The 576,716-nt window shown below is 43.8% G+C and overlaps 2 protein-coding genes across 5 annotated transcripts; one reads left to right on the top strand and one right to left on the bottom strand.

Moving 5' to 3' along the window:
* Positions 1 to 1,421: 1,421 nt before the first annotated feature.
* LOC141092821 (extracellular calcium-sensing receptor-like) lies at positions 1,422 to 64,346 on the top strand (the record flags this gene model as incomplete). The annotated part of the gene is made up of 6 exons (XM_073579148.1): positions 1,422 to 1,450; positions 2,249 to 2,528; positions 4,368 to 5,174; positions 33,819 to 34,034; positions 50,612 to 50,735; positions 61,825 to 64,346. Coding segments are annotated over 6 exons (2,355 nt in total), but the record flags the coding sequence as incomplete, so codon positions are not given.
* An 86,037-nt stretch (positions 64,347 to 150,383) lies between these two features.
* PLCH1 (phospholipase C eta 1) lies at positions 150,384 to 521,085 on the bottom strand. 4 transcript variants are annotated; one of them, XM_073579023.1, is made up of 24 exons: positions 520,936 to 521,085; positions 476,044 to 476,158; positions 317,156 to 317,302; positions 296,256 to 296,499; positions 280,164 to 280,293; positions 272,360 to 272,530; positions 253,189 to 253,282; positions 239,053 to 239,256; positions 234,541 to 234,661; positions 233,381 to 233,552; positions 231,345 to 231,452; positions 227,363 to 227,524; positions 218,973 to 219,038; positions 208,512 to 208,594; positions 193,341 to 193,438; positions 178,555 to 178,734; positions 171,689 to 171,796; positions 169,414 to 169,538; positions 168,340 to 168,424; positions 160,666 to 160,812; positions 158,984 to 159,063; positions 158,460 to 158,519; positions 157,772 to 158,123; positions 150,384 to 152,674 (listed from the first exon to the last, which is right to left on the bottom strand). In XM_073579023.1, exons 2-24 carry the CDS (start codon positions 476,120 to 476,122, stop codon positions 150,720 to 150,722), a joined length of 4,971 nt encoding a protein of 1,656 aa, XP_073435124.1. In that variant the 5' UTR covers positions 476,123 to 476,158; positions 520,936 to 521,085; the 3' UTR covers positions 150,384 to 150,719. The 4 variants fall into 4 exon arrangements, with proteins under 4 accessions (XP_073435124.1, XP_073435120.1, XP_073435121.1 ...); XM_073579019.1 differs by lacking the exons at positions 296,256 to 296,499; positions 317,156 to 317,302; positions 476,044 to 476,158; positions 520,936 to 521,085 and adding an exon at positions 201,427 to 201,507 and having other exon boundaries at positions 280,164 to 280,311; XM_073579020.1 differs by lacking the exons at positions 158,460 to 158,519; positions 296,256 to 296,499; positions 317,156 to 317,302; positions 476,044 to 476,158; positions 520,936 to 521,085 and adding an exon at positions 201,427 to 201,507 and having other exon boundaries at positions 280,164 to 280,311.
* Between the last annotated feature and the right edge of the window lie 55,631 nt (positions 521,086 to 576,716).

The raw sequence follows: 576,716 nt of genomic DNA, 5'->3' as shown, positions 1-576,716 counted from the left end.
CCAGACAGCCGCAGCCAAACTTTTCCTCTGTTCCACTCCCTCTGCTGGGTGGGGCGTATGCAGGCCTTTCCACCCACTTATCAGGGTCCAGTATGTGGGAGCATCGGCCTCCTGGTACATATTGCTGTCCCCAGGGATATGTAGGAGGGGGCCCCAGTCCATTGGGAACAACGGCAAACACCTGGATCTCTCCTCTGCGCTGAAGCAGCACCGCCATCTTGCTCCGGACCAGACACTGCCCTGGATCCTCTTGTGGCAACGCAGATGCGCCACAGCGCTCCCAATTTATAATCCACAGGTAGGTAATTTGTATTCCACAGGTGCTTATAATCCACACAAAGCAGTCTGAGTCTTTTTCCATCCCTTGGGGCAGGCCTCCCGCAGAAGATCTTGTATCAGCGGCGTTGATCCTGCCGACTACGCCAAGTGCAGGGTCGGTGGGCCGGACTGGGGGATGGTCCCTCTCTTACCGCGCAGAGACGTAACAGAGACACGATGAAGGCAAGTGTTGGGTACAACAGGTCCAAGTTTATTCACTCGCCATCCGCCTGACGGCCTCAGAAGTACACCACACTTCACTTCACAGCCCTCCGTTTCTAGGGCCCGTTATGCACACTGTACTTTCACACCAGGGACGTACATGTACGCACCGTCCCTTCTTCGCTTATTGATGCTCCTGACAGGTCTGTCACTGTGGCCACCTTAGGCCCATAAACCAGCAGTAATTTTTCTGGTCAGTCGTCTTCCTTAATACGGTATGCTTCACCTCTGTGCCTCGTCTATATTGCGGTACCTTGTGTCAGGACCACCCCCCTGACTTCCTCTCTCCTCAGTCCCCCTGGTTTAGTTTTCCTCACAGTGCACAAACTGTAGCAGTCTTCCTGTCACTTGAGCTCCCCCTGGGGACTGGAACTTTCTGGAACCCTCCTGTCAAATTTATAACTTTCCCGGTTCCCCATGACCAACGGTTTCTTGAGCCCTAAGCTGATGTCAAGTCCTATGCTCACACTCCTCCCTGCCCTCTAATGGTCAACCCAAGGTACTGCACGTCCACTACACTTTCCTAGCTGTTACCCCACTGTAATAACTGACACCTGTCTAAACTGTCCAAACCTTCCTTTCTCTATTCTGACAAGTCCGTCCGTCCATCAGGTCACCTTCCCTACATGGGTAACGTGGGCTGCAGCGCTGGAACGTTGCGTGGCTGCCAAGCTGTCTGAGCCTATAGCCCATGTGGACACTAGGGCACCCTGGCCCCATCTGACCTAACTTCCTAAGAGGTTCAGGGCTCTCTTCTCTTGGCCACAGTAAAGATGAAGAGCATCTCTGCCTCTCTGATGAACTTGTCCTGTTCTGATTCTCTCTGGTGGACATGTCCTATTTTGATTCTCTCTGGTGGACATGTCCTGTTCTGATTCTCTCTGGTGGACCTGTCTTGTTCTAATATCTTGTGATTTGCTTGATATTAGGCCACGGTTATACGTCAGTATTTGGTGACATTTTTACCGCAGTATTTGTAAGCCAAAACCAGGAGTGGGTGATAAATACAGTAGTGGTAACGAGTTTCAATGACACTTTTCCTCTGAATGTTCCACTCTTGGTTTTGGCTTACAAATACTGAGGTAAAAAAACAAATACCCAATGTGTACATGTGACCTTAAGAGACCCCTTGAACCAGTAGACTTTGTTCAACAAGGACAAGCCCTTTATAGTTTTTGGACTGTGACAAACTTTTTAATAATTTGTCAAATAACATGTCAGAAAAGTATGATGGTGTTCAGACTTTTGGGACACCCTTTATTTCTGAGAATTAGGGCCCAGCTCTCATTTCAATCCAGGTAGGTTGATTGCATATGAACAGCCACTATACACTGACATGAATAAGTGAACGTTCACATCTCAGCTGCTATAATGAATTCAAGTACATCCAAAATTAAATGAACTGCAACAACTGAAGGATGAATTCACATGGAGTGGCCCATGGTTTGCCTAAAAACATCGCTGGTTAATTGCAAATTAGGGTTATTGTCAAACTCATTCTTACTGGTTGCGGGTTTTTGTGGGTAAAACGTCATGATGGTGTGGTACTAGGCCTCAGTTGAGCAAAACCGTCACTGCTACGTGTGAATTCCCCATAATGAACACCATAGTATTGCTGCATAATTACTGGAAGCATGATCATAATAGATTTATGGTTTATTAATACATTTTATAGTTTTTTAATCTCTCAACTTTTTTTCAGATTTAGTGTAATAGACTTTCAGTTTTTACAAACAATGATATTTGCCATTGAAGAAATTAACAGAAGTGACAAATTACTCCCTAACCTAACCTTGGGTTACAGAATCTATGATGCATGCTACACACACTTCCAGGCAACTCGGGCAGCCTTGTCTCTGGTCACTGGCCCCAACGTTGAGCAATATACATGTACCAGGTTTCCATCTGTGTCAGCGATAATTGGAGGGAGTTGGTCTACCCACTCAATTGCTGTATCAAGACTAGCAGCACGTTATAACATCCCAATGGTATGTATCCAGTTTATATTGGTTATTCTTGTTATTGAGGATAAGCATGGTAAAAAATTATAGTTTCGATGAATGTACTGTATATGATGTGAATTTAATTTAAACATAAATTTCGTTTTCGTTTTTTCTTCCCCCAAGAGCTATAACTTTATTTTTCCACCCACAAAACTGTATGAGGGCTTGTTTTTTGTGGGACAAGTTGCAGTTTTGAAAGACACCATTATTTTTATCACATGATGCACTGGAGAGTGTAAAAAAACTTCCAAATGTATTGAAATTGCAAGACACATGGTATAATGGCTGGCTGCTAGCCAGCCTGAATACATGTGGGGATTGCCTGTTTGTTAGGAAATCCCTACATGTATTCAGGCTGTCTGGCAACTGCAAATCATGCAGCTATAGTGACAGAAATTAAATCTCCGCACACATCCAAATAATCGGCGATCACCCGAGCATGCTCGGGAAATCTCGAGTAACGAGTATACTCGCTCATCACTATTGGCAACCCTTTATACGTAATTTTTTTTCATGTAAAACATTACCACTTTATGACATTGATTTATTTGTATTTATTTGTACCATTCTTTTAAATCATTTTACATATTAATCTAAGGTCTCATATCCACAGTCATGTTATGGTGGCATATAAATTGTTTGAACCCATAACATGCATCCATTGAAGCCTATGTGCCCTTACTGTACCTGTGTGTGCCTCTAATTATATATTGAGACTTAGAAAGGTTCTTTATGTGCAATGGTAGTGGTGTATAGAGAAGATCGAATATGCCAACATTTAAATTCGATTTGATTCACAGTAAAGTTACAATTTCAATGCCTCACCACTCACCTGTCTTGCGGTCCCCTGCAGTCTGCCATCCAGTCCACAAGGCCACTTCTATCCTCTTTCTGCCAACTTGAACATTCACTTCAGCCGTTCACTCCGGCCCTGGTTTCTAGCTTGACTGGGTCTCTGATTGATGTTGCTTTGTTCCTTGCCATGACTCTAACAACGCCACAGCTCACAGTGACATCTGAAGCCTAGTCGAGCCGTAGGCTGGGGTCTGGAGTGAGGAGGCAGAAGAGAAGGACAGCAGGCCTCGGTTTGCCGAGACAGGTGTGTCGAGGTCAGTATTATTGAGGAGAGCCCACTACAGTTTAGCAAAATAGCTGTTATAATCTCTCGGTAGCCACTCACTTCCAGTCACTGGGCCACCGAGAGCAGAAAGAAGTCAGCACTCACTACACAGTGAAGGCACTATAATCACACCCACCGCTCTTTGACTAACATCCTGCCCTACAGCTTGTGTCGTGAACAGCATGTGAACAAAGCAGGATGTCAGTCAAGGAGCAGTGGGATAGACTAAAGTGTGTTCATTGCGTAGTGAGCGCTGACTGTTCAGAGCCCTGTCACCTCTCTAATGAAAGTATTAATTTAGTGAAAAATAGCTAGAGAATCAATCATTAATGGTAATTGTTATCCTACTATGCATTTATGCTATGCATTTAAAAATTTGTCTTAACTCTCATTTTACGGTTATGCTATTCTTGTACTGTATTAAAAAATGTTAAACAGTGTTGTAGATATATATGCAAGCAGTGGCCGACGCAGACAGAAGACCCCTGTGCGAGAACTGTATATGGGCCTGTTGCAGTCCAATAGCGCTGCATTATGCACAATTCCACCTGCGTAGAGCTGAAAATGGGCCCCTTACCTCTTGGGCCCCTGTGTGGCTATACAGGTTGTACCAATGATATCTAGATAATCTAGATATATACTTATGTGTGTATGTATGTTTCTATACATAGCAAATCAGTTTGAGGTAAATTTTCTCTTTACAGATAAGTTATTTTTCTACATGTGCTTGTCTGAGCAACAAATATGAACATCCTACATTTTTTCGCACCATACCTAGCGATATATTCCAGTCCCGAGCCTTGGCACAATTGTTAAGCTATTTCAACTGGACATGGATTGGCCTTATTCTTGAAGACAACGACTATGGGCTAGATGCTGGAAGTATATTTAAAGATGAAGCCATAAAACTGGGCAGCTGTGTTGCATTCACTGGGATTATTTCAGCCTTGTCCCCATCTAAGAGGATCCTTCAGACTTTGATAAGTATAGTGACATATAAAGTCAAAGTTGTAATAATTATTGCAACAGAATTTATTGTAGGGATGATATTCCAAGAAGCAGTTCATCAAAACTTATCAGGAATTCAGTGGATTGCTAGTGAAGCCTGGTCTACGTCAAATGTCCTCTATAATGAGCAAACACACCCAAATTTTCATGGAACACTTGGTTTTGCCATACGGAGAGGAGACATTAATGGGTTAAGAGATTTTTTCGCCAGCACTCATCTGTCCCAGCAGGAAAGAAACCCATTTATTGCACAATTTTGGGATGAGACATCTAACTGCGTTCTTAACGGTTCATTTCAAAGGGGTAAAATCTCATGTACAGGTAAACAAGATTTAAACACAACTAACAGCCTATATTTAGATGTGAAGAACCTGCGTATATCATACAATGTCTATAAAGCAGTTTATGCAATCGCACATGCTTTGCAGAATATGATACCTCCATTAAGAAATAACTTTGCTCTTACAGAAGAACCTTTAAAAAATATACAAAATCCATGGACGGTAAGTCATCACGTGTAAACAGTTTTTTTTTTTATTTTCTGTATACATATTTAAAACATTTGATTTAATTGTTTACCCTCTCCTCTGCCCCCTATAACATTATAAAATTATTTATTCATTATGGGGGTTCTAAAATAGTTATAAAAGTAGAATATTTTGCACTCCAGAAGGGAGAGGACTGTTTTCTCCTCCGTTCTAATTGTAACAGCCTTATATCAAGATACTATAATACAAATGTCGTTCCATTTCATCTATAGGCAGGTAAGCACTTATGCGAGACCGCTGTATCCTAGATATGACTCCTAGCTTTAAGATGGCACAGTGATTAACACATATAAGACAGAGTAGACCTGAGCCTCATGAACACTGCTATCATTTAAACCGGCAACTCTCACTATGTCCTTAACAATGGATAGGAGATACTGGGAGTTGTTGCTATCAGCCATCATCAGACTTTAGACCATACAGGAACCACAATACTGGTGAGACCCAGAAAGGATCACAAATAAACATTTGCATGCAGGTCTTCTCTGTCTGGAGTCATTCCCATGCCTTTTGCCTCCGAGTAGTACAGATACCGTGATGAGATTTCATGCCCACAGCTTGTCGTATCATTATACTGCCCCATAAATAGAGATATTTCTCATGCTAAACCCTTGAAAATGTAATTGCCCCTCACTGTGCTTCCTGCACAAAATATCCTCCCCACACTTCCCATCTCCATTATATTCCCAACACTGCCAGAATCCATGATGTCAATCCCATGTAAGGAGGAAGAACGGGCTGAGTGTACCTGCGTCATGCCGTGTCTGGAACTGTCGAGGCTGCATCCAGTGTTGCCCGGAGGAAAGAAAAGGGGACCGGACAGGTCCCATGACGAGGAAAGAGGGGGCATGGCTAAGCCAGGCAGAGAACAGGAAGTGCGGGAAAAAACAGTGAGTTTCCCGCCGCCAGTGAAAGCTGAAGGTGGTGTGTGGCACACTCCACAGCGTGAGAGACAGCTCGGAGTCAAGCCCCAGCAGAGTTCACACGGACGCTCTAATAAGACAGTAAGTGTGCAGAGCTACGCGTGCCCGGGTAAGAGAGTGTAGTGAACGCCCAGAGGAGAGGGTGTCAATTGCAGGACCCTGTGATGTGTCCCCCATTAATGACTTCCCCTGCCGAAGCTGTTTGGATAACAGCGATGCGCGTGGGATACTGGTCTCTCTTGTCTTTCCCCTCCTTTTGACCCGCTTTTTATTCCCATGTGCTCTCACACGGATTCAGGATGGCTTCCTATTCTCTCCTCTTGTAGGACCCATGGTTATTCTGGTGAAATAATTTTGCAGCTCATCTGAGCTGCTACTATGTTTATTTGATCTTGGGTCGCACTTGAGTGTTATCATACAGGCCTCATTGTTTATTGTTTGCATTATTCAGGTTGTTGCCTGATTTTTGATATAGCTGTCCCTAATAAGTGTGCCTGTGCTTCAGCTGTTATATACAAGTATTCCTCAGCTGTTGATATGCACTAGTTTGGCCAATCATGTTATGTATGATTTATTAGCCTTCTGATGATTTAAGTCTTTGTTCCTGGCTGTACTGTATATTTGGTGTTATATTGGATACATGGTGGACATGATGTATATGTCTTTTCATTGCTTGATTATGATTCATGTACATGGAGGAGGGACATTCATGGTTTTAAATATTTTTTAAAATATTTGTCAATAAAAGTTGCTTCCGTTTTTATCTATATTATTGTTGGTGTGCATATCTTCTAGTGGTCCTTTTTTCCTTCTCCACAAGTGCAGTTGCCACTGATATTGCACCCAGTTGTTTGATCTATTCAATTGATTGGTGGTGCGCCTGGAGCTCGTGTTTACCCCATTACTGATAGATGCTCATCAGCACACGTGTTGGACAGAGACTCCAGCAGCGCTCCCCACTTCGGCTGCACAGATTTATGGACTGGGGCCAGCGGGCAAAACCGGTGAATGCCCGTTGCCGCCAGATGCTGGACCGTGATTTGTGGATTTCACCTGAGGACACCTCGCCGACCGCTGTCGGTACTCCAACTCCAATCGGACTATATGTGGATGAGGACCAGAGAAGACCACGATAAGCGCCATTTACATATCAGACTGTTGCATAAACCCTTTGTTTACTCCCCTTGATACTCTTCATTGTTTAATGTTACTAGCACCCTGCAAGACCATTGTTATCCTTTTTCTTGTTAACAAATTAAACAACCTTGTTAAACAGCCTCATTCTGCATTCCCTGCGTTACTGCATTCCCGCACCTGCTTACACCCACACAGCTCCTCTCCATAATATTCCCCCCACACCACTCCTCTCCATGTCTCCCAACACAGCTCCTCTCCATAATATTCCCCCACACACAGATCCTCTCAGAAATATTCTCCCACATAGCTCCTCTCCTTAATATTCCCCACACACGGCTCCTGTGTATTATTCCCTCCACACACCTCTTCACTGTAATGTCCCCCCACACAGCTCCTCTCCATAATATTCCCCCCAAAACGGCTCCTATCTATAATATTATATTCCCACCAACAAAGCTCCTCTTCATGATACTCCCCCACAATGACTATCTCTGTAATATTTCCCCCACACAGCTCCTTCTATAATATTCCCTACACACAGCTCCTTCTATAATATTCTCCACATAACCTGCCACTCTACATACTATGCCTCCTTCGCAATCTTCTCCCCCGTTGCCCCATAATGTAGCCACATAGTAACAGAAACCCCCCTTCCTCCTACAATGGTATATTTAATCATTGGATCCTTCAGGAATGCTTACTGTTCCCAGCTGCATCCTTGCCTCCTGTCCAGTGGGATGAGGCCACAGAGTGGGCTCAGGGGTAGGCTGATGAGCGCTGCTCTGCCCTAGTCCCAGTACTGCGATGTTTAACTGAATTAGCATCTGAAAGATGAGAATACAGTTGAAAACAGGAAGATGAGAACCGGAGTCTTCCATTTCCTCACAGGCCGCAAAACATCCTTCGGCAAGCTGCATATGGCTCGCAGGCAGTATCTTGTGCATGCTCGAATTATCATATGAGGCTGTAGTGGGTAGCTATCCATGCTATGTCATGAGTCTTGGTAATTGCACTTCCATACTGTTAGATGTCGGGTCCCTGCAACTGCACAGCAGGGATCCATAGCCTCACATTCAGCAGTCTCCCATTCTCCATCAACCGCAGAGGAGCCTGCTCAGCAGTTCCGTCATTCCCGACGCTCTGCTCAGACCAGCTCTGTAGGTCTGGTTGCTGCTGCCACCTCTGGGCCAGCAATAGCAACGCAGGCTGCTCAGCAGCAAGCCGCTCCAAAGGCTAAGTCCTTCCGTCGCTCCACTGAGCATGCTCACGAGACGATCTCCCATTGGAGATCGTGAGTCACATGCACAGGTCCTTCTCCAGATCTGATTGGTCCATCTCAGGGATCTGGAAGCTTCCGGAAGGTCCCGGCTATAAAAGGTTTGCATGGCCGCTCGGCCATGCGCTAGTATAGACTCTAGTTGCTACTTTGTGAATGATGATGGATGCATGGACTTGCAAATGACTCATTAAGATTCCCCTCCCTCTGATATTACGTGTGTGGATAGGAAACTAGTGATAGAGTCAGTGCCAGTCAGTGGCAAGCTACAGGCCACAGCGCACATCCTCCACAGTGCTAGCTTCCGACACTGTGCCTGCTACCGGGCATTGTCATATAGCGGCAGTGTCTGTCGCCGCGCTGCAGTCAGCAATACTTCTTGTCGTCCGCGGTTGCGAGGCCGCATGCACGGTAGGTCTAGACGGAAGCGGACCCCGTGTCTTGGGCCAAAGTCCTGTGACCATATACCGTGCGTGCATTCCACCGAGTCCTGTGAAGTCAACAGGCTCGGCCTTTGTATTTAACCCCTTTACTCCCAAGGGTGGTTTGCATGTTAATTCCCGGGCCAATTTTTACAATTCTGACAACTGTCCCTTTATGAGGTAATAACTCTGGAACGCTTCCATGGATCCCGGTAATTCTGACATTGTTTTCTCATGACATATTGTACTTCATGTTAGTGGTAAAATTTCATTCATATAACTTGTGTTTATTTGTGGAAAAAAATGGAAATTTGGCAAAAATTTTGAACATTTTGCAATTTTCCAACTTTGAATTTTTATGCTCTTAAATCACAGAGATATGGCACTCAAAAAACTTAATAAGTAACATTTCCCACATGTTTACTGTACATCAGCACAATTTGGGAAAAAAAAATTTTTTGTTAGGAAGTTATAAGGGTTAAAAGTTAACCAGCGATTTCTCATTTTTACAACACCATTTTATTTTTACGGACCACATAACATTTGAAGTCACTTTGAGAGGTCTATATGATAGAAAATACCCAAAAGTGACACCATTCTAAAAACTGCACCCCTCAAGGTGCTCAAAACCACATTCAAGAAGTTTATTAACCCTTCAGGTGCTTCACAGGAATTTTTTGAATGTTTAAAAAAAATGAACATTTAACTTTTTTTCACAAAAAAAATTACTTCAGGTTCAATTTTTTAATTTTAAAAGGGTATCAGGAGAAATTGGACTGGAAAAGTTATTGTGCAATTTGTCCTGAGTACGCCGATACCTGATATGTGGGGGGAACCACTGTTTGGGCGCATGGCAGAGCTCGGAAGGGAAGGAGCGCCGTTTGACTTTTTCACTGCAAAATTGTCTGGAATTCAGATTGGAGGCCATGCCACGTTTGGAGAGCCCCTGATGTGCCTAAACAGTGGAAACCCCCCACAAGTGACCCCATTTTGGAAACTAGACCCCCCAAGGAACTTATCTAGATATGTGGTGAGCACTTTGAACCCCCAAGGGCTTCACAGAGGTTTATAACGTACAGCCGTACAATTAAAAAAATCATATTTTTTTCACACCCCATTTTTATTTTCCCAAGAGTAACAGGACCCCAGAAGTTATTGTGCAATTTGTCCTGAGTACGCTTATACCCCATATATGGGGATAAACCACTATTTGGGCACATGGCAGAGCTCGGAAGGGAAGCAGCGCCATTTAACTTTTTTGCCTGGAATTGAGATCGGACGCCATGTCGCATTTGGAAAGTCCCTGATGTTCCAAAACAGTGGAAACCCCCCCAATTCTAACTCCCACCATACCCCTAACCCTGACCCTAGCCCTAATGGGAAAATGGAAATAAATAAAAACAAATTTATTTTATTATTTTTCCCTAACTAAGGGGGTGATAACGGGGGGTTTGATTTACTATTTATGGCGGATTTTTATGTTTCGCAGCCATCATACGCTAAAAGACGCTTTTTATTGTAAAAATAGTTTATGCATCACACATTTTGAGAGCTATAATTTTTCCATATTTTGACCCACCGAGTCATGTGAGGTCTTATTTTTTGCGGGACGAGTTGACGTTTTTATTGGTACCATTTTCGGGCAGGTGACTTTTTTTATCGCTTTTTATTCCGATTTTTGGGACGCAGAATGAACAAAAACCAGCGTTTCAAGAATTTCTTTTGGGGGGTGCGTTTACACCGTTCCGCGTGCAGAAAAAATTGATAAAGCGGTTTTATTCTTCGGGTCAGTACGATTACAGCGATACCTCATTTATGTCACTTTTTTATGCTTTGGCGGTTTTATGCAATGAAAACAATTTTATATAAAAAATAATTATTTTTGCATCGCTTTATTCTGCGAGCTATTTTATTTTTTCGCTGATGACGCTGTGTGGTGGCTCGTTTTGCGGGACAAGATGACGTTTTCAGCGGTACCATGGATATTTATATGCGTCTTTTTGATCGCGCGTTATTGCACTTTTTGTTCGGCGGTATGATAATAAATCATTTTTTGCTTCATTTTTACTTTTTAAGGGGTTCGCTAAAGGGGTTAACTAATGGGACAGTTTTATAGTGTGGGTCATTACGGACGCGGTGATACCAAATATGTGTACTTTTATTGTTTTTTTGCTTTTTTATTTTCAAAAAATGAATTTATTATGGAATATTTTTTTTTTTTTAATTTATTTAGCGATTTTTTTAAAATTATTTTTACACTTTTTTTTCACTTTATTATAATGTCCCTTGGGGGACATCACTGTCCTGTGACAGATCGTTGATCTGTCACATCACAGATCGCTGTGGCAGATCAGCGATCTGTTACAAGCACTGCTGCAGGCTTCCTCATGCCTGCGCTCTGCGGGCAGTGAGGAAGCAAGCTCCCTGCAGGCCCCTGAAGGTTCCCGTCGCCGTATTGGATCCGGGGACCTGCAGGGAAGGGGACCCCTGCAGCGGCGCTGCACATTGCGCTGCTGTGGGGGTCGCAGGGAAGCACGGAGGGAGCCACCTCCCTGTCGATGCTTCCTTTAACCCCCAGTACACCGTGATCATGTTTGATCGTGGTGTGCCAGGGGTTAACGTGTCGGGGGCGATCCGTGACCACCCCTGACACATTGTGCCGGGTGTCAGCCGTGATAATCAGCTGACACCCGGCCACGATCAGCTGCGCTCCCCCCCATGAGCGCAGCTGATCGCATTAGACATACTATTCCGTCCTTGGGACTTAGGTCCCAGGTCACATGGATGGAATAGTACGTCTAATGTAGAAAAGGGGTTAACGCCTCGGCTCCTCTGTGAAGAAACAGAGATCGCCCAGTGCACTCCGGGTGACGTTCAACCCGCGTGCGTTGTACCGCCATATTGGGCGTCTGCCATTACCTAGCAGCAGTACAAAACAATCACTGACCTCAGGGAGACCAGTCAAAGAAAACACTGCGGCAACCGGCAAAGGCGCTCAATCAGTGAAATCCTAGGTGCATTGCGCCCTGGGAAATACAAATATGTAAATAAACATGGGACTAGCCATATCTTCCTGCAGGGAAAGAGCCAAACCCATGTTTGAGACTCTTAAATGAGGCTCCACGGACTTTATTTACATTACCTAGCAGCAGTGTAACACCTTCTGCACGGTGGACCCCGGGCGGCGAACGCACTTATTATTATTTATTATTTAGTGCGTTCCGCCATCCCTAACACATACTGTGAGACTGAGTTTGGCGGTTATACAATAAAAAACAATGTCTAAGCTTAACTTATGCTACAAAATTGTGGAACAGAGCTTGGCACTTACACTACATAGATTGGAGACATACAGTCATGGCCAAAAATTTTGAGAATTACACAAATATTATATTTTCACATGATCTGCTGGCCTCTGGTTTTTATGTGTTTGTCAGATGTTTTTATCACATACAGAAATATAATTGCAATCATATTATGAGTAGCAAAAGGTTATATTGACAGTTAGAATGAGTTAATGCAGCAAGTCAATATTTGCAGTGTTGACCCTTCTTCTTCAGGACCTCAGCAATTCGCCCTGGCATGCTCTCAATCAACTTCTGGATCAAATCCTGACTGATAGCAGTCCATTCTTGCAAAATCAATGCTTTTATTTTGTCTGAATTTGAAGGTTTTTGTTTGTCCACCCGTCTCTTGATGATTGACCACAAGTTCTCAATGGGATTAAGATCTGGGGAGTTTCCAGGCCATGGTCCCAAAATCTCTATGTTTTGTTCCCTGAGCCATTTAGTTATCACCTTTGCTTTATGGCAAGGTGCTCCATCATGTTGAAAAAGGCATTGTTGATCGCCAAACTGCTCTTGGACGATTGGGAGAAGTTGCTCTCGGAGGACATTCTGGTACCATTCTTTATTCATGGCTGTGTTTTTAGGCAAGACTGAGAGAGAGCCCATTCCCTTGGCTGAGAAGCAACCCCACACATGAATGGTTTCAGGATGCTTGACAGTTGGCATGAGACAAGACTGGTGGTAGCGCTCACATGGTCTTCTCCGAATAAGCCGTTTTCCAGATGTCCCAAATAATCGAAAAGGGGATTCATCAGAGAAAATGACTTTACCCCAGTCCTCAGCAGTCCACTCCCTGTACCTCTTGCAGAATATCAGTCTGTCCATGATGTTTTTCCTGGAGAGAAGTGGCTTCTTTGCTGCCCTCCTTGAGACCAAGCCTTGCTCCAAGAGTCTCCACCTCACAGTGCGTGCAGATGCACTCACACCTGCCTGCTGCCATTCCTGAGCAAGCTCTGCACTGCTGGTAGCCCGATCCCGCAGCTGAAACACTTTTAAGAGATGGTCCTGGCGCTTGCTGGTCTTTCTTGGGCGCCCTGGAGCCTTTTTGGCAACAAGGGAACCTCTCTCCTTGAAGTTCTTGATGATGCGATAGATTGTTGACTGAGGTGCAATCTTTCTAGCTGCGATACTCTTCCCTGTTAGGCCATTTTTGTGCAGTGCAATGATGACTGCAAGTGTTTCTTTAGAGATAAGCATGATTAACAGAAGAGAAACAATGATGCCAAGCACCAGCCTCCTTTTAAAGTGTCCAGTGGTGTCATTCTTACTTAATCATGACAGATTAATCTCCAGCCCTGTCCTCATCAACACCCACACCTGTGTTAATGGAGCAATCACTGAAACAATGTTAGCTGATCCTTTTAAGGCAGGGCTGCAATGATGTTGAAATGTGTTTTGGGGGATAAAGTTCATTTTCTAGGCAAATATTGACTTTGCAAGTAATTGCTGTTAAGCTGATCACTCTTTATAACATTCTGGAGTATATGCAAATTGCCATTAGAAAAAATGAAGCAGTAGACTTTGTAAAAAATTAATATTTGTGTCATTCTCAAAACTTTTGGCCATGACTGTACACTCTCTCAACAGGTCTCCAAATGCAGCCCATAGCCTTTATCACAGCCTCTAGCCAAAGCAGAACTTGTCATTTCAGACCACTGTCCTTTCAAATATTTAAGGTCACAAAACTATTCAGCTTCACAAGCCCTCTCACTGTCTCAGGACATACAGGCAGGCTAGCAAAAACTGACTAGCTGAATCCTTCTAACTTTATGTAGAAACAGAAAGTCTCTTTTCCCTGCTCTACAGCAAAGTTCCTGGCGGGTGGGAAAAATGAGCAGCTGGGTCAGGAGTTGAAGAGTGGGATGACTCATGCACGTGAAAGAGACTTCCTGTTTCTTCACAGAGCAGAGAAAAAAGAATAATTAACTGGGTAGAAAGGCAAAATGAGCAATTGTAAGTACACAGTGCTGTATAATATGATGATAGCAATATATTAGGAGGATGAAAACTTTTATGAGTGCTTCTTAAAAGAAAAAAAGATTGATGAGAGTGCTTTTTTAAAAGCACGATTAAAAAGGGTGAAAATATTCCATGCACACAGGAAAATATGTAGTACTTGTATATAGACTATTATTGTTCTCATCAGCACATGTCCTATTTTCACCTCACAAACAAGCTTTTTGGCTTTTTGTTAGTATTCTGCCTCTTCCTAAAGGCTGCAAATTCCAAGCGTTCTAATTATCAGCTTCTTAGATAATTGTATAACTCGTACTCACACCACCAGACGTTCACAGGTAATGTTAACTCGACCGACACTGCAACTGTAGAAAGACCAGGAGAAACTATGCTGTTTTCTTCCAAAATCTTGTATTAGTTTACTATGAACAGTATGTAAAAAGGAGTAATCTGTACATGGGAGTACACATGCGTCTTGAGTAATGGCTGCTGTAGGCTAAACTGAAGAAGGGAGGAGCAACTTAATACAGAGCTCAACTACAGGAGGGACATACAGACAATCTTCAAACAGTCTAATTCTACCTAGCAACTAGGAATTTTGAACTGTCCTTGCTGGATATTTTGGGGAAATCCTGTAGTCGCTTGAACAATGCATTCTCTATAGCTTCAGGACTGCCAAACATACATTCTAGTTTTTCTCATGCAGCCATTAGACCAGCTGATGGATTACTGATGTGAACAGATTTGAGCCTCTTGACGTGCTTTGTGGATTGAGGATTGAGCAACCTGATTAGCAGATCCAGCTCTTCAGCAGCAGTGATGCCAAGGTCACTAATTGTGGCTTTAAAGGCATATTTCCAACCTCTATAGTTCTCTGGTTGATCACTGAACCTTGTGAAACAGGTCTTCGTAAGTTCACGGCGAACCATGTACCTTGCAAAGTCAGACATGTCAGTTCTCTCTGACTTTAGGAAGACAATTGCTGGCTGAGTAGTGCTGTTCATATGGTCTGTAACCTCTTGACTTAGAAACATAGGATAGTATGAGCATAAGCATTTAGTGCAGTAATCGGTTTACTGAGAATAGTTTCTGCCGTAGATTTGACTGGAGCTGTATGGCTTAGCTGGGGTGTAGGATCTGGCTGTGTATTGAAGCATGAAGGAGATTCGTGTTTGAATGTTTGTGGCACATTGGACTGACCTTGAAAGCTGGGAGCTGCAGGCTGATCGACGCCTTGAAGCTTTGGAGAGGGGTCGGTACTGACGGGAATGTTGTTGGTGGTCAGGGGTTCATTGGTTTGGCTCAGCACATAGTTTTTTGTGCACTAAAGTGAGTCTTCCATGTCAAATTCGCACAAATTGAGGCTGCCTCCTTGGCTCCCACTTAGGGCTTGCTGGAAGACCTTTAGATTTGCCATGCCTGCTGCATGTTCACATTCCTTCTGCAGGGCTTCTATTTCCACTCTCTCATGTGCTGATTCAGCTTCCATTTCTACTTTCTTGCATGCAGATTCTGCTTCCATCTCTGCTTTCTTGCATGCAGAATCAGCTTCCATCTCTGCTTTCTTGCATGCAGAATCAGCTTCCATCTCTGCTTTCTTGCATGCAGAATCAGCTTCCATCTCTGCTTTCTTGCGTGCAGATTCAGCTTTCATCTCTGCTTTCTTGCGTGCAGATTCAGCTTTCATCTCTGCTTTCTTGTGTGCAGATTCCGTTTCCCTCTCTGCCTTCTTTTGGGCGAAAACAGTTTGCATTTTCATAGATTCTGCTTCGGCACATGCTCTTATGAATTGCTCACTGAGGGTTGAGTACCTAGATGAGCTTGACTTGACTGAGTGCTTTGAGATCCTAGCGGACCTGGATCTGTGCGATGCCGCTTCTGACATTTGGTGATTTTTGCTTCTGTTTTGTCCACAATGTCAAGCACAGTGCAGTCTCGTTCGGCATTGAGCTGTTGGAAGTCCTGGAGTTCCTTTAGAGTCACTGGCATATTTAATTTCAGCAGAGTAAAGATGTAATTTTACAATTGTCTTTATAAGACTGGTGTCAGGAACACCGCATTGCACTTGCTCACTGAGCCAGTGCACGTGTCCTGAGTAAAGCGAACTGTGCTCAAAGATACCTGTGGAGCAGGCAGCAGCCGAGTAGGTGCGTACTTCAGAACAGCAGGACCTGAAGCACGTGACTGCTGGGGGCGTGGCCTAAACTCCAGAGAGCTAGGAGCTGCACGAGAACTCCTAACAGGGTAACTGCGAGACAAAGTTACCAAGGGGCATAGACAGGGAGGATAGTCAGGACGTAGCCAATGAGTCATACACAGAGATAGCTGCAAGATACAAGAGAGGCGAGCAGAGAGTAGTCAGATCACTGGCAATGAGTCATACACAGGGAGGGTAGCGAAGTACAGAATCAACAGGCAAACTCACAACGGGGAACAGAACCGGGTCAGAACCATATAAACAAGCTATAACAACGAACAGGCACAGTGTTATGAGTTCATTTTCTCCTTCACCTCTGATGTCTGATGAACTCCCTCTGCTGGTGAAAGGAGGTAGTGAAATTGATCTGGATGGGAAGAACCTGTCATCTGAACAAGTGGAGTGTGATTGGACATCTGGTATTTCTGAGTGGATATAAGGCAGCCAACGCCCTGCAGGGTTTGCTGGTGATCCTTTCTGCTCTGAGCTCTGGCATCCAGTTTAGTTCCTGTCTACTAAAAGTAAGTTTTTGCTCTGCTATTTTTCCATGAGATTTTGTCTGTTTACTTAGTGTTTGTGTTCAGCCTGCCCTGGTTGGGACGGGCTGAACTCCATTTTTGTCTCTGATCAGTTGATCTCTTTGCTCTGTCTTCAGAATATACCTGAGTGCTGATATAGTGATTTTGAAGTCTAGTGACTTCAGGGCCTTTTCTATCAGACGTGTTGGACATTATTTTTGGCAGGGTTTTTTGCGTGATTGCAGCCAGCATCTTTTCTATCCTTTCCTATCTAGTTAGTTGGGCCCCATCATTTGCTCAGCCTGTCTTTCTGTCTGTGTTTGTGTTTTCATCTGTTTTTCACCGACAATACATGTTGGGGGCTGTCTATTGCTTTGGGGTCTGCTCTGGGGCAGTTTAGATTTCCCCTTTCTTTCTTTAGGCTTATTTAGCTCTCCGGCTGTGACGAGGGGTCTAGGGCACCGTAGGAACCCCCCACGGCTACTGTTAGTTGTGGTGAATAGCATCAGGGGTCTTCAATCCGCTAGCTAACAACCTCTCTGGTTTTCTGGACTTAGCTTGTGTTTTTGTTTTTTCCTCCTCCGGTGACTCATTCATAACAGCACAGGCACACAGAGGTCACCACACTCGGCCAAAGGCAAAAGTATAACTGACTGGGATTGGAGCTTCCCAGGGGTTTAAGAAGCTCTCCCAGAACCATAGAGAGGCCACAATCATTAACCCCAGGTGTGCAGGTCAAAATCTGCACTGAGCTCCAGACATAAACCCCTGATGTGCAGCTCAAAATCCTGCACTGGGATCATGACAGTACCCCCCTCTCAATGGGGGCCTCTGGACCCCCTGGCTTCCCCGGGTACTTGGCATGGAAAGCCCGAACAGGCGATCTGCATGTACAGAGCGAGCAGGGACCCATGAGCGCTCCTCTGGTCCATATCCCTTCCAGTGGACCAGGTACTGCAAAGAGCGGCGCACCCGCCGAGAGTCCACAATATGTCCTACCTCATACTCCAATTGACCCTCCACCAGCACAGGAGAAACAACAGGCTCGGAGTCCTCTTTGACAGACCCTTCGGATTTCAACAGAGATTCATGGAACACATTGGATATTTTTAAGGAAGCGGGGAGACGCAACCTATATGCCACTGGGTTGACTATCTCCATAATCTCGTACGGACCAATGAACTTTGGTCCCAATTTAGCTGATGGTACCTTCAAGTTGATGTTACGTTTGGAAAGCCAAACCTTCTCTCCCACCTGAAACATGTCTCCCGAGGCTCTCTATTTGTCAGCAAAATATTTGTACCTCCCCTGGGCCCGAGAGATATTACGCTGGACTTCGGCCCAGAGGTTTTTTAACCGTTGAACGGACCCCTCTACCCCTGGACAACCGGAATCCACCTGTGAAAACTCCCCCAAATGCGGATTGAACCCATAGTTAATCAGGAATGGGGACATGTTGGTGGACTGACTCACCCGGTTGTTAAAAGCGAATTCCGCCAACAGTAATGCATCACACCAATCCTCCTGTCTGGCGGAGGTCAGACACCTGAGAATTTGTTCCAGGGATTGATTGGTGCATTCTGTCTGACCATTACTCTCCGGGTGATATGCCGACGAGAAGGAGAGTGAGATGCCCAATTTCATACAGAACGCCCTCCAAAATATGGCCACAAACTGCACACCTCTGTCAGACACAACATTCAGGGGTACCCCATGCAATCGGACCACATGCTGTACAAACAACCTTGACAATGTTTCTGCTGAGGGTAATGCTGCCAAGGGAATGAAATGGGCCTGTTTAGAAAACCTATCCACCACCACCCAGACCACGGTATTGCCCCTGGAAGGTGGAAGGCCGGTAATAAAATCCATGGAAAGATGAGTCCATGGCCTATCAGTAACCGGTAAAGATATGAGTTCCCCAGCCGGCCGGTTATATGAGCTTTTGGAATGGCCACACTCACCACAAGCAGAAACAAATTTCTTGACATCGGACCTTAGTGAAGGCCACCAAAAACCCCTGGCTACTGCCTCTCTAGTGGCCGTGATACCTGGATGAGCACTCAGCCTAGACTCATGAACCTCCTGCAGAAGTCTAGGCCGCAATAAATCTGGAACAAACTATTTATCCCCTGGCCTGGTTGCCGGAGCTAGGGCCTGAGCCCTTAGAATTTCTCGTTCCAACTCAGATGAGACCCCCACCACTACCACCCCTGGGGGAAGAATGGAGGATGGCTGCTCGGGGGGAGTCACCGGGTCAAAACTTCTGGACAGGGCATCCGCTTAAACATTTTTGGACCCCGGTCGAAAAGTAATGGAGAATTGAAATCGTGAAAAAAAAGTGACCAATGGGCTTGTCTTGGAGTAAGCCTCTTAGCAGATTCAAGGTATGCCAAATTTTTGTGATCCGTGACAACCGTGATAGGGTGAGCCGCCCCTTACAAAAAGTGCCTCCATTCCTCAAAGGCCAGTTTGACCGCAAGAAGTTCTCTTTTGCCTACGTCATAGTTTCTCTCGGCTGAAGAGAACTTCTTGGAGAAGAAGGCACAGGGTTTGAGATTGGAAGGGTGGCGGGACCCTGGGACAGCACAGCCCCTACCCCCATTTCAGAATCACCAACCTCCGCAATGAATGGTTTGGATGGGTCTGGCTGTACCAACATCGGGGCGGACATGAAACATTTCTTAATAGCTGAGAAGGACTCCTTAGCGAGTACAGACCAATTTTTTACATCAGCGCCCTTCTGGGTAAGATCCGTGAGTGGTTTAACCACTTGTGAGAAACCTTTAATGAATCTCCGATAATAGTTCGCAAATCCTGAGAAGCGCTGGAGTCCCTTGAGATCCCGAGGCTGAACCCAGTCAGCAATCGCCAGCACCTTCTTAAGATCCATACGAAACCCCTCACAGGACACAATCAACCCCAAAAAAGACAGTTCCTGTACAAAAAACGAACATTTTTCCAATTTAGCGAACAATTGGTTCTCCCTGAGTCTCTGGAGAACTGTCTGTAGATGTTGCAAGTGAGATTGGCTGTCCGGGGAATACACCAAAATGTCATCCAAATAAATAATAACAAAACGGCCTAGCAGGTCAGAAAACACAACATTGATGAAATTCTGGAAAATAGCAGGCGCATTAGTTAACCCAAACGGCATTACCAGGTTTTCAAAGAGTCCTTCTAATGTGAGGAACGCAGTTTTCTACTCATCCCCTTCCCGAACCCTTATCAGATTGTAGGCCCCCTGAAGATCTTAATTGGAGAACCATTGGGCCCCAGCTAACTGGTTACATAAGTCTGGGATGTGGGGAAGCGGGTAAGTGTTCCTGTTATCTTGTTCAGTTCCCGAAAGTCGAGGTACGGCCGCAAACCACCATCTTTCTTCTTCACAAAGAAGAATCCTGCTGCCACAGATGACACAGAAGGCCTGATATGCCCTTTGCGGAGACTCTCAGCTATGTACTCCTTCATGGCTTGGCGCTCAGGCCTGGACAAATTGAACAATCAAGCCTTAGGTAACTTGGCTCCGGGTACTAAATCACAATCATAGGGTCTATGTGGTGGCAGCGCCACAGCCTCACTTTTGGAAAAAACGTCTTCGAAATCCTTCAGGTACTACGGAATACCTTCTAGACTGACAGACAACACAGATACGGATTTAACAGCATTAACAAGATGTCCCAGGTTACCACATTTATCCTTACATCCCCATTGAGTGATCTCCCCTGTCACCCAATCAATGGTAGGATTATGGCATTAAAGCCAAGGTATCCCCAGTACCAGTCCTGCAGGCAACTTATCTAGCACAAGACAACTTAGTTTTTCCACATGAGTGGAACCCACTTTTAGAGAAAAAAGTTCAGACCTGCAATAGATACCGTCCTGGGTAAGAGGGGACGAGTCAATTGCCACAAGTTTAACAGGATCCTGAAGCCTGACTGTCCCTATCTTATTAAGAGTCATAATTTTGGTATCAATCAGGTTCACGGCAGAACCACAGTCAGCAAAAGCAGTAGTTTGAACCGGACCATTACCAAGTTCCAGTTCCACCTGCAGCACCATTTTTGCATGTGAGGAAAATTGTACCTGAAGGTCTGGGTAGCCTCCTCGACTACTACCCAGACCTAGTCGTTTCCCGCCATCTTGGAGGATGACGGACAGGAGGGGCAGTCCTTCCAGTGTCCAGATTCCCCACAATAGAAGCACAACTGCTTCTCCCAGCGGCGTCTTCTTTCCTTTTCCTCACAGGTGACAGCGCTCACCTCCATAGCCACAGGAAGAGTCCGGGTCTCATCTCCACTGAAGAATAATGGTGTTTCCAGTTGCATAACGCCTCTAGCCCGCAGTCTGCGATCCATGCGAACCGCTTGGGTCATGGCATCCTCCAGGGAGTCAGGTGGAGGATGGAGTGCCAGGGCATCCTTCAGATGTTCACACAGGCCTCTACGGAACAGCCCCCAAAGGGCGGCATCACTCCAAGAAATCTTGGCCGCCCAACGTCTGAATTCAGTACAGAACCACTCGGCCGAGTGCTCCCCCTGACAGACACTCATCACCTTGTCCTCAGCCAAACGCACTCTATCAGGCTCATCATAAATAAGCCTTAAGGCTTCAAAAAACGCATCCACAGACATTCTCTCAGGGGCAGAAGAGGAAAGCGAAAATGCCCAGGCTTGTGGGGACCCCCTAAGCAGGGACATAACCACCCCCACCCTCTGTTTCTCATCCCCAGAAGAGCGGGGTCTCAAAGAGAAAAAGAGTTTACAGCCCTCCTTAAATGCTCTGAATTCATCTTTGTTACCAGAAAACATATCTGGCAATTTAACCAGGGATTCGTGTGGGACTAAAATGACATCTCTATTCCCCACCTGCTGAAAGCCTGAGGAAAGCACACCCTGAACCGAGTCCGCAACCTGCCGCTGGGACTGGGCCAGAGCTTGGTGTTCCAAACTTAGCTTCTGCAGCGACTGAGTCAAGCATTTCACCTGCTCAGATAAGGCATGCATTGGGTCCATGCTGCAGAAGTGAGGAGAGAAAAAAAAAAGTTCACGGTCAGTTATAATGTCAGGAACACCGTACTGCACTTGCTCACTGAGCCAGTGCGCATGTCCTGAGTAAAGCGAACTGTGCTCAAATATACCTGTGGAGCGGGCAGCAGCCGAGTAGGTGCGTACTATAGAACAGCAGGACCTGAAGCACGTGACTGCTGGGGGCGTAGCCTAAACTCCAGAGAACTCCTAGCAGGGTAACTGAGAGACAAAGTTACCAAGGGGCATAGACAGGGAGGATAGTCAGGACGTAGCCAATGAGTCATACACAGAGATAATGTAAGAAGAGAAGGAAGATCCGGCACTGAAGACTTGATAAAACCCACAGAAAACTTTATTCACATATTTTCATAATAAAAACAGAAAGGGGAAGAGGACACCCACGCCTTACGCGTTTCGAACCTCACAACAGGTTCTTCTTCAGAGGCATAAAACAAAATAAATTGCAAACTAGTTATAAACATTCTCAACCAACCGGGAGACTCCACACATGTGTATAGTCAAGGAGGCAGGCAATTAAGCCCTCAGATTACCGGTGAAGTCACTCCCTTGCTTGAAAAGACACCTGAACACCAATAGACAAAACACATAAAATGTACAAACATATGTAGCATTACGTACGTATGAATATGCAAATACATGACAAATTATAAATAACATATTAATCTTATTCATAATACATAGAAATCCACAATCTTCAAAAGAGAAAGAGAGAGAAAAAAAAACTCAGTACTCAATAAAAATACATGAGATCATTCCTGTAATTTAAACCTTGCGGGTATCGTGCATCAAGCGCAAGTATTCAGAACGCTTCCTGACAATGTAGTAAATGTTCCCAGTCACCCCCTCTGGGGGGGTTTCGTTACCCGTTCTATTCCCTTTACTTTGATTAAAACTAAGAATAGTTTATTGCAAAGTAATACATCACATATTAATCAAAATAAAAATATCCCTACCTTCTCAACCGCTTTTAGTTCAGACTACTAGGGTGTTATTAAAATTCTACATAAACATCATCCCCTGTTGCACCAAGATCCGGTTTTATTCCAAATATTAGCTGGAGGATATAGGTGTGTTTCAAAGAGGGCTAAAAATTTGAGTCATTTTTTGTCCCCCTCGTTGTATTTGTCTGATCGCATTAAACCCATGTGGTGAAATTATTTGGGTAATTACAAGTGTGGCGAGAAATTGTGCGGCTTGTGCCATTATATGGATATCACAGATAGATTTGTTAATTATAGCACACAACAGTCCTATAAAATTAAAACCTATATGAACTGCGATACCACTCATTTAATGTATATGGCACGTAGCTTGAAGAGGAGATTAAGTGAGCACATTACTGCCTCTAATCCAGAGTCCATGTCCAGTCGCAAGAATGTGTCTGGTTTATCTAAACATTTTCTAGAAATACATGGGGGCAATTTATGTAGTCTCAAAGTAAAGGGAATAGAACGGGTAGCGAAACCCCCCAGAGGGGGTGACTGGGAACATTTACTACATTGTCGGGAAGCGTTCTGGATACTTGCACTTGATGCACGATACCTGCAAGGTTTAAATTATAGGAATGATCTCATGTATTTTTATTGAGCACTGAGGTTTTTTTTTTCTCTCTCTTTCTCTTTTGAGGATTGTGGATTTCTATGTATTATGAATAAGATTAATATGTTATTTGTAATTTGTCATGTATTTGGATATTCATACGTATGTAATGCATATATATTTTTGTACATTTTATGTGTTTTGTCTATTGGTGTTCAGGTGTCTTTTCAAGCAAGGGAGTGACTTCACCGGTAATCTGAGGGATTAATTGCCTGCCTCCTTGATTATACACATCTGTGGAGTCTCTCGGTTGGTTGAGAATGTTTATAACTAGTTTGCAATTTATTTTGTTTTATGCCTCTGAAGAAGAACCTGTTGTGGGGTTTGAAACGCGTAAAGCATGTGGGTCCTCTTTCCCTTTCTGTTTTTATTATGAAAATATGTGAATAAAGTTTCCTGTGGATTTTTATCAAGTCTTCAGTGCCGGATCTTCCTTCTCTTCTTACATTTGCTATGCATGGTGGTCAGCCATTTGATCCATAGGCACGACCGGCTTACAGGACTATTTTTGGTGAGCACAAATCCATTTCCCTTTTCCCAATTTTTCAAGCATACACAGAGATAGCTGCAAGGTACAAGAGGGGCGAGCAGAGAGTAGTCAGATCACAGGCAATGAGTCATACACAGGGAGGGTAGCGAAGTACAGAATCAACAGGCAAACTCACAACGGGGAACAGAACCGGGTCAGAACCATATAAACAAGCTATAACAATGAACAGGCACAGGCACACAGAGGTCACCACACTCGGCCAAAGGCAAAAGTATAACTGACAGGGATTGGAGCTTCCCAGGGGTTTAAGAAGCTCTCCCAGAGCCATAGAGAGGCCACAATCATTAACCCCAGGAGTGCAGGTTTTACCTGCACTGAGCTCCGGACATAAACCCCTGACGTGCAGCTCAAAATCCTGCACTAGGATCATGACAACTGGTATGCAGAGTACAATTGTTCAAGGGCTCCCTCTGGTGGTAACTTGTGAGAGCCGGGCACAGTTAAGACAGTCACTTGGTTCAGCACTCTTTTCCATAGGGAAGTTGTGTGGTGTAGCAATTCACTTTTGGTGGATTCTAGGTTTTCTTTGACCTTCCATGTAGGATTGGTTGATCATTTGGATCTTTCACTGCGAATTGTGAGAAGTTCTGCTTCCATTTCTTGCTGCTGCAGGACTGGCAGTGAAAGGTCTCAGACATACTGGCAGGAGTGCAAGGGTGGGGGCTGTTCTGCTCCTGGTTGTCAAGGAGACCAATGCAAATATGCAAATAGATGAGCTGAAGAGCACAGAGAATGTGATACAAGTCTATGAAAACTGCAGTTTCTCAATATCTATAGATGATCCTTTCTCTGGATTACAGGCTGTGAACTGATCTTAGTAACAGGTACAGTATATCTTTCACTGTGCAATTTTATGAGGTGAAGATCATAGAGAATGTCTGCAACCATGTAAGCTGCTGTTTTGGTGGCTTTAAGTTAGCCTTATAAACAATCCTCTTCTTGGATTACAACTGTATACTGTTCCTGGTCACAGCTAATCCTTTTTACTATTCTGCCTCTTCCTAATGGCCGCAAATCCCAAGTGTTATAATTATCAGCATCTTAGATAATTGTATAACTCGTACTCACACCACCAGGCGTCCGCAGATAGTTTTAACTTGACCGGCACTGCAACTGTAGAAAGACCAGGACAAACAATGCTGTTTTCTTCCAAAATCTTGTATTAGCTTACAATGAACATTAGGTAAAAAGGAGTAATCTGTACATGGGAGTACACATGCATAATGGCTGCTGTAGGTTAAACTGAAAAAGAAGGGAGGAGGAACTTAATACAGAGCTCAACTATGGGAGGGATATAGGGATAATCTTCACACAGTCTAATTCTACCTAGCAACAACAGGGAATTTTGCTGATTGGAGGAAAAAACTCAACACAGAATATACATTACAGGTTGTTCCCATTCTTGGGACACAACAGTTAGGTAATTCGAAACCTTTTTACACACGGTGAATATTGAGAAACTAGCATTCCTAAAAATAATCAAGTGTTAATGCACCCTTAGACCGCAGCATAGAAAAATATTCATAAAACATATTCATATTATAAACATTCTTAATATTTTTTTCAGAATTGGGTATATGTTAATAATTTGACATGGAAGCAGACAAATGCATGCTAAAAGGCAGGTTTATTGGTATTAAAGACCTCAGCCACTACTGGACAATCCCTGCTGAAAGGAGTTGTCTTGCTTTGGTACGAAAGTCTGCATCAGTATTCTCTTCCGCTAGTGATGAGACCAGGCGGGTCATGTGACCGCAAGTATGCGATATGCTTACTTTCAGGCATACATTCTGACTAGACTTGCATGGCCTTGCTCAATACAAGTGAATTGAATTGGAATGTGGCTGGAAGTATGAATATCTCTGTTAGGGGTTGACATGCTTAGCTGCTTCCTCAGGTAGACACAGGAACCGTTCAGGTAGAGAATCACCTGCTGGTTTATTGGAGATGACATAAACCTTGGCAGGGTTCAGCAAAATATACAGAGCCTTGCTGGCATAACGGAAAAACAAACAAAAAGATAGTCATTTAGCTCCTCCAGGAGCTATGTGGGAGTTCCTGCTCTCCTACACTCTTTCATGGTCAGGTATTTAATATCACATGTGATGATCACATGACCTTGTCATCCCACAGGTCCTGTCAGGACTCTGCAGGTGGAGATATGGTGGACCCCCCCACCCACCCGCTCTATGGAGGTCCACTAAAACCAGCCCAAACCTAGGTTCCTATTAACCCTCTCAACACTTAGCATGCAGGAGGCAAAAACACTCTGGTTTTACATCACCGACAGCAATATGCGCAGTGACACGTATCTCCCTTCACACACTATGCCAGTGTCACATCACATACTTGCGGTCACATGACCACACACTCTTGGCATCGGAGGACCCATTCCTGACAGCATTGTTCATGTGAGGATTCAGAGGATAAAAATAATCTATACTCACCTACCTCAATGGTACCATTCCAGCAATGTTGGTGCTGCTATTCCAGGCAGGTCACATGACATTAATCAAAATCCACTGAAACATGCATATATCAAAACTGGCTCAATGCCATACTAGAAGACCAGCAAAAAATAAAGGGACACTCCCAATAATATAGATACTACAGAAAACATGGTGTCACAGTCCAAAAAATAGTAGTTACATAAATTTATTGAGTAATAAGGCATAAAATATATCACAAAAATCTACAAAACAAGTAAAAAAAAAAACAGAAAAAGGCTCAGGTGTGAAGGACATAATCACTTCACATACATTATGTAAACAGGGTCTGGGGAAGCTGATGGTGGCATAAAATGCTTAGTGCAAATAAAATATATCACCTATTGCCCAATGTTGTATCAGTAAAGTGACCTGCTCTGATCTAAGTAATATATTACAAACATGCCAAGACCAAGATAAGTAGTGCTCACACCCTATACTATTACAACATGTGGAATGCAGAGTAAGGGACAGGTTCAGTCAGGAATATATGCAATCAGGCAGAAAGCTAGCTTACCCATGTGATTGCCTGCGTGATGTGATGTCCTTCGCATGGGCTTTGTCGGGGCCTTTGAATGTAAGCTTATTTATTCTTGTATGTTTAAAGTGAACCTTTCAGTTATTCATGCCACCCGAAACAAAGGCAGCATGAAGTAGAGCAGTTATGTATGTTTTATTCTGAAACACTGCAGCATTTCAGAGAAAACATCCTTTGAAAAGCTAATCAGGAACTATAACTAGTGGTTTCTCCTTGTCTTGCTCATATGAACTGACAGATCTCTCCCACTATCTGCCACCTGTGAGTCTGGGGGAAATGGATGGGGAGATAATGTAACGCCGGTGGATTTGTGCTTTGTTTCTCCAGTGTTACTCTGCATGTCTCTGCTTTAACTCTTTGCTCCTCTCCCCCTAATTAGCAGACTTCTCCCACTATATCAGCACTCTGAAATATTCTGAGACAGAGCAAAAAGATGCCAATCTAATAAGGGACAAAAAGGCAAATTTGCAAATACAGATAAATAAGAGTGGAAATTCAGCACAGCCCCAGCTGGGGCTGGCTGACCACACAAAAAGCTGAATTGACCAACAAGAGCAAGTGTGAACATTAGCAAAAACAAACTTAACTTGAGAAGACTGGAGCAGAGCTGAAGTCCAAGACCTGAGAAGCAGACTGAATCACCAGCATCAGGATAGGGCGTCGGCTGTCTTATATCCAGTCTGATACTCCAGAGATCCAATCGTTATCCTCCTCATCAGGTGGCAGATCACTACCAATTAAACCAACCTCACTCCCTCCTGTCACCACCAGAGGGAGAACGGAAGGAGAACTCTCAACTGGTGGAGCAGAAAATGAGTTCACAACAGATACTGTTGTCTGTTACCTGTATGGATGCTGCTCAGTTCCCTGCTCCGCTGCGTAGCCATACATGTGTTGTGATGTCTTTACTCTGCTGCATGACCCTCCGCATGTGCGATACCTGGCTGTCACTGTGGAAGCTATCCACGGGTTGCAAGGTCCTCTGCAGCTAGTGCATGACTTTCCATGTGTGTCCAGGCTTGCAGCCAGTACCAGGTGCCCTAAGCCTCAGTTCCTGTGCTGATCGTGTTGCAATGGTTTCTGTTTGTGCCTAGGGTGCGCGCGGCTGTAGGTAGGGTAACCGACTGGGGGGATGACCCGCTTCTTGCCGCAGACAAACACGAGACTGAGACAGAATTTGTATTCAACAGGTCCATTATTATTGGCCGTCCTTCTGACGACCACAGCAATTCACCACAGCAGCGTCACATTTCTCTGTACACATTTCTCTGGATCAAGGAGGCCGTGGGCTCCGGTGAGTAGGCCGCAGCTGCGGATGGGACAGCGGCGGCCGCGGATGCCAGTAAGTAGGCCGCGTGATCTGCGGCGGGCCCGAAGTGAAGGCAGGCCCCGATGGATAGGCCGCGGCCGGAAGACAGAGCGCGGCAGGGGCGGCCGCAGGTTGGTTCCGCGGTGGCGCCACCGGGCGGGGCAGCTTGGGATGGTTGTCAGGAGCCGTAAAGTCTTTCAGGGCCGTAGTCGCTGGAGAGCGGGAGGTCGGCCGGGGAGGTCGAGGGCCGGTGTCAGGGCCTGGGGGCCTGTCTTGTGCACTGGGCATGGGGGCGGTATCTGCTTGCGATGCCGCCGGCTGGGCCGGGGGAATGCTCACCTTCCCCGGCGTCGCGGCTCCCAACAGGCTTTCCCGCAGCTCCTTTAGTAGCCGTTGGTCTTCACCCTGCCGTCCAGCAGGGTCGGCCTCCAGGCCCGATGGGTCCGCGGGGAGAACTCATGCAGATTCTTCCAGCGGCTGTTCCAACAGGGTCCGGGGTACCGAGAATGGCTCCCAGGGGCAGGTCTCCCAACGGGATTCAGTCTCCTAACACCATTTCCATTCCAGGCGTCCGAGGCCACGGCAGCTGCAGCGTCGCATCTCGCCCGAGTTCCCGAAGCTCAATGGTGCCAAGCAGCCGCACCCAGTCTCTTCACCTGGGCCATTCCCACTCGTGGATGGGGCATTGATCGGCCTCTCCACCCATCTTCCAAGGTCCAGCATGGGAGGGCGGCTGTCTCCTGATGTAGGCCGCTCCCCCCAGGGGCAGATGCGACATAGTCCCGGATTGTCCAATATGGCTGCAAACTCCTGTTTCTTTTTGATGCTGAAATGCCACAGCCATTTTGACAGAACACTTTTCTGCTCCGGATCCACTTAATGACAGCCAGCAATCCTAAGCACAGTCCCAATTTGTAATCCACAGGGAAAAAATAAAATCTTCACCCCGTACAGCTTGGGGTCCTTTGGTACTTTGTGGCAGGCTTGCCGCTGAAGGTGTTGTATTTGTGGCAATAATCCTGCCGACTATACCAAATGTAGGTAGGATAACCGACTCGGGGGGTGACCCGCTTCTTGCAGCAGACAAACACGAGACTGAGACAGAGTTTGTATTCAACAGGTCCGTTTTTATTGGCCATCCTTCTGATGACCACAGCAATTCACCACAGCAGCTTCACACTTCTCTGTACACAGGCCCGGGCACCTTCACTTCTTTTTTTATTGTAGTCATGGCATCCCTCGTAGCTCTTTTCACTGTGGCTGCCCTTAGGCCCATCCACCTCAGTGCTTCACCAATCTGAGTACGTCGTCCGTTTGGTACCCCCTGATCGTCTCCGTCTGTGGCTTCTGTCGTGTGGGCCACCCCCCGTAACTGTCTCAACTGTCAGTCCCCTACGGAGCCTCTTCTCCGCTCTCTCTCTTTAGCAGAGCCTCCTATTTCTTGCACTCCCCTCAATGACTGACCTTTCCAGAACCTTCCCTCAGCTTTTTATCCGTCCCATTCTGGTAACCCCGTCCACCATTACCTGACAGTTTATTCAACCAATGGCAGTTATTCAGTCCCATTCCTACACTCTCCACTGCCCTCTAATGGTCAAACTACAATACTACACTACACCTCTGCCTCTCCACTGCAAACAGGTCCGCCCGTCAATCCACCTTCCCTACATGGCCACACCTTCCCTGCTTTTATTAGGGTTAGTGTGTGCACCGGAGTTGCTTTCCCCAGCCTATTGCTGAGGTGCAGCTCCTATATAAAGTTACTCTGTCCTGTTGGGCGTTGCCACAGCTTCGCCATGTGTGTTTGGTGTTCAGCTCCTGTTCTGCCTGCATTCAGTTCTGGGAAAGCTGATGCTTGTTTTTCTGGGGGCTGAGTACCCAGATCCATTTCTGTTTGTGTCCTGTTTTTTCGCCTGCTCTGGGGGCTGAGCACACAGATCTGTTTCTGTTTGTGTCCTGTTTTTCCACCTGCTCTGGGGGCTGAGTAATACACCAAGATAGCACAGTAATTATGACCCCTAACAATTAACTTTTAATTCAATAATTAAAAACAGTAGACAATCCCAGTGGTACCTGACAGATCCTGCATACTTTGATTTTGGCTCTTTTGTGAGCAGTGACAATTCATTGTGTCATTTACTATTATGTATGATATTTATATACATCTGTATTCGGATACATGGATGTGTCTCTCTTTGTTTGGGGATTATTTAGATTTAAGTATCATCTTGGGCAAGGTCTTAATATATACAGTGATTTTTAATGAATTTATACAGCGACTTCTTTGTGGGGTATTTCCCCCTATTAGGTTGATACATTGTCAGCCCTGGAACGCAACTTGCGCTCTACTGTATTCACAGGATCCAACTCCTTATATAGCAGATAGGTTTCCTTATTATGGAATACCTTTGTCATCTTGTTCGGCTCTTTCTTTGACGCACTTCCGTTGTTGGAGCGCAGGTTGCGTTCCACTGACATTTTCTTTTTATCACATGTGACCAGAAGTGACGCCGCAAGCTTGCCAAAGTATGTTTTAATATGTGGAACGCTTTTCTCATCTGATCTGCTCCTTTTTCTGACTCACTTCCGGTGTATGGAACGCAAGGTGCATTCCATTGGCAGTTCATTTTCATCACATGTGACCGGAAGTGACGTCGCAAGCTTGACGTGGTAATGTTTAAACATGAGCGTCTGAGGCACATGAAACATGCCGCACATTGCACTGTCCTTTCGGCCGAGGGAATGAGACCCCCTCCTTTCTGCCCCTGATGAACCCTCAGCATCGTGGAGTGGGAAACGAGTTGGGCTGGACTTCCTATTTATCAGGGCTGCCTGAGTCCCGATGTCCTGCCTGAATCCCAATGTCCTGCCTGAGTCCCGGTGTCCAGCCTGAGTCCTGATGTCCTGCCTGTGTCCCAATGTTCCGCCGGTTCTGTCCTGGGTCGGTGTCTGATGTTCTCCTGCTGAGCCTGTGCTACGCCTGAGGCCTGAGAGAGAGGCCATCTTAGTATGCCTGTGCCAGACAACCCTGGACTGAATCAAACCGTGATGACCCCTGCCATCGTCTGATGTCTGTCCGAGTTCGGTGTCTGATGTTCTCCTGCTGAGCCTGTGCTATGCCTGAGGCCTGTGAGAGAGTCTGTCCTAGTATGCCCGTGCTAGATAACCCTAGACTGCATCAACCCGTGATGTCCTCCTGCCTTCATCAGTTATCCTGAGACGTGTACCTTTCCCTGATGTGCGGAATCGGGAGCCTGGCATAGTTATGTTCTGTTTATGTACTGTGATTTCGTTTGAGTAAACTTTATGTTTCTTCATACCTGAAGTTGTGCGGTGTCATATAGTTCTGCACATCGCCATCTTGTCTACATGCTCAACTGCTACAGACCCTGCTCGCTGCCCTTCCCTAGTCTGGGTAGGTCCAGGTTACCCTATGTGGTCCAGTAGGTCCACATTGCGTTCCTACTTGGGACGCTTACCCCACGTCGTCGTGGTCCGGCGATGTGGAGGCATTGTTTGGGTGGCGCCCGCGGTCGCAGCCGTAACAGATTCTGCCATGTGCCAACCTCCTGGACTAGTCATCACAGTCTCATGGTCCCTTATTGGCCTTTCAACATATGTTTTCTCTTAGATGAAACACCACCTCCTCACCTCGCCCCCTGTCTGTCGGTGTTCCCCAAGGCTCTGTCCTAGGACCCCTACTATTCTCCATCTATACCTTCAGCTTGGGACAGCTCACAGAATCCCACGGTTTGCAGTATCACCTCTATGCCGATGACACGCAGATCTAACTAACTGGACCCAACCTCGCCGCCTTACTGACTGAATTCCCACAATGTCTGTCTGCTGTCTCAGCCTTCTTCTCTGCTCGCTTTCTCAAACTGAACATGGACAAAACAGAATTCATCATCTTTCCCCCATCTCACTCTACCCCTCCACCAGACCTATTCATCAATGTCAATGGCTGTTCTCTTTCCCCAGTCCCATACACTCGGTGCCTTGGGGTGATCCTCGACTCTGCGCTCTCTTTTAAACCACATATCCAAGCCATCGCCTCCTCCTGCCGCCTCAAACTCAAAAATATTTCCCGGATCCGCTCATTCTTCAACCATGAAACCACAAAAACACTAGTGCATGCTCTTATCATCTCCCACCTCGACTACTGCAACCTCCTACTCTCTGGCCTCCCCTCTAGCACTCTGGCTCTGCTCCAGTCCATCCTATACTCTGCTGCCTGACTAATCCACCTGTCTCCCCGCTATTCCCCAGCCTCCCCCCTATGCCAGGCCCTTCACTGGCTTCCTATCGCCCAGAGGCTCCAATTCAAAACCCTAACCATGACATACATACAAAGCCATCCACAACCTGTCTCCTCCATACATCTGTGACATGGTCTCTAGGTACCTACCCGCACGCAACCTTCGATCATCTCAAGATCTCCTTCTCTACTCTCCCCTTATCTCTTCTTCCCACAACCACATACAAGACTTCTCCCGCGCTTCCCCCATACTCTGGAACTCCCTGCCGCAACACATCAGACTCTCACCATCAACGGAAACCTTCAAGAAGAACCTGAAGTCCCACCTGTTCTGACAAGCCTACAGCCTGCAATGATCCTCGGTCTACTGAACCACAGCATGACTTGCTCTACCCTCTCCTACTGTATCCTCACCCATCCCTGTAGACTGTGAGCCCTCACGGGCAGGGTCCCCTCTCCTTATGTACTTGTGTGTCCCTTGTCTTACACATGTTTAATATACTTGTCTATATTTTCCCTTTCCACATGTAAAGCGCCATGGAATAAATGGCGCTATATAAATGCATAATAATAATAATAAATTCATACACGTCAGCAATAATATAACCATTATCTAGTCATGCTGCCGGTGGTTCGAGCAGCATGAAAAGCATTGACAGGAACTTAATATTTGGTCCATGTGCTCTCTGTGTGGAAAACAGACAGCACAAGGACCCAATGTTAGTCTGTGTTCTAGTTAATATGGGCTCATTTTCACATGGACCTCAGATTTACAGACCTGACTAGGGTGTGTAAATTAGGAGACACACCAGCTATATAGACAGACACAGTTTGCGGATATCACTGGTTCAATAAATTGACAGACCATGTGCCTGTAGCCATAGAGGGAGTCATTTTGATGGATATGAAAAAGTTGGTCCCTGCATATTCAAGTCTCTGGTCTGGGAAGATTTTATTTCAAGAATCACAAATTGTGTGGGAGGGATTTCTCATAGTTTGAAGAAATACTTTAATTCTTCTTTTAATTCTTAGCTTCTGAATTACCTGAAACGTGTTAATTTTACTATGGATGCTGGTGACAAAATAAGCTTTGATCAAAATGGGGATCCTTACCCAACATATGATTTAGTGAACTGGCAAAGAAGGGACAATGCATCCAGTGTCTTCGCTCATGTAGGAGAATTTATTGGAAATGAAAACTTGAGGCTGAAGAAAAACACCATAGTTTGGCAGGGAGACAGTATAGAGGTAAATACATGTAAGTGTGATTCTTATTTGAATTTTTCACTTTGTTTAAATCCCTTTTAATACATAATGATATGTAATGAAGAGAAAAAAGGGTTTGGTACCATGTAAGTGTAACAACCCTGCCAGCATCACTGCATGTCTTTCCATCTCCCATCTTACTCACCACTCGGGCCATGCTGCGAGTTCTGTCCTCTGCCGGCTCCTTGCTGTGAACCTCATGTCCTTGCTTGCGGCATACTTCCTGGCTGTGTGCTTAGGGCTGCGGCAGTGTGCATCATCCTAAGGTGTCCCTAGCCTCTTGCCAAGAGGCATCAGGTACTTAAGGCATCCCCACCCATAGGGGGATGCCTGAGCAACAATCTCTTTCAGTCAGTGCCTTGCTGCTGAATTGCCAGGTCCTGTCTTGCTGTATCTCTTGTTTCCTCCTCCCAGGGGGCTGCGTACCCTTGTCTGTACCTGTATCCTGTCTCTCTCATTTCTGTCTCCCGGGGGGATACTTACCCTCGTCTGAATCCTTGCTCCTGTACCTTATCCCATACCTGACCCTGACTGAACTAAGTCCTATACCTTTGTCCGTTTGTATCCCTGTCTGTCTGCTGTGTGTTTCCTTGTGTTCACTCCTTCTGCTCTTTGCTCCGCAACCTGTGGTCCTGCTCTTTGCCCAGCAACCAGCAGTTCTGCTCTTTGCTCCGTAACCTGGGGTTCTGCTCTTTGCTCCGCAACCAGCGGCTCTGCCATTTGCTCCGCAACCTGCGGTGCTGCTATTTGCTCTGCAACCTGAGGCTCTGCACTTTGCTCCTCAACCTGTGGTTCTGCTCTGCTGCACACCTGGCAGTTTTGCTCTGCTGCGCACCTTGGGGTTCTGCTCTGCCCTGCATCTTGTGGTTCTGCTCTGCTCCGCATCCTGCGGTTCTGCTCTACTCCGCATCAGGCGGTTCTGCTCTGCTCTGCATCCTGTGGTTCTGCTCTGCACCGAACCCTGTGGTTCTGCTTTGCTCTGCATCCTGTGGTTCTGCTCTACTCCCGCTCCGCTCCCTGAGGTTCCTGTCCCTTTAGTCTGTACTGGCTCCTACCGGTTCCTGTCCTTCCAGTCTGAACTGGTTCCTACCTGTTCCCTTATCCCACTCGTACCTGCCTATCTTCCTGTCCTACCTGAACCAGTTCCTGTCCCACTAGCGATGCCCACCTGCCTGCCAAGAGTGCCAGCCGTGCCCACCTGCCTGCCAAGAGTGCCAGCCGTGCCTGCCAGCCAAGAGTGCCAGCCATGCCCGCCAGAGTACCAATTGTGCCCATCTGTACTTGCCCGCACTTGTTATTAGCATTCAGTCGCTCAGTGGGATCAGCTGCCACAGCCAGACACCGCCCTGGAGTGGTACCTTGCAACTATCTGCTGCACAAGCCAGACCTCACCATCAGAGGCTCCAGTGAACACCAAGATAATTGCTTAGTCATGCCCCTTCCAGGGTAGTCTGGTTTGTGGCACAGGGGGGCCACAATCCCACGCTCACGCCATCCAGTCTGGGCGCAAGCGTTACAGTTAGTCTGTTGAAAAAAGAATGCTGGTTACTTAGATGCACAGGAGACTAGTTGGACGGTTCCCAGCGGCTTGTCCCTGCCTATTGCCCTGGAGTGATGGTCTGCCTATAGATCGAGCAGCTTGTATATCTTGTATTTATGATACGTTTTAATGGCTAACAAAAATAAATGATGTTATAAAGCAAGCATTCAAGTCTTCTTAGGTCTCTCCCTCACACGTAATATTACAAAGTTTCAGAAGAAACTCAAATGTTAATGTTTTTATGCACATTATTCGGCAATAGAGGAGAAATTTCTGCACAACCATCCATGGATAGCATAAAAAAGTTGTTTTTTAAGATCCATTAAAAAATGAAGAAAAACACACATACAGGGGAACATAAAAGAGAATGCATTTCGAGCGATCCAACCTCTCTTATTCATAGCATGTTGGATCAGTACATGATGCTGTGGATGGCAGCCTCATTGTGTTCTGTGCAGTTTGCAGGTGAGTCAAACAAAGTCCTGTGTGGTGCGTACCCATGTGTCTCTTACTCAGTACTCCTCTGAGATACCAGTAGCTTTCCACAAAGGGGTAAACAGGGTGCACAGTGAGCAGTAGTGAGGTTGGGGGTTTGGTCGAGCCGTCGGAGGTAGCTTTCTTCCTCTGAACTACCCTGCATGCTGCACACTTAGGACCAAAGAGCAGGAATGATGACAGCAATGCAAAAATTAAAAAAGCGCAATGAGGTTAAACACTGATGAGGTGCAAAGGAGTCCAGGACCAGGTGCTGAGGTAGGGGGCTTCTTATATATGTGACTATGTATGTATATAAAGTATATATATATATACTGTATGTCAGGGGTGGGGAACCTCAGGCCACCGGGCCATTTACGGCCCTTGATGACTTTTAATTCAGCCCCTGGGCAGATTCTTAGGGACCGCAGTGCTTTGGCAGGGAGCTGTATTTTGATCGCCACCAGCTCATTAATTTCTTCTTGTTCTGTGAGCACACACACAGTGTTCACTACTGAACACTGAAGGGCATGCAAAGAAAGATTACATCCTGACACCAGTGCCAGAGTTAGGAAGTACTTTGTGAGTGGAATTTGTACGGCACCAGAAGGATGGAATAAATATCCAAATGGCCCTTCGCAGAAAAAGATTCCCCACCCCTGCTGTATGTGTATGTAGACTGTATTCATGTATAAACTATATGTGTATATATATATATATGTATATATATATACATACACACACTCGTTGTAAATTTGTGTTTATACTGTGTGTGTATATATATATATATACACACAATACACAGTTAACATATTAGCACACAATACACAAAGATACACACATTATGTACAAGTCACTAATACAGACTTACGCAATAAGTTAAATAGTATATCAGCGTGCAAAACTGTCTTCTTGACCCACCAGAAATAAACATTTAAATCCACAAGCCAATGTACAGATTAAAAGTCAATTCTTCTTGGTTTGCAAAAACATACAGTAGTCGTCTGGGTAATTAAGATATACTCTGGTTTCTTCACACCATGTGATACTTCAATTTATCTTTTTTAATAATTTTGCAAAAAATGTCTACATTTCTGTTTTTTCAGTCAGAGTGCAGAGTGTACATTAATGAGAAAAAAATGAACCTTTTTGAATTTACCAAATGGCTGCAATGAAACAAAGAGTAAAAAATTTAAACGGGTCTGAATACTTTCTGTACCCACTGTATATATACAGGTGTGTGTGTATATATATATATATATACAGTACAGACCAAAAGTTTGGACACACTTTCTCATTCAAAGAGTTTTCTCATTTTCATGACTATGAAAATTGTAGATTCACTCTGAATACATCAAAACTATAAATTAACACATGTGGAATTATATAGTTAACAAAAAAGTGTGAAACAACTGAAAATATGTCTTATATTCTAGGTTCTTCAAAGTAGCCACCTTTTGCTTTGATTACTGCTTTGCACACTCTTGGCATTCTCTTGATGAGCTTCAAGAGGTAGTCACCGGAAATGGCTTTCACTTCACAGGTGTGCCCTGTAAGGTTTAATAAGTAGGATTTCTTGCCTTATAAATGGGGTTGGGACCATCAGTTGTGTTGTGCAGAAGTCTGGTGGATACACAGCTGATAGTCTTACTGAATAGACTGTTAGGATTTGTAATATGGCAAGAAAAAAGCAGCAAAGTAAAGAAAAACGAGTGGCCATCATTACTTTAAGAAATGAAGGTCAGTCAGTCTGAAAAATTGGGAAAACTTTGAAAGTGTCCCCAAGTGCAGTGGCAAAAACCATCAAGCGCTACAAAGAAACCGGCTCACATGAGGACCGCTGTTATGAAAGGGTCACCGAGGAGGATGGCAGGAACAGGCTAAGCCACCAGAAGACAAGAGAAGTTGGTAACTAAGCGGATTGCAGACCCCAGATCTTATCCGCACAACTAGCAGTAGCCGTTGAGCCTTCCTACAATGCCCTTGATGCTTTGTCACAGCCGGAGGACTAACTAAGCCTAAAGACAGAAAGATGAACTCTAAACTGCCCCGGAGCAGATCCCCAAAGGAATAGACAGCCCCCAATCATATATTGTCAGTGAGACAAGATGAGACACAAACACAGGCAGAGAACAGACTGAGCAAACGGTGGGGTCCAAGCTGTCTAGACAGGGCAGGACAGAAAAAGATACTGTCTGCAATCACGCACAAAACCCTGAAAAAGTCCAACACTTCTGATATACAAAAAAAACCTGAGATCACACGATCTCACCCCCGCTAGATCAATACTCTGGTATAACCTGGCAGCAAGCAAAAAGATACAAACATAACAGAGGACTGAACAAGCTGCAACATATGAAGCAGGGCCCAGCGCTGCCCCCAGCAGGGAGGACGCTGAACCATAGCAGCAAAGCAAAAAAAATACAACCAGATTAGATGCAAAGGATTAGCAAAAGAATCACTTAGCTGAACATGCAGATCAGGCAGGGGACAAAAGAGCTCCAAATGCACACAGAGGAAAAAAATCACCAGCAACCTTCAAGAGCAGCCAGCTCCATTATATGCTCCCAGCCAGCAATCCCAGATTCCCAATTATCATCGTCAGGTGGAGAATCTCCATCCATCTGGCCAGCTCCACTACTCTCAGTAACCACCAGAGGGAGCAGAGGGAGCTTCAGCTCAGAAATCCGAGCAAGGGAGTTCACAACAGTACCCCACCTTGAGGAGGGGTCACCGAACCTCATCCATGCCACCAGGCCGATCTGGTTGGGCCCAATAAAAGACACGAATCAATCTCTTGGCATGAATGTCAGAAGCAGAGACCCAAGAATTATCCTCCTGGCCATAACCCTTCCACTTGACCAAGTACTGAAGCCTCCATCTAGCCAGATGAGAATCCAATATCTTCTCTACCTCATACTCCAAATTACCCTTAACCAGTACAGGGTCAGGGGCGCTGCCATGGGAACAACTGGCTCCACAAACCTTTTCAACAAAGAGTTATGAAACTTAAATGTAACTAGAAGAGCCAAATGAAAAGAAACGAGGTTAAGGATTTCCAAAATCTTATAAGGTCCAATAAACCTGGGCTTGAATTTTGGAGATGCAACCTTCATGGGAATATTTTTCCGAAAGAGAGCTGCTAGGGCATCATTCTGTTATGAATGGGTCACCGAGGAGGATGGCAGGAACAGGCTAAGCCACCAGAAGACCAGAGAGGTTCGTAACTAAGCAGATTGCAGACCCCTGATCATACCTGCACAACTAGCAGTAGCCGTGGAGCATTCCTACAATGCCCTAGATGCTTCGTCACAGCCAGAGGACTAACAGCCTAAAGACAGAAAGATGAAATCTAAACTGCCCCGGAGCAGATCCCCAAAGGAATAGGCAGCCCCCAAACATATATTGTCGGTGAGACAAGATGAGACACAAACACAGGCAGAGAACAGACTGAGCAAACGGTGGGGCCCAAGCTGTCTAGGCAGGACAGGACAGAAAAAGATACTGTCTGCAATCACGCACAAAACCCTGAAAAAGTCCAACATTTCTGATATACAAAAAAAACCTGAGATCGCACGATCTCACCCCCGCTAGATCAGTACTCTGGTATAAACTGGCAGCAAGCAAAAAGATACTAACATAGCAGGGGACTGAACAAGCTGCAACATATGAAGCAGGGCCCAGCGCTGCCCCCAGCAGGGAGCACTCTGAACCCTAGCAGCAAAGCAATAAAAGACACAACCAAATTAGATGCAAAGGATTAGGCAAAAGAATCACTTAGCTGAACATGCAGATCAGGCAGGGGACAAAAGAGCTCCAAATGCACACAGAGGAAAAAATCACCAGCAACCTGCAAGATCAGCCAGCTCCATTATATGCTCCCAGCCAGCAATCCCATATTCCCAATTATCATCGTCAGGTGGAGAACCTCCATCCAACTGGCCAGCTACACTACTCTCAGTAACCACCAGAGGGAGCAGAGGGAGCTTCAGCTCAGAAATCCGAGCAAGGGAGTTCACAACAGACCGCCCCAGGAAAGGAACACCAAGAGTCACCTCTGCTGCAGAGGATAAGTTCATCCGAGTCACCAGCCTCAGAAATCGCAGGTTAACAGCAGCTCAGATTAGAGACCAGGTCAATGCCACACAGAGTTCTAGCAGCAAACACATCTCTACAACAACTGCTAAGAGGAGACAGGAGACTGTGCAGCAGGCCTTCATGGTAAAATAGCTGCTAGGAAACCACTGCTAAGGACAGGCAACATGCAGAAGAGACTTGTTTGCGCTAAAGAACACAAGGAATGGACATTAGACCAGTGGAAATCTGTGCTTTGGTCTGATGAGTCCAAATTTGAGATCTTTGGTTCCAACCACCGTGTCTTTGTGCGACGCAGAAAAGGTGAACGGATAGACTCTACATGCCTGGTTCCCACCGTGAAGCATGAGGGAGGAGGTGTGATGGTGTGGGGGTGCTTTGCTGGTGACAATGTTGTGGATTTATTAAAAATTGAAGGCATACTGAACCAGCATGGATACCACAGCATCTTGCAGCAGCATGCTATTCCATCCGGCTTGTGTTTAGTTGGACCATCATTTATCTTTCAACAGGACAATGACCCCAAACACAAATTCCAGGCTGTGTAAGGGCTATTTGACCAAGAAGGAGAGTGATGGGGTGGTACGCCAGATGACCTGGCTTCCACAGTCACCAGACCTGAACCCAATCGAGATGGTTTGGGGTGAGCTGGACCGCAGAGTGAAGGCAAAAGGGCCAACAAGTGCTAAGCATCTCTGGGAACTCCTTCAAGACGGTTGGAAGACCATTTCTGGTGACTACCTCCTGAAGCTCCTCAAGAGAATGCCAAGAGTGTGTAACGCAGTAATCAAAGCAAAAGGTGGCTACTTTGAAGAACCTAGAATATAAGACATATTTTCAGTTGTTTCACACTTTTTTGTTAATTATATAATTCCACATGTGTTAATTCATAGTTTTGATGCCTTCAGAGTGAATCTACAATTTTCATAGTCATGAAAATAAAGAAAACTCTTTGAATGAGAAGGTGTGTACAAACTTTTGGTCTGTACTGTATATACACACACTCACTATATGTGTGTATATATACTGTATGTGTATATATACCGCACTGTGTGTATGTATTGTTTATATATTTATAATGTGTGTGTGTATATAATGTATATGTGTATACTAAATTTGTGTGCGGAAATGCACTAAAAATACATGTAATCGCATGCACTAAAAATATACACTTGTACTAAATAAATTAATAAATGCACTAAAAACTCATGACTTCGCCAATAAATTGTTATCAAAGCCAAGTTACAGGATGTAACCAAAGCAAAGCAGTTTTATTGAATACATGACATACTGTAGCGCTATTTCCCACACCTCTGCATGGTGTCCCCTTCATCCCTCATGCAGTGGCGCCAGCTTACTCACCACCCTGGCCATCGGTGTGGTCCCCGGAATGCTTCCTGCTTTCTGCTCTGTGCGTGCGCATGCTCACCTGTTCTTAAAGGGGCAACGTGCATATAGTAGATGCCCTTAGCTTGTAGCTGAGAGGCATTTAGTATATTGTGAGTACCTGCAAAATGGCTTCCAGCCAATTGCTGGAGTTATCCTATACACCGTGTGCAGAATTATTAGGCAAGTTGTATTTGAGAGGATTCTTTTTATTATTGAATAACAACTATGTTCTCAATCAACCCAAAAGACTCATAGATATCAAAGCTTAATATTTTTGGAAGTTGGAGTGGGTTTTTTTTAGATTTGGCTATCTTAGGAGGATATCTGTTTGTGCAGGTAACTATTACTGTGCAGAATTATTAGGCAACTTAATAAAGACCAAATATATACCCATCTCACTTGTTTATTTTCACCAATAGAGCAACACAAAATTTAGAAATAAACATTTCTGACATTCAAAAACAAAACAAAAAAAATCAGTGACCAATACAGCCAGCTTTCTTTACGATGACACTCAAAAGCCTTCCATCCATAGATTCTGTCAGTTGCTTGATCTGTTTACGATCAACATTGCGTGCCGCAGCCACCACAGCCTCCCAGACACTGTTCGGAGAGGTGTAATGTTTTCACTCCCTGTAGATCTCACATTTTATGAGGGACCACAGGTTCTCTATGGGGTTCAGATCAGGTGAACAAGGGGGCCATGTCATTATTTTTTCTTCTTTTAGACCTTTACTGGCCAGCCACGCTGTGGAGTATTTGGATGCATGTGATGGAGCATTGACCTGCATGAAAATCATGTTTTCTTGAATGATACCGACTTCTTCCTGTACCACTGCTTGAAGAAGGTGCCTTCCAGAAACTGGCAGTAGGTCTGGGAGTTGAGCTTCACTCCATCCTCAACCCGAAAAGGTCCCACAAGTTCATCTTTGATGATACCAGCCCATACCAATACCTCATCTCCACCTTGCTGGTGTCAGAGTCGGAATGGAGCTCTCTGCCCTTTACTGATCCAGCCTTGGGCCCATCCATCTGGCCAATCAAGAGTCGCTCTCATTTCATCAGTCCATAAAACCTTAGAAAAATCAGTCTTAAGATATTTCTTGGCCCAGTCTTGACATTTTATCTTATGTTTCTTGTTGAAAGGTGGTCGTTTTTCAGCCTTCCTTAGCTTGGCCATGTCCCTGAGTATGGCACACCTTGAGCTTTTTGATACTCCAGTAACGTTGCAGCTCTGAAATATGGCAAAACTGGTGGCAAATGGCATCTTCACGCTTGATTTTCCTCAACTCATGGGCATTTATTTTGCACCTTTTTTTTTATCAACACGCTTCTTGCAACCCTGTTGGATATTTGCCATGAAACGCTTGATTGTTCAGTGATCAAGCTTCAAAAGTTTGGCAATTTCAAGACTGCTGCATCCCTCTGCAAGACATCTCACAATTTTTGACTTTTCAGAGTCCGTCAAATCTTTCTTCGGACCCATTTTGCTAAAGGAAAGGAAGTTGTCTAATAATTAAGCACACCTTATGTAGGGTGTTGATGTCATTAGACCTCCTCATTACAGAGATGCAAATCACCTGATTTACATAATTGGCAGTTGGCTTTCAAGCCTATACAGCTTGGAGAAGGACAACATGTATAAAAAGGATGATGTGATCAAAATACTCATTTGCCTTATAATTCTGCACCCAGTGTATAAAAGACTCCCTCTCCTTTAGGGATTCGCAAAGCAACGAATTGAGTCATTAGGTAATTAGTGTTTTACCAGAGCAGTTGGGAGGTCCCCTGGTCCTGGTGCGGCAAGTGTCCTGAACCCGTATGCCTGGTCCCGCTGCGGCCAGTACTGTTCCTGAAGCCCTCTGGTCATGGTGTGGCCATTTCCTGAACGTTGTCCCCTGGTCCTGGTGCAGCTAGTCCTGAATCCGAAGTCCCCTGGTCCCAGTCCGGCCAGCATCTGAACATTGTTTCCTGGTCCATGTGCGGCCAGTCCCTGTGCCAGTATCCTAGACCGGTGTGTCTGAACATTACTTTAACCCTAATCAGTGTCGGTGTACCTGACCTCTGGGGTCAGCAGCTACATTTTCAGACAGCTACCTGTTGCCCAGTCTGTCTCCTCCATCAGGAGTTCAAGTGAACACCAGATAGCCGCTTAGCTACACCCCTTCCTAGGCAGACCCTGCCTTGTGGCACAGTGGTTCCAAAAATCCACATCTGGCATCATTGTGCGTAACACAGGCCAAAAGGAAAGAAAAACCTCAGCAGAAAAAAACACGGTAAAAAAAGCATATGAAAAAAACACATAGAAAAAACGCAAGTAACCTAACTTAGCTAACTGGTGCACAAATGCTGAAAACAATCTGCAACATCAAAAATGCATTAAATACTCATCGTGGAAATGCAGCCTAGTGCATCTAAATAAAAATTAAGCAACTTTGCAAATAGTCTTATTACAATTATCCGACCCCGTGTATATAAGATACCTGCAAGCCTATGAGTCTCCATTGTGACAGACTACAAACAAACCATGTTGTGTAGCCTCATCCTCCCATCCCACTAGTTTTGCTGACCTACAGACAATAGGTTAGCAGAAGAGAGTGGGAAAAAGAAGCTAAACTCAATGACATTTTTTCTTCATTCCATTTTTTTGTCCTTTAGGCCTCTTTCACACATCAGGTTTTCGCCGTCAGGTGCGATCCGGCGCTTTTGACAGAAACCGGATCCGGCGAAATGCAATGCCGGATCCGGTTTCCCCCCCATTGACTTGCATTTGCGCCGGATCGCGCCGGATGGCCATGCGTTTCATCCGGTTTTCGCCGGATCCGGCAATGTGTCGCGATCCGGCGTCTGGAAAAAACGGTGACTGTAACGTTTTTTGTCTCCGGCGAAAAAGCCGGACACGCCGGATCCGGCACGTCCGGCTTTTTCACTCAATGAAAGCCTATGAGCGCCGCAATGCGCCGGATCCGGCGAAAGCCGGATTCGGCGGCCGGATCCGGTTTTTTGGTCTGAGCATGCTCAGTAGCTCTGCCCACAAGACATATATAAAAGCAAGACAGTGGGACCCACAGCCACACCCAACATGCCACCCAAGAAAGCAACCAAGCGAAGCAGGAGAAGGCAGGAGACCACTGCAGCACCATCCGCACCACCACCACCCCAAATGGAGCAGCAAATAGAACATGCTGAGGAGGGGAGGCCAGCAGCAGATGAGAGACGGTAATTATCAAATAACCCATTCCTCCAAACTAGGGCTATTGAATATCAAGATATTCATTGGCCCTTTGTTTCTCTTTATTCAACAGCCGCCCAATAGATGCAGCAGCAGCAGCAATGGCAGCAGCTGGAACACCACCCACAGGCATGGAGTGTGGCCACCAGGAAGACAGCACATCATCTTCTGGGAGCCCTCCCTCGCATCGTCAGCGTTTGACGGTAAGTTTTTATTTCCAAAATCCATCTTCTCTGTAATATATGTCTATTCATTGCCTTTTATTTCAAAACAGGAATCACAAGATGAAGAGGAGCTCCCAGAAGAAGAAGGAAGGGGTGGACAGACACCTGGAGTGGGCTCACAATTGGTAAGTTTTTTGCATCAAACGCAGAAACACAACATCACACTACACACAACACATAGAAAACGATGTTCTGCAGACCACACACAGCAAACAAATGCCTACATCCAAAGACATAACATTTTTTGTTTTCTTCTCTAGTCTTCCCAATCTGGTGCTTGGCGAAGAGGTCCTCGCAGTGCCTCCCAGGGTCGTCGGCGACAGCAACGCGGCGGTCACCAGTGTGTAAGTGTAAATATTTTTGCTTTGTTTTTTTGCACTTTTTATTTCATTTCTTTCGTGGAGGCTAATTATGTTATTTTTGTCTTTTTCTTTAACAGCCTTCACAGCGTGCTCCCGACTCTGATGGTGAGGATGGAGGGATTGATGTGGACCGCCTCATCGATCTCGTCAGAGAAAGGGAGCCGCTCTGGAATATGGCTGACCGCCGCCACGCTGACCTGATCGTTACCCGACGACTCTGGGAGGAAATCTGTTCGCTCCTTGTGGGCCGCTGGGAGGACCTCGAAGCTCGGGCCCAGATTAAAGAGCGTAAGTATATACAGTACCGGTTGCTTGATGTAAACCAGTGTTTCCCGAACTCCAGTCCTCGTGGTCCCCACGGATCATGTGTTCAGGATTTCTATTTACTATGGAAATCCTGAAAACATGACCCCTGGGGACCATGAGGACTGGAGTTTGGGAAACACTGATGTTGTATACTAACCACTCCTTTCTCGTTTCAGGGAACAGAATTGTGAATCGGTGGCGGTCTGTGAGAGATCGTTTCAAGAAGGAGTTCAATAAAGAGATGCGGGCCCCGAGTGGATCTGGAGGACGCAGGAGCAAGTACAAGTACGCAGAAGCCCTCTCGTTCCTCCGGGAAACAATGGTCACCAGAAGGTAAATATTACACACCACATGTGAAAAAAAATGTTATATGTAAATTTTTTTTTCAGCCAGGGCCATACCATGTCAGTATTTTAATTGTTTTTTTTTCTCTTTATTCCACAGCACGGTGAGCAGCACTCGGGAGCTGGCACGATTGGACCCTTCTGAGGTGATCCCTGAGGAGACCGGCACCGAGGGACACTTCGACCGCCCCGGTACATCTGCACCTTCCCAGCGTCCCACACATTCGACCCATCTGTCCCATCCACCAGCACAGGAGCATCGTGGCCGCCTACATTACATGAAGCTGCTGGTGAGGAGATCGCTTTCCCTTTACCCCACCCTTCTGCCCCTGCCACCTCTAGTACACCTGCGGGTACTGGGCGGCAGCGGCAGAGGGGTCAGGAAAAGACTTATGCGCCAGAGTTCTTGCATCTGAATGCATCTTTCCAGAACTGTCTAAAAGTCTTGTCAGAGCAAATCTCCGCAGGCTATCAGCAGATCAACTCCAGCATTCTGGAGGTGAAGACACTTCTGCAAACCACGCATTCAGAAGCAAGATCTTCGCCAAACCACACCTTTTTCAGGTCTGTTGTGGAGCGCATGGAAACGCTCTCTCCTGCCCAGCAGATGCATGTAATGCATTCATGCCACGCTTCTCTCCAGCAAGTTACCTCCCAACCTCCTCCTCCTCCCACCACAGTAGTTCCTCCACCTGCACCCCCTCCAGCCACTTTCCATCCTCCCCCTCCTATTACATCTACACCCCCTCCAGCCACTTTCCATCCTCCCCCTCCTATTACATCTACACCCCCTCCAGCCACTTTCCATCCTCCCCCTCCTGTTACATACCATCCACCTCCAGCCACTTTCCATCCTCCCCCTCCTATTACATACCATCCACCTCCCCAGCACCATCCACCTCCCCAGCACCATCCACCTCCCCAGCACCATCCACCTCCCCAGCACCATCCACCTCCCCAGCACCAGCAACCTCGCCAGCACCAGCAACCTCCCCAGTACCAGCAACCTCCACAGTACCAGACATCTCCCCACTTCCAGCAACCTGCCCCGTACCAGACATCTCCCCACTTCCAGCAACCTGCCCCGTACCAGACATCTCCCCACTTCCAGCAACCTGCCCCGTACCAGACATCTCCCCACTTCCAGCAACCTGCCCCGTACCAAACTCCTTCCCCATACAACTTGCCATCAACATCATCTGCTCCTACAGTCCCTGCCCAACCCTCCACTCCACCACCCACCACCTCTTCTGCTTCCCACATGTCCACCCATTCTGTAGTTTTTTCCATACCTTCACCTCTAACTGTTCCTTCCCCACCACGATCCCAGTCCTCTCCACACTCCCAGTGTCGAAGTGTCCCGCAGCCCCTACAGCAGTATTTCCACCACACACTACACAGATTTATAATGTGTGTATTTAAATAAAAATGACCAGTTTTATGGTTTCAGTTTTATAGTTTCAAAGTTTTATTAAACAAGTTTATTAAAATTTTAAAAAAGTTTACTAAAAAAAACATTTTTCAATAAAAGTTAAATTATTTTACACTGGTTGTCTGTCATTTCTTTCTGCGGCGAAAAAGGTTAAATACAGGGTATTTAAAAGGTGAAATGGTATTCAAAACTAGGTATATAACTGTGGGTAAATTTTAGCTTTTTGCCACAGTTGTGTTCCTGGTTGTGTTTGAAGCAAAGTATTTCACCTAAAAAGTTGTGTTTATTGTTGGTGATTTCCTAACAATGTACACAACTTTTGTTAAAAGGTGAAATACTTTGCATAAAACACAACCAGGTACACACCTGTGGCCTAAAGCTAAAAATAGAGACCATGACAAGATAGCCAACTTTGGTTGGCAAAGGTATATACTGTTGGTACAGAAGGTACACAAGTTTGGTTGGGCACAAATCTTTCACACTCTGTCATCCTGCCAGTGTACTCTGCCTTGAGGTGACAAAGTATAGTGCAAAATTGTCCCTCATTACTGAAACCGTCACAGAACTTCTAGTGGTAATGTCATGGTAATCTTGCAAGGTGGTTTCTTCAGAGGTGTCCTCAATGGAAATGGGTTCCTTGCAGATAACAAAATTGTGGAGTACCACGCACGCTTTGATCACCTCGTCCACAGTTTCTGTCTTGAGGTTGATCGCAGTCAATAGGACCCGCCATTTGGCTGTCAGAATACCAAAGGTACATTCAACCATTCTTCTTGCTCTTGTGAGGCGGTAATTAAAAATGCGTTTTGGTCTTGTCAATCCTCTGCTAGAGTACGGTTTCAAAAGGTGTTCTGACAGCTGGAAGGCTTCATCCCCTACACAGACAAATGGCATAGGTGGACCACATGTTTGCAACAGCGGTCTAGGTGGTGGGAACTGGAAGGTGTTTCCATACAGTTTACGCCCCATGGCAGACAGTTTGAAAACTTGAGAGTCATTGGAGCGGCCATAGGCCCCAATATCAACCGCAATAAATTTGTATTCCGCGTCAGCGATGGCCATGAGGACAATTGAAATATATTTCTTGTAATTGAAATATTCCGATCCCGATCCAGCTGGCTTTACAATGCGGATATGTTTCCCGTCCACAGCGCCCAAGCAGTTTGGAAACTGACATATCTGTTGAAACTTGTCAGCAATTTCAATCCACCTCTCTGTTGTGGGCTCTGGTAAAAACTCTTCAGCTAAGGAGTCCCACAGTGCACGGCATGTGTACTTCACAATTCCAGATATGGTGGAAATCCCGAGTCTGTACAGGAAATGCAGTGACGAAAGGGATTCTCCAGTTGCAAGAAATCTGTGGGGAATTAAAAAACAATAAATTAGTTTTAAATCACAGCATTACATACCAAAACTGACCTATAACACTTGGAGATACAAACTACCACCAACAAGATTGCAGTGAAAGTGTGCTCTGATGCGATCATATCCAATAAATGTGGCTTACCTTAAAGTCACCATCAGACGCTCTGCGGGTGAAACAGAGAAGCGGCAATAGGTGTCCGCTTTTCTTATGAGGTGTGCAATGCGCTCCACCAAGTAATCAAAATTCTCCATTTTCATCCTAACATATCCAAAAAATTTATCCGGGTTTCGTCGAAGGTCCATGCATAGTGTAGAATAGACCCCACGCGTCATTCTCTTGGCTGTGATGGGGTGGATCCACAAACGTCGTCTACGATGCCTGATGCGCTGCTGTCTCGCTCTCTCCTTCTCCAGAACAATCACCCTCAAACGATTTGCCTCCGCTGTAAAATCCGCCAAATTCTTCAAAATATTTCCAATGACAACATCCATCTTCGCCAGTAACTTGCTCTTCTCTCCAACCTGCACTTTCTCCTCTACAACCTGTCAAAGAAGGGCTGTAGGAACATGCTATATATAGTTTTCCAGTAGCCAATCCCGTTCGGAAGGCCACAAGGGTCAATTTTAAAAACCGGATCCGGCGTAATCCGTCGAAAAACGGATAGAAAAACAGATGAACCGGATGAGACGGATCCAGTTTTGTCTGTCCAGAAAAAGACGGATCCGCCAGAAAACCGGATCCGTCACATCCGGTTTTACGAAACATTTGCCGGATCCGGCGTTCCGGCACGACGCCGGATCGCGCCTGACGCCGAAAACCTGATGTGTGAAAGTAGCCTTATACAAAATAAATTTAGTTATTTATAAGTAATGATCCTGCCTGATAACAATTAAGAATAATTTAGGCCAAGTACTGCAGTAACTGCTGATTCAGTAAATTAATTCTCTGTAACATGGAAAGATGTAAGTTTATGGAACCTTTATATGTCAGTCTGCTCTGGTTTGTGATGGTGTCTGGAAACCATGAAAATTCTACAGGTAATTCAATCATTATTGGGGCTAGATGTATCTTCAAGACAGAATACACCCATGAGTTTTATCTACGCATTTATAATGCTGTGAAACAATATCATGTGAGCAAAAACATATATTCAGATAGTATAAAAAGCCCACGTGCCTAAAAAAAGGCCTACAACATGGACACTCCCAACATGGAATTTCCTGCAAGAACATGGAGTCAAAAATCCACAAATATATATTTGAAAACTTTATTTTAAATTCCAAAAAATGGTATACATATAAAAAAATCAATAGCAATAGACTCAGGTATTCATGACATGTAGTCCATACATAAATAATAGGGAGGGCAGAGTGGATCAGGTTGCATATAGTAAGATAAAATAAAGAGCTAGTGCTAAACCAATATTAAAGTGTCATAACATAACATTCATACAGATAATCTGATATAATCAGTAAATATCATGAAGTGTCTCGTCCATATATAGTAACCATTATTATGGTCCCATACAAAAAATAGGAAGGTAATAAGCATGTGTTTGCATATAGATTTGCAATTGGTAACCTAAGCAACAAAAAATGATCATCTCTTAGCCATATCTCCCCATCTGGGACACCGTGCCTGCAACCCCAACGCGCGTTTTGCATGGGCTTCCATGGAGGCTGTAATTAGAAAATGTACAAAAATAAGACTTTCAGCTGATTAAGAAGTTGTTTAGGTGCCAGCAATTTTTGGACTTTTCATACCTACAAATATAAATTATTTTTGTCTTTCTCAGATACCAATTTCTGTGTGCAGTGCAAGTTGTCCTTTTGGAAGCAGAAAGGCTGCTCAGAATGGAAAAAATGCTTGTTGCTTTGACTGCATCCCATGTAATCAAGGGGAGATCAGTAATCAGTCAAGTGAGTTTAATGACACTTACAAGACGGGATATTCTGTAATCTCTCACATGTTAAGTATTCACAAACACTAATCCTATGTTTAGATTTCCTTTTGAAATCTGTTTGTAATGGATCCAGATGAATATAAAAATGGTAAGGAACAAGTCTGACTGCAAAGGGATACAGGATGCAAATCAAAGTTTCTGTTTTTAAAAAGATTCATTTGATGGATTCCTTTCACAATGGAAACTTTAGTGCCCATAAGCATCCACCTTGATTCTGTTTTGAATGAACTTGATGTTCTGGACTCCCGTTTGGTGGCCCCATCAGAACTTACATGTGAATCCCCCGCAAAATGTTCGGCACTTAAGTCTGATTGTCCGCCTTCAGTTTGCTTTTGCTCCCGTAAATGATACACAGTAGAGCGCACATTCGATCTGTCGGCACCATTGTAGTCTATGGCCCATGTTGGTGCACACGTCTGAATCGCAGTTTGCAGGAGGTTCAGACACAAACCCCAACGGGGCCACCGAACGGATGCCAGAATGCAATGTAAAAGAACCCTTATTGAAACGACAGCACAGCCCAGTAAGTGACACATTGCTGGAATCAGGGTCTCTGCCCTGTTTTACATTAATCAAAAAAGTCTAGACATTTTTACACTCTTAATCATTGTTTAATAAATACAAGATTAGTAGTAGTGAATAGTGATGAGTGAGTGTGCTTGCTACTCGAGTTTTCTGAGCATGCTCGTGTGTCCTCCAAGTATCTTGGGCATGCTCGGAGATTATGTATGAGTTCCTGCAGCTGCATGATTTGTGGCTGCTAGACAGCCTGAATACATGCAAGGATTGCCTTTTGGTTAGGGAATACCCACATGTATTCAGGCTGTCTAGAAGACGCAAATTATGCAGCTGCAGGAACTCAAACATAAACTACAAGCACATCCAAAATACTCAGAGCATGCTCGGAAACCTTGAGTAACGAGCACACTCTCTCATCACTAATAGTGAATGTAGAAACAACAGAACTGGGACTTATGAGCATCTTGGTTAATGTCTAGGGAAGTTACAGATGGTCACATATTTTTCCTGCAGCAGCCTCTACAGGTAAAAAGTAGTATTGGCATTAAATATGGGATGTTTAAAATAAATGGGTGACCAGGTAAAGCGTATCTGGCCAGACTGAGTGCAGCAGTGGACTCTCATTATCAAGATTTTGTGTGTGTGCAGTCCGATCCTTTACTTCAAACACCATTTGCAGACTGATGGTCTAGGCTTGGATAAATCATTTAAAGAGAACCTGTTAACAGGATTCTATACTCCAAACTAATGCCATGCATGTAAAGTTGGTTTAATGCTGAGTAAATCCTTACCTTTCTTATAGAAATCAATGTTGCTGTTTTAGAGAAATCCTTAGCTGAAATTGGATGCTAATAAGTTGCAAGCGCAGTGGGGGCGGGCCTTGCACTTATAGCTCTGCTGCTTTTCTGCTTTTTCCCCGTCCTCTGACTGACAGTGTCCTGCCAGAAAACAGATTTCTGCAAGAATGGTAAGGAATTAATCAGCATTAACGCTACTTTTATATACATATCATTAGTTCGGGGTATAAAATCTTGATGACTTTAAATACCATTTGCTAAGTGCACTGCACCTGCAACCGGGATTCTGATGCAAAGTAATGTAATATTGTTTTCTTTTAGCTTGCGACTTGCATATTCCAATATCTCGTCTAACAGATAAATAATGCTTCATTTTATATGTAAATTATTTTCAGTGTTTATTCTGCTCATTCATTCAAACCTGTTTAACTCAATATACAATGGAAAGTAGTCTGCTTTCAGATCTATCATGCATCACTGGTTTTAATATTCTGTAGCTTGGAAAGAAGTGGCTCTAGAGTAAAAATCCTAATGAGTTTATAGAAATGAGCAGTTCTGACACAGTAAGAGAGTGTCGTGTATTTAGCATGCAGTGAAAATGTGACAAATTAATACTCTTTTTCTTATCAGCTCATTCACAATGTCCTGTGTTGCACAGCTGATTCCAGTACGTCATTGTTACCATTCTCATTTAGATTTTTTATATTAACCCCTTCACCCCCAAGGGTGGTTTGCACGTTCATGACCGGGCCAATTTTTACAATTCTGACCACTGTACCTTTATGAGGTCATAACTCTGGAACGCTTCCATGGATCCCGGTGATTCTGACATTGTTTTCTCGTGACATATTGTGCTTCATGTTAGTGGTAAAATTTCATTCAAATAACTTGCGTTTATTTGTGAGAAAAACGGAAATTTGGCGAAAATTTTGAAAATTTCGCAATTTTCCAACTTTGAATTTTTATGCCCTTAAATCACAGAGATACAGCACACAAAAAACTTGATAACTAACATTTCCCACATGTTTACTTTACAACAGCACAATTTTGGAACCAAATTTTTTTTTTGTTAGGAAGTTATAAGGGTTAAAAGTTGACCAGCGATTTCTCATTTTTACAACACCATTTTATTTTTAGGACCACATCACATTTGAGGTCACTTTGAGGGGTCTATATGATAGAAAATACCCAAAAGTGACACCATTCTAAAAACTGCACCCCTTAAGGTGCTCAAAACCACATTCAAGAAGTTTATTAACCCTTTAGGTGCGTCACAGGAATTTTTTTGAATATTTAAAAAAAAATGAACATCTAACTTTTTTTCACAAAAAAAATACTTCAGGTTCAATTTTTTTTATTTTACCAAGGGTAACAGGAGAAATTGGACTGCAAAAGTTATTGTGCAATTTGTCCTGAGTACGCTGATACCTGATATGTGGGGGGGAACGACTGTTTCGGCGCATGGCAGAGCTCAGAATGGAAGGAGCGCCGTTTGACTTTTTCAATGCAAAATTGGCTGGAATTCAGATCGGACGCCATGTCACGTTTGGAGAGTCCCTGATGTACCTAAACAGTGGAAACCCCCTACAAGTGACCCCATTTTGGAAACTAGACCCCCCAAGGAACTTATCTAGATATGTGGTGAGAACTTTGAACCCACAAGGGCTTTACAGAAGTTTATAACGTACAGCTGTACAATTAAAAAAAACATTTTTTCCACAAAAATGATCTTTTCACCCCAATTTTTATTTTCCCAAGGGTAACAGGACCCTAAAAGTTATTGTGCAATTTGACCTGAGTATGCTGATACCCCACATGTGGGGGTAAACCACTATTTGGGCGCATGGCAGAGCTCGGAAGGGAAGGAGCGCCATTTGACGTTTTTGGCTGGAATTGAGATCGGACATCATGTCGCGATTGGAAAACCCCTGATGTACCAAAACAGTGGAAACCCCCCACAAATGACACCATTTTGGAAACTAGACCCCCTAAGGAACTTATCTAGATGTGTGGTGAGAACTTTGAACCCCCAAGGGCTTCACAGAAGTTTATAACATACAGCCGCACAATTAAAAAATCATATTTTTTCCAAAAAAATGATCTTTTCACACTCAATTCTTATTTTTCCAAGGGTAACAGGACCCTAAAAGTTATTGTGCAATTTGTCCTGAGTACCCTGATACCCCACATGTGGGGGTAAACCACTATTTGGGTGCATGGCAGAGCTCGGAAGGGAAGCAGCGCCATTTGACGTTTTTGGCTGGAATTGAGATCGGACACCATGTCGCGATTGGAAAACCCATGATGTACCAAAACAGTGGAAACCCCCCACAAATGACACCATTTTGGAAACTAGACCCCCTAAGGAACTTATCTAGATGTGTGGTGAGAACTTTGAACCCCCAAGGGCTTCACAGAAGTTTATAACATAAAGCCGTACAATTAAAAAATCATATTTTTTCCACGAAAATGATCTTTTCACCCTCAATTCTTATTTTTCCAAGGGTAACAGGACCCTAAAAGTTATTGTGCAATTTGTCCTGAGTACGCTGATACCCCACATGTGGGGGTAAACCACTATTTGGGCGCATGGCAGAGCTCGGAAGGGAAGCAGCGCCATTTGACGTTTTTGGCTGGAATTGAGATCGGACACCATGTCGCGATTGGAAAACCCATGATGTACCAAAACAGTGGAAACCCCCCACAAATGACACCATTTTGGAAACTAGACCCCCTAAGGAACTTATCTAGATGTGTGGTGAGAACTTTGAACCCCCAAGGGCTTCACAGAAGTTTATAACATAAAGCCGTACAATTAAAAAATCATATTTTTTCCACGAAAATGATCTTTTCACCCTCAATTCTTATTTTTCCAAGGGTAACAGGACCCTAAAAGTTATTGTGCAATTTGTCCTGAGTACGCTGATACCCCACATGTGGGGGTAAACCACTATTTGGGCGCATGGCAGAGGTCAGAAGGGAAGCAGCGCCATTTGACGTTTTTGGCTGGAATTGAGATCGGACACCATGTCGCGATTGGAAAACCCCTGATGTACCTAAACAGTGGAAACCCCCCTCAAATGACACAATTTTGTAAACTAGACCCCCCAAGGAACTTATCTAGATGTGTGGTGAGCACTTTGAACCCCCCAGTGCTTCACAGAAGTTTATAACGCCCGGGCGTGAAAATAAAAAATTCGTATTTTTTCCACAGACATGATCTTTTAGTCACCATTTTTTTATTTTCCCAAGGGTACCAGGAGAAATTGGACCCCAAAAGCTGTTGTCCAATTTGTCCTGAGTATGCTGATACCCCATATGTGGGAGAAAACTACTGTATGGGCACACGTCGGGGCTCGGAAGGGAAGTAGTGACGTTTTGGAATGCAGACTTTGATGGAATGGTCTGCGGGTGTCATGTTGCCTTTGGAGAGCCCCTAATGTACCTAAACAGTGGAAACCACCCACAAATGACCCCATTTTGAAAACTAGACCCCCTAAGGAACTTATCTAGATGTGAGGTGAGCACTTTGAACCCCCAAAGGCTTCACAGAAGTTTATAATGCCAGGGCATGAAAATAAAAAAATCATATTTTTTCCACAAACATGATCAATTAGTCCCCAATTTTTTCATTTTCCCAAGGGTAACAGGAGAAATTGGACCCCAAAAGTTGTTGTCCAATTTGTCATGAGTACGCTGACACCCCATATGTGGGAGAAAACTACTGTATGGACACACGTCAGGGCTCGGAAGGGAAGTAGTGACGTTTTGGAATGCAGACTTTGATGGAATGGTGTGCGGGTGTCATGTGTGTTTGGAGAACCCCTGATGTACCTAAACTATTGAAACTCCCCACAAGTGACCCCATTTTCGTCACTAGGCCCCCCACGGAACTTATCTAGATGTGTGGTGAGCACTTTGAACCCCCAAGTGCTTCACAGAAGTTTATAGCGCTCGGGCGTGAAAATAAAAAAATCATTTTTTTCCACAAAAATGATATTTTTGCCCCCAATTTTTTATTTTCCTAAGGGTAACAGGAGAAATTGGACCCCAAAAATTGTTTTGCAATTTGACCTGAGTAGGCTGATACCCTACATGTGGGGGTAAAACACTGTTTGGGCGCATGGCAGAGCTTGGAAGGGAAGGAGCACCATTTGACTTTTTCAACTCCGAATTGGCTGGAATTGAGATCAGACGCCATGTTGCATTTGGAGAGCCCCTGATGTGCCCAAACAGTGGAAACCCCCAATTCTAACTCCAACCCGAACCCCAGCACACCCCTAACCCTAATCTCAGCCCTAACCCTAACCCTAACCCGAACGGAAAAATGGAAATAAATACATTTTTTTAATTTTATTATTTCTCCCTAACTAAGGGGGTGATAACGGTGGGTTTGATTTACTAGTTATGGCGGTTTTTATGTTTGGCGGCTGTCACACGCTAAAAGACGCTTTTTATTGTAAAAATAGTTTTTGCATCACCACATATTGAGAGCTCTAATTTTTCCGTTTTTTGACCCACCGAGTCATGTGAGGTCGTATTTTTTGCAGGACGAGTTGACATTTTTATTGGTACCATTTTCGGGCATGTGACATTTTTTGATCGCTTTTTATTCCGATTTTTGGGACGCAGAATGAACAAAAACCAGCGTTTCATGAATTTCTTTTGGGGGGGTGCGTTTACACCGTTCCGCGTGCGATAAAATTGATAAAGCGGTTTTATTCTTCGGGTCAGTATGCTTACAGAGATACCTTATTTAGGTTGTTTTTTTATGTTTTGTCGGTTTTACGCAATGGAAACTATTTTATATAAAAAATAATTATTTTTGCATCGCTTTATTCTGCGAGCTATAACTTTTTTATTTTTTTGCAGATGATGCTGTGTGGCAGCTCGTTTTTTGCGGGACAAGATGACGTTTTCAGCGGTACCATGGATATTTATATGCGTCTTTTTGATCGCGCGTTATTACACTTTTTGTTTGGCGGTATGATAAATCATTATTTTTTGCTTCGTTTTTATTTTTTAAGGGGTTCTCTAAAGGGGTTAACTAATGGGATAGTTTTATAGGGCGGGTCGTTATGGACGTGGCAATACCTAATATGTGTACTTTTATTGTTTTTTTTTTATTTCTAAAAAATGGATTTATTTGGGGGAATATTTTTTTTTTTTTTCTAATTTATTTGGCGATTTTTTTTAATTTATTTTAACACTTTTTTATTTTTTTTTTTTACTTTATTAAATAGTCCCAGGTGGGACATCACTGTCCTGTGACAGATCGCTGATCTGTCACATCACAGATCACTTTGACAGATCAGCAATCTGTCACAGGCACTGCAGAAGGCTTCCTCATGCCTGCGCTTTGCAGGCACTGAGGAAGCCAGCTTCCTGCAGGCCCCCGAAGGCCACCGTCGCCATCTTGGATTCGGGGGCCTGCAGGAAAGGGGCCCCCGGCAGCAGCGCTGCACATTGCGCTGCCGTGGGGGCTCAGGGAAGCATGGAGGGAGCCCCCTCCCTGCCGATGCTTCCCTTTAACTCCCGGTACACCGCGATCGTGTTTGATCGCGGTGTACAAGGGGTTAACGTGTCGGGGGCGGTCCGTGACCGCCCCTGACACATTGTGCCGGGTGTCAGCTGTGATAATCAGCTGACACCCGGCCGCGATCAGCGGCGCTCACCACGTGGGCGCCGCTGATCGCGGTAGACGTACTATCCCGTCCATGGGCATAGGGGCCCGGGTCCCATGGACGGGATAGTACGTCTCATGTCAGGAAGGGGTTAAGCCAAGAGAGCCACAATTGTATCTATTCTGACTATCCAATCTGAACACTTAGGATCTGTCTATTTGAATTATTTTACTACTGCTTCATAAATGAATAATAACACTGAAATACCTTAAAGATAAAGAAGGAAAAATGTAATAAATTAAATATTCATTTAGGACTGAACTGTAAAGCAAAGGAAAAAAATTGACTAAAGTTAATGATCGTGTGCGGTTTCTCTTCTCCCGCAAGATTCTTTGATTACTTGCCGCTTACATCCTGCCACTTTATACATCAAAGGCAATTTATGTACATGGGAAACATCATCCAAACTGTCCCTACCTACTCACAAACACTGTCCTATCTTTATTTTAAGAAATATGTTGGGGGGAAATAATGTAACTCTGTCACACAATCCTAGATTTTACACACTTTTGACCATAGGAATAAGCATTACACATGCACTTCCAGTCGAGTGTGCATGTGTCCTAATTACAGAGAAGGGAATAAGCCTCTGCCAGACATCTTTATTGCCGGCTTATCTCCGCCTTGATTTATCCGATCACTCATGATCACAAATGATGCATATTTTACAGATTGAGTCTCGGGAATGTAAATTTATAAGCACAACTGCTTATGGCCATCTATTATTTAAAGTGTTATTTAACGACCCCAATACCATACAAAGATAAAGAAGAAGAACATGTTTCTGGTAGAAAGTTCAGATCTTTTTATAGTAACATATGTACATTCTGGTACTGTCAGTGCTGGGTGTACCATTTAAGGGATGTATATGTTTAAACACCAGTAGGGAACCTCATCTCTACCAGATGTACCGGTTATGCTTTGCTATTAACTGTTTCTGAAATTTGCCATATCTGTTATGGGTGATGTGATTTTTTCATCCTATTCTGATGTGTGAGAATACACCTAGATATATATTCTAAAGGATATATCTGCAGATTGAGACTAAACTGGCACACTCACAGCAGGAGTCAGTAAGTCCTCTAAAGTACTTCTATATCTACACGCACGGTAACTATCCTACGTTTGCTGCTGTGATATGCGTTTTTCTAAATTATTGGTATGCACGTGGGGTGGACTTTATTATTTTAACTTCTAGAACAAAAGTTATAGTTTTATATTTTCCAGCCGTTGTCTTCAGCTCTTCCCAGTGTCACTTTGGTCCGACGCCACCATCTTGGGACCACAACTTCTGACTGACTGGAAGTCAGAGGTAACGTCACAAGCTCTCAATGCAAGTGTATGAGGGCATCATTCTGGCTCTTAAAGTCTGTAAGAAAGTCCTTTTCTGCTCCCAGGGACATGGGTTAGAGTGGTTTCACATTGCATTTTTTTCCAGGTTCATTGGTCTCGTCAGGGCTTGTGTCCAATCTCCCCTATAAAACAGGATTGAGACGTATGTGCCTATAAGGGTGTGTCAGGGTCAAGTCATGCCCCTGCATCCCTTCCTAGTAAAACGGGAACGTTTTAGTGTAACATGGTTTAGTATGTGATTACATATGTGTAATGCATAGTTGTGTAATTTATAAGATTAGGGACAGAGTTAGGAAACTATAGCATAAGTGTAAAATTTAGCTTGAGTAGTAAGAATGGTTAGAATTGGGTTTAGTACAGTGGAGGGTGCTGTAGATTAGGAATTCAGACAAGTTCAGGAGTAGTTAAGGAAATAGGAGATTTCCAAGTTGGGAGGGGTAGGAGTAGATGTAGTTGGGACACTTCCTAGTTTAGTGCAGTTAGTGAGTTGGATGGAGATCTGTGAGGTTGATCCACAAAAGAGTTCAAAAAAGGACCAACAGTTCAGGGGCATAAGACTGAACAGTCATATAGATACGAGGAAGCGGAAGCAGCATGAGAACGGCAGCAACTAGGGTCAGTGGGATATCTTGAAACGTCAGAGACCTACGGTCTGGAAAAGATATGAAAAAGCCATCCTTTATTTTGCTCTCGGAGGGGAAAACGGGTGGGGATCCCCAAGCAAGGAAGAACTAGCTCTGGAATTCGGGAAGCTGCAGTACCGGATGGAACATTTTAGTGACAAAGATTGCCAGGAGAGCAAGGGACAGCACAACTGGAAGGAACTGTGACTAGTGAAAATTACTCTGCGGTATCTGTGACTGAACTGAACTTGTGGAGTAAAGTTGATATGATCAGATGTAAGCCCTGACTGGACCAACAAATGTGAAAAAAATGTAATGCGAAAACACCATTAGAATGTACGCAAGTCTAATTGGGTTGGATCCCTCAACCTGTGTTGGAGATGGAATTCATGTGCTAATTATGTTCTTACAAACAGGATAAGAAACACATTTACATTTCACAGGGATCATTAGACATTTGTGAATCAGTAGAAGATATACAGACATTGACAAGACTTATTTTAAGCAATACATATAAATTAATGTGGCCTATCTTCACTACACTGAATTTTTAAGAATTTATTGTGCAGAGTGGCATGGGGCGGCAGCAGTGAGCGAGGCACTCGTCTCATCCTTTTGCACCCAAAGCAGTACTTGAAAGTGTGGGTGTTGGTGTTAGTGCTGTGATGGCCTTTTGCCTGTGCAGGTCATCGGTAGTAAGGATCTTGCTATTCCCTTGTCCTGTAGTCTCCATTTTTCCTGTAGTTCACCCAATACAGCAACACTGCTCACAGAACACTTCTTACTTTTACTTGCCCTAACACTAAACGGGCTAGTCCCAAACTTTAGCTGCAACTTACCCTAATGTCATTACCTAACTACAGTCAACTACCTTATATTACTTAGCTTATGTACTAAACCCTGAACTATACATCCCTATACTATACATTACCAACATTACCCTTACAATTGAACTCATTTCATTTGATCAATTTGCAATTTGATTCTTGTGAATCACCTATGGCAGTTGCTGTTTTTATACATTGCAAAATATCGCATCAGCCAGAGAAGGATCACTTTACTTTGCGCACGCCTGAAAAATAACATCTTGCAGGTGTCACATCATATGGTATAGCAAAGCCAATAAGATGGAACTATCAAAGCCTGTATAAGCGTAGAAGCAGGGAATGCAGCAGTCATTTTATGATGAATCTGGATAATGAGAGAACATCATAGCTCATAGTTTAGCAACAGGGTTAAGGAAAGAAAGCCATAAAACACTACTGATAATGTGCATAAAGAACTTGAAAGTAGTTCTATACAGTCATAGGAGACCTTACGTCTTTTCAGAGCATTAGGATGCTTTGCAGTACTTTCAATTCAGGGCAAATTGAAACGATGCAAATCAGTTTTTCTTTAAATGGAGTTGAACCTTAATAGGGCCAACTTTTTTCTCATTTAGGATCTTAGCTGAAGTACACGTTATGTAGAATATGAATGTTTAATGTATGTATTCCTTTATTTGATAGCTGATAGATGGTGAGCAAAGGGGTTGTCTAGGATTGATTAGCTTGAGCTCATTAAATGCATCTTACCATGAGGGGCAAGTTTGTGGTTTTACTTATCTTGCAGCTTTTTATAACAGCAATTTATCAGTTTCTAGTGAGATGCCATACATCCCTCTTCAGTGGATTTAATGTACGATATGTGTCATCACACATGTGAATGCAGTGGAAAGGGGGCTTCTCTCCTAGATCCATGGAGAATGTGTCATTAAAAGCTCTGTGAGCTACACATTCCCAGACTTTGCTAAAGTTCATGTGGCTGGAGACACTGGCTGGCTGATCTATGAGTTATGAATTGCACATTTGTAAGTTCGGGCCACTGATCAGAATGCAGAAGACTGGAATTGGCTGAAACTAATCATCTGACACTAACTAACCTGGAAATAGTAGTAAAGTGGGATGTTGTATAAAATGTTTTGGGTAATTGTAGCCATCAAAATATGTTTTTTTCAGAGTCCTTGAAAAAACTGCAATAGCTCTTGACCAATTTCTTTAACTTGATGATATATTGCTTCTTGTGTGCAGGTTCATTGGAATGTGTCAAGTGTCCTCTAAACTACTGGTCCAGCCTGCAAAGAGATGGCTGTGTACTGAAAACAATGGAGTACATGTCTCTGAATGAAACATTAGGAGCGGTGTTGTTTGGAGGCGCCCTGCTTGGAATATTCCTCACTGTGTGTATCACCATCATTTTCATACATCACAGATCTAATCCCATTGTGCGAGCAAACAATTCCCATCTAAGCTTCTGCACTTTGGCTGCCATTGTACCTTGCTTTCTGTCCTCTGTTGCATATCTGGGACAGCCATCAGCCTTGTCTTGTGTTCTGCAAAATACTGGTTTTGGCATAACGTTTGCGTTTTGTATTTCCTGTATTTTGGGTAAAACTATTGTAGTCATTGTGGCATTCAATGTTCAACATCCAGGTAGAAAATCAGCTATTTTATTTACCCCCTCCAAACAAAAGCTTCTCATATGTTTGTGCACTGGCTTCCAGATTGTTGTATGCACAGCGTGGAATACTCTGGCACCCCCTAAGCCAGTAGAGCACACAAGCTACGACACTCCAACAATTACTTTACAATGCAATTCTGGCTCCACTGTAGCCTTTTCTATTGTCCTAGGATATATTGGTTTGCTGGTGTGTGTATCTTTCTCTCTGGCTTTTTGTGTTCGGAACCTGCCATATCACTATAATGAAGCTAAATTTATAACATTTAGCATGGTGATCGTCTCAGCTGTATGGGTAACATTTGTTCCAACCTATCTGAGTTCTCCAGGGAAGTATTTAGAAGCTGTGAAAATGTTTGCCATATTATTTTCCTGCTATGGCCTTCTGATATGCATATTTGTACCAAAGTGTTACATGATTTTATTTAAGCCTGAAAAAAAGCTTAAAAGATCCAGACACAGAAACGACTGAGGATTGCACTAGCTACATCCGCACAGCCATAAGGTGTAATACTTTCTGATACCTGTGACTGACTCAGGTGAAAGACAGCATGTAAATGAGAATAAACCACAAATCTAAAGGAGTACAGGAGAAGAGGTTCTGTGCAATATGTATATGTACACACACACACATATATATACTGTATATACATACACACACCTATATATATATATATATATATATATCTGAATAGCCCGGCGCTGCCCGGGCATAGTAACTAACTGTGGATAGTTATAACAAATTATAATTATCCTCCATCCCATAGTCCCGTGCCCTTATACCCAACATACCTCTCCTCCATCCCATAGTTGAGTGCCCATATACCCATCACACATCCTCCATCCCATAGTCCCATTCCCATATACCCATCATACATATTCTCCATCCCATAGTCCCATGCCCATATACCCATCATACATATTTGCCATCCCATAGTCGGGTGCCCATATACCCATCATACATATTCGCCATCCCATAGTCGAGTGCCCATATACCCATCACACATCCTTCATCTCATAGTCCCGTGCCCATATACCCGTCATACATATCCTCCATCCCATAGTCCCGTGCCCATATACCCATCATACATATCCACCATCCCATAGTCCTGTGCCCATATACCCATCATACATATCCGCCATTCCATAGTCCTGTGCCCATACACCTGTCATACATATTCTCCATCCCATAGTCCAGTGCCCATATACCCATCACACATCCTCCATCCCATAGTCCCGTGCCCATATACCCATCATACATATCATCCACCCCATTGTCCAGTGCCCATATACCCATCACACATCCTCCATCCCATAGTCAACTATTATGACATCATAATGAGCGGTGGGGCTTGCAACCTATGATGACATCAGCATTGCCATGGCAACCATTATGACATCATAATGAGGGGCAGGGCTTGATACACACACACTTTTTCCCCATTATGTAGATAGGGGCAAAATTTTTTGGTGAATTGGAACACGCGGGGTTAAAATTTCACCTCACATCATAGCTTAGGACACTCTCGGGGTCCAGACGTGTGACTGTGCCAAATTTTGTGGCTGTAGCTGCGACGGTGCAGATGCCAATCCCGGACATACACACACACACACATACATACACACACACACACATACATACATACATACACACACTTGAGCTTTATATATTAGACTAGCTGAAGAGCCCGGTGCTGCCTGGGCATAGTAACTAACTGTGGTTAGTTATAACAAATTATAATTATCCTCCATCCCATAGTCCCGTGCCCATATACCCATCATACATATCCACGATCCCATAGGCCCGTGCCCATATACCCATCATACATATCCTCCATCATACATATCCTCCATCCCATAGTCCCGTGCCCATACATCCATAATACATATCCTGGCCTTATTCAGATTGAAATGCTGTGGCATGACCTTAAGAAAGCGGTTCATGCTCAGAAACTCTCAAATGTGGCGGAATTACAACAATTCAGCAAAGATGAGTTGGCCAAAATTCATCCAAAGCATTGTAAAAGACTGTTGCTGCTAAGGGTGGCCCAACCAGTTATTAGTCTTAGGGGAGGCAATCACTTTTTCACATAAAGCCCTGTTGATTTGGATTTTTTTTTTCTTAATAATAAACATTTTAATTTAAAAACTGCACTTTGTGTTTACTTGTGTTATCTTTATCTAAGAATAATTTGACGATCTCAAACATTTAAATTTGACAAACACACAAAAGAATAGGAAATCAGGAATGGGGGAAACATGCTTCTTCGATAAACAGTTCTTACATTACTTGGAGGTGTGCTTTGGGTCATTGTCCTGATGTAGGATGAAATTGGCTCCAATCAATCGCTATCCACATGGCGTTTCAAAATGGAGTGATAGCCTTCCTTATTCAAAATCCCTTTTACCTTGTACAAATCTCCCACGTTACCAGCACCAAAGCAACCCCAGACCATCACATTACCTCCAACATGCTCGACAGATGGCGTCAGGCACTCTTCCAGCATCTTTTCAGTTGTTCTGTGTCTCACAAATGTTCTTCTGTGTTATCCAAACACCTTAAACTTGGATTCGTCTGTCCATAACACTTTTTTCTAATCTTCCTCTGTCCAATGTCTTCTTTTGCCTATATTAATCTTTTCTTTTTATTAGCCAGTCTCAGATATGGCTTTTTTCTTTGCCTTGCCACTCTGCTCTGAAGGCCAGCATCTCGTAGTTGCCTCTTCACTGTAGACATTGACACTGGCGTTTTGCGTGTACTATTTAATGAAGCTGGCAGTTGAGGACCTGTGAGGCGTTGATTTCTTAAACTACAGACTCTAATGTACTTGTCTTGTTGCTCAGTTGTGCAGCGGGGTCTCCCACTTCTCTTTCTACTCTGGCTAGAGCCTGTTTGTGCTCTCCTCTGAATGGAGTAGTACACACCATTGTAGGAAATCTTCAGTTTCTTGGAAATTTCTCACATGGAATAGTCTTCATTTCTAAGAACAAGAAAAGACTGTCGAGTTTCACATGAAAGTTCATTTTTTCTGGCCATTTTGACAGTTTAATGGAATCAACAATTGTAATGCTCCAGATTGTCAACTAGCTCAAAGGAAGGTCAGGTTTATAGCTTCTCTAATCAGCCAAACTGTTTTCTGCTGTGCTAACATACTTGCACAAGAGTTTTCAAGGGTATTCTAACCATCCATTAGCCTTCTTACACAGTTAGAAAAAACACAAAGTACAATAAGAACACTGGAGTGATGGTTGTTGGAAATGGGCCTCTATACACCTATGAAGATATTGCATTACAAACCACACGTTGGCAGCTAGAATAGTCATTTACTATATTAACAATGTATAGAGTGTATTTCTGAATCATTTAATTGTTAGCTTCACTGGAAAAAACTGTGCTTTTCTTTTAAAAATAAGGACATTTCTAAGTGACTTTAAACTTTTGAACGGTAGTGTATATATATATTGTAAGGTTCCACCATGTAAGTGGATGGGGATTACTCACTCTGCAGGTCTTTAAGGTAAACACTGGCACGCTCAGGGTTAAAATGAAGCCATTCAGTTTAAAACTAAGACAGTTCCAGCAGCCATTTGTACTGTCTGTTAAAAATTCAGCTTTAAGAAATGAATATAGTTTAACACTGACCCCGGCCAGTATAACACGGACGCCTGTCCGTTACCTGCTGGTGTCAGCCACACAGGTTCTCAGATCCCTCTTGTCCTCAGAGGTATCCGTAAACATGGAACAAAGTACAGTCTTTTCCTGAAACATACTTCTCACTGACCCCGGTCAGTAGAACACACAGTTGTCAAGACCATTACCTGTTGGCTCGCCACACAGGTTCTCGGATTCCTCTTATCCTCAGAGGCATCCGAGAAATGTCAGTTCACACACAGTCTCTTTTCTCTTACCTGTTGGCCAGGCAGGTTCCCAGATCCCTCTTACCACAGAGGTATCCTGTACACATTTCTCTCTGACCCCGGTTAGTATCACACGGTTTTCAAGACCGTCTGCTCCTTTTGGCTCAGAGTCGCCGGCACGGCTTCCTCAGGCTATGTGACGTTCGAGCCTGGAACATGGGAGCTCTGTCTGGGCTGACAGACTCCAACACACTCTCCCTCATGTGCAACACACCTGCCTTAGATAGCTGTAACCACTCCCAGTTACCTACCACATGGCTAGTCACATGATCATGACCTCATCACAGGTCCTGCAGAATTCACAACCACACACATATCTTCAGACAAAACGGGGTACAGTGAGCCCCCTCACCACAGACCCTCCTGTTATGATTAGATCACCGAGAAGGATAGCCGGGGAATAAAGTAGGCAACCAGAAAACCAAAAAGGTTGGTATCTAAGCGGATTGCAGACCCCTAAAACTAACAACACAACTAGAATTAGCCGTGGGATGTACCTACAATGCCCTAGATGCCTCGGCACAGCCAAAGAGCTAACTAAGCCTAAAGCAAGAAAGGGGAAAGCTAAACTGCCCCTGATGTTGCGCCCTAGAAAAAACCCTATCACATTGCATGGCCTCAGAAGTTTGTTCGAAAGGCAGCACCACCTCTCGCATAGTTTTACGTTCACATAAACGTCTATTAATTTGAATGGCTAATGACAGAGTTGTTAAGACCAGAGGGGCCAGGGAATCCCACCATAACATCTTTTACGGTTTCTGCCAGACCTATCCGAAAAAGAGATGCTAGGGCGTCATCGTTCCATTTAATAAGGACCGCCCACTTTCGGAATTTTTGACAATATAACTCTGCTGCTTCCTGACCCTGGTTCAATCCCTATAAGGTTTTCTCAGCTTGATCAATAACATTAGGTTCATCATACAATAACCTCAGAGCCTGAAAAACGCATCCACATTAGCCAGAATAGGATCCCCAGGCGTCAGAGAAAGGCCCAGTCCTGAGGGTCGCCGAACAACAGGGAGATGACAATTTTAACCTGCTGCACCGAGTTCCCCAAGGAATTAGGTTTCAAGGCAAAAAACAGTTTACAATTATTCTATGTTAGCGCTATATAAAAAAATAAAGATTATTATTATTAAAGTTCAAAAATTTAGACCGATCCCTAGAAAATACATCAGGAATAGGGATTTTTGGTTCTATAGCAGATGATTGAGCAAGATAGGCAGAAATTCCCCGAACTTCAGCAGCGAGCTGCTCAACACAATCGGACAATTGCTTAGTCTCTATTAAAGAAAAAATTCTTCTACGACCCCCAGAGAAAAAGAGGAAAAAATTTATAAAAAATCCAGACACTTTTTTTTTTTAATACAATTTTTCCCTTCTTTAGAGCAGGGTTCCCCAACTCCAGTCCTCAAGGCCCACCAACAGGTCATGTTTTCAGGATTTCCTTAGTATTGCCCAGGTGATAATTCCATCACCTGTGCAATACAAAGGAAATCCTGAAAACATGACCTGTTGGTGGGCCTTGAGGACTGGAGTTGGGGAACCCTGCTTTAGAGTACCCTAGAATCTATAGTTTAGGCTGGTGATTCTGTTATGATTAGGTCACCAAGGAGGATAGCCGGGGAATAAGCTAGGCAACCAGAAAACCAGAAAGGTTGGTAACTAAGCGGATTGCAGACCCCTAAAACTAACAACACAACTAGAATTAGCTATGGGACGTACCTACAATGCCCTAGACGCCTTGGCACAGCCAAAGAGTTAACTAAGCCTAAAGCAAGAAAGGGGGAAGCTAAACTGCCCCGGAGTAGAACCCCAAAGGAATAGATAGCCCCCAAACATATATTGCCGGTGAGACAAGATGAGGCACAAACACAGGCAGAAAATAGAGTAAGCAAATGATGGGGCTCACACTGTCAAGACAGAACAGGACAGGAAAGATACTGTTTGCAATCACGCAAAAAACCCTAAGAAAAATCCAACACGTCTGATATGCAAAAATACTGAGGCCACACGACCTCTCCCCCACTAGATCAGCATTCTGGTGTGAACTGGAAGCAAAGCAAAAGATTCTGATAGAGAAAGGCAAAAACTGGATCAAATGCAAAAAGATTCCAGCAAAAAAAATAACTTATCTGAACGATGCAGGACCAAGCGGACTTCAAAATGCACAGGAAGAAAACCAAATCACCAGCAACAACTGAGGCAAGCTTGCTGACTTAAATCTTCCCAGTCTGTAACACCTGACCTCCAATCATCCTCTTCAGGTGATTGACTTCTGTCAACCCTACCAGCTCCATTACCCGCAGCAACCACCAGAGGGAGCCCAAACTCAGAAGTCAGGTCAAAAGTGTTCACAACACCCTCCCAACTCTCAAAGCTACCCGTAGACCGGACCCAAATGTGAACAACTACTTAAAAATTTATGTACACTTAAGAAAACACTCCCGGCTACATCACAGGGAGCTGCCATCCCTGTGACACATACCTTCCATTAACCACGTGATCACCAGTCACACCACAATATATATACACTGTATATGTGCATGTGTCACAATACACAGGCTCTCCATACATGTGTTCTGACTGTCACACAGCCGTGACACATGCAGCTGCAGCGCCGGACACCTGATTATCGGAGATCTCCAGGTATCCAGGTTCCCGATGCAGCTTCTTTGGTAAGCGCTATAACTTTCCGAATAAAGAGGGAGCCGACGATGTTGGCTTATCTCTAATTAACACCTAACAGGAGCTTCTTCTGATTAAAAGGGTTAATGAAAATTGTCATGCAAGTTCACTGCAGTTAGCTAAAGTAGAAAGCCAAGCCTGTGTGCTTCCCTTGACATAATACTGAAAAACACTACATAGGAATGGCATGCATGGGTGTCATCCATAATCTCCTAAAGCTGAAGCACAATAAAAGCCTGCCTACAATTTGTCTGGGTCCGTGCTGATAAATGTGAAGACTTCTAGGACTCTATTCTCTGGAGTGATGAGACCAAGATAAAAGTTTTTGGAATGGGTGGCTTCAAATCTGTATAGTGTCACAAAGGTGATGACTACAAAGAAAAATAAATGGTACCTATAGTGAATCATGGTGATGGTAGGTAGTATCCTTATGTTGGGCTACATGAGTTCTGCTGGTATTGAGTAGCTACGTTTCATTGATGGTATCATGAAATTACACATGTGCCCAGGGGCGGACATACTGCCGATGCAGCCAGTGCAACCGCTATGTGGCCACTGAGTGAAGATTATGGGCAGGAGTGAGAGGGGCCTAGTGTCATGCAGCATGAGGCCCCTTTCAGTCCCTCCGGTAATCATGCCACTGTATGTAGAGCCAGGGAGAGAGCGGCGCGCAGAGTGCAGGAGTTCAAAAAGAGGGCATGTCATGCAGGGAGAGACACTGGCCAATGAACGGTTTTCTCATCAGACTGAGGAGAGCACTCACTGGCTGCAGTCTCTGTCCTCCTGCATGGTGCATCGCAATGATGACTACTCACCTTTAGTCAGGGGGTCCAGGCAGCACAGCACAGAGGGAACAGCAGTGTAGGAAGAGCAGGACTTACATTGTGTTTTCTTCTCCCTCCACTGTTCTTTTTCCAGCAGGCTGCAGCATCTCACAGAGAAGGTCTGGGGAGGATGCTCACTGCATGGGACAGCAGGGCAGCAGGAGCCTGATGTCAGTGCTCTCTGCTCTGTGTCCCCATCCCCCACAGTGGGTTTTGCAGCCCTCTCTAGCTGATCTCAAAACTATGTGGCTGACCTCCTCCACAGCTCATCTGAACACCTGAGATCATAAATTAGTATGTGTGTGTGTTTGTATATGCACATGTGTATGTACAGTATGTGTGTGTGTATGTATGTGTGTGTATCTATGTGTGTATGTATGTACAATAAATGTATATGTGTGTATCTGTGTATCTATGTGTGGGTGTACATCTGTGTATGTACAGTTGTGGCCAAAAGTATTGACACCCCTGCAATTTTGTCAGATAATACTCAGTTTCTTCCTGAAAATGATTGCAAACACAAATTCTTTGGTATTATTATCTTCATTTAATTTGTCTTAAATGAAAAAACACAAAAGAGAATGAAGCAAAAAGCAAAACATTGATCATTTCACACAAAACTCCAAAAACGGGCCAGACACCCTCAGCCTAATACTTGGTTGCACAACCTTTAGCCAAAATAACTGCGACCAACCTCTTCCGGTAACCATCAATGAGTTTCTTACAATGCTCTGCTGGAATTTTAGACCATTCTTTTTTGGCAAACTGCTCCAGGTCCCTGATATTTGAAGGGTGCCTTCTCCAAACTGCCATTTTTAGATCTCTCCACAGGTGTTCTATGGGATTCAGGTCTGGACTCATTGCTGGCCACCTTAGAAGTCTCCAGTGCTTTCTCTCAAACCATTTTCTAGTGCTTTTTGAAGTGTGTTTTGGGTCATTGTCCTGCTGGAAGACCCATGACCTCTGAGGGAGACCCAGCTTTCTCACACTGGTCCCTACATTATGCTGCAAAATTTGTTGGTAGTCTTCAGACTTCATAATGCCATGCACACGGTCAAGCAGTCCAGTGCCAGAGGCAGCAAAGCAACCCCAAAACATCAGGGAACCTCCGCCATGTTTGACTGTAGGGGCCGTGTTTTTTTCTTTGAATGCCTCTTTTTTTTCTCCTGTAAACTCTATGTTGATGCCTTTGCCCAAAAAGCTCTACTTTTGTCTCATCTGACCAGAGAAAATTCTTCCAAAACGTTTTAGGCTTTTTCAGGTAAGTTTTGGCAAACTCCAGCCTGGCTTTTTTATGTCTCGGGGTAAGAAGTGGGGTCTTCCTGGGTCTCCTACCATACAGTCCCTTTTCATTCAGACACCGACGGATAGTACGGGTTGACACTGTTGTACCCTTGGACTGCAGGGCAGCTTGAACTTGTTTGGATGTTAGTCGAGGTTCTTTATCCAACATCCGCACAATCTTGTGTTGAAATCTCTTGTCAATTTTTTCTTTTCCGTCCACATCTAGGGAGGTTAGCCACAGTGCCATGGGCTTTAAACTTCTTGATGACACTGCGCACGGTAGACACAGGAACATTCAGGTCTTTGGAGATGGACTTGTAGCCTGAGGTTGCTAATGCTTCCTCACAATTTGGTTTCTCAAGTCCTCAGACAGTTCTTTGGTCTTCTTTCTTTTCTCCATGCTCAATGTGGTACACACAAGGACACAGGACAGAGGTTGAGTCAAATTTAATCCATGTCAACTGGCTGCAAGTGTGATTTAGTTATTGCCAACACCTATTAGGTGCCACAGGTAAGTTACAGGTGCTGTTAATTACACAAATTAGAGAAGCATCACATGATTTTTCGAACAGTGCCAATACTTTTGTCCACCCTCTTTTTTATGTTTGGTGTGGAATTATATCCAATTTGGCTTTAGGACAATTCTTTTTGTGTTTTTTCATTTAAGACAAATTAAATAAAGATAATAATACCAAAGAATTTGTGTTTGCAATCATTTTCAGGAAGAAACTGATTATCTGACAAAATTGCAGGGGTGTCAATACTTTTGACCACAACTGTATGTGTATCTATGTGTGTATGTACAGTACGAACAGTATATGTACAGTGGGGAAAAAAAGTATTTAGTCAGTCAGCAATAGTGCAAGTTCCACCACTTAAAAAGATGAGAGGCGTCTGTAATTTACATCATAGGTAGACCTCAACTATGGGAGACAAACTGAGAAAAAAAAATCAAGAAAATCACATTGTCTGTTTTTTTTTCATTTTATTTGCATATTATGGTGGAAAATAAGTATTTGGTCAGAAACTAGCAATCAAGATTTCTGGCTCTCACAGACCTGTAACTTCTTCTTTAAGAGTCTCCTCTTTCCTCCACTCATTACCTGTAGTAATGGCACCTGTTTAAACTTGTTATCAGTATAAAAAGACACCTGTGCACACCCTCAAACAGTCTGACTCCAAACTCCGCTATGGTGAAGACCAAAGAGCTGTCAAAGGACACCAGAAACAAAATTGTAGCCCTGCACCAGGCTGGGAAGACTGAATCTGCAATAGCCAACCAGCTTGGAGTGAAGAAATCAACTGTGGGAGCAATAATTAGAAAATGGAAGACATACAAGACCACTGATAATCTCCCTCGATCTGGTGCTCCACGCAAAATCCCACCCCGTGGGGTCAGAATGATCACAAGAACGGTGAGCAAAAATCCCAGAACCACGCGGGGGGACCTAGTGAATGAACTGCAGAGAGCTGGGACCAATGTAACAAGGCCTACCATAAGTAACACACTACGCCACCATGGACTCAGATCCTGCAGTGCCAGACGTGTCCCACTGCTTAAGCCTGTACATGTCCGGGCCCGTCTGAAGTTTGCTAGAGAGCATTTGGATGATCCAGAGGAGTTTTGGGAGAATGTCCTATGGTCTGATGAAACCAAACTGGAACTGTTTGGTAGAAACACAACTTGTCGTGTTTGGAGGAAAAAGAATACTGAGTTGCATCCATCAAACACCATACCTACTGTAAAGCATGGTGGTGGAAACCTCATGCTTTGGGGCTGTTTCTCTGCAAAGGGGCCAGGACGACTGATCCGGGTACATGAAAGAATGAATGGGGCCATGTATCATGAGATTTTGAGTGCAAACCTCCTTCAATCAGCAAGGGCATTGAAGATGAAACGTGGCTGGGTCTTTCAACATGACAATGATCCAAAGCACACCGCCAGGGCAATGAAGGAGTGGCTTCGTAAGAAGCATTTCAAGGTCCTGGAGTGGCCTAGCCAGTCTCCAGATCTCAACCCTATAGAAAACCTTTGGAGGGAGTTGAAAGTCCGTGTTGCCAAGCGAAAAGCCAAAAACATCACTGCTCTAGAGGAGATCTGCATGGAGGAATGGGCCAACATACCAACAACAGTGTGTGGCAACCTTGTGAAGACTTACAGAAAACGTTTGACCTCTGTCATTGCCAACATAGGATATATCACAAAGTATTGAGATGAAATTTTGTTTCTGACCAAATACTTATTTTCCACCATAATATGCAAATAAAATGAAAAAAAACAGACAATGTGATTTTCTGGATTTTTTTTTCTCAGTTTGTCTCCCATAGTTGAGGTCTACCTATGATGTAAATTACAGACGCCTCTCATCTTTTTAAGTGGTGGAACTTGCACTATTGCTGACTGACTAAATGCTTTTTTTCCCCACTGTATATGTGTATCTATATGTATGTGTATGTATCTATGTACAGTATATGTGGGTATCTATGTGTGTATGTATGTGTCTGTACATCTATGTATGTGTGTGCATATACGGTATACATATATGCATATGTGTGTACGCTATTTGTATACTATATGTGTATGTATGTAAGGTATATGTATGTACGGTGTATGTGTGTGTATATGTTTGGTACGTGTGTATATGTATGGTATATGTATGTGTATCTGTGTGTATGTATGATATAGGAATGTACGGTATTTGTATGTATCATGTATGTGCGTATTTATGTATGGTGTATGTATGTATGGTATATGTATGTGCATGTGTACGTACGGTGTATGTGTATCTGTGTGTATATAGGGTATATGTATATGCGATGTACATGATGTGTCATCCATCGGATAGTGGATAACTTTCTGATCACTGAGGATTAGACCACTGGGCCCCCAGAGATTAGTCTCATCCTAGATGGAGCAGAGTTGGTCATACTCGGCATCTTCTCTCTTCATTATCTATATAGCTGCTGAGCGCTGCAATCGGCTATTTCCATCAGTTCCATAGACAATGAATAGAGCTGATACCAGATGATACAGATACCAGACATATAATGCAATATAATATATACATAGTCAGGCTCTGCTGGTTCCAGCAGTATTCATATAGCCATGAGGATGCGCTATGCCACTTGTTGTCATGTGCCAACTGACGTGTCAGCCATGTCTGCAGTGTTCTATTCACTGACAGCTGACACTAGTTGTCACCTGACAACAAGTCTGATTGTGCTGGAACCAGCAGAACCGATTGTTAAGGGATATGTATAAATACTGCTCAAAAAAAATAAAGGGAACACTCAAATAACATATCCTAGATCTGAATGAATGGAATATTCTCATTGAATACTTTGTTCTGTACAAAGTTGAATGTGTTGACAACAATATCACACAAAAATCATCAATGGAAATCAAATTTATTAACCAATGGAGGCCTGGATTTGGAGTCACACACAAAATAAAAGAGGAATGAAATGTCCTTAAAACAAGTCAAAATGAGGCTCAATATTGTGTGTGGCCCCCACATGCCTGTATGACCTCCCTACTGTACAATGCCTGGGCATTCTGATGAGGCGGCGGATGGTCTCCTGAGTGATCATCTCCCAGTCCTGGATTAATGCATCCGCCAACTCCTGGACAGTCTGTGGTGCAACGTGACATTGGTGGATGGAGTGAGACATGATGTCCCAGATGTGCTCAATCGGATTCAGGTCTGGGGAACGGGCAGGCCAGTCCATAGCTTCAATGCCTTCATCTTGCAGGAGCTGCTGACACACTCCAGCCACATGACGTCTGGCATTGTCCTGCATTAGGAGGAACCCAGGGTCAACCACACCAGCATATGATCTCACAAGGAGTCTGAGGATCTCATCTCGGTACCTAATAGCAGTCAGGCTACTTCTGGCGAGCACATGGAGGACTGTGCGGCCCTCCAAAGAAATGCCACCCCACACCATTACTGACCCACTGCCAAACGAGTCATGCTGAAAGATGTTGCAGGCAGCCGATCACTCTCCACGGCGTCTCCAGACTCTGTCACGTCTGTCACATGTGCTCAGTGTGAACCTGCTTTCATCTGTGAAGAGCACAGGGTGCCAGTGGCGAATTTGCCTAACCTGGTTTTCTGTGGCAAATGCCAAGCGTCCTGCACGGTGTTGGGCTGTGAGCATAACCCCCATCTGTGGACGTCCGGCCCTCAGACCATCCTCATGAAGTCGGTTTCTAACCATTTATGCAGACACATGCACATTTGTGGCCTGTTGGAGGTCGTTTGGCAGTGCTCCTCCTGTTCCTCCTTGCACAAAGGTGGAGGTAGCGGTCCTGCTGCTGGGTTGCTGCCCTCCTACAGCCCCTTCCACATCTCCTGGTGTACTGGCCTGTCTCCAGGTAGCACCTCCAGCCTCTGGACACTACGCTGACAGACACAGCAAACCTTCTTGCGACAGCTGGCATTGATGTGCCATCCTGGATGAGCTGCAATACCTGAGCCTCTTGTGTGTGTTGTAGAGTCCGTCTCATGCTACCACGAGTGTGAAAGCACAACCAACATTCAAAAGTGACCAAAACATCAGCCAAAAAGCATTGGTACTGAGATCTGATCTGTGATCCCCACCTGCAGAACCACTCCTTTATTGAGGTTGTCTTGATAATTGCCAATAATTTCCACCTGTTGTCTATTCCATTTGCACAAAAGCATGTGAAATTGATTGTCAATCAGTGTTGCTTCCTAAGTGGAAAGATTGATTTCATAGAAATTTGATTTACTTGGAGTTATATTCTGTTGTTTAAGTGTTCCCTTTATTTTTTTGAGCAGTGTATATATTTATTACCCTCACATATACAGTATATATGTCTCCATCTCAGTGAAAAAATATAAATATATTTTTTAGAGCTGTGGGCCCAAATAGAACTTTTGCTATGGGTCCCTGTGATTGTTATGTACACCCATGTTTGCACAGTAGTAATAATGAGGGCAATCTGGCTTTGCTTCTCCGAGCCCGAGGCTCCAGGGGTCCCATTGCCAGACTGCCCTCATCATAAGTATCATACCAGGCAGGGAGGGGAGCCCAGACACATTTCTTGCCCAGGGGCCCCAAGCTGTCAGTGGCCGCCCCTGTATGTCCCGCTATATTGAAAGAGAAGATGCTACCATCACATGCCATTGGTAGATGTGCACTTTTCCATCATGATAATGATGCTAAACATACGCCTGTTGCAATTCTGAAGAATAGCGTAAAAAAGGCCATGTATGTTTTCTGATCTGAAAACAACTGTAAAGTTCTGAAGAGACAGGATGAGTATCACTCTCTATCCAGCATCCAGACTCTAGAAGAGGTAATTCTTGAAAAATGGAAAAAGATAGATGTTGCAATATGTTGCCAACTTTTTGATTCCATGCCTAGAAGACTTGGAGTTGTCCTCTGTCCTTAAAAATCATGAAGTTCATATAAAATACTAGATGTAATAGTTTTTGATGTGGAGTGCATTAATTATAGTATCAACTTATTTGAATAAAACTGAACATTTTGCAATGAGCACTATATTATTACCTTACTTTTTTTGCTATGGGTTAAAAAATATTCTATGAAACTCAGTGTTGCCAAAATTTGGAATTTGTTTTTGTGCGTAGTGAGATATTGACTAAAATCTTAACTTTTCAAGAAGGTGTGCTCATTTATGCTGAGCATTGTATATATACCGTATATACTCGTATATAAGCTGAGTTTTTCCACACATTTTTTTCTGCTGAAAATGCCCCCCTCGGCTTATACACGTCATTGTCCCAGAAGATGGCGGGGGAGGGGGAGCAGCGGGTCACAAAAGAAATATTCATTTTTCTTATAGCACGCACAGTAACAGCTGCAGGCATCCAGCAGCTGCACAGGTGCCCACTCATTAAGGTAATGAATATTCACCTCTTTCCACTCTCATAGGTGCGGAGAGAGGTGAATATTCATTCCCTTAGTGAGTGGGGACACGTGATCGCTCGGCCAGAAGAGCTGCTGGCGCCGGAACGAGATGCAGCAAGGGTGCACAGCGAAGGTTAGTAGGATGTTTTTGGTTTTTTATGCTTTTCTCATGGAGGCCATGCAAGCAAGGAAGGGGATAAGGAGCCATGCATGCAAGGATAGGGATAAGGAACCACTCACACAAGGGTGGGAATAAGGAGCCACGCAGACAAGGTTGGAAATAGGGAGCCATGAAGACAAGGATAGGAACAAGGAGTCACGCAGACAAGGGTGGGAATAAGGAGCCACGCAGACAAGAATGGGAATAAGGAGCCATGCAGACAAGGTTGGGAATAAGGAGCCATGCAGACAAGGATTGGAATAAGGCGCCATGCAGACAAAGATTGGAATAAGGAGCCTGCAGACAAGGATGGGAATAAGGAGCCACGCAGACAAGGTTGGGAATAGGGAGCCATGCAGACAAGGATGGGAATAAGGAGCCATGCAGACAAGGTTGGGAATAAGAAGCCATGCAGACAAGGATGGGAATAAGGAGCCATGCAGACAAGGATGGGAATAAGGAGCCATGCAGACAAGGATGGGAATAAGGAGCCATGCATGCAAGGATGGGAATAAGGAGCCATGCATGCAAGGATGGGAATAATGAGCTATGCAGACAAGGATGGGAATAAGGAGCCATGCATGCAAGGATGGGAATAATGAGCTATGCAGACAAGGATGGGAATAAGGAGCCATTCAGACAAGGATGGGAATAAGGCCCCTTGCAGACAAGGATGGGAATAAGGAGCCATCCAGACAAGGATGGGAATAAGGAGTCACGCAGACAAGGGTGGGAATAAGTAGCCATTCAGACAAGGATGCAAATAAGGAGCCATACAGACAAGGATGGGAATAAGGAGCCATTCCGACAAGGATGGGAATAAGGAGCCATTCAGACAAGGATGCGAATAAGGAGTCACGCAGACAAGGATGGGAATAACAAGCCATGCAGACAAGGTTGGGAATAGGGAGCCATGCAGACAAGGTTGGGAAGAGGGATCCATGCAGACAAGGTTGGGAATAGTGAGCCATGCAGACAAGGTTGGGAATAGTGAGCCATGCAGACAAGGTTGGGAATAGGGAGCCATGCAGACAAGGTTGGGAATAAGGAGCCATGCAGACAAGGTTGGGAATAAGAAGCCATGCAGACAAGGATGGGAATAAGGAGCCATGCAGACAATGATGGGAATAAGGAGCCATGCATGCAAGGATGGGAATAATGAGCTATGCAGACAAGGATGGGAATAAGGAGCCATGCAGACAAGTATTGGAATAAGGAGCCATGCAGACAAATATTGGAATAAGGAGCCATGCAGAAAAGGATGGAAATAAGAAGCCATGCATACCAGGATAAGGATGAGGGGGCAATACATTCCCGGCTTATACTCAAGTCAATAAGTTTTCCCAGTTTTTTGTGACAAAATTAGGTGCCTCATCCTATACTTGGGTCAGCTCATACATGAGTATTTACGGTGTGTATATATATATATATATATATATATATATAGTGATACAGTAAAGGATGTTTTACTGGATGGGAGATACATTTCTCCCAGCAGGTTAATGTTCGGCCAGGTTTTTCCCTAAAGACAGGACCTGCGATGATGTCATGGTCACATGATCAGCCTATATGAGGTTTACCTCACTTGTAGGAGGGGTTATGGGCTATGTAATGGAGGTTGATGTTTGGCACATGGTGAGTGTGTCTGGAAGTTACAGGAACTTGGCTGGACTTAGCCTGAACTTGTATACAGGATACCCGTGCTGCGGGACTATAGCAGCAAGACTCTCAACAACCCTGGGAATGGCACCGGGTGGATGCAGCGGACCTGGTAGCTGCTTAGCTAAGCCCGTCCCATGAAAGGGGTGAGTCTAGGACCAGTGGCTTTCCAAGCTGGAGTATATTTATGTTTTTCCTTTTTTTCCTTACGTTCTGTTAATCTGCTGTTTGCAACGTGACATTAAAGCACTGAAATTGGACTTTAAGCCTGTGTTGCCTCGTTACTGCAGCCCTGCCATTACCTACCAGAGCGAATCCCTACTATATATATATATACACACTCACACTGGTGATGCATGTGAGGAGAGAGGAGAGATATGTGGCACAGGAAACCATGGAACTGCGGGGCTCTGGCCTTTCACAAAATGTCAGCAGAGAAGAGGCAGCACCAGAGACTCCCGCAGCAGCACTCCTGCCTCCGCCTGCAGCGTCCCTGGGACCCCGCTTCACCGCAGCCACCACCCCTCAGTAAACAATAAGATGCATGGATTAAAAGCACCACCACTAAAAAGATTTAAGATGAACTCCAGACTGCTGATTTTTTTCTTATCACATTTTTTGTGCTGCTTGCTGGAGTCCCTAGATGGGGGCACATCAAGCATGCTAGGAGTCCCTGTCATCTTCACATCATTTCACGCACAGTGAGCAATGGTTTCTACTAAGAAGCTCATCCAGTCTTTGCTCATTCACAGACCTGGCAGGCAGGTCAAATGTAGTGGCATCAAGTTGGAAATGATAGAATCTGATATTTTAAACCCAAGTGAAGAAATGGACTGTCAACTTAATTATCAGATGCAATACAGTGACAAAGCCTGGCACAAACCCAGGCTTCTAATGTAGGAAAGGACTCTTAGGTAACTAACTGTATTTTCCCATGCTAATCAAAGTGGAAATTGTCGGAGTTCCTCTGTACGGGGAATATCCTGACACATGGTTAAGTAAAAAATGACTTGAAGAAAGGTGCACTAATGGAAGCATTGGAAATAATGCCAGCAAAACCAGAACTTGTTACCCAATTTCTGAATGTAAAATTGATTGTTCACACATTGATTTAGCTGCTGCAATTATGAATATTAACCACTACTCTGCATGGAAAATTAACAATAAAGGGCCCAATTAATTTTCCTTGCAGTCTGGTTTAGTAATTAACACTTTATGTAATATAGATATTAGTATATAGTATATTACTTAGGATGGTTAAGGGGTTTAATAGAGCTCAGCACAGGCAGCTGCAAAGCATACTGATAATGGATCCTGAATTTTAGTAACATTTGGAATTTTGCATGTATTTTGGAAAGGACTCTGAATCCCTTTCTTTGCCTAAAACATTCAGCAACATAAACAATTTTCTCTAGCTGCAACTACCACCAGGGCTGCTCCCTGCATATGGATTTATACGGCAACCACTGAACTTAGCCCCTTACCGATATATGCCAGCTCACTACATTTGATTTGAGCTCATGAACCAGACTGGAGACAGAAACCAACGTGCGTTCAAACAGGTCCTCTTTATTTACCATCCTACCGACGACCACAGCACCGCAGCAGCTTCTACGCACAGGCCCGGGTACCTTTCACCACCTGCTTTCCCTTAAAACGACGTCCCTCACAATTCTTTTACTGTGGCTGCCTTAGGCCCACCACCACAGCACTTCTCCTGGCCGAGTCAGTCTGTCAGGTACCCCGGGCGTCCTCTGTACTGCGGCTATATTGTCAGGGCCACCCACTGACTGTCTCTCCTTCCAGTCCCTTCCAGAGCTCGTCCTTCTTCAGTCTCCTCCTGCGCTTAACTCCTCCTGGACTGGACTTTTCTGGGGCTCTCTCTTTTTATTCCCCTGCCTGGCAATTCCCCTCCTGAGGCCCTGTAACTCCGCCCACTATGAGTATGTGGTTTCTTAAGCATTAGCTGCTTTTCCTGCTTTCTTTTGTCTCCCTCTAGTGGCCAAACTTCAGTACTGCACTGTCTCCTTTTCCTGCTGTTATTTGTCTTCCCCTAGTGGCCAAAACCCGGTCCTACACCATCTCTTCCTAACTCCAGCTGTTTCCCCATACGTATATACAGAATCACGTCAAGTTACTGCCCATCTTACATTCACTGTTCCTCTTCAGACAGGTCCATAAGTCAGTCCACTTCCCTACAACAGCAAGGGGCGCATCATTCAATACACTCATCGATGCCTTTGTGATGCGATCATGGGGTGCCAGTGTGTTACCTTGGAGACCGGGGGTCTGTCTGCTGAAGATCCCCGTGCATGTCATGACGATATTCCTGTAAAAGCCAGCCAGTAGCTGGCGTTTGTAGGAGACAGTGATTTTCACTATACACAGCAGGTTCAAGTCGCCTAAGGGGACTAATAAATACAGTAAAAAGTGAAAAAAGCTTAAAAAAATGAAAAAAAAACAAAAACTTTAAATCACCCCAATTTTCCCAATTAAATATATATATAAAAAAATACAAATATTTGGTATCTTTAAGTCCGTAAAAGTCCGAAAAAAAAACAAAAAAACTGTACCCAAAAGAGAAGATCATACCTACCCAAAAATGTAATCTCAAGGCACAAAAGGACCCCTCACACAGCTCAATCAACTGCAAATTAAAAATGTTGCGGGTTTTGGAAAATGGCAATATGAGCAACTTTTTTTTATTTAAAATAAATTTCTGATTTTTTTTCGCCACTTGAAGAAAAAAAAAAGCTTAACGTTTGGTATCTCTCTAATCATACTGACCTGGAGAATCATATTGTCACGTCATTTTTACCACATAGTAAACATGGTAATTAAAAAGAACAAAAAAATAGCTGTATTCTTTGGGTTATTGTCTTGTTGGAAGATGATCCTCTGTCCCAGTCTCAAATCACTGACAGACTGAAACAGGTTTTGCTCAAGATTATCCCTGTATTTCGCCCCATCCATCATCCCCTTGACTCGGACCATTTTCAGTATCCCTGCTCCTGAAAAACCTACCCACACCATGATGTTGTCACCACCAGGTTTCACTGTGGGGTTGGAATGTTGTTCTTGGGGTGATGAGCTGTGTTGATTTGGCCCCAGACAAACCTTGGTGGCCAAAAAATTTAATTTTGGTTTCATCTGACCACAGCACCTTCCTCCATACATTTGGGAAATCTCACACATGTATTTTAGCAAACTCAAAAGGAGCCTTACAGTTTTTGTGTAAGTAAAGGCTTTCTTCTGTCCACTCTTCCATAAAGGCCACCTATATGGAGTGTACGGCTTATTGTGGTCACATGGACAGATACTCCAGTTTCTGCTTGGGAACTCTGCCTATCCTTCAGGGTTACCTTTGGTCTCTGTGCTGCCTTTCTGGTTAATGCCCTCCTTGCCTAGGCTGAGAGTTTTGGTAGATGGTCCTCTCTTGGCAGGTTTCTTGTGGTACCATGTTCTTTCCATTTGATGATAATTGATTTGATGTGCTCCAGTGGATCAACAGAGATTGGGATTTTTTTTTTTTTTTATAAACCCACCCTGACTTGTAAATCTCAACAACTTTGCCCCTGACTTGTTTGGAGATCTCCTTGGTCTTCATGGTGTTTGGTTAGTGGGGCCTCTTGCTTAATGGTGTTGCAGCCTCTGTGGCCTTTCAGACAAGGTGTGTATATGCTGACAGATCATGTGACACCTAGATTACAAAAGTCAGGACCACCGCACTGTACTTGCTCACTGAGCCAGTGCGCGTGTCCTGAGTGTCAGGATCCTGTCAGCGCTGGCGTGCAGCCTTCGCTGAGCAGGGACTCACCCGCACTGTAGGGGTACCGGGGTCAGGTACAGCCATAAAGTACCGATGCACAGGACCTGTGGATGCTGAAGTTTAACAAGCAGACACGGGACCTACGGTCATGTGACTGCAAGGGGGCGGGGCTTAGCGTCCTGCTTAGTGAGATGGAAAGACACTATACAGAATTACTCAGAGTCAGGCAAAACGGGGTTCATACACAGAGATAGCCATAACGTACCAAGGATGAGACAGAGCGGATAGTCAGGGCCAAGCAGCAGTCAAAACCAAACAGACATAGAAGGTACCAAGCAGAATCCAAAGCAATATCCAGAGAACAGACCGAGTCGTACACTCGGATTATCAAGCAACCAGAACACAGCAAAAACACACTCAGGGGTCAGCACACTATGCCAAGGGCAAGAGTATAACTGACAGGGATGGGAGCGTCCTGAGGCTATAAGAAGCCTCTCCCAGAACCAGGGAGAGGCCACAATCATAGCCCCAGGTGTGCAGGTAAGCCTGCACCGGGATCACAACCTTTAACTCCAGAAATGCCAGTCATCAGCACTGGTTCCAGACATTAACCCCACGTGTGCGAGTCAAACCCGCACTGAGATCATGACAGCACCCCCCCTCTCAACGGGGGGGCCTCTGGACCCCCAGGCTTGCCTGGGTACTTAGCATGGAAAGCCCGCACCAGGCGATGAGCATGCATCAACCGGGCTGGTACCCAGGACCTGTCTTCCGGTCCGTACCCCTTCCAATGAACCAGGTACTGTACCGACCGCCGTACCAACCTGGAATCTACGATATGACCAACCTTGTACTCCACCTGCCCCTCGACCAAAACAGGAGAAGCAGCAGACTCGGAGTCTCCCCGGACTGCTTCAAAAGGTTTCAGTAGAGATTTGTGGAAGACGTTAGGGATCTTGAAAGGCGGTGGAAGGCACAGCCTGTACGCCACTGGATTGATTTTTTCCACAATCTTGTATGGGCCAATGAATTTGGGCCCCAACTTGGCTAAAGGAACCTTCAACTTAATGTTTCGAGTGGAGAGCCAAACCTTGTCTCCAACCTGAAACGTGGGCCCTAGTGTTCGTTTCCTGTCTGCGAAAAACGTATACCTGCCCTGAGACCTAGATATACTCCGCTGAACTTCTGCCCACATATTCTGTAATCGCTGAACAGAGCCCTCAGCCCCAGGACACCCCGAGTCCAGACGAGAAAACTCACCAAAATGAGGACTGAACCCATAATTGATCTAAAAAGGAGTCATACCCGTAGATTGACTCACCCGACTATTGAAGGCAAATTCAGCCAACGGCAGTGCATCGCACCAGTCATTCTGTCTAGCAGAGGTTAGACACCTGAGGATCTGTTCCAGGGACTGGTTAGTGCGCTCCGTCTGACCATTGCTCTCAGGATGGTATGCAGACGAAAAGGACAGAGACATCCCTAATTTTTTGCAGAAAGCACACCAAAACTTAGCCACAAACTGCACACCACGATCAGACACCACATTCAGGGGTACCCCATGCAACCGGATCACATGCTGCACAAACAACCTGGACAACGTCTCAGCTGACGGTAGTGCGGACAGGGGTACAAAATGAGCCTGCTTAGAAAACCTGTCCACCACTACCCATACCACTGTATTACCCTTAGATGGAGGGAGATTGGTAACAAAATCCATGGATAAGTGAGTCCATGGTCTTTCAGGCACTGCCAAGGGCATCAGCTCCCCTGCCGGCCGGCTATGAGAGCTTTTAGAACGAGCGCAGACCCCCACAACCAGCAATGAATTTTTTTATGTCCGAACCAAGGGTAGGCAACCAAAAGATCCTAGCCACCGCCAGACATGTGGCTGAAATACCAGGGTGAGCACTCAGCTTGGATTTATGGAACTCCTGCAAGAGTTTCAGGCGAAGTTGCTCTGGGACAAACAACTTCCCCTCCAGCTTGGCCGCCGGGGCCCGCAACTGGGCCCCCTGAATCTCCCGTTCCAATTCAGATGAGACCTCTGCTATCACAACCCCAGGGTGAAGAATGGAGGACGGTGGCTCAGGGGGCAACACCGGCTGAAAACTGCGCAATAAGGCGTCAGCCTTGACATTCTTAGACCCTGGACGAAATGTAATCGTAAACTGAAAACGGGAAAAAAAAGTGACCAACGACCTGTCTGGGCGTTAGTCTTTTAGCAGACTCAATGTATGACAAATTTTTGTGATCCGTGATCACCATAACCGGGTGACTGGCCCCCTCCAAAAAGTGCCTCTATTCTTTAAACGCCAATTTGACCGCAAGAAGCTCTCTATTGCCTACATCGTAATTTCTTTCCGCAGCAGAGAACTTCTTGGAAAAGAAAGCACATGGCCTGAGGTTGGTTAGAGTGGCAGGTCCTTGGGACAACACCGCCCCCACCCCCACCTCAGAGGCGTCCACTTCCACAACGAATGGTTTGGACGGATCTGGCTGTACTAACACAGGAGCAGACATAAAGCTTCTTTTCAGGGTCGCAAAGGCCTCTTTTGCGAGCGAGGACCAGTTTCTCACATCCGCACCTTTACAAGTAAGATCTGTGAGTGGTTTGACCACCTGTGAAAACCCCCGAATAAATTTGCGGTAATAATTGGTGAACCCCAAGAAGCGCTGAAGACCCTTAAGGTCTCGGGGTTGCACCCAATCCGCAATGGCCTGCACTTTCTTGGGGTCCATGCGAAAACCCTCACAGGACACAATCCCAAAAAAGACAATTCTTGAACAAAAAACACACATTTCTCCAATTTGGCATACAGATGATTTTCCCTCAGTCTTTGGAGAACGGTTCGTACATGATTCAGATGAGATTGACTGTCGTGTGATTATATCAGAATATCATCTAAGTAAATGACAACAAAACGACCAATGAGATCCGAGAATACCACGTTGATGAAATTCTGAAATATGGCTGGGGCATTGGTAAGACCAAATGGCATGACTAAATTTTCAAACAGTCCCTCGGTCGAGAGGAACGCGGTTTTCCATTCATCCCCCTCCCGGAGCCTTATCAAATTATATGCCCCCCGAAGATCCAGTTTGGAGAACCATTTTGCCCCTGAAAGTTGGTTACACCAATCGGGAATCAACGGAAGGGGGTACGTATTTCGTACAGTAATCTTGTTCAGCTCACGAAAATCGAGGCAGGGACGTAAACCACCATCTTTTTTCTTAGCAAAAAAAAACCCTGCCACCACAGGTGAGACTGAGGGACGTATGTGTCCTTTACAAAGACTCTCAGCAATGTAATCTTTCATGGCCAAGCGCTCAGGGCCAGATAAATTAAACAGACGGGCTTTAGGCAATTTAACCCCCAGGACTAACTCGATAGCGCAGTCAAAGGGTCTATGTGGTGGCAACGTCTCGGCCTCGCTTTCAGAGAACACATCTTCGAATTCTTTCAGGTACTCCGGAATACCTTCCAGCTCGACAGATGACACAGATACAGATTTAACAGGTTCCACCAATAGTGCAGACTTATCACATAACATCGAATCATTAAACCCCCACTGAACAATCTCCCCCGTTTTCCAGTTAATGACTGGGTTATGGCGTTGTAACCAGGGCATGCCCAACACCAATCCTGCTGGTAGATTGTCCAGAACCAAACAACTCAATTTTTCCACATGGGTAGCGCCCACTTTGAGTGAAAACAAGTCAGACATAAAGATAATTCCCTCTTTAGTGAGGGGGAGGAGTCAATGGCCACCACTTTGATCGGAACCTTAAGTCTAACTGTCCCTATCTTACAGCGTGTGACCAATTGGGAGTCAATGAGATTGATGGATGATCCGCAGTCCACGAAAGCTGTAGAGGGAAAACAACAATCGTCCACTAACAGTTCCACATGAAGCAACACATTAGAAAACGAGGAAAAGGGCACCTGAGGGTCTGAGTAGTCTCCCCGCTGACTACCCAGACCTAGTAGTTTCTAGTCGACCGGGTTAAGGATGGACAATCAGGACACTCCCTTTTCCAATGTCTCGTTTTACCACAGTAGAAGAATAACTGCTTTTCTCTCCGGCGTTGTCTCTCCTTTTCCTTCAGGGAGAGAGCCCCTACATCCATGGGTACAGAAACAGTCTCTTTTCCACTAGGGAACAATGGAGTCTCCGCCTGCATCACCCCCCTGGCCCGCAGCCTGCAGTCTATCCGGATGGCCTGGGTCATGGTGTCCTCGAGAGAGTTAGGTGGGGGATGTAATGCCAAGGCATCCTGTAACCGCTCGGACAAGCCTCTGCGAAAGAATCCTCGGAGTGAGGCGGCGTCCCAAGAGACCTCTGTGGCCCAGCGGCGGAATTCTGTGCAAAACCACTCAGCCGAGTGTTTCCCCTGACAGACACTCATCACCATGTCCTCTGCCAATCGCACTCGGTCCGGTTCATCATATATGTGCCCAAGGGCCTCAAAAAACGCATTCACAGACACTCTCTCAGGGGCAGTGGGAGGAAGGGAGAAAGCCCAAGCTTGTGGGAACCCTCTTAACAGAAACATAATGACCCCTACCTTCTGACTTTCATCCCCAGAGGAATGTGGCCTCAAACTAAAGAAGAGTTTGCACCCCTCCATGAAGACCCTGAACTCCTTTTTGTTCCCAGAAAAAAAATCAGGCAGTTTAACAGGTGGTTCTGGGGACACCAAAACAACGTCACTCGCCCCAGCCCCCAGAGACCCAGCAGCTAAAGCCCCCCGCACTGTCTCAGAAACCTGCTGCTGAGAACGAGCCAGAGCTTGCTGCTCCAGAGATAAACCCTGAAACATCTGACTCAGCTTTTTCATTTGCTCAGCAAGAGATTGTATGGGATCCATATTTCTCAGCAGAGAAAAAAAAACAAAACTTAATGGTTAGTTATAATGTCAGGAACACTGCACTGTACTTGCTCACTGAGCCAGTGCGCGTGTCCTGAGTGTCAGGATCCTGTCAGCGCTGGCGTGCAGCCTCCGCTGAGCAGGGACTCACCCGCACTGTAGGGGTACCGGGGTCAGGTACAGCCAGAAAGTACCGATGCACAGGACCTGTGGATGCTGAAGTTTAACAAGCAGACACGGGACCTACGGTCATGTGACTGAAAGGGGCGGGGCTTAGCGTACTGCTTAGTGAGATGGAAAGACACTATACAGAATTACTCAGAGTCAGGCAAAACGGGGTTCATACACAGAGATAGCCGTAACGTACCAAGGATGAGACGGAGCGGATAGTCAGGGCCAAGAAGCAGTCAAAACCAAACAGACATAGAAGGTACCAAGCAGAATCCAAAGCAATATCCAGAGAACAGACCGAGTCGTACACAGATTATCAAGCAACCAGAACACAGCAAAAACACACTCAGGGGTCACCACACTATGCCAAGGGCAAGAGTATAACTGACAGGGATGGGAGCGTCCTGAGGCTATAAGAAGCCTCTCCCAGAACCAGGGAGAGGCCGCAATCATAGCCCCAGGTGTGCAGGTAAGCCTGCACCGGGATCACAACCTTTAACCCCAGAAATGCCAGTCATCAGCACTGGTTCCAGACATTAACCCCACGTGTGCGAGTCAAACCCGCACTGAGATCATGACAACAAACAGGTGGGCTTCCTTTCACTAACCATGTGGCAAATGAAGGTATTTGCTTGTATCAGAAATTTTAGGGGCTTCATAGCAAAAGAGGGGAATGTAAATGTAATTTATGACTGTGAAGAGTTGCGGTTATGGGTTGTATTAAACACCTAGTCAGGTTAATGATGCAATTAGTCCTATTTCTTCTGTCCATGGTAATACAGCAACTCCAGGTAGATGGCGACAATTAGTTGCCCCAGTCCACAATATCCTAACCTCATGGTTCCACTGCCCCCATACCAGCAATATCCTCTGTCTCCCAAGTTCCCAACTTTTGGTTCACCCACAGCTTTTGTGTCTCCCTCTGGTATACTCTGCAGTCAGTCTATGCTCCTCCAGACTAATATGTAAATTTCACTTCTGACTGAGTCTAACTTCAACAACACCTATCACATCCGAAATAATAAACTACTATAATTTATATCACCATCAGCTAAATAAGAGCTGAGCTGCATTATCAACCGTGGCCACTGCACAGTGAGTTAAGCCAGCTTGTTCCATTATTTACATTCTGCAGGTGCCAGAGCTGAAAACCGCTCATTGTTGGAGGTACCAAGTGTCGGAACCTGGTATTGATGACTTATCCTCTGGATAAGACATATATTACACAACGCTAGAAAACCTCTTTAATAACAGATTGTAATACATGTGACCTCTTCATTGTAGTAGCAGAAAGTTTTTTATCATGAAAAAATAGACACTAGTTTATTGAATAAAACACAAAGTGGCTAAATACATAATTAAAATAAAATGTAAAAACTCAACTGTTATGTGTGTATACACATTTATGTATAGGGAGGGGCAGTATAAATACCCCAAAAGACATAGAAAAAGTCAAAATAGTACAAAAAAAGTAACACCCAGCGGGATATAAGAAGTGTATCATGTAAAGTACCTGATCACAAGTCATGACCAAAGAACTGATCATAGTATGACAAGAAATATATTTGAATAAATAACAGCCATTTCTCCCTGAGTAGTACCTCAGACCATCAACCCCGATGCACGTTTTGCGTGGGCTTCCTCGAAGGGGGGCCATGAGTACTGTGTGTAAATTGCTCTTATATATAATCCAACTGCAAGTGAAATTAGTTTGGCCAGATAAAATAGCGCATGTGTCCTAATATTCACATCGGAAGTCACATTGCTTCCGGAAGTTCATGTGATGCGGCAGATAAGGGGGAAAATCCCAGTGATGTTATCAGCCAGCGTGCAGCAATTTCAGATGCCGTTGTCAATGTTCCGAGGTAGTGAGACATAGTAGGCATTCACACAGCATGCATCATGTTGAAGAGGGGCACGTAATGTATGAGTGATAGAGACCAAGGGCAACAATATGTAAAGTGCAAGGTGCTAAAGAAAAACAATATGAAAGGTAAGTATGAAAGCAAAAAGAAAAAGAACCCAAAAAATAATAAAAATTGTATGCAATGTATGGTAAAAGCATAAATTGTTGTCAATTCAATTATCTCATAAGTATGGTGTAGTAGAGGGCATATAAAGGGAGAAAAGACCACATATTGCATGCATCTAGTAGGAAAAATGGAGAATAATCAAATAGATAAATAAAAATTGACATAAAAGGACAATAGAAAAAACATTCCTATTTTCATTAGTGTTTTCTAACCTTCGTCACAGGATAAAATACAAACTTATCTCTCTCACCCACAAAGCTCTCTATAGTTCTGCACCACCCTGCATCTCTTCCCTCATCTCTGTCTATCACCTTACCCGCTCTCTCCGTTCTGCAACTCATATAAGACTAACACCCTCCATAATCTGAACCTTCTACTTCTGTGCCCAATACTTCTCTTGTGCTTCACCAGGTTTCTCGAATGCACTACACTGGGCGATCTAATTAATACTTATACCTAGATTAATACCCAAACGCACCGTTTTGCGTTTTTGTTCGCTCGGCGCAGCGCCAAAACGGCGCACACGCTGGCAAAATCATACCAGCACACCCAACGCTAAATATAGGGTACGATGGACTCATGCAGCGTCATGCGCCCATAGGAGGAGCTGACAGGAGGAGGCACGGCCGGGGGCAGAGCTTAGGAGTGGCCCTGCACTACGCCTCCTAACGCCAGTCTGAAAGTAGCCTAACATAACTTTCTCATGTTCCATCTTTCAATTTTCCTCAGAATCTGCTCCCACCTATTCATCTGTCTCCACATCCTCCATGCAGCCAATAGCACTTAGTAACTGCACTTAGTTCCTGGCTGATGATTGGATCTTACAGCATTATTTGATAACCTCTATATATTATAATGATGGCTGGACCATAAATGACAAGCACTTTTTAGGTGTTGTGACTCCCTTTCCCTCCATTTCCTTATAGATTGTAAGCTTGTGAGCAGGGCCCTCACTTCTCCTGTAACTGTTCAACTCTGTATAACTTTGTATTGTATTTATTGTTTGTACATGTCTCCTCTTACTTTAAAAATGTTGCGGAATCTGTTGGCGCCATATAAATAAAATTATTACTATTTTCCTTGTGTCAGTATTTAGCATCAGAATTTCATCAGTAATTATCTTATATGCAAAAAAAATAATAAAATAAACAAGTACAAAGCTTCTCTTGAAATGTTAAAAATGAACACCACATGAATTTTACATGGATGTCATCCTTATGCTGTGTGATTTTCCCTTGTATGGGTGGATTTGCTCTGTGACTTAGATCAACATCCGACATGTCTACATGATTTTTCAGAGGACAAGGTGTACTAAAAAAAGGACATGTGAATATGGGTCGCCCCTCACATCCAGGGCAGCGGGGTACTTGGTACCGGGCCGGTGTCAGGGGGATGTGTCACAGCAGCGGTGACCCGGTCCGTGGCCCTGGGCGCCCAATATCAATGGCGGTGATGTCAATAGTGTTATAGCTTAGTTGAATAGATCGTGACACCACGTGGTGTTTGGCAAGTAAGATGTTGAGCCGACGCTGCATGCAGATCCACTGGGACTGATGGTGTGGTGCAGCAAAGATGGTGTAGCTCCCCACAGGTGGAGCTGTAGTCCCAGGGCAGTGTGGGTGCAATGGATGAGGAGAGGCGCAGAATGGTATAGATGCTGGTACCCAGATGTAGCGGTGCTGAAGGTGTTAGCGACGAATGAATGGAGGACACCAGGGCTTGTAGCTTCAAAGCTTTACTCACAGTTCGTGGTACCCACTGGTGCCCGCCTCTGTGCCGTGTCCTCCAGGGTAGAGACTCAGTCAACCTCCCGGGCAAGTCAGGGCTCTCCTCTCCAACACTCCGTCAACATGTGCCTTTCCTGAACGACTCCTCTATTGCGCCTTTTAATGTGAAGAGCGCCAGTACCGTAGTTCTCTGGAATTCCTCCTGTCAGATGTTCCTAGAACCTCACTTGTATGACAGACAACTGTAGCCTCTATCGGGGACTCCTCTCAGAGTCCTGGCTCGCAAATCGGTTGCTGTTGTGTCCCAAGTCTTGGATGGGAGTAGTGCATTTACAGCCAACTACTCCACCGATGTCTGCTGCAGAACCATAAGTGTCCATACAACCTCGGGGACTGGGCCCCGGCCTTGTTCTGAGAACCTATAGGCAGGGTTCCTCTTCCAACCCACAACTCCTCTCTGTTCTCCTACTCCTTCGTTCCGTGCTGTTCCTTCTCCATCTTATGGAAGCTTAGGTTGCAGGTCTACGTCTTTCTCTTTCCCGTGCCAGCTGGTTCAGATCACAGAGACAGCTGCAGCACTCCTTCCTCTCTTCCTCTCCTAGGGAGCTCGTTCCACTAAGACCAGTCCTCAGCCTCTCCTGACTGACTGCCTTCCTCCGCCTTGAGCTCCTCTCAGGCTGACCTGCTGTCAGCCTGCTCTCTCTCCCAGACCCTCGTCTGACTGACCTGTAATTCTAAACTTTCCCACTCTTTTATACTAACTCCACCCACCTCCCAGCACATCTCGTGTTACGAAGCAGGGTTCCACGAAGGGTGCGCTGCCTCCAGATTGATATCTCGCCAATGAGATCTTGTTGCGAGAGCTGAGATCTCAATCTGCGCATGCGCCACCTCCAGCGGCCATTTTCCCAGAGGCCACAGCATCGAGGCAATAGAAAATGTCGCCGGAGCACCCTGCACCACCAAGCACCGCCAAACCTGCCGCACCAGGCTGGGATGGGAGCGAGATCATTGCCCTACAGTATCGGATCACCAGAAGAATGGCACAACTCCTGCTGCCACCACGCTAGCTGTAAGTACATTCCAACCATAAGACACCCCCCCGATTTCCCCAAAAATCTTTTGGGGAAAAAGTGTTTTTTATAGTCTGAAAAATATGGTATGTGAACAAAAGGACAATTAAATGAGATCTTAGTGCCAGATTTCATATTCTATCCCATTTTTTTGTCTAGCCCTGACTTCTATATTTAGAAATGATGTTCCATATGGACCTGTATTAGTGTTCCTCTATATCACATACCATGACCTGGAACTCTGTTGCTTATATCCACAGCCTCAGTCAATGAATCTCTTCTTGCAAACTCCTGGATAGCTGTTGACAGTACTAATTATTTCCTCCACATTTTTCTAGCAAACTGTAATGAATTCCTTTGAATAATAAAGATGAGTTTGACTAAGAAACTACATCTGACGTTGCTAAACACATACTGTCACACCTACAAGAGTTCTATTCAGCCGCACTGGATTAGTCTTGACAGCTTGATGCCTGGCACTTTGCAGTACAGCAGAAACTCATTTCAGTAGGACTTTGTTTCATTTAACTGACTTATTTTTGACATTTGTTTAAAACTTTACCTGATTATTTTGCCCAGTAGACAAGAGAAAGATTTACAACATAGTTTTATTATATAGACAGGTCAAACACTGAATCGAGAAAAGGAAATTTGCCAGTTTTGTGGAATAAATGTAAGGGGATGAAAGAATGTGCTTCCCTTTGTTCCTCCCTCTTAACAGGTTCTGATATCGTTTGCTGTAATGTAATGTATAGTTAATATTCTTGTTATGGTACTGCGACACTTACAGTGTATTACCACTCCTATGGAAGGGTATTGCTACACCTATTGAAGTTGAATATATAATGTGTATATATGTTCTGCTATGTCTTTATGCATACTGTCTTATATCTTGTTGCTGCTATGTGTGGTGCCCCCAGGAGTATGGTTGCCACAGTGGCTTGCCTTCCTCCAGGGGAGGGTAATGCCAGGCTTGGAGGCAATGATGGGTCTCTCTCGCAGTCAATCCATACATGCAACACAGTTCCACTCCAGGCCAGCAGGGGGAACTCTGAACCAGGATTAAGTGAAGGGGTGCCCTCTGAGGGCCAAGAGGAAGGAGTGGTCAGTTAGTCTGCAGAGGGTGAAGTGTGCAGACGTGGAGAGAGCTGCTGGAGGTTGAGCTAGGAAAGGAGAGCTCCCTCGCAGTGAGAGCGCAAGAACTGGAGCCTGGTCTCCACGGCTGTATGGATACTAACAGTCCTACAGCAGATACCAGAGGAGTAGGAGGCTGTAAATGCCCTACTCCCATCTAAGGCTTGGGGCACAACAGCAACTGTTGTGAGCTCATTTTCGGGTTTGCCTCTGGCTTCTGGTGAGGGTTATGGAGCTGGCTGTGCTGACAAAGGAGTAATGAGTTCTCTATCTGGACTCCCTCTGTTGGTGAAGGGAGGTAATGAAGCTGATCTAAATGGCAGAGACCGGCCACCTGAGGAAGAGGACTGTGATTGGACATCAGGAGTTTCTGATTGGATTTAAGGCAGCCGACTCCCTAGTTTGTTGCTGGTGATTTTTCCTGACTGTGGCTCCTGGTTTCCAGTTTGGTTCCTGCCTTCCTAAACCTAAGTTTTCTCTGCTATTGTTCATATGAGTTTTTGTCTGGTTTACTTAGTTTTTGTGTTCAGCCAGCCCTGGCTGGGACTGGGCTGAATCCCCATTTTGTCTCTGATCAGTTGATCTCTTTTGCTCTGTCTTCAGAATATACCTGAGTGCTGATATAGTGATTTGAAGTCTAGCGACTTCAGGGCCTTTTTCTATCAGACGTGTTGGACATTCTTTTTGGCAGGGTTTTTTGCATGATTGCAGACAGCAGCTTTTCTTTCCTGTCCTTTCTAGTTAGCAAGGGCCCCATCGTTTGCTCAGCCTATCTTTCTACCTGTGTCTGTGTTTTCATCTTGTTTCACCGACAATACATGTTGGGGGCTGTCTATTGCTTTGGGATCTGCTCTGGGGCAGTTTAGATTTTCCCTTTCTTTCTTTAGGCTTATTTAGTTCTCTGGCCGTGACGAGGCATCTAGGACCACCGCAGGCACGCTCCACGGCTACTGCTAGTTGTTGTGGATAGGATCAGGGGTCTGCAATCTGCCAGTTACCAACCTCTCCGGTTTTCTGGGCTTAGCTTGCTTTATCCTCCTCGGTGACTCATTCATAACAGAATCACCAGCCATACCGCAGATTCTAGGGTACTCAAAAGCAGGAAAAAATTGTTAAAAAAAAAAAAAAAGGGGTCAGAATTTTTTTTTTATATGTATATTTTCTCTTTTTCTCTGGGGCCGTAGGAGGATTCTTTTTTTTTTCTTTTTCTCCTTGATGGAGATTAAGCAATTGTCTGATCGTGTGGAGCAGCTCGCTGCTGAAGTGCGGGGAATTTCCACCTATCTCACTCATTCACATGCTGTTGAACCAAGGATCCCTGCTCCTGATGTGTTATCTGGGGATCAGTCTAAATTTTTGAATTTTAAGAATAATTGTAAATTATTTCTTGCCTTGAAGCCCAACTCATCGGGGAGCTCTGCGCAGCAGGTTAAAATTGTCATCTCCTTGCTGCGCGGCGATCCCCAGGATTGGGCGTTTTCTTTGACACCTGAAGATCCTGTTTTGACTAATGTGGATGCATTTTTTCAAGCCTTGGGGTTGTTATATGATGAACCTAATGCTATTGATCAAGCTGAGAGAGCCCTATTGGCATTGAACCAGGGTCAGGATCCTGCAGAGTTATACTGTCAGAAATTCTGAAAGTGGGCGGTCCTTACTACATGGAATGATAGTGCATTGGCAGCTCTTTTCGGAAGGGTTTGTCTGAGACTTTAAAAGATACTATGGTGGGATTTCCTGTTCCCTCTGGTCTTGACGATTCAATATCATTAGCCATTAAAGTTGATCCGCGTTTACGTGAATGCAAGACTACACGGGAGGCGCTGCCACATTTTGAACAAATGTCTGAACCTATGCAATGTGATGGGGTTTTGTCTAGGGCGCAACGTCAGGAGTTTAGAAGGTGTAATAAGCTGTGTTTTTTCTGTGGAGATGCCTCTCATGTTATTTCTGTCTGCCCTAAACGAGAGAAACGTTTTGCACACACATTTGCTGTGAGTGGTGTACAACCTAAGTTTCTTTTGGCAATTACTCTGATCTGCTCCTTATCCACATTTTCCGCGAAGGCTTTTGTGGATTCAGAAGCGGCCTTGAATCTAATGGACTTGGATTTTGCTAAACGTTGTGGTTTTCCTATGACACCTCTGTGGATGCCTATTCTTTTGAGGGGTATTGATGCTACTCCTTTGGCGAAGAATAAACCTCAGTTTTGGACCCAGGTGATAATGCGGGTCGCCCCAGACCACCAAGAAAATTGCAGATTTTTGGTGTTGCATAATTTACATGATACCATTGTTCTGGGTTTTCCCTGGTTGCAAATCCATAATCCGGTTTTGGATTGGAAATCTGTTTCTGTGGTGAGTTGGGGTTGTCGGTGTGCTCTTGGTGACACTCTTGTTTTCTCCACCTCTCCCCAGTCGCATGATGTTCCTGACTATTTGGCTGATTTTTATGATGTATTTAGTGAGTAAGTCTGCGTCTTTGCCTCCTCATAGGAGCTATGACTGTGCAATTGAGTTGAGACCTGGGTGTAAATTTCCCAAGAGTCGACTTTTCAATTTATCTGTACCCGAACACGAGGCTTTGCGATCTTATATTAAGGAGTCGTTGGAGAATGGTCATATTAGACCATCCTCTTCGCCCTTAGGTGCTGGGGTTTTTTTCGTGGCCAAGAAGGATGGTTCATTAAGGCCTTGTATTGACTATCGTTCCCTCAACAAAATTACGGTTAAATTTCAGTATCCATTACCCCTGATTTCTGATTTATTCTCCAGAGTTAAAGGTGCTTGCTGGTTTACTAAGTTTGACATCAGGGGGGCGTATAATCTTATTCGCATCAAGCATGGGGATGAATGGAAGACGGCGTTTAATACTCCGGAGGGACATTTTGAGTACCTGGTGATGCCTTTTGGGCTCACTAATGCCCCTTCTGTCTTCCAATCCTTCATGAATGATATTTTCCGGGACTTTGTGGATAAGTTTTTGATCATCTATCTGGATGATATTTTGATCTTTTCCAGGGATTGGGATTCTCATGTGGAACATGTTCGGACGGTGTTCCGGATTTTGAGGGAGAATTCCTTGTATGTTAAGGGATCGAAGTGCCTTTTTGGTGTACAGAGGATTTCATTTTTGGGATTTATTTTGTCTCCGTCAACTATTGAAATGGACCCGGCCAAGGTACAGGCCATTTATGATTGGGTTCAACCCACATCTTTGAAGGCTCTCCAGAAGTTTTTGGGTTTTGCTAAATTTTATCGTAAATTTATAGCTAATTTTTCTGGTATTGCTAAACCACTGACTGATTTAACTAAGAAGGGTGCTGATGTGCTGAATTGGTCTTCAGAGGCTGTTTCGGCATTTCAGGAGCTGAAGCGGAGGTTCACTTCTGCTCCGTTTTTGCGGCAACCTGATGTCTCACTTCCTTTTCAGGTGGAGGTAGATGCTTCAGAGATTGGTGCAGGAGCTGTTTTGTCCCAAAAAGATCCGGTGACGTCTAAAATGAATATCTGTGCCTTCTTTTCCTGAAAGTTCTCCCCATCTGAACGCAACTATGATGTGGGAAATCGGGAATTGTTAGCCATGAAATGGGCATTTGAGGAGTGGAGACATTGGTTGGAGGGAGCTAGACATCAAGTTGTGGTCCTCACTGACCACAAGAATTTGATTTACCTTGACTTGGCCAAACGCTTGAATCCTAGACAGGCTAGGAGGGCCTTGTTTTTTACGCGTTTTGATTTTGTGGTCTCCTTTCTTCCAGGCACTAAGAATGTTAAGGCAGACGCCCTTTCTAGGAGTTTCTTTGCTGATTCTCCTATTGTGACCAAGCCTACTACCATCCTAGGTGAGGGGGTAGTTCTTTCTGCCATCTCGCCCGATTTGAGACGTGCTCTGGAAGAATTCCAGGAGGACAAACCTGAGCGTTGTCCTATGGGAAAATTGTATGCTCCTGACCAGTGGAGGAAGAGATTGATGTCTGAAGTTCATTGCTCCGCATTGGCTGGTCATCCAGGTATTTTTGGTACCAGAGATTTGGTGAGTCGGTCTTTTTGGTGGCCCGCCTTATCTCGTGATGTCAGGAATTTTGTGCAGTCCTGTGGGACTTATTCCAGGTCTAAACCCTGTTCTCGCTCTAGTGGGTTGTTGATGCCCTTGCCGGTGCCTAAGAGGCCATGGACCCATATTCAATGGATTTTATTTCTGATCTTCCTGTCTCTCAGAGAATGACTGTTATTTGGGTGATTTTTGATAGATTTTCTAAGATGGTCCATCTTGTACCACTCCCAAAGTTGCCATCTTCCTCAGAGTTGGTACCCTTGTTTTTACAACAGGTGGTTCGGTTGCATGGGATTCCCTAGAACATTGTATTGGACAGACGAGTTCAGTTTGTTTCCAGATTCTGGAAAGCCTTTTGTTCCAAGCTGGGAATTCAGATGTCCTTCTCCTCTGCGTTTCACCCTCAGACCAATGGGCAGACGGAAAGAACAAACCAGACTTTGGAGTCCTATTTGAGATGTTTTATATCTGCTGATCAGGATGATTGGGCTTCATTTTTGCCCTTGGCCGAATTCGCTTTAAATAATAGCGCTAGTTCTGCCACCTTGATGACGCCCTTTTTCTGTAACTTTGGGTTTCATCCTCGATTTTCTTCAGGGCAAGTGGAATCTTCAGCCTGCCCAGGTGTTGACACTGTGGTAGAGAGAATGCAGCATATTTGGGACCAAGTAGTGGATAAGTTGTCTCTCTCCCAGGAAAAGGCCCAGCGGTTTTCTAACCGGCATAGGACCATTGGTCCCCGGTTTAAAGTGGGTGATATGGTTTGGTTGTCATCAAAGAATATCTCTATGAAGGTGGCTTCTCCAAAGTTCAAGCCAAGATTTATTGGACCTTACAAGATTTTGGAGATTCTTAATCCGGTTTCTCTTCGATTGGCTCTTCCTGTTACGTTTAAGATCCATAACGTGTTTCATAAGTCGCTGTTGAAGAGATATGTTGAGCCCGTATTTCCTATGGCTGCACCTCCTGCAGGGCCGGTTTTAGGCAAAGTGGGGCCCTAGGCAAAGTTTAAAATGGGGCCCCAAATGCTAACATATTGCACATAACACATTAGCATTTTGATTGTATTTACATGCGCTGAGTTCAGGCCGCTAAATGATCAACAAAATTGAAGAAGTCGTTCAATACTTGTTTCCCAGCCTCTTTCCACCATCTGAGAAAGAATGATGGGGACAGAACGATCACTAATGGATCACTAAAGATGTGTGCACACATTGCGGTTTTTGCTGTGGATCCACAGCGGATTTGGTCCTGCGGATCCGCAGCGGATTTGATCCTGTGGATCCGCAGCGGATTTGGTTCTACGGATCCGCAGCAGTTTCCATGCGGTTTACAGTACCATGTAATCCTATGGAAAACCAAATCCACCGTTCACATGCTGCGGAAAATTCCGGGCAGATTTGCTGCGGTTTATTTTCCGCAGCATGTTACTTCTTTTTGCGGAACCGCAGCTGCAGTGTACGTTCCGGGACATACAAATCAATCAATCTCTCTCATCCGCACTGCCAAACCTCACTAAAACCTGCATCAAATCCGCTGTACACATGCTAGGAATCCGCAGGAAAAATGCATGTGTTTTACCCTGCGGTTTCTGCCAAGAGATATGGATTCTCTGCAGAATAAGCCGCAGACTAATCCGCAACGTGTGCACGCACCCTAACAGATCACCATACAGTATCATGTTATCAGCAGCATCTACAGTTTACACCCCATAGTCCTCCATATAATATAATCTGCCCCATAGTCCTCCATATAGTATAATACACTCCTCAGTCCTCCATTTAGTATAATACACTCCTTATAGCCCTCCATATATTAAAATACACTGCTCAGTCCTCCATATAGTATAATACACTCCCCATAGTCCTCCATATAGTATAATACACTCCTCAGTCCTCCATATAGTATAATACACTCCTCATAGCCCTCCATATATTAAAATATACTGCTCAGTCCTCTATATAGTATAATACACTCCTCATAGTTCTCCATATAGTATAATGCACCGCCATAGTCACCCATGTAGTACAATTCACTTCCCATAGCATAATGCACCCCATAGTTCTTCATATAATGTATTCCCCATAGTCCTCGATACAGTATAATGCAGTCCACATATAGTATAATGCAGCCACCCAGTAGAGCATAATGCAGCCACCCCAGAGTATAATGCAGCCCTGCCATACAATATAATGTAACCCCCATAGAATATAATGCAGCCCCCCTCTTATAGTATAATGCAGCCACCTCTTAGAGAATAATGCAGCTACCCCAGAGTATAATGCAGCCACTCCACAGAATATAATGTAACACCCAATAGAATATAATGCAGCCTCACCCCCATATAGTATAATGCAGCCCCTCCATAGAATATATGGCAACCCCCTCCTAGGATATAATGCAGCCCCTTATATAGTATAATGTAACCCCTCCATAGAATACAATGTAGCCCTCCTCATATAGTATAATGCAGCCCCCATCGAATATAATATAATACAGCCCCCCATAGGTTATACAGCCTAACTGCAGCAGGAAGGAAGGACTTTTGATAGCGCTCCCTCTCACATTTAGGATGAAGTAGCTGGTCACTGACAGTACTGCACATCTTTGTCACGGTCTCATGCATGGGATGGGAATCATTCTGCACCATGTAGCTCACCTTGGCCAGTATCCTCCTGTCGCCTACTTCCTGAACTGGGTCAAGGGGGCATCCCAGGACAGAGCTGGCCCTTCTAATCAGTTTGTCCAGCCTATTCCTGTCCCTGGTTGATATGCCACTACCCCAGCACGCCACACCAAAGAAGATGACTGATGCCACAACAGAGTTGTGGCATCAGTTGAAGAAGGATGCAAGGAGTGCCCCTCTAACTCCGAAGGCTCTCAGCCTTCTGAGCAGATAAAGCCTGCTTTGGCCCTTCCTGTACACTGCATCCAAGTGATGGGCCCAGTCAAGCTTATTATTGAGGATCACACCAAGGTACTTATAGGTGTCGACTATCTCAATGTCCTTTCCCTGAATGTTCACCACTACTGGTGGATTTTTGCCCTTGCGAAAGTCCACCACCAATTCCTTGGTCTTCCCGGAATTAATCCTAAGGTGGTTCCTCTGACACCACTCCACAAAAGTTTGGTTAGTATCTCTGTACTCTCTTTCATCTCCTCCTGTGATGAGGCCTACTATTGCAGAATCATCAGAATACTTCTGCAAGTAGCAGCTAGATGAGTTGCACCTAAAATCCGCAGTGTACAGTGTGAAGAGAAAAGGGGCAAGAACTGTACCTTGAGGTGCCCCTGTATTGCAGATCACTGTGTCTGACACACTGTCCCGAACCTTTACAAACTGAGGTCGGTTCGTGAGGTAGTTAAGGATCCAGGTGGAGAGTTGGAGGTCCACACCAACAAGGCCCAGCTTGTCTCTCAGTAGACCTGGCTGTATGGTGTTAAAAGCACTAGAGAAATCGAAGAACATTATTCTCAGTGTTCCCAGGTTTCTCCAGGTGAGAGAGAGTCCTATCTAGAAGGTGGATAATGGCATCTTCCACACCAATGCCCGGCCTGTAGGCAAACTGGAGAGGGTCCATATCCGAGCTCACTAGAGGACGGAGACGTGTGAGAATCAATCTCTCTAATACCTTCATCAGGTGTGATGTCAATGCTACAGGTCTATAGTCATTAAGGTCTTTCGGATAAGGTTATATAACACAACCGCATAGTATATAGCCCAGGACCACATGGTATATAGCCCAGCACCACATGGTATACAGCCCAGCCCACCATGGTATACAGCCCAGCCCACCATGGTATACAGCACAGCATGGTATACAGCCCACCATGGTATAATACAGCCCACCATGGTATACAGGCTGTATTCCATGCTGGGCTGTATAATACAGCCCAGCATGGTATACAGCCCACCATGGTATAATACAGCCCAGCATGGTATATAGCCACCCCAGAATGGTATAATACAGCCCAGCATGGTCTAATACAGCCCAACATGGTATATAGCCCCCCCAGAATGGTATAATACAGCCCAGTATGGTATATAGCCCCCCAGAATGGAATACAGCCCAGCATGGTATAATACAGCCAAGCATGGTATATAGCCCCCCCCAGAATTGTATAATAAAGCCCAGGATGGTATAATACAGCCCAGCATGGTATATAGCACCCCAAAATGGAATAATACAGCCCAGTATGGTATATAGCCCCCCAGCATGGTATAATACAGCCCAGCATGGTATATAGCCCCCCAAGAATGGTGTAATACAGGCTAGCATGGTATAATACAGCCCAGCATGGTATATAGCCCCCCAGAATGGAATAATACAGCCCAGCAAGGTATAATACAGCCCAGCATGGTATATAGCCCCCCCAGAATGGTATAATACAGCCCAGCATGGTATATAGCCCCCCCAGAATGGTATAATACAGCCCAGCACGGTATAATACAGCCCAGCATGGTATATACCCCCCCCAGAATGGAATAATACAGCCCAGCATGGTATAAAGCCCCCCCAGAATGGTATAATACAGCCCAGCATGTTATAATACAGCCCAGCATGGTATATAGCCCTCCAGAATGGTATAATACAGCCCAGCATGGTATAATACAGCCCAGCATGGTATATAGCCCTCCCAGAGTGGTATAATACAGCCCAGCATGGTATAATACAGCCCAGCATGGTATATAGCCCCCCAGAATGGTATAATACAGCCCAGCATGGTATAATACAGCCCAGCATGGTATAATACAGCCCAGCATGGTATAATACAGCCCAGCATGGTATATAGCCCCCCAGAATGGTATAATACAGCCCAGCATGGTATAATACAGCCCAGCATGGTATATAGCCCCCCAGAATGGTATAATACAGCCCAGCATGGTATAATACAGCCCAGCATGGTATATAGCCCCCCCAGAATGGTATAATACAGCCCAGCACGGTATAATACAGCCCAGCATGATATATATCCCTCCCAGAGTGGCATAATACAGCCCAGCATGGTATAATACAGCCCAGCATGGTATATAGTCCCCGCAGAATGGTATAATACAGCCCGGCATGGTATAATACAGCCCGGCATGGTATATAGCCCTCCCAGAGTGGTATAATACAGCCCTGCATGGTATATAGTCCCCGCAGAATGGTATAATACAGCCCAGCATGGTATATAGCCCCCCAGAATGGCATAATACAGCCCAGCATGGTATAATACAGCCCAGCATGGTATTTAGCCCCCCAGAATGGTATAATACAGCCCAGGATGGTATAATACAGCCCAGCATGGTATATAGCACCCCAGCATGGTATAATACAGCCCAGCATGGTATATAGCCACCCCAGAATGGTATAATACAGCCCAGCATGGTCTAATACAGCCCAACATGGTATATAGCCCCCCCAGAATGGTATAATACAGCCCAGTATGGTATATAGCCCCCCAGAATGGAATACAGCCCAGCATGGTATAATACAGCCCAGCATGGTATATAGCACCCCCCCAGAATGGTATAATACAGCCCAGCATGGTATACTACTGCCCAGCATGGTATTTTGCCCCCGCAGAATGGTATAATACAGCACAGCATGGTATAATACAGCCCAGCATGGTATATAGCCCCCCAGAATGGTATAATACGGCCCAGCAAGGTATAATACAGCCCAGCATGGTATATAGCCCCCCCCAGAATGGTATAATACAGCCAGCCCAGCACAGTATAATACAGCCCAGCATGGTATATAGCCCCCCAGAATGGTGTAATACAGCCCAGTATGGTATATAGCCCCCCCAGAATGGTATAATGCAGCCCAGCATGGTATATAGCCCCCCAGAATGGTGTAATACAGCCCAGTATGGTATATAGCCCCCTCAGAATGGTATAATACAGCCCAGCATGGTATATGGCCCCCCAGATTGTTTTAATACAGCCCAGCATGGTATAATGCAGCCCAGCATGGTATATAGCCCCCCCAGAATGGTATAATACAGCACAGCACGGTATAATAAAGCCCAGCATGGTATATAGCCCCCCCAGATTGGTGTAATACAGCCCAGCATGGTATATAGCCCCCTAGAATGGTATGATACAGCCCAGCATGGTATATAGTCCCCCAAGCATGGTATGATACAGCCCAGCATGGTATATATGTCCCCCAGTGTGGCCCCACAGTCCAGTACTCACAATGATTTAAAAAAAAATAAAAAAAAATTCTCACCTTTTTCTCGTGCCTGCGCTGCTGGCTGCTCCTGTCTCCTCCTGCTCTGTCTGGCACACAGTGAGAGCGCGATTACGTCATCGCGCCCCCGCTGTGTCAGAGGCAGAGTGGGGAATGATGGAAGAGGGAGTGTCAGCTGACGCTCTCTCCTCCATCACTGACTCCTTCAGTGCGGCGGCAGCGGGAGTCGGCGCTGGGGGCATGCGGGCCCCCCTGCCTTACAGGGGCCCCATAGCGGCTGTGTGATGTGCCGCTGGCTGGGGGCCCCTGGAGGAGCGGGGGCCCTAGGCAGCTGCCTGGTCTGCCTGGCCATAACGCCGGCCCTGACCTCCTGACCCTGTATTGGTTGAAGGTAATGTGGAATATGAGGTAGAGAAAATACTGGATTCTCGTCTGGCTAGGCGGAGACTCCAGTATTTGGTCAAGTGGAAGCGTTATGGCCAGGAGGACAATTCTTGGGTCTCTGCCTCTGAAATTCATGCCGATAGATTGGTTCATGCTTTTCATCGGGCCCATCCTGATCGGCCCGGTGGCGTGGATGAGGGTTCGGTGACCCCTCTTCAAGGGGGGGTACTGTTGTGAGCTCATTTTCGGGTTTGCCTCTAGCTTCTGGTAAGGGTTATGGAGCTGGCTGTGCTGACAAAGGAGTAATGAGTTCTCTATCTGGATTCCCTCTGTTGGTGAAGGGAGGTAATGAAGCTGATCTAAATGGCAGAGACCGGCCACCTGAGGAAGAGGACTGCGATTGGACATCAGGAGTTTCTGATTGGATTTAAGGCAGCCGACTCCCTAGTTTCTTGCTGGTGATTTTTCCTGACTGTGGCTCCTGGTTTCCAGTTTGGTTCCTGCCTTCCTAAAGCTAAGTTTTCTCTGTTATTGTTCATATGAGTTTTTGTCTGGTTTACTTAGTTTTTGTGTTCAGCCAGCCCTGGCTGGGACTGGGCTGAATCCCCATTTTGTCTCTGATCAGTTGATCTCTTTTGCTCTGTCTTCAGAATATACCGGAGTGCTGATATAGTGATTTGAAGTCTAGCGACTTCAGGGCCTTTTTCTATCAGACGTGTTGGACATTCTTTTTGGCAGGGTTTTTTGCGTGATTGCAGACAGCAGCTTTTCTTTCCTGTCCTTTCTAGTTAGCAAGGGCCCATCGTTTGCTCAGCCTATCTTTCTACCTGTGTCTGTGTTTTCATCTTGTTTCACCGACAATACATGTTGGGGGGCTGTCTATTGCTTTGGGGTCTGCTCTGAGGCAGTTTAGATTTTCCCTTTCTTTCTTTAGGCTTATTTAGTTCTCCGGCCGTGACGAGGCGTCTAGGACCACTGTAGGCACGCTCCACGGCTACTGCTAGTTGTTGTGGATAGGATCAGGGGTCTGCAATCCGCTAGTTACCAACCTCTCCGGTTTTCTGGGCTTAGCTTGCTTTTTGTTTTTTCCTCCTCGGTGACTCATTCATAACAAGCAACTGAATAGAGAGCCAGCACTCCGGAGAAGGGAGTCCCCGAGAGAGGCTACAGCTGTCTGCCATACGAGTAGAATTGTTGGGAACATCTGACAGGAGGAACTTCAGAGTAGCTTAGTACTGGAGTACTTCATTCAAACAAGCGCTAGGAAGGAGACTGCACAGCCCGTCTGCTGAGAGAGAATCCCTGAGTTGCTTCCAGGCTAGCCTGCTCCGTTACCATCTGTAATCAGGACCCTGGACTGCAGTTATGAAGTAAAGGTACAGAAATTGCACCCCGCTGTGTCTTGCCTGCTTCCTACCTTTCTGTCACTGCTACATCCCCATGCTAACCACCTCTACACTGCCCTGGGACAATAGCTTCACCTGTGGGGAGCTTTTACACACTTGCTTCAACCTACCATCAGTCCCAGTGGATCTGTCTGCAGCGTGAGCTTAACACCTCCCTTGCCGAGCACCACAGGTGGCGTCACGAACTATTCCCTCCCATTAACTACATTCCCCTATTACTTGGGCGCCCAGGGCCACAGACCGGGTCACCGCTGCTGTGACACATCCCACTGACACCGGCCCGGTACCGAGTACCCTACAGCCCTGGGAGGGTGACCCAACTTGGCGTCATGAACAGGATTACGGAGCCCGGTACCCCAGGGTCCTGTCTGCCATAAACTGTGTTTGTGCGAAAAGACTGTGTGTGAAAATTGGCGCCAGTTGCTGCCATTGCCGCGCTGCTGGCGCAGGCGGGAAGAAAGAGGCGGGCCTTCGTGGGCGGAGCCTGCCGGAGAGCACGAAGAAGCGAAGTGCCGCGCGGGAAGACAGGACAGCGCACGAGAGAAGGAGGAGCTGAGGCCTACAGCCCAGAGCGTCGGGCCTGTGAAGCGGCCGCCGGTGAGCTCCCATAACCCCCGGCCCTGGCTAACGTTAACTGGGGGGGGAGAATGTCCGTGCCCAACGGCGATGCAGTGGCAGGTGCCGGTGCCAATCCCGCAGCACTGCCAGGAGGAGCGCCTGCCACAGCGGTCTCCATAATGCCGCTGTCTATGCCCTACATACCAGGAGTGGCCTGGCTATCGCAGTACTCGGGTGAGTCACATACCCTGAGTGAATTTAAAGAGAGACTGTGCAGTTTGTTTAAAGTATACCCTCTGTCTGAAAGCCAGAAAGTGAATATCCTGATTGGACAGCTAACGGGTGCAGCACAGAGAGAGGTGAAAGACTGGCAGGACAATGATAAAGAGACAGTTGCAAAGATCCTGGCCAAGCTGTGGAGCACCTTTGACACCCGCAGTGCAGCTGAAATCAAGATGGGGTTCTTTGGCTGTAAACAGAAGGCGCAGGACAGTATCAGGGATTATGCTCTCAACCTGCAGGAGGCACTGCGAGCAGTTAAGCAAGTTGATCCTGACAGTGTAAAGGAGGAAGATAAACTGTTAAAGGAGCAGTTCATTGAAGAACTCCTATCCAGTACCCACAGAGGACAGTTGCATATTATAACCCTGCAAAACCCTGATCTGGACTTTGCTGATTTTAAGGACAGTGCTATTCGGGTACTGCAGGAATCCACTGACAGCCGTCCAGCGCCCCCTAGGCACCCAGCGATCACCTACCATCAGGAAGCAACATCTTTTCCTTCCATCCCTGTGGAGGCTGATGCACAAACTCTGGATAAAGATCCAACTGAGGAGCTGCGTCTTCAGGTCCAGGAGTTGACCAAAGGAATGGCTGCACTCACTAAAACCGTGCAGTCCCTACAAGTGTCCTCCAAAGAAAAGATCCAGCTTACTTCAAGTCCAGAGGATGTCCCGTGGCTCCGGAGGAGAGCACCGCCACTTCGAGGGAGGAACAACGATCGCTATGACCAGGACGGACATCCCATCTGTCGTCGCTGCTACAAGGCTGGTCATCTTGCAAGATATTGTCCTTTAAACGAGCAACCCCTGGGGCAGAGGGCCAACCCCCAGGAGTAGGATTCCCAGGCCCAAGGAACTGGAGAGCCAAGTATGTGGGAGGGAGACCGTGATTGACGGCATCCCCATGAACGCTTTGCTGGACACTGGCTCCCAGGTGACCACTATGCTGTACATTCTGTACAAGAGGTATTGGGCTGATTCAGAACTTACCCGTGGCCCCACTGATGAACTGACAGTAATTGCTAGTTATGGTCAGTCTTTACCGCAGATAGGATGTAAAGAAATTACTGTTAAAGTGGAGCGGGTAGAGCTAAAGTCTCAAGGTCTAATAGTTGTTGATATTGATCGACGTGAATGTAATCCCATGATGACTCCTGGTATAAATTTAATTGAAAATTGTCTGTCCGAGGTTATTGTCTTGTTGCAATAGGTGGCTGAGACTGCTGGTTCTGGAGAACAACGAGTCCTGCAGAAGGAGATCCGAGCCCTAATGCAAAGGCAACAGGTAGAACTCTCTGGTGGAGAGATTGGCAGCGTCAGAGTGAGTGATGATTTTCCCATTGCAATACCCCCCAGATGTGAAATGTTGGTTTGGTGTCGGGCAGCTATAGGTCTTAGAGGGAGAGATTACCAGGCGTTGGTAGAACCAGTATACTCCAAGAGCAGGCCCACTGTCCTGACAGCCAGAGGAGTGGTTGACGCATGAAAGGGGAGAGTACCTGTACGCCTTTTGAATTGTGGGGAAGAGGAAGCCACAATAACTCGGTACGCCACAATTGCTAAGCTGCTCACCGTTAATAACAACTCTTTGCAGGCAGCAGAACCCTTGGTCTCATCCGATCAGGTGGAGGACAATGGCTCTGTGAAGCAGCCAGATGAGTAGTGTCAGCAACTGCAGGTGGGAACTGACTCTGCACCTTCATACCAGAAAAATGGGGTTTACAGAGTGACACAAAAGTATGAGCGGGTATTCAGCCAACACCCACTAGATTTTGGGCAGGCAAAAGGGGTTCAACATCATATCCACACGGGAGACCATACACCCATAAAGGAGAGGTACAGACCTATACCCCCAACACAATACCAGTGTGCTAAGAGTATGTTGAGGGAGATGAAGGAGGCAGGGGTCATCAGAGACAGTTGTAGCCCCTGGGCAGCTCTAACAGTGTATTTAAAGAAAAAGGATGGTACCATGAGAATGTGTGTTGATTACAGGAAAATTAACAGCATTACACATAAAGATGCCTACCCATTACCTAGAATTGAGGAATCATTGGCTGCACTTAAAACTGCTAATTACTTTTCCACCTTGGATCTCGCTAGTGGGTATTGGCAGGTTCCCGTGGCAGAGGTAGACAAGGAGAAAACAGCATTTACCACTCTAATGGGTCTCTGTGAGTTCAATTATATGCCATTTGGGCTCTGCACTGCTCCAGGAACATTTCAACGGCTGTTGGAGTGCTGCCTGGGACACATGAACTTTGAGACGGTCCTGTTGTACCTGGATGATGTCATTGTTTTCTCCAAAACCTATGAAGATCATCTGGAGCACCTGGCTGAAGTGTTTGAAGCTTTGTCCAATTTTGGCCTGAAAGTGAAGCCCTCCAAGTGCCACCTCCTAAAGCCCAAGGTGTAGTACCTCGGTCATGTGGTCAGTGCGGAAGGTGTGGCACCAGATCCTGATAAGGTCACAGTCATCCGGGACTGGCCGAAGCCCAGCAACCTTCATGAAGTGCGCCAATTCCTTGGACTGGTAGGCTACTACCGAAGATTCATCAAGGGCTTTACTGAAATAGCCACCCCTATGCAAAATCTCCTGGTGGGGCAGTCCAAGAAGACCAAACAGAAGAATTCCACCTTTGAATGGACTGAAGAGTTGGAAAGGTCCTTCATCAGATTGAAGATGGCTCTCACAGGAGACGAAGTTCTGGCCTACCCAGATTATGACAAACCCTTTGTGCTGTACACAGATGCCAGCAACGTGGGACTAGGAGCAGTACTGTCGCAGGTACAGAATGGGAAAGAAAGAGTGATCTCCTATGCCAGCAGGAAGCTGCGCCCCACCGAAAGGAACCATGATAATTACAGTTCTTTCAAGCTGGAGTTCCTTGCCATAGTCTGGGCTGTCACCGAAAGGTTCAAACATTACCTAGCCTCTGCCAAGTTCACTATCTTTACGGACAACAACCCGTTGATGCATTTGGACACTGCAAAACTAGCTGCACTGGAACAGCGATGGATGGCTCGGATATCGAACTATGAGTTTACCATCAAGTACCGGGCAGGGCACAAGAATGCCAATGCTGATGCGCTGTCCAGAATGCCTAACCTACCAGATGCAGAAGACCCTGAGGCTCTTGAAGAGATAGAGCTACCTCCCTTCCACTGGCCCCTTGCGGCCCAACGTGCTCAAGGAGTGAGGAACCGACGGTCTGGCTTGAAGGAGGTCACCCTGAATCCCTTGCCCCATCATGACTGGGCAGAAACGCAAGATAGTGACCCTGCAGTCCGCCTGGTGAAGGAGCTGCTGACACGAGCTGACTCACGTCCAGAGTCGAATGCTCCTGAAGAAACTCAGCAGTTGTGGAAGGAGAGAGGCCGACTGTTCATTTATGAAGGGAAGCGGTGTCGGAGGAGTATCAATGCCCGCACTCATGAGCTGGTTTGGCAGGTGATAGTCCCAAAGAGAGAGGCATCAATGGTCCTGGAAGCATACCACAATGGAGCTGGACACTTCAGATGGAATAAGTTGGAAGTATTGCTCCGAGAGAGGTTCTACTGTGCTGGTATGAGGAAAGCCATTGAGAGGTGGTGCCGGGAGTGTGGACAATGTAACCTGCGCAGAAAGGATCAGGACAGCCAGAGAGCTCCCCTACAGCCAATCATCACCAAGCAGCCCCTTGAGTTGGTAGCCCTGGACCATGTGAAGCTGGTTCCAAGCCGGTCAGGCTACATCTATGCTCTTACCATTGTGGACCATTACTCAAAATTCCTGGTAGTTGTGCCTGTCAAAGATCAGACAGCCAGGACAGCAGCCAGAGCATTCCAACAGCACTTCTGAAAACCACATGGGTATCCTGAAAGAGTGCTTACGGATCAAGGTCCAGCCTTTGAGGCAGAAGTGTTCCAAGAATTCTATAACCTGTATGGTTGTAAAAAGATCAGGACAACACCGTACCACCAACAGACCAATGGCATGTGCGAGAAGATGAACCAGGTAGTGATTGACCTCCTGAAGACTTTGCCCTTGGAGGAGAGGAATCTGTGGCCAGAGAAGTTGTCCGATCTGGTGGACCTCTACAACCATATTCCAGTGAACTCCACCAACTGTACCCCAGCATATTTAATGAGAGCCAGACCTGGTAAGCGGCCTATTGACTTAGACATGGGAGTCCTGACACCTGAAGTAGCGTCACCAGATGCTGATTGGGACACGGAGAGGCAGCAACAGTACCGGAGAGTTCAAGAATGCGTGGAGAGGAGTCTGGCCCAGGCAAGACAAAAGCAGGAGAAGCTTTACAATCAAAATGCACCTGCTGTTCCTTTGTTGCCGGGGGAGCAAGTCTTGAAAAGAAAGAGAAGATTGCACAAATTGGATGATCAGTGGGAAGCTGAACCTTATACCATTCTGCCCTCAAATTTTGATAATACTAAGGTATGCCTTGTTAGTAAAGATGGAGGAGAGACCTCAGCAGCGGTATCGAGAGATCATTTGAAGTTATGCCCTGACCAGTTAAAAGAAAGAAAAGAAGAACCAGATAACATCCCACCCATAGTGGAAGAAGAGAAGGTCAGCACAATACTTGGGGAATTCCCTGCGAATTGGACTAAAGTGAACGATGCTATAGTGGTGCCAGTGTTGCTGTTTCCCCAATTGGTAGCACAGGAAGATGTGACTCAAGAGAATCAGGAAAATCGGGTAGCAGATGCCACACCAGCAGTGGAGCCAGAGAACCCTCGCCCTGCCAGTGGTGAACCTGTTGTGCCCCTGGTGAGTCTAAGGCCTCTTTCACACTTCCGTTTTTGACAATCAGTCAAGATCCGCCAATTTGCAAAAAAACCGGATCCACCATTTTTGTTTGCGGATCCGTTTTTTTCCCCATTGACTTTCATTATTGGCGGATCTTGACGGATTGCCATCCGTTGCATCCGTTTTTGTGAGGATCCACCAAAATGTTGGTGTCCGTCAACATCCTCAAAGATTTCCAAATGGAGCTTGCAACGTTTCTTTGGGCAGCGGATCCTCCAGACACTGATTTAACCCTAAATTCTGTCTGGGTGCCGGACAAAAAAAAAAAAAATTCTCTCTGTCTCTCTCTCTCCTTCCCAGCCAGCGGTTCCTTTACATTTCCTCATTCTGCGGATCCGTCAAAAAAACGGATCCTGTGGCATCCTTTCACATCAGTTAGGAACGGATCCGCTTGTCCACCTTTTTGGCGGATTTTAACTGACACAAAAAACTGAAGTGTGAAAGAGGCCTAAGAGTTCACAGTCAGTCTAGTATCCCTGTGTTACATAAAACCCCCAGTAGTGTATCCAGCACATTACCCACTATACCAGTCTTAAGCAGGTCTACCCGCATTACACAAGGTATACCGCACTTTAGATATCGTATATAGCAAAATAAATGTAAATGTTGAAATTGTAAATGGAAATATGTAACTGTTTTTCAAGATTTGTGCATACAGGTAACCTGTAAGAGTTTACTTTGGAATTTGTTTTATGGACACTGAACCACAGGACTTGTGTGTGGTCAAAAACTTTTACCATTTGCCCAGGAATGGACCATGGACATTGATGCTTGAACTTATCATCATAGGACCATTTTTGAAGCACTTGGTTTTTGTACATTTTTCATTTTTAAATCTTGTACAATTGTTATTGTTTAACTGTTTATATGTCTTTCGTGTTTTTGTTCAGCCCAGAAGTGCTGACTTGCACTAGGGGGGAATGTGGTACCTCCAGGAGTATGGTCGCCACAGGGGCTTTGCCTTCCTCCAGGGGAGGGTAACGCCAGGCTTGGAGGCAATGATGGGTCTCTCTCGCAGTCAATCCATACATGCAACACAGTTCCACTCCAGGCCAGCAGGGGGAACTCTGAACCAGGATTAAGGGGAGGGGAGCACTCTGAGGGCCAAGAGGAAGGAGTGGTCAGTTAGTCTGCGGTGGGTGAAGTGTGCAGACGTGGAGAGAGCTGCTGGAGGTTGAGCTAGGAAAGGAGAGCTCCCTCGCAGTGAGAGCGCAAGAACTGGAGCCTGGTGTCCACGGCTGTGTGGATACTAATGGTCCTACAGCATATACCAGAGGAGTAGGAGGCTTTAAATGCCCTACTCCCATCTAAGACTTGGGGCACAACAGCAACTGAATAGAGAGCCAGGGCTCCGGAGAAGGTAGTCCCCGAGAGAGGCTACAGCTGTCTGCCATACGAGTAGAATTGTTGGGAACATCTGACAGGAGGAACTTCAGAGTAGCTTAGTACTGGAGTACTTCATTCAAACAAGCGCTAGGAAGGAGACTGCACAGCCCGTCTGCTGAGAGAGAATCCCTGAGTTGCTTCCAGGCTAGCCTGCTCCGTTACCATCTGTAATCTGGACCCTGGACTGCAGTTATCAAGTAAAGGTACAGAAATTGCACCCCGCTGTGTCTTGTCTGCTTCCTACCTTTCCGGCACTGCTACATCCCTGTGCCAACCACCTCTACACTGCCCTGGGACTATAGCTTCACCTGTGGGAAGCTTTTACACACTTGCTGCACCCTATCATCAGTCCAAGCGGATCTGTCTGCAGCGTCGGCTTAACACCTCCCTTGCCGAGCACCACAGGTGGCATCACGAACTATTCCATTCCATTAACTACATTCCCCCATTACTTGGGCACCCAGGGCTACGGACCGGGTCACCGCTGCTGTGACACATCCCACTGACACCGGCCCGGTACCGAGTACCCCACAGCCCTGGGAGGGCGACCCATTTGTACATAGGTTGCGCATTGTGGTTTATAGGGAGAGCGTAGGACCTTCATTTGGCCATAAGATGGGGGGCATTTCAGTAAACACAGTTCTTAGATTAATATACAAGGACATGTTTAACTTAGGAGGGGCTTGCTGTAAGTTAAGCTGCAGGATTTCCTGTATTGAGTCAGTCAGCTAGGGAGCTGAAGGAGCTCAGTTGGGGCCAGAGAGACCCTCACCATCCAGGGGGCTAATGCCCTGGGGACAATGCAGTGACCCCATAATGTTTGAAGCTTAAGCCCAGCCATCCAGGGCCAGTGGGAAGAAGACTGCAGCAGTGACAGCAGTGAGAGCAGTGTCAGTGCAAGGAGAGGCCGGTGCTCTAATTGTGGACACAGCAGAACGGACAGGTCACTCATCATGTGGCGGATCGCAGCCTGGGCGCATTCTCTCACAGTCGGGGCGAGACGGCTAAGGGAACCACCAGAGAAAGGGAGTCTGGACAAGAAGGACGCTGAGGGGCCGTGTCATGGTCCGACCCGAGTACGTGCTGTGCGACAGTGAGAAAAGTACAATGAAAGTGGAAGATATGCACTGCTTGAAACGTGATGTTAATGCTGTAACAGAACTGGATGTGCTGTGTCCTGAAGTCAGTAAAGTTGTTCAGTTAAAACTTAAAAGTTGATATCGACTGTGTCTCAATCCTTGCAAATCTTCCTGGAGAGGGTCTCCTGCTGCAGAGGGAAGATCCTGAAGGAGCTGAACCTGGAGACACAGGTATGCTGATTAATGGAAATTTTTTTCATGTAAGAGGAGGTCAGGGCACAGAGATGAATAAGTGTGTGGCCATGACTACAGCCCTGGCACTCCCTTACATAAACAATAGAGATTAAATGCATTTGTTAGAGGAGTTTTTCTGTTTCTGGTCTCTGGATCCAGCATGGAGTCTCCACAATTGCTCCGGTTGTTTATTGTTGTTTTCAGCACTGATGTCACATAGACAATCTTGTAGCCAATCAGTGACCTCGGTGGGTCTGAGCAGCTCGTGTCGCCAAGTCTGCAGAGTCGCTGAGCTCAGTTATTGGTTACGTATTTTCATCGTGACTTCAGCACCGCGAACAAAAGGAGAAACTGGGAGCAGCATTGTAAACTCAGTGCTGGACCCAGGGGAAAAAAAAACAAAATGGCAGCAGGAATTCAAGGGTGTTTCAAAGCTGGAAAATCCTTTAAATTATTTTTTCCCTTTCAGATAATGTTCAGCTGCAGTTTGTGTAAAAAAAAAAAAGTTTGTGCTCAAATTACCCAAGTCAACTGGGGAGTCTCTGCTGCTGCTCCTGGTGACTGGCTTAGTGTCGCTGAATGGAATGTTCCATCTACATTGGCAGAGTCACTGAGCTCTCTAATTGGCATTGGCCATGGCGCTGACGTCATGTTGACAGCCAGACTTCAGGAGCAGAGGTGGAGACTCATTGATGGACCTGGGGAAGGTGCATATAATAAGGTTTATATTTTTATTAAACTGCAGCCAGGGTCGAACATTATCTGAAAAGGAATGACCCAGTCAAGTGAACTGGAGAGTTAAAGTGTTTAATGTCAAAAGTTTAGATTAGTGAGGTTACAGGTAGTAAGACCTCCACTGGTCTTTAAAAGGGTTTTCTACAAGCCAAAAAATATTTTTTTAACATGTGTTTCAAGTATAAATATATGCTGCTTGAAAATTTACTTGTGGAAAGAACTAAATCTACAAAAATCATCACTGAACCCAGCAGTCCGCTTTTATTTTTTAATGAACACAGGATAAAGTCTCCTGTACATTGACCAAAACAGAAAAGGGGACTGGCTTTGCCTGAAAATGAGCCAGTCATCCAGCCTCCTCTACATATAGATGTCATGTGCAGCAAGAGAAAGCTTCCTTCCTGGATGGTCGGGTCCGGCTGAACAGTTAAAAAAAAAAGTTCCGGTTCAGGTACCGAACCCAGACCCCATTCACTTGAATGGGGGGCCAGAACATCCAGTGTTTACCACACTGTCATGTGCATGCCCCCAGCTGCCAGTTTTGCCTGGCTGGTTATCGAAAATACAGGGGAACCCACACCAGTTTCTTTTTCTAATTATTTATTTAGAGCGCAGGCATCGGCAAGTGTAAATATCCAAAAAACACCATGCAGAATAAGCCAATGAAAGAGGGGTTCCATGTTTGGGATACCTAGCCCTTAGGCAATTAAAAAAAAACTCCTTAGTTAAGAAATTCATACCATAATTATAGGAGAATTGTTAAAAAATAGGCACATTTAATTACCCAAAGACCCCTGCTCAGGAGGGAAAATTCACATATATATAGTTATGGAGAAAAAGGAACAATCTCACCATTTGTCGATGTTCACTTTCTTATAGTTCATTTCTCCTATAAACAGAGGAGAGTCTGGAGTCCAGTCCTTATCCGTGTCAGTCCCTGTTATTTAAACTGACTCTGGTCCCCAAAGACTCCTGCCCTTAAAAGGGCAGTCCACAGCTGACCCTGATGTCTAGCCAGCCCTGGACTGACCCTGGGTGCCTCCCGACGGGTTTCTTCAAAAATTTGATTCATCAGGCGAATGGCACCTGTTGGGAAAAAGGTTGGGCAGCATGTCCTTCCATATGAAAAAAGAGGCAGTGGCGCAATGAATCATCACCACCTCTCTTAAATAACAAGCAGAGTCAGAAACACCTGTTCAATAATTATTAGCATAACTCCATTCATTAAATCCTGTTAACGGAGTATGGATAGGTAAAAAGATCCTCATAATATGCCTCACCTGATATTAGAATATGCATCAAGAGCCACCATTATAGTATGTCTCTCAGGTAAACGCAGCATTCACATCCTGTTTCCGGGACTCTACAATTCCATCGCGTCACTTCTGGTCTCTGGATAAACACAAACACCCCATGTGTTGTTACCAGGGACGCGCTCAGTTACGCCGTGTCACTACCGCTCCACCCATAGTTACCAGAGATGCGCTTGGTTACATTGCGTCACTTCCGTGGAGCGGGTAAATAAGCGCTCCAAAGGTTGTTACCAGGGATGCGCTCAGTTGCACCGCGTCACTACCGCTCCACCTATAGTTACCAGAGACGCGCTTGGTTACATCGCGTCACTTCAGTCTGTGGCGCGCAGATGCGCTCTATCCATAATTGTAAGGGACGCGCTTAGTTATATCACGTCACCTCCGGTCATTCGACCGTAATGTATTCAATATATTACCTTTTAGGAGCACAGGGAAAAAAATAAGGCAGCAAATTCACATTTACATTTCACTATAGCAAAATGGGACATATATTCCTAAGGAAATAAATCATAGAATTATTCAGTCATTTATGGTGAGGCCAGCCTAAAAGGCCCTGTTACATTTAGCGATGCACCAGGGATCCTGACCACGATATGACCTGGTCAGGATCACTGGTGCATCGCTAAATGGTCGCTAGTGAGCTGCCAAATAGGCAGATCTCACTAGCGATGCAGCAGCGGTCGTTACTCACCTTTCAGACGCAGCGTTGATGACCGTCTTCCGCCTGCGTCCATGGCTCGCTCGTCGGCGCCAGCAGGAAGCAGACGATGAGAAATGGACCAGGCCGATCTCGCGCAATCAGAGATAGCCAGCAGGGGGTCCGGTTGGAGGCGAGTGTCACATGTAGCGAGCGATATCGCTGCTACGTCACAAAATCGGTGACGCTTTAGTGATATCACTGTGAAAAAGGCCCTTAAGTAGTCCGAAGGCTGGGGTTGTTAGATATTTCCTATCCAGATACAGCTGTGAAGTATAAAGGTAGTATTTCTTGCTGGATTTTTATCAATGAAAAGGGGAGGGTCAAGATTAGATAAAACAGCTAAATATCAGCTGTTCATTTAGGCCATTGGGGGCAACCGTATTTAATAAAAAGATCCATCTCGCCTCTTTGGAGTATAAGACGATCCCAGTCACCCCCTCTCAGAGGCTTGGTTACCTTCTCGAGGCCCACAAATTTTATTACATTTTTGTTTCCACCGTGTGTCTCATTTACATGTCTAGAAATCGGGGTATCCCTTTTGTGTTCAATATCTCCTAGGTGTTCCCCAATTCTCAGTCTCAGTTCTTTTTTAGTCTTTCCAATGTATTCAATTCCATACTGGAATACTCCTTTATAAACAACCCACTCTGTTCGACAGTTGATAAAATCTCTGATGGTATAAATCTCATCAATGTTAGTACCCCCAAAAGTTTTACATTTCTGAATGAAAGGACAAGCTATGCATTTTCCACAGCTATAGCAACCCCTCCTTGTTTGGGTCTCACAAAATGACTATGTACTAGTCTATCTTGGAGGGAACAACCTTTTCTATATGTGATATGGGGATATCCACCCAGAGAAGTTTTTACATCCTCATCCATTTCCAAAATTGGCCAATTCTTTTCAATGATTTTTCTGATGTCTGTAGTACCATTATTAAAAGTTGTAATTAGTCTCACTATCTCCTGCTCAGTTTTCTTTTTTTGGGATTTAGTAAATCACTCCTAGTTTTGATTTTACTGTCTTGGAAAGCCTTCCGTAAGACCGTTTTAGGATATCCTCTTTTCAGGAATCTCCTCTCAAGGTCACAAGATTGGAATGGCCCTTTTTAGGGGAACTGGGTGGTTACTCTCCCAATGCAGGAGCGAGTTTGATGCTGTAGATTTACGGAACGTACATGTTTCTAGAGTGCCATTTGTAGTTTTTTTAATCAACACATCTACAAATGGGAGACATATTGGATCCGTCTCTTTCGTAAATGTCAGGCCAACAGAGTTGTCATTAATCTTCCCCACAAATACAGAAAACTCAGAGGTCCCCCTCCATATTACAAAAATGTCATCAAATTATCTTGACCACATGGCTATCTTATTCCGATCTTTAGGACCTCCCTCACAGAAGACCATGGTCTCTTCCCACCAGTCCAGGAGCAGATTTGCATACGAGGGGGCACAAGGGCTCCCCATCGCGGTGCCCCTGAGCTGGTGGTAGAATTTCCGGTCAAATGTGAAGAAGTTTTTGGTCAGACAAAAATTCAAGGCTTTCAAAATAAATTCATATGTTCCCAACATTGTGGGCCCCTTTTCTGTAGGAAGTATTTTGTCGCCTCCATGCCCTTTGAATGTGGGATTGAGGAATATAATGCCTCTACATCAATGCTCGCTTGTATACAGGAGGGATCAATAGCTATACCATCGAGCTTTAGAAGGAGGTCAGCTGTTTCCGTAGTATAAGTGTCATGTGCCCCGTCCTGAGTGACACGGCCAGCAGGCCGGTAACTGACACAACAGGACGCGGCACGTGTAATTGTCCTATTGTGATGCGGCCCGCAGGCCAGTAACTAATACAATAAGACAAGGGAATAGGGAAAACCTGGATAACAATGGTGGCCCTGCGATAGGGAACGGGGAAGTGGAGACCTCCTGCACTCCCCTGAGTCAGTGTCTCTACACTCCTAACGTTCCATAGGCCGGTTCCGCACCGGGTGCCGATCAGGAACCTATAAACCATGACTTGCCCAGCACCTAAACCCTGACTAGGGAATTGGTCGGTGCGAAAACTAATCCCACCACTGCACTAAACACACATAAGGAAAAGTGACAAAACAGGGGAACACCACTTAGCTTTGCTCTGTTGCTTACGCTCCCAGCAGGTGAGCCCACCATCTGCGTGTATCTTTTCCTCCACCGTGTCCAACATCTGGGTGCACTGTCCAGCAACGGAGTCCAACACCTGAGTGCAGCTGTCCAGCAACGGGGTTCAGCACCTGAGTGCAGCTTCAGCAAGAGTCCAGTAACTGAGTGCAGCTCTACACCATAGCTGCCACTCCACTAAGCTTTGCAAGAATTCTTCACAGACACCATAGCTGCCACTCCACCATGCTTTCCACGAACTCCTTGCTGACACCATAGCTGCCACTCCAGGACTCTGACTGACTTTTCCTGGACTCTTCTAAGCACCATAGTGCAGCCTTGGAGAAAACAGAGTCCACACCTGCGTGCAGCTGTCCAGAAACAGAGTCCAGCAAATGAGTCCAGCTTTTCTGCCAAAGAGTCCAACATTTTGAGTCCAGCTTTCCGCAACCGAGTCCAGCATCCTGAGTGCAGCTCTACACCATAGCTGCCACTCCACCAAGCAATGTCAGTCCTCCTTGCAGACACCATAGCTGACACTCCACCAATCCATGCCAGCCCTCCTTGCAGACACCATAGCTGCTACTCCAGCACTCTGACTGGGCTGCCCGTGACTCTCCTTCAGCTCCATTCTTTACCCAGGCTTGCTTGCAAATGAGGAACTATCGCAAACAACAGTGGCTAACACACCTGATACTCTTTTATAGAGCAATCGTTACATAATCACGTGTACAAACTAAGGTAACCAGAGTGCAATGACCCTAAAGGCCACCGGGGGCAAAACCACCTTTGGCACACAGCCAAGGGAAAAAAAAGGTTACTTTGTGCATTTAATCTGTCAGATCCCACCTGGATCATGACAATAAGATTTCAAAGAATACACAAAGGGACAAAAAATTTGATCAATATAGATTCCCATGTTTTGACACAGGTCACCTACTCCAGAAACAATTGGTCTGCCTCTAAGTGGATTTAGGCATTTGTGGACTTTTGGCAAACCGTAAAAGGTAGCTAGCACAGGATTCTGTGGTAACATGAAATCAAACACATTTTTATCAATTACTTTCATGTCAAGACCATATTCCAACATGGATCTTAATTGATCATGGAAGACATTCATGGGATTATCACGTAGGACTTCATAACCATCCCCATTACTGAGGATGTTTTGACACATCGTAACATACTGCTCTGTTTCAAGTACCACCACATTGCCACCCTTGTCTGAGGGCTTCATCACAATGTGGTGGTCTTGTTCAAGGTTTTTAATAGCCATAATCTCCTCTTTATTGAAGTTTTATCCACCATGTAAATTCTTTATATCCAAATTTTTCAAATCTCTGGAGACCATATTTACAAAACCATCAATTGATGAAATATCGTTTTGACTTGGTGGCATTTTATTACTTTTTTTTTTTTTTTTAAGGTTTGTAAAGGGTCCCATTCCTGTTGTTGTTGCCCCTGGATTGCCAATATCATTCAACAGTCTAACATCCGGGAGTAAATCAACCGGGATATCTAACAATTCACTAGTCCTTTTATCTTGTTTAACAAAATATTTTTTCCATCTTAGTTTTCGTGTGAAAATATGAATATTTTGTCCTTTCATTCAGAAATTTAAAACTTTTGGGGGTACTAACATTGATTAGATTTATACTATCAGAGATTTTATCAACTGTCGAACAGAGGGGGCTGTTTATAAAGGAGTATGCCAATGTTGACTTGAATGTATTGGAAAGACTAAAAGAGAACTGAGACGGAGAATTGGGGAACACCTAGGAGATATTGAACACAAAAGGGATACCCCAATTTCTAGACATGTAAATGAGACACATGGTGGAAACAAAAATGTATTAAAATTTGTGGGCCTCGAGAAGGTAACCAAGCCTCTGAGAGGGGGTGACTGGGATCGCCTTATACTCCAAAGAGAGGCGAGATGGATCTTTTTATTAATTACAGTTACCCCCAATGGCCTAAATGAACAGCTGACATTTAGCTGTTTTATCTAATCTTGACCCTCCCCTTTTCATTGATAAAAATCCAGCAAGAAATACTACCTTTATACTTCACCACTGTATTTATCTGGATAGGAAATATCTAACAACCCCAGCCTTCGGACTACTTAGGCTGACCTCACCATAAATGGCTGAATAATTCTATTATTTATTTCCTAAGGAATATATGTCCCATTTTGCTATAGTGAAATGTAAATGTGAATTTGCTGCCTTAATCTTTTCCCTGTGCTCCTAAAAGGTAATATAAGATGACAATGGCCTGATAAAGCTTTGTGAGTTGCTAATTTGAATACATTACGGTCCACTGACCGGAGGTGATGTGATATAACTAAGTGCGTCCCTGACAATTATGGGATAGAGCGCATCTGTGCTCCACAGACCGAAGTGACGCGATGTAACCAAGCGCGTCTCTGGTAACTATGGGTGGAGCGGTAGTGACGCGGTGACTGAGCACGTCCCTAGTATCAACCTTTGGAGCGCTTATTTACCTGCTCCACGGAAGTGACGCGATGTAACCAAGCGCATCTCTGGTAACTATGGGTGGAACAGTAGTGACGCGGCATAACTGAGCGCGTCTCTGGTAACAACACATGGGGTGTTTGTGTTTATCCTGAGACCGGAAGTGACGCAATGGAATTGTAGCGTCCCGGAAACAGGATGTGAATGCGGCATTCACCTGAGAGACATACTATAATGGTGGCTCTTGATGCATATTCTAATATCAGGTGAGGCATATTATGGGGATCTTTTTACCTATCCATACTCCGTTAACAGGATTTAATGAACGGAGTTATGCTAATGATTATTGAACAGGTGTTTCTGACTCTGCTTGTTATTTAAGAGAGGTGGTGATGATTCATTGCGGCACTGCCTCTTTTCTCATATGGAAGGACATGCTGGCCAACTTTTTTCCCGACAGGTGCCTGTTATGATGAGTCACCGAAGGAGGAAAAAACAAAATACCAACTAAGTCCAGAAAAAACAGAGAGGTTGGCAGCTATTGGATTGCAGACCCCTGAACCTATCCACAACAACTAGCAGTAGCTGTGGGGAGTTCCTACGGTGTCCTAGACCCCTCGATCACAGCCGGAGAACTATATAGCCTAAAGACAGAAAGAGGAAAAACTAAACTGCCCCAGAGCAGACCCCAAAGCAATAGGCAGCCCCCAACATATAATGACGGTGAAGCAAGATGAAAACACTAACAGAGAGAAAGATAGGTTGAGCAAATGATGGGGCCCAAGCTAACTACGTAGGACAGGATAGGAAAGCTGCTGTCTGCCATCCGCAAAAACCCTATCAAAATGAGCCAACCGACTGATAGGAAAAACAGGCCCTGAAGTCGCTAGGCTTCAACAGACTATCAGCACTCAGGTATATTCTGAAGACAGAGCAAAATATCAACAGATCAGAGACAAAAATGGAGTTCAGCTCACCCCTGGCTGGGGATGGCAGAACTCCCAAAAAACAAGGCAAAACAAAAACAAAACTGAAGAGTACAAAGAAGAGCAGAAAAACTTAGCTTTGAGATGCAGGAATCAGACTGGTCTCCAAGAATCCAGCAGGAAATCACCAGCCAGGAAGAAGGGCGTCGGCAGCCTTATATCCAGTCCTCAATTCCAGCCACCCAGTCATCATCTAGCTGCCCAGGTGTTTGGTAATCAGCCTCACTACCTTCCTTCACCAGAGGAGGAAGTTCTTCAGACCTCAATGGTGAAGGGAAAAAAGAACTCACAACAGTACCTCCCCCTTGAGGAGGGGTCACCAAACCCTCATCCATGCCACCTGGGCGATCCGGGTGAGCCCGATGAAAGGCACGCACCAATCTTTCGGCATGAATATCAGAGGCAGAGACCCAGGAATTATCCTCCTGACCATAACCCTTCCACTTAACCAAATACTGGAGTCTCCGTCTAGCCAGACGGGAATCCAGTATCTTCTCTACCTCATATTCCATGTTACCTTCAACCAATACAGGGTCTGGAGGTGCCACCACAGGAACTACTGGTTCAACAAACCTCTTCAACAAGGACTTATGAAACACATTATGAATTTTAAATGTGACAGGAAGAGCCAACCGAAAAGAGACCGGATTAATAATCTCCAAAATCTTGTAAGGTCCAATAAATCTAGGCTTAAACTTAGGAGAAGCCACCTTCATAGCGATATTTTTTGATGACAACCAAACCATATCACCCACCTTAAACTGGGGACCAACGGTCCTACGCCGGTTGGAAAACCGCTGGGCCTTTTCCTGGGAGAGAGACAACTTATCCACTACTTGGTCCCAGATCTGGTGCATTCTCTCCACCACAGTGTCAACACCTGGGCAGGCAGAAGGCTCCACCTGCCCTGAAGAAAATTGAGGGTGAAAACCAAAGTTACAAAAAAAAGGTGACATCAAAGTGGCAGAACTAGCTCAATTATTTAAAGCAAATTCGGCCAAGGGCAAGAATGAAACCCAATCATCCTGATCGGCAGAAATAAAACATCTCAAATACGACTCCAAAGTCTGGTTTGTTCTCTCCGTCTGCCCATTGGTCTGAGGGTGAAACGCAGAGGAGAAGGACAACCGAATTCCCAGCTTGGAACAGAAAGTCCTCCAAAATCTAGACACAAACTGAACTCCTCTGTCAGATACAATGTTCTCAGGAATCCCGTGCAAGCGAACCACCTGTTGCAAAAACAAGGGCACCAACTCAGAGGAAGATGGCAACTTAGGGAGTGGTACAAGATGGACCATCTTAGAGAATCTATCACAAATCACCCAAATAACAGTGATTCTCTGAGAGACAGGCATATCAGAGATAAAATCCATTGAAATATGGGTCCATGGCCTCCTGGGCACCGGCAAAGGCATCAACAAGCCACTAGAGCGAGAACAAGGTTTAGACCAGGAGCAAGTCCCACAGGACTGCACAAAATTCCTGACATCATGAGACAAGGTGGACCACCAAAAAGACCGACTCACCAGATCTCTAGTACCAAAAATACCTGGATGACCAGCCAAAGCAGAGCAATGAACTTCAGACATCACTCTCTTCCTCCACTGGTCAGGAACATACAACTTTCCACTGGGACAACGCTCAGGTTTTTCCTCCTGAAACTCTTCCAGAGCACATCTCAAATCGGGCGAGATGGCAGAAAGAACTACCCCCTCACCTAAGATGGTAGCAGGCTTAGTCACAACAGGAGAATCAGCAAGGAAACTCCTAGAGAGGGCGTCTCCCTTGACATTCTTAGTGCCCGGAAGAAAAGAGACCACAAAATCAAAACGTGTGAAAAACAAGGCCCACCTAGCCTGTCTAGGATTCAAGCGCTTGGCCGACTCCAGGTAAATCAAATTCTTGTGGTCAGTAAGGACCACGACTTGGTGTTTGGCTCCCTCCAACCAATGTCTCCACTCCTCAAATGCCCATTTCATGGCCAACAGTTCCCGATTCCCCACATCATAGTTACGTTCGGATGGGGAGAACTTTCGGGAAAAGAAAGCACAAGAATTTATTTTAGATGTCACAGGATCTTTTTGGGACAACACCGCTCCTGCACCAATCTCAGAAGCGTCCACCTCCACCTGAAACGGGAGTGAGACATCAGGTTGCCGCAAAACCGGAGCAGAAGTGAATCTTCGCTTCAGCTCCTGAAAGGAAGAAACAGCCTCCGGAGACCAATTCAGCACATCAGCACCCTTCCTAGTCAAATCCGTCAATGGCTTGGCAATACCAGAAAAATTAGCTATAAATTTCCGATAAAAATTAGCAAAACCCGAAAACTTCTGGAGGGCCTTCAAAGAAGTGGGCTGAACCCAATCATAAATGGCCTGTACCTTGGCCGGGTCCATTTCAATAGTTGACGGAGACAAAATAAATCCCAAAAATGAAATCCTCTGTACCCCAAAAAGGCATTTCGATCCCTTGACATACAGGGAATTCTCCCTCAAAATCCGGAACACAGTCCGAACATGTTCCACATGAGAGTCCCAATTCTTGGAGAAGATCAAAATATCATCCAGATAGATAATCAAAAATTTATCCACAAAGTCTCGGAATATATCGTTCATGAAGCACTGGAAGACAGAAGGGGCATTAGTGAGCCCAAAAGGCATCACCAGGTACTCAAAATGTCCCTCCGGAGTATTAAACGCCGTCTTCCATTCATCCCCATGCTTAATGCGAATAAGATTATACGCCCCCCTGAGGTCAAGCTTGGTAAACCAGCAAGCACCTTTAACTCTGGAGAATAGATCAGAAATCAGGGGTAACGGATACTGATATTTAACAGTAATTTTGTTGAGGACACGATAGTCAATACAAGGCCTTAATGAACCATCCTTTTTAGCCACGAAAAAAAACCCAGCACCTAAGGGTGAAGAGGTTCTCCAATGCCTCCTTAATATAAGATCGCATAGCCTTGTGCTCGGGTACAGATAAATTGAAAAGCCGACCCTTGGGGAATTTACACCCCGGGTTCAGCTCAATTGCACAGTCATAACTCCTATGAGGAGGCAAAGACGCAGACTCATTCTCACTAAATACATCACAAAAGTCAGCCAAATAGTCAGGAACATCATGCGACTGGGGAGAGGTGGAGAAAACAGGAGCATCACTAAGGGCACACCGACAACCCCAACTCACCACAGACAAAGATTTCCAATCCAGAACTGGATTATGGATTTGCAACCAGGGAAACCCCAGAACAATGGTATCATGCAAATTATGCAACACCAAAAATCTGCAATTTTCTTGATGGTCTGGGGCGACCCGCATTACCACCTGGGTCCAAAACTGAGGTTTATTCTTCGCCAAAGGAGTTGCATCAATACCCCTCAAAGGGATAGGCGTCCGCAGAGGTGTCATAGGAAATCCACAACGTTTAGCAAAATCCAAGTCCATCAGGTTCAGAGCTGCTCCTGAATCCACAAAAGCCTTGGCGGAAAATGTGGACAGGGAGCAGATCAGAGTAATTGCCAGAAGAAACTTAGGTTGAACACCACCCACAGAAAATGTGTGTGCACAAAGTTTCTCTCGTTTAGGGCAGACAGAAATAATATGCGAGGCATCTCCACACAAAAAAACACGGCTTATTACGCCTTCTAAACTCCTGACGTTGCGCCCTAGACAAAACTCTATCACATTGAATAGGTTCAGACATGTGTTCAACAGGTGGTAACATCTCTTGTGTAGTTTTGTGTTCACGTAAACGCCGATCCACCTGAATGGCTAATGACATAGAATCGTCAAGACCAGAGGGAACAGGAAATCCCACCATAGTATCTTTTACAGTTTCTGACAAACTCTTCCGAAAGAGGGCTGCCATCATTCCAGGTAGTAAGGACCGCCCACTTTCGGAATTTTTGACAGTACAACTCTGCCGAATCCCGACCCTGGCTTAATGCCAACAGGGTCTTTTCAGCCTGATCAATAGCATTAGGTTCATCATGCAACAACCCCAAGGCTTGAAAAAATGCGTTCACATTATTCAGAATAGGATCATCAGGTTTCAAAGAAAACGCCCAATCCTGGGGATCGCCGCGCAGCAAAGAGATGACAATTTTAACCTGCTGCGCGGAGTTCCTCGACGAGTTAGGCTTCAAGGCAAAAAATAATTTACAATTATTCTTGAAATTCAAGAATTAAGACCGATCCCCCAAAAATACATCAGGAGTAGGAATCTTTGGTTCAGCAGCATGTGAATGAGCAAGATAGGCGGAAATTCCCCGCACTTCAGCAGCGAGCTGCTCCACACGATCAGACAATTGCTTCATCTCCATTGAGAGAAAAATTCCCCCTACAGCCTCAGAGATATAGAGGAAAAAATATGCACACAAAAAAAAAAAATTGACACTTTTTTTTTTTTTTTTTTACAATTCTCTCCTGCTATTGAGTACCCTAGGATCTGCGGTATGGCTGGTGAGTCACCGAAGGAGGAAAAAACAAAATACCAGCTAAGTCCAGAAAAACCAGAGAGGTTGGCAGCTATCGGATTGCAGACCCTTGAACCTATCCACAACAACTAGCAGTAGCCGTGGGGGGTTCCTTCGGTGCCCTAGACCCCTCAATCACAGCCGGAGAATTATATAGCCTAAAGACAGAAAGGAGAAAAACTAAACTGCCCCAGAGCAGACCCCAAAGCAATAGGCAGCCCCCAACATATAATGACGGTGAAGCAAGATTAAAAAACTAACACAGATAGAAAGATAGGTTGAGCAAATGATGGGGCCCAAGCTAACTACATAGGACAGGATAGGAAAGCTGCTGTCTGCCATCCGCAAAAACCCTATCAAAATGAGCCAACCGACTGATAGGAAAAACAGGCCCTGAAGTCGCTAGGCTTCAACAGACTATATCAGCACTCAGATATATTCTGAAGACAGAGCAAAATATCAACAGATCAGAGACAAAAATGGAGTTCAGCTCACCCCCGGCCGGGGATGGCAGAACTCCCAAAAAACAAGGCAAAACAAAAACAAAACTGAAGAGTACAAAGAAGAGCAGAAAAACTTTGCTTTGAGATGCAGGAATCAGACTGGTCTCCAAGAATCCAGCAGGAAATCACCAGCCAGGAAGAAGGGCGTCGGCAGCCTTATATCCAGTCCTCAATTCCAGCCACCCAGTCATCATCTAGCTGCCCAGGTGTTTGGTAATCAGCCTCACTACCTTCCTTCACCAGAGGAGGGAGTTCATCAGACCTCAATGATGAAGGGAAAAATGAACTCACAACAGGTGCAATTCCCCTGATGAATCAAATTTTTGAAGAAACGCGTTGGGAGGCACCCAGGGTCAGTCCAGGGCTAGTCCAGGGCTGGCTAGACATCAGGGTCAGCTGTGGACTGCCCTTGTAAGGGCTTAGTCTTTGGGGACCAGAGTCAGTCCTTTTAACAGGGACTGACAGGGATAAGGACTGGACTCCAGACTCTCCTCTGTTTATAGGAGAAATGAACTATAAGAAAGTGAACATCGACAAATGGTGAGATTGTTCCTTTTTCTCCATAACTATATATATGTGAATTTTCCCTCCTGAACAGGGGTCTTTGGGTAATTAAATGTGCCTATTTTTAAAAAGTTCTCCTACAATTATGGCATGAATTTCTTAACTAAGGAGTTTTTTTTTTTTAATTGCCTAAGGGCTAGGTATCCCAAACAGGGAACCCCTCTTTCATTGGCTTATTCTACATGGTGTTTTTTTGATATTTACACTTGTTTTTATAGAGGTGAAACACTTCTCTTTTTATAGAACTAAACAGTAAAGGTTAAGTCTTGAAACCACTTTTCTTTGGCTAGTTTTGCATATATTTTTGTGATATATTTGGTGAATTTGGAATTATAAGAAATTCTTTGGCTAATTTTCTGATTTTAACATGAAGCCCACTTTTAGAGAGACTAGCGATGCTTCAGAATTTTCTCCATTTGTAGCTATTTTTTCTAACTATGAATTGATGTACACCCAGGATCTGTGTGCATTTAATGAAAAGCTGTGGACACATTTCCATCTGCAATCTTTGTTCCCTTATTAATTTTCAGATCTCCTGCTTGCATCCTGATCCAAACTTCAGATCTTTTCTTGTGGGAGTCTCCCTTCTAATAGCATAGTTTGTATATGAGCTCTATGTGTATCCAGGGTGCTGTGGTCTTCATTAGCTCAATATATCAGCATAGCTTCTATATTGCATTAAGCCTGCCCTCCCTGAGTATGAGCAGGCTTGGATTGTGGAAACTTCACGCTAGACCTAAAGCAGCTTGGATTGTGTCTCCCCACTTTTCCTCCAGACTCTGGGACCTTGATTTCCAAGGTCTAGTGTGAAGTTTCTACAATCAGTGCTGGTTTGGGGAGCCATGTCGTCTGCTGGTATAGGTACACTGTATTTTATCAAGACCAAAGTCAGCGCAGCCGTCTACCAGGAAATTTTTGAGCACTTGAGGGGTGCAGTTTTTAGAATGGTGCTACTTTTGGGAATTTTCTGTCACATAGGTCTCTCAAAGTCACTTCAAATGAAATGCTGTTTCTAAAAAAATGGTTTTGTAAATTTTATTGTAAAAATAAGAAATCGCTGGTCAATTTTTAACCCTTCTAGCTTCCTAACAAACAAAAAAATGATGTTTAAAAAAATCATGCTGATGTAAAGTGGACATGAGGGAAATGTTATTTATTAACTATTTTGTGTTATATAACTCTGATTTAAGGGCATAAAAAGTAAAAGCTTGAAAACTGCTAAATGTTGTAAATTTTAGCCAAATTTCAGATTTTTTCACAAATAACTGCAAGTCATATCTAATAAATTTTACCATCATGAAGTACAATGTGACAAGAAAAACTGTCATTGGGATCCGTTGAAGCGTTCTAGAGTTATTACCTCATAAAATGACACTGGTCAAAATTGTAAAATTTGGCCTGGTCATGAAGATGAAAACGTGCTCTGGGGTGAAGGGGATATATATATATATACATACACACATGTAGGTACGAGTGCCAACTGGGAGGTGGTCCCATTTGTGCCGCAAACAGACTGGAGACAGAAACTGATGTACGTTCAACAGGTCTTCTTTATTGGTCGTCCTCCCGACGACCTTAGCAACACGACAGCCTCCGTACACACAGGCCCGGGTACCTTTCACCTCCTTCTCTTTCTTCCACTTAACATCCCTCGCGGTTCTTTCGCTGTGGCTGCCCTAGGCCTACCACCACAGCGCTTCGTCCATCTGGTACCCTTGGATTCCTCCGTCCTTCGGCTATCCTGTCAGGGCCACCCCCTGACCGTCTCACCTTCCAGTCCCCTCTGGAGCCCTTCCTCTTCCTGTCTTTCCTCCTTCAGTCTCTTCCTCTGCTCAGCTGCTCCCTCTGGACTGGCTTCCTTCTGGATCTCTCTCCATATTTATTCCCCTCCCTGGGAATTCCCCTCTCGAGTTCCCGTAACTCCGCCCACCATGATTATGCAGTTTCCTAGCCTTTAAGCTACTGTTAAGCCCTTTCCTTACTGCTCTTTATCTCCATCTTGTGGCCAAATCTTAGTACTGCACCGCCGACTCTTCCTGCTGTTCTTTGTCTCCCCCTAGTGGCCAAAGCCCAGTACTTCACCATCTTCCAGTCTTTCTAGATGTCTCCCCTTATGTAAACACCAGTTCACATCAAGTATATTTATGACACATCTCGCATTCACTTTCCTACGTCAGACAGGTCTACAGATCAGTCCACCTCCCTACACACACACATACACATCCCATTACATGTGATTTTCATTATCAAACTGTGAGCGCAGGATTTATATTCATCTATCCTGACTCTATCTTGGCTTCTTTATAAATGCACCTCTTTCCTTGATGGATGGAGTCTATGATCAGAAAAGGGGGGGTCTCAGGAATGTCTTTGTCTAAAGACATAGCGATAACAGAGAAAAATGAATTAAGGAGTGGTAGTACAACACCTAGACCCAAAAGCTGGGTGTCAACTATGTTAACTTAGTCAATTAGAAGTATGTGCACACGTCCAGAATTCCCATGGATTTTTTGCACTTTTGCCGCTTTTTTTCGCCACGAAAATGCATAAAATAAGCAACCCATTGAGTTCAATGGCATTCCGCACATGCTGTGCTAATGCTGCGTGGCGGAAAATATGGAGCAGGCTCATTCTTTTTGCGGAATTGTGGAAATTCCGCCCACATAGGAATGCATTTATCCGCTTACTTTCAGCATGTGGCTATGCCCACCAGGCGCAAAGTAAGCGGAAAATGTGCGGATGGTACCCAGGGTAATAAATAGAATTAAAATAAAAATAATCGTGTTATTCTCACCTTCAGGCGTCCCCCGCAGCGTTTCCAGGCCTCAGCGATGCTCCCGCCAATTCCCATTCCCAGTGGTGCATTGCGAAAATGACCTGTGATGACGTAGAGGTCTCGCGAGATGCTACATCATCTGGGGTCATTGTCGCAAGGCATCGCTGGGAACGGGACTTGCCGGGAGCATCGCGAGGTTCGGGAAGGCTGTGCGGGCTGCCGGAAGGTAAGAATAACATGATTTTTTATTTTTTTTACTATTATATCTTTTTACTATTGAGGCTGCATAGGCACCCTCAATAGTAAAAAGTTGGTCACACTCGTCAAACACTATGTTTGACAAGTGTGACCAACCTGTCAGTTTCCCAAGCGATGCTACAGATCGATTGGAAAACGCTAGCATTCTGCAAGCTAATTACGCTTGCAAAACGCTAGTTTTTCGTGGGAATTATGTAGTAATTATGCATGCAGATTTCTTGCGTATTTCCCGTGGCGGGGAGTTGCCGCGGAAAATTCCGTACGTGTGCACATAGCCTGAATTCTAATGCCAGCACATATTAAGAGATAAGGTGAGCCAATTATATTATTACAATTTATGAATACTAATAACTTATATAAAGACAGAATGAGACAATAAAGAGAGATCTGCCTTGATGCTTAATGTATCAGTGTAGCTCTTCTTTGCAATTATTTGAATTTTACAATTTAATTTGGAGCAGACACAACATCTCAGGATGTCCCACAGTATGTGGCATCCACAAAACTGTATTACTATCATTCAGCTATGGTGTGTGAATCCATTCATCTTGCATGTTCAAAATCCACTAGAAAACAAGTATAAGTGCTGAAATACGCGTCCCTCCCCTTGTATTTAAAAGTTGTTAGATATACACTTCTCTCATGTTCCGTGACTCCACCTATTATGCCGAATATTTTTTTTGAGAGATGAGGGACCCAATTAGGACATTTGCTATGGGACCTCATGATTTCTATGAATGCCTTTGCCAACAGTTATCTTTTGTGTATGGATATCTTTATTTTCAGTACTCATTTCTGAGCCAAAAATTTACATGTTGACTTACAGTCATGCTGCCTGATTTAGAGAAAAGCTGAGCAATTAGATAAAAGCAAAAACAAAGCAAGAAAGATGCTGAAGCAAGAATTTATAGATGTGCAAACAGAAAGACCGTTTATCTAATGTAAATATATAAAAGTACACATATTGTGCTGCTTTCATCTCCTGAATTAAGTCACAGTATTTCCATAATCCACTGTGTATTAAAGCTAGAAGATACAGTGCAGCACGCACGCTTTGATGTGACTACAAAAAAGCAACTGGAGCACATTTAATCTGTGTAGAACTGTTGAAGCTTAAGTTATTGAAGCTAATGTCTGAAATAATATAAACTTCATTAAATATTTCCACATGCATAAATCATGACATTCATAATTTGAATGTAGAGCAGCACTGACTTTCAGTGAAGACCGTACTGCGGATGGCTTCTTTATATAGAGCGGGTGAAGCATTTCTAAAGATGCTACTGACAGTAAAGTCTCACCAGATGTCGATAACAACCTGTCCAATCCACACAAAGAAATCAAACCATAGATGCTCATAAATTAAGTTATGTGCAATAATGAGAAATGACAGGGAAAAAGTATTGAACACGCTTACTGAAATCTACTTAATACTTCATACAAAAGCTTTTGTTGGTGATGACAGCGTCAAGACGCCTCCTGTATGGAGAAACTAGTTGCAGGCATTGTTCAGGTGTTATTTTGTCCCATTCTTCCACACAAACACTCTTCATCAAATCCTGAAGGTTCCATGGACTTCTTTTATGAACTTTGAGCTTTAGTTTCTTCGATAAATATTTTCTAGGATTCAGGTGGGTTGGGCCATTGTAGCAACTTTACCTTCTTTACCTGATATGAATTGAGAGGTTCCTTGGCTGTGTGTTTGGGATCTTCTTGCTGAAATGTCCACCCTCATTTCATCATTATTATCCTGGTAGATGACAGCAGATTTTTATCAAGAATGTCTCAGTACATTTGTCCATTCATCCTTTCTTCAGATATACAAAGTTTGCCAGTGCCGTATATGCAGAAAAACAGCACCACACCATCATGTTCCCACCCCATGTTTATCATGTTTTTTGGGGTGATATGCAGTACCTATTGGCCTCCAAACATGGTGTGTATTATGGCATCTAAAAAGTTCAATTTTGGTCTGATCTGACCAGACTATATTCTCCCAGTATTTCACAGGCTTGTTTAAATATTGTTGAGCAATCGTTAACCCCTCTCTGACATCAGATGTATTATGCCATCCATGTGCCCTGGGCCTGTCTGACCATGGACAGGATAGTACGTCATCGCGACTGGCTGTGCACACGGGTGGTGTGCGGCCGATTGCAGCCGGGTGTCAGTCGATTCTCACAGCTGACAACCGGTACTAAGTACCAGGAGTGGTCACGGCCCGCTCCTGGCACTTTAACCCCCAGAATACTGCGATCGAACATGATCGTAGCATTCCGGAAGCAGGAAGAGGGCTGACAGCCCCTCTGCCTTTGGATCCGAGACCCCGCAGCGTGATGCAGGGTCCCGATCGCTGCTATGGTTACCCGATGTCGTCATGATGACATCTGGGTTAACAGAGCTGAGAAACTTCCAGTCGTGCGCAGTGCATGTCAGGAAGTCTCTCAGGTCAATGTGCAGAAAGTGTAGTGCTGACAGCTTCTCTAGCATGCAGATGCTGCTTAATCTGCATGCTAAATAAGCGATCAGACTGCAAAAAATGAGCGTCCCATAGTGGGACTAAGTGTAAAAATTAGAATGAAGTAAAAAAAAATGTTAATAATTTTAAAAATATTTTTTAAAAATAGTAATAATAAAAAAAATCAATATTTATTCTATCAATAAATAAATATTTGAATAAAAAATCTAAACAATAAAAGTACACATATCTTGGTATCACCGCGTCCGTAATAACCAGACCTATAAAACTGTCCCACTAATTAACCCCTTTAGTGAACACCATAAAAAAGGCAAAAAACAAATGCTTTATCATCATACCGCCGAACAAAAAGTGGAATAACACTCCATCAAAAAGACGGATATAAATAAATGTGGTGCCGCTGAAAACGTCATATTGTCCGCAAAAACCAAGCCGCCACCCAGCGTCATCAGCGAAAAAATAAAAAAGTTATAGCTGTCAGAATAAAGGGATGCAAAAATAATAATTTTTTTCTATAATAGTTTTTATTATATAAAAGCGCCAAAACATAAAAAAATATAAAAGAGGTATCGCTGTAATCGTACTGACCCGAAGATTAAAACTCCCTTATCACTTTTACCACACATGGAACAGCATAACCACCCCCCCTTCCCAAAAGAAATTCATGAATTGCTGGTTTTTGCTCATTGTCTCCCAAAAATCGGAATAGAAAGTGATCAAAAAATGTCACGTGCCCGAAAATTATACCAATAAAAACGTCAGCTCATCCAGCAAAAAAACAAGACCTCACATGTGAGCCAAAATATAGAAAAATTATAGCTCTCAAAATGTGGTGATGCAAACACTATTTTTTGCAATAAAAAGCGTCTTTTAGTGTGTGACAGCTGCCAAACATAAAAACCCGCTATAAAAACCAGCTACAAGGCCTCTTTTAAACATCCTGATATTTCCGGTACCGGAGATGTCAGTGTCCGTGTGCGTAATACTTGCGGCACACGTGTGGCATGTGTGTGCTGCATCAGTACCACACGAAGCGTTGCAGTAAGCGCTGTTCCCCGGCATCGGGTGCTGAACACGGCTCTCATCATTCTCCCCTGCTCTGCCGGCGAGTAAGGGAGAATGAGGAGTTACATTTAACCCCTTAACGACCGTCGATATGCCATTTAAAGGCAGCAGTTAAGGTTACTTAAACCACAGCACCGCTTTTCAATGGCGCTGAGGTTTAAGGTTATAGTGACCCCCAGCAGCCAAGACCCCAAAGAACATGATTCGGATCGGTTTTTACCAAAGGTATAACGGCGGCCGCAAAAAAGTCAGATTTTCCATTTAATTTCTCTCCTCTGATATGATCGCACATCAGAGGAGAGAGAAATAGGGTCCCCCGATCACCCCCCGGTACCTCCATTGTCCCTGCAGGCCCTGATGAAGTACCCATGCTGCCAGCTTTTTCTTCCGGGAGAAAATGGCAGGCTCATGCGCAGTGCACCCTCCAAGATCTGCCGGCCGGCACCCGGCAACAATAGATTTTTTCCTATTGGTTCATTTGATCACTGTGACAGACCCTATCACAGTGATCAAAATAAAAAAAAATAGTAAATCAAACTCCCCTTTTGTCACCCCCTTAGTGAGGGAAAAATAATAAAATTAAAAAAAATAGGGTTAGAGTTGGGCTAAAGTTAGGGTTAGGGCTGGGGCTAAAGTTAGGATTAGGGCTAGAGTTGGGGTTAGGGTTTGGATTACGGTTATGGTTGGGATTAGGGTTAGGGTTGGGATTAGGGGTGTGTTAGGGTTAGGTGTTGTGAGTTCATTCACTGGTCCACCAGCTGTGAGTTCTCCTTCCAGACTCCCTCTGGTGGTAACAGGAGGTAGTGAGGCTGATTTAATCAGTAGAGATCTACCACCTGATAATGAGGATGACGATTGGACCTCAGGAATCTTAGACTGGATTTAAGACAGCCGACGCCCTAGTCTAGTGCTGGTGATTGCTTCTGGCTTCTCAGGTCTTGGTTTTCAGCTCTGTTCCAGCCTTCTCAAGATAAGTGCTTTTGCTAATGTTCACACTTGATTTTGTTGGTCCATTCAGTTTTTTGTGTGTTCAGGCAGCCCCAGCTGGGGCTGTGCTGAATTTCCACTCTTATTTATCTGTATTTGCCAACTTGCTTTTTAGTCCCTTATTAGATTGGCCTCTTTTTGCTGTCTCAGAATATTTCAGAGTGCTGATATAATGGGAGAAGTCTAGTGACTTCAGGGTTAATTTTGTTATCAGAAGTGTTGGACATTATTTTTGTAGGGTTTTTGGCAGATTGCAGACAGTGTGTTTCCTTTCCTATCCTTTATAGTCAGTTTGGGCCCCATCGTTTGCTCAGCCTATTTTCCTGCCTGTGTTTGTGTTTTCGTCTTGTTTCACCTTCAATACATGTGTGGGGGCTGTCTATTCCTTTGGGGTCTGCTCTGGGGCAGTTAGTTTTTCCCTTTTCTTGCTTTAGGCTTATGTAGTCCTCTGGCAGTGACGAGGCGTATAGATCATCGTAGGAACACTCCACTGCTACTGCTAGTTGTGTGGTTAGGATCAGGGATCTGCAATCTGCATAGTTACCAACCTCTCTGGTTTTCTGGGACTTAGCTTTTTGTTGTCCTCCTCGGTGACCCATTCATAACAGTTAGGTTTGTGGTTAGGGTTAAGGGTGGGATTAGGGGTGTGATGGGGATAGGGTTGGAGTTAGAATTGGGGGGTTTCCACTGTTTAAGCACATCAGGAGCTCTCTAAAAGCGACAAGCCGTCCGATCTCAATTCAGGCCAATTCTGCGTAGCAAAAGTCAAATGGTGCTCCTTCCCTTCCGAGCTCTGCTGTGCGCACAAACAGTGATTTACCCCCACATATGGGGCATTGGCATATTCAGGACAAATTGGACAACATTTGGTGTCCAATTTCTCCTGTTACCCTTGGGAAAATAAAAATTAGGGACTAAAGATCATGTTTGTGAAAAAAATATGCTTTTTTATTTTCACACCCGGGTGCTATAAACTTTAGTGAAACACCTGGGGGTTCAAAGTTCTCACCACACATCTAAATCAGTTCCTTGGGGGTCTAGTTTCCAAAATAGGGTCAGTTGTGGGAGGTTGACACTGTTTAGGCACATCAGGAGCTCTCCAAATGCAACATGGCGTCCGATCTCAATTCCAGCCAATTTTGCATTGAAAAGTCAAACGGTACTCCTTCCATTCTGAGCTCTGCCATGCACCCAAACAGCGGTTTACCTGCATATATGGGAGCACATAAAAGGAGCAATTGGGAAAAAAACAGCAATCCAACAGAGAAGTCTCTCAGACCAATTGGTATATATTATTCCGCAATCCCCAAAAGACTATATACTACTACTTAGGACAGTCAAAAAAACTGAACAGAGCATACCACACTAAACCATTGACCATAAGTCCTGATATAAAAATATATTTTATTAATTATATAATAAAAACAAAGTTTTTTCACAATAGTCACAAAACATCAATGTACACATATAATTTTATCCTCATTACATAAAATAGGAGGGTGTAACTATCCAATAGGATGGGATAGTGCTAGTAGTAAACACCTTGATGGAAAAATAAAGTGCAGCCCAAATAAAACTAAATATAGCAATGTGTTTAACTGCCAAAAATATATACAACAAAAGTGAATTTTAATTATTATTCAAAAACATGTGAAATGATTATTTCCACCAAAATGTTTATTCACATACACGTGCAAATATAACAATTATATAATAAAAATGAAAATTACATGTGTACATTGATGTTTTGTGACTATTGTGAAAAAACTTTGTTTTTATTATATAATTAATAAAATATATTTTTATATCAGGACTTATGGTCAATGGTTTAGTGTGGTATGCTCTGCATATAAGGGGTATCAACCTACTCAGGACAAATTGTACAACTTTTGGGGTCCAATTTCTCCTTTTACCCTTGATAAAATAAAAAAATTTGGACCAGAATTAATTTTTTTTGTGAAACAAAGTTAAATGTTCATTTTTTTTTAAACATTCCAAAAATTCCTGTGTAGCACCTGAAGGGTTCATGAACTTCATGAATGTGGTTTTGAGCACCTTGAGGGGTGCAGTTTTTAGAATGGTGTCACTTTTGGGTATTTTCTATCATATAGACCCCTCAAAGTGACTTCAAATGTGATGTGGTCCCGAGAAAAAATGGTGTTGTAAAAATGATAAATCGCTGTTTAACTTTTAACCCTTGAAACTTCCTAACAAAAAAAATTTTGATTCCAAAATTGTGCTAATGTAAAGTAAACATGTGGGAAATGTTATTTATTAAGTTTTTTGTGTGCCATATCTCTGTGATTTAAGGGCTGTGAGGTAGCGCTGTCATGTAAGTAAGGGGTTCTCGCTTGCAGCGATCGAAAAACACATCCGGCACAGGATTTTCCAACAAATCATAGTCTATGAGGTTTATTCATCCTTCATAAACCTCCAGCAGCAATATACACAGCATTACAGGAGAGTGTCCATTATACAGGCTATTTAGCCCCAGGGTTATCTCACCCACATCAGGGTTCCCATATGGCTGTTTCTCCAGGCCGCAGAAGTCCACTCACTCCTCAGGGACTCTCAGATACTGGCCGCCATTACACACACAGCCGCTCCACAGGCTGCTGTTAGTGAGGAGATCCTTCTCCTCACGGGACCTTCCAAACTGGACCAATCAGGTCCCAGCATTCATTCCATGTGACCTAACCTGGCCACATTATATGGTCCATAGCCACGCCCACCGGGTCACATGACTATGACCTCACCACAGGTCCTTCACACAGACATATATACTTTACAATAGCATTCATAAACATACATATGTCTCTATCTCAAGGTCACCCACCTTGAGATACATAATGGCTCTTCAACCACTCACACTCTTGGGACATCCACACAGCGCCCCCTCGTGGACACAGTGGTCATTACACCACATACCTCCCCCCTATGTTCAAACTTGTGGGGTTGAACACACAACATCACACCAGGGTCTCGAGACCGGGCACGTATTGCACCTTGCCCCACAGGTCGAGAGAACTGTCTCCATTTGTCATACGGCCTCATCTCTACATTAGGCCTCCCCCACCCCCAGCGGTCATAATACCGGTCATTGTCTTTGACCCTCCAGTCACGGTCTGTCTGCATCATCAGACACTGTTTAGTCACCACACTGTTACAGTGCCCCTTGTCACCTGATCTTTCTCTCATTGACCGTCTCTCTCGGTTGGTGCGGTCATAAGTCTTAGTCGATCCTGCTGTCTGGCACGAGTCTGACTCAGTCAACGTCTCACAGGAACTACAGCCCTTCAACCTCGTACGGTCTGTCGAATTGCCACTCGCTGACATTCTTCGGCCATCTGCCATGTCACTTCTTGGCGGTACCCCTGGGGTCCTTACATCTTGGTATGAAGGCGGCCGCCACCTGGTATTCCGCACTTCTTTATTAATCCGCTGACGGTCCAGCTTCAACTGTTCAATCTCTTGCAGGTACCCCACTCTATACTCCAAGAGCAATTGAAAGTTCCTCAGGCTTTCCATGGAGCCAACCACCATCATGGGAATCCTTCCCACTTCACCAGACACCTGGTCTACGTCATCAGGAGGGATCCTCACCCTCACCTCACCGGAGACATTCACAAGGTCCTGCATCACCTTCCCGGACCTTCCAATGATTCTCCCAATCAGAGCTTTGGGTACCGGAACCACATCTTTCCTCAAACCCAACCGATCCATAGCCTCTCTTGCTATCTCTAGGCGTCGAGCAGCCTTCATATTACTCCGCCTAACCAATTGTTTGACACGTAGACACTGCAAATGCATCTCTTTCAGGACAGCTACTCGGTTTGATGTGTTTTCCCTAGCTGATACTATCACCAACTGCCGAGTCTCAGGTGCCCAGTGCACCTTACACGCTTTGACCGCCTCTTTGAAAGCCTCATGCACACCTTCCTCAGCACAGGCTTCTTGCATGTCTTCTGGTACATCAATTACAACCTTGAAGGTCGTGGACTTGCTCTCATCCTGGACAGATGGCTCTGGGTTCCCCACGGACACTTCCCTCAAGATATCTGTCGTGACCGGATGACTGTCTTGTGCAGCTCTTGGCTCACCATCTTCCTGAGATTTACAGTCTTCAGGACCCTTTTCCAAGATGGGCTTTGGCAGTTCTGCCTTGCTATCAGTCGGGCAAGGCCGCTGTACGTCTTCGCCCCTCCACTTCTCCTGCAGAAGACCTTTTACTACTCCACTGAGTTCTTGCAGAACTTTATCTTTCTCCTCTGCCAGGTAGCGACGCTCATCCTCTCTCCTGAGAATCTCCTGTTGATGCTTCTCTTGGGCCTCTCTGAGCACCTCCATATCTTCCAACAGGGTCTTGTTCATGGTTTTACACGCTGACAGGTGACCTCTGAGCTCAGAGACTTCCTTCTCCAGCTCATCCACTCTGTGCTCAGCTGCTTGCCTTAGGACTCTTTCCCGTTCGACATGTTCTGTTACAGTCTCCTTTATCAGCTGTATCTCACGATCTTGTTCTCTTTTGTCCATCACGTGTCGCACCACTACCTCTTTAATTATATCGTTAAAGGGTACCACTGGGTCAGTCACCCCAGTCGAGTGAACCCTCCAGTTACCATCCAGCACCAATGTGTCTAGTCCAGTAGTCTCATCTCCCAGCCCACCATCTGTCTTATCACGAGACGTCAGGTCCGTCAGTTGGGCAGATGTACTTCTTCCTCTGGTCAGTTCTACCTCTGACCTGTCCATGTCAGGAGCCGTCACTGTCTCAGTGTCCGCTGGCCCCACAGTCGAAGCATCTCCATCATCCGACCAAATGTCATCAAACAAAAGAAAGTCCCGGCCCCTCTCCCAGGCATAGACTAAGTCCCGTGGTATCCCTCTACCTTGGCACTCACCACCTTTGGTCCCCTCAAACACTACTGTGTCTACTGCGTAGTTCACCGTGACCCCGTGTTTACAGTGAACCCTGACGTTTTTCTCGGTCAGAGAGAAAACGAGAGGAGTTCCTGTCAGAGTCACCTGACTCTCTGAGTCCAGCCGACCAAAGGCTCCTTCCCGGTGCAGCATCACTGTACACATCTGTGGCCCATCATTACTACCTGGAAAGGATATTCCACATTCTGAAAAAGACCTGCACATACACTGCGGTACTCCAGACATACCTACTGAGTCACCCAGTGCTGTCACTTCTTCACACTTGGCCCCTTTCTGGACCACCACCCCGCTTTGGGTTGCCACCCCAATTTTGGTCACCGCCCCCTTTTGGAACTCCACCCCTTTTTGGGTTACCACTCCAATTTGGGTCACCGCCCCCTTTTGGGACTCCACCCCTTTTTGGGTTACCACTCCAATTTGGGTCACCGCCCCCTTTTGGGTTTCCACCCCTTTTGGGTCACCGCCCCCTTTTGGGATTTCCCCATGTCCGTCCTGCAGAACCTCTTAGGCCACAGTTCACACAGTACAGTTTGTCTTTTAACGATACCACACAAGTCTTTGCTGGCACCACCACAGCTCCTGCTGTCACTGATCACCGGCACCTCCGGCTGCTGTTCACACACATACACAGCGGCTGGTGTCACTGCAGCTCCTGCTGCGCCATCTTCGTGGACCCACCGATCCACCGGAAGCCGCTTGTCACCTTCGTAACCCCGCCGGGTTACTGGAAGCCGCTTGTCACCCTCAAAGATAAAAAAGCCACAAAAGTGCGCCCATAGGGCCTTACCAGTGCAGGTATAATGGGTTATGCAGCAATAATACAGGGTACTCACCCTTAATAGTTGTGTAAAGCCACAACTACTGTATCCGCTTAGTCATATGCAATAAAGCTGCAGCAGGATGGTGTAGACAGACAGCGTCTGCTACCAATGCTCCCAGGGCAGATCCCTTAAAGAAAACACCAGGTCCTTGTCCTGCGAGACCTTCATGACCCCACTGAGCCACAGCAAGCACCTTCAGGTTTTGCAGAGGAAAAGAAAAAAAAAAGAAAAAAAACACATGCACAGTCTCTCACATGTCCTGTTCGTGTGCCACTCAGGACGTACCGTCTCCGCCTGAGACCGTCCACCACACAGGGCACACCGGGTGCTATTCAGGGAGCCGACCCTCCTCCCAGGGTCTCCCAACACACCGGCCTCACCAGGTCCAAGGTCCTACCATGTGCTCCAGGGCTCTTCCCAACACTGACCCTCCAGGACCTTGCTCACTGAACCCTCCAGGAACACAGTCTTTACCACTGACCCAGGTCAGTAAAACACTTTTTTTTTTTTTTTTTTTCCTTCTTTCCCGACCGGCACCTGCTGGCCGCGCAGGTTCTCGGACCTCTCTACCGCAGAGGTATCCTATAAGTCTTTGCCACTGACTCCTGTCAGCACATCACATGGCTTTAAGACCGTCAGCCCTCCTGGCTCAGCATTGCCCCCAGCAACCGAATCTGCAGTCCTTTTCCGTTGCCCCTAGCAACAAGGCTACAATATTGCCCTTTGCTTTCTCCACCATATGTGAGGTAGCGCTGTCATGTAAGTAAGGGGTTCTTGCTTGCAGCGATCGAAAAACACATCCGGCACAGGATTTTCCAACAAATCATAGTCTATGAGGTTTATTCATCCTTCATAAACCTCCAGCAGCAATATACACAGCATTACAGGAGAGCGTCCATTATACAGGCTATTTAGCCCCAGGGTTATCTCACCCACGTCAGGGTTCCCATATGGCTGTTTCTCCAGGCCGCAGAAGTCCACTCACTCCTCAGGGACTCTCAGATACTGGCCGCCATTACACACACAGCCGCTCCACAGGCTGCTGTTAGTGAGGAGATCCTTCTCCTCACGGGACCTTCCAAACTGGACCAATCAGGTCCCAGCATTCATTCCATGTGACCTAACCTGGCCACATTATATGGTCCATAGCCACGCCCACCGGGTCACATGACTATGACCTCACCACAGGTCCTTCACACAGACATATATACTTTACAATAGCATTCATAAACATACATATGTCTCTATCTCAAGGTCACCCACCTTGAGATACATAATGGCTCTTCAACCACTCACACTCTTGGGACATCCACACAGCGCCCCCTCGTGGACACAGTGGTCATTACACCTCAGGGCATACAAATTCAAAGTTGGAAAATTGTGAAATTTTCTAAATTTTGCCAAATTTCCATTTTTTTTCCACAAATAAGCACAAGTCATATCAAAGAAATTTTACCACTATCATGAAGTACAAAATGTCACGAGAAAAAAAATGTCAGAATCGCCAGGCTCCATGGAAGCGTTCCAGAGTTATTACCTCATAAAGGTACAGGAAAGATATATATCTTTGTACCGCATTAGCCAGTAGATAGAATATTTAGAATTGAGAGTCCTCAGTGGTTGATACCTTTTAATGGCTAACTGAAAAGATGGTAACACATTGCAAGCTTTCAAGACTACTCAGGTCTTTTCATCAGGCTAGACTAATACAACATCTGAAGAATCACATATTTATACACAAAAACAGCACAGAAATAACGCAATAGATAAGACAAGTGATGTGAAGCAGAATTGTCATTATGGGAGAGTGATAGACACAAATATTGGAACAGTTCATAGATAAGCAGTGTGAAGGTTTTATTGCCCTCTGATTGGGGTCTGGTTCTGTGTTGTGTGATGACCCCAGAAGGTCTGAAGAGCAAATTCCTTAATAGATGTAAAAAGGCATAAATCCATCGACACATTCATTCCTGCACTGAATGTTTCAAAAGTTGTCATAAATTTGTACTCCCAGACTCTTCTGTCTATATGAGACTTAAAGTTACCTTTTAAGCCCTTCATGACCAAGCCTATTTTGACATTAATGACCAGGCCATTTTTTGCAATTCTGACCAGTGTCCATTATGAGGTAATAACACTGGAACACTTCAACAGATCCTAGCGATTCTGAGATGGTTTTTTCGTGACATATTGGGCTTCATGTTAGTGGTAAATTTTGGTCGATAATTTTTGCGTTTATTTGTGAAAAAAATCAGAAATTTGGCGAAAATTTTGAAAATTTCGCAATTTAAAAATTTTGAATTTTATTCTGTTAAACCAGAGAGTTATGTGACACAAAATAGTTACTAAATAACATTTTCCACATGTCTACTTTACATCAGCACAATTTTGGAAACAAATTTTTTTTGTTAGGAAGTTATAAGGGTTAAAAGTTAACCAGTGATTTCTCATTTTTACAACAAAATTTACAAAACCATTTATTTTAGGGACCACCTCACATTTGAAGTCACTTTGAGGGGTCTATATGGCAGAAAATACCCAAAAGTGACAACATTCGAAAAACTGCACCCCTCAAGATACTCAAAACTACATTCAAGATGATTATTAACCCTTCAGGTGCTTCACAGGAACTAAAGCAACGTGGAAGGAAAAAATGGACATTTTAATTTTTCCAACAAAAATTTTCTTTTAGCATCAATTTTTTCATTTTCACATGGGCAACAGGATAAAATGGATCCTAAAATTTGTTAGGCAATTTTTCCTGAGTACACCGATACCACATATGTGGGGGGGAACCACTGTTTGGGTGCACGGCAGGGCTCAGAAGGAAAGGAGTGCCATTTGACTTTTTGAATGGAAAATATGCTGGAATATTTAGAGGTTGCCATGTCGTGTTTGGAGAGCCCCCGTGTGCCTAAACATTGGAGCTCCCCCACAAGTGACCCCATTTTGGAAACTACACCCCCCAAGGAACTTATCTAGATGCATAGTGATCACTTTGAACCCCCCAGGTGCTTCACAAATTGATCCGTTAAAAAAAGTACTTTTTTTCCACAAAAAATTTCTTTTAGCCTGTTTTTTCACTTTCACATTGGCAACAGGATAAAATGGATCCTAAAATTTTTGGGGCAATTTCTCTTGAGTACACCGATACCTCATATGTGGTCATAAACCACTGTTTGGACGCATGGCAGGTTCCGGAAGGGAAGGAGCGCCATTTGACTTTTTGAATGGAAAATTAGCTCAAATTGTTATCAGACACCATTTTTTATTTTCACATGGCTAACAGGAGAAATTGGACAACAAAAGTTGTTGTCCAGTTTGTCCTGAGTACGCTGGTACCCCATATGTGGGGGGGAACCACTGTTTGGACGCACGGCAGGGCTCAGAAGGGAAGGAGCACCATTTGACTTTTTGAAATGAAAATTAGCTCCAATCGTTAGCGGACACCATGTCTTGCTTGGAGAGCCCCTGTGTGCCTAAACTTTGGAGCTCCCCCACAAATGACCCCATTTTGCAAACTAGACCCCTAAGGAACATATCTAGATGCATAGTGAGCACTTTGAACCCCCAGGTGCTTCACAGAGGTTTATAACGCAGAGCCGTGAAAATAAAAAAATATTTTTTCCCCTCAAAAAATTTTTTAGTCCACAATTTTTTATTTTCACAAGGGTAACAGGATAAATTGGACCCCGAAAGTTGTTGTCCAGTTTGTCCTGAGAACGCTGGTACCCCATATGTGTGGGGGGACCACTGTTTGGGAACACGTCGGGGCTTGGAAGGGAAGTAGTGACGTTTTGAAATGCCGACTTGATGGAATGGTCTGCAGGCGTCATGTTATATTTGCAGAGCCCCTGATGTACCTAAACTGTGGAAACCCACAAGTGACCCCCATTTTGGAAACTAGACCCCCAAGCCACACCCCCGTGAAGTACAAAGCCCCTGTGTGTGCGCGGGTTGGGTGACCTTTCAGTGACCCCGGTCACCTGACCCGCAGGGTGGCAATTAATTCAGGATGCCACATAGGCATCACTGGTCGGATTGGCAAGACTTTTCATGATGCCTAGGTGGCGTCATTGGTCGGGAAGGGGTTAATACAAGTAATTTAATGTCCATCATGCTATGACCGGGGATACAAAAATGTTTTGCCACAGGTAGATCCATTCTTTTTTCTCTTATTGTGTGACGATGAGAATTCATCCTTGTTCTAAGCTTTTGCCCTGTCTCCCCCACATATAGACTACCAGTTGGACATTTAGTACAAATAATTAAGTACACCACATTAGATGTGATGCAGCTGAAAGTACCTGGGATCTTGTAGTCCTGATGTGAATTGGGAATCTTTATCGTGTCCGTGGTCATTATAAATGGACAGGTTTTACATTTTTTCTGGTTGCAAGGAAAGGTTCCTGCAGCTGTTGGAGAGGACAGGGAGCTTCTGACAATGATGCTTCTTAAATTTGGGGGCTGCCTAAAGCACAGCAGTGGGGGCTCTGGAAATATGGATTGTAATCGCGCATCTTTTTGTAGTAAAGGTTGTAATTTCCGTGCAGCTCCCCTGTGCTGTTTTGTGTATAAATATGTGATTCTTCAGGTTTTGTATTATTCTATACACCTGATGAAGAGACCTGAGTAGTCTCGCAAGCTTACAATGTGTTACTATCTTTTCAGTTAGCCATTAACCACTTCGCACCCGAGCCTGTCTTTGCCTTCGTGACTGGGCCAATTTTTTCAATTCTGACCAGTGTCACTTTATGAGGTCATAACTCTAGAACGCTTCAACGGATCCTGCTGATTCTGACATTGTTTTCTCGTGCCATATTGTACTTCATGATGGTGGTAAAATTTCTTAGATATGAACTGCGCTTATTTGTTAAAAAAAAAAAAAATCGAAATTTGGCGAAAATTTAGAAAATTTTGCAATTTTCAAACTTTTAATTTTTATGCCCTTAAATCAGAGAGTGATATCGCACAAAATAGTTAATAAATAACATTTCCCACATGTCTAGTTTACATCTGCACAATTTTGGAAGCATTATTTTTTTTTTTTTTAGGAAGTTATAAGGGTTAAAATTTGACCAGCGGATTTCTCATTTTTACAACAAAATTTACAACACCATTTTTTTGGGGACCACCTCACATTTGAAGTGTTTGGGGGGTCAATATGACAGAAAATACCCAAAAGTGACACCATTCTAAAAACTTCACCTCTCAATGTACTCAAAACCACATTCAAGAAGTTTATTAACCCTTCAGGTGCTTCACATGAATGAATGGAATGTGGAAGGAAAAAATAAACATTTAACTTTTTTTCACAAACATTTTACTTCAGAACCATTTTTTTTTATTTTCACAAGTGTAAAAAGAGAAAATGAACCACAACATTTTTTGTGCAATTTCTCCTGAATACGCCGATACCCCGTATGTGGGGCTAAACCACTGTTTGAGCACATGGCAGAGCTCAGAACGGAAGGAGTGCCGTTTGACTTTTTCAATGCAGAATTGGCAGGAATTGAGATCGGATGCCATGTCGCATTTGGAGAGCCCCTGATGTACCTAAACAGTGGAAACCCCCACAAGTGACCCCATTTTGGAAACTAGACCCCTTAAAGAATTTATCTAGATGTGTTGTGAACACTTTGAACCCCTAAGTGCTTCACAGAAGTTTATAACGTAGAGCCATGAAAATAAAAAATCATTTTTTTTTCCACAAAATGACCTTTTAGCCCCCAATTTTTATTTTCACAAGGGTAACAGGAGAAATTGGACCCCAAAAGTCGTTGTCCAATTTGTCCTGAGTATGCTGATACCCCATACGTGGAAGAAAACTACTGTTTGGGCACACGGTGGGGCTCGGAAGGGAAGTAGTGACGTTCTGAAATGCAGACTTTGATGGAATGGTCTGCGGGCGTCATGTTGCGTTTACAGAGCCCCTGATGTACCAAAACAGTGGAAACCCCCAATTCTAATTCCAACCCTAACCCCAACACACCCCTAACCCTAACCCCAACCCTAACCATAACCCTAACCACAAACCTAACACCAACACACCCATAACCCTAATCCCAGCCCTGGCCCTAACCCTAACCTGCGTGCCTGCTTTTTTTTTCTTTACTTTTTTTTTTCTTTTTGTGACAAGATCGCTGCCCTGCGATCTGACTCATAGTAACACTTCTCCTCTGATCTCACACTGACAGATGATCAGAGGAGAAGCAGCGTTACTATGTGACAAGATCGCGGCCTGGCACATAGTAACGCGACTTCTCTGATCTCACACTGACAGATGATCAGAGGAGAAGCAGCGTTACTGTGTGACAAGATCGCTGCCTGGCACAGCTGTGCCAGGCAGCGATCAGCTGTGCCAGGCAGCGATCTAGTCACACAGTAACGCTGCTTCACCTCTGATCATCTGTCAGTGTGAGATCAGAGGAGAAGTCGCATTACAATGAGTGAGATCGCTGGGAAACAAGCAGCTTTCCCAGCGAGCGGTCTCATTGGCTGCTGTGACACTGACGTCATCAGGACCTGAACCAATCAGGTCTCGATGACGTCAGGGGTCCCAGCATGCATTGTGCACCGGGATCCCTGCGTTATAAGGTATGTGGGGGTCCCGGGGGGCACAAAACCGCCGACAGTAGATAAACGTCGGTGCTGCACAAAGCCCAGCAAGCGCCGTTTATCTACTGTGGGCGGTCGGGAAGCAGTTAAAAGGTATCAACCACTGAGGACTCTCAATTGTAAATATTCTTCTACCTCATATAAAGGGACAGAGGTCAGAATTGTAAAAATTGGTCTAGTCATTAACAAGCAAACCACCCTTGGGGGTAAAGGGGTTAATCATGCTTGAACATACTTTTTGCTCAAGTAATGGAGTCTTGCATGGTGAGCGTAGCCATGTTGGTTGAGAGCTTTACATTTTGTTCTCTTCCAAACAATTGTACCTGCTGATTCCAGGTGTTTCTGTAGCTCTCCATAGGTGGTTCTCAGATATTGGATAACTCTTCTGACAATTCTTTTCACTGTTATGACTGAAATCTTGAGGGGTGCACCTGGTGGTGGCCATTTTTATGTGTAATTGAATTATTAGGGTCTTCATAGCAAAAGGGGTGAATACATATGCGCGTGCCAACTTTTAGTTATTTGATCACACAAATTTAATTTATGCCTATATATGTCGTAATGCAACAAAACAGGTAAAGAGCCAAGAGGGGTGAATGCTTTGCAAGCCACTGTAGTGGGGAATTCATCAAGACTGTCTTTTTTTGTACCAGTTTCAATGAAAAGTTTGTTAAAGTAAAATGCATAAAATTCCTAAATAGGTGTACAACATGCAGCATTTGAGTGACCTGTACGACAAAGGCAGAAAATGTTCTCCAATTATTGGCAGTATTATAATTTCTCTATAATATGCTATATAATTATAGAGAATTTGTCAGGCCACAGTAGGCCCCACTCTCTACCTTTAAGCTTAGATCACTTATTGGGAAAGTGGCAGAGCTGGGATAAAAATTTCAAACACTGCAACATTTTTGCCCAGCCAAGTATAGTGGAGAAATAGGCAACTTTAATAAGATAGTTTTATGGCATAAAGCACCTTCATTTGTTGAAAATTATTTGTGCAAATTGGAGTAGATCTGATGCCTCTGTCACTCCAGTTCTATTCTCCAGTCAGTGCTGCCTCCTCCTGCTTGATTAACTGCCTTTATGCTTTATTACTTCAGTCAAAGGAACTGTCTATAAAGCAGGAGAAAGTGTGCTGGGAATAGAGGTGGAGTGACAAAGGCATCAGTTCTACAGCCTTATTTGCATATCAGTTCATATACTGACGTCTCAGTAAAGCTATGCTCACAGGTTGAGTTTTTGCTGAGTTTTTGTTGTCTCTTGTGCATCTTGATAAAGTTTTAAAAAAAACCGCTGCAAATACTTTGAAAAAGCACTGAAAGAATATTTATTGAATGGTAAATTTGGTGAAAATTGTGGCTACACATCTTTTTAAGCATGTTTAGTACACATCCCAAAGAAAAGAGAGCGAAATCAGTGTCAAAATGTCACACAGTAATGTTTAATTTTGCGCAATTTGCGGCTTTTTATGTTCATTAGAAAATAAGGTTGCGACATAAATGTATTTGACCTTTTTAAAAGAAAGCGATGACGTCTCTAGAACATACACAATGATAGATGTCCCCCCCACGTCACAATGTAGCCTCAGCTTTTGGATGAGGACTCGCTTGCCTACTAGCTATATGTTTAGGCAATGATGATTTTTTTCTACCTCTCTAGTTACATTACAAGCTGCTGGCTTTAACAGAGTGATACCTCAACATTTTGAATGGGCACCATATCGTTTCTCCTACATTTTCCCTGTAGCACGTATACTTGAGTGCTAGCAAGTATCAGTCCTAGATACAAATTGTCATAGGTCAGGCTTCTCTAAGAATGGGTTTTCCAGATCAGACAATGAGGTAGGACAATTTCATTTCTCTAGTAAAATTTGCTCTCTGCTTTTTCTTGATGCTCCTCTCATTAGCTCCTTGTAAAATTATAATGAACGCCGCATCATGAGAAAATCTCTCAGATCTTGATTATTTCATTTTAATAATGAACCATTATTGAATAAAAGTCCCCAAGGATAATGAGAAGAGGCGAAAACACAAAAAAGAAATCAGCAGGGGCCACACGGAATACATAGCAACCAATACATTAGCTTGCATCCAGCAGCTTCATATTCTTATCTGCTTTATGACAACTCTGCCTTCTTATGGACTTGGCATTGAATGATGGTTATTCACTTAAAATGATATGTATTCTGTCCAGAACAGTGACATTTTAGTACTAGTCTACTGTGACTTTTATCATACACAATATGGATTCAATGAAAAGTCATCCTATCTCATAAAATTCTTTCACATGGTTAAACAACATTTTTTAACTTTACACGATTAATGGTATTTTCTAGTCTAAAAATAAAAATGTCTGGAGACTGTGGACTTGTGACAGTGTGTGATGCACACCAGGTCATGATTACCCTGTATTCTCCATGTGAGTGGGCGATCGTGTGCCAACATGAAGCTTTCAGCTTCTTGTAATAGAAGAGAATTGAGAGGACCTGGATGAGACTTGTCAGCACTTGACCACTATTATGCAAATTGTATACATGTGGTCACATGACCAACCTCTCACACGGAGAAAACCGGGGAATTTGAGACAGTGTCCACATCACACACTGTCAAGAATCACCAGACTGCAGTCATATTGTGTAACTTCAGACTTTAACACTTAGGCCAACAAAAAAAGTTACAAGTTAAAAAGTAAATAAAAAAATTAACAAAAGTAGGGAAATCCAGTTTTTATTGCAATAGCATTTGCCGATTTGTGCAGATTGACATTGCTTCTTCTGAATTTAATGTACATGCATGTTACATTGAATCGTGGTGACTGCATGCACGTACTTCCCTGTTAATACCCGACGTAAACTTAAAAATGTAAAATTATAAATGCAAAAAGTCCAATAATATATTTACAGACTCTGATGGGAAGAGCAAAAAACTAAAGGAAGACTAATCATGATAACCATATATCTATATAATTTGGAAATTAATTTCTAATTAAATGCTCTGATAAAATCAAACATCTTGTAAACAACATTGAATTAAGACCTATATACAATTTACAATCTTAGTAGGAAATAGACTTCTGGTTCTTCAGTACTGCATGACTCAGTCTGATAAGTGAAACGATCTATGCAAAACTGGTCGTTATGTCTATAGGTCTGGGAAGAACATGCACCCTCTGGTATACCCCTGCCTTCTAAGCCCTCTCTGATGAAGTTACTAGAGTATCCTGCAATGTAAGAACCAGTGGAATGTCTGTTTACAGGTGGACAAGCTGTGGGTGGCTTGTTTCTTAGGACTACACCACTTGCAAATGGACTGCTTTGTTTTAGTTTAATGGCCTCCTGTTTTTCCTTGGCACGGTTAGCGATGTTTCTCACTCTACTTTGACTTCTAGAAGACAACTTTCGTGTTAGCGGTCTTGGTTTGTCCAATTCATCCTCCTCGTAAAGTGATGGTTTACTACAATCTTCTTGATCGTAAGATACGAGTTTGCGTAACTGCTCAGTTAATGCATCTGTAGAGTGATGATTAGATTTTACAAAAGATGGCGAGTCCTCCAAATTGCTGGACAAAAGAAAGCCCCTATTTATCCGTTTGTATTTGCTGTCAAAATTACAAGATATGTCTTCTGAAGTTAGGTCTCCAAGACTTTTTGACTTACATGGACTAGGTTGATTGGTTCCTTGAGTTGGACACTTATTTGAACCTGCTTGTTTTGGAATGTAAGGAGTGTGCAAATTGCCTCCATGGGCAATATATTTTGTGTCCTTAAGTGCATTGGAATTTTTCTGGTCTCTCCTTTGGTATATATGAGGGATTCCGAATGAATTAGAGACCTCACCTCCTTCAACATTGGTATGTAGCATAGTATTTTGACATAATTTATCTGAACTGACAAAGTTGTTGAAATTTTTCTGGTAAGGTAGATGTGATAAACTATGTCCAATGTTTTTTGCATGAAAGGGTTGAGAAACATCTTGAAGACCCTGAGATGCTTTCTGAAATTCAAAAGGACCACCAGTAGAAAATTTGTTTGAAGGCCCTGAAGGTAGTCTATTGGTCAGGCAGTTTATATGATTTGTACTTGATGAACTCAAAAGATTTTCCATGCTGGCTGGACGTATATTTGTGGGTTTTGGTTTTATTTCAGGATAAACAAGCTTTGCAGACTTTGGCTTTGTTTCAGGATGTGCTGGCTTGCATGGTGAAACTCTGGATTCATCAACTAATCTGTCATTAGCACCCATTAGTGTGCTTCCACTCAGGTTTTCCTCATGTATAATTGTGTACATTGAATATTCTGTTGTTCCTGGACTAGAAAAAATTGTGGTATTATTTGCTGAGTGTGTTCGTTGATCCACATGCTTTGGCACTGAAGACTGCTTTCTTGGTGTTGAAATAGCAGGTGTGAATATTTCAGAATATCCAGAAATCTTTGTGTGACTATTTAACCCATTTAAACTTGAGACACAAGTCAAGCTAGTTTGCTCATCGGTGGATTCAAACCGCCTAATCAATGCCGATATCGAGCTGCCAAGGTCACTATCATTTAGAGAGGGAACCTCCTTTATCATTTCAGATATATCATTTTCCAAAATAACTGCAGTAGACTGTAAATTGTTTGCGTCTGTGCACACAGTAGTTGAGAAATCCGTGATAGACATCAAATCATTAACAATAAATCTGTCTTGAGATGCTGCAGATATTGGCTGGCAAAATGAATTTAGTGAGGTTTCTTGTTTGTAACCTTCAATGTTTAGACTTTTCAGTTGTATTTCTTCATTTTCGTCCCCAGATTCACTTGTAAATGTGTCATTAAACTCTTTAATATCGTCATCGCATCTTTTACCATAGTCTAAGTGTAAACTTCGCCATTTCCTATGTACAACATGTCCATTGGCTGTGGCAGCAGCCGGGCATGGATGTATGGGAAGACATGCAGGATTCTGGGTATATTCAAGCATTGGTTCTTTCGTAACTGGTCTGTTTTTCTTACTTCTCTCATTACCTGTGGGTGAAAAAAAAAAGGAAAGAAAAGAATGTAATACACTATTCATATACAGTAAGTTGGCATTCGTCATAGAGGACAGATGTATGGGTTGTGTAACATGGTAAAATGCTGTGTGACATACAATCAATATGGTTCCAAGCTTTGTGCAGACAACTTCTTGTATGAAATGAAAATACATGATCACACCATTTTGTGACCACTTGACATTGTCCATTGAATGGATTACATCCGGCTGAGATGTAGCCATTTCTGGAAATGATGGTAATGAAATACCACACTAAATACATTATTACCTTTAGTAGTTTCCTAATTAGATTTGTACTAGAAAACATAAAACAATTCTGTTAAAATGTGTTATAAGCTTAATACAGTAGGAATGCAATCAGAACTACCAGCTATGTCAACAGTGCAATGCATTGGTGAACGGATTCTCCAGGTTTGGAAAGTTTTAGTCATTAGGTTTATTCACCTGAAGGTGCAAATAAAGTTGTGGCAAAGATCCTGATTCTATCTCTGGGTCACTTACAACTTATTACAGTTTTTCTTTCCCTAACATCACTGTCTGTCATTAGCTACAGTGGGTACGAAAACTATTCAGACCCCTTTAAATTTTTAACTTTTTGTTTCATTGCAGCCATTTGGTAAATTAAAAAAAAGTTCATTTTTTTCTCATTAATGTACACTCTGCACACCATCTTGACTGAAAAAAACAGAAATGTAGAAATTTTTGCAAATTTATTAAAAAAGAAAAACTGAAATATCACATGGTCATAAGTATTCAGACCCTTTGCTCAGTATTGAGTAGAGGCACCCTTTTGAGATAGTACAGTCATGAGTCTTCTTGGGAATAATGCAACAAGTTTTTTATGCCTGGATTTGGGGATCCTCTGCCAGTCTTCCTTGCAGATCCTCTCCAGTTCCGTCAGGTTGGATGGTGAAAGTTGGTGGACAGCCATTTTCTGGTCTCTCCAGAGATGCTCAATTGGGTTTAGGTCAGGGCTCTGGTTGGGCCAGTTAAGAATGGTCACAGAGTTGTTCTGAAGCCACTCCTTTGTTATTTCAGCTGTGTGCTTAGGGTCATTGTCTTGTTTGAAGGTGAACCTTCGGCCAAGTTGAGGCCCAGAGCACTCTGGAAGAGGTTTTTATCCTGGATATCTCTGTAGTTAGCCTCATTCATGTGTCCTTCAATAGCAACCAGTCTTTCTGTCCCTACAGCTGGAAAACACTCCCATTGCTGCCACCACCATGTTTCACTGTTGGGATTGTATTGGGCAGGTGATGAGCAGTGCCTGGTTTTCTCCACACATACCGCTTAGAATTATCACCAAAAAGTTCTAACTTCATCTCATCAGACCAGAGAATCTTATGTTTAGCAGTCTGTGAGTCCTTGATGTGTTTTTTAGCAAACTTTATGCGGGCTTTCATATGTCTTGCACTGAGGAAAAGCTTCCGTTGGGTCACTCTGCCATAAAGGCCTGACTGGTGGAGGGCTGCAGTAATAGTTGACTTTGTGAAACTTTCTCCCACCTCCCTACTTCATCTGTGGAGCTCTGCCACAGTGATCTTGGGGTTCTTCTTTACCTCTCTCACCAAGGCTCTTCTCCCACAACTGCTCAGTTTAGCTGGACGGTTAGGTCTAGGAAGACCTCTGATGATCCGAAACTTCTTCCATTTAATGATTATGGAGGCCACTGTGCTCTTAGGAACCTTGAGTACTGCAAAATTCTTTTGTAACCTTGGCCAGATGTGTGCCTTGCCACAATTCTGTCTTTGAGCTCCTTGGCCTCATGATTCTCATTTGGTCTTACATGCACTGTGAGCTCTTATATAGACAGGTGTGTTCCTTTCCAAATCCAAAAGGTGTGTTCCTTTCCAAATCAAGTCCTATCAGTTTAATTAAACACAGCTGGACTCCAATGAAGGAGTAGAACCATCTCAAGGAGGAATACGAGGAAGTGGCCCTCACCTAAACCCAACTGAGCATATCTGGAGAGACCTGAAAATGGCTGTCCACCAATGTTCACCATACAACCTGACAGAACTGGAGGGGATCTGCAAGGAAGAATGGCAGAAGATCCCCAAATCCAGATGTGAAAAACTTGTTGCATCATTCCCAAGAAGACTCATGGCTGTACTAGCTCAAAAGGGTCCTTCTACTCAATACTGAGCAAAGGGTCTGAATACTTATGACCATGTGATATTTCCGTTCTTTTTTAATACATTTGCAAAAATGTCTACATGTCTGGTTTTTTTCAGTCAAGATGGGGTGCAGAGTGTACATTAATGACAAAATAATGAACTTTTTTGATTTTACCAAATGGATACAATGAAATAAAAAGTGAAAAATTTAAAGGGGTCTGAATACTTTACGGACCCACTGAACAAATCATGAAGAGTACTTGAGCACTTATCTCTCACTGTACAGATAAGGGAGATAAGTGCTCAAGTCTTCTTCATGATTTGTGCAGTGCAGTCCAAAATAAGAGATTATGTCCCCTTTCTCAGAGATTGCCATGTTTTTCAGTTCTCCCTCTGTTAGGTTCAAACAGTGAGGGAGGGTGTGAGTAGCTCATCACTCATGAATAGTAGAACACTGTACACAACTCCCACCACAGCTAATATAGAGTGATTTTTTGGGGAGAGTAGAGCAAAAAAAAAGAATTAGTGACCAGAACCTTAATTCTGTCAGACGTATATTTAAAGTAGGTCAAGAAACAGACTATTGTTCACATTGTCTGAATGTTGACCGTTGAATTGTTTGTGAATTGTTGAATGGCTGCTGTTTACCTATTATATCAGCTCCTACAGGTGATTGTGTTGCTATCTTTGGAGTACAGGGATGCAGGGTCATTGAACAATTGATGTTTGCTAATATATTGATTACCAATTGTGAAACTCTATGTACTGTAGCTTGCTGAAGAGCAAAACAGTGAGGGACAAGCTATGCAGATTGACTAACTACACAAACAATGAGAGTTGACCTCCTACCACCTTCCCCCAATTCTATGGAAAAATGCCTGAATAAGAGCTATAAAACTATAAAAATGGGATTTGCCTCTGTATCCAAAAGATTCTACAGAACCACAGCTAAGGCCGCATGGCTCCATCAAGGGGAACACAGATTTGACATTCTACAGGATGCCCAGAATAAGGGACCACAGCCCCAGCTGGAAGCATACAGATCTGCTTCATTGACAATAAATGAACTCATGGAAACAATTGGGAAAGCCAGGTTGGGACCCTCCAGTAACCTGGCCCCATGGAGACGCTCGAAGAAGCTACTTTGGGACCCTCCGGTCACCTGGCCAAGTGCCTCACTGGACTGTTCGCTACCTAAGCTTGTCGTTACCTACTCTCTTTGAGTGCCTGCCAAAAGCAGAGTGCCACAGGTGGAAGTAGTCAGCCCTGGAAGCCTCTAATCCCGGCGAGTCAGCAGAAGTCAGAGACTCTGCAATTTTGCACCATCTTGGGCATTTTTATGGGACTGTTCTATATGGAATTGTCTGTAGGTGGTTCAATAAAGTATTGTCACACTGTTTTATGCTCAACCTGTGTTGTCATAGTATTATGACCATGGGAAAAGTGTGGGTGTCCAGTGGGATGAGCCCTGATCCATGCAGTCTTTCTAAAGACAGCCAGTTCCGCAGACGAGAACACCCACTGACGCTTGTGTCTCCACAGTGACCTAGCAATCGAATCAGGGTATAAGCCACTGTATTATACTGCCTTTAGACTTGGCAAAAGATTTCCTTTACCCTTTATTTTAACAAACTAATAATAATGAAAAGCAAATTGACTCTGTCATCATATTATATAGAGCAGAAAATTAGTGACTAGATTTAAAACTATCAAATTCAAATTGTTTATACACATGATATAAAAGGATCAACAGTATGCTGAAATGGTTATTCCAAGATAGTAGGTCATCTCCTTTAAATTGGGTGGGGCATAACTTACTGACCACTGGGGGTCCAACCATTGTAATCTCATGAACAAGGCTATGGAACCTGGGAACCAGGCTCTAAGGATTATGGTCTTGAATGGAGCAAAGTGAACAAGCTTGGCATCTGCTCTATTCACGGTCTATGGGACTGCTGGAGAAAGCCAAGCACAATACTATTTCCGGTAGTCACATTAAAAATAAAGGAGTGGAGGCTGGGCATGTGCACCTCTGCACCATTTAAGACAGGGCTCTGCATAACCCGATTCCTGGGCTCTAGAGGTCTTATGATCAGCATTCAATAAATGATTCCCTATCCTGATCTCTAATCATGTATGTGTATATATATCTACACATGCCTTTGATCAGTAATTATTTAATAGAAAATACAGAATTTTGTAATCTCCCAAAATACTAAATATAACAATTTAGAACAAGACCATTCTTGACCAAGTCACCAAATGTTACCATATCCATTTCAACGATCCTGTTGCCCATGCACATTCAAGCATACAAATACCCTTAGGGTACCGTCACACTTGGCGACGCACCAGTGATCCCGACAACGATGCGACCTGGAAGGGATTGCTGGTGCGTCGCTACGAGGCCGCTGGTGAGATGTCAAACACTCACATCTCAACAGCGACGCAGCAACGATATGGAACGATACGAAGGTCGTTGGGACCCTGTCTCTCAGACCTGTATTATTGAGGTCGTTCGTCGTTGTCCCTGTCAAACACAGCGATGCATGCTGGCCAGCGGGACACCAGCGATCAAAAAATGGCCCAGGACATTCGAGCACGATCAGCTACATCGCAGCAGGGGCCCGATCGCCACTATGTGTCACACATGGCGAGATCGCTGTTGCGTCACAAATCGGGGCTTTAGACAGGGGCTTTAGACAAAGAACCCAATAAATAAAATGTCACAATTTGTTTAAAGTTCAGAAGTTCACCCTCCCCCCTGTAGAGTTTGAATAAAGCTCTGTATTTGTAAACCACCCTTCTTTAACCAAAGTTTCAAAAACTGTAAAAAAAAAAGAAAAGAAAATATTACTTGCACGTGGTTCATGCTAGCATCCACCCTTCATACTAAATAAAAGGGAAGAAACATTACCCATGTCATTTAATTTATAATGTTTAAGAAACTATTACCTATGTCATTTAATCTGGTATCTTTAGAAGACTCTGATGTTGAAGGCTCAAAGGCCCCAAGAAGAAACTTGTCCACTGGCATTGAAACAGGTCTGGCCTGTAGACTTCTGGAAGTTCTCCTCATTACAACATCCTTCTCTTTAGTAGCAGACACCTCACATGGAAAGTCTTTGCTGTCTGTTGACTCTTGAAAGACCATCTTCGTCTTCTTTCTGCCTTTGGCAGGTGCACTGGCGGTGCGCCTCAAAATTCGTTCTCCGATTGATCGCTTCCGTATGTGACCATTACTCTCCACTGAGCCACGCTTTGTACTTCTATTGAAAAACCCTTTAAGCCCAATAAATTGTTTGTTCTAAAAATATTAAAAAAAAAAGAAAATCCTTATAGATATCTTAAGACTGAACTAATAAAAGGAATAAGGATGACCACCACAGATGGAATTATCCGCTAATTACAACCAGTAATACACCATGAACAGTAAAACCATCTTTGCATGAATTTTCTAAGTAGTAATCACACAGATGTACAAAATGGATGAATTCTATGCATATGATAAGTGCAGTATGCATAATGCTGTCACAATCACACTTTTCTAAGGTGGTCCATGCTGGAATGGGAATGATGCTTAACCATACGTTACTTTGCCATGTGGCAGGTAACTGGCACTAAGTACTTATCGTGGGTCTACCTTTGTGGCTCCTAGAAAGTGCAATATAGTATAACTGGGGTTGAGGATTAAAGGACTCCACTGAAATGGAAAGAAAAAAACAAATTGGAGCCGTAATAAACGGTATGTGAGCAGGCGTATAATTTATGCATCAATGAAAGGAAATCTGTAGCGGAACAGATTTAACATTTCTCTGCAAAAAAAATTACATTACATCTCAGCTAGGTGGTTACATTCATTACTGAAGGACGGCTAATAACATGGAAAACACTAATATTAAAATTTTAACCACCAGTTAATGAACAAAGTATCTGTGCAGCGTGCAGTAAAGCCGGCTGGCATCTCAATATGAAAAGCCTTCCATTAGCCAGAGTGAAATGCGATCCCGCTCCGACTTGTTAACGTGGAGTTTCTACATGACTGTCCTGGAATACTTTATAATTGCAGTCTATCAAGCCTCCCGAATGAAAGAGGTTTATGCACAATGCGAGACTTCACTGACCAGGCACAGTCTACAAGTGCATATTGGAAATAAAATGGCTTACCTTCCCATAGATCTCATTTATTGTGACATGGACAAATATGGAGGCTTCCGTGAGTCCTTCTAGATAAACATGTCGGTATCCTGGCAGAAGAGTCCAAGGAAAATAATGTCATCCACTGGACAAGGCAACAATTGTCACAATGACAATCCACAAGATTGGCAGCTGACCTCTTATCAATGTCAGTACGGCATTTTCACATTATCCAGAAGTATCATTTCATTGGTTGGATCAAGTATATTTTTACATTTGGGAACAGTTGAAATACATACAAGTCAGTCAAATTAAAGAGGATTTACAGAGCCAACATATGGATGACTTATCCTAAGATCATCAAGTATTGCTGTGAAGTGCCAGGCTATCATTAAAGGCAAACTGTCACCAGGTTCTCCCCCAGATAAAGTAGGGCTAGCACATCTAAGCCCTAATATACAGCCTTCAAGAAAGCTGTATACAAGACCTTAATGCGCTCTGCATAACACAAAAAATAGCTTTAATTATACTCACCAACGGCGCGGTTGGGTTTAATAAGTGCCTATGGTCCTGTGCCTCTTTTCTTCTTGGGATTGGCGTCCTGCTTCGTGTGGATCACGCGTCCTACGTCATCCACACAGTGTCCTTGCCCTGACGAAGCTACATGGGCTAGCGACACGTGTTGGGACGGGATCATCAGGCTTTCCTTTGACTCCACAGTGTGGTAAGTATGCATGATGGATGGGCTGTCGTTTAATTGTACTATTGTATATATAGTTACTAATTTGGCGAAATGGATGATTATATGATACATTCAATGCACTTTACACTTTATTTATACCTGGCTATATAGCTAATATCGTACTATAGTGCCTTTCTATTATCTATACCATCCTAACACAACTTATATTTATCAGAATATATCACTATATATTTCTCAGATTATATTTTTTGATTAATGTATTTTGTATCTGAGGATTGTTGGTGTTTTATTTACACTTTGTTGCATATTCACTGTATGCTAATTGGTGGTCACATACAGTGGGGTAGTTTTCATCTGTCAAAGGGTTTATTGGACCCACTCAGCCTGTTTGCGTATGCTCCTGTAGTGAGTGCCTTAATGTCTTTGGATTTTAAATGTTTTTAATGTTATTTTTTTTGTGAATTTAGTGTTTCTAATACAGCCTTTTTCACTTGATATTTTATGGTGTGTGCACTATTATTTGCGCAACTTTCTTCTCTTCTAATTGCCTGCATCGTGTGGATCAAGCGTCCTACGTCATCCACACAGGGTCCTCCCATCCAGCTCCTGCGCAGGCATACTTACTTCTTCCCTGTAAAGCACAGTACTATAGAGCACATGTGCATGGAAAGGGGCAAGGAGCGCCGGCGCATGCACATTGCAATACTTAGCTCTGCCCTCAGCATGTCATCCACAAAAAGCAGAGAAGGGGGTACGGTGATCGCAAAAACAAAGGTGCCAGATCAAGACCAGAGACGCCCATTGGATCAGACCACGCTGTAGGCGAGTATAATAAAAGCTATTTTTGTGTTATGCAGAGCGCACTGGGGACTTATATGCAGTATTCTAGAATGCTGTATATGAGGGCATACACAGTATGATACAAGTGAACCCATAATCCAGAAGAATAGAGAAAACTTATATTAAAAAGAAAGAAAAAGTTTCAAAACTGGATAATCGTTGATCCTACCGGGCATTAAACTGCTGAAGGCCACTGTCCTCTGTCCAACAAAATCCCGTCCAATTGGATCATGATCCCATACCAAAAACCTGACCAGGGCTATTTCGGGCATGTGGACAGTAAAAGTGAGGGTCTCCTCCCAGACCGGATTGAAACCTGAAATATAAAGTACAAATGATACTTACAGAGATAGATAGCAATAAGCGTGTTAATAAACACATACAACATGTACAATGGCAGTCCTAATAAATTGGGACCCACAGGTCTAAAATAGTGATCGTTGTTATAGACTACTAATTTGGTTTTGAATAATAATAATAAAATAAAAAATAACACTGTAAAAAAAAGTTTTCTCTAAACAATAAAAACCTGATTTAAACTTACACGTTTGCTTTGTTATATGGTATCATCTTACAGGAAATTCTGTTCAGACTTCTTTTTTTTTTTTAATAGGTAAAGACAACAGGAATGCATAACAAAAGTTAGCATGGCCATGGTATCGCTCTATTCAAATTTTACAGGAGTAAAATAGTGCCATTGCTCATCTATTCAAACTATTCTTTTTTGTAACCGTGCAGTAATGGGGGATGTAATACATCCTCTGATGTAACGTTCATCTCCTTCATATTAACCATTTTTACTAGAGCTTTGTATTGCTATACAGCATAGCTATGCAGATCAACAACGTAGGAGCTGTACTAAGGGATGTATGGGAGGGGATCAAACTATAACGGAAAGCCATTCCAGGCTACTTAATCCCTTCATCATCGAGCCTGTTTTCACCTTCATGACCAGATCAAATTTTACAAAACCATTTAGTGATGCTGTCCAATATAATGTATTAATGTATAAATAACATTTCCCAAATGTCTACTTTACAACTGCATCAGCGAACTCAGGACAAATTGCACAACAACTTTGGGGGCCTAATTTCTCCTGTTACCCTTGTGAAATAAAAATTTCGGGACAAAATGATAATTTTTGTGGAAAAAAAATATGATTTTCTTTTACTTTCACGGCTCTACGTTAGAATCTTCTGTGAAGCACGTGGGGGTTTAAAGTGCTCACCACAAATCTAGATAAACTCCTTGGGGGGGTCTAGTTTACAAAATGGGGTCACTTGTTGGGGGTTTCCACTGTTTAGGCACATCAGGGGCTCTCCAAACGTGACATGGCGTCCGATCTCAATTCCAGCCAATTTTGCGTTGAAAAAGTCAAATGGCGATCCTTCCCTTCCAAGCTCTGCCATGCACCCAATCAGTGGTTTACCCCCACATATAGGGTATAAGCTTACTCAGGACAAATTGCACAATAACTTTTGGGGTCCTGTTACCCTTTGGAAAATAAAAATTGGGGGTGAAAAGATCATTTTTGTGGAAAAAAAATATGATTTTTTAATTTTACGACTCTGTTATACACTTCTGTGAAGCACTTGGGGGTTCAAAGTGCTCAACACACATTTAGACAAGTTCCTTGGGGCGGTCTAGTTTTCAAAATGGGGTCACTTATGGGGGGGTTTCCACTGTTTAGGTACATCAGGAGCTCTCCAAACACGACATGGCCGTCCGTTCTCGATTCCAGCCAATTTGACATTCAAAACCTCAAATGATGCTCCTTCCCTTCTGAGCACTGCCTTGCACCTAAAGATTGGTCTTCCTCCACATACAGGGTATCGGAGTACTCAGGAGGAATTGCACAACAAATATTGTGGTTCCTTTTCTCCTGATACCCTTGACAAAATAAAAAAAATTGAGTCCGAAGTAAAATTTTTGGTAAAAAAAAGTTATATGTTCATTTTTTCCTTCCACATTGCATGAATTCTTGTGAAGTACCTAAAGGGTTAATAAACTTCTTGAATATGGTTTTGAACACCTTGAGGAATGCAGTTTTTAGAATGGTGCCACTTTTTGGTATTTTCTGGTATATTGACCCCCAAACTCACTTCATATGTGAGGTGGTCCCTAAAACAAATGGTTTTGTAAATTTTGTTGGAAAAATGAGAAATTGCTGGTCAAATTTTAACCCTTATAACTTCCTAACTAAAAAAAGTACATTTCCAAAATTGTGCTGATGTAAAGTTGACAAGTGGGAAATGTTATTTATTAACTATATTGTGTGACATCACTCTCTGATTTAAGGGTACAAAAATTAAAAGTTTAGAAATTGCAACATTTTCAAAATTTTTGACATATTTCCATTATTTTCATAAATAAACGCAAGTCATATCGAAGGAACTTTACCACTAATATGAAGTACAATATGTCACAAAAAAAAAAATCTCAGAATCAGCGGGATCCGTTGAGTTTTCCAGAGTTATAACCACATAAAGTGACAGTGGTCCGATTTAAAAATTAAGGCCTGGTCAGTAACCTACAAAGTGGCTTGGTCCTTAAGGGGTTAAACACGTTTTCCAAGATATATTTTTGTTTGGCCATAGGAATATAAAAAACAAACCAATAATGACAATCCAGAAGTACATTGGTACATTGCAGCCTCTCTGCCAACAAGACAGGAGAAGTGTATATATACTGTTCACACGTTCAGTATTTCACATCAGTATTTGTAAACCACAACCACCAGTAGGTGATAAATCCAGAAGTGGTGACGTGTTTCTATTTTCCTCTGATTGTTCATCTACTGGTTTTGACTTACAAATACTGAGGTAAAATACTGACCAAATACTGAATGTGGCATTAATACAAATACTGAGAATTACCCAGTAAACAGGACAGGAAAAGTGTGGGTGGTAGTGGCTCCACACTATTTACTATAAGAGTGCACTGTACCAATATGTGGATTATGTTGTATCATGTCCTGTGGAACTGTGATATTGTTATTTAGTGGGCACTGTGCCTGTGTATATACTGTAATTTGTAGTGGGGCGTCCACACCATATACCAAGCTCCACACTATATACTGTGTTATAAAGACTGGTATTATTATTATTAATATAGCACCATTGATTCCATGGTGCTGTACATGAGAAGGGGTTACATACAAATTACAGATATCACTTACAGTAAACAAACTAACAATCACAGACTGATATAGAGGGGAGAGAGGACCCTGCCCTTTCAGGCTTACATTCTACAGGATGGTGGGGAAGAAGACAGTAGGTTGGGTGTTGCAGCAGCTCCAGTGATGGTGAGGCGGTGGCTCCAGTAGTGGTGAGGGGGCAGCGGGAATCATTGCAGGCTGTAGGCTTTCCTGAAGAGATGGGTTTTCAGGTTCCGTCTGAAGGATCCGAGTGTGGTTGATAGCCGGATGTGTTGGGGAAAAGCATTCCAGAGGATGGGGGCTATTCGGGAGAAGTCTTGGAGGCGGTTGGGTGAGGAGCGAATAAGTGTGGAGGAGAGAAGGAGGTCTTGGGAGGATCGGAGTTTACGTGAGGGAAGATATCGGGAGATTAATTCAGAGATATATGGAGGAGACAGGTTATAGATGGCCTTGTAGGTCAGTATTAGTAATTTGAATTGGATACGCTGAGGGAGTGGGAGCCAGTGAAGAGATTTGCAGAGGAGAGAAGTGGAGAAGTAGCGAGGAGAGAGATGAATTAGTCAGGCAGCAGAGTTAAGGATGGACTGGAGAAGTGCGACGGTGTTAGCAGGGAGGCCACAGAAAAGGATGTTGCAGTAGTCGAGACGGGAGATGAGGGCATGCACAAGCATTTTAGTAGAGTGAGGGTTGATGAAGGGACGGATTCTGGAAATATTTTTGAGCTGGAGGCGGCAGGAAGTGGAGAGAGCTTGGATGTGCGGTTTGAAGGACAGGGCAGAGTCAAGGGTTACTCCGAGGCAGCGGACCACCGGTACGGGGGAAAGCGTGATGTCAATTGTTATAGATAGGTCAGGTAAGGAAGATCTGTGAAATGGGGGAAAGATGATAAGTTCAGATTTGTCCATATTCAGTTTGAGGAAGCGGGAGAAGAAGGAGGATATGGTTGACAGACACTCCGGGATTTTGGAGAGCAGAGAGGTGACGTCTGGGCCAGAGAGGTAGATCTGGGTATCATCGGCATAAAGGTGGTACTGGAATCTATGGGACTTTATGAGTTGACCCAGGCCAAGTGTATAGATTGAGAAGAGTAGGGGTCTTAGAACAGAGCCTTGGGGGACTCCAAACGAGAGAGGGTGGGATGAGGAGGTAGTGTGGGAGTGGGAGACGCTGAATGTGCAATTGGAGAGGTATGAGGAGATCCAGGATAGGGCAAGGTCTTTGATGCCAAAGGAAGAGAGGATCTGTATTAGGAGGCAGTGGTCAACTGTGTCGAAGGCAGAGGACAGGTCTAGAAGGAGGAATACAGAGTATTGTCTATTTGCTTTGGCTGTAAGTAGGTCGTTAGTAATTTTGGTCAGGGCTGTCTCAGTGGAGTGATGGGGGCGGAAACCAGATTGTAGATTGTCAAAGAGCAGGATAGATAAGAGATGGGAGGAAAGTTCAGCGTGGACGTGCTGCTCCAGGAGTTTGGAAGCGAATGGGAGCAGCAATATTGGGCGATAGCTGGACATAGCGGTTGGGTTGAGGGTTGGCTTTTTGAGGATAGGCATGATTGTAGCATGTTTGAAAGCAGAAGGGAAGGTACCGGAAGTTAGTGATAGGTTGAAGAGGTGGGTTAGAGATGGGATAAGAGTGGTGGCGACGATGGGGAGGAGGTGGGATGGGATGGGGTCAAGTGCGCAAGTGGGGAGGTTTGATTTGGAGAAAAGATGAGCAAGCTCCCCTTCAGTGATGTTGGATAAGGAGGTTATGGGGTTTGGAGCAGTATGTATATTATACAGTATAGAGAAGTGCCTGTGTATATAGTATAGAGTCCACTCCATCTAATATACACAGCACCATATTATATACACATATCTACACTATAAATATACACAGCACCTTACTATATGCTATATACACAAGTTCTCTCTATATACTTAAAGTGCCCGTCAGCAGGATTGTGCACAGTAACCTACAGACAGTGTCAGGCTGGCGACGTTATACTGACTACATTGACACCTGGGGATGAAATCCATCTTGTGGTCGTTGTTTAATCTTTATTATCAGTTTTGAGTTAATGATATTCTTGTTCCCCGGGGTGGCCTATTGGGGGGTCTTCATGTGATCCCTCACTGATCCGCCCCCTATTTTACATAATATATAACATAATATATATCTCTCTCTCTCTTGGGGAAAAAATCCCCTTCTGTAGGCAGATGTCGGCAGTGGCCCCTGCGCTGCAGCATTACCGCATACGTAATTTGAAAATGGCGGCGGATGAGCAGTAGCAGCTGTCTGTGTATATAAAGGTGATCCGACAGCTGCTACTGCGCAGGCGGCGCCATCTTGGAGGAGGAAATTTTTTTTCTCTACAAGGATGGCGCCTCCTGTGCAGTAGCAGCTGTTGGATTACCTTTATATACACCGAGAGATGCTACTGCTCAGACGCCGTGGGCGCCATTTTCAAACTGATTTTTTTTTTTTTTTTTTAATGAATTTCAGGATAAAATTAAACAAATGAATTATATACACATTACACATGCGGTCATGCTGCAGCGCAGGAGCCACCGCCGACGTGTGCCTGCAGAAGCGGATTTTTTTCCCCAAGAGAGAATAATGTATGTAAAAATAGGGAGTGGGTCAGTGAGGGATCAGTGACCTTTCAGAAGCCCAAACTGAAGCCATACTGATTAATACCTAAGCACCACATGAAGACCCCCCACAGGCCACCCAGGGTCACGAGAATATCATTAACTCAAAACTGAAAACACAGATTACACAACAACCACAAGTCCGATTTCATCACTAGGTATCATTATAATCAGTATATCTGCACAGACCTGACACTGTCTGTAGGTTACTGTGCACAACCCTGCTGACAGGTTCACTTTAATGATGCCGTTTACATCACATGGGACGCGCTGGGGCCGATGTGTATCCACTGCACGGGACGCACCGGGGCCGATGCGTATCCACAGTACGGGTCATGCCAGGGCCAACGTGTATCCACTGCATGAGACGCGCCGGGGTTAATGTGAATCCACAGCACGGGACACGCTGGGGCCGACGTGAATCCACCACATGGAACGCGCCGGGGGCTGAGGTGAATCCAACCACATGGGGTACGCTGGGACTGATATATATACACATTACATATGTGATATTTGAAAGTGAAATTATGAGCTGTCCACACACACACATATCTATATATATGAAAACACACATGCATGTGTGAGCACACATTGCAAAAGACACACACATGCATGCTCAAAGGCAGAGGAAAACACACATGCCCAGGAAAACACACATACTCTAACCTGCCATTTTAAATTTATTACTTGTCAAATCCCCCCCATACCCCGCTACTTATCTCAGAACAGCAAAAGCTGAGATGGGCTGATGGAGAGGTTACCTGGAGTGTGCAGTTATCTCACCATGTCCTAGGCTGCTGCTGCTGCTCTTCCCCCTCCAGGTTCTGGCTGATTGGACATCGCAGACAGATCTGCACACAGACACAGAAGTGGAGGATGCTGCGTGCGATCACTATGTAAGTAACGCACCCTCCTCTTGTGTGCCAAGAGCTGCTTCCTCTCACTGCTGCATACACATTGCTGAAGCCGGCAATGGCTCCAGCTACATGCGCACGCTGCTCGTCCCACTCCTGTGATGCTGCACCACCAGGTGCCTGAAAAATTAAAGGGGCCGGCAGCCAGAAAACAGGCTGGCGGCCTCCCAAGAGGTGGCACACCGCGGCCCACCGGGCAAATGCCCAGAAGAGCAGATTAGCAATCAGGGCCTGCATCTGGTGATAACTTTGGCTTTGTCTTTGCCATGTTTTAACCAAAAACACACACACAAAAAGAATTTAGGCAAAATTTGAATACCCATGACAAAATATGCAACACATTTGGCCCAGCAAATGTTGAAAACAAACATATAAAGGGATAAAACAATGCCAAACACAATTTTCATCCTTATAACTGACAACCATTTGCTTTCAGTTTACTAAAATCTCCAGGAAAATGGCATCATAACAACCAGACAGAAGTAATCACACTTTTGAGAAAAAAAAAGCTAAACTTACGGTCTCTACTGTATATATTATAAACTACGCTAAATTTTAGTTTCTCTGCTTAAACTGAGATACCTCTCCTTTACACCAATGTTGGTGATTCACAGTTCAAAAGGTTATTCAGGAGCTCATTCTTCAGATTTAGGAGCTCCAAATACTATCTCTGTACGCCTAATTAAAGCTCCATCCGAAAGATCATGTTAAAACACATGTGAATGTTGTTTTCAAAATCCAAAAACTCATTTGGTGGATTTTCATGCTGTGTATGAGGGCACAATGCTGCTATCCCAATAACACAATGTCTATTCCAAACCATTTTGCATTTCAAAGAATGAAATCTATGTCAAATCCACAGCAACATATTTATGTAAAACATGCATATTTCGCAGTGGATTCACAGGGAATTTGCTGAAAATCTGCATTTATCTGAAGACAGCAACTATTTTTCAAATTTTGAAATGCCAGTAACAATACTGTAAAACTAAAATCAAGATAAGTAAAAAATAATGTATATTTATTTTAAAAAACGGTACTTATAATACAACAAAGAAAAAATTACAAACTATTATGTACCCGTTCCAAGCACTTTATGTCTGGCTACTGTTATAATACTAAAAACATCTATTACTGACCATTATCATCAACCACACGGGTTTGTTCTTTGCAGCAATCCACTGATAGACCAATAATTTCCACTTCCACAAATGGGTCAATGATCTGTGTAAACAAAACATAATAAGATATATAGATTCAGAGTAGTCTGTGTCAATTTAAACAATGTACTGTTAAGCTAATAAACATCTCATCATCTACTAGAAAATATTGTCTCACATTAAGCCATAGTGTAGTAAGTAAGCAGTTTTCCTCTTTGTCAGTTGCCCCTGAGTTAGTGGGTGGAGGCCATCTTCTATAATATCTCTCACACACAGTGCACAGAGAAAAGCAGATCCTGCTCTTTTGTCTTTGTGGAAAAATCTCAAAGCAACAGCACCATGGAGGACATTCTACAGCAGTACTGTGCTGTGTAGCTGTAAATCCAGATCTGGGATATAATTAAATACTAACTAGAAAACAGCTGCAGCATCTTTGCTTCAATCTAGCTGTTTTAGCCCTCCATCTCAATCCACTTTTTTCAATCTTTAAAGGCAGTACATGTGACCTCATCCCTAACTGAGGCGATACCCTCTTTTTGTTGAATAGAGATATGAGCAGTGAATTATACAAATAATCACTGTAAAAAGCAGGAGGACGAGAAGAGGAGTGGTGATTTTTCTCTAGTAATGATAATGTACATTACAACGCTTCTTAATTTTTTTTCAACTATTGTTTTCAAAAAAAGTAAGTGATGAATACTCTTCATCCATGGCCTAGTTCCTATTGTGGTAAGAGTCCATATAAAGAAAGAAAAATTGGATACAACACCTCTGTTAAAATTCCCAGGCTTTATTTCATGCTTTAGAACATAATATTAGGGCAAAGTTCACACTTGACATGGATACTGTATCACATCGAGGAAACAGTCCCAATAGAGATTCAAAGACAACGTTGATGCGTTTCGAAGCGACGCTTCTTAATCATAACTAGTAATTAGTAGTTATGATTAATACTAGTAATCATAATAAGTAATATATTTAAAGTTATGCTCATATAAAGATTTAAAGGGTAATCTACAAAAAAAGACAAATACTTGGGTGCATATTACTTACCTCTCCTCTGTCACCAAGCATGGAATCTGGAGGTTTTGGTAGCTGCTGACCACTAATAACTTTAAGGATAAGCTGCTTTTTGGGGCTAGCTGGTAGAGGGTCACCAGAGAATGGATTAAACACTCCTATAGAAAGAGAAAACTCTGATATTTCACTCTAGTCCACCAAAACATTTTACCAAATTACTAATCTGGTATATTTTTAAGAAAACGTGTGATACTTGGGTAAATATAATTTGGTCATTCTACGTATCACCATCCTTCTATCCAGCTTCTTCCTCTCTATGCGACCACGATTTCTCAAAGAGTTCGCAAACGGTATGAGAATATCCTTATGTAATCTCGAAGACCATTTATCTGTACCGTTATTGTAAGCAGCCTAAATTATGGAGTGCATGCGTAACATCTGCTCTTTCCCTGGCTAGTTCTTCTATGGGTCATGTGAAATAACGTCATTACATCATGACAACAAGCAAACACTATATGACTGGTCACATTCTGCTACGGTAACTGTATTCTAAGCTGTACATCTTTGAAGATGGAATCTCCTCCTTATGTTTGTATCTCTCAGAGCCAGATGGAATTTTCTGTCATCTGGGAATATGTCAAGACTCCTGAAGACAAAGGCACGTAAACCTGACACTCCTAAATCTACAGGAACGTCCACCGAGAGTTTCTTCCAGCAGCTACTTGAACGGAGGTTCTGAAAATGTGAATCTTCACAACATCATAACATTTTTCCATTTTCCAACTTGTCACTTAGCCTTTATAATAGGTCTTACCACTTTTTAGCTCATGCTGAGAGCACTTACTGTAAAGCTGGCCATATACGCGACATTGCTGTTGGCCAAAAATTACTTCAGCAGATAATTATTGCTTCATACGCCTAAGCGTTCACTTGAGCATTCTTATGTCTTTTAATGGGGAGACAGGAGAAAGGAGCTGCCAGAGGTGACTTGTCTCCCCAAAAAATGAAAGGATCGGGCACTGATATTCAAATTGCCAGATCCTTCGCTCAATGCCTTCATCTTGTGCGGGAGGGTAGGAAGGTCCCTCATCCCACAAGATATTTGGCAGGTAGAAGCAAAATCAGTGAGCTTGTCCAACTTTCATCAAATATCTATGGGGGCCTTAAGATGAGCAATTATCTCTATATTATGAGAGTGTAATGACTGATAACCCCTCTATTAGAGAACTGGAGGATCACACTATTATATAATTAATATGTAATAAAAAAACACCTACTGTAATCTCCTCCTCTGTATAAACATACATAAGGCTCAAAATGTATTACTTAGTTTTCAGGTGCATTTTCTGATATATTGACACATCGCAATACATAATGATGTATTAATCTACTCATATTATTTTTAATATAATTTTAAGACTTCCCCTCCCCCCTAAAAAAAAATTACACTTCAATGCAGTCAATAATTACATAGAATAACAAATGACACCGATTATGGTTTTATTTCAGTAACCTTTCTTCAATAGGAGTCCATCATATATATTCTTAGCAGATCACTTTTTGCTTTATTGGTTAAATGCAACTCTAAACATACAGCTAAGGCCTCTTTCACACTTCAGTTGTTTGACGTCAGTTGCAAACCGTCAAAGTGTGAAAAAACGTATCCGTTTCAGTTTTGAAAAAAACGGATGCACTGGATCCGTTTTATGGACGGATCCACTGCAGCCGCTAAGTGCAGGAAATTTAAAGGAACAGAGGTCTGGAAAAGGAGAGAGAGAGAGAAACCCAGAACAGCATTTAGGGTTAAAATGCATGAAAGATCTTCCGGGCATGCGCATTTTAAAATAGCGGTTCCGCCGCTGAAAACAACGTTCCTTTGTCCGTCTACTCCAGACAGCGGACGCGAAAATTCACACGGATCCGTCAAAAAACGGATGCAACGGACGACCATCAGTCATAATCCGCTGCTAATGCAAGTCTATGGGAAAAAAATCGGATCCGCCAAAAAAATGGCGGATCCGCTTTTTTTCGAAAAACGGCGGATTTTGACTGACATCAAACAACTGTGAAAGAGGTCTAACTGTAATAAATGCCCTGTAAAAAAGCATCATAATTGACATTTGGTACTCATTCTGACAGTAAATTGAACTATGTGTGTAGCCAGCATTCGTGGCGACACGCTGTCATGTCATGCTGTCAGCACCATGTGATTCACAGGTTAGCCCTATTAATTCCAAAAGAAATAACAGGAACACGTGCTTTACATGGAATTTACTCCTGGATCTACCAATTCAAAGTAGTGACGTACCTTTACACATCTGCTGGGGTTTGAGGACATAGCCACAATTGCCATTCACCTTGAATTTTGCACGATTTAGCTCCATCATGCGTCCTTCTGTCTGATAGTTTAGCGCCACTGTGAACACAGAGAAAGAGACGAGGGATGGTCACCAAAGCGCTTAGTTTGAGACTTCAGACATTGACTACTAGATGCTATGAAAATGCTGCATTATCTGATGTAAGCCAAACGTGTATATGTCTGGTCCATCCATTATACATAAAGCGATGTCATAACCACTGCACATCGTATGAAGGGAAATTATAGCTCCAGCCATAGTATTCATAGACACTGTTTGCAATATGATGCCAAGAACTAGAAACTTGCTGATACAAAGAGAAAAAAAATGAACAATAGGATCCCAGAGTGAACCCTACTGACTTGTAACATTATTCACAGTCAAATGGAATTCAGAGGTAAAGTGGTGGGAAGAGCGGCACGGATGATTGGTCATAAAATGCCGCATTAATTCTGTGTAACTTAGTAAGTTCAACTCTCTTGTTTCTGTCTTGGGTTTGCTCAGTAAGATGTAAACAGCTAAGTGATATAAGATTATGGACATCTAAGTTCTAGTAGTATTGAGGCAGGATGTCCATAGAAACTTGTATGCAAATTGCCTCTTCAGAAAGAAAGAGGACTTTTACTCTACAGCGCCACCTATTGGTAGTAGCGATCCTACAAGTCACAATCAACCCTTTAACGAGTCTTGTAGTATGACTTAGGATACAAGCCAAATCAGAATCTCAATTTGCAGACACGGTGTTTCGAGCTGTTGGCTCTCGTCAGTGCAAAGTATGAGATCTGATTTGGCAAGGTGAGAGGCTCTGGACTAGGGTCTAAGAAGTAAGGTTTCTCCTTGCGGAGAGTGACATGCCAGCTGTGGCTTGTCAAGGTAAGGAGACTTATTCGCCGTGCAATGCTCCTCTGGGAAAATAATATGCAAATTGCCTCTTCAGAAAGAAAGAGGACTTTTACTCTACAGCGCCACCTATTGGTAGTAGCGATCCTACAAGTCACAATCAACCCTTTAACGAGTCTTGTAGTATGACTTAGGATACAAGCCAAATCAGAATCTCAATTTGCAGACACGGTGTTTCGAGCTGTTGGCTCTCGTCAGTGCAAAGTATGAGATCTGATTTGGCAAGGTGAGAGGCTCTGGACTAGGGTCTAAGAAGTAAGGTTTCTCCTTGCGGAGAGTGACATGCCAGCTGTGGCTTGTCAAGGTAAGGAGACTTATTCGCCGTGCAATGCTCCTCTGGGAAAATAATATGCAAATTGCCTCTTCAGAAAGAAAGAGGACTTTTACTCTACAGCGCCACCTATTGGTAGTAGCGATCCTACAAGTCACAATCAACCCTTTAACGAGTCTTGTAGTATGACTTAGGATACAAGCCAAATCAGAATCTCAATTTGCAGACACGGTGTTTCGAGCTGTTGGCTCTCGTCAGTGCAAAGTATGAGATCTGATTTGGCAAGGTGAGAGGCTCTGGACTAGGGTCTAAGAAGTAAGGTTTCTCCTTGCGGAGAGTGACATGCCAGCTGTGGCTTGTCAAGGTAAGGAGACTTATTCGCCGTGCAATGCTCCTCTGGGAAAATAATATGCAAATTGCCTCTTCAGAAAGAAAGAGGACTTTTACTCTACAGCGCCACCTATTGGTAGTAGCGATCCTACAAGTCACAATCAACCCTTTAACGAGTCTTGTAGTATGACTTAGGATACAAGCCAAATCAGAATCTCAATTTGCAGACACGGTGTTTCGAGCTGTTGGCTCTCGTCAGTGCAAAGTATGAGATCTGATTTGGCAAGGTGAGAGGCTCTGGACTAGGGTCTAAGAAGTAAGGTTTCTCCTTGCGGAGAGTGACATGCCAGCTGTGGCTTGTCAAGGTAAGGAGACTTATTCGCCGTGCAATGCTCCTCTGGGAAAATAATATGCAAATTGCCTCTTCAGAAAGAAAGAGGACTTTTACTCTACAGCGCCACCTATTGGTAGTAGCGATCCTACAAGTCACAATCAACCCTTTAACGAGTCTTGTAGTATGACTTAGGATACAAGCCAAATCAGAATCTCAATTTGCAGACACGGTGTTTCGAGCTGTTGGCTCTCGTCAGTGCAAAGTATGAGATCTGATTTGGCAAGGTGAGAGGCTCTGGACTAGGGTCTAAGAAGTAAGGTTTCTCCTTGCGGAGAGTGACATGCCAGCTGTGGCTTGTCAAGGTAAGGAGACTTATTCGCCGTGCAATGCTCCTCTGGGAAAATAATATGCAAATTGCCTCTTCAGAAAGAAAGAGGACTTTTACTCTACAGCGCCACCTATTGGTAGTAGCGATCCTACAAGTCACAATCAACCCTTTAACGAGTCTTGTAGTATGACTTAGGATACAAGCCAAATCAGAATCTCAATTTGCAGACACGGTGTTTCGAGCTGTTGGCTCTCGTCAGTGCAAAGTATGAGATCTGATTTGGCAAGGTGAGAGGCTCTGGACTAGGGTCTAAGAAGTAAGGTTTCTCCTTGCGGAGAGTGACATGCCAGCTGTGGCTTGTCAAGGTAAGGAGACTTATTCGCCGTGCAATGCTCCTCTGGGAAAATAATATGCAAATTGCCTCTTCAGAAAGAAAGAGGACTTTTACTCTACAGCGCCACCTATTGGTAGTAGCGATCCTACAAGTCACAATCAACCCTTTAACGAGTCTTGTAGTATGACTTAGGATACAAGCCAAATCAGAATCTCAATTTGCAGACACGGTGTTTCGAGCTGTTGGCTCTCGTCAGTGCAAAGTATGAGATCTGATTTGGCAAGGTGAGAGGCTCTGGACTAGGGTCTAAGAAGTAAGGTTTCTCCTTGCGGAGAGTGACATGCCAGCTGTGGCTTGTCAAGGTAAGGAGACTTATTCGCCGTGCAATGCTCCTCTGGGAAAATAATATGCAAATTGCCTCTTCAGAAAGAAAGAGGACTTTTACTCTACAGCGCCACCTATTGGTAGTAGCGATCCTACTTGTAGGACTTGTAGGATCGCTACTACCAATAGGTGGCGCTGTAGAGTAAAAGTCCTCTTTCTTTCTGAAGAGGCAATTTGCATATTATTTTCCCAGAGGAGCATTGCACGGCGAATAAGTCTCCTTACCTTGACAAGCCACAGCTGGCATGTCACTCTCCGCAAGGAGAAACCTTACTTCTTAGACCCTAGTCCAGAGCCTCTCACCTTGCCAAATCAGATCTCATACTTTGCACTGACGAGAGCCAACAGCTCGAAACACCGTGTCTGCAAATTGAGATTCTGATTTGGCTTGTATCCTAAGTCATACTACAAGACTCGTTAAAGGGTTGATTGTGACTTGTAGGATCGCTACTACCAATAGGTGGCGCTGTAGAGTAAAAGTCCTCTTTCTTTCTGAAGAGGCAATTTGCATATTATTTTCCCAGAGGAGCATTGCACGGCGAATAAGTCTCCTTACCTTGACAAGCCACAGCTGGCATGTCACTCTCCGCAAGGAGAAACCTTACTTCTTAGACCCTAGTCCAGAGCCTCTCACCTTGCCAAATCAGATCTCATACTTTGCACTGACGAGAGCCAACAGCTCGAAACACCGTGTCTGCAAATTGAGATTCTGATTTGGCTTGTATCCTAAGTCATACTACAAGACTCGTTAAAGGGTTGATTGTGACTTGTAGGATCGCTACTACCAATAGGTGGCGCTGTAGAGTAAAAGTCCTCTTTCTTTCTGAAGAGGCAATTTGCATATTATTTTCCCAGAGGAGCATTGCACGGCGAATAAGTCTCCTTACCTTGACAAGCCACAGCTGGCATGTCACTCTCCGCAAGGAGAAACCTTACTTCTTAGACCATAGAAACTTGAGCACCCTATAACAACAGTCCAAACTGGGCCCTCTACCCATCGTGGAAGCTATTACGTCAGGAGAACTCAATTGAGGTTTTCACCGTGGCATCTAAAAGTTAAATAGCTGCAATCAAAGGTTGCTTCAAATCACAGCAGTTACTGGCAGGTGTCTGAGGTGGAAAATCTTTCCGAATTCTGTAAAAGGTATACGGTGTCACATTTTCTCCGAGGCCTGCTCCTGCCACGTCTGCTTCTGTCACCGGGCACCGCCATATTCATTATGTGGGCGGTGCTGCTTATACAGTTGTGGCCAAAAGTATTGACACCCCTGCAATTCTGTCAGATAATACTCAGTTTCTTCCTGAAAATGATTGCAAACACAAATTCTTTGGTATTATTTTCTTCATTTAATTTGTCTTAAATGAAAAAACACAAAAGAGAATGAAGCAAAAAGCAAAACATTGATCATTTCACACAAAACTCCAAAAATGGGCCAGACAAAAGTATTGGCACCCTCAACCTAATACTTGGTTGCACAACCTTTAGCCAAAATAACTGCGACCAACCGCTTCCGGTAACCATCAATGAGTTTCTTACAATGCTCTGCTGGAATTCTAGACCATTCTTCTTTGGCAAACTGCTCCAGGTCCCTGATATTTGAAGGGTGCCTTCTCCAAACTGCTATTTTTAGGTCTCTCCACAGGTGTTCTATGGGATTCAGGTCTGGACTCATTGCTGGCCACCTTAGAAGTCTCCAGTGCTTTCTCTCAAACCATTTTCTAGTGCTTTTTGAAGTGTTTTGGGTCATTGCCCTGCTGGAAGACCCATGACCTCTGAGGGAGACCCAGCTTTCTCACACTGGGCCCTACATTCTGCTGCAAAATTTGTTGGTAGTCTTCTGACTTCATAATGCCATGCACACGGTCAAGCAGTCCAGTGCCAGAGGCAGCAAAGCAACCCCCAAACATCAGGGAACCTCCGCCATGTTTGACTGTAGGGGCCATGTTTTTTTCTTTGAATGCATCTTTTTTTTCTCCTGTAAACTCTATGTTGATGCCTTTGCCCAAAAAGCTCTACTTTTGTCTCATCTGACCAGAGAACATTCTTCCAAAACGTTTTACGCTTTTAGGTAAGTTTTGGCAAACTCCAGCCTGGCTTTTTTATGTCTCGGGGTAAGAAGTGGGGTCTTCCTGGGTCTCCTAACATACAGTCACTTTTCATTCAGACGCCGACAGATAGTACGGGTTGACACTGTTGTACCCTCAGACTGCAGGGTAGCTTGAACTTGTTTGGATGTTAGTCGAGGTTCTTTATCCAACATCCGTACAATCTTGCGTTGAAATCTCTTGTCAATATTTCTTTTCCGTCCACATCTAGGGAGGTTAGCCACAGTGCCATGGGCTTTAAACTTCTTGATGACACTGCGCACGGTAGACACAGGAACATTCAGGTCTTTGGAGATAGACTTGTAGCCTTGAGTTTGCTCATGCTTCCCCACAATTTGGCTTCTCAAGTCCTCAGACAGTTCTTTGGTCTTCTTTCTTTTCTCCATGCTCAATGTGGTACACACAAGGACACAGGACAGAGGTTGAGTCAACTTTAATCCATGTCAACTGGCTGCAAGTGTGATTTAGTTATTGCCAACACCTGTTAGGTGCCACAGGTAAGTTACAGGTGCTGCTAATTACACAAATTAGAGAAGCATCACATGATTTTTTGAACAGTGCTAATACTTTTGTCCACCCTCTTTTTTATGTTTGGTGTGGAATTATATCCAATTTGGTTTTAGGACAATTCTTTTTGTGCTTTTTCCTTTAAGACAAATTAAATGAAGATAATAATACCAAAGAATTTGTGTTTGCAATCATTTTCAGGAAGAAAGTGAGTATTATATGACAGAATTACAGGGGTGTCAATACTTTTGGCCACAACTGTAGAAGAAACTTCGGAACCAGAAGCTCTATGTGGCTCAGGCTGTCACAGTCACTAACATTAGGGTGACTAGCAACTGTAGCACCATCTATTCTGATAGAATAGTTGTGTGAGCACCACACCCTATTAAAGCTCCCAGTGTATTGCTGGAAGCTGACAGACATTAGACTTGTTCTCCACTGGTTCAGTCCTGTATCCTCTGCTCCTTTCATGTGTATTTGTTTCCCGTTTTGAGCTTGGCCTGATGACTGACTATTCTTGCATCTTCTGATTTTGGACATTTTTTGCCTGCCTACCTGACCAGTCCCTGCACCAGCAGCTAACTCTATGGCCCCAACCCAAGGGCCCCTATGTAAGTCTAGATTCCCGTACAGGGGTTAAAGGGTGAAGGCCTTTTGCAGAGCTGCCAGGCAACCACTGACAGAGCCACATTCCTTACGACAAATGTTGAGACCAGTGGGTGTGTGGCAGGCAGGAGGTGATGTCATTTGGCACTGGCTTTAGCCTTAGCTGCTCATGGCCCCATAGCAATCACATGGCCTGCTGTACACCATAGTAATGAGGTTTGTACAGTATAATTCTAACTGGATAGACCCTTTGCAGTAAGAATATTGGCAACGGCTTCAGTTATGGGCATGTATCCTCAACCAAAACAGGGTCTGCCAAGTCACAGAGACCCAAGCCTTAAATTACAAGCACAAATAGCACCATGACAGTAGTACACATAAGAAAATGTGCTACATACATGTGAAGAAACTAATTTAAATTTATAATTGCACCAACATGACGTAATGATCATGAAAGATAGTCAAGCTTCAATAATTATGGAGCAGTAAGACCTAAATACATTTTTGATACCAGACTAACTAAAAAAAACACCTTATTGACTGCAAATTTGCATTTTTTCTTTCCCAATGAGAATAATTAGGTCTTTAGTGAGTATCAGTACCTCCCCACCACCAGAGCTACATCACTTGTATTCGTATCAGTTCAGCTGAACTAAAAAAAATAAAAAACAGAAGCAAAGAATAAAAGGCTAATTATTCTACATATACTATACGTACCCAACTGTATTCCAGAATTCCAGTAGGGAACAGGGTTAAAGTTACTGGAGTCTATCCTGTAAGCTGATGGATATATTCGGGTAAGCTGCTTCTGGTTGTACATCATGAACTGTTCTGACTTCTGCTGAACGACTTGATGAGCCCTTGTCTCGCTGAAAGAGAGAACATTTCCTGTGGATCCTGCAAAAAAATAAAAACAAATCACAAAATCAGGTATTTTCTGCGTTGGAGAAAGAAGCTTTTCATCTTTCTTTTCTTTAAGGAACATATGATATTTATTAAACTGTAAGAAAAAAAAGGAATCAAATCTCCAGAGTAGAATAGAAGCGTGCATGGGTAGACTCTGAATAGATATGGAGCGGAGTGGAGGGCTGCATTCCACTATGGGGGATTTTGAGAAATTCTAATAGAAACAGTAGATCATAATATTCAAGGCTGAGTAGAAGACAAACATTTCTATATGGGTAACCCACTGTGAATTTCAATGATTGTAGACTTTACTATGGACCTGTACTCATTATAATGAAAAGCAAGTAAATGAATAACATAATAGCAAATTCTGATTACATTCCAGTAGCATCAAGAGTCATATTCTATTGTCTTTCCAAAATGCTTTCATGTAAAGAGACACAGAAAAGGCTTAAAGCGTAACCGCCATAATTATTTAATAAGTCAACAGTGCACATGAAAATAAGCCGGATTACTTACCGTTAATGCTCTTTTAATGAGTCCACGACAGCACCCACTGGAGGTAGAGGTTTCCGCCCCATAGGAACAGGAAACCTACAGAAAGATAAAAGGGGGCGGCCCGCCTCTCCTCCTCAGTTGTATTTCAGAGTACCAGGAGGACCGCCAAGAGTTAGGCAAAGTTCTTGCATTTTAAGTTTAACTTATTTACTTTAAGAGATACACTTTAATACGTGGTGTATTTATTGCTATTATCTTCATAGGGAGGGAAGTGAGTGGGTGCTGTTGTGGAATCATTAAAAGAGCATTACCGGTAAGTAATCCGGCTTTTTACCCTTCGCCACGACAGCACCCACTGGAGAGATTCCAGAGACCATCACCTGGGTGGAACCACCATGCCAAGGACAGTCCTGCCAAAGTTTAGGTCAGAAGTGGTGAGTTCTCCTTCAATGGAAGTCTTCAAACAGAGGCTGGACAGACATCTGACTGGGATGATTTAGCGAATCCTGCTTTGAGCAGGGGGTTGGACCAGATGGCCCAGGAGGTCCCTTCCAACTCTACGATTCTATGATTCTAAGTTGACGACTGGTCAAGTCTATAGTGATTATAGAAGGCAGAAGGGGTTGACCAAATTACCACCTTACATATGGCTTCGATTGGAACGTCTCCCCTCTCGGCCCAAGAGGACGCCATTGCTCTAGTAGAATGCGCCTTGAGGCTCTCCGGAGGATCTTCATTTCTCACGGAGTAGGCTAATCGGATGGCATCCCTGATCCATCGGGATAAGGTGCTCTTCGTGACTCCGTACCCCTTTTTACAGCCCTGAAAGGATATGAACAGAGCCCTAAACTGCCTCCAGCTCCTGGATCTTTCAATGTATTTTAAGACAGTTCTCCTAACGTCCAGGATGTGAAATTTCTGTTCTTCTGGAGTGGAGGGGTCCCTGAAGAAAGTGGGGAGGAGTATCTCTTGCGATCTATGGAATTTTGCTGATACCTTAGGAAGGTACGAGGGGTCTGGTTTTAGAATCAACCTGTCCTGATATATCTGAAAAAAGGATGGATCTATGGATAGGGCTTGAATGTCGCTAACTCTCGTCGCAGATGTCAGTGCTACTAAGAGGGCCGTTTTGAGTGACAAGTATTTTGGAGGTACAGTGTCTATTGGTTCAAAAGGGGCTTCCGTTAGAGCGTCTAGGACCAAATTTAAGTCACAAGGAGGGATTCTAGGTATGTGTACAGGTGTCATTCGTTCACAAGCTGTAATAAAACAGGACACCCACTTATTCCCTGCTATATTATGGCCGTAAAGTGCTCCTAATGAAGACACTTGGACTTTTAATGTCTTTACTGCCAGACCCAGATCCTTCCCTTTTTGTAGAAATTCCAAGATAGGAACACTATTGGGATTTCTGTGGAATGAGAGGCTGTATGGAACTGCAGAAATTTCTTCCATATTTTCGTGTATATCTGAGTAATGGACTGCTTCCTGCTCTGTAAGAGTGTAGCAATTAGTGTCTCAGAAAACCCTCTTGATTTTAGTAGCAGCCTCTCAAATTCCACGCCGTCAAGTGTAAGCTGTCCACTTGGTGGTGGAAAAAAGGGCCCTGGAAGAGTAGGTTGGGGATCGAAGGGAGGACCCAAGGATCTGATATCAACATTTGTCGTAGCCATGAGAACCACGGTCTCTTCGGCCAGAATGGTGCTATTAAAATTATTCTCGCCTTGTCCTCTCTGATCTTCCAAATGACCTGAGGTAGAAGGATTATCGGAGGGAAGGCGTATGCTAGGTCGAATTTCCATGGGACCTGAAGGGCGTCTAGTATGTCTGGATGATCCGACAAGGACAGGGAGGCAAATGTTTTTATTTGTCTGTTTTCTTTCGTGGCAAAGAGGTCCACTTGAAGCTGCCCCCATAGAGCCATTATGTCCTTGAAGACGTGATGATTCAGGCACCGCTCCACCTGGCCGAAGTGTATGTCGGCTTAAGAAGTCTGCTTCTTTTTGTTCTTCCCCTTGATGTGGAGGGCAGAAAGGGACAACAAATAGTTTTCGGCTAAGCTTAATATTCTTGCCACGGAAGACATCAGAGTCTCTGATCGAGTACCTCCCTGTCTGTTTATATACGCCACTGTGGTGGTGTTGTCCGATAAGATCCTGACATGCTTCTGTTGGAGCTGTGGAAGAAAATGATGTAATGAGTAATCTACTGCTGTAAGGTCCTTTAAGTTAGATGAGTACTGTAGTTCCTCCTTACTCCACCTTCCCTGACCGTAGCTATTCCCCATATGTGCTCCCCAACCGTGGGGGCTAGCGTCAGTGGTTAAAGTATGGGATGGTGATATTACCCATGGAACTCCCGCGGTCAAATGGTTACTGTCTAGCCACCATTCTAGAGAGGTCAAGACTTCCTGGGATAGGGGTATCTTGCTCTCGAGGTGACCGCCGTGCTGTCTGTCCTCTTGGAGGATGTGATGTTCCAGTGTGCGGATGTGATATTGGGCCCACTGAACTGCCGGGGTGCAAGAGGTGAGCGACCCCAATAGCGACATTGCCTCTCTCAGAGACATGTATGGTCTGTCCATTGCTGCTCTAACCTTATTTATAAGGAGCATAATCTTTACCTCAGGAAGTAGACACCCCTGGGTTGTAAAGTCTAACTGGAACCCTAAAAACACCTGGAGAGAGAGTGGAACAAGTCTGGACTTCTGGAAATTGATGATCCAGCCTAGATCCTGTAAAGATGAGACCGTATCAGCCACACGTCTCGCACACTGGGTAATTGAGTTCCCGATAACTAAAAAATCATCAAGGTAAGGCATGATCAAGGTGTCTTTTTGAAGAAGATAGGCCATCACCTCCAACATCACTTTGGTGAAGTTTCTTGGCGCTGTCGAGAGACCGAAGGGCATGGCCGTATACTGAAAGTGATGGATCTTGCCTTCAAATGCTACTGAAACCCTTAGGTATCTTTGGTATCTGATAGTAAGCATCTTTCAAGTCAATGCCTGCCATTACACAGTTCGGGAAGAGAAGTCTAATGGTGGACCTGATTGATTCCATTTTAAATTTATAATTTTTTATAAATGTATCAAGCTTTTTTAGATTTATGATTGTTCTAAACGTACCATCAGGTTTGGGAACTAAAAATAAGGGAGAGTAGAACCCTCTACCCTCTTGTCCCTCTGGGACTTTTACCAAGAGTCGCTTGGATAGTAGACTCCGAATTTCCATTTCGAGAGCTTTTTGTTGTATTGTTGAGTTAAGGGAGGTTATAATAAATGAGTCGTGGGGAATATGAAGGAATTTTAACTTTATTCCTTCTTTGATTATTTTTAGAATTCACAAGCTTGATGTTATTTTTTCTCATTTTAGAAAATAAAATTTCAGCCTACCCCCAACTGGGGGGACTGACTGTTCAGTATTTATTTTCTTTTTGGAAGTTTGAACTTCTAAACATGCTACCCTTTTGCTTTTCTTCTTTAGTGGGCCATCTTGTTGACCTATCCGTTTGTCTCCTCTTTCCAAACGGCCGCCTCTTAAAAGCTCTCCCTCGCACGGGATCACGCAGATCTTAGATTTCGATTGTGCGTCCCCGTTCCAGCTTTTCATCCAAAGTGCCCGCTTGGCACTGTTCACCAGACCCGCCAATCTTGCTGCTAGGCGTAGGGTGTCTGCAGACGCATCGGCCATAAAGGCTGCTGCTCCTCTAATTAATGGTATAGCGGCACGTAGTTTTTCCCTAGACACCTTCTGCTCAATTTGTTGGTCCAATTGGTCTAACCATACGAGCATTGATCTGGCGGTGCATGTGCTAGCTTCTGCTGGTTTAAAAATGCCCGTCGTTGTTTCCCATGACCTCTTTAATGATGACTCTGCTTTACGGTCAAGTGGGTCAGATAGTAAGCCTGCATCCTCTACCGGAAGAGTAGATTGTTTAGAGGCGGAGGCAACCGCAGCATCAACCTTAGGGATTTTTGTCCATTTTAGAAGTTCATCATCGCTAAATGGATATTTCCTTTTTGAGGCCGATGGGAGAAAACTCTGATCGTGTTTTTCCCATTCTCTCTTTATTAGGGCCTTAATTGCCGGTATTACCGGGAAAGCTATCCTTTTCCTTTCCACCAAACCCGCAAACATTATATCTTGCGTGGTTTGGGCGCTTTTTGTCTCCTCACTCCCCATAGTGTTTCTTACGGATTTGACCAAGTTGTCCACACTATCCAGGGGAAAACATGACCATCCCTCAATTTCTGATGACGATAATGATGATGACGTGAGCGGGGAGTCTGAGGCTATTTCTTGTTCGTCCTCCGTATCTGAGCAGAGGGTTACTTGTTTTTTGCTACAGCTCTCTGAGGGAGTGCTAGCACGGGCAATAGCCTGTAGGTTCCTCCCTAATGATGGTCCGTATGTCCTTAGATGACACTGTGGCTCCCTGTCTAGTCTCCCTAATGCATTGCTTGCAGAGCTTTTTGGGGTAGGAGTCAGGGAGAGACTGAGCGCAAAAAGCGCATTCTTTGTATTTGGATTTCTCTTTTTTCTTAGCCTGGAAAGAGGGGGGAGACACGGCGAGAAAAGGGGGGGTGTCAGCTTAATAGGCAGAGTATTTTTTGCACACTCACCCAGTGAAGCTTACGGTACCGGATCAGATGGCTGAGGTCCAGTCCTGGATCTCGATTCTCCTGCATCACTCCTGCGAGCGGTGTCCGTGGATGTCCTGCCAGAGCGGTCTCGGGATGTGCCCCCACCCGCAGAGTCTCCTGCTCGAGGATGCGCGTCTCCTGGGGATGACATGATTCACCGCTGACTGCTGTGCAGCGTTCGATTAAATAGGGCTTCAACCCCCTTTTTTTCCCTTTTTTTTTCCTCTCCCCCCAGCGCCGACCCGGAAGTCCCCTCTAGTTCTGGGTCAAATCGCGTGCTTCGCGCCTGTGCAGTAGCACTTGTGGGTGCCCTGCACCTCAGCCATTATGCCCCGGAAGTTCACCCATTACTTCCGGGGCCTGGAGCAACCACGTCGGGCAGCGCATGAGCAAGCCCGCTCTGTACCCCGGGCCACGTCCTCCGCCCGGAAAGCCATGAAAAACAAAGAAATGGGGGCACCACTGAAAGGATAATTAAGGGGATCCAACCTAGACCTAAATAGTATATATGTTTGACAAAAAGGAGAGAAAGAAATAGGCCATGAGCAGGGGATCACCCTGAATAGGACATAGCATATATAATACAAATTTTATTAAAACACAGCAAAAATTCTTAAAAACATTAAAAATGGTCACAAATGTGACACATACACAAATAATACAATGCTCATAATAGAGCAACCCACCTGCTACCACCTATCACCCTCACTGAGAATGATGCCTACATTATATCCCTAGGTCCATGTAAACAGGATTCTCAATAGGAGAATTAGTAAGCCCACACATGGGTAATATAGAGCATATGAGTCAGAAACACCAATACTATACAAATACAATGAAAAAATGATGCAATTCCAACCCAATAATTACACAAAACAGTACAAGGGATAATGTAAACCCAAGAAGATGCTGATCACTAAGAGGTGTACAAAAAAGATAGAAATGCACACTAAATAGACCTCATATATGCGTAGAGGTACCCCAGCCCAAGATCAGGCATAAGGAACATCAAGGACCAGATCAGCCAGACCATTAGGGGCTAAAGAGGGTCTAAGTGGACAGAGAAAATCTCGATAACCACCCCAAATGATAACCACACATACAAATCAGCACAATACAAAACCCATGAGAAGTGAAGTGGGGCAGGTAGAGCCAGAGACCCGACGCGTGTCACCACTCTAGGTGGCTTCGTCAGGGGATTTTTTTTTCATTTTTTTTTCTCTCTCCCCAGCGCCGACCCGGAAGTCCCCTCTAGTTCCGGGTCAAATTGCGTGCTTCGCGCCTGTGCAGTAGCTCTTGTGGGCGCCCTGCACCTCAGCCATTATGCCCCGGATGTTCACCCATTAAATCCGGGGCCTGGAGCAACCACCTCGGGCGGCGCATGAGCAGGCCCACTCTGTACCCCGGGCCGCGTCCTCCGCCCGGAAAGCCTCCGCTTCTGCATTTTTTTTTTCTCTTCAGCGCCACTGGCGCTCTTCCTGGTCCCAGAGTCGCCGCTGAGCGTCCTCTCGGCTCCATGCAGCACACCCGGTGTGCTCCTGGGTGAGACTGGGCGGCCTCCCCCGGACCCGGTCATCACCCCATCCATCCTGCCAGACGAGGGGGGAGCCGTCTAACGGAAACTCCCCCGACGCTGCTTCTGGACCGCAGCCCCTGCTGTTCTCACGGACACCGCACAGGCGGCGTCCACTGGCTCAGGTACATCTTTCCAAAGGATTCTTCCAGAGGTTCCCCTAGGAACAGGAAACCAAAACTGAGGAGAGGCAGACAGCTCCCTTTTATCTTTCTGTAGGTTTCCTGTTCCTATGGGGCGGATCCCGCTACCTCCAGTGGGTGCTGTCATGGCGAAGGGTAAAAAGAAACTTTGTAAAATATCTTATCAGAGAAATTGGCTTCTTTCTCCTCCTGGACCGAAGTTTCATTCTCACTTCTGAGGTAAAATCTGTATTCAGTGGAGACTGACTACTTTTCCATTACTGAGATAGGAGGTGGCAGTTACTATAAACATGGCCGACGTCATCACCCGACATGCCCGGGAAAGTGCCGGAACCTTGGACAAACAGCGGGGGCCAATTGACGGCACTTTCGGGATCTTCTCCCTGCCTGACGTGCAGCGTGATGAGGTAATCGCAACGAACGTCACTGATGAATCTTCGTTACAGAGAGGGGGCAGAGGCTGCGGTAATGACCTCTGCCCCCTGATAACACTTTGTTTGAGTATCTCTGCATTCACTGGGATTCTTAAGTGAAACGTCATCAAAAAGGAAGTAGTAAATAGATAGGCATTTAGAATGAAATATAAATTGTGTTTTGGACTGCCCCTTTAATAAATAAGGTGTTAAGGTCTTTAATTGCACAAATGGCATATGGGCCAAAAGACTTACCGTAATTAAACCCACATGACATTTACAACTTGTATAGGGATCCACTAAAGGATCTGTTAGCAGGTTTTTGCCATGTAATCTTGAGAGCACCATGATGCAGTGGAAGAGACCCTTATTCCATTGATGTGTCACTTACTGGTCTGTTTCGCGGTTTCATTACAACCAATTATTTATCAGCAGGAGATTATCATTACTGGACTACTAGCCACATGCCTCCTAGTCCAACCACATCCCCAGAACTGATCAGCAGCTCTCTGTCGCTATATAGTGTACACAGAAAGCTGTGATGTGGCCGGGGTAATACACAGCCCAACAACTGAGCTCTTCTACATCTGCAGAGAAAACTGTGACTCTAATCATAACGGCTGCAGCCATAAAACTAAGTGATACATCAACGGAATCCGCATCTCTGTCCATACGTCATGCTGCTGTCGAATTACATGGCACAAAAGCCTGATGACAGATTCCTTCTAGTAGCAGTTTGTTGACAATTTCTACGTTGCATAATTTTTGCAAATCTTTTATTATAGTGCATTTTACCAGCTCTACATCACTCGGCTAGTAAAGATGGCAAATGAAAAAAATTGACTTGTAAAAGAACACCTACATCAAGGTTCAGTAACCAGCCTAACGGTGGGATTTCACAGCGGACTATTAAATATGAAGAATATATAATCATATTCTCCCTATAAGTATTCAGCTTGGAGAGGTTTACAGAGATTCATTGTTACTGTACATTGTGCTTGTCTATCTGGGATTCGGCAAATGCGTCGGAGACACTTGTTTTGCACAATCCTTTTCAGTGACTGCTCGAGTGAAATGAAAACAAGCATTAGAAAAGATAAGCTTCGCTGTTTGGATCTATGTCAGCAAAACATGCAATTATGATAAAAGCTCAAATCGCCGACCACAACAGCAGCAAAGCTTCTTCTGTATCAATCCAGAAGACTGAATCTACACAAATGTAAGTATAACAACGAAATGAAAACAGCAAATCTCAGCACTAGCGACTATGAAGACAAGCAGGCAGCCTTTCTGGTCTAATAAAGCTAAACTAAAAAGCACATACACTGAGCGGAGAGGCAGGAGGCGGACATGTAATAATGAAGAAAAAGTAAATAGAGTAAAATCTCATAGGGAACGTCAGCTGTACCGCTCGTGCCAGTGATGTGGACCAATATGCCGGATGCAAAGCGTATCAATTACAGAGAATTGCTCCATAACAACGCTTTAGACTGTGAGGCTATGTTCACATGTTGCATTTTTGCTGCGTTTTTTTTACTGCAGGTAAAATCTGTTCTCTTGGCACCAGAAGCAGAAGATGCTTACAAAAATCAAGGTTTGCTGCGTTTTTGTTGTCTCTTGTGCATGCTGATAAATCAGGCTTTCTTTGGAGGGACTAAACTTTAAACTTGCTTAAGGTTTTTGCATCAAAAACGCAACAAAACCTGATACTTGCGTTTTTTTTTTGCTGTGTGCTCGCACTTACTCATTGCCTTCTGTGGGTTAAAAAATGCAATTTTTGCAAATCATTCAGGAAAATAAAACCAGTGTGTGTGCATGACAATTCTGAAATATCATAGACTTTGCTGGTACTGTAAAATGCAGCAGAAAATTTGCATTAAAAAGCAGCAAAAATGAACATAGCCTTAAGGCCACATGCACACATTCAGTATTTGGTGAGTTTTCACCCCAGTATTTGTAAGCCAAAATCAGGAGTGGGTGAAAAATGCAGAAGTGGTGCAAATGTTTCTATAATGCTGGTTTTGGCTTACAAATACTGGGGTAAAAAACTCACCAAATACCGAATGTGTGCACATGGCCTAATGTGTACATCCACATGAAAAAAGGTTGGATTTCTAAACGCGTGGGCTTTAGTGCCCAATCCACCCACTCCCAATTTTATACTCTTGAATATCCTACATCACACATGATAGTGTAACACTTCTGCTGCTCTAGAGGGGTTTCGCAGATTATACCTAGTATCTCCAGTCCGTTTTTCATCACAGGGGTCTGCTGCATCATGTAGAGGATTAGTTTTGGGACTAGGTATTGGTAAATACAGTTTTTTTTATGTCCTTTTGCAGTGATTTGCAAAACAAATGTATTACTGTATGATACAACACCCAAAAGAAAAACTTACAGTAGTAGATTTTGCCCTCGATCCACCTTTGCCTGATTTTCGTCTAGTTTTGTGTGCTTTGCGCCTTCTTTTTTTTCCCGTTTCCACCCAAATCATTATTCTACTTGCACCTTTATTTCAGGTCTCTTTTATGTGTGCTCACCCGTTTTTTTCTCGCTGCTTTGTGATCGGAGTCTAGTGATTCCAGATTTTGAGTACACTACCATTTTGGTGCAATGTATTGTGCCCTTTTGCAAAAGGTGTAAATTTTTGAGCCAAAAAGTAAAAAAAAAACACCGGTCAGGACAGAAAAAGAACACTTTTTTTTTTTTTTTTTTTGTTTACTGTACGCTAAATTCATGAATTGTGTACACCCTTTTGAAGAATTTGGTGGCAAAAATGGCAATTAATAGCACAAAACATATTTATTTTTCCAGAATACTTGATAGTCAATCACTTAAGTCCCCATTGATGGCAGAGATTAAAGACGTTTGTCTTCTCTCCTATAGTCTGCAGACTATAATATTAAGGCACGGATCAACTGGACATTTACACAAACATTTAGATTGATAATTATGGTCTGACTGAACGGAAGCTGGTCAGAAATGTGGAAAAGCCCCCTAATTCTGAACAGTCATGACGTTATGCTGACTACATGGTTAAAGCAATTAGCTTTAGATTCTAAAAGCATCATTGTTCCATACCTTGCCCATATACATTACAGTGCCTTGAAAAAGTATTCATACCCCGTGAACTTTTACATGGCACCATAGGTAGGGTACCAATAGAGAAACATATGACAAACATGACACATCCAAATTGATTTGAACCCTTTTAATGGGTTTTCTAGTATCAGAAAACCAGTCTCCATGCGCAGCTTGCTTAAAGAAAAAAAAAAAAAAAACACAAAAAAAAACACAAAAAAGGTGCATTAACTCATCATCCCCGAGTCCAGCCCTTAGTCTCCGCTGCAGCTCATTGTTTGCAGTGCCGATGTGACGTTGAGAGCACTGCAGCCAATCAGCGAGCTCAGCAGCTCTGAGTCTTTCAAGCCTCCTACTCAGACATAGGGGCTGACCTCTGTTATTGGCTGCTTCGCTGCCAACAGACATCGCCGGAGACTTAGCGCTGGACTAAGGCTGGTTTCACATTAGCGCTTCAGTACGCAGCATAGGCCTGCGTACTTCTTTCCTTAAGATCTGCATAGCTCCACGTGCGTCTTGCGTACCTATATTTAACGTTGTGTATGCAGGGACATGCGTTGTATGCGGATGCGTCCCTGTGCGTTGTTTTGACGTGCCCGCCGAACGTAACATGTTGCGTTCATTATTTTTTTACAAAGCAAACTGCACCAGGACACGGGATTTTTTTCTCAAAACAGAAAACACCATTAATGACTACAGCATTTGGGCCCTAAATTACCCTTCATAGAGATTTTCGGCTACTAAAATAATTTTTGTACTTTTGTACATGCACATAGAGTTTTTTTTTTTTTACACAGCATTTTATTAGTAATATAGGAAAGTATTCAAACTCTATACATAGTTTTCACTACAATTGGGTATCAAAAGGAGATCAAATTAGAGATTAAAACAGCTCCTACAAGAAAAGGAACAAAGTGTATATATGAATACTATAACATTAAAAAGTGAGATGCAATTCTACCTGATCCTCACTCGTACAAAGGAACAGCTGATAAAATAAATAAGTGATAAATGACCAATTAGTGATATCAAGTAATAAAATAATGGTTTTATCACGATTCTGTTGTCAGATAACCCAGGATCAAGGGTTCCTACCCTGTCCTTGACGCTAGGGGCGCCTTAGCTATCCGTGCTCCCCAGGTTACTTCTGATGGTGAAGATGCTGGGGCTCTACCTTGCTGAACTCCTGAATCAGCTCTTATCTGTCCCCTCCCCCTCCCAGGGAGTGGGGAGGAATAGTGTAAATATATACTGTATGCAAACCAGACAAACAAGGAAGGACGTACAGGGATAAATATAGCAATCATACAAATATGCACTCACAGACAACAGAGGGGAACACCAAGTAGAAAAGTTAGGAAAACTAAATAGGAGAGTACGGGGAATTGTACACAGCCGAAAAACATCTAGCAACAGTGACAGAACAACTCTCCAAAAATGCGTCAACCGAACACCGAATACTGCACTCCTTCATCAGGCGGTACAAGACTTAACATTGGCAATTCAGACTGCCAGAGATGAGACTATATAGGAGAGGTGAGTGGCTGATACTGCACAGCTGAGACCATGCAAGTAGGAAGCTACAGAGACTCCAAGTTGAACAGTTTAAGTGAGAAGTGCTTCTATTCAGTGCAGGAGTATGAGAACTCAGATGCTGCGGTATTCTGGCTCCGCTCTGTCGCAGCAAACCCATGACAGGTTTTAACCATTAGCAATAGCTTTATAACAACCCTACTGGTAAAACATGAAGAAAAATCATTATAACATTTCCAGAACTTCTGCCATTCCAATCATTTGCTATTTGCAGACAATGTTGAATTCCAATTTCTTAATTAAGGAGGTCAAAAATATCTTAAACGCTATGTGCCTTTCCATGAAGGATCTATAGTGGTGCTATAGAATCCTTATGGAGGAGTTTGCCAGCACAGGGTGGGCAAAGAAGGAAAGCTGGTTAACACCGGAGGCAGCGAAGGGGCAGGTACGTGATCACACACAGGGAGAAGACCCAGTGGACAGACCAGTCCCTGTGCATCGAAATTAGCAGAAAACTTCAAATGCAGATTACAGAGGAAGCTTCACAGTTTACAAAAATAGATTGTAAGACAATTTCACAAATTACTATCACAAAATACAACATCATACCGCCACCAAAAATCAATCAGAGATGAACACCATAGGGAGGGTGCCTATCCCTACACTGGCCTGAGCCTCCCTACCTACCAGCGGAGGTTGGCACCCTAGAACCTGCGCAGTGGCGCCCCCGCTCCACGTCAGGTTTCCCTGCTCGCCCTATTATGGCAAGGGTGTGACAGGGTGTTAGATAGGTGGGATAGAAATGTAAGAGGTGTCTAGATTTCTTATATTAATATCAAAATTTGTATATAGGCATAGACTTCGTTCACTAGATACACCTATATCAGTACTAATTCTTCTTCTTGATTGATAGCCTTCACCTCTGTTCTGTTGTACCTAAAAAGTGGGATCGGACCCCCTGGGACCATATGATTGGAGTCCCCACTAATTGAGCAATCTTTCATTCTTATAGCCTATTCTCAACAGAAGTGTGATAAGATATAAAGAGCGTAGGTACTACAAGAAGTGTATCTGGACATATACACATACACCTGCTATATATATTTGCGGAAAAAACTTCTTCCTTATTATTAATGAACTTTGCCTAAGTTCAGAATGTGGTAAAAAAAAATACCTTCTCCTCTATAAACTAGACTGGCTCAGTTCAATGTGAGTTTACTTAACTTGTGTGAAAGGAATAGGGTGATCATACAATAGAGCATCAGATATGAACGTAGATATAAATGTATCAAAAAAATCAAAAAAGATAAATATAACAAAGAATCTGCTCTGTACTGTAAAAAATTGTACAGAACAATAAAGCACTCCAAAATCTTCACAGATAATAGAGAGACCTTCTTAAACATAAACAGACCCCTCTATCAATGCCCTATTTCACTATAAAGATAGTTCATACATGTATAAAACCCACACCCCACCAGTATAAAGCAAGCACGCAGGTTTCTAAGGTACACATCGGGTAACTAAGTGACGCGCGCCGCTTAGTAACCCGATATTTACCTTAGAGACCAGCTCCCAGCGCCTGCTTAGAGCGTTGGGAGCGTCGCTGATCGTTGGCTCCCGCTGCCACACGCAGCGATGCGCGCTGGCCAGCGGGAGACCAGCGATTAAAAAATGGCCCAGGCCGATCGAGCACGATCAGCGATACCCGGCAGGGGGGGCGATCTTGCTGGCGAGATCGCTGTGGCGTCACAAAATCAGCGAACTCGCTAGCGAGATCGCTGTGTGTGACGGGGCCTTAAGCTAATGTTACAACTCAACGCGTTTCCTCTTTTCCAAGGTTCATCAGGAGTAAGATATAAGCACAGAGCACTTAGCTTATAGTTGTCCCAATCCAGATACCGAATGACGAGACAGGTAGTATTAGATATGCCGGGTCAATCCCCTCTCCGGTATCATGCATTGCTGCTTTTATTGTTAAAGTGTCGGAGTATACTGTGAGCCTACTAGAATACAGAAGAACCACAAAGCGGTTTTCTTCACCAATGTAATCAATGTAATCAATATTACAGCGCCATTATAGCTATGTTTACAGCTATGTCTTTACTTCACATAACTAGTGTCGACAAAAAATAAGTGGGAAAAATATCAGCATGTTTTAATTGCCGTTAATAAAGCATGGACTTCTGAGACCGGTGAGTGCCACTGCACTTTCTTCTATACAAGATTTCAGCGCATAATTACACTGGCTGAGCAACCGAGAGTCCAGTTTTGAATGTCTGCTTATCCACGCAGATGGCTGTAATATTATGGCACAAGTGCATATCACACTATCATTGGAGCTGAAAAGGCTTTTGTGGTGCGGATTATTTCCTTTTTTCTCGTCAACAAATGGCAGTGTTTCCTAAGGAGTCTTCTGCTTGAAAAACTTGACAACTGAGTTTAAAGGATGTCGCGTGCACATACCCTAATTGTCGACTTTTGTGAGATTTCTAAAGAACTTCAAATGTTGATTGAGAAAACTGTTGTTAAATACAGGAGCAAATCTGACCAGCCTACCTTCTGGAAATCCAAGTCTATTTGTAATACCGGTCCAGAAGTTTGGTCAGCTTTAGTTCTGCATCTTATAACAAATCAGGCATTGATACTCTACACACTGCACATCTCTTTTTGGAAGATGTAACATAAGTAAAGTTAAAATGACCCCTTACCATCATCCATTATGTCCTGCGCAGATACCGAATTTGTGTACACCACGAGATCAGACAAAGCACGACATAATTTCATAGTCTTCCTCCGGCGGCCCAACCTGCAAGGTTACAGTTGGAAAAAATGATTGAGCAGGAAAATAAACTGAGAAATCATAAGAAATACTAAATCTTTCCTAATTAAACTTTTATTACCCCTTGTCTCTTCACTCACTAAAATATATACTGCTCACAGATACGGCAATGTTTAACTCAGCAGATAAAAATCTTTTCCGAATTACATTTGTCATTATTTCAAAACCATAAAGAGAAATAAATTTCTTCGGGATACATCAAGCGGACTTTTATAAATTACATCAGGGAAAAAGTAGATTCAGATCACGGAGCTAACCATCATAGAAGACAAAATACCCTAATAAAAGTGACAGCCACTTAATTCCCATGGTATTCAGCCCCACTGTTTCCCTATGACAGTTGCAGTATCTCCAGAACAGTGACAGCCATGTCTTCTGGCTGTCACTGTGGACTAGGTCTAGTAAGACAGATTTCACACGTCTGTGTTTCGCAGTCAGGGTAAACTCCACATTTGCCCATGGGTCTTCTGACCTGAACTTGACTTTGTAGAAAATCCTTTGCAGGCAATGACTGCCTGAAGTCTGAAAGCCATGGATGTCACCAAAATCTGGGCATCCTCCTTTGTAATGCTGTACCAGGCCTTTACTGCAGCTGAATTCAGTTGTTGTTTGTGAGTCTTTCTGCCTTACGGTTTGTCTTAGGCCTGTTTCACACATCCGTCTTTCACCATCAGACAAAATCCGCCGTTTTGCAAAAAAAACGGATCCGCCATTTTTGTTGGCAGATCCGTTTTTTTTACCTATTGACTTGCATTAACGGCGGATCTTGACGGATGGTTATCCGTTGGATCCATTTTTCTACGGATCCGCCAAAATTTTAGCGTCCGCTGACATGGCAGGACGGACACTGCAACTTTTTTTTGGTTGCTGGATCCGTATTTCTACACTGCGCATGCCCGGAATTGGCTTTCTGGAAAGAAAGTTAACCCTAAATGCCAATCCCTGCGGGTGAAAAAATTCTCTCTCTCTCGTGTCACGGACTCACACATTATCGCGCCACTCCCATATTCGAATTATCCCGCTGCTGACATCACCCAAGATAGCTGGACATGGCTGACTCTCACGCTGTTGGATTCCCCTGACATCGCGGGAGATGGCCGACTCTCGCGCTGTTGGAATCCCCCAAGATCGCCGTAATCACGGGAGATCGCCGAATCACGCGATATCGCGGCGATGCTTCGTAACCCCATAGATCGCTATATGGCCGCGGTCCCTTTAAATGAAGACGCGTTCCACCTTCCTCGGATCCGAGGTCCGCTGTCATCCGTTCTTCTCTCTATGTCGGCGGATCGTTTTTTTTTCTACTTTGGCGGATTTCGGCTGACCGCCGTCAGCGGACGTGTGAAAGAGGCCTAAAGCATAAGGAATGAATGTCCGATGGGGTTGAGATCTGGTGAGTGACTCAGCCATTGCATAAAATTTTACTTCTTCCCTTAAAAAAAACTCATTGGTTGCCTCTACAGTATGTTTTCAGTCATTGTCCATCTGTACTGTGAAGCGCCGTACAACCAGCCTTGCTGCATTTATTTGAATCTGAGCAGAAAGTACACTTCAGAATTCATCCATCTGCTTCTGTCTTCAGTCACATCATCAAAAAACACTAATGACCCAATGCCATTGGAAGCCATGTATGCCCATGCCATCACACTGCCTCCATCATATTTTGCAGAGGGTGTGGTATGATTTGGATCAAGAGCCGTTCCAAGCCTTCTCCATACTTTCTTTTTTCCATCATTTTGGTACAGGCTGATTTTAGTTTAATCTGTCCAAATAATGCTTTTCCATAACTGCGCTGGCTTCTTTAGATGTTTTTTTTGTTAAGTTTAATCTGGCCTTTCTATTCTTAAAGGGGTTTTCCGGGCTTTTCACATAATCTAAGGGCATATCTGGGCTGCAGAATTGTGACAATAGGTAATTTACTTTATGTCACTAGTTTGCATAGTTTTGTAGATATTCTTAACAGAACGTCCGGGGGGGTGTTATGGCATTGAAATGAGAACTGGTTGTTTCCTCCTACACTACTAAAAACATGCCCTCTGTAGCAACAACCCCACCCTCCATAGCAACAGGCCCTCCCCGTCCACATAAAGAAGCCCTCCTCACACAGTAACAAATCCTCCCAGCCGCTCCATTCCCCCCCCACTACTCCGGTCCGTCTCACCCGGTCTTCACATTGCCGGTGAAAGTGCAGCAGGGAAGGGGCGGGTCATGTGACAGGCTCTGTGCATGTCACTTCAGCCTGCCTGTCACATGACCCGCCCCTACCCTGCTGCACTTTCACCGGCAATGTGAAGACCGGGTGAGACGGACCGGCCTAGTGGGGGGGGGGAATGGAGCGGCAGGGGGGAATAGCGCCGGTGGGCAGGGGGCGGAATGGAGCGGCGGGGAGGATTTGTTACTGTGTGAGGAGGGCTTCTTTATGTGGACGGGAGGGCCTGTTGCTATGGAGGGTGGGGTTGTTGCTACAGAGGGCATGTTTTTAGTAGCGTAGGAGGAAACGACCAGCTTTCATGTCCCGGAATGGTGTGGGCTCATCGCCGGAGCCCGCACCAAACAGGGGGAGTCGTCCAATGATTGGACGTTAAGGGGTTAAAAAGAGGCAGCTACACAATAAAGAGCTGTAATTCCTAAACCCTTACTCCAATTAGGATGTTAATTCCCTCAAATTAAAGCGGAGAGTCTGCAATTTAAGCTCATATTTGGTTATATAAGTGTATATTGAATATGTTTTGGTAAACAGGTAAAATATACATTGTAAGTATTCAGCAACGTATACCCTCAACAAAAGATTCCGACAGCTGCCATTGTGTAGGCATACAATTTAAACTCCTTCAATCAGCTATTACCGGGGCAGCTGGTAGTTCTCGGTTGCTGCCAAAACTAAAGTGGCTGCAGACGGGTAATGCAGATCCACCCCCTATTGATTTGAATACATGGAGGATGTACATTGCTCGGCCACGGCCACTATAGAAATGACAGATCTGCTGTGTAAACGGCAGCAACTGAGAACTACCAGCTGCTGCCAGCAACAGATGATGATGGTTGGGATTCCGGGTGTTGCACATCCACCCATCAGATCAGGCTAGGCCATCAATTAAATTGTAGGGTCCAACCCCGTTAACTTATTTCATGGATCTGCATGGAAAATCAGAGCCTGAATACAATGTAATGTTTATTTGGCAAAAAAAAATGAGCATGATTCCCAAGCAAAGAGAGATTCCTGACTAATAGCCATTTTTCAGCTATTTAGCCAATCACATGGTTAGAAAACAATAGTACTGCCAAGCAACTACTCAACAGACTAGAGTTTAATCCATCACTGCACAGAGTGATAATTCAATGTTGTTTCACAAGTAAATTAAAAGAATGGCTATAAGTAAAGCAACAATAAGGCTAGTAATGAATCCAAGAGTTGTTTTAAGGGTCAGATACGTTCACAAGACCAATACTTAAGAAAACGTACTACAACAGTGGACTCCTAATCACACACAAAAGCTATAGTTACTTATTGCAAGAATAATTCTAGTTCCTAGTGCTATGGTTGCAACAACGTGATCAAAGATTAAAGGGTTTGTGACTGTGCCAGGACCAGAAGCAATGATTTCCCACTCTTCAGTCACCTGACTATTGTGACCTCTTGTATGTGGCAGTCAGGTCACTGGCCCTAGCAGTCAGGAGATTAGAGAATTCAGCATCATTGTTAAGATCAGAATAGCACAAAAACAGTTTTCTGAGGGTCAGACAACTCCTCTAAATTACAGAGTCTACTTAAAGGGAACTTCTACATCTCCAAATGTACAAGTCTATGTAGTCCTTCAAAAGATAAACAAGTTGATCTCTTTATGGTGATGATGCACTTACAGCTACTCAGCCTCCAACGGTATTCCCTGTGTAGGGTCACATTTCTCTGGTTGACAGATCGTTGACTCCCACACATGGCAGTGAATACAGCTTTAGGCTGAGAAGCTGTAAGTGCATCTTCATCTTCAAACCTCAATGCACTTCTAGACACATACACGGACACCCTTTCCAACGTCCAAAAAAAACAGGACCGTAAAAATACGTACCGGTGACATTGTGTTTCTGGTATGGCAAAAAAAAAAACAAATGACAAAGCTTCTCATATACTTTGCAATGTTAAACACGTACAGCACACGGATGGCACACAGATGCCGTCCACATGCTGTACGTGTTTTACACGGACCCAAAGACTTGTACTGGCCCTTGTCATCGGTGCTGCCAGTACAAAAACGGCCATGTATCCGTGTTGTTTCCACAGACACATGCACGGCAGCATAGGTTATGATGGGTACGTGTACATGTAGCATCTGTGGAAAAAACGGATGCACATGTACTGCAACCACGAACATGTGAAGGGGATCTAAACATAGGATTTCTTGCTGACGAGACATTGCTTTGGGATTATGAAGAGATCAACTTGCTTATCTTTTAAAGGGCTACACTGACATATAAATGGTTTGGGGATGCAGAAGTTCCTGACAGATTTCCTGCTACTGATGAGAAAAGTACAAGGGAGTACCCAAAAAAACGAGAATTACTTACTTACAATTTTATTTTATTCAAGATAATATCTTGAAAACATTAATCTCCATCAAAATACCGTCCATGAGATGGTATGCGCTTGTCCCAAGGGTTCTTCCACTGCTCAAAACAATTTTAGATTCTTTTGAACTAATGCTTTTAAGCGCTTCCAGCTATTTTTTCGTAACCTCTTCCACATCCTGAAAGCGCTTCCTTTTAGGTTTTTCTTCATTCTTGGGAATAAGAAGAAATCGCAGGGGGTTAGGCCGGGCGAATAAGAGGGAGTGACCCTGATTTTTTGTCAAAAGTCATCACAAGGGATGAATCTTGGTGTTACGCCTATGATCCTGTAACAAAACAGCAACCCAGCCAGTGCAACACAGCCTCATTGCCCAGGAAAAAAAAGAGCACGGCAAGAGAAATCAGATTTGAAGTCCAGGATGGTTTGTTTTTTCGACATTAAAGGAGTTGTTCATGTTGAATTTGTTTCTCAGGGCATCACAGTGAACAGACATTACTATATGCAAGTGATTGTATGAGGCAGTGAGAAAAAACGACCTGAATTGTGGCAATCAAGGGACTAAATGCTTCATCATGACAAAGCGCCTGCCCACATAGCGTTGAAAATCAACTAGTTTTTGGCAAAAACGTTTTCTCACCCCCTTACTTACCCGACCTAGCCCTGCGCAATTTCTTCTTATTCCCAAGAATGAAGGAGAAGCTAAAGGGAAAGAGTTTTCAGGCGGAAGCCGAGGTTAAGAAAAAAAAACTGCTGGAGGTATTTAATAGTATTCATTCAGAAGAATATAAAAAATGTTTTGAACAGTGGAAAAACCGTTGGTGTTCTGCCCATTCTGTGCAGCAAGATATTTTAAGTGCTGTTCCAGCTATGGCCATTAGGTGTCATAGTTGTCTTTCTCCTTCTTATTCATGTGTTTGGAATCTTCTGTTTCCTTAAATGGTTATCTGTTCAGAACCGCCCTTTCTTCCTTCCCTGGTCAACAACATGTAACCATTTCTGACGGATTTCTGAGCTTCTCACATGAGTCTAGCTCTCTGCAAAACCACTGCTTATAACAAGTGGATACCGGTAAGGTTAATGCAATTATGAGTTATGCATCTGTGTTAGCAGCCATAATGCAGCCCTCCATGATGTTTGCAATGCATGTTCAGCTCCTGTAATGTTATTACACTGCATGATAGTTATATGCATCCTCTGGCCAGTGAATGCATAGCTGGCAGCCATGAGTTGTTTTAGATATCTTTCTCCTTTGCTGCTGTGTATGTGGTATTACTCAGCTTCTATATAATGCATGCTATCAATATAACAGCATCCTGTATCATTGCTACTGTTGTGATAGTACCCTGTATTGCTGTGATATTGTCTGCCAGTACTGACATTCTGCATTATCTGTTTCTTACAGTTTTTACCTGAATCATTCATAACTGTGTTCAACAATCTCTGATATCATCTACAACTGTGTACAACAACCCCTGATCTCATTTACTACTGTGTTCTACTATACCATCTGTTATCTCCCATTGTTGTCCATATCATCCCAATAAATACAGACTTAAGCACCCATACAGTCTTGTTACTGGGAGTGGATGAAAGGTTTAGCCATATGCTGGAATCCACACAGCGTCATACGTGGAAGAAGGCAGAACAGTTGGGACAAGCATATATCATCTAATGGACGGTATTTTGAAGAGGATTAATGTTTTCAAGTTATCTTGAATAAAATAAAAATTTTAAAAAGTACGGTAATTTATTTTTTTATGAAGGGTACTTCCTTGTATTTCTTTGAAAAATTAAAAAAAATTTCCATTAAGCTTTTAGAATCAATTCCTCATAATTCACATGATCACTGCTTATTGTGAATTCATAGGATCCGTCAATTGTTTTGCAGTGATGAAGAATCTTTAAATGCATAGTTTAGGGTCAATGATCACTCCACTAATCACTGAGGCTAACAATGCAACAATGCAATAGTTCACCCTATCAGGTAGACCCATTAGATTGCGAGTGATCTAGTAATCCCTCATGGTATCTGCCTTGATACAGGCAGTCTTCCGAGGGTCTTCCTAGAACAGTATATTAAATCCATAAAACACGCTAACTTTATCTTGTCATCTGTAATATGGATTTTTGCTGGTACATTGCATTTTTGTTCATTTTCATACTAAAGGAATGAGAATGTTCCTGGGCTCCTCAAGTGTGGACTGTAAAATAATGATTAATTGGGTGAGAAACTAAAACTAAATTAATCAATTTTTAGCAGCCAGAGGGGAACAGTTTAGGAAATATGGTTGAACAGCAGATAAGCATGAGCAACCTTAAATCCTTTGTTCTGAGTAGAGGAAGTACATATTATCTAAAAGTCTGAAGAACCACATACACATCAGAAGATTCCATGGCAGAGCAAACATGTAATGTGTATGGAGGCATCCTGTTGTGAAAGAGAAGTTCTGGGCTTACATCAATTTACCCGTGTGCACTAAGATGGGGTGAGATGTGCATATACATGACAGGGCCAGGAGAGTTCAACCAACAGGTATCTAAGGCATGTGGGCACCGTAGAGGGAATCTGTCAGTATGTGTTTGCTATGTAATCTGACAGCACCATGATCTATGGACAGAGATGCTGATTCCAGGGATGCATCACTTACTTTACTGCTTTACTGGGTGCAGCAGGCATGAGCCACAGCTTTCTGTGCTGCAGATCTAGCAGAACTCAGTTGTTGAGCTGTGTAACCAGTTGTTGATCTGTGTAACCCCACCCAGACCACAGCTTTCTGTGTACATTTTATAGTGACAAAGAGCTGCTAATCAATACAGGGAGTGTGGTTGGACTAACAGGCACAAAACCGCTTGTTCTGTAGTGATAATTTCCTGCTGATAAAACACTGATTGTATTGAAACCGCAAAACACAGCCTAGTAAGTGACACATCACTGGAATAAAGACTTCTGCTCCTACATTATGCTCTCAGATTACAAAGCAAATACCTGGTGACAGATTCCCTTTAAGAGTAACATAGTCTCCTACTGGTCATTTCTATTCCCCGAAGGGCACATGTTCTGCAAAAGTATATCTCTTGGCTTAGAAAAAAGTTGTGTAGAAAAGGCATCAACAGAATCACTACCTTCATATTTGTATACACTAAATTTTAGTAAAATGTATTTTAAACCAGCATTAACAGTATGGGAGAGACAAGAATGGAATGACAAAATGCATGTCTCCGTGGGCCTGGGTATAACATAATATTTATTATTTTTTTTATCAATTATTTTATATTTGTCCTTCATCCAGATTCTGAAATAAAGCATACAACACAGTAAGCAGAGAGGACCATTATGCTACATACATATTATGTTTAGCTTTCTGTATAATTCCGCAGGACTGTCCCTTACCTGTAATGAGCGTTTTCAAAATCCTCTTCTCCACCAATCCAAGCACAAGTAAGTAAGATGCCATAAGTAGCTTGGCTCCACCTACAGGAAGCAGGAGGTAATGCATTCAATTTGCCTGCCCCATTCCTTGCCAATATTTCTCAACAGCAAAGAAAGAGTTACAGTATAGTGCTTCCTTAAAAGAGCAGTTTTCAAGGAATAGAGAAAGCAGAGCCGGACTGGTAAAAAATGATTGCTGGACATGCCATTGGGATTTTATGCTCAAAGCCAATGCAGAAGATGCGAGGCTGGTTCAGGGCGATACAGTATAATCAATTCTCATTCTGTACCAGTCAGGAGAGATGAGGAAGATGAATTAGAAGACTGAGAGTGGATTGCATGTATGGAGCTCTCAGCAGGCAATTTATTTTATGTGATTGGTAAAAGAACAATAGCAATAAATAACGTTGGGCTGGTCCGCCATTACCGGGGCATGCTTGTAATTGTCTTGAAGATGGAAAATTGGTCTTTGCATAGTAAAGAAAGTCACTTATATGTGCCTAAAAGTCAAAATCGACATAAAGACTCTCAAAACGGAGCTCCGTGATCCTACTTTTTCATGAATCAGTAAAATAGTAACAAGCAGATAACATACAGATGAGTTTCATGTGGCCAAGTATGAAGAATGCCGGGCTGTACACATAGAAAAACGCAGCAAGTGTCAGCCTGGGCTCAGACAGAGCCAAGCCATGTCCCATCACAGGGTATGGATAGACCGCCGTGTAAGAGCAACCAGGAAAATTCCAAAATCTACTGGGCAAAGTGTTATCACATGGTGCCTGACGGTTCTGGCCGGGTACAAGTAAAAAAGAAAGAAAGATACTTTAAAGGAGAATGAGTGGCACCCTTGTTAAATTAAAAAAAAAAACCATAGGGTCGATTCATCAAAGCTTTCATGCCAGTATTCGGCGCAAAAAGGTATGAAAAATCACATCATTTTGGAATAACTTGAGCTGCGCTAAAATTTAGTGACTTTTGTGGCTCTCACGCCAATTTTTGTCCACCTATGACAAAGTGGACGGAGCTGGGGTGGGATGAGGGCATGGTGACCGATGCTCATCAAATTCATTATGAGAAGAAACGCTCCCTATGCCAGAAATCTTACTCCAGCAGCGATTATAGTAGGATTTATGTGAATGCACACAGGTTTACTCCAATCATAAGCCTCTTCATGAGTGAGGAGCGTCTGACTCCAGCACACCTCCTCAAGGACAGTATGAACAATGATGAATCAGGCCCAGTGTGAGGAATGGGAGACACTTATGGTCCTATACAGTAATTGATCCCTTGCTGATTTTGTAAGTTTGCCCACTGACAGACATGAACACTCTATAATTTTAAGGGTTGGTTAATTTTAACATTGAGAGGTAGAATATCAAAATTAAAATCCAGAAAATCACATTGTATAAATTATATCAATTTATTTGCATTTTGCAATGAGAAATAAGTATTTGATTCCCTACCAACCATCAACCATTAAGAGTTCTGGCTCCTACGGACCAGTTAGACGCTCCTAATCAACTCATTGCCTCCGTTAAAGACAGCGGTCTTACATAGTCACTTTTATAAAAGACTCCTGTCCACAGTCTCAATCAGTCAGACTCTATCCGCAGGGCCAAATCCGCTGCGGATCCGTAGCAGAATCCGCAACGTGGGCACATACCCTAATGATGTTAGGGACAAGATCATAGACCTGCACAAAGCTGGAATGGACTACAAAACCATAAGTAAGATGCTGGGTGAGATAGCGACAACTGTTGGTGCAATAGTAAGAAAATGGAAGAAATACAAAATGACTGTCAATCGACATTGATCTGGGGCACCATGCAAAATCTTACCTCATGGGGTATCCTTGATCATGAGAAGGTGAAAGATCAGCCTAAATCTACACAGGAGGAACTTGTTAATTATCTCAAGGCAGCCGAGACCACAATCACCAAGAAAACCATTGGTAACACATTACTCTGTAAAGGTTTAAAATGCTGCAGTGCCCGCAAGGTCCCACTGCTCAAGAAGGTAAATGTGCAGGTCTGTCTGAAGTTTGCCAATGAACATCTGGATGATTTGGTGAGTGATTGGGAGAAGATGCTGTGGTCAGATGAGAGAAAAAAAGAGGTCTTTGGAATTAACACAACTCGCCGTGTTTGGAGGAAGAGAAATGCTGCCTATGACCCAAAGAACACCGCCCCCACTGTCAAGCATGGAGGTGGAAACATTAAGTTTTGGGGGTGTTTCTCCGCTAAGGGCACAGGACTACTTCACCGCATCAATGGGAGAATGGATGGAGCTATGTACCGTAAAATCCTGAGTGAAAACCTCCTTCCCTCCGCCAAAACATTAAAAAATGGGTCGTGGCTGGGTCTTCCAGCAAGACAATGACCCAAAACATACAGCCAAGGTACTGCAAAATGCAAATAAATTTATATATATAATTTATACAATGTGCTTTTCTGGATTTTATTTTTGATATTCTATCTCTCAATGTTAAAATTAACCTACCCTTAAAATTATAGACTGTTCATGTCTTTGTCAGTAGGCAAACTTACAAAATCAGCAAGGGATCAAATACGTATTTCCCCCACTGTACAGTACATTAAAGGCTGTCATTGTGTGATTGGATCGTTTCTCCTTTAAAGAACATGAAATCAGCAATACATGTGAATGGGGGAAATATGTCAGAAAAGTGTCAGTAGAAAAGCAAAAGCGATGCTCAGCTGTGAAACCTTGAATCTTGACATTCATGATAATACTAATGTGAGGCACACCATCCAATTTAAATGTTGTAGCATGCCAAGCAAACCCTTTCATGGTAATGGGCTTCACTAATAACAGTGGTCTGTTTCAGCAGGATAATGCACCTGCAGCACTGGAAAATTGGTTCACGAATGGTTTGAGGAACATGACATTAGTTCAAGGTGATGACTTGTCCTCTAAATTCCAAGATCTCAATCAGACAGAGTATCTGGAATGTGCTGGAAAAGCAAGGCTGATCCATGGAGGCTCCACATAGCAGTTTAGAAGATTTCAAGGATATCCAAAATGAAATGACAGATGCAGTCAGTGACCTCAGTGGCTACCTGCTGGGTACTGGCATCACCTCTTAGCAACAGAACCCATAATGGCGGTAAGTAGGCACATGATCAGGGCACTACTTGGTTGCAACAGTCACATACAGACTGCTGGAAAACAACAACCAAGCAGACCCTTAGAGTTTTTGTTTTAATTAATTTTCTAAAGGTTGAATAACCCTTTAAAGGGGTTATCTCGGACTATTTTATTCGGTCACTATTCACTACAAGACAGGTAGTTGCTAACTACCTGCCTGCTCTGCCTGCCGCAGATCTCTGCTCGTTCAGAGAGGTCACAGACCGCTCCTGTCGGTGACTCTGCAGCTTTCAGGGATGCCCCCATCAACAGAGCAGCTGCTCTGTTGACAGGGAGTTACTGCTGATGTCATGCCGATTGACGGCTGGCTTCCCACTGCCTAACTGCGGGAAGCTGGCTATCAATCAGCATGACGTCGGCAGTTACGCCCCATGGACAGAGCAGCCCAGAAGAGGATGAACTGCTCAGCTGAAGTGAAGCAGCAAAATCGCTGGTAGGAGCAGTCTATGACCGTTCGGAGCTGGTGCTATGCAGAACAGGCAGGTTAGCAATTACCTGTCCGTCAGATCCCCGGAAAACCCCTTTAAAGGACCAGCTTCTAATACCTGAATGCCAGCTATCATACCATACTTTCAGAGATCTTGCCTTGATGGGTCAGAGCTATTTTGACGGTATTGGGAACCTACACAATATTAGGCAGGTGGATGTGACTTATGGCTGATCAGCGGTTTATGTATAACATGCTTATACTAATTTACCTGCTATTAATCCTTCCTATGTGCCGAAAATGTCAATACCTGAATGTAACCTGTATGTAGATTAGTGAAAGACAAGGAAAAGACAGATACAAAGAGACATATTGGACAAGATGGAGGGGTCGGCTGCCAAGCGGTGACTATTTTGTATTCATACCTGTGTCTGGATTGGTGGTGACAATCAAATGAATGCTGTATGAATATGTAATGGAGAAAGCCAGGGCACCTACTTACCTCCACATTTTTAATTTATATTCTTAGCAATGAAACACAAAGAAATGTAATAAGTACACCTATTTTCCATTCCCTCCTTCTACAATGTGCATCAAAACTGAATCCCTTCATCCATCAGTAACTTCTACAGCCTTTGCACCCCAATTCTCTTCATAACCCTACAGATACAGACCCTGGCTGCCGATTTACAGATGTAACTTTACATTCTTCCCTATACTCTGGACAAAATTACTAAACAAGCAATTCAACTTTTTGGATGGCCCCTATTTCTTGTTTATTTCAATCAAAAGAAGGCGGGAGGGCTAGTCTCCCAGGGCAACAAAGATCAGGCATGTCGAATGTCAGTATGCCTACTTCTTCCCCTTCAACATTTGCAGACAGAAGTTAAGGCATACATATTACATGAATGGCCAATCCCATCTACATCATCAGGTTTTAATAACATTAAGAGAGGCCTTGCATCCGAGACACCTATAGGCTGAACACTCACCTCAACAATGGGGAGACTCCTGTACACATAAGTCGGATGGTCTCCCCAAAATTAGTGGGTTCAGTTGTCTCTTGTCTAATGTGTACAGGCACCTTAACTTCAATTTCTATTTGCTTTTTTTCTACTAACAACCTAAGTATGTCCATGGTGTCCCAATGAACTTTTTTTGCACACATTTGCAGCCAGGTCCGCGAAAATTTTAGTTTTTTTTCCTTTTCATCTTTTATCAGTCAGTATGGAGAAATTTCTGGCAGCTTGTAAGATGATTCCCTAAGCATGTATTGGCAGGAGGCTGGATGAGAAAGATGATTAGTGTGAGGGCCCATTTACACTCCTCAGGCTCACAACAGGAAATTGGCTATATACAAGCTGTCCGGCAGTCTTTTGCTGGCTTGTTTAGACAGTTAGTAGATCGTTCTGTGCACATAAAGTATTATGATATCAGCAGCACATCTATTTATATGGGATGGGGTCATAAACATCATGGTACCTAATGAATGAGTGCTTTGTTGGCCTGTGTAGAAGGGCCGGTAACTGGGAATGAACTTTCCTACAAACACTCGTTTCCAGATTATCGGTCACTCTAAATGGGCCCTAAGAAATTAACAAAAGGTGATATGAAATTAAAGCAAATTATGAATTTAATACCACTGTACATCATAACCTATTCTCCAAGAATCCAAGGCACCGGGTATCCTCCTTCCACAAAAATATTTTTTATTGACACCACTGTACACAAAGGAAAGTTAAACAACACTTAATCCCAGGCATGTATACCCTGAGGAAGCAGGGCGAAACGTGCATTGGGGTCTGGGACACTCTGGCCAGGGGAACCTTTCCTATAGGTATGTAGCTACTAACTGTCATTTCACATCTTTTGTTATGGCTTTATTAAGATAATTCTGCTATAATGTTACTCCATACGTTGTTGTATGGTAAATACATGGACACTTTATAATAATAGGCTGGAATGTATACTGGATACTATTGGCCTCACTATTATCTGAATCACTGGACATTATTTCTTGTTCCTTGTATTACACCACCTGTTAACAGTTTAGTAAATTCAGTTTGGACTTAGGCCGGTTTCACATTAGCGCTTTTTAAGCGCACGCACGGCCGGGGGTAGCTCCGCCCCCGAGCCGGCTCTCTGCCCGGCGTGCCCGCCCCTTGCTTGTAGCGCCGCCTCCTAGCGGACAGCGGCGCCTGCGATCGGCGCACCCTATCTTTAGCATAGGGTGCGCAGATCGTGCGCAGGCCGTGCGCTAGTTGCGCTTTGACCTGCGCTGCACACTTCTGACGGTGCGCCGTGCGCGCCAAAATCCGAAAAGTTCGATTTTGGCGCGCACGGCGCACCGTCAAAAGTGCGCAGCGCAGGTCAAAGCGCAACTAGCGCACGGCCTGCGCACGATCTGCGCACCCTATGCTAAAGATAGGGTGCGCCGATCGCAGGCGCCGCTGTCCGCTAGGAGGCGGCGCTACAAGCAAGGGGCGGGCACGCCGGGCAGAGAGCCGGCTCGGGGGCGGAGCTACCCCCGGCCGTGCATGCGCTTAAAAAGCGCTAATGTGAAACCGGCCTTAGAGTTTTTTGAATTTTGTACATTTATATTTATGGCAACCACTATATTGATTTACATAGTATCATTACTATGAGGTTAAAGCCATATGTCCTAATATATTACACTTAGAAGGACACATTTGTGCCTTAAGGTTACCTTGCCCTTTAACTATGTTTGATTTTTAATATATCAGAATAAATAAATGTTTTTACACCAGTTGGTGTACCATTGCACCGTTTAATCATTTCGGGTCACCCCGATGGGATTAAGTATTGTTGTTTAATTGATTGTGTGCATCCCCACCAATTGGTAATGGAGCTATACAAGAACTGTTGTCCAATATTCACAGGAAAGTTGGCAACGTTTCGGCCACGCAGGGGCTTTGTCAATGCTTCTTGGCTTGACAAAATCTCTGCGTGGCCGAACCGTTTCTAACTTTCCTTCCTGTGGCAGGAGGATGTCCGGTGCCCTGGATTCTTGGAGTATGTGCAATTTTCACTTCCTAGTGGAGGGGCTGCACCAAGTCTGCATGGGACATGGCGTAGTGCATGGGATACACCTTATTTTGATGGAGATCATAGACCAGACATCTACATATGGCTCCTGGCTATTTTATCTGATTTAAATATATTTTACTGCAAAAATCCCCAGACTTATAATCCAAATTTGCTCTTTGCTGACATAGTAACTGTACTATGGAAAATAATAGTGGGATCTTAACAATATACTCATTAAATGAGGCATTTTGCTTCTACACAACACTGCTGAATATCATACTCTACAACGTCTAAGGTCAACAGTCTTAACGACGACTAATGAGAAGCATACATTATTAAATACATGTGCGTGTGGTATGGTCACAGTGATGGAATGGACTCTGGAGCTACTGCTACGAGATCTGACCTGTTCATCTGCCCCGTTTCCCTTGGTGAAGAATCTTCATCTTCATCTGTACTGCAAGATTTTGATCTGGATTTCGCTGTCCTCTGCGGGATAAAAAAATGAATACATCTTTACTTTCTAGGTGTATGACGCTTCCCTGATATAATGAAGCAGAAACCATCTTGTCGGGTGGCTATATGCATCACAAATTCAATGCAACATAAAACAACTGCATTACAGTGATATAAAGCGATTATTTCAATAGTTCCTATATGGTACGTAAAATGTGTTTCAGAGAAGATAGAGGAATTTTATTCAAGGGTCACCAAAGATTTGCTTAAGAGGTAAAGAATAAATAGATGCAATCAAGGCAGATTTCTTTGTGTTGCCCTTGGGGCGCCCATACACGCCACATCAAAGTTGCCAAAAGTGGTCAAAGTTGACAGTAATGAGCAATTGAAGGCTGGATTGATCAAATGAACGATCATTTTGTCCGTTTAATGTTCAGAATCTTTGAAAACAATGTTTGGACATACTGGATTCTTTGGCTCATGATCTTCACTGGCTAAATTAGGAGCGGACATATAATTGGTGCAGCCGCACAGGGACCTGACAGGGGGCCTCTGCCACCTCGAAACAGGAAGAATTGTGCATAATGATGAGTTATAGGACTACAAAGGGCCCATATACTGTTCTCACACACGGGCTCCTCGTCTGTCTGTGTCCGCTCCTGCACTGTTTGATGAAGGCAGGGCAGATCATTGATGAAATCTTTAGTGTGCATGAGGCCATCGCTGAATGATCATTCAACCGACTATAGTTTATTCAATTTTCATCTAATCTGTATGACCAGATGTATAAATGTAAATTGCACAACATGAGGAACAGGCTAAATGTAGATAAAACATGGATTTTTGTGATAACTCACCATAAAATCCTTTTCTCCGAGACGCTATTGGGGGACACAGGTACTGTGGGTGTATGCTACTGCCGCCTGGAGGCTGACACTAAGTGAAAAAAAGAGGTTAGCTCCTCCGCCGTATACACCCTCGCCCCGATTGCGGGCGGAAACTAGTTTGGTGCAAAAGCAGTAGGAGATCAAACAAAAATCAGACATCAACCTTAATGCAGGTAACAACATGTCTAGAAAATAACCACCCTAATCTCATACAGAGAGCTGTTGTGAGTTCATTTTCCCCTTCACCGTCGATGTCTGATGGACTCCCTCTTCTGGTGAAGGAAGGTAGTGAGGCTGATTACCAAACACCTGATCTTGTAGATGATGACTGGGTAACAGGAACTTCTGATTGGATATAAGGCAGCCGACGCCCTTCTGAGTCGCTGGTGATTTCTCTGCTGGATTCTTGGAGACCAGTCTGATTCCTGATTCCCACAGATAAGTTTTTGCTCTGCTATTGAACTTATTAGTTTTGTTTACCTTGTTTTTTTGGAGTTCAGCCATCCCCGGTCGGGGGTGTGCTGAGTTCCATTTTTGTCTCTGATCAGTTTGTCTCTTTGCTCTGTCTTCAGAATTTACCTGAGTGCTGATATAGTCTTTTTGAAGTCCTAGCGACTTCAGGGCCTGTTTTTCCTATCAGACGGTTGGGACATTTTTTGGTAGGGTTTTTTACGGATTGCAGACAGCAGCTTTTCTATCCTGTCCTTTTTAGTTAGCTTGGGCCCCATCGTTTGCTCAACCTATCTTTCTATCTGTGTTAGTGTTTTCATCTTGCTTCACCGTCATTATATGTTGGGGGCTGCCTATTGCTTTGGGGTCTGCTCTGGGGCAGTTTAGATTTCCCCTTTCTTTCTTTAGGCCAATTTAGCTCTCCGGCTGTGATCGAGGGCATCGTAGGAACCCCCCACGGCTACTGTTAGTTGTTGTGGATAGGATCAGGGGACTGCAATCCGATACTAACCTCTCCGGTTTTCTGGACTTAGCTTGTATTTTTGTTTTTTCCTCCTTCGGTGACTCATTCATAACAGAGAGCATATTACTTAAATAAATAGAAGCCAACTTGGCTAACAGGGTGGGTGCTATGTCCCCCAATGAGCATCTCGGAGAAAAGGATTTTACGGTGAGATATCACAAAAATCCATGTCTCTCCTTCGCCTCATTGGGGGACACAGGTACAGTGGGACGTCCTAAAGCAGTCCCTGGGTGGGAAGTTGACTCACCAATCCAAGCTACATGCACCTCCTGTCTAAAGGTGCACCACCGCTGCTTGGAGAATCCTTCCACCCAGGCTTGCATCAACTGAAACCTGAGTATGGATATTGTAATGTTTAGTAAACGTGTGCAGGTTGGACCAGGTTGCTGCCTTGCAAACCTGTTTCGTCGAAGCATGGTGCCGAAGCGCCAAGAGGCGCCCACTGCCCGAGTAGAGCGCGTCTGACTGACAAAAGGGTGCCGACCGCGACACGTACCTCCTGAGTGCTATCACCAGGTCTAACGTATGCAGGGCCTTTTCCACATGGTGTACCGCTGCTGGACAAAAAGAGGGCAAGACAATATCCTCATTAATGTGAAACGAGGAAACGACTTTTGGCAAAAAAGGAGGAGCTGGTCTAAGAACCACCTTGTCTTTGTGAAAGGTCAGAAACGGGGCTCGGCAAGATAACGCTGCCAGCTCAGAGACCCGCCTGACTAATGTTATAGCTACCAGGAACACCACCTTCCAGGAAAGGTATGACAAAGAGACATCCTGTAGCGGCTCAAATGGAGCTTCCTGCAGAACACTTAGGACCAGGTTAAGGTCCCAGGCATCCATAGGTGCCTTACAGGGAGGTACCAAGTGGGAGACCCCCTGGATGAAAGTCTTTACCTGCAAGTTGGTAGCACTCCTACGCTGAAAAAGGACGGATAAAGCCGATATCTGTCTCCTGAGAGAACTGGGGGCCAAGCCTGAGTCTAGGCCAGACTGGAGAAAAGCCAAGATATTAGGGATGGAGAATCTCAGTGGAGAACAACCGTTGCCTCGACACCATGCAAAGAAAACCTTCCAGGTGTGGTGGTAAATTCATGCTGAGGCAGGCTTCCTGGCACTAATCATCGTAGCAACCACTTTGCGCCCAAACCCCACCTGTGTCAGAATCCAAAATTCAATAGCCAAGCCATCAAACACAGGGCCCCTGAGTTCGGATGGCAGATCAGCCCCTGAGAAAGTAGATCTGGGTGCTCTGGCAGTCGCCATGGCATGTCGACGAGCAGCTGCACTAGATCTGCGTACCACGCCCGACGAGGCCAGTCTGGGGCCAGCAGAATCACTGGCACCCCTTCTGCCTTGATCTTTTTGATGACCCTCGGAGTGGCAGCGGGGGAAATAGGTATGGGAGGCGAAACTGATTCCATGGCAGAACCAGTGCATCCACGGCGATTCCCTGCGGGTCCCGGGACTGATCGACAAATACGGACACCTTGGCGTTCACCCTGGAGGCCATCAGATCCACATCCGGTGTTCCCCACCGTTGGCAAATCTGCTGAAAGACCTCTGGGTGTAGTGACCATTCCCCGGACGCAAGTGAGGAAGTCTGCCGCTCAGCTCTCTACCCCCGGGATGTGGACCGCCGATATCACCGAGCGGTTCCTCTCGGCCCAGCGAAGCACGTGCCCTACCTCACGCATGGTTCTCCTGCTGCGGGTGCCCCCTTGGTGATTTATTTAAGCCACCGCCGTGGCGTTGTCCGACTGAATCCGGACGGGGCAGCCTGCTATAAGGTGATGAAACCGCTGCAGAGTCAGCCGGTCCGCCCGTATCTCCAACAAGTTGATCGGGAGACGTGCCTCCTGCGGTGACCACCGTCCCTGGGTCGTGTGGTGGCGAAAAACCGCTCCCCAGCAGAGGAGGCTGGCGTCGGTTGTGACCACCAGCCACTGATCTGGGGGAAAGGGAGGAACTGATTGTCCACCACTCTAGTGACTGTCTGACCTGAGAGGACAACCGGCACCGGTGATCGAGCATGAACAGGTTCTTGTCCCAGGATGACTAGAGGGCGTGCTGCAGGGGGCGAAGATGGAACTGGGCGAATGGGATCGCTTCCATCGCCGCCACCATTTTTACTAGAATCTTCATGCAGAAATGGATGGTGTGTGGGACTGGTTGGCGCAGTACCCGCACTCCCTGCCGGAGGGCTAGGGCCTTGTCTCGAGGGAGAATTACCACCCCCGGCAAGTGTCGAAGGTCATCCCTAAAAAGGAAATTCTCTGAGCTGGAACAAGGGATGACTTCTTTACATTGACCAACCACCGTAAGCGGGCAAGAGTATCTAGCGTGATGCTGACAGTTTCTTCGCATGCCCGTCTTGAAGGGCACTTGACCAAGAGGTCGTCTAAGTAGGGGAATATGACTATGCCGCGGGAGTGCAGGATGGCCATGGGGACTGCCATGACCTTTGTGAACACTCTGGGGGCAGTGGCTAGCCCGAAGGGCATCGCTGCAAACTGAAAATGTAGACCGTTGATGGCGAAGCGTAGAAACCTTTGATGCGGAGGGAAAATAGGGATATGTAGATAGGCGTCCTGAATATCGATAGAGGCCAAGTACTCTCCCTGCTCCATTGCCGATATGACTGAACGGAGAGACTCCATCCGGAAATGTCTGATCCTGATAAATTTGTTCAGGAGCTTTAGATCCAAAACGGGCCTGACAGTCCCGTCCTTTTTGGGGAGTGCAAACAGATTGGAATAGAAGCCCTGAGTCTTCTCGTTTTCCAGTACTGGAATGATGACTCCGTTGTGGCTGAGCGAATCGATGGCTCCTAGTAGAGCCTTTGCCCGGGTATCCTCTTTGGGAAGACGGGAAAGAAAAAATTGTCTTGGGGGGTACCTGACAAATTCTATCTTGTACCCTGTGGACACCAGCTCACTCACCCATGTGTCGTGTGCGACATGGAGCCAGGCGTGATGAAACCGGAGTAGGCGGCTGCCTACCTTGCTGGTGCCGCCTGACAAATGCCCCGAGTCATTTGGCTGAAGATCTTTGGTACCTGGATCCCCTCGACCTGATTTGGTTAGTACGCATCCTCCCCAATGGGTTGGCTCTAGATGAGACCTGTCGGTCCCTATTCTGGTTGGGGCACCCTGACGCGGCGGAATTAGCCGCCGTAGTCCACCCGGGGTTACAAAAGGCCCAAAAACGAGCCTGAAACTGGTGACGAAATGTTGGTTTAACCTTTTGTTGAGGAAGAAAACCGCTCTGGCCTCCTGTGGAGTCGGAGATGAGCTGATCTAACTTCTCCCCGAACAGGCGGCCACATTGGTATGGTATCTCTGTCAAGGACTTTTTTGAGGCTGAATCGGCCCGCCATGTCCTTAACCATAGCGCTCTCCTAATGGAGATTGCATTTGCGGCCGCAAGTGCTGCGCAGTTGGCCGCATCTAAAGATGCATTGATCAAGTAGTCCCCCGCCATGGCTATCTGATTTGTGATTTCTGATACTTCAGCTGGTAGGTCTATGTCTTGCAAGGCTCTATTCAATGATTCTGACCAAGAAATCATGGCCTTGGCTACCCACATTGCTGCGAACGAGGGAGAGAGTGGTGATCCCGATGCCTCAAACACTGAGCGAGCCAATTTCTCTATGAGACGATCAGTGGGATCCTTAATAGAAGAACCACTAGGTACGGATAGTAGAGTTTTTGTAGCCAAGCGCGACACAGGTGGATCCACCTTTAGTGATTCCGTCCACTTTTTACGGAGATCCGGGGCAAAAAGATATTTCGCCTCGAGTGCCTTCTGGCCTGAGAAACGCCTGTCTGGCCATTCTCTGTGTCGTTGCACTATGTCCTCAAATTCAGGGTGAGTGCAAAATACTCTATGGGGATGCTTGACTCGCTTAAATGACACCTTATGGCCCAAGGCCAGACTGGAATCATCCTCAATCCCCTGAGTCTGGTTGACGGGCTCTATGAGACTGTCAACCGTTTCCTGACCACCCGGCGTATCTAGGTCAAGAGGTTCATCCGAGTTGTAGTCCAAGCCTTGCTCGCTATTGACTGCTGGTGACGGGGAGCGAGAAGCAGAGCTCACGGATGCCGAGGCACAGGATGGACTGGGAAACGCCGTGTGCAGGCCGTGGCTCCTGTGAGGTAGAGGACCCCTCTAAGACAGGCAAGCCACTGTCCCTGCCCCTATCTGGGGCCCGAAGGGACTCAATTGCTCTCGTAAGTGACGCCATAGATTGCGACAGTGATAACGCCCATTCCGGGGGACTTGGTACACTGGGCTCGGTCGCATGGGAGGGCTCCTGAGCGCGTTCGGACTCGCAGGCTTCGGATACTCGCTTGGTCTTCACCTGCAGAAAAGCGGACCCACGCATACGGTGCATGCAGCGTATGCGTCTTAGGTTTTCCTGATATGCTGTACCTGTCAGGCATCCGCGCTGAAAAAAACGCCGGGGGAGGGCGCTCTTCGCTTCTCTTAGCGTGGCCTCTCTGTGGGGCTAGGGGCAGCACTTACCCCAGTCCTGTGTCCCCTGTGTCCTCAGCATGCGAGGCGTCACTTCAATCTGTGCACCACAACTGCGGACAGGCCCCCGGAAGAAAAAAGGGATCCTGGAGGCGGTACTTCCGTGTGCTTCGCCTGAAGCCAGGGCCTAAATTTCTTCGGCATCCGCACAGGCCACTGGGGGCGGGGCCGCCGTGACGCGACGCCGGGGACTTCCGACGCTAGGCCGCGGCCTTGATTTTTGCAATCTGTACGGGGGGGCGGAACCGCTGGACCTCAGAACCAAGGCTGGGACCGGATTCGCCGCCAGACGCCCATCTCTGCTGCTGCCCGGGAGAAGTTAAGGGCTCCAGCCCTGCACCGCTGCAGGAGCCCTCCCCAGCCATCCTCCTCCGTCCAGCTCAGGTAGAGGGGAGGGGGGCCATATGAAAAAAGGATGGTGCAGGCACCCTAACTCCATCTAACCCTTTGTCGGAGTGAGGAGAGGGACTGTCCGCTGCCTTGCCCCACCGCAGTCTTAGCATTGGTGGGGCAGTGGGGGCCGTATGGACTACACTTGTGCCTCTGTGCAGCCTAGGGTTTCAATACCCTAGGATGGACAGGGCTAAGTCCGGCATCATGTCCCACGATGCAGGAGAGGATACGTGGAGGGACACTCGCATGTGCTCGACGTTGTTGGTTTGGGGAGATCGGACCCCTTCAATAGGGTCCGTCGCCCGTATCTCACCTCTGTGGTCTGGCAATATCCCACGTTGCGGGAGAAGATATATGGAGGGACACTCGCACGTGCTCACCCGTTGTTGGTTTGGGGAGATCGGACCCTTTCAATACGATCCATCGCCCCCATCTCATCTTCATGTAAAAAAGGAACATCCGGAAAAAAATCCCCGTTGCGGGAGAGTCTACGTGGAGGGACACTCGCACGTGCTCGCCTGTTGTTGGTTTGGGGAGATCGGACCCTTTCAATAGGGTCCATCGCCCCAGTCTTCTCTTCATGGGGAAAAAGAGGAAAAAAAAAAATCAGTCTTGAGACAGACAGACGTGTGCCTCCAACAGACACTAAGCAAAAAACTGGTTTCCGCCCTCAATCGGGGCGAGGGTGTATACAGCGGAGGAGGATCTAAGCTCTTTTTTCCCACTTAGTGTCAGCCTCCAGGCATCAGTAGCATACACCCATAGTACCTGTGTCCCCCAATGAGGCGAAGGAGAAATGTGAAAGTCGCTACCATGATTCTGCCTTTGGTGACAATCTATTCCATGCATTCAATAGATGTAAAAGTTAGATTAACATTAATGAAATATATTTACACATGTAATATTAAATGAAAAAAGAGAACTGCAGGTAAAGAAAATGTATAAACATTATGCTTCTGAAAAATTATTTCCTCTAGATCCAATTCAATATGATGGCTCTACACCAATGCTCCATAACACAGAAGTTACATTCCCACTAAGAATATTTGGGGAGTTTTTCATGTAGCAAACTAGATAAATTAGCAAGTTTTTTTATGGCATTTTATAGTGTTTTTTTACGTGTATTTATTGTGCTTTTGACGATGCGTTTTTTGTCTCTTTTTGGTGTGTCATGTTTTAAATAAAGCGGTTTTGTTTTTGATACTTCCTGGTTTGGTTTTGGCAAAACTTTATTGTTACAAACATGTAGCATTACAAGCATTTTTAGTGCGCTTCCGAAGTGGAAACACACTGAAAACATATAGGCGTCTTTCACTTGCAGATTTCCTGCAAATAATGCAATTGTATGGGGAAAATCCGCACATAAAAACTTGGTGTACCCACAATAGAATCTGACTAGTTATGTATTACAATCACGCACCAAGGGTCAGTTTATGCTAAGTATAAAAAAAAAAGCACAGAGGACATGAGATTTCCATGGATCCCATCCACATTGCTGCAACGGTTTGGTTTGCAAGTCAAAACCTCATCAAAATCTCAACGTGGAAACTCAACCTAAAATCATGAGATCAATTAAATAGGGTTCATTATCCCAGGACAATTCTTGAGGTTGATTCATACAGTCACATATTTATTCCTGGAAGGGGAAATATGGGCAAACATTAAAACGGAGCAACTTTGATAGCTAGGCTGGGTATAAAAGGGCAGGTTTTGGGGGCTGTTCCCAGTAAGTAGTGCCCGGGAGAAGGACAGTCAGCGAACCAGTGCTCGGGATATTAGCATCAAATACTTAATAACTGATAATTGGCATAATGGGTAAAAGCTTGCATGTTTTGTCCAATCCCAAAAGAGCTGCTGTTGTAAAAATTGCTGAAAAAATTGATGTTGGCTATAATGGAAAGATGTCAGAACACACAATGATTGCAGACTTGCTGCGTATAGGGTTGTGTAGCTGCAGAGTACCCACGCTGACACATTCCACCACCAAAAATGACAAGACTGGTCATATCAGCATCAGAACGGTTTCCATGGAACAATAGAAAAAGCTGTTTTGGTCTGAATTATGACTTTTTCATGTACATGACCAAGGGTCTAAGGGTGGCACACATTAAGATTAGATGGCATGCAAATGCATTATTAAAAGGTAAGCCGATGTGTTGCTGTGGGCGGGGTTCTGCTGAAAAATATTGGATCTTGGCAATATTGGGATGTAAGGGGCCGTTCAAGTTTCATTCAGTCATTACACTACATTGTTGACTCAAATAGGAGGGGGTGGTTTCTTCTGAATCCCTTAAAAGTAGGATTCAGATGGAATCATTCACAGAGCTATTGAGTAGACCGAGACAAAAGAATTTCAAAGTTTTTAACTTTGGGCTTCTTTTGTCTTCTTTTTAAATGGTGTCTGTGTTTTCAGACCGCCACAAGACTGTAGTGTACGTTTAACCACAATGCTTACTAAGAATCATTCCATGGTCATTGTAATACTTGTGCTTTTGAAAGGTAACAAAAATTAACATATGAACCTGCTCGATAATTCTCTTTAACAATTTCAATTTTAAAAATTTTTAAAAGTAAAAAATTACGTGTGCATGTTCATATTAGAAAGAAACATACAAACACACCAATGTGATAGACGCAAAGAAATTAACAAGTCTAATAAAAGAAAGTACTGAGATAATGACTTTTGGGTTTTCATTGGCTGTAAGCCATAATCATCAACATTAACAGAAATAAACACTTGAAATAGATCACTCTGTTTGTAATCACTGTTGAAGAACTGAAATAAATTAACTTTTTGATGATATTCTAATTTTGTGAGAAGCGCCTGTACATCCAGTTCAACGCAGCTCAAGAGACTGTATACCATTTTGTTTTGTTTTCCTGTGTTTATTTTCACTTTGCGCTGGTTTTTATAACAAACCAGGGGAAGACTTAGGCCTGTTTCACACTTCAGTTTTTAGCATCTGTTTTAAACCGCCAAAATGGCGGAAAGCGGATCCGTTGCTGTACTGATGACAACGGATGCTACCGGACCGTTTTATTTTTTTTTTTTTAACGGATCCAATGTAGGGAGAGAGAGGGGGAGAGAGGGGGAGAGAGAGGAGGAGAGAGGGGAAGAGAGAGATTTTTTGCGGCCGCCAGAAATGATTTCAGGGTTAAATTTCTGGCTGACTTCTTTCCCCCGGGCATGCACACTATAAAATGCGGATCCTGCAGCACAAAAAAACGTTGCATGCTCCATTCGGGCATGTCGGCGTACGCCAAAAAAACGGATCCAACGGCCATCCGTCAAGATCAGCTGGTAATGCAACTCAATGGGGAAAAAAACGGATCGGCCAAGCAAAATGGCGGATCCGTTTTTTTTTAGCAAAACGGCAGATTTTGACGGATACTGACAAACGGAAGTGTGAAACAGGCCTTAAAGGGACAGTGTATCTCCGTGTGTAGCAGAGTGAGCCGATATACCACAGTTCATATTTACCAATCTTACACTATGTTGCTGCTCCTTTTTCACTCTACTTTGAAAACTTGCAATTCTTTAAGCGTTTAAAAAATGAGACTCAACTTCACATTAAAATACAATCACAGTGACTGACATAATATGAGATAGCTGACTACTTACCTTATGTTTCCCAATGTTACCCATTGAGGATCTTTTGGATTTACCCCGATCTTTTGGTTCTGAATTCTAAATGAGAAATAAAACATATCATTATTCACATCTCTCTGCTCATACTGATCAAAAGATTTGCACTTTTGTGCACTAGTACCCCACATGCATCTGTACACCTAACATGTTACGGTGTTAAGTTAAAAGAAAAAAAGAAGTTAAAAAATCTAATAAACTTTCTTAAAATAATATATCCTTACTGTTGCCCAGATCTGTTCTCTTAAAGGGAATCTGTCATCAGGTCAGCATGATGTAGAAACAGAGGCCCTGATTCCAGCAATATATTACTTACATTACAGGACACTGTAGATTTAAAACAATCACTGTTTTATCTGTATCAGATCTAGCAGTTCTCTTGAATGCTGCAGATTTTTAGGTAAACTGTGCATAGGCAGAAAGCTGCCAATCACTGATGTGTGTGGGGTTATTAAAAGCTCAAACATATGGAGAACTATACTATACAACAGCAGATTTACAGCAGATAGAACAGTAATCTTATTAAAACTACAGCAAGTAGCCCAATATGTAATACATCGCTGGAATCAGGGTCTCAGATCGGAGGAGAGGGGGGGGGGGGGGGGAGAACCTAGTGACAGATTCCTTTAATGCGAAAAGTCTAGTTTACATCCATAGTTTAAACACCAAAAAGTTGCTAGACCGAGTTCACAGCTGAGGTGGGTACAGTTGTATTTACTCTATGCAGTGAGTTGAACACAGGATCACCAGCACAAATTTGTGTTTTGTCCTATGCCGCTCTGGCTACAAAGTTTAAAGGTAAAATCACGTTGTGACGGTCTTCAGTAAAAGGAGAGGGGCCTCGTCTATCCCTGGAACTGGGACCATAACTATCCCTGTCCCGGGGTACTCTTGACGGTAGAAAGCACTGGGTATTTGACCTTACTATGCTCCTGTTAAACCCTTATCTGTCCCCTCACCCTAGTGAGGCATGGGACAGAAATGAAAGCTAAACAAGACATAAAGACAAAACAGGGATAACAGAAAACCTCCATCATACAAAAGCAAAAGCCAACAATAGGGATGAGGATAGGGACACGGAGGAATAAGCTAAATGGGAGCAGAGACTAGGAGACATACATACACATACTGCAGCAAACCACAGAACACTTCTACAACAACTCCACTTCAACCACTTAGCTTTAGCACTCAGCACAGGAAGACAAATCTTTCACCAGCAGGGACTAACCGCCCACAGCCAATATAAATAAATATATATATATATATGTATGGAGTAAATGATAAGCAGTTGCAGCGGAGAACAACCAGGCTGTATGGTCTCAGTCAGCATGGAAAGAGTGCTTAACCTTCTCAGCACCGAAGGAAACCAAATCCATTTAAAATAGGACATGAATAGCAGCATCTCTAAAGATGATCTGTGATTCAATACTCGAAGTGACCGTCTAACTCCAAGTCTTCTAGGTGGACGTGACACCCTTGCGACAGGTAAATGGTCAGAAGACTTTTCCCCTACAAATCACCATCACTACTGTATGACTCGCTTACTCCAGTCATCAAAGATGTCTTTAGTAGCACAATTCAAAGTCTCATTTAGCTAAATAAAAAATGTGATACCTCCTCGCATGATATGCAAATTAACACTACACTGTCAGAAGAAGGAGATGCTACACTCCTGTTCCATCAAGTCCCACCCAATATAGCTTAATTGATAAAACTGAGCAATGAGCTTCAGATTATGCCGCTTGTTCCTTGTGCCTAAAAGGTCTAAAAACTATTGTACCATTTGGCTAATAAAACCTTATATTGTGTTCAACTCAGCTGTCTCCTGTGGAAGGAGCCATAAGCCAAATGGTGCCATCACTTTTTGTGCTGTTTGGAATACTAATATAACAAAAGTCACCATGTGTACATCCCAGCCTAGATGTAATAGTGCATAACTAAGAACTAAGATACGAGAACAGATGGAAATATATTCAGTGGTAGTGCTAAGTCTTAGGTTACTGCACCGGCTGACCCATGCAATCAGTAGACTTGACCTGTTACACCTTTATAGTGTCACAGAACAGGCAGGTAAAAATCCTTTTGCTCCAGCGGTGAATCTGATTACATTTTGTGAAATGTGAAATCGGCTTTTCAAGTGAATTCATGGGGAACATTTAGTAAAAAGTAAAATGTCACAAATAAGTATAAGCAAGATAACAAAAAAACAAAACAAAATGAATGCAAATAATTTATATGAAGAAAATGTTTATCTCTCATCACCTAATTATTACTAAAGGTGAGATGGAAATAGCGAACATCCAGGTTTGGCAGAGTCCCGTGCTTTGAGCATTTGCTAATTTGCCAATTGCTGTAAAAGCCAAACAGACAAATTGCAGACAGATGCTGACGATATCAAGCCATCTTAATGCTGCAGCAACAAAGCTTCCCCTGGGACAGAGACCTGAGCCAGGAACGCAAATCTGCTTATTTCTGTATACAGATACCGCTACAAAGCCATTTAAGGCTATGTGCACACGGTGCGGATTCTGCTGTGGAATTTTCCGCGCAGATTTTGCTAAATCTGTAGGTAAAATGACCTTCGTTTTACCTGCAGTTTTAGTGCAGATTTAGGGTATGTGCACACGCTGCGGATTCTGCTGCGTTTCCGCAGCGTTTTTGGCTCTGCAGAAACGCAGCAGATTTTGCTGCGTTGTACAGTACCTGGAAATAAAAAAAAGCTGTGCACATGCTGCGTTTTTTTCCGCGCGGTTTTGCTGCGGTTTACAATCCGCAGCATGTCAATTGTTTGGTGCAGAAACGCTGCAGTTTTACACCTCATCCATTATGAGGTGTAAAACCGCAGGACAAAACCGCAGAAAATCCACAGAAAATCCGCAGAAAAACCGCAGCACTTTGTCCTGCGGATTTCCTGCGGTTTTCTCTACAAAATCCGCAGAGACTAAAAACTACGTGGGAACATACCCTAAGTGCAGATTTATCACAGATTTAGTGCAGTTTTTGTGCGGATTTCCCCTGCAGTTTCCACCTGCAGATTTCTATAATGGAGCAGGTGGAAAACTGCAGCAAAACTGCACAAAAGAAGCGACATGCTGCTTCTTTAGAAAAATCTGCAGCATGTGCACAGCCTTTTTGTTTTACATAGCCTTAAATGGTACTGTACATCACGTGCAGTTCTACTGCTTTTATGCTGCAGTTCTGCAGGGCCAAATCTGCTGCAGAACAGCACAGAATCTGCACCGTGTGCACAGGGCCTAAATCTCCAGCATTGCCCACATCACCCAACATTGCAGAGACTTACGGTAAATGGTTATTCTTTTCCATTTATTATTTAGATACACAGCTCCATCCGTCATGACCAAATCATCTAATTGCTATGGTACTGCTCTACAGCCACTGGAGGATGCGTTCTGTGACCAACGTAGATGGTATCAAATCAAATTAACATCTTGGTGTTTATCTATTATGAGTCATAACCGCTATGCTGGATTGGTTTTTATACACAGATACCTATTATACCTTGATTTATAATAGAATTTGTCAGGTTTCTTCAAGAACACCACCTCCGGCTGCATTGCTAACATTCACGTGTGGCTTATGCCAAAAAGGACTCTGGCATAAAATGCTTAGGGCTCATTCAGATGTCAGTTTTTCCTGTATAAGTGCTGTCCATTTTTCTCATGGATAGCACTCATCCTTATGATAGTATATGGGGATATTCACATGTCCACTTTTTTCCTAAGAGCAAGTTGTCTGCAAAATCGCAAAGGCATGTCACATATTTATCCGAGTACAGGATCTAAATGAAAATAAAAAATACTCTTTAAGACCTCATTCAGACGTTAGTTTTTTTGGACGCAAGAGAAAAACAGCAAGTGATAACAGATTTTTTACTGATGAGAGAAAAAATAAAATATCCCTTGCCTTCTATCTACAGTCAGTAAAAAAACGGGACAGCAAACAGACGGCATCCCAATGCTGTCAGACGTTTTTAACTGATCCAAGGACTTGCATTGGTGATTTTGAGCCAATACTCCAATATATCAATATGAGACATGTCTTCGCAATTCTGCACGGACCACTTGGTCCTAGGAAAAATTGTGAATGGTCTCAATGACTGTCATAGGTACGAGTGCTATCCGTGAAAAACAAGGATTGCACACATATGTGAAAAGATATATTGGGAAGCGCTAACTTATGGAGTTCAAGTCAACTGTATTGTTAACATGACTTGTTAATAACTACAGATGGTAAAATATCTCCTGAAAAGAAGAGCTTAGGCTTCATTCACACCTGCATTTGGAAATTCCATTAGCCTGTTCCATTTTTTGGCACACACAAACAAAATTATGTCCAAAATGGAATCAGCGTGGCTCCATTGGTTATCTGGGTTCGGTTATGAGGAACCGACAATTGGAACACAAGAGTGAACGTAGCTGTAACGGGGTCTTCTGGGCTGTAATACCTCTTACATTACTACCCCGTGTTTCAGGAGGTCCACTCTGCTTTTCCTCGCTTCTGAATGAAGGGTGCTGGCTCGAAAGGTTTTGTAACATGGGAACATATAAAAGACACTGCTACTCCATGTATTTCCAGTATGACAACATTTTACACATCGGTCTCAGAATATATATACACATACAGAGGGCAGGACAATCAATGTGTGTCCTGCCAGTAGATAACAGGCTCCAATTAAGACGCCAGACATACATTACAATAGCCGTGGGATTTAAAAAGGTGGGGGGAGGTCAGAAGTGGGATATCTTGTTTACCACTGCCCAGGGGGTCGCAGCCGGTCGGTTGCTGCATTAAGGGCATACATCTCCTATTCCGTGAGCTGGGGGGTTCTGTAACAGTAGCTTTATACAATTTCAGGAGATACTTTGTCTTGTGTAATTACCAGATTTTTCGGACTTTAAGATGCCCATTTTTCCTCCAAAGTTTTGGAGGAAAGTGGTTGATGCGTCTTCTACTCCAGATGTACCTTACGTGGCTGTGGATGTAGGGGGCGTCAGCATCGGAATAACGGGTCACAGAAGGCAGGAGCCGGTGGTTTCAGTCAACACGTGTGCCCGTTAAAATGAATATTCATTGCTCCCCACGCCCATAGTCCATCCCACCTCTATGCACTGAAGCTGGCGCTGAGAGGTGGGAGGCACTATGGCCATATGGAGGTGTGAATATTCATCTTCTTTAAAAGAGGGCACACTGTAACCACAGCCGCCATCTCCTTCAGCAGCTGGGTTATCACGTGTGCCTGCTATTGAGGAAGTTCAATATTCATTGCTCTGCACTCCTATAGACCCGGTCGTGAGGAGAAGTGAATATTCTGGCACGTGACTGTGACGTGTGAGGGTGCATAGCTGAGGGAGCCATGTATACCAGTACCGGAAGTACTTACTTGGGATCTGGCCGTCTACTTATAGTGGCTGCCACAGGGTACAACACATCTACCTCCTATTGATTTGAATGGGAGCTTGGTGTGCAGTACCAAACTCCAGCAATTACAAGTAGATGGCCAGCTCTGCCAGTGAGTACTTCCAACAAGTGGACGCCGACACCGATAACAGCTGATAAGACCGGTCGATCAGACATTAATGAGCTAGGCCATCAATGTAAGGGTACCGTTACACTTAGCGATGCACCAGCGATCCCGACCACGATATGACGCGCTCAGGATCGCTGGTGCATCGCTAAGTGGTCACTAGTGAGCTGCCAAACAGGCACACACATAGCGATATCGCTAGCAATATCGCTGCTGCGTCACAAAACTAGTGACGTTATAGCGATATTGCTAGCGATATCGCTTTGTGTAAAGGGCCCTTAAAAGTAGTGGACAACCTCTTTTGCATAGTTAGATTTTGACAGATTAGATAGATAGTCATGGCCGAAAGTGTTTTCACCGTTGAAATTGTTCCCTATATCTCCTGGAGTTTTGGACAACATTAATGTTATTTTCATCCTCATCTCCCATAGACTTACCGTATATACTCGAATATAAGCCGAGATTTTCAGCCCCTTTTTTGGGCTGAAAGTCCCCCTCTCGGCTTATATTCGAGTCATATACACCGGGGGGTCAGAGGGGGAGGGGGGCGGGGGTGTCAGGTCATTCTTACCCGTCCTGTCGCTGTGTCTTGAGCCCCCAGCTTCTCCCCATGCTCTCTCTTCCTGCCTTCAGCGGTCACGTGGTGCCGCTCATTAAAACTCATGAATATGCGCATATTCATGAGTTTTAATGAGCGGCACCACGTGACCGCTGAAGGCAGGAAGAGAGAGCGCGGAGAAGCTGGGGACTCAAGCGACAGCGTCAGGACGGGTAAGTATAGCGATACTCACCTGTCCTGCGTCCATGGCTGCTTGCTGCTGTCTGTCATCGGTCAGTGACTTCAGACAGCAGAGGGTGCGGTGACGTGATTAGTGCGCGCCGCGCCCCCTGCAGTCTGAACGTCACTGACTGATGACGTGACAGATAGCGGTGAGCAGCCATGGACGCAGGACAGGTGAGAATCTGACACCCAGCGACGGAGAGGTGAGTATGTCATTTTTTTTATTTTTACATGCAGCAGCAGCAGCGGCAGCATATGGGGGAATAATCTTAAGAAGCTTCTAATGGGGGCAGCATATGGGGGAACAATATGGAGCTTCTAATGGGGGCAGTATATGGGGGTACAATATGGAGCTTCTAATGGGGGCAGTATATGGGGGAACAATATGGAGCTTCTAATGGGGGCAGTATATGGAGCTTCTAATGGGGGCAGTATATGGGGGAACAATATGGAGCTTCTAATGGGGGCAGTATATGGGGGCACAATATGGAGCTTCTAATGGGGGCAGCATATGGGGGAACAATATGGAGCTTCTAATGGGGGCAGTATATGGAGCTTCTAATGGGGGCAGTATCTGGGGGAACAAAATGGAGCTTCTAATGGGGGCAGCATATGGGGGAACAATCTATGGAGCTTCTTATGGGGGCAGCATATGGGGGAACAATATGGAGCTTCTAATGGGGGCAGTATATGGAGCTTCTAATGGGGGCAGTATCTGGGGGAACAAAATGGAGCTTCTAATGGGGGCAGCATATGGGGGAACAATCTATGGAGCTTCTTATGGGGGCAGTATATGGGGGAATAATCTATGGAGCTTCTTATGAGGGCAGCATATGGGGGAATAATCTATGGAGCATTTCCCACCCTAGGCTTATACTCGAGTCAATAAGTTTTCCCAGTTTTTTGTGGCAAAATTAGGGGGGTCGGCTTATACTCGGGTCGGCTTATACTCGAGTATATACGGTAATTTCAGTGCTGCTTCTGAGTTTCAATTAATTATGTGAGACTTTTCCAATTGAACTCCAGTAGTATGTGTGCCACTATTTAAAATGTATGTATTTGTGATCCCAGCACATGGTGGGAGAATTAGTAATCTAGTTGATTCCAGCTGAAATGTTGCCCATGTGCATTAGGGCTTCTGGTGCAATTATCATTACAGGAGATCACTGATTTATAAGCAATGAGTTTAAAAGAAATGTTTTATCAGAGAAAGGATCTATTGTTTAATTCGTGATTTAATGTTATTTCTTTTTCTTTCAAGATATTTATTTAATTGTTCATATATTAAAAAAAACTAAAACACTGCATTTTGCATTTTCACAGTGGCCAATAAGCCTTCTGCTAGACTCATGTTTTCTGTTCCTTTGAGTAGCCACAAGGATAAAGGTAGCAATATATTGGCAATAGCTTGTTGCATTCCAGCACTATAGAACAATAGGTTAAAATGTCTAAAATGTATTCCAAGACATTAAAAATATTATAGTGTGCACCTATATGATAGTATCGCTTCTAAATTTCAACCCTACTATGTGGTGTGGAGAGTTAACTCAGTACTGATTGGCAGCATGGATCGCGTGGCATAACAGTGTCGTGCAATCCCTGGGAGATCAAGTGCCAACACCACCAGAATGTCAGCGGCACCGAATTTGAGTGTAAGTGTTATTATTTTACAAGAAGGAAACATAGGAAATGAGAAGGAGTCTTCCATGTAGTGGACAACCCTTTTAAGCTTAACAGTCAATGTGAAAAATGAAAGATTTCTGATTTTCTTTAATAATAGATATTATTATTTAAAAGGTACGAACACAAAATATCATTGGGTGGGGGAGTCAATGGGCATCTACATTATGAAGGAGCGGCAAGGGATTTATCAGCTAAATAAGGGCTCACTTGATATTTTAGCACATGTACAAAGCCCCATTTTTAAGCTGGATGTTGCCCGTCATTTAGACTGTATCGAGAAGAAAATTTCACGGAGCTGGAACAATTTTTAATTCATTTCATTACATTTTTTTCCTGGTAAAAGACAACAGTTTCTACCTGTTTTAGGTTAACATTTAAGCCCTCGTGAGTTGCCTTTAGTAAAGCTCTCACAGTGAAGCTGTCGGGATCTTCCTTGTCCCTGATCTGAGACTCCTTCAGTAACGACTCCAGTTTCTTTCTTATGAAGGATTCTACTTGGTGTTCTGTTGTCCCATTGCTCTGCAAAGGATTAGCACAAAACCAATTAAAAAAATAACAACAACGAATGCGATTTCTCTATCAAAGCAAATTCTGTGTTTGTTTGATCTAAAGCAACAAACAAAACACTGTAATCTACCATGCTAAAATAACCAGTGCCACCAAGAAAGTCCTCGTGTTTCGCATTCAGTGCTGCTTGGCACCTGAGGGTATAATGCTACATAAAAGAAGAAAGGTCAGGGTTCTAGCATCCCGGAATCAAATTCAAGTTTGTACACAAAATTAATGTGATTCATCTTACAAAGTATATTCTTCCTATATTCTCTTTGAAGAAATATGTATGAAAAATATGTTTATTGTGAACGTGGAGTGGAGATCTGATACTAAACACTAAATTCCATGGAAGGAAATCCTGCACTTCTGAAACCTATGCCTGCAGAGTATATCCAAAAGTATATACCTTGCAGCTGTCTAAAGTTTGCTCCATGTTCCTATCCTCATAGCCCTGCCCAAATATCTCCCATAGACTTTATCTATGATTTAGACTTATCCTAATCTTCAATTAGAACCTCCATGTTCCAGACTCAAAGGATGGACTCTACTCGGACAAGACGTCAGAATATGCATGTATTGTAGCTGAAAGAGTGATTTATAATATAACTCTACAAGCCACCTTTAATTGCCTATTTGCGATACGTGTGGGGTCTTGCCCCTATTACAACTTCATCGGTTGTGGAAGTTTTTTGCCCACACTGGCATGCCATATGTTATTAGCTTTGTTTCCTTTTGTCTTTGCTGGCAGTATACCATTGTTCTACCTTGCTTATTTCTCTACAAATAGACCAGTGTTTCATTATTGTTATTACTGTTTAAATCATGTGGTTACGGCCTCTTAGAGCTTGTGCACACGTTGCAGATTTGGTGCATTTTTGCCATGCAGAATTGCTAGCAAATCCTGATGCCAGCAAAGTGAATGAGAAACCTGAAGTATCATGCACATGTTGCTTCTGAAGACAACAGAGTGTATCTTAATTTCCCAGACAACCATGTTTTTGCAAACCAAGAAGAATTGACTTTTTATCTGTATATTGGCTTGTGAATTTAAGTGTTTATGTCTGGTGAGTCAAGAAAACAGACTTGCATACCATTTAATTTAACATACTGTGTAAGTCTGTAATAGTGACTTGTACATAGTGTATGTTTATCTTTGTTTATTGTGTGCTGATATGCTAATTGTGTATTGAATTCTGTAACCAGTTTGTTGACTTCGAAGGTAGATAGGGAAAAGCTGTGAGGGTGGATTGAAGGACACTGGGTAAATCTAAGAATAGATCACCTGCCTCAGGTTTAAAAGAGACTTATTTTCTTCTGGTGGGTGTCACTCTTCAGGATCTTAGCTCAGGGTACTTTGGACTTGGCTGAAAGAACACAGGACTGCTCTTGGTTATCTCCCTACGCTCTTGTTGTTACCTCCTCTCTGCATGCATATCACAGGTGGAGTAGCGACCCTGGAAGCTTGGACATAACAACTACCATTATCCTGGCGAATCAGCGGAAGGGAAGAGTGAGACCCTGTAAAGTGCGCCATCTTGGGGCAATTGCTGGGATTGTTCTGTTTGCTACTGGGTGTTGTGGTACAATAAAGTATTGCCACACTGTTTTACCCTAACCCTGTGTTGTCTGTGTAGTGTATTGCCCACCGGGAGATAGACCGGGTGTTCAGTGGTATGAGCCCTGGTCCATGATGTCTTGCTGCAGGCAGCCAGGCCAGCGGACGAGAGCACACACTGACCCCGTTTTTCCACATTGCTTACTTGTGACTTGCAGATTTGATGCAGAAAATAATCTGCAGCATGTCACTTCTCTGTGCGCTTTTTACCATTGACCTCACTCAAATAAACCAAAAAACGCAGGGAAAAAATGCGCATTTTTGCAGCTGCATTTTTCCTGCCAAGAGATGCAGAAATGGTGTAGAAGTGTCAGTATCCGTTTGCTCAATGTGTGCACATAGCCCAATAGGGAATGCTATTTATTTCTATTCACTGTTGCATTTACTATTGTATGTTGCATTTACTATTATATGCGCTTTACATGTATGGATAGATTGGGCCACTGCTTCATTAAGGGTTGTTTGGTCAGGATTCTTGAGCATTTGGGCCTTTTTAATTGTATTTTAATTCTCTTTTCTTGCTTGATTTTTTTTCAATTAACTTTTTCTCATTTTTTGGTGATATAGTGAGCGATCTTGTGAAATCATACCTATTTATGGGATGGAACATGTCCTTTAAACTTCATTTCTTGGACTCCCACCTGAATTTCCACCCATAAAATCTTGGTGCTGTCAGTGACCAGCATGGGGAGTGTTTTCATCAGCAGATTTCTACGATGGAACGTAGGTACCAAGGCAAGTGGAGCCCTAGTATCCTTGCTGACTACTGTTGGACCATAAAGAGAGACATCTCGGAAGCAAAATATTCCCGTAAATCAGCAACCAAAATGTACTAAGTAAGCTCTATTTCAAATAATGTTGACTATATAAGTATTATAGTTAAGTATTTCCATAAAACTTGAAATGTGTTTCACAAAAACTCTGCTTGGTGGAAAAAAATCTGAAAGCATATTCAAATTCAGCAAGAAAAATATATATAAATCCAGTTAATTTTGTTTTTGAGAAAGAAATTTAAAAAAAATTGGCCACCAGTGTTATGAGTAAAAATACACGAACACCAGATATAGAATTATATATGAGATATTTATATATATATATATATATTTTTATATATATATATATATATATATATATATATATACATACATACATACACATATACACACGTCTAAAAACCATATTAGTGATGAATTTTATAAAAATAATTATATATACAGTATACTACCACCAGTGTTCAGTGAAATTAGTGGTTTACCCACTGATTAAAGAACCAAATCCCAATCTACCGAAGGACTCCTTGACCAGAAAAGACCAAACAGGATATAATTGATTCAATAATTATATCCTGAAAAAATCACATATATCAATATTCAATGAAATATAAAGTGCAATGTGCATGTGCAAAGCACAATCATAATCTATGAAACCAATGACTACTGCAATATAGTGCAGTGTGCAAGTGCAAATAGCAACCGTAACATTAAACTCACATTACGATGCAAAAAAAGAAAGTCTCACTGCGACTTTCTTTTTTTGCATGGTAATGTGAGTTTAATGTTACAGTTGCTATTTGCACTTGCACACTGCACTTTATATTGCAGTAGTCATTGGTTTCATAGATTATGATTGTTCTTTGCGCATGCACATTATATTTCATTGAATATTGATATATTTGATTTTTTCATTTTTTTATGTTGCACTTTTCTAGTGAACGAGATATTGGGATTTTTTTTTAATTTCTCAGAAAATTTTATTTCTTTGATTTTTTGCCTGCACAAGTTTTTTATAAACTGAGGAATACATATGCGAATATAGTATATATATATAATTGGGTCCAATTTATTGTCATACAATTGTCCCTACGTGCACATTGCTTTTAAATTGGTTTTAAATATACATTTTTTACCACTAATATAATAAAAATTATTGAATCAATTATATCCTGTTTGGTCTTTTCTGGTCAAGGGGTCCTTCGGTAGATTGTGATTTGGTTCACCAGTGTTATGAGTAGACTACAGAAAGGGGCTGAGCTGTGATTCCTGACACAGCAAAAGGAGAAGAGAAAAGCAGGTTAGTAAACTTGTAAAAGTGAATGATGCAACTTGTACACACAGTATATGACATATGTGACACTTTATTAACATCACACTAATTAAGCAGAACTGCACTTACAAAGCAATGACTTAATTTGCATTCCTCTTCTATCTCATCAGCACTGTCCTCATCAGACACCTCTCCCTCCTCAGCGTCCTCGGCCAGGTCATATGGCAACTTTTTTCCCTGATAAATTATACAGCAGAAACTAATCAAATTTACAACATTTCAAGATGTACAGCTCTCCTGTCCTCAAAAGTAAAGTTGATGGAGGAACAAGTAACCAGACCTGTCCATCAGCCTCGCCCAACTGAAAAACCTATGACTTGGGAAAGCTGTCTCAATTGCAGGAGTCTGATGGGCAGGTCTGGTCATAAGCCCCATTATGGGACCTTTTATCAGTAGCACAACCTCTGAAGAAGGTTTCATTGACAGCAAGAGAACTACTTTGATACTTCGCAAACGCAACAAAATCAAATCCCCAACACATTTGTTAACATACACATGAAGTGGATAACCCCTTTAAATGAGATATTACCAAAATGTGGACATTTGTGGAACACATAGATTAATTGATTATGGGGTTACAGAGAAGAGTGCAGCTGCCTTTGCATCCTGGTTTGAGTAAAGTAACTAAAATTGGGAAAAATTGAAACTTACATTTAGTACAATAAGTGACTTTATGGAGAGAAAGGAAATAGGATTCTGTATGCATTTCCCACCTATATATTAAACTATTTAACTATATATTTAGTTGTCTATTAAAGTGCCAATATAATTTGTTAAAACATCAGATTTTAACTATTCTATGTGGCAGAGAAAACCACCCAAATATCTAGGAAAGCAACTTTAAAAACAAAACAGAATTTATAGGGATAGTTTGGGTAGAAAAAAAAATATTCTAATGGCCGCACCTTCATAAACAATATAGTTAACATGAGAAGTGCTACTTTTAACCTTCACAGTAATTGCAATTTAGTGTGATGCTGGAACTGCTCCTCACTGCTCCCCCTCCCTTCTGGGAAGTTACCTCACAGATCAGGGGACGTGGCCTACTTCCTGCTAGTAGCAGCCAGCCCCCTGATAATGTCTCCTTCACTGCAGCTCGAGATGAGGGGAGAGTTAGGGGTCTGGCCTCATCCCTGCTAGTAGCAGCCAGCCCCCCTGGTGTCTCCTTTACTGCAGGGCTAATAGCAGGGAGCAGGCCACAACGTTAGCTCACCCCTCATCTCAGGCTGCAGTGAAGACGACATTATCAGGGGGCTGGATGCTACTAGCAGGGAGCAGGTCACATCACCTAATGGGTGAAGTAACATCCCAGAAGGGAGGGGAGCAGTGAGAAGCAGCTCCAACATCACACTGAATTTCTGATCATGTGAGGGTAACAAACAGCACTATTCATGTTAAAATTGCCTTCATATACAATAAAGTTAAGAAAAACATTCACCCCACAGGCACTGTTATATATGAACAGGGACAATATTCATATTACAATATTCATTGCTAGACATGAATGTGATATTCGCATCTCCAATTGAGGGTTCATTAGCAGAGAAATTTATTACTACATATATGTTCTCAAAGCGAAATTATTTCTAATTATTTTAGATTCGTCTATACATTATGGATGAATGGGGCTGCTAGCTGTTCTGTAGTCAGTAGGCCAACAACATTAAAACTTGAATTATTCTGTTTCATTTTTGTTTTCTGGAGACTCTCTAGAGTTTCCATGTAAGTATCAGTGCTACTGGTGGCCAGAATTTAACCTTCATTGTCTCCCCTTATGAATTAGCCATCAGCGGGCAACACGTGGAGAACTCACTCCTCCCAAGGCCACCATGCAACGTGGCAGTAGAGTACGATGCTTCACCACTGCCCTTCTCAGCAATATCCCATACAACGCCTTCACAAGTCATTGTGTCTGTGCAAGTGAAAGGCGTTGAGCTGCGATAAGATTGTATGTGGATATTGCTGGTTCAGGAACCATTATCCAAAACCTGTGGTACTGCCACCTTCTCTCTGAGGAGCATGAGGCCTATCATTAGGTAAGGCCATCAAGGAAAATTGTATACTGCGCTTATTGAGAAATGTAAGTGCTCTATATTCAGGATTACCTTCACAAGTATTTTGCCTTTGAGGTGCTGGGGGCTTGGAAGTTGTTTGTTTTCTCCAAGTGGAACTGAAGATAAGTCAAGCTTGTCCCCAAATATTTCTTTTAGATATTGAGCAATTTTCCTCTGCTGTTGAATGTTACAGTGGTTTTCAATAGACAGGACAACCGGATAGCTATAATAAAAATCAGAGAACAGACAAAATGTAACAGCCGAAAAAAACAATAAAAATCTATATGAGTGTATAAAAGTCTGTACAAATAAATAATCCTAAGGTGAGGACCTTCAGGCAGGATTGTGGTCCCCAAAGCACAGGCTTATGTCAGGAGAGATTCCATAACCTGGGTTTTTTTGTTGCTTAATTTTCTCTGAAATGCTCCAGAGTTCCAGAGAAAAGAGTTTACAGATCTCCTCTGGTGCTGACCCTGGCCGGCTTCTCCCCACATCGGACTGGTTGACTGACTGACAGATCCCTCCCATGTGTGAACATTGGGATGAAATCTGTCACCCAACAAGCACTCACAATAAAAAAAAAGAAATTCTGAATTCATTACATTGATGTATCCTCTTAGCAATTTGTTGATAACAGACTGATCTATATAAAAGCATTTGTTATACGTAAAAATGCATTTTTTATGCACAAAAATGACCAGGAACTTCACAATTTTTCCCTTGCATTGACTTTTTTACATTTTTTTAAGTAGAGATGAGTGAATAGATTTGGAGGCCCGTGGTTCTTAGGTTAGATCAGTATTCTGAGGGTGCCGGATGGGAGCCCTGTGTACCACCTCCTATCCACTGGCATCCCCATCTCCTCTTTTAATTAGCCAGTCTGGCATGACATCAGTGAGGCGGTACACACACATGACGTTGCAGGAGGCAGTTTGCAGCCCTCCCATCTGGCAGCCACGGAGTACTGAAATGGCCACTGAATCAGGGTCCTGCAAATCTATTTGCTCAGGTTTTTTAAAAAATATTTTTTCAAGTCAAAGTAATTAATATATTGTGATACTAGACTAGAAATTTTGCTTTAGTTGGCGTTTTTAGAACTGTTCTTTATCAAGACCCTAGTATTTGCCTTAAAAAATATTTCGCTTTTCAAAATTGCATTCTACAAGAATTTCTGAAGGTAAAATATATTTTATTATATAGAAGTAACATACTCATTTTTAACAAATGCATGCTTGTTGATGGTCTCCACGACATCTTTAAAGGGGATTTTTGAGGTGAGTGTGTATCCATGGTGCACAACAGGCTCGCCATCTGGGCCATCCCAACAGTCAACTGTTGAAAAAGAAGACAAGGGAAGACCAAGCTAAGCTGTAGGTAAGATGAGTAACAAGACAGATCCACATTAGTAACTGGCTGACTCTAAGGGCAGTAACACTGACACACACCGGGCTGCAGTGAACCATGAGGCAATTCCAAAAAAACAACTTTTATAAGCAATTACTAATACAATATCCTGATATCATTTTTAAATTTTGCTTCAAAGATGAAACTTCAATTTACTTTTTACAAAGCATAAAAAAATTAGTCAAAATCAATCCGTGCAGCCCTGGCCCTGATATACCATATACTCCAGTGCGAGCATTTCCTATCTGGTTTGTTTCATTGAGTGAAGGGGACATACTACGCTCTTTTCAAATAGCATTGAAGTTGCTTAACAAAACCTCTGAAGAATATCAGACTGGTGAACTGAAGCGTGAGACGGAGACATTTCTTTCAGAATTAATAAAATCAAAGGATTGGAAATAACATAAGAATACTGCATTTTATAATCACATCCCAAATCGTATTTCAGATAAGCAGCAGCGGCACAGTGACACATTGATCAGAAATGGCATATAAAATGTAAAAAAAAGGCAGTGTAAGTGCACGGATAATCTCCCAACAAGTACGCTGGACGTATATCCAGAAAAAAGTTTGTCTACACAGTATGTGTTTGGTGTCCATCTGACAACTACGAAATATCTATTTTCTCCCAATTGTAATGGAAACTGCAGGCATCTTACAAAAAAAAACCACAATACTTAGTGCTTCTTTTTTTCCAATTAAAGACTCATAAGCTTTTATAAATGCAGAATAAGTGAAGTCCTGTACTCAACCAACACAACACAGTAATTGCTGCACCTCCATTTTAAATGGGGTACGTGAATTTAAATCCAACACTACAGGTACCTCATATAAAATTAATTTTCATGTTAACTGTCAATCTATTTTTGTGGTATACTTGATTGAATGTGGTTGCGGCCTACAGTACGTCGGTCGAACCATACAAACGATGCATGCTAGATTGAACAAGCATCGACAGAATATCCGAAATGGCTTTCTCCTGCACAGCCTTTCCAAACAATTTTTAACTGTGCATCAAAAAATCCAAAAACTTTGAAACTAACGATTATTGACCACATACTTGATACCGTGGATGATCGCTTCAACTGTTTAATCAATAGAGAAAGCTTTTGGATATTCAAGCTTGGCACACTTGCACCTGAAGGCCTGAATTTAACTATAGATAAAGTGACCAGATAACTTTATTTGCCTTTTTAGCATCAGTGCGTTTTACCTAGATGCTATTGTTTACATGCTTTTATTATTAATATGGGTTCTCGCTTTTTTATTGGTCTTTTTACTGGTCTACTAACCTGTTAATAATTTTATTCATTTTTATCTATATTATTTTTTTGCTCCTTTTTGCACATTTTATACATTTAAAACTTTTTTACCTCATGCTGTTTTATCTCACGTTTTATGTAAGTTGTTTCTATTTTTTTTTTTTTTTTTTTTTTATAATATATGATGTCATCTTGTCATAACATTGTGATTGGCTGCCTCCTATTTAAATACCCCATCCCCTATGTCATTAATAAACTTCCACCTGATGAAGACGGATCCTCCGACGAAACGAGTTGTGGTTTAACCCCATCTCTTGTCTGAGTCTCTTTCCTGCGCTCCTAAGATAGTTTCCATTTTCTCATTGCTCCTATCCTCCATTGGAGGTTTTCGGCTGGAGCTGCGGTGGAGACCTGACATTTTTGTCTGCCCCTGGGTTGCTTCCTAAGCGCTCCTCTATGACCGCTTATCACTGACTTTTATTCATTTCTGCCATTGGCTGAATTCGCTCTAAACAATAGAGCTAGTTCCGCCACTTTGATGTCTCCATTTTTCTGTAATTTTGGTTTTCATCCTCGATTTTCTTTGGGCAGGTGGAGGCTTCTGCTTACCCAAGTGTGGATTCTCTGGTGGACAGTATGCAGCAGATTTGGGACCAAGTAGTGGACAATTTGTCCCACTCTCAGGAAAATGCCCAACGATTTTCCAACCGGCATAGAACCATTGATCCCCGGTTCAAAGTGGGTGATATGGTTTGGTTGTCCTCAAAAAATATTCTGATGAAGATTGCGTCTCCAAATTTCAAGCCAAGGTTCATTGGACCTTATAAGATTTTGGAAATCCTTAAACCCGTTTCTTTCCGTTTGGCTCTTCCAGGTACATTCAAGATTCATAATGTTTTTCACAAATCATTGTTGAAAAGGTTTGTGGAGCCAGTAGTTCCTGTGGCAGTGCCCCCTGACCCTATATTGGTTGAGGGTAATTTTGAGTATGAGGTAAAGAAAATATTGGACTCTCGTCTGGCTAGACTTAGACTCCAGTACTTGGTCAAGTGGAAAGGTTATTGCCAGGAGGATAATTCTTGGGTCTCTGCTTCCGATATTCATGCCGAGAGATTGGTTCATGCTTTTCACCGGGCTCATACAGATCGGCCTGGTGGTGTGGATGAGAGTTCGGTGACCCCTCCTCAAGGGGGGGGGGTACTGTTGTGAGCTCTCTTGATCCGACTTTTGAGGTAAGGCTCCCTCTGGTGGATACTGCTTGTAGTGGTGGTGATCAACATGATGTTAACCGAACAGCTGCAGAAGATAATTGGAGGAGTGGTGGTAGTGACTGGGACTCCATAAGCGAGCAGACTTCTCTCAGTGACAGCCGGTGATACTCCTTTCTTTGCTTAATGAGGATTTGTCTCCTGCCTGATCCTGCAATTTTTCAGCTAAGTGTCATTCGCTAAACCCTTTGCATCTGTTTTTGCCTTGCTGTCAGGGGTCAGCTTGCTCCACCTGGGGCTTCTGGCTCCTGCCCTGTATTTTTGTATCTTGTGTTTGTTTGCTCAGTCCCATGCTGTATTAGCCTGTTGCTAGCCACCAGTTCACACCTGAGTGCTGATATAGTGGGGACGAGGTTGTTCAAGCCTCAGCATTTTTGTACTTGAGTCGTGTTGGAATTATTAGGGTTTTTGCGTGATTGCAGACAGTGCCTTTTCTGTCCTGTCCTATCTAGTCAGTGCAGGCCCCATCATTTGCTCAGTCTATTTTCTGTCTGTGTTTGTGCTTCATCTTGTCTCACCGACAATATATGTTTGGGGGCTGTCTATTCCTTTGGGGGATCTGCTCCAGAGCAGTTTAGATTTCATGTTTCTGTCTTTAGGCTTAGTTAGTCTTCCGGCTGTGGCAAGGCCTCTAGGGCAAAGTAGGACCGCTCCATGGCTACTGCTAGTTGTGTTCTTAAGATCAGGGGTCGGCAATCCGCTGAGCGACCAACCTCTCTGGTGTTCTGGTGGCATAGCCTATTGCGCTCTCCTCCTCGGTGACTCATTTATAACACTAATGTGTATGGGGTCCCAGACAGATGATTGTTGGGGGAATTAGGCTACGTTCCGATTATGAGATTTTGGTGAGTTTTTGATGTTCTACACCTATTATTCACATTAGGTTACTTGCCATTTTCATTGCATTTTTTAACATGCGCTTTTATTGTGTTTTTGACGCTGTTGTTTTTGTACCTTTTGGGTGTGTCATACTTTAAATAAAGCTGCTATGTTTTTTATACTTCCTGGTATTTGGCTTTGACAAAAATTTACTGACATACGTAGGTACAGATTTTAAGTGTTTTTGATGCGATTGGGTGTTTTTTACCTGCGGAATTTCTGCACCTAACACAAGTCTATGGGGAAATTCTGCGGAGAACCCGCAAGAGAAATTGACATGCTGCAGATCTGAAATACAAACACTGTGTTAAAAAAGAAGCAAAATGGTCATGAGGTTTTTAAACATCCCATCCACTTTGCTAGAACTGTAAGACGTTGCATTTTTGAAGAAGTAAAAATATGCATCATCAAAAACGCACCAAAAGCTCATCACGTGAACGTAGCCTGCAGGATCTAGCATGTCCAGTTCCAGATTGCGGCTCCACCAGAGGAGTCTGGCAGCCCTGCGGCAGAGAAGATAGGAGTGCTCGGCAGATCACTGGCTCCTGTGTACGAATGAGTTGGGCGAGATAGCTGCCAGGCAAACGATTGGCAGAACCGTCATTCACACAATGGCCATCTAAAGTGTATGGGGGACTGAAGTGTCAGTGTCCAACCTGCTGTTTTGTAAGGAAATCCCCACAAAAATTGGGGGATCTACCAACATATTTCTGATGCTTATGGCCACCTCAGTTTTCTAGACAATTGATTGACGTCATTGTTTCTACTTATCGCAAGAAAATAAGAGAAAATACAGAATCTTATTTTCCTTATAGAAAAAGCATCAGGAAGTCTCCAAACACATTAGTTAATGTTATATGCCACGAAACAAGAATAATGAAGTTAATCTGGGACTGTGCCACTTACATACCTTCTATACATCGGCAGCCATCTTGTAACACCCAAGCATACATATCCACCTTTGACTGAGACAGAAGTTGGTCCCCAGTTAAGTAAGTATTATGAGATGATGCAATGTAATAATTGCACAGAGGCTGCTCCATATCCTGGTAAATTTCACAATGTAAAGGGTTAAATATGTCACCTGCTGGGCCTCTCATGAAACTGGTAAAACCTTTAGGGAAAAATAAAACAAAGCAATTTGGTGAGAAACACAATAATCCTAAACTACAAGCATACGAAGCAAAATCGTGCGGATAAAGTAAAAGAGCAAGGAGCGCGAGTACAGCGTGTGACAAAGAAAAGTGTGCGTCATCACAACACGACACAGCTGGCAGCTATTCTCCTTACAACTCCATAGAGCTTTCGGAGTATCCATCCTACAACGATGAAAGGTAAGGACTGCCACTGGCACCTACTGAAGCTAAAAGCCTTAGCTTTAATTGCGAACTGCTATAGCACGAGCATTCCCAACTATATCACAGAAGCACACGCACTTCTGGCCATAACCCTGTCTTGAGAGCTACAAATATTCATTAAGGGTTGGGAGTGAGTCTGCTTCTATTATGGCCCGAAAGATTACTTAAAAACAGCTTGAAAGGCTATTTCTCTCCATGTCTTTTGTAAAATGACTTGCTAGCCATGGTTTCATTGTTTTGAGCATTTTTCTCACTTCAGGCTTCGAAAAAACAAAGTTCAATGTCATTTTTAAAATAAATCAGCAAAAATGGTTGAAACACTCTTCAAAACCACTTTATGTTACGAAAAACTCATCAAGATACTCCCCAAGGGAATGTGCACACGGGGTCTTTTAGAGACCGCCGAAACTGCTGAGGTTTTTAAGGCAAAGCCACTTTAAGAGAACAATGGCTTTCCTAAAGATGGGCTTTCAGAACGTATTCAGATGTTTTTGTGGCGCCACTGTCATCTTTTACACTCCACTTTCGAGTATACGACTGCACAGTAGCAGCTTTCGGCGATCTGATTTTTTGGAGGAAGGTACAGTGACTGAAAAATGGCATTTGTGACCTTTTTCTTTTTTTTCTCTTTAGGACGTTTAACATACGGGGTTACTTAATTTAAAAATTTTCATAGATTTTACTTTTACAGAAGCAGACAACAGCAATTTTTCTGTTTAATTCTTTTTGAATTGGGAAAATTATTTTATAATCTTAAAACTTAATTTTTAATTTATCTTTTAGCCTTCTTAGGTGACCTGAAGCTGCAATTTTCTTCTATATTATAATATCACGGTAAATTCCACAGTCTGTCATTTCAGGGGCATCTACGAAGGCTGCTGATAACTTGTGTATGACTATAGCTAATGATTTTGTCTGTAAAATTAGTTATGGAGAACAAGGGAATCTGTAAGTAAGATCACTCTCCCCTCCAATCACATATAATGCATGCTGGTCTTTGAAATGGAAATCATCAACACCTTTATATCTTCTATGTGTTGCTGCATACCAAGTAATTAGCATTTTCATTGTTATGGTGTAAGTGCCATGGGCATGGCCAAGAACTTAAGGAGCCACTGCCTCCCAATGATTTTTTTTTTTCTGTCCAGCACCATCCTCTTCAGCTTGATTGACCACGGGCAGCACGGAGGCTCAGTGGTTAGCCTCCCAATGATTTGGGAGCTGGGGTCCTGGGTTCGAATCCCACCAAGGACAACATTTGCAAGGAGTTTGTATGTTCTCCCCGTGTTTGCGTGGGTTTCCTCCGGGTACTCCGGTTTCCTCCCACACTCCAAAGACATACTGATAGGGAATTTAGATTGTGAGCCCCCATCGGGGACAGTGATGAAAATGTGTGCAAACTGTAAAGCGCTGCGGAATATGTTAGCGCTATATAAAAATAAAAAAAATAAATAAAATAAATTGACCGCTCACTGTCTCAGTTCCTTGCTTGATATCTGACATCACACAGGCAGTGAATTGGCCATTAAGCTAGAGTCTCACTATGTGTTCATTAAAGCAGGGTTCCCCAACTCCAGTCCTCAAGGCCCACCAACAGATGATGTTTTCAGGATTTCCTTTGTATTGCACAGGTGAAGCAATTATCAGGAGGGGGCTTATCTACAGCATTACAGAATGCTGTACATAAGCCCCTGATGTCGGTGTCGGCAGCTGATAGATGAAAAATAGGGTGTTTTCACGGACACACGGTCCATGTGCAAAACATGGAGACATGTCAGTGTTTGTGGGAGCGTATGGTCCGCAAACCTGCTGAACACGGCACACGGAGAACAGTTCACACTGTCCTCCCTGTTCACGGCGCTACTGTAAGCCGCTGTTCCCCGCAGCTGTCATTCTTCTCTCCTGCTCTGCCGGCAACAGCGAGCAGGAGAGAAAGAATGAATGGAAACCCGATCAATGGCCCCTTACCAGCCTGAGAATAGCAGCCCCCAGCTGTGAGTTTTGCCGGGTTGGTTCACAAACAGAGGGGGACCCCACGTCGGGTTTTCATTCATTCTTTCTCTCCTGCTCACTGTTGCCGGCAGAGCAGGAGAGAAGAATGACAACCGCGTTCAGCACCAGCCGCCGAGGAACAGCTCTTACTGTAGCGCCTTCTTCACCGGCGGCCGTCCGTGTGGACACGGTTGCACCACGTATCCACACGGACATGGATAGCTCCGGTACCGTTTTTCCGGTACCGGAAATATCTGGACGTGTGAAACCGCCCTTAAACAGTGTTGGGTTTTGTTTTTCTTTCCTCAAATAAACCTTATCCATAAATGACACTTTGTGGAACTATGCAGAATAAAAGAAAAGCTTCAATAAATTGCCAAACTATTGATGTGGAAACCTGTATGGAAAGTTTTACAGAAACTCAAAAGGTTTCACATGGTTGCCAGTTCTGATCAAATCAGGGAATCCATCGATCGGAGGTGAGGGCACACAACCAGTGTCTGTTAGTGAACCAACTTGTCTGAATCTCAGATGGCCAGTTACAAGTTTTTATTACAACCACAGTAATAAGAGAAAGGGAATAGCTTCACATTACCTAAAAAACAAGATATTTTAATTGGGAATAACAAAGTCGTAAATGATGAATTCTGCAGAAGTCCTTGAAACGACCTCTATCCAATTAACTATACTTTTAAAAACAAAAGGAAACTTAACACAAAGACACCTCTATATACGATATAACGTCCTGTGTTACTGATTTTATGAAGAATACTTATAAAGCTAGCATTAAAATACAAAATTATCAAGGATATATACGGTAGATATATTTAATTGTCTAAATAATAATAAAAGTATTAAATATTTACCATAACACTATTCAACAGCTAACACTTCTATAGTAGGTACCCATAGAAATATCAGCAAGTGAAAATTCAGGAAGAGAAAGCCTATATCGCCACTTATCACAGCAGAATAGTGTAAGAAGAACGGAGCATCTAAGATTTGACCTATTTTTTAGTTTTGGGCTAATGGATACAGCCTCAAATGTTAAATAAACTTAGTTTCAGAATTAGCGTACCATCTGTGACCTTGTTTTTACAACCTTAGGGCTTCTGCAACTAATGTAGCGTCCAAAGAAAATAAGAATCATTTCCAATTCATTAGTTAATATAATGTTCCCGAACATTCTGTGGCTGAAACCAAGCCTCGCACTTTGCACAACAGCTATTGTACCCAGGCAGCCGTGCCTGCCCAGCGTCACTGGCAAATCGTGATTACTAGATGGCACAAATCAGCTCGGAGGAGCAGAATGCTACATCAGGCAAAGGCACAGTCACATTATGTAAGAAGATAGAAAAAAACTAAACTTACATTACTTATATTAAGTAAATTTCTATTATTTATTGCGCAGAAATGTATCTATAATCTCTCACTTCTTGGTATTTGTGTATCTAAACCACTGTTTAGTAATGTAAAGTAAATTGGGCAGTGTGCACACGTGGAGTATTTGCAGCAGATTTTCTACTGCAAAAACCACAGTGTTTGGACAATAGATGCTTTTGTTTCGCATTTTTACATGTGTTTTTCATGCGTTTTTTTTCCCCCCATTTATTAAAAGAAGCAGCCAAACTGCTGAAACATGGATTTTTGTGAGTACTCACCGTAAAATCATTTTCTCCGAGACGCTCATTGGGGGACACAGAGACTGTGGGTGTGTGCTACAGCCGTCTGGAGGCTGACACTAGGCATACAAAAAACAAGTTAGCTCCTCCTCCGCCGCATACACCCTCGCCCCGATAGCGGGCGGAAACCAGTTTAGTGCAAAAGCAGTAGGAGAACATCCATAAATTAGCCTTAATGCAGAAAATCATATGTCTGAAAAAGGACCACCCTACATTAAATAAGGAATTATACTAATTAAATAAACAAGAGCCAACTGGCTATTCAGGGTGGGTGCTGTGTCCCCCAATGAGCGTCTCGGAGAAAAGGATTTTACGGTGAGTACTCACAAAAATCCATGTTTCTCCTTCGTCTCATTGGGGGACACAGAGACTGTGGTATGTCCTAAAGCAGTCCCTGGGTGGGAGGACAACTCACCGATCCAAGCCGCATGCCCTTCTGTCGAAAGGTGTGCCACTGCTGCTTGGAGAATTTTCCTACCCAGGCTCGCATACGACAAGGCCTGAGTATGCACATTGTAATGCTTACAAAAAGTGTGCAGGCTGGACCAGGTTGCTGCTTTGCATACCTGCTCTGCCGAAGCCTGGTGCCGAAGCGCCCAAAAGGCGCCCACTGCCCGAGTAGAGTGCGCCCTTATCCCTGTTGGAATCGGTGCGCCTCTAATACGGTAAGCCTCCTTAATAGTTAGGCGAATCCATCTGGCTATGGTTGACCGTGAGGCTGCGAGACCCTTCCTGCGCCCTTCGGGAATCACAAACAATGAGTCCGTCTGGCGAAAAGGTGCTGTCCTTGACACATACTTCCTGAGAGCTCTTACCAGATCTAAAGAGTGGAGCGCCCTTTCAACTCTGTACTGGCGCTGGACAAAACGAAGGCAGAACAATGTCCTCATTAATATGGAAAGAGGACACGACCTTCAGCAGAAAAGGTGGCGGTGGTCTAAGGACTACTTTATCCTTAAAAAAAGTCAGAAAAGGAGCTCTGCAAGATAATGCTCCTAACTCCGAGACCCGCCTAATGGAAGTTATGACTACCAAGAATACAACCTTCCTGGAGAGATATGACAAAGAAATTTCCTGTAACGGTTCAAACGGGGCTTGCTGTAGGACACCCAGGACCAGGTTAAGGTCCCAGGCGTCTATGGGAGCTCTATAGGGGGGCACCAAATGAGAGACCCCCTGAATGAACGTCCTGACCTGCATATTGGTAGCAATCTTTCGCTGAAAAAGGACCGACAAGGCTGATATCTGCCTCCTAAGGGAACTCGGCGCCAACCCTGCGTCTAGGCCGGACTGCAGAAAAGCCAGGATGTTAGGGACAGAAAAGGATAATGGCGCAACCTCATGTTCTCGACACCAATGAAAGAAAACCTTCCAAGTGTTGTGATAAATTTTCGCCGAGGCCGGCTTCCGGGCGCTAACCATTGTCGCAACCACTTCACGCCCAAATCCCGCCTGGGTCAGAATCCAAGATTCAATGGCCATGCCGTCAAAGCCAGGGCCCCTAAGTTCGGGTGGCAGATCGGCCCGAGACAGTAAGTCTGGCCGTTCCGGTAGACACCAAGGCACGTCTGCGAGGAGCTGCACTAGATCCGCGTACCATACTCGACGGGGCCAGTCCGGGGCCAGCAGAATTGCCGGGACCCCCTCTGTCTTGATCTTTCTGATGACCCTTGGGAGAAGCGGCAGTGGGGGGGAAACAGGTATGGGAGCCGAAACTGGCTCCACGGTAGGACCAACGCATCCACCGCGATTGCTCGCGGGTCCTGAGACCGAGCAACAAACGTGCCCACCTTGGCGTTCTCCCTGGACGCCATCAGATCCACGTCTGGAGTCCCCCAACGTTGGCAAATCTGCTGGAAGACCTCGGTGTGAAGGGACCATTCCCCGGCCGCGATGCCCTGCCGGCTTAGGAAATCTGCTGCCCAATTTTCCACACCTGGAATGTGAACTGCTGAGATTACCGAGTGGTGCCTCTCGGCCCAACGGAGCACATGCTCTATCTCGCGCATGGTTGCCCTGCTGCGCGTGCCTCCCTGGTGATTCACGTACGCCACTGCCGTAGCGTAGTCTGACTGAACCCGGACTGGGCGTCCTGCTAGCAAGTGCTGAAAACGCTGCAGCTCCAACCGCACCGCCCGAATCTCCAACAGGTTGATCGGAAGACGCGCCTCTTGAGGCGACCATTGCCCCAGGGCCGTGTGATGCCGGAAGATTTCCCCCCAGCCGAAAAGACTTGCATCGGTCGTGATTACCAACCAATGATCTGGGGGAAAAGGCTTCCCCTGACGAAGAGAGGAGTCGCGTGTCCACCATTGAAGTGCCCGTCGAACCTGAGAGGGAAACCTGCACTGATGATCGAGGGAGAACGGACTCCCGTCCCAAGCCGCTAAGAGAGCATGCTGCAGGGGACGGAGATGAAATTGAGCAAACGGAATTGCTTCCATCGCCGCCACCATCCTTCCTAGAACCCTCATCCCGAACCGGATAGTGTGAGGGCCCGGTTGTTGAAGACTTCGGACTCCCTGCCGGAGCGCCCGAGCCTTGTCCTGAGGGAGAATTACCAACCCTCGGGAAGTGTCGAAAATCATCCCCAGGAATAGAATCCTCTGAGCTGGGGTAAGGGATGACTTCTTCCCGTTGATCAACCATCCTAGGCGAGATAGGGTATCCAGTGTGATGCTGACATTCTCCTCGCATGCCCGAAAGGACGGCCCCTTTACTAAGAGGTCGTCTAAGTACGGCAAAACCACTATGCCCCGAGAATGTAGAACGGTCATGACGACCGCCATCACTTTCGTGAATATCCTGGGGGCCGTGGCCAACCCGAAAGGTAGGGCCACAAATTGAAAATGCCGACCATCGATTGCAAACCGAAGGAACCTTTGATGCGGGGGAAAAATAGGGATGTGCAGGTAGGCATCCTGGACATCGATCGAGGCTAAATATTCTCCATGCTCCATGGACGATATGACCGACCGGAGAGATTCCATGCGAAAACGCCTGACCCTGATGAACCTGTTCAGGATCTTTAAGTCCAGAACCGGCCTTACTGTTCCGTCCTTCTTGGGGACTGCGAACAGATTGGAATAAAATCCTTGGGTCTTCTCGCACTCTGGTACAGGGACAATGACCACGTTGCGCCACAACACCTCGATGGCCCCTAGCAATGCCTCTTCCTGGGATTACGTTTTGGGAAGCCGGGAAAGAAAAAATCGTCTTGGCGGATCTTTGACAAACTCTATTTTGTACCCGGAACACACTAATTCTGCCACCCATGCGTCGCGCGCCACCGCGACCCAAACGCGGCAGAACCTGCGCAGACGTCCGCCTACTCTGCTGTCCTCGGGTACTAGATGCCTCGAGTCATTTCGCTGAGGTCTTCTGGACCTGGCCCCCCTTGATCTGGGCGGGCGGCCCCGCATCCTACCCAGTGGGTTGGTTCTATACGTGACCTGACATTCCTTGTCTTGGCTATAACGGGCTGGGGCAGAGGTACTGGCCGCTGCCATCCACCCGGGGGTGCGAAATGCTCGAAAGCGTGCCTGAGGTTGACAAAAAGGCGGCCTAATCTTTTGCTGTGGAAGGAAGCTGCTTTTTCCCCCTGTAGCATCTGAAATGAGCTTGTCTAATTTCTCCCCAAATAGCCGATTACCCTGAAAAGGCAGGGAAGTCAACGACTTCTTAGAAATAGAATCAGCCCGCCATAACCTTAACCACAAGGCTCTCCTAATGGCGATTGCATTTGCTGCCGCTAGAGCCGCGCCATTAGCCGCATCCAAGGATGCATTAATTAAATAGTCACCCGCCATCGCGATCTGACTTGCTATCTCAGCCACTTCCGTCGGCAAATCTCTAACCTGTAGGACCTTGTTTAAAGATTCTGACCATGACATCATGGCTTTGGCTACCCACGTTGCCGCAAAAGAAGGAAAGAGCGCTGATCCCGATGCCTCATACACCGAGCGAGCTAAACCTTCTTTGAGTCGATCCGTGGGGTCCTTAATGGAAGAACTGCTAGGTACTGACAAGAAGGACCTTGAAGCCAGGCGTGACACTGGGGGATCCACTACCGGAGATTCCGCCCATTTTTTACAAAGTTCTGATGCGAACGGATATCTCGTTTCCAGCGTTTTCTGTCCTGAAAAACGTTTGTCTGGACATTCCCTATGCCGCTGCACTATATCCTCGAACTCAGGATGAGTGCTAAATACTCTATGTGGTCTCCTGCTCTTCTTAAAGGATACCTTATGACCTGCGGTTAGGGAGACATCATCGTCAATACCCAGAGTCTGATTGACTGCTTCAATAAGACTGTCTACCGTCTCCCGGTACCCCGGGGTATCCAGGTCCAAGGATTCTTCCCAGTCATCACCTGAACTCTGCTCGCTCCCAGAAAATGGTGACGGTGAGTGAGATGCCGCACTCACGGATGCCGAGTCACCGGAGGGGCCTGGAGACGCAGTACGGGCTCTTTTCCTGTGCGTCTGCCTAGAGAGTGTGCGGCCCCTACAGGCCGGAGGCTCTTGTGAGGTGGATGACCCCTCCCAAACAGGCGAGCCGTCGTCTCTACCCCTATCCGGGGCCTGAAGGGTCTCAATCGCCTTCGTGAGTGAAACCATGGACCGAGAGAGTGATAACGCCCCTTCTGGGGGATCCAGACCCCTGGGCTCTGTCGCAGGGGAGGGCTCCTGGGCGTGTTCGGAGTCGCAGGCTTCACATAACTTAATAGTCTGCGCTCATGGGAACATAACCCCACAGGAAACGCATGCGGCATAAAGGAACGTGTGCGTTTTTCCTTTTCCAGACATACTGCTGGCGTCGGCCCACACACAAAAAATCCCTTAAAGGTTTGGGGGGGGTAGGAGGAGGGGGAGGAGGGTACCCTGTAGTGCCCTAGTGTGGCTCCAGGACGGGGTTGCACTTACTCGCTCCTGCGCGTCTCTCCCCGTGCTTCAGTTCGCCTGCCTCACTCCTGGTAGGCTGCGATTCTTCTGTTATCGCGGCCTACCCTGCCTTGCTGCCGGGGCCTCAATTTAATCCAGCGCCCGCCCTGGAGATGCCGGAAATTACGTCACGCGCAGGGCGGCGCTTTCGCCCGCGGCCCAGGCCGAAGCCGCGGGCTAAACTTAGAAACGGTCTGCCCGACCGCTACCCCGGCTGCCCGCCTCCCCATGCCCGGCTGGCGATGGGGGCGGCGCCGGAAATTACGTGCGCCCAGGGCGGTGCTTCCACCCGCGGCCCAGGCCGAAGCCGCGGGCTAAATTTAGAAACGGTCCGCCCGACCGCTACCCCGGCTGCCCGCCTCCCCATGCCTGGCTGGTGACGGGGGGCGGCGCCGGAAATGACATGCGCCCAGTGCGGCACTTCCGCCCGCGGCCCAGACCGAAGCCGCAGGCTAAATTAGAGCCGGTCCGCCCGCTTGGCACGCCGGCAGACCGCTACCTCGTCCGGCTGCAGCTCCCCCCACTTCTCCCGGACCGCGCCAATACCCGGAGGAAGGCGAACCAGTTTAGAGGAGCAGAAAGGGGGGGTGAGGGAAGGGGGGAAGCGTGCCCCAGACTTCTCCGAAAACGCTGCCCAGGGCCTTCCACTCGCTCCAGCACATACCTGAGGTACATTGTTTAAGACGGTGCAGGCACCCTAGCTCCGACCGCCTTGCAGGGGCGAGGAGAGGGACCATCTGCCGCCATGCAGCACCGCCATCATGCGTTGGTGGAGTCATGGGGGCCGCACAGACTAGTCTTGTGCCTCTGTGCAAGCCCATGGTTTCAATACCTAGGGGTGGACAGGGCTAAGTCTGGCATAATGTCCCACGTCGCGGGAGAGGAAACGTGGAGGGACACTCGCACGTGGTCGCCCATTGTTGGTTTGGGGAAATCGGATCCTTTCAATAGGATGCGTTGCCCCTCTTATCTTCATAAAACAAAAAACAAAGAAAAAAATAGATGTCTGGGGAAAAGTCCCAGTTATGTCCCTCAGTGCGGGAAAGGATACGCGGAGGCGATACTCAACGCGTGCTCGCCCGTTGTTGGTTTGGGGAGATCGGACCCTTTCTATAGGATCCGTCGCCCCTGTCTCATCTTCATGGTAAACTAGAAAAAAATTAGTCTGGAGAGATCCAGACTGCGTGTGCCTCCATAAGACAATAAGCAAAAAACTGGTTTCCGCCCGCTATCAGGGCGAGGGTGTATGCGGCGGAGGAGGAGCCAACTTGTTTTTTGTATGCCTAGTGTCAGCCTCCAGACGGCAGTAGCACACACCCACAGTCTCTGTGTCCCCCAGTGAGACGATGGAGAAAGAATTGATCGGTGCTTCATATCAGCAAGGGAAAAAAAGCAGCAAGTGCATGAGATTTCAGATAAAAAACTCTTTTCTACTTTATTTTTCCAACAATACAAAATTATTTACAAATGTGATGTTTTGCACTGGTTGTAATGTGATCAACTATTTTCTACTTGTCACATCCCATTGACAGAAGTGGAACTGTTCAATTTTTTTTTCTAAACTTGAACAAGCCCTTTAATATTGAGTAGATTTTCCCCTATCAACTTTTTTCAGTACCTCGATGTGGTTGTGTTAAAGATAATTTAGTTATCTATTACTTACGGTACCTTCCCCAGGTCCGGTGCTGCATCTCCGTCGCTGTTCCATTGATTGTGTACAGGCTGCAATAGTGAGGTCATGCCAATCGTTAGGCTCAGGTGTTCGTGCCTACTACATTGGCAGAGTCGCTGAGCAAAGTGATTGGCTGCAGTGTTGTTGAAGTACCATCGACAATCCAAACTGTACAGAATTACTGGAGCAGTGGCAGAGATGCAGCGCTAGACCCAGTAAGGGTGAAAAACTGGAAAGGAGGAAACCCCTTAAATGCTTATAGCCTACCACATGATCTTAGGTTGGTGCATATTGTATGTTCTCAACATACAGATTTGGTTAGAAAACACCAATGTTTACACTGATTTGGATAAAAATATTGAATCAGAAAGACAATGAGCCCAAGAATAAGGCAGAGTGATGGTGTCGGGGTCGTAAACGACAATGAATCCTCATTCACCAGTCATTCCAAATCATTGTGCGAGCGCAGAACATCTGGTACCGATTAAGAATGACTCAGACATGCAGCTGATTCAGTCTTAGCTAATGTCCTGCATCCACACCTGTCAGGAGCAGTACAACAACTGGCTTTTATTTACAAATACACAATACTATATTGAGTGTTAGGGGCATTAGGCGGGGTTTATGCAGTATACATCTTGTGTCCAGTCTCTCTCTGATTCGTCAAAACGTCTCCCGATGGTTACTTCTTCTTCACATTCCTGAGTTATCTTTTTTAGGAGAAATGAAACTTAACTTAACTCTTTAGACACTGAATTTAAGTGAAAGTGAACACTGGCAGCCATCTTTAATACAGTTACATTTGCATTAGCAAGCAATTAGGAAAAACTTATTGTTTCACAGTATAAAAATATAAAAGTTATATAAGAAAATATATTTTCACCTTGACAATGGCGATTCAGTGGTTGTCTCAGGCGTCTGTGTAGATATTACTCTTGTTGGAATCAGAGTTTTCATGCTCTCCTAATGCAAGTGTGGATTTAATTTTAGAATTTGTCTCTCTTTCCAGATCCTAAAACCATACTGATTTGAAGTAAAAATCCAAAACCTGGAAAACTGCTTTAAAAGGAATCTGTCAGATGGCGACGGCCAGGAATGAAGACGTCATCGCTGCAAGATGGGAGGCGCCGGACCGGACCACGACTCCCTCTGGACCCGAACCAGACCCGGACCACCCACGGGTGAGTATAATCTAACTAATATTTCTTCTCTTTCAGGTAACATCGGGGGCTTATCTACAGCATTACAGAATGCTGTAGATAAGCCCCTGATGCCGGTGGCCACAGCTGTTAGGCAAAAAAATTGATGACAGATTCCCTTTAAAGGGAACCTGTCAGTAGAATGAACCCTCCTAAGGCCAAGGTTCCACCAGCGAATATTCTCTCATCCAAGAGAAACGGGCGATTATGCTAATCACACTCTGATGACAGTGCGTTCCGATTCTCTCCGATGAGGAGGAGAAAAATGTTTTCCATCTTCTCCATTCTGTCAGTCTGAGAAATCAGACTGCACTCAGATCCGCGTGCAGTCTGATGGTTTCCATGCACTTTTTGACTTGCAAAGCCGAGATAGATCCGAACATCAGATCCAACTTGGGCATGTAGCAATTTCTTTCCTTGGACAGACTCTGCCTAGCAAAAACAATCGGACATGTGCACGGCTCCACAGACTAACATTGATTGGGGTTCGATCCAATGTTTTGTTGGATGACACTCAGACCAATATGGTCCTGCTGACCATTTCAGCAGGAAAGTTGAAGAAAATATTTGATGTCTATTCATACCATATCCTACTCCGTTTTAGGCTACCTGTTCTAGGCAGTTGACCAGAGTTTTAAACACACGAAAAGGAGGGAGTGTATAAACTACCACTAAAGAGTATAATCCTTTAAAATAGAATTTTATTAGATCATTCACTAGAATTGAACAAAAAATAACAAACTGCTGGACAATCTGCCCTTTACATTAATTTAGGCTCTCTTGATATTTTCTGCACTTTTGCATTATATTGGTAACACCTGTCCCTCCTTTTCGTGTGTTGAAATGTATTCTTGAGTTTTCTTTCCTTATTATTTAATTTGGGACTTTTTGTACTAAAAGTTGACCAGAGTTGTCTACATTACCTAAATTAATGTAAAGGGCATCGTCACATACATTTTTTTTTTCAATCAGTTTCTGATATTTATTATATGCCAAAATCTGTGTCTAAACTATCCAAAAACTCAGGTGGCAAAGTGTGGGTTGCCAGCATCCTAGGCAGGCATGTGAACTATTAGCACTCCCCAAGACCCTTTCACTGGATTATTGAACCCCTCATCCTCCAAGCATATGGAATTTGAGGAATTTGCAGAGATAATTATAAATCATAGCTTGCACTTTGTCCTTTTAGATCTTATTTTTCAATAACATTTTGAAAATAAAAACTTAGATGTTGCTATACTTTCACTTTTTATTATATTTTGCTGTGGATTTTTTTGTAACAAATTTTTTTTACTTATTACCCTAATCCATGAGCCTAACTCTTACCCTATAGCCTTAAGCCTAACTCTCGTCATTAACCCTAAGCCTAAACCAATTCTTAGCCCAAACCCTAATGTATTCTATGGCTAGAAACATCCTTATCAACCTAAAAGCAAGACGAGCTTATCGGCTACTGCGCTCGATTGAGATGGTAACACACACTTTGAAATTCAGGTTACTGCCTATGCAGAGCTCAGCAGCCAAAATTTAACTCATCTGGCCTGTTGTGCTCTGTAAAACCAGATTGGGAGGACACTCGCTGTGCCATTCCAATAGTTGCAATGCTTGCAGGCACCAATCACTTGACAGTAAGGGCAGGCTGAGGGAGAGCGAATTTGTGCTACCATAGACTTTAGTGCCCAGGACAACCGCCCCTATTGCTACCCCAACTGCATAAACGGCATCCCATTCTTTCAATGGGAAATCTAAGCTTATACGACCAGAACATTTTCTCATGTGGATTTTTTAAATCTACTTTAAATGGTGGTAATCGCGGTGGGCAGACACATAGAGGATGGCCCCTTTAAATGGGAAAAATCCACAAAAAGACAATATTTAAAATGTGAATCAGCCTCTGATTTTTGAGACTGATTTTACTGCAAATACAAGGACAATACGCCACTTAGATTGATCACTGTAAGTCTGCAAACACCTCCCAAATGGATGATGTTACTGCAGGAAAATATGGACGGTTATATATTTCCTTACAGTGGCCAAAATAGGGAAAATGTGGAAATACATAGTGTCAATGTAACACAGGGACTGAGTGTAACAAAGATAGGGCTGCTGCCTATTAATGGCTCACAGAATTAGTATTTTATTCTGATTATTATTACCATTTTCAGAAAAGTAGCACAGATCAGTAAGATGTAAGCGATACCTTCTATTCCGAGCACCTTTTGTTCCTTGTTTTCTTCTGAAACCTCAAACTTCTGTATAACGTCCAGACAGTATTCTGTGGTCACATTATTCATCTGTTTGGAGAAATGACAGCACTGTTTTGTGAGTTTTCTACAGTACCTCGAGTGTTAATTCAGCGGAAAGTCTGGACCCCGGGCTATGGCAGAAATCCCTTTGAAATGCACTGAACCGTAAAGAAACTGTCAGCGCAAACCTTAGAAAGATTGCATTTTAGGAGAACGCCAAAGAATCCTACATCTTATCTACAAAGGATAGAAAGAAGAGGCCTGATAACATGGAGGATCAGATGGAGAAGGACACAGACACTGGTCACTAAAGGCCTCTCGCCCGAAAAGAATGCCATATACTCAGAGCAACTCTGGCAATGAATCATCAAAACATTCAGCTGCAATAAACACACAAGTAATGATAAAAAACAGAATCGGGACTACTATAAAATCACATTAAAGGGATTGTCAGAATTTTAAAGTGAGGATTCATGGGGGTCCGGCCCTTGTAATACTCACGAGGAGTAAAATAATAATTGAATATCCTGGCCCAGCAACTTTCCAGGCAACGCATCCGTATGGAGAACTCCACTAATCAAACATTGAATTGGCAATCAATTAAAAAAAAAAATCACAGAAAATCTAATTAATAATTTTCTGCGTCCCCCTTTTGGAATAGTCTAAATGAAAAACTGGGTAATTTGATTATGCGTATAAGTAATAAAAAAAGGTTGTCCACTGTTTATTTTTCTTTTTTAATTCAGACTCAGACTAGTCTATAAATTTAAAAAACTATACCCACCAATCTATCCCCCGATGCTCCACTATAGAGGTCCCCCAGTTTCCAAACAGTTCCCTAGCTTCCTTCTCAGGTGAGGCATGTAACTGCTGCAGCCAATCGATATGTGATGTTTAGATAATATGTATATAATAGACCAAACTATGGACCCTACAAGGGCCAATATTACCACTCCCTGCCTAAAATAAACGGTGTGAAACCTTTGACAATTCCCCGTAACAAAAATTATTGTAGACTGAGACAGAAGGATATATTGGATTTCCAAGAATGAGGCTCCAGATACCAAATGATCCAACACTTGAATTCCAACATTGAATAGTAGATAGATAATTGTAATATCATCGAGGCTACAAAATTTTTTACGTGTAATGAACCTACTCTATATACCCTGTGTGGCACAATATATTCACATTTTTTCTTTACAATTAAACAAATTTCCATTACAAATAAGATTGGTTGAAGTTGGGAGTGATATTGATGATGTGTGTAATGTGTATGTGATCTTCCAAAACCTCAGCAGATGTGGATTATCTATTTATTGATGAAAAAAAGCGTTTGCTTGTTTAGTTTGATCCCCCCAAAAAACCCCAAAACTACAAAATCCCTTCTTAATTGATAATTCAAAAAAAATCCATATCCAAGTGGCAAGTGTACTATAATAGACACCAACGGGTTTTGAATGCTGGTGTAAACCATCATCTTTCTGCTGGACATAGAGCCAACTTCTTCTAATACAACCACACCCTAGGTTACGTGTGTGATTATGTTAAGCCGTAATACACTAACTGTCTTACAAATATCTTTTCTTAATAGAATGTTACAGTAAAAATGATGAATTAGTCGCAATAATCATTGTTCACCGAACATCTTTAACATAAAAAAAATGTCATTATACACAAACTCCATCGATATGGATCATTGTATCGCACAAACTCCTTATCTTCAGCATTTCTAAACGCTCTTTTTTTCTTCAGCATTTCTAAAAGCCCACTAATTGCTAGTTCTCCAGCTCGCAAGTACTGAATATGGAAAAAAAAACATGCGAGCCGCTGTGTTTTCTCCTTACCCATAAATGAATGAATTTATGCATACTGAATCCTCAAGAAGATAAGCATGCATGTTCAGCAAAGCAGAGTGTGCATGTTTATGGAGGAGTCAGGTAAACTAGGTAGCTACTGCGTGTGTATAGACAGCAAGTTAGCTTGGATAGAACGCTAGAATTCTTTTAGATTCTTCATAACCAAAAACTTTCCCTATTTTAAAGTTACCTTCTTTGAGATCCTGATTACATGCTTCAATCAAATACATTATAGTGATTGGGAGACAAAGAAATCTAGCAGAGGGATATCAGTCAGACCAACCGGCCAATTTAAAGTGATTTACTTGGACAGAAATAGGTCAAAATCTGTAGATTTAAGGGCGATGTACTGTATGAAACTGCACTTACAATACTTCCCATATCAAATTATAGAAATGACTGAACACAGGGTTCATTAAAAAAATCATGTCTCTTCCGTGAGCACGCACAGGCGGCTGTGCAGCACGGTGTCATCCTCAAACGGAAGGGACCTGTGATACTTAAGCTGGGTTCTATCATTGCTTTCTATCTTTATAGGAGCAATTCCTATACAAGACATATATTACCAATCCTATGTACCGTAATTGTGTTATATGAAGGTGTACAGTAATGTGTTACATGTAGGGTCCAATTTGTTATTGCATTTGTGCCCGTTTTATTCACGTGTTTTGCGCCTTTTTTTTTGTTAGCACCAAATTCATCTTTGCATTTGCGCCTTTTCCATATTTTTTTTCAGTTCGCCATTGTGGTCACGGTTTAGGGTTTCCGGAAATTTTTACAGGTTTCATAATTTCAAAAAAGTAGCAAAATTTGTCACAAATGTATTCTAGCCGCCACTAGAGTGATTTTATATACACATCCCAAAAAAATTTTAGCAATTTTTACAGCATTTGGCAAAACATGCGGCATTTTCATGTAAAAAATCGCGCAAATGGTAAGCTAGAAAGAAAAAACAAAACTTTTTTTTGTTTACTTTGCACAAAGTTTATGAATTGTGTGCGCCATTTTGATGAATTTAGTACAAAAAAAATCCCATTAGCAAACACTACAAAATAAAAAAAAGTGACTTTAAAAAAAAAATCCAAATGATGAATCGGGCATGTAGTGTGTTACATTATTCACGACATGCTCTCCGACTTCAATAAACATGGCTCAACTGTAATAGTCAAAAAACATAAAAGTTGCTGTCCACGTGCGCCGATTGTCAGTTGTTAACCCCTTTGCTGGCAAGTGATCTCTTAAGGTGAGATCTTAGTGATTGCCTGCCCCTGACTTAATCAACATGAGCCAGGTGCATGCATAGAAGAAAAACATCGGACTCAATGTCAGATGTGTGCTCCTCTCCTGGCAAGAGCTGGCACCAAACTGATTTTAGTACTACAAAACAAAAGATTACGTAGCAGGCAGGAAGAGGGCGCTGCCCATCTTCTGAGCAGCCATGGTGTCAGTCTGTCATAGGTACTATGCTAGGTCTGTTCCATATATGGTCTTCAGTGTATTTACTTCACATTCCAAGGATTCCTTCCATGGCATAGTTCCAGGATGCAGATGCCATCTTGCCATACCACATTTGAACTAGGTTATATAAGGTTAATAATAGATTGCATTAGCCATTCTGTCCTTCACACTTTAGTGACCAGGCTAAATTTTTCAAATCTGATTCATCACTTTATATGGCAATAACTCTGGAATGTTTCAACATACCTCAGTGATTTTGAGATTGTTTTTTCGCGACATTATTTTTTATGATAATGATAAATAGTGATAAGGGAATGTGCTCGGATAAGGTGTTATCTCGTATGCTCAAGTGCTAACCAAGTGTCTTTGGTGTGTCCGAAAAATATGTTCGAGACCCCGCAGCTGCATGTCTCACAGCTGCTAGACAGCCACAACACATGCAAGATTATGCTAATGACACTCTGATCAAACTGTGTCAGCTTACTGTGACCCGATTGTCTCCGGTGAGAGAACTGTGGCGCAAGTGAGGGGAGGATGGAGAACTAAATTTCACCCGGGTGCAGTCCGATGCTTTCCACGCACCTACAGACTTGTATGGGAGCACATAATCTGATTTGCGGAGCCACTAGCAGCATGCTGTGATTTTTTTCTCATGCTTTACATCAGCACCATATGCAAAATGTTATTTTATGTTGATAGAATTTTAGAAGTTTGAAAATTGGAGCAGTCATTTTTATCTGTTCATTTTATAAAACTTATTTTTTTTAGCGACCTATTCAGTTTTGAAGGGACTTTGGGGGAGCTACATGTTGGGAAACCCCCAAAAGTAAAACCATTTTCAAAAATGCACCCCTCAAAACATTCCAAACTTCTGTCAGGTAGTTTATTAACCCTTTCAGGTGCTTTTCAGAAACTAATACAAAGTTATCATGACAGGAAAGAAAAATGTTATTTGCACCACCAAAATGCCACTAACTTCTGAACAGGCCGATATAGCCGGCAGACTCTAAGGCTGTTATTTGGCCGTAAATTCCCATGGCAAACATCAGGACCACACGATCATGATCTCAGGGTGCCGATGGGGATTAAGATGGAGCCCCCACACTCTGATAACCATCTAGATGCCATAGTCACTATTGACAACGGCATCTATGCAGTTAAACAGCCATGGTCATTGCAGTCACTGATTGTGACTGATGCAGCAGGGTGTCCACTACAGCATACAGCTGAGAGATGCTGCATTTTTACCCATCAGGGGATGCTATTCACTTATTTTTCAGGTCAGTTTTACATTGTATTGGTGGTCACTACAGAGATATATCACCACTCCAGCCATTTTTTTAATTGCAGAGCTGAAGTGGTGTTGTACGTACCAGACGCCATCTTAATTTGTTATCAGCACTGTTCCAGTCTTCTTTTGCCCGTTGTAACCTGCCGGCTCGCTCCAGTGTTGGCTGGGTGATCTCAATGTAAGTCTATGAAAGCCAGAACTTACTCTGAGAGCTTCTGACTTCCGATCAGTCGGAAGTTGTGGTCATAAGATGGTGGAGCGGGAGTGAAGCGGCGCCGGGAACAGTTAAAGACAGTGGCTGTTAAGTTTAATACTAGGATCAGGGAACTTAGCACCACTCCATCAATGACATAAAAAACCACTGGAGTGATGCTTTAAGCAGCAAGCAATTCAACGGACATCACCAACACTCATAGTCACCCATATAAAATAGGCTATTATGAAAATACGGTACAAAACGACACATAACCATCGCGTCCGTTTCCGTTTCTTACATATCTGGTATAACAGCACCCCAAAAATTAGGGGACATGAGCAAACAAACCATGCATCCTTAATAGAAATGGAGCATGTAAATGAATGGACATGTACCTGTATGTGAGAGGTTTCCCTAGTTTGGGGATATGCTGCCATTAATCCCTTCATTTTATGCAGCATTTGGAGGCCAGGATTTATTGCAGCCTCACATGGGTAGCTTGTATGCCCGAGAATGCAGGCCGCAGTTTGCGCGGACACAGTTATGTGCGTTTTTATACGTTTCTCTGCGGTTCTTTCTTTTTTGTGATTACGGTATATACTTACCGTAAGGCTTTGTGCACTCAATGCGTTTTTGATGCGTGTGTGTGCGCATGGGCGGAGAATGTGTGTGTGGGCGGAGAATGTGTGCGTGGGCGGAGAATGTGTGCGTGGGCGGAGAATGTGTGGACGGAGAATATTTGTGTGTGTCTGTCTGTATCTGTCTGCGTGTGTGTGTACCCATGCAACGAAAAGCCCATAGTGATTGCACTTAGGCATCTTCTGATGGGACTATTACTCCCATCCGGCTACGTCTTTTGTCACATGTAACAGAGGCCACAAGAGCCGATGATGAGAGAATAGTCTCATCATCCGGCGCCTGTGTTCAATTGTAAAAAAAAAAAATCAAAACATTTACATAATTACATACATATTCACATACAAAATACTCACCGAATGCCTACTCCTCGACGCCTGCGTCTCCTGTAAAACAATCAAAAATAATAAACCAACATATACTCCCTGTCCGCCGTAGTCCATTCAATACAGAGTGTCTCACGGCGATCTCACATGTAGAACAGTTACATCTCTAATCCCTGCCTCCGGTGATACACTGACGTGAGCGTTCATCAGCTGATCAGCTCCGGTTCTCACGCAGCAGTTCTGTAAGTGAGAGCACTGGAGCTGATGAACTTCGGTGAACTCTCACGGCATCTCAGTGATATACTGCGGCAGCGATTACCTACTGTGAGTGTATAGCCAGTGAGATCACTGTGGGACACTCAGTATTAAATAAAAAAAAGAAAAGAGAAGCCAGCGTTGCCAAGGTCAGAACGCATAACATAAAGTGCATTTGCACATAACATCTAACTGTATTCAAAATGAGATATTTAGCAAAAAAATTGATCAATTCAATTGAGCCACCCCGCCGCGCCAAGGCAATCTCATGTGGGGGGTCCTACTCTACGTTTTTAATAAACACTGTGCCATTACTGCCTCCTAGATACATTAAAAGCAAGACCACTTTAAATGCAATCCGTACCTGAGCATTTCTGGATCGCTCCCATGATGCCAGAAAAGGCAAGTGCGGATGAAGGCCAACCAGGTCTGAATACAGACGTGTCAGGTTTTAGCCTCCACACATTGCCTGACCAGCAAGCATAGATGAAGGGCAATGCAGGTTCAGATACAGGTGCACAATTAAATAAAGCTTGGGGCAGGGCGGGGCTGCTGTGTATGTGTGCACAGCAGCCTAGATCCATCACAGTGAACACAGAAAAAATGGCGAACACAACCCAGCGCGCACGGCAACAGTGGTGGTCAGCCACATACCAATGTACAAAAAAAGAAAAGAGAAGCCAGCGTTGCCAAGGTCAGAACGCATAACATAAAGTGCATTTGCACATAACATCTAACTGTATTCAAAATGAGATATTTAGCAAAAAAATTGATCAATTCAATTGAGCCACCCCGCCGCGCCAAGGCAATCTCATGTGGGGGGTCCTACTCTACGTTTTTAATAAACACTGTGCCATTACGGCCTCCTAGATACATTAAAAGCAAGCATTATGCGTTCTGACCTTGGCAACGCTGGCTTCTCTTTTCTTTTTTTGTACATTGGTATGTGGCTGACCACCACTGTTGCCGTGCGCCCTGGGTTGTGTTCGCCATTTTTTCTGTGTTCACTGTGATGGATCTAGGCTGCTGTGCACACATACACAGCAGCCCCACCCTGCCCCAAGCTTTATTTAATTGTGCACCTGTATCTGAACCTGCATTGCCCTTCATCTATGCTTGCTGGTCAGGCAATGTGTGGAGGCTAAACCTGACACGTCTGCATTCAGACCTGGTTGGCCTTCATCCGCACTTGCCTTTTCTGGCATCATGGGAGCGATCCAGAAATGCTCAGGTACGGATTGCATTTAAAGTGGTCTTGCTTTTAATGTATCTAGGAGGCCGTAATGGCACAGTGTTTATTAAAAACGTAGAGTAGGACCCCCCCACATGAGATTGCCTTGGCGCGGCGGGGTGGCTCAATTGAATTGATCAATTTTTTTGCTAAATATCTCATTTTGAATACAGTTAGATGTTATGTGCAAATGCACTTTATGTTATGCGTTCTGACCTTGGCAACGCTGGCTTCTCTTTTCTTACTCAGTATTAAATGGACTACGACGGACAGGGAGTATATGTTGGTTTATTATTTTTGATTGTTTGCAGGAGACGACGGCATCGGGGATTAGGCGTTCAGTAAGTATGGTAAATTTACATTTAACAAAGGAGTCTGTGTGATTATTTCAAATAAAAGACTTAATTCTGGGTGTCTGTGCTTTATACAATATCACTATGGGGTTAGTAATGGATAGGTGTCATGTCATATATATATATATATATATATATACACACACATACACACACAAACACACGCACACACATATATATATTTGTGTGTGTAAACATTATAAATTTGATCATGGCATGTAATGACATCATGGTCTTCACTGGGAAATCAAAAAGCAGAGGTTGAACAAGGAAACAACACAATTTTTTAATAATATATCATTATTACTATAATCTATGGATTTACAAAAACGCATAAAAAAAAGCATCAAAAACGCGCATATTTTCCGCTGCGCTTTTTTGCCAAGAGATGCAGAAACCTTTCAGGAATTTCTGTAAGCAAATACTCAACGTGGGCACATAGCCTAATAAAGGATTACTGACGGGCAGTTGCTATTTTGTGCTTTGGATCCTTGCTTTGTTTTTGCATTTATGTAAATGCCGATGAACAGACTAAACTAGAAGCTGCAAACCTCTTGGTTCTAATGATTTTCAGCACCTGCCATATGCATGGGGTATTAATATTTATGACCCATTTCTCAGTAAAATACCAAGAAATGATTGATCACCCAGTGACATATAAGGCCGGATGAAAGCTTCTCACGTCATATACATTTCTGTGTAGTGGCATTATGGTCATGTTCTTAGGTAGCAAAATACACAACAGCAATCTGCCCTTCATTTTTTTTTTACCTCCTGACATCTTCTTTAGGCTGTGTGCCCACGATGCGTTTTGTTAAGCGTTTCCGCAGCGTTTGAGCCGGATCAGACGCTGCAGAAATGCTTAAAAGAAGCTTCAAATTAATTAGCATGCGTTTTTGGCTTTTTGTGCCAATGCATGCGTTTTTAACCGCTCAGGAATCGCTTAGCGGCTAAAAACGCAGCATGTTCATTAATTCCCGCATTGCTCAGCGTTTTTAGCCATCCCCAATGTTCCCAGAAATCGCGTGTCAAAAAAGCGTCAAAAAACGCGCAAGAAACGCGCGGAAAAAGACGCACGTTTTCTGGGAAAGGGGATCCTTTTCCTGAGCGTTTAAAAACGCTAGCGTGGGCACATAGCCTTAGACTGTGTGCCCACGCTGCGTTTTTTAAGCGTTTCCGCAGCGCTTTTAGACAAGCGTTTCTGCTGCAGAAACGCTTAAGAAAAGCATCTAATGTAATAGAATGGAAAACGCACATGCTGTGCTAATGGTGCGTTTTTTTCCGCTGCGGAAACGCTTAGCGGGAAAAAAAGCAGCATGTTCATTAATTGTGCGGAATCGCATGCGATTCCACATACATACACTGTAATTGCAAAAACGCATAGGAAAACGCATTTCAAAACGCTTGACAATCGCATCAAAAACGCGTGTCAAAAAGCGCATGCGTTTTCCCTGGCAAGGGCTGCTCAGGAAAAAAACGCTTGAAAAACGCTACGTGGGCACATAGCCTTAGTGAGTTTTTGGTGCAGACTTGACGCAGTGTTTTCTTAATGCTTTTTTGTGCAGAAAAGTTGGGAATCTGCCCTTAAAAAAATGAAAAACACAACTGTGCTTTTTACAAGCTCCCAATAGAAGTGTATATGAAAAAGAAAATATGTACAGTTCAACAGCATTTGTGAACACATCCATTTTGCTTGAACTGTTAAAACAAAATTTTATGTACAAAAAAAATGCAGTGGAAAACACACGGTATTTACACTACATGTGAACAGTCAAGGTCCATTACTTATTCCTATGTCACCAATATTCTTAAAGTAAATCTGTCACCAAGAAATGTAGGCTGAGAGCACCAAAACATAGGAATATAGAAGTAGAGACCCTGATTTCAGTGATGTGTCACGTACTTAGCTGTGTGCTATGGTTTCAATAAAATTAGTGTTTTATCAGCAGTAGATTATCAGTAAAGGACTAGTTGCCTCGTGCATCCTGGTCAAATGATCTGTGTAACCCCGCCTCCACCCCCATTGGCTTTTTCTCAATACGCAGCCAATCAGTGGTGTGGGTGGGGTTATACTGAGCTCAGCAGTCAGAGAACTGGTAGATCAGCACCAGATATAACAGTGACTTTAGCAAATGACATCTTGCAATCCAGTAAGAGAGAAATCACTGGAATTAGGGTCTCTACCTCTACATTATGCTGCTCTCAGATAACAACAAAAACTTGCTGACAGACTACCTTTAACCCCTACCTGATATCCGACATACTATCCCGTCCACGGTACCCGGGCCCATATGACCGGGGACGGGATAGTACGTCTAAGCGATCGCAGCCGGGTGTCAGCTGATTATCACAGCTGACACCCTGCACTATGTGTCAGGGGCGGTCACGGACCGCCCCCGACACGTTAACCCCTGGCACACTGCGATCAAACACGATCACAGTGTACCAGGGGTTTAGGGAAGCATCGGCAGGGAGGGGGCTCCCTCTATGCTTCCCTGAGACACCCCGCAGCAGCGCAATGTGCAGCGCTGCTGCAGGGTGGCCTCCTTCCCTGCAGGTCCCCGGATCCAATATGGCGGCGGGGACCTTCGGGGGCCTGCAGGGAGCTGGCTACCTCACTGCCTGCAAAGCGCAGGCATGAGGAAGCCTTCTGCACTGCCTGTGACAGATCGCTGATCTGTCACATGACAGTTATGTCCCCCCTGGGACAATGTAATAAGCCTAAAAAAAAAAAAAAAAAAAGTGTAAAAATAATTTATAAAAAAAATCGCTAAATAAATTTAAAAAAAAATATTCCCTAATAAATTCATTTTTTGGAAATAGAAACAAAAAACAATAAAAGTACACATATTTAGTAACGCCGCGTCCGTAACGACCCGCCCTATAAAACTGTCCCATTAGTTAACCCCTTTATTGAACCCCTTAAAAATAAAAAAACAAAAGGAAAAAATAATTTTACCGCACGCGGAATGGTGTAAACGCACCCACCAAAAGAAATTCTTGAAATGCTGGTTTTTGTTCATTTTGCGTCCCAAAAATCGGAACAAAAACAATCAAACAATGTCACGTGCCCAAAAATAGTACCAATAGAAACGTCAACTCGTCCCGCAAAAAATAAGACCTCACATGACTCAGTGGGTCAAAATACGGAAAAGTTATAGCTCTGAAAATGTGGTGATGCAAAAACTATTTTTGCAATAAAAAGCGTCATTTAGCTTGTGACAGCTGCCAAACATAAAAACCCGACATAAATAGTAAATCAAACCCCCCTTTATCACCCCCTTAGTTAGCGAAAAATAATAAAATTAAAAAAAATTATTTAAACTGTGTTCCACATTTTTATGCAAAAAGAGTTTAGGAGTGATAAGGTTAGAATTTTTTTGTTTGTCATTTAAACTCATTGATGGTGATGTGTGTCAGGGCTGTTTATATCAGTGAAAGCAATTGCAGATACCTGTGCAAATTAGTTTGGAAGTGTGTCCAAATAAAGGCAAGACTACTTAAGAAGGCTGTTCCACATTATTAAGCAGCCTACATTTTTTGCCAAAATGGGAAAGAAAAAGGATGTGTCGGCTGCTGAGAAGCAACAAATTGTGGAGTATTTGGGTCAAGGCATGACTACAATCAACATTGCCAAGACACTTCATCGTGATCATCGCACAATCAAGAAGTATGTAGCTGATTCCCAGCACACACGTGTGCGTGCTGATAAGGAAAAATTGAGGACTCTTTCCAACAGGCAATTGCGTCAGGTTAAAAGAGCAGCTGCAAAAATGCCTTGTCATAGCAGCAGACAAGTTTTTGAAGCTGCTGGTGCCTCCAACGTCCCCCAAACAACAAGATGCAGGGTCCTTCAGAGGTTTGCAGCTGTGCGTAAGCCATCCTGTCGACCACCTCTATCCACTGCACACAAGCAGAAACGGCTCCAGTGGGCCAAACGATACATGAAGACTGACTTCCAAACTGTTTTATTCACCGATGAGTGCTGTGCAACGCTCGATGGTCCAGATGGATGGAGTCGAGGATGGCTGGTTGATGGACACCCCATGAAAACATGGCTAAGGCGCCAACAAAGAGGAGCTGGAGTAATGTTTTGGGCTGGAATCATGGGGAGAGAGATTGTCGGCCCCTTTAGGATCCCTGAAGGGGTAAAGATCAACTCCATAATCTATGTGGAGCTTCTAAAACAGCACTTCCTGCCATGGTTCAAGAGGAAGAACCGTGCTTTCCGCAGCAAGATCATTTTCATGCATGATAATGCACCGTCTCATGCTGCAAATAACACATCTGCATTTCTGGCTGCTATGGGCATAAAAGAGGACAAACTTATGGTGTGGCCACCATCTTCCCCTGACCTCAATCCCACTGAGAACCTCGAGCATCATCAAAAGGAGTGTCTATGATGGCGGGAGGCAGTTCACATCTAAACAACAGCTCTGGGAAGGTATTCTGTCCACATGCAAAACAATTGAAGCACAAACCATCCAAAAACTGACAAATTCAATGGACGAGAGAGTTCAGAAGCTTCTTTCAAACAAGGGGTCCTATGTGCAAATGTAACATCACCTAGAATAAAGTTTTGACTTGAAAACTGTGATTTCATTTTGTAATAAGCTGATAATGCTTATAATTTCACAATTGACCATTTTTTTGTTCAAAATAAAAATAAAAAGGTTGAAAACTCTGCTGTGCATAATAATTTGGAACATGCATTTTGAGTGTTTCTTATTTTTAAAAATATACTGTTTTCATAGGCAGTTTGTTCAAAAACATTGCAATTATACTAGAATATTAGATGACTGGAAAATAACAATGACTGCAATTCATATAGGTAATTTAGAGAAAATATGAGGAAATATTTTTTGCATAATAATTTGGAACACAGTGTATTTCCATTTTCCTATTAGGGTTAGGGCTGAGATTAGGGTTAGGGGTGTGTTGGGGTTAGGGTTGGAGTTAGAATTGGGGGGTTTCCACTGTGTGGGGCACATCAGGTGCTCTCCAAATGCAACATGGCGTCTGATCTCAATTCCAGCCAATTCTGTGTTGAAAAAGTCAAATGGTGCTCCTTCCCTTCCAAGCTCTGTCATGCGCTCAAAGTGTTTTACCCCCACATATGGGGTATCAGTCTACTCTGGACAAATTGCAAAACAACTTTTGGGGTCCAATTTCTCCTGTTACCCTTAGGAAAATAAAAAATTGGGGGCAAAAATATCATTTTTGTGGGAAAAAATATGATTTTATTTTCACGCCCGGGCGTTATAAGCTTCTGTGAAGCACTTGGGGGTTCAAATTGCTCACCACATATCTAGATAAGTTCCTTGGGGGGGTCTAGTTTCCAAAATGGGGCCACTTGTGAGGAGTTTCAACAGTTTAGGCACATCAGAGGCTCTCCAAACGCGACATGACAGCCACAGACCATTCCATCAAAGTCTGCATTACAAAACGTCACTACTTCCCTTCCGAGCCCCGACGTGTGCCCATACAGTAGTTTTCTCCCACATATGGGGTATCAGCGTACTCAGGACAAATTGGACAACAGCTTTTGGGGTCCAATTTCTCCTGTTACTCTTGGGAAAATAAAAAAATTGGGGACTAAAATATCATGCTTGTGGAAAAAATATTTTTTTATTTTCACGCCCGGGCGTTATAAACTTCTGTGAAGCCCTTGGGGGTTCAAAGTGCTCACCACACATCTAGATAAGTTCCTTGGGGGGTCTAGTTTCCAAAATGGTGTCATATGTGGCAGGTTTCCACTGCTTAGGCACATCAGGGGCATTCCAAACGTGGCATGGCGTCCAATCCCAATTCCAGCCAAAAAAGTCAAATGGCACTGCTTACCTTCCGAGCTTTGCCATGCACCCAAATAGTGGTTTACCCCCACATGTGGGGTATCAGTGTACTCAGGACAAATTGCACAATAAATTTTAGGGTCCTGTTACCCTTGGGAAACTAAAAACTGGGGGTGAAAAGATCATTTTTGTGGAAAAAATTTGATTTTTTAATTTTACGGCTGTATGTTATAAACTTCTGTGAAGCCCTTGTGGGTTCAAAGTTCTCACCACACATCTAGATAAGTTCCTTGGGGGGTCTAGTTTCCAAATTGGTGTCATTTGTGGGGGGTTTCCACTGTTTTGACACATCAGGGGCTGTCGAAACGCGACATGGCGTCCAATCTCAAATCCAGTCATAAAAGTCAAATGGCACTGCTTCCCTTCCGAGCTCTGCCATGCGCCTAAATAGTGGTTTACCCCCACATATGGGGTATCAGCGTACTCAGGACAAATTGCACAATAACTTTTATGGTCCTGTTACCCTTAGGAAAATAAAAATTGTGGGGGAAAACATCATTTTTGTGGAAAAAAGTAGGAATTAGTCCTACCGGTAATGGTATTTCCAGGAGTCCATCATGACAGCACACCAGGAGGTTGTCCTTCTTATCCTTGATAGGGACAGGAACACAGAAGAGGTTAAATAGCCCCTCCCCACCAACACCCTTCAGTGATTTTCTAAGTACCACACCAGGATGTATACAACGCAATTTTATTGAACTTCCTACCACACATGTTACATCACATATCAGATAGGAAATCCAAGAGAGGGTATTATAAGGAGTGCTGTCATGATGGACTCCTGGAAATACCATTACCGGTAGGACTAATTCCTACTTTCCAGGACGTCCCTCCTGACAGCACACCAGGAAAATTACCAAGTTACTCCAACTTGGGCAGGATTACAGCCTGGAGGATTTTCCTCCCAAAGGCTGTCTGAGAGTTTGCCATAATATTTAACTTATAATGTTTGCAAAAGGTATTAAATTTAGACCAGGTTGCGGCTTTGCATATCTGGTCCATAGATGCTCCCGCGCTCTCTGCCCATGAGGCAGAAATTGCTCTTAGAGAATGGGCTCTAAGGTTTTCTGCTGGAGTCTCTCCTGGCGATATATAAACTGCACTGATAGTTGATTTTAACCATCTAGCTAGAGTAGCTTTCGATGCTTTCTTCCCTATATTTTTGCCTGCTATCTGGATAAAGAGATTAGAGTCTACTCTCCAGTCTTTTGTAAGATCTAAGTATTGGAGGACGGCTCTTTTAACGTCCAAGAGGTGGAGAGAGCATTCTTTCTCATTGCTGTAATTCTGGCAGAAAGCCGGTAGTACTAGCTCTTGACTCCGGTGGAAGTCTGTAACCACCTTGGGAAGAAAGGCTGGATTTAATTTTAAGACGATGCAGCCTTCCTAGATCTTCAAATAGGGGTGCTCTATGGACAGGGCCTGAATCTCCCCTATGCGTCCCAGGGATTATTGGCTAGGGGGAAGTCGAAGTATGAGCCTAAGGCTGACACCTGTACCTTCAGTGTACTAGGTTTTAGTCCTTTGTCAAAGCCCGCCTAGAGAAAATCGAGAATCTGCAGGATATCTGGACCCCGGGAAAAAAAAACTATCAGTTTTTTCCCTGATTTTTCCCATTCTTCCAATATCATCGCTGTTATATGTTTATTAACCGGGAACACTGAATTTCTGCGGGCTCTCAGCCCTCCGAACATCTCATCCTGGGTTGTTCATGGTTCAGTAGAATCTTCTACCTTCATTGTATTCCGTACTGCCTGTAGGAGTATATCTGTATCTTCTGCAGAAAAGAGGTATCTCTTCCTTTCTTCCGGACGAGCTGCCGAGGAACCTTCACCGGAGTCAGGATCAGAGTAGTCCGACACCTCTCCTTCCTCCGAACTCTGTTCCAGCTCCCATCTGGGCCTCTTAGGGCGTGGGGAATGTGCCGATACCAGTGCTGCGACTGTGGACTGCACCTCCTCTCGTATCATAGATCTCATATTGTCCAGGAGAGAGGACTGTTCCTGTCTTAGGAGTCGTGATATGCAGTCCTCACATAACTTTTTTGTATGGCCTGACGGAAGCTTGGCCGAGCATAGGGGGCATTTACTAGGTTTTACTGGTGGTCGAGGTGGATTGTCCCTCCATGGCCTGCAAAATATATATAGGAAAAGAGGGCCCTGTGTGTCTGTCTGGAGACCTGTAAGGGACCCTACTACCCCTTTACTCACATGGTCCGGATTTGGCTCTAAGGACTGGACGTCTGGACGGCTACCACCTTCCATCTCTACTGAGTCAGTGTGCTGTCCGTCAGTGCGTCTTAAGAAGTCGCCTTACCCGGCTTCAAGACATCTGATTTGTCCTCCTTCCGAGCCCAGCTGCTGCTAATGACCATGCAGCTGCCAGCTGCGCACCCTCCTGGTGCATGGATCTATGCGGGTGTGTATCCCCGCCTTCCCTGACGCCCCTTCCTGAACAGGGCGCCAGGACCCCTGCAATGCCAGCCCTGGTGGGGTTCCTCGTCTGCCCGGGCAAGGTCGCGCTGGGCGCTGCCATGTTTGCTGGCTCCGCCCCTGGAAAAACACTGAAGTGTGTTGGTGGGGAGGGGCTATTTAACCTCTTCTGTGTTCCTGTCCCTATCAAGGATAAGAAGGACAACCTCCTGATGTTTTGTCAGGAGGGACGTCCTGGATATATGATTTTTTAATTGTACAGCTGTATGTTATAAACTTCTGTGAAGCCCTTGTGGGTTCAAAGTTCTCACCACATATCTAGATACGTTCCTTGGGGGGTCTAGTTTCCAAAATGGGGTCACTTGTGGGGGGGTTCCACTGTTTAGGTACACCAGGGGCTTTCCAAACGTGACATGGCGTCCGATCTGAATTCCAGCTAATTTTGCATTGAAATAGTCAAACGGTGCTCCTTCCCTTCTCAGTTCTGCCATGCGCCGACACAGTGGTTCCCCCCCCACATATCAGGTATCAGCGTACTCAGGACAAATTGCACAATAACTTTTGCAGTCCAATTTCTCCTGTTACCCTTGGTAAAATAAAAAAAAATTGGACCTGAAGTAATTTTTTTGTGAAAAAAAGTTAAATGTTCATTTTAACATTCAAAAAATTCCTGTGAAGCACCTGAAGGGTTAATAAACTTCTTGAATGTGGTTTTGAGCACCTTGAGGGGTGCAGTTTTTAGAATGGTGTCACTTTTGGGTATTTTCTATCATATAGACCCCTCAAAGTGACTTCAAATGTGATGTGGTCCGTAAAAATAAAATGGTGTTGCAAAAATGAGAAATCGCTGGTCAACTTTTAACCCTTATAACTTCCTAACAAAAAAAAATTTTGGTTCCAAAATTGTGCTGATGTAAAGTAAACATATGGGGAATGTTATTTAATAAGGTTGTGTGCCATTTCTCTGTGACTTAAGGGCATAAAAATTCAAAGTTGGAAAATTGCGAAATTTTCAAAATTTTCGCGAAATTTCCATTTTTTCACAAATAAACGCAAGTTATTTGAATGAAATTTTACCACTAACACAAAGTAATTCAATATGTCACGAGAAAATGTCAGAATTAGTGGGATCCATGGAAGCGTTTCAGAGTTATTACCTCATAAAGGGACAGTGGTCAGAATTGTAAAAATTAACCCAATCATGAACGTGCAAACCACCCTTGGGGGTTAAGGGGTTAAGGTAAAACTGGGAAGCAGATGCTAAAGAATCTAGCTGGTGATCCAACCCAACAACCCTCTGTGCTAAATATCATGTTGCACAACGGAACCTCCACAGATGTAATTTTACACACTTTGCTGCATCTGATGCCAAGCAATAACCTAAAAAATACTCAGGTTACTTCTTGGTCTGCAGTGCCCACAAAAATAATACATCTTTCTTTCCATCCATCCCATTAACAATGCAATACAGTGGCTGGTAAAAATATCCAATGATTTCAGCAAACCAGGACACTGCAGCTGGAGCAGCTGTGATAAAATCTCCACTACGACCTGATTTTTTTTCCAGACTATTGCTGATGTCAATTCATAGACAGATGGTACAGTGTCCAAGTCAAATATCTGAACAGAAGGAATTGCCTGAAATTTAAACTCTGGCTTATTATTATAAAAAAAAAAAAAAAAACACAAAAAAAATAAATAACCCGCAAAATACACAACATTTGTTCATGGATTACCAAAGAAGCGAGCCCATTTGCAATAAGTGGTTTGGTTGCCTTTGAAGTGTTTGTGTAATGTACGGTCACACATAATGCAGGAATCTGTGATACAGAATATACCGTTAATCTGCCACATTTCTCCGCATTCATTTCCTCTTTTGATACTTCTATTTTATTCTTTTTCAGGTATCGCTTTCTCCCAACATTTGCTGCAGAAGGACAATTAGGTGGCCAGTAAAATCATTAGATCATCGACTATTTCCATCCAAATCTGGCAGGTAAGTCAGATTTGATTTAAGAGGAACCCGCCAGTTCTGTGAGTAGCAAATAAACAAATTGTGCATTACTCACGTGCCCCAGGTCCGGTGCTGACTTTCCACCATCGCTCCCAGTGTCTGCTGTTGTTTCCAGCATTTAAATCACGTTGCCAAAGCGGCAAACCATAACTGATCCCAGCGCCTCTGCCGATGTAGAGGGCATGGCCGCTCATAGCCGCTGAGATCACTGAATGGCAGCGTGAGATCAGAGCTGCAGACAGTAGCAGCCACCAGGGCAGTGGTGGAGACTGAGGGTCCATAAAGCACAGTTTGCTTTTTTTTTCTATTTTTAACTACTATTGGAGCCTGTAGGAGAAACCTTCCTAAAAGGGGATAGCCCCTTCAAAATGTTCCATACTATTGTACATATTGGTGCAAAATCAAGTTAAACAGTGCCCCTTGTCCTATGCAAATTAAACACAGCCTAGCGGGCATCGACAGACTAGTCCGGCCATAGGTATTGCAGTCACGGCATCCTGGACATGACTGATGTCCTCAACGTTGCCCAAGTCTTCTTCTCAGTCCTGTGTATCTTGTGCAAATGTGCGACCTCTTTTCAGCACGTGTAGATGATTCTGGGGCACGTGTAGTGCACCAAAAACACCGGAGACATTTGTGTATTTCCAGGCAACAAAAACATTGCACACATTCACAAGATCCACCAGACTGATGAGCAGATGTGGGCAGCACAAAGAGCATCATCCCAGAGGGCCATGACTGCAGCAACTGGGGGTATCCTGGGTGAGTACACCTCACGACTGACCAGTCATGCTTATTCACATAGGGCGAGCGGCTATATATAATTGATTTTGCACAAATAGATTCATTTGTTTGGATCATCACAAACATTATTTTAGTGCACAAACGCGTCTCTAAAACATAATGCTGATGGCATGAAAGCATTGGGGGACGTGACAGCTTCCCTCTGATTTATTTGGCTTGCTTTGCACAAACATAACCACTCAGTTTCCTAATAAAAACAAGCAACCACTCCTCTCACTGCCATAGACCATGCGGTTTCTTTCAGGACCATGCGATCTCTTTCAGGATCATGCGGTCTTTTTCGGTCACCAATGAACTCCGGTCTGATGCCCTACTTCAACAGCTTTCCTCACCATCATGGATCATTATACAGATTACACATTAAATTGTGATAAACCTTGAATTAAATAAGAAAAAAGCATGCAGATTATTTTCATACCTTTTGTTCCATTTTAAGAAATTGGGCAAGTTCATCCACTGTTAAATGATCTTTCTTATCACTGTAACTTAGGAGCAGCAGGTACAGATCTCGCCGTAATGACATCATCTTGTAGAACACTGAGAACTCCTCAAAGGTCAGCATGCCCTGATTCTCATCCGTGTCCGCTTCCTGAAAAACAAATGTTTCTGCTCGTAAACATGCAGTCGACACAAAATCAGACCATGCTTATCGACTGTCATATTTAGCAATGTTCATCATAATTATTTCTTGCCTTAATCCATGATCACCAGCAGGTGACAGCTCGCGGTGACCTTGGTGCTAAATGTATGATGGCCTAGTGTATGGAGAAATATGAACAAAGAAGAGGCCAGAGCACCGTCACCTGTACCCACACATCATCTGAAGAGATTTTGGGAGTCAGAACCCCAGCTAAATAATGTAGATAGATATAGGGATGGAACAATCACTAAAATGATCATTAAATACACATACAGCATTGTCGGCAGCACATCGGCTTCCTGCTGCTGCCGGCGGTCAGCCGGTGGCTGACACTGCGCGCTACTGAAAAGCAATGAATACTCACTGCTCTCTGCGATGAACAGTACCGGTGAGTATTCCGGACCCTGTGCTCTGCTTGTGAGCAGCACATGACGTCCCTGCCACACGCTGCTTACAAGCATAAAGAGGTTGCTGGCACCAAAGCAGAACGCCGAGAGGGAGCGCCGAGTACGTAAGTGTAATGGTTTCTTTTTAATGTTTTTTGATGGGGCTATGCATACCAGGATGGGGGTGGGGGCCAATTATAAGGATGGGGCCATGCATACCAGGACCGGGATGTGGGACAATCATACCAGAATAGGATTGGGGCCATGCATACAAGAACGAGATGGGGGCCCTGCATACCAGGATAAGGATGGGGGGCATGCATATTAGGACGAGTTGGGGGCCCTGTATACCAGAATAGGGATGGGACCATGCATACTAGGACTAGATGAGTGACCTGCATACCAGGTAAGGATGGGGCCATGCATATTAGGACGAGATGGGGCCATGCATACTAGGACGAGATGAGGGGCCCTGAATACCAAAATAGGGAAGGGGACATGCATACTAGGATGAGATGGGGGGGTCCTGCATTCCAGGATGGGGATGAAGCCATGCATACTAGTATAGGGATGAGGGCGATTATTCCTGCCAGGATAGGGATGAGGGATCCATGCATACCAGGATAGGGATGAGAGATCCATGCATACCAGGATAGGGATGAGACATCCTTGCATACCATGATAGATATGAGGGGGTCATGTAAACCAGGGTACGGATGAGGGGGCCATGTGTATCAGGATGGAGATGAGGGGACCATATTTACCAGCATAGGGGATAATAAGTAAAGAATTGACCACATTTTCTGCTTCTAGTTTTTTTCCTACTTCCTCCTCTAAAACTAGGTGTGCCTTATGGTCCAAAAAATACGGTAATACTATATTTATAGGGGTAATCTGCATGTACTTTGACTGTCTGCTTTACACTGCAAACAGTCACTGCAGAACAGACTATCAAAGTACTGAGGCGTGATTACAGCCGTGGTCACTATATACTGTAATAAGCAGTGACTGTAACAGCTCTGTGCACCACCCTGATGACTGGAAGCAAGCGGCTGCAGGGAGAATAAAGCTTCATTTTCTACCTGCAGCTACTGCTTCAATATGTTCTGAAATCACTGTTTTCTAGGGCACTGAAATCTGACATCTTGACTTTCTGCTATTTTATCATATGTTTTTCTTACTTCATTAGTCCATATAACCAATTATAATCCTAGATAATTTCTAACAAAACTAAAAGTAAAAAAGCCTCAAAGGGCAGGACTGAAAGAACCTTCTAATGCCCCACATTAGAAAAGGTCTGATATGCTTCTTTTTATTTAAGTCTTGAGGACAGGCCAACAGTCAGGCTGCCTTCCAGAAATGTAGTTTAACTGGAATAATCTCTCTTTTTCGTTACAATTCGGCTTGGTGGTGCTGCCCTGTCTGAGGACAGCATCTAGTGACACACAAGTAGATTTCAGTGATCTGTTACTTATGTGCAGTAACGTTTAATATTTTCAACATATAGCCAGCAAGGAGTCTGACAAAACTATGTCCCGAATCTCCAACCACTGATTGACAGCTTCTGCCCAACTACCCCGCATAGGGAGAGAGCTTTCATTCAGCATCTAAAGGGCAGGGACTGTGCATATCATGAATACATCAGACTATTGCCCTCAAAGTAAACTCCTTAGCTAGTCACACACTGCAAATATACAAATGGAGGTATTCCAAAGCTACAGTCATAAGATCTGTTACTGCTTTGTGTTGCCATTGGACAGTAAAGCCAATCTGACAGGTTCATGTTAATTCTAAACCTATCACCTCCAAAAAAGGCTATTTAACTGAAGATATAGCGGCAATTTGCAAGTATTTGCATCTATAATCATGTCAGGCTGGTTTAAGTGGAGCACTCGTTCGGTGGGTGATCAACAGTCTGTGTAGCATGCCCGATTATTGTGAAAAAACGTTCACCGGAACACTTATTCATGGAAATGGGGACGTAAATGCACCTTAATTGATTAACAATTCCATCAGCATTTATTTACCTATTTCCATCTGACCAATGGTAAAAGAGGTTTGCATCTCATAATTCAGATTTTTTTTTTGGTTTGTGTTTTAAAGAAGCACTTGCATCAAAGTTTTTATCCTCTTAATATACTGCAGTCATCATATTATATAGCACTGTGCACTTACAATTGCTCATTTTTCCTTTCTACCAGCCAATTATTCTCTTTTCCATTAGGTCTGTGACGTCACAAGATTAAAAACTGACTAGCTGAATGCTTCTAAGCTCTATGTAGAAGCAGGAGGTCTCTTTTCCCTGCATGAGTCATCACTGGAAAGTCCCTGGCAGTGGGGAGAAGCAAAGCAGCTGGGTCAGGAGGTGAAGAGGGGAATGATTCATGCATGGAAAAGAGACTTCCTGTTTCTGCTTAGAGCTTAGAAGGATTCAGCTAAATGAAGGATGTTATTCAAAAGTACACCTTGTCCTGCAAAAAAACAGGCCGTATAGGGATATGTTGAATGAAAAATAAAAAAAGTTATGACTCTTAGGCTTTGTGCACACGCTGCGGTTTTTGCTGCGGATCCGCTGCAGTTCTGCAGACAGTGTACAGTAGCATGTAAGTCTATGTGATTTACAATCTGCTGTGCACATGCTGCGGATTTTTAACTGCGGAAAAGCTGCGGTTTTGAATCCGCAGAAAGAAATGACATGTCACTTCTTTTCTGCGGATTCTGCTGCGGTTTACCATCTCCTCCATTGTAGAGGTGATAAACCGCAGGGGAAAACCGCAGGACAATCCGCAGGTCATTTTACCTGTGGTTCCGCAGATACAAATCCGCAGACCAATCCGCAGCGTGTGCACATAGCCTTAGGCTACGTGTGCCCACGAGTAGGAACAGCTGCGTTTTGGACTCTGAAAATTTGCGCTGCATTCTACATTAGAAGCACAGTGGATGGGATTTATAGAAATCCCATGCCCACTGTGCTTCTATTTAACCCTGTGTAAACTCACCTGCAGCAAGGGTTTACGAGCCACAGCATGCCAATCTCTGTAGCGGAGACGCTAATCTTTGCTGCAGATTTTGACCAATTGAATGTCATCACATGCTGTGAATCCACATGTACTGACAAACAAGTGTGGCAATTAGAACGCAACCTTTTGAAACCAGCGAAGATACGCTGTGACCAAAACATTGCTATTTGTGATCAGGGGATGTAGCCTTAGAAGTAGGGGAGAGAAAAAAAAATAATGGAAAAAATTGCCCGGTCATGAATAGGTTAATAGAATAAAAATTTTGATGGGAGTGCTTCTTTAATGAGTCCTCTAGTTGTGGTTTCAGTAGCTCCAGCAGCAATGTTATGTCAGATGGATCACGCAATGCCCTCTCTCTCCACTTTCACCAATGTAACATTCCACACCACCTAGGGACACGCAAGGTCAGCTTGGTACAGTTTTACAGACACCCCCTGTCTACATGGGCTCAGGTAGGCACGGGAGTTAGAGGATGTGGCGCCACATTCGCTTACAACCCTGACAGACTGAGAGGCCCCTTTCACTAGCACCAGTGAAAGAGAGTGCTGCCAGTCCGGTAGGACTGCCACCAGTTCCTCGCTAGATATAAGCCCAGTCTGTTAACAGGATTACATCGGGCCAAAAACCAGCCCCAGTGGCATGGAAAGTTAAACCGAGAAATAGAGGTGTGGATTCATGGATTGATATAAAAGAGCAGCCTAAGGTTAAACTATATATTTAAAAGCCTTGAGGGCACACTAGTCAATACACTATATACACAATGGTTATACATATACAATGGTCAGATGCAAATACAGATAGTGGCAGGACAAAAGATATAAACAGATGGATCATGTCAATAACTGGGCAATGTTCAATTATGTGTGTGCTGGGCCGCTTGGGGCATGGGCTGCCAGCTGGCTGGTCCTTTACAGCACATTACTTGACACGGTCCCCACTGTCGAAGTGGACCGCATGCATAACAGAGAGCCCACATGGCCTTACACTAGCCTTTATCGCCTTTGGGTTACTACCCTCCTCCCCTCCGCAGCTAAAAACACCAAAACCTACGTTGGATCATAATTCCTTAATAGACAGTCCTAGTGAGGCGGTTTTGGCACCATCGGATCAGGCCGGGCCCCTACTACGCGTTAAGACCAAACACAGCTTTGCTATCTGGTTTCTACTAGCTGTTCTATGCATCTCTATACCCCTGGGTGTTAGAACGGGTAGAGACCCAAGCAGGCGTTAGCCCTGTTCTGGGGATCTAGGAAATATACCCAATGTACGGCTAGGACATATAGTATCTCCATAACTCCTTATGGAATTATGTTTCTGGAATGTTCTAGAAGGTGTCAAGCTTTGTTCTGCTCTGAGCTGGTCAAGGTGTGAGATCTGTCATTCACAGCATTTGAGCTTAGCCCCCCCCTGCTGAGCTAGGGGACAGCTTTCTCAAGCAGCTGCACACTGAATGGAGGTTTTAATCCCAAGCCAGATATAATTTCATGTCAATCATGTGTATCTAATCTCCAGTATTCTTCACAGTTTCTAACACTATGGATTCAGTCAAATGTAAAGATTTTAAAATGTTCTCCCCCTTGATAAGAACCATAAAATGTAGCACCAAATGAAATAACCCATATCTCTGGAACCCAAAGGTGGAATTAAAAAATATAAAAAGCTGAATGATCATGGGAGTAGTGGGAATACAAGAAGTGACAAGTCCTTTTTAGTTTATTTTTATTCAAAGTTTTATGCAACAAGACAAAAAAACTCATCCACAGTACAATGAATACAGACGTTACATTTAGAGTTTGGAAGTGTTTGAGGTAAATACTTGTATCTTTTTCAGAGGTTTTGGAGACAGTGATTGTTATATCTATGACATGTTTTGTTGCTTTTTACATTGCTGAAAAAATTCCCTTGGCATCAGGCCTTGGGGTGAGGCCGCCAACGCAGAGAGCGCATGTCAGACAGACACTGCAGGGCTATTATGTGCCTGTCTGTAGATGAGATGGATTATGTTCGCTCAAGAAGTAGATGTAGCAAAATAAATAAATATCAAGAATGACCCTACCCTACCCTGTCAATGAAAAACATTGATTCTCTTTATCAGTGGACACAGAAGATATTTCTATGAATGATATGTAGACCTCTGGCAAATCAAATTAGTGTGAGTGGGGAAGAAATGATAAGACAGATAATTTCTCACTACTAACTTGTCTGCTCCTTCCAGGTATGAAATAAGAGTAACTTGGATATCACTGGGGTACGCAATTTTAGTTGACTTAAACCCGACACTTGTTTTTGACTAAATTTTGGCTTTTGATTTCACGAAGTAACTCCAGTTTTTCTCTATCACAACAACTTTTTAAAGAAGCACCCCCATCAGTTTTTAATATATTGCAATCATATTACATAGCACTGTGTACTTAGGCTGTGTGCACACGCTGCGGATTTTGCTGCGGTTCCGCAGCGGTTTTGGCCGCTGCGGACCCGCAGCAGTTTTTGCTGCGGTGTACAGTACAATGATTCCCTATGGGAATCAAAAACCGCAGTGCAGACGGTGCGGAATTTTCCGCGCGGATTATCTGCGGTTTTCAATCCGCAGAAAGAATTGACATGTCAATTCTTTCTGCGGATTCTCCTGCGGTTTGCCATCTCCTCCATTGAGGAGATGAAAAACCGCAGGGCAAAACCGCAGAGCAATCCGCAGGTAAAACCGCAGGTCTTTTGACCTGCGGTTTCACCTGCGGATTGTACAAAATCCGCGCGGATGAATCCGCACCTTTTCCGCAGCGTGTGCACACAGCCTTACAATTGCTCATTTTGCCTTTCTACCCAGCTAATTCTTCTCTGCATTTATCATTCCCTTCTTCACCTCCTGACCCAGCTGCTCTCTCCTCCCCCTGCCACTGACTTTTGCAGTGACTGAAGAATCAAAACAGTCAAAAATTAACCTCCTGTTTCTACATAGAGATTAGAAGGATTCAGATAGTCAGTTTTGAATTACGTGACGTCATAGACCTAATGGAAAAGAGAAGAATAAGCTAGTGGGGCGTGGGAGAGGAACTTAGTAGGTGGGTCAGGAGTTGAAGAGGGGGATGACGCCATCAGGGACAAGAAACTTCCTGTTTCTACATAGAATAGAGAAAAGAGATTAACTAACTGGGTAGAAAGGCAAAATGAGCAATTGTAAGTGCAGAGTGCTGTATAATACATGTAAGGAAGTGGACAAGAGAGTAGAATACGCTGGAAGTTACTGCCTCAAGGGGTTAATGGTGTTGCAGCCCCTGTGGCCTTTCAGAAAAGGTGTGTATACACAGACAGACATGTGACTCTTAGATTGCACACGAGTGGACTTCCTCTCATGTGACTTATGAAGGTCATTGTTTGCACCAGAAATTTTTAGGGGCTCCATAGCAAAACAGGTGAATACATTCGTACATGATCATTTGTATTTATTTGATCCCATAACTTTAATTTATGCCTATATTTTTCTCACTTCCCTAAGCCAACTTTAGACTATTTAGTGCTGATACATCGCACACAAATTGGATTACGAAAATATTTACACACAGGTTGTAATGTAACAAAATAGGTAAAAAGCTAGGAGGGTGAATACTTTTACAAGCCACTATATCTGTTCAGTCTTGCGCTATATGTGCCTAGTCTTGTTCTATATTGAATGAAGCCTGCACTGGTCATATACAGTAATATAGCAGATCACACCTAGTGGCAATCCATTAAAACTAACTGAAGGAGTAGGACCACACAGGCATCTATCTACAGCGGCCAACATTTGCCTTCCAAAGTAATGTTTACTAAAGGGGAAAACATTATCTAAACTGCCTAAATATCGTTCCCTTATGATAACTATTACAGCTGTGATCCCGAACCCATTATGGACAATAACAAGGTTTGCTGTTGTTACAATGGGAACAGTTTGTCTGGTAAACAATGTGTCTAAAGTGGCAAAATAATCGAGATAAGAATGTTCATAAATGACATTGTGATACCAGCCAAAATATGCACTGAATACTAAACTGGCACTAAAAGATCCATGTTCTTCATAGTGATCCAAAAGTAAACAAAAATGAATAAATCGCAATGGAAAGTACCTTTTAATTTAAGGAATCATTGATCTGATCACAAAGGTGTTGTGTTAGTGGGTAATACATGCAAGCAGAAACTAACCTGGAACATCTGCCGGACTTTCCTGCGAGGCAAATTCACATTGAGCTTATGCATGAGCTGGTAGATTTCTTCTATATTCAGCAATCCATCTCCATTCTTGTCGGCTTCTTCAAATGTCTGTTTTACCCATGTATGAATCCATTAAGGAAGTGATAGAAGCTAGAAAGAAGACAAGAACATACCCTACGGCAGTCTGCACAATAACTGCACACATGCTCATGTCCTACAAGAAGATTCTCGGAGAATTCTCAGGTCACTGGCACTTCAGACCCATAAAGGTATACTTTATGGGCAAGTATAGGATGTTGGGGTACTGGAAGAATAGCTTTGGTTTTGGAAATGGATAAAGGGTTATTCCAATCTCCAAGATCCTATCCCAATATATTGTACGTCTAATAATAATAACAAATACCTCCAATTAGAAATGTAGTACAGTTCTTCTGATTCACCTTGTCACTTAAAGGGAATCTGTCACCCCATTTTTCGACTATCTGCTGCCGGCACCGCCATCAGGGGCTTATCTACAGTATTCTGTAATGCTGTAAATAAGCCCCCGATGTAACCTGAAAGATAAGAAAAACAAGTTATATTATACTCACCCAGGGGCAGTCCAGGTCCGGTTTTGGTCCAATGGGTGTAGCGGTCAGGTCCCTCCCATCTTCTAACGGTGACGTCCTCTTCTTTGCTTCCTGTCGTGACACCAGCGCAGGCGCACTATGCTCTGCCCTGTTGAGGGCAGAGCAGAGTACTGCAGTGCGCAGGTGCCGGACCAGGTCAGAGAGGTCTGGTGCCTGCGCACTGCAGTATTCTGCTCTGCCCTCAACAGGGTAGGTAAAGTACCCCTGCACCAGAGCCGCTATGGGAAGCAAAAAAAAGGACATCACCGCTACAAGATGGGAGGCGCCGAACCGCGACACCCTTCGGACCAAGACCGTACCGCCCCCCCAGTGAGTATAATATAACTCATTTTTCTTATCTTTCAGGTTACATCGGGGGCTTATCTACAGCATTACACAATACTGTAGATAAGCCACGTGATGGCGGTGCCGGCAGCTGATAGTCGAAAAATGGGGTGACAGATTCCCTTTAACCCAAGTGAAAGGCATTGCAGTAGATTAGGTATCCTTGGTTATGACCACCAATATAGAGACAGTTAGTTATTAGTAGTCGTTATCACGGATATCTAAGCTACTGCAATGCCCTGTACATTGGGTAAGCAACATAGCGAATCAGAAGAACTATACTACATTTCTTATTGAAGTATTTGCTCATATTCTTATTTTACCTACTACATACTGGCATAGAAATACCCCTTTAAACCTAAGAAGTCTACACTTACCCAAACAAATTCTCAAGATTTTAGTAATAAAATTATAGCAGCTGTGGAGGTCAGATTAAACCCAAATATACAGGCGTAAAATGATCTGGTATAATAAACTTTTATAATACTCAAAACTTGTAAGATTTTAATTCATCATCCGGGTGTTCCCTGGTCACATCTTCTTTATGAATGGTCATTTTCTGTTTTTCTCATTCATTTTTTCCTCCTCCTCATCTACGAGCCATAACTTTTTTTTTTCTCATGTTTTCGAAGGAGAGCGTCTTTTTTTGGTAATTTGGATTTGTAAAGCATAACATTCATCACACCATATAATGTACTGTAATAGTATTAAAAATATTCCAAGTGGGCTGAGAAGGTGAAACAATGAACGCTGTAAAAACAAAAATCTTGTTTTCAAGGTTTGTTTTTCTGTGGGGGAAAATGGCCTGGCAATATTCTACTTCAGGTGAGTATAATTTTGGTGATACCAAAGCTAAGAGGGTCATTTTACATATACTTTAGTGGTTAAAAAAAAGATAGCAGAATTTATTTATTTATTTTTTTTCTTTTTAAAAACGGTTTGTGTTACCATTCTTTGAGACTCAAAACTTTATTATTTTTCCAACGATGGACTTGCGTGAGGGCTTGTTTTTCATGCACCGAGCTATAGTTTTGCGTTGCAATAGGGTTTTATCCGGGTTTAAAACAAAAAGTAAAGCAAAGCATGTGGTCACCTTCAAGGGTTGGGATCGCTGGAGAAATTGGCTGCTGCTGATCCCCAGATGGAGATAACACGTGCAACTGGAGAAAGCGGAGATGAACCTGCGCTGCCAAAAATGCAGGAAGCAGTGGAAAAACCGAGAAGGTATCAAATGCGGTTTTTATTCATCTGTCAAAACGTTTCGAAGCACACCTGCTCCTTCATCAGAACAAACCACAGATATGGGCTTCGAAAAGCGCTGACAAATAAAAACCACGTTGATACCTTCACGTTCTGACTGAAAAGAGATTATCTAAGACTTTTTTCGCTATGGTGCCAAGGACATACTGGAAGTTTGTTGCCAACTTCTTGCCTGATCTGCCTGTGACTATATCATCTGGTTTCATTGACTACACATCGACAGAGCATGTGGGACAAGGCTGTCAATCATGACGTCCGGTTGACAGCTGAAGAGAAGGAGCTGCTGTCGATGTGACGTCACAGAAAGCAGGAGAACAGCGAGCAGTACCTAGTCACTCGGAGTCAAGAGCGATCACTGCCGGGCAAAACATGCAGGTAGCTAGTAAGCCAAAAGCATGGATAACTACTTTAGAAAGTACAATGATACCAAATAGGTATTTTTTTATACCATTATAGGTATTATTTTTTTTACATTTTTTTTTTTTTTTTTTTTTATTAATTTTGAATTAGGCTTTTAAAAGATTTTTTTAAACTTTCTATAAAGAAAAAAAAAAAAAAAATTGTTAGTCTTCCTAAGGGGACTAGATTGATTGCTTGCTCTACATACCACAACACTACAGCCTTAAAGTATGTAGGAATAGTAATGACCTCCTATGAACTCAAGCCATTAACTTGAAATGAGATGGCTGCGATGGGGGCCATCAGCAGACCCCTGCCTGACATTTACACTGAAAGACTACCGTATCTTGAAAGAGTGTTCTAACAACACTCATTCCATAATAATTTTGCAGCGTAAACTCTGTCTATTACCTGATGAACAAACAAAATGCTGATTCATTGGATAAAATGATTTTTACGCAGGCTTCAGTGTGCATCGCTTAGTGCGGTATGACTGTTCTTAAGTGACCAATGACAGGCAGCCGCTGGTCGGTCCATGTTAATACAGTGAGGAAAAAAAAGTATTTAGTCAGCCACCAATTGTGCAAGTTCTCCCACTTAAAAAGATGAGAGAGGCCTGTAATTGACATCATAGGTAGACCACATCTATGAGAGTCAAAATGAGAAAATAAAATCAAGAAAATCACCTTGTCTGATTTGGCAAGATTTTGCAAACTATGGTGGAAAACAAGTATTTGGTCACCTAAAAACATGCAAGATTTCTGGCTCTCACAGACCAGTAACTCCTCTGTCCTCCACTCATTACCTGTAGTAATGGCACCTGTTTGAACTTGTTATCAGTATAAAAGACACTTGTCCACAATCTCAAACAGTCACACTCCAAACTCCACTATGGTGAAGACCAAAGAGCTGTCGAATGACACCAGAAACAAAATTGTAGCCCTGCACCAGGCTGGGAAGACTGAATCTGCAACAGGCAAGAAGCTTGGTGTGATGAAATCAACTGTGGGAGCAATAATAAGAAAATGGAAAACATACAAAACCACTGATAATCTCCCTCGATCTGAGGCTCCACGCAAGATATCACCCTGTGGAGTCAAAATGATCACAAGAACGGTGAGCAAAATCCCAGAACCACACGGGGGAACCTAGTGAATGACCTGCATAGAGCTGGGACCACCGTAACAAAGGCTACCATCAGTAACACACTACGCCACCAGGGACTCAGATCCTGCAGTGCTGGACATGTCCCCCTACTCAAGCCAGTACATGTCTGGGACTGTCTGAAGTTTGCTAGAGAGCATTTGGATTATCCAGAAGAGTAATGGGAGAATGTCATATGGTCTGATGAAACCAAAGTAGAACTGTTTGGTAGAAACAAAACTCGTCGTGTTTGGAAGAAACAGAATGCTGAGTTGCATCCAAAGAACACCATGCCTACTGTGAAGCATGGGGGTGGCAACATCATGCTTTGGGGCTGTTACTCTGCAAAAAGACCAGGATGACTGATCCATGTACAAGAAAGAATGAATGGGGCCATGTATCGTGAGATTTTGAGTGCAAACCTGCTTCCATCAGCAAGGGCATTGCAGATAAAACATCTTTCGGCATGATAATGATCCCAAGCACACTGCCAGGGAAACAAAGGAGTGACTTCGTAAGAAGCATATGAAGGTCCTAGAGTGGCTTAGCCAGTCTACAGATCTCAAAACCATAGAAAACCATTGAAGAGATTTGAAAGTCCGTGTTGCCCAGCGACAGGCCCAAAACATCATTGCTCTAAAGTTGCTCTAGAGGAGATCAGCATGGAGGAATGGGCCAGCATACCACCACCAATGTTTGTCAACCTTGTGAAGACTTACAGAAAACGTTTGACCTCTGTCATTGCCAACAAAGGATATATATAAAAAACTGAGATGAACTTTTGTGAATGACCAAATACTTATTTTCCACCATAATTTGCAAAATAAATCTTGCCAAATCAGACAAGGTGATTTTCTGGATTTGTTTTCTCATTTTGACTCTCATAGTTGTGGTCTACCTATGATGTCAATTACAGGCCTCTCTCATCTTTTTAAGTGGGAGAACTTGCACAATTGGTGGCTGACTAAATACTTTTTTTTCACCAGTGTATATAGAAGCCAAAGGGGTCCAGGCACTCGCGCACTGATGATGAGTGCCAGGACCTCTTTGAATTCTATACATTGCATTTCTCAGAATCTGAAAAAGGAAGCTTTAAATGCCGAGCGATCCAACCGCGGCTGTTAACCCGATAAATGTCGCTGTCAAACTCTGACAGTGGCATTTAGCTCGCACTTCCGGCCACCATGCCGGAAATCCCGCCCAATGGTGACCCGTCACATAATCGCGGGTCACCAATGGGTTGGCATGACAACCAGAGGTCTCCAGGAGACCTCTATGGTTGTCACTGCTGGATTGCTATGAGCACCGCCCGGTGGTCGGCAATCATAGCAAGTCAGTAATTCTGCTACATACAGGCGATCTGATCATATTTTTGGTCGCAGCAACATTGCATTAAAATGCAATATCAGGCGATCAACAGATCGAATCTGCACCAAAATGGTATTATTAAAAACGTCAGCTTGGCATGCAAAAAATTAGTCTGAACCCCGTCTGAGATCACGAAAAATGGAGACGCAACACTGAGATCCATTGACAATATGGAAAGGAGTCTGCTGCTCACTGAGCAGACGCTCAATGGGATAAACGTGGGGGAGGATGCTAGGTTGGAGCTGCAGGACAGTGAAGCAGCTAGCTGGGAGACAGATAGAAGGCGGGGTAGAGGGAAGAGTGCCAGGGAGGCTAGTCCTGATCTGGCACACCCCAATAAGTTTGCTAAGTTGGCAGACCGCATATCAAATGTAAGGGTTGAGGGTCACTTGGGTAATAGTGATCACAAATTAATACGTTTTCATGTATCCTTTAATAAGATGTGTAGTAGAGGGGTTACAAGGACACTAAACTTCAGGAAAGCAAATTTCCAACGGATGAGAGATGATCTTGGTGCAATTAACTGGGACGATATCCTGAGACAGAAAAATACACAAAGAAAATGGGAGATGTTTATTAGCATCCTGAATAGGACCTGTGCACAATATATACCATATGGGAATAAACATGCTAGAAATAGGAGGAAACCACTATGGCTAAATAGAGCTGTAAGGGGCGCAATAAGAGATAAAAATAAAGCATTTAGAGAATTAAAGCAAGTGGGTAGTGATGAGGCATTAAATAAATACAGAAGATTAAATAAATTCTGTAAAAAGCAAATCAAGGCAGCAAAGATTGAGACAGAGAGACTCATTGCCAGAGAAAGTAAAAATAATCCCAAAATATTCTTTAACTACATAAATAATAAGAAACTTGCAAAAATTGGCAGTGTATTAAATCCTTATTTTCCCTACTGTACGTTTTAAGGTATGGTTTGAGTTTTGGAATTGTTTTTTATTCTTCTTCTTGATTTTTCTTTGTCAACTTTGCTTATTCACATGTTTACGCAGATTCATGAAATTAAACATTTTCCAAATGTCGCATTTTTTTGGCACATCTGACTCCAGTCTTTGCCTGGAATTATGTTTCTTTGGCAGTTTTGAATTTGGTATATTTTTAGAAAGAAGTACAACTTTTTAAAGACTTTAAGACCTTTGGCTCTAAAAAGTTGTAATAAAAAAGTGGTTACAGACAAAAACTAAAGAGCATTTTGGATTTTGAACCAAATTCATGAACTGCGTGATCCATTTTGAAAGAATTAGTGTCAAAAAACTGTCAGTGCATGCAAGACAGCAAAATAAAAAGTGACTGAAAAATTGCAAATAATGAACTGGGGCCTTTTTTTTTTTTTATTACCAAAAAAGTGTCTTTAGCCTTCATCATATCTAAAAGCTTCATCAAATGAGCAGAAATAAAAATATTAGCACTAGATTAAAGGTAAAAAGCAAAAAGGATCGGGCGCGATCTTCTCCAATCTGAACCTACCGTTGTCTCCACTATTGAAGCTAAAACATTCTACTGTCTCCAGTAAAGCCTGATACATGTTTAATCAACGAAGCCGCCTCCACTGAATTAATAGCATTTATGAGTCCACTGGGAGAATTCTAAAATGCCTGGCATGCAAATATCAGCAAACACTTTAATATACATTCCAACGGATTTTATCTGTGTCGAGTCTGTCGACCACGAGCGTCTGGTTCCCTGACGTTTATCTTTTTCTATTTTTGCATTTTAAAGGAAGTTTAATGTGTCCCAGTAGAGAAGCACAGTTCCTGAGTTTCCAGGAGTATTTAGTGAGGCCATCTCTGTATGAGGCTAAACAGTAGCTACCAATCTCTATGAATGCAGAGAGAGCAGAATATTCCACAATGTTCAAAATCAGAGTAAGCAACAACAAGCCAGACATAAAAGATTTCAGATTTAGAAAGTGATGCAATCTCCACCCCTCTGTGCGTCCGTTGTACCAGTATTGCACTGTACCGGCACAATAGCAGCCGTCTTCCACCCCGGTCTCCCTCAGCCTATTCCTCTGAGGCTCTTGTCAACTTTCACTGCCAGCTGGAGCATCGATGGGCTCGTTCACAAAGCAGCCTTCCAGCTGCTCACGTTATTCTCACATGTTATTCTACAGTATATTATTTATTATGTATTACAATATAAGTACTAATTCTTTATCTATACATTAATTTATTATGCTTTCTTATATAGAGTATCATATTCCGCAGCACTTTACAGACATTATCATCACTGTCCCCGATGGGGCTCACAATCTAGATTCCCTATCAGTATGTCTTTGTAATGCTTTACTGCCTTAACCCCTTCCTGACCAGTGACACAGCGTATGCGTCATGAAAGTCGGTGCCAATCCGACCAATGACGTATACGCTGTGTCATGACTTTAAAGCCCCCCTGCGGGTCGGGTGACCGGGGTCAATGAAAGGTCACCCGACCCGCAGATACAGGGGGCTTTGTACTTCACCACAGGGGGCGTGGCTTCGCCCCCACGTGGCTACAATCGCTCTGAGTGGCTGTTAAAAGTGAAACAGCCAATCAGAGCAATAGTAATATTTCATCAATGAAAACTGATGAAATATTACAAACCAGCCATGGCCGATGCTGCAGTACCATCGGACATGGCTGGAGACTGTTATCTGACCCCCCCACACACCGGCTGGCAGGGGCGATCGGCTCCCGCCACTGAATAACAGCGGCGATGTGCCGCCGCTGTCATCATCTGCTCCCCCCAGATTCCAATCACCCCCCCGGTACCTGCCGAGTGCTGCTTGTCGCTCCCGGTGTCCCGCTGTCCCGGATCATGGGCATCGCCATCTTGGAAAATGGTGGGCGCATGCGCGGTGCGTCCGCCGCTGCAGATTCCATTCATTCATTTTGTTCACTGTGATAAACTCTCACAGTGATCAAAATGAAATAAAAAGTTAGTAAACCCCCCCCCCCTATCAACCCCATATGTAGGCATAAATAATAAAATAAAGAAAATATTAGGGCTAGGGTTAGGGTTGGAATTAGGGTTGGAATTAGGGTGAGGGTTAGGGTGGAATTAGGGTTAGGGTTAGAATTAGGGGTGGTGTTATGGATGAGTCCCGAAGGAGGAAAAAACAAAAATAATAGCTAAGTCCAGAAAACCAGAGAAGTTGGCAGCTATCGGATTGCAGACCCCTGAACAAATCCACAACAACTAGCAGTAGCCGTGGGGGGTTCCTACGGTGCCCTAGACCCCTCGATCACAGCCAGAGAACTAAATTAGCCTAAAGACAGAAAGGGGAAATCTAAACTGCCCCAGAGCAGACCCCAAAGCAATAGGCAGCCCCCAACATATAATGACTGTGAAGCAAGATGAAAAACACTAACACAGATAGAAAGATAGATTCAGCAAATGATGGGGCCCAAGCTAACTAAATAGGACAGGACAGAAAAGCTGCTGTCTGCAATCCGCAAAAACCCTATCCAAAAATGTACCAACAGACTGATAGGAGAAACAGGCCCTGAAGTCGCTAGGCTTCAAAAGACTATATCAGCACTCAGGTATATTCTGAAGACAAAGCCAGAGATCAACAGATCATAGACAAAAATGGAATTCAGCTCACCCCCGGCCGGGGATGGCTGAACTCCAAAAAAACAAGGCAAACAAAACCAGAACTAAAGTGTACAAAAGGCAGAGCAAAACTTAGCTTTGAGAAGCAGAAATCAGACTGGTCTCCAAGAATCCAGCAGGAAAATCACCGGCAAGGCAGCAGGGCGTCGGCTGCCTTATATCCAGTCATCAGTTCCTGTGACCCACTCATCATCTACCTGCTCAGCTGTTTGGTAATCAGCCTCACTACCTTCCTTCGCCAGAAGAGGGAGTTCATCAGACCTCACTGGTGAAGGGAAAAATGAACTTACAACAGGGTGGGTTGGAATTAAGACTTTTGGGGTCCAATTTCTCCTGTTACCCTTGTGAAAATAAAAAATTGCGGACTAAAAAATAATTTTCTGAGGAAAAAAAAAAAATTTTATTTTCACGGCTCTGCGTTATAAACTTCTGTGAAGCACCTGGGGGTTCAAAGTGCTCACTATGCATCTAGATAAGTTCCTTACGAGGTATAGTTTCCAAAATGGGGTCATTTGTGGGGGAGATCCAAAGTTTAGGCACACAGGGGCTCTCCAAACACGACATGGTGTCTGCTAACGATTAGAGCTAATTTTCCTTTCAAAAAGTCAAATGGCGCTCCTTCCCTTCTTATCCCTGCCGTGCACCCAAACAGTGGGTCCCCCCACATATGGGGCACCAGCGTACTCAGGACAAACTGGACAACAACTTTTGTGGTCCAATTTCTCCTGTTAGCCTCGTAAAAATAAAAAATATCGGGCTAAAAAATAATTTTTGAGGAAAAAAAAAGATTTTTTTATTTTCACTGCTCTGCGTTATAAACTTTTGTGAAGCACTTGGAGGTTCAAAGTGCTCACTACACATCTAGATATGTTCCTTAAGGGATCTAGTTTCCAAAATGGGGTCACTTGTGGGGGTTTTTCACTGTTTAGGCACACAGGGGCTCTCTAAACGCGACATGGTGTCCAATAACGATTGGAGCTAATTTTCCATTCAAAAAGTCAAATGGCGCTCCTTCCCTTCCGTACCCGGCAATGCGCCCAAACAGTGGATTATGACCACATATGAGGCATCGGTGTACTCAGGAGAAATTGCCCCACAAATTTTAGGATCCATTTTATCCTGTTGCCCATGTGAAAATGAAAAAACTGAGGCTAAAAGAAAATTTTTGTGAAAAAAAGTACTTTTTTTTTAAGGATCAATTTGTGAAGCACCTGGGGGGGTTCAAAGTGATCACTATGCATCTAGATAAGTTCCCTGGGGGGGTCTAGTTTCCAAAATGGGTTCACTTGTGGGGGGCTCCAATGTTTAGGCACAGAGGGGCTCTCCAAACACAACATGGCAACCGCTAAATATTCCAGAATATTTTCCATTCAAAAAGTCAAATGGTGCGCCTTCCCTTCCGAGCGCCCAAACAGTGGTTTATAACCACATATGAGGTATCAGTGTACTCAGGAGAAATTGCCCAATAAATTTTCTGATCCATTTTATCCTGTTACCCATGTGAAAATGAAAAAATTTATGCTAAAAGAAAATTTTTGTTGGAAAAATTAAAATGTCCATTTTTTCTTTCCACGTTGCTTTAGTTCCTGTGAAGCACCTGAAGGGTTAATAATCTTCTTGAATGTAGTTTTGAGTAGCTTGAGGGGTGCAGTTTTTAGAATGGTGTCACTTTTGGGTATTTTCTGCCATATAGACCCTTCAAAGTGACTTCAAATGTGACGTTGTCCCTAAAAAAAATGGTTTTGTAAATTTTGTTGTAAAAATGAGAAATCACTGGTCAACGTTTAACCCTTATAACTTCCTAACAAAAAAAAATTTTGTTTCCAAAATTGTGCTGATGTAAACTAGACATGTGGGAAATGTTATTTATTAACTATTTTCTGTCACATAACTCTCTGGTTTAACAGAATAAAAATTCAAAATTTGAAAATTGCAACGTTTTTAAAATTTTCGCCAAATTTCTGATTTTTTCACAAATAAACGTAAAAATTATCGACCTAAGTTTACCACTAACATGAAGCCCAATATGTCACGAAAAAACAGTCTCAGAATCGCTAGGATGCGTTGAAGCGTTCTAGAGTTATTACCTCATAAAGGACAATGGTCAGAATTGTAAAAAATGGCCTGGTCATTAAGGTCAAAATAGGCTTGGTCATGAAGGGGTTAAAGGAAGTCTGTCACCTGCATAACACATACAATTACTTACACAGTTACAAAGGGGACTTTTATAAAAATCATACCAGCAATATACTGGGAGAAACAACTTGTGTCATAAGTGAATGAGTAAGGATCGATGCAGCTTTGGTATGGCCAATGTCTCAATGCACAGTAACATCGGCTAAATTTGAATTCTGAACAGTTTCCTTGATTGACAGCGCTTGCCTGCCCAGGGAGAGCGAAGCCTGAACTCAATTTGCAGCACACTGGCCCTCAAGGAGCCCAGCTCTGCCCACACAGTGTCAGTGTGCTCTCATGCCTGGATGATGATGGCTGCTGCCGCTAGCTACACTTCCAGTATCAGTGTAGCGAGTAGTGGCTGCAGACAAGAGCCGAGAATGATGGCGTGCCTGCACCCACATCGTGTGAACGCTGCTGGGCTCTTCCACAGTCAGTACACCGCAGACTGAGTTCAGGCAGAAATTGATTTTGGTAAGTGAGCCCAGTCAGTCAAGTTTAAGGAAAGTACTCAAAAAGCATATAGAGGGGACGTAATGGTGCACTGACTCCTTGACCACGTCAACAGTGCAACAAAGCTCCTTAACAGGCATGTGAAATTAGTCATTTTCTCTGTCGATAAAACACTAAAATCTCTACTGTTTGTTTAATTTTTTAAAGGTTAAGTACCCTATAATATAGAGTGGCTTGCAAAAGTATTCACCCCCTTCACATTTTACCCAATTTGTTACATTACAACTGGAGTTAAAATATTTGTGTAATCCGATTTGTGTGTGATGCATCAGCACTAAATAGTCTAAATTGGTGAAGTGACAAAAATATAGGCACAAATTAAATTTATGGGATCGAATAACTAAAAATTGGCATGTGCATATGTATTCACCCCTTTTTCTACGAAGCCGCTAAAACTTTCTGGTGCAAGCAATTACCTTCATAAGTCACATGCTTAGTGAAAGGAAGTCCACCTGTGTGCAATCTAAGGGTCACATGGTCTTTTAATACACTGCTCAAATAAATAAAGGGAACACTTAAACAACAGAATATAACTCCAAGTAAATCAAACTTCTGTGAAATCAAACTGCCCACTTAGGAAGCAACACTGACTGACAATCAATTTCACATGCTGTTGTGCAAATGGAACAGACAACAGATGGCAATTATTGGCAATTATCAAGGCACCCTCAATAAAGAAGTGGTTTTGCAGGTGGGGACCACAGACCACATCTCAGTACCAAAGCTTTCTGGCTGATGTTTTGGTCACTTTTGAATGTTGGTTGTGCTTTCACATTCGTGGTAGCATGAGACGTACTCTACAACCCACACAAGTGGCTCAAGTAGTGCAGCTCATCCAGGATGGCGCATCAATGCGAGCTGTGGCAAGAAGGTTTGCTGTGTCTGTCAGCGTAGTGTCCAGAGGTAGACAGACACTGCTACCAGGAGACAGGTCAGTACACCAGGAGACGTGGAGTGGGCCATAGGACAACCACCCAGCAGCAGGACCACTACCTCGGCCTTTGTGTAAGGAGGAACAGGAGGATCACAGCCAGAGCCCTGCAAAATGACTTTCAGCAGGCCACAAATGTGCATGTGTCTGCACAAACTGTTAGAAACCGACTCCATGAGGATGGTCTGAGTGCCCGACGTCCACAGATGGTGGTTGTGCTCACAGCCCAACACCGTGCAGGACGCTTGGCATTTGCCACAGAACACCAGGATTGGCAAAATCGCCACTGGCGCGTTGTGCTCTTCACAGATGAAAGCAGGTTCACACTGAGCACATGTGACAGACATGGCAGAGTCTGGAGACGCCATGGAGAGCGATCTGCTGCCTGAAACATCCTTCAGCATGACCTGTTTAGCAGTGGGTCAGTAATGGTGTGGGGTGGCATTTCTTTGGAGGGCCGCATGGTGTTGGGCTGTGAGCACAACCCCCATCTGTTGACGTCAGGCACTTGGGTTATAATAAATATCTCAATCTCTGATGATCCTCCGGAGCACCATCAAGTCCATTATCATCAAGTGGAAAGAATATGGTACCACAAAAAAACTGCCAAGAGATGGCCGTCCACGAAAAGTATTAGCCCAGGAAAGGAGGATATTAATCAGAGAGGCAGCACAGAGACCAAAAGTAACCCTGAAGGAGATCCAGAGTTCCCAAGCAGAGACTGCGGTATATGTCCATACGACCACAATAAACATACATTCCATAGAGATAGCCTTTATGGAAGAGTGGGCAGAAAAAAGCCTTCACTTAGACAAAAAAATTTGTTAGGCTCATTTTGAGTTTGTCAAAAAACATGTGGGAGACTCCCCAAATGTATGAAGGAAGGTGCTGTGGTCAAATGAGACCAAAATTTAACTTTTTCACTATTAAGGTCTGGCGCCAAACCAATACAGCTCATGATTCCAAAAACATCATACCCACAGTGAAACATGTTGGTGGTTGCATCATGATGTGGGACAGCAAAGACAGCAGGGACAGGGAAAATGATCCGAGTTGAGAGCAAGATGGATGGTGCGAAATACAGGGATATTATTGAGCAAAACATGTTTCAGCCTGTCAGTGATTTGAGACTGGGACGGAGATTCATCTTTCAATGAGACAATGACCCAAAGTACACTGCTAAAGCAACACGTGAGTGGTTTAACGAGAAATGCGTAAATGTTTTGGAGTGGCCTAGTCAAAGTCCAGACCTTTATCCAATTGAGAATCAGACTTGGAGATTGCTTTTCACCAGAGGAAACCATCTAACTTGAAGGAGCTGGAGCAGTTTTGCCTTGAGAAATCGGCAAAAATCCCAGTGGCGTGATATGGAATGTCATAGAGACTTATCCAAAGCGACTTGCATCCATAATTGCCACAAAAGTAGGATCTACAAAGTACAGAATTTGGGGTGGGGGGGTTAATAGTTATGCACACTGACGTTTTCAGTTATTTTGGTCTATTTGTTGCTTGCTTCACAATAAAAATAAAAACAAAATGTTCACAGTTGTAGGCATGTCCTTTACATGAACTCATCCAAAACCTCAAAAAATAAACAGACAAACAGTAAAATTCCAGGTTGTGAGCAGGGCTGTGGAGTCGGAGTCGGAGTCGGTGCTCATTTTGGTGGAGTCGGAGTCGGAGTTGGAGTCGGTATAAAATGGACCGACTCCGACTCCTAAAATATATAATAAATTGGGTACAGTAATTCAATGCAGAATGTGCTGAATATTTTTTCATAGGAGTTTGGGAAAGTTATGAAATGTCCTATAAATGGCTGTTCTATTCCTGATCTAAGGCTACATTCACACACAGCATTTTTCCTGTGTTTTTTGAGGATACGTTTTTCAGCTGCAAAAGTTGATCATCTTTTTAAAAAACCGCATCACCTGAAAGGTTTTTGAGCTGATAGATAATGTTTTCAATAGCCAAAGCAGATTAGAAATCTGCTCTATCTATCCATTTATCCATATCTGTCTATCCATATCGTATCTGTACCAAAAAGAATGAAAACCGGGTAGTACACCAATATATATTCTGTTCTATCTAAATATCTTGATTATTGGATCATAAAAATGATTAAATGTCTGAGGTTCACATTGTACTACAATAAATTTTTCACTTAAATATAAGCAATATGTGTGGGAGTCGGAGTCGTGGAGTCGGAGTTGGAGTCGGAGTAAGGGAAATTGAGGAGTCGGAGTCGGAGTCGCAGGTTTGGCTTACCGACTCCACAGCCCTGGTTGTGAGGTAGCAAAACATGAAAAGTGCCAAGGGGAGAGAATATGCTGGCAAAACACTGTAACTGTTTAAGTAGTTAAATATACCTTTTGGAGGTTACAGATTCCCGCTTTGCATGAGGTCATGGGCAATAGTGCTCCAAACAATTCTGTAGAAGGTGCAGAAAAAGAAGATTGAAAGTGAATATATTTTTCCACACCTAGTGTAGCATTTTATGGAGCACTCAACCCACCACCTTTACGCAGTGCGGTCATTAAGGAGATAAGTGATCCCCTGTTTTAGATAACGCTGAATTTCCTAGCAGCTGGGCTCTCACTGTCCCAATACTATTAATATATAATAGTATACACATACAGTATATAATACATATTCACACACATACCGTACACACTCATACCGTACATACATATACACTATATATATATATATATATATATATATATATACTCACACACGTACAATATATACTATGACAAAGTCACTGGCAAAGTACTAGAGGGGAGGCATGAATCACTGAGTTTGTTAGCTTCAGTGATATGAACCTAGAAAAATGATCCAGCATACTAAGTGCTGTGAGGGGGGTTTACTAGGCAAACGTAAGGGCTAGATTTAGTTAACAATGAAGTTAGGGCGGGAGGCTGTCCACCATATCTCCACTCCAGGCTGTGGTTTAGGAAGTAAATAGTCAGTCTTCTGAGTCAATCGGTGTTGGGTTTGCCTGGAGAAGTGAACTCCAGAGTTGTGTGTGAAGATAAAGGAAAGCTAGACCTTTTTTTTATCCTATGTTTGTTTCCTGAGCGGGCAGATCTAAGCTCCAAATTGTATATACACACATATATGTATATTAAATACACACATACGTATACAGTATCTTACAAAAGTGAGCACACCCCAGTTTTGTAAAATATTTTCTTTTGGGACACACAGCCAATAACTGTCTAAACCACTGGCAACAAAAGTGAGTACACTCCTAAGCTAAATTGTCAAATTAAAAATTACAATAAAATATTTCCAAAAATTTGAAGGGTGTACCCACTTTTGTGACATACTGTATACATATACGTGTGTCTGTGTGTATGTGTGTGTGATATATATATATATATATATATACACACACAAACACACACACATATATATATATATTTATTTATTTATTATATACACATGTACACACACATATATACAAATATACATACATATATCTTTGGCCGTTACCTAGCAATGTGTTGTAGATGGACAGTCTCCCATCTGTCTTTATGGTTGAATATAACTCACTATAATGTAAAATAAGTCATAAAATAATACTTAAATATGCAATAGTCACAAGCATTTAACTCTGTCCAGCTCATCTATAATAAATCAATACTCTGTACATTACATACTAAATGCATAATGAGCAGGCAGATATTTAACCCTTAGGAAGAAACCGAACATTAGGTAAAGGATATTGATCATGAGTCCGCTGCCTTTTAGCGAGAGAATCTTCATCACTTATTCCAGCCATCAAATACTTTAACCCTGTAATCCATGTCCGGGCTTCTTCTGGGTTGGATGTGATCAGATCCAAACACTCCATGTGGTTACCATGGTAAATGGTAAAGCAACAAGTAGGGTCGAAGTTTCCGTCTGCATGGCGGTGGAAGATCTCAGACTGCCTCCCCTCTGTGACTTTGTAAATGGAATCAATTATAACTGAAATGAGAAAGACAAAATTAGGATTGGGATAAATGCCCAGGGGGCAGTCGTGTGTTGTCAGAGCGTTTCGCCTGCGCGCTGTCATTAGACCGGGCTGATTGTTTAGCTGCGGAGGATCTGTGCCTTGGCAGAAGTGCATACAGACAACAAAGGGAGACCGCCGGCCGTGCAGTGTGACTGGTAGAAGGGCACTGCAGGCCCGAAAATATTAACGTGGATGTCCATGTTTACGTCATATTCCCCTGTAGTGAAAAAATGCATGCACCTTTTCTTTTGTCCTTGCGTGAAAGCAAACTGTTCTGTTTATTGTGTTTTGCAGATTTTTTTGCGTTTCCTCTTTTCTTCTATGAGTTTTTCGTGCTGATTTGGCACAACGTTATGTAATGCGTTTCAGGGCAGAAAAGTTAGGAATTTACAATTGTGTTAAAAATGCAATTTTGTTTTTTACTTTTATTTTTTTTCAGGCTCCTAACAGAATCCTATAGGGACAAAATGCACCAAACCTGCACAGATCAATAGCACCTTTAGACGCACACTGTGTACGAGTTTTCATAAAATCACATCCACTTTGCTTGGACTGTTGAACACAGCAAATTTTATGTATGAAAAAACTGAGGTTAAAAAAACAAACAAAACACAATTGTCAATCCATAAAAACAAGGCTATAAAAGGAATTTGTCACCAGGTTTTTGCTACCTCATTTGAGAGCAGCACAATATAGGAAAACCCGTTCTGATTCCAACGATGTATCGCTAAGTTTACCGGTTGCAGCAGTTCTGACACAGAGTTCTTAGATGTAACATGAAGCAGAGCTCCGAAAGCTAACCCCGCCCACACCAGTTCCCTTATTTAATATCTATTGACAGTGAGCAGATTATCAGAGGAGGGGGCGTGGTCGGTCATACTAGCAGTCACATGAGCAACAGACATGGCAGTGATAATGTCTAGGTGATAAAACCTTCAGTGTAAGTAAACCATGGCACACAGCTTAATAAATGACAAATCAATGAATTCCAAGCTTCAGCCTCTACCTGATGTTATCAGATTACATAGCAAAAACCTGCTGCCGGAAGACCTTTAAAGAGAAACTGTTTTTCTCTCATAAATCATTGGTACACATGAAAATAAGACACTTTATAATGCTTCTTATAAGAGTTATCTGCTTCTTCCTCCCCCTGGACTGATCCTTCATGCTCAAAATTCTCAATGCAAAAATCTGTCTTCAGAAACTACAAATTTTCCCATTACCAAGATAGGAGATGGCAGCTGGTGCTCAATGCTGTGTAACATCCACACATTTTCGCATTTTTTTTCTCTATTTATATAAATGGGTGTTATGCCCAACGCTGGCACAATTGGATTTGTGGACTCACTGTGCTACAAAACCAGGCATCCCTAGGAAGGGGCGTAGCTAAGCAGCTACCAAGTGGTCACTGGAGCTCATGATGGTGGAGATAGACTGGGCTGCACATAGCCACCAAGTATCAATGCTAGGCAGATTCCGGAAACCAGAGACTGGCTCCACACAGACCGGGGGACAATGTTTGTCTGGCCGCACCAGGACCTCGGCTTCAGGTTCAGGACACTTGCCACACCGGGATTAGAGGACAACGTTCATGCACTTACCACACTGGGAACTAGGGATTCAGGTTCAGGACTCTGGCCACACCAGGACCAGAGGACAACATTCAAGCACTGGTCGCACGGAGACCAGGGATTCGGGTTCAAGACACTGGCATCACCAGGACCAGGGGACCTCACAACTGCACCAGTAGAACACTACACTATCTAATGACTAAATTTGCTGCTTGTCGACTCCCTAAGGGAGAGGGAGTCTTTTATACAGGATGACCCAGTAATTAGCTGGGAGCCATCTTGCAGGAGGACATCATTACACTAAATGCCTCTCAGCAACAGGCTGAGGGCATTCGCCATACGCTGCCCCTTTAAGAGAAGGGAAGCACTAGAGCACTTGGCGCGCCATAATACAGGAAGGAAGCAGGAATCACCAGGGACCACATCGCGAGGCTGGAGCGGTGGGTAGGCCGGCACCCCTGCATGGAGGGAGAAGAGAACACCATGCAGGAGAGTCGGCTAGAGTGCTACAGTAAGTAAAAAAACACTGCAAATGGGAAAAAACGCTTTGAATGTTCAAATCTGCAAGGGAAAAAAACGTAGTATACACATGAGATTTCAGAAGTTTAACCCCTTCATGACCAAGCCTATTTTGACCTTAATGACTAGGCCATTTTTTGCAATTCTGACCAGTGTCCCTTTATGAGGTAATAACTCAGGAACGCTTCAACACATGTCTACTTTACATCAGCACAATTTTGGAAACAAATTTTTTTTGTTAGGAAGTTATAAGTGACCAGTGATTCCTCATTTTTACAACAAAATTTACAAAACCATTTTTTTTTTAGAGACCACCTCACATTTGAAGTCAGTTTGAGGGGTCTATTTGGCAGAAAATACCCAAAAGTGACACCATTCTAAAAACTACACCCCTCAAGCTACTCAAAACTACATTCAAGAAGATTATTAACCCTTGAGGTGTTTCACAGGAACTAAAGCAACATGGAAAGAAAAAATGGACATTTTAAATTTTCCAACAAAAATTTTCTTTTAGCATCAATTTTTTCATTTTCACATGGGCAACAGGATAAAATGGATCCTAAAATTTGTTGGGCAATTTCTCCTGAGTGCACAGATACCTCATATGTGGTCATAAACCATTGTTTGGGTGCACGGCAGGGCTCAGAAGGGAAGGAGCGCCATTTGACTTTTTGAATGGAAAATGTGCTGGAATATTTAGCGGTTGCCATGTCCCGTTTGGAGAGCCCCTGTGTGCCTAAACATTGGAGCTCCCCCAAAAGTGACCCCATTTTTGAAACTAGACCCCCCCCAAGGAACTTATCTAGATGCATAGTGATCACTTTGAACCCCCAGGTGCTTCACAAATTGATCCGTAAAAAAAAAAAGGACTTTTTTTTCACAAAAATTTTTTTTTTAGCCTCAGTTTTTTCATTTTCACATGGGTAACAGGATAAAATGGATCCTAAAATTTGTTGGGAAATTTCTCCTGAGTACACCGATACATCAAATGTGCTCATAAACCACTGTTTGGGCGCACGGCAGGGTCCGGAAGGTAAGGAGCACCATTTGACTTTTTGAATGGAAAATTAGCTCCAATCGTTATAGGACACCATGTCGTGTTTGGAGAGCCCCTGTGTGGCTAAACAGTGAAAACCCCCCACAAGTGACACCATTTTGGAGACTAGACCCCCTAAGAAACATATCTAGATGCATAGTGAGCACTTTGAACCCCCAAGAGCTTCACAAAAGTTTATAACGCAGAGCCGTGAAAATAAAAAATATTTTTTTTCCTCAAAAAATTATTTTTTAGTGCGCAATTTTTTATTTTCACAAGGGTACCAGGAGAAATTGGACCCCAAAAGTTGTTGTCCAGTTTGTCCTGAGTACGCTGGTACCCCATATGTGGGTGGGGACCACTGTTTGGGTACACGTCGGGGCTCGGAATGGAAGTAGTGACATTATGAAATGCTGACTTTGATGGAATGGTCTGCAGAGCCCCTGATGTACCTAAACTGTGGAAACCTCCCACAAGTGACCCCATTTTGGAAACTAAACCCCCCAAGGAACTTATCTAGATGTGTGTTGAGCACCTTGAACCCCCAAGTGCTTCACAGATGCTTATAACGCAAAGCTGTGAAAATAAAAAATCATTTTTTTCCTCAAAAAAATTATTTTTTAGCTCGCAAATTTTTATTTTCAGAAGGGTAACAAGAGGAATTGGACTGCAAAAGTTGTTGTCCAGTTTGTCCTGAGTACGCTGGTACCCCATATATGGGGGGGAACCATTGTTTGGGCACACGTAAGGGCTCGGAATGGAAGTAGTGACGTTTTGAAATGCAGACTTTGATGGAATGGTCTGCGGTCGTCGTTACGTTTGCAGAGCTCCTGATGTGCCTAAACAGTAGAAACCCCCCCACAAGTGACCCCATTTTGGACCCTAGACCTTCCAAGGAACTTACCTAGATGTCTGGTGAGCACTTTGAACCCCTAAGTGCTTCACAGAAGTTTATAACGCAGAGATGTGAAAATAAAAAAATAATTTTTTTCCACAAAAATAATTTTTTAGCCCCCAATTTTTTGTTTTCCCAAGGGTAACAGGAGAAATTAGACCCCCAAAGTTGTTGTGCAATATTTCCTGAGTACGCTGATACCCTATATGTTGGGGTAAACCACTGTTTGGGCACACGTCGGGGCTTGGAAGGGTAGGGAGCACCGTTTTACTTTTTGAACGCAAAATTGTCTGGAATCAATGGTTGCACCATGTCGCGTTTGGAGACCCCCTGATGTGTCTAAACAGTGGAAACCCCTCAATTCTAAGTCCAACCCTAACCCCAACACACCCCTAACCACAGCCCTAACCCCAATCCCAACCCTAACCATTACCCTAACCCCAACACACCCCTAACCATAACCTTAACCACAAGCCTAACGCTAATCCCAACCCTAACCCCAACACATCCCTAACCCTAATCTTAACCATAATTCCAACCCTAAACCTAATTCTAATCCTAGTTCCAACCCTAACCCTAATTCCAACCCTAACCCTAATTCTAACCCTAATGGAAAAATAAAAATAATAATAATTTCTTTATTTTATTATTTGTTCCTGCCTATGGGGGTGATAAACGGGGGTTTATTTACTTTTCATTCTATTTTGATCACTGTGAGTGTTTATCACATTGGCTTTTTCACTTTTAACAGCCAATCAGAGTGATCGTAGCCACGTCACTGGTCATAATGGCACAGGTTTTCATGACACCTATGTGGCGTCATTGGTCATGAAGGGGTTAATTAACTTTGCTGGTATTGGAAAATACTGCATGTTCCGCAAAAAAAAAAAAAACACAACATGTGAACATTCCCTAACTGTCATTTCAGAAGACTGTGCAGCAGAATGTCCGAGTCTGTCTCTAGCTCCTCACTTGTCAGTTTTTTGGGTATGTACTGGTACTGACTGGGTGAGCAATGAGCAGCCCGTGATCACTCGTACTGCTACGGTCTACTATGGTTCTTGCTGACAGTAGCCCCTTCACGATAGTCAGACAGGGGTCTGCAATATCGCTTCGACAACAGCATCAAAGCAGGATGTAGAATCTACGCTATATGTCACAGAGGCTATATGGTGCGCCAGCAATGTGTATATATATAGCCATAACAAGCTAATGGATGCACAGATGAAGCACTGTCACTATATTCTCACTAACAGGATATTTTTCTTTAAAAGATATTATCAAAAATGGATTACACTGTGTTCCAAATTATTATGCAGACTGGATTTAAGTGTCATAAAGATGTAATTTTTTGTTTTTCAAATAAACTCATAGATGGTATTGTGTATCAGGGCTCTTTGGATCACTGAAATCAATCTCAAATGCCTGTGATAATTAGTTTACCAGGTGAGCCCAATTAAAGGAAAACTACTTAAGAATGATGTTCCACATTATTAAGCAGGGCACAGGTTTCAAGGAATTTAGGAAAGAAAAAGGATCTCTCTGCTGCTGAAAAGCATCAAATAGTGCAATGCCTTGGTCAAGATATGAAAACATTAGATATTTCCCAAAAATTTAAACGTGATCATCGTACTGTTAAGAGATTTGTGGCTGATTCTGAGCACAGACCATGTTTGTGCTGATAAAGGCAGAATGAGGAAGGTTTCTGCCAGGCAAGTTCATCGGATTAAGAGAGCGGCTGCTAAAAGCCATTACAAACCAGCAAACAGATATTTAAAGCTGCTGGTGCCTCTGGAGTCCCTCAAACCTCAAGGTGTAGGATCCTTCAAAGGCTTGCTGTGGTGCATAAATCTACTATTCAGCCACCCCTAAACAGTGTTCACAAGCAGAAATGGTAGCAGTGGGCCCAGACATACATGAAGACTAATTTTCAAACAGTCTTGTTTACTGATGAGTGTCGAGCAACCCTGGATGGTCCAGATGGATGGAGTAGTGGATGGTTGGTGGATGGCCACTATGTCCCAACAAGGCTGCGACATCAGCAAGGAGGTGGAGGAGTCATGTTTTGGGCCGGAATCATGGGGAAACAGCTGGTAGGGCTCTTTAAGGTTCCTGAAGGTGTGAAAATGACCTCTGCAAAGTATATCGAGTTTCTGACTGACAGCTGTCTTCCATGGTATAAAAAGCAGAAATGTGCCTTCAGGAGCAAAATAATCTTCATGCATGACAATGCACCATCTCATGCTGCAAAGAATACCTCTGAGTAATTGGCTGCTATGGGCATAAAAGGAGATAAACTCATGGTGTGGCCACCATCTTCCCCTGACCTCAACCCTATAGAGAACCTTTGGAGTATCATCAAACAAAAGATCTATGAGGGTGGAAGGCAGTTCACATCAAAACAGCAGCTCTGGGAGGCTATTCTGACTTCATGCAAAGAAATACAAGCAGAAACTCCCCAAAAAACTCACAAGTTCAATGGATGCAAGAATTGTGAAGGTGATATCAAAGAAGGGTCCCTATGTTAACATGTAACTTGGCCTGTTAGGATTTTTTGGAGTTAAATAGCTTTTTTGTTCAGTGAATATGACCTCCTAATGCTGCAAATTCCACAAATGAGCATTTTCAGTTCTTTAAAACATATCAAATGTTTAGAAATTCTACTGTGCATAATAATTTGGAACAGTGCATTTTGAGTTTTTATTCATTTTGGAGATTATACTGTTATCATTGGGAGGTTTCTTCAATAAAATTCGATGTATACTCTAACAGGTGATTGCCGGCTTTTTGCCTTTATTACGACCGGAAATTTAAAAAAATAAAATCTGGTCAATCCTCCAACTCTCCGTCTGCTGGAGGTAGAAGAGAACTACTCTATAGACGTCGAGGGTGTGAAAGGCTTCTTCTTTCGTGTTGGAGGGGTTTGTACAGAAGGAAGGTAATACAATGTCCTGGAACCTATGAAAGTTTGAGACTACCTTAGGCATAAAGGAGGGATTTAACCTTAGGAAGATGCTATCTTCCGTGATGGTCAAGTATGTCTCCTGTATTGAAAGCGCCTGTAATTCTCCTATGCGCCTTGCGGTAGTAATTGCTCCCAAAAACGCAGTTTTTGGTGTTACATTTTCCAGAGCCGTGGAAGACAGTGGCTTAAACTGTTCCCAGGTCAAGCCTTTGAGATCTAGGTTCAAGTCCCAAGGAGAAATTGACTACGGAGTCTGGGACGGATTCTAGTTGCTGAGGTTATGAATCGCTTGATCCATCAATGGCTTGCCAGATCTTGGTTGTAAAATGAACAAAGAGCTGACACCTGTACCTCTAGTGTACTAGGAGTGAGCCCTATAATTAAGCCATCTTGAAGAAATTCTAAGATCTGTGATATTAGGATGGAAGGGGTCCAGGGCACTTAAGGAACACCAAGATGAGAACATCTTCCAAACCTTCCCGTAAATGGCGTTAGTCATGCTCAGCCTAGAATGGCCGGTGCTCTGTAGAGTTTGGATCACTTCCTCGGAAAGGCCTTAAGCCATTAGAATTCCGGCATCAGTAGCCAGGCTGCGAGGTTCATTCTGTGCGGGTCTGGGTGCAGTAGAGGGTCTTAGTAAAGGAGACTGGCCCTCTAGGGCCAGAAGTATTGGTACTTCCTGAGCCATGTTCCGAAGGCCTGCGTAGCAGCTTTTCCCTGGCCACAAGGGAGCCACTAGGATTGTAGCGACTTGATCTGCCCGTATCTTCTGCAGTGTTCTCGCTACTGTGGGAATCGGTGTAAGCCAGATTGAACTGCCACGGATGGGAGAAGGCATCTATTCCCCAAGCTCCGCCGGTGAGAGTGAGGGAAAAAAGTTTCCACCTTCGCGTTTTGACCGCTGACAAAAAGAATTAACATCGGGATTTCCCCACCTTGACACTAGAAACAAAAATACTGTTTGGTCTACGCTCCATTCCCCGGAATGAATGTCTTGCCTGTTGATATGGACAACAGACATTTCTCTGCCCAAGAAAAATTTCTTGCAGCTACCAATTTTTTGGTTGAAGAATTTCATGCCTCCTTGGTGTCAGATGTAGGACACTGTAGGGTTGATGCTGCTTTCAACGCTTCCTCCACGGTTTTCAGTTCTCTCACATTTGAGGAGCTGGCTCTGACGTCTGGGGGCCATACCCCCAGGAAGTGTGATTTCTCCACTACTCCACTATAGCATCCCAGACTCTCTGACTGACATCTGTAGTGACAATTTTCAGGGAGAGCTGATCCCAGCTGACGCCCTGCTGGAGGTTCTGGTAGTCCAGCCACCATGGGAAACGCCTTCACATGACCAGGAAGAGGGGTTCTCTTGGTCAGAGTACTCCGATACTTCTTCGAACACCGGAGTACATAGGATAGAAGGAACCGAGTATGGTCTTGAGCCCAGGAAACAGTTTGGATGCACGCTGTAAATGAACCTAGGATGGACATTGAGTCTCAGGGTTGGTGCTCTTTGGTCTCCGAACCTGGAGGACCTCTGAACAAGGTCGAGTTGTCATTCCCTGGGAAAGAAAGATGTTCGTCTTCCTGAGTCCAGGAGTATCCCTAAGAACTTCTTCCCTGACAAAGGAAGAAGGTCTGATTTCTCCAGGTTGGGGATCCAACCCAAGGACTGCAAAATCTCCAGCGACTTCCTACGTCCTGGTTCAGGAGAGCAATGGATGGAGCCCTTATTAGAAGGTCATCTAGGTATGGGACAGTGCAAATCCTCAGCTGGCAAATGAAGGTCATTGCCTCTGCCATTATCTTAGTAAACACTCGAGGGGCTGATGACACCCCAAATGGCAGGACATTGAACTGGTAGTGGTTGACCCGGGGACCCTGGAAAACCGCAAACCTGAAGAATTCCCTGTGGTCTGGATGAATCGGGACATGATAGGAAGCATCCCTCAGGTCTATTGTGGCCAACACCCAATTTGTCCTAAGAGGGGGATTGATGACTTAACAGACTCCATCCTGAATCATCTGTACTTTACCACTTGGTTCAAGGGTTTTAAGTTTATTATAACCCTGCTTTCCTGAAGGTTTTGCAATTACGAAGAGGCGAGAGTAGTGGCCTCTGCCTATGGGGAGATTGCCTCAATATATATTATGACTGGCTGTTTGTATTACTAAGGGATGATGTAGGATTCTTAAACTTCGTACTGTTTATTGCTGTAATCACTATTATCCCTGTGGTCACATACCTGCATGTGCCCCATTTTTTGCCCATGTGCTTTTTATGGTCATTATTGACTCTTATCTCACTGCTTCCTATACCTTGGATCTATGTTAATAAAGTTATTTATGTATTTTTGTATAAATTCTTTGTATTGGACTTTCTTTCGCCTTTTTTCTTTCATATATTTGATATATTCCTGCGATAGTCCTATTATGTCCAATTATGTACCCATCTTCTATGGTATTTCATAGTTGTATAACTGTTTAAATCTATGTAAATGGGGTTATTTTCCATGAAACTATTATACTAGGAGTGTCTTTATGTCTGGCAGCAAGGATTTTTGGAGGTACGCCTGCAAGGACGTCACTCTTAGGCATTGAAGGGGGAGGACTCTCGAACCTCAAATCTCAGTCCATCATGAAAGGTGCGAATAACCCATTGGTTTGAGGTTATGGATTGCAACAATCTATGAAATTCAAGGGTCATCCCCCGACCAGAGAACCGTGAATTCTGGGAGGACTGGTCACGGGGAGGGAGACAAAAAAAAATGTTTCCTAGGTTCCAGAAGTCTTTTTATCAGTGGCTTTCTCTAGGATATCATCCAGAGCAGGGCCACATAATAATGTCCCTGAAAGGGAAACATAGACGTTTGATAAAGTCTCCTCCCCAAGCTTTCAGCCACAGAGTTCCCCTGGCTGAGTTGGAGAGGTAAATGCATGACCCGTGACCTGCGATTGCAGGCTGGTCTCCCATTCGGGTCCCGGCCCAAGCTCAAGCTGCTTAGCAGCCGCCACCTGACAAACCTAGAAGGGTCGGTTGGCACCGCAGATTTTGCTGCTATCCGTATGGACTTAGCAGAAGCATCCACTAGGAACCCTGTCGCTTTTGTAATAGGGAAAGAGAGTCAAGGGTTCCTTCCCTGGAGGTCCCGAGTTAGGTGATCCTCCGGCATACTCCACCAGCAGACAGGGACCCGGCTACACATGTAGAGGCTATATTAGCCTTAAGCAGGGTTGTGCAGGCGTCCCAGGATTTCCTGAGCAAGCTTGCCATTGAGAGTTGCCCTTAAATGGAAGAGCCGCTTTCCTGCACGTCCACTTTAGGGAGGTGACACTAAGTCTCTCTCGGAAGGGGCCCATTACCAGCAGTGAATGGGAAACCCCTTTGGGGCTTTAGGCTTCAGCCCCTCCAAACATCTCATCCTATATAGAGAATTCCACTTCCTCTTCCCGTACTAACTAATCTGGTCTCTCATTCCGGACCCGGACCAGCCTCAAGCTGCTTAGCGGCCGTGCCGAATATAGTCACGCTCAGCCTAGAATGGCCGGAGGCACCTCCGGAAGAGAAAAAGTATTCCCAGATCTGAGGGTGGAAGTGAAACCCTCATTTTCCCAAGCATCCTCTGAGTTAGAGGTATCAAATTCACCCGAGTCAATCAGATTCCACAGGTGCCGATTTTCTCCTAGCAGGAGGAGGCTGTGGCTGTGAAAATGTCGTCATAGAAGATTGGACTTCTTGTCCGATGAGAGTTTTTTATACTGTCCAATAGGGAGGGCTGCTCTGTACGCAATACATCGTCCGTGCAGGGCTGACAAAGCTTCTCCTATATGAGGAGGAAAGCCTGGAACCACACCTGGTTTATTATTTTTTGGGTCAGAGGCCTTGTCTCACTACAAGAGAGAGAGAAGACATACTAAGCCACCTCCGAGACTACTCTGGACAGAAAAGGGGGGACCCACCCCGCTACTTACAGTAGGAGGGTGACGCTGTGCTCTGCAGTAGCAGGCAGTAAGGGTTTGTCGCCGTCCATGGTCAGTCTGCCACAGTCACTGTACAGATAATGGCCTTACCTGGACGCACCCAGACCAGGATTTGAATAACCGAGGTCAATTCAGCGTGTTGTGTGCTCCTCCTCCCCTCGGTCCACGGGTGGGCGTCATTTCAATCACCCCTCCCCACAGCTGAATTCCCCAGCTGCTTAGCGGCTGCTTGACGAGGGAGCCACACTCAGCCCAGTAGGGCAGGTGGCTGGGGCCCCGGACCGCGCCCGCAGTTCGGTAACTGCAGGCCGCGTGTGTGTTCCCGCCTGGTACGCAGGTGGAAGTCAAACCGGAAGATCGGCGCCGGTGTGCACGTGCGCGCCCGGATCGGACGCCGGGGAGCCCCAGGAGGACCCCGACCGCACAGCACAGCCCCGCTTTACCCCGCTGAGGGGCGCAGGAGGGGCGGGCAAGAGTCCCAAGTACCACCAAGGTGGAGACGGGAGCAGCCATCCTACGGAGGAGAGAAGAGCCCCCGACCGTTGACTGCCCAGCGTTACAGGTATCTGATGTGGTAGTGCCTACGGTCGCCGGCCACGGCAGCACTATCAGGACCTCTTCATTCCCCATAGGGGACAGGAAAAACACTGGAGATAGCAGAAAGGGGAGGATTATTTAACCTCTTGTACATTTCCTGTCCCCCATTAGGGCGGGGAGATATCCTCCGATATGGCTGTCATGGAAGGTGACTAGAGAAAGCAAGAGCTCAAATTCTCATGTGAACAGAAGATGGAAATGTGAAAGGAAAAAAAAAGCAGGTTTTAAATGTAAAAGTACAAACATGGAAAAGTTAAGGAGTTTAGAGCGCACTTGCTGTTCCCATTGGTTGGAGTCTGAAATGTAATTACAGAGCACAGTTTGAACATCAAAGTCAGACTTATCATTCTTTATTTAAGAGCGGGTACCCTATTTTTAGATAATGACACACTATAGGGACATTTCATTTTATAGAGTTGTAAATCACATGAATTATCAAGAAAGAGAAAAGGCTTCATGTTCCTTAGGAGAAAGGTATACTAATATGTATAGAATTTAATAGGTCACATCCAATATCTTTCTGAAAACAAATCAAATACAAAGTTCTACCATGAAATCAAGAAAAGCAAACTCTCATAGTGGGCTAAAATGTAATTTTAATTTAAAAATTGAGGAATAATACATCACTAAGGGAATGCCAGTCAAAAACATTTTATACAGCCCATACTGTACTTTCTAGCATCAAGCCTCTTCTACAGCCCATACTGTATTCTCCAGCATCACACCTCTTCTACAGCCCATACTGTACTCTCCAACATCACTCTTCTTCTACAGCCCATACTGTACTCTCCAGCATCACACTTCTTCTACAGCCCATACAGTATTCTCTAGCATCACACATCTTCTACAGTCCATACTGTATTCTCCAGCATCACACCTCTTCTACAGCCCATACTGTATTCTCCAGCATCACACCTCTTCTACAGCCTATTCTGCATTCTCCAGCACTACACCTCTTCTACAGCCCATACAGCATCACACCCCTTCTACAGCATCACACCCCTTCTACAGCCCATACTGTACTCTCCAGCATCACACCCCTTCTACAGCCCATACTGTATTCTCCAGCATCACACCCCTTCTACAGCCCATACTGTATTCTCCAGCATCACACCCCTTCTACAGCCCATACTGTATTCTCCAGCATCACATCCCTTCTACAGCCCATACTGTATTGTCCAGCATCACACCTCTTCTACAGCCCATACTGTATTCTCCAGCATCACACCCCTTCTACAGCATTACACCTCTTTTACAGCATCACACCTCTTCTACAGCCTATACTGTATTCTCCAGCATCACACCCCTTCTACAGCCCATACTGTATTCTCTAGCATCATACCCCTTCTACAGCACATACTGTATTGTCCAGCATCACACCCCTTCTACAGCCCATACTGTATTCTCCAGCATCACACCTCTTCTACAGCCCATACTGTACTCTCCAGCATCACACTTCTTCTATAGACCATACTGTATTCTCCAGCATTACACCCCTTCTACAGCACATACTGTATTCTCCAGCATCGCACCCCTTCTACAGCCCATACTGTACTCTCCAGCATCACACTATTTCTATAGGCCATACTGTATTCGCCAGCATTACACCTCTTCTACAGCCCATTGTATTCTCCAGCATCATACCTCTTCTACAGCCCATACTGTATTCTCCAGCATCACACCTCTTCTACAGCCCATACTGTATTCTCCAGCATCACACCCCTTCTACAGAATCACACCTCTTCTTCAGCATCTCACCTCTTCTACAGTCCATACTGCATTCTCCAGCATCACACCTCTTCTACAGCCCATACAGCATTCTCCAGCATCACACCCCTTCTACAGCCCATACTGTATTGTCCAGCATCACACCCCTTCTACAGCCCATACTGTATTCTCCAGCGTTACACCTCTTCTACAGCCCACACAGCATTCTCCAGCATCACACCTCTTCTACAGCCCATACTGTGTTCTCCAGCATCACACCTCTTTTATAGGTCATACTGAATTCTCCGACATCACACCTCTTCTACAGCCCATACTGTACTCTGCAACAGTGCACTCTTCTATAGACCATACTGTATTCTCCAGCATCACACCTCTTCTACAGCACATACTGTATTCTCCAGGATCACACCTTTTCTATAGCCCATATTGTATTCTCCAGCATCATACCTCTTCTACAGCGAATATTGTATTCTCCAGCATCATACCTCTTCTACAGCCCATACTGTATTCTCTAGCATCACACCTCTTCTACAGCCCATACTGTATTCTCCAGCATCACACCCCTTCTACAGCCCATACTGCATTCTCCAGCATCACACCTCTTCTACAGCCCATACAGCATTCTCCAGCATCACACCCCTTCTACAACATCACACCCCTTCTACAGCCCATACTGTATTCTCAAGCATCACAACTTTTCTACAGCCCATACTGTACACTCCAGCATCACACCCCTTCTACAGCCCATACTGTATTCTCAAGCATCACAACTTTTCTACAGCCCATACTGTACACTCCAGCATCACACCCCTTCTACAGCCCATACTGTATTCTCCAGCATCACACCCCTTCTACAGCCCATACTGTATTCTCCAGCATAACACCCCTTCTACAGTCCATATTGTATTCTCCAGCATCACACCTCTTCTACAGCCCATACTGTATTCTCCAGCATCACACCCCTTCTACAGAATCACACCTCTTCTACAGCCCATACTGTATTCTCTAGCATCATACCTCTTCTACAGCATCACACCCCTTCTACAGCATCACACCCCTTCTACAGCCCATACTGTATTGTCCAGCAACACACCTCTTCTACAGCCTATACTGTATTCTCCAGCATCACACCCCTTCTACAGCCCATACTGTATTCTCTAGCATACCCCTTCTACAGCACATACTGTATTGTCCAGCATCACACCCCTTCTACAGCCCATACTGTATTCTCCAGCATCACACCTCTTCTACAGCCCATACTGTACTCTCCAGCATCACACTTCTTCTATAGACCATACTGTATTCTCCAGCATTACACCCCTTCTACAGCACATACTGTATTCTCCAGCATCGCACCCCTTCTACAGCCCATACTGTACTCTCCAGCATCACACTATTTCTATAGGCCATACTGTATTCGCCAGCATTACACCTCTTCTACAGCCCATTGTATTCTCCAGCATCACACCTCTTCTACAGCCCATACAGCATTCTCCAGCATCACACCCCTTCTACAGCCCATACTGTATTGTCCAGCATCACACCCCTTCTACAGCCCATACTGTATTCTCCAGCGTTACACCTCTTCTACAGCCCACACAGCATTCTCCAGCATCACACCTCTTCTACAGCCCATACTGTGTTCTCCAGCATCACACCTCTTTTATAGGTCATACTGAATTCTCCGACATCACACCTCTTCTACAGCCCATACTGTACTCTGCAACAGTGCACTCTTCTATAGACCATACTGTATTCTCCAGCATCACACCTCTTCTACAGCACATACTGTATTCTCCAGGATCACACCTTTTCTATAGCCCATATTGTATTCTCCAGCATCATACCTCTTCTACAGCGAATATTGTATTCTCCAGCATCATACCTCTTCTACAGCCCATACTGTATTCTCTAGCATCACACCTCTTCTACAGCCCATACTGTATTCTCCAGCATCACACCCCTTCTACAGCCCATACTGCATTCTCCAGCATCACACCTCTTCTACAGCCCATACAGCATTCTCCAGCATCACACCCCTTCTATAACATCACACCCCTTCTACAGCCCATACTGTATTCTCAAGCATCACAACTTTTCTACAGCCCATACTGTACACTCCAGCATCACACCCCTTCTACAGCCCATACTGTATTCTCAAGCATCACAACTTTTCTACAGCCCATACTGTACACTCCAGCATCACACCCCTTCTACAGCCCATACTGTATTCTCCAGCATCACACCCCTTCTACAGCCCATACTGTATTCTCCAGCATAACACCCCTTCTACAGTCCATATTGTATTCTCCAGCATCACACCTCTTCTACAGCCCATACTGTATTCTCCAGCATCACACCCCTTCTACAGAATCACACCTCTTCTACAGCCCATACTGTATTCTCTAGCATCATACCTCTTCTACAGCATCACACCCCTTCTACAGCATCACACCCCTTCTACAGCCCATACTGTATTCTCCAGCATCATACCTCTTCTACAGCCCATAATGTATTCTCCAGCATACCCCTTCTACAGCATCACACCCCTTCTACAGCATCACACCTCTTCTACAGCCCATACTGTATTCTCCAGCATCACACCTTTTCTACAGCCCATACTGTATTCTCCAGCATACCTCTTCTACAGCCCATACTGTATTCTCCAGCATCATACCTCTTCTACAGCCCATACTGTATTCTCCAGCATCATACCTCTTCTACAGCCTATACTGTATTCTCCAGCATCACACCTCTTCTACAGCCCATGCTGTATTCTCCAGCATCACACCTCTTCTACAGCCCATACTGTATTCTCCAGCATCACACCTCTTCTACAGCCCATACTGTATTCTCCAGCATCACACCTCTTCTACAGCCCATACTGTATTCTCCAGCATCACACCTCTTCTACAGCCCATACTGTATTCTCCAGCATCACACCGCTTCTACAGCCCATACTGTATTCTCCAGCATCACACCCCTTCTACAGCCCATACGTATTCTCCAGCATCACACCCCTTCTACAGCCCATACTGTATTCTCCAGCATCACACCCCTTCTACAGCCCATACTGTATTCTCCAGCATCACACCTTTTCTACAGCCCATACTGTATTCTCCAGCAGCATACCTCTTCTACAGCCCATACTGTATTCTCCAGCATCATACCTCTTCTACAGCCCATACTGTATTCTCCAGCATCATACCTCTTCTACAGCCTATACTGTATTCTCCAGCATCACACCTCTTCTACAGCCCATACTGTATTCTCCAGCATCACACCTCTTCTACAGCCCATACTGTATTCTCCAGCATCACACCTCTTCTACAGCCCATACTGTATTCTCCAGCATCATACCTCTTCTACAGCCCATACTGTATTCTCCAGCATCATACCTCTTCTACAGCCTATACTGTATTCTCCAGCATCACACCTTCTACAGCCCATGCTGTATTCTCCAGCATCACACCTCTTCTACAGCCCATACTGTATTCTCCAGCATCACACCTCTTCTACAGCCCATACTGTATTCTCCAGCATCACACCTCTTCTACAGCCCATACTGTATTCTCCAGCATCACACCTCTTCTACAGCCCATACTGTATTCTCCAGCATCACACCCCTTCTACAGCCCATACTGTATTCTCCAGCATCACACCCCTTCTACAGCCCATACTGTATTCTCCAGCATCACACCCCTTCTACAGCCCATACTGTATTCTCCAGCATCACACCTCTTCTACAGCCCATAATGTATTCACCAGCATCACACCTCTTGTACAGCCCATACTGTAGTCTCCAGCATCACACCTCTTCTATAGCCCATACTGTATTATCCAGCATTACACCTCTTCTAGAGCTCATACTGTATTATCCAGCATCACACCTCTTCTATAGCCCATACTGTATTCTCCAGCATCACACCTCTTCTACAGCCCATACTGCATTCTCCAGCATCACACCGAGTCTAACATTCACCGACAAATCTTTGCTTTGTACGAAGTACTGTAGGCAACAAAACTCAAAATGATTAATTAAACTTCAACAGATAATTGACTAACACACAAGTTTTATAAGTAAAATCTGTCAACTAGAAACAAGTCTGCAGCGTCTAAACATCTATTCAATGAGGATCTGCAGGGATTAATACATATGAGATATAGGAAATTGCAAAGTAAAAGATAAATATATGTCTGAAATGACACGTTAACATACGAAGTAAACTTTCCTCCAGAGGCGCAGGGTTCATGGCAAAGGAGCAAAAGCAAGGTGGCAACGGTTGGAAAGTGTATCGCTAGCCCAAAGGAGGAACAGGGCAAACAGAGATTGTACTTCGCAGTTTAATTCTATTTGTTTAAAAAAAATACATAAAAATATTCATATTTCAAATGAACCTTTCACGTTTTAGGTCTACAGTTCTGTCCCAATTTATTCCATCATATTTATGTATAAGTATCTGGGCATCATTTTTTTCTCATATTAAAATCTCACAATGCTGTAGAGATCAATTATAAAATTCTGACTCCTTGCAGCCAGCACAAGAGGGAATCGGCTGCATACAAGGTTATTAATGAGTTCAATAGCAGGTGAGTAATGTAGGTAATCCTAGAGAGGGAGAAGACTAGGAGCTTTGTACATGAAAATGACACCTCAATCGGTACATTCTAAGGCTGTGTTCACACACAGTGCTTTTTTAGCGGTTTTCCCTATAAAACCACTAAAAATAAGCTTCCCAGTCATTTCTATGCATTTTGCACTTTTTGTACATTGATGCGTTTTTTCACCGCGAAAAAACCGCATCGCGGTTAAAAACGCAGCATGCTCATTAATGTCGTAGATTTTTCCGCGTTTCTGGCTATTTCAATGCGTCTTGAAAACGCGCGGAAAAAAACGCACAAAAACTTGCGGACAACGTGCAGAAAAAAATGCGCAGTTTCTGGGAAGGAAGGGAGTCAGGTTTTCAAGCAGAAATTTTCTGCTACGTGTGCACTTAGCCTAAAAGTAGTAAGCACAGAATGTGGACTTATTTAATTAAAGGCGGGCATTCACTGTGAACTGACATGTATAAGAGCTATGAAAGGCTATGAACCATTCAAAGATGTCTCTTTATTTGCTTGCAGAATTAAGTAATTTTCTAACGTGTCCATTAAAAATGCTACAAATACATCAGAGATCCTGCTTCTGGCTCAGATAGCTCTTCCCTCTATTCTCTCAGTATTAGAAATAGCAATAGGGATGCGGAGGGGGTTATACACAGATCTCCACAGCATGGAAAGAGGGGAAAGCATCTGCAGTTACAGGAAGTGAGTACAATATTATAGTTTTGCTGACATATGCGCTAATAAAGACAGCAGCACCATGGATATACAGAGTTCTTACATCCAGCCTGTATTACTGGGAGGGAAACTCCCACATTGGGAAAATCTGAAACTTGGATCATGCTGCAATCTACATATCAGACAGTTTGAATATTAATAAAAGATTAATGAATGAAGCGAGAAACTAGTGACATTTTTTTTTTAACTAAAAGTAACCACTAACAGTAAAAATTATTCTTCCAAGTAAAACATGTTTATAGTCTTTAAAAAGACATTCACAAAGGACAAGACAAACTAAATGGGGACAGCACAATTGTTGGCAGGATCACTTTGTGTCCATGTATGTTGTTGGCAGTACATTCCCCGTTTACATGACACGAAATGCGATTTTCCATTTTTGTTTTCTCCACTCCTTTTTCCAGGAGCCATAAGCATATGAGGGCTTTTTTTTTTTTTTTTTGGGGGGGGGGGGGGGCAAGTTGTACTTTTGAATGCCTCCATTCATTCTACCATATAGTGCACTGAATAACAGGAACAAATTCCAAGTTTGCTGAAACTGCAAAAAAAAAAATGCAATTTCACAATAGTCTTTTTTTTGTTTGTTTGCTTTTTAACTACTAAGTCAACCAAATTTTAAATTGACCAGGCAATATGATTCTCCTTGTCAGTATGAGCACGCCGATACTAAGCATGCATAGCTTTGTTTTTTTTATTCAAGTGGTGAATAAAAATCAGGAAATTTTTAAAAATAAAAATGTGCTTTTGTCGCCATTTTGCGAAACCCGTAACATTTTTATTTTGTACTTTTTACTGTATTTAATAGTCCCCTTATAGGACTTGAAGCTGTGATTATCCAATCGCTTATGCTATACATAGCAGTGCATCAGTGCTTAAATCACAATCTTCTCTGAACGGCCAGCTAGGGTCTGGGGGCGTGGAATGACGTGCCCCCCTACGACGCATGTTAAATGCTACCCTCAGAGATTGACAGTGGGATTTAACAGGTTCACAGCCGCGAGTGGAGCTCCGCTCCTCCACTCTCAACTGTTAAAAGCATATGATGGCTGGTTAAATCATTCATCATCTACTGGGAAAGATGCGGGCAGGGCATGTGCACCAGCATCAAAATCAGGGGCAGGACATATGACGTACGTGTACGTCATATGTCATGAAGGCGTTAAAGCTGGCCATACGCCTTAAATAGCTGGCGTACTTTATCTGCCCTGTTGAGGGCAGAGTAAAGTACTGCAGTGCGCAGGCACCGCAAAAGGTCAGAGAGGCCCAGTGCCTGCGCACTGCAGTACTCTGCTCTGCCCTCAACAGGGGAGATAAAGTACGCCTGCGCAGGAGCCGCGACAGAAGTAAGAAGGACATCATCGCTAGAAGATGGGAGGCGCCAGACCGGAATGGACCCCCTTGTGAGTATAATTAACTCGTTTTTCTCATCTTTCAGGTTACATCTGGGTCTTATCTACAGCATTACAGAATGCTGTAGATAAGCCCCTGATGGCGTTGCCGGAAGCTGATAGGCCAAAAATGAGGTGACAGATTCCCTTTAAAGCCAAAATGCAAGAATTAAAGAAATAAAAAGAATGAGAATCCCATGTCTTACTTTTCACTTGTAAAATATGAAGAAAAGAACCACTACACCTAAAATGACTGATTAAATGGGTGGACAGCTTTTAAAAAATCCTGGTACACAGATATAGGTTGTTCTAAAATAATAAAAACATACTGGACTCATCCTCCCTGGTTCAAGGGCTGAGTCTCTGCCGGTGCTCCCGAGGTCTTTTATTGGCTGCAGTGCTGACATCGCATCAACAGAGCTGCAGCCAATCATTGAGCTCGGTGGCTCCGAGCAGGATGTTGCATCTACACGGGCAGAGCTACTGAGCTGATCGACTCCTGAGTCATCAAAGTTTTATTTTCAATGCATGTTTTACAAATGTCATTATAACAGTAAACCACTGTATTTTTTATGGGTATATGTTTTTATCTGGACATAGTAGAAACTTACTTTTAGCTTTCTCACTCTTCCTGGAGGGTCGCCATCTAATACATGTACGATGTTCATCCAGGTAGAACAGACGGACCAGACCCTTTGTTCCACTTTTCAGTTTGATCATCTGGGTTCCAGATTGCATTACACTCATACATCTTTCAACTGCAAAATAAAGATGATATACAATTTTACTAGAAAGTCAAACTAAAAAAAGACCATAATGCGAGTCTTGGTGCACCACCAACAGAGTACAGGAAATTTTTACAGAGTATACCAATGTATATACCAGCGATCAGAAAATTGGATTGCAAAGTCCCTTAGTGAGACTAAAGAAAATAATAATCCTATATGGTTTCATCTGACATCATATCTAAAGTTAAAAAGAATAAAAAGTTATGGAATTGTTCACTTTACTTCAATGGAATGCCGGAAAGACAATGCATACTGGCACACCGGAAGGGAACAAAGGCGGAGGAAGCGGTGGCGGTGAACATGTATATGCCTCTAATAGTCACAAGAAAGCCAGGAAAAATGTTTATATAGGAAAGAAAAAGAATGAAAAATGATTTCACCATAGGACCAAATCAGGGACTTCAAAGTTTTTTTTTGTTTTTTTTTTTAATAGAGACATAAATTCCTCATAAGGATGATGCCACGAGAATAATGTCACACCTCCACGTCTCACAGACAGAGGGCATTATTAATTACATAGAATGGTGATTTACCAGACACAATTATTGTTAGTACTTTAATTATGACTTCATTGTTTGACAAATTCCCTCTTCAATCCCACAAGAAAAGCTTTTCGCTGTGATTTGCATAATTATGTGCATGAACAGTATTGTAAAGACATGGTTAAAAGTCTAGGCACTGTAATTATGATTTTACTTCAGGCCTAATACGCTGCTCTTACCACACTTCATCTACTCACTTCATATCTTCAGCTAACAATTTATATTTTCCTGAAAAGAACATAGTGGACTTTAAATGGGCGCCATCTTCAGAAAATGACCTATTCTTTAAAGGGGTTGTCTGGTCCAAATCAATAAGCCTGCAGTCACTGTGTGACTACAGACTCGTGAATCCCCCCAGAGCACACACTGTGCGCTGCAGGGATTTGCCGGTTTCTGAGCCTTGACTGGAGGATATGTATGCATTATACATACTCCCGGCCAGCACCTCGCCAATGATTTTACTAGATATACCGTAACTTATTATTCAAAAATTGGCAGGGTATGGGACCTGATTTTCTAGAAAAACTCGAGTTTGAACCTGTGGATTGTGGGATTTTGGCATGCAAAGTAGGATTCCGCAATCCTCCATGGCGCCCCACTGTCAAAGCGGGAGAGCACATTTACCATTGTGTGATCTTGTGCTTTGAACTGAACTAGTGTTGCCGCATAATTTACTAAGCAGTAACTGATCGGTTATGGCTGTAATGATTTTACTGATCGTTAACTGCTCAGTAAATGATAATAGCAATAATCTTTATTTTTATATAGCACTAACACATTCCGCAGCGCTTTACAGTTTGCACACACTATCATCGCTGTCCCAGATGGGGCTCACAATCTAAATTCCTTATCAGTACGTCTTTGGAATGTGGGAGGAAACCAACGCAAACAGAGGAGAGGAACATATAAACTCCTCGTAGATGTTGGTGGGGTTTGAACCCAGGACCCCAGCGCTGCAAGGCTGCAGTTCTACCCATTGAGCCACCGTGCTACCAAATGATGCAGAAGCGCTGGTTCTGTGTTCTCGTGTTTTCACTGTGGGGGGGTCATGGAAGATTTTGGGATCTTGCTCTGAATGACAGGTTCTGACAACGCAGAGTTGTGTACTCTACTTATCCTAGAAAGTTGGGTCTTTTAGCCTCTCTTTAGGGAAATTTTGGCTATAAATTATGTTTTGTTAAATTATCTGTGGATGCCCACTATTTTCAGATAAAAGAGCAGTAACAGACAGGTGATAAGTACTTTTTAGATCCTGTGAGACCGAGCCTCCATGTTTCAGTCTTGGGTTTTTCCAGCAAATCCTACAGATGCTCAACGGATTGAAATCTGGGGACTTTGAAGGCCAAATCATCACCCTTAACTTTTTGGCATGTTCCTCAAGACATTTCTGATCAATTTTTGCAGTGTGCCAGGATTAAAGTCAGCAATGTCATTAGGGAATACTATTACGGAATTTAGGTAAATGGTATGTGTCTAAACAACGTCCACATGAATTCCAGTACCCAAGGTTTACCAGCAGCACATTGGCCAGAACACCGCACAGCCTCCACCAGCTTGCCTACATCCTGGTGACATCTCTTCCCAGGTAGAGCTAAGTTCATATATCTAGCAACCATCTTTTTGAAACAACTCTAGCAGCAATTAGTTATGTTAGTGGGACAAAAATGTTGCTGTTTATCAACAACTTTCAAATCTATGAAAAATAGATCCATTAGCCATCCGTTTGTCTTCCATTTGAAATGGACCAGCCTTTTTTTTGCTTACTGGATCTGTTTCAAATGATGATTACTCTGCATGTGAACTTAGCCTTATCTAAATTTTTATATCTTCTTGGAAACATGTTGAAGAGAACCAGATTCTGTGGTCCGATTTTGTGACGTTGCAGAGATATTACTAGCGATATCGCTGCATGTGATACTTAACTCCGACCGGCTCCCCCGCTGGTTATCGCTGATCGCGCGAGAAGCTGCTGGATCATTTCTCGTCGGTCACTTCCTGCGGTGCTTCCTGCTGTGACGACGAGCGACGCGTGGAGCCGGGCGGGAGGACGCAGGATCGCCTCGTCTGACATGTAAGTAGCGATCCCCGTCTCCAGCGATGTCGCTAGTGAGATCTGCCTGAGTGGCAGCTCACTAGCGACCACCTAGCGATGCACCAGCGATCCTGACCGCGTCATATCGCTAGTCGGGATCGCTGGTGCATCGCTAGGTGTAACGGTACCCTAACTCTCAGAGTGATGATAGCTACAATCCAAAGGGGTAAAATTACAGACTCACCTGGTGTGAGGATGGCCATGGTCACTGGAGATCGACCATTACACCAAACGGCCAGGTTAGCTTTCAAGCAATACAACACAATCTCTCTCTACACAGAAAACATCCAAACTAGAGATCACTGGCACAGAACCAATTCTAACAAGTGCTCATCAGTTAAGGTATGTAACAGTATGAAGATGTGAAAAAGAAAATATACAGTGCTTAGAGACAGAGTAAAATTAAGGTACCATAAAAACTGAGTAGGTTCAACAGTGTCTGACTCCAGAGTCGGATGTTAGCACTGGCAGTATGGTTGGTGAAACACCAAGAATCCATAGGTGAACAAACATCTCCAACATAGATGCCAAGGCTTTTTGACCTTGAGGTTGTTGAGAGATTTGAGGAAGGGCTAAATTTATTTGTATCTAATAACCCCTACAATAGAGTAAGTCATCTTTGAACCTACCCAATTTTTATGGTGCTGTAGTCTTACTCTGTTTCTGAGGACTGGATTTTTTTTTTTTTTCAAAATGTTCCCAAGCCACCTTCTTTCATTGTCCACTGGACCAGTTCTGATGTTCAAAAGGCCTATTGTAACCATCATTGGTAGTGGACAGAGGTCAGGATGGGCACACTGACGAGTCTACAACCACCAAGCCCTGTACGGAGCAAGCAGTCATGCACTATGTGTTCAGACACCTTTACATTATCGCCAGCACCAACTTTTTCAGTAACTCCTTACACCATCTCTTCTGTGTCATCAGACTGGCCAGACCTGCCCATTTCTCCTGTTCCCAACACATCAGCTTCAAGTACTGACCGTTCACTTGCTGCCTAATGATTGGTCTTGCCGCACATTACAAGTACATGGAAAGTAAATAAAGTAGAGTTTATAGACGGAGGGGGCAACATGTCAGAAATGTGCTTTGATTTTCTATTTCGGCATATTATGTGTTGCCCACACTCCTGTCCCCGAGGGTTGAGGTTGGGTATTGTACTCCAGCTCCGAGCTGTGTGACCCCGTCACTGGCAGGGAGCAGTCAGCTTATCGGCTACAGGTGAGCATCGCAGCTTTACCCTTTCCTCCACTTGATTTATTGGTCTGACAGCCATTATAATACATTATAAGGACAAGTTCAGGGAGTTCATACTAACCGTGCGGAGCTTTGTTCTAGAAATGTTATCAAACAACCACATCGTCCTGAGTCAGTGCGAAGTAACATCGATCATGACAAAGAAGAATAATGCAGTGCTGAAAGGATGAAAATGAGCCACAACAATCAGCCCAGCAAGTGTAAGGGAATGGAAACATTCAAGGATAGTCCTATTACTAATTTTAATAACAATATATTCAATTCTATCAGTACGGTAACTCAGACAGATCTCCGGGGAGCGCCGGCTCCGCAACAGTGTTCCTCACTACTTTCCTAAGTGAAATATCTTGCATCGAATAGAGCAATGTGCGGTATGTTAATAGCGAATGATCCAGGTCACCTCAATAGGGAAATAATACGGAAGGAATGGAAACAAGAGTGCGGCCCCCAGAGACGCTCACTGCAAACACAGATTGGCAATGTATGTAAAATAAAACAGATGGCTGCAAGTCATAAAGGGAACTAAGGAAAGGATGCCCAATCTGCATCTGAGCCAGTAAAGGATTTCATGCTGGATTTCTATGTTCTATGTATGGACCCATTTGCTGCAGGACGAATGGAACAAACAGTAATTTGACAACAAAAAGAGCAGCTGCACTTAAGGGTAATTCAGACGTATGTGTACATATGACTGCTAATGTATGGACTGGCAGCAGCTAATGCACGGACTGGCAGCAGCTAATGCATGGACTGGCAGCAGCTAATGATAATGCACGGACTGGCAGCAGCTAATGCATGGACTGGCAGCAGCTAATGCACGGACTGGCAGCAGCTAATGCACGGACTGGCAGCAGCTAATGCACGGACTGGCAGCAGCTAATGATAATGCACGGACTGGTAGCAGCTAATGCATGGACTGGCAGCAGCTAATGATAATGCATGGACTGGCAGCAGCTAATGCACGGACTGGCAGCAGCTAATGCACGGACTGGCAGCAGCTAATGCACGGACTGGCAGCAGCTAATGCATGGACTGGCAGCAGCTAATGCACAGACTGGTAGCAGCTAATGATAATGCACGGACTGGCAGCAGCTAATGCATGGACTGGCAGCAGCTAATGCACGGACTGGCAGCAGCTAATGCACGGACTGGCAGCAGCTAATTCATGGACTGGCAGCAGCTAATGCACAGACTGGTAGCAGCTAATGCTAATGCACAGACTGGCAGCAGCTAATGCACAGACTGGCAGCAGGTCTCCCGTCCCGAGCGAGACAGCTTCTTGTGTTTCTATGAGACCGTCCAGCTCAGGTCGGAGAGCCAGTCAGTGCACTGCAGTTCAATCTTCGAGCGATTTGAATGGACATCTGAATGAGACCTTAGTCTACTGTTTCCATCCTAATCAGTCAGCGCCTTCTGGCAGGAGCGTTTGTAACTCTCATCTGCCTTTTACTGAGCTTCTGTATTTATGACAGTATGAAAGTTGAGGTGAACGTTCATGCGATCTTAAATCAGTGGGAAGGAGTTTAGAAAAAGATTGATGAAACCATTACAAACTCTCCAGTCAGAATCAGTTGACTGATTGATTTTAGTTAACACATTCAGTAGCCGGGCAATTTACAAAGAAACAAAACCTATAAAAGCCAAATAGTACAAATTTTTTTAAAGAAACTGAAGTGCAAAACGTATTTTTAGCCCCAAAAAATTCATTTAAAGGGACTCTGTCATGTGAAAAAATTTTGTTAATCTGCAGGTTAATTAATAGCATTCTAAACCTGCCTGGTGCCCGCACTTGAAGACATGCTGCCAGGAGGAGATTAACTTTATTCCTCCTGGCAGTGTAGGGAGATGGACCAGGTTAGTGGTACCTCTCTCGTATCAGGGCCAGAACTATTGGGACTGTCACCAGTTGCTGGGGGAAGGATTTTCTGACCGGGACAGACCTTTGCACTTGACTACAGCGGAGGGGGCCGTTATAAAAGGGATGGCGTGCGACAAAACAGCCTCTTTGGCGGGAAGACAGCGAGCGCAGGAGGAGAAGGTTGACTCACTCTCCACAGCGCGACGCCAGGAGACCAGGCCACTTTGCCGACAGGCGACACATGCACAGCCAGGCTGCGAGCAACACGTGACTGTGATCTCTCCAACGGCTGACACTGAGGAGACATCCCGTACTGTACCGCTGTCTGACGGTGGTACACGCTGTAGGCTTGACCAGGGTAAACACGCAGAGACTGGCAGGATATTCCCGGTCCCCACCGCTGATCTCCATTCTTCGGCATCGGCGCCTCAGATGCCTCCTCCATGGACACCTCACCCAGGTACCATAAGACTACGCTTAGGAGAGCCAGGATAAGTCATGGCTGTCAGGAGACAGTGCCTCAAATTCCTCCAGGACCAGGCCACAGACTTCACGTGTCTCCTACGACGCCACCGTGGGATCTCCAAGCCTCCCTCCTCTGGAAACATCAGACTGATAAGTTTACCCATTATTTGAACACTTGTTCTCTTCCTGAACCTTAATCCCCCATACCTCCTCTATTTTCTTCCTGCGTGGAGTATTCCCTGTATTAAATACCGGTTAACTCTTGATCTGCCTCCTGCTGGTCACTGCATCCTGCGTACCTGCTGTACCTTACAGCAGCATTCGGGCTTGTCATGGGACTGGCGCCAGTTTAGTCACTGCTCTATGTATAGAGAACGGCGGCTGTAACCACACCCCTAGCAATGACTGACAGCCAGCTCATCAATAGGGCCAGCTATCAGTCACAGCGGCGGGAGCAGTTACAGCCACCACTCTCTATACACAGAGCAGTGACTGAACCAGCACCACCCCCATGACAAACCAGAACGCTGCCAGGAGGAATACCACCATGGTTACTTACAGGTAGCCGGTTTTTCCAGAACCCATGACAGCACACCTGAGAGAGGGATCCGCCCTGCCAGGACAGGAACCTACTGAAATATAAGGGGCGGCACCTCTCCCCCGCTTCAGTTGGTTACAGAGCATGAGAAGACTTCCCGGTTAGTTACATGTTTATCCAACACCACATCACACAAAAAAACACCCTACTAACGTGCACACCCATACGGTGAAAAAGGGGTGGGAATATACGGGTGCTGTCATGGGTTCCGGAAAAACCGGCTACCGGTAAGTAACCATGGTGGTTTTCCCTTCACCCATGACAGCACACCTGAGAGATTTTTGGAGACTTCGAAACACCTTAGGGAGGGACCAACGCTTGCAGCACCCTTCTACCAAAGGTTAAGTCTGCAGAGGAGGATAGATTTAATCTATAGTGTCTAAAGAAGGTTGATGGTGAGGCCCAGGCAGCGGCCTTACAAATTTGGTCTATTGATACCTCTGCCTTTTCAGCCCAGGAGGTCGCCACGGCTCTAGTGGAACGAGCCTTGATGCCGTCATGAATCGGAATGCCACTAGCTGAATAGGCTACACTAATGGCCTCCCTAATCCATCTGGCAATGGTCCCCTTTGACACCCCGTAACCTTTTCTGGCACCCTGGAAGGCTACAAATAGGACTGGGACCTCCTCCACTGGCTAGTCACTGACATATATTCTAGCAGTGTCCTTTTAACATCCAATTTGTGGAATTTCTCCTCCCCTGGGTTTTTTGGATTCTCACAGAAGGAGGGGAGGACAATTTCCTGGCTCCGATGGAAATCTGATACTACTTTAGGTAGATATGCGGGGTCTGTTTTTAACACAACCCTGTCCTAGTACATCTGGGTATAAGGTGGATTCACTGAGAGGGCCTGCAAGTCACTTACTCTACGGGCCGATGTAAGGACCACTAATATAATGGTCTTTAGGGCAAGATATTTTATAGGCAGTTGTTGAATCGGTTCAAATGGCTCTTTTGTAAGGGCTTCTAACACCAGGTTTAAATCCCACGGGGCTATTCTTGGTAATGGGATAGGTCTGGACCTATGGCAGGATTTAATAAATCTAGCTACCCACCTGTTTGCTGCTAAGTTGCAGTTGTATAGTGTGCCCAGTGCGGACACCTGAACTTTAAGGGTATTTACCGCTAGTCCCAGCTGTAATCCTGCTTGTAAGAATTCCAAGATGGCCTTAATCGGGGGCTTTTGGTCTAACGGCTTCCCCAGGAACTGTAGGAACTTATTCCATGTTCTGCCATATATGTTAGTTGTTACTGGCTTTCTACTTTTCAACAGTGTAGCCACCAACCCCGGGGAGATCACTCTATCCATTAAAAGTGACCTTTCAAATTCCACGCCGTCAGATGGAATCCCTTGCAAAACACAAGCCGCGGAGACTCCATCACGTGTTTCTCAACGCAAGCAATGACTAGCCAGGTCTTTCCCTGGGAAGGAACAACCACAGGAAGGGCAGTCTCCAATGAAGGAAACCACCTATGCCAAAACATGGTATCCATCCACAGACAGCTGTTTCGGGGTATTGCCCCTCATCAGTGTGGAGTAGGAAACTGGCTAGTAGGAGCAATGCCTAGTAAAAGACTGTGAAAATGAGGATGAGTGACCTCATGGAGATCAACATCCAACACTGCGGAGACACCATCACATGTTTCTCAACGCAGTGATTCTACTGAACGCCAGTTTCCTACTCCACACTGATGAGGGGCAATACCCCGAAACAGCTGTCTGTGGATGGATACCATGTTTTGGCATAGGTGGTTTCCTTCATTGGAGACTGCCCTTCCCGTGGTTGTTCCTTCCCGGGGAAAGACCTGGCTAGTCATTGCTTGCGTTGAGAAACACGTGATGGTGTCTCCGTGGCTTGTGTTTTGCATGTTTTTGCATATTTCCCATAAGGGATGGGGGCATTGCTGTAGAATCACTGCGTTGAGAAACATGTGATGGTGTCTCCGCAGTGTTGGATGTTGATCTCCATGAGGTCACTCATCCTCATTTTCACAGTCTTTTACTAGGCATTGCTCCTACTAGCCAGTTTCCTACCCCACACTGATGAGGGGAAATACCCCGAAACAGCTGTCTGTGGATGGATACCATGTTTTGGCATAGGTGGTTTCCTTCATTGGAGACTGCCCTTCCCGTGGTTGTTCCTTCCCGGGGAAAGACCTGGCTAGTCATTGCTTGCGTTGAGAAACACGTGATGGTGTCTCCGCGGCTTGTGATTTGCATGTTTTTTCATACTTCCCATAAGGGATGGGGGCATTGCTGTAGAATTACTGAGTTGAGAAACATGTGATGGTGTCTCCGCAGTGTTGGATGTTGATCTCCATGAGGTCACTCATCCTCATTTTCACAGATGGAATCCCTTGACCTGCGTGTGGAATATTGGACCCTGAGTTGGCAGGTATGGGATCTTTGGTAGTACCCATGTATCCGAGAGGGACATCATCTGCAGCAGCGAGAACTAGGGCCTTTCTGGCCAGAACGGGGCTATTAAGATCACTCTGGCTTGATCTTTTCTCATTTTCCTCACAACTGTTGGGATCAGAGCCACTGGGGGAAACACATAAGCTAGTCTGAAATACCATGGGATTTGCAATGAGTCCACCGCCCATGGTTTTTCTTTTGGGTTTAATGAATAAAACCTTTCTACTTGTCTGTTGCTTTTGTTGGCAAAGAGATCTACTACCGGTTCCCCCCAAAGTTGTACTATCTTCTGAAAAAGTAACTGATTTAGGGTCCATTCCCCTTGCTTTAGTATACTGCGGCTCAGGAAGTTAGCTTCTACGTTTTCTACCCCTCTTATATGTAGTGCCGTCAGGGAGAGTAGATGTTGTTCTGCTCTGTGAAAAATGTCGCTGGCCACCTTCATTAGGGAGTGTGACCTTGTTCCCCCCCCCTGGTGATTGATGTACGCCACTGTAAAGGTACTGTCACACTTAGCGATGTTCCAGCGATCCCGACCAGTGATATGACGCAGTCAGGATCGCTGGTAAATCGCTAAGTGGTCGCTAGTGAGCTGCCACACAGGCAGATCTCACCAGCGACATCGCTGGGGACGGGGGTCGCTACTTACCTGTCAGACGCGGCGATCCTGCGTCCTCCCGCCCGGCTCCACGCGTCGCTTGTCGTCACAGCAGGAAGCGCCGCAGGAAGCTGACGACGAGAAACAGTCCTGAACGTTCTAGCGCGATCAGCGATAACCAGCGGGGGAGCCGGTCGTAGGCAAGTATCACACAGCGATATCGCTAGCAATATCGCTATAACGTCACTAGTTATAGCGATATTGCTAGCGATATCTCTTAGTGTGACATGCCCTTTACTCTGTTGTCCGACATCATCCGGACATTGCAGCTGTTTATCAGGGGGATAACGTTTTTTAAGGCTTTGTTTACTGCCCATAGTTCTCTCAAGTTGGAGGATGCGTTTTGTTCTTGAGGCCCCCAGGGTCCCTAGGCCGCCTGACCCCTTAGGTGCGCTCCCCAGCCTGCGGAACTCGCATCTGTCAGAATTATGTCGGTCAGTGGTCTGTCCCATAGTATCCCTGACGTCAGGTTTGTCCTGTCTAACCACCGTCTGAGACAGTTTTTGACCTCTAAGGAAAGCTCCAGCCTTCCTTCTAAATGCCCTCTCAGCAATTTTTGTGCTGACAGAATTTCTCCCTGAAGCTGTCAGGTGTGGAATTGTGCCCACCTGACCGCTGGGATACACGCTGTCAGGGTGCCTAGCAAGGACATCGCGCTTCTCAGGGACATGCAAGGTTGGTCTAGGGCCACCAAAGTCATATTTCTCACCTTTTCCATCTTGGCCTCTGGTAACAGACAAGTTTGTTGTTCTGAGTCCAGGATGAACCCTAGAAAAATCTGTCTCTTTAGGGGTTGTAGCTTTGATTTTATTGATGTTTACCATCCACCCCAGTCTTTGTAGGGTGTCTGTTACTCTTTCCATATGCGCCGTGCAATGGTCTTCTGAGCTGCCCACTATTAGAAAGTCTTCCAAATAGGGTATTATGACCGTGTTGTGGATTCGGAGAAAGGCTGTCATCTCCGCTATGACTTTGGTAAACACTCTCGGGGCTATGGATATGCCGAATGGAAGGGCTCTGAATTGAAAATGTCTCAGATTGCCCTGGATGTAGAGAGCCACTCTTAAGTATCTTTGATAAACTGGGTGAATCGGGATGTGATAGTATGCATCCTTTAGATCAACTACGGCCATAAAACAATTGTGGTGTAGCAGTTTTCTGGCTGTAGTTACCGACTCCATTTTGAAGGTCTGATTTTTTTATCCACTGATTGAGGCCTCTGAGGTTTAAGGCCCCGTCTCACTAAGCAATCTCGGTAGCGAGATCGCTGCTGAGTCACAACTTTTGTGACATAACAGCGATCTCACCAGCGAGATCGCTGTGTGTGACAGCGATCAGCGAGCGGCCCCCCTGCCGGTATCGCTGATCGCTGGAAGAAATCTCTGGACATTTCTTTGGTCGCTGGTCTCCCGCTGGCCAGCACGCATCGCTGCGTGTGACAGGCGGGAGACCAGCGATCAGGTGTAAAAAATAATTAAAAAAATAAAAAATATAGTTATTCTCACCTTCCGACGTCGCGTTCAGCCATCCCGCCTCTCTCCACGCTCCGGTCCCAGTGATCCTTTGCACGAATGACCGCGAGACTTTGTTATCCCACGAGACTGTGACATCTCGCGGTCATTCGTGCAAAGGATCACTGGGACCGGAGCGTGGAGAGAGGCAGGATGGCTGAACATGACGTCGGAAGGTGAGAATAACTATATTTTTTATTTTGATTCTATTTTTTACAGGATGGCCAGCGATGCCGGGCGCTCGGCATCGCTGTGCTGATCGCTGGTGAAGCTGTCTGTGTGACAGCTCACCAGCGATCACATAGCGATTTACCAGCGATCCTGACACCTTGATATCGGTGTCGGGATCGCTGGTAAGACGCTTAGTGTGACGGGGCCTTTATGATTGTCCTGAATGACTGGTCCGTTTTGTTTTTTTTTATCAGGAAGAGGGGCGAGTAGAATCCCGTTCTCTCCTGTCCGCTCGGGACCTCGGACAGAACATGCTTGTCTAGCAGGCTTAAGATTTCTGACTCCAGGGCCAATTGTTCTTCTATCCCCTTCCTGACGGGGTCACGACAAATGATGCTCTCGGCTGCTGAAAAAACAGGATTTTGAGGCCTTCTCTTATGATGTTTAAGATCCAGGCATTGGAAGAGATACCTTCCCAGGCCTGGGAAAAAGCATCAGTCTCCCCCCTACCGGAATGCTGGCGTCATTTTGCGGATTTTTTGGAGGATGAGGTGGCTCCTCCGAACATGAGTCCAGACTTCTCCTTCCTTTTGTCCTCCTATTTTCTCCTATCCCCTGGAGGACGGCCCCTGCTGAATTTTCCTCTCCGAAAGGACGGCCTTCTCTGATCCGCTGGAAACCTGGGAAAGCCCTTCTTTCTGTCACTTGCTTTTTCCAAGATGTCATCCAGATTATTCCCAAATAAAAAATGACCATCACATGGGAGAGAGCACAACTTGGCTTTAGACTGTAGATCTCCTGGACAGCCTTTAAGCCATAATGCGTGCCTTGCGGCGTTTGATAACCCTGCTGCTCTAGCCGTCAGTCTCATGGAATCAGCGGAGGTGTCGGCTAAAAAAGCTGCCGCTCCGTGCAGAAGGTACATGTCCGCCCGAATTTTTTCCCTCGAGACATTTGAAGCAAGTTTCTCTTCCAACTGCTGTAGCCAAATCATTAAGGAACGTGCTGTGCAGGTGCCGGCTATTGCCGGTTTTAGTCATCCTGCTGCTGCTTCCTACGTATGTCTTAAGTAGGAATCCGCTTTTTTTTATCTAGCGGGTCTCTAAGTACTCCTGAGTCTTCCAGGGGCTGGGCCTATTTTTTGGATGACCTGGACACCGCTGCATCAATCTTTGGGACCTTATCCCATATCTCCGTGTCCTTATGTTCAAAGGGGTACCTCCTTTTAGAGGAGGAGGGAAGTGCTCCTGATCTCTCAGGCTTTTTCCATTCTCTTTCAATGAGTGCTTGGACTTTCTCATTGACTGGAAAGGTACGTTTCTTCCTTTCCTGTAGACCCCTGAACATGACATCTTCCAGGGACTTAGCCGTTTTTTATTCTGTAGGCCCACTGTTACTCTGATGGCCTTGAGGAGAGCATCCATATCCTCTACTGGAGAACACGGCTTGCCACCCGTGTCGCTATCCGAGGAGGAGGAGGATGGGTGTTCGGCCTGAGATAGGGGCCGAAGAAGAGTCTGAGAAAGAGCTAGGGGAGTCTTTCTACTCTTTTTTTCGCACCAGGCGCCATATTGCCATCGCACTTCTGACGTCAGCCGGCGCGCTCCCAGGATGTCCTACGCCGCTGACGTCAGTGGCTGGGAAACGCCCCCAGCTCTCTCACGCTATGCGTCGTGAGGGAGACGGCCCGGGGGCACGCGCGAGGGGAGGGAGGCACGGTGGAGCGCCCCGGAGCATAGAGGCCGCCAACCGCACCCGCACGTACCCGGAGACCCCGGGGACTGCGCTACCAGGAAACCGACGGGAGACGGCCCGGGGGCACGCGCGAGTTGAGGGAGGCACGGTGGAGCGCCCCGGAGCATAGAGGCCGCCAGCCGCACCCGGAGCCCCAAGGAGACCCCGGGGACTGCGCTACCAAGAAACCGACGGCCGGCGCTACAGGTAAGATGACCTGTTCTTCCCGCGCCGGGACGGCCCTGGGTCTCTTCATCCATGACAGGCACCGCCACTGTCTGTCTGGGATTCCCTTCCTAGGACAGGAACCCAACTGAAGCGGGGGAGATGTGCCGCCCCTTATATTTCAGAAGGTTCCTGTCCTGGCGGGGCGGATCCCTCTCTCAGGTGTGTTGTCATGGGTGAAGAGAAAAAAGTTACTTTCCTCCCAACAGCAGGGCTCAAAGTGCAGGCACCAGGAATGTTCAGAATGCTATTAACCTCCAAATTAACCCCATATCTGCAGGTTAATAGCATTTTTTCATGTGACAGGTTCTAGTTAACCAAAAAAAGAGTCCTCAAAGGTGCCCATATCCTTTAAATCCAACTTATCAAACACATATTCCCCTTGTAAAAGGATAGAACAAAGTTTCCTGGACTTACATGAGGTTGTTATGTCACACGAACCCTGAGCCCAATCAGCGGCAGTTTCGCCTTCAGACGTATCAAACATCTACAGGAAGTCTGGGCTCTGTGACTTCTTCTTGATGTTCGATTTTTCCAAAGGTGGGGACAGTGAAGCTGGAGCTGAGGGCTCACGTGACATAATGTGATGTGAGCGCCAGGAACGTGAGTGTCATCACCATTGAAGTGGCGCTGGTTCCAGAGGTGAGTATAAGTATTTTTATTTTAACAGGGGCAAACATTCAGATTGAGAAGGGTTTGACAGAGTAGTGGACATCACCTTTACTGCCATGACCTCCCTTAGTACTCTTTAGCAGCTGGCACATCGGGCATCGCTTGCCATCCAGTAGCGTAGCTTGACCACAGCGATTCAGCCATGACTGGTCTTTGTGGTCATAAAAAATACAATTATAGATGATCTCTATGACACATCATATTTCAACTCCAATCAGAACAAACGTCTTGTCACTTTGCTTGATGGGGATTGTTTCGCTGCTTTTTCCAACTTCCTCACTATTACAACTACATCATAAGCAGTTGCAAAATCTCCTTGTGGAACTGTTCTGCCAGGACAACTAGAGGATAAAATTTTATTTAGATCACATGAATAACGCATTGCAACGCATGCATACTCCAGATATTCAGGTAATTGAAGATGGATAATCTGCAATCTACAGAGCAGTGCTGCTTTCCTAGGCCCAAGGCTATGGAAAAGCCCTCCTAAAAGCTGATCGACAGACAGATTATTGAGGAGCAGCGGCTTACACTCCCAGCCCACTTTTTTCAATTAAAATCAAAGCCTTAGATGAGTTCCAGTGCATCACGCTCAGCACTTTATCCCTGCTATCTGAAACATAATATAATTACAGATTCTGTCCTTTAGCAATCATTCTTGTATTATCTGGGAGGGAGAGTTATCGGAATGCCAAAATTGCATTTTTTGGTGGTGAAATTCTAGACTATATTTCCATAAACCTACATCAATATATTAATAAACTGCATGAAAAACAACTGCATTACATATTTATATGATTGGAATTGCTCCTTTTGTGAACATGAGATTTCTAATTATAATGTCGGCAAATAATTCAAATCCTGAGATTGTCCTATGAATTAGCAGAGTGCAGGCTGATATGACTGCTCTATTTTAAGGGCAATCATCCTGGACTACCCTACAGACCTATTTAGATGGGTCGATCATCGTCCTACGAGTGTCTTAGCAATGCTACTTCTTGACTACTGGCCTGTGTAAATATGCAGCCAGTCACCCAACATAGAGCAAAAGGATAATTCGCTGGGCAAGTGGATGATTTGGCCGACAGAACATTGTGTGGTGTAAACAGGGGGTGCACGGATGACCACAAGATGATCTATGGGGACAACTGTTGTACTAATAATACAGGCCTGAAAGCCTCATTCCGACGAACGTTTTGGTCCATGTCCTATTCTAGAAAGTGACTGCACCCATAGCCGCAGTAGTCAATGGCACAAGTCTTGTGAACAATTTCTCACAAGTATCCTCACGGGAAAAATCACAGCATCCTGCACTATTTCACAGAGAAGTGTGTCGAACAACACATATGGGCACCCAGTAGGCCAGAGCAGGGAACTGGACATGGACAGCAAACAGGTAAACTTCCTATTAATGAGACAACAGATCCTTTATAGTGTGGCGCCCCTGAAGGTCCAATCGCCAGAGAGGTACTGCACCTCAGTCAGAGGTGTGGTACTCCGCTCTCGGGTAAGGGGGGGCACTACCCAAGATTCATACACTAGCACCCAACACTAGACCTCTTTAGGCCAGGGAGGAACTAGGTACAGGGTGTGGGTGGAGAAAGTAGAAAGATAGGACAGCTGGAGAGAAAGAAAACAGTTGGGAGTGGAGAGTTGTCATGGTAACAGGAGTGACAGTTGTAGGAGGAGTCAGAAGGAGTCAGGAGGAGAAGGGACTTGGTGGAAGGGACTGAAGGAGTGAGGGGCTCGTCCCAGGACTTGAGAGTAAAGTGGCATGAAGAAGGGGTCCTAGGGGCACGGGAAGTGAGGAATTTACTCGTGGCGCCCGAATCCACGTCGGGTAGAGGGACCAGGCCGCAGTTGGGGACCAGTCCCAGACTAGTGGAGAGGCTGTAGGACTCAGTTGGAATACCGGAGGCTGAAGTATCTGTATGTGCAACAGCCAAATCCACACACACTCACTGAAAAAGCAGCCACATAGGGTCATGGGGACCAGGAGATCGTCGCCCAACAGGATCCAAGGCTGCTGGCTTGGGACCCTGTGTGTGATGCGTAGGGCAGGAGAGGCGGGAGCCAGCACAGTGAGAAAACCAGAGAAGGAACATAGAAGGGGGTTCTGGAAAAGTGTACCCCAAACTACCTGAGAGCTGGCTGGACCACCGACCCGGAGAACACAGCACCCCGGCTGGGGATTGTAACTTGAAAGATCGTGAGTAAAAGTGTGAAGACTGCACCCCGCTGTGTCCTCAGATTTATTTACTGCGTCATCTGCCCTGCATTACAATCTTTGCCATCATCTACTATTTTATATCTGCCCTGGGGCCTAGCTCTACCCATGGAGAGCTTTAACATCTTTGCTGCGTCACCAACCGCCCCAGTGGATCTGAATCGCAGCATCGGCCATTTTCTTATTGCCGAACACCACGTGTGGCGTCACGTTAACTTCACTATAAACTTTCCCATCTTTATTCCCCCAAATCATCTTTATTTCCATTGCATGCCCAGGGCCACGGACAGTGTCACTGCTGCCGTGACATCCCCTGAAGAACTGACCGAAAACTGAGATGTGAAAAGCTGTGAAGTGACTGAACACCTAATAATATGTTTAATACACAGCGCCACAATGTTAATTAGGCCAAGGCTGTCCATAAACATTATATTATGAGGGCTTCCAAAACGTCATGGAAAACAATGTTTCATCGTAAGAAGTTCCAGCGGGACCGCTCCGATTTTGATAAATCAGACAATTTTTAAGTGGAGGCATTTTGGCAATAAACGCCGACCTGACCACATCACGGTAGGGCAATCTGCACCCTCCACTGATCCCCCTCCAGGGGCCTCTAGTTCTAGTGATTTTTTATCGTCGGGGGGAAGCGATTTAGAGCAGGACACGACATGGGGGCAAGCACCAGAAATCTAAGAAAGAGAACCAATCCCTACAGAGGACCCAAGTCCCCCTTTCGCCAGTCCTACAGAACTCATCGCAGATAAACGCTTCCCCCCGATATGGCTTCCCGGGCTCAGGATGGTCCATCTTCTGGGTCTCTTCAGGTAATTAATCTTACTGAACATTCTCTCTCAGCTGCTGAAGTTTCTGTTCTTCAGAAGGGTCTTACTTTCTCACCTTCCAAAATAAATAGATAGATAGATAAATTTATTTTGGTCAAGGATCTTTTTTTTATTTTGTCGCAAATTAGTCCTTCAGTCCATACACCATAGACCTGAGATGGCGAATGCTGTGGGAAGTGAGGACAGGCAGGCACTCCAGGACCTTCTTGATCTATTACGCGAGAACGAAGGTGGACCAGGTAGGAGCACTTTTCCCTACAAAAACAAATCTTTGTTTTCCCCTTCTTTTTCTTTGGTTCCGGCTGCAAAAATCTTTTTCGAGCTTGCCAAGAGGGATATTCTACGACTTCCCTCCTCCCCCATGGTTCCCAGTAACCTCAAGTCCGATGAAAAAAAGGGCACTGCTGTCCGTCAAGAATAATGGGAATTTTGTGATCAAGGTAGCAGATAAGGGTGGGAATGTGGTGTTGTGGCCAGTTCATCTCTACATGGCCGAGGCACATAGGCAATTTAACAATACAAAGTTCTACGCTAAATTGCCTTCTGACCCCACTGAAACGTTTACCGCCAAATTTCACTCCTTGGTAAATTGAGCCTTTGACTATGACATCATTGACAAAAACACCAAAAAATACCTTGGAGTTGAATTTCCCATTATTCCCACCTTTTATCTGCTTCCTAAGGTGCATAAGAATCTAACCGCACCTCCCGGACGTCCAATAGTGTCTAGCATTGGGAGCCTTTGTGAAAGGGAAAATGTGTTAGCACCGCTCCCCGGCTGTACTCACCGCCCCCACTCCTGGTCCGGCTTCCTCCTCAGTCTCTGCCTTGACGCGCGCCCCCGCTCTGCGCGCTTTCCGGCAGCTGGCCTCCCGACGCCCTCCTCCACTTCCCTCGGCCGCGCGCATGGTACCTCTGCGCACGCGCCGGAGGGTTAGATCGTGCGCCTATAGCCGCCTGTCGGCGTGACCTGCTCGGACCTCCTCCCGACCTATCAGAGCCCTCCACCAGGTATTTCAGGCCGCCCTCCCCTAGTGGAGGCACCTGACTATTGAGTTATTGTCTCTTGTGTCTAGGCCGTGCTCGCTGCTGTTGCAGTTGCTGTCCTGTTAACCCTCTGTGCTGCCTGCCTTTGTGCTCTCTGTCTCTGTGCTCCCTGTCCCTGTGCTCCCAGTCTCTGTGCTTCCTGCTGTGCCATAGTGTTATCGCTTTGTCTCCTGCTCCTGCCATCTGTTTAACGAATTTATCCCTTGTCCCCAGCTGAGACTGCGGCCATATCTGAGTACATTCGTGAGAATTTAGCCAGAGGTTTCATACGGAAGTCTTCTTCGCCTGCCGGAGCCGGGTTTTTCTTTGTGAAAAAGAAGGACGGTTCTCTCGGTCCTTGCATTGATTTCCGGGGATTGAACGACATTACTGTAAAAAACAAGTATCCCTTGCCTCTCATCCCTGAACTCTTTGATCGGCTGCGTGGAGCCCGCATCTTCTCGAAGTTGGATTTACGCGGAGCCTACAATCTCGTCCGCATCCGTCCGGGTGACGAATGGAAGACCACCTTCAACACCCGGGACGGGCATTACGAATATCTGGTTATGCCCTTCGGTCTCTGCAACGCTCCCGCGGTGTTCCAGGAATTCGTCAACGATATCTTCCGAGACCTATTGTACTCCTGCATGGTGGTGTATCTGGACGACATCCTTATTTTCTCCCCGGATCTGGCATCTCACAGGAGGAGCGTTCGTCTGGTTCTACAACGCCTACGGGAGAATCACCGCTACGCGAAGCTGGAGAAGTGTCTCTTTGAGCAGTCTTCCTTACCCTTTTTGGGCTACATTATTTCTGATTCTGGTCTGGAGATGGATCCTGGAAAGTTGTCGGCAATTCTTCAATGGCCCCGGCCGGTGGGAGTCAAGGCGATTCAAAGGTTCCTCGGCTTCGCCAATTATTATCGCCAATTTGTGCCACATTTTTCATCCGTCATCAAACCCATCTCCAGTCTCACTCGCAAGGACGTCAACTCCTCGTCCTGGTCTCCGGAGGCTGAAGAGGCCTTCTCCTGTCTGAAACAAGCCTTTGCAACGGCACCTGTTTTACACCAACCCGAGGCTACCAAGCCATTCATTCTGGAGGTGGATGCCTCTTCCATCGGAGCAGGTGCAGTGCTTTCTCAGAGATCCCCGTCCGGCCGACTGGTTACCTGCGGGTTCTTTTCGAAAGCCTTCTCTCCAGCAGAGTGTAACTACTCCATCGGGGATCGCGAACTGCTGGCCATAAAATTGGCATTGGAGGAATGGCGCAACCTTCTTGAGGGGTCGGTCCACCCGTTTACCATCTTTACCGATCACAAGAACCTGGCGTATCTCCAGTCAGCCCAGAGACTTAATCCTCGACAAGCCAGATGGTCTCTCTTCTTCGCTCGGTTCGATTTCGAGCTGCATTTCCGCCCCGGGCCAAAGAACTTCAAGGCGGATGCATTGTCCCGGTCTCTGCAGTCTCCTGATTTGGTGGAGGATCCGACTCACATCATCGATCCAGCCAAGATCATCACGGTGGCCCCGGTGAGACTGATTACTCCTCCCCCAGGCAAGACCTACGTGCCCGAGGCAGACAGAAAAATGGTACTGCAGTGGGGACATTCCTCTAAAGTTTCTGGACATGTCGGAGTCAAAAAGACGATGGAGCTCATCGCTCGTTTTTATTGGTGGCCCTCTCTCCACAAAGATGTGTCTGACTTCACGGCGTCCTGTTCCTCTTGTGCCAAAGTCAAGGTTCCCAGGCGACCACCCTCCGGTCTTCTGCTTCCCCTGCCGATTCCCTCGGTCCCTTGGCAACATATCGTTTTGGATTTCATTACGGACCTGCCTGACGCTTCCGGATATACAACTATCCTGGTAACTGTCGACCGCTTCTCCAAGATGGCCCATTTCACTCCTCTTCCAGCCTTGCCCTCCGCCCCAGAGTTGGCAAAGATTTTTATCCAGCACATCTTTCGCCTCCATGGCTTTCCGAAGCATATCGTGTCTGATCGAGGCGTACAATTCACCTCGCGATTCTGGAGAGCCTTATGTGAGCTTCTGGAGGTAAGGTTGGACTTTTCCTCCGCGTACCATCCCCAGTCCAATGGCCAAGTGGAACGCATTAATCAGGTACGAGCGACATATTTACGGCAGTTCACCAACGCTCATCAGGATAACTGGGTCCATCTCCTTCCCTGGGCAGAGTTCTCCTACAATAATCACTCCAGCGAGTCTTCGGCCAAGTCTCCATTCTTCGTGGTGTTTGGGATGCATCCTGGTATCCCTCTACCTATTTCCACCACTTCTGGTGTGCCTGCAGCAGATTCTCTGACCCTGGAGTTCTCTAAGATCTGGTCCGAGACTAAGGAGGCTCTCAGGATGTCTGGGGAGCGCATGAAGAGACACGCTTGGACTCTCCGATCTACCTCCCGGGTCAACAAGTTTGGCTTTTGGCCAAGTACATTAGGCTAAGGCTCCCTTCTTACAAACTGGGACCTCGCTACATTGGACCTTTCAAGATTCTCAAACGCATTAACAACGTATCTTACAAACTGGAGTTACCCGTCTCGCTTCGGATCCCCAACTCCCTTCCACGTCTCTCTCCTTAAACTGGTTGTCTTGAATAGATTCCACCCAGCTCCTAACCCTTCTCCTCTACCTGTCTCTTCTGATGATATCTTTGAGGTAAGACATTTTGGCCTTGAAAAAAGTTAGGGGTAAAGCTTTTTTCCTAATCGATTGGAAGGGTTTCGGTCCCGAGGAGAGATCTTGGGAGCCGCAAGAGAACATCAATGCTCCGCGCATTCTTAAGAAGTTTTTAGCCAGACGCAGTGGAGGGGAGGGTAAGAGAGGGGGTACTGTTAGCACCGCTCCCTGCTCCCTGGCTGTACTCACCGCCCCCGCTCCTGGTCCGTCTTCCTCCTCAGTCTCTGCCTTGACACGCACCCCCGCTCTGCGCGCTTTCCGGCAGCTGGCCTCCCGACGCCCTCCTCCACTTCCCTCGGCCGCGCACATGGTACCTCTGCGCACGCGCCGAAGAGTTAGATCGTGCGCCTATAGCCGCCTGTCGGCGTGACCTGCTCGGACCTCCTCCCGACCTATCAGAGCCCTCCACCAGGTATTTCAGGCCGCCCTCCCCTAGTGGAGGCGCCTGACTATTGAGTTATTGTCTCTTGTGTCTAGGCCGTGCTCGCTGCTGTTGCAGTTGCTGTCCTGTTAACCCTCTGTGCTGCCTGCCTTTGTGCTCCCTGTCCCTGTGCTCCCTGTCCCTGTGCTCCCTGTCCCTGTGCTTCCTGCTGTGCCATAGTGTTATCGCTTTGTCTCCTGCTCCTGCCATCTGTTTAACCCTCGGTTTCCTCTCTCCTTTTTAGTTTTGCTCCCACTCCTGCCGTTTCCGCCGTCCCACCGTCTCCTCCTCGGATCTCCCACCACTCCTCTTCATCACTCACCCTCTTGAGCCGACCCCTGGTCCTGGCTGCTGTGGCGCTTGAACTCCTCGAGTCTGTTCCCTAACGGTCCCTGTATAGGGGTCGGTCCACTTGGTGCGCTCGCTCGGGGAGGGTTCAGCGTCACGGTCCAGTGGGTCCACTCTCGCTTCCGGCATCCGAAGTGTAACAAAATTTCTATGTGGACTATTTTTTACAGCCCCTTGCGACAAGTTTACCTTCGTATATCCGAGATTCGGCCCATTTCATTCGCTCCTGCCGTAACATCACCTGCACCCAACCAACCCTACTGGTTACCTGCGACATTGAGTCGCTCTATTCGAACATTGGTCACCAAGATGACCTACAGGCAGTGGACTATTTTCTTAGGAAAAAAGCCAACTCGGACTGTTTCCACAATTCATTCTTGATTGACCTCCTTAATTTTATTTTGCACCACAATTATTTTTTGTTTGACAGGTCTTTCTTTCGACAGGTATCAGGCGTGGCGATGGGTGCACGTTGTGCACCGGCCTTCGTCGACATCTTCTTAGCCTGGTGGGAGGACACCATCGTCTATGGCTCCGAGTCTTTCAAGAAACACGTCCAGCAGTGGCATCGATTTATTGATGATGTCTTCTTCACCTGGACGGGTACTGAGCAGGAGTGTCTGGACTTCCTCCATGAGCTCAACCAAAATGACCTTATTATCATGACACATTATTTTTCTTTTGTTTCAGTCACTTTCCTTGATTTGAAGGTTTCTATCCAGGAGAATTGTCTCGTCACTGACCTTTTCCGTAAATCTACAGCCACCAACAGCCTATTAAGGTATGATAGTTTCCATCCTCACCATACCCGGAGGGGCATATCTATTGGCCAATTTCTGAGAACCCGCCAAAACTGTACGTTAGATGGAGATTTTCTTGCACAATCTAGAGCCTTGACCACCAGGTTCCAGGAACGGGGGGGCTATCCCAAAAAGTACATTTCTTCAGCTTTTCAGAGGGCTAGGGGACATAATCAGGACTCATTGCTCTCTCCCAGCTCTCGCCCTCAGGACAAGAGCGTCCGTTTCATTACGGACTATAATGACCAGTGGAACAAGGTGAGAGAAATTTGTGTGTCCCACTGGGACATTCTCACCGTGGACTCCCAGACTTACCCCCTAGTCATCGCACGCCCTCAAATGACAGCCAAAAGGGCCCATAATCTAGGGGATATTCTTACCAGAAGCCACTTTGTTCGCCCCTCTGTCAGACTCAATCGAGGTATATGATTGAGGGGGTCCTTTCCAGGCAGGGACTGAAGTGTGTCCACATGTCCCTCCCACCAAGGATTTTTTTTGTTAATCCACTTGATTCCAAATCACACCGCCTTACATCATATATCAACTGTAAGACAGCTAATATTATGTATGCTCTCATTTGCCCTTGTCCCAAAGTTTATGTGGGCCAGACCTCTCAGGAGTTTAGAAAGAGAGCACAAAAGCACCTTTCCACCATTCATCTGGCGGCTGCAGATCTCCGGAAAGGCAAACCGTTAACCCCGATGGCTTCGCATTTTCTAACTGAGCATGGTGGCTCCACCTCTAATATTTCATTTCTCGGTTTGCAGAAGATCCTTTTGAATGCCAGAGGAGGGAATTCTAAGAAACTCCTACTCCAGATAGAATCTCGCTGGATCTTCAACTTACAAAGTTTGTCACCTAAGGGATTAAACAAAGAACTTCTATTCACGAGTTTTCTCGGCTGAATACTTTTTTGTTTATATTATACCCATTTCTGGATGTTCTATTTCTATACATTGATACTTTATTCACTATTAATCAATATATTTCTATATATTTTTTGCGTATTGCACGCATCATAACCTTTCAATAATAAAATGGGTTCACTTTATCATTATTTTCTATTATTATTCTGTATTTTGTGGGCACCACCATTAGTCAGGGTCAACGTCTTCACTTTATTTGATGTGTGTAAGTGGAGATGTGCTTATGTGTATTCTGCACTCGCTCGTTCATTCTTTTTGACCTCAGGATTCTGGTGCCGATTCTTTGCTTCTGTTTAAGTCTGAAACCCACAGGAGATCTGTGCACCTTCTGCCGCCTGAACATTACATTGCCGCTTGTTTCTTACAGCCTTGATTGTGGCGTTATCACATCCTGCCATTTGGCCTCAATGTATTTGTGTTACCTTTTCTTATGTTTTTTATTCAATTGGGGTTATTATGCTCCCTTCTTCTGAGCACCAACTTGTTGCTTTTTGGTGCTAATTCCGCATGCATTATTTCCACACTCACTACACGCCCTGTGGATCTGGTCTCATTTACTCCCTGCCACGTCTAGCAGGTCTTTACCAAGGTTTTGCTACATATGCCTGCATATTGGTGCTTTCATATCATAGCTTTTTTTTGACATGTGCAGTCTAACCATTTTCTTCCCCCTGGTGCTTTTATTCCATAGCTGAGCCCGGACATGCGCAGTTTGTTTTTTTACTGCCCTCCTTCTGAACGCCCGCTCCCAGCATTCCAGTGAGCAGGCGCGAACTAACTGACACGTCACCAGCCTGTCATAGCTGAGCTCTGACATACACAGTCTGCCTTTTTTTTTTTCTCCTTCCCAACGCCCACTCCCAGGATTTTAGTGAGCAGGCGCGAACTTGCTGACACGTCATCAGCCTGTAGCACTTCCTCTTTGATTATTGCCTGCTATCTGAAGCTGACTGTGCGCCGACGCTGATTGGTATGTTACTTATTACCCTCACACTTTTACACACCTTTTTCCCTCCCCAGTCTTGATTGACCGCTATTTAAAGACTGACTGATTCTCCTGACGAAGCTGCACCCAGCAGCGATACGCATGGGGCTCCCCACACCTCCCCTGTCCCGGGACCACCTTTTCTTGACGACCTGACCCCCGACGTTCCATTTTGGACTACTCTTTATGGTGACCATTTCTTTACTTTCTACTATATAATGTGGCATTTATCTCCATTTTTTTTTTTTTTGCCTTCAGTATTCTATTTGGCTCTATTTGGTTCTAGATTTCCTAACCATCCTCATATTGGATGGTTCCCTGCTCACTCCTATATCAGGGCTATTTACAGGGCTCCTCAGATCTTATGGGGTCTTCCGGAGTGAGTGTCGGTATGATATCCCCTCTATTCTTATAATGGATGGTCACCTTGCTTATAGTACCTTTTGGGCTACCTATAAATAAAAATATTTTGAGTAAATAGCTACATTTCTCTGGGGACGTCCAGATTCGGGGTTGTTGGGTCATGCCCTATGTATTATTATGTACATTTTGGTGAATTTTATGTAATTTTCCATAAGCGGTCTTTGCCTATCAGCATTTATTAGATCTGTTTGGGACATTTGGGGGTGTGCCTTCCTTTTTAAATGTTTTTATTCTGTATACCTGTTTGTCTCTTAATAAATAAAATTTATATGTATTGGTCACATACTTTATTGCCTTGGGTGTGCGCTTTAGATGCTGGGCCCTTTTTTCTTCTTTTGTTGATCATTGCTTTTGCCTTTGCATTGTGCAGCACCCCTCATTTATTTCAATATTAATTATTCTCCCGCCCCTTAGTAGTGCTCCCTAACCTTCTCTTTTTTCATCCACGTCCCACTCTTAGCTCCACTGAGAAACATCAACTGATAGAAATTTATGGCGATAGCTCATCTCACCCTTCATATACAATAAGCATGGAGTAGAGCGGATATACTAATAATTGGGTGGTTTGGGGAAGTGAGTTGGTTGAATTGTCAGTGTAAAGCCCCCGTAAAGGTACTGTCACAATTAGCGATGTACCAGCGATCCCGACCAGCGATATGACGCTGTCAGGATCGCTGGTACATCGCTAAGTGGTCGCTAGTGAGCTGCCACACAGGCAGATCTTACTAGCGACATCGCTGGGGACGGGGGTCGCTACTTACCTGTCACACCAGGCGATCCTGCGTCCTCCCGCCCGGCTCCACGCGTCGCTCGTCGTCACAGCAGGAAGCGCCACAGGAAGCTGACGACGAGAAACAGTCCAGCAATCAGCGATAACCAGCGGGGGAGCGAGTTGTAGGTAAGTATCACACACAGCGATGTCGCTAGCAATATCGCTATAACGTCACTAGTTATAGCGATATTGCTAGCGATATCTCTTAGTGTGACATGCTCTTTACACTAAACGATGTCCCAGCGATCCCACCAATGATCCGACATGATGGGATCGCTGGGACATCGTTAGGCAGCCCCAGCGATCAGGACCAGCGACGCTGGACGCTGGTTGCTAATGTAAATGCCGGGTATCCAGGAGCCGCAGCTCCTGGATACCCGCTGCTTACCTTGGAAACGGGCGTACACGCTGGTTTCCAAGGTAAACATCGGGTATCTAGGAGCCGCGCCACTCCTGGATACCCGACGTTTACATTAGCAACCAGCGTCGCTGATCGCTGGTCTCTTGCTGCCACACGCAGCGCTGGGCAGCAGTAGACCAGCGATCGAAAAACGGCCCAGGCCGCTCGAGCACGATCAGCGATAACCGGCAGGGGGGCCGGTCGCTGATCCATGTCACACACAGCGATCTCGCTGGCGTGTCACAAAATCAGCGATCTCGCTAGTGAGATCGCTTAGTGTGACGGGGCCTTTAGGCTACGGCCACACTATCAGTATTTGTTCAGTATTTTTTCTCAGCATTTGTAAGCCAAAACGAGGTGAGGAACAATCAGAGGACAAGGTATAATAGAAACAAGTGCACCAATTCTGCATGTTTCACCCACTCCGGGTTTTGGCTTACAAATACTGATGTGAAATACTGACTAAATACTGATAGTGTGGTTGTAGCATTAGGGAGAAGTCAGACGGCAATGTAAATTAGACCCGGATCAGACCTCAATGCTCTGACTGGCTGCAGATCTCTTGACCCGAGCGAGACAACAGCATAGAAGTATATAAAGCTGCCACACACTTAGGTCAGGAGAGCCGTTGGCCAGTCCGCAAATTGCCATCCAATCTTGGTCCAATTTATAGGGCCATCTGACTGTGCCTTTATGCTAATTTCACATGTGCGAAAGTCACTGTTTATGCATGGGCTACAATGTCCGGACAAGCGACGGGTCTCCTGACCAGGCTCATACATGCCTTCACATTCTGTACGTATTTTAAAGTGTCCAAACATACAAAGCAAGAGATGTCTGCAAATGAAAAGTATCTGAGTATCTGCTTGCCTTTAGGCACACATTTCTTTTAAATTTATACTGAAGACTACAGCTTAATGGAATAGTAGAGACAAACAAAAGATGATGGACACACGATATAATAGAGCGTGGAGGGCTAAAAAAAAAAATGTTGCATCTTCATGGCAGAGATATTAGCAAAGCATTTGGCACCTAATGAAATAACTTTTGTTAAATCCAGGTGGGTGTTCATAAAATTGTTTTCACTGGGGGGGGGGTGTACTTGTCACTCTAGAGTCACCATACAATAACACCCCCTTGGACTTGGAGAGGCGAATTAAAACATAAGTAACAATATTGTTTACTCCGCTCTACAGCCACTATTACATGGCGTGTCCAGTTCAACATGAGAAATTTGGTGAAAGCTCCTAATACAATTTGTCATGATTCCAATTCACCACAATCTGGCACTATCGAGTTAAAAAATATACACATTTTTTTTCAACAGGATGGAAAGTACAGCTATGGATTACTCTTTGTTTTATTTAAGATTTCTAGGTTTATGATTTTGTTTCATATTTCTTGCCAAATATCTGCAGTCATGTAGGGGTTCAGACCGATTAGCACATGACACATTTGTATTTGGGATGGCTTTCTATCACAGATCACCTTACCATAACAGGACGCCCACACAATGCAGAATGGCTGGAGATTCTACCTGCAGATTTGCAGCGGAAAAGACCACAGCGGAATATAACACTGGCCAAATGGAATGAAATGTTACAGATTCTAAATCACACGCTTTCCTTTTTTTACATGCAGATTGGATTTTCTAACCCGGAGCATGTCCATTTCGGTTGTCAATTTTCACAGCAGATTTCATCACAGTCGCAGACTGACAGGGTGCAATCCATAGTAAATGCCTCATTCACACGTCAGGATTTGGTCAGTATTCTGAATCACGGATTGCATGCTAAAACCAGGAGTAGAACTTGTAGAGAAAAAATATAAAGATTGACACTTGTGCTGTGTTTTGGACACACTCCTGGTTTTGGCATACAAACACTGATTAAACACTGATTGAAAATACATAGAAGAAAACACTATAAATAAGAAAGATCAAAAATTGTGGTCAATGTAAAAATCAGCTCTCACGTGTTGTACTGTATCACATACAGTTGTGGCCAAAAGTATTGACACCCCTGCAATTCTGTCAGATAATACTCCGTTTCTTCCTGAAAATGATTGCAAACACAAATTCTTTGGTATTATTATCTTCATTTAATTTGTCTTAAATTAAAAAACACAAAAGAGAATGAAGCAAAAAGCAAAACATTGATCATTTCACACAAAACTCCAAAAATGGGCCAGACAAAAGTATTGGCACCCTCAGCCTAATACTTGGTTGCACAACCTTTAGCCAAAATAACTGCGACCAACCGCTTCCGGTAACCATGAATGAGTTTCTTACAATGCTCTGCTGGAATTTTAGACCATTCTTCTTTGGCAAACTGCTCCAGGTCCCTGATATTTGAAGGGTGCCTTCTCCAAACTGCCATTTTTAGATCTCTCCACAGGTGTTCTATGGGATTCAGGTGTGGACTCATTGCTGATCACCTTAGAAGTCTCCAGTGCTTTCTCTCAAACCATTTTCTAGTGCTTTTTGAAGTGTGTTTTGGGTCATTGTCCTGCTGGAAGACCCATGACCTCTGAGGGAGACCCAGCATTCTCACACTGGGCCCTACATTATGCTGCAAAATTTGTTGGTAGTCTTCAGACTTCATAATGCCATGCACACGGTCAAGCAGTCCAGTGCCAGAGGCAGCAAAGCAACCCCAAAACATCAGGGAACCTCCGCCATGTTTGACTGTAGGGACCGTGCTCTTTTCTTTGAATGCCTCTTTTTTACTCCTGTAAACTCTATGTTGATGCCTTTGCCCAAAAAGCTCTACTTTTGTCTCATCTGACCAGAGAGCATTCTTGCAAAACGTTTTAGGCTTTTTCAGGTAAGTTTTGGCAAACTCCAGCCTGGCTTTTTTATGTCTCGGGGTAAGAAGTGGGGTCTTCCTGGGTCTCCTACCATACAGTCCCTTTTCATTCAGACTCCGACAGATAGTACGGATTGACACTGTTGTACCCTCGGACTGCAGGGCAGCTTGAACTTATTTGGATGTTAGTCGAAGTTCTTTATCCAACATCCGCACAATCTTGCGTTGAAATCTCTTGTCAATTTTTCTTTTCTGTTCACATCTAGGGAGGTTAGCCACAGTGCTATGGGCTTTAAACTTCTTGATGACACTGCGCACGGTAGACACAGGAACATTCAGATCTTTGGAGATGGACTTGTAGCCTTGAGATTGCTCATGCTTCCTCACAATTTGGTTTCTCAAGTCCTCAGACAGTTCTTTGGTCTTCTTTCTTTTCTCCATGTTCAATGTGGTACACACAAGGACACAGGACAGAGGTTGAGTCAACTTTAATCCATGTCAACTGGCTGCAAGTGTGATTTAATTATTGCCAACACCTGTTAGGTGCCACAGGTAAGTTACAGGTGCTGTTAATTACACAAATTAGAGAAGCATCACATGATTTTTCGAACAGTGCCAATACTTTTGTCCACCCTCTTTTTTTATGTTTGGTGTGGAATTATATCCAATTTGGCTTTAGGACAATTATTTTTGTGTTTTTAAGACAAATTAAATGAAGATAATAATACCAAAGAATGTGTTTGCAATCATTTTCAGGAAGAAACTGAGTATTATCTGACAAAATTGCAGGGGTGTCAATACTTTTGGCCACAACTGTAGGCCAAAAAAGGCCTCCCAAGACACACACTAGAGTCTTACTATTGCTCTAAATCCCCAGTCACACATAGCGACCTCACTAGCGAGATCGCTGCTGAGTCACAAGTTTTGTGACGCAACAGCGATCTCACCAGCGAGATCGCTGTGTGTGACACTGACCAGAGACCGGCCCCCCTGCCAGGTATCCTGGAATAGACAGGACATTTTTTTTGATCGCTGGTCTCCCGCTGGCCAGCACGCATAGCTGGTAACTAAGGTAAACGCAGGGTTTCTAAGCACCGGGCGGTGCTTAGAAACCCGATGTGTACCTTAGTTACCAGCACGATGATGCAGGGAGCTGGTAACCAAGGTACACATCGGGTTTCTAAGTGATGCATGCCCCTTAGAAACCCGATGTGTACCTTAGTTACCAGCTCCCTGCATCAGCGCGCTGGTAACTAACGTACACAGCGACACCCGCGCTCGGCGTCGCTGGTGCTGATCGCTGGTGAAGCTGTCTGTTTGACAGCTCACCAGCGATCATGTAGCGACTCACCAGCAATCCTGATAAGTTGATATAGTTCTCGGGATCGCTGGTGAGTCGCTATGTGTGTCGGGGTCCTAAGACTTGTTAGGAACTGTTTTAGTTGTCTGTGCGCAGTTCCAGTGCACAGTCATCAACACAAATGATTTTCTGTGGTTTACAGTTCCCGAGTTACTTGTCTGCGGCTTCCAGTACGTTTCCTAATCGGTCATTGGAGGATGTCACCTAATTGTCTGTGGTTTCCAGTAACTTTTCTACCTATCCTTTGTTTTCTTGACTTTACCTACTTGCCTGGGGTCACCAGTATCGCTACCTCCTTTCTAGCGGTTTCTAGTACATGCATCCTACTTCCAGGACATCTTCCTGGCTGACTGTGTCTTCCATGGCATTTATTCTTTCTAGTTCCTCAGGAGTTTTTTTGCGACCTGTCCCCGGTCTTCTAGGACCTCTTCTATGTGTCCACCTGCAGTATTCAGAACGTCTTTCTGGTTGTGTGTGGCTTTCATGGTATTAGATTTTCTTGCTACTTCAGAGTTTAGTCTGCTACTGTCTGCGTCTCCATGACACCTCCTGCTTGTTTGCAGTTTCCAGTAACTGTGCAATCTGCCCAAGGTTTTTCAGTAATTCTACAATCTGCACGAGGTCCTTAGTAACTCTGCAATCTGTCTGAGGTCTTAAGTAACTTTGTAATCTGCCTGTAGTCTTCTGGATGTTTCCGCCTGCCTGCAGTTTCCGGTATATTGCCTGCTTGCCTGTGATCTCCTGGATGGCTCCTGCATGTGGTTTCCAGCTGCTTGCCTGTGGTCTCCTGGATGTTTCCTGCTTACCTGCAGATTCCAGCATGCTTGTCTGTGGTTTCCTAGACTTTATTTAGACTTTTAGTTTGCCTTCTATATGTCAGCCTCTTGGGGGTTTCCAAACCTTCAGCTGTCCATGTTCCAGCTAGGTGCGGCATCAACACCCATATCCACACCCGGACCTTGGGCTTTGAGGATCCACCTCAACATGTGAGCCCGCTGTGTGACTATCTACCCAGTAGGACTACTACATTTATTTATTTTTTTTTAAAAGAAACATTTCAATGAAAGCTACTTTATCTAAAAGATTCCCCTGAATGTGGATTAGCTCTAATAAAAGACGAAGCCTATGAACATTAATTGTCCTGTTTCTGGGGGTTAAAGTAGCAACTTTAATCGAATCCTGGTGAACTGGGTGAGCGTGACAATGTCTATATTCTTACCGTATCCAGCACCATAGCTCACATTGGGGTATGTCTCAAGTATTTAGCCAAAACAGTCTTTTCATGTTCCTACATTAGGGATTTACACACTTACTAAATTTAAATTTATTTTTACAGTCTTGGAAATTTAGATACCCCAAACCCCAACTCTATAACCAATACATGGCATTTTGTATTCTTCACATATACACAACCCGTAGGTGTTATTCATATAGAAGTATTGTTGCAGGTTTCTTTGCAATCCATACTATAATAGGTGATCTTTTAAACGCAGTAAGGGATCCTAAGACATTACATAATTAATCTCCCTGGCATTTAGCTTCCTGTATAGAGACCCTAATTATTACCTATTACCTACATAACAAAGGATTAGCAAAAACGGCCACTGTGATTTCATTAATACAGGCTGAAAAACAGAATGCATGACGCTCAGAAATGAAAGCAAGATGCCAACAGGTTAAATGAGCTGTGCCCAGGCACAGCAAAGGATATACCATGTCAGAGAGTAAATGGGATTGCCAAGCAGAAGTGCCAAGCAGGTGGTCACTCATGGCAGTGCATCTCATTCTGGGGACTGGGACCATCTGTACAATACAGTTATTGCTTTTTGCTTTATTCCTAGGCCAAACAGGATTCAAAAGTAACAGTCCCATGGCCCCATGGATGCCCCTCTGTACATCCTGCCCTACAAGCTGCCAGCTTGGCCCAATGACCAGCGACTGCATCCTCACCTCATCTGATGCCATTATTCTCCACAGAGAAGCCCTGCAACCATTCAGTGCCATTTTGAAGTTACCATCCCCCACTAATACTAAATGTGACTTTACACTTCTGACGTATTGTCACAATACCTAATGTGCTCCGTTTTGCTGTTGCTGCCTCTATCTGCCATCAGTACACAGTTCTCTACTTCTCCAAAATGGCCGCCGTTGAGGCACAATGAGGATTGTGGAAAGTTTGAAGCACATCTCCCCTGCCTGCTTTCCTGGGGGATGGACACAGCACCATTATCACTGGGGCTGTTCGATTGAACACCAATGAAAATGCTGGGAATACCAGATTCAGACATTCCACAAACAATGACTGCAATGACAGACAAAGATGGTGGCGGCATAACTGAGTACATTAGGTGTGATGACTATATACTACATTTTTTTATATTGGGGAGAACACTTTAACCCCTTAACGACCGCGATAAGTCTTTTAACGGTGGCAGTTAAGGGTACTTATTCCTCAGTGCCGCTTTTTAACGGTGCTGACAAATAAGTGTATAGCTCCCCTCATCATCGGAATTTCTCCGGGGTCTCGGCTACCGGGGGTAGCTGAGACCCCAGAGAACATGATTCGGGCAGGTTTTTACCAACCCTAGTATTGTGATCACCGTTATTAACGGGATAACGGCGATCGAAAAAAAAAATTTAAAACTCCGATTTCACATTTAATTTCTCTCTCCTCTGATATGATCGCACATAAGAGGAGAGAGAAATGGACTCCCCCGATCCCTTCCCTGGTACCTCTGGAGTCCCTGGATCCTCCTGCATTCCCCGTGTTGTCCCTCGGCGTCTTCTTCCGGGAGGAAAATGGTGGGCGCATGCGCAGTGCGCCCTCTGAGATCTTCCTAAGGTCGAAGTCACACACACACACAACAACAAAAAAATCAGTCCGATTTTTACGGACCAAAATCGCACAAATGTTTCCTGAACAGTGATCCGTCTGTCATCCGATTTTCCTGCAAGGATGCGATTTTAATCGCATCTTAGCATGCGTTTCACATCCGTCTGCCGATATTTTGTCGGAGGCTACCAAAATGGACAAATAACAGTTTTTAGGCGTGAAACTAATTTAAATCATCATCCAGCCCTATATTTATTGGCTCTACAACAGGTGGGAGCCTCCTAACTTTGCTTGGATTTGGTTGTGCTAATCATAACAGACAGGCTGACTTTTAACACCACTGAGCGTGTTCTTTTCCATTGGGTTATATCTCGACATTTTGGTGAGCCCTACCCTGTGATTGTAGATCCGAGGAGGAGTACTTCCTGGCTTTTTTTTTTACTGGTGCCAGTGAAATTTGCATGCCAAAGCTTCCTGCCAATGCCTGATGCTATTTCCTGTCACCTGGAGAAGTCTTGCGATTTTATCGCAAGTCACCTGTGTGGTCCGTTTTTAATCCGATTTTTAACCGCACCCATAGACTTGCATTGACGAGTCCGATCCGAAAATCAAGTGTGACCTTGAGAAAGACACATCTTTGTGTCGATACGCGTGGGTCTTAGGTTCCACAAAACCCGGCTGTGTGCTTCCACTGGGGTCTGCCTGGTATCATGGTTGGAGGCAGGGAATATTTTTGTCTATGCTTCCAGGGCTCCTGTGCTGGTAATATGCTCTGATTATCTGCTGTGAGGTAATATTGGCTGCAGCAATTTGAATGTCCCAGGGTGTATGTTAATAGAGCTTGAAGTACCATTAATAAAATTTGCTGATGGTTTCGTCTAGCACATTTTGTATGTCTATGACAGTGTTTATTTGTAAACAGCATGCATACAGGTATCAGTTCTTGACATATTGAAATATAGTAATATATATCTCTATGTAATGGGACTTCATTAATTAATGAGCAATTGCACTTCTGTATTTTGTCTGGGGTTTTGGAACCTTAAATATTGAATTGTATGTGATTATGACCCAATGTTCTTTGTTCACTTTCTAATGTCTGCCTTTGCACAGACTTTCCTAATTGTTTTTAACCATGTGTTTGTATGTAGTGTTTGCTGGAATTAAATAAAATATATTTTTGTATTATAAATATTGGTGGTGGTGATCCCTATAGTTGTTGCATATACTTTTTCTTGGTCTGCTTCTATATAGTCTTATATGCATTGGGAGATCCCACATACGATATCATTTGAGATGGTGCCCGTTTACCCTATTGTGTTTTGGGTATTTTCTGTTATAGTGACCCCCAAAGTCACTTCAAATGTGAGGTGGTTCCTAAAAAAAAAATGGTTTTCTAAATTTTGTTGGAAAAATGAGAAATCGCTGGTCAACGTTTAACCCTTATAACGTCCTAACAAAAAAAATTATGTTTCCAAAATTGTGCTGATGTAAAGTCGACATGTGGGAAATGTTATTTATTAACTATGACTCTCTGATTTAAGGGTACAAAAATTAAAAGTTTGAAAATTGCAAAATTTTCAAAAGTTTTTGCCAAATTTCCATTTCTTTCATACATAAACACAAGTTATAGCGAAGAAATTTTACGACTAACAAGCAGTACACTATATCATGAAAAAACATTCTCAGAATCAGTGGGATACGTTGAAGCGTTCTAGAGCTATAACTTCATAAAGTGACAGTGGTCAGAATTGTAAAAATTGGCTTGACAATTACCGGTAAGTACCAAATTGGCTCTGTCACTAAGGGGGTTAAACATTGTGTAGGGAGTGCATAAAATTAGTCATGTAAAGGCGAATATCATGATCTCACTAATGGTAAAAGTGATAAATGCTGATTTGGGTGGTTTAAGGGTCTTTATAACTGAACAAGTGAGAGTTTGGGGGACATGAGAAGCATGGGGAGGGAAGGTATAAGGCGTTTGGTGAGTATGAAGAGCACAATAAGCTTGTGATTTTGATCATGGTAAATGAAGATGTGGATATGCTGTTGGTATGATCAGGGGTATCACTGGTTTTTAATAGTATTTGTCTTCTCAAATAGGCCGAGGGCCTCCCTAGACTCCAAGTGCTCCTCTGCAAGTCCTGCACCCACTATTGCTGTATGTCCTTGTTGGGGGGCAATGCATTGAATAGTTTTTTCAATCTAACAGTGCACATCTGCATAGCTATTAATCAGGAGAAAAAGGCCAAGCATTTTATAATACTTTCAATTTTAAGGCTGGCAGGGACAGATTTTTAATATCCCCATGTAGATAAGCAAGTATGGGTGCCTATAATAGACACTGTAGGACTCTCTCTTACAAATATGGTCAATAACAATCAAAGACGTCAAGAGAAATCAAAATATTCCAGGATTTGTCACTCTGATTTTGTCTACAGAGTACAGTTCAGAGCAGTTTGTACTATGTAAATGAAATACAGTGGGGAAAAAAGTGTTTAGTCAGCCACCAAATGTGCAAGTTCTCCCACTTAAAAAGATGAGAGAAGCCTGTAATTGACATCATAGGTAGACCACAGCTATAAGAGTCAAAATGAAAAAACAAATCCAGAAAATCACCTTGTCTGATTTGGCAAGATTTATGGTGGAAAATAAGTATTTGGTCATTAACAAAAGATCATCTCAGTATTTTGTTATAGATCTTTTGTTGGCAATGACAGAGGTCAAACGTTTTCTGCAAGTCTTCATAAGATTGGCACACACTGTTGGTAGTATGTTGGCCCATTCCTCTATGCAGATCTCCTCTAGAGCAGTGATGTTGTAGGCTTGTCATTGGGCAACATGGACTTTCAAATCCCTCTAAAGGTTTCCTATGGGGTTAAGATGTGGAGACTGGCTAGGCCACTGACCTTCATATGCTTCTTACGAAGCCACTCCTTCGTTGCCCTGGCGGTGTGCTTGGGATCATTATCATGTTGAAAGACCATCCACGTTTCGTCTTCAATGCCCTTGCTGATGGAAGGAGGTTTGCACTCAAAATCTCACGATATATGGCCCCATTCATTGTTTCATGTACACGGATCAGTCGTCCTGGTCCCTTTGCAGAGAAACAGCCCCAAACCATGATGTTGACACCCCCATGCTTCACAGTAGGTATGGTGTTCTTTGGATGCAACTCAGAATTCTGTCTCCTCCAAACACGACAAGTTTTGTTTCTAGCAAACAGTTCTACATTGGTTTCATCAGATCATATAACATTCTCCCAATACTCTTCTTAATATTCTAAATGCACTTTAGCAAACTTCAGACGGCCCGGACATGTACTGGCTTAAACAGGGGGAAACGTCTGGCAATGCAGGATCTTAGTCCCTGGCGGCGTAGTGCGTTACTGATGGGAGCCTTTATTACGGTGGTCCCAGCTCTATGCAGATCATTCACTAGGTCCCCCCCATGTGGGGTTCTGGGATTTTTGCTCATCGCTTTTGTGATCATTTTGACCCTACGGGGTGAGATCTTGCGTGAAGCCCCAGATCGAGTGGAGGATAGAGGAGCCTCTTAAAGAAGTTACAGGTCTGTGAGAGCCAGAAATCTTGCATGTTTTTAGGTGACCAAATACTTATTTTTCACCATAATTTGAGAAATAAATCTTGCCAAATCAGACAAGGTGATTTTTTGACTCTCATAGTTGTGGTCTACCTATGATGTCAATTACAGGCCTCTCTCTTTTTTAAGTGGAAGAACTTGCACAATTTGCGGCCAACTAAATACTTTTTTCCCCACTGTATACACCCAAATAAGCCATAATACACAAGCATACAAATACAGTGGGGGAAAAAAGTATTTAGTCAGTCAGCAATAGTGCAAGTTCCACCACTTAAAAAGATGAGAAGCGTCTGTAATTTACATCATAGGTAGACCTCAACTATGGGAGACAAACTGAGAAAAAAAAATCCTGAAAATCACATTGTCTGCTTTTTTTTCATTTTATTTGCATATTATGGTGGAAAATAAGTATTTGGTCAGAAACAAGCAATCAAGATTTCTGGCTCTCACAGACCTGTAACTTCTTCTTTAAGAGTCTCCTCTTTCCTCCACTCATTACCTGTAGTAATGGCACCTGTTTAAACTTGTTATCAGTATAAAAAGACACCTGTGCACACCCTCAAACAGTCTGACTCCAAACTCCACTATGGTGAAGACCAAAGAGCTGTCAAAGGACACCAGAAACAAAATTGTAGCCCTGCACCAGGCTGGGAAGACTGAATCTGCAATAGCCAACCAGCTTGGAGTGAAGAAATCAACTGTGGGAGCAATAATTAGAAAATGGAAGACATACAAGACCACTGATAATCTCCCTCGATCTGGTGCTCCACACAAAATCCCACCCCGTGGGGTCAGAATGATCACAAGAACGGTGAGCAAAAATCCCAGAACCACGCGGGGGGACCTAGTGAATGAACTGCAGAGAGCTGGGACCAATGTAACAAGGCCTACCATAAGTAACACACTACGCCACCATGGACTCAGATCCTGCAGTGCCAGACGTGTCCCACTGCTTAAGCCTGTACATGTCCGGGCCCGTCTGAAGTTTGCTAGAGAGCATTTGGATGATCCAGAGGAGTTTTGGGAGAATGTCCTATGGTCTGATGAAACCAAACTGGAACTGTTTGGTAGAAACACAACTTGTCGTGTTTGGAGGAAAAAGAATACTGAGTTGCATCCATCAAACACCATACCTCAGACGCGTCCGCTCTTCGCCAGTCGTTACACTGGCTGCCAATTCATTACAGGGTACAATTCAAAGTACTTGTTCTCACCCACAAAGCTCTCCACAGTGCGGCACCCCCTTACATCTCCTCCCTCATTTCTGTCTATCGGCCTAACCGACCGCTGCGCTCTGCAAATGACTTTCGACTAACCTCTGCCCTAATCCGTACCTCCCACTCCCGACTCCAAGACTTCTCCCGTGCTGCGCCAATCCTCTGGAATGCTCTACCCCAAGATATTAGGATCATCCACAATTTGCATAGTTTTAGGCGCTCGCTCAAAACGCATTTGTTCAGAGCGGCCTATCACATTCAGTAATCAAAGTCATGTTATGTTTGTGTGTGTGTAGCCCATTCACTATCTCCATCTAACCCCCACCCCCTGAAGATGGCTGGACCGTCATTGTAAATACATCATTGTAAATACAAACCTATGCTTTGTATCTCCCCCACCTCATTGTAGATTGTAAGCTCCACAAGCAGGGTCGTCTTATTTCGCTTTAATTATTGTATTGTTAACGTTGTTACTTATGACTGTTGTGTTTGAAACTGTTCAACTGTAAAGCGCTGCGGAATATGTTGGCGCTATATAAATAAAGATTATTATTATTATTATTTATACCTACTGTAAAGCATGGTGGTGGAAACATCATGCTTTGGGGCTGTTTCTCTGCAAAGGGGCCAGGACGACTGATCCGGGTACATGAAAGAATGAATGGGGCCATGTATCGTGAGATTTTGAGTGCAAACCTCCTTCCATCAGCAAGGGCATTGAAGATGAAACGTGGCTGGGTCTTTCAACATGACAATGATCCAAAGCACACCGCCAGGGCAACGAAGGAGTGGCTTCGTAAGAAGCATTTCAAGGTCCTGGAGTGGCCTAGCCAGTCTCCAGATCTCAACCCTATAGAAAACCTTTGGAGGGAGTTGAAAGTCCGTGTTGCCAAGCGAAAAGCCAAAAACATCACTGCTCTAGAGGAGATCTGCATGGAGGAATGGGCCAACATACCAACAACAGTGTGTGGCAACCTTGTGAAGACTTACAGAAAACGTTTGACCTCTGTCATTGCCAACAAAGGATATATCACAAAGTATTGAGATGAAATTTTGTTTCTGACCAAATACTTATTTTCCACCATAATATGCAAATAAAATGAAAAAAAAACAGACAATGTGATTTTCTGGATTTTTTTTTTCTCAGTTTGTCTCCCATAGTTGAGGTCTACCTATGATGTAAATTACAGACGCCTCTCATCTTTTTAAGTGGTGGAACTTGCACTATTGCTGACTGACTAAATACTTTTTTTCCCCACTGTATGTTACACGCTCATTACACAGCAACTAGGCCTGTGTGCTTTTAAATGCCATGGCTGAATTTTAGTCCCCGTTTGGCTTTTGCTGCTGCCTATGGAAGTCTATGGAGAAAAAGAGGGAACAGAAGAAGGGAGCAAAGACAGAATAATTCTATAACATATATAAGACAATAGAGATTTCCCTTAAAGGTGTCATATGCAAATTGCCTCTTCAGAGAAAAAGAGCACTAGAACTCTACAGCGCCACCTGTTGGAAGTAGCAATCCTTCAAGTCACTAACGACACTTTAACACGCCTTGCAATATGACTTGGGATAAAAGCCAAATCAGAATCTCATTTTGCAGACACTGTGTTTTGCGGTATTGCCCCTTTTCAGTGCAATGTATGAGATCTGATTTGGCATGGTAAAAGGCTCTGGACTGAGGTCTAAGGGGTAAACGTTTCTCCTTGTGGAGAGTGACATAGCAGCCCTGATTTGGCTTTTATCCTTAGTCATATGGCAAGGCTCATTAAAGGGTCAATAGTGACTTATAGGACAGCAGTTTCCAGCAGGTGCACTATAGCGTTCTAATCCTTTTCCTCTCTAAAGAGGCAATTTGCATACTTAATTTCCAAGAGGAGCATTTAATGGCGAATAAGCTTCCTTACATTGGCATACCAGAGGCGGTATGACATTCTCCACATCGAGAAACGTTACCCCTTGGACTTTAAGATCTCAAAAAGGTGACGAGGCAAGTGATAAATAAAACAGCTTCAATATATACTGAAAGCCTAAATACCTGCATCACGCATGATGACAGCACCCAGGCTGGATTTTGATAAGTATGGACAAGAATCCCGAATATATAGCATTTGTATGGAGCGGCTGTATTTCATTCTTACAATACTTTTCAAATTGATAATAAATGGTATTCTCTAAGAGCCGGGACTGCCACGGGGACGCTGAAAGGAGGCATGGAAGCAAATTGGTTTGGGGTATATTTTTTTTTTTTTTTTTTTTAAACCATCTATGCCTCAGTCGCAGATGTATGACATTTTTGTCATATGGTCAATTTCCAACGTCCAATATGATTAATTGTGGTCAACTTGAAAAACAACAAATTGAAGAACATGGGATTTACGGTGCCTCAAAATTCAGTGAAACTACTATGGAATTTTACGATGGGAATTTATATATCGATAAGGCTAGAGTCACATGAGTGTTACTATCTGAGAGAAATGGACCAATTCTTTCTCAGGTGTCTTCCTCGTTACATCCATTTTTTTCCTGCCAGACTGTATGATCTTTGTTTTTTTACCAAAGAATGAATCTATTAAAAACTGAGGTAAAAAATAGTCTGTCTACTGTGTTTCATCCATGTCTCACTGATAATAATTCCATCATTAGGAGGGCTGAAGTTAAAACTTGGTATTTTATTGAACAAGATTTAGATCTAAAAGAAAGAGCTGAGAGACGACCATTCATTTCTTATAACCGAAGCCGCCATCTAAAAGATGAGCTTGTTAGCAGACGCTACAGGACATCATATAAAACTTGGTTAGAACAATAAAATAGGTGATAACTTATTGATCATGGGGGTCTGACAGCTTGGACCTTCACTAATCAACAGAACGAGGTATTTTTATTTCCATTAGGATGGGATAGCAGTGACCTATTCATTCCCAATAGGGCTGCCGAATGCTGCACTCGAACTTATTCCGAAGGCCCCATAGAGAATGAATGCAGCAGTGGTCAGGCATCCAACTTTCCACTCCATATTGTAAATGGAGATAAAACTGCCCCATACTACCGGTTGGATCAGACTCCACTGATCAGTAAGTTATTACCTATAAGGAGAACAAACATGATCAGTAATTTCCTGTGTGTAGAATTTTTATTGTACTGTGTTTTTAAAATATGTAAGCGGTTTACGGTTAAAGGGAACCTGTCACCTATTTTTTGGACTATCAGCTGCCGGCACCGCCATGAGGGGCTTATCTACAGCATTCTTTAATGCTCTAGATAAGCCCTCGATGTAATCTGAAAGAGAAGAAAAACGAGTTAGATTATACTCACCCAGGGGCGGTCCGGGTCCGGTTTTGGTCCAATAGGTGTCGCGGTCCGGCGCCTCCCATCTTCTAACGATGATGTCCTCTTCTTTGCTTCCCGTCACGGCTCCTGCGCAGGCGAACTGCTCTGCCCTGTTGAGGGCAGAGCAGAGTGCTGCAGTGCGCAGGCATCGGACCCCTCTGACCTTTCCCGGCGCCTGGCCTACCTATATATGGTAACACTGAGGTGTCGGTATGATACCATATAGTACTGACCCGAGACATCACACCGACACGTCAGTGTTACCATATAGTACTGACCCGAGGCATCATACCGACACGTCAGTGTTACCATATAGTACTGACCCGAGGCATCATACCGACACGTCAGTGTTACCATATAGTACTGACCCGAGGCATCATACCGACAAGTCAGTGTTACCATATAGTACTATGAACATAAGGATGAGTGACCTCATGGAGATCAACATCCAACACTGCGGAGACACCATCACATGTTTCTCAACGCAGTGATCTAGAGCAATGCCCCCATCCCTTATGGGAAATATGCAAAAGCATGTAAATCAACAGCCGCGGAGACACCATCACATGTTTCTCAACGCAAGCAATGACTAGCCAGGTCTTTCCCCGGGAAGGAACAACCACGGGAAGGGCAGTCTCCAATGAAGGAAACCACCTATGCCAAAACATGGTATCCATCCACAGACAGCTGTTTCGGGGTATTGCCCCTCATCAGTGTGGAGTAGGAAACTGGCTAGTAGGAGCAATGCCTAGTGAAAGGCTATGAACATAAGGATGAGTGACCTCATGGAGATCAACATCCAACACTGCGGAGACACCATCACATGTTTCTCAACGCAGTGATCTAGAGCAATGCCCCCATCCCTTATGGGAAATATGCAAAAGCATGTAAATCAACAGCCGCGGAGACACCATCACATGTTTCTCAACGCAAGCAATGACTAGCCAGGTCTTTCCCCGGGAAGGAACAACCACGGGAAGGGCAGTCTCCAATGAAGGAAACCACCTATGCCAAAACATGGTATCCATCCACAGACAGCTGTTTCGGGGTATTGCCCCTCATCAGTGTGGAGTAGGAAACTGGCTAGTAGGAGCAATGCCTAGTGAAAGGCTATGAACATAAGGATGAGTGACCTCATGGAGATCAACATCCAACACTGCGGAGACACCATCACATGTTTCTCAACGCAGTGATCTAGAGCAATGCCCCCATCCCTTATGGGAAATATGCAAAAGCATGTAAATCAACAGCCGCGGAGACACCATCACATGTTTCTCAACGCAAGCAATGACTAGCCAGGTCTTTCCCCGGGAAGGAACAACCACGGGAAGGGCAGTCTCCAATGAAGGAAACCACCTATGCCAAAACATGGTATCCATCCACAGACAGCTGTTTCGGGGTATTGCCCCTCATCAGTGTGGAGTAGGAAACTGGCTAGTAGGAGCAATGCCTAGTGAAAGGCTATGAACATAAGGATGAGTGACCTCATGGAGATCAACATCCAACACTGCGGAGACACCATCACATGTTTCTCAACGCAGTGATCTAGAGCAATGCCCCCATCCCTTATGGGAAATATGCAAAAGCATGTAAATCAACAGCCGCGGAGACACCATCACATGTTTCTCAACGCAAGCAATGACTAGCCAGGTCTTTCCCCGGGAAGGAACAACCACGGGAAGGGCAGTCTCCAATGAAGGAAACCACCTATGCCAAAACATTACATCCTTGTAGCACCTCTTGTAGCACATGCCCAGATCTGCACTGATGTATGAATCACTTCCCAATGATGTGCTCCCTTAGACTCCAAACTGACATGCAAGAGGTCTAAGTGTGGAGCACTCATGAAAGCGAACACCATGCGCCACAAGAGGTGTTTCGTGGTGTCACATATAGGTCATGCCTTTATTACCTTATGATGCTCTCTGATTGGTTCCCGGGTATATTTAAGCACACAGGGTCCACCGCATAGACACGACCCCAGAAGAAGCTAGTGCGAAACACATGTTGGGGTGAAGGAGGTCGCGTCATTCACACTCACGAGAGACCTGGCATCAGCGTTTTCATAGGTATTATCTTTTTCCCCTTTTTCCCTGTATGTATAACCTTTGTGGATTTATGCAGCAATCCTCTAGTACTTTCTCAGCCGTGATATTATTCAATTGTGCTGACATTGAGGTTATTTTTATCTGCAGTATATATCAGACTGGGTTACCATCATTCAGGTGCAATTTGATGTGGGTTTCTATTACATTCAGAGTGAGTGGCCTGTAGTGTTGTCACAGATTATTTCCTCACAGTATTTTTTGAATCTTTTATGTTGAACCTTTGAGGCTTTATGCAGCAATCCTCTAGCAGTTTTTCAGCTGTGATAATATGCAATCTTGCTGATATTGAGGCTTTTTATTTTAACCTGCAGCATATATTAGATCGGGCCATGACCATTCAGGCGCAATTTAATGTGGGTTTCTAGTACTACACTGTATTTTTGTATTTTTTTCAGCCACGATATATTTAGTTATTTTGACACTGAGGTTATTTAATTAAGTTACATATATCGGGCCGGATTTATATTCAATATATTTTTTAATACTGTGGTGTGAATATTCCCTACATTTATAGAGATTATACGCTTGTTGGAAATTATTTATAATTACTTATGTGCAAGGATTCACATTTGTCTGTGTGACGATAATAACCAATGGCATGAATCTTTTGAGAGCCTCCTGCTGGGCATTTTTGTAATTTTATAGTATTTTTAATGTTTTTTCAATAAAATTTGATATTTTTTCTCATACTGGATCTCTTCATAAGTTTCTCCACCTCATCCGTTCTGTCCATGGGTAGCACTCGTACGAGAAAAACAGTCATGTGCATGAGCCCTAACGCGGGAACAAAAGCTCAGCGAATAAATGATTACTGCCCATTCATGTAGCATGTGTCCAACAGTAAATGCTGGAATAAATGACATGTAATGCAATGTTCTCCATACTATAGTAGAATAGACAACGCCATGGAATCGTGGCTGATACTCGGAATTAGACTTTCTACATATTCAATATCATCAAGCTCCAAGTTGCTTATACCAAGAGGGGAAAATGCATTACATAACAGAAGCAAATGGGACCAGAATAAACGTAGTGTGCAAGGATTAGGGTTTTCATGACATGAGAATTAATAATGAATTCCAGAAACCATAAATGAGGTCACTGCGGGCTGCCTAATGTTATCAGCATGTGGCGGGATGAGCCTTTGTGTTGCCTTATTGACAGTACACATAGACCCACGCAATATTCCGAGCCCCTCGGAAATAAAATGACATGAATGCTGATGGCTAAGAGAACGACGAGCGATCAGTCCGTGGAGAGTCGGATTCTACAGATAAATAATACAATGCATTTTAAATGAAGTGATCTAAGAGTCGGGGGGTAAGTTCATCATTAGCAGATGGAACTTTTCAGAGCTCGCATACAAAAGAGCAACCATTAAGAAATATCTGTTCTCTTAATAACAGGTCCATACTGTCTTAATGACTTCAGCCCGCTGTTTGCCGTAAATGACAATTGCAGCTAGATGATTAAATGTGTGATTAATGGACTCAAAGCAGCGATGGGGTAACACAATGTGATGGCACCAACATGCCAAAGCTTTGGGCGATGGCTAACAAAGTGAACACGGCTTGGCTAATGGAAATGATGCTTTATTAGCAAAATTATTTCTCTGCTGTGAAGTCATCTTCAAGCAATCAAATAACAGAAATATAGGATGAGACATGAAACCCTGATTAAGGTATAATGATATGGACACAGAACGGGTCACAACACTCCATGCATCGTCCCAGGCAGAAACTTTCGAACCGGTACTAACCCATTTGTGCCAGTCTGAATCTTTGTGAAGTGGCTACACTTCCTACCACATGGTACATCTCAGATGCCAGCAGGGAAGCCATTCCAGCTACAGAAAAGTCCAGATGTTGTTCGCGATCTTCCACGTTACGGCAGATGAGAGTTATTGCACCTGACGAGATCTGCTTCCCATCGCAGAATAAATCTAAACAGCTGCACAGGATGCACTAAGCTGAAAGTGGAGCAAAGGCTGCCGTCATCGTACGCTCCACAAGCACTCTAATCCGCTAACCATCAGGAGACGGCAGCATGGGACCAAGACCAGGACCACCAAAAGTGCGGATGCTTCAAGCCCACGTACTATTCCTATGGTAGCAACTCAAGGGGCAGTCTCTAATCTACAGACACGAGAACGGAGCCGTCATTAACATGATGTGTAAAGGGGAAAAGTAGCAACATCCACATTGTAACTGGAGATGAAAAGGTTCCCATCATTATATACATGCAGCCAGAACACATTTATCATAATTTAGGGCAAATGCATCCTCCAGTGTGCACAAGTAGTGAATAATAATTACAGAATTCATCCACAGCTTATCAATAATTCAGTTTTGGCATCAATCTAAGAATGAATTAATTCAGAAATGGTTACTGCAGGCGCGAACTCAGGACTTTGTCAGTTCGTGACTATCAGACTACTCCGATGTCCTTAGAGTGCAGTTTTTCCACGGACTCACTTACTTGCATGGCCGAGTGCGAGCCAAATATCAGATGCGAATCGAGCAAGCTGAAACTTTTTTTCCTTGGACAGACTCTGGGAAAAAAATCGGATATGCACACAGCTCCATAGATAACATTGGTCCGAGTGTTGTGAGCCGATATTTTGTCAGATCGCACTGGCACCGAAAGTGTGGTCGTCTGTATGAGTGCTTAAAGTGAATCTGTCTCCAGGAATAACACCGTTAACTTGCATACATGGGGTTAATCTGTAGAGTAACAGCGTTATGATGATGCCCGGCACCTGCACGTAGCCGAATACAGTGAGGAGAAAATGATCTTTAACCCCTTACTGCCATCGGACGGTATAGCACCACAACATTGCATTAAAATGCAATAATGGGCAATCAAAAGATCCAATCTGCACCAAAATGGTATAATTAAAAACGTAAGCTTGGCACGCAAAAAATAAGCCCTCTCCCAACCCGAGATCATGAAGAAAAGAGACGCTACGGGTCTCGGAATATGGAGGTTTGGGGGTTTTTTTAGCCAACTTTGGAATTTTTTTTCACCACTTAGATAAAAAAAAGAACCTAGACATGTTTGGTGTCTATGAACTCGTAATGACCTGGAGAATCATAATGATAGGTCAGTTTTAGCATTTAGTGAATCTAGCAAAAAAGCCAAACAAAAAAGAAGTGTTGAATTGCAGTTTTTTTGGCAATTTCACCATACTTGTAATTTATTTCCCGTTTTCTAGTACAGGACATGGTAAAACCAATGGTGTTGTTCAAAAGTACAACTCGACCCGCAAAAAATAAGCCCTCACATGGCCATATTGACAGAAAAATAAAAAAAAATTATGCTCTGGGAAGAGGGGGAGTGAAAAACGAAAAACCGAAAAAAGCTCTGGTCATGAAGGGATTAATCTCCTCAACAGAATTGGATATTCAGCCATGGAGGCGAGGGCAGGTCAGCCACCGCTCTGACTATACAGAGCGGCCGCAATAACTGCGCCACTGACACTGGCTCTACATTGCGGCTGCATGTCAGTCAGTCGGCAATAGCATAGCTTACGTTGTTAGAAAGGGAAAATGTGTTTCCTATTTACACAGTAGTAAATATCAGCACACAGATCAGAATCATGGCAATTCTACTCACATCCATCTGACGAATGCAAACATGATTATTTGCACTTTAGCACAGACTGAATATGGAGCACACAGGAATACCCAGTGCTCAACCAGTTAAATTTCTTTCACATAATTCCAAAAAGTATGTATGGCACAAAGCCAATACTGTGCATCACCAAAAGAACGCTGTTCCCACAGTGAAGCATGGTGGAGGTAATGCTTGGGGGCTGTTTTCTGGTAGCTAGAACTGAGGCTTTAATAAAGATGGAGGGAATTATTAACAGTTCAAATCAGCTGTCATCTGCCGGAAAAGATGCAGGCTCAGTGCCACAGTCTGGACATGACCTATGATGTATCTATACGTCGTAGTTTGTGAAGAGGTTAAAGGTGAGCTGGTTCTGGTTCTATGTGAGATCTTGTAGCTCTTTAGTCAGTCTTTTACCGAGCTACTCTCAGCTGATTTATGAGCACAAACCGCATGACCAGGAGAGCTGGACTTTATGATCACAAGTGTTACTCCATGTGCATCCTAGATAACACTGCCACTGACTTGTTACACTGAAAAGAGAACCTTGAAAAATACTTTTGGGTGTAGGAACGGATAATCGAGCCGAGAAGATTACCCTATAGCACTAGCAAAGCAGAAACAGCTGTCAAGCCTCTATCTACTAGCAAAAAATGGAACAGAATATTGAGAAAAGAAAGCCAGTGATGCATCTAAAACACTGTTCACTCAAGTCTGTCAAAATTGTTGTGGCAAACTGGATTCACGCCACGCCATTTTATCCTCTGAAATTCAAACAAAGACGTGATTAAATGAGTCAGTGTCCTAAAGTAAAAGTCCTAGACTATACTCTTGGACAAAAGTGTTGAGACTGATGAGACTGACACTAATTTTGATTTTCACAAAATTTCTGCTTCAGAGTTGAGAAAATTGAGTCTTTGCATAAACTTGATGCATTTGTCAAAAAGGTTTAAAAACTTATGAAACCCTTATAAATGTTCTTCAGCAATCACTGAAACATCTGACTAAAGTATCTAAAACACTGAAGCAGCAGACGTTGTGAAAGCCAACATTTGTGTCAGTCTAAAAACCTTTGGCTACATTACAACCTGATCTTCCACAAAATGTCTCTTCAGAGAGGAAGATGACTAGAACTCTAGTTCCACCTAATGGAAGTAGCAATCCTAAAAATCAATGTCGACCCTTCAACAAGCCTTGTCACACGACTTAGGATAAAAGCCAAACCAGAATCTCAATTTGCAGACACTGTTTCAGGGTACTGCCCCTCGTCACTGCAAAGTGTGAGCTCTGGTTTGGCTGTGTGAGAGGCATCTGACCGATATCCAAGAAGTATCGTTTCCACATGCGGAGATTGACGTGCTAAGCATGCCGATATGAGGAGATTTAAAGCCGCGCTTCTGGTATGAGGGAGTCAGAGTAATGGAAATTGAGGAGTTGGAGTCGGAGGTTTGGCTTACCGACTCCACAGCCCTGGTATGAGGGAGTCGGAGTTGGAGTTGTGGAGTCAGAGTCACGGAAATTGAGGAGTCGGAGTTAGAGGTTTGGCTTACAAACTCCACAGCCCTGATAGCAAGCAGTCATTTTTCAGCAGATGGGACCAGACTGGATAGTACTTGTATTTTCCATAGCAATTTTAGATCATTTTGTTTTAAAAGTCAGCAACAGGTCCAACACATCGTTTGTTATGATTTTTTTTTTTAGGGAGGGAGTGAAGGAAGGAACGCTGCAACTAGATGTTGAGTGAAATTCTAAAGATTTTGCCCAAAATGTTTTTTTTTTGTTCTCTAATTATTGGATATTTTAAAAATATATTTAGATTTGATGTGTTTCTGCAAATTGATGGCGTATTTTCTCCAATAGGCTTTCTTTATTTGTTAAAGGGAACCTGACACATGCTGCCCAACTCACTGGCTGGATGAACTCTGTTTAGAAGAGGTTTTCTAATAATATTATTTCTTAGTTGCGCTTTTTACTTTATTATTACTCTAGTCCTTCTGCACCGTGCCGTATGGTATGTAGTCTGCACGTTATAAAGGATAGTAATTATTGGTTTTTCAAATTCAATTACAAGATTCACAAACCATTGTAACTGTAATTTCCTTCATCATATTCCCGGCATGTCGTGTTACAGCCAAAATGAAAACATCCAGCGTCCCACTGAGAATGGGAAAACATTGAGCAAGTGTTCATGTAATCAGAATGAAACCCTACTATTATGGACTAATGAACTATTTATCTAGCTCTTGGCTAGTGACAAGGTGCAAGACTGACAGCAAAACTGGAAGGTAGAAATTATGCATATGGCCCCTCAGCTGGGGGACTCCAGCACTTCGGATGTGTATTTTCCATGCTATATTTATGTAGTATTGTTCTCTCATTTAATTTTTGTCGTTATGTATCAGAAAGGTGGCTGGAAGTGGGGTCCGTCGTACAAAGACCTCACATCACACTTTTTTACTACTTTATGGCACTGAAACAGCCATCCATTAAAGGGAACCTGTCAGCAGGATTGTACACAGTAACCTAACAGGCACTGTCAGGTCGGCGCCAATATACTGATTACAATGATACCCGGGGTGATGAAATCCATAGTGTGGTTGTTGTTTAATCTTTATTTTCAGTTAATGCTATGCTTGTGCTCCAGGGCACCCATTGGCAATAAAAACATCCAATTAAGGCTACGATTCACATGAGCGTACAAAAGTTTTTCTAGTTTTCATCTACAAAACACGGACAATTTTTCATCCACATTTTTATATATCGGCATCCATTATCAGCATTGGGTGTTATAGGGTACATTCCCTAGAACAGGCAAGTCTTATCCTAAATTTGGAAAAGAATAGTTCATACTGCAATTTTTTTTCTCGCCAACCGAAAAAACCGGTCATCTGAACAGCCCTATTGAAAAACATTGGTCTGAATGTGGTCAGTTTTATTCACAAATCGTTATAATAATCTGTTGTGGCACATGTGAAAATCAAGGTTTTTTATGCTCTACTAAAGATAAAGTTTTTAACTTCAAGTTGTGCAAAAATGTTGTGACTTTTTAAACCAATTTATAGCAGAATTCAGGCGAATTTGCATTAACGAATTGGGGCGTAAGTGTTTTAGTATCAAGCTCTAGATCTTGAGGTCTATATATGCCTGGGTTATAATATATAGTGATGCCATGTGTAAGGAAAACAAAAGTTTTCTTTATTGCACAGAGAACTTTTGAGACATACAACTTGGTCCAAATGGGTTGAACCTTCCCTTCGCTTTTCAACTATAGGCCAGTCCTCTGAATAAAGGTGCAATTAGGGGCATAACCAGGGGGCACCCTCATGCCACTTATGCCATGAAGGAAGAAGTGCATCTCATCTTAGCAGTAGAAGTTGTCTCTCAAAAGGCATTAGAGTGGGAATCCGGCTGTTCTCCGAGCCGATTGTTAAACTGACACTTGACTAGGAGATACAGTTATAGGTTTTTCCCCTGCTGTCTGCAGTTAATTGTATTCTTGTGTGGCGCCCCTGAGGCTCAGTCGCCACAGAGGTACTGCACCTCCTCCTGAGGTGTGGTGCCCCACCATCCAGGTAAGTTGGAGGCTCCTGACCACGCTTCAACACTCGCATCCCACACAACACATTAGTTTAGCAAAGCCACATTGCTTGGAGTGTAGCAGAGCACTTTTGGTGGCTCCCTGCTTGGAACACTAAACGTGCTGGGAGGCGGGTGGAGTTAGAATACGTAAAAGAGGGGGAAGGTTTAGAATTTCAGTCAGTCAGTTAGTTTGAGGTCAGTGAGTGAGAGAGTCACTCAGAGAGGAGTGAGGAGAGAAGATCCCTGAGAGAGGGATGGAGGAAGGAGTGCTGCAGCTGCCTCAGTGATCTGAGCCAGCTGGCACAGGAAAGGAAAGAAGGAGAAAGACATTGAACAGAAACCCGATCTTCCATAAGAAGGAAAGACAAGTACGGAACGTAGGAGTAAAAGGGAACAGAGGACGTGGGTTAGAGGAAGAACCCTGCTTAGAAGTTCTAAGCGCAAGGCCGGGGCCCAGTCCCCGAGGTTGTATGGACACTAATGGTTCTGCTGCAGACACCGGTGGAGTAGTGGGCTGTAAATGCACTACTCCCATCTAAGACTTGGGGGCACAACAGCAACTTGGATAGTGAGCCGGGACTTAGGAGCAGGGAGTCCCCGAAGCAGGCTACAGCTGTCTGCCGTACAAGTAGAGTTCTTGGGAACATCTGTCAGGAGGAACTCCAGTGTAACTCAGTACTAGGAGTACTTCACTTAAAGGCGCTATAGAGGAGACGTTCAGAAAGCCACATGTTGGTGCAGTGTTGGAAGGGAGCATCCTATCTTGCCTGGAGGTTGACTGGGTCCCTCACCCAGAGGACACAGCACGGAGGCAGGCACCTGTGTGTACTACAGACTGTGAGTAAAGCTTTGGAACTACAAGCCCTCGTGTCCTCCATTCATTCCTGCGCCAACACACCGGGTACCGCTACATCTGGGTACCAGATTCCACACTGCCTGCGTCTCTCCTCCACCCCTACATCTACACTGCCCTGGGACTACAGCTCCACCTGTGGGGAGCTTCACCATCTTGGCTGCAGCACACCATCAGTCCCAGAGGATCTGCATGCAGCGTCAGCCTAACACCTCACTTGTCGAACACCACAGGTGGCGTCACGAACTATTCATTTAATTACATTCCACCATTGCAATTCCCCCCCTTTTTACATTGGGCGCCCAGGGCCACGGACTGGGTCACCGCTGCTGTGACACATCCCGCCGACACCGGCCCGGTACCGAGTACCCCATGGCCCTGGGTGGGCGACCCAACTTGGCATCACAAACAGGATGACGAGACCCGATGCCATCGGGTTCTGTGTGCCTAGGATTTACAGTTTTTGAAGATGTGCAGAAGACCCAATTTAATAGACTGTAAGATGAACATTAAATAAGGCCGCTGGCGCGGTGAAGAAGGGCGTGACAACATGGGAGGTCCTAGAAAAAGACCGCGAACTGTCCTGGGCCTCCCCTGCCTGAATTACTATGCAACGTCTACATGGGCCACCCCCCGAGGGGTTCGTATACTGGCTAGGTATGGAGGAGTTGGAAGAAGACGCCGCCCCCAGAAGGAGTGGAAGCCAGTGTCGGGAAAAGAGCCGAGGCAGGAAGAAGAACGCCAGAACGGCATCTTGGAGAGAGACGGGAGGAGGCCTGCAGAGCGCAAGGAGGTTATGCTGAATCTCCCCGGCGCCATGGCTGAAGGCTCCAACCCAGTATCTGAGATGAACTGCCAGCAGCTGGAGGACGAAATAGCCCAGCTGACGCGCCGCCTGCAACTGAGGCAGGAAGCGCTATGGACTTTAAAGCTGCAGCGTGCCCAGGAAGGGCCTACACCTGCAGTTCCTGCACCACCGGTACCCGCCGCTGCTGCTGCACCGGAACTTTTCCAGGCAGACTCTGTGGAGCCTGTGACAGCTGCCATACCACCGGCAGCATCCATTGTCCCCTCTCTGCCGCTACCACCGGAAGAGTTGTCTGAGGCCTTGGGAGCCGAAGCGGAGGAAGAGGAGCTCCCGCCCGGACCTGACGCAGCTGCGCAGGTCCCACCAGAAACCCCTAAGGACCCAGAGCCGCCATTAGCTACACCGCCGTCCCCGGTGTCCCACCTCCCAGCGTCCACCGCCACTATGCCTGCACAGGAGCAGAGAACGCACCACCAGGAGGCCCCAGGTATGTCTGATGCCCCTATACCTGGGAAGGCCCTGGGGTGTACCGCAGTCGTGGTGGCTGGCCAGGTCGTGTTAGATCTGGTCTGGGACCGGGATACCTGTCCCCGGGGGGAACTGTTATGAATGGGTCACCGAGGAGGGAAAAAAAGACAACAAGCTAAGTCTCAGAAAACCAGAGAAGTTGGTAACAATGCAGATTGCAGATCCCTGATCTTAACCGCACAACTAGCAGCAGTCGTGGAGCATTCCTACGATGGTCCTAGACGCCTCGTCACAACCAGAGAGCTACATAAGCCTAAAGCAGGAAAAGAGGAAAACTAACTGCCCCAGAGCAGACCCCAAAGGAAAGACAGCCCCCCACATGTATTGACGGTGAAACAAGATGAAAATACAAACAAAGGCAGGAAAATAGGCTGAGCAAACGATGGGGCCCGACTAACTAGAAAAGACAGGAAAGGAAAGACACTGTCTGCAATCTGCCAAAAACCCTACCAAAATAATGTCCAACACTTCTGATAGGAAAATTAACCCTGAAGTCACTAGACTTCTCCCACTATATCAGCTCTCTGAAATATTCTGAGACAGAGCAAAAAGAGGCCAATCTAATAAGGGACAAAAAAAAGGCAAATTGGCAAATACAGATAAATAGGAGTGGAAACTCAGCATAGCCCCAGCAGAGGCTAGCTGACCACACAAGAAACAGAATTGACCAACAAGCGCAAGTGTGAACATTAGCAAAAAACAAACTTAACTTGAGAAGACGAGAAGAGAGCTGAAGTCCAGGACCTGAGAAGCAGACTGAATCACCAGCACCAGGATAGGGCATCGGCTGTCTTATATCCAGTCTGATACTCCAGAGATCCAATCGTTATCTTCCTCATCAGGTGGCAGATCACTACCACTTAAACCAACCTCACAACCTCCTGTCACCACCAGAGGGAGAACGGAAGTGGAACTCTCAACTGGTGGAGCCGAAAATGAGTTCATAACAGTACCCCCCCCTTGAGGAGGGGTCACCGAACCCTCATCCATGCCACCAGGCCGATCAGGATGGGTCCGGTGAAAAGCAAGAACCAATTTATTGGCATGAATATCAGAGGCAGAGACCCAAGAATTATCCTCCTGGCCATAACCCTTCCATTTGACCAGATACTGGAGTCTCCGTCTAACCAAACGAGAAACCAATATTTTCTCTACCTCATATTCCACATTGCCTTTAACCAATACAGGATCAGGAGGTGCCGCCACAGGAACTACTGGCTCAACAAACCTCTTCAACAGTGACGTGTGAAATACGTTATGGATTTTGAACGTAACTGGAAGAGCCAATCGAAAAGAAACAGGATTAAGAATCTACAAAATCTTATAAGGTCCAATAAATCTTGGCTTAAATTTTGGAGATGCAACCTTCATAGGAATATTCTTAGACGACAACCAAACCATATCACCCACTTTAAACCGGGTACCAATGGTCCTACGCCGGTTAGAAAAACGCTGGGCCTTTTCCTGAGAGAGTGACAACTTATCCACCACTTGGTCCCATATCTGCTGCATTCTCACAACCACAGTGTCCACACCTGGGCAGGACGAAGATTCCACTTGCCCTGAAGAGAATCGAGGATGAAACCCAAAATTATTGAAAAAGGGTGACATCAGAGTGGCAGAACTAGCTCTATTGTTCAGCGCAAATTCGGCCAAGGGCAAAAATGAGACCCAATCATCTTGATCAGCAGATATAAAACACCTTAAATAAGACTCCAGGGTCTGGTTTGTTCTCTCAGTCTGCCCACTGGTCTGGGGATGAAACGCGGAGGAGAAGGATAACTGAATTCCCAGATTGGAACAAAAGGCTTTCCAGAATCTGGAGACAAACTGGACCCCTCTATCGGACACAATGTTCTCAGGAATCCCGTGTAATCGAACCCCCTGTTGTAAAAACAAGGGCACCAACTCTGTGGAAGATGGCAACTTTGGGAGTGGTACAAGATGGACCATCTTCGAAAATCTATCACAAATCACCCAGATAACAGTCATTCTCTGAGAGACAGGAAGATCAGAAATAAAATCCATTGAGATATGGGTCCATGGCCTCTTGGGCACTGGAAAGGGCATCAGCAACCCACTAGAACGAGAACAGGATTTAGACCGAGAACAAGTCCCACAGGACTGGACAAAATTCCTGACATCACGAGATAAGGCAGGCCACCAAAACGACCGACTCACCAAATCTCTGGTACCAAAAATACCCGGATGACCAGCCAATGCGGAGCAATGGACTTCGGACATCACTCTCTTTCTCCACTGGTCAGGAACATACAATCTTCCCATAGGGCAATGCTCAGGTTTATCCTCCTGAAATTCCTCCAGGGCGCATCTCAAATCGGGCAAAATGGCAGAAAGAACTACCCCCTCACCTAGGATAGTAGTAGGCTCGGTCACATTAAGAGAATCAGCAAAGAAACTCCTAGAAAGGGCGTCTGCCTTAACATTCTTAGTGCCCGGAAGAAAAGAGACCACAAAATTAAAATGCGTGAAAAACAAGGCCCATCTAGCCTGTCTAGGATTCAAGCGTTTGGCCGACACCAGATAAATCAGATTCTTGTGATCGGTGAGGACCACAAATTATGTCTAGCTCCCTCCAACCAATGTCTCCACTCCTCAAATGCCCATTTCATGGCCAACAATTCCCGATTCCCCACATCATAGTTGCGTTCAGATGGGGAAAACTTTCGAGAAAAGAAGGCACAGGGATTCATCTTAGAAGTCACAGGGTCTTTTTGGGACAACACAGCTGCTGCACCAATCTCAGAAGCGTCCACCTGCACTTGAAATGGAAGTGAGACATCAGGTTGCCGTAAAACTGGAGCTGAAGTAAATCTCCGCTTAAGCTCCTGAAATGCTGAGACAGCCTCAGGAGACCAATTCACCACATCAGCTCCCTTCTTGGTCAGATCAGTCAGTGGTTTGACAATACTAGAAAAATTACCTATAAATTTAAGATAGAAATTAGAAAAACCCAAAAACTTCTGGAGAGCCTTCAAAGAAGTAGGCTGAACCCAATCACAAATGGCCTGTACCTTGGCCGGGTCCATTTCAATAGTCGATGGAGACAAGATAAATCCCAAAAATGAAATCCTCTGTACACCAAAGAGGCACTTCGATCCCTTAACAAACAGGGAATTCTCCCTCAAAATCCGGAACACAGTCCGGACATGTTCCACATGGGAATCCCAATCACTAGAAAAGATCAAAATATCATCCAGATAGATGATCAAAAACTTATTCACAAAGTCCCGGAAAATATCATTCATAAAGGACTGGAAGACAGAAGGGTCATTAGAGAGACCAAAAGGCATCACCAGGTACTCAAAATGTCCCTCTGGAGTATTAAACGCCGTCTTCCATTCATCCCCGTGCTTGATGCGAATAAGGTTATACGCCCCCCTGAGGTCAAGCTTAGTAAACCAGCAGGCACTCTTAACTCTGGAGAATAAATCAGACATCAGAGGTAACGGGTACTGATATTTAACAGTCATCTTGTTAAGGGAACGATAATCAATACACGGTCTTAATGAACCATCTTTCTTGGCTACAAAAAAAACCCAACGCCTAAAGGTGACGAGGATGGTCTAATATGACCCTTCTCCAACGACTCCTTGATATAGGATCGCATAGCATCGTGTTCGAGTACAGATAAGTTGAAAAGCCGACCCTTGGGAAATTTACACTCGGGCATCAACTCAATTGCACAGTCATAACTCCTATGAGGAGGCAAAGACGCAGACTTACTCTCACTAAAAACATCAGAGAAATCAGCCAAATAATCAGGAATCTCATGAGACTGAGGAGAGGTGGAGAAAACAGGAGCGTCCCTAAGAACACACTGACAACCCCAATTCACCACAGACACAGATTTCCAATCCAAAACTGGGTTATGAGTTTGTAACCAGGGGAACCCCAGAACAATAGTATCATGTAAATTATGCAGCACCAAAAATTTACAATTTTCTTGGTGGTCTGGGGCAACTCGCATTATCACCTGGGTCCAAAACTGAGGCTTATTCTCCGCCAAAGGAGTGGCATCAATATCCATCAAAGGAATAGGCGTCTGCAGAGGCGTCATAGACAAACCACAATGTTTAGCAAAGTCCAAATCCATCAGATTCAGAGCTGCTCCTGAATCCACAAAAGCCTTAGTGGAAAATGTGGACAAGGAGCAGATCAGAGTAATTGCCAAAAGGAACTTAGGTTGTATACTGCCCACAGCAAATGTGTGTGCAAAACGTTTCTCTCGTTTAGGGCAGACAGAAATAGTATGAGAGGTGTCTCCACAGAAAAAACAAAGCTTATTACGCCTTCTAAACTCCCAACGTTGCGCCCTAGACAAAACCCCATCACATTGCATAGGTTCAGACATTTGTTCAAATGGTGGCAGCGCCTCCCGTGTAGTTTTACGTTCACGTAAACGCCGATCAACTTGAATGGCTAATGACATAGAGCCATCCAGACCAGAGGGAACAGGAAATCCCACCATAACATCTTTTACGGTCTCTGACAAACCTTTCCGAAAGAGAGCTGCCAATGTACTCATTCCATGTACTATGGACCGCCCACTTTCGGAATTTTTGACAGTACAACTCTGCAGGATCCTGACCCTGGTTTAATGCCAACAGGGTTCTCTCAGGTTGATCAACGGCATTAGGTTCATCATACAACAACCCAAAGGCCTGAAAAAATGCATCCACATTAGTCAGAATAGGTTTTTCAGGTGTCAGAGAAAAAGCCCAATCCTGGGGATCGCCGCGCAGCAAGGAGATGACAATTTTAACTTGTTGCACAGAGCTCCCCGATGAGTTAGTCTTCAAAGCAAGAAATAATTTACAATTATTCTTAACATTCAGAAATTTAGACCGATCCCCAGAAAACACATCAGGAGTAGGAATCTTGGGTTCAGCAGCATGTGACTGAATAAGGTAGGTGGAAATTCCCTGTACTTCAGCAGTAAGCTGCTCCACACGATCAGACAGTTGCTTAATCTCCATTAGGGAAAAAAAATCCTCCTACGGCCCCAGAGAAAAAGAGGAAAAAATACATGAAAAAAAAAAAAAAATTCTGACTTTTTCTTTTCTTTTTTTTCTTTAACAATTCTTTCCTGCTTTTGAGTACCCTAGAATCTGCGGTATGGCTGGTGATTCTGTTCCGAATGGGTCACCGAGGAGGGAAAAAAAGGCAACAAGCTAAGTCTCAGAAAACCAGAGAAGTTGGTAACTATGCAGATTGCAGATCCCTGATCTTAACTGCACAACTAGCAGCAGTCGTGGAGCGTTCCTACGATGGTCCTAGACGCCTCATCACAACCGGAGAGCTACATAAGCCTAAAGCAGGAAAAGAGGAAAACTAACTGCCCCAGAGCAGACCCCAAAGGAAAGACAGCCCCCCACATGTATTGACAGTGAAACAAGATGAAAATACAAACAAAGGCAGGAAAACAGGCTGAGCAAAGATGGGACCCGGCTAACTAAAAAGGACAGGAAAGGAAAGATACTGTCTGCAATCTGCCAAAAAAACCCTACAAAAATATTGTCCAACACTTCTGATAGCAAAATTAACCCTGAAGTCACTAGACTTCTACACCTATATCAGCACTCTGAAATATTCTGAGACAGATTAAAAAGAGACCAATCTAATAAGGGACAAAAAGCAGACTGGCAAACACTGATAAATAGGAGTGGAAATTCAGCATAGCCCCAGCAGGGGCAGGCTGATTACACAAGAAACTGAATTGACCAACAAGCGCAAGTGTGAACATTCGCAAAAAACAAACTTAACTTGAGAAGACGGGAAGAGAGCTGAAGTCCAGGACCTGAGAAGCAGACTGAATCACCAGCACCAGGATAGGGCGTCGGCTGTCTTATATCCAGTCTGATACTCTAGAGATCCAATCGTTATCTTCCTCATCAGGTGGCAGATCACTACCACTTTAAACCAACCTCACTACCTCCTGTCACCACCAGAGGGAGAACGGAAGGGGAACTCTCAACTGGTGGAGCCGAAAATGAGTTCATAACAGGGAACCATCTGAACCCCTGACAGTGGTGCCACAGTACACAATGAGCCGGGATCGGTCTCGGGAGGAACGGGAGGAAGATGAGAACTGGGCTAGCTGCCAAGCGACTATCCCGCAACTGGCAGCCGAACACCGAGACAGAGAGCAGCGAAGGTTAGCTGTGCTGGGCCCTGATTTGGACCGCAAAGAACAGGTCAGAGCCGGTCACTACGGCCCCAGAGATGCAGCAGGTTGGGGCCACGTCCTGAATGTAAATTATGAGAGGGGGTTCGGCTTCATCCATGACCCTAGCCGAATCTCCGATCTGTTCTTCAATCGGAGGGACGTTGAACCTCAATTGAGAAAAGGACACCCTGCCAGAAACCTAAGCCTGGGAGATCATGTGACCTTCACCAGACATGAACGATTGAGAAGCTGGTATGCGATGAATATGAGACGGGTCCCGGAGGATCTAATCAAGGCCTACAGGCAGAAACCGCCTACTGCCCCCATGTGCCAAGCTGGATTAACACAAGTCCCGCAGCCAAGCGTACAGAAAACCACAAGTTTGACTCCGATGGAGGAGTACCTGCGGACTTCTAACGCGTTTTTCACCCCTGGAAGCAGTTCCAGTCCAGAAACCCCAGGAGAGGACAACAACTAGTCAAGATGCTTCTTTAAAGTAACTCTCGTTACCAAGGAGGGTATTTGCACCGTTGTGCCTTTTGTTTCCTAGTTCTTGTACCAGTTTTCTATTTTTTGACCATCATGGTTTAGTTTTGTTTTCCAGATGTTGCCCAGTTGTATTGGCAGCCTTCACACTTGAACTGCAGAGATCATGAACGCTGAATGGTCCAGAACTGTCATTGTATATAGTTTGCACCTCTTTAGGTACTCTCTCTTGGTTTTACATAGGACCCTCTTTTCTTGATAGAAGAATTACCTCAGCATAAGGACATTTCCAGACATGTTGGCCGGACCCATGTCGATTATTTGCACTTATTGATAATGGTTAATATAAAGTATTCTTGAAGCAAAAAGCTAGAAAGTGATAATGCTTAATGACAAATTTTATAGGGTATAGTTGAGAAAGTAATATAGTGAATGTTTTACAAATGTAGAAATTTAGTAAACGGTATACTAAAGAAATTTTGAAGTACAGATGCCTTGAAGGTGAATAAAGAATTGAAGTTACAGGTGATGAACTAGACACCAGCGGTTGTCATATCGGAAAGTAAGAGAAGGTGAAAAGTAATAGAACAGAGATGTGTTGCTAGAAAATGTGATTTGATAGTGAGTTGCTTCTATAGCACTTTAAATTAGGTAGCATAATTTTGAATTTAGATAGCTAGTTTGCAACGTTCAAGAAACCGTGCCTCCCACATTGGGAAGTTTAGTATAAGAAATGTTTATTCAGCATTACAAAATTTTGTATGTTCCTGTATTGTCAACTTTGTTTGCCTTGCAGCCCGCGGACGTGCTGTGTTTAATGGGGGGGTATCTGGCTCCCCTGAGGCTCAGTCACCACAGAGGTACTGCACCTCCTCCTGAGGTGTGGTGCCCCACCATCCAGGTAAGTTGGAGGCTCCTGACCACGCTCCAACACTCGCATCCCACACAACACAGTAGTTCAGCAAAGCCACATTGCGGCTCCCTGCTTGGAGTGTAGCAGAGCACCTTTGGTGGCTCCCTGATTGGAACACTAAACGTGCTGGGAGGCAGGTGGAGTTAGAAAACATAAAAGAGGGGGAAGGTTTAGAATTTCAGTCAGTCAGTTAGTTCGAGGTCAGTGAGTGAGAGAGTCACTCAGAGAGGAGTAAGGAGAGAAGATCCCTGAGAGAGGGATGGAGAAAGGAGTGCTGCAGCTGCCTCAGTGATCTGAGCCAGCTGGCACAGGAAAGGAAAGAAGGAGAAAGACATTGAACAGAAACCCGATCTTCCATAAGAAGGAAAGACAAGTACGGAACGTAGGAGTAAAAGGGAACAGAGGACGTGGGTTAGAGGAAGAACCCTGCCTATAAGTTCTAAGCGCAAGGCCGGGGCCCGGTCCCCGAGGTTGTATGGACACTAATGGTTCTGCAGCAGACACCAGTGGAGTAGTGGGTTGTAAATGCACTACTCCCATCTAAGACTTGGGGGCACAACAGCAACTTGGATAGTGAGACGGGACTTAGGAGCAGGGAGTCCCCGAAGCAGGCTACAGCTGTCTGCCGTACAAGTAGAGTTCTTGGGAACATCTGTCAGGAGGAACTCCAGTGTAACTCAGTACTAGGAGTACTTCACTTAAAGGCGCTATAGAGGAGACGTTCAGAAAGCCACATGTTGGTGCAGTGTTGGAAGGGAGCATCCTATCTTGCCTGGAGGTTGACTGGGTCCCTCACCCAGAGGACACAGCACGGAGGCAGGCACCTGTGTGTACTACAGACTGAGTAAAGCTTTGGAACTACAAGCCCTCGTGTCCTCCATTCATTCCTGCGCCAACACACCGGGTACAGCTACATCTGGGTACCAGCTTCCACACTGCCTGCGTCTCTCCTCCACCCCTACATCTACACTGCCCTGGGACTACAGCTCCACCTGTGGGGAGCTTCACCATCTTGGCTGCAGCACACCATCAGTCCCAGAGGATCTGCATGCAGCGTCGGCCTAACACCTCACTTGCCGAACACCACAGGTGGCGTCACGAACTATTCATTTAACTACATTCCACCATTGCAATTCCCCCCCTTTTTACATTGGGCGCCCAGGGCCTCAGACCGGGTCACCGCTGCTGTGTCACATCCCGTCGACACCGGCCCGATAGCGAGTACCCCACGGCCCTGGGAGGGCGACCCACTTGTCTTTCAGACGCAAATACAATTGCAGCTTTGAGCATTTCTAGATCATGAATTCACCTGCTCACGCTGCTGATGTCACTGCTACATGTTCAGAGATGGTAAGGATAGCCAAATATACTGAGGAGTTTTCTTGTGGGTGGGGGAGTAGTTTTTTGGGACAGTATGGAGGTAACAGTATGCACAGGTGGAAAAAAGTGGGGAGGGGGACTCACACTATAAAAACAGAAAGTATGGGGGGGGCAGTATGAATCACAGTATAAAGAGGGGATAAGGTGAAGCCATTATATGAAGAAGGGGCCCAATATGAAAAGGGGGCAGTGTGACAGTTATGGCTAATAGGGGTGGGCAATGTAGCATTATAGTTCATAGAAGGGGATGGTGTAGAGGTAATACTTTTTAGGACAGGACAGTATAGATGCCATGTACCATTAGAGGCAGGTCTCTTGATTTCTCTGGCCTAGAGCACCAAGATAAGACTCTGCCTACAGTCCTGTGCTCTTCTAACACAAGAAGAAAAAGACGGACTTCTTCCCCCCAGTAAAATTTTAATCAGTGTAACAACGTCAACATGACAATGCTTGTAGTTTACTTAGCAAAATCCTGCTGACAGGTTCGCTTTAGTATGATATTAAGTAGAGGGACTACACAAACGGAAAAATTTAGGAAAACTAATTTCCAACGGCTAAAAGATGGTCTTAATGCCAGAAACTGGGATAATGCCAATGAGAAGAGTAAAAAAAAAAAAGCAAATCGGAAACCTTTATAAGCATCCTGAATAAGACCTGTGCACAATTTATGTACAACATGAGAATAAATGAGATAGAAATAGGAGGAAACCACTATGGCTAAATAGAGTTGTAGTTGGTGCAATAAAATAGAAAAAGGCATTATTTAGAGTATTAAAGAAAGAGGATGGTGACGAGGCACTAAGTAGTCACAGAGATAAATTAGTTAATCAAAGCCAGTAAAGTTTGAGACAATAAAAAAGAAAAGTAAGACTATTCAAAAAATATATTCTTTAACTACATAAACATTAACAGACTCAAAAATGATAGTATTGAGCACCTTCCAAAATAACCTGTGTGAAATCAAAGAGGATGATGAGAGAAAGGCCAATCTATTAGAAGCCTCCTTTACAGTATTTACACAAGAAAATCTCATGATAGATGACATGATCCGAGATACCAGAAATTCTCCATTAAATGTCACTGACTTAACACTAAAATCAACAAGTTATCAGGTCCGGATGGAATACACACTAGAGTACTGTAAGAATTAAGTACAGCGGTAGACCATTCTTTCTAATATTCAAAGATTTCATAATAACTGGGTGTGTACCACAGGACCGATAAATAGCAAATGTGATTGCAATAGTCAAAAAAAGTGTTAAAAAAAAAAAAAACTTTTTTGTTACACTTTTTTTTTTTCCTTCCTCGGGATTAACATGTTGGATTAAAAGTTGAATTTGATGGACATTTGTCATTTTTCCGCCTTAAAACTATGAAACATTAGCTCTGACGCTGTAATTTGCATTGAAGCATCTAATGATCGTGTGCAAAGGTCATTGTGAAGGGAGGAAGAGAAGGGTCAGGTGAGACGGAGCATATTGGAAATTGGTGGATCCTGATCAGCTGTGTATGACCAGGGCAAAGTCAATAGGCGTTGGTACGATCGCATCTTGAAATCCCCTAAGGGCGCTAGCAATAACAGCAAAAGCAAAAATATGAAAGTTCAAATCACCCCCTTTATCCCCATTTCTTCAAAAACTATATAAAAAAATACACATGTGGTGTTGCCGCATTCAGTAAAGTCCGATCTATCAAAATATACAAACAACTAAAATGATCGATAAACAAAATAAACCAACAAAAATTTTAAAATGCCCAAATTACACTATTTCACAAAAAAAGACTGACTGATGAGGAGAATCATACTCCAAGGTCATTCTTACCACAATATCCACACAGTAAAAACAATTTGCAATCATTCAAAAGTCTAACTCGTCCCACAAAAAACAAGCCCTCATAGGTCAATGTAGCCAGAAAAACTAAACGCTATATATGGAGATGGCTACTCTTCGTATGCACTTGTTCACACCAGTTTTTTGTTTAGAAGGGACGGTCAAGCTTCTGTTATTTGTATACTTTGGCCCCCTGACCGAGCACTTCACCCATCAGCCTGTGAAGCTTATAATCACAGCAGGATCCTACCAGCCCATATAAATGTAGACCAGGAGAGGTATCATATTAGATTTGGTTCCCAGCAAAGAGGATCACCTTGTGGTTGGCTGCTGGACATGCATGAATCGGAAAATTTATGCACTAAGTATCTCCATTTTTTTCCTATTTTCTAAAGCAGAAATGCAATTCCAATTTCACATATTTCATTTTGCATGCTATAGAGTTACAGAATGCAATTTTATTTGTTAAAAAAATTAAGTGTTATGGCTCTCGGAAGTAGGGCAGGAAAAAACGGAAATTGGCTGTGGCGTCAAGGGGTTAAAAAATACATGTAACAAAATCTTAATTTAAACAATAGGTCATTTTCTGACTGCAGATTCCTATGAAGTACGTGCTATGTATACTGCCTCTTTAACAAAAGTGACCTTACTTCAAAGGGACAAAGTAACTAGAACTTACAGCAATTAACTAGATTTCTCTCTTCGGACACTCTGAACACTTGTACACACGCTTCCGAACAACTATTGGGCATGTGTCATTTGTTCCTCCAGCACACAACCACTCAGTCTGGCTACTTTTATTGAACCTCTGACCAGGCTACCAGCTAATTAGTCCTTAAAAGGACTTTAAATTAGCAGGAGACTGCAAAGAAAGGGGTCAAGCCCATTTCTGCCCTCATTGGAGAGAGCTTGAGGAAAGTGGGTTTCAATGCTCCTTTCATTTGGTGTGGGTGCTGTGTGGCGACCATTTTTGCTGTGGTTTTGTGCTGGTGGCGGTGGGATGGTCTGGAGTCATGGGGACGAAGGGCCCCATTACATGCATCAATGGCCCATGTCTAATGGCATTAGATCAACGTATGATTTTTGGAGGTGCTGTCCATGCTCTTATAAGGAATGAATCATCACAAAATGACCTTCTGTTTAAATCAGGTTTTTTGTGTTAAATGTATTTTGAATTTTTTGGTAATAGGTTATGATATGAAAAGAAAAACCTGGAAGAAAAAAAAAAAATTGTAATTTACACCCAGGCCACTGGGACTACACTGCACTCCTACTTCCTGTTCCTTCACATAATCCACATGCACATCAGCAGCAATACACTGAAAGCAACTTTATCTTTTATATTGAAGCATCTAATGAGCATGTGCAATGGCCAATGCAAAGGAGCCAGGGGAGGGGTGCAGTGAAAGCTGTTATATAACTTATAGGAAATGGTGCATCCTGTGTGGGAGATATTACATGTCATTGTAATCCTGCCTGTAATGATTAGACTTTTGAAAACTCTTCCTGAACGAAAAAGTATGAGTATAAAATAGCCCCTGTTCTGCCCATTCTGTGCAGCAAGATATTTTTAAGTGCTGTTCCAGCTATCGCCAGTAGGTGTCATAAGTTGCCCTTCTCTTTCTTATTCATGTGTTTGGAATCTTCTGTTTTCCTAAATGGTTAAGTGTTCAGAACTGCCCTTATTCCTTCCCTGGTCAACAACATGTAACCATTTTCAGCTGGTCTTCTGAGTAGCTCACATGTGCTCAGCTTTTTGCAAAACTACTGCTTATAACAAGCAGATTCCGGTAAGGTTTAATGCATTTATGTATATATGTTATGCATCTGTGTTAGCAGCCATAATGCAGCCCCCTATGATGTTTGCAATGCATGTTAGTTATATGTATCCTTTGGATATGCATCCACTTGTCAGTGAGTGCAAAGCTGGCAGCCATTAGTTGTTTTAGATATCTTTCTCTTTTACTGCTGTGTATGTTATATTGCTCAGCTTCTATATAATGCATGCTACCGATATAACAGCATCCTGTATTAATGCTACTGTTGTGATAGTACCTTGTATTGCTTTGATTACCTGCCAGTATTTGTGTATTGTATATTATCTACCAGTACTGACATGCTGCATTTTCTGTCTCTTATAGTTTTTACCTGAATCATCCATAACTGTGTGCAGCAATCTCTGACATCATCTACAACTGTGTACAACAACCCCTGATCTCATTTACTACTGTGTTCTACTATACCATCTGTTATCATCTTCCATTGTTGTCCATATCATCCCACTAAATACAGACTTAAGCACCCATACAGTCTTGTTTCTGGAAGTGAATGAAAGGTTAAGCCGTATGCTGGAATCCACACAGCGTCATACGTGGAAGAAGGCAGAACAGCCCCAGTGGCCAAAATGACAATAACAAGAGTTCTTTGGTTTTTATTTAATGAAGATTCTGAAATTAAAATAATAAAATGGCAAAACTTTTAAAAAATGGCATTTAACACAAAAACGTGATTTAACCAATAGCTCATTTTTTTTATGACACATTCCCTTTAAGTTGCACTAAACATATCTCCAGGTTGATGCTCTGTCTAAAATATGCAGCCCCTGGTTTCCATAGATTTCAGTCCCTCTCGGAGTCACCAGTCCCACAGCTCTCGGATACTCCTGGGGGATTATTACTTATTCATCCAGCAATCAGGCTCCACTGCTTCCAGTTCATATTTGCACAGTCCTACAAAACAGCTACTGCACATGGGGTCTGAAGTTTCGTCAGGATTCAGTCACACTCTGTCATTCTCTCTCTGCTTCCCAAATAGGAGCTGAAGTCAGGCCTAACTTCGAAGCAGGTGTCCTCGACCTCTTGTGCCCTACTGATCACATGTGAAATTCCCATATTGTAGCATGTCTGATCACAGGCAAATTTACCTTCTGTACAGAAGCTTTACTTCTCTTTAGGTCTCTAGTGCAGGGATTGAGACAGCCATTCCTGACACCACACTTCTAATAAATCAAGCACCAAGTGGATTTGGAGCTCTAGACCTTGTTACCCTCATGTCCTGGACAATCAGAGGTTATAGATTGTCTGAATGTTCCCTATATCCCTTTGGCTGCTGTCCGTGGGATATCAGTACTTACAGCTAGAGTTGGTGCCAATCGATTTGCGCGTCACATCCCATCAGCCATGACAATGGTCTCTGGCAGCTGCACAGGAGCCGCAGTACCGCCTCTTACCTGCTGGCAGCTCTTCTTTTGATTAAGCAGGCTGGTGTGTCGTCATGGTGGCAGAGTGACACACATGTGGCAACGCATCGGTGGCCACAGACCACGGTCATGACTGATGGAATGAGACATGTGAATAAATTAGCACCAACTCTACTTACAGCCAAAAAGATTGTTGACCAGAAAACCTGAAATTTTATGTTGACAGACTCACAGTGATCTTTTTACACCTGGGCCTGAAAGCATGACAAGGGGGCATCTTCTATGTCTAGAGGAAAAAAGGTTTAATCATTAATGGCTTTACTGTAAAAGCAGTGAGACTATGGACCTCCCTACCCCAACATGTTGTAATGGTCGACTCACTAAACAAGTGTCATGAATGTGCCGCATTCTGCTACGACCTGTAGTATAACTGAGATTAGAAGATTGCGGTGTTTAGCAGAGCACAGATCCTCTTTAAATCTTCATGGCCATTCATGAGTTAATAGGTTTTTTTGTGGCATGCAAACGGTTTAGAGTTCCTTGTGATGTATTCGCTGTGCTGCTTATTGGAACCACATCCTTCCATTATATAAACCTGTGCCTGACTTCCCTCCATGCGAGCAATAGAATCCTCATTCTGTTCTTGGCTGCACTGAAGAAGGTGTTCTGGAGAGTCGCTTTTGTCGTTTTGAGATTGTTGTATGCAGTTTGTTTTGAATACCTCTCTTCCTTCCCCTTACTGGCATTCAATCATGTTGCTTTTCTGTCTCATTACTGTGCTCTCATCTTCCCTTTGTATTTTATCCTGTGTTCCTGTCATTTGATTGTGCCTTGCTTTTCCTCTGTCTGTCCAGCCTGTGTTGCCCCATTTTACTCCTGCCCACTTCCTCCCTGGGGGAAGGTGGGAGCTGGCTAGGATTTTGTAGCAGCACAGAGAGGTTTGAGAACCGGACATCTCCAACTTCAGAAGTAACCTGAAGGGATAGACTAGGGCTTCCCTGTGTTACGGACAGTATAGGGTCCCTCTTTCCCAGCTTGACATCAAGGACAAGAAGGACCTTGGTGTATTTCTTGAAAAATATAATATTAAAGATGTGGGCTCTAGATTCTGTGATGGGACGTTGATCCAGGAAACTAGTCTGATTTGCATATGTGGAGTAGGGAAGGAATTTTTCCCCTCATATGGGGCAATTAACAACTGCCTTATGGAGTTTTCGTCTTCTTCTGGATCTGCATGTGAGGTTATAGGTTGAACTCGATGGACTAGTGTCTACCTTCAACCTTAACCCCTTCATGACCCCAGCTTTTTTTCAGTTTTGCATTTTTGTTTATCGCTCCCCTTCTTCACAGAGCCATAACTTTTTTTATTTTTCCATCAATATGGCCGTGTGAGGGCTTATTTTCTGCGTGAGAGTTGTACTTTTTAAAAGACATCATTGGTTTTAGCATGTTGTGTACTTGAAAACGGGAAAAAAATTACAAGTGCGGTGAAATTGCAATCTCACCCAGGTTTTGTTTGGCTTTTTTGCTGGGTTCACTAAATGCTAAAACTGGCCTGCTATTATGATTCTCCAGGTCATAACAAGTTCATAGACACCAAACATGTCTAGATTCTTTTATTATCTAGGAGGTGAAAAAAAAAATCAAATTTTGCCCCGTAGCGTCTCCATTTTTCATGATCTCAGGTTGGGGGAAGGCTTATTTTTTACGTACTGAGCTGACGTTTTTAAGGATACCATTTTTGAGCAGATACGATCTTTTGAACCCCCTTTATTGCATTTTAATGTAATGTCGCGCGACCAAAGAAGTGTAATTCTGGCGTTTTCATTTTTTTTCCCGCTACGCCGTTTAGCGACGAGGTTAATCCTTTTTTTTATTGATAGATCAGGCAATTCTGAACTCGGCTATACCTAATATGTGTATGTGTGATTTTTTTTTTTAATTGTTTTATTTTGAATCGGTCGAAGGGGGGGTGATTTAAACATTTATATTTTTCATATTTTTTAAAAAAAAAAATTTAATTTTGGCATGCTTCAATAGCCTCCATGGGAGGCTAGAAGCTGCCATAGCTTGATCGGCTCTGCTACTTGGAGGCGATGCTTAGATCGCCTTTATGTAGCAGAATGACAGCGTTGTTATGAGCGCCGACCACAGGGTGGCGCTCATAGCAATCCGACATCAACCACCATAGAGGTCTCAAGGAGACCTCAGGTTGTTTTGCCAACGCATCACTGACCCCAATCACGTGACAGAGGTCGGCAATGCGCGTATTTCCGGCCCGCCGGCTGCCTGGAAACGCTTGTTAAATGCTGCTGTCAGCATTTGACAGCGGCATTTAACTAGTTAATAGGCGCGGGTGGATCGCGATTCCACCTGCACCTATTGCGGGCACATGTCAGCTGTTCAAAACAGCAGACATGTCCCGGCTTTGATGCGGGCTCATCGCCGGAGCCCTCATCAAAGCGGGGGATCTGACCTCGGACGTACTATTCGGTCCGAGGTCAGAAAGGGGTTAAAAACTATGAAACAAAGCAACAGAACTAAGAGGAGAACAAATTAATAACGGCAATTGTATGTATACAAATTGCCTCTATGACTAAGTCATATTGTAAGGCTTGTTAAAGCATCGATATTGACTTTTAGGATTGCTACTTCCAATAGCTGGCACTAGAGTTCTAGTCCTCTTCCTCTCTGAGGAGGCAATATGCATATTTAATTTCTCATAGGAGCATGCCTGGCATACAAGTCTCCTCACTCTGACGTGACAGGCCTAGCTTGCCCCTCTCCAGAAGGAGAAACGTTACCCCTTAGAAGTACGTGCTATGTAATATTTCTGGAATAATCAGCTTTAAGGCTGCCTACATTTTTTTTTTAGTTTCAGCTCACTTTTAAACAAGAGAAAAAAAAATGACATGAATACCAACTAAAAATAATACATACAAGTCAGACTACATACCGGTAGACTCCCTACTTGAGAATATACAGGACAGAGAGTTCGAATAATTCCTCTGTATAAATGTATTCAGAGCACATCTCTTCTCACAATTCTCAAAACTCCGAACTCTTGGAAGTGGAATTGCAGAACACCCCATTGCACGAGATAATAGATTTACCAGTGTAGTTAGCACTTAAAAAACTCAGTCAAAAGGCATTTATAACGGTCTTCAAGCCAATTTTGGGGGCCAGAAGACATCAGTCATTCAGCTTCACAAATCATTTCAAGAAGGCCTGTTACTAGTCAAGCTTTTCTCTTAGATTATTAAATTGTGGATTTTCCTTGTCTGTCAGCATGTCCAAAATATGGATGTTACACGTGTTCAATTTTGATGCAACATTTTCCCAATTTAAGGTGAACAGCTTAACACAGTGTTAAAGAAATAAGAAATATGTACCCTTTTATAAAATAGAGATTATTCGACATTTAAAGCACCTTAAAATTTTTGATTCATTTTCCATATACAGTATTGTGGTCAAAGTATAAAAATTAAATTATATATATATATATATATATATATATATATATTTTAAGTAAAAGTAGTCATAAAACATGTATGAGATTAAAATACCTTTATTAAGTAATAGTAGTACAAATGCATATAAAAAAGCGATGTGTGCTCAGAAATATTCAAATTATATATACACCTGTATAGGTTAATAAAACACAGCGTTCCTCATTAATAAACAACCTGTAATTTATCCCTCTATATATTTGCCCTTTAGAAAAGTGACATAAAGTATACGGAGCCGATCTAGGCTCAAACAAGTGTCTGTGCATAGAAACATGTGGTAATACAATTGAACCAACAACAATAAGATAGAAACCAATATAATAATATAAAGTGCAAAGTGCTTAATCCAAAAACAAGGGGGTGAGAAGGGGGACAATAGAGGGTATATACCTTTAAGGAACGCTGCTGAATGAGCTACACAGACCCGACGTACGTTTCGGAATAAATCCTTCGTCGCCCCTGATGGGTTTTTCTTTTGGTTCGGTATACAAGTCTTTTCTCGAATGGTCTACCATTCCTCTAGTAGCATACACTTATACACGTTGGAAATGGTAATTTATTAAATTGTAATCATCATATTTATTTTTTAACGTGTTTTTTGTGGTATTGCTTAAAATCAGGTTAATTGGATCTATTTTCCATATACAGCATGTTAAATAAAATCTGTGTAAGAAGAGTCTATGTAAAAACTAAGCAAATTACAAAAGTGGTTAGGGGTTAAAAGTAAATATTCATAAAGAGCATCAGAGATGTTGGACAACCCCTGTAAGGCAATGTTCACACGTCCAGTATTTGGTAAGTATTTTACATCACTATTTGTAAGCCAAAAGCAAGAGTGAGTGAAAAATAAAAAAGTGAAGTGTTTCTATTACACAGTACTTTTCCTCTAATTCTTCCACTCCTGGTTTTGGATTACAAATAGAGATGGGCGGACACCTGGATGTTAGGGCCCAGCGGGTTTGGCTGAACAGTTACAAAAAGTTCAGGTTTGGGTACCAGAACAGTACACGAACCCGGACCATGGGGGTTTGGGGGTTTGCCGCACTGTCATGTACATGATAATGCGGCAAAGACCACTTCTGATTTGTGGTAAAATCATTACCACCAATCAGACAGCCACAGTTCCCACGCTGTCTAAAGACAGCGTGACCGCTCAGCTGTGATTGAGGTATAAAGTTTACTTCCGGTCACTGGTGTCAGCTGATGGGACTACTGCTCATGCCTGCACTGTAAATAGTTCTAAAAAAAAAAAAAAACACGTGTGAGTTCCTCTATATTTTTGATAACCAGCCAGGCAAAACTCATATCTGCAGGGTGCAACTCTCACCTTTCCCCATTTTTGATAACCAGCCTTACTAAAGCAGACAGCTGGGGGCTGGTATTCTCATGCTCGTAAGGGGCTATGAATATTGGCCGCCCCATCCTAAAAATAGCAGCCTGCAGCTGCACAGAAATGACACATTTATTAGATGCACCAATTCTGGTGCTTTGCCCGGCTCTTTCCACTTGCCCTGAAGGGATGGCAAGTGGGATTCATATTTGTGGGGTTGTCGTCACCTTTGTACAGTCAGGTGACATCAAGCCCACGGCTTAGTAATGGAGAGGCATCTCTGTTTATTAGCGGCAGCAGTTGTCCCATAAACTAACACCAGTGACCAGAGGTAAACTTTACACCTCAGATGACCGCTGAAGGCTCACACTATCATTTGACAACTAGGAAACCGCAGCTGTCTGACCGGCGGTAATGATTTTACCCCCGATCAGAAGTGGTGTTTGCTGTAATGTCACTGGACAAACATCCGGTTTTTGGGCAGCCAAACCCGAACAGTAATACTGACTTCCTGGTGAAGTCTGTGTTCAGTGTCTGTGCCAAAACAGTAGGTGTTCGGTACGAACGCCGAAGTTTACTGTTCGGGTTTGCCCATTTCTACTTACAAATACTGATGTAAGATACTGATCGTGTGAACGGGCCCAAGAGAGATTTCAATTAAAGAGAAGCCATTTGTAAAGGTATCTGCAGAAAAGAAATCACCTAGCAATTAACAATTATAGAAGCAAATGTGTTGCCACTCTTGTCGCTTGCCAGCTTTCAAATCTATGGGAAAGAAATAAGAAAACTAAAGCATGGAAGGAAAGGGAGACTTGAATATATAGAAAAGAAGCAGAAATGAATAAAGTAGGCTAACACAAGGAGGGGATAGCTGAGAGGAGAAATATTTCCAGTTGTGCAGGAAACGAGAAATCTGTTTTCCCAGGACAAGTCCCTACTTGGAGGCGGTGGCGCAATGTCTAATGTGAGGTCAGCGACAGGTAAATTATACATGTGTACGAAACTAAGAAATAGCTTTACGCAATATACAAGGTCATAAAAATGGGTTTGTGTATGCGAAGCTACAAATAATCTTCGTATCACTGGTCATAGATAGACTACAAGTCACCTGATTAAATCTATTTTATGGCACGACTCTGCCCCCTGCAGTAGGAGCAGAGAAAATCCCTCACGGGTGGCGGCAAAATTCCAGATGAGCCATTTCCTGCCCGCTGTAACGAAGTGATTTTATGTAAATCAACCGGTGCCATTGTGGAAAGTGAACGTGGCAGTAAGAGAAGATTTTAACCATTGTATGTGAAAAGAATGGAAAAGCAACGGAAATTTCCCCAGCACATGAAAGAATAATCCAGCGTCTGCTGCATGTCCGTGCATTGCAAATCTCAAGGATATTTCCCCACGTTCCTAAACTACTTGACCTACATTCCACAAATCATGTGAATTGATTTTACCAGTTGTCATGCACTGAGTGTTAATGCGGACTTGTGCAATACTGCAAAACTTGGTTTCCTTGAGGCATCAATATTTCAAGACGGTCATGATTCTCTATAAAGGACACAGTCTGATGAAGAATACAGAGGATGGTCAAGATTCAAAAATCACAGAAAGGAAACGTGTGTACATTCTGTATTTTGCGTAAATACCAAATCTTTTCTAATCTGGGCCGATTTTTGTCACATGACGGTCCCTCCCAATTAATATCTATTGAGGAAAAGAGATACGAAATAGGGGATAGTCTGCCATTTCCTTGGCTAAGTGACATGTACCAAGAACAGAGCTGCCATCAGCAGCTATAAAGTAGTAGCCACAATTTTTTTTTTTGTACGGCATGAATTGATGAAAAACATGAAGAAAAAATTCCAAAAGTGCAGTGAAATGATTAAAAAAAATATAATCCCCGATTTCTTAAATTTTGCTTTTATAGTGTATGGTAAAAATGAAATGGGAGCATAATTCTTCAGGGTGGAAGGACTGCTGTGACACAACTTAGCTTTATGTACATACGATGTTTGATTGTTTTTATTGCATTTTGGGGGGGAGGTGCGTCAACCATAAATCACTAATTCTGGCATTTTGTGTTTAATGGCCTTGAATTAATATCTTGATTATGGATTAGAAAAGTGTGATGAAACAACCCTTTAGACATTTTTATATATTTTCATGTGGGGAAGTTAGATGGATAATGGGCACCTCAACGAACATGTCAGTGCTTGACATGTACATATTAGTGGTTAAAGGGGATATTAAGGATTTAAAAAAAATGTATATATGCCTGAGTACTAACTTGCTACCTAACTGCTTGTTGTGCCCGATGCAGTGGCGTTCTCTGCTGGCACAGAGCGGTCACAGAATTCCGTTGAAGCAGTTTCTTTTCCTGCTAACAGGGCAGGACTAATGCGGTCATGCTGATTGATCGCAAGCTCACCGCTGCCTAATTGGGGGAAGCCGGTTGTTAATCAGCATGACACCAGTAATCCCACCCTGTCAACAGGAACAGAAACTTCTGCTCACTTGACAGGGAGCAGCTAAATCTCTGCCAGGAGCAGTCAATGATCGGTGACAAGTACAATAAGCAACTGTTAGCAATTACGTGCCTGTTAGTGCTTAGGCACTTTTTTTCTTAAAATCCCAGATATCCCCTTTAAACAAAAGCAATCAGTAATTGATCCAATTTCTGCTGTCAGAGGCAGGTGTCAGCATATAACAATCGCCATGTTCGTGCAGGCTCAGCCCATGTGCGCACTTTATAGACACACACCCGACATCGGCCGTACATGTAAATCATATACTGGTAGGAAGCTAAAGGGTAATTCCATCGTTTGCACCAATTGATGATGTTAGATTCAGAATCCAGCTACGTAACACAGCCGGTACCTGCACTGTGTAGACAGGGCTCAGCTCCTGACTCCACACCACACACCCTAAACATGCTCAATGACGTATATATCTTTCATGGACCCATTTTAAAGTAAACTTTTCGTTATTCAGATGTTGTATCATTAGTCATTATTTGCAATTTTTTTTTAAATGTTCCAAATGTGTCTGCAATTGCACTACAGTTGTGGCACCCCAGGAGTCCGGTTGCCACAGTGGCACTGCCTCCCTCACAGGGAGTAATGTCATGCCTGGAAGCAAGGAGGGATAACCTTACCAGGTGTCAGTAGGAGAGAAGTCGTGCAGAACCTGGGGACTGGAGCTGTGATTGAACTCGCCCCAGAGCTGAGAGCTAGGAACCAGATATGCAGAGTCCGTGGATGCGTGGGTACTTTAGTCCCGGCAGCTAAATCTGGAGGGCAGGGGACAGCAAGTCTCCTGGCCCGATCTAATACCCGGCGGCACAACAGCATACCAGAGCCTGGAGCCGACACAAAGGAGGAACACCTGTGATAGGCTCGAGCTGCCTGCCATGTGGGCAACGGTTTGTTTTTAAAAACAGAGAGAGACAGCAGAAGGAGGATGAGCTGTTAGGCAGCAAGGAAAAAGGGAGGACAGCGCAGAAGGAAGGCCTCCGTATCTACCTGGCCAGGTGTAGCCAAAATTGCTTCCAGGCTGCCCAGCTTGTCATTACGATCTGTTACAAGTGCCCCAGTCTGTACTAGAAACCATCAAGTAAAGGAAAACTACAGCCTTTGTGTCCTACAGTGATCTCTTGTGCTGACACCTGCACCACAAGGTACACGAAGCCTGACATAAACGGAACCAATAGCCCTGAGGCCCCGCTCCACCTGTGGGGAGCAGAACCATCCTAGCTGCGTCACCATCAGCCCCAGCTGTCTCCTTTAGCACCGTCAGCCATCCGTTGCTGAACACCACAGGTGGCATCACGTTAAATCCCATATATATATTACCCATTTTACAGCATAGCCAGGCCCACGGAGTTGGGTCACGGCCCAGTGACTTCCCCTAAGAACTGTCTGACCCGGTTCAGAGTACCCCACAGCCCTGGTGGGCGTGTCACAGTACCATAGTGTATTCATGTTAATGCAGGCTCAGCTCCTGAGTTTGCTCCATACACACACACCTGACATCTGAAGAACATGTACAACGTATGTTGGTAGAAGGTTAAAAGGTAAATCTATCACTAGTGCCAACTGCTGCTGTTAGATGCAGATGCTGGCTGTGTAATGCAGCCGGTATCTGCACGATGTTGAGCGGGCTCAGCTTCTCACCCTACTCCACACACCCCAAGAGACTCCATGACATATACACATGTGGTCAAAATTGTTGATACACCTCATTTAATGACATAAAAACCCACAATGATCACAGAAATAACTTGAATTTGACAAAAGTAATAATTCAAAAATCTATGAAAATAAACAAATAAAAGTCATACATTGCCTTTCAACCATGCTTCCACAGAATTTCTAAAAAAAAAAAAAAAAAAAACTCATGCACTCAGCCAATATCCAAAAAAAAGGAGACGGACTTTAAGAAATGCCCAAAAGTAATTTTAAACAATATCTGCTACAGTTTCGGATAGTGTTATGACAAATTTCACAGTTTAATATGATAACTTGTATGAAAATCTTACAAGCCTACATGGGCTTATGAATATCATAGATTGAGTTGGTAGCCAGTTCTAGTATTCCTTTAAAGTTTTAAGAGTTTTTTTAGTGAATAAATTCTTCATGGAAAATTGTACTTGCTTTCATATTAACTAAACATTCATTATTTTAATAGCAAATTAAGTTAACGGGATAATTTGCTCCAGATTATGAATAGGATAGCTGAACAGAAGAAAGAGGCAAAGGGCAAATATCTGATATGGCATAAATTCAAAAAAATAATGAGTAATTACAATTTGGTGGACTGTTTCTACTTTATGAAATTTACCAAAATTGCAATATACAGTAATTACAAGCACATAATACATTATTTCATACAGAGTATAAAAGAAAACTGACTTTTCTAATAATGAGTGATCTAATATTTTCTGCAGTGCGAGTTTCCTACTCCGTTGATTTTCTAATTAAATGTCCCCAAAAATGTATGAACGGAGCAAAAGCCATTGAGCAAAGCTTATTCTTAAAAGTTTTATTCAAGCGGATTAGAAGTGTATCATCTTATTTTATTCCTTATTTCATTTTTGGCGATGGGATTCTCTCTTGTTCTGATGTTTTTTCTGTTGTGATCTAATTCTTTGTTTAGTAAAGTATTACAGATGTGAGTAAACTTCATCAAAATGTCTAGATTAATCTATACTCTTCTACTCTTTTCTCTGCTATTGAATTGAATTGGAAGCCAATGGTGTAGTACCCAGCTGCAGCCACTGTCAGAAGATGGAGCAGCTCCTCAATTGAGCATTTCTGGCCGGCAGCCAATGACACCAACAACAGCTGATCGGCGAAGGCACCGGGTGTCAGACCCCGACCGGTCAGAAATTGATGACACATCCTAGGGTCAGGTCATCAATGATAAAGTCGCGGACAACCTCTTTAAGTAACTCAATAGCTTGCTACCAAGCTTCCTGGCGTTACATTGACGATGTATTCACTATCCAATGAAGCAGAGGATTGCTAAGAGTTATACCAGGAAGAGAAGAAACAAAAGGGATATGCTCAGGTAGCTTACGTCAAAGGCTTAAATGGCTTATAAAATATATGCAAATCCTAAGTAATCATTTAACAACCCATTGGGACTAATTGTGATTAATTTCCATGTAAATGAGCAAAGTATACAGCACATTACCTGCCAAAAAAAATCTCACCCGTGCAACTGAATGATGCTTTGATGTATTTATTTCTCACAAAGCGTTGAGCTCATCGAGTTGCATTGTTACATAGATTAACTGGAGAACATCAATACCCGAGATGCAGCCCTTATGAAAGCAACAGAATTCTTCCACTTCTGCCATGTTCTATTCAAAAAGATCTTTCTGTGAACTTTTGTTATAAAACTTTACCATTGCTGCCTACCGCCAGGCAGAATTGCTTTCATGCAGAGAAGAAAAAGAGTTCACTCTCTTGGATTTTTTTGCCTTTTTTTGTTATTAAAGAAGCCTGGGACACAATAATGGTTAGAAATATATCTTAACAAAAGCCGGAACGAAAGATGCCTAACCTCGGCTTTTTTTTTTACATTCCCCTAATAAAAGAAGCCCTGAAAACCATGAGCTGCAGAAAACAGGACTGAAGGATCCTAATTATGATTTTATTATGACAAATAACTCGCCCTCTTGCATAACACCGATATCAGACAAAAGCACATGGCTTTATCTTTAGAATAGATTCTCCTCCCCTCTTCTGTCAGAAAAGAAGAATGAAATAATAGAAAATATGTCACTGGATCCTCCACATGTGACTCACACTCAAAATCTGCCTCTATAATAAGCATGCCACAGATGTGGGAATATTTCATTGTGACCAAAAAGAACAAATCGGGTTTGCCCCAATCTTTATATTTATTTTTTTGTCGGTCAGACATGTCAAGTTATCTATATTTACCGCATACAAACACTATACAAAAGCACTCTACAATCAACACGTGAACTCTACTACTGGTGAAGCAAAAAAAATTACTTGGTTCATAGAAGGTAAACTGATGGCAATCCTGCTCATATCGAGACTTAGAAATGAAGGTGACAACACAAGTAAGGCATTAGAGTCTGAAATAAATTAGCACCATAGAGCCTATATATCGTATGTATTAATACTCTTTTGATCACTTGTATCAAACATTGATCGGAGTATGGCTTTGTAGGAAATTTAAAGAAGTACTCCTCCCATCAACGATTTTATCCCCTTAATCTAATATATACTTACCTTGTAACGTCTTCACATCCTGTTCCGTCCAGATGTGTCCAGATCCCAGAATTCCAAGCAGCGGAAGTTCACCGACCGCCATATTGGGACACCCAAGTGATGGGTGTCTCAATATGGAAACTGTTGGTGGTACCAGCCTGTTGCGCAGTACCACCAGCGGAACACCGTCTCACCACACACACACTGTATACGCCGTACGCACCACACACACTGTATATGCTGTACACAGCCTCTTGCGCGGTACCACTAGCGGAACACTGCCGTGAACATGCTGCCGCCGGGATCAGCCGAATGATTCACTGACCGCCGCCATATTTGTACAGGAGGAGCGCATGCGCAGTTGTAATGTGACCGCCGCTATCTGTCTGCATAAAGATGGCGGCAGTCTGATTTACTGCGCCTGCTCAAATTCTGCGCAGGTGCAGTGAATCATTCGGCTGATCCCGGTGGCAGAAGGAGAGCATGCATAGTTTAAATATGACCGCCGCTGTCTGCACAAAGATGGCGGCGGTCTGATTTATTGTGCCTGAGTGAATCTATATGTATACAAAGGACACGACAAGGCTAATATTGAAATAGCTCAAAGAGACATCAAACATGATGAAACAAGCCAAGTTGTTGATTCGAGATACGTCAGTACCAAACTGTGCACCATGTCAGAAACAATCCTAGGTTTAAACAGGTACAATTTCTTAAAGAAAATTCACAAGTCTCTGCTGGATATCACTGGGAATCCCTACAGTTCAGTCACTATAAATCAGACATGTAATCAATATTCTGTAAGTGAGAAAACCTCATTAAATGGCCAAACACGTTAGCAATTTATAGAAAGGTCTTTTCTAAGGACAGGATTTTACATGTTGTCAGGTTACTGGATTCTATGCCTTTTTCCTGACTGGTAGGACTAGGGTGTGTGTGGCAGAAAAAGTAATCAAAGTGAAAACTGTCAAAGTAGCGCCTGTACTTGGGAACCTGCAATAACATTTTCAGATTAATGGAAACAGTTATGTGACGCCTGAAATATATACAGGACTGAAACAAGTGTATAAAAGTGGTTGCTCACCGAAAGGTCTCTGGTGCCATTTACCACCTAAGAAAAGTAAAGATGTGATGTCACTATCAGCAGCACCCTTACTGATTCAAAAGAGTTACAAACAACAATGGGGGGTCCCATACATAAACTTTTTATGCTTATAATTATATGCTTCCTGCAAAATTGAAAATAAGACAGAACTGTTACCTTCCACAGCTCCAGCGACACCTCTGCTTTCTTCATTGACAGGCTTAAACAGTGCCATCTACACAGACATCACCACTAACCCAAGTGATTGACTGCAGCGTCATGTGTGCTGTACAGTAGTTTTGATGTCACGGTTGCGCTTGTCAACAAAGATGGGAGCAGCTGTAGAGAAACATAGCAGGAGCTTTATTTAGTATTAATCACCTATCTTAGGAACATCAGCATGAAATAATTACCTCTTCAAGGGGTTGACCAGGCAAGGCAGCTGGACAGAAAACCTGACCACATGCGGTGACAAATGGCCAACATGGATGGGGAGTTGTGGCCTTGTGCAGCCATCTGACCCCCGTGGTCTCACTCTAAAGGCCCCGTCACACACAGCGATCTCGATGTGACATAGATCAGCGACCGGCTCCCCTGCCGGGTATCGCTGATCACGCTCCATCATCCTGGGCCGTTTATTGATCGTTGGTCTCCCGCTGGCCAGCGCGCATCGCTGCATGTGGCAGGGGGAGAGCAACGATCAGCGACCCTGGATGCTAGTTTCCAATGTAAATAGCGGGTATCTAAGAGCCACGCGGCTCTTAGTTACCCGCTGTTTATCTTGGAAACCAGCGTGCTCGCTGGTCCTAATCGCTGGAGGGGCTGTCTATGTGACAGCTCACCAGCGATCAGCCTAACGATGTCCCAGCGATCCCATCCATGTCAGATCGTTGGTGGGATCGCTGGGACTTCGCTATGTGTAAGGCCTCTTTCACACTTCCGTTGTTTTGGTCAGTTGCAATCAATGAAAAAATGCAAAAGACGGATCCGTTTCCGTTGGGACACCAACGTATGCCACCGGACCATTGTTTTAACGGATCCACTGAAGTCGGAAATTTAAAGGAACCGCAGCCTGGAAAAGGAGAGAGAGAGGGAGAGAGGGAGAGAGAGAGAGAATTTTTTCTGCCGCCAGAACGGGATTTAGGGTTAAATTTCTGGAAAGGAAATTCTTCCGGGCATGCTCAGTGTAAGGCTATGTGCCCACGTTGCGTGTTAAAACGCACACTGAAAACTGGACTCCTTCCCAGAAATCGCGCATTTTTTCAGCGCGATTTTACCGCGATTCTGTTCGTGATTTTGCCGCGATTTTCTCAAGCACTTTCCAAGCGATTTGAAGCATCGCTTGGAAAGTGATTGACAGGTTGGTCACACTCGACAAACATAGTGTTTGACAAGTGTGAGTAGCTTTTTACTATCGAGGCAGCCTATGTGGCCTCAATAGTAAAAGATAAAATGTTAAAAAAATAAAAAAATCGGGGTATATTTACCTTCCGACGTCCCACGCTGCATTCCCGGTCCTCAGCGTTCCCAGTGATGCCTTGCGAGACCTGTGATGACGTAGTCTCGCGTTGCTATAACGATCTCGAGAGATCGCTAGAGTCACGCGAGACTACGTCATCACAGGACCTTGCCGCAAGGTATTACTGGGAACGCTTAGGCCGGGAATGCAGCGCGGGACATCGGAAGGTAAATATACCCCGATTTTTTATTTTTTATTCTTTTTTTACAGGGGTATGGTACCCAGGGCCTGGAGGCCAGTCTCCTCTCCTCCACACCGTGGGTACCAACCGCACATGAGACGCTTAACTTCCCGCATGGTGGGCATAGCCACATGCGGGAAGTAAGCGGTTCTCATGCATTCCTATGGGTGCGGAATCGCGGCAATTCTTTGCGATTCCGCACAAAAGAATGATCATGCTGCAATTTTTTTCCGCGATGCGATTCCGCTGCGGAAAAAAGCGCAGCATTAGCATAGCATGTGCGAAATGCCATAGGAATGCATGGGGGGCGTTCTGTACACGATTTTTAAACGTTTTTGCAGCGTTTTCGTGCGGAAAATCGCGGCAAAAACGCTTAAAAATCGCATCGTGGGCACACAGCCTAAAAATGCGGATCCATGCAGACAAAAAAAAGTTTCATTGTCCGTCCACTCAAGTCAGCGGACGCCAGAATTTTGGCGGATCCGTCAAAAAACGGATCCAACGGATGACCATCCTTCAAATTCCGCCGCTAATGCAAGTCAATGGGAAAAAAACGGATCCACAAAAAAAAAATGGCGGATCCATTTTTTTTTTTTTGCAAAATGGCAGATTTTGACTGATGGAAACAAACAGAAATGTGAAACAGGCCTAACGGCCATAAGAAGAACAGTCTCTAATGTTGTCTGACCATTTGAGAACTGATCTTCACAGTAAGGGTACTTTCAACTTGTTCTACATAGAAAATCAGCACTACAATATGGTTCTTTCTGCCAATGCAAATTATGTCTGCAGAGGTTTTTACAGTGAGCAGTCCTACTTTACTTGCCGTATGTCTCCAGGAGTCCCCAGTCAAGTCCAAGTCAACTAGTTCTGTGTTACATGTCTGCAAGTCAAGCCAACAAAAACGCTGCGTGTCATATAACTGGTGGCACCCAGCAGTCCATCACTTACAGCAGACCCTAGTAGAGATGAAACCCACTCCACCTGCCATATGCTGGAGAGAGACCCTCATGGGGAGGATTGGCAGTACAGCAGTAACTCTGAAGGTGAAGTGACAAGGGCAGCGGGATTCCTCATTCTCAGGACAGCTGCCAGCATATAACATGTAGAGTAGGGCTTCTCTCTGCTGGGGACTGTGACAAGCGGATGGAAGGTAAAGTAGGATTCCTCTCTGCCATGGACTCTTGCAAGAAGAATTTGCATTAACAGCAGGAAAGCTTTTGAGGCTTCATTTGCACTAACACAGCAATGTACAAAATAATCATATGTATTTCTTTTGTTAGGTTCTTTACAAGTACTGTACACTGCAGTAAGCCTCTCCTCACCGCACCTGGCTAATACATTGGTAATGTTGTCTGAAATAGAAATTGATAATTCGGTAAGACAACTTGTCTTGCAGGTTAAGATGCTTTATAAGGATTAAGGAAATAAAGCTATATCAACTGGACGCTAGATTTATTCTACCTATGAATGAGAGCATTTGTTTTCTGAAGCCTGATCTTAGTGACCTTGGGTTGATATTTGTTCTTAAAGTGAATATGTCAGCAGGCTTTTGTTATGTTATTAGCATAAAGTAGCATAAAGTAGGCAAAGAGACCCTGAATCCAACAATCTAGCCCTTAGTTTACTGGGTGCAGCCGTTCTCACACAATCAGAGCTTTTAGATTTAGCAATGAAGCAGAGTTGAGAAACTTAACCCTGCCCACTCCAGGCTCAGTACGTACATTGTCTATTGACAGTGAGCTGCTTATCACAGAAGAGGGCAGAGTCAGACTAGCAGTCATGTGCACATGAGACCTGGCAGTGATAATGCCCTAGTGAGAAAACCTTCACTGTAAGTAAACAGGACACAGATTGATAAGTGACATCATTGAATTCAGTGTTTAACACCTTTCTCATGATGTCGTCAGATTACACAGCAAGAACCTGCTAACAGATTGCCTTTAAACAATTAGAAATTAAAGGAGTCTGACAAAAAAATTGAGTTTTACATGCATTTCTAATCTACTAAATAATTGTCTAATTCTCTCTGTCTGTATCGGAAATCCCGCGTCGCTGAATGGTTGCGCCCAGCCGGGCACGACCAATCAGCGACAAGCGCAGTCCAGCCACGAAATGGCGCGGAATTTGAACGATGCACGCCAACGTCGGGAGATCTGCGGCGCTAGTCGCTGATCTCCCGAAGGTTGCCACGGGTCATCTCCTGCCGCACGGAGTTCAGCAGCAATGTTGCCGGGAGATGACCGGCGCAGCGCTCAATGTGTGGCTGGTACCCAGGGTCCAGAGGAGAGGCGACTCTCCTCCAGGCCCTGGGTACCATAAACCTGTAAAAAATAGAATTATAAAAAAAAAAAAATAGTGATATACTCACCTTCCGACGGCCTCTGACTCTTTCCCTCCTCTCACCACGCATCCGGCATCTTCCGGTCCCAGTAATGCTTTGCGTGAAAGACCGCTAATGACGTCGCGCTCTCACGAGAGTGACCGGAAGATGTCGGGAGCGTGGAGAGGAGATCTGGGGCCGTCAGAAGGTGAGAATAACCTTTTTAATTTTTTTATTAATATTTTTTACATTTTATCTTTTTAGTAAAAAATTGATCACAATTGTCAAACACTATGCTTGACAAGTGTGACCAACCTATCAATCACATTCCATGCGATGCTTCAAATCGCTTGGAATGCACTTGAATTCCACAAGCGAAAATCGTGTGAAAAACGCATTTTTCCCGCGGCGGGAGATGAGGAAATGCTGCAGAAATTTTTCAGATTCCCTTTAATTTAGCAGCCAAGCCAGTCCCCTTATGTGCATTAGTTGTGACAGAAGGAGTTTGACTTTGCTATTGAAGTCAGCCAGCCTCCTTCATACAAACAGCGTACTGGCAAAAAGAGACTGAACAGCCACTTTCAGAATGTCCTGTGTAATGGGATAAAGGTATATATGTACAGAGCAGATTACAGCAATCAATGTAGAATAGCTATACAAATTTTCTGCCCTTTTGCTTGCAAGTTCGGTCCCTGGTAACAGCAATCAGGGACTAAATTTTAACACAGTATACAGTTGTGGCCAAAAGTATTGACACCCCTGCAATTTTGTCAGATAATACTCAGTTTCTTCCTGAAAATGATTGCAAACACAAATTCTTTGGTAATATTATCTTCATTTAATTTGTCTTAAATGAAAAAACACAAAAGAGAATGAAGCAAAAAGCAAAACATTGATCATTTCACACAAAACTCCAAAAATGGGCCAGACAAAAGTATTGGCACCCTCAGCCTAATACTTGGTTACACAACCTTTAGCCAAAATCACTGCGACCAACCGCTTCCGGTAGCTATCAATGAGTTTCTTACAATGCTCTGCTGGAATTTTAGACCATTCTTCTTTGGCAAACTGCTCCAGGTCCCTGATATTTAAAGGGTGCCTTCTCCAAACTGCCATTTTTAGATCTCTCCACAGGTGTTCTATGGGATTCAGGTCTGGACTCATTGCTGGCCACCTTAGAAGTCTCCAGTGCTTTCTCTCAAACCATTTTCTAGTGCTTTTTGAAGTGTGTTTTGGGTCATTGTCCTGCTGGAAGACCCATGACCTCTGAGGGAGACCCAGCTTTCTCACACTGGGCCCTACATTATGCTGCAAAATTTGTTGGTAGTCTTCAGACTTCATAATGCCATGCACACGGTCAAGCAGTCCAGTGCCACAGGCAGCAAAGCAACCCCAAAACATCAGGGAACCTCCGCCATGTTTGACTGTAGGGACCGGGTTTTTTTTCTTTGAATGCCTCTTTTTTCTCCTGTAAACTTTATGTTGATGCCTTTGCCCAAAAAGCTCTACTTTTGTCTCATCTGACCAGAGAACATTCTTCCAAAACGTTTTAGGCTTTTTCAGGTAAGTTTTGGCAAACTCAAGCCTGGCTGTTTTTTTGTCTCGGGGTAAGAAGTGGGGTCTTCCTGGGTCTCCTACCATACAGTCTCTTTTCATTCAGATGCCGACGGATAGTACGGGTTGACACTGTTGTACCCTCGGACTGCAAGGCAGCTTGAACTTGTTTGGATGTTAGTCGAGATTCTTTATCCAACATCTGCACAATCTTGCGTTGAAATCTCTTGTCAATTTTTCTTTTCCGTCCACATCTAGGGAGGTTAGCCACAGTGCCATGGGCTTTAAACTTCTTGATGACACTGCGCACGGTAGACACAGGAACATTCAGGTCTTTGGAGATGGACTTGTAGCCTTGAGATTGCTCATGCTTCCTCACAATTTGGTTTCTCAAGTCCTCAGACAGTTTTCTGGTCTTCTTTCTTTTCTCCATGCTCAATATGGTACACACAAGGACACAGGACAGAGGTTGAGTCAACTTTAATCCATGTCAACTGGCTGCAATTGTGATTTAGTTATTGCCAACACCTGTTAGGTGCCACAGGTAAGTTACAGGTGCTGTTAATTACACAAATTAGAGAAGCATCACATGATTTTTCAAACAGTGCCAATACTTTTGTCCACCCTCTTTTTTATGTTTGGTGTAGAATTATATCCAATTTGGCTTTAGGACAATTCTTTTTGTGTTTTTTTCATTTAAGACAAATTAAATGAAGATAATAATACCAAAGAATTTGTGTTTGCAATCATTTTCAGGAAGAAACTGAGTATTATCTGACAAAATTGCAGGGGTGTCAATACTTTTGGCCACAACTGTATATTATACAGCTAGATCTGCGCCGCTACTTTATTAAATCTTCTTGTAACATAGAACCCTTAAATGAAATACCATTTTTGCTACACATACTTCATATGTCTACACATACTAGTAGACCTAGTAGTAAACTATAAACCAATGGGTGGTAAACAATGGCAAATAATAAAACCAAGGTTCAGCACCAGTCTCAACCTACAGAGCAAACACTTGTTATGCTTTTCACAGAAGTCTCTGTGGGCACAATTCTCATTCAATACTATTAAATCAATCTCTGTGATCACCCTCTTCCCAGCTACTAGATTATTAGAGCAGAATATGAAGGCTCATTAATCTGTAGAGTGGATATCGCCACTTGCCAAACTCAATTATATGTCTACATAATCTTATTTTAAGACGGAACCTTAACACATTGGTATAGGCGGCAAAATCCATAGAAGTGCATACAGCAGGCAGGCACTGCGTAATGTCATCAGTTAGTGACAGGAACCGACATGGGTATTACCAGAGGCTGGACACTTCTGGAATAATAGCCCCAGTAAATAATACTGGAAGAATGATTGCTTTGCTGGTAGTAGGATGAGTATGAAGAGCGATGACATTTGTTTCATCACCAAGGACAGCTCACCACCATACATACTCATGGCTTGGTGCTGATAACATGCAGAGACCAAGAATAAACTATGAATTATGCCGTTTCCTCTCCATTACACTACATTCAGATAAATGAAGCAGAGTAATACTTTATTAATATTCCTTATTTCCTCATTCACACTGACAGTAATAATGACTATAAACAGAAGTAAAACCGTCCATACCTTTTACGATTGACAATACTTACAGGGAATGAGTCTGTAGCAGCACAAATATTAGAAGCTCTTGTAACCATTTACTGATATATACACATATTACAATCACAATACGACAACATAAAGAGAAATTAAATGAAAACCAGTCGGAGAGTTCACACACATGAAAGTCACTTACAAAATGCAATGTTTCTATTCCAGCTGAGAAGAAGGTTGTGCCAACATCTCAATCTTAATGGCTGTAAAGATCTCCCTTACCTTTCTCTGGGCTTAGATTTTTATATACTTCAAGGTCTGCCATTAAATATGTTACGATTACACATTATTGGCACACAAACTGCAGATGCTTTCTGGATCCAAGGTTCTTCACTTCTCATATTTCCAACATTACATGAGAAATTACAGGTTTCCCCTAATAGAACAGCGACTTGTCTATAGGAATCCACGTTACGCAAATATAGAGATCTAAGGGTGCCAGAAAGCGGAACTTTCTCCAAAGTGGAATATCTACAGAGGAAGAAATCCAGAAAGCGTCTGCTGGGCTCCGCTGCTATTGTGGGAATGCACTGGCTGTCAGGACTTTTGGTGTGAGACACGCATGCATAGTGGGGTGATTAAGATCCTACAGGCATTAAATGTGCAAAATCCCTGGGCAGACTTCCCACCTACAGAAGATCCTAGTCACCCAGGGAGGTCAGTCCGGTATTGATTAGCCCTCTTTAAACCTGAATGACATGAGGAGTACACTCAGGGACAAGAAAATAGGAGAAACGCTTGGCAGAGCAATGCGTCTCCTTCATAAAGGCACCAGGAGAAAGCAATCGCTGGGCTCATCAAATAGTCATTCAAAGAATTCATTACATTTTAGAATATTGGTCCAGGTCTGTGGGGAACACACCGAGTCCAGAGTCCCTCCGTGGAATGACAGATAATACACAATGAACCACTGGTGACAGGTCTGCCTCGAAAATAACATCCACATTTCTCTTAATGGCTTGCTGCGCAGAATAACAAACAGAATCCCTCTTGAGATATATGGGGCTAGTTTTAACTAGGGTTACCAGCTTTGTTTTACAGGTTAGGCATGAGATACCTTTTATTTCCACTTATAAAGAAAGTGAATTTAATCTGATTATTTTCTAATTATGCTATTTGCATTATCTATGTATTGGAGGTAGATGATACACTGTAGCAAATTCAGAAACATAAATATTTAGATGTGGCCATACATAATCCTGCACGACTGCATCACTTTTAGTGGTTTCCACACCTTTTTGATTGTGCGCTTATTTCAGCAAAGTGCTATTCTCATTATATTGTGCATACTTATATGTATATTTACAATACTGGTTACGTAAAAGTAACTCAGGTGGAGCAGATATGCTCTGGAGATGCCCCTGAGGAAGCGACTGTGTACGCGAAACGCGCGTCGGGGTTATTGACCGGAATCAGGATGGGACTTTTGGAGAACTAATGGGTAATTACTTTTTTCCCCTACTATGTTTATTATGATGCACATGAGGTGGTATGGTGTTTTGTGATTATGTGGTAATCATGATGCTTGGTATGTTAATGCACTGAATCTCACCTTATTGCCTGGCATATGTTTTGGAAGGATACGAAATTTGCATTCAGTGACATCCTTTGTTTGTGCATATGTCCTAATTTTATCCTGTCTTGTATCTTGTGGTCTTTTTTGACCCATGGATTTAGTCACATGATTTGTAATGAAAATATACCCATGTAACTAAAGTGACATGTAAATCATTTTTTATATAATATTTTTGTAATGAATTAAACAATATATTTTTATATTATATTTATTGGCAACATATACTCTTTTTTCTCCCTATATATAAGTGTATCTGAATTTTATGCTATTAGGATTTGTACTGTGTTTTTATGATACCTGATGAAGGATATACACTGTATCCGAAACGCGTTGTCTCTCTTTTTTAACCTATCAAATAAAAAAATATGAAATATTATCTTTGGATGTGAGTCCTGGGAAGCGCTGCCATTCATGGACTGGATGTGCCTTTCTTGATTCACCTTTTCTAGGTGGCAGTCCACATATTTGGACACAATAGCAGTCAGACATTTAATGCCGGAGATAATTCGCCTTCCCGGGGGGTTAGTTAAGCTCTTATGAACTTTTGGTAGGTAATAAAAAAAATGCATTTCTCAGATGAGGTGTATCAAATTCATGTTTACTTACAAAACCTCAGTCATAGCCCTTCTTAATAAGTATTCTCATTTCTTTTATATAACTATCCGATGGATCATTAGCAAGTTTCTCATATGTTCGTCTATCATTCAAGAGACGTAAACACTTTTTCTTATCTAATGAATCTAAAATCACTATCCCCCCCCTTATCAGCTGGGCGAATCACAATGTCTTTATTGTCCTCAAGTTTTCTAATAGCTTTGCGTTCATTAAAAGTCAAATTATATCTAAAATCAGAACACCTCTTACTACTAATTTTCCTTAAATCATTTATGAGATTTTTTTAAGAGCTTTGAAGGACTCAGAATACTCACTTTTAGGATTAAAATTAGATTTATTAGGCAAAGCAGTATGGTAGCAAGGGTGATTTTGTACAGCCGTTCCCTCTTGGTTACGGTCACTCTGTTATTTTTAAAAAATGTTTTTTAATGGCAAGTTGCCTCAAAGAGTTTGATATCAATGAAGGACCGAATTTACAAATTTCACTGCCGGAGCATATTTCAACCCCTTATTAAGCAGTGTAATTTCATTTTCATCCAATTCGTACTTAAATTAAAAGTCTTTTGTTCATCAATTCCTACTTCCTTTTTGGCTTTCCTTTTTTTGGAGAATTGCCCCCCCCCCCCTGCCCCTTCTGTGTGTTTTTTTGGCCTATTCAGAAAAAAGGAATATTGCTTTGCTTCTTCCATACTTGTCTCTGCACTGTTCGATGGTCTGTCTCTTTATTGGGTGCCTGACTAGTTCTTCTATTAGGATTAGAGTGCTTATCTCTACTTCTGGGAGGGAAAAATTGTCTGCATCCCTTATGGGGGATCTCATTTGGTTGGGATGTCTGTCCATACTCGTAGAGGGAGGGTTTTTCTAGATCCCTTAATGGTTGAAATTTGTAAAAAGTTGTAGTAAGGGTGATTAATGTAGGAGTAGGACAATTCCCTCGATTGTTTGTATCATTAACATTATCAATATTTATATCATCAGTGCAATCCCTCATTACATTGTGATTGGTAGTATGGTCTTCTGCATCAGAGTTAGGGTACCGTTACACTAAGCGATGCACCAGCGATCCCGACAACGATATGGATCGCTGGTGCATTGCTAAGTTGTCGCTAGTGAGCTGCCACACAGGCAGATCTCACCAGCGACATAGCAGGGGTCGGGGGTCGCTACTTACCTGTCAGACGAGGCGATCCTGACGTCCTCCCGCCCGCGTCCACGCGTCGCAAGTCGGCACCACAGGAAGAGCCCGACGAGAAATGGTCCAGGACCTTCTCGCGCGACCAACGATAACCAGCGGGGGAGCCGGTCGCAGGTAAGTATCAGACATAGCGATATCGCTGCTGAGTCACAAAACCAGTGACGTTTCAGCGATATTGCTAGCGATCTCGTTGTGTGTAACGGAGGCTTTATGGTATACAGAAAATCTATCCGATTATGTGGACGAGATGGAGCTTCCCTCAATCTCATCCAATACTTCAAAGTGACTATCAGTATCTTGTAGGTTTTTCAGTTGATTGTTAATAACATGTGTGTTATCCAACTCACAGTCATGAAGTGCATCCCTACCAAAGTCTCTCCTTTTTTCTCAATAATTTATTTTTCCTTTATATTAATTCTTCTCCATATATTGGCAGATAGGCGTATAATGTCTGGGTGTGATTGACATGGTTTAATTTCATTAAATAGCTCTGCAATGTGCTGCTTACTCTCTAATAATTGCTGCCTTCTCTTTTCAATAATAAATGAAACAGCACGTTTGGAAAAAAAAAAAATCGCCTCCCACTCTATTAGTGTATTAGCATCTCCAATATCACCAGACAAAGATTTATGTACTAATAAACCATTTGGGATACAGTTATAGGCCAAATACCTTTCCAAGGTGGCCACCTCCCAAAGGTCTCGCATTTCTTTTAATAAGTATTGTTCTAGAGTTTTGAGGGATGCTATTGCCACACTAGTGTTGTCATTAATAGATTTAGGATCTTGTTGGTGAGCTGAATGGAAGAATTTATGGATATTCTGCATCCTTTCTTTTCTATCCATCCATAAATTGCTCATATTGTCAAAAAACTACTGCTGTCTCCCATAAAGTGGTGTAAATTGCAAAACTTTGCCAAGTGGATAGGGGGCACTAGTATAGAAAAGGGAAAGGGATACCTGCTGCAAACAGAACAATACACCACAATAAGATGTCAGTATAACTACATAAAGATAAAAATGCAATTGTTTGCGCTATGGTTATCCTTCTCAAATTAATGGTTTTGATGTGGTACCAATATTCAAAAATGGGTGTAAAAGGGAACCTGGAAACTATAGGCCGGTAAGCTTAACATCTGTTGTGGGTAAAATTTTTGAAGGGTTTCTAAGGGATACCATTATGGAATATCTCAATGTTAATAAATGTTTAACTCCATATCAACATGGATTTATGAAGGATCGCTCCTGTCAAACTAACCTGATCAGCTTCTATGAGGATGTAAGCTCTCAAATGGACCAAGGAGAATCATTGGATGTCATTTATCTCGACTTCTCTAAAGCATTTGACACTGTCCCACATAAAAGATTGGTAAGCAAGATGAGAAAGCTTGGGCTAGGGGAAAATGTGTATAGATGGGTAGGTAGCTGGCTTAGTGATAGAAAACAAAGAGTGGTTATTAATGGTGCATACTCAGATTGGGCCAGGGTTACTAGTGGGGTACCACAGGGTTCTGTATTGGGCCCCCATACTATTTAATATATTTATTAATGATTAGGTGGATGGCTTACACAGTAAAATATGAGTATTTGCAGATGATACAAAACTATGTAAGGTAGTTAACACAAAGGAGGACAGTTTGCAACTACAGACAGATTTGAGTAAATTGGAGAATTGGGCTGAAAAATGGCAAATGAGGTTTAACACAGATAAGTGTAAGGTTATGCACATGGGAAGGAGAAACAGATGCTACAATTACTTACTAAATGGGAAACTGCTGGGGAAATCAGACATGGAAAAAGACTTAGGCATCTTAGTCAATAAGAAGCTAAATTGGAGTGCCCAGTGTCAGGCAGCTGCCACCAAAGCAAATAGGGTCATGGGATGCATTAGAAGAGGTCTGGGGACACGAGATGAAAACATAATTCTCCCTCTGTAGAAATCACTCGTCAGACCACACTTGGAGTATTGTGTGCAATTTTGGACGCCGGTGCTCAAGAAAGACATTACTGAACTTGAAAGGGTTCAAAGGCAGGCTACTAAAATGATAAATGGAGTTGGTTCACTACAATACCCAGAAAGGTTATCAAAATTAGGTCTATTTACTCTAGAAAAGAGAAGACTTAGGGGAGACCTAATATATATGTACAAGTATATCAGAGGGCAATACAGAGATCTCTCCAATGAACTGTTTGTACCACGGACTGTGACAACAAGGGGGCATTCTCTTTGTTTGGAGGAAAGACAATTTCTGCACCAGCATAGAAGAGGGTTCTTCACGGTAAGAGCAGTGAGGCTCTGGAATTCTCTTCCTGAGGAAGTGGTGATGGCCAACTCACTGAATGAAGTTAAGAAAGGAATGGATGCTTTTTTTGTGAGTAACAGTATAGAAGGTTACGAATAATATAATATTATAGGTAGATGGTTGACCCAGCTTAGGGGAAGGAACTTTTTTTCCCTATGGAGAAAATTGGCTGCTACTCTGTTGGTTTTTTGCCTTCCCCAGGATCAACAATGCAGAACAGCTGCACTAAAAATAGGCTGAACTAGATGGACATAAGGTCTTCCTTCAGCCTTCAAAACTATGTAACTATGATGGAAAACTCTCAGACTACTTGCATATCATATCCAATTAATGAGAAGTACAATGGGAGATTAAGCTCATTTTCAGCTGTAAGCCCGATTCGGAGAGGACACTCTATAGAAGGCGCTGTTTGCTGTGGCACGGGAAATCCCGATTCAATCAATAAGGACTTAATAGTAGAAGTCTTCCGGAGCGCTGTCCCAGCCAATGACAGATGCTCCAAGCACTCCCAGTTCCCACGTTGCGCTAGAGTGGAGGTACACAATAAGGACCTGCGAGGTCTGTAAAGTTGATAGGACCTTTGTGACGTCAGCGGTCACGTGATGGGGTACGGGGCACGTTGCGGACCCATTCCTTCCTACTATTGCTTATACTTATTTACATACAGCAGTGTATATATATATGTTCATTTTGTTTCTATCTTTGGCCATAAAACAGACAAAACCTAAGATAGAAACAAAATGAACATATACCCTGCTGTAAGTAAAGGGACTCTATAGCCACGGGGTCTGTTTCACAGGACTGGCGCATAGCAGATGTGGTACCAATATTCAAAAAGAACTCTAAAAGAGAACCTGGAAATTATAGGCCAGTAAGTCTAACCTCTATTGTGGGTAAAAAAAATTGAAGGGTTTCTGAGGGATGTTATCCTGGAACTAGAGCGAGCACAAAGGAGGGCAACAAAATTAATAAAGGGGATGGGGGAACTAAAATACCCAGAGAGATTAGCAAAATTAGGATTAAGTCTAGAAAAAAAGACGACTTGGGGGCGATCTAATAATCAAGTATAAGTATATAAGGGTACAATACAAATATCTCTCCGAGGATCTGTTTATACCAAGGAAGGTGACGGTCACAAGGGGACATATTCTGCATCTGGAGGAGAGAAGGTTTTTCCACCAACATAGAAGAGGATTCTTTGATGTTAGGGCAGTGAGAATCTGGAATTCCTTGCCTTAGGAGGTGGTGATGGCAAACTCAGTTGAAGGGTTCAACAGAGGCCTGGATGTCTTCCTGGAGCATAACAATATTGTATCTTACAGTTATTAGGTTCTTTAGAAGAACGTAGATCAGGGGATTTATTCTGACAGAATATAGGCTGAACTGGATGGACAAGTCTTTTTTTGGCCTTGCTAACTACGTTACTACTATGTCCCTCTATGCTTTGGAGGTGTTGTGCTGCCTTGCCGCTAGAGTCTTGTCTGAGTGAGTTTTTAGTACTTCCGGGGTGTCATAACAGGCACGCACTTTCGGCTGTCAACAGGAAATGCTGCCAGGCTCACTCTGATAAAATTAAAGTAAGCCTGGATTAGCCACGATTTTTCCACCCCACCAGAAGTCAGCAGCATGTAGTGTTTTTAATCTTCAACATTGGAATGAGGCACTCCAGTTGTGTGAAGAACCTTTAGGAGTGTAAAAATACCACAAGTACACTTTCTTAATATTTGAATGAGGCACTACAGTTCTTGCCTTCAAGGGTGTATGGATGACCCTGCTTGTAATTTTTGACAGGCTTTGCACTTAGTGCATAACCTTTATGAGTCTAGAAGTACCACTGCATGACAATTTGAACAGTGTGTATGAGGCCCTCCTTTATGTCTAATACAGGGTGCATCCGAGTCCCTCCTCCATCTAATTTCTGGCAGTTCTTGCTTCCTTCATAAATTGCACTGAAATTTCCAATTTTTTAATAAAAATATCAATTTTTTTTACTGAAATTTTTTTTTATTGTTTAATGTTGCCTTGTTCTCAGCAGCGATCTGGTAGTCAGAGATCAGCGCTTTTTCCATCCATTTCAACATTTTCACTGCCCCCCAAGCCTGCTTGTAGGGTATGCCGGAAAAATACTGGGATTTTCCATTGACTCCCATTATACTCGTCACTCGAAACGAGCATCCGAGCATTTTAGTGCTCGATCATCCATAGATCTTTTCCCTATCCACAGACAGTTGTCATACACTAGAGCTGATAAAGTAGCTGCTGATATCCCCACAATTTTGTATGAAAATGTTCTAATATGTAAGAATTATTACACATAAAACTTACTACTTCCAAAATAAGCCTCTGTAAAAAGCTAATCTACCGAAATCGTGGAATCTGCTCTCTTCAGTTAAATACAACAAAAAGTTTACTAAGGCAAGTGGGATGCTCGCCCAATAATTTGAGTTTGAGGCAATATTTAGCCTCCTTTTCTTTAGTGTCTTTTCAATAGACACACAGAATACCAGTTTACATCAGAAGCATGTGTTTTTTTTTTTAGTTTTGTGTATAGAAGGCTTAACCCTCAGAAAAAAATACCTAACCATTACTATATAATCAAATACACTACTCACAAAAAATTAGCAATATTTGTCTTTTGGGTAAAATTTCAGGATGATGGTACAATGCACTCTATCCTATTCAGGTGAACTTAATGTGACCGTCGCTAAACGTATGGATGCACATGTCCAACTGTTCAATGTTTCAGTATTTTTGCTCAACTTGCTGTTCTCCAACAAGGAGCTTAGTGGCAAAATTCAGAACAGGTGTATGATCCATGACTCACCCAATAAATTTCAGGGCTCAATTAGAATTGATATTTAAACAGTCCTCCACAACAAGCTGTTAACATTTTGACGACACAAGCCAATTGATCAACAGTACCTCACAATTTTGAGTCTTCAAGCAGGATGTTCTCAGACAGAAGTGGCCCCTGAGCTAAGACTTGTCAACAGCAGGTTGCAACACAGATACAGAGAGACTGGAAGAGTCATAGAAAGACATACAAGTTGACATCCTTTCGCCACATCCCACCTGATGACCGCTTCATTGCGAACAATGGACTTTGGAACATGATGATGAATGCCACACAACTTCAGGTAAATTTAAGGGAGGTGAGACGCACGTCAGACTATTAGAAACTGTTTACATCAGCATGGTTTTCATAATAGACAACCTTCAAGGGTACCTGACCACACCACCAGGCACAGACGTCATCATCTGCATGGGGCCATCTACGCTGGACGAGGGACCAGTGGACCTCAGTGCTGTTCAATGATGAAAGTCAATTCACGCTGAGCACAAAAGAAGGCCACCATCAATGTTGGAGACATCAAGGAGAGCGCTATGCACAGCCTTTGGTTGTGGTTTTACTGTGTGGGCAGCTGTATCTAGTCAAAACAGAACTGTCCTACACTGTGTGAGTGGTACAGTGACATCATTAATGAAGTCATTGTGCCTCTGCATGAACAACACAGGCCTAATTTCATCTTCATAGATGACAAGGCTCCAGCTCATGGAGGTCACATCATTAGGGAAAGGCTGCTAGAGACTGGGATACCTTAAATGGAGTGGCCTGCACTTTCTCCAGTCTTGAATCCCATAGAAAACTTATGGGATCAGCAGAGTTGCAGTCTAGAGGCTCGTAACCCCATGCCCCAGAACCTCAATGACATGAGGGCCGCCATTCAAGAAGAGAGGGATGACATGCCTCAGCAGATAATAATTCAACTTGTGAACAGCAACAGATGTTGTTGTCAAGTTATAATTAATTCTCAAGGCTACATGACAAGTTGAGACACTTACTTTTGACATTTTTTATTGTGGGTGGGGGGATACCCATTACTGGCCTCTGTTTCAATAATTTTTTCAAGGTGAGGAAATCACCATTGCATACTTCTACTTAATTGCCCAACTTCCATGATAAAATATCAGTGTAGTATGAATTGTGTATGGTTTCCATAAATTTCACTTGTAAGCCAAACATTCTTAACTTTTTGCAAGTAGCGTATGCAAACAAATTATAGTCAGAATGCACATAATCCTTTAAAAAGAACATGTCAGCAGGATTTAGTACTATAAAGTAAAGCCATGGACATAATAGATCCAAAGTTGTGACAGTCCGGTTACATTTTTTTTTTTTTTCCCCCCCGTATATGTACCTACCTACTGTCAATGTAATGCATTTATGCATTTGTATCTGTACTTGTTCCTGCCTTGCTACTGTAATGCTCTGAATTTCCCCATGGTGGGACGATTAAAGGATTATCTTTTCTTATCTTAATGGCACTGTGATGCTGATTAATCAGATACCTGCTGTGAAGGAATTCGATCAGGATTGTTGAATATTCATCCTCTCAAATTTTGTTCTAATGACATCTTCTGTGAATTAGGGCAGCCTAGGAGGTAGGGTCTTCTGCTTCTTTAAAACTCCATTAGCCTCCTCGGTTTCTTTTGAAGATCACTGATTATTCAGTGACCTGCCTCCTATTTAAAAATCTAGGACGATCTTAAGGTCTTCAATAATATGGCACCAGAGGCAGCGCACGCGCACATCTAGATTTCAGCTTAATGAGAAATCACTGAGCTGAAATCTCGATATGCACATGCGCCGCTGCCATATTATTGAAGATTGGCAGTAGAATCAGACTGCGCATACATACCGCTTATCCCAATGATGGCGATGGTGGGGTGGAATTTCAAAAAGGAGGAAGATCACTGAATAATGAAACAGAGGATTCTTGCGGAGGACAAGAGAAGCAGAAGACGACCCTATTCCCCCAGGCAAACCCCGATGCACAGAAGGCATCATTAGATGAAAACTTTACAGGATTAACGACCAGAGATCAGATTCCTTCACAGCAGGTATCAGATTAATCAGCATCACAGTGCCATTATGGCCAAGGCTTTACTTTATAGTGTTAAATCCTGCTGACAGATTCTCTTTAACAGGACAAAAAATAAGAACCGGAACATATCTATTGAAGTTTTGGTATGGAGTCTAGAGAACAGAGAAGATAAAGAAGACAGTAATAGAAAGTCTGCATAGTAAAAATTATTATATACTAAAATGTAATTTTTGAATGCAAGTCTGATGGCGACTTAATCAGAGATAATAGTCCAGGGACTGGACTGAACAGGACTGTGATGAAGTTATTTCATCTAATGAAGTTCCCTTCAGACTGTTTTGGACATCTGGCAGCAATCATTTTTGGATGGAGAGGTGAGGGCTACCATGGGTCCAGAGTCATGACAACTGTAAAGCATCCCTGACACCATTCATGTGTGGGGTCGCTTTTCATCCAAAAAAGTGGTTTCAATCACAATTTTGCCTAAAACACTACCATGATTAAAGAATGGAAAAAGTAGTTTATATCCCAAGATAAGATCAAAAAGATTATTTTATTAATCACAAAACATGTATTATAAATAGACAATTACATACAGCTGTTCATATGACAGAGTGTCAATAAAACAGACAATGGTGCAACAGCCCTCGGAAGAAGCCCACGCGAAATGCGCGTCGGGGCGGAGCGTGCAGTGACCTGACAAGTTATGGGTAAGCAGTGACTGGGGGGGTTATTACCTATGGACTGGCTAGCAATGGATTATTTAGTTTTTTCTACACCTCACTGGGGGATCACAATACCGATACTAACCAGAACCTATGGGGCCTCTGATAGATAAATGCGCTTGCTAATTACTTAACCCAGCTTCCAGTTATGCCGTTTTTTTTGCACCATTGTCTCTTTTATTGACACTCTGTCATATAAACAACTATATGCAATTGTCTATTTATAATACATGTTTTGTGATCAATAAAATAATCTTTTTGATCTTATCTTGGGATATAAACTCCTTTTTCTTCTTTGCATATCTATTGGTTTAGTTGAGTTTTCCATCGGCTAATGCCCTTCTGGTGGTTTGGAACTTTTGCTGTCAGCCACTATTTATTGTGTACCTTGCCTTTGGGATTTTGTATTACATGATTAAAGAATGGTATTTAATAATGATGAGCGAGTTTACTCATTACTTGAGCATGCTCGGGTGATCTCTGAGTATTTGGGTGTGCTCAGAGACTTAGTTTCTGTCGCTGTAGCTGCATGATTTCAAAGAATCATAGAATTGTAGAGTTGGTAGGGACCTCCTGGGCCATCTGGTCCAACCCCCTGCTCATAGCAGGATTCACTAAATCATCCCAGACAGATGTCTGTCCAGCCTCTGTCTGAAGACTTCTATTGAAGGAGAACTCACCACCTCTCGTGTCAGTCTGTTCCACTCATTGATCACCCTGTCAAAAAGTTTATTCTAATATCTAATCTGTGTCTCCTCCCATTCAGTTTCATCCCATTGCTTCTAGTCTTTCCTTGTGCAAATGAGAATAAAGATGATCCTTCTACAATGTGACAGCCCTTGAGATATTTGATAGGACATGGTTTGCAGACCGGTCACCATTCTGGTTGCTCTTCTCTGAACTTGCTCCAGTTTGTTGATGTCTTTTTTAAAATGTGGTGCCAAAAACTGGACAAAGTATTCCAGATGAGGTCTGACCAAAGAGGAGTAGAGGGCAATAATGACTTCACGTGATCTAGACTGTATGCTTCTGTTAATACATCCTAGAATTGCATTTTTTTCTGCTGCGTCACACTGTTGACTCATGTTCAGTATGTGATCTATTAGTATACCCAAGTCTTTTTCACATGTGCTGTTGCTTAGCCCTATGACTGTAATTTGAATCATTTTACTATTCCCAGTGAATGCACCTAAAGTATTTATATCAGAATTATGGGCTATAAATATGTATCATTCATTATCATAATGATTTATTATGGTTTTTCAATGTGTCTGTGAAAAATGCTGACAGTTGTTTTTTTATAAACTGTCCAGAAACAAATTTAAAAAAATTAAGTTGGCATCCGTGGTCAAGATTTGGCCAAGAAGCTGACATCCAGCTGCCAGCAAGAATTACAGAAGGCTTAAAATATTGAGCCTTTACATAAACTTGATGAATTTTTGTCAATAAGTTTACAAACGTATTACATTTTTTAATTGTATTCAGTAACCATACAAACATTGGACTAAAAGATCTAAAATTACTGAAGCAACAAACTTTGTGAAAACTTAACTTTGTTTCAGTCAAGAAAACTTTTGATCATAATTGTAGAAAAAGCTTTGTAGCTGCATACTACAACCATAATGCATGGGTCAGAGACCACTGTGATACATGAGGTCTAAACAGGTCTAAACACACATCAAGCCCCATGATAAAACTCAGAATGGGCTCCACTCCAATGACCAATCATTGCCAAATGGACCTTTTTACTTAACTTCTATCATTTTACTCTTATGGTCGCAATTCTATGGTAATTGAAGTCACCAATCGGGGGGAAGATAAATACATATGGATGTGTAAGCTAGTTTTAAACTTAGAGGGCTGTGTAAATCTGTGTAGAGTGATGCCATCCTAGTGGTGGCTGACAGGCCACCTCTTTTCGAGGGATCCGCTGCAGCTGCACGGTCTGTCATACATACACCACTAGGTCCTATGTGTCAATGTTTATCCCTCATTCATCTGTAGGATTATGTGATACTAATAAACCAGAAAAAAGGCCAATAAAAGCTCATCCACCACAACAAATCATGAATCCAAAAAGGATGGAACCAAGAGCAACAAGTAGAAAATATGTAATTTTATTGTATGTACCAAAAAAATAGATACATGACAGAATATAATAATTCAATCAAGAATTTAAATATAAAAGGGCATCAGCGACACTTAGTTTCACCACATGAGCAAGGAAAGCTAAACTGTTGGCAATGTAAACATAATTGCATGTATGAATAAACCTGATATAATGCACAAATACTCAGAAAAATTAATGAAAAAGTGTGTTATTGCCCACCAAAAAAGTGGGACAAAAAATGTGCAACAAATGCAAAAAATTACCGCCTTGTATAGAAGACACACAGATATCTCTTTTAATCAAATAAAGTGCATAGTGCTGAATTATCAATGTGTGGCAGAAAAATAAATATTCCTTTCAAAGGTCAGAAAGTGCAAAAGTGCATAAATCAATGATCCCAAATAAGGATCTACAAGACAAAGAAAAAAATATATATCTATTTGTGGTTATCTGATATAAATATATGTAACTGCTATCACATTAAAAAAGGAAAACAGTTGTCCACCAAAATTTGTCTTTGGTCATGATGCGGATCAATTGTAATTAACTTTTATTGAAGGAACAGAACCTATGATAAAAACAAAAATGAGCAAATACCCTGAAGTAAGTAGATAAATAGTAATACCGTAGCACAAGTAAATAACACTGGGTAACTTTGTTAACACTACTTTGATCAAAAAGGATAAAAGCCATCCCACCGCGACAAGGTGTACCCAATCAGGATGGTCCCCAACTCTCGTAGTCAGCAGACCTGAAAATAGAGGGGGACAGAGAATGGCCCAAAACTGACTGTTCAAACACCTACACGAGGAAAGTTATGTAGACAAAATGCCTACTCCCAAAAGGGGAATTCGCACCCCTGTCTGTATAAAGTGCAAAAACTAAAGCAAACCTGAAGAAATGAGCAGGAACATATCTTCGTATAAGTGCAATGCGTAGGTGAAAACTCACACTGTGGCCATTTAACAAAAAAAAAAAATCTAAGACAAAAACAAAATGATCAAATACTCAGCAGTAAGTAGATACGCAAATAGTAAGAGTATATATAAATACCATAGGGTACTTCGTTAACACTACTTTGATTAAAAAAAAGGGGTAAAAACCCACCACATTAAAGTGGCCCCAATCGGGATGTCCCTAACTCTTGTAGTTCTCCTCACTATGTGTCAGCAGACCTCAAAATAGATGGGGACAGAGGAGGACACAGACCCATCTGTTTATTCAAGGAACCCAAAATGTATGACGTTTCGATCCTGGTATTGGACCTTCTTCAGACACACAAATTGCAGCCAAGAGAATGGGAAGGAAATGTATAAGAGGAGGTGGAACGTTGTGATAATGGTGACTATTGTTGTTGGTGAATAGTGTTATAATGTTACTCCCCAGGGAAAGCAATTTCCAACGCACCATCACCATCAATCTGAGTGGTGATAAAAGGACCCAAACGTGGCAATGCACATAATTGCGCTGCTTGAACAAAAATAAAAAATACCATTGATCAGAATCGTGAATGGAGCGATACATTTTCTTCTATAGATTGTAAAAAAAGAAGTTGACCCGGCCTACTAGAAGCATTGAGCATTTTTGAGAAAAAAAAAAAAAGCATGTTATCGAAAAGGTTTAAAAAAAAAAAAAGTACATTTAACATAGAAGTCTGTTTTAAACAACATGTTATTTTCTAATGACAAATTCTCCTTAATAAAACTCCCTCTGTATTTTCTTAGGGTCAATGTGGTTTATTGCAGCTTGTTTTTAATTGACTTTAAAAGAAACTTTAAACAGAGAAAATGCAGAAAAAAATGTCTCAGCAGATATTCCTTTAATCTCCTCATTTCCTTTGATCCAATTTTGTCACTTATTACAGTTAAAACTGAAAAATACATAAAGAATTCTGTGTTCCCTAGGAGCTCATCCACGTCCGCACTCCTCCTCATTGTCCTGTGCCTGATTTCAGCCAACTGGAAACAGCAGGAGCCTCCCTGCCCAACCGGCAGTAGAACGAAAAGATAGCTGAAGGGGTTTTCTGGTTTCAGAATAACCCTCTTCCCTGACTGCAGTTTAAAAAAAAAAGCAATGCTTTGTGTGTCCTCCCCAAGTCCAGTGCGGAGTCACCTCTGCTGCTAGGCTGTGTTCCCACGTTCAGGATTTTTGGCGTTTTTTAGCGTTTTTCTCCTGCAAAAACGCTTAAAAACACATACATTAAGCATTCCATTATTAGAATGCATCCCGCAAATTTTGTGCCCATGCTGCGTTTTTTTCCCGCAAAAAAAAAAAAGAGGCATGTAAAAGAAGGGATCACCAAAACAATATAATTGAATACAAAAATAAAAACCTTTAATGGAACCAACAAGTACAAAACAACACTAAGTGCAAGTTAAAAACAATTAAAACCGCATAAATGCGACCATTACATACAGACCCCGAAAAGGGTACATGCCTCTGTACAAACCCCACAAATTGCAATACAAATGTTAAATCACAAAATCACATTAGAAGGCCACCAAAAGCACCTAACACTCAAAAATCTATGGTTACTGCAAGATAAGCAGAAGAAACGGCGTTACTTATGCCTCTGCCTCTCCCCACGCCACTCCACCTACACTCTCTGCAGGATTGAACCTCTTCCTACCAGCATCTCCTTACCCAGAGCAGGTCATATGGTGTTTTTCTCTTTGGGGGGTAACTGCACTTAGGCTCCTTGGACCTTTTCTTCTGCTTATCTTGCAGTAACCATAGATTTTTGAGTGTTAGGTGCTTTTGGTGGCCTTCTAATGTGATTTTGTGATTTAACATTTGTATTGCAATGGCATGTACCCTTTTCGGGGTCTGTATGTAATGGTCGCATTTATGCGGTTTTAATTGTTTTTAACTTGCACTTAGTGTTGTTTTGTACTTGTTGGTTCCATTAAAGGTTTATATTTTTGTATTCAAATATATTGTTTTGGTGATCCCTTCTTTTACATGCCTCTTTTCTTTGGTTTACTTTGCTGATCTTTAGCATGTAATTGGTGATCCCTTACAGCGGTGCCCTCCACCTCTCTCTTATTTTTTTCCCGCAAAAAAAACGCATCGCGAAAAAACACGCAGCAGGTTCATTAATTTTGCAGAGAATCTGCGGATTTGCCACTATGTTCATTGTATTAGGATGCTCTGGAAAAATCCGCACAAAAAACGCGGGAAAAAATGCGGATTTCCTGCGAAGGAGTCCGGTTTTGCTCAGGAAAATTCTGCTTACGTGGGCAAATAGCCTTAGTGTCGACAGCACTGAAGCCGATAACTGAGTTCAGCGGCTTTGCTCCTGGCATGGCCTAACAGGCCACTGTAGCTGGCAGACCTGAAGGGCATCATGACAAACACATGTTGCCATGACTATCGGGTCATCACGATAACGTTGTAGGGATGCCGATCGGAAAGGAGGGGGAGTCCTCTTCCCCATCATAACTTTCTAAATTTGATATTGATCATGGCATTTATGGGGTTAAACAGCTGTAACAGCCGAAGCTCAGCTATACCTTAAGGCTTAAGAAAAGGTCCCGGCGGCGATCATGTTCCACGCATAATGATCACTGTGCCGTACCTATATGTCATTGGTCGGGAATGTCGTGAAGAGTTTACATATTTAGGCTTGTGGCCAGGAGAGGCATGTCTGATAGAAATGGTAAGAGTTCCATGAAAGCAAGGTATGCTAAAGAGCATTATTTTAAATGTATTTAAGTATATTCTAGATAGCAGTATTGCAGTTTACATCTCACAATTACAATCTGTGCATACATCTTAGCACATTGGAGGCTGCTGCACTCTTTCATTTGATTAGAACACAGTGACGGCAGCTTGCACCTGTTCACACTCGCTTCATTTAGTTAAAAGGTGCTGGTCAGTTTTTTTTTATTCTTTATAATATTGTAAAATTAGCAGTAAAAAAATGCAACATGCTTCAACAAGTGTTTTAAGTTTTTGTGTTAAATGAACTTTTTAAAAAACTTGGGCTATTTTCTTTGCATGTCACAACCTGTATTTAAAAACAAAATTAGAAATCTTGTAATTTTCATTGTCATCACTGGGGCTAGTCTAGATGCAGACTTCCTCTCCCGCCAGAGAATTTACAAGTAGTGCCCTTATTATCCCAGGCAGCATTACAGCGACGGGTAACTCCTCTATACACAGCTAATATGAAAAAAAAAAATCCACCATTCACAAAACGTAATTACTTAGCTTCTTCCGCTCCACGCCACTAAGCACACGCTCATTAGATGCCTAAATACAACCAATCAGGTCTGACTCAACCTTATTGCTGCTAATGTAACATGTGCATTTCCCAAAACAGAAAGCATGAGCGTAGAACAGCCCCAGAGCACAGGGGGTGGGTGTCTGGCTAAAACTGTGTCAAGCTGACCTTACGTGTCCCTAAAGGGCGTGGACCATCACGATGGTGCAAGTGAGGACACCGTACCGCGTGATCTCTCCTACGAAATAGTGATATCATGCGGGTGTGGGATCACCACAGAAAGTGACATTAAAATTAAGCCACGTGTACCAAGATAAAAAAAGACACAAAAATCAATTGAATATCAAAAGATTTTTTTTTTTCTATTATTCTTTTTTACAGCTCTATAAAACATTAAAAATAAAAAACTTGTGCCTAATCAGGAACGGAGTAAATGGCCAGGGCTGGAACTAGTTAAGTGTGTTTTAGTGACTATCATATGTCTATCTCTGAAAATAGATAGATTGGGAATAACGAACATTAAACTACATGAAGAATAATGATTAATGATCATGAATATTCCTTCCCTAATTCTATGGCGGAATGGTTTAAATATCACTGATCTATCAATAATTATTTACACTTTGCAAGTTAGCGGCCTCAGAAACCATCAAAAAATCTAAATTACCGCTTACAATGGAATGTATTCGTCCACTGAAAGGCACTCAGATGTTCCGAATCTTCTGCTGGCCAACTGCATTAGTTGAGCAGCCACATAAGCCCTGGGCTAGTACAGCTGTTTTGCATAGGCAGAAGGCCGATATTTGGAGATCTATCATTCTGACTTTAGATCTATCCTAGCTTTTGTTGCAGCAGGGAGCAGGTGTTTTGGGATTATTATTCTACAAAAAAATAAATTCTGTAAGTCAAACCACTAACTCTATCTTATTATTACAAAATGAGACCAGAAGGTGGGAGAGAGAAAAATGTCAATCCTAACCGGTTACCACGATTCCCTTCCCCACACAGTGACTGGCAGCTCCCTAGACAACCAGGGCAGAATTTGCTGAATATCTCATTTACATTGCGTATTAGACCCTTTTCCCAGATTCACATGCTCTCATATTAGTAGGCTTAGTATGTTAGAGTGTTTTTTATCAAGTGTTCGCCTTCTTTCCCCATATTGCAGATTTGTCATACAGACATTTTTTTCAGTGCGGTTGTAGCTGCATGTTTTTCATCATGGGGGGTCCCAATCTAATGGGATTTTCTAGAAAAAATTTCCAAGAGTAAAATCAGTTGCGTTTTATAGCACCAAAATATCTGCAGCGTAAATTGACCAGTACTGCAAATTTGATGTCAATTCATGCTGTGGATGTTACCACAAATTTTACTTTGATGGGAGTGCAGGTTTCAAAGTTGTTATCCTCTTAGTATATTGCAATCATATTATACTAGAAGGAGGCTCGATGCTATAGCATCGGAAGGGCGGTAATGTCACAACGGGGGCAGGCTTTGCAGCATTGAGAATCTCTCCCCCCATGTGATCACCCACCTATCCACTCTCTTTCCCCATGTGCTGACTTCTCCCATCTGTGCTCTCTTCTTTGACCTGTCTACCCCATGTGCTATCCCCCTTGTCTGCTGTCTCTCTCCTTCCTGTGCTGTGTTCTCCCCTCATGTGCTGTCCCGTTTGAGCTGTCTCCCCCCTGTGCTCTGTCTCTCTCACCCCTGTGTCTCACCGTGTACAGAACATACCACAGCTCCTGGGCAGGGGAGGAAGCAAAAAACAATACTGACATTACAGCTGGGGATCACAGACGATACATTTTGTGAGGTAAAAAATTGTTTAAAAACAGTCAGTGAAATATTTTACCTCACAAAATGTATCCTCTGTGATCCCCAAGCTGTAATGTCAGTATTGTCTTTTGCTTCCTCCCCTGCCCAGGAGATGCGGCATGCTCCATACAGTCAGACACAATTTTTAAGATTAACTTGCGTTCGTGGGAAAACCCCTTTACCCCCAAGGGTGGTTTGCACGTTCATGACCGGGCCAATATTTACAATTCTGACCACTGTCCCTTTAGGAGGTAACAACTCTGGAATGCTTCCATGGATCCCGGTGATTCTGACATTGTTTTCTCGTGACATATTGTACTTCATGTTAGTGGTAAAATTTAATTGATATAACTTGCGTTTATTTGTGAAAAAAATGGAAATTTGGCGAAAATTTCGCAATTTTCCAACTTTGAATTTTTATGCCCTTAAATCACAGAGATATGGCACACAAAAAACTTAATAAATAACATTTACCATATGTTTACTTTACATCAGCACAATTTTGGAACCAATATTTTTTTGTTAGGAAGTTATAAGGGTTAAAAATTGACCAGCGATTTCTCATTTTTACAACACTATTTTATTTTTACGGACCACACCACATTTGAAGTCACTTTGAGGGGTCTATATGATAGAAAATACCCAAAAGTGATACCATTCTAAAAACTGCACCCCTCAAGGTGCTCAAAACCACATTCAAGAAGCTTATTAACCCTTCAGGTGCTTCACAGGAATTTTTTGAATGTTTAATAATAAAAATTACTTCAGGTCCAATTTTTTTTATTTTATCAAGGGTAACAGGAGAAATGACTCCAAAAGTTATTGTGCAATTTGTCCTGAGTACGCTGATACCTGATATGTGGGGGGGGGGGGGGGGGACCACTGTTTCGGCGCATGGCAGAGCTCAGAAGGGAAACAGGGCCATTTGACTTTTATGGCTGGAATTGAGATCGGACGCCATGTCGCTTTTGGAAAGCCCCGGATGTGCCAAAACAGTGGAACCCCCCCACAAAAGACACCATTGTGGAAACTAGACCCCCCAAGGAACTTATCTAAATGTGTGGTGAGAACTTTGAACCTCCCAGGGCTTCACAGAAGTTTATAACGTACAGCCGTAAAATTTAAAAAAAAATCATTTTTTCCACAAAAATGATCTTTTCACCCCCAATTTTTCTTTTCCAAAGGGTAACAGGACCCCAAAAGTTATTGCGCAATTTGTCTTGAGTACGCTGATGGGGGGTAAACCACTATTTGAGCGCATAGCAGAGCTCGGAAGGGAAGCAGCGCCATTTGACTTTTTTGGCTGGAATTGGGATCGGACGCCATGCCGCGTTTGGAAAGCCCCTGATGTGCCTAAACGGTGGAAACCCCCCACAAATGACATCATTTTAGAAACTAGACCCCCCAAGGAACTTATCTAGATGTGTGGTGAGCACTTTGAACCCCCAAGGGCTTCACAGAAGTTTATAATGCCTAGGCGTGAAAATAAAAAAATCATTTTTTTCCACAAACATGATCTTTTAGTCCCCAATTTTTTTTATTTTCCCAAGGGTAACAGGAGAAATTGGACCCCAAAAGTTGTTTAGCAATTTGTCCTGAGTAGGCTGATACCCCATATGTGGAGGTAAAACACTGTTTGGGCGCATGGCAGAACTTGGAAGGGAAGGAGCACCATTTGACTTTTTCAACGCAGAATTGGTTGGAATTGAGATCAGAACCATGTTGCGTTTGGAGAGCACCTGTTGTGCCTAAGCAGTGGAAACCCCCCAATTCTAACTTCAACCCTAACCCCAACACACCCCTAACCCTAATCTCAGCCCTAGCCCTAACCCTAGCGGGAAAATGGAAATAAATACATTTTTTAAATTTTATTATTTTTCCCTAACTAAGGGGGTGATAAAGGGGGGTTTGATTCACTGTTTTTAGCGGGCTTTTATGTTTGGCAGCTGTCACACGCTAAAAGACGCTTTTTATTGTAAAAATAGTTTTTGCATCACCATATTTTGAGAGCTATAATTTTTCCATATTTTGACCCACCGAGTCATGTGAGGTCTTATTTTTTGTGGGACGAGTTGACGTTTTTATTGCTACCATTTTCGGGCACGTGACATTTTTTGATCTTTGGGCTGCAGAATGAACAAAAACCAGCATTTCAAGAATTTCTTTTGGGGGGGGGGTGCATTTACACCGTTCCGCGTGTGGTAAAATTGATAAAGCGGTTTTATTCTTCGGATCAGTACGATTATAGCGATACCTCATATGTCTTTTTTTATGTTTTGGCGCTTTTATGCAATGAAAACAATTTTATATAAAAAATTATTTATGCATCGCTTTATTCTGCGAGCTATAACTTTTATTTTTTCACTTATGACGCTGTATGGCAGCTCGTTTTTTGCGAGACAAGATTACGTTTTCAGCGGTGGTTATTTATATCTGTCTTTTTGATCACGTGTTATTGCACATTTTGTTCAGCGGTATGATAATAAAGCGCTGTTTTTTGCTTTGTTTATTTTTATTTTTTATGGGGTTCGCTAAAGGGGTTAACAAATGGGACAGTTTTACAGGGTGGGTCGTTACGGACGCGGCGATACTAAATATGTGTACTTTTATTGTTTTTGGTTTTTTATTTCCAAAAAATGAATTTATTAGGGAATATATATATATTTTTTAACTTATTTAGCGATTTTTTTTATAAATTATTTTTACTTTATTACATTGTCCCGGGGGGGGACATCACTGTCATGTGTCAGATCGCTGATCTGACACGTCACACAGCGCTGTGACAGATCAGCGATCTGACAGGCGCTGCACAAGGCTTCCTCATGCCTGCACTCTGCAGGCACTGAGGAAGCCACATCCCTGCAGGCCCCCGAAGGCCCCCGTGACCATATTGGATCCGGAGACCTGCAGGGAAGGAGCACCCCAGGGCAGCGCTGCAGGTCACAGGGAAGCACGGAGGGAGCCCCTCCCTGCCGATGCTTCTCTAAACCCCCGGTGCACTGCAATCGTGTTTGATCGCAGTGTGCCAGGGGTTAACGTGCCGGGGGCGGTCTGTGACTGCCCCTGACACATAGTGCCGGGTGTCAGCTGTGATAATCAGCTGACACCCGGCAGCGATCAACGGCGCTCCCCCCCGTGAGTGCCGCCGATCGCTATGACGTAGTATCCCGTCCATGGGCATTAAGTCCCAGGGCACATGGACGGGATAGTACGTCCAATGTCAGAAAGGGGTTAATGTGACCGGCCTCCTCTGCCTGTAGACATGTCGCGCATTTGCCACCAGGATCAGCTGAATGATTCAAAGCACCTGCGTGGAATTCGCACAGGCGCAGTAAATCAGACCGCCGCCTTCTTTGTGCAGACAAATAGTGGCGGTCACATTAAAACTGCGCATGCGCTCCTCCTGTACAATGATGGCGGCGGTCAGTGAATCATTCGGCTGATCCCGGTAGCGGTGTGTTCGTGTCGGTGTTCCGCTGGTGGTACCGCGCAAGAGGCTGTGTACAGCGTATACAGTGTGTGTGGTGTGTACAGTGTATACATTGTGTGTATGTGTTGCATACGGCATATACAGTGTGTGTTTGTGTGTGTGTGTGTGTGTGTGTGTGTGTGGTGCGTACGGCGTATACAGTGTGTGTGTGTGTGTGTGTGTGTTGGCCTTATTGCATAAGGCCTCTTTCACACATCCGGTTTTAGTAATCCGGCACGATGCAGCGAAATTTTTAATAACCGGATCCAGCACTGGATCCGGTTTTGTCCCATAAGCTTTCATGGTCGCCGCATCGTGCCGGATGGTTATGCGTAAATTAGCCGTCCGGCATCTGCAAAAAACGTTCCCTGCAACGTTTTTTGTCAGCACCGGACCGGCTTTTTCCACAGCGCATGCCCGGACTCTGTGAATGTTAACCCCACAAGTGCCCGGCGAGAGAGAGAAATTCTCTCGCCTGGACACTAAGTGTTAACCCCCCATGTCTCTCTCTCTGTATAGACTTGTCATTTGCAATAACAGATCAACAAAGAAAGAACTGGTGTTGTGCGTTTTCTCAATTGATACTACAGAACTACGAAAGAAAGCTTATTTTCCATGCCGGATGCAAATATCATTTGACCTCTTGACTATAGCCAGCAGCACTTGTCTCGAGCGAGGGCATGTAGCTCCAAGTGTTACTACTGTATTATTTCGTTTTGCTTCTTAGAAAAGGTTCTAAATGAACAATCATACTAACCTTCTAGACTTGAATCTGCTCTACACTTTTCAATAAAAAAAAAATTCAGCAAAACATGCAAGTCTGCCTGCAAACTGCTGGGCAACCAAATGCAATTACAGTTGTGGCCAAAAGTATTGACACCCCTGCAATTTTGTCAGATAATACTCAGTTTCTTCCTGAAAATGATTGCAAACACAAATTCTTTGGTATTATTATCTTCATTTAATTTGTCTTAAATGAAAAAAACACAAAGAATTGTCCTAAAGCCAAATTGGATATAATTCCACTCCAAACATAAAAAAGAGGCTGGACAAAAGTATTGGCACTGTTCGAAAAATCAAGTGATGCTTCTCTAATTTGTGTAATTAACAGCACCTGTAACTTACCTGTGGCACCTAACAGGTGTTGGCAATAACAATCACACTTGCAGCCAGTTGACATGGATTAAAGTTGACTCAACCTCTGTCCTGTGTCCTTGTGTGTACCACATTGAGCATGGAGAAAAGAAAGAAGACCAAAGAACTGTCTGAGGACTTGAGAAACCAAATTGTGAGGAAGCATGAGCAATCTCAAGGCTACAAGTCCATCTCCAAAGAACTGAATGTTCCTGTGTCTACCGTGCGCAATGTCATCAAGAAGTTTAAAGCCCATGGCACTGTGGCTAACCTCCCTAGATGTGGACGGAAAAGAAAAATTGACAAGAGATTTCAGCGCAAGATTGTGCGGATGTTGGATAAAGAACCTCAACTAACATCCAAACAAGTTCAAGCTGCCCTGCAGTCCGAGGGTACAACAGTGTCAACCCGTACTATCCGTCGGCGTCTGAATGAAAAGGGACTGTATGGTAGGAGACCCAGGAAGACCCCACTTCTTACCCCGAGACATAAAAATGCCAGGCTGGAGTTTGCCAAAACTTACCTGAAAAAGCCTAAAACGTTTTGGAAGAATGTTCACTGGTCAGATGAGACAAAAGTAGAGCTTTTTGGGCAAAGGCATCAACATAGAGTTTACAGGAGAAAAAAAAGAGGCATTCAAAGAAAAGAACACGGTCCCTACAGTCAAACATGGCGGAGGTTCCCTGATGTTTTGGGGTTGCTTTGCTGCCTCTGGCACTGGACTGCTTGACCGTGTGCATGGCATTATGAAGTCTGAAGACTACCAACAAATTTTGCAGCATAATGTAGGGTCCAGTGTGAGAAAGCTGGGTCTCCCTCAGAGGTCATGGGTCTTCCAGCAGGACAATAACCCAAAACACACTTCAAAAAGCACTAGAAAATGGTTTGAGAGAAAGCACTGGAGACTTCTAAGGTGGCCAGCAATGAGTCCAGACCTGAATCCCATAGAACACCTGTGGAGAGATCTAAAAACGGCAGTTTGGAGAAGGCACCCTTCTAATATCAGGGACCTGGAGCAGTTTGCCAAAGAAGAATGGTCTAAAATTCCAGCAAAGCATTGTAAGAAACTCATTGATGGTTACCGGAAGCGGTTGGTCGCAGTTATTTTGGCTAAAGGTTGTGCAACCAACTATTAGGCTGAGGGTGCCAATACTTTTGTCTGGCCCATTTTTAGAGTTTTGAGTGAAATGATCAATGTTTTGCTTTTTGCGTCATTTTCTTCTGTGTTTTTTCATTTAAGACAAATTAAATGAAGATAATAATACCAAAGAATTTGTGTTTGCAATCATTTTCAGGAAGAAACTGAATATTATCTGACAAAATTGCAGGGGTGTCAATACTTTTGGCCACAACTGTACGTGGCTATCAAAAACGTGGAGAAGATCAGATTACAGCCATCATTTGCAGAGGTAGTTTGAAAAAAAGTCATGACATACTGGGTTGATAGAGGAATCGGCTTCACGTTTATGAGGTTCATAGTGTTTGCTTTCCTTTTTCACAATCCCAGGAGACTGAAACCTTGCAGACTCTTTCCAAATTAGTGGCAAGTATTACATACCCTATACTGGTACAGAGCAGCAAATTTTACCTTAAGGGAATCTGTCACCAGGTTTTTGCTATCCAGTCAGAGAGAAGCATGATGTAGGGGCAGAGACTCCGATCACCATGATGTATCACTTATTGGGCTGCTTAGTACAGTTTTGATAAAATCACAGTTGCAGATATAGCAGTTCTCTAAATGCTGATCTCTGTATAACCCTGCCCACACTACTGACTGACAGCTTCCCGTGTACACTGTGCATAGGCAGCCACCAATCAAGTGACAGGGGCGGGGTTATACAAAGCTCATAAATATTGAGAACTACCTGTCAGCAGATTTACTAGTCCTCTAGTGATAATCTCCTGATGATTAAAACAGTGATGTTATCAAAAACTCCAGAAAGCAGCCCAGTAAGTGAGACATGGTTGGAATCAGGGTATCCTACATAATGTTGCTCTCACATTAAAAGAAAAAAACCTGGTGACAGATTTTCCTCATATTAATGATTCAAAGCATGAGGCCAAAGCACATACTGTACATGACCAAATAGAATTGGCATATGGCTTGACAACCGCCATAGGCAAATAATTTATCATGTAAAGAAAAACTTTTTTTCATTGTTAAAATGTAAAATAATAATTAAAAAAAATACATATGTATTTCTAAATGCATTATAGCAAATTCACACGGAGAGAAGTGAGAATAGAAAAGAATAAGTTACATAACTTTGCTGAAAAATAATGAGTTTCTCACAAGCATAGAGACCCAGCGACGGCCAGTCTGTATCCCACTTCTTCAAAGAGAGAAAATCTAGTGTCTAATCCCAGTTTTAATGACATAAGTACCGTAATACAATAATAACCTTTCTTTGCCAGAACATCTTACAAAGAAGATATTCAGAATAGAAGACATCTAACACATACAGACATCAGATTAACAAGTGCTGCAGTGAAAAAAAAAAAACAAGAAGAAAATTTGGCAATTCTAAGGGAAGAGTCTAACGGCTGAATAACTTGGACGAGGATGATAATGCAATGCACGGACTGGACCAACCCGAGTGACAGCTGCTTAGAAATACATGCTGTCACGCTTGGGTCAGGAGAGCCGACGGCCAGTCCAAGCATTGCATTGCGATCCTCATCAGGGTTATATGGCCATCTGACTCTTCTATAATAGTAAACAATGAAGATAATGGGTCTATAAGACACACTGTAGAATGGGCCTATTCCAGCTCTTTTTTTTTTTTATTATTTTACCACTGGAGTGGTGCCTCTCATCTAAGTTGCCTGCCCCTGGTATCATACTTACAAGCCGCCATGTTCTTCTGTGATCAGCGCTGCTCTGGATGACCTGCCGGATCACTCCACAGTTTGTTAGGTGATACGGAGGTCACTGCTCAATGTAAGTCTATGAGACCCAGAATGAGGCCAGGACGAAGCCCTACTACACTGACACTTGTGATCTTTGACTTCAAGTCAGTCAAAAGTTGTGGTCAGAGGATGGCGGTGTGGGCCCGGAGCAGGGACAGGAAAAGCTGAAGATGGTGACTGGTAAGTATACTACTTGTGTAAGGGGTTACAAAAACAGTATGATTCCCCACACTCGTGCCGGTAAACCGTTGGTTCATGTTTTACTGTGTATATGTTTTATACCGAATTGCTGTTAAATGTATATTACTGTGCAGGGAAAGTGCAGTTCTTAGTTAGCCCACTAGATGGAGATACTTTAGTCTAAATAGTTAATGTAGGAGGGGCTAGCTGCAGGTAAGGCTGGTTTCAGATTTGTGTTCAGGAGGGCTGCGGATAGCAGCCTACTTCCTTTGTGTAGCTCCGCCTACTTCTGTATGCGCCCTGCATTTCCCTGCGTACCTATCTTTAAAATTGGGTATGCAGGGACATGTGTTGTATGTGGATCCGACCACATGCGGCGATTTGACGTGTGCGGCGACCGCACAAAAAACGCCTTCCTCATCTGATTTAGTAGGGCCTTGGAGCCCGGTAAGGGCGACTGACAACACAACGTTACTCAAGAGTATAGCCCAGTTTGTCCAGGGCCTTTTAGGGGCCGAAGGTTGCAGCAGGAAAATGATGCAGGCAGCACCAGGATGTGGCAGCTAACTACATGGACTGAGGCCCTTATGTCCGGGGTGAAACGGACAGAGGAACTCCTAAAGTCAGTGAAGCTGGACAAGAGAGATGCTGCGGTACCGGACAGGTCGGTACATCCTGGAGACACTCTGGGAGGAAAGAGGGAAGACACAGGGAAAGCAAAGAATGCATACTGTGTGGAACCTTATGATGTGGCTGTAACTGAAATGGACCTATTGCGTACGGATTCAAGTAAACTCTTCTATGCTGAGTTGGAACTGGACTCTTTTTGTATAACAACGTCAGAAGCAGAACTTCGGCAGACCAGATGGGACCCTGATGGTGCAGAAGGCGTAACAAAAGATATGCCACAAAGCGGACATAGAATACATGTGGCGGGAGACCAGGGCGTGATTGAGAAATATGTGTCAGCTGTGACTACAGCCCTGGCTCCCCTTACACTTGGGTCATGCAACAATTTAGTGACACCACTCCAGCGCTGAAGTAAAAAAAATAATAAAACCACCACTGGAGTGGTGCTCTAAAACCCAGAATTAGGTAGTTTCTTTTTCTCCAATCTCTTTGTAAGAACACTGGTATTAACTGGTAATAGAAAATAAACTGCAAATACTGCATTATGCCCATCGATCAATTTGTGACAGGTTGACATTCAATAGCCGAACACTTCACAAAACCCACAATGTATAACCAAAGTCAGTGAGCCATAAAATTACTACATTAATACCTAAACATGCATTTGTTGTCCAGTTGCTGAAATCATTTGATCGGCCTGTTCTACGCACTTTGATCCATTAATCAATGCCTATGTTGTCCCCTTTTGATCTGCCACTTGTGTCTCTGCCGTTTCTCTCCGACGACTGCTCATCTGATTCCTGATCGGCAGCCAATGATATTCCCAAGCATCCAATCTCTCCATCATCTTCCATGGGACCTTGAGAACTTTCTCTGCCCAACATCGCTCCATCCTAATTACACCGGTGAGACTATAGTGACGAATTCCACTGCTGGTTTTCCCAGTCACTGGCAGCAGATTTATTAAGAGTCTGGCACTTGGAAAATCCTTTCCTTAAATATTATCTTTTCACCTACCTAAAACAGTGAAATTTCCCTCTAAATCTGACAGGCTGGAACATTTACGTGCGTGTCATCCCAAATTCAGAACAGCCATCAGCCCAATTTACACCAAGCTGTTGGAATCGCTTGTATCGTCATTGCAGGGGTTTCAGATGTTGCCATGGTAACTGAGGCCTGCCAGACTAAATGTGAATCAAATCCCCCCGAGCTGTCACTCAGACGCTGAAGTAAAACCACAAGATCGGAAACTATGTGACTAATTATTTACCTTGTTTCAAATATATTAAAATGTTTTAGAAATAACACTATCAAACGCTCTTGATAGCGCTCTAAAAGTGTCAACTTTGGTGCACTTTACAGCTCAGACGACTGTCGAAAAAAGGGCAGAGCAATCCGAGGCAGGAATTAACGGTGCCCCAAACGCAATCATGGCAGCATAGAGCCTTTCAAGCACCACCGAAAGCATTTTCCAGGTTCCAGAACATTAGCTCCCAGAAGTGAGCGCATTCTCGTGGCCCATTATAGCCTCTGACACGTGCTGTTCTAACAAAACAATGATATTCGCCTCACGTAGCTGCATAGCGGTCTCCCGGAAACTGAGCTGTGGGTGCGTGATGACCAAAATCTGCATGAACACTGTGTTTAGCACAGGTTTTAAATGTTGTTTTTTTAAGACCTGCCTAAGTAAAACCATGGTTAACAATCGTAAGGCTGGCAAGTGTCTATATCACCAATCATCATTTTACGGGTCAACAGCACATTAACTCGCAAAACCATCTGGACTTTTGACAGCTAAGATTTTGGTCACATTTTGGTTAAATCTTAGCTGCCTGACAGATGCTATGCAAAAAATGGTGGGGCAGCATGCTGGCTCAGTGGTTAGCACTGTTGGGGTTCACTTCCCCCAGGGACAACATCTGAAAGGAGTTTGGTTCTTCCCTGTTTGCGGGGGTTTCCTCCATATACACTATAATGAAATACTAATAAGAAATTTAGATTGTGAGCCACAATGGTGACAGTGATGACAATATCTGTAAAGTGTTGTGGAATATGATGGCACTATATAAAGCATAATAAAAAATAAACACGGTACTCTAAATGTGATGGTGTGTATGCACTGGATTGTTTGATGAGTGTCATGTACCTCACACATTTACTGGTCATTGTCGATACAACAAACTTTGCATTCAGGGAAAATATTACTTGGTGATACAAGTTATCAGATAAATCTACTTCTTTCTCTACTTATTACTTATTTCATCCCATCCCACCTCCATTCTAAAAACGTCAACCTCTCTGAAAACAGGTCAAATCCATCTTGGTCAAACCAAGGCAGACTGATAGGCCAATTTTCAATAAATCGAGTAACATTTTATTGCATGAAATATGTATTTGATACAATAGATAAAAAGAAACGTAATATTTGGTACAGAAACCTTTGTTTGCAATGACAGAGGTCAGACTTTCCCGTGGTTCTTCACCAAGTTTGTCCCTAAAGGACTGAGAATTAATATTTGTCCATCTCTTCCCACCACTAGCTCCCAACTGTTGACAGCCTGGTATAAGGAATCAGTTGAATCCTCGCTGAGATTCATGAATCTCCTTTTGACTGAGGAAAAATGCTTGTTTGAGGATTCAGCTAAAAAATTAAATGAACATATTACACTTTTAAAATACAAATCAGACCCTGATTTCAGTAGTTTATCTGTGAATGTAATGCAAGAGAAATTGCTTTCTTGGACCTTAGCATACGGAAGGGGGAGAATAGCCCTCTGAAAACACACGTATCGTAAGCCAACTGCCACCAATAGCTTATTAAAATGGGATAGCCATCATCCATCAGCCCTAAAAAGGGGCATACCCAAAGGGCAGGCGGAACTGTACCCACATTAGTGGTGATTTTAGAACACAGGCGTGGGATCTCCATAAAAGATTCCAAGAGAGGGGATACCCCCCACAACCCATCATCCAGTCCTACTCTCACGCCCTTGGCAGAAATAGGCGGTCCCTTCTCTCAAACTATAAGGACACACGAGTAGACACCAATGCGAAAATTCTGGTAACATCAGAGTCATTGGGACTTTTGACAACCAGGCTGACAGTCTACAGTGTACTTAAGCACCACCTACCGCAAGGGAAGATCTATAGGGGATCAATTGACCCATAATCTATACTCTAGGACAAAGCCAGTAGGTACTTGGCTCGACAGGAAGCAGTGGCTGCTGTACAGCCAGTCACCACCTCAAAAACATTCTACATAAGGGACTTTGGAAACTGTAAGTCATCAGGTGTAATATATAAAGCAAAAAGCAACGGTCCCCTCGACTATATTGGAAAGACCACCAGGGAGCCGAGGAGACAGGTGGGAGAACACCTGGGCGAAATCTGAAACAAACGGGACACTGCAATAGCTGGACACAGTAATAGTGTACACGATGGTCATCTGAACAACATTTCATTCTGTATGACTGAACTCATTAGACCAAGAATCAGAGGAGGAGACTTAGACAAGAGAATCCTTGAGGAGGTTTCTGAATGGATCTTTTTAGATTCAATCATTCAGCCCAAAGGAGCTTAAAGAACAGATCCTATATACATGTTTTCTTTAAGCCCCACTTAGTTTGGGCCCTCCACCAAGAGACCATTTGCCTGGTCCCCTAGGAAGCTGACATGCATCACTATATGTGATTTCTCTATTACAAGCCTTTTTATTTCTATCTATTTTGAGTTTTCACACTAACAAGTGTTGTTATTATACACTATATGTACTACCACTGTGTCCAGGTCTCCCTAGCAGGATATATTACCTCTATATACCTGATCTATTCCTGAGGTTATCTGTATCGAAATGGAGTTTGCCCCTTCTATATACAGTACAGACCAAAAGTTTGGACACACCTCATTCAAAGAGTTTTCCTTATTTTCATGACTGAAAATTGTAGATTCACGCTGAAGGTATCAAAACTATGAATTAACACATGTGGAATTATATAATTAACAAAAAAGTGTGAAACAACTGAAAATATGTCTTATATTCTAGGTTCTTCAAAGTAGCCACCTTTTGCTTTGATTACTGCTTTGCACACTCCTGGCATTCTCTTGATGAGCTTCAAGAGGTAGTCACCGGAAATGGTCTTCCCCATATGCATATGAAGACTTCCAGATCATAGACGCAGGGAAAAAATACCGGCGCATGTGCAGTAGCGATTATATGCTTTGCCCACAGTTGGGCAAAGCATACTGCGCAAGCGCGAACGGCCTTATCAATGTGCAGGCGCAAATAAACAACTCCATCTGTTATATTCACAGAAGAAATTACATCCCGCAAGCCAAGGTGGGGGGAGAATAAGCCACGCCCATTGGACCGGACCGCAGCGATTTCAATAAATCTGAAGAGTGATAAAAAAAGGTATTTATGCATCAAAGGTGCGGGGACAGGGGGGATAAAAAGTACGACTACAATACTTAGGTAACACACAACTGAATGATATCATTATATGATATCTCAAAAAAGGGGTGACAGATTCCCTTTAAAGAAAAACTAACAGGTCTTTGAGAGCCAGAATTCTTGCTGACTGGCACGTGATCAAATACTTATTTAACGCAATAAAATGCAATTTAATTATGTAAAAATCATACAATGTGATTTTCTGTTTTTAATTTTAAGATTCTGTCTCCCAAAGTTGAAGTGTACCTACGATACAAATTACAGATCTCTCCATTCTTTGTAGGTGAGAAAAATTGCAAAACAAAATAGTCAGTGTATCAAATACTTAATGTCCCCACTGTATATGGACCGTAAAATACGGGTGGTCTTAACTCAGCCTTAGAGATAGAGCCTACAGAGAGTAAATCTGGTGAAAAAGTCCTAACACTGGCCAGATATAGTGATTATTCTTATTCATACCCACAGGACAACCTTTTGTAAAAAGGTGACTAAAATGAGAGATGTGCTTGAAGAAGTTAAAATTATAAACAAACGCTCCCGTACCATATAATGAACAAAACAAAAAGTATAAGATGACATGTCAGATGACTTTCCTGGAGAATTATGAAGACAGCATTTAACTTCAAAAGGAAAGTTTTCAAGTGAAGCAGAAAACTATTTAATGCCCAGATTGTGTCTCCTCACAACAGGTGGCCCTAAGTGCTCTACAGAGTAACAAAATTTGTGTGCTGCTGTGCACGGTTATCGTTGTACATTTTCATCATGGGGAAAAAGTTGAGTCCAGAACAGTAAATTGATAGCATTCTGTGCACTAACTTCCAATATTAGTTCAATAGGATAAGAAAAATAAAAATAAAAAATAAATAGAGCAATGTATGCATGGAAGTGAAATGGCCGATGACACAAACACGGATCAAAAGGGAGCAGCAAATGAATGTCTCCTAAACAGTACATATCTGACAAATTATGCCTGCTACATTTAGGGGGTTGTCCACTACTATGACAACCCCTTGTGGATCTAAATGTTTGGAGCGGATAAAATTAAAAAGCTTATATTCATCTCCCGTGCTGGCGCCGTTCCAGCAGCGTCAGCACTCATGCTCCCGGGACCCTCATGTGGTTATGACATGTGAGCCTGGCGCCTAATCAGCCCTGCGGTCAAATGCCTTCTGACAAACTGAACATCAAGAGAAAGTGAGAGAGCAGCCACAGCCCTGACTTCCTCTTGATGTTCGATTTGTCTGAAGTCGGGGCCAGTGACGCCAGGGCTGATTGGGCACCAGGCTCATGTGTTATAACAAGAGAGCGCCCTGGGAACGCAAGTACCAACACTGCTGGAATGGTGCCGGCATGGGAGGTGATTATAAGCTTTTTTTATTTTATCAGGGAAAAGCGTGGAGTATGAGAAGGGTTTGCCCAAGTACAAAATACACAAAGTATTTGTGTGTTTTTCCTTTTTATTACTAGGTTAGTAATGAGGGTGTCTGATAGATACCTCTTCATTACTAGCACCAGGGCATTATGTCAGCTGTGTTTTTGGACAATTCACAGATGAAATCAACCTCAAGCACGATTTCACCAGTTGCCAATGCAGCAGGGTATTGGGAAGAGCCAAGGCGAAGTGCCAGAATTGGAGCATCCCATGTGATGCTCCACTTCTGGGGTGGCTGCGGGCTAGTATTTTAAGGCTGAGGAGGGCCCAATAACCATGGACCTTCCCAGCCTGATAATATCAACTATACACTGTGTTCCAAATTATTATGCAAAAAATATTTCCTCATATTTTCTCTAAATTGCCTATATGAATTGCAGTCATTGTTATTTTCCAGTCATCTACTATTCTAGTATAATTGCAATGTTTTTGAACAAACTGCCTATGAAAACAGTATATTTTTAAAAATAAGAAACACTCATGTTCCAAATTATTATGCACAGCAGAGTGTTCAACCTTTTTATTTTTATTTTGAACAAAAAAATGGTCAATTGTGAAATTATAAGCATTAAAGCTTATTACAAAATGAAATCAAACAGTTTTCAAGTCAAAACTTTATTCTAGGTGATGTTACATCTGCACATAGGACCCCTTGTTGGAAAGAAGCTTCTGAACTTTCTCGTCCATTGAATTTGTCAGTTTTTGGATGGTTTGTGCTTCAATTGTTTTGCATGTGGACAGAATACCCTCCCAGAGCTGTTGCTTAGATGTGAACTGCCTCCCGCCATCATAGACCCTCCTTTTGATGATACTCCAGAGGTTCTCAATGGGGTTGAGATAAGGGGAAGATGGTGGCCACACCATAAGTTTGTCCTCTTTTATTCCCATAGCAGCCAGAGATGCAGATGTGTTATTTGCAGCATGAGACGGTGCATTATCATGCATGAAAATGGTCTTGCTGCGGAAAGCACGGTTCTTCCTCTTGAACCATGGCAGGAAGTGCTGTTTTAGAAACTCCACATAGATTATGGAGTTGATCTTTACCCCTTCAGGGATCCTAAAGGGGCCGACAATCTCTCTCCCCATGATTCCAGCCCAAAACATTACTCTACCTCCTCCTTGTTGGCGCCTTAGCCGTGTTTTCATGGGGTGTCCATCAACCAACCATCCTCCACTCCATCCATCTGGACCATCGAGCATTGCACGGCACTCATCGGTGAACAAAACAGTTTGGAAGTCAGTCACCATGTATCGTTTGGCCCACTGGAGCCGTTTCTGCTTGTGTGCAGTGGATAGAGGTGGTCGACAGGATGGCTTACGCACAGCTGCAAACCTCGGAAGGACCCTGCATCTTGTTGTTCGGGGGACGTTGGAGGCACCAGCAGCGTCAAAAACTTGTCTGCTGCTATGACAAGGCATTTTTGCAGCTGCTCTTTTAACCTGACGCAATTGCCCTTTGGAAAGAGTCCTCAATTTTTCCTTATCAGCACGCACACGTGTGTGCTGGGAATCAGCTACATACTTCTTGATTGTGCGATGATCACGATGAAGTGTCTTGGCAATGTTGATTGTAGTCATGCCTTGACCTAAATACTCCACAATTTGTTGCTTCTCAGCAGCCGACATCCTTTTTCTTTCCCATTTTGGCAAAAAATGTAGGCTGCTTAATAATGTGGAACAGCCTTCTTAAGTAGTCTTGCCTTTAGTTGGACACACCTGCCAAACTAATTTGCACAGGTATCTGCAATTGCTTTCAGTGAAATAAAGAGCCCTGACACACATCACCATCAATGAGTTTAAATGACAAACAAAAAAATTCTAACCTTATCACTCCTAAACTCTTTTTGCATAATAATTTGGAACACAGTGTACATTTGGCAGTTACCAAAAATAGAGGGACCCCCACATCATTCTTTTCCTTTATTTATTTGATTAAGAGATGTATAATAAGCTACACACGCAAAACACAAATTCCATATCTCACAGATATCTATCTTTAACACATAAAAATCTGTAATTTATTGAATGCATTCTATTTGTCATGAGTGTGTCACGCCAACCTGGGAGGTCTGGGGGCAGAAGATCACTGCGTATTGTGAATTGCAGATCTTCCATTAAGGCTTCATACTCACATGCGAGAAACTCGGTCGAGTCTTGCACGTTAATACCCGGCACTCGGATCGGAGCGTTCAGCTGCGTGCGAGACTCGTCCGAGTTTCTTGCAAGTGTATTTGTATCCCATAGTAAATTAATTTGATTTCCTTTGGTGCTGAAGAGATTAATGACCCTTTCTGTGCTGGTCAGAAACTTGCAGCTCCATTTCAGCTGCTTCTGATCTGGTCATTAACGCGCCCTATAAAACCTGGCCAGACCATCTCTGTCTTGCCAGTGAAAGCTCTGCTTCCTAGCTCCTTGGGGACGATGTGCTGTATTGGAGATTGTGTTGCTACTCGAGATTGTGGCGTGCTGTTTTTGGGTGTATGCTTTCCACATTATCCCATTCGGTTGGTACATTCCTATCCTTCCCTTTACATCTCTCTTCCTTTGGTGAGTGTTTGTATGTTTGTCGCTTTCTTTTACCCCGGTCTGTCCTAAATGTTGATACACTACAAATCTGTCCCAGGCCTCCTGGAGGAGGGTGAGGGGACAGCACAGGGAATAACAGGAGCATAGTAAGGTTGGACACTTGGGCTTCTCTACCATCAAGAGTACCCCCGAGGCAGTACAGTTGGAGTCCTAGTTCCAGGGGCAGTTGGAGGTCCCCCTTCCTAACCGAAGACCATCACATCGAGACACTATTCCTGCATGTTGTCACATGGATGTCATCCATTTGCTCTACGTATTTACATGAACTCATTTACTTCTATTGGCCCTTGTCATCTGTACTGCGAGAAAAAAAATGGAAACGTCTCCGTGTGGTTCACACAAACACATAGTCCTTATGAAAACAAGGACATGTGAATATCACCACAGGATTTAATAGGTACGTTTAGATACAGGTCTCTGGTACGTGTAAAAATGGTTGCTGCACGTACAGGAGTCACGTACATGTGAAGGAGGTCTTAGGAATACATGTAAAAAAAACATCAGTTGTCTATCTACATTACACTGTGTTATGTGTCAGTTTTTAGAAAGGAAGAAAATTGCGCATATTTCCTTGTTCTAAAAACTGACATAACGAAACCCAGGTGAACCCCAGAAAGTCAGCAGGGCCGTTCTGGTTTAGACAAATTGTTTTTGTCTCTTACTACTATGATGCAACAGATGAGCGAATTTTTGGAAAGCAGATGTGAACCTGGCCTTATCATGGTTGCATCACAAATGATTTTCACTTGTTCATGGATTGTATAGAGAAAAAACAACTTTGGCTATTAATAAAGCTTTTCATACTGTCGGTGAATGCAGTGTTTTTGCAGCATTACCACAATCCACATTTGCCTTTGTTCTGCGATACGCTGTGTAAGGAGACCCTCTGTGCCACCACTATAGATCTGAGCCGTGCCAGCTTTCTCTTTCAGTAATAAAGAATAATTTGGGAACTTACAAAGATCGCTGAAAATAAGTGATAATAAGATTGCTAGACCCAGTCCTCATTTGTGTTTCTATTTAGCATACGTATATGAGAATGACTCATAATACAGCACATAGAAAGTGGGGACGCAGATGAATTGAGCATTCTATATTAGAATATATAATTCTTTTCAATTTATCTTTGCCTCGAGCTACTTATTATTGGTGTTCTGCCACGAGTGCAATATACCCCCATGTCACACAGCATTTTCTTATGAATAGTCCTCGGCTGATGTCATAATCGCACTTACAGAGTCCAGTCACGCAAGAAAACCATAGCACTGAAATGACAAGGAGCCTGTTACAAATGAATTAATGTTTTACCGTTAGATGGAGTCAGAATACTGTGGGGTTTTCCCATGGAAAATGAAAGACGGCTTAATAGTCATTAGAATAGATGCAAATTAAATCTGTAGTTACTATCAAATAAAACTATATAGTTGTATAGAAAGACCGATTACTAAAACACTGAGGAGTTAAACACAATGTCATGCATCACTTTCTGTACACAATCCGAATGGAAGCTACAAATTTCATACTCACTAGTTAAATAAAATATGGAAATGTAGAACCCAACATTTACATAGGATTCTATATTCTCCAGATCTGATAATCATTAGCTGCATTGCATGTAATATTAGGTGCAGGAACAACTACTACCACCACCACCATTACCACTACTACTATTAATACCACTACCACCATTACTGTTACCACCACAATTATTATTACTACTACTACTATTACCACTACTACTACCACTTCTACTACTACTATCACCACTTCTATTATCACTATTACTACCACCACTTCTACTATTACTACCACTTCTACTATTACTACCACCACCACTTGTACTATTACCACTATTACTACCATTTCTACTATTACCTCTTTTACTAGTACCACTATTACTACCACTTCTACTATTACTACTACCACTACTACTATTACTACCACCTCTTCTACTAGTACCACTATTACTACCACTTCTACTATTACTACCACCTCTTCTACTAGTACCATTATTACTACCACCTCTTCTACTAGCACCACTATTACTACCACTACTTCTACTATTACTACTACCACCACTTCTACTATTACCACTCTTACTACTACCACTATTACTACTACCTCTTCTACTAGTACCACTATTACTACCACTACTATTACTACTACCACCATCACGTCTACTATTACTACCACCACTTCTTCTATTACCATTACTATTATCACTACAACAACTTCTACTATTATTACTACTACCACCACTTCTACTATTACCACTATTACTACCACCTCCTCATCTACTAGTACCACTATTACTACCACTTCTACTATTACCACTACTACTATTACTACCACCTCTTCTACTAGTACCACTATTACTACCACTTCTACTATTACCACCACTACCACCTCTTCTACTAGTACCCTTGTTACTACCACTACCACCTCTTCTACTAGTACCACTATTACTACCACTTCTACTATTACCACCACTACCACCTCTTCTACTAGTACCCATATTACTACCACTACCACCTCTTCTACTAGCACCACTATTACTACCACTACTTCTACTATTACTACTACCACCACTTCTACTATTACCACTATTACTACTACCACTATTACTACTACCTCTTCCACTAGTACCACTATTACTACCACTACTATTACTTCTACCACCATCACGTCTACTATTACTACCACTTCTTCTATTACCATTACTATCACTACAACAACTTCTACTATTACTACTACCACCACTTCTACTATTACCACTATTACTACCACCTCATCTACTAGTACCACTATTACTACCACTTCTACTATTACCAGTACCACTTCTACTTTTACTGTTCTGTCCATCCATATAATTGCTGTCTAGAAAGTCATTTTTGTGTGTATTAATCCTTCATATATTTCATACTGTAAGGTAACAGCACCACCTGCTGGCCGTTTAATGCATAGATTCTAGTTTAATTTGCAATGTATTGTTAGATTTTTCCTGTTACATCATAGTCTTGTTTATGACACTGTGAGGGGAACAGCAGTCATTATTCCTCCATGTGTCTTAGGAGAAACTACACCATTCGTGTTCTTCATGCTTCTTAAACAGCCTGCTCTAAGCATAGTTGGTAAGCTCTATCTAGGTGTTATAATCCTGTGTTTATAATGTTTGTTGTATTAAATAGGTAATCATCAGCTATGTATTACCTCATAGTACCTATGTATTACCTCATGGTACCTATGTATTACCTCATGTTACCTATGTATTACCTCATGGAACCTATGTATTACCTCATGTTACAGTGTATTGCAGACTATCTGTATTTTATGCTCTGTGCAGTTATATATTCTGAAACGCTCCTGTTATTGCATCCTATAGTTTCACCCTTTCCTGTCACATCTGCAATCAATAAAAGAAGGTTACAATTTTGCAGCCTCTTTTCTTAAAGAAGACAGGGGGTTTAGCTACATGTCTCATTGCACACCCTGCTAACGTGTATGAGGTTAGTATAGTGAAACAACTGCTGAGAACAAGCTCAGAAGATCTGACATTACAGAGCCCGCCATTATCCAAGCATACGGATATTGCAGCAACCTCCTAACGGTCGGACCGAATAATCGGACCATACGGAGCCCGCCATTATCCAGAGCCGACAAAGGGATATCACAGCGGTCGCCTAACTGTTGAATCAAGTCTCAAGGACGAGCATCCTCTTTCAAGACGAGATCACGAGTTGGTTCCTCCAAGACATCATCCGTCAGCAATGCCGCCGCTATTGCCCGCGCAAAAGCTGAAGCGGCAAAAGCAAGAAGCACCTTTGCTGAGCAAGAGATAGAATTGAAACTATAACAAGCATCCCTGGATGCAGAAAAAGCACGCCAACAAGCATGCCTGGATGCGGAAAAAGCGTCACTGGATTCAGAAAAAGCACGCCAACAAAAATGCCTGGATGAAGAGAAAGCGCGCCTTGAAGCAACATTACAGAAACTTGCTATTGAAAAAGAAACAGCAGCTGCCATAACAGAAACAGAAGCCTTAGAAGCTGCCGTATATTCTGACGACGAACACAGCAGACGCAGCAGTGTGCTAGGCCTACAGCAAGTTACTCATGATCCATTGCAGCGTACTGCAGAGTACGTCCATCAACATTCCAAATCAAAAGAAGATCCAGACCCACAGGCGAAGACAGAGCATTTTGTCAACAAGTCAAGCCAACCAGATAATTCGGACCACCAGAAAGCCAACTATCAGTCTCCCTACCAAAAGCAAGGAAATACACATTGGGATGATACTGACTACAATAATCTTTCTCCAGAACAGAAGCTTCGGAATCTGTCCCGGCTTAAAGAGAATCCCTTCGTTTCAGAAAGGTACTACAGCAGTTGGACCAAACCAGAGACATCTAACAGGTATGATCACACAGCACACATGTACTCTGACAACACTCCATCAGCTGGCATCAGTGCCAATCAAGCCACGATGGACTTTGCCAAGTTCCTTGCTCGACGTGAGTTGGTCACTAAGGGACTTGTAAAGTTCAGCAATCACGCTGAAAACTACAGGGCTTGGCGAGCCTCCGTCAAAAATACCATAAGAGACATAGGTCTATCATGTAGTGAAGAAGTGGATCTCTTGGTAAAATGGCTTTGAAGTGAGTCTGCCGAACACGCAAAGAGAATCAGAGACATTAATGTAAATTATCCAGATGTCGGCCTCAAAAGAATTTGGAATAGACTTGATGAATGCTATGGCTCAGTAGAAGTTATAGAAAGTGCCTTGTTTAAAAGAATAGAGGACTTTCCTAGAATAGCGAACAAGGATTATTCAAAGCTCAGAGAATTAACTGACTTGTTAATGGAGTTGTGTGTAGCAAAAGCAGAAGGAGATCTTGTGGGGTTGACATATGTCGACACTGCTAGAGGTGTGAAACCCATAGTTCAAAAACTCCCATATAACCTGCAAGACAAATGGGTTACATATGGTTCTAGGTATAAACAGATTTAATGTACCATTTCCTCCATTCAATGTGTTTGTAGATTTTGTCTCAGAACAAGCAAAAATTAGAAATGATCCTAGCTTTGATTTCATGCTGTCACGTGCCAATAACTCTGTTAGTAAACCTCATAGAACAACTGTAGAGGTCCACAAAACTAACATTTCTTCCACAGGTTCAGTTCGCAAAGAGTTCAGCTCCGGTCAAGGAGAAGACAAATCCAAGGACCCAAGCAGGCAGTGTCCCTTACACAAGAAGCCACATTCCTTACTTAAGTGCAGAGCTTTCAGAGAAAAGTCATTGGAAGAAAGGAAGGCCTTCCTTAAGGAGAACCGCATCTACTACAAATGCTGCTCTTCAACATCCCACTTCGCCAGGGACTGTGAGGTTAGTGCAAGGTGTACCGAATGTGACAGCACCGAACATAACTCAGTTCTACACCTTGGACCACCATCGGATGCTTTGCCCCAAGAGCATAGCGGGGAGCTGAAGGACTCAAATACTGACACTCCAGCCATTACTTCTAAGTGTACAGAAGTTTGTGGAAATCTCATAGGAGGCAAGTCCTGCTCTAAATTTCCCTAGTGAGAGTTTACCCAGCAGACGAAAAGGACAAGGCCATCAAAGTATACGCGATTTTAGATGATCAGAGTAACCGGTCATTAGCCAAGTCTGCCTTCTTTGATAGCTTTAACGTCAGAGGACCCAGTGCCCCCTACTCTTTGAAACCTTGTGCCGGTATAGTAGAGACAGCTGGTAGAAGAGCAACAGGCTACATAGTCAAGTCTATAGATGGCCAAATGTGTCTGCCCTTACCAACCATATTGGAATGTAACTAGATTCCTGACAACAGGTCAGAGATACCTACGCCTGAAGTGGCATCGTATTATCCTCTTCTGAAGCGTATAGAACGCCTGATTCCTAACCTTGACCCAGAGGCTCAAATAATCTTGCTCCTAGGGAGAGATTCTACAAGTTCACAAGGTTAGACAACAGATCAATGGCTCGCACAATGCTCAATATGCTCAGACACTCGACCTTGGGTGGGTCATTGTAGGAGAGGTCTGTTTAGGAGGTGCACACATACCGACAGTGGTTAACAACATGTTTACCAGGACTCTCGAAAATGGACGTCCATCTCTCCTTCAACCATGTGAAAATCACTACTTCATAAAGGAGTTGCTACACAGCACTTCAGCACCAAGTATCTTAGCGAGTCGTGCCAATGATGATTGCATTCACAATTGCGACCAAGATCACCTTGGGTGTACGGTCTTCCACAAGACCAAAGAAGATAATCGTATAGCAATGTCATTTGAAGATAGACTGTTCTTAGAGATGATGGAGCAAGGAATGGTGCAGGACAAAACGAAGAGCCGGATTGCACCTCTACCCTTCAAGCCTCAAAGACAACGCTTGCCTAACAACAGAGAACAAGTTTACAAACGATTTGTCTCCCTCAGGCACAGCTTCCATAATAAACCAGAGATGAAAGACCATTTCTTAACCTTCATGGAGAAGATATGTAAGAACGGTCATGCAGAGTTAGCACCTACACTTAAAGACTTTGAGGACCACTGGCACCATGGTAAACACGTCCACACAGCTCTACAGCTAAAGCAGTCGAAGAATATAATTATCTGAACTGTACAACGGGAAAACTATGCCAAAGAAATCGACTGTTTAACCAATCAACGACCAATACCAAAAGATAGTGTTCTGAGGAAACTCAGAGCAGCAAGAGAACTGCAACTGTCTTCCAACTTGGATATGAAGGACATAGAAAATACCTAAGTGTAAATGGGTGTACTTGGACTTTTAACCCACCACATTCTTCACACATGGGAGGTGTATGGGAGAGAATGATAGGTGTCGCAAAGAGAATCCTCGATTCAATCTTCTTACAGGAAGGATCTGCAAGACTGACACACGAAAGCTTGACAACATTCATGGCCAAAGTGTCAGCAATCATAAACGCCAGACCGTTGACTCCAATTTCCAGTGATCCTGATGACCCAACTGTTCTCACCCCAGCCCTGCTGCTTACGCAGAAGACCGACCCTAATTGCTCTCCACTTGGAGAATTAAATGTTAAAGACCGTTACAGGAGTCGATGGAGACAAGTACAGTGTCTCTCCAATGCCTTTTGGGACAAGTGGAAAAAACAGTACCTGTCTACTCTGCAACAGAGGAAAAAGTGGCAAACCAGCAAGCCTAACTTCCAGCCTGGCGATATAGTACTAATGAAAGACTGTCAGTCTCGAAGAAATGAATGGCCATTAGGTCTCATTACCCAGACATTCCCAAGTAAGGATGGAATCGTACGTAAGGTGGAAGTAAAAATAGGAAAACAAGGCGAGACCAAATTGTTCCTCAGGCCAGTAGGGGAACTCGTTCTGCTGTTCTCGTCCAATAAACACAATAGTGACGTCAGCTGACGTCAAGCGGGGAGTGTTCTGTCCAGCCATATAATTGCTGTCTAGAAAGTCATTTTTGCGTGTATTAATCCTTCATATATTTCATACTGTAAGGTAACAGCATCACCTGCTGGCCGTTTTAATGCATAGATTCTAGTATAATTTGCAATGTATTGTGGGATTTTTCCTGTTACATCATAGTCTTGTTTATGACACTGTGAGGGGAACAGCAGCCATTATTCCTCCATGTGTCTTAGGAGAAACTACACCATTCGTGTTCTTCATGCTTCTTAAACAGCCTGCTCTAAGCATAGTTGGTAAGCTCTATCTAGGTGTTATAATCCTGTTTATAACGTTTGTTGTATTAAATAGGTAATCAGCTATGTATTACCTCATGTTACTGTGTACTGCAGACTATCTGTATTTTATGCTCTGTGCAGTTATATATTCTGAAATGCTCCTGTTATTGCATCCTATAGTTTCACCCTTTCCTATCACATCTGCAATCAATAAAAGAAGGTTACAATTTTACAGCCTCTTTTCTTAAAGAAGACAGGGGGTTTAGCTACATGTCTCATTGCACACCCTGCTAACGTGTATGAGGACAGTATAGTTACCACTACTACTATTACTACCACAACTACAACCACTGCTATTACTACTACCGGGGAGCAGAAAAAGATAAAATTGTGAGCTTACAACATTTCAATAGTATTGATGCTTGGATCAGCATAGGTGAGAAATCCCACTGGTGAAGATCAGCAATCTTGAAGAAAAGTGAGAAAGATCAGCATTTCCCCTAGTAAAATAATTACTCTTTATTTTTAATACATTAAAAAAGTATTCCCATGTGGTAGAAAAAAAATGTACGCTTCTAGGGGTAAGTACACACTTAGTTTGGCGAGAAGTACACCCATAGTCGTATGACTAACAGCATACTTAGTGTTAGAAACGTGTCAGCTTTTCCTACCGTATGGTCATACTTAATTAGCATATTATTTTACCAGTGGAAATGCCGATTTTCCTTACTTTTCCTCAAGATTTGCTGTTAATACCGAAAAGCAAACAGAAAAAAATGTTTTAAATTTTTTTTTTTTTTATTGGAAATTATTTTTACACATGACAACCTGTATAAATAAAAAATAGAAATCTTGCAATTTTCACACAGGCCCTTTTTTAGTTTCATATTTCCTTTTGTTTAAACTCCCACTTATATCTGCTTTTATTGTGCATATATGTGCACATGTAATGTAGTGCGAGTGTATTAATTTATTCTTCTATCGCTGCTCTCTCCAGGATCCAGCACCTTTCTGCTTCTCTTCTCAGTGACTAGTCGGCTCGCGGTGCTCTATGCGTGAGCAGGAAGTCTGTTTCACAATGTAAGTCTATGGGCCCCATGTTCAGATGCCCCATAGACCTACGGTGTAAAAGCCACTTCTGGGTCACACAGAGCGGAGCACGACCCAGAGAGTCTGCGGAGCGGTAACATCACTGAGAAAAGGAGCAGAACGGTGCTGGAACCTGGAAAGAGCAGCGGTAGGAAAGTGTATTTTTACACTCAAACTACACTACATGCATATATATGCTTATTTAATAATAATTATATTGGAAAAACGTGTATTCAACAAATGAATGAGGTGTTATTTTGATAAAGAAGCAGTCCCATTATATATAGATACATATATATCTTACCTATATATAATGGGACTGCTTCTTTATCAAAATAACACCTCATTCTTTTGTTGAATACATATTTTTCCATGCCGCAATGGTCAAATTCTGACTACATCCTTTGTATTGAAGGGTCTAATGAGACTGAGGACATTGTGGTGGGAGGGGGGCCACAAGGCCAGGTATGAATTCACTTGTTATGGATCAGCTGTGTATTGAGGCATCACAGGTCATTATAATCCTTCCGCTACTAAAAGAAAAGTCCTGTACTCTTCCTGAATGGACAGAAGTAAGAGTCTAAAAAAAGCCCCAGTGGCCAGTGTGAAATTCCAGGAATACTATTATTTATTTATTTTTTTTTTTAAATAACAAAGATTGTGATATTGTAAAAAAAAAAAAAAAAAAAAAGCTTGGGCACTCAAATGAAAGTTTATTGTCCGATGAAAAACAATGAGGCAAATACCACCACCATACAAAAAGGCAAAAATCAATAGAAAGACAGATTATCTTCCGCAATGTTTCGGCACAAGCATGCCTTTTTCAAGCAGAATCTGCTGTAGGAAAGGATTACAGGTAACGGGATCTAGTCTCCGTTCATGCCTGCATGGTATGGGAGCAATGACGAGTCATGTTTGAGCGCAATGTTCCAGGGGCTAAAGTGTCGGGAGCGGTCCGTGACCGCTCCTGGCACTTAGCGCCGGGTGTCAGCTGTGAGAATCAGCTGACACCCGGCCACAATTAGCCACTCCCCCCGTGGGCGCGGATGATCGCCTTTGACATACAATTCCGTCCATGGGGATTAAGTCCCAGGGCACATGGACGGGATAGTACGTTCTAACGGCAGAGAAGGGTTAAACAATAGCTCATTTTCTTTTGATAACTTATTACAAAAAGGATATTTATTTGTTTTACCTATTAAAAAAAATACTTGCAGAAACTGCATCACATGACAGTTAATTCACTTTAAAAAACTTTTGGCGTTTTTAACCCCTTCACGACATATGTCGAGCATCCCTCTCATTAATATGTTAAATGTTACTATCAATCCCTGACATTTAACATGCTGGCGCCGGAAGGGCGTCACTAACCTCGCCCAATCACATTATTGCAGGGCAGTGATGGGTTGGCATGACAACCGAGGGTCTGCAGAAGACCCCCGTGCTTGTCATTGCCGATCTGCTATGAGCACCACCACCAGATTTATCAAAATATAAAAAGAGTTAATCCGATTGGTAAACGGCATAACAAGAAAAAAAAATTAAAAATGCTAGAATTAAAGTTATTTTGGCAGCAGCAAAATGGCAACACAATGAAATAACAGGAGATCAAAAGATCGAATGTACCCCAAAACAGTATCAATAAAGACATCTTAGACATCATGTTCAGACAGGAATCTAGACAGACATCAGCTCGGCATGCAAAAATTTAGCCCTCACCCTGCCTTAGATCCTGAAAAATGGAGACAATGCGGATCTCGGAAAATAGCGGCTTTTTTTTAAACAAACTTTGGAAATTTGTTTCACTTCTTAAATAAATAACCCAGACATGTTTGGTATCTGCTAACTCATACTGACCTGGAGAATCATAATGGCAGGTCAGTTTTAGCATTTAGTAAACATGGTGTAAAAAAAAAACACAATAATAGTTGAAATCATATTTGGGGGGCTACACCTATCAGCAATTATCGGCTCTGGATGTAATCACTAAGCACTGGACGGCGCGGCGTTGAATAATGGCTGTTGCTGAGAACTACAGTTGAACACCTATTCATGTGAGAAGGAGCTGAACTGCAATGTCCAATAGAAAGTGTCCAAAAAAGTTCCATCACCTTCCACTGACAAAATAAAACATTTTTTCTTGTTAAGATGATGGACACCCCAAAACAAGCCAAAACGACCACATTTTAGCGATTTGTGTCGGTTATGGAACAGATATTTTTCTTCCAGAGGTCCAATTTTTTGTTCTTTTAATAGAACAGCAAAACATAACTGAAAGCTGGTGTAAACCAGCAACTCTAATTTTTAGAAAAAGGCAAGAATTTTTCCATTCATTAAAGGGAGCCTGACAGCAGGATTCTGCACAGTAACCTACAGACAGTGTCAGGTTGGCGCCGTTATACTGATTACAATGATACCTTGGTTAATGAAATTTGTCTTGTGTTTCTGGCTTAATCTGTGTTTCCAGTTTCGAGTTAATGAGATGCATGTGCTTCAGGGCGGCCTGTTGGGGGTGGGGGGCTTTTTTGGTGCTTTGACTTCATCATTACCATTCTAGGCTTAAATGACATGTCATTGAACCTTCAGTGACCTGTCTCCTATTTTAAATACTGTACCTGCTCATTTAATAATCTTCAAAAAAAAAAAAAAAAATTGCTTCAACAAAATGGCGGTAGTAGCATCTGTCAACAAGTGATGGTCTCAATCTTCACATGCGCCGCCCTCTGTGTTCCGTAGACCAGTGCGGGAGCGTTGCTATGTTCAGCGGTGACGATTTTCTTCTTTTGATCATGCTCTCACACTTATCCTCGGAACACAGTGTGCGGCGCATGCTCAGATTTAGAGCATGGTCGCTTGCCGATGGTGGTGCATGCGCAGTAACATCTGCCATTTTATTGAAGCAATTTTTTTTTGTTTTTGAAGACTACATCATTAAATGCGCAGGTGCAGTATTAAACATAGGAGACCAGTCACTGAGGGTTCAGTGACATGTCACTTATGCCCGGGATGATGAGACCAGAGCACTAAACCCCCTTCCCAACCCCCACAGGCCGCCCCGGAGCACGAGCATATCATTAACTCAAAACTGCAAATACAGAATAAACAGCAACCACAAGATGGATTTCATCACCCAACCCAAGGAAGGTATCATTGGTATCAGTATAATGGTGCCGACCTGACACTGTGTGTAGTTTAAGGGTGTGTGCACACGCTGTGGATTCTGCTGCGGTTCCTCAGCGGATTTGGCCACTGCGGATCCGCAGCAGTTTTTGCTGCGGTGTACAGTACCATTATTCCCTATGGAAATAAAAAACCGCAGTGTAGACGGTGCGGATTTTTCCGCGCGGTTTTCCTGCGGTTTTGAAACCGCAGAAAGAATTGACATGTCAATTATTTCTGCGGATTCCGCAACGGTTTCCTATCTCCACCATTGTGGAGATGGTCATACCGCAGGATAATCCGCAGATAAACCGCAGGTCTTTTTACCTGCGGATTTACCTGCGGATTTTACAAAATCCGCGCGGCCAAATCCGCACCCCATTCCGCAGCATGTGCACGTAGCCTAATAAGCACAATTCTGATGACAGGTTTACTTTAAGAACAAGTTGAAAATGGAAAGAAATCAAAACTTTGTACATTGGAAAGTCCCTTCATATAAGACTTTCTAACAGTCTATGTAGTTCTGTCTTTAGATCCATGAACCATGAAGCTTTGGATGAATATTGCTGGGGTTCTTGAAATATTTTCGGACCTCGGTCAAATTTTTAAGTGTACCGTAATATTAATATTTTCTAAGACTGCATAATCAGTAAGGAATTCTTGGTCAACGTGATAACTGTTTTCTCTTGGAGAACATACAACATAATACAGTGCTAGTCACAATAGAAATGAATGTGGCTTGTATAAAATCATTGACGGCAATGGGCTGGGATAAAATGGAATTATTTTGTACTGCATCAAAAAGTCCATTTGTTGGTACAGTGTGAGATGGATGGGCCGAGTACAGAAGACACTTGTTCAATCATCTAGGTATTTCCGCTGCTACATGTGCCAGCTACTTAACAAAGCTTTGGGATTTATTTGACGAATTGCACACACGCACTCGGTGTTCATGAGGCTACGACCCAGATTTACGGACACGAGCTGAAAGCCATTTCTTACAGATTAGCACCATCAGCAATAACCACAGTACAGGAGGAACCCCGCACAGTCACAATTTGCTGCTCTGCATTTTCTTCCTTATATTATGCAAAGTCTGTTCGTTTATTTGGATGTGATCAGTTTTCTGTCTGATCATCCAGAGATCTGCAGCGCTCATGCCTCCACACTGAGGCTGGAAATAAATGCAAATAAGCATCTATTCATGCCTAATCAGCCACCCATACAGCACAGACTAGAATGCCAGATCAGGGAGATGACATTACTGCAGCCCGCTGATTGACAGCTGGACAACTGAAAAACAGGGAGGGATCAGTGCGGTGATTGACAGCAGCTTTCAACCCCCCTGACACTCATTCTCTAGCTTTGTTCTGCGCTCTCATTTATTTACCTGTCAGCTGCTTCTGCTTAAGCTTACAGAAAAATAGAAAGGCAAAGCACCAAGTACAGAAACCCGGGAGAGAATCAAGGGGGGAAATTTGTTACTGGTGTCAAATTGGAAGAACTATGATGTCACTTAGACTACTGTCATAAGTTTTGCTGAACGTAAATGTTCAGCTGCATGATGATAATTATTGGTTCAAATTAAAAAAGTAAAAGAATAAATATAAAAAGGTGTACACACACACACACACACACACACACACACAGCTCTTGCAAAAATTAAGAGACCACTGCAAAATTCTCAGTTTGTCTGATTTTTCTGTATTTATCTTCAGAAAATAAGAAATGGTTGAAAGGATAAAAAAAAAATCCAGTGCTTTCAGAGCTGAAATAATGCTAAGAAAACAAGTTCATAATCATTTAGAAACAACAATACTAATGTTTTAACTCAGGAAAAGTTCAGAAAACAATATTTTGTGGAATAACCATGATTTTTAATCACAGCTTTCATGCATCTAGGCATGCTTTCCACCAGTCTTTCACACTGTTTTTGGGTGACCTTAAGCCACTCCAGTCCTCTATGGTCCAATCCTTATGGTCTTTGGCAAACTTCAGCCTGGCTCTCCTTTGCTTCTCATTGATGAAAGTTTTCTTCTAGCTTTACATGACTTGAGCCCTGCCTCTAGCAGCCTGTTACGAACTGTTCTTGACATGCACTTCACCCCAGCTGCCATTTGCCATTCCTTTTGTAGGTCACTTGATGTCATCCTGCGGTTGCTGAGTGACATTCAAATAAGATGACGGTCATCCCAGCCAGTGAAGAGTCGTTTTCGCCCCCTGTCGGTCTGTAGCTTTGTGGTCCCCAATGTCTGTTGCTTGACCTTGTTATAATGGACTGCCGTCTTAGGAAATTTTAAGGATGGAGGCAACATGACACTCCCTATGCTAGTAAAACCAGAATTGAGCCCTTCTTTTCCTCACTCAAGACTTTTCTATTCAACTCCTTTGGCAAGGTTAAAAGTTATTTTTTCATTCCTATTACTTTTGGGATATTACTAGAACTTGTTTTGCCATTCAGCTTGTCCTATTGCAACAGGATTATGAACACCACAGCAGGGTATTTTATACTTTCCTTCATTAAATAAGATTTGGTTCAGGTGATCACCTAATCAGAAGCACATTAAGTAGAATGAGGTGTACTCTGGTTGGAATTCAACTGACACTTGAATGGAATGGCTGTCAGACATGTAGAGAAGCTGATTTTTATAAAACTGTGCAGTGGCCTCTTAATTTTTGCCAGAGCTGTGTATACACAAACACACACACATGCATATGTCCGCAGTATATTCTTGATATCCAGTTATATCTATAAGGATAATCACGTGCCAAAGGACTTGCATAATTTACATCAAGAAGCACTCTTCCCATCAAAGTTTTTATCCTCTTGCAATATTTTAATCGTTTATACAGCACTGTCCACTTACAATTGCTCATTTTGACTTACCCAGTTAATTCTTATGTTTTCTGTTAGGTTTATGACATCATGTGACTAAAAAAAAAAGACCAGCTGAATCCTTCTAAGCTCCATATCAAAATAGTAAATCAATTGAGTCATAAGTCACTGCAAGAGCACTTGCAAGAGGAAGGAGCAGAGCAGCAGGGTCAGAAGTTGAAGAGGGGAATAACAAATGCAGAGAAAAGAGACTTCCTGTTTCTATATGGAAAAACGGAGAAATATTGAGTTACCAATTGCTGCAAAAATAGACACAATTTTATTAATTACAAAAGGACATATATTGGGACAAAACAAACTTCATAAAATAGTCACATAATGAGTGCAAAATAACGAGAGAATAATGACCACTAACTGGAAAAGAAAGGCCGGTATAGCCCTATTGTCAGTAACCCCTGAGTAGAGGCATGCTGAGGCTGGTTAGATTGCCTGACGGATAGGCGACATGCAACCAGAAATGACAGGTAGTAATGCATGTGTTAGGCTAATTTCACACTTGCTTTTTTTTGCAGCGCGTTTTTCCCGCAAAAAAACGCATTGAAAAAACGCATACAAACGCATACAAATGCTGCGTTTTTTTCAAGCATTTTTTTGCACATGCATGAAAAAAACGCAGCGTTTTTATGCGTTTGTATGCGTTTTTACCGCGTTTGCGTTTTTTCCAACATTAGGTGGCCCCTCACACTAACCCAAACCATGACTTTACTAACCCTAACCCTGACCCTAACCCTAACCCTGACCCTAACCCTAACCCTGACCCTGACCCTAAACCCTAGCTAACCCTAACCCTTAACCAAACCATACTAACCCTAACCCTAACACTGACCCTGACCCTAAACCCTAGCTAACCCTAACCCTTAACCAAACCATACTAACCCTAACCCTAAACCCTAGCTAACCCTAACCCTAGCCCTAAACCCCCTTAACTAACCCTAACTCTAACCCAAACCCCTAAATTCCATTGTCCAACTAATGGTAAAAAAAAAACCGCATGCGCAAAAAAACGCATACATAAGCATGCCAATGCGCACATATGCGCACCCATAGACTTATAATGGGTGTCTTGCTGTAAAAAAACGCATTGCGTGCGCATGCGTTTTTTTGAGGCAAGTCGGATGCCCAAAAAATGCAACAGGATGCATTTTGTGCGCCCGAGCGCATACCGCAAAAAAACGCATGCGCGGAAAAACGCATACAAACGCATGTGTATGCGCACATAAGCGCATCCCATGCAAAGTATAGGAAAAAAAAACGCATGCGTTCTTTAGCGCTAAAATCCCGCGGAAAAAAACGCAAGTGTGAAACCAGCCTAAGGGGATAGGCACCCTGCCATACCAATTACATATCAACCACCAGAAAGGCCAGGCTCAGCACACAAATGTACAGCTGGTAGCCACCGAAGGGGCACACAAAATAACATATAAAGTGGGGCAGAAAAAGCCTCTATAAAATAAAGCAATGTTGGAAAATTCCATGGTAAAAAAGAGGCTTGACAGCACCACCCCTGGAAAAATCATGAAACAACATGAGCCAAAGAATAAATTACCCTTTGTAGCGGATGTAGGGGAACACCGGCCACCCTGACAAACGTTTCACGCAAGTGATATTTGCTTCTTCAGGGGGAGTGGCTAATAAGGAGCTAGGTGTCTCTTAAGTATAGAAGAGACTTCATAAGAAAGAACTGCACACTATGTTTCAGTCCTCAAATGAAAGAAACATTCCCATCAAAGTTTTTATCCTAATTGTTGTGAACACGTTTGACCTGGCTTCTGAGTTTGGGCTCCCTCTTGTGGTTACTGCTGGTAATGGAGCTGGTTTAGCTGACAGAAGTCAATCACCTGAGCAGGATGATTGGAGGTCAGGTGTTACAGACTGCGGAGATTAAAGTGAACAACCTTCCCTCAGCTCTTGCCGGTGATTTGGTTTGCTTCCTGAGCATATTTTGAAGTCTGCTTGTCTCCTGCTCTGTCCTACATCTTTCAGATAAGTTATTTGTCTTCTTGAATCTTTTTTTGCATTGGATCCATTTTTGCTTAGCTGGTGTGAGTTCAGCCTAGTTCCCTGATGGGACCTGCACTGGACTCTGTTCCATATGCCACAGCGTATGTTAGTCTTTTTAGCAACCAGTTCACACCAGAGTTCTGATTTAGTGGGGGAGAGGTCATGTGGCCTCAGTATTTTTGCATATCAGACGTGTTGAATTTTTCTTAGTTTTGTGTGACTGCAGACAGTATCCTTTCCTGTCCTGTTCTATCTAGACAGTTTGGGCCCCATCATTTGCTTACTCTATTCTCTGTCTGTGTTTTGTGCTTCACCTTGTCTCACCGGCAATATATGTTCGGGGGCTATCTATTCCTTTGAGGTTCTACTCCGGGGCAGTTTAGCCTTCCCATTTCTCTCTTTAGGCTTAGTTAATTCTGTGGCTGTGCCGAGGTGTCTAGGGAATCGTAGGTACATCCCATGGCTAATTCTATTTGTGTTGTCAGTTTAGGGGTCTGCAATCCGCTAGCTACCAACCTCTCTGGTTGCCTAGTCTATTCCCCCGTTATCCTCCTCAGTTATCTAATCATAACACCTAATGTTACAGGTTCACCATGACAGAAAGTAGCCAGAAGACCGCAGCATCTGATTACTCATACTCATGCACTGATTAGAAGCACTTCACCTTAATATTAAATGGTGTAAAATTATTTTAGCAGTGCAGGGGTTAATCTGCTCAGTTGAGAGCTTCTAGAAACTTTCCTGAGTTAAGGTTCTTAGCTGTGCACTGTTAGCCACTCCCATCTCCTATATAAGCTGAGTCCTGGCTAGCACTCATTGTCAGAGTAGCTTATGCTGCATGGCTGGAGGTTGTTGGTGGTTATTGGAGAAGGAGTTTGGTGGATTTATCTGTGACTGTTGCTGCTGTTAGGTTTTGAGTGTGTGTTAATTTCATCTCTTCTTCGACTTTGGTTTAACCCCATTCTGCACTCTCCAGTGTTTACCTCTGTGTGAGTATATTTTTACAGTATGTTTGGTATTTTTGGTTACCCCTGTTCGTATTACCTTGTTAGTCTGGTTGGTGTATTACGGTACACTACTACTGAGTGGGGGAAGGGTACAGACTGAGGGCAGATTCAGGAGCTAAGGCAAGGTACGTGGCCCCGGCATCTTCACCATCAGAAGTAATCTGAGGAACAGGGCGAGCTAGGGCGCCCCTAGTGTTAGTGACAGGGAAGGAGCCCCTGGTCCCAGGACACCCGTCAACAGAGTCATGACACCTGATATATTGCAGTCATCATATAGAGAGGGTGAAATTGAACACATCACCAATTTTCTAAGTAAATATATTTCTACAGGTGCTTTTGAGATGAAATTCTCATCAGATGTCAGTAACAACCCCCATCCAATTCACATAGGCAAATAAATTGACATGTTCAATACTTATTTCACCTGCTATCTAGCATTGTTTACTTAGAATTGCTCAATATGCCTTTCTAACCAGCTAATTCTTCTCTTTTTTCAGCTCCAAGTAGAAACAGGAAGTCTCTTTTCTCTGCATTTATCATTCCCCTCTTCAACTCCTGAGCCAGCTGCTCTGCTCCTTCCTCTTGCAAGTGCTATTTGCAGTGACTTATGACTCATGTAGGGAAAATTGACTTACTATTTTGACATAGAGCTTAGAAGGATTCAGCTGGTCTTTTTTTTTTAATCACATGATGTAATAGACCTAATAAAAAACATAAGAATTAACTGGGTATAAAGTCAAAATGAGCAATTGTAAGTGCACAGTGCTGTATCTACGATTGCAATATTGCAAGAGGATAAAAACTTTGATGGGAAGAGTGCTTCTTGATGTAAATTATGCAAGTCCGTTGGCACGTGATTATCCTTATAGATATGTATAAGAATGTACTGCGGACATATGCGTGTGTGTGTGTATACAGCTCTGGCAAAAATTAAGAGACCACTGAACAGATTTATAAAAATCAGCTACTCTACATGTCTGACAGCCATTCCAGTGTCAGTTGAATTCCAACCAGAGTACACCTCATTCTACTTAATGTGCTTCTGATTAGGTGATCACCTGTACCAAATCTTATTTAACAAAGGAAAGTATAAAAAAAACCCTGCTGTGGTGTTCACAATCCTCTTGCAATAGGACAAGCTGAATAGCAAAACAAGTGCTAGTAATATCCCAAAAGTAATAGGAATGAAAAAATAACTTTTAACCATGCCAAAGGAATTGAAAAGAAAAGTCTTGAGTGAGGAAAAGAAGGGCTCAATTGTGGCTTTACTAGCAGAGGGATACAGTGAGCGTCATTTTGCCTCCATCCTTAAAATTTCTAAGATGGCAGTCCATTACAACAAGGTCAAGCAGCAGGCATTGGGGACAACAAAGCTACAGAGCGACAGGGGGGCAAAAACGATTCTTCAGTGACCGGGATGACCGTCACCTTATTTGAATGTCACTCAGCAACCACAGGATGACGTCAAGTGACCTACAAAAGGAATGGCAAATGGCAGCTGGGGTGAAGTGCATGCAAGAACAGTTCGTAACAGGCTCCTAGAGGGAGGGCTCAAGTCATGTAAAGCTAGAAAAAAGCCTTTCATCAATAAGAAGCAAAGGAGAGCCAGGCTGAAGTTTGCCAAAGACCATAAGGATTGGACCACAGAGGACTGGAGTAAGGTAATCTTCTCTGATAAGTCTAATTTTCAGCTTTGCCCAACACCTGGTTGTCTAATGGTTAGACGGAGATCTGGAGTGGCGTACAGGCCACAGTGTCTTGCACCCACTGTGAAATTTGGTGGAGGATCGGTGATGATCTGGGGATGCTTCAGCAAGGCTGGAATTAGGCAGGTTAATCTTTGCGAAGGACGTATGAATCAAGCCGCATAGAAGGTTATCCTGGAAAAACAGTTGATTCCTTCTGCTCAGGCAATGTTCCCCAACTCTGAGGACTGTTTTTTTCAGCAAGACAACGCGCCATGCCACACAACTAGGTCAATCAATGTGTATATGAAGGGCCACCACATCAAATCCCTGTCATGGCCAGCTCAACCTCCAGACCTGAACCCCATTTAAAACCTCTGAAATGTAATCAAGAGGAAGATGGATAGTCACAAGCCATCAAAGAAGAACTGCTTCAATTTTTGTACCAAGAGTGGCATAAGCTCACCCAAAAGCAGTGTGAAAGACTGGTGAAAAGCATGCCAAGACGCATGAAAGCTGTGATTAAAAATCATGGTCATTTCACAAAATATTGATTTCTGAACTCTTCCTGAGTTAAAACATTAGTATTGTTGTTTCTAAATGATTATGAACTTGCTTTCTTAGCATTATTTGAGGTCTGCAAGCACTGCATTTTTTTGTTATTTTGACCATTTCTCATTTTCTGAAAATAAATACAAAATTTAGTGCTTGGAAATTCGAAGACAAGTCAGTAGTTTATAAAATAAAAGAGCAATTTATATTTTAATCAAAAATATACCTATAAAGAGAAAAATCAGACAAACTGAAAATTTAGCAGTAGTCTGTAAATTTTTTGCCAAAGATGTATATATATTAATCTAAATCCAATAAAAACTATAGCTATGCAAGCAACACATAAGCTGAAAAATAAAAAAAAAGTTGAAAGTGGAGAAAAACCATGGTGGAGTTGAAAGATTTTTCATCATTTTGCCTAAATTAGAATTGTTCTGCCACTTTCAGTACATTATATGGTAAAATGAGTGTCAATCAAAATAAAACTTGTCCCACAAAAAAAAAACTTATAGAGTTAGGACCAGAAATATTTGGACAGTGACACAAATTTTGGCATTTTATCTGTTTAACAAATTATTTAACAAAAAATATTCAAGATACAGTTATATAATCCATATGAGCTTAAAGTGCAGACTCTCAGCTATAATTTGAGAGCATTAACATCATAATAAGTAAGAACAAGGGTTTAAGAATTACAGCTCTTTAATGGTCTGCATGGGCTATTCCTTCATTAATCTCTCATTAATAAAGGAGGTAAAAGGTCTGAAGCTCATTCCAGGTGTGGCATTTGCATTTGGAAGCTATTGCTGTGAACCCACAACATGAAGTCAAAGGAGATCTTAGTGGAAGTGAAACAAACCATCAGTAGGCTGAAAAAAAATAAAAGAAATCCATAAGAGATAGCTGAAATTGTAGGAGTGGGCAAATCAACAGTTTGGTAGATTCTGCAAAAAAAGAAAAAAAGCACAGGTGAGCTTGAGAATGCAAAAAGGTCTGAATGTCCACTGAAGGCAACAATGTGGGATAATATAAGTATCCTTTATATGGTGAAGAAGAACCCCTTCACAACATCCACCCAAGTAAACAGCACGCTCCAGGAAGTAGGCGTTTCAGAATCTACGTGTACCATAAAGAGAAGATGATGTGTGAGACCAAATAAACAGGGTTCACCACAAGGTGCAAATCATTAATCACCCTTAAAAATAGAAAAGACAGATTGGACATTGCCAAAAACATCTAAAAAAGCCAGTCGAGTTCTGGAAAAGCATTCTTTGGTCAGATGAAACCAAGATTAACCTTTACCAGAAAGATGGGAAAAAGAAAGTATGAAGAAGGCTTGGAACGGCTCATACTCCAAAGCACACCACATCCTTTGTAAAACATGGTGGAGGCAGTGTGATAGTATGGGCTTGTATGGCACTGGGTCATTAGTGTTTATTGATGATATGACTGAAGACAGAAGCAGCCGGATGAATTCTGAAGTGTACAGGACGATACTTTCTGCTCAGATTCATCCAAATGCAGCAAGGCTGATTGTGCAGCGCTTCACACCCAAAACATACTGAAAAAGTAGGTTTGGTTTTTTTTTTTTGTTTTTTTTTTGTTTTTAAAGCAAATAAGTGGACTATTCATCCAACAACTGGAAAAGAGGAGTCAGTATATGGTACATGACAAGTGTAAGGGTCAACAGACTAAATACTAAACTTCCAATGTATAATCCACCCTTTCTGGTACCCAATGTCCAACCTAACAACCAAACTATGAGTACTAAAGAATAAATTAAAAATGACATCTCTTGCAAGCTCCTCAATCACAACCGTACGGCATTTAATGCAATCCCCCCATTGTTTACCAAATTTAGTCTTTGCTTCCTGATGTTCTGCCAATTTTAACAAATTGCCACCTATTCACAGGTGATATCTTGCAGATTGCTGGAATCCCACCTATCCCGAGAATGGGTTCGCAAGTCTCCAACCCCACTGATTGCCAATCTGAAGTCCATTCATCAGAGATAACCATTGATTGAATACTTTTTTTTTACATTTACTTTTTCATCAGATTTTAAAGTGGTCTCTATAAGTTAATTTTCTCCTCTTGACATGTAGACAATATACAGACAGGCTTGGTCGGTTTCCTGGTCAAACCAAATCTGGTAAATAAATATCTATCGACTAATGGCCAGATTGCCATTAATCCAGCACTGACTTACACTGCGGGAAAGTTATCGGATTCCCCCATTTGCCTCTGACAAAGCGTATGAGATGTGATCTTCCATCACATCGTCTCAGCTATCAATACACTTTTGGTCACTTAGAGATGTCATTTGTTTCAGGAATCCCAGGAGCGGTGCCAGTCATCTTCTCCCTTATTATACTTTCATCTTCTGAGAATCTGGGAGCCACGGTTATGATTATGTCTCAGCCCTTGTTTCATGGCACTTGGTCAGATGCCTAATCACCCAATACATTACAAGATTAACCACAGAAAAACTCTATATTTCATTAACAGCTGGTACCTCTGCCACAATAGAGAAGGCCTGGGCCGATGCTTATAATAGAGGAAATATAAGCACCTGCCAAGGAAAGAAGCCATTTATGTAAAATAGTAGAAGCTGTAATCCAATGGGTACCACGTCTCACATAATGGTCAACATATACATGTAGGGAAAAGAGATTCTGCACACTGTATAGCTTCTTAGCCACAACAATATACATATCCAATCTTTATTGCAAAGGGAAAGTATGGATAATATATATCTATAATAATAATTGCCCTAAGCAGCTTCCGGTTGTAACAACTTCCGTCCAGTTGTAACCGGTGACGTCACCGCACACCTCTTTCCATGTTAACCCTCAACACACACACTCCTCTCACCTTTCACCACGTCCACTCACTCTTTCACTCCACATACGACCCTTTCTCTCACTCCGTCTCTCATACTCACGCCGTCATCGCCGCTGATCCACGATCCCCGACATCTTCTTCCGCCGGCGCCATCCTGGATCCAGACGTCCTCCACGCCGGCGACTTGTTCTTGCGGCGACGCCATTTTGGATCGGCGAAATCCCGCGATAGTCAAGATGGCGTCGCCGCAAGAACATGTCGCCGGCGTGGAGGACGTCGGGATCCAAAATGGCGTCAGCCATTTTGGATCCCGACGGCATCCACGCCAGCGACATGTTCCTGCGGCGACGCCATCTTGACTATCGCGGGATTTCACGATACTCAAGATGGCGACGCCGCAAGAACATGTCGCCGGAGTGGACAACGTCTGGATCCAGGATGGCGCCGGCGCAAGAAGATGTCGGGGATCGTGGAGCAGCGGCGATGATGGCGTGAGTATGAGAGACGGAGTGAGAGAAGGGGTTGTATGTGGAGTGAAGGAGTGAGTGGAGATGGTGAAAGGTGAGAGGAGTGTGTGTGTTGAGGGTTAACATGGCAAGAGGTGTGATGCTATCGTATCCTCCTAATGCGATAGCATCGGGCCATAATCTAGTATATATATATATAATCATTTTAGATCAATCACTCTATTAAAAGCAAGTAACAGTTTTCTGTGGATTAATATTCTACAGTATGTACGTATGTAAAGCAACATTTGACCTGGTCGATGCATAAATTAAGATACTGTATGTAATATATCTTTGTAGCAACAATAAAAGGATGAAATGCATCAATAGTATTAAATAAACATTTCAAACTCACTGATGCAGGCAGAAAGGGGATAAAGTAAAGCAGATGTGGAGCACTACACAACATAAGACATGTATACACATTATTGTGAAGCCCAAAAGATTCTTGACCCAAAGACAAACTGGAAACATCTGCAATAGAAGTATTAGTAGTAGAAAGAGAAATAGTAGTAGTATAGTAGTAAAAGTACAAAAATGAGAAGTAATAGACGTAGAAGTAGTTGAAGACATGATAAGAGAAGCAGTAGTAGTAATAGTAGTATTAGAAGTATTAGAAATAGTAGTAGTAGAAGTAGTAAAAGAAGTAGACAGAAGTAATACACGTAGTAGTATTAGAAGAAAAAGTAGACGTACAAGTAATAGAAGTAAATGTAGTAGACGTAGATGAAAAAGTAAAGAAAGTAGAGAAAGTATAGAGTAGTTAGTTGTAGTAGTAGTAGTTGTAGTAGTAGTAGTAATAATAGTAGTTGCATTAGTAGAAGTAATAGTATTAGTACTAGTAGTAGTATTAGAAGTAATAGCAGTAGTATGATTAACAGCAATAGTAGTAGAAGTAATTGTAGCATTAGGCTGTATAACCAGCACTGTCCAAAACGGAGAACGACCCAAACAGTGAACTGATAGATCCAAAGTTGTGACAGTCCGGTTACATTTTTTTTTTTCCCCCGTATATGTACCTACCTACTGTCAATGTTATGCCTTTATGCATCTGTATCTGTACTTGTTCCTGCCTTGCTACTGTAATGCTCTGAATTTCCCCATGGTGGGACGATTAAAGGATTATCTTATCTTATTAGTAGAATAGTAGTAGAAGTAATAGTAGTATAAATAATAGTAGCAGCACTAGTAGAAGTAATAGTAGTAGCAGTAGTAATAGTAGCAGTATTAGAAGTAATAGTAGTATTAAAAGGAACAGTAGTAGTAGTTGAAGTAATAGGAGTAGCATTAGTAGAAGTAACAGCAGTAGCATTACTAGAAGTAATAGAAGTAGCATTAGAATAGTAGTAGCATTAGTAGAAGTAATAGTGGTAGCATTAGTAGAAGTAATAGTAGTAGAAGTAATAGAAGTAGCATTAGTAGAAGTAACAGTAGTAGCATTAGAAGTAATAGTAGTATTAGTAGAAGTAATAGTAGCATTAGTAGAATAGTAGAAGTAACAGTAGTAGCATTAGTAGAAGTATTAGTAGTAGAAGTAACAGTAGTAGCAGTAGAAGTAGTAATAGTAGTAGTATTAGTAGATGTACTAGAAGTAGTACTAGTAGAATTAGTAGTATTAGAAGTAATAGTAGTAGTATTAGTAGAATAAGGAATAGTAGTAGTAGTAGAAGCAGTAGTAATAATGTGCAGTTACAGTGGACTCCGTTTCATGTATGTGTGAGAAATTATATTTTCTGTTTCATATATACATCGCCATACATTACTTTTTGGTTAGTAAGGAAATAATATACACATCATATAAATGTTAAACAATTCTGTAAATGTGAAGATAGCTCCTGTAATTTCCAGGTAAAGTGGAAAGACTAGTTTTACGAGTCAGACTTTATTTTCTTTCAATAATCCACAGCCCCACACACACAGGAGGCTGCTGCCCCTCCACAATCAATTCAAAGCTCAAAACCTTCCATGCGAAGCAGAACATTGTTTGTTTAACTACTAAAGAGTATATAAAAAGAAAGACTTCTGGCTCCTTCATTTTCTCTTCTTCCATTAAGTAGTGCCATGTCAAGATAGAAGACACAGTGTAAGCAGGTGATCGAGCACTGGGTGGGCAGATAACCAGCATTAGTATCTTCATGTAAGCAGTGTTGGGCAGATTGATAAACCTGCATTTTTTATACATCTGCTACACCACCACAGTGTGAGGTCATCATATAATAACAAAGAAGCCAGGTTTAGCAATCATTTAACCCCTTCATGACCGTAGATGTTTTCGGTTTTGCATTTTCGTTTTCTACTCCCCTTCTTCCCAGAGCTATAACTTTTTTATTTTTCCATCAATATGGCTATGTGAGGGCTTATTTTTTGCAGAACGAGTTGTACTTTTGAACGACACCATTGGTTTTACCATGTCTTGAAACAGAATTTTTTTTCCCGTTCTCTAAGTGCGGTGAAATTGCAAAAAAAAAGTGCAATCCCACACTTGTTTTTTGTTTTTTTTGCTAGGTTCATTAAATGCTAAAATTGACCTGCCATTATAATTCTCCAGGTCATACCAGTTCATAGACACCAAATATGTCTAGGTCCTTTTTTATCTATGTGGTGCAAAACTTTTACAAGCTTTGCTAAAAAAAAAAAAAAGAAAAAAAAAAAATTGCTCCATTTTCCGAGACCCGTCGTGTCTCCATTTTTCATGATCTCAGGTTGGGTGAAGGCTTATTATTTGCGCACCGAGCATTTTTAATTAATGATACCATTTATATGCAGATGCGATCTTTTGATCACCTGTTATTCCATTTTAATGCAATGTCGTGGCGATTAAAAAAAACGTAATTCTGGTGTTTTGATTTTTTTTCTCACTACGCCGTTTAGTGATCGGGTTAATCCTTTTTTTATTGATAGATCGGGCGATTCTGAACGCGGCGATATCTAATATGTGCATGTTTGATTTTATTTTTATTATTTATTGAATGGGGCGAAAGGGGGGTGAGTTGAACTTTTATTTTTTTCTTATTTCTAAAAACTTTTTTTTTTTTTTTTTTTACTTTTGACATGCTTCAATAGTCTCCATGGGAGGCTAGAAGCTGCCACAACTTGATTTGCTCTGCTACATAGAGGCGATGCTCAGATCGCCTCTATGTAGCTGAATTGCAGACTTGCTATGAGCGCCGACCACAGGATGGCGCTCACAGCAATCCCGCATCAACAACCATAGAGGTCTCAAGGAGTCCTCTAGTTGTCATGCCGACACACCGGTGACCCACGATCACATAACGGGGTCACCGGTGAGCACATTTCGGGCCCGATGGCCGGAAATGCTTGTTAAATACCTCTGTTAGAGTTTGACAGCCGCATTTTACTAGTTAATACCCGTGTGTGGATCGCAATTCCGCCCGCGGCTATTGCGGGCACATGTCAGCTGTTCAAAACAGCTGACATGTCCCGGCTTTGAGGTGGGCTCACCGCCGGAGCCCACATCAAAGCAAGGGATACTGACATCGGCGTAATAATACGTCCGATGTCAGTAAGAGATTAAAAAGAGGATTCAGGGATGTTTTTTTTTGCACTGGAAACGTTGGAATGCATTGAAAAAGTATTTATACCCTGTGAACTTTTCCACATTATTTCACTTTATACCCACAAACTTAATTTTTTTTATAGGGATTTTACAGGGATCTACCATCACAAAGCAGCAAGTGTTTGGGAGGTGTAAAGGAAATGATAAATAGTTTTCTCAAGATTTGAAAATTATGCCGTATTTTACGCATTATAAGATGCACTTTTTTCCCCAAAATTTTGGGGGGGAAAGGGGGTGCATCTTATAAAGCGTATATACCTTACCGGGACCGTTGCTGCAGGCTGAGATGAGGATGTGCCCGGCGGTGCTGCCCAGTGTGTCGGGCGCAGCTGCCCAGGGTGTCCGATGCTTCGGGGAGCTCTGCCGACATTTCGTGAAAGGCCAGAGCCACCTGCAGTTCTGTGGTTTCCTGTGCGGTGAACCCTGGGAAAATGGACTCTGGGCAGCCGTTCACAAAATGTTGGCAGAGCTCCCCCACAGCGGCAGGCACCCCGGGGCAGCAGCGCCGGACACCCACAACACCGGAAACCCCCTCATCCCAGCCTGAGGCCTGCAGCATCACCCCTCTCCTGAATCCTCCAGCAGTGGCCCTGGGACCCCGCTTTACCGCAGGCACCACTGTTGTGAATTCCCTGGCTCAGACTTCTGAGCCAAAGCTCCCCCTGCTCCCTCCGGTGGTTACTGGAGGTAGTGGAGCTGGCCAGATTGACAGAGGTCTGCCAACTGATGATGATGATGACGACTGGAGGTCTGGGGTTACTGATTGGAGTATTTAAGTCTGCAGACATCCTTCAATCCCTGCTGGTGATTGCATCCCTGTGCATTCTGAGGTCTGATGTCTCCTGCCTGATCCTGCATTGTTCAGCTAAGTGCTTAATGGCTAATCCTTTGCATCTGATCGTTTTTTGTCTCTCTCTGCTTGTTGTGCGGCTTCAGCTTGCTCCTCTGGGGGTTGTGCTGGACCACCGCTTCATATGTTCAGCCTGTGTCAGTTTGTTCAGTCCCCTGTTATATTGGTCTCTTTTGCTTTGCTTCTAGTTCATACCAGAGTGCTCATATAGTGGGAGCGAAGTCGTGTGACTTCAGTGTATTTTTGTACATCAGACGTGTTTTTCAGGGTTTTTGCGCGATTGCAGACAGTGTCTATCCTTTCCTATCCTATCTAGTCAGTTTGGGCCCCATCATTTGCTCAGTCTATTTTTCTGCCTGCGTTTGTGTTTCGTCTTGTCTCACCGACAATGTATGTGTGGGGGCTATCTATTCCTTTTGGGGTCTGCTCCGGGGCAGTTTAGATTTCACCTTTCTCGCTTTAGGCTTAAGGGGGTTTTACACATAGCGATATCGCTAGCAATATTGCTATAACGTCACCGATTTTGTGACACAGCAGCGATATTGCTAGCGATATCGCTATGTGTGATACTTACCTCCGACCGGCTCCCCCGTTGTCTGTCGCTGATTGCGCGAGATCGGCCGGCTCCATTTCTCGTCGGGCGCTTCCTGCTGGCGTCGACGAGTGACGTGTGGAGACGGGCGGGAGGACGTCAGGATCGCCGCGTCTGAAAGGTAAGTATCGTCCGCTGTATCTCTGCTGCATCGCTGCGAGATCTGCCTGTGTGGCAGCTCACTAGCGATCATTTAGCGATGCACCAGCGATCTTGATCGGGTCATATCGTGGTCGGGATCGCTGGTGCATCGCTAAATGTAAAAGGGCCTTTAGTTAGCTCTCCAGCTGTGCCGAGGCATCTAGGGCATCGTAGGAACGCTCCACAGCTACTGCTAGTTGTGTGGATAGGATCAGGGGTCTGCAATCCGCTTAGTTACCAACCTCTCTGTTTTTTTGGTGGCTTAGCCTGTTCCTGCCATCCTCCTTGGTGACCCATTCATAATACACCACCCCCGGTAAGCAATTAGATGCATGGATTATAAGAATCACCACCATTTTATTATAAAAAAAATTTCCTATTTTTATCATCAAAATTCGGGGTGTGTCTTACACTGTGTTCCAAATTATTATGCAAAAAATATTTCCTCATATTTTCTCTAAATTACCTATATGAATTGCAGTCATTGTTATTTTCCAGTCATCTAATATTCTAGTATAATTGCAATGTTGTTGAACAAACTGCCTATGAAAACAGTATATTTTTAAAAATAAGAAACACTCAAAATGCATGTTCCAAATTATTATGCACAGCAGAGTTTTCAACCTTTTTATTTTGAACAAAAAAATGGTCAATTGTGAAATTATTAGCATTTTCAGCTTATTACAAAATGAAATCAAACAGTTTTCAAGTCAAAACTTTATTCTAGGTGATGTTACATTTGCACATAGGACCCCTTGTTGGAAAGAAGCTTCTGAACTCTCTCTTCCATTGAATTTGTCAGTTTTTGGATGGTTTGTGCTTCAATTGTTTTGCATGTGGACAGAATACCCTCCCAGAGCTGTTGCTTAGATGTGCACTGCCTCCCGCCATCATAGACACTCCTTTTGATGCTACTCCAGAGGTTCTCAATGGGGTTGAGGTCAGGGGAAGATGGTGGCCACACCATAAGTTTGTCCTCTTTTATGCCCATAGCAGCCAGAGATGCAGATGTGTTATTTGCAGCATGAGACGGTGCATGAAAATGATTTTGCTGCGGAAAGCACGGTTCTTCCTCTTGAACAATGGCAGGAAGTGCTGTTTTAGAAACTCCACATAGATTATGGAGTTCATCTTTACCTCTTCAGGGATCCTAAAGGGGCCGACAATTTCTCTCCCCATGATTCCAGCCCAAAACATTACTCCACCTCCTCCTTGTTGGCGCCTTAGCCGTGTTTTCATGGGGTGTCCATCAACCAGCCATCCTCCACTCCATCCATCTGGACCATCGAGCGTTGCACGGCACTCATCGGTGAACAAAACAGTTTGGAAGTCAGTCACCATGTAACGTTTGGCCCACTGGAGCAGTTTCTGCTTGTGTGCAGTGGATAGAGGTGGTCGACAGAATGGCTTACACACAGCTGCAAACCTCTGAAGGACCCTGCATCTTATTGTTCGGGGGACGTTGGAGACACCAGCAGCTTCAAAAACTTGTCTGCTGCTATGACAAGGCATTTTTGCAGCTGCTCTTTTAACCTGACGCAATTGCCTGTTGGAAAGAGTGCTCAATTTTTCCTTATCAGCACGCACACGTGTGTGCTGGGCATCAGCTACATACTTCTTGATTGTGCGATGATCACGATGAAGTGTCTTGGCAATGTTGATTGTAGTCATGCCTTGACGTAAATACTCCACAATTTGTTGCTTCTCAGCAGCCGACACATCCTTTTTCTTTCCCATTTTGGCAAAAAATGTAGGCTGCTTAATAATGTGGAACAGCCTTCTTAAGTAGTCTTGCCTATATTTGGACACACCTGCCAAACTAATTTGCACAGGTATCTGCAATTGCTTTCAGTGATATAAAGAGCCCTGACACACATCACCATCAATGAGTTTAAATGACAAACAAAAAAATTCTAACCTTATCACTCGTAAAACTCTGTTTGCATAATAATTTGAAACACAGTTTATAATCCGGAGCGTCTTATAATCCGTAAAATATGGTAAATCTGAAAATTGTGGCGTGCATTTGTATTTAGTCCCCGAGTCACTACTTTGTAGGACCACCTTTTGCTACAATTACTGCTGTAAGTCTTTTGGGTTCTGTCTCCGCCAGCTTTGCACATCTAGAGGCTGAAATTTTGCTCATTTTCCTTTGAACACTAGCTCAAGCTCAGTGAGATTGCATGGAGGCATCTGTGAAAAGCAATTTTCAAGTCTTGCCACAGATTCTCAATGAAACTTAGGTTTGGACTGTGACTGGGCCCTTCAGACAAATGAATATGCTTGGATCTAAACCATTCCATTGCAGCTCTGGCAGTGTTTAATATTGTTGTCCTGCTGGAAGGTGAACCTACAGTCTCAAGTCTTTTGTAGCCACTAAAAGGTTTTCCTTTAGGTTTGTCCTGTATTAAGTTCCATCAATCTTCCCATCAATTCTAACAAGCTTCCCTGTCCCTGCTGTAGAAAAGAATCCATACAGGATGATGCTGCCACCACCGTGTTTGACAGTGGGAATGGTGTTTGAAGGGTGATATGCAGTGTTAGTTTTCTGCAACACATAACGTTTTGCATTTAGTCCAACATGTTCTACTTTGATCTCATCTGACTAGAGAACCTTCTTCCACATGCTAGCTGTTTAATTTCTGGGACTTTCGGTGCCGCTAGATGAGGGAGCTATGGGGGTAATGGTCTGTGGGTGAGCTGTTACTTAAACCCCTAGATCTCTGACTTCCACTGCCAGTTAATTAGTTATGCTATCTATCCATCTTATATCCAGTCCTTTCTTATGCTGGTTTCCTGATTCACCCTGTTTTCTTATCATTCTCTTCTCTTATTTTTCTGTTCCTGACGTGACCTCTTGGCTCTGACCCTGCTTTGCTCCTTCAGACAGCATCCCTTCTGTGGAAGCAATCCAATGGATCTTGTTGTAAGACCAGATCCTGGTACAGGGGTTAATGAGTGAAGGTTAAGGTACAGGTGGTTCTCACAAAATTAGATTATTATCAAAAAGTTTATTTATTTCAGTTTTTCAATGCAAAAAGTGAAACTCTAGAGTCAATACAAACAGAGTGATCTATTTCAAGTGTTTATTTCTGTTAGTGTTGCTGATTATGGCTTACAGCCAATGAAAACCCAAAAGTCATTTTCTCAGTAAATTAGAATACTTTATAACACCAACACCAAATTTTTTTTTTTTTTTAAATCCGAAATGTTGGCCTACTGAAATGTATGTTCAGTAAATGCACTCAATACTTGGTCGGGGCTCCTTTTGCATCAATGCGGTGTGGCATGCAGGCGATCAGCCTGTGGCACTGCTGAGGTGTTATGGAAGCCCAGGTTGCTTTGATAGCAGCATTCAGCTTGACTGCATTGTTGGGTCTGGTGTCTCTCATCTTCCTCTTGACAATACTCCATAAATTCTCTATTGGGTTAAGGTCAGGTGAGATTGCTGGCCAATCAAGCACAGTGATACTGTTGTTTTTTCACCAGGTATTGGTACTTTTGGCAGCGTGGACAGATGCCTAGTCCTGCTGGAGAATTAAATTTCCATCTCCAAAAAGCTTTTCGGCAGAGGGAAGCATGAAGTGTTCTAAAGTTTCCTGGTAGATGGCTGCGCTGACTTTGGTCTTGATAAAACACAGTGGATCTACACCAGCAGATGACATGGCTCCCCAAACCATCACTGATTGTGGAAACCTCACACTAGACGACAAACAGCTTGGACTGTCTGTCTCTCCACTCTTCCTCCAGACTCTGGGACCTCAATTTCCAAGGTCTAGTGTGAAATGTCCACAATCAATGATAGTTTGAGGAGCCATGTCATCTGCTGGTGTAGGTCCACTGTTTTATCAAGACCAAAGTCAGTACAGCCGCCTACCAGGAAATTTTAGAGCACTTCATGCTTCCCTCTGCTGACAAGCTTTTTGGAGATGGAAATGTCATTCTCCAGCAGGACTTGGCACCTGTCCACACTGCCAAAAGTATCAATACCTGGTTTAAAAACAACAGTATCACTGTGCTTGATTGGCCAGAAAACTCGCCTGACCTTAACCCCATAGAGAATCTAAGGGTGTATTGTCAAGAGGAAGATGAGAAACACCAGACCCAACAATGCAGATGAGCTGAAGGCTTCTATCAAAGCAACCTGGGCTTCCATAACACCTCAGCAGTGCCACAGGCTGATCACCTCCATGCCACATCGCATTGATGCATTAAATGATGCCAAAAGGAGCCCGACCAAGTATTGAGTGCATTTACTAAACATACATTTCAGTAGGCCAATATTTTGGATTTTAAAATCATTTTTTCAAGCTTGTGTTAAAGTATTCTAATTTACTGAGATAATGACTTTTGGGTAATCATTGGCTGTAAGCCAAAATCATCAACATTAACAGAAATAAACACTGGAAATAGATCACTCTGTTTGTAATGACTCTATATGAGTTTCACTTTTGTATTGAAGAACTGAAATAAATTAACATTTTGATGATATTCTAATTTTGTGAGAAGCACTTGTACCTCTGGAATCTGCCGGATGGAGTGGCTTGGGCCAAGTCTGTTCAAGGCAGCGTTTCTGAGCCTGTGGTCTCTTACAGTGGTTATATAGAAGATTTTTACTACTTCAAGTGAATAAAACCAAAAGTACAACACTTTGGACACGCAGGGATGTGGTTGCCCCCTTTTTGGGTTGGGCATTCTGCTTATATAGCTTTCCATGTTTCGGGGTCTTAACAGTCAGGCCTCAGTCCTCCTCTGTCTCCACCTATTTTGAGATCTGCTTATACATAGTGAGGTGAACTGCAAGACTTCGGACCCATCCTGATACGGTACAACTTGTTGTGGGTGGGATGGCTTTTATGCTTTTTGATCAAAATAGTGTAAACTAATTACCCTATGTTGCTTACAAGCACTATTACTATTCATTTACTTACGGCAGGGTATTTGCTCATTTTTTATATCTTCAGTTCTGCACTGAAAATGAACAGTAAATGTAGGAGTGATGCGGTGTGCACCCCGTGCTATTGCTGCGCCTGTACTGCCACCTGCTGCTCGTCAGAGGGATCTAGAAAGCCTGTACACAAGCATAGAGTAGTGAGATCGCTCAGTACACACAATCTGTTCTGCAAACGATGAACACGATTTTGTCTCATTCAGAAATGTCCATTAACTTTATATAATGTTACACTATAATGACCAATGGGAAAAATGCTAGGCTTGATTTTTTTTTTAAACTTTTCTACAAGGTATTACTAAATGTCTCCTTGAGTACAAATGTGAATTATGGGAAGAATGGAAGTCACAATATGGCTGGGATCATACTGCGCGGTATAACGCAGTCAGTTAACACTGCCATAGCTTCCCATTAACTAGCGCATCGCGACATATGCCGTAAAGCGACACACGTTCGCGATGTGCCATTAAGCACTGATGGAGCCTCGGACGCGGGCTGCAGCGTCTGAAGCTCCGTCACAGCTAGCGCTGATGATTCATCAGCGCTAGCGGTCATAGCATAATGCATATCGCGTTATGAAATAGTGTTAACGCAGCCCGTCAGCGCTACGCGAAGATAGGGCTGGTTAACGCTATGTGAACCCGGCCTATGGAGGAATGCCCAAATAAAGTCATACATTTTGTATGTAGAAATTTGGGAAACAAATCTTTCTCCAATTAAAAACTTAAAGTTTCATAAAAAGTTCTCATAACTGGAGACATAATACAAAGTAGCACAAGACTTGTTCTTAATGGGACCCTGCAACCAAGTTTTTGCTACCTATTCTGAGAGTAGTATGATGTAGAGAGAGAGAGACCCTGATTCTAGTGATGTGTCACTTACTGGGCTGTTTTAGGTAGTTTTCATAAAGTCACTGCTTTATCAGCAAGAGATTATCACTAGTAAATCTGCTAACGAAGTAGTCCAACCCCACCAGTGACTGACAGCTTTCTTCCTATGCACAGTGTACAATAGAGAGCTGCGGAGTTATACAGGGCTCAGCAGAGAACTGGAAGATCTGCAGCAGATTTTTTTCCAGTAATGATACATTGCTGGAATCAGGGTCTCAGCCCCTACATCATGCTGCTCTCAAGTAGGGTTTGAAAACCCTAGAAAGATTCCCCTTAAAGCAGTTGCTCAAGATCATGACCAAACATATACGATAAGATAAGATAAGATAAGATAACCCTTTAATCGTCCCACCATGGGGAAATTCAGAGCATGACAGTAGCAAGGCAGGAACAAGTACAGATACAGATGCATAAAGGCATTACATTGACAGTAGGTAGGTACATACGGGGAAAAAAAAATATATATATAACCGGACTGTCACAACTTTGGATCTATCAGTTCTCTGTTTGGGTCGTTCTCCGTTTTGGACAGTGCTGGTTATACAGCCTAACTGCAGCAGGAAGGAAGGACTTTCGATAGCGCTCCCTCTCACATTTAGGATGAAGTAGCCGGTCACTGACAGTACTGCACATCTTTGTCACGGTCTCATGCATGGGATGGGAATCATTCTGCACCATGTAGCTCACCTTGGCCAGTATCCTCCTGTCGCCTACTTCCTGAACTGGATCAAGGGGGCATCCCAGGACAGAGCTGGCCCTTCTAATCAGTTTGTCCAGCCTATTCATATCCCTGGTTGATATGCCACTACCCCAGCACGCCACACCAAAGAAGATGACTGATGCCACAACAGAGTTGAAGAAGGATGCAAGGAGTGCCCCTCTAACTCCAAAGGCTCTCAGCCTTCTGAGCAGATAAAGCCTGCTTTGGCCCTTCCTGTACATTGCATCCAAGTGATGGGCCCAGTCAAGCTTATTATTGAGGATCACACCAAGGTACTTATAGGTGTTGACTATCTCAATGTCATTTCCCTGAATGTTCACCACTACTGGTGGATTTTTGCCCTTGCGAAAGTCCACCACCAATTCCTTGGTCTTCCAGGAATTAATCCTATTAATCCTATACGTTAAAAATAATGAAATAAAATACAGTCACCCTCTTAGTACTAAACAGAACACAAGTAGGTGGCATTGTGGAAATCCAGAATTAACAGGGGCAGTATACATGATGTCATTATCTTCCATGTACTGCTGACACTGGGCAGCTTTTCCGCTACCTTGGACCTTTCACGTCCCATTGAGCAATATACAACTACTATTTTGGGCAGGGATCTGCTCCGGCAGACTGTTTTTCTTGCCGCTTCTTTCCGCAACAACAAAAAAGTAGAAGATGAAAGCTCTGACTTTACCATGAAACGTTCCATTGTCCGCCAAGAAGTGTCTGCAGTACATCAAGGGACGCGGCTTCTCCGGATTCCAGGAGCTCATTTTTCCTTTTGTATTGTATTCACTCGCAGGTCTCCTCTGAAAGGAAAGATACACCGTAAACCAAATGGAAGACGTTAATCCAAACAACAATCGGGCCGCTCTGCGCCTTACAGCAACATTCAGTTATGCAAACAACATCTATAGACTGCATGAAAGGGAACGGGAGAAAGGGTCCCTCGTCTCCGAAATGTACACACCGTATCTCCAGGGATGAATGGAGGACAATTCTCATAGCAGAAATCTGTGCAGGGTTATGGACAGGTCAGTGTCATCTACTACACGTGTCTATGGGTTTCCGCTTCAGGATTTATTTAGATGATGCCATTTTGGGGTCACCTGACTTGTGTCCTTCCTTTTATTCAACTAATATGAAAACCAGAGAAAGTTCAACATGAATGCTTATGTGAGCGCCTAGGAGCACCCATGTCACTCTACAGCTATTCAGTGGCTTTAAGTTGGACAACGAGTCAATATTTTTTTGACTACCTAAACCAAACCCTATGGTTTTTAGGATTTGCATTTTATTCCATTTTCAGTGTTCGATCTCTCTGCCAGAAGAGGGCAGAAATAGATGGAAAACTATTAGGTGGGAAGGTGAACTATTCGGCCACACCAGGGGTACACCGAGTGCCTGCGCTTGGTCATTTCATGCTGACAGACTGTTACGGACTTCTAGAACAGTCCTAAACCTCTTCCCCACATACAACATACCAGAACCTCCCATGCCCTATGGGTCTGTGTATGGAGCGATTTTTTTTTCTTTTTCCAAAATGTTTTGAGTAACCCAAAATGCTACCAATAAAAAACAGCAGCTCGGCACACAAAAAGTAAGCCCTCGTAGAACGTCATCGATGGAAAAATTAGTATGTCTCGGTACGTGGCAGCACAAACCAATTTTTTTTTACTAATGTTTGAATTTTTTTGTCACCACTTGGAGAGTAATTACATTTTCAATGGGTTTTTGTTTTTATATATATATATATATATATATATATATATATATATATATTTTAAGCACTTTCCAAGTCTGCAGATCAATGTGATCCATGTCCTGAGACTCAAACCATTCACTGAAGACAACAGAAAAGTGTGTATCTCGTGAGACAAAAGTGTATAGCTCCTGCCTCAGCGCGCACACAGAGTGGAGTGCAAATACAATAAAAAGTCATGGGACCCGATTTTTTACGGCCATCTATTTTCATGCCGGTCTTGAGGGAGTATGCTGGAGACAGGCGCTTATTCATTAAAAGATGCGAGCTTCTTAATGAATCAGGAGTGCACCTAACCACCAACCTCAGTTGTGGACTGGAGTAAGATTTGTGGTGTAGCAAGCGCTACTGCTCGTAATCAATTTCATGACTCCGCTACATCCACACGGTCAATAACCGGCAGCACTTTGAACGCAGCCCATGTCCGCTCTGTCCAAAGCGCTGCCAGCTTTTGAACGCAGATGATTCCACAAGTGTTCATTGAACCGTGCAGAATCACCGCGTGAAATACATTGCACTGGTGATATTTATCTTGCGGAGACTGGCGTCTCTGCAACATAAATTGACATGCTACGGTCTGGAAAGACTCGCTGCATGTCCCTCTCCGCAAGGAAGCCAGAGGATTCTGTGCTCACATACTGGGCATGGGAGTTATTGAAATCCCATCCACTATGCTGTAGCATCTGGATGCTGCGGATGCACACAGCGCCCAACCCCCAGCGTTTACTGACCGTGGGAACATACCCTCAGAGTTGCCTCAAGCCCGTCTGGCCCCAGCTCCGCCTATGTAGTCAGAGCTGGGTGAAAATGGCATGAGAACATCAAAAGTCACAACATTTTACAGCAATTTTGGTGTACACACGTGGGAATTGCCTGTTTGTTACGCTATTCCCATGTGTTCAGACTGTCTAACAGCCGCATATCATGCAGCCGCAGGGACTCGAACACAATATACGAGCACGATAAGATACTCGAATAACACCTGAGCGTGCTCAGATAAGACGTTATCCGGGCACGTTCACTCATCACTCGTAAAACAAAAGCCCCAAAACAATGATGGAACAACAGGTTTTTTGTCACCATTTTACAGTACATTATTTGGTAAAATGACCGGTGTCATTCAAAATTACAAGTTGTCCTGTTAAAAATCAAACTTTTATTGCTTTAATGGCAGAAAAAAAAGAAAGTATTGACTTTTGGAAGAAGGGGAAGAAAAAAACAATTACGGAAAAATGCCTGGTTGTGAAGGGATTAAGAACAATCCTTAGATTTCCAGGTAGATAGGCTGGAGTCTGAAAGAAGCCAGTCTACCTCTTGGATAAAGAAGTGCAAGCATGCATGTAAAGGAGGTTGGGGAGGAAGCATCTTATGTTCCTGGTCATCTTATGTGGAGCCACAGATGTAGAATCGTTGACTGCAAATCCCATATTTCCGGCATAATCTGCATACAACCTATAGTCCAATTTACAAAAAACAAAAAAGATTGGTTCAATCAGTGATAAATATATAATGTAACCGACTTGGTCAATTGTGCTACCATAAATACCGTCATAACAGTACGCAAGATATCTAGTGGGAAGTGGAGCCTCTATTGTATTTTCTTTACATTAGTAATGCTTAATGCAATGGCTCTCACAAAAATACTCACCTCTGGTTGCATGGGTCACTGTGACGTAAATCCATTCATTGGTGGGCTAAAAACTCAGATCATGTAAATGGAGAATAATGTGCATGGTGTGGTCAGACTCGCAGGGGTCTGTTCTCAAGGGAAAGAATTATCAGATGGGATGGACAGATTCTGTCCAAGTTTATCTCCTCCAGCCCTCCAATTAACGTAATCATTATCTGGCAACATTTCATCACAATGATATCAATTCCCAGCAGATTACCGTGATGTGATCAGCCTCAATCAATTAGCAGGGTCTGATCCATCTAATGCTACCAATGACACACAAGCTGCTCTGCTCACCGGATAAACCCACCACCCTGCCTTGTGCCGTCATAGAGCCGGCCACACACAGACCGAGGCTTCACCGATGGTCAGGTGTTGGATGGAGGAGCCTCATTTGTACAGTATTTTGCAAATATTTTATTATGAGCATTGGGAATAACTAAGCCGTTTGACCGCCCTACAGAAAGCAGAATGCGAATTGTTGAGGCCGGAGGAGCCAATGACCACTGTGGACAATTTTCTGTCTTTTGCGTTACTAGATTTTTCAAGTATAATACGAGCCCTCTTTTGGTACATACGAATGAATAAAGCGTCATCCACACAACCATACTTTGGATTCATGTAACAGACAACAATTTGGATGCATATAGTTCTATGATTCCTAATATACAGTGTTATTTCTTCAATTTCACACAAATGTGCCAATTCATCATCATTTTTACGCCACTATACTGGGGTAAAGCACTCAGCAATACACAACATTTTTGTGAGTTTTCAAAGTTGACCAAAATTTTGTGACTTTTCCTGTTTTCAGTCCAATTTAATGCATTTCAGACAAAATGGAAGGCGCTTAGGAGGAGTCCGTGCCAAAATAGGAAGCGAAGAGACTGATAGAGGACCTCGGAAATGCTATAGAGCAGAGTTACGGAGCAGCAGGCACATCAACATGTTTATCTCACGGGGCCAAGGAGAAGAATAAAGAGAAATAAAGATCTATATACAGTGGCATGAAAACATTTTGGCACCTCTGGTCAACATTACTGCTATTGTGAACAGTGAAGCAAATTGAAATGATCTTAAAGAAAATGTGTAATATTACATTAATATATATATATATATATATATACATACATATTATATATATATATATATACACACACACATACATATACATATTATATATATATATATAAATAATGTTACACAAATATACATACACACAAACACATATACACTCAAGTATAAGCTAACCCTAAAAAATATAAGCCGAGGCACCTAATTTTACAGCAAAAACTGGGAAAACTTATTGACTCGGGTATAAGCCTGGTATGCATTGACCCTTCATCCTCATCCAGGTATGCATTGCCCACTCATCCCTATCCTGGTATGCACTGCCCCCTCATCCCTATCCTGGTATGCACTGCCCCCTCATCCCTATACTGTTTAAGCATGCCCCCCATCAGAAAAACATTAAAAAAATAAAACCATACTACTTACCTTCACTGCGCTCCCTTGGAGCGCGTCTTGTTCTGATGCCAGCAGCTGATTTATGCTTGTAAGCAGTGCATGGCAATGACGTCATCTGCAGCTTACAAGCAGAGGACAGCTGCCAGAATACTCACTGCTCTCCACGCCAGGACTATGGGCACGTGGAGAGCAGTGACTATTCATTGCTCTTTAATAGCGGGCACAGTAGTCGTAGCCGCCGACTTCCTTCAGCGGCCGGGTGATCACATGTGCCTGCTACTAAAGGGAATGAATATTCACTGTTCTCCACTCTCATGGGAGTGAAGAGAAGAGAATATTAATTTCTCTTTATTAGCAGAAGGCACAGTTGTTAGCTGCAGCAGCTGGCTCCTGCCTCCAGTTACCCGCTGCTCCACTGCTGGCCCTCCGTCTTGTGGGACCTTCATTTGATAAGCTGAGGGGGTCATTTTCAGCATAAAAAAATTGCTAAAAAAAACTTGAATTATACGGTATTTTTTTGTCATATTTTACATCTTAAAAATGACAAAACGGAAAATGGGCCAGTGCAAAAGTTTGTGTACACTTGGAGATTTATGTGCTCAGATAACATTGACCAAAGTTTCAGACCTTAATTAGTCTGTTAGGGTTATGGCTTGTTCACGATCATATTCAGAAAGATTTAGCAGACACTAGAGTGGTACATTGTTCTACTATTCAGGGACAACTGCACAAATATGAACTTTATGGAAGAGTCATCAGAAGAAACCTCTCCTGCGTCCTCACCATAAAATTCAGCGGTCAGAAGTACCGTATATAAAAGAACATCTAAACAAGCCTGATGCATTTTGGAAGCAAGTCCTGAGATCAGATGCGGTTAAAATAGAACTCTTTGGCCACAACGATTAAAGGTATATGTGGAGAAAAAAGGGCACAGAATTTCAGGAAAAGAACATCTCAACAACCATTAAGCATGGAGGTGGATCAATCATGCTTTGGGGTTGTGTTGCAGCCAATGGCATTGGGAACATTTCACGCATAGAGGGAAGAATGGATTCAATGAAATTTCAACAAATTCTTGATACAAACATGACACCATGTGTAAAAAGGCTTATGTTGAAAAGAGGATGGCTTCCAAAAATGGATAATGATCCTAAACATACATCAAAATCCACAATAGACTACCTGAAAAAAAAAGGCACAAGCTGAAGGTTTTACAATTACCCTCACAATCACTTCATCCTAACATCATTGAAAATCTGTGGCTAGACCTCAAAAGAGCAGTGCATGCAAGACGACCCAGGAATCTCACAGAACTGGAAGACTTTTCCAAGGAAGAATGGATGAAAATCCCTCAAAAAAGAATTGAAAGACTCTTGGCTGGCTACAAAAGGTATTTACAAGGTGTGATACTTTCAAAAGGGGGTTCTACTTGGTACTAACCATGCAGGGTGCCCAAACTTTTGCATTGGCCCATTTTGTAATTTTTGAAGTGTAAAAAAATGACAATTTTATTCACCCAAAATACAAAGGGAAATGGGTTGGTTGATGAATGACATAATATTGATCAAATGTTTGTCTGGTAAAACGATCACTACACAGATTACTCAGACACACACATTTTAGCTGCTACTGGCAAAGCAAGGTCTATTAATAAGTGACATATTTAGTTAAACTAATTATTGGCGTTTGGCTGGGAATTTCTCCCAGAAGCATGAGTAGAATAATAGTCACTCCACCTATGGTAATGATTAATCTACTTATTGCTCCTGGGAGGAGGCTCACAATCTGTTGGTGAAGCCTGGGGCTCACACTGAAGGGCACCTGTACCAGGTGAATAGGAATCCAGGTCAGAAGAAACTGAAGCCTTGAAGTAGTAAAAAGAAACAGGTGGATCTGTTCTCAGCTTACAGCCCCTCTCACCATTCCCGCTATCGTCTAGATCTGACTCCCTGGGCTCAATCTAGTCACCTGTCTTTTTTTTTTTTTTTAAGAGGATATAATATTGATTTTCAAGACTAATTCAACACATAGCTGGCAAAAGAGAAAGCATGGAGCTAGGTATTGTTGTATTTAAAGATCTAGTATATCATTGTTAGTTCATATTGCTGCTATTCTAGAAAAAGGCACAATAATGCTACCAGATGACAATTTTGGCCCCGGCATAGATGTAGTAGTTAGAGCAATCTTTATTTCGCTGCTATATCGCAGTGAGGTGCAGGTGCATGGTATGACATGGCGATTTGCAAGGTACAATCTTTGGCCACACAACCGATGTTGCAGCCAAAGTTGCTTTCTAGTTCTAGCTTTAGGCTGCGGTTAGATGGACGATTATGCTAATGGCACGCTATCAGAGTTTGAGCCAAGTGTCAGCTTAGTGTGATCCAATTCCCTCGCAAGAGAGAATCGTATCACGGGTGCGAAGCAGATGAAGAACTTAATTTCTCCATTTTATCAGTTATCTAAGTCTGCAGATGTCAGACCGCACTCAGATGACATACGAGTGCTGTCTCATGTTTTACACACACCCATTGATTTGTATTGGTGCACATGATCCGAATTTCAGGAATCACTCACAGCATGCTGTGATTTTTTTAATCATGCTGAATCGGCATGACAAAAAAATTACACATCTGCATTGCCCCATAGTATAACAATGCTCTGAGTGCCATCAAATCAGATAGCACTTGGCAGTATTATCCGCGCATTTGTCACGTGCTGTGACGTATTCGGTAAGAAAGGGGGGCCTCAAACTGTCCCTGGAACTTGGACCCTAACTATCCCTGTCCCGGGGGTACTCTTGAAGGTAAAGAGACCTGAGTCTCTGACCTTACAGGGCGTGAAGTCTCCCTTAATTTCCCTTTCACCGACTCCACGACTCCGACTCCCACATATATTGCTTATATTTAAGTGAAAAATGTATTGTAGTACAATGTGAACATCAGACATTTAATCATTTCTATGATCCAATAATCAAGATATTTAGATAGAACATAATATATATATTTATTGGAATACAACTTTAGAACACAAAAAACTAATAAATTGTAAATATGTAATAGACTATGTAATATCGATTGCATATATATATATAAATATATATATATATATATATATATATATATATATATATAGTGGTGTAGTGACCACTGTGTCCGCTAGGGGGTGCTGTGTTGGTGTCCCAGGACGAACGGATAGCCTTGTCCTGAGTGGTAACAGGAGCAGGGTGCTAAAGGATCGTTATGTATCTCAAGGTGGGTGGCCTTGGGATGGAGGCTTGCTTATGTGCTTATCAGCAGAGCTGATCTTTCGCCCCAATGTGTCAGGGAGAAGTCTCCAGGTAGCTGGTGGGACGGGCAAGACCAGTTGCCTACAATCCCACTCAGTGGGTGTGTTTAAGAACTCTATTATAAAGTGTGTATGAGTGGTTGAAGGACCTGTGATGAGGTCATAGCCATGTGACTCAGTGGGCGTGGCTAGACCATATAAGGTGGCCAGGGTAGGTCACATGGAGTGAATGCTTGGACCCGGTTGGTCCATTTTGGAAGGCCCCATCTGGGAGAGATGGGGGCTGTCTTCCTGACAGCAAGGAACGCTCTGTTGAATGGCTGCACGTGCCTGATGATTCCCTGGAGGGAATGGACGTCTGCAGGTGATGAAGGAACTATGAGGAAACCCTGACGTGGGTGAGATAACTGAGGCTGAAGAGCCTGTGTATGCATAACCTGCGTGACCACAGGGATTACAGAGCTGAACTCTGTCATGGACGCTATGCTGATGTGATAAAGTTTATGTTGCTGCTGTGGGTTTATGATGCTAAATAAACCGCATGGACTATGATTGTTTATGGAAAACCCGTGCCGGATCTGGTTTTGTGGTGGCTAAGCAAGTATCCCCTACTTGAATAACAGCTCTACCTTACTATATATATATATATATATATATATATATATATATATATATATATATATATATCACACTATGTAATAAACTACGTAAGTGGCAAAAAAACAGTTTTCAACAAAAACATACTAAATAACATTTGTGCAGTCTATGAATTTGTTTTAAGAAATATCAATTGCCTCCATCAGATCCCCCTTCATAGATTACCTCAAATCTGACCTAATAATTTTAAGGCTAGAGAACAACCTCTCTACACTAACTTGGGTTGGAGGCAAAGCCGTAACCACATGGGCAACATCTCTAACAATTTCCGGGTATAAAGGAATTGCCTCATGCACGGTCAGTTTTGATGAACGGTTGAATTTTACCATTTCTTTGAGAGCAAGTGAAACATTTTGCTGAAATATGGTCAATCTGCTTGCTATAGGAGACGGAGTGAAATCTTTTTCCTTGTAGCAACGCTTTGCCTGCTCCAGATCATCCAAATACTTGTCAAAGTCAAACTCCTCATCTGATGAGGATGAAGATATGGCAGCAGTAGCACTGTCAGGACCCAAGTCCTCTTGCGCCTGGCAGTCCTCCTGTAGGCCACTCATCCTAACTGCTACCTCAGTCAGAGCTTCTTTTCATTTAGTAAGCTGTTGATCATCAAACAATATACGATGACTTGGGTCCACATAAACAGCTGCCAGAAAAATTTTATTTTCCAATAGCTGTGTCTCTCTCCATTTCATTGAAGAAGAAATGCCATCTGCGATTAAACCTCCTCTTTGGGACAGGCAAGTTCTTCCACTCCCTTATGAAAATGCCAGGAGTTAAATCCACAGCTTATAAATTTTTAGTCACGGTAAATGGGTGATTAAGCAACTCCTTCAATTCAGCCACCTGTGTCCATTGACCTTCATTTAGGGTTACCTGAGGGTTCGCCATATCTATAAGAAACGGTTTTAGTTAAAGCAATCGCTCAATCATTAAATAAGTGCTTCCCCACTGAGTGGCTTGATCGACAATTGCCCCTTTCCCAGCACGTCTCTTCAAATGGAATCAATTTTGGGGGTTCTGGTGGCAATAACCAATTTCTTCACTTTTCCAATCAGATTTCCAGCATGTCCCTCTTGCAGACTATCTCTTATTGCCAGCTGCAGCGCATGCACAGCTTTCTCCAGCTCGGGGCCCAGGAATCGGATCCTGTGCATAGCAGGCACCACTCCCCTCCTCTCTCTGGTGAAGATGGCAGAAGACAGGACAGAGGAGGGGAGATTGCCCCCTGCAGTCTGGAGCCGGTGCAGGACGGGAGCACTGCAGCATACAAGTGAGTTTTGATAGGGGCGTGCCCCTGCCTCTAGGGGGGGGCAGCTGCCCCCTTGCCTACGGCCATGATTCACACACAGCGTTTTTGCGGATCCGTTTTTTGCAGTAAGATGCAGTGACTCTGGGCATCTCAGCAAAGTCAATGGGTTTCAAGATATGACATTCAGACACATTGTTTTGTGAGGATCCGTTTTTGGGCTGAATGAGCATGTCATTTTGTGTGGCATTTTTCTAAACTGCTTTGGCTTTTGAAAACATATCTATGAGCTCAAAAACCTTTCAAGTGATGCTGATTTTTAAAAAGCTGATCTGCTTTTGCAGCTGAAAAAGGTATCCTCAAAAAACACAGCAAAAACGGTGTGTGTGAATGTAGCCTTAGATCAGGAATAGAACAGCCATTTATAGGACATTTCATAACTTTCCCAAATTGCTATGAAAAAATATTCAGCACATTCTGCATTGAATTACTGTACCCAATTTATTATATATATTTTAGGAGTCGCAGTCGGTCCATTTTATACCGACTCCACCGCCCTGCTTACTATGCTCCTGTTAAACCCTGATCTTTCCCCTCTAAAACACTATGGAGGCCTGGGACAGAAAGATAAGGTAAACAAGACACAAATACAAATAATAATAATAATCATAGTAACAGAAAGCAACAAAACATACAAACACTCACAAAGGTAAAGCGGTATATAGGGAAGGATAGGAATGTACCAACCAAATGGGAATAGGAAAGCATACACCCAAAAACAGCACACAATCTCCTATTTAGCACAGCATCTCCAAGGAGCTAGGAGTAGGAAGCTAAGATTTCACTGGCAAGACAAGAAGGTCTGGCCAGGTTTTATGGGGAGAAGTAATGACCAGACCAGAAGCAACTGAAAATGGAGCTGCAAGATTCTGACCAGCATAGAAAGGGTCGTTAACCTCTTCAGCACCAAAGGAAACCAAATTAATCTAATATGGGACACAAACACACAGGCTAAATGGAAGATCTGCGATTCACAATATGCAGTGATCTTCTTGCCCCAGATCTCCCAGGGGGACGTGACACATTCATGACAGTAATCCCCTTCTGCGAGGGGCCACAGGACCATTGGGGCCGGGTTTACCTGGATGGGCCAAACGAAAGGATCGTATCAACATACCAGCATTAACCTCAGATGCCGGCACCCAAATCCTCTCCTCCGGACCATACCCCTTCTAATGTACCAGGTACTGTACAGAGCAGCGAACCATATGGGAATCAATGACTTTTGCCACCTGAAATTCTAAAATTGCCATCAACAATAACCAGTGTCAGTGGTAAAGGTGACGGTTCTACATGCGAAACAAATTTTTTGAGCAAAGACCAGTGAAAGACATGGATCTTGAGAGTTGGCAGAAGCTTGTGACAAGAAGCTACAGGGCTGATTAAGAAGACCACCTTATAAGGACCTATAAAGTTTAATATTTTTGGTGGACAGCCATATTAAATCATTCACCTCCAGGTCAGACCCTGACAATCGTTTCTTACCAGCCATACCTTTGTATTTGTCCAATATGATCTTTAAATTATTCTGAACCCCTTGCTATACAGTTGAAAGCTAAGAAGAGAATTGTTCCTCCCCAGGAACACCAGAAGACTCACATTTACTAAAGGTACAGAATTGTGGATTTAAGCCATATGCGCCAAAAAAGTGTTAACTTACCAGTGGACTCACTAAAACAATTGTCTAACACAAAGTCAGTGGTAGAAAAGAAGACCAATCCTCTTGGTTATCTGACAGAAACCATCTGAGGTAAGTCTCCAAACTTTGGTTTAGGCTGAGCTTCACGATCTCAGTGACAAACATTTGTGCCAGTGTCTTGGCATTAGGAAGAGTGGGTAAAGCAATAAAGTGCGCCATTTTACTAAACTTATCCACCACAACTAAGATAACGGTTTTACCAGAGGACGAAGGAAAATCCGTAATGAGACCCATAGACAGCCAGGAATGGTTAATGGTAAAAGAGCCACAGACGGACGAGTATGCGGGATCTTGGAATGTGCACAGACACAACCAGAGGACACAAAGTCAACCACATCCTTACAAAACCTTGGCCACCAAAAACGACAAGAAAGAAGGTTCAAGGTCGCCTTATTACCTGGGTGACCAACCAGAGCAGAGTTATGATGTACATCTACATCTTAAAATTGTGAAGGCAGATGTACAAACAATTTCTCTGAAGAACCAGCAGTGGTGTCCCTCTGAGCCTTCAATACATCACCCTCAAGTTCACAACACACTACGGAAACGACTACCCCTTCTTGTAAAATATGGACAGCATGGTCAGCACCCCCATCCCCAGCGAAACTCCGAGACAAAACATCAGCTTTGAGATTCTTAATCCTAGGACGGTGAGTGACCACAAAATTAAACCTGGTGAAAACAAAGACCATCTAGATTGCCTGAATTTAAGACGGTTAGCAGATTGTAGGTACATCAAGTTTTTGGGATTAGTGATGACTGTGACCGGGTGAACTGCCCCCTCAAAAAAATATGACGCCATTCCTCAAGTGAAATTTAATGGGCAAAAGTTTCTTATTGCCTACATCATAGTTTCTTTCGGCCAATGACAACTTTTTAGTCAAGAAGGCACATGGATGGCATTTACCAGACGACGACCCTTAGGACAATACAGCACCAACCCCCACCTCCGAAGCATCAACCTCAACAATAAATGGTTGAGAAGCATTGGGTTGCAAGAGTACGGATTCAGTGGAAAAAACATCTCTGCAAGGAAAAAAAATGCCTGCAGAGTGCAGTCGGACCACCTTGAGAAGTCTGTACCTTTCCTAATCATGTCAGCAACGGGTTTGACAAGAAGTATCGGTTTCATATCTGACAATAGTTTGCAAACCTCAAAATGCATTGTAAGGGTATGTTCCCACAGTAAGTAAACGCTGCGGGTTGGAAGCTGCGTACATCCGCAGTGTCAAACCCGCAGCGTCCAGATGTTACAGCATAGTGGATGAGATTTCAAGAAATCCCATCTCCACTATGCGTTCAGAGACGCGCGCAGCATCCCTGCGTAAATGGATATGCGGCGCATCTTTCCAGACCACAGCATGTCTATTTATGTTGTGGAGACGCTCCGTCTCTGCAGCATAAATTATCCATAGGATTTAATTAGATGAGGTAAAACCGCATTATCTTCTTAGTCACATGTGTATTAAGTGCGGGAACGCAGCTTACTACGCATGTGTACTAATTTACATAATGGCTTGCCTTCTGACACAGCCGGAAGTTCGCTTACACTGCAGTTCTCGCGATGAGCAGAGCTGACAGCGAGAACTGTAGTGCACGTGACAGAGTTATCGCCGGTCATCAGTGGTCATCTTCAAGCTCCGCTGTGTCTGGATGTCAGGCTGGATGGTGGCATAATGCCACAGTTCAGCCAAAGGCATCCAGATGTAGCAGAGCTGAACTCATCGTGGGACTGGATGTATATCTTCTCAGCGGACAGGTATGGTATACTATTGCTTTCTCATTTCACTTCTCCTCCAGGAGATGAGGTAGTTGGAGGAATAGGCGATGCAGTAAGTATGGTTTAATTAAGATCTATTAAAGGAGTCTGTGTCATTATTTCAATTAAAGGACTTTATTCTGGCTGCGTCTTTATTTACTATGTAACTATAGGATTAGTAATGGATAGGTGTATTATAGGTGCTTCTCCATTACCAAGCCATGGGCTTGATGTCACCTGACAATACAAAGGTGACATCAATGCCACAAATATTACCCCACTTGACACCGCTACAGGGCAAGTAGGAAGAGTCGGGTAAAGTGCCACAATTTGCACATCTTTGGATGCGCCAATTGTGGGGCAGCTGCGGGCTGCTATTTTTAGGCTGGTGAGGGCCAAAATCCATGGGCCTCGCCAGCCTAAGAATACCAGGCTGCAGCTGTCTGCTTTTTCTTTGGCTGGTTGACAAAAATAGGCCCCCCTGCCTTGGCGGGGCTTCGCTATAGGCATTTGTATTGCGCAAGCCCGAGCCATCTAGTGACGTGGCCGTCTACCGGGTGTAGTTGACCTCGCTCCTTACAAGTGTATGGAAGTGAGGCTGGGAGTACGTATAACTCATACATACACTCCAGTACCTACTCAGAGACCGGCGAATCCCTGCAGCACACAGTGCATGTGCTGGGGGGATTCAAAAGTCTGCAGCCATGCAGAGTGATGACAGACGTATAGATTAGGACCGGAAACCCCTTTACTGTGATGCTATATAGACAACATTAATAACTCATTTAGACACAAAGAGTTAACTGCAAAAAACATGAATGTTCAAATGAGGTTGTACTTACCCTAGTCACACAAGCATTCTCGGCCCATACGTTACATTTTACCTAATACAGCAATCAGTATATCACTATCACTGTACAATTAAACTCAATGTACCGTACTAGTCATTGACGGGAAATCTTCAAACAATCGCAGTCAAAGTTCCCAAATCCATCACCTGTCTGTTAGTTTTTAGGCCCATAGTAATAAAAAAAAAAAAAAAAAAAATTTAAAAAAAATAAATACATATAAAAAAAAGTCCTGGACAACCCTTTTTAATTGTAAGTGATGAAACATTTTGGAGGCAATTTTTACATAGAAATATGACAATTTGTGTTCTTCACTATTTAATTGTCTCTTTGTAATGTCATTTCGTTACAACCAATCTAAGGAGTAAGGTTTCTCCTTTTGAAGAGTGACATGCCAGGTCTGGGATAACGGTATGAGGAGACAAATGCCTTACACGCTCCTCTGGGAAATGAAATATGCAAATTGTCTCTTCAGAAAAGAAGAGGACTTGAACTCTAGCGCCACCTATCGGAAGCAGCAGTCCTACAAGTCAATATTGACCCTTTATCGAGCCTTGAAATATGACTTAGGATAAAATCCAAATCACAATCTCAATTTGCAGACACCGTGTTTCAGGGTATTGCCCTGTGTCAGTGCAAAGCAAGAGATCAGATTTGGCATGGAGAGTGGCTAAGCCCGATTAGATGTGATATTACGTTCCATTAACACAGTGGGTACAAAAAGTATTCAGACCCCTTTAAATTGTTCACCCTTTTTGTTTCATTGCAGCTATTTGGTAAATTCAAAAGAGCTCATTTTTTTCTCATTAATGTATACTCTGCACCCCATCTTGACTGAAAAAAAAAAAATACAGAAATTTTTGCAAATTTATTAAAAAAGGAAAGCTGAAATATCACATGGTCATAAGTATTCAGACCCTTTGCTCAGTAGTGAGTAGAAGCACCCTTTTGAGCTAGTACAGCCAAGAGTCTTCTTGGGAATGATGCAACAAGTTATTTTAGCTGTGTGCTTAGGGTCATTGTCTTTTTGGAAGGTGGACCTTTGGCCAAGTGTGAGGTCCAGAGCACTCAGGAAGAGGTTTTCATCCAGGATATCTCTGTACTTAGCCGCATTCATGTTTCCTTCAATGGCAACCAGTCATCCTGTCCCTGCAGCTGAAAAACACCCCCATAGCATGATGCTGCTACCACCATGTTTCACTGTTGGGATTGTATTGGGCAGGTGATGAGCAGTGCCTGGTTTTCTCCACACATACCGCTTAAAATTATCACCAAAAAGTTCTATCTTCATCTCATCAGACCAGAGAATCTTATTTCTCATAGTCTTGGAGTCCTTCATGTGTTTTTTAGCAAACTCTATGCGGGCTTTCATATGTATTGCACTGAGGAGAGGCTTCCGTCGGGCCACTTTGCCATAAAGGCCAGACTGGTGGAGGGCTGCAGTGATAGTTGACTTTGTGGAACTTTTTCCCATCTCCCTATTGCATCTGTGGAACTCAGCCACAGTGATCTTGGGGTTCTTCTTTACCTCTCTCACCAAGGCTCTTCTCCCACGATTGCTCACTTTGGTTGGACAGCCAGGTCTAGGAAGACTTCTGATGGTCCCAAACCTCTTCCATTTAAGGATTATGGAGGCCACTGTGCTCTTAGGAACCTTGAGTACTGCAGAAATTCTTTTGTAACCTAGGCCAGATCTGTGCCACAATTCTGTCTCTGAGCTCCTTGGCCAATTCCTTTGACCTCATGATTCTCATTTGGTCTGACATGCACTGTGAGCTGTGAGGTCTAATATAGACAGGTGGGTGCCTTTACAAATCAAGTCCTATCAGTTTAATTAAACACAACTGGATTCCAATGAAGGAGTAGAACCATCTCAAGGAGGATCACAAGGAAATGGACAGCATCTGACTTAAATATTAGTGTCTGAGCAAAGGGTCTGAATACTTACGACGATGTGATATTTCAGTTTCTTTTTTAATAAATTTGCAAAAATTTCTATATTTCCGTTTTTTTTTCAGTCAAGATGGGGTGTAGAGTGTACATTAGGGTGACCGGATCTCATATGGGGGGGAAAAAGAAATGTCAGAATCTTGTTCGTCTGGACCCCACAAAACGATTCCCCTTTCCAGATATTGAGAGAACCAAAATTTGTGCTCGATCAAACGACGTTAACCCGTGCCGCTCGTCGCTCAAAGTTTGAAAAAATCCAAATTGAGGTATTTTAAGATTTAGGTATTTTGCATAGTCTGTTAAGGGCATGTCACACTAAGATATCGCTAGCAATATCGCTATAACTAGTGACGTTATAGCGATATTGCTAGCGATATCTCTGTGTCTGATACTTACCTCCGACCGGCTCCCCCGCTGGTTATCGCTGATCGCGCGAGAACGTTCAGGACTGTTTCTCGTCGTCTGCTTCCTGCGGCGCTTCCTGCTGTGAGGACGAGCGACGCGTGGAGCCGGGCGGGAGGACGCAGGATCGCCTGGTGTGACAGGTAAGTAGCGACCCTCGTCCCCAGCGATGTCGCTGGTGAGATCTACCTGTGTGGCAGCTCACTAGCGACCACTTAGCGATGTACCAGCGATCCTGACCGCGTCATATCGCTGGTCGGGATCGCTGGTACATCGCTAAGTGTGACAGTACCTTTAGACTATAAAGAATGTGACAACAACATTGCAGAAATAGCCCTGACCAAATTTTCTAACCATTTGTGGTATTTGAATGCAGAGTTGGTGGGATTATCGTTTTTTGATCCCACCATTACAGACAATGAAAAGTTGTTAATGGCTAATAAATTGCTCAGTAGCACAGATGAACCATCAGAGCACGCTAACCTACATGAGTTGATAATTTTACATAGTTATCTAATCTATTCTAGAGCTTTTGTTAAAGTAGTTTTTGAAACGTCAGAATATAATGCTCGGCATTTGCTTACAACTTGCAGGACTTATTGCTTTTGTTCTTCATCTTTTGTCAGAAGGTCGTTAAAGTCGGTTACTTCCTACCTCTTTTAATTTTTCTTTCCTAACTTTTGGATTTACAACCCTAGCGTGCTCTGATGGTTCACCTGTGCTACTGAGCAATTTATTAGCCATTAACAACTTTTCATTGTCTGTAATGGTGGGATCAAAAAAACGATAATCCCACCAACTCTGCATTCAAATACCACAAATGGTTTGAAAATTTGGTCAGGGCTATTTCTGCAATGTTGTTGTCACATTCTTTATAGTCTAACAGACTATGCAAAATACCTAAATCTTAAAATACCTCAATTTGGATTTTTTCAAACTTTGAGCGACGAGCGGCACGGGTTAACGCCGTTTGATCGAGCTCAAATTTTGGCTATCTCAATATCTGGAAAGGGGAATCGTTTTGTGGGGTCCAGACGGACAAAATTCCGACATCGATTTTTTGCGGTCACCCTAGTGTACATTAATGAGAAAAAAAATGAACTTTTTTGAATTTACCAAATGGCTGCGATGAAACAAAGAGTGAAAAATTTAAAGGGGTCCGAATACTTTCTGTACCCACTGTACATATTAATATTATGAGTACATGTTATGTGCCAAGGATGGAACTTAGTTGGCAAATTTTTGTATAAAAATGTAGCAGTCATGGGCACGTATACTGGTTATATAAATGGTATTCAATGACAATGTTTTTATCACTACAGGATACGGTAATCCGGTATGAGCAAATGCTGAACATTAGCAAGATCAGTAAAAAAAAAAAAATGCATAGAACATATAGGGTTTTTGTTGTTGTCCAGATTTCTTACCAGTGATAGATCTCCTTCATGTGACCGCGTTTAAAAATGTACGAGAAAAAAAATGTTACTGGTGCCATCTGTGTGTCTGTGTCTACCATCAGTGTTCTCCATTTGTCTGTGTCTATACCATCAGTATTTTGAATCAACGTCATCCGTGTCTACCATCAGTGTTTTTCCGGTATGGATATAGAAATAAATTACAAAGCTTCTTCTATACTTTGGAATGTTAAACACGGACAGTACACAGATGCCACCATGTACTTTACAAGTGTTTTTCAAAGACCTATAGACTTGTATTGGATCAAAAAAAAAAACACGTACATGTGCATAAATAACACCATAGGTTAAAAAGGACACATGTGGGGTATTCATGAAAAAAATGGATAGCACACAAACAGGAAATACAGACATGTGAATGAGACCCAAGGCCGTGTTCACATGACCATAGTTTTCAGACCATTGTTATTCCACAGAGCTGTTCAACTGATCGTTTTTTTGTTTTTTGCTTTTTTCACACGTCCCTAATGTTCTTGTGAAAAAAATTACAGATTGCATTAGACTCTCCTGTATTTCGGAGGAAACTCAATTATTCAAGTATTATTATAGATGCGCAAAAAAAAAAAAAAATGATCCCACACGGATCATCCATGTACAGTATACCACAAAAGTAAGTACACCCCTCATTTTCTGCAAATATTTTATTACATCTTTTCATGGAACAACACTGAAGATCTGACACTTTGATACAATGTATAGTGGTCGGTGTATAGCTTGTATAACAGGGTAAATTTGGTGTGTCCTCTAAATAACTTAACACAGCCATTAAAGGGAATCTGTCACCTCATTTTTGGCTAATGAGCTTCGGCCACAGCCATCAGGAGCTTATCTACAGCATTCTGTAATGCTGTAGATAAGCCCCTGATGTAACCAGAAACATAAGAAAAACGAGTTAGATTATACTCACCCGGGCGTCCGGTCCGATGCAGTGGGTGTCGCGGTCCGGCGCTTCCCATCTTCTAGCGATGACATCCTCCTTATTACTTCTCCCTCAGCTCCTGCGCAGGTGTACTTTATCTGCCCTGTTGAGGAAAGAGTAAAGTACTGCAGTGTGCAGGCGCCGGACCTCTCTGACCTTTCCCAGAGCCTGCGCACTGCAGCACTCTGCGCTCAATAGGACAGATCTAGTACGCCTGCACCGAAGCCGCTGCAGAAGTAAGGAGGAGGACGTCATTGCTAGAAGATGGGAGGCACCATACTGGACCACGACACCCACCGCACCCGACCCCACCCCGGTGAGTATAATATAACTCGCTTTTCTTATCTTTCAGGTCACATTGGGGGCTTCTCTACAGCATTACAGAATGCTGTAGATAAGCCCCTGATGGCGGTGGCCGCAGCTCATAGGCCAAAAATGGGGTGACAGATTCCCTGTAATGTCTAAAGCGATGGCAACAATGGTGAGTACACCCCTAGTGGAAAACAGCCAAATTGTGACCAATTAGCTATGTCCCTCACTGATGTTTGTGTGACATAATTAGTGTCACAATATCTCAGGTGTGAATGGGGATTATTTAATCATGTATACAGTCATATGTAAAAGTTTGGGCACCCCTATTAATGTTAACCTTTTTTCTTTATAACAATTTTGGTTTTTGCAATAGCGATTTCAGTTTCATATATCTAATAACTGATGGACTCAGTTATATTTCTGGATTCAAATGAGGTTTATTGTACTAACAGAAAATGTGCAATCTGCATTTAAAGAAAATTTGACCGGTGCAAAAGTATGGGCACCCTTATCATTTTCTTGATTTGAACACTCCTAACTACTTTTTACTGACTTCCTGAAGCACTAAATTGGTTTTGTAACCTAATTGAGCTTTGAACTTCATAGCCAGGTGTATCAAATCATGAGAAAAGGTATTTCAAGTGGCCACTTGCAAGTAGTTCTCCTATTTGATTCTCCTATGAAGAGTGGCATCATGGGCTCCTCAAAACAACTCTCAAATGATCTGAAAACAAAGATTATTCAACATAGCTTTTCAGGGGAAGGATACAAAAAGTTGTCTCAGAGCTTTAACCTGTCAGTTTCCACTGTGAGGAACATAGTAAGGAAATGGAAGAACACAGGTACAGTTCTTGTTAAGCCCAGAAGTGGCAGGCCAAGAAAAATATCAGAAAGGCAGAGAAGAAGAATGGTGAGAACAGTCAAGGACAATCCACAGACCACCTCCAAAGACCTGCAGCATAATTTTGCTGCAGATGGTGTCACTGTGCATCGGTCAACAATACATATATATATATATATATATATATATATATATTCAGATACAACCTTAATTTTTCTAGTGCACCACACAACCATCACCAAGATAGGGCGGGAACAATGCGGTGCTGTCATGGCTCTGGAAAATCAAATTACCGTTAAGTAATTATCATTTTTTCCCTTCCCCATGACAGCACCGCAGACATGAGAGGAAAGATAGAATAGACTCCTAGGGTGGGACAACAGCAGACAACACTTTTCTCCCAAAGAACAGATTTGAGGGTCCTAGGTCTAGTCTATAGTGCCGGAAGAAAGTGGATGGTGAGGACCATACTGCTGCCTTACAAATCTGCTCAACCGAAGCATTTGCCCTTTCAGCCCAGGATGTGGCTATCGCTCTCGTAGAGTGAGCTGTTACACCCAGTGGGGGAGTCTGATCTAAAGATGAATAAGCCAGTGCAATACCCATACATAACCATCGTGCAATCGTTGACTTTGAAGCTTTCTTACCCCTGTTTGTCCCCTGAAAGGAGACAAAAAAGGCTGAAGACTGTCGCCATGATTTTGAGGCTTCTATATATTGAAGCAGGCAACGTCTGACATCTAGACAATTGAAGGCTTTTTCTCCCTGGGATTTGAGGTTTTGACAAAACGAGGATAAAATTATCTCCTGCTCCCTGTGGAACTTGGAATTTACCTTCGGTAGGAAGGCCGGATCAGTTTTTATGATCACTCTATCATCCAAAAAGGTGGTATATAGTGGATTGAGGCCGGTTTCACATTAGCGCATTTTCAGCGCGCGCACGGCCGGGGGTAGCTCCGCCCCCGAGCCGGCTCTCTGCCCGGCGTGCCCGCCCCTTCCTTGTAGCGCCGCCTCCTAGCGGACAGCAGCGCCTGCGATCGGCGCACCCTATCTTTAGCATAGGGTGCGCCGATCGTGCGCAGGCCGTGCGCTAGTTGCGCTTTGACCTGCGCACTTTTGACGGTGCGCCGTGCGCGCCAAAATCAAACTTTTCGGATTTTGGCGCGCACGGCGCACCGTCAAAAGTGCGCAGCGCAGGTCAAAGCGCAACTAGCGCACGGCCTGCGCACGATCGGCGCACCCTATGCTAAAGATAGGGTGCGCCGATCGCAGGCGCCGCTGTCCGCTAGGAGGCGGCGCTACAAGGAAGGGGCGGGCACGCCGGGCAGAGAGCCGGCTCGGGGGCGGAGCTACCCCCGGCCGTGCGCGCGCTGAAAATGCGCTAATGTGAAACCAGCCTTACAGATATTGCCTGCAGCTCGCAGATACGACGAGCTGAGGTTAGGGCCACCAGGCGTACGGTTTTTAGCGTTAGCGCCTTTATTGAGATGGAAGCAATAGGTTCAAATGGAGACGCTGTGAGTGCCCTTAATACTAAATTTAGATCCCAGGGAGCTACCTGAGATGGTAATTTTGTGGGCCTGGATGTAAAGGAGGCCCGAATGAATCTATAGATCCATGGGTGATCAGCCAGTTTTTGATCAAACAACGCCCCCAGGGCCGATACCTGCACCTTTAAGGTGCTTGTGGACAGTCCTTTTTCCAGTCCTTTCTGGAGGAACTCCAGGACCTCTTTTATTGGTATTTTTTGGGCTGTCCCAGTCCATTGTCGGCCTGTGAACTGTAAGAATTTTTCCCAAATTTTTTGGTATTTACATGAAGTTACCTCCTTTCTGCTAGCGAGCAGGGTGGTTACTAATGGGACTGAGAACCCTTTTGCAAGAAGGAGTCCCCTCTCAAGTTCCACGCAGTGAGGTGCAGCTCGTAAACCCGGGGATGTTCTACTGGGCCCTGGCATAGCAGATTCGGGGTATCTGGGAAGAACCATGGGTCCGAGATAGACATGCGTCTGAGCCATGTGAACCATGCCCTCTTCGGCCAGAAGGGCGCAACCAGGATTATTCGAGCTTTGTCCTGTCGGATCTTTTTCAAGTCTACTGGAATCAATGGAAACGGGGGGAACGCATAGGCCACAAAAAATTTCCACTGGTGTAGTAGCGAATCCACCCCCTCTGGTCGTTCTCTTGGATTTAGGGAGTAGAACCTGTTCACTTTTCGATTTTCCATGGTAGCAAATAGGTCTACCTCTGGTGTGCCCCAGGCAGCGCAGATTTCCCCAAATATTTTTTGATTTAGGGACCATTCTCCCTGGTGTAGTACATGCCGGCTAAAATAATCGGCCGGATAATTGTCTGCCCCCTTTAAATGTGTACCCGATAAGGATAGAAGATTGTTTTCCGCCCGTGCAAATAATTCCCTTGCTTCTGCCATAAGGGTTGCCGACCTTGTGCCCCCTTGTATGTTTATGTATGCTATGACCGTGGACCGTGTTGTTGTCGGATAATATGGTGACATGTCTCCCTTGCACTTCTCGCTTTACTAGGGCAAGGGCTCTCCTTACAGCCGCCAGTTCTTTTAGATTTGAGGATGCATCCCTCATTCTGGGTTCCCACTGGCCCTGTAGGGTTCGTTTCTCCATGTGTGCCCCCCAGCCACGCGGACTTGCGTCCGTGGTCAGTACCACCGATTTTTGAGTAGTCCAAGGCACTGATTTGTTTAAGTTTTCGGTGCTCAGCCACCATTTTAATGACTCCTGCACTTGAGGTAAGAGAATGATCTCCCGGTTTAAATTGGAGGGACCCCTCTCCTGCTCGGATAGGATATGCCACTGTAGTTCTCTCATATGGGCTTGTTCCCACCGGACCGCTGGAATTGTTGCTGTTAACGTGCCCAGGAGTGACATTGCCTCTCTTACCGATATGGCTCGACCGGATTGTATCCGTTGTATTTTTTGTTGGATAGCCCCTATTTTCCTTTCTGGAAGAATGCATTGCTGTTTTAATGAGTCCAATTGAATTCCAAGGAATTCGTGTGACTGAACTGGAGTTAATCTGGATTTTTTTAGATTGATCATCCAGCCTAACCTGGTCAATATTTCCAGGACCTTTGTAACTGCATTTTTGCAATGACGAGGAAATCGTCTAGATAGGGTACCAATAGGATATTTTCCCTTCTTATAAAGGACGCTACTTCCCCGATGATTTTTGTAAATATACGAGGGGCTAAAGATACCCCGAAGGGTAGGCACTGGTACTGGAGATGAGTGGGGACTTGAGCAATCTCTACTACCAATCTTAGATATTGTTGGTGTTCTCCCCATATTGGCACATGGTAATAGGCGTCGGTAAGATCTATTACTGCCATGTAGCAACCCGGGTCGAGTAGCTTTACTGCTGATCCCAAGGTCTCCATTTTTAATTTCTCTGTCCTGATGTATTGGTTCAGGGCTTTGAGATTGAATATGGTTCTTAGTGATCCATCTGGTTTTGGCGTGAGGAACAGAGTGCTGTAAAACCCTTTCCCTTCTTGATGATACGGTACTTTTATTAGTACTTCTTTTTGTATGAGGAGTTGAGTCTCCTTTTCTAGCGTGGCCTGATTCTTTTTGGCTACCAGGGTCACTTTTACTCTTTGAGGTTGAAGGCTTAGAAAACTAAGTCGTAGGCCCCCGGCTAACTGGTCGGTTACCCACTTTGAGGCGGGCAATGCTACCCATTGATGAACAAAGAACCGAAGCCTTCCCCCAACCGCCCTGGCGTCATTGCTTAGTATCGGGTCTCGGGGTGGTTTTACTAAAGAGGAATCCTTTCTCTTTTCCCCTCCAGGGTCTGCCCCGCGTGGCTCTATAGTCTGGCCGCCCTCGGCTCCCTCTATTCCCTGCTCCACAAAAGGATGAGCGAGCTTCAGTCCACCGACGCCTAGGTAAGGGGGGTGGAAACCGTTTTTTCTTATCTGACGCTTTTTCCAAAATTTCGTCCAATGCTTTCCCAAACAGGTATTGACCCTCACAAGGGACGGCGCAGAGTTTAACCTTTGACTGGAAGCCTGCCGACCATTTTATTAACCATAGTGCTCTGCGGCCTGAATTTGAAAGGGCGCATGCACGGGCGGCACCTCGGACGGAATCTACTGCGGCGTCAGCCAGGAATCCCGCTGCCATCTGCAAGGAAGGTATTGCCTCCAGCAGTGTCTCCCTTGGGCATTTATTCTTAATTTGGTCACTTAATTCATCTAACCACTTGACCATAGCACGTGCTGTACAAATGGCGGCCACCCCTGGCTTAAACGACCAAGCCGATTTTAGAAAAGCGTCTGCTTTCTTGTCAAGGGGATCTTTTAAGGCGCCCATGTCCTCAAATGGCAGTGCTATTCCTCTGGATGTACTAGAAAATGGCGGCATCTAGTCTGGGAGCTTTTTCCCATTTATCGCATACCTCCTCATCAAACGGGTATTTACGTTTGAGCGCCTGCGGTATGGACATTTTTTTGTTGGTTTTTTTCCATTCCCTCTTGATTAAATTTAACAGGTTATCATGAAAGGGAAAAACTCTTCGTTTTTTCCCCCTCAAAATTACTAAACATAGCATGTTGAATTGATTTTGGCTCTTTTGGTGTTTCCAGTCCCATTGTTGACCTTACAAGTTTTAGTAATTTCCCAATGTCCTCAGATAGGAAATATGGACGACCCTTTTCCTCGTCCAAGGAATCCAGGTCCGAGTCTGAGGGCCCTATCTCTCCTTGCTCTTCCTCAGACTCTATGTCGGTAGTTATTTCTGTGGGAGGCAGAGGAGGAGGAGGTGGGGGCGGGGGTGAAGCGGGTGTTACATCGGAGCTAAGTGTAGTCTACTCCTTCAATTAATCTTTGACTGTCGACTTTACTTTATCCCAGATCATAGTTTTAATGCTCTGAAAGTAGGGATGGTGACTCTTCAGCCACTGTTTTTTTAATGCATGAGCGACAGAGTCGCTTCTCATAAGTTTTAGCCAGGGCCTTTTTGCATAATGCACACTCCTTGTTCTTTTGTTTTGATGTGGCCTTTCCCTAAGGAAGACATACATAGGGCAGTTGTTAATATAATGTGTTGCCTTACCAAGGCACTCACCCGGCCTTCTGGGTATCCCGGTGGCCTGTGGCTCTTCCTCCTGCACGCGCATCTCGCCTTCAGGATCCATCTGCGCCCCGCTGCTGATTTGGCTCTGCTATTCCGGAGCCTGTATGCAGCCTCTCAGGGTAGCACCTGCCTTGCTTCCTTTTTTATGGAGGAGCGGTGCGCGCTTCTGGGACCGCTCCCTCCCGGAAGTGCCCAGTACACCGCTCCCCCGGCGTGTGACTTCACTTCCGGTGCAACCCTGGAAGCCGTCGCCACTCAGTCGGCGCCTGCATCGTGGTGGCCACGCCTCCCCCGACCCAGCCTCCCACTAGAGCGACCGCTGGGAAGTCTCACGAGGAGTACATCGTTCACAGCGCCCACTGAGCTGGGCCGACAGGCGCACACCACCTCGCCCCGCTGCCATCCTCTCCCCGAGGACCTCAGCCTCCTGACCGGCTGACATCAGAGGGGAATCCCTCCGGAGGTACGGACTCTGCCCCCCGGCATCCGCCTGCAGGAAACAGGAAACCAAACTGAGGAGAGAGGTGCCGCCCCCTTCTTATGTCTCTCCTACAGGTTTCCTGTTTCCTGGGGGCGGATACCATCTCTCATGTCTGTGGTGCTGTCATGGGGAAGGGAAAAATGTATTGTAATGTCACGTGTGATTGGATACACCGCCTCCAGCAGGGCGAATTTCTATAACACCCGTGAACCTGGATACACCGCCTCCAGCAGGGCGAATTTAAACAGAGTTAAGGGAAACACCGGGGAAACCGTTACAATGGAGGGCCCTGCAATAGGGAACGGGGACGTGGAGACCTCCTGCACTCCCCTGAGTCAGTGTCCCTACACTCCTGACGATCCCTAGGCAGGTTCCGCACCTGGCGACGAGCTGGATACCTCAAATCCCTAGCTCGCCCTGCACCTATCCATTTCTAGTGAACTGGACAGTGCAGAAACTAATCCCACCACTGCACTAATACACACACAAGGAAAGTCACAAACAGGGAAAAATACCACTTAGCTTTGCTCTGTTGCTATTGCTCCCAGCAACAGAGTACAACACCAAAGATCAGCTTCACCCCTGAAGCTAGACACCTGAATTCAGCTTCCGCCTGAAGCTATTACACCAGAGCTCCCCTGAGCTGCCAGGAACTCATCTCTGTAGTTCCTTCCTTCACCAGACTTGGTTGGAAATGAGCAATATCACCAACAGTGAGTGAGACCACCTGCAACTCCTTTATAGGTAGGAGCCAGGGAATCACACCTGCTTCATTATCACGTGCAATAACACTAGTGGCCACCGGGGGCAACTAAACTAAAGTAACCAGAGTGCAATGACCCTAACGGCCACCGGGGGCAAAACTAGAACTAAAACAACCACAGTGTAATGACCCCAATGGCCACCGGGGGCAAAACTAACTTTCAGCAAACAGCATAAAGGAAAAAAAAAAAAGGTTACTTGTGCAAAATCTGTCATAATCCAACCTGGATCGTGACATGTATGCTGCGAATATAGCAAACATCAAAAGAACAAGTATTAAAATAGAGAATCTCTAGCATTCATCTTACACACTTATATGGCGCCCCATGGGGCTCACAATCTAAATTCCTGTTATCTTTGGAGTGTGGGAGGAAACCAGAGGTGGAAACTCACGCAAACACAGGGAGAAAGTACATATTCCTTGTAGGTGTTGTCCTTGGTGGGATTAGAACTCAGAACCCCAGCGAAGCAAGGCATCAATGCTAACCACTGAGCCACCATGGTGCCCTAGTATGCAGGGCCCAATGCACATTTCACAGTCACCGCTTCATCTGGAGTACAGTATGGTACCATTGCTTACAATGTTATATTTACTTAATATGCGTAGGTTTTCAGGGCTTTTTGCATATATTTTGCTTACTCTATGTGGAATTTAAACCACTTAAACAATAAAAAAAATTGTGGTTTTTTTCTTGATCTACAGCTAGATATTCTATTTTGTTTGGAATGAGTGTCAGAACACACAGTTGTCTACTTTGCTTTTCCATCAGCCACAGATTCAGTGACCGTCAAACCATGTCCACAAAGGTTCTGCTTAAATGGCAAGAAAGGATAGCCTGGGTCTCTCATGGTGCTTTCAAATTGCGCTTTTCAGGCATGTAAGCCTACTGGAGGTAGACACCCAGATGTAGTAGACAGCCTGCAGTAGTCGTATATGTTCAAAAATGATGCCTGTCACAGTGCACGTTCACTCTGTCAGCACCATTATAATCTATGGCCCCATCGCCACATACACACGAATCCCATTTTATGGAGGTTCGGGCGCAAGCCCCGACAGGACCAACAAATGTGGACAAAAGCGCAATGTGAAAGCACCCTTACACAGCCACACAAGGAAAACATGGGCCCGTCAGTCATTGCCCACCCTGTATTCCTTTGTTTTGGGATTTTCTAATCTCAGTGCATGGTCTGAGAGAGGTTCACCATATCCCACAGAGGCGCAGACCGAGGCACAGGAACCACAGAGGCGCAGACTGAGGCGCAGGAGCAACAGAGGCGCAGACCGAGACGCAGGAGCCACAGAGGCGCAGACCGAGGCACAGGAGCCACAGAGGCGCAGACCGAGGCGCAGGAGCCACAGAGGAACAGACCGAGGCGCAGGAGCCACAGAGGAGCAGACCGAGGCGCAGGAGCCACAGAGGAGCAGACCGAGGCGCAGGAGCCACAGAGGAGCAGACCGAGGCGCAGGAGCCACAGAGGAGCAGACCGAGGCGCAGGAGCCACAGAGGAGCAGACCGAGGCGCAGGAGCCAAAGAGGAGCAGACCGAGGTGCAGGAGCCACAGAGGTGCAAACCGAGGCGCAGGAGCCACAGAGGCGCAGACCGAGGCGCAGACCGAGGCGCAGGAGCCACAGAGGCGCAGACCAAGGTGGAAGACTCACAGAAGAGCAGACCAAGGCGCAGGACCCACAGAGGCACAGACAGGGGCACAGACAGAGGTGGAGGACTCACAGAGGCACAGACAGAGGTACAGTCAGAGGCGCAGATCTCAGAGGCACAGGACTCACAGAGGCACAGATCACAGAGGCACAGGACTCACAGAGGTGCACCATTTTAATTTTACCTTGTAGGCCCTACTTCATAGGCAAACAAAGCTTGTTTAATTTAGAGCTAAAATCTATTTCCACAAAGAAACCTTCAAGGTGACATGGTGAACACTCCCAGATTATTGTCAGCGAGTGCGCGAGACAACAGACATGTGCTCAGTCAAGTTTTATACTTTTTGGTTTTACACTTTGTATCGTAATTAAGCCATATTGGTTGTCACTTTTGAATTGGCTTTATGGTGGGTAATGCTGAATTACCAGTATTGAAGATTCTGAAGTGACCAATATGGCTTCTTTCTCATGTCCACGACAAGACTGAAAAATCGCAATACTTTCGGAAGTAAAAAAAAAAAAAATGGATTTTTGTGATAACTCACCGTAAAATCCTTTTCTCCGAGACGCTCATTGGGGGACAAGGTACTGTGGGTGTATGCTACTGCCGCCTGGAGGCTGACACTAAGTGAAAAAAAGAGGTTAGCTCCTCCTCCGCCGTATACACCCTCGCCCCGATTGCGGGTGGAAACCAGTTTGGTGCAAAAGCAGTAGGAGATCAAACAAAAATCAGACAACATCAACCTTAATGCAGGTAACAACATGTCTAGAAAATAACCACCCCAATTTCATACAGAAAGCATATTAAACAGAAGCCAATTTGGCTAACAGGGTGGGTGCTGTGTCCCCCAATGAGCGTCTCGGAGAAAAGGATTTTACGGTGAGTTATCACAAAAATCCATGTTTCTCCTTTGTCTCATTGGGGGACACAGGTACTGTGGGACGTCCTAAAGCAGTCCCTGGGTGGGAAGTTGACTCACCGATCCAAGCTACATGCACCTCTTGTCTAAAGGTGCGCCACTGCTGCTTGGAGAATCCTTCTACCCAGGGTCGCATCCGCCGAAGCCTGAGTATGGACATTGTAATGTTTAGTAAACGTGTGCATGCTGGACCAGGTTGCTGCCTTACAAACCTGTTCCGCCGAAGCCTGGTGTCGAAGCGCCCAAGAGGCACCCACTGCCTGAGTAGAGTGTGCTCTGATCCCTGCTGGAATCGGTGCGCCTCTGACGCGGTAGGACTCCTGAATAACCAAACGAATCCATCTGGCTATGGTCGATTTTGAGGCAGCGAGTCCCTTCCTGTGACCCTCAGGGAGCACGAACAGCGCGTCTGACTGACAAAAGGGTGCCGTCCGCGACACGTACCTCCTGAGAGCTCTCACCAGGTCCAACGTATGAAGAGCCTTTTCCACACGGTGCACCAGGGCTGGACAGAAAGAGGGCAAGACGATATCCTCATTAATATGAAACGAGGAAACGACCTTTGGTAAAAAAAGGAGGAGCTGGTCTAAGAACCACCTTGTCTTTGTAAAAGGTCAGGAACGGGGCTCGGCAAGATAACGCTGCCAGCTCCGAGACCCTCCTGATTGATGTTATGGCTACCAGAAACACCACCTTCCAGGAAAGGTATGACAAAGAGACATCCTGTAGCGGCTCAAATGGAGCTTCCTGCAGAACACTTAGGACCAGGTTAAGGTCCCAAGCATCCATCTTATAGGGAGGTACCAAGTGGGAGACCCCCTGGATGAAAGTCTTTACCTGCAAGTTGGTAGCAATCCTGCGCTGAAAGAGGACGGATAAAGCCAATATCTGTCTCCTGAGAGAACTGGGAGCCAAGCCTGAGTCTAAGCCTGACTGGAGAAAAGCCAAGATATTAGGGATGGAGAATCTCCGTGGCGAACAACCGTTGCCCCGACACCATGCAAAGAAAACCTTCCAGGTGTGGTGGTAAACTCGTGCCGAGGTAGGCTTTTGGGCGCTAACCATCGTAGCAACCACCTTGCGCCCGAACCCCGCCTGCGTCAGAATCCAGGATTCAACGGCCAAGCCGTCAAACACAGGGCCCCTGAGTTCGGGTGGCAGATCGGACCTTGAGACAGTAGATCTGGGCGCTCTGGCAGTCGCCATGGCATGTCGACGAGCAGCTACACTAGATCTGCGTACCATGCCCGACGAGGCCAGTCTGGGGCCAGCAGAATCACTTAATGACCCTCGGAAGTAGAGGCAGCGGGGGAAATATGTATGGGAGGCGAAACTAATTCCATGGGATAACCAGCGCATCCATGGCGATTGCCTGCGGGTCCTGGGACCGCGCAACGAACATGGACACCTTGGTGTTCACCCTGGACACCATCAGATCCACATCCGATGTTCCCCACCGTTGGCAAATCTGCTGAAAAACCTCTGGGTGAAGTTACCATTCTCCGGACGCAAGCCCCTGCCGGCTGAGAAAGTCTGCCGCCCAGTTTTCTACCCCCGGGATGTGGACCGCCGATATCAGCGAGCGGTTCCTCTTGGCCCAGCGAAGCATGTGCCCTACTTCGCGCATGGTTGCCCTGCTGCGGGTGCCCCCCTGGTGATTTATGTAAGCCACTGCCATGGCGTTGTCCGACTGAATCCGGATGGGGCGGCCTGCTAGAAGGTGATGGAATCGATGCAGAGTCAGCCGGATTGCCTGTATCTCCAACAGGTTGATCGGGAGGCGAGCCTCCTGCGGAGACCACCGTCCCTGGGTCGTGTGGTTGCGAAAAACCACTCCCCAGCCGATAAGGCTGGCGTCTGTTGTGACCACCAGCCACTGATCTGGGGGAACGGATTGTCCACCACTCTAGTGACTGTCTGACCTGAGAGGACAACCGGCACCGATGATCGAGCGTGAATGAATTCTTGTCCCAGGCTGACAAAAGGGCGTGCTGCAGGGGACGAAGATGAAACTGGGCGAACGGGATCGCTTCCATCGCTGCCACCATTTTCCCCAGAATCCTCATGCCGAAACGGATGGTGTGAGGGACTGGTTGGCGCAGTACCCGCACCCCCTGCCGGAGGGCTAGGGCCTTGTCTCGAGGGAGAATTACCAACCCTCGGCAAGTGTCGAAGGTCATCCCTAAAAAGGAAATTCTCTGAGCAGGAACAAGGGATGGCTTCTTTACATTGACCAACCACCCTAAGCGGGCAAGAGTATCTAGCGTGATGCTGACACTTTCCACGCATGCCCGCCTTGAAGGGCTCTTGACCAAGAGGTCGTCTAAGAAGGGGAATACTACTATGCCTCGGGAGTGCAGAATGGCCATGGGGACTGCCATGACCTTTGTGAACACTCTGGGGGCAGTGGCTAGCCCAAAGGGCAGCGCTGCAAACTGAAAATGTAGACTGTTGATGACGAAGCGTAGAAACCTTTGATGTGGAGGGAAAATGGGGATATGTAGATAGGCATCCTAGATATCGATAGAGGCCAAGTACTCTCCCTGCCCCATTGCCGCTATGACTGAACGGAGAGATTCCATCCGGAAATGTCTGATCCTGATAAATCTGTTCAGGAACTTTAGATCCATAACGGGCCTGACAGTCCCGTCCTTTTTGGGGACTGCAAACAGGTTGGAATAGAAGCCCTGCGCCTTCTCGTTCTCCGGTACTGGAATAATAGCTCCGTTGTGACTGAGCGAATCGATGGCTTCTAGTAGAGCCCTTGCCCGGGTATCCACTTTGGGAAGATGGGAAAGAAAAAAAACATCTTGGTGGGTACCTGAGAAATTCTATCTTGTACCCTGTGGACACCAGCTCTCTCACCCATGTGTCGTGTGCAAAACTGAGCCAGGCGTGGTGAAACCAGAGTAGGCGGCCGCCTACCCTGCTGGTGCCGCCTGACAAATGCCCCGAGTCATTTGGCTGAAGATCTTTGGGACCTGGATCCTCTTGACCTAGACTGGTTAGCACGCATCCTCCCCAATGGGTTGGCTCTATATGAGACCTGTCAGTCCCTATTGTGATTGGGACGCCCTGATGCGGCGGAATTAGCCGCTGTCATCCACCAGGGGTTGCGAAAGGCCCGAAAACGTGCCTGCAACTGGTGACGAAACGGCGGTTTTGGCCTTTTGCTGAGGAAGGAAGCCGCTCTTGCCTCCTGTGGAGTCGGAGATGAGCTGATTTAACCTCTCTCCGAACAGACGGCCACACTGGTAAGGTAGCGCTGTCAAGGACTTTTTTGAGGCTGAATCGGCCCGCCATGTCCTTAACCATAGTGCTCTCCTAATGAAGATCGCATTTGCAGCTGCAAGTGCCGTGCAGTTGGCCACATGTAAAGATGCATTCATTAATCAAGTAGTCCCCAGCCATGGCTATCTGATTTGGGATTTCTGATACTTCAGCTGGTAGGTCTAGGTCCTGCAAGGCTCTATTCAAAGTCTCTGACCAAGAAATCATGGCCTTGGCTACCCACGTTGCTGCGAACGAGGGAGAGAGCGCCAATCCTGATGCCTCAAACACTGAGCGATCTAAGTTCTCTATGAGACGGTCAGTGGGATCCTTAATAGAAGAACCACTAGGCACAGATAGTAGAGTTTTTGTAGCCAAGCGCGACACCGATGGCTCCACCGTTGGGGATTCCGTCCACTTTTTACGGAGATCCGGGGGGAAAAGGGTACTTCGCCTCGAGTGCCCTTTGACCCGAGAACCGCCTGTCCAACCATTCTCTGTGTCTTTGCACTATGTCCTCAAATTCAGGGTGAGTGCAAAATACTCTATGGGGACACTTGACACGCTTAAATGACACTCTGTGGCCCGCAGCCAGAGTGGAATCATCATCCATCCCCAGAGTCTGGTTGATGGCTTCTATGAGACTGTCAACCGTTTCCTGATCACTTGGCTTATCTAGGTCAAGGGGTATATCTGAGTCGTAGTCCGAGCCTTGCTCGCTATCGACTGCTGGCGACGGGGAGCGGGAAGCAGAGCTCACGGATGCCGAGGCACCGGATGGACCGAGAGCCGCCGTGTGAGCTCGCTTCCCATGCGCCTGCCTGGAGTGAGAGCGGCCCCTGCAGGCCGGAGGCTCCTGTGAGGTAGAGGACCCCTCTAAGACAGGAGAGCTACTGTCCCTGCCCCTATCTGGGGCCCGAAGGGAATCGATTGCTCTCGTGACGCCATAGACTGTGACAGTGATAACGCCCATTCCGGGGGACCTGTTACACTGGGCTCGGTCGCAGGGGAGGGCTCCTGGGCGCATTCGGACTCGCAGGCTTCGCATATCCGTTTGGTCTGCGCCTGCGGAAAAGCCGACTGACAGGAGATGCATGCAGCGTATAAGAACGTATGTGTCTTAGATTTTCCTGACATGTTGTACCTGTCAAGTTTCCGTGCTGACAAAAAAAACGCCGGGGGAGGGCGCTCCTTGTTCCTGATAGTGTGGTCTCTCCGTGGGGTTGGGGGGCAGAACTTACCCCAGTCCTGTGTCCCCTGTGTCCTCAGCGTGCGAGGCATTGCTTTAATCTGCGCGCCAGTACTGCAGGCTGGCCCCCGGAAGAAAAAGAAGGATCCTGGGAGCGGTCTTTTCTTTGCGGCCTAGTTCCGGCCTAAAGCCGGGGCCTAGACTTCCTCCGGTGTCCACCCAGGCCACGGGGGGCGGGGCCACCGTGACGCAATGCTTAGCATTGGTGGGGCAGCGGGGGCCGCACGGACTACGCTTGTGTCTCTGTGCAGCCTAGGGCTTCAATACCCTGGGGTGGACAGGGCTAAGTCCGGCATCATGTCCCACGGTGCGGGAGAGGATACGTGGAGGGACACTCACACGTGCTCGCCCGTTGTTGGTTTTGGGAGATCGGACCCCTTCCATAGGGTCCGTCGCCTGTATCTCATTTCCGTGGTCTGACAATATCCCACGTGGCAGAGAGGATACGTGGAGGAACATTCGCACGTGCTCACCCGTTGCTGGTTTGGGGAGATCGGACCCTTTCATAAGATCCGTCGCCCCTATCTCATCTTCATTGTGAAAAAATGGAACATCCGGAAAATAAATAAATAAATAAATCAGTCTTGAGACAGACCGACGTGTGCCTCCAACAGACACTAAGCAAAAAACTGGTTTCCGCCCGCAATCGGGGCGAGGGTGTATACGGCGGAGGAGGAGCTAACCTCTTTTTATCACTTAGTGTCAGCCTCCAGGCGGCAGTAGCATACACCCACAGTACCTGTGTCCCCCAATGAGACGAAGGAGAAAATCGTGAAAGGCACTCAATCTTCAGGGTAATATAAACTGAGCCAGCTGACCACCTAAATTGTAAGGGAAAAACCATGAAAAATGATTTGGAGGTAAAGAAGAATTGTCATATTGAATTACCAACCTGAATCCCTTTGGGGACTGTAAACATCTGCACTCTCCCCGGAGGCGAGCATGCATGTCTATGGAGAGGTTTGGTGAGATCTAAAGTATATGCCAATGTATCTGCCCAGCTTCTATGTTCTATGACCGGCTTCATTTTGGGGTAGACATTCTTTTTACACATCAAAGAGTATTTTGAACCTAACTGTAGAGATCATAAAAGATGCCACAATACAAATCCAACATGGCAGAAAAAGAGAGCAAAGCTAGCCAGGAATTTAAGTGAAGTATGTGACACTGTTTGTGCTGCCCGATCTGTGGGCAGAATGATGCATCAGTTTGTTGGAGAAGATTCAGTATGAAAACAATAGGGTTTGGGGTTTCTCTATTGTGGTTGTTCTTCTGTACTCTGGTCCCGCTACCACTTAATAGCAGAGGAACTTTTAGAGGAGTAGCACCCATGGTGGAGTAGAGGTGAAGCTGGGGAAGGTACCAGCAGCGGGTAGAAGACAAATGGCACTTCTGGGAACTATAGTTTCTCAGATAGCAATAGGAGTAAAACAGTATAAAGGAAAAAAAGTTTTTATACCATATCAGCCAGTTAAAAAAGATTGATCGCTCTCAAAGGGAAACAAAACAATTCTCACCTAGAGTATGATTTCCCCTACATTGACCAGAAGCACTTCACATTCATATTAAATGGCGCAGGTTTCTGCTAGCAGTGCAGGAATTAAACTGTTGAGCTTAGAGTCTCTGAAGCTTTCCTGCTTGGATGATTTCAGCTGTTCAGTATTGGCCACTCCCCTTTCCTATATAGACACCGGTCTCTTGCAATCTAGATTGCCAGTGTTAAGTCTTGTACTACCTGGTGATGATTCGGTGTTGGTAAAAGCGTTTTGAAGAATTGTTCTGTGACTGTTGATTGACTGTGTGCATAGTCCCTATCCTCTATTATTTTGTTTACCTTCCTTATTTCTCCGGTGTTTCCCTCTGTCTGTGAGTGCATATTTTGTACAATTGGTATTTTCAATTATCCCTGTACATCCTTCATCGTTTATCTGGTTCGTGTATTTATATACACTATTCCTTCCCACTTCCCTGGGTGGGGACAGATAAGTTCTGAATCAGGAGATCAGCAAGGTATGTGGCCCCAGCATATTCACCATCAGAAGTAATCTGAGAAGGGATATTTAGGGCGCCCGTAGCGTTAGGAGCAGGTAAGGAGCCCCTGGAGCCGGGTTATCAGACAACACAACCATGACAATCTTGTAGTTATGATAGCTTTTAATGGCTAACAAAAATAAAATGAGTGATATTACACAGAGAGCTTTCCATACTGCTTAGGTCTCCTCATCAGGCATGCCATCACAAAATATGTGAAATAAAACATATATGTTTGTTTATATACACTATGGGAACGACACATCAAGACCGATGGGTCTTGATGAGGAGGCGTGCTGGAGTCAAGACGCTCCAGATTCATGAAGATGAGCACACCTCTTCATGAATTGGTAGTGTCAGATGAGAAACGTACTGGAGTAATATTTGTGGCGTAGCCAACATTGCTGCTTGTGATCAACTTTTCAAGTGGCAGTCGCCACTTCCCCATTTTACTCAAGAATCACTCACTTTGTCGAGGCAGGACGAAAATTGGGCCCTATATGTGCATCTTCATATATTTGGTTTTACCATGCCTGATGGACACCCAAGTAGTCTGTAAAGCTGGCTTTGTAACAATCACTCATTATATATGTATGAAGTTCTTCCACCACATGGTAGGACAGGCAAGAACGCCCAGTTTGCTTTTAGGTGAAAGAAGGGAGAAGGGGCAGAAGTAGGAGGGGGAGGGGTAAACCACACAAATAATGAGCTTTGTAGTTTATATTGTGGGCTTACACAAGCTAGGAGGGCACTGTGATTTTAGCAAAAAAGGCTAATTGTGTCATGACCTCTTTCATGGTCTGTTTTGCCTTACTAAACCGATATTTGTTATTATTTGTCATTTGTTTTATTATTCTAGACATGCAGACACAAAAAATACACAATCATGATTGCACCTACATGGGTTTAGTGGGAAAACAAACTGCATCAAAAGCGGCTTGTGTAATTCCAGGATCAAACATATTTATTTCTAAGGTAGTAACCAAAAATAAAAAAAAATATAAAGAACTTGGTACAGCCAAGGCCAAGATGGCAAATGCGATCCAATGATCCCGCTACAGAGAGAGAACTCCATAAGGAGTGTGGAGGCCCCAAATCAGCAATCCGCGCTCATAGATCTCCCCATACGTAGGGTACAGCCTTTACCTTGTGATATTTTCTATTGATACCCAGAACTTGTGCTGCCAGGTACAATACGACATCTGGCTCCTGCAGTTGTGTCATTGGCTTATTTACTGCTCATTAGCTTCTCAGTTAATTGGTGTAAATCCATCCTTAGAAAATCCAACATGCTAAATCCCCTTATCAGTGGGATCTGAGCACCGTTCTCTTTTAGTCCAATAACACAGGCTGGATTTAGCGTAAAAAATCTCTGGTGTCAAAAATTGCTCAGCGCAGGGAATGGTCAATTTCCATCAGAAAAATCATCAAGGAAAATGGTCATCTTCTCAGCATCATTATTCCCAAGTGACACCTCTCTATCACTGGCCAGAATGTAGAAACCAATGACGGGAAGGAAATTACATTTGTTATCTAGTTACTAAGATACCTATCAAGGAGTGGGATACACTGAGCAGCTAACGTATAGTCACTTCTTGAGGTTGATGTGTTAGGAGCCGTTATCTTGGTGAGAAATATAAGGATTTGAGCGACTCTGACAAGTGCCATGTTGTGTTAACTAGATGACTGGGTCAGAGAATCTCCAAAACGGAGGATCTTTTGTAGTTTCCTCTATGCAGTGGTTAGAAACTAGCAAAACCAATACAATGAAGGACAACCAGTGACCTGGTAAAAGGTTAATACGCTCCCCCGACACACTGATGTGCATGCAGGAGGATGGCTAGACCATCTGGTCCTCTCCCACAGAACACCTACTTTTACACTAATTGCTGACAAGGTCACCAAAGCCCCCATCACACACAGCGATCTCGCTAGCGAGATCGCTGCTGAGTCACAAGTTTTGTGACGCAACAGCGATCTCACCAGCGAGATCGCTGTGTGTGACACCTATCAGCGACCAGCCCCCCTGCCGGGTATCGCTGATCGTTGTAGAAAGCCCTGGACATTTTTTTGATCGTTGGTCTCCCGCTGGCCAGCACGCATCACTGCGTTTGGCAGGCGGGAGACCAGCGATCAGGAGGTGGTAACCAAGGTAAACAGCGGGTTTCTAAGCGCCGCACGGAGCTTAGAAACCCTCTGTTTACCTTGGTTACCAGCTCCCTACACCAGCGCGCTGGTATCTAACGTACACAGCGAAGGTGCGCTCGTCGTCGCTGGTGCTGATCGCTGCTGAGATCTGCCTGTTTGGCAGCTCACCAGCGATCATGTAGCAACACACCAGCGATCCTGGCAATTTCATATCGTTGTCAGGATCTCTGGTGAGTCGCTATGTGTGACGGGGCCCTAATAGTTATGATAGAAATGTCCGATCACACAGGGCATCAAACCTTGCTGCAGACTGACCCGTCTACCATGGAAGTGTGGCGCCCCAGAGGCTTAGTCGCCACAGAGGTACTGCACCTCCTCCTGAGGTGTGGTGCCCCACCATCCAGGTAAGTTGGAGGCTCCTGACCACGCTCCAACACCTGCGTCCCACACAACACGGTTGTTCAGTAAAGCCACATTGCTCCCTGCTTGGAGTGTAGCAGAGCACCTTTGGTGGCTCCCTGCTTGGAACACAAAACGTGCTGGGAGGCGGGTGGAGTTAGAATACATAAAAGAGCGGGAAGGTTTAGGATTTGGGGTCAGTCAGTCGGTGAGTGGAGAGGAGTGAGGAGAGAAGATCCCTGAGAGAGGGATGGAGGAAGGAGGTGCTGCAGCAGATCTCAGTGACCTGGGTCTGCTGGCACGGGAAAGGAAAGAAGGAGAAAGACATTGAACTGAAACCTGATCTTCCATAAGAAGGAAAGACTAGTACGGAACGTAGGAGTAAAAGGGAACAGAGGACGTGGGTTAGAGGAAGAACCATGCCTAGAAGTTCTAAGCGCAAAGCCGGGACCCGGTCCCCGAGGTCGTATGGATACTAATGGTCCTACAGCAGACACCGGTGGAGTATTGGACTGTAAATGCACTACTCCCATCTAAGACTTGGGGGCACAACAGCAACATTGATAGTGAGCCGGGACTCAGGAGTAAGGAGTCGCCGAAGCAGGCTACAGCTGTCTGCCGTACAAGTAGAGTTCTTGGGAACATCTGTCAGGAGGCACTCCAGTGTAACTCAGTACTAGGAGTACTTCACACTTAAAGGCGCTATAAGAGGAGACATTCAGAAAGGCACATGTTGGTGGAGTGTTGGAAGGGAGCATTCCATCTGGCCTGGAGGTTGATTGAGTCCCTGACCCGGAAGACACAGCACGGAGGCTGGCACCTGTATGTGTACTATAGACTGTGAGTAAAGCTTTGGAACTACAAGCCCTGGTGTCCTCCAGTGATTCCTGCGCCAACACACCCAGCACCGCTACATCTGGGTACCAGTTTCTACACCGCTTGTGCCTCTCCTCTACCCCTACATCTACACTGCCCTGGGGCTACAGCTCCACCTGTGGGGAGCTTCACCATCTTGGCTGCATCACACCACCAGCCCCAGAGGATCTGCACGCAGCGTCGGCTCAACATCCTACTTGCCGAACACCACAGGTGGCGTCACAAACTATTCCATTAACTACACCATTCCAAACTTCCCCTGTTATACTAAATATTCTATGCATATTTTATGGTGATAGAGGGCATTGTTGTGAATGCATACTTGAAATATGTAATGATATAATTATTTCTCTTTCTGTATACTGCATGACTTCTTCACCTGCCCACTTTTGTTCTATTTGTGGTTTTTAATTGTTTTTATTGTACACTTGGACCTTCCTGGCTATTGTATGTCAAATAAAAGCCTTTTTTCACATGAACATTCTGCTGTTGTGTGCATGTTATCCTGTGTCTCTTTTCGCCTTTTTTTTCATTTAATCTCCCTGGCACAGTGTTGCACCCAGCTCCTGCATTTATGTTATATTGTTCGTGGTGCCCACCTACACATATACATATTGTCCGCCCCTGTTAATTGGGCGCCCAGGGCCACGGACCGGGTCACCGCTGCTGTGACACATCCCGCCGGCCCGGTACTGAGTACCCCACGGCCCTGGGAGGGCGACCCAGTAGCATCTACGATGGGCATCAAACGGGACCATAGACCAATGGGAGAAGATGCTGTGGTCGGAGAAATCAGTTTGTCTATACCATCACTTCTATGACCCCTTCATGACAATATGTCCTTCAGCACTTGGAAAATTATTTGGGAATGGTTGAAGGAACAAGATAAGGCTTGACTAAGGGCCCCGTCACACATAGCGACTCACCAGCGATCCCGACAATATCACCTTGTCAGGATCGCTGGTGAGTCGCTACATGATCGCTGGTGAGCTGTCAAACAGATAGCTTCACCAGCGTCAGCACCAGCGACGCAGAGCGAGCGGCGTCGCTGTGTACTTTAGTTACCAGCGCGCTGATGCAGGGAGCTGGTAACTAAGGTACACATCGTGTTTCTAAGGGGCGCGCAGCACTTAGAAACCCGATGTGTATCTTGGTTACCAACTCCCTGCATCAGCGCGCTGGTAACTAAGGTACACAGAGGGTTTCTAGGTGCAGTGCGCCCCCTTAGAAACCCGATGTGTACCTTAGGCTCCAATTCTGCAAGTTAAAAGCATGCAGCGTGTTCATGACATTTCAGAAATCGTATTCAATTTGCTGGTATCGTAAAACACTGCGGTTTTTCATGGAAAAAAAATGTGGGGACACAACGACATCACAGACATGGCACAAAACTAAAGTAATTTCAAATGGCAACTTTCTGGCTTTAAGAAACACTAAAAGAAATCAAGAACAAAAAATGTGGTAGTCAGTAATGGTTACTTTTTTAAACCAAGCATAGGGGGAAAAATAATGGAATCACTCAATTCTGAGGGAAAAATTATGGAACCATGAAAAACAAACCAACAAAAAACACTCCAACACATCACTAGTATTTTGTTGCACCACCTCTGGCTTTTATAACAGCTTGCAGTCTCTGAGGCATGGACTTTATGAGTGTCAAACAGTACTCTTCATCAATCTGGCTGCAACTTTCTCTGATTTCTGTTGCCAGATCAGCTTTGCAGGTTGGAGCCTTGTCATGGACCATTTTCTTCAACTTCCATCAAAGATTTTCAATTGGATTGAGATCTGGATTATTTGCAGGCCATGACATTGACCTTATGTGTCTTTTTTCAAGGAATGTTTGCACAATTTTTGCTCTATGGCAGGATGCATTATCATCTTGAAAAATGATTTCATCATCCTCAAAAATCCTTTCAATTGATAGGATAAGAAGTGTCCAAAATATCAACATAAACTTGTGCATTTATTGAAGATGTAATGCCAGCCATCTCCCCAGTGCCTTTACCTGACATGCAGCCTCATATCATCAAGGACTATGGAAATTTGCATGTTCTCTTCAGGCAGTCATCTTTATAAATCTCATTGGAATGGCACCAAACAAAAGTTCCAGGTTCATCACCTTGTCCAATGCAGATTCGCGATTCATCACTGAATATGACTTTCACCCAGTCATCCACAGTCCATGATTGCTTTTCCTTAGCCCATTGTAACTTTGTTTTTTTCTGTTTAGGTGTTAATGATGGCTTTTGTTTAGCTTTTCTGTATGTAAATCCCATTTCCTTTAGGCAGTTTCTTACAGTTCGGTCACAGAGGTTGACTCCAGTTTCCTCCCATTCATTCCTCATTTGTTTTGTTGTGCATTTCCTGTTTTGGAGACATATTGCTTTAAGTTTCCGGTCTTGACGCTTTGATGCCTTTCTTGGTCTATCAGTTTCTTTGCCTTTAAGAACCTTCCCATGTTGTTTGTATTTGGTCCAGATTTTAGACACAGCTGACTGTGAACAACCAACACCTTTTGCAACATTGCGTGATGATTTACCTTCTTTTAAGAGTTTGATAATCCTCTCCTTTGTTTCAATTGACATCTCTCGTGTTGGATCCATGAATCATGTCAATCCACTTGGTGCAACAGCTCTCCAAGATGTGCTCACTCCTTTTTAGATGCAGACTAATAAGCAGATCTAATTTGATGCAGGTGTTAGTTTTGGGAATGAATGTTTACAGGGTGATTCCATATTTTTTACCTCAAAATTGAGGGATTCCATAATTTTTCCCCTATGCTTGGTTTAAAAAAGTAACCATTACTGACTACCACATTTTTTGTTCTTGATTTCTTTTAGTGTTTCTTAAAGCCAGAAAGTTGTCATTTGAAGTGACTTTAGTTTTGTGCCATGTCTATGATCTGCTTTTTTTCTACAAAATTAAACAACTGAATGAACATCCTCCAAGGCCGGTGATTCCATAATTTTTGCCAGAGGTTGTAAAAACGGAATCTCTGCCAAGCTCCGTCTCCAGATGAGAGGGCAGACGTCTCCTGCTCCGTCTCCAGGTGAGAGGGCGGACGTCTCCTGCTCCGTCTCCAGGTGAGAGGGCGGACGTCTCCTGCTCCGTCTCCAGGTGAGAGGGCGGACGTCTCCTGCTCCGTCTCCAGGTGAGAGGGCGGACGTCTCCTGCTCCGTCTCCAGGTGAGAGGGCGGACGTCTCCTGCTCCGTCTCCAGGTGAGAGGGCGGACGTCTCCTGCTCCGTCTCCAGGTGAGAGGGCGGACGTCTCCTGCTCCGTCTCCAGGTGAGAGGGCGGACGTCTCCTGCTCCGTCTCCAGGTGAGAGGGCGGACGTCTCCTGCTTCTTGTGGCTTCTGGATTACGTTAATGATTGCACATTCATATCTGAAGCACGTGCCAACATCTCACGCCTGGACGTCATGTTCCTTGTATATGTCGATAAGTACTGTGGATTCTGATGACATTTTTGCCGTAATTGATGAACAATGTATGGGGCGGGCTGGAAGTCTTGTGGGATCCAGTGTGAGAACCCCGCAGTGACAGCTGCGCTCACAATCAGACCTGCTTCACTTCCCATAAAGCTTTTGTTCCTCCCTGCTAACAACACTTGCTGGGAATCTCCCTCTTCTAACGTTTGCTCTCCTCCCAATCCCTTTTTAACTAGTGCATTTTATTATACAGCAAGGAGCAGGGAAGCCATCAAAGCCAGTGGCGGCCACATATGTTATTACGATCTGCACAACCCAAACCTGAACTGTGAATGAGGTCAGAACTTTGCTGTGGCATTAAAGCCTAAGCTTGAGCCTGAGATTAGCGCTGAAGGCCAGATCACTGTGAATAAAACATAAAGGCTTCTTAATTGGAAGCCCCGACCCTAGGAGCCGAGCTTTAATAATGCATTACAGTACAGTGCACCCTTGTCTGCACACAGGGCTCCGGGAATCTGATCCCGTCCTTTGTAGAACACACGGTACAGTGTTTAGGGAGTTACAATAGTGACCGTTCCTCCACAGTTGGCCGTATATCCACGTCTATAGTAATATGGTGGGGAGGACAGAATGTAACATCGGGAAAGTAGTCAGTAAATCATACAGCATGCTTAGGGTGGGCTACAACTGGCCAAAGACCCTGCTATGTCACAGCGCAATGTAGGGTCATGGTGCAACCTACGATGCGCTAAGGCCAAAAAATCTAACTTACAGTCTACATTGATGTAATAACATAGTTACATAGGTCGAAAAAGGCGGAGGTCCATCAAGTCTGACCTTAGACCCATGTTCGCCAAACCCGCCACTATCGATGGGTTCAGATGACAGTCTTATATGTGTGGGAGCCCCCGACTGATGATTGTTGGGGGAGATAAGGATCCAGTACGGGCCCTGGGTTGGGACCCCCCCCTGCTGTCTCTGTCTGGATGGGATCCATACAGTATACACCGACACGGTCACCCCAGAGGATCATTACTATCAGTCCTCGGCTATAATAAATTGGCCACAGACGGCTCCTGCTGATTTCTCCATTACCGCAGTCAGTCGGGGTCAGGGGATAATAATCAGCGTCACGGACATATGGCACAGATCATCTTCATAAGGAACAAAGGACCAGGCGGTCAGAAATTCCCCAAGGCAGATGTCAGGGACCACAGACCGGGCATCAGGGACCCGAAGTCTATGGCAGATCCAGGGCTGTCATGTCCTAATGGGGTCCCGGTCTGTGATCCTTGGAAACAAGAGAAAAGTCTCAAAGTTGTAGAGATTTAGAAGGGATGAAACACATGGAGCGATCAGCCCCATCATCCGATTGTGCCGTCCCCTCTAGCTCCCTAATAATGGGGCAGGGAAGATTTACAGTAAACAGATGTGATCACCCAAAGCAAAGCTGACACGTGGCGCAGAGAACAGCTCATCACACAGAGAAACAGAAGGACTACAACTCCCAGCACATGAGAACAGCTCATCACACAGAGAAACAGAAGGACTACAACTCCCAGCATGACCGCAGTCAGTGCACATTAGAACAACTCACAGATAAACAGAACGACTACAACTACAAGCATGGCCGCTGTCAGTGCACGTGACAACAGCTCAAAACATAGAGAAACTGTGGGACTACAACTCCCAGCATGGCCGCTGTCAGTGCACGTGAAAATCGCTCATCTCTTAGGGTATATGCACACATTGCAGATTCGTCTGTGGATTTTTCCACGCAGAAGCCGCAGGTCAAAATGCCTGCAGATTTCGCCTGCGGATTCCTAGAATGGAAGAGGTGTAAAAATGCTGCGGAATCTGCACAAAGAAGTGACATGCTGTGGAAAATAAACTGCTGCGTTTCCACGCGGAATTTTCCGCAGCATGTGCACAGCGGATTTGATTTTCCATAGGATAACATGGTACTGTACATCCCTTGGAAAACTGCTGCGGATCCGCAACGTGTGCACATACCCTTAGAGGAACAGTGGGACTACAACTCCCAGCATGGCAGCTGTCAGTGCAGGTGACAACAGCCAATCACATAGGAAACAGTGGAACTACAACTCCCAGCATGGCAGCTGTCAGTGCACGTGACAACAGCCCATCACATAACAGTGGAACTACAACTCCCAGCATGGCAGCTGTCAGTGCACGTGACAACAGCCCATCACATAACAGTGGAACTACAACTCCCAGCATGGCAGCTGTCAGTGCACGTGACAACAGCCCATCACATAAGAAACAGTGGAACTACAACTCCCAGCATGGCAGCTGTCAGTGCACGTGACAACAGCCCATCACATAACAGTGGAACTACAACTCCCTGCATGGCAGCTGTCAGTGCACGTGACAACAGCCCATCACATAAGAAACAGTGGAACTACAACTCCCAGCATGGCAGCTGTCAGTGCATGTGACAACAGCCCATCACATAACAGTGGAACTACAACTCCCAGCATGGCAGCTGTCAGTGCACGTGACAACAGCTCATCACATAGGAAACAGTGGAACTACAACTCCCAGCATGGCAGCTGTCAGTGCACGTGACAACAGCCCATCACATAAGAAACAGTGGAACTACAACTCCCAGCATGGCAGCTGTCAGAGCACCTGAGAAACAACTGATCCCATAAAGCTGCAGAGTGACTACAACTCCCAGCATAGCGACTATCAGTGCACTTGAGAGGAGCTCATCACATAGAGAAACAATGGGACGACAACTCCCAGCATGGCCGCTGTCAGGGCACCTCGAGAGTTGTAGAGTCCTATGAACAGGTGGAGGGTCACATATTACCGGCTGAGCCCCACAATAGGACTCGGTCACACAGGCCGGATTCCGGTGCAGCACTCACCTCACACGTGTAAGGAGCGGCTCCGGTCAGGACAGAGGAGTCACATCCCCGGTGACCGCTCTCAGCCGCTGCCGCCACCAGCTCTCAGCCAGTTCAAACTGCGAGCGGAGAAGGTGGACGGGAAATCCCGGAGCTGGGACCTGAGGACTGGAGCCGCCCCGCACCTGCACCGCTCCTCCCCAGCACCAGCCGGGACTGCCCACCTCCCCAGCACTGACCTCATCACCGGCATCCTGTGTCACTGTATGTGACCGATGTGGAATAGCTTATGTCACTAATATTATATATGTTATGTCATATGTCACTAACATGATATACACCTTATATCATATATTATATGTCTCATATGGTATGTCAGTAATATTATATATAACTTATATCATATGTCACTAATAGAGATGAGCGACTTTTCCTTTTTTCTGGTCGAGTCGGGTTTCATGAAACACGACTTTCGCAAAAGTTGGGTGGAACGAAATCGTCCGATTATCGTGAAAAGTCGGAGGCCGACTGAAACACGAAACCCAATGCAAGTCAATGGGGAAGCAAAGTCGGCAGGGAGTAGAGGCCAGGAAATACACCCACAGTGCCCATTTCAATGCCAAAAACATCAATTCTGATTACTGAAGCTTTTCAACCTTAATTTACTTTATAATAATAGGCATTGAAAAATGGGGGTTATTTGGCTAAATTTGTGGGGGGGGAGGGCTGGCTCCAGGCTTTCATGTGCCCTGGGCCAAAGAGCGCCCCTTTAACACATACCACAATTCATGATCCTCTGATACGGCAGAGAAATAGCGGCATAGTACAATGAAAAATACTTCACTTTTTACATCTCATGACTGATATCCATTTTTAATAGCACCAAAAACGGACAGTATATTACTCCATACAGTATTATGGCCACCGCATAGTGCGCTAATGAGGCCCATATATTTCTCCATACAGAATCATTGGTCCCATATAATGTCCCATACAGTATATGATGAGCTCCACATAATGCTACAGTATATGTTGGTCCCCATGGATGAAGCTCCACTGTATTATGGGCCCAAATAATGCTCCAAACATAATGGGCCCCATTTCTAATGCTCCAGTGTATAATGGGCCCTGTAAATGCTGCTCCAGTGTCTGATGTCCACCTTTGGAATGCTCCAGTGTATGGTGGGCCCCATATATCATTCTCCAGAGTATAGTGCTCCCCAAAAATTGCTGTCCCAACATTGAAAACAAATAAGTCTCCTTGCTAGGGAATCCCTGTACTAGTCTGGACTCCTCGTCGTCCCCATCGTCCAGCTCACTGCACTTGGCTGTTTAGGCAGAGGGCGTACAGACGGGATGTCATCGCGCTCTCTGACCAGAATGTCACTGTCAGGAAACGCGGAAGACGTCATGGTGGTGGAGCAGGGAGAGGTAAGTATTTCAACTTTGCAAGTGCTGTGATCCTGAGCAAGCAGGGGGGCCCACTCGTAGGCGACGGCAGTGGCACAGGGCCCCTCTAATAGTACGGTGGTGTGTGGCGGTGTGTCTGACAGCGGGTGGGGGTGGGCCTTCCAGCCCTCCCACCAGCAGAGACACTTTTGCGTACTATGAGGGGCCCTGTGCCAGTGCCGTCGCCCATGAGTATGCCCCCCACCAGCTCATGGAACCTGCACTTTCATCTGCACCTTCCTCTTTGTCACCGTGTAACGTGGTATAGTATGCGGGAAGGGGAACCTGAGTTTCCTCTGGGTCAGATTCTGGCTGTGTAGAGTGTATTCCTCCGCCACTTAAAAAAAAAAAAGTCCCTAGTCTCACTTTATGCCATTGCTGTGTGGGAAATTCCCACGCAGCAATGGCATAAAGTGAGACTAGGGACTTTTTTTTTTTTAAGTGGCGGAGGAATACAGTGCGGAAGGATACCTACCTTCCGTCATTGGATTCCTGCAGCCCGTAGAGAACGGCAGCAACAGCTGATGCTGCAGTTCTCTACCCAAGATCGTCGTGGGACACACTCGTGGACTGCTTCGGATCGTGGGTGAGTATTTTTGTGGTTTGTTATGTTAATATTTATTCCGTAAAAGACAATGGCTTCGGGGAACAATGTGACAAGTATTGGTAAGTATGTTACTCTATGTTATATGTACTGTATGTCTATGTATGTATTGTATGAATGTATTGTATATAGTATGTATGTAGTATATATGTGGTATGTATGTAGCATGTAGTATGTATGTAGTATGTATGTAGCATGCATGTAGCATGCAGTATGTATGTAGCATGCATGTAGTATATATGTAGTATGTATGTAGCATGTAGTATGTATGTAGTATGTATGTAGTATGTATGTGGTATTTATGTAGCATGTAGCATGCATGTAGTATGTATGTAGTATATATGTGGTATGTATGTAGCATGTAGTATGTATGTAGCATGCATGTAGTATATATGTAGTATGTATGTAGCATGTAGTATGTATGTAGTATGTATGTAGTATGTATGTGGTATGTATGTAGCATGTAGCATGCATGTAGTATGTATGTAGTATATATGTGGTATGTATGTAGCATGTAGTATGTATGTAGCATGCATGTAGTATATATATAGTATGTATGTAGCATATATGTAGTATGTATGTAGCATGCATGTAGTATATATGTAGTATGCATGTTGCATGCATGTAGTATATATGTAGTATGCATGTTGCATGCATGTAGTATATATGTAGTATGTATGTTGCATGTAGTATATATGTAGTATGTATGTTGCATGTAGTATATATGTAGTATGAATGTAGCATGTAGTATATATGTAGTATGTATGTTGCATGTAGTATATATGTAGTATGTATGTTGCATGTAGTATATATGTAGTATGTATGTTGCATGTTGTATATATGTAGCATGTATGTAGTATGTAGTATGAATGTAGCATGTATGTAGTATGCATGTTGTATGTATGTAGCATGTAATTTATTTATTTTTTTGTACATTCAACACATTAGCCGGATGATGGGACTACTACTGTCCCATCATTGGCTAATGTGTCAATCACTGTCATGGTAGCAGGCATCGCCCGATGGGACTTGTAGTCCCATCGGACGATGCCTGCACAGACCCCCGAAGCCTGCACAGCCCACCGGAGCCTGCACAGCCCCCCTGGCAGGCCGGCACAGCCCCCCGGCAGGCCGGCACAGCCCACCGGAGCCTGCACAGCCCCCCTGGCAGGCCGGCACAGCCCCCCGGCAGGCCGGCACAGACCACCGGAGCCTGCACAGACCCCCTGGCAGGCCGGCACAGCCCCCCGAAAGGCCCGTACAGACCCCAGAGAGGCTGTACAAGGGAAAAACAGGATTTTTCTTATTCCGATACCGGAAGTCCCATAGACTTGAATGGGACTTCCGGTATCGGAATCGGCGATACCGATACTTTTTTTAATATCGGCCGATCCATTCCGATCCGATACTTTGAAGTATCGGACGGTATCGCTCAACTCTAGTAGATATACTTGACTTGAATTTGTATAGACATCTAGAAACAGCTAGAAACAGTGAAAGATGGTGAAGTACTGGGTTTAGACCACTAGGGGGAGACCAAGAACAGCAGGAGAAGGAGACGGTGCAGTACTAAGGTTTTGCCACTAGAGGGAGACAGAAGGAAGCAGGAAAAGGACTTAACAGCAGCTAATGCTAAAGAAACTGCAAAGTCATGGTTGGTGGAGTTACGGGACTCAAGAGGGGAATTCCCAGGGAGGGGAAGAAAAAAGGAGCCAGAGTTCCAGAAAGAAGCCAGTTCAGGAGGAGGAGTTCAGCAGAGGGGAAGACTGAAGGAGGAAGAGACTGAGAGAGGAACTCCGGGAGGGACTGGAGGGAGAGACAGTCAGGGGGGGTGGCCCTGACAGGAGAGCCGCAGGACAGAGGAAGCCCGGGGGAGCCAGACGGACGGACTCAACAGGCGAAGCACTTTGATGGGAGGCCTAAGGCAGCCACAGCGATAGAACCGCGAGGGACATCAATTTAGGAAAGAGAAGGTGAAAGGTACCCGGGCCTGTGTGTATGGAAGCTGATATTCTGCCTCCTGGAGGGCGGCCGGAGAGGTACAAGGCAAGGAAGGAACAAGGACACAGAGACTAGAATATTCTGCCTCCTAGAGGGCGGAAAGACAGGCACAGACACAGGACTAGGAATCAAGCCTCCAGAGAAGGTGAAAAACAGGACAGGATCTGGCAACTCAGCAGCAAGACACTGAGTTAAGTCATTGCACAGGCAGCTACCACCGGGTGGAGCTGCCCTAAATACTAGAGGCCTCTTGGTAATTGGCCAGGGACACATTAGACAGGTGCACCCTGATTCCGTAATAACCAGAGAATTCTGGCACCGCCCCCTATGCACACTGCCAGGAAGCATGCAGAGAGCAGGCAGGACGCAAGAGGCACACAGCATGGAGCCGGCAGCAGACAGAACACACAGCAAGGCCTAGAGCAGTGAGTAAGTTGGTGTGTGGGGGATGGGAGGCCTTGCAGTGATGCTGGCAGGGTTGTTACACAAATCAGAGAGGTAGAACATGTAACAATGCACACAACCATTTGGAATTACAAGTTTCTATCAGAGTTTGTGAAATTGCCTGATTTTGGGAATTGGAGGAGTTTGAGAATTTGTTGTGTCAGTCAATTAATCTGTAATGATGTATTTAACCCCTTTCTGCCATGAGACATACTATCCCGTCCATGTGCCCTGGGACTTAATTCCCAGGGACGGGATAGTACGTCATAACGATCAGCGGCGCTCACATGTTGAGCGCGCTGATCGCGGCCAGGTGTCAGCTGATTATCACAGCTGACACCTGGCACAATGTGTCAGGGGTGGTCACGGACCGCCCCCGACACGTTAACCCCTTTTACACCGCAATCAAACACGATCGCGGTGTACCCTGTGCCCCCCACGGCAGCGCAATGTGCAGCGCTGCTGCGGGGGGCTCTTTCCCTACGGATCCAAGATGGCGACGGGGACCTTCGGGGGCCTGTATGGAGCTGACTTCCTCACTGCCTGCAAAGCGCAGGCATGAGGAAGTCTGCAGCAGTGCCTGTGACAGATCGCTGATCTGTCACAGTGATATGTGATGTGACAGATCAGCGATCTGTCACAGGACAGTGATGTCCCACCTGGGACAATGTATTAAAGTTAAAAAAAAAAAAAGTGTAAAATAATTTTTAAAAAAATCGCTAAATATATTAGTGAAAAAAAAAATATTCCCCAATAAATTCATTTTTTTTAAGTAAAACAAAACAAAACAATAAAAGTGCACATATCGCTGCGTCCGTAACGACCCGCCCTATAATACTGTCCCATTAGTTAACCCCTTTAGCGAACCCCTTAAAAAATAAAAATAAAAAACGAAGCAAAAAATAATGATTTATAATCATACCACCGAACAAAAAGTGCAATAACGCGCGATCAAAAAGACTCATATAAATATCCACGGTACCGCTGAAAGCGTCAGCTTGTCCCGCAGAAAACAAGCTGCCATACAGCGTCATCCGCAAAAAAATAAAAAAGTTATAGCTTGTAGAATAAAGTGATGCAAAAATAATTATTTTTTATATAAAATAGTTTTCATTGCATAAAACCGCCAAAACATAAAAAAAGACCTAAATGAGGTATCGCTGTAACCGTACTGACCCGAAGAATAAAACTGCTTTATCAATTTTACCGCACGCGGAACGGTGTAAATGCACTTCCCCAAAAGAAATTCATGAAACGCTGGTTTTTGTTCATTCTGCATCCCAAAAATCAGAATAAAAAGCGATCAAAAAATGTCACGTGCCCGAAAATGGTACCAATAAAAACGTCAACTCGTCCCGCAAAGAATAAGAACATGACTCGGTGGATCAAAATACGGAAAAATTATAACTCTCAATATGTGGTGATGCAAAAACTATTTTTACAACAAAAAGCGTCTTTTAGCGTGTGACAGCTGCCAAACATAAAAACTGCCATAAATAGTAACCCCCCGTTATCACCCCCTTAGTTAGGGAAAAATAATAAAATAAAAAAAATGTATTTATTTCCATTTTCCCATTAGGGTTAGGGCTAGGGTCAGGGTTAGGGCTAGGGTTAGGGCTAGGGTTAGGGCTGAGATTAGGGTTAGGGGTGTGTTGGGGTTAGGGTTGGAGTTATAATTGGGGGGTTTCCACTGTTTGGACACATCAGGGGCTCTCCAAATGCAACATGGCGTCTGATCTCAATTCCAGCCAATTCTGCATTGAAAAAGTCAAATGGTGCTCCTTCCCTTCCAAGCTCTGCCATGCGCCCAAACAGTGTTTTACTCCACATATAGGGTATCAGCATACTCAGGACAAATTGCAAAACAACTTTTGGGGTCCAATTTCTCCTGTTACCCTTAGGAAAATAAAAAATTGGGGGCAAAAATATAATTTTTGTGGAAAAAAATGATTTTTTTATTTTCACGCCCAGGCGTTATAAACTTCTGTGAAGCACTTGGGGGTTCAAAGTGCTCACCACACATCAAGATAAGTTCTGTGGGGGGTCTAGTTTCCAAAATGGGGTCACTTGTGGGGAGTTTCAATAGTTTAGGTACATCAGGGGCTCTCCAAACGCACATGACACCCGCAGACCAATCCATCAAAGTCTGCATTCCAAAACGTCACTACTTCCCTTCCGATCCCCGACGTGTCCCCATACAGTAGTTTTCTCCCACATAGGAGGTATCAGCGTACTCAGGAGAAATTGGACAACAACTTCTAGGGTCCAATTTCTCCTTGTACCCTTGGGAAAATAAAAAAAATGGTGACTAAAAGATCATGTTTGTGGAAAAAATACGATTTGTTTATTTTCACGCCTGGGCGTTATAAACTTCTGTGAAGCACTGGGGGGTTCAAAGTTCTCACCACACATCTAGATAAGTTCCTTGGGGGGTCTAGTTTCCAAAATGGTGTCATTTGTGGGGGGTTTCCACTGTTTTGGTACATCAGGGGTTTTCTAATCGCGACATGGTGTCCAATCTCAATTTCAGCCAAAAATGTCAAATGGCGCTGCTTCCCTTCCGAGCTCTGCCATGCGCCCAAATAGTCATTTACACCCACATATGGGGTATCAGCGTATTCAGGACAAATTGCACAATAACTGTTACCCTTGGAAAAATAAAAATTGGGGGTGAAAAGATCATTTTTGTGGAAAAAATATGATTTTTTAATTGTACTGCTGTACGTTATAAACTTCTGTGAAGCCCTTGTGGGTTCAAAGTTCTCACCACATATCTAGATAAGTTCCTTGGGGGGGTCTAGTTTCCAAAATGGGGTCACTTGTGGGGGGTTTCCACTGTTTAGGTACATCAGGGGCTCTCCAAACGCGACATGGCGTCCGATCTGAATTCCAGCCAATTTTGCATTGAAAAAGGCGCTCCTTCCCTTCTGAGGTCTGCCATGCGCCGAAACAGTGGTTCCCCCCCACATATCAGGTATCAGCGTACTCAGGACAAATTGCACAATAACTTTTGCAGTCCAATGTCTCCTGTTACCCTTGGTAAAATAAAAAAATTGAACCTGAAGTATTTTTTTGGTGAAAAAAAGTTAAATGTTAATTTTTTTTTTTAAATATTCAAAAAATTCCTGTGACACACCTAAAGGGTTAATAAACTTCTTGAATGTGGTTTTGAGCACATTAAGGGGTGCAGTTTTTAGAATGGTGTCAATTTGGGGTATTTTCTATCATATAGACCCCTCAAAGTGGCTTCAAATGTGATGTGGCCCGTAAAAATAAAATGGTGTTGCAAAAATGAGAAATCGCTGGTCAATTTTTAACCCTTATAACTTCCTAACAAAAAAAATTTTGGTTCCAAAATTGTGCTGATGTAAAGTAAACATGTGGGAAATGTTATTTATTAAGTTTTTTGTGTGCCGTATCTCTGTGATTTAAGGGTATAAAAATTCAAATTTGGAAAATTGCGAAATTTTCAAAATTTTCGCCAAATTTCCGTTTTTTTCACAAATAAACGCAAGTTATATGAATGAAATTTTACCACTAACATGAAGTACAATATGTCACAAGAAAACAGTGTCAGAATCACTGGGATCCATGGAAGCGTTTCAGAGTTATAACCTCATAAAGGGACAGTGGTCAGAATTGTAAAAATTGGCCCGGTCATGAACGTGCAAACCACCCTTGGAGCTTAAGGGGTTAAAACCTTTAAATGTCTACAAGAAGAATTTCACTGTCTATTTCAATATTTCCAACTGATGTAAGGAGGTGGCAGGTCCCCTCAGTTGCACCTGTTCCTCCTTCCGTGTGACCCCCCCGTGCACTTTATATAAATATGTTACAGTATGTGTTCATTATTGTAATATATCAAGTACCCGGATGGAGTACCTATGGGTTAATACCTTAATGTAAAATATCCATGTTTTCTTAATGGGCTATGTTTGTTACGTTTGTATATGCTGTGGTGTAGTGACCACTGTGTCCACTAGGGGGCGCTGTATGGCTGTCCCAAGAGAGTGGATGAATTGCAAGATACTGAATGACCATTATGTACCTCAAGGTGGGTGGCCTTGAGATGGAGATTTATTTGTGTGTTAATCAGCAGTGATACTGCTGAGGTGCTGGTTCAATGTGTCAGGGACTAGTTACCTACAAACCCACCCAGGGGGTGTGTTTAATAACGCTATTGTAAAGTGTATATGTGTGTGTGAAGGACCTGTGATGAGGTCATAGTCATGTGATCCCGTGGACGTGGCTATAGACCATATAATGTGGCCAGGGTAGGTCACATGGGTGAATGCTGGGACCCGATTGGTCCAGTGTGGAAGGTCCCGTTGAGATGGAGCTTCCTGGCTAACAGCCTGTGGAGTGGCTGTGGTGAATGGCTGCACGTGTCTGAGAGTACCCAGGGGAGGGAATGAACGTCTGCAGTAAGCTGAAGCAGCCATGAGGAAACCCGGACGTGGGTGAGATAAGTGAGGCTAAGAGAGCCTGTATGCTGGACTTTGTACAACCTGTGTGAACACAGGGTTTACAGAGTGAAACTCTGCCATGGACACTTTGCTGTTTATATGAAGTTTTGTTGCTGCTGTGGGTTTATGATGTTGAATAAACCGCATGGACTATGCTTGCTTTATGGAAAATCTGTGCCGGATCTGATTTTGTGGCTGCTGAGCGAGTATCCCCTACCCGAATAACAGCGCTACCTCACAGTGCATTTACGTGTAATGTATGTAATGTACTCTGTGTTATGTCTTGTTATTCCTGTAATGTGGGGAGTTCTCCATTAAAGGGAATCTGTCACCCTTTTTTTTGCCTATCAGCTGCCGGCATTGACAACAGGGGCTTATCTACAGCATTCTCTAATGCTGTAGATAAGCCCCCAATGTAACCTGAAAGATAAGAAAAACACGTTAGATTATACTCACCGGAGGGGGCGGTCCGGTCCGATGGGTGTTGCAGACCGGTCCAGCACCTCCCATCTTCATGCAATGCCGTTCTCTTCTTCCATTCCTGTAGTGGCTCCGGCGCAGGCGCACTGCTCTGCCCTGTTGAGGGCAGAGCAGAGTACTGCAGTGCGCAGGCGCCGGGAAAGGTTAGAGAGGTCCGGCACCTGCGCACTGCAGTATTCTGCTCTGCCCTCAATAGGGCAGAGCAGTGCGCCTGCGACGAAGCCACTACAGGAAGGGAAGAAGAGGACGGCATCACATAGGGCTTAAAAAGGGTGACAGATTCCCTTTAACTACTGTTGGTAATACGTACATGCTAAGTCTTTGCTTATGTGTTAGAGTTAGGGAAAGAGCTAGTTAATTTGGTGTGCTGGGCCAGCAGCAGAGAGGGAACAGGAAGCTGCTGCTCCTGTGGTCAGAAGCTCGGTATGCATTGCTAGCCTAGAGCAGACGTGCTGAATAGAAGGGGAACTGCCAGACTCCCAGAGGGGAGAGATCTGTTGCCCTGGACTGAGGACTAAAAAGGGCCCCAAGGACTAAAAAGGCCATAAGGACTAAAGGAGAGTTAAGGACTGCAACATGGGCCTCAGGACTCCGGAAGGGCCTCCGCTGAAGGGATTTTAACCCCTTAACCTCCAAGGGTGGTTTGCACGTTAATGACCGGGCCAATTTTTACAATTCTGACCACTGTCTCTTTATAAGGTTATAACTCTGTAACGCTTCAATGGATCCTGGTGATTCTGACACTGTTTTCTCTTGACATATTGAACTTCATGTTAGTGGTAAAATTTCTTTGATAAATCTTGTGTTTATTTGTGGAAAAAAAAGAGAAATTTGGCAAAAATTTTGAAAATTTTGCAATTTTCCAACTTTGAATTTTCATGCTCTTAAATCACAGAGATATGGCACACAAAATACTTAATAAGTAACATTTCCCACAAGATTACTTTACATCAGCACAATTTTGGAACCAATTTTTTTTTTTTGTTAGGAAATTATAAGGGTTAAAATTTGACCAGCGATTTCTAATTTTTACAACACAATTCTTTTTGGGGGGACCACATCACATTTGAAGTCACTTTGAGGGGTCTATATGATAGAAAATACCCAAAAGTGACACCATTCTAAAAACTGCACCCCTCAAGGTGCTCAAAACCACTTTCAATAAGTTTAATAACCCTTCAGGTGCTTCACAGGAATTTTTTGAATGTTTAAAAAAAAATGAACATTAACTTTTTTTCACAAAAAAATTAATTCCGGTCCTTTCTTTTATTTTATCAAGGGTAGCAGGAGAAATTAGACCCCAAAAGTTATTGTGCAATTTGTCTTGAGTACACTGGTACACCCAATGTGGGGGTAAACCACTGTTTGGGCACATGGCAGAGCTCGGAAGGGAAGGAGCGCCGTTTGACTTTTTCAACACAGAATTGGCTGGAATTGAGATCAGACGCTATGTCGTGTTTGGAGAGCCACTGATGTGCCTAAACAGTTGAAACCCCCCCACGACACCATTTTGGAAACTAGACCCCCCAAGGAACTTATATAGATGTGTGGTGAGAACTTTGAACCCCCAAGGGCTTCACAGAAGTTTATAACGTAAAAAATCATATTTTTTTCACAAAAATAATCTTTTCACCCCCAATTTTTATTTTCCCAAAGGAAACAGGACTGCAAAAGTTATTGTGCAATTTTTCCTGAGTACGCTGATACCCCATATGTGGGGGTAAACCACTCTTTCGGCGCATGGCAGAGTTTGGAAGGGAAGGAGCACCGTTTGACTTTTTCAACGCAAAATTGGCTGGAATTGAGATTGGACGCCATGTCGCGTTTGGAGAGCCCCTGATGTGCCTGAACCACAAGTTACCTCATTTTGGAAACTAGACCCACCAAGGAACTTATCTAGATGTGTGGTGAGCACTTTGAACCCCCAAGTGCTTCACGAAAGTTTATAACGTCCGGGCATGAAAATAAAAAAATCACATTTTTTCCACAAACATGATCTTTTAGTCCCCAATTTTTTCCCAAGAGTAACAGGAGAAATTGGACCCCAAAAGTTGTTGTCCAATTTGTCCTGAGTATGCTGTGTGATGCAATGACCCCTGTTACAGCTAGGGGGCACTGTATGGGCTCCCCAGGACATGCATGCAGGCGGTTTCTTTATTGTGATGCGGAAACAGTGAACGGCATGGTTGTAAATGGCCGATATGTATCACAGGGTGGGTGGCCCTGTGATGGAAGCCTGGGCGTGTTTTTGATCAGCAGATCTACTGCTGAGGATTTTTGCTTTACATTGGGAGGCTTCCAGGTGACTTGGAAAGATGGGTGGGTCCAGTCACCTACATACCCACCCAAGGGTGTATGTCTGATCACCCAAGATATAGCCTGTGTGTGTGGCTGTGTATAAAAGGACCTGCAGTGAGGTCATGACCATGTGATCTATACTTCAGCTGTGGGTGTGGTTACGAACTATATAATGTCACCGAGGTCTGGTCACATGGGGAGTGTGTATGGACCTGATTGGTTCATGTGGAAGGTCGTGGAAGGGCCTGTGTGTTGGAAGTTGCTAACTTCCTGAAGAGCACATGGTGAGGCCCTGGACCTGGAGGCCGGTGTGTTGGGAGATCCTGGGAATAGGATCGGATCCCTGAATAGCAACCGGTGAGGCCTGTGTGTTGGACGATTCCAAGTGGGGACGGACATCCTGAACAGCACACAGACAGGCCACATGTGTTTGCAGAGTCAGTGACGGCACTGCATTGGGGGAGCTACTGTTCATCTAAGGATCTGAACTGTCAGGTGGCCTGGTGAGCAAGTCATTGGCCAGGATGGTAATTCAAGTTCGGCAGCTTCCCTGGGAGAGAGACAGAGTACTGACAGGAGTCAGTGTGTGGAGCAGGAGCTCCTGGAAGGTAACCCAGAGTATGGGGAACTGTGTGCACTGACAGGGGGTCAGTTAATGAACTGTGCGGCCACCCATGGTAAGTGGACGGAGTAAGGTCCAGCATGTTTAGAGACTGCAACCTAATGTCGTGTTGGTGCCTGTTTTGTTCCATGGACATTAATGAACTGTTCGGCGTTCTGTCGCCCACAGTAACTGGACAAAGAGGTCCGGCGTGTTTAGTGACTGCGTATTAAAGCTGTGTGCTAAGAAATGTTATGGACTATGTGTTAAGCCTATGAAGTGTAACATGGCCTACGGTGTGGTTTATGAAGGAAATAAACCTCATAGACTGTGATTTAAGCGAAAGTGTTCCTGTGTGCCTCAATATCGCAACCAAGTGAGTATCCCCCAACACAAAGCGCTATCTTACAGCTGATACCCCATATGTGTGTGAAAACTACTGTATAGGCACACGTCGGGGCTTGGAAGGGAAGTAATGACGTTTTGTAATGCAGACTTTGATGGAATGGTCTGCAGGTGTCATGTCGAGTTTGGAGAGCCCAGGATGTGCCTAAACAGTGCAAACCCCCCACAAGTGACCCCCATTTTGTAAACTAGACCCCCCAAGGAGTTTATCTAGATGTGTGGTCACCACTTTGAACCCCCAAGTGCTTCACAGAAGTTTATAACGTAGAGCCATAAAAATAAAAAAAATCATATTTTTTTCCACAAAAATGATCTTTTAGTCCCCAATTTTTTATTTTCCCAAGGGTAACAGGAGAAATTGAACCCCAAAAGTTGTTGTGCAATTTGTCATGAGTAGGCCGATACCACTTATGTGGGGGTAAACCACTGTTTGGACGCATGGCAGAGCTTTGAAGGGAAGGAGCACAATTTGACTTTTTCAACGCAGAATTAGCTGGAATTGAGATCAGACACCATGTCGCGTTTGGAGAGACCCTGATGTGCCTGAACAGTGGAAACCCCCCAATTCTAACTGTAACCCTAACCCCAACACACCCCTAATCCCAACCCTAACCCTAATCTTAACCCTAACCCTAACGGGAAAATGGAAATAAATACATTTTTTTCAATTTTATTATTTTTCCCTAACTAAGTGGGGTTTGATTTACTATTTATGGCGGGTTTTTACATTTGGCAGCTGTTACACTCTAAAAGACGCTTTTTATTTCAAAAATTAGTTTTTGCATCACCACATTTTGAGAGCTATAATTTTTCTATATTTTGGCCCACAGAGTCTTTTTTGCGGGATGAGTTGACGTTTTTATTGGTACCATTTTCAGACACATAACTTTTTTGATCGCTTTCTATTCAGATTTTTTGGAGGCAGAATGAACAAAAAACAGCATTTCATGAATTTCTTTTGGGGGGCTTTTACACCGTTCCGCACGTGGTAAAATTGATAAAGCAGTTTTATTCTTCAGGTTAGTATGATTACAGCAATACCTCCTGTATATCTTTTTTATGCTTTGGTGCTTTTATACAGTAAAAACAATTTTATATAAAAAATAATTATTTTTGCATCGCTTTATTCTGTGAGCTATAACTTTTTTATTTTTTCACTGATGATGCTGTATGGCAGCTCGTTTTTTGCAGGACAAGATGACGTTTTCAGCGGTACCATGTTTATTTATATCTGTCTTTTTGATCGTAAAATCCGCAGCATGTGTACAGCAACTGCGGAATACCATAGGATTGCATGGAAATGCGTTTTTTAAGCGTTTCTGCAGCGGCAAAAACTGCGGAAACGCTTACAAAATGCAACGTGGGCACACAGCCTTACACTGAAACACACCTACTGAAATCTGGAAATTCAGAGGGATGTTGTGTTAGACACTATGACAAAATGTCAGATAAAAGCACTGGTAACCTTTTTGTTTTCTCTCTAAGCTTTGTGCTTAGAGATAGTTTTGCCCCCGGTGGCCAGTATGGTCATTGCACTGGTGTTTTTAGAGATAGTTTTGCCCCCGGTGGTGGTTAGTGTAATTGCATGGGATCTCTAACAGGTGTGTTTACTCAATAAAGGTGTGTCAGTTGTGCTCACTCACGTTGGTGAGGGCGCATCCCTGTAGTGAGCAGACTGGTGATATGGTCCGCGGGGCTCATGCCAAATCTTCCATACCACCGAAGAAGCCGCCCCCTCCTGGTCGTGTGGAGGAAGGTGACCAGGGAGTGTATTTTTCCTCCATATCCCAGGCCCTCCCTCTCCGGTGTGAGGATTAGGGTTGGAATTAGGGTTAGCGTTAGGGTGGAATTAGGGTTAGGGTTGGAGTTAGGATTAGGGTTGGAATTATGGTTAGGGTTGGAATAAGGGTTAGGGTTGGAGTTAGGGTTAGGGTTGGAATTAGGGTTAGGATTGAAGTTAGGGTTAGGGTTGGAATTAGGGTTAGGGTGGAATTAGGGTTAGGGTTGGAGTTAGGGTTAGGGTTGGAATAAGGGTTAGGGTGGAATTAAGGTTAGGGTTACAATTAGGGTTAGGGTTGGAATTTGGGTTAAGATTAGGATTAGACTTGTGGTTAGGGTTACAGTTAGGGTTGGGATTAGGGTTAGGGGTGTGTTGAAGTTAGGGTTGTGGTTAGGGGTGTGTTGGCATTAGAATTGAGGGGTTTCCACTGTTTAGGCACATCAGGGGGTCTCCAAACGCGACATAGTGCCACCATTGATTCCAGCCAATTTTGCGTTCAAAAAGTCAAACGGTGCTCCCTCCCTTCCAAGCCCTGATGTGTGCCCAAACAGTGGTTTACCCCAACTGTTCTGTCCCCACATGTGGCAAATGGAGGTGTAGTTGAGTGGGGCTGGGAGAGATTCCTACCTTCCGTTTCCTCGATGCAGAGCAGACAGGACCATTGTTGCTGTTTTGCTGTTTATGCGTCCGGAGAGATGATACACACCAGATATTGTGAAGTCCAGACTTGTTTATTGGAAATCTGGACATACAGAGAATGATTGGTAATGCAGTACTTCTCCGGAAATGCAGGTGTAACAACCCAGGTGGTCCAGCAAGATGTGTGCAGCAAGGTATGCAGCAAGATGATTCAGCAAATTTAGCAAATTGTGTGTGTGTGCTCAAAAAACTTTTCCTTCCACAGCCTGGTAAGCGTGTCTCTCCCGGGTGAAAAAGAAACTAGTAATGGCCACCGGCAGGAAGAGAAGGAGTCACCTGACCTGGAAGTGGGAGGCATGTACTAGAATTAATTAGCGGCCGTCTGCTATACAGAAAAGGACAGCAGGTGGCAGCAGACCAAATGCAAAACTGAATACAAAGAAAGGTAACATAACACAATTATATAAGCATACAATCATAACTTTAGATGGAACAGCACACTCCCCATCTGAAATTCCATAAGGGATTTCACTATATTAATGTTTTTTGTTTAAATAAAGTTCAATAACCTAAAAGGGAAACACAAATATGGATGCAATAATAACAACTTCAAAAGAGGTAGATGACAGTCAGTTCCTGAGACAATCCAATGATACCCATCTTCGGATCGGAGAAGCCGCACTAGGCCAACCTGCCTCCGACCCAACCGTAATCCAATGGGCGAAGCACTATGGCAGTGTTCTGTTCGTGATTCATCTTACCGGAATATTCTCAAACAGTAGTGATTTATGGCAAACGTGCCAACCGTGACAGTCTTTGTCTCCATGTGAGCTGAGATAAGATCTTGCAATGTGGACTAAGCTTGCTACAGTCTTGACGAGTCTCATCCAATTGGAGAATTATTTAAAGCGCTGGCAACCGAGGCTGGAGGTTGGTTTAGTGTTCGTCGCCAAAGCACTGACCTCGGAGCAGACTTCTGGATTGCCATCCGGATCCTGGATGCTGAAGACTTCCTGGACACATTCACTTCCCTTCTGTTCCAATAGAAACTTAGGACCTGAAAGCCAAGAAGAGTTAGCAAAGGACCTTATAGTCATAGGTCTACTGGCATGGTCAGCTGCATTAAGTTCAGATGAAATATAGTGCCATTGTTCAGGCTTGGAAGACCTCCTCATTCTCTCGATGCGGTTACCGACGTACACGTAGAAGTGCCTTGTTTGGTTGTAGATGTAACCAAGACAACCTTACTGTCACTGTAGTATTGCATGTCATTAGAGTTGAGCGAAACGGGTCGAAAAATTTCAAAAGTCGCCTTTCAAAAGTTTGTTTTGCGCTCTTTTTCAGCCAATCAGGATCCACGGACACTGTGGGCAACGTGATGACATAGGCACGGGTCACCACCATCTTTCAGAAGGGCATGCAAGTGATTGGCTTGCTTTGGTGGGCGTCACAGGGGGTATAAAAGGGCATGCACGCCGACCGCCATCTTACTTCTGCCGAACTTAGCATAGGGAGAGGTTGCTGCTGATTCTGTAGGGAGAGTGTTAGGCAGGGAAGAAGACAAAAAAACTGCTTCTGCTGCTAGCGATTGTGCCTGTACAACACACCAGTCACTGTGTGTGCAGTGCAAGGGGAGGCTATATTGTGGTGTATCAGTGGTGTTGGTTGTTGGGCTGCCTTCTAAGGCTTCCTGACAGCTGCATTGCTGTTTACCCACTGCTCTGCAAACTGCTTTTTTAAAAGCAATCCCAATTTTTTTTTTTTTGTCCTGCTGAGGTACTGAGCTGCAAACTGCTTTTTTAAAAGCAATCCCAATTTTTTTTTTTGTCCTGCTGAGGTACTGAGCGTGCATTTTTTCACACCATACAGCGGTGTACGCTCCTCACACAGTACCGTGTAACGGCTGTTATCACAGCCGCAGTGAAGCTATCTGTGTCACTCTGTGAGAATAAGTCAAGGACATGTTCCGTTCTTACAGACCTGGACTCTAGGGAGATTCCTACTCTGCCCAATTCTACATACACCTTGTAGTTTGTGATACACTAGCCAATTTCTGCCTGTGACATAGCGCTGTGATATTCAGTGGGCCTCACACAATCCAAAAGTGTCCAGTGTCCACAAGTGTCTGCAGAAATTCAAAATCTCCCTTATCCTCTAGTCACTTTGGTCACAGCTGTGCCATCGAGCCTGTGACATAGCGCTCAGATATTCAGTGGGCCTCACACAATCCAATAGTGTCCAGTGTCTGCAGAAATTCAAAATCTCACTTATCCTCTAGTCACTTTGGTCACAGCTGTGCCATCGAGCCTGTGACATAGCGCTCAGATATTCAGTGGGCCTCACACAATCCAAAAGTGTCCAGTGTCCACAAGTGTCTGCAGAAATTCAAAATCTCACTTATCCTCTAGTCACTTTGGTCACAGCTGTGCCATCGAGCCTGTGACATAGCGCTCAGATATTCAGTGGGCCTCACACAATCCAAAAGTGTCCAGTGTCCACTAGTGTGAGCAGAAATTCAAAATCTCACTTATCCTCTAGTCACTTTGGTCACAGCTGTGCCATCGAGCCTGTGACATAGCGCTCAGATATTCAGTGGGCCTCACACAATCCAAAAGTGTCCAGTGTCCACAAGTGTCTGCAGAAATTCAAAATCTCACTTATCCTCTAGTCACTTTGGTCACAGCTGTGCCATCGAGCCTGTGACATAGCGCTCAGATATTCAGTGGGCCTCACACAATCCAAAAGTGTCCAGTGTCCACTAGTGTGAGCAGAAAATCAAAATCTCACTTATCCTCTAGTCACTTTGGTCACAGCTGTGCCATCGAGCCTGTGACATAGCGCTCAGATATTCAGTGGGCCTCACACAATCCAAAAGTGTCCAGTGTCCACAAGTGTCTGCAGAAATTCAAAATCTCACTTATCCTCTAGTCACTTTGGTCACAGCTGTGCCATCGAGCCTGTGACATAGCGCTCAGATATTCAGTGGGCCTCACACAATCCAAAAGTGTCCAGTGTCCACAAGTGTCTGCAGAAATTCAAAATCTCACTTATCCTCTAGTCACTTTGGTCACAGCTGTGCCATCGAGCCTGTGACATAGCGCTCAGATATTCAGTGGGCCTCACACAATCCAAAAGTGTCCAGTGTCCACAAGTGTCTGCAGAAATTCAAAATCTCACTTATCCTCTAGTCACTTTGGTCACAGCTGTGCCATCGAGCCTGTGACATAGCGCTCAGATATTCAGTGGGCCTCACACAATCCAAAAGTGTCCAGTGTCTGCAGAAATTCAAAATCTCACTTATCCTCTAGTCACTTTGGTCACAGCTGTGCCATCGAGCCTGTGACATAGCGCTCAGATATTCAGTGGGCCTCACACAATCCAAAAGTGTCCAGTGTCCACAAGTGTCTGCAGAAATTCAAAATCTCACTTATCCTCTAGTCACTTTGGTCACAGCTGTGCCATCGAGCCTGTGACATAGCGCTCAGATATTCAGTGGGCCTCACACAATCCAAAAGTGTCCAGTGTCCACTGGTGTGAGCAGAAATTCAAAATCTCACTTATCCTCTAGTCACTTTGGTCACAGCTGTGCCATCGAGCCTGTGACATAGCGCTCAGATATTCAGTGGGCCTCACACAATCCAAAAGTGTCCAGTGTCCACAAGTGTCTGCAGAAATTCAAAATCTCACTTATCCTCTAGTCACTTTGGTCACAGCTGTGCCATCGAGCCTGTGACATAGCGCTCAGATATTCAGTGGGCCTCACACAATCCAAAAGTGTCCAGTGTCCACAAGTGTCTGCAGAAATTCAAAATCTCACTTATCCTCTAGTCACTTTGGTCACAGCTGTGCCATCGAGCCTGTGACATAGCGCTCAGATATTCAGTGGGCCTCACACAATCCAAAAGTGTCCAGTGTCCACAAGTGTCTGCAGAAATTCAAAATCTCACTTATCCTCTAGTCACTTTGGTCACAGCTGTGCCATCGAGCCTGTGACATAGCGCTCAGATATTCAGTGGGCCTCACACAATCCAAAAGTGTCCAGTGTCTGCAGAAATTCAAAATCTCACTTATCCTCTAGTCACTTTGGTCACAGCTGTGCCATCAAGCCTGTGACATAGCGCTCAGATATTCAGTGGGCCTCACACAATCCAAAAGTGTCCAGTGTCCACAAGTGTCTGCAGAAATTCAAAATCTCACTTATCCTCTAGTCACTTTGGTCACAGCTGTGCCATCGAGCCTGTGACATAGCGCTCAGATATTCAGTGGGCCTCACACAATCCAAAAGTGTCCAGTGTCCACTGGTGTGAGCAGAAATTCAAAATCTCACTTATCCTCTAGTCACTTTGGTCACAGCTGTGCCATCGAGCCTGTGACATAGCGCTCAGATATTCAGTGGGCCTCACACAATCCAAAAGTGTCCAGTGTCCACAAGTGTCTGCAGAAATTCAAAATCTCACTTATCCTCTAGTCACTTTGGTCACAGCTGTGCCATCGAGCCTGTGACATAGCGCTCAGATATTCAGTGGGCCTCACACAATCCAAAAGTGTCCAGTGTCCACAAGTGTCTGCAGAAATTCAAAATCTCACTTATCCTCTAGTCACTTTGGTCACAGCTGTGCCATCGAGCCTGTGACATAGGGCTCAGATATTCAGTGGGCCTCACACAATCCAAAAGTGTCCAGTGTCCACTAGTGTGAGCAGAAATTCAAAATCTCCCCTGTCCTATAGACACCTTGTACCTTGTTTTACATTACTATATAGTTTGTTGGATTTTGTCTACATTTCTACCAAAAATGAGGAAGGCTGGTGGAAGATGCCGTGGAATTGGGCGGGGCTTGGCAGCTGGTAATGATGGTGTTGGTGGTGGATCTGATGGTAGTGGCAAGAGCAAAATAGGACCGAATGCAGGAGGTGTTGAGCCTGCGTCATCGTCTGGCTCCAAAAGGCTTCGAAGGCTTAGTTTTCTAGGAGTTGGCAAACCGCTTTTAAAGCCAGAGCATCAGGAAAAAGATTTGTCTTACATTGCTGACTCAGCCTCCAGCTCTATCGCCTCCTCTTCTTCAGTTGTAAAAAGTAAAAGCACTGAGTCGTCATTGGAGGCTCATGTTCATGAACCACACCTTTCCTTGTGTCCTTTACCCCAACCAAGATTGAAGGATGACGCAGGCCATACTACTGATTACTCCATGGAGCTGTTTTCACATACCATGCCTGGATTATCAAGTCAAATGGTGAATTACCCAGGCCAAGATGAATCTGACATGGAGTGCACTGATGCACAGCCGCTGATGGATGATTCTGCTGGTACATTCACTCAGAGCACTACATTGTCCTCGCAGTGTACAGAGCCAGATTCTGACCCTGATGAGACTCAGGTGCCCCTTCCCGCACACTATACCACCATACACGGTGACACAGAGGAAGGTGCACATGACATTGAAGAGGAGGTGATGGATGACCCAGTTGTTGACCCAGATTTGCATCCATTGGGGGAAGAGGGTGCTGCTTCCAATAGCTCAGATGAGGAGCATCCACAGCAGACATCGACATCGCAACAGCTGTTATCTGGCAGGCCCGGAGCACTCCAAAGACAGGTTCCAAAAATCAAAAGAGTTGCTGGACAGCTTGTCCAGAGGGTCAAAAGATCACAGCGTGCTAGGCCGCAAAATGTCTGCCAAAGTAGGAAGAGTGCAGTGTGGCACTTTTTTGAACAAAATCCTCATGATCAGGCCAAGGTTATCTGTAAGAAGTGCGCAAAGACCTTTAGCCGAGGGAAAAATCTGAAAAATTTGAATACCAGTTGCATGCTTAGACATTTAAACACCATGCACTTGCAAGCGTGGACACAACACCAAACCTCAAGTGCCACATGTGCAACTGATCACAACGAAGGTAGTCAGCAACGCTACATTGTTTCCCCCACTGTAAGCCCACCGGTTAGCACAGCAGCAAATGTTGAGGTGTCGTTGCAAGGCCACAGCAGTCAGGGAATCCCACTGTTATATCAACGAAAGACTGATTCTAGGCCATCAGAAAGAACACCAACTCCATCACCATCATCAACCCTCTCTCAGTCCGCCCTGTCCACCGCTACTTCCACCATATGCAGCTCTCAAGTCCAGCTCACCCTCCCAGACACTATGAGTAGGTCAAGAAAGTACTCAGTCTCTCATCCGCGTACACTGGGTTTGAACGCCCACATTGCCAAACTAATCTCGTTTGAGATGATGCCCTTTCGGTTGGTGGAAAGCGCAGCTTTCCGCGAACTCATGGCCTATGCAGTACCACGCTATGACCTACCCAGTCGCCACTTCTTCTCTCGCAAAGCCATCCACCATCATGTGAAAGATCGCATTGTCCATGCACTCAAGCAGTCAGTGAGCGGAAAGGTGCACCTCACAACTGATGCATGGTCCAGTCGGCATGGCCAGGGCCGTTACGTGTCCATCACTGCGCACTGGGTTAATGTAGTGGATGCAGGGTCCACAGGGGACAGCGGTGGTGGGACAGTGCTGCCTAGCCCACGGTATAGGAAACAGTTGGCTGTAGGCGTTCGACCCTCCTCCTCCTCCTCCAGAAGCGAAAGCTCGTCCACAGAGCGCAGTCGTACGAGCACTCCATCTGCAGCTGCCACTGTTGCACACGAGGTTTCCCCCTATCGAGCAGCTAGTGGAAAGCGTCAGCAGGCTGTGTTGCAGATGATGTGTTTGGGCGACAGACACACCGCCGAGGTGCTGGCCGAGTACTTGAAGCGACAAACCGACAAACTGAGTCATGGCTGGGCAGTGTACATCTTGAGGCAGGCAAGTAAAAGAAAAGTCAAAGATGCTATAGGATTTTTACAGGATGAAAATGATGAAATGGTAAGACAGGATGTTGAGAAGGCTGAACTTTTAAATTCCTATTTTGCATCTGTTTTCTCTCAGAAAGGAAATGTAACATCAACTGTTATTCACTGTCCTATTAAGGGAATAGAAGAATCCAGGATATCTATAAACAGAAAGATAGTGAGGAAACACTTAGCTAACCTAAATGAATTCAAGTCTCCAGGTCCAGATGAATTACACCCCAGAGTACTGAAGGAGATAGCAGAAGAAATTTTTGAACCCCTCTCCATAATCTTTGAAAATTCTTGGAGAACAGGAGAAGTGCCAGAAGACTGGAGAAGAGCAAATGTTGTTCCTATCTTCAAAAAGGGGAAGAAGGTGGACCCAGGCAACTATAGGCCGGTGAGTCTGACTTCTATACCAGGAAAGATCTTTGAACAAATTATTAAAAACATGTATGTCAATACCTGGATAAGAATGATGTGATTAAACAGAGTCAGCATGGGTTTGTAACTAATAAGTCATGTCAGACTAACTTAATTTCCTTCTATGACGGTATCACTGATTGGGTGGATCAAGGAAATGCTGTAGATATAGTATATCTTGACTTCAGCAAAGCATTTGACAAAGTCTCTCATACAATCCTTATTGAAAAAATGACTAAGTATGGAATGGACAAGGCAACTGTTAGGTGGATTCATAACTGGCTTAGTGATCGGACCCAAAGAGTGGTCGTAAATGGCTGCACATCCAGTTGGAAAAATGTCTCAAGTGGGGTACCACAGGGCTCTGTCCTGGGCCCTGTATTGTTCAACATCTTTATCAACGTTTTAGATGAAGGAATTGAGGGTAAACTGATTAAATTTGCTGATGACACAAAGCTAGGAGGGATAGCTAATACTAGAGAAGAGAGAGAGAGGATTCAAAAAGATTTAAATAAACTGGAGAAGTGGGCAGCAACTAACAGAATGGTTTTTAACAGGGAGAAATGCAAAGTACTACATCTGGGCAATAAAAATGAAAAAAGCATATATAGAATGGGAGGAATAGGGCTAAGTGACAGCACATGTGAAAAAGACTTGGGTATACTAATAGATCACAGACTGAATATGAGTCAACAGTGTGATGCAGCAGCAAAAAAGGCAAATGCAATTCTAGGATGTATTAACAGAAGCATACAGTCTAGATCACGTGAAGTCATTATTTCCCTCTACTCCTCTTTGGTCAGACCTCATTTGGAATATTGTGTCCAGTTTTGGGCACCACATTTTAAAAAAGACATCAACAAACTGGAGCAAGTTCAGAAAAGAGCGACCAGAATGGTTACCGGTCTGCAAACCCTGTCTTATGAGGAAAGGTTGCAGGATTTGGGAATGTTTAGTTTGCAAAAGAGAAGACTGAGAGGAGACTTAATAGCTGTCTACAAATATCTAAAGGGCTGTCACATTGTAGAAGGATCAACTTTATTCTCATTTGCACAAGGAAAGACTAGAAGCAATGGGATGAAACTGAATGGGAGGAGACACAGATTAGATATTAGAAAAAACTTTTTGACAGTTAGAGTGATCAATGAGTGGAACAGCCTGCCACGAGAAGTGGTGAGTTCTCCTTCAATGGAAGTCTTCAAACAGAGGCTGGACAGACATCTGACTGGGATGATTTAGCGAATCCTGCTTTGAGCAGGGGGTTGGACCAGATGGCTCAGGAGGTCCCTTCCAACTCTACGATTCTATGATTCTATGATTCTAAGGTAGTTAGTGATAACGGCCGTAATTTTGTGGCAGACATAGCCCTTTCAAAACTCAGCCACATACCTTGCTTGGCTCACACCTTGAACCTGGTGGTGCAGTGCTTCCTCAAAAATTATCCGGAGTTAACAGCCCTGCTCCAGAAGGTGCGAAGACTGTGCGCGCACATCCGCCGGTCGCCTGTGCACTCCGTTCGTATGCAGAAGCTGCAGCGATTGCTCCACCTTCCCAACCACCGCCTCATTATCGACATTGCAACAAGGTGGAACTCCACCCTGCACATGGTGGAGCGGCTGTGCGAGCAGAGGCAGGCCATAATGCATTTGTGGGAGGATACACGGCCAGGCACTTTGAGAGCAGACATGGAGTTGACAGGTGTGCAGTGGTCGAAGCTGAAAGACCTCTGTAAAGTCCTTCAGTGTTTTGAGGAATGCACATGGCTGGTAAGCGCAGACGACGCCATCCTAAGCATGAGCATCCCACTTATGCGTCTGCTCATGCAAACTTTGACGCACCTTAAGGAGCAGGCTTCTGCAGCCAATGTTGATGAGGAGGAAGAGGAGGAGGGAATCCTTGATGACATTCAGCCATTGTCTGCTCAGGGACCTCTCCTGGACGAGGTGGAGGAAGAAGAGGAGGAGGAGGAGGAGGATGATGGGGATGATTACTTAGAGGAGGAGGATGCATCTCGTGGGGCAAGTGAAAATGTTGGCGTGGCAAGGTCTGGTACAGGGTTTGTGCGTGACTGGAGAGATGTGGATTTGCCAGAAAGTGCTCCTCCAACCAGCACTCGCAGTGCATCATTGACACCGGGAACATTGGCCCACATGTCAGATTATGCCTTGCAGATCCTAAAAAGGGACCCCCGCATTGCCAAAATGATGAACGATGACGACTACTGGTTGGCCAGCATCCTGGATCCACGCTATAAAGGCAAATTACAAAACATCATGCCACAGGAGAACCTTGACCTAATATTGGCTAATAAACAAGCAACTCTGGTAAATCGGTTGCTTGAGGCATTCCCAGCACACAGCAGCGGTGATGTTTCTCACACGAGCCGTACGGGCCGGGGTCAGCTTGGCAGAGGTGTTCGTGGTGCACACAGCAGAAGTGGCGTTGGAGACAGGGGTTTCATGACAATGTTGTGGGAATAACGCCGCCCAATCAGTTAACCTGCTAGTGAGATTGTTCGTTGCTCCCAAGCATGACATCACACTCCCTAGGAAGAAGGTAATGCCACTGTGGCGACCGTACTCCTGGGGGCGACACAAGTGCACTGATGCCCAGCCACTGCTCGATGAATCTGCTGGTACATTGACCCAGACCACTACATTCCCCTCGCACGCTACACGGCCTGAATCTGACCCTGATGAAACTCAGGTTACCCTTCCCATATACAGTTCCATCTTACACGGTGACAAAGAGGAAGCTGCAGATGAAAGTGCAGGTTCGGCCCACCCGCCATCAGACACACCACCGTACTATCAGGGGCCCTGTGCCAGTGCCGTCGCCAATGAGTGGGCCCCCCCTGCTTGCTCAGGATCACAGCACTTGCAAAGTTGAAATACTGTGCAGTGAGATGGAAGATGGGGACGACGAGGAGTCCAGACAAGTACAGGGATTCCCTAGCGAGGAGACTTATTTGATTGTTTTCAATGTTGGGACAGCAATTTTTGGGGAGCACTATACTCTGGAGAATGATAGATGGGGCCCACCATACACTGGAACATTCCAAAGGTGGACATCAGACACTGGAGCAGCATTTACAGGGCCCATTATACACTAGAGCATTAGAAATGGGGCCCATTATGTTTGGAGCATTATTTGGGCCCATAAGACAGTGGAGCTTCATCCATGGGGACCAACATATACTGTAGCATTATGTGGAGCTCATCATATACTGTTTCAAACATTATATGGGACCAATGATTCTGTATGGAGAAATAGATGGGCCTCGTCATGAGATGTAAAAAGTGAAGTATTTTTCATTGTACTATACCGCTATTTCTCTGCCGTATCGGAGCATGATGAGTTGTGGTATGTGTTAAAGGGGCGCTCTTTCGCCCAGGGCACATGAAAACCTGGAGCCAGCCCTCCCCCCCACAACTGTAGCCAAATAACCCCCATTTTTCAGTGCGTAACTTGTATTATGAAGTTAATTAAGGTTGACAAGCTTAAGTAAGAAGAATTGATGCTTTTGGCATTCAAATGGGCACTGTTGGTGTGTTTCCTGTCCTCCTCTCACTGCCGACTTTTATTCCCCATTGACTTACATTGGGTTTCGTGTTTCGGGACGACCCCGACTTTTCCCTATAATCGGACGATCTTGCTCGACCCGACTTTTGGAAAAGTCGGGTTTCACGAAACGAAACGCGACCCTAAAAAAACAAAAGTCGCTCAACTCTACATGTCATCTATGTTGGTGTCCAGCTCGTGCTGTATAAAGTCTGCAAGTTCTACTGCAAGCACGGTTGCACAGAGTTCAAGCCTGGGAATAGTGTGGTCAGGCTTGGGAGCCAACTTAGCCTTGCCAAAGACGAATCCATCGTGATCTTGATTGTCGGGTCCCGTCACCTTCAGATAGGCAACTGCTGCGATGGCCTCCGTGGATGCATCCGAGAACACTTGGAGTTCCTTCCTAGTGCTAGCAGCAAGTGAGGTTCTGGCGTAGCATCTCGGTATGTGGATTTCATCCAAGGCACACAAAGACTGCTTCCAGATTTCCCATTTTGGTTCCTTCTCAGGAGGGAGTGGGGCATCCCAGTCCTTGACGGTTTCGAAAAGCTGTCTCAGAAGGGATTTACCTTGTATGGTAATTGGTGCTACGAACCCCAGTGGGTCGTATAAGCTATTCACCACTGACAGGACACCACGTTTAGTGAATGGTTTGACTGCACAGTTTATTTGGAAACTGAAGGTGTGGACTGATAGGTTCCACCTCAAGCCTAAGCTTCTCTGCACAGGCGGACAGTCTGGTCCCAGGTCTATGTCCTTGAATCCTGCTGCGTGGTCACTTGAATCAAAGGCTCTCATGACAGCCAGGCTGTTTGAAGCAATTTTGTGCAATCTAAGCTTAGCTTGGTACAGCATACCTTGGGTCCTCTTGAGTAGATCGAGAGCCGCTTCTGTGGGTAGAGATTTTAGTCCATCATCTACATAGAAGTCTTTCTCTACAAAGTCTCTGGCATCTGTTCCATATTCGGTCTCTCTTTCTTGAGCGGTTCTCCGCAGGCCATAGGTTGCCACTGCGGGGGAAGGGCTGTTCCCGAATACGTGCACCCTCATGCGATACTCCACCATCTCTTTCATGGGTCATTGTCCTTGTACCACAGGAACCTGAGGAAATTCCTATGGTCCTCTCTGACTATGAAACAGTGGAACATCTGTTCAATGTCGGCGGTGATGGCAATGGGCTATTTCCGGAACCTCATCAACACTCCTACTAGGTTGTTTGTAAGGTAAGGACCTGTGAGGAGGACATCGTTGAGAGATACACCTTGATGTTTGGCACTTGAATCAAAGACAACTCTAATTTGCTTAGGTTTCCATGGGTGATATACTCCGAATGAGGGTAGGTACCAGCACTCCTCGTTTTCCTTTAAGGGAGGCGCTGGCTCCGCATGGTTATTCCGGAATATCTTGCTCATGAAGGTGACAATGTGTTCTTTCATCTCCGGTTTGTTACTAAGTGTGCGCTGGAGAGAGTTGAATCTGGACAAGGCTTGTTCACGATTGTTCGGGAGTCTTACCCTGGTAACTCAGAAGGGTAGGGGAAAAACCCATCCATTGGTCTCGTCCTTAAGGAACTCATTGTCCATTATCCTGACAAATTCCTTGTCTTCCATTGACGGGGCTACTTTGTTGTCATCCTTAGTTGAATGAAACACCGATCTTCCCAAGTCGTCTGCATAGGGAGAAGGAATTACATCAGGCAGCTGTACTGAATCTGGAGGCTTTTCTTTCACCTCGTAGTGATGAGGGCATGGTTTGCAGAGAGTAGCTCATCCGTCTCTGCGTACATAAGTCTCAAAGGAATCGACTCTTATTTGGTCCAAGCACACATTTCCTATGATTACCCACCCCAAGTCGAGTCTCTGTGCGTAGGGGGTGTAGTCAGGACCATTGCACTGTTGGCGGACCTAATGTATCCTTAAATTGTCTCTGCCGAGCAGAAGTAGGATTTCAGCATCTGAGTCCATAGGTGGGATAACACTGACTAGGTGTCTTAGGTGTGGTTGGTGGAACGCAGCTTCTGGGGTAGGGATCTCATCCCTTTGGTCGGGTATTTGATCGCATTCGATTAGCGTAGGTAAGAGTATTTCTACGCCTCCGTTGACAGGAGAAGCAATGAAACCTTGTGCCCTCCTGCCGCTAATCTCTATGCGAACTGAGCAAGTATTCAGAGTATAGGGCGTTGCTGGTCCCTTGATTCCAAAGAACTTAGGTCCAGCTAGGGATCGATTGCTCTGATCGTCAATGATGGCATACATTTTTACTGCCTTCTCTGGTTGCCCTTCTGGATAAACTCTGATTAGGCATATCCTGGCACAGCATTTATCACTTTGGCTCTCCCCATATACCTCTGAGCATGAGCAGGAGACAGCCGTGGTAGAATTGGCGTTATTCTGTGGCTCCTCGCCATGGCTTGTAGCCGGACTGGAGGTAAGTGCAACTGCTGGATCGCTGGTGGCTGAGGTTGGATGCAAAGCTGAAGGGTATTTGTCACTATGACACTCTTCACACTTAATGGCAGATTTACAGTCCTTGGCCATGTGTTCTAATGAGGTGCAGCACTTGAAACATACCCCAAGTTCGCTGAGGATTTTCTTGCACTCCTGCATGGTTTTGGACCTGAAGCCTCTACATTTATTCAGTGAGTGCGTTTTTTTGTGAATGGGACACTCATGATTGAAAGACTTATCTCTCGATGGAATAGTGTACTGTTTATTGGCAGTTACTGCAGATGGTGGCAGGTTAGTCTTTCTGACACTTATACTGCTCCTCAAGTCCTTGTGTCTATGTGAGACGCTTTCATACCTTGATGACAGTGTTGCTGGAGCCGTAGTGTTAGACTCCAGGAAGTCTAGGCTATGGTCGTTCCTCATTTGGGCCTGTTCGTCGACAAACTTGCAGAACTGATCGAATGGAGGAAAGGTGACATCATGTGATCTTTTGTACCTGGAAACGCATACTGCCCACTTCTCTTGCAGACTATCCGGCAGCTTTGAGACAATTGGGTTCACCCCATTGGCAGTGTCCAGGTAGCATAATCCAGAAAGATGAGGGTCTCCTTTTGCGAGTTCCAGTTCCATAAGCAGATCGCTTAAGTTCAGAAGCTTGTGGGCTTCCTTAAGGTTGATCCTTGGAACGCTCTGCAGTCTCTTAAATAGGGACTTTTCTATGGCTTCAGTGCTGCCATAGGTTCTTTCAAGTCTCAGCCAGGCAGCAGCGAGACCTGCTTCAGCTTGCCCCACGTAGACGGTCCGAAGACTCTTGATACGGTTTGTGGAGTCAGGATCCAACCATTTTACCATGTGGTCGAGCTCCTGTTCTGCAGATAGGTTGAGGTCAGCAATGGTGGCCATGAAGGTTGCTTTCCAGGCTCTGTAGTTCTCCGCACAGTCGTCAAACTTTGAGAGGCTGGTGCCGATTAGCTCTTTGCTCACCATAAACCTGGCTAACTCGGACATGTCTGATCCTTCACTCCTTGTTACCGTGTTAGCTTGTGTTGCCCCTCGGGCATATAAGCTGCGTGGCATAGAAGGATAAATTGTTCCCAGGTAAAATGATGTTGCTGCAGGGTTGAGCTGCGGTTTAACCTCTGGAGATTTTGATGACTGCGGCTTGAACTGTGGAGATGGACTGGAATGCGTCTTGTGATCGTCTTGTGATGATTGCTGCACCTGAGGGGACACATTATGGCGTTGGTCTTTGGTCTCTGCGGATGCTGTGGGTAACACTGGCACCGTAAGTTGGGCTGACTTGGACGTTTCCACATTGTTGGGTTGAACGTCGCTGGAGAAGTTGTGTGCTGCAGATATCTGTTTCTGCATGTAATCACTGGTACGGATGTCTGGGTCCTCTTCTTCCAGTGGTGGTAGGCAAATCGGGTCGAGGTTTTGATTCAATGCTTGCTCAAGTATTTTTATTTCAGCTAATGCGATTTTTTCCTCGATTTCTGTTTGAAGAATCTTTGCCCGAGCCTCTGCTTCTGTTTGAAGGATCTTTGCTTGGGACTCTGCTTTTGCTTTCTTGGCTTCTGCCTCTGCGTCTGCTTTCTTGCTTTCTGCCTCAGCTTCTGCTTTCGCTTTTTTTGGCTTCTGCCTCTGCTTTCTTGCTTTCTGCCTCTGCTTCCGCTTTCTTGGCTGTGTAGGAGCGTCTTAGTTTGGATCGCTCTGCGTTTAAACGGGCCTCTAGGATTCTGTCGCTGAGGGCTGAAGTTTTTGAGCAGGATGATTTGTATGACCGAGAAGAGTGCTTTGATTAACCTGACCTGTGAGATCCAGCTTCTTGCAGATAAGCGATACGGAGCTCCGCTTTACCTTTGGCATCTTGCACAGCGGCGTCCCTTTCTCTTTCTGTGGAATCTACTTTGCTTAATTCTGATGAGGCTTCATCAATATTAGAATCTTTTAGGAAGGCAACGTACCTTGCGGATAGTCTCTTGTATCTTCCGTGGGCCGTGTCTAGCCGTTTTATAGTGTCCTGTAGACTCGCTGCATCATTTTTGTGGCGTTGGATGCTTGACATGAGGGAGGTGACTCGTTCCCATAGGTCGTCCAGGTTGTCATTGAGCTCATCCTTTTTACTGTGATAGTTTTCGACGGCCTTTATGGTTGGTTTGACAGAGGGTCTTGGTTGTGAGTCTTGATCTGTTTCTGAAGCTGGCTCTGTTTCCCCCTCTTCGTTACGGACAGTATCAGGTAGTATTTGCTCTGTTTCAGCAGTGGGAGACTGTGCAGGGTCTTTTTCGGCCATTTTGATTTAAGGTGCACTGTCTCTTTAAGAAACTGAACTTTTGAATTGGGGGCTGGAAATCGCAGTGCAGCTCAGTTAAGACGTCCTGACGAGATCCCCAATGTGTTTTTAGAGAATTGTGGGGTTTTGCAGTCCGACAATCTGCAGCAATGTTGTATAATATACAGACAGTCTCTATGCACAATGTGGTCTGGGGTGACACTGCAGAGTTTGTTAGCAGAGCAGGGCTGCAGTATGTGAGCGGGCAGACGGGTTAGGATATAAGGGTGATTTTTTGCCAGGCTTCAAGACAGTTTTTTTGACTGTTCTGTCCCCACATGAGGCGAATGGAGGTGTAGTTGAGTGGGGCTGGGAGAGATTCCTACCTTCCGTTTCCTCAATGCAGAGCAGACAGGACCATTGTTGCTGTTTTGCTGTTCATGCATCCGGAGAGATGATACACAGCAGATATTGTGAAGTCCAGACTTGTTTATTGGAAATCTGGACATACAGCGTATGATTGGTAATGCAGTACTTCTCCAGAAATGCAGGTATAACAACCCAGGTGGTACAGCAAGGTATGCAGCAAGATGATTCAGCAAATTGTGTGTGTGTGTGGTCAAAAAACTGATGCCTTCCACAGCCTGGTAAGCGTGTCTCTCCCGGGTGAAAAAGAAACTAGTAATAGCCACCGGCAGGAAGAGAAGGAGTCACCTGACCTGGAAGTGGGAGGCATGTACTAGAATTAATTAGCTGCCGTCTGATATACAGAAAAGGACAGCAGGTGGCAGCAGACCAAATGCAAAACTCAATACAAAGAAAGGTAGCATAACACAATTATATAAGCATACAATCATAACCTTAGATGGAACAGCACACCAACATGTGGGGTATCAGCATATTCAGGACAAATTGCACAACAACTTTGGGGGTCTAATTTCTCCTGTTACCTTTGGGAAAATAAAATATTAGGGGCTAAAAAATTATTTTTGCGGAAAAAAAATGTTATTTTTATTTTCACGTCTCTGCGTTATAAACTTCTGTGAAGCACTTGGGGGTTCAAAGTGATCACCAGACATCTAGGCAAGTTCCTTGGAAGGTCTAGTTTCCAAAATGGGGTCACTTGTGGGGGGTTTCTACTGTTTAGGCACATCAGGGGCTCTCCAAACATAACGACGACCGCAGACTATTCCATCAAAGTCTGCATTTCAGAATGTCACTACTTCCATTCCGAGCCCTGACGTGTGCCCAAACAATGGTTCCCCCCCACATATGGGGTATCAGCGTACTCAGGACAAATTGGACAACAACTTTTGGGGTCCAATTTCTCCTTTTACCGTTGTGAAAATAAAAAATTGCAAGCTAAAAAATCATTTTTTGAAGAAAAAAATGATTTTTGTTTTCACAGCTTTGCGTTATAAACTTCTGTGAAGCAGTTAGGGGTTCAAAGTGCTCACCATACATCTAGATAAGTTCCTTGGGGGGTCTAGTTTCCAAAATGGGGTCACTTGTGGGGGGTTTCCACAGTTGAGTCACATCAGGGGCTCTGCAAAAGCAATATGATGCCCACAGACCATTCCATCAAGTCGGCATTTCAATACTTCACTACTTCCCTTCCAAGCCCCAACGTTTGCCCAAACAGTGGTTCCCCCCCACATATGGGTTACCAGCATACTCAGGACAAACTTGACAACTTTTGGGGTCCAATTTATCCTGTTACCCTTATGGAAAAAAAAATTGCGGGCTAAAAATCATTTTTTGGAGGAAAAAAATGATTTTTTATTTTCACGGCTCTGCATTATAAACTTCTGTGAAGCACTTGGGGGTTCAAGGTGCTCACCACACATCTAGATAAGTTCCTTGGGGGATCTAGTTTCCAAAATGGGGCCACTTGTGGGGGGTTTCCACAGTTTAGGTACATCAGGGGCTCTGCAAATGTAACATGATGCCCGCAGACTATTCCATCAGTCAGCTTTTCAAAATGTCAATACTTCCCTTCCGAGCCTCGACGTGTGCCCAAACAGTGGTCCCCCCCATATATTGGGTACCAGCGTACTTAGGACAAACTGGAAAACAACTTTAGGGGTCCAATTTATCCTGTTACCCTTGTGAAAATAAAAAATTGCTGACTAAAAAATAATTTTTATGAGGAAAAAAAATATTTTTTATTTTCACAGCTCTGCTTTATAAACTTCTGTGAAGCACCTGGGGTTCAAAGTGCTCACTATGCATCTAGATAAGTTCCTTAGGGGGTCTAGTTTCCAAAATGGTGTCATTTGTGGGGGAGATCCAAAGTTTAGGCACACAGGGGCTCTCCAAACACGACATGGTGTCCACTAACGATTGGAGATAATTTTCCTTTCAAAAAGTCAAATGGCGCTCCTTCCCTTCTGAGCCCTGCCATGCGCCCAAACAGTGGTTCCTCCCCACATATGGGGTACCAGCGTACTCAGGACAAACTGGACAACAACTTTTGTGGTCCAATTTCTCATGTTAGCCATGTGAAAATAAAAAATAGCGTGCTAAAAAATCATTTTTGAGGAAAAAAAATTATTTTTTATTTTCACTGCTCTGCGTTATAAACTTTTGTGAAGCACTTGGAGGTTCAAAGTGCTCACTACACATCTAGATAAGTTCCTTAAGGGGTCTACTTTCGAAAATGGTGTCACTTGTGGGGGGTTTTCACTGTTTAGGCACACAGGGGCTCTCCAAACGTGACATGGTGTCTGATAACGATTGTAGCTAATTTTCCATTCAAAAAGTCAAATGGCGCTCCTTCCCTTCCGGACCCTGCCGTGCGCCCAAACAGTAGTTTATGACAACATACGAGGTATCAGTGTACTCAGGAGAAATTTCCCCACAAATTTTAAGATCCATTTTATCCTGTTACCCATGTGAAAATGAAAAAACTGAGGCTAAAAGAAAATTTTTGTGAAAAAAAAGTACTTTTTTTTTTTACGGATCAATTTGTGAAGCACCTGGGGTTCAAAGTGATCACTATGCATCTAGATAAGTTCCTTGAGGGGTCTAGTTTCCAAAATGGGGTCACTTGTGGGGGAGCTCCAATGTTTAGGCGCACAGGGGCTCTCCAAACGCGACATAGCAACCGCTAAATAATGCAGAATATTTTCCATTCAAAAAGTCAAATGGTGTCCTTCCCTTCCGAGCCCTGCCGTGCGCCCAAACAGTGGTTTATGATGACATATGAGGTATCAGTGTACTCAGGAGAAATTGCCCAACAAATTTCAGGATCCATTTTATCCTGTTGCCCATGTGAAAATGAAAAAAATTAATGATAAAAGAAAATTTTTGTTGGAAAAATTAAAATGTCCATTTTTTCCTTCCACATTGCTTTAGTCCCTGTGAAGCACCTGAAGGGTTAATAATCTTCTTGAATGTAGTTTTGAGCACCTTGAGGGGTGCAGTTTTTAGAATGGTGTCACTTTTGGGTATTTTCTGCCATATAGATCCCTCAAAGTGACCTCAAATATGATGTGGTCCCTAAAAAAAATGGTTTTGTAAATTTTGTTGTAAAAATGAGAAATCACTGGTCAACTTTTATCCCTTATAGCTTCCTAACAAAAAAAAATTTGTTTCCAAAATTGTGCTGATGTAAAGTAGACATGTGGGAAATTTTATTTAGTAACTATTTTGTGTCACATAACTCTCTAGTTTAACAGAATAAAAATTCAAAATTGGAAAATTGCAAAATTTTCAAGATTTTCGCTAAATTTCTGATTTTTTCACAAATAAACGCAAAAAATATTGACCTACATTTACCACTAACATGAAGCTCAATATGTCACGAAAAAACAGTCTCAGAATCGCTAGGATCTTTTGAAGCGTTCTTGAGTTATTATCTCATAAAGGAACACTGGTCAGAATTGCAAAAAATGGCCTGGTCATTAAGGTCAAAATAGGCTTGGTCATGAAGGGGTTAAGGTCAGGCGAGTTTGCTGGCCAATCAAGCACAGTGCTACTGTTGTTTTAAACCAGGTATTGGTACTTTTGCAGTGTGGACAGGTTCCAAGTCCTGCTGGAGAATTAAATTTCCATCTCCAAAAATCTTGTCGGCAGAGGGAAGCATGAAGTGCTCTAAAATTTCCTAGTAGACGGTTACGCTGACTTTGGTCTTGATGAAACACAGTGGACTTAGACCAGCAGATGACATGGCTCCCCAAACCATCACTGATTGTGGAAACTTCACACTAGACCTCAAGCAGCTTGGATTGGGTGCCTCTCCACTCTTCCTCCAGACCTTGATTTCCAAATGAAATGCAAAATTTACTTTCATCTGAAAGCAACACCTTGGACCACTGAGCAACATTTCAGTTCTTTTTCTCCTTGGCCCAGGTAAGATGCCTCTGGCGTTGTCTATTGGTCATGAGATGCTTGACACAAGGAATGTGACACTTGTAGCCCATTTCCTGGATACGTCTGTGTGTGATGGCTCTTGAAGCAATGACTCCAGCAGCAGTCCACTCCCCCATATTTTTTGAATGGCCTTTTCTTAACAATCCTTTCAAGGCTGTGTTTATCCCGGTTGCTTGTGCGCCTTTTTCTGCAACACTATTTCCTTCCACTCAACTTTCCATTAATATGCTTGGATACAGCACTATGTGAACAGCCAGCTTCTTTAGCCATTGCCTTTTATGGCTTACCCTCCTTGTGGAATGTGTCTTCTCCATGATTGTGGAGCCTACTGAAACAGACTAAAGGTACTGTCACACTTAGCGATGTACCAGCGATCCCGACCAGCGATATGACGCGGTCAGGATCGCTGGTACATCGCTAAGTGGTCGCTAGTGAGCTGCCACACAGGCAGATCTCACCAGCGACATCGCTGGGGACGGGGGTCGCTACTTACCTGTCACACCAGGCGATCCTGCGTCCTCCCGCCCGGCTCCACGCATCGCTCGTCTTCACAGCCAGAAGCGCCGCAGGAAGCTGACGACGAGAAACAGTCCTGAACGTTCTCGCGCGATCAGCGATAACCAGCGGGGGAGCCGGTCGGAGGTAAGTATCAGACACAGCGATGTCGCTAGCAATATCGCTATAACGTCACTAGTTATAGCAATATTGCTAGCGATATCTCTTAGTGTGACAGGCCCTTAAGGGACCTTTTTAAACGCTTAGGAAGTCTTTGCATGTTTTTTTTTTTTGCTAATTATTCTAATTTACTGAGATAATGACTTTTGGGATTTCACTGGCTGTAAGCCATAATCATCAACATTAACAGAAATAAACACTTGAAATAGATCACTCTGTTTGTAATTACTCGATATAATATGAGTTTCACTTTTTGAATTGAAGAACTGAAAGAAATGAACTTTTTGATGATATTCTAACTTAATGAGAAGCACTTGTAGATCGGCACTCCGAGTAGCAAATAGTGGTGCTCCTGGGAAGTCAATGTAGAGTTGAGGAAGTCAGGTCCCGGCACTCATTTTTCAATATTGAAAAAATGCCTGGGATAGGCTGAAAGGTGTAATTGGATTTGTGCATTGAAATAAAAAGGCAATTATCCAACACGTGAGTGTTGTGACCTGGAGTATAGAGTACCTCTGTTGCATCATTATATTGAATGGATCACTCAGGGGTTTCATCTGAATCACGTTATTCAGAGATTTAGATGTAAACCCCTATGTAAGCGCTCAGCGTAAAGCGCCAAAATGTGATCCAAAATGTTATGTAAAATGTTGCGTATAAAAGCTTCAACTCAGTCCAGAAAAAAAGCAAGTTCTCACTCAGGTCTGTCATCTGTTAATGGAAATATTGGGGACTTCCAAATTACTGGTAGAACAAAGTCTTTAGAAAAGCGCTATGACTCCTCTCCCCCTAAATAAATCCAGCTAATACTCCACACCCAGATCCAAATGCCTGTTTACTGATGATCCCCACAGTGTGCCTAAACCACATTTAGCATCCATATATTTGGCATTTCTGTAGTGATGAAAACCTGCTTAATTTACAAGGTCCATGTCTTGAGAAGCATGAGCTGGGCACAATGCATGGGCACTGCAATGTATTGGGCACTGCAATGGCATATTTGTAATTTTCACCCAGGAACATCCTCTCCTGCTTGTTTCTGGAAAACACCCATAGAGTTAGTCGTCACTACAACTGTAGATAAATTCCCAGAGGGGTGTAATTTCCAAAATGGGTCGCTTGAGGGGAGATTTTGCCTTTCTGGCACTTAGTGGCTCTGTATATAGCGTTCGCAAACTATTCTTGGAAAATCTGTGCTCCAGGAGGCAAACAGTGCTCCGTTCCTACCGAGTCTCGCCATTTGGCTAAGCAGTACAGCCACATCTGACACGACACATTCAGCAGAAATTGTATGATAAATTTTGATTACATTTTTACCAATTTCCCCATGTGAAAATGTAAAATTTTTGTGGTAAAAATATAATTATTTTGTCTTCACTGCCCAATAATATAAAATTCTGTGAGACACATGTGGTGTCAATATGCTGATTGAACCTCTAGATGAATTGAGAAGTGTGGTTTGTAAAATGGGGTCACTTTTATGGAAGGTTCTGCTGTTCTGACACCTCAAGGACTCTGAGAATATGACCTGGCACCCTAAAACCATTCCAGCAAAATATAAACTCCAATATGGGGCTCCTTCTTTCCTGATCTTTGAACTGTGACTCAAAAGTAGTTTGCAACCACATTTGGGGTATTGGCGCACTCAAGAGAAATTGCGTAACAAATTGTATGGTTCATTTTCTCCTGTTATCTCTACTGAAAATTAGGGCCAAAGTAATATTTTAGTGGAAAAAAATGTAATTCTCTATTGACTCAGTCCAATGTTATACAATTCTGCGAATCGCCTGAGAGTCACAAATGCTCACTAAACCTCTAGATCAGGGGTCCTCAAACTTGGGGCCAGTTCACGGTCCCTCAGACCATTGGAGGGCCGGACTATAGTTAAAAAAAAGATTAACAAATTCCTATGCACACTGCACATATCTTATTTTGAAGTAAAAAAGCAAATCAGGAACTAATACAATATTTAAAATAAAAAACAAGTAAAGTTAAATCAACAAACTTACCGGTAGTTCAATGGGAACTATGGGCCTGCTTTTGGCTAATGAGATGGTCAATGTTCGGATCCATACTTGTCACTGCTAGTCGTAAAAAGTGAAGCAATTTTTCTCTTTCTTGATATCATTGTTTCATAGGAATTCCAAATTAGTAAAATACCAATATATATACAGCGCTACAAACACAATATACCAGCAATAAAATTGCCCACACTGAGACATACAGACTGCACTGCCCATCAGTGTAGTCTGATCGGTGCCCATCAATGCAGCCTTGCCAGTAAATATCATTTCAGCCTCACCAGTCCCCATATTGGTGGAATGCTGCTTTAACCTCAGGCTCAGACTGATGTGGTGTGAGAGTCCCCAATAGGCAGGAAAATGTCCCCAATAGGCTGCATAGGTCTCCAATAGGCAGCATTGGTCCCTAATAGGCAGGTAAAGGTCCCAATAGGCAGCATATGTCCCCAATAGGCAGCATAGGTCCCCAATAGGCAGCATAGGTCCTCAATAGGCAGCATAGGTCCCCAATAGGCAGCATAGGTCCCTAATAGGCAGCATTGGTCCCCAATAGGCAGGTAAATGTCTCAATAGGCAGCATAGGTCCCCAAAAGGCAAATAGGTCCCCAATAGGCAGGTAAATGTCTCCAACAGGCAGAATAGTTCCTGAATAGGCAGCATAGTCCCCAATGCACAGGTAAATGTCTCCAATAGGCAGCATAGTCCCCAATAGGCAGCATAGGTCCTCAATAAGCAGATAAATGTCCACAATAGGCAGCATAGGTCCTCAATAGGAAGGTAAATGTCCACAATAGGCAGTACAGGTCCCCAATAGGCAGGTAAATGTCCCCAATAGGCAGCATAGGTCTCCAGTAGGCAGAATTGGTCCCTAATAGGCAGGTAAATGTCCCAATAGGCAGCATAGGTCCCCATTAGGCAGAATAGGTCCCCAATAGGCAGCATAGGTCCCCAATAGGCAGCATAGGTCCTCAATAGGCAGCATTGGTCCCTAATAAGCAGGTATATGTCCTAATAGGCAGCATTGGTCGCCAATAGGCAGGTAAATGTCCTAATAGGCAGCATTGGTCCCCAATACACTGGTAAATGTCTCCAATAGGCAGCATAGTCCCCAATAGGCAGGTAAATGTCCCCAATAGGAAGGATAGGTCCTCAATAGGCAGGTAAATGTCCACAATAGGTAGCATAGTTCCTCAATAGGCAGGTAAATGTCCACAATAGGCAGCATAGGTCCTCAATAGGTAGCATAGGACCCCAATAGAGAGCATAGGTCCCCAATAGGCAGGTAAATGTCCCCAATAGGCAGCACAGGTCCCCAATAGGCAGGTAAATGTACCCAATAGGAAGCAAAAGTCCCCAATAGGCAGCACAAGTCCCCAATAGGCAGGTAAATGTCCCCAATAGGACCCGGTGTTAAAAAAAAGCAAAAAAAAAAAAACTACTCACCTACAGTATGTCCCCTGCTGCTCTGAAGAGGTGCCCGCTCGTCTCCATCTTCTTCGGTACAGGCGGCGCGACGTCATCAGGCCGCGCAGGCGGTGTGATCTGTGTGTGCTCGCTGCATACGAAGGGCTGCGCAACACCTTTCCTCAGTGTCTCATTCCGCCTGCAATTACAGGGCCCGCCGGCATTGAACTGCAGTGAAGTTCAATGTCGGCCGAGCCCAGGGGGCTGGTTAAAAGTCATCGGCGGGCCGTATGTGGCCCGCGGGCCATAGTTTGAGGACCCCTGCTCTAGATGAATTCCTCAAGAGGTGCAGTTTCAAAAACTAGGTCACTTAGGGACTGTTCAAATGTGACATGGTATTCGCAATCTGTTCTGCCAAAATTGTGCACCAGAATGTAATGATTCCGGACTTTCATTTGTGACTGTTTACCCTTATTCAAGATGGAGTCTTGCATCTCGCCCTATCGTGGAACTTCCTGTTTTGTGATTTAAGTCGGGTCGTGTGTTCCTCTTTGCCTGAGTATTTTGTTGCTGTTGGCTCTTGAGCTCCTGCCTGTCTACTGGTGGACTCCTTCCTGCTGCTGCTTGTTACTCAGTGCTCCGCCTCTCCAAGTGTGCGCTGCAGTGCTGGACTTGTGCGGGACTTTCAGCCCAAAAGGTACATGTGGTGACCTTCCTCTGTTAATGCTGCTCCTGTAAATTGCTGGACTTCTACGTCTAGGTGCCGTGTGCATTTTCACTTATATGATTGCTGGACTTCTACAAGTCAGTGTGGTGTGCGTGCTCATCCATAATATTGCTGGACTTTCTTATTAAGGGCTGTGTGCTTCCTCTCGTATATACTGCTAGACTCTCTCGTTTAGTGCCTAGTGCACACCTGCGTCATATTACAGTTGGACTAGTTCATATTAGTGGTCGCGCCCCGCTCTTCAGTTTCACTGGACATTACTATATTGTGCTGTGTTTTCGTTACTATTGCAGGAAGTGCTCTGTTAGTTTTGTTTCACTTCTTAATATATTTATTTACATCAGATTTGGTCTCAGTCTCGTGTTATCCCACACAGTCAGATTCCGTAGTACCCTTATAAGTGTTACACAGAATTCAAGTGGTGCGCCTTCCCTTCTGAGCAGTGTCGTGTGCCGAAACAGTAGTTTTCCACAACATATGAGGTTATCAGTGCACTCAGGAGAAATTGCACAACAAATTGTATGGTCCAATTTCTCCTATTACCCTTATGGAAAATAAATATTTGGGGCTAAAGCAACATTTTTATGGAAAAATTTATATTTTCATTTTCACAGCTCAACACTATGAAATTCTGTGAAGCACCTGCGGGTGCAGGGTGTTCATCACGCCTCTAGATAAGTTTCTTTCTTGAGGAGTGTAGTTTCAAAATGGGGTCACTTTTGTGGGGGGTTCCACTATTTAGGCACATCAGGGGCTCTGCAAATGCAACACGGTGTCCGCTATCTATTCCAGCCAATTATGCGCTCCAATAGTTGAATGATGCTTCTTCCCCTCTGAGCCCTGCCGTACCCCCACACAGTAGTTTTCCCACCACATATGGGGTATCCGTGTACTCAGCAGACTCTGAACAACATATTGTACAGTCCATTTTCTCCTAATACCCTTTTGAAAATGAAAAATTTGGGGCTAAAGTAATAGTTTTGTGGGACAAAAGTAATATTTTCATTTTTTTTCTTCTATGTTGCTTTAATTCCAGTGAAGGCTCTAAAGGGTTAGTAAACTACCGGTATGTAGTTTTGAATACTTTGAGGGGTGCAGTTTTTAGAATGCTGTCACTTTTCGGTAATTTCTATCACATAGTCCCCTCCAAGTGACTTCAAATGGGAAGTGGTTCCTAAAAAATGTATCTTTGTAAATTTTGGTGGAAAAATTAGAAATTGATAAAGTTTTATCCCTTCTAAGTTCCTAACAAAAAATATATATATATTTCAAAAATGACACTGACGTGAAATAGACTTGTGGTAAATTTAATTTATTAATTATTTTGTGTGATATACCGTATGTTTCAAAGTATAAGATGCACCGAACCATAATATGCACCTATTTTTTAGAGGGAAAAAAATGAAAGCAAAAAATTTGATAATACCGGTTTTTCTTTTTTAATAAATATGCAAAAACTTCTACATTTCTGTTTTTTTTTCCCGTCTATATGGGGTGCAGAGTGTACATTAATGAGAAAAAATGAACTTTTTTGAATTTATCAAATGGCTGCAATTAAACAAAGGGTGAAAAATTTAAAGTGGTCTGAATACTTTCCGTACCCACTGTACATGGTCCCCCATCCTGGTATACATGGCCCCCATCCCGCACACATAAAAAATTAACAATTCTACTCACCTTCCCTTTGGTCCCTTGTAACGTGGTGTCTTGTTCTGACGCCAGCAGCTGAATTCAGTGTGTTAGCAGCACATGATGTCACAGCCTCCACACACAAGGTCAGCTCCTTCGTGGTTACCTTTAATCTATGTGCTGCCTCTCTGATTAATGCCCGCCTTGCCCGGGCTGAGTTTTCGTGGGTAGCTCTCTCTTGGTAGGTTTGTTGTGGTACCATGTTCTTTCCATTTGATGATAATGAATTTGATGGTGCTCCAGGAGATCATCAGAGATTTGGGATATTTTTTTTTTATAACCTAACCCTGACTTGTGCTTCTCAACAACTTTGTCCCTGACTTGTTTAGGGATCTCCTTGACCTTCATGGTGTTTGGTTAGTGGAGCCTCTTGCTTAATGGTTTTGCAGCCTCTATGTCCTTCCAGAAATGGTGTATATACAGTGGGGCAAAAAAGTATTTAGTCAGTCAGCAATAGTGCAAGTTCCACCACTTAAAAAGATGAGAGGCGTCTGTAATTTACATCATAGGTAGACCTCAACTATGGGAGACAAACTGAGAAAAAAAAATCCAGAAAATCACATTGTCTGTTTTTTTTTCATTTTATTTGCATATTATGGTGGAAAATAAGTATTTGGTCAGAAACAAGCAATCAAGATTTCTGGCTCTCACAGACCTGTAACTTCTTCTTTAAGAGTCTCCTCTTTCCTCCACTCATTACCTGTAGTAATGGCACCTGTTTAAACTTGTTATCAGTATAAAAAGACACCTGTGCACACCCTCAAACAGTCTGACTCCAAACTCCACTATGGTGAAGACCAAAGAGCTGTCAAAGGACACCAGAAACAAAATTGTAGCCCTGCACCAGGCTGGGAAGACTGAATCTGCAATAGCCAACCAGCTTGGAGTGAAGAAATCAACTGTGGGAGCAATAATTAGAAAATGGAAGACATACAAGACCACTGATAATCTCCCTCGATCTGGTGCTCCACGCAAAATCCCACCCCGTGGGGTCAGAATGATCACAAGAACGGTGAGCAAAAATCCCAGAACCACGCGGGGGGACCTAGTGAATGAACTGCAGAGAGCTGGGACCAATGTAACAAGGCCTACCATAAGTAACACACTACGCCACCATGGACTCAGATCCTGCAGTGCCAGACGTGTCCCACTGCTTAAGCCTGTACATGTCCGGGCCCGTCTGAAGTTTGCTAGAGAGCATTTGGATGATCCAGAGGAGTTTTGGGAGAATGTCCTATGGTCTGATGAAACCAAACTGGAACTGTTTGGTAGAAACACAACTTGTCGTGTTTGGAGGAAAAAGAATACTGAGTTGCATCCATCAAACACCATACCTACTGTAAAGCATGGTGGTGGAAACATCATGCTTTGGGGCTGTTTCTCTGCAAAGGGGCCAGGACGACTGATCCGGGTACATGAAAGAATGAATGGGGCCATGTATCGTGAGATTTTGAGTGCAAACCTCCTTCCATCAGCAAGGGCATTGATGATGAAATGTGGCTGGGTCTTTCAACATGACAATGATCCAAAGCACACCGCCAGGGCAGCGAAGGAGTGGCTTCGTAAGAAGCATTTCAAGGTCCTGGAGTGGCCTAGCCAGTCTCCAGATCTCAACCCTATAGAAAACCTTTGGAGGGAGTTGAAAGTCCGTGTTGCCAAGCGAAAAGCCAAAAACATCACTGCTCTAGAGGAGATCTGCATGGAGGAATGGGCCAACATACCAACAACAGTGTGTGGCAACCTTGTGAAGACTTACAGAAAACGTTTGACCTCTGTCATTGCCAACAAAGGATATATCACAAAGTATTGAGATTAAATTTTGTTTCTGACCAAATACTTATTTTCCACCACAATAAGCAAATAAAATGAAAAAAAACAGACAATGTGATTTTCTGGATTTTTTTTTCTCAGTTTGTCTCCCATAGTTGAGGTCTACCTATGATGTAAATTACAGACGCCTCTCATCTTTTTAAGTGGTGGAACTTGCACTATTGCTGACTGACTAAATACTTTTTTGCCCCACTGTATACTTGTGACACTTAGATTGCACACAGGGGAACTTCCTTTCACTAAGCATGTGACTTATGAAGGTCATTGCTTGCATCAGAAATTGTTTTGGGTTTCATTGCAAGAGGGGGTGAATACATATGCACATGCCCATTTTTAGTTATTTGATCCCATAAATTTAATTTATTCCTATATTTTTCTCACTTCACCATCTTAGTCTGTTTAGTGCAGATGCATCACATGCAATTATAGGATTACAAAAATATTTCAACACAGGTTATAATGTAACAAAATAGGTAAAAATCTAAGGGGGTTGAATACTTTTGTAAGCCACTTTCCTATCCTTCTCTAACTACTAATTTTTTTTTTTACTACTTACTTTTTGATGACGCTTTGTTTGATAATAGTGCATGCTGGGATACTCAAAAGAAGTGTCATCAGAGGGGGCCCCTTCCCTGAAATGAAGCGCCATCAGTGTCACCATCAGGGGCTGGGCTAGTCCCAGCTGTAATCAGCATGCGTCAGTTGTCAATTCTGTATTTGCTCTGTATTGTGCAATATACACAGTGTCAGTGCGCTCTTGCCAGATCTGATGGGAAATAACAAGCCGACAGGAGAGGTACTATTTTTTTTTTCATCAGTACACTATTTTTATCAAAAGAAAATACCATTTTAACAAATATCATTTGAGTATCGAAATGTACACTAATCAGGTTATGATACAGAAAGATAGTGTAGATCATATCCATACAACATTAATTAAATTTTACATATTTTCCATGTTTTTATAACTTTAAGAAACTCTCACCCCTTTCCATATAAATCTCTATATATAAAAACTAGATGGTGGCCCGATTCTAATGCATCGGGTATTCTAGAATATGTATGTAGTTTATTTATGAAGTTTTAATAATAATGTAATAATGCACCCCCCAATCCTGATATGCATGGTCCTCTCACCCCTCTTTCCTGGTATGCATGGTCCCCCTCACCCCCCTTTCCTGGAATGCATGGTCCCCTCACGCCCCAATCGTGATATGCATGGTCCCCTCACCTCCCAATCCTTGATATGCATGGTCCTCTCACCCCCCAATCCTGATATGCATGGTACCCCTCACCCCCCCAATCCTGGTAAGCATGGTCCCCTCACCCTCCAATCCTGGAATCCATGGTCCTCTCACCCCCCAATCCTGGTATGCATGGTCCTCTCACCCCTCTTTCCTGGTAAGCATGGTCCCCTCACCCCCCTTTCCTGATATGCATGGTCCCCTCACCCCCCTTTTCTGGTATGCATGGTCCCTCTCACCCCCCTTTTCTGGTATGCATGGTCCCCTCACCTCCCTTTCCTGGTATACATGGTCACCCTCACCCCCCTATCCTGGTATGCATGGTCACCCTCACCCCCCTATCCTGGTATGCATGGTCACTCTCACCCCCCTATCCGGGTATGCATGGTGATCCTCACCCCCTTTCCTGGTATGCATGGTCACCCTCACCCCCCTTTCCTGGTATGCATGGTCACCCTCACCCCACTTTCCTGGTATGCATGGTCACCCTCACCCCCCTTTCCTGGTATGCATGGTCCCGTCACCCCCCTTTCCAGGTATGCATGGTCCCCTTCACCCCCCTTTGCTGGTATGTATGGTCACACTCACCCCCCTTTCCTGGTATGCGTGGTCCCCCTCAACCCCTGTCCTGGTATGCGTGGTCCCGTCACCCCCCTTTCCTGGTATGCATGGTCTCTGTTAAAATAAAAAATAGTTATATACTCACCTTTCGACGGCCCGCGATCTCCACTCCAGGCGCCCGGACTTGCGGTCCCAGTAATGCTTTGCGCGAAACACCGTTGATGACGTCGTGCCTCGCAAGAGTGACGTCATCTCCGGTCTAAGGCGCAAGGCATTACTGGGACCATGAGGCCGGGCGCGTGGAAAGGAGATCGCGGGCCGTCAGAAGGTGAGTATATAACTATTTTTTATTTTAACAGAGACCATGCATACCAGGAAAGGGGGGTGAGGGTGACCATACATACCAGCAAAGGGGGGTGAAGGGGACCATGCATACCAGGAAAGGGGGGTGACGGGACCATGCATACCAGGAAAGGGGGGTGAGGGTGACCATGCATACCAGGAAAGTGGGGTGAAGGTGACCATGCATACCAGGAAAGGGGGTGAGGATGACCATGCATACCTGGCGGCTGCGACCAATCAGCGCCGCAGGATTTCGGTTACAGACAGACAGACAGACATGATAAGACGATTATATATAAAAAATGTATGTATGTGTGTATCACCAACCAATCATGAAGCATCTTTCATTTCACCAGAGCTGTTCAAAAGAAGCTAAGCTGTGATTGGTTGCTATGACCAACAGTTTTCCTTGCAACCAATCACGGAGCATCTCTCATTTCACTAGAGCTAGTTAAAAGAAGCTGAGCTGTGATTGGTTGCTATGATCAAGTTTTCCCTCTTGACAGCAACTCAGCAGACACTGACATGGTGGGAGAAATCTAGCATCCCCGGGAACATAAGCTCCCAGCCATCGTCTGTTCCCTAGAAAGGAGCAGTGAGTACATGACAGAAATGAATCCCCCCCTCCCGTGTGGTATCATTAAGTGACACACATGAATGTAGGAAAGTGCACATATTAAATGTCATGTGGATTTAATATTTTCTCACAGACACTTTTATCTGATGCTGTGTTTTTTTAAAGTGCTACTTTCCCCATAATTCACCTGAATATACCCATATAACATGTAATGCTTTTCCCATAACAACCCATTAAATATGATACTACACTGCATACAGATGCTGTACATCCATGAGCAACTCAGCCGGACAAATTACAAGTTGACAGTGCATGAAAATGTGTGTGACGTTTCTCTACTGTACTAATGTATAAGGTTTGTGCCTGTACATTGGTGAAAAGCATGACTGTGATATTTATGGTGGCAGATAAGTGAGAAAATCAGCCTGATCAGTAGAAAACCTGGGATCTTAGTGAACCATGTTTCTGTGCAATTTCACTATTCTACTTTTACTGGCTCTGACGGGATGATGTGGAATATTAGGGGTAGCAGTCTGGTAGCTCTGGCTGATGGGATGATGTGGGATATTATGGGTAGTAGTCCGGTAGCTCTGGCTGACGGGATGATGTGGGATATTATAGTGAATGTGGCTATGCGGTGGGGCTATACACTCAGCTTTATATATATATATATAGATAGATAGATAGATAGATATAATCATTATAATTTGTTATAACTAACCGTAGTTAGTTAATATGCCCGGGCAGCGCCGGGCTCTTCAGCTAGTAACAATATAAAGGTTACACCATACGTCACTTGAAGATTAAGATACAGAGGCATTTTTTTGTTAATGGAACTTCTGCGATTACTTAATATATGGAACAAGCTTCCACTATCTCTGTTCGGAAGAATCTCAGCGGTAAAAATGTCCATACTTCCAAAACTCTTATACCTGTTTGAAACCCTCCCCAATTGTGTCCCTTATAGGGAACTAATGTCCAATCATTTATTCTTCAATTAATTTGGGCGCACAATAGGCATAGGATTAAAAATCAAATTATGCTTGTAAGTAAATCTAGAGGAGAACTGGGTGAATTATGCTTACGAGTAAGTGGTACTTTACACACAGCGAGATCGCTAGCGAGATCGCTGATGCATCACCGATTTTGTGACGCATCAGCGATCTCACCAGCGATCTCGCTGTGTGTGGCATGCATCAGCGACTGACCCCCCCCCGCCGGGTATAGCTGATCGTGCAGGAATGTTCTGGGCCATTTTTTGATCGTTGGGCTCCCGCTGGCCACCACGCATCGCGTGTGGCAGCGGGAAACCAACGATCAGCGAGCTCCCAGTGCTGTAAGCAGACGCTGGGAGCTGGTATCCAAGGTAAATAGCGGGTAACTAAGCACGCACGTGGCTTAGTTACCCGCTGTGTACCCTGCATACCAGCGTAGTCACGCTGGGAGCTGGTATCCAAGGTAAACAGCGGGTAACTAAGCCATGCGCGCGCTTACTTACCCGCTATTTACCTTGGATACCAGCGTCATTGCTGGTCCTGATCGCTGGTGAGTCTGCCTGTTTGAGAGCTCACCAGCGATCATGTAGCGATGCACCAGCGATCCTGACCAGGTAGTATCGTTGTGGGGATCGCTGGTGTGTCGTTTAGTGTAACGGGACCCTAAATCTAGGGAAGGACTGGGTGTCCCTGATATTATTAAGTATTATTGGGCAGCTTATCTTCACCATAGCCCAGCGTGGTCTAATCTCAGAGAAGCTTTTCTGCTTTGCAGATACAGTGGATATGAACTCCAGAACCTTATTACCTTTTAACACGTGTGGAAGGTCAGCTCACTTATCTGCTCCCCGAGGTAGACACAGGAACACTTTATGTTAAAGTCTTTGGCTGGTTTATTGCTTCCTAAACCATAAAACCATAAATCCAAAATAGTAACACAAAACAGCCTTTCTGGCACAAACGAAAATAAAAAATCCAAACAAAGTCCTTCCCAGTATGGCTCCCGTCTTCTGGGAAAAACACTCACAGTAGCTCTCACTGGAGCATCAGCCTGGAGGCTTCCTTCCTCCAAACAGCACAAACAGTAAAAAACAGTGTCTGGACATTTAACTCCCTCCAACCACACCCTTGAGGTGGAGATATGTTGAGTTGATATCCCACCCATCTTTTACCTACTCGCCAAAACCCAGATCCTGGAAAAGATGGATTTACTCTCTTCACATATCATGCTGGAGGGAAACTTGTGGGTTTCACCTCACGCAGGATAACAACCTTTGTGACATATATCTCTCCTCACATACGGCATCAGTGACCTTCTCACACACATTATACACCAGGCATAACCTACCGGCTAACACTCAGTACAGATACTTGCAGATCAGACATTGTACGCATTCTCTTTACTCCACACATTTTAAAAAATTGTGTAGAGCAGGTGTTTCAACAATGGGCCTTATATTTGATATTTACCAGATATTAATTAATCCTTATCCAGATGAGCACCATAAATACTCTTATGTGAGTAAATAGGAAGGTTTTTAGGAGAGCCTCTTCCACCCTGTATTTGGCAGGAGATCTGGAGAAATGCAGTCAAGACTTCTCCATGTTACATCTACAAGGAAAACCAGTATAAACTACTCATGTTCTGGTATCTAACTCCTTCCTTTCTGTATAAACTCAAGCTTTCCATCCCTAGTTGTTGTTGAAGATGTGGGAATGCAGAAGGTTACCTGCCCTATTTGTTTTAGTCATGCTCAAATATTCAAGACTTCTGGGAATATGTCAAGTCCTTGATTTGTAAAGTCACCGGCCATCAGATCCCCTTGGGTCAAAAATTTAATTTACGCAGTATATCACTACTTCAGCAAGGACGTAAAATCAAACAGCTTTTATTACATATAACTGTAGTAATCGCAGGTACGCGGGATGCAGTGACAAGGCAGGAGACAGGAGGAACTTTAAGATGTAACTTTTATATATATATATATATATATATATATATATATATATACAGTCATATGTAAAAGTTTGGGCACCCCTATTAATGTTAACCTTTTTTCTTTATAACAATTTTGGTTTTTGCAACAGGTATTTCAGTTTCATATATCTAATAACTGATGGACTCAGTTATATTTCTGGATTCAAATGAGGTTTATTGTACTAACAGAAAATGTGCAATCTGCATTTAAACAAAATTTGACTGGTGCAGAAGTATGGGCACCCTTATCATTTTCTTGATTTGAACACTCCTAACTACTTTTTACTGACTTCCTGAAGCACTAAATTGGTTTTGTAACCTCATTGAGCTTTGAACTTCATAGCCAGGTGTGTCAAATCATGAGAAAAGGTATTTAAGGTGGCCACTTGCAAGTAGTTCTCCTATTTGATTCTCCTATGAAGAGTGGCATCATGGGCTCCTCAAAACAACTCTCAAATGATCTGAAAACAAAGATTATTCAACATAGCTTTTCAGGGGAAGGATACAAAAAGTTGTCTCAGAGATTTAACCTGTCAGTTTCCACTGTGAGGAACATAGTAAGGAAATGGAAGAACACAGGTACAGTTCTTGTTAAGCCCAGAAGTGGCAGGCCAAGAAAAATATCAGAAAGGCAGAGAAGAAGAATGGTGAAAACAGTCAAGGACAATCCACAGACCACCTCCAAAGGCCGGCAGCATCATCTTGCTGCAGATGGTGTCACTGTGCATCGGTCAACAATACAGCGCATGCATAACGCCTTTTTGTATGACCAAACAACTCAATCTTTGTTTCATCAGTTCACAGGACCTTCTTCCAAAATGTAACTGGCTTGTCCAAATGTGCTTTTGCAGACCTCAAGCGACTCTGTTTGTGGCGTGCTTGCAGAAACGGCTTCTTTCGCATCACTCTCCCATACAGCTTCTCCTTGTGCAAAGTGCGCTGTATTGTTGACCGATGCACAGTGACACCATCTGCAGCAAGATGATGCTGCAGGTCTTTGGAGGTGGTCTGTGGATTGTCCTTGACTGTTCTCACCATTCTTCTTCTCTGCCTTTCTGATATTTTTCTTGGCCTGCCACTTCTGGGTTTAACAAGAACTGTACCTGTGTTCTTCCATTTCCTTACTATGTTCCTCACAGTGGAAACTGACTGGTTAAATCTCTGAGACAACTTTTTGCATCCTTCCCCTGAAAAGCTATGTTGAATAATCTTTGTTTTCAGATCATTTGAGAGTTGTTTTGAGGAGCCCATGATGCCACTCTTCATAGGAGAATCAAATAGGAGAACTACTTGCAAGTGGCCACTTTAAATACCTTTTCTCATGATTTGATACACCTGGCTATGAAGTTCAAAGCTCAATGAGGTTACAAAACCAATTTAGTGCTTCAGGAAGTCAGTAAAAAGTAGTTAGGAGTGTTCAAATCAAGAAAATGATAAGGGTGCCCATACTTTTGCACCGGTCAAATTTTGTTTAAATGCAGATTGCACATTTTCTGTTAGTACAATAAACCTCATTTGAATCCAGAAATATAACTGAGTCCATCAGTTATTAGATATATGAAACTGAAATACCTGTTGCAAAAACCAAAATTGTTATAAAGAAAAAAGGTTAACATTAATAGGGGTGCCCAAACTTTTACATATGACTGTATATATATATACATATATATATATGCCTATAGGAGCTATCTCGAGCAACCAAACAAGTTAACAGCAGTTATCCTCGCGGGGATCAACACAAGAATACACTGGTAACACAAACACGACTAACCCGGCAAAGACCGGTCACTATAGGGCCACGGTATGGCCGACTACGGGTCCAGAATGTTAACTACAACATGTCACTTATCCTCTCTGACGTCCGGCAGAGCGATGGTCGATGATGCTTCTGCGTATCAGCCGCTGGGCCCAGCCGACATGGATTTGGCGGAGACTTCGGGCGTCGGCTGCCATGGGCGGGAGTGGTCGGGCTGCACCCGTGGGGTGGAGTCGGGTGGTGGCAGCCACGGGTGGCAGCGGACAGGCCACACCTGTGGGGCGGAGCCGGGCGGTGTCTCTCCGTTGGACGGCTCGGTGTCTCTCCCTTCTGTTAGCGGTGAGTCTCCCTTCAGTTTCTCTCATCGCTGCTCTGCTCTCCTTGCTCTGGTTCTGGCTCTCACTCTGGCGCCCTCTAGCTTCCTCTCTTCTCCTCTCCTGCTGCGTCGACTGACTCCTGCTGGCGTCCTCAGCCCCTTTTATAGTAGCTCCTCCCCCAACCTTTCTAGAAGTCTCTGCGGTCCGTCCCCCAATTGTGTCGCCCGGAAACAGTCTCCCTAGGAACCTTTGTGATGGCCCCCTTGGTTCCGGCCCGGATACACAGCGGGGACTCCTCCTCCTACATAACAATGGCTGCCAGATGTTTGATAGCCTGTGAGTGGAAGTCGATTCATCTCCCATCGAACACTGAACTACAGTCATGAATGCAAGATACTCGAAGTATGGAATATCTCACTGCTACGTTGAATAATACTATTGATCGATTCAATGCAGTTTGGACTCTTTGGGACACGTATTGGTTTCAGAAAGACTACTAATAAAGGCAGCGATAATTAGTTGCTATGGGTCATATAATAAGTATTGGATTTACTTCCTCCGTCCCTTCTGTCTGTGTCTTGTAGGGTTGATGTTTTTGTTAAAGTTATATATTGGGATGTAAAATTATTCCATTGTGCCTACCTAATATTGATGACAAATTTCTTTATTGTTAGAAATTGCATCCATTTTTGCTATTTTAAAGGGAACCTGTCAGCAGGATTGTGCATAGTAACCTACAGACAGTGTCTGGTTGGCGCCGTTATACTGATTACAATGATACCTTTGCTCAATGAAATCCGTCTTGTGGTTGTCTTTATTTTCAGTTTTGTGTTAATGAGATTCTTGTGCCCTAAGACAGGGTTAATGTATGTGGTGCTCTGATTAGATATTCATAATGCAGACTGCTGACAGGTCACTCATCCCTCACTGACCTGCCCCCTAGTTTACATAATGAATACCATCACATACTGAATAAAAATAAAATGCTTATGCAGGCATAATGGAATTGTGCATTATAATGATCTCATGAGCTGCAAAGGGCCCATATTTGTACTTCAACAGGGGCCCTTTTCTGTCTGTGTCTTCCAGTGAATACTGTATATTGATAGTTTTCCTTAGGAACTGTCACTGTTTGTTGGTAGGTGAGATGTTCCTCATAATGTTACATATTTCCTTTATGTCTGGTGTATACTTCACTTGTCAAGTCCGACCCGCTCCTTTCTGTTTGGTGTTAGGGTATGTTCACACATCACATTTTTTACAGCGCTTTTCCTGTACTTTTTTTTCAACGTAAATGTCCCAGCAAAGTTAGAAAAATATTCAGAATTGAGAGTCCTCAGTGGTTGATACCTTTTAATGGCTAACTGAAAAGATGGTAACACATTGCAAGCTTTCGAGACTACTCAGGTCTCTTCATCAGGCATTGACCAATACAAGCATGACTAACACCTGAGTAGTCTGGAAAGCTTGCAATTTGTTACCATCTTTTCAGTTAGCCATTAAAAGGTATCAACCACTGAGGACTCTCAATTCTCAATATTTTTCTATCTACCGACTAACACGGCACAAAGATATACATTTTTCCAGCAAAGTTAATGAGATCTCTGAAATCTTTAAGATTTTCCTTGTAGATTTGAACCAGTTTCAAAACTTTAACATGTCTATCAGCATTTTTGCAGCGTTTTTCACAATTTACAAAAAATAAAAAAATAAACATGCAAAAATAAGCTTTTTTTATGCAATGTTTGTCCTACCAAGAAACACATATTTGATGCAGAAATGTCTAGGGTATACCTTTTAGGAAAGAGTCTAATGATGTGTGATCTTATTCCACCTGTTTCTGGAAAGAACAGAAATTCCGACACATTCAGGATAAACCGCTGATTAACTAACTAAAGAATAAAATCTTCAAATTTGTGAATCCACTTCCACATCTTGCAGGAACCTCTTAGCCAGCAATGAGGCAGCCCCCATTATTTATCTGTTCAAAGTCTGCCAGGAACACTAATCTGAAGATTTACCTCCCACCACATCCCCCCACCAATAAGACGGCTGACTCCCATCATTAGCACAACAATGGGCTGTGAATGACAACAAACTGTTACTTGAGCAGACCCCTTTGATGTTAATGGTTAACCAGAAAGTTTAATAAATTAAGTCTACAGTGCTCTCCTTTGTTGAGACTTCACACTACACATATTTGCGGGCCCTCATATATATTTTCCATTTATTTTTTAATCACTGTGCAAAATCAGATTATGTATTTAAAGATTACTCAATTGCTACCAACATGAAAAAGAGAACTGTGGCATTAAATATATTGGGATATTTTGTGATCTATAGAGTAGAGAAGCCAAAACGAGACAAAATTCAGGAGTTATTGAAGCGATGAATGAACCGGTGAAATATAAACCTGGAACAGTGTGTGATCAGCGGGCATCTTGAGTTTCCACGTCTGATCTGGATCTACTGGCCCAAGCCGATGCCATAGAAACAGACAGCTTTTATCAATGGACTCAGCGGGGTCACTTCTAGCCTCCCAGCCATGTGGCAATTTGAGTAGAAACTTTATCTGAAAGTAATTGTGAAGCAGAAGCTTGTGAGGAGCAGAAAGAAAGCACAGAACAATAAGAGGGAGATACTGCCTCACTATAGAAGTAGGAATAAATCTGGAGGTTGAAATCACAGATGTCCGCCCCTAGGAAATCTCCAGTTTCTTGCAGTATTCCTAAAAATACATATACGATTGGTCAAATTTCTGCTTTCCATGGAAGGTTAGAAACAGTGTCCCAAATAGTCCAAATAGTATCCTGCTGTTCCACACACTTTGGGCATCATTCATCATTTGCGATTTATTGAAGTCACTTTTGTTTTCTTTGTGTTGTGATATTCGATGACGTTTGTTGCACCAAACTGATCCAAATGGTTCGTGAATAGTGATGAGCGAGTATACTTGCTGCTCGGGTTTACCCAAGCAACGGGTATACTCGCTCATCACTATTAGTGAATTTACCAAAAAATTTTTAAAAAATGCACTTTATTTTTGTCTTTAAATCAGTTTTTGTGACTTTTTAGCAGCAAAAGTGGCAAATCCTTTAAAAAGTCATAAAAATGTGCCAAATTGAAAACTCCCATAGACACCTTACTCTAGTTAAGCGACTGAAGAGAGATGTGGAAAAAATATGCAAAGTTTGGGTTACTCAAATGTTATGAGTCCATCTGAAACACCTGGATAAGTAAAGTTGTAGAGAAAAAAAAACTAAAAAAGAAAGATTAAAGTGGCAAAAAATGTACAAAGAATGAAAAACAAATACCAAAGCAACTAAAAAGGAGCAAATTACTCCAGAAAACTGGAGAAACAGCATTGATGAATCTGAGCTTTTGTCTCTGGCTAGTGGAAGCCATCTGTCATAGGACACTTGTGCCAGGGAAATAGCCTCCACCTGTGCAGATCGCTGGCACAGAAACATCACTTTACATAGGCGCAGAAGTTGGTTATTGCTCACGTATGTACATTTTTCACCCTAGTAATAGGTACTACGGTACTTTTTGTTTTTCTGTATTGTGGCCAGCATAGAAAGTGATGAAAGTTTGTAATTCACTTCATTAGGTAATTTGGCTTACTTCATGTAGCACCAAAAAGATCTCGAAACCCATAACTTTCTCCAGGTCTTTCAAGTCAAGTTTGGGACTTTCTTTCCACCAGAAAAATGGCATAAGTAAAAAGATCAAAAATAAAATCATAGGGGAAATTAGTTCAGTATATAACTACAATTACTGTGTGCCTCGTAAGTCTGTCATTTTATTACCCAAGTAGTAGTTAACTCCTGGTAGTCTTTGTCCCATTAATAGAAAACCATAAGACCCGAAATCTGTACACTAGTTTGAGCAGATTTCAGTACATAGTACACGGCCACGTTACAGACTCCAGCTCATGGCTCTTTTTTATGACCCCCTACTTTTCCCTTGGTTAATATGTATCAGCAGCTCTCCTTCCTCCCCTCTCAGTGATTAGACAACATGAGCTGTTCCCATGTGCATTTTCTCAACATTGCAGACTGTACAGTCTTGGCCAAAAGTTTTCAAACTGATACAAATTTCGGCTTTCATACCATTTGCTGCTTCAGTGTTTTTAGCTTTTTTAATCAGATGTTTCTATGGTTACTAACTTACAATTATAAGCATTTTATTAAATTGTATACTTCTATTGGCAAATACATCGAGTTTATGTAAAGACTCAATATTTACTACGTTGTCCCTTATTTTTCAAGACTTCTACAATTCTCCCTGATATGCTGGATATCAGCTTCTAGGCCAAATCCTGACTGATGGCAACACATTCTTGTCTAATCAGTGCTTACAGGTTATCACAGTTCCTGTGTTTTTGTTTGTCATCTCACAATTTGATGATTGGCCACAGGTTCTCACTGGAATGAGATCTGGGGAGTTTCCTGCCTATAGATTCAAAATGTCAATGTTTTATTGACCGAGCAACTTAGTTTTGACTTTTGCCTCGTGACATCATCTTCATCATCATCATCATCATGTTCATCATCAAATTGCTCCAGGATCATTGGAAGAAGTTGATCTTGGAGGATGTTATATCCCAT

This window comes from Dendrobates tinctorius, unplaced genomic scaffold, assembly GCF_039654945.1.
Source record: "Dendrobates tinctorius isolate UK_male_01 unplaced genomic scaffold, ASM3965494v1 ptg000060l, whole genome shotgun sequence".
Classification (NCBI taxonomy): domain Eukaryota; kingdom Metazoa; phylum Chordata; class Amphibia; order Anura; family Dendrobatidae; genus Dendrobates; species Dendrobates tinctorius.
Note: the sequence above shows the minus strand (reverse complement) of the source record. Positions and strands in the feature narration are given on the sequence as shown.

Excerpts from the sequence above, each read along its gene's own strand:
- PLCH1 (XM_073579023.1), bottom strand. The coding sequence starts at position 476,122 with ATGAGCTCCTGGAATCCGGAGAAGCCGCGTCCCTTGATGTACTGCAGA. Across the intron at positions 233,553-234,540 it reads CATGCATTTGTTAAAAATGA|CTATCCGGTTGTCCTGTCTA; the intron begins GTATGTTACTTC and ends TTTTTATTATAG. Across the intron at positions 158,520-158,983 it reads TAAATGAGATCTATGGGAAG|TGGAGTCCTTTAATCCTCAA; the intron begins GTAAGCCATTTT and ends TTTCCATTTCAG.